The sequence below is a fragment of the Aedes albopictus genome, chromosome 2 (assembly GCF_035046485.1).
Source record: "Aedes albopictus strain Foshan chromosome 2, AalbF5, whole genome shotgun sequence".
Taxonomy (NCBI): domain Eukaryota; kingdom Metazoa; phylum Arthropoda; class Insecta; order Diptera; family Culicidae; genus Aedes; species Aedes albopictus.
The window spans coordinates 37,788,854-38,365,569 of NC_085137.1; the positions used below are offsets into that span (position 1 = coordinate 37,788,854).

Consider the following 576,716-nt stretch of genomic DNA (forward strand, 5'->3'; position numbering starts at 1 on the left):
CTTATTTAGCCTCAAATTTGAGACTTAAGAAGGGCAACTGATTATCTTGGAGAAACGCAAAGTTCACTGTATTGTTCCGGTTAGCGCAGAAAGGGCAACATACTGTGAAAGGCGCTCTAATTATCCACAAGCTCCGTTTGTGGTTAGGTTTTTATTAGAACCCCCTAACCATTCATTCCTTGGCACGGTTAGCATAAAGCCGCATAACACTATGAATTAGGGGTAACCTGTTTAGTGGACTCTTACCACTGGATCAGGCGGTCCGTAGTGTTATTCTTAGCCAATTGAGACAACCGCTACCGACACTACACAGCTATCTAGGCTGATCGGGAAAAGAAGTTAACATTGATGGCTAACTTCCAAACGAGCCCGGACAGCCCGAGCCCGAATGATAACTTGAAAAAAAAAATGGTAAGGCTCTCGGAAAACATGTGGAATCCTTGGGCATATCCTTAGCATATTCTTTGCAGGGATCATCGGAGGAATTTCAGAAGAAATGCTGGAAATATTCCTGAAGGATCCACAGAGGACTATTTGGAGGTTTCCTCCGTAGTTTTGAGGAGTTCTCGGAAAACCTTTTGGGGAGTCATTATAGATTTTTTGGAGGAACCTTTGGAAAATTTTTCGAAAAAGCTTTTGCAAAGGAATGCTTGGAGGTGCGTCTGAAGGAAACCTCGATGAAATCCTGGAGGAATACACAAAGATTAAGCCATTAAGAGAATCCATCAAGGCAGAAATTCGTGAACATATCTCCTGAATAATTTCTAGGGAAATACTCTGAGAAATTTCTAAAGTAATCATTGAAAGAGTTTTTGGGGGAATGATCGGAATTATTCCTGGAAGAAATCCAGGAATAATTTTCGAAGGAATGATAAAAGGAGATTCTGAAGAAACTATTGAATCCATGTAGAAATCCTCGAAAAAGCATAAACAATACTTTCAAAACACTTGATTGATTCTATCGAGGAATTTGGAGGAGTTCTTGCAGCCATGGTTTGGTAATCGTTGTAGAATCATTAAGGAAGTTCAAGAAAAAATTCCGTAAAAGCCGTGGAAGATTTCTTTAAGAAATGTGTAGATAAATATTTGAAAAATCATTGAAGAAATTCTTAGAAAATAACCTTGCAGGCATTTGAGAAAGAATCTAAGAAGGAATTCTTAAATTGATACTAATTATTGGAATATTGTGGAAGAAAACAGAATTTTGTATTACCCATCCCCTCCTTATAACATAGTTTGCATACGTAATGCATGGCTCGTCACACAATGCCAGACTTCCCCTTCCCCTCTTAACAGCTACGGCATTTATGGACACTCCTTTGTGGAAATATCCGGTGAAATACCCATGAATATGTTAAGGAAATCTTAATAAAAAATAATAGGAACAACTCCGAGAAATTCCTGGAGGAAACCTCAAAAGGGGCTGGAATGCACGATGGCCTTTTTAAACAAATTCTCGGATGTAATTTTTAAATTGTTTTTTTCTTATTGAAAAAAAAATACATTTCTTCAAATATTTTAGAAAATTTTGCTAAAATTTAAGGAGATCGTCCCTAAAACTCACCAATATCTTGAATTTCGTCAATCTGACGCAAAACCTGCATTCAGACGATCGAAAGGTATTTAGCTTTTAATTTATGGAAAAAAGATTTAAAATTGGTTGAACAAAACGGAAGATATTTGAATTTTATTAAATTCCATATTATAAAAAGTTGTAAAACTCGATATTGAGCTAAAACTCAAAAACTGTTCTACTTTAAATTTTTGAAGCACGGTTTCGAAATCAGGGCTTAAATAAACTTCAAAAATTTTGGTCGTTGACAGAAGTTCACGACAGATTCGGAATATGCACTTGTCTTAGAAAGATTCTGACGTTTCTAAAAACAGTTACACCCGTTTGAAAGTGACGCTTTTAGCTAGGGTGAAATTGTTTTGTTGTGTTTTATCAGAGCTTTGTAGTACCACTTCATTTTTTTATGAATTCAGTATATACCTGTGTGATTGACACTCTCAATAAATTCTCAGATAAAGTTGTCCCAATAAAGTGTCACCGAAAAATTCAAAGCTATTCACCACCGTTTTGTCATAAATATCCAATAAGCTGTAACTCCTTTCCCATTGAAACAAAGTTCACTTGAAGGTTCATTAAATCAAAAACTTCATAATTCTTGCGGAACTTGGAAGAAACGTACATATGTGCCGAAGCGATAAAAGTTCACCGGCGAACAACTTAACCGCACAGAAAAACTTGGCATGATCCAACCGTTTCTCTTTTCCTACCTCCAAATATTAGATGACGACTTTCCCGAGATGAGTTCAAGACTCCCCGACGGAAAGACACGACAACGGATCTTCCAGCTGATGGCGGCGCGGCGGTGACAGTGTGTCGCCACAGTTTATCAAAACGACGACTGAATGATCTCGATGCTTGGGTGAGTGGGATGTGGTGTATATTTTAACATAATTTTAACCATATGTTGGCAGCTCTTCGCGGAACTTTTCCTCACTGAATACGGCAAGGATAAGCGAAAGTTTTTCACGAAATCTAGGAAGAAAGTAAAAGTTTTCACTTTTGTTCGGTGCTGGCAAATGGCGTTTGAGTATAGAGTGGTGAAAATCTAGTTACGGAAAGTGAGGAAATTACTACTGTTGGACGGCTAGCGACGACAGATGGCGCGAATTCATTATGTGATATTAAAGGTACATGTTTACACAACTGCGATACTTTAAACGTTAATCAGGTCACGGAAAATTAAACTGAGTTTCACATTTCTGGGTATAATAATCCTACACGTGCAATCGAAATCGAACATTGATCGCCTAATTAAATGCACGGCACGGAGTCGACCGAAGAGGATTTCAAACTTTCTGTCGACGACAAACTGTGCCAAAACTACTGAGCACGTGTTCAAGCAAAATTCGAACTGAATGTACACAGTGGGGTCATGTGAATCTTTCAGTTGTTCAGAACTATTCTCCTCTAGCCATCTCAAATACATCATTGGAATTTTTACGGAAAAATGGAGCTCTTTTTCCTTGACCATAATTTCGACCATCTTCTCCTAGATAAAACTCCTATCTAAAACCCACCCAATGCAATAGTCTCAAGAGGAGGGTGCACCCAATTAGTGCACACGCGTTCCCCAGTCGAAACCAAACACGTGAGACCTATCAATTTCCCCCGAGAAACTATCACCCAAACGAGCCCAGCAAATGTGCAACTTATCCGAAAATCTCTAATCTCACCTAACGACTGCGCTTTGCTGGTTTTTGTTCCTCCACTCCAGCCACCGCAACTTAGTCGGGTTGAATGCAAAAGTTTGCTTCCATAACGTAGGAATCGATGTTGCAAACGAACCAAAATCATCCCAATCTACCGCACCCGTTCTGCGTCCTGTCCACTGCTCAATGTTGCAGGAATCGATGCTGATCTCCAAGAAGGCAGGTAAACCTAATGGGGCGCTTTCGCTATGCGTGTTTTCCGAGAAAGAAAATCTCCCATTCGGATCATTGACACCAAAACCGATAAAGCGGGACGCTCTTTCTTTCTTTAGTTTCAGTTTGTATACAGTGTGGGTAGATTTTCGATAAACGGAAAAAAATCACTATTAATGTTTAAAAAACAATTGGCCAAAATTGGCGAAACCTAACATTTTTGTTTCATATTGTGGGATATTTACAGTGAAAGTAGGTTGTTTTTAAGAATCTCACCGGGGTGACCTCTAAACGTAATTTCTAATAGTTTCCGTCATTCAAAAGTTTGTATCAAAAACTTTGAGCAATCATTTGCAGAATGAACCTCAAAGATTTGTGCTATTTTGGAACCTCCCTTATGGATACCTGAGAACCGATGTTTAAGATGTTTAAACCGATAATTAAAATAAAAATGTATTATCAAGTACTTGCCTCATAACGCTTGTATCCAAACCAGTGCTGAAAATGTCATTTCGTCATATATAAATTCAATCATTAACAGCTTTTTTCCCAACAAAACGTGATTATTTCACAAATTCTTCTCTCAATTTGACAATGGACTACCCGCTTTGCGCGCAGCCACAGTTGATCAGCAGGAGTAAATCAATTTAATTTTGTATGGCGAAATGCATCTAAACTTGAATTACTTGAAATACAAAGCTTCTCCCGAAAAAATATACTTACCTTACCGATCAGGCTAAGGCCGGGGTGGCCTCTGCTGTACATAGTAACCTCCTCCATTCCACTCGGTCCATGGCTGTTTGTCTCCAGTTCCGCACTCTGCGTAGGGTCCGCAGATCGTCCTCCACTTGGTCGACCCACCTGGCTCGCTGCGCTCCACGTCTTCTTGTACCGGTCGGATGACTATCGAGAACCATTTTAGTCGGGTTGCTATCCGACATCCTGATGACGTGGCCCGCCCACCGTAGCCTCCCGATTTTTGCGGTATGGATGATGGTTGGTTCTCTCAGCAGCTGATGCAGCTCGTGGTTCATTCGCCTTCTCCAAGTCCCGTCTTCCATCTGCACTCCGCCGTAGATGGTACGCAACACCTTCCGTTCGAAAACTCCAAGGGCGCGTTGGTCCATGTTTCGTGCCCATAGAGGACGACCGGTCTAATCAACGTTTTGTAGATGGTTAACTTCGTGTTACGGCGAACTTTATTCGATCGTAGAGTTCTGCGGAGTCCAAAGTAGGCACGATTTCCTGCCACAATGCGCCTCTGAATTTCTCTGCTGGTGTCGTTGTCGGCGGTCACCAGTGAGCCCAAGTACACGAATTCTTCAACCGCCTCGATTTCATCACCGTCGATATGAATTCGGGGTGGCGGGCGCGGTGATTCCTCCCTGGAGCCCTTTGCCATCATGTACTTTGTCTTCGACACATTAATGACTAATCCGATTCGCCTGGCTTCACTCTTTAGTCGGATGTACGTTTCCGCCATCGTCTCAAATTTACGAGCAATAATATCAATATCATCGGCGAAACCAAGCAGCTGAACGGACTTCGTGAAAATCGTCCCACTCGTGTTTATCCCCGCTCTTCTTATTACACCCTCCAAAGCAATGTTGAACAGCAAGCACGAAAGACCATCACCTTGCCGTAACCCATTACGAGATTCGAAGGGACTCGAGAGTGTCCCAGATACTCGAACTACGCACATCACTCGATCCATCGTCGCCTTGATCAACCGTATCAGTTTATCCGGGAATCCGTATTCGTGCATAATCTGCCATAGCTGTTCTCGATCGATTGTATCATAGGCCGATTCGAAATCGATAAACAAGTGATGTGTGGGCACGTTGTATTCGCGACATTTTTGCAACACCTGGCGGATGGCGAACATCTGGTCCGTTGTAGCGCGTTCACCCATAAATCCAGCCTTCTCGCCCATGCTGCATTCTTCTCGTTTTTCAACTGTTCACATTCGCCGTCGTACCAGTCGTTTCTGTGATTCGGAGTCGCGAAGCCTAGTGCTGTAGCCGAGGTACTACCTATGGCGGATCGGATGTCCCTCCAGCCATCTTCAAGTGAAGCTGCGCCAAGCTGCTCTTCCGTTGGTAGGGCCACTGCTAACTGCTGCGCGTAGTCTTGAGCCACTTCTTCGTTACGCAGCTGCTCGATGTTGAGCCGCGGCGTTCGACTTCGACGCGTGGTGATAACTGTCGAAAGTTTTGAGCGCATGCATACAGCGACTAAGTAGTGATCCGAATCTACGCACTGCGGTATGTGCGGACATTGGTTATATCCGAGAAGAATTAACCGTCGATTAGAACGTGGTCGATTTTATTGTCTGTTTGTTGATCGGGTGATCTCCAGGTGGCTTTGTGGATATCTTTGCGGGGGAAGAAAGTGCTTCGGACTACCATACCACGGGAGGCTGCAAAGTTTACGCATCGCTGGCCGTTATCATTCGATGCAGCGTGCAGGCTGTTTCGCCCGATTACCGGTCTGTACATTTCCACCCTTCCTACCTGCGCGTTCATGTCGCCGACAACGATTTTCACATCACGCGGCGAGCAACCATCGTATGTTTGCTCTAACTGCGCGTAGAACGCTTCTTTCTCGTCATCGGGTCTCCCTTCGTGTGGGCAGTGGACGTTGATGATGCTGTAGTTGAAGAAAGGGCCCTTAACTCTCAACATGCACATCCTTGCGTTGATCGGCTGCCACCCGATCACACGTTGTCGCATCTTGCCCAACACTATATTTCCTGTTCCCAGTTCATTGGTGGTGCCACAGCTTTGGTAGAAGGTAGCCGCTCGATGCCCGCTTTTCCACACTTTCTGTCCAGTCCAATAAAGTTCCTGCAACGCCACGATTTCGAAGTTGCGGGGATGTAGTTCGTCGTAGATTATCCTGTCACATCCTGCAAAACCTAGTGACTTGCAAATTGCAAGTTGCAATTCCATGTTCCAAGTTTCCAATCGTAGTCCTTATTTCGTCGCGTGGGTCTTTGCCGATTGTATCCAGTCGTATTTTCTCCTATGTTATTCGCAATGGGGATTTTTACGGGTGGCTTATTGGGCCTACGCCAACACTCCTGTCTCGGCGGAGGGCCATCGTGCCAGTTCTGTTTAACGTCCCAACCAACACTGGGACAACCACGCTGATGGGGCTACCACCTTGGATCTAGCTGGGCGTGGTGCAGCGTTTCTTACTCAGCCGCTGGATGCCAGAACAGACGCTGTTTGAGCCGCACCTCCTTGATGAACAAACGCTCGGGTCGTACCTCCTCAATCTAGCTGAAGTCAGAAGGACAACAGTGCCCAGGCTGCACTACCATCTAAGCACACAACTCTTAGCTGGCGGTCTTTGTCATCGCTTGACCCGTGGAAGCATGAGGTAGGAACTTGTGAGGAACAGAGCTATGTTGGACGCTCTCCTTATCGACTCACCGTTTTGCAGCCCAAAAAATATTTGGTAGGCTTAATAGTGGTCACCATTGTGCACAACCACTACCAAATATTTTTTCGAATAATGTGTTCCACTTTGAAGAATTTGCCTTTAGATGGTATTCGCCATACAATATTTTTGCGATTTACTCTTAGCGATTTTTCGCGCAAAGAAGCTAGCGCCACATTGGTCGATGCGGAGAGTAGGAAAACAGCCGATGTAGTTATATCATTAACAACATTCTGTGCCTTCTAATAAATAAAAAAAATCCTTATGTTTCAGACATACCTTCTCCAGGAGTTCTTCAAGGGACTTCTCCAGGAATTACTACTCCGTAAATCCCTCCATGCCTTGCGGGATTCCCCATGTGATTGTTTCAGGGCTTGTACCAAAAAATGCTTCAGGAACTCATCCCACGATTACTTCAGAAATTGATACAGATATTTCTACAAGGAAGCACCGATGAATTTCTGCAAGAATTTTTCCCATAGTGATTCCAATATAGATTCCTCCTTGGATTCCTCCAAAAATTCCTTCAAGAATTTCTCTAGGGATTTCACCAGACATTCCTACGGGAATTTCTCCTGGGATATCTTCAGGGGATCCTCCAGTAATTGTTCCAGTGCTCGTTTTTTTTTCAATGATTCCTTCAGGAATATCTTTAAGGATTCCCCAAGGTCTTTGCTTGGGATTCCTCCAGAAAATCATTTAGCGATTCCTGCAAGAATACATCCAGGGATTCCTCCTGGAATTCTTTTAGAGATTGCTCTAAGAATTCCTCTGGAGATTCCTCCAGGAATTCCTCCAGAAGTTCTTTTAGAAATTCCTCCAGGAATTTCCCTAGGGATTCCTCCTGGAATTGTTCCAGTGATTCTTCGAGAAATCCCTGCAGGGATTTCTCTAGAGATTCCTCCAGGAGTTCCTCCAAAGATTTCTCCAAGAATTTCTCCAGGAATTTCTCTGGGAATTTTTGCAGCGATTCCTCCCTCTAGAGATTCCTCTAAGGATTCCTCCAGAAATTTCTTCAAGCATTCCTACAACAGTTTCTTCCGGAGTTCCTCCAGGAATTCCTTCAGGGATTCCTCTAAGTATTCCTCCAGGAGTTCACCAGGCATTCCTACAGATAAAGAATTACCTTGAATTATTCCAGGAATTCCTCCAGGTTTTTCCCAAGTAAATTCACCTGGAAATTCGACTGAAAGTCCTTAAGAGGTTCTTGCAGAAATTCCCCTGGAATTTGTCCAAGTATTCCTCCAGATATTCATCCAAGCATTCTTCCAGGAATTCCTCCAGAAATTTTTCCAGTGATTCTTTAAGGCATCCCTGCAAGAATTTCTCTAGGGATTCCTCCAGAGATTCTTCCTGGAAGTCTTCCAAAGATTCTTCCGAGAATTCCTCCGGGAGTTTATACAGGGATTCCCTCAGGAGTACCTCTAGAGATTCCTCCAGGAAATCCATGTCTCTAGGGATTCCTCCAGGAGTTCATCAAATCATTCTTGCAAGTGTTCCCCCAGACATTCCTCTTGGGTATCTTCTAGGGATTGCTCTAAGAATTCTTCTAATAATACCTCTAGCCATTCCTTTAGGCATTTCTACAGGAATTCCTCCAAGAAATCCTTCCAGAATTACCAGGAGTTGCCCCAGGTATTGCTCCAGGAATTTCTCCAGGAAATCCTCTAGGAAATCCTCCAGAAAGAAAAGAACTCGAGCGATTCCTTCAGAAATTTCCCTAGGAACTACTCTCAGAATTTATCTAAGAATTTCTCCAGAAATTCCTCCAAGAATGTCTCGAGAGGTTTCTCTTTAGGAGTTCCTCCAGTATTTTCTCCAGGAATTCCTCCAGTGGTTCCTCCTGGCATTCCTCCAAGGTTTAATCCAGGAATTCCTTCAAGAATTCTTCCAGGAATAACCCCAAGAGTTTCTCCAGATATTGCTCCGGGAATCCCTCCAGAAATTGAGGAATTTTTTTCGGGAATTGTTTCAGAAATTCCTACAGCAATTCCTCCAGGATTTCTCCAGAAATTCTCCAAGGCTTCCTTTAGAATTTTTTCCAGTATTTTCTCATGATATTTCTGCAGAAATTTCTCCAGTGCTTTCTACCAGAATTGCTCTAGGAATTCCTTCAAGAATTCCTCCTAGAAATCAGCAAAGTATTCCACCAAGGATTTTTTTCAGGGATTCCTTCAGAAATTCGTTTTAAGAATCTATCCAGGAATTCCTCCAGAAGCTTTTGAAGCAATTCTTCCAGCAATTGCTCCAGGAATTTATCCAGGAATTTCAGTTGGGATACCTCCTCAAAGCATCTCTCCAGGAATTCCTATAAACAATTTATCATGGAATTTCTTCAAAAATACTTCCAGGAATAGGAATTCCTCCAGAGTTCGCACCAGGGTTTCACCCAAGAATTTCTCTACTTTTACTTGAAGATTTTTTTTAACTGCCTCATGGATTTCTAGAGGTTTTCCTCCAGCACCATACTTACCTTACCAATCAGGCTAAGGCCGGGGTGGCCTCGGCTGTACATAGTAGCCTCCTCCATTCCACTCGGTCCATGGCTGTTTGTCTCCAGTTCCGCACTCTGCGTAGGGTCCGCAGATCGTCCTCCACTTGGTCGACCCACCTGGCTCGCTGCGCTCCACGTCTTCTTGTACCGGTCGGATGACTCTCGAGAACCATTTTAGTCGGGTTGCTATCCGACATCCTGATGACGTGACCCGCCCACCGTAGCCTCCCGATTTTCGCGGTATGGACGATGGTTGGTTCTCTCAGCAGCTGATGCAGCTCGTGGTTCATTCGCCTTCTCCAAGTCCCGTCTTCCATCTGCACTCCGCCGTAGATGGTACGCAACACCTTCCGTTCGAAAACTCCTCTGCACGTAGGGTCCATGTTTCGTGCCCATAGAGGACGACCGGTCTAATCAACGTTTTGTAGATGGTTAACTTCGTGTTACGGCGAACTTTGTTCGATCGTAGAGTTCTGCGGAGTCCAAAGTAAGGACGATTTCCTGCCACAATGCGCCTCTGAATTTCTCTGCTGGTGTCGTTGTCGTCGGTCACCAGTGAGCCCAAGTACACGAATTCTTCAACCGCCTCGATTTCATCACCGTCGATATGAATTCGGGGTGGCGGGCGCGGTGATTCCTCCCTGGAGCCCTTTGCCATCATGTACTTTGTCTTCGACACATTAATGACTAATCCGATTCGCCTGGCTGCACTCTTTAGTCGGATGTACGTTTCCGCCATCGTCTCAAATTTACGAGCAATAATATCAATATCATCAGCGAAACCAAGCAGCTGAACGGACTTCGTGAAAATCGTACCACTCGTGTTAATCCCCGTTCTCCTTATTACACCTTTTAACGCAATGTTGAACAGCACCAGCGATTTGTATTAACATTTCAATCGGGAAATTCTCCAAGAAGCCATACAGTAATTCTTTCATAATTTGTCTCCAAAAGGAGCTCATCTACGCATTTGTTCAGAAATCAATCAATGAATTCCTACAAGAATACCCCCTGCAGCTCTTGCGAAGGAATTCCTTCAAAAAATCGTCCTGTGATTCAGAAATGTATCCTGAGATTTTTTCTTCTTCAAGAAATCATTCACGAAGTTATCCATTTATTTTTTCAAACTCCTTCAGAGATTCGTCTAGGACATAGCTTCCCAACCTTCGTTTCGCGACCCCCCAACCGCTTGCAGGCACGCTTCGATTGTTTTACGAAAAGCGCAGTGACGACAGACTGGGGGGTCGCAAGAGCCAAGGTTGAAAACCGTTGATCTAGGAGTTTTTCCAGGGATGTTTTCAAGAATTTTTCTAAAAATAATTTCAAGGGATTCTTTCAGAATACCTCAAGCGTTTCCTCCAACATTGTTTTATGGCATTTCCAAGGATTCCTTCATAAATTTCACCTGCAATCTCCTTCTGAGTATTGTGTAGGCATTTCTCCAGAAATACCAGCAATTTTTTCAGAGATTTCATCAGGAATTCTATGAACAAGTCCTACAGACATATTTCCAAGCAACACACATGAGGCATAAGATTCACTGCAGTGCAAGTTTAGGTTGCGTAGAAGTCACTGTGACTAACTTGAAACAAATAAGTACTAATATGCTAGCAACGCTTTTAGACATTTCTCCAGGGAATAATTCACCCGACTAAAGCTTTTTCGAAATTTACCCTGGATTTGCTCCTGGAATTTCACTGGAAAATGCACCAGTAATTTCTTTAGGAATTCCTTTTTAAATTCCTCAGACATTTATTTTTGAATACATTCCAGCGATTCGTCCAGGAATTGCTTCAGGTGAATTCCAGCATTTTTTCCAAGAATTCCATTAGTTCTTCTGAAATATCTCCAGGAAATCCTTCGAGAATTTCTCCAGGGACTCTATTCAGGAATGCTTACAGGGATACCTCGAGTACTCGAGTACTCCAAAAGAGTTCAGCTACGATGCTCCAGAAGAAATAATGCAAGAGAAAATAAAAATCATTGATGATCTAGAAATTGGCCTTCCTTACCAGCACAACTCTGATTTGCGTAGAGCAGGCGAGCTTTTTTCAATGTATTGTACAAAATATAACAGCACTGAAGAGTTGGCTGAAGAGTTAAATTATGCTTTAACCCTTTGAAGCCGGAATTTTTCCAAGCGTTATTATGGAGTTTTTTCTACGTATTTCTGTAGTTTTTGTGCTCAAAAGTATAAAAAGGTAGAATATTATGCAGAATATTTTTTGCGGACATCCTAGGTCATCCAAATTGTTCTTGAGTTTAGATCCTAAAGTCTACGGGTGTAACGGTAGCTTCTTTCATTATGCAAAGCTTTGGTTTGTAATCTGTCATGTCCAGTAAGTATTCTGGAAGTTCAATAAACAGTATCAGCTCAGTCGGGATATCCTAGGTCATCCAAACTGTTATTGAGTTTAGATCCTAAAGTCTACGGTTGTAACGGTAGCTTCTTTCATTAAACAAAGCTACGATTTATAATCTAGCATGTCCAGTCAGTCTTCTGAAAGTTCAATAGACATCATAAGATCGGCTGGGGCCATCCAAACTATTCTGGTGTTTATTATCTAGTATCTACAGCAATTGAAGCTTCTGTTTTGGCTACAAATAGTTATGTTGTATAATCTATTATACTTACTGGAGCTCACAGAATACAACCAGAGACTATGACATAGTAGTACTTCGGGATAATCAGAGTCGTACAAACTGTCCTGCAATACATTACATGAAGTCCACGTAATAAAACCTCATTTTTACTGTTTCGTGTTACACAACATTACCAACCGTTATGATTGTGTTTAATTAATTTATTAAGCGTTAACAAGAAATACCTAATTTAAAAATTATAATCCGGTTGCTTTAGTTGCTCCAGGTTATACTGAGGCGGCTGTTTTTACCGTACGTCGTTAATCACAGAGAGTTTTTGACGCATTTTTTTATCATCACCAGGTAGTGGTCAGAGTCGATGTAAGCGCCACGATAGGTCCTGATGTCGATAATATCGCAGAAGTCCGTGTGCTGTAGTGATCACCAATTGTAACGATAAGGGATATTGTGCTGAATGTAGGTGCTACGTGTGGCCAGACCATGTTCTAAAGTTGCTCATAACCCGGCCGGTGCCACGCGGAGATAGGAATCGGAGTTGCATGGGAGAAGGGCTTTACAAGACGTCTAAGACGTATTGGCAGCCTTTACCGTGATTATAGCTCTTAGAAGCTCGGTAGAATCATGAGCGGAGAATCATGTTTGTTGACCAACAGAGAATATATGCAATAAAGATAGAGCATGGAACCATTTGGGCACGAAGTCGTACTTTGTGAACTTTCTGCTAAAATTTAGTCAACCTCATAGCATATTACCTATTAACTTGATTTTTTTATCCATGGCTGGATAGCGTACACAGTTAAAAAATGTAACAGCATATACCCTGTAACAAAAGGATTTTCGATTTTACCTGAAAAAATGGTTCAGTGTACATTTGTTGATTATTGAACGTTTTTCAACCCATTGTAAAATTCATTTACCATAATTGTAGACTTGAAGCACTGAACTCCAATTTATTGACCGAGCACGAAACCATGATCTTGTCCAAATTGGCTGATGTGGAATGTGGAATTATCACAAAAATTATCTTGAAGTAATTCTTGAGAGTTTAGAGGTTCATAGATCCTATTTAGCTTTTCTTGTAGATTTTTTTGTAGATTTGAAGGACTCCATTTTAGAACAGTTTGCCCGACCCTGAATGTCCTAAAGGTTAATAATAAAAATTAGCCTCCAGATTGGTCCAGTAACCACAGATAAATATGCAACGTTACTTAGTATTGCAGATATGACTATTGTTACGAATGTAGACCTGAAGTTCTGAACTCCAAGCTAGTTTGGCTGACCTGGAATATCCCTATAGTGTCTCTAAATGACATTTGAGATTTTAAGAGCTTCACGGATCCCAGCAGATTATGCAATACTATTATTAATGACGAAAACACATAGAGCTATTCTTGTAGGTTTGAAGGACTTCATTATAGAACATTTTGGACGACCGTGTATATCCCAAAGAGTCAAAATAAGCTAGTAGACTTCAGATTGCTCCAGTAACCGCGGTTAATTATGCAGTGTTACTCAGTATAACAAATATGGCTACTGTTACAAGTGTAGACCTGAAGTTCTGAACTCCAAGGTAGTTTGGCTGACCTGGAATATCCCTTTAGTGTCTCTAAATGACATTTGAACATGAATGAGATTTCAAGAGCGTCACGGATCCCACCAGATCATACAATACTTATTATTATTATTAGCTTTATTAGGGAGATTTTCAGCCCGAGGCTGGTTCATCTCCAACATACAATAGTATTATTTATGACGAAAACACATAGAGTTATTCTTGTAGGTTTGAAGGACTTCATTATAGAATAGTTTGGATGTCCCTGAATGTCCCAAAGGGTTATAATAAGCTAGTAAATTTCAGACTGCTCCAGTAACCGCGGTTGATTATGCAGTGTTACTCAGTATAACAGATATGGCTATTGTTACGAGTGTAGACCTGAAGTTCAGAACTCCAAGTTAGTTTGGCAGACCTGGAATATCCCTATAGTGTCTCTAAATGACATTGCAGATGTCAAGAGCTTCACGGATCACAGTAGGTTATTCAATGCTATTATTTGTGGCGAAAATACATAAAATGATTCATGTAGATTTGAAGGACTTCACTCTAGGACAATTTGGAAGACCTAGAACATCCCAGAATATAAAACATCTCTTGATATTCTTGACTAAGGGTTAATGAATACATATAAACGTAACCCATACCCAAGTTCAGCTTCTAGAACAACTGGTATGTCAATTATTTCGTTTTCCAAATTTCATGGTGTTCAGGATGTTCTAGGTTGTCAATGTAGCCCCAAATACAAATATTCTTATTTTTCCTTAATAAAGGACTCAATTTGCAACAACTTTGCCGAAGACAGTATTCTGTTTTGTTGAATGGGTGAATTTATACAGCCGTTTCTATGTTGGGGTCATATATGACCCCTCCGGCTCCACAGGGTTAAGAATATAATGTTCAATTTCATCGTGCTCGAGCAACTTTAAAAGGATATATGTATGTATCTAAAAACAAAACTTTTATGAATTTAATATTCTTCTGAGGTAAAGTTGGCATAAATCATAGGGTATCCATTGTCCAATACTGCCCGGCTGCCCCTAATACTATACTGTGAACACATGAGGAATGAGGATATCAGACCCGCTGACAAGATGGGTAACTGGGTTAAGTTACTGATTGCATTATTTTTTTTTTCTATGTTGCCATAATGATTTTTTTTTAACATTATACTTTGCTCTAAAACAAGCTGAGGAATTCATCCCTAATATGATTCGCACAATCTCCAGCAGCACTGTTTCTGTACTAATCTTTATCAAAGTATCTTATCTCGGAAGAAAACTCTCTCACAACGTGCATAGAAATCATAATCAGGTTTCGCTGCTAGGAAGATCCCCTTTCATACAACCCAAACTGACTCGGACTCTGTCTGGTCTGGGTAGAGCGCCACCAGAGTCACGCAAACAGAGCGGAAAAATGCCAAAAACAAATAAACGCTTCTCTTCCGCACTTGCCTATTTTGGGAAGAAGACTATAGGTACAGGAACGGGAAGGATCGGAAGGATGGAAACTGATCATGATGTGCACGTACGTCCCAGAGCTTTTACGAATGGCAAAACGGCAACCGGAACACACTCCGATCCCGATGCCTGGTGGTATGTTGTATGCTGTGCATAAGCTTGGACGAAATTTCACACTCAATTACCGGAAACTTTGCCCATTTGGAAGAGTTGCAACCGAAAGACACAACCTAGGTACTATGGGTGAATGTGAAACTGAGAACACATCACCCGGAGGCACCTTTTGCGTGCAAAAATTTGAGGTGGCACCATGAACGGAACCATTATGCAGTTTTGCTCCGGGAATAGTGGCACTAAGAAAGCTTCCACACGCTCCGTTGAATACCGATGCAGTCGTTTCTGGATCACATAATGGTTTGTCTTCTCTGGCGTATAGAGTAGATGTTCTATTGGAGTGCACGTCGCGAAAGTTCAATTGCGGGTAATTTCGCCGAATTAATTTAAATTTGGGAGAAGAATTTGCCTAGTTATTGCTGGGTGGCTGTAATGGCTTCGTACTAAATTTACAACAAAATAAATAAATTTTAATTTCTTTTGTAGAGAATTTGTTCGGAAATTACTGCCCCTCTTCGAAGTACCAAATCTTCATCCTCCTGGAAGGAAACTTTATAAATGACGTTGAAACATTAAGCATTCCGACATAACATATGCAAACCGACAAATTTTCAAACTTCTTTTCCAAATCAGAACGCTTCCGACCAAAGACTATGGAACGGTTCCTGCAATCTCGAGTCTCGCACGCTGTCCTAATGCACAACTGGATTGTCTCGAGAAAGTACCGTAAAGTAGAGTTAAATTGGTCGTCTTTAAAATGCAATTAGAGTATGACAAAGTTTTACAAAATCATTAACTCATATCCGCCCAGCGTCCTATTTATAGGACGTGAAAATCTTCAGAATTGGGTACAATTTCAGAATACTGTCTTCTGCGTAGTTGTTCTTCACGTTCATACCTACAGGGGGTGGCCAAAATGTTTGGGATAGGCAACTTTTTTTCTCCCACAAAAAAAAATCAACATGCTGTAACTTTTCATAGAGTGCATAAAAAAATCTCAAATTTTGACTGTTTGTCAACCTATTATATGTGCATCATTGGTACAAATTTGGGCTCGATTGATTAATGTTTCGCAAAATTAGAACCGTTCGGGTAAAACACTAGTTTTTAGACAACTCATTTTTTAGCTATCATATCTCGGAAACCAGTGAACCGAAATGAATGAAATTTTGAACGTACACTAACACTATGTAAATGCTTCACAAACTATTAAAACATAGGTACTTTTTGAACGTAGAAAAAAGTTATCAAGGAATGACATTTTTTAGATTTATTTCGAAAAAATGTATTTTTTTTACATCAATGTCAATAAATTTTAGTGTTGATATCCAAAGTTTTTCCACTTCTGTTCTCAAGTTATCTCCAATCAGATATATTGGAGCCTATTTAGATTGAAGGAAGAACACAATTAGTAATTTTTGTGTGGAATTGTATATTTGACTTATTTTCCTCTTTATGGGTAAAAATTTCAACCCGGTGTTACTTAATTCGCCGTGAGAAAATATTACATTTTATGACGTCGTATTAAGTATCAATATATTGTTGATGAACGTTAAAAAATTCATTCAATTCGGTTCACTGGTTTCCGAGATATAACAGTTCAAAAATTTGTTGTCTCAATAATAGTGTTTTACCCGAACGATTCTCACTTTGCGAAAAATTATTCAATCGAGCCTAAATTTGTACCAAAGATGCACATATAATAGGTTGACAAACAGTCAAAATTTGAGATTGTTTGATGCACTCTATGAAAAGTTACAGCATGTTGAATTTTTTTGTTGGAGAAAAAAAGTTGCATATCCCAAACATTTTGGCCATCCCCTGTAGTTCATAGTGGACAATATAATTTGTGACTGGTTCACTAGGTGGCGTAAACGAGGCTGCAAAGATTATATATTGTCGCAATCTATGAGCTTCATTTCCATTGTTTGCGAAATGAATGCATTTCCTTGAAATCTTGGCAATGGTTCATTATTTATAGCTCATGTCTTCAAAATTCAGAGTATGTTTGTCTCTTTATATGTTTATATGTGTGTATGTATATGTTGTTTATACATATGTAATACTTAACTCTGGAATGCCTCAACCAATTACAACTAAATTTGGCATACACATTCCTAAGGTTATGGTGGTAGTTGTAGGGGTATTAGAACTCAAGATGGCGGCTTAGGTTCCAATATGGGGGCGAAAACTCCAGAATGTATGCCATTTAACGGCAATGCAGCTTGGGATATTATGCAATATATATGGGTATCTATAGATCGGGCGTGAAGAGTAGAACTCAAAAATAAATATCCAATTCCATTTTGAAATCCAAGATGGCAACCACGGAATAGTAGTTTGAGCTATGATACCATGCAATATTCAAGATGGCGGACCATAATCCAAGATGATGGCCACGGAATAGTAGTTTGAGCTATAATACCATGGAATATGGTTATCTATCGAGCAAGCTTGTTGATTAAATGGGTAAAGGGTCAAGGTAGATCAAGGATCGATATATTCGCCTCATTTCATTAATATATTCTCTCCTCTTTGCTGAAACGAATCGAGAAAGATGCAGCAAACCCATTGTTGTGATCGAACACGCAACCCCATCACCAGTGGGAAGCGTTGCGCAAGTCGCTTGACATGGATATTCGTTGCTGGTCGTCGCAGTTTGAATTGCAAGCGAATGAATGAATGGCGAATGGTGAAGAATGATAGTGAGCGATCGAAGCGGCTAATTATTATTATAAGAAGAAAATTTCTGCACGTAATGCATCGATTTTTAGTGTATTGTTGTTAAATGCTAAATTAGCAAAGAAAATCCTAAACATTTATTGAAAACATAAAAAAATCTTATGCAAAATATCACTCGTATCACTCACGAATCGCATTACCGCTCGATCGCTTGCGATACGCATGTAGACGAATGAATTAGTTTCAAGAGTGGCTTCCAACCGTGCGCCTGAGTTTGTCATCGTCGCTGACAAGCAAAAACACAAACTAAACCGACAACCGTTCGCTGCTGACTGGCTTCGAACGTGGAAGAAGATACAAAGTAGAAATCAGGAACCCTGAGGTAGATGATAGGATAGAGGGTAGAGTTAACGGTGGAGTAGACGGTCGGGTAACGGTAGAGGGTTTGGGTGAAGGATAGGGTAGAGCGGATGCGGTAGAAGGTTAGGGTAGAGAATAGGGTAGAGGATAGGCTAGACGGTTGGGAAGAGGTTAGGATGGTGAGTTGGTTAGACGGTACGATTAAACACAGTATAGAGAGTATGGTGAAGGGTTAGAGTAGAGTGTACTGTAGAAAGTAGGGTGAAGGATAGGGTAATGGTTATGGTAGAGGATACGCGGTAGAGGGTAAGTTAGGGTTGCAGTGATCCTCAGCCTAACTATCTTTGCGGGCCAAAATTGAATTTTAAAAAGAGGCTGCGGGCCGCAAGTCATTCAAGAGCTTATTTTCAACAATGATCAAGATTTAACACAAAATCCATTTGTTCGATTTTTTGAAAGTATTGATCAAGAGCAAAGAACTTACGAACCTAGAGCTATCAGGAGATTTAATTTCACTTGAAAAAATGCTGAAAATCGTACGAAATTAAAAACAGGGTTTTCAAGATCGTAATGTTTAGGTTTTGTAGTTCTTGGTCTTAACAGTCGTACGAAATATAAGCAATAGCGACGTTGGTTAGAACAATATGGATCTCTTTAAAAATATTGTGGTTAAACTTACAGCGTACTTATAGCGCAGAATATAAGATAGGTAAGTGCAGACTTATGCAAGACGTAAACACGAACACGGACAAATTTCTCGTAAAACCTCGAAATCCAGTTTTAACGAATTTCCGAATGGAGTTTCTTACTGCAGCTCAGAGATTTCCTGAAAAGTATATCAAAACCTTACTAAAAAAATTGGAACTGTGAGTTTTGTGGACTTCTCGTGAATTTTGAGAAATTTGTAGGGATTTTAGGGTTCTCGGAAGAAATTCCGAAAAACTGCCGAGGAAATTCCTAAGAAACTGTTGTGTAAATCCTTGATGATGTTTAAAGTTTTTCATGCGTAATTTCTTAGTAAGCCAATTAAGAAAAACCTGCAGCCATGATTTTCTGAGCAAAGTGTGCAAGTATTTGTGTGCAAACATATTGCTAAGGGGATGAAGAATATCTTGCGCAGTTCCTGAAATTTTCATCGGAATTCCAAAAGTTTGGGCAACCATAGACAAAAATTCTGTAAAATCTGAATATTGAATAAAAGGAATATTTTCGTTGATAAAAACAAAATGGAAATTCTATCAATTCTATTTACGTGAAATTAAACAAATTACTCACCGTTTTTAACAACAGTTTCGAATGCTTTCGGAACAAAATTCGAAAAAGTAGTCTTTTACAGCTTGTAAATCTTTCAAAAATTTTACTTCTTTTGAAAAATTCCTCGTGACATTGGCAAAATTTCAGTAGTAAATAATAATTCTTATGAAAGTTTTAAAATATGGTGAAATGTCTGATTTTCATCATGGAATCTATGAGTGGGCAACTTCGTAATACATTTCAAAATTAGTTCGCGGCCCGCAGTTTGGTGACCACTGTAGAGCGTAGCATAGAGGGTTGGGATAGAGGGCAGAGAAGGCGGTTAGGTATTATGTTTTCAGTTCAAAACCAACATTTTTTTTACTTCCGCTGATTTTGCCTTGCGTTAAACACAATGTCGGAAGTGGGGCGCTGTACTGTACACCTGATACGCTAGCGCTCAACTTCCGACATTGTGTTTAACGCAATGCAAAAGCAGCGGAAGTAAAAGAAAAATGTCGCTTATTCGGTTTTGAACTAGAAACATAATAGCGGGTAGAGAGTAGGGTGAAGAAGTGATATTAGATTAGATGAGATCTTCTCGAGATACCTTCAGAAATTCACTCCGGGATTTCTTCAGGCATTTCTGTCGAGAATCTTCCCAGGATCCATTCAGATGTTCCTCCCGGAATTACTGTAGGAATTGCTCCTAAGATCTCTTTATGATTTTTGTAGGGATTGCTATAGAAAATCCTTAAAGGATTATTTTACTTATTCATGTTGGTATTCCTTCCGGGATTCCCGCTGTGATTCCTTAAGGGATTCTTCTCGAAAAGGAATATGAAAGAATATAGATTTCTGCCGAGATTTTTTTTTCAGGCAATCCTAGATTTTTAGATGTCAGTGCTGGAATTTCTGATGGAATTCTTTCGAAAAACCTTCCCGTTTTTTGGGGATTTATTCAACAGTTCCTCCCGAGACTTCTTCTATGGTTTTTGCAGGAATTCCTGCTCAGCTTCCTGCCATGATTCCTGTCATGATCCCTCTAAAGATTCTATCAGGTATTCTCTACGGGATTCCTTCAGGAATAACTTTAGGAATTTCTACCGGGATTGCTTTAGAAAAGCCTGAAAGGATTTTTTTAGAAATTCTAGCCAGCGTTCCTTCTTGGATTTTTGCTGAAATTACTTCACAGATTCATCCTAGCATATTTTCGAAGAGTTCTGTCGAAATGTATTCAGAGAATCCTGGTGGAATTCTTTCTGGTATACGTGCCGGGATCCATGCTGTCTTTCAGGCATTCCTCTCGGGATTTCTACAATAATTCGTCACGGGATTTCTTCTGTTGTTATTTCAGGGATTCCTACCTAGCTTTCAGCGGAGATTCGTCTACCAGATATGCCTCCAATAGGGAAATCCATCCGGGGTTCCTTCAGGGATTTCTACCTGGATTACTTTAGAAAAGCTTGTAAGGTTTTTTTTTTCAAGTGTGCTAGTCGGCATTCCATCAAGGATTACTGTTGGAGTTCCTTCAAGGATCCCTTCCGGGATTTCGTAAAGGATTCCTTGTATTCTTTCAAAGATTCCTTGTATTATTTCAAGGAATCCTTTAGATATTCGTGCCAGGACCCCTGCCGGGGTCCCTCCAAAAATTCTTTCTTTTTTTGACATCCCTCCCGGGATTTCTTCAATTATTCTTTCAGGGAATCCTGCCGAGCTTCCACTTCCAGCCGGGATTCCTTCCGTGATTTCTTCAAGGATTCTATCAGGAATTCTGTACGGGATTTCTTTAGTTACTTCCAAGAATTCCTTTCAAGCGTGAACTACAGCTAAAGAGCATGGGTTAGGTTTTTTCATGCTCTTAGATATCTTTAGTAAACCAATATGTCATCCCAGTCACAGCCACTTTCTCATGTTTTTTTAGTAGTTATCCATTGAAGATATTTTTTTGAAATTACACCATAGACTTACATTTGTTTGTGAATTTATTTTATTAGAACTTGACTGTTGATAATATTTTTTATGAAAATTATAATTGTAAGATACCTTAGGCGTTAACGGGTTAAGTACAAGCTTCTCTTTTGAGATACACTGTCATTATTATGTGGCTTCTTAATAAAGCATAGTATAAACTTGGTAGGTTGGGTTGATCTTTAGAACGGCTTCTTTTTCTCGTTTGGAAGTTGACCTTCAATGATAACTTCTTTACCCCATCAGCCTAGATAGCTGTGTAGTGTCGGTAGCGGTTGTTTCAATTGGCTAGGAATAACACTACGGATCGCCTGATCCAGTTAGTGGTAAGAGTCCACTAAACAGCTGACCCCTAACCACAAACGGAGCTTGTGGAGAATTAGGGCGTCCTCCACAGTATGACGCCCTTACTGCGCTAACCGGAGCAATGGTGCAGTGGACCTTGCGTTTCTCCGAGATAATCAGTTGCCCTTCTTAAGTCTCAAATTTGAGGCTAAATAAGGGCGGGATGATTCAAATGTTGTAAATTAGCTTACATTACTATTTATATGGTTTCGCTTAATGCGTATTTGCCATTGGCGTTTTTCAATGGACACCGATTTGGTTTGTCATTGATGTTTTCTTTTTGTGCTTGGATTGTTAAGAGTGTAATCCTGTCTAGTTTGGGTAAATAGTGGCTAAACGGAGAACTAAAACTACCTATTTTTTGGGTTTATTTAACTCAAAAGTAAGTATATCGATTAAACTTTCTACCCAAAATTAGGTTATTTTGGGTAAATGCCGTGTTTGTCCAAATTGGGTTGAAAAAACTCACGTTTGGGTTGAATTTACCTACTCCTCAGTATATTTTTTGCTGGAGTTAAAGGCAAACTACCTAGTGTGAGTTTAATCGATTTACTGGGCCAAACTATGGGGTTGTGTCAAAAGAACTCAAATTTGGGTAGTTTGACGGCTCCGTGTACGGCTAGGAAACCTCAGATCAATTTTCAGCGTAAAAAGCGTGTGTAGCCCAAGTGGCTCTACTTCAAAAAGTTTATTTTCGTAGGGTAACTTCTGTATCGGTTCTAGTGAACCCAGTTTTGCTTTTTTCATTATAGATGAAGTGTCGTGCCTCGAGCATGCTATATTTTAGAATAACTTTCAGGTTATGTTTAGTTGGCGATTTGATGAAATTGATTGAAAACGATGATTAAATTTTCATCCAACGTTTCGCTTCGTATGGAAGCTTCTTCAGGGACTCTAAAAGTATAGTTTATTTACTGTTTGTTTGTCATTAGTGCTTAATTTCTTACCAATTTGTATCGTTTTTTTGTCTACTCGGATTTTTTAAACGTTGAAATGTCAATAGGTATTGGTAGTCTGTTGTGGATATTTTACAAAGTGTGATTTGTTTTGGTTCTATTTTTAGCATTTTTAAATGTGTGTAATATTCCTGCATAGGTTGCGTGTAGATTTTCTGTGTCCGATCGTTTGTTTACTGTTTTCTCAGTGTTGTATATGTGACAACTCTCTAGGAATTGGAGATTGGTTGGTTTGTGTGTGTTGTCTACTATTACTACTTAAACTAGTGTTCCATTCAGCGGGGTAGCGCGGACGTCAACCACGAATAGATGTGCCGTAGCCCACATGAATTTGACATGTTTGGGAAATTGACACTTTTGGGCACTCTGACAGATCTGGGAAGTGCACGACATCTGCGAATTAGTCATTATCATAAATTATTACTTAAGTAAAACGTGTAAAACTAGCAAAAGGTTACGAAAATTTTGGCGTGCAATCGTTCGAAATTACACGACAACGCGAAGATAGCAAATAAATCAGTAAGAAATTGTGTAACGCATCAGTTTTCAGCACAAACAATTTTGAACGTGTTTTTGTTGTGAGCTACGGGGATTTTGCCTTTTGCTGGCCCCCTGGTTCCATTGCTGCTGCGTGGTTAACTAATGCTGTCTTCTCTCTGATTTCTGCTATTGCTCCGTCCCTGTTTGTGTGTCCGTCCTCTCTCAGCTTTTGCAGCTTCCTCACGTTTGATCGATGGCCAGAGAGCCTGCTCTTCAGTTTTGTTGTTGTCATCCCAATATAATCGCCAACTAAACATAACCTGAAAGTACGCCTACAGTCGTTCAGAACCAGAGAATTTTAGAATAACGTAAACAGTATGTTTCAACCTTTCCTTATGGATGCCTTCAAGTAACAGGGTGTCGACTACCTGGATAAACCTGGAAAGTCAGGGAATTTATTTTTGGACCTGGAAAATCAGGGAAAGTCAGGGAATTTTGTTGATGGTCAGGGAAATTTTTTAATGATTATCATAAGTTATTTAAGTTATACATATTCCTACAGTTAAGGAATTTCAAAAACTAGTTAAATTGTTTCTTTAAGGCAAAACTGGAAGATATTCATTTTTTGGTTTTTGATTTTTTATAAAATAACAAAGCAATATTTTCAAAATCGGGTTTCGTGCACCTGTAGAGTATGGATCAAGGTATTTCCTGATTTTTTTTTTGTGGTGGGAAATGTTTTCCATTTGTTCGGTCACAACTGTTCTTCATCTCCGTATTGCGGTCGATCCAGACTCCAACGATTGAGCGAGAGCAGAACAAAACCATTGTACACGAGCAAACAAACCCGAACCCTATTCAATAATTAGTATCTATCAGCACATCACCGATATAACACAACAATAATGAACTGCGCGCCAATATCATCTAGCTTGCTTTCTTTTCGCCAATATTTATTATTAATTTTAAGAATAAACCACGTTATACTGTTTTAATGTAATTGTGTTAAATACATGTTTGTGAATGTTTTACGAATTCTGACCTGTGACTGCAACCAAGAAATACAAATTCGGATAACAAATTTAGTGAAGTTGACGACTCATTAAACACCATTTTTGCAGAAACCATTTTTTGTGTTATTTTGTTAAAAAATTATTTCTGCAAAAACGAAAAACATTTTCCACCAGGAAAAAAATCAGGAGATATTTTAATCCATACTCTACATGTGCACGAAAACCGATTTTGAAAATATTTTATAAAAAATCAAAAACCACAAAGTGAGGAAATGGTTCTACTTTCGCCTTAAACTGTTACGTCCATGATTCTGATTTACGATCAAATCATATATGAACTTCATCCTGATTGTTGTAGTATTCTGTTAACATAATGCTGTTCTGAATTTTATCATGAAGACTTATTTCATGTAAAAATTACAAGTCCGGTTTAAAAATGCAAGCAATTTCTTTGATCCTTGGTGTATTGGTATATTAATGGCCTTGTGGAAAACTATGGTTCAGGTTCTTGATGGTTTTATGTGAAGTCTAAAGGAATATTTTGCAAGATGTGGGTTCTGAAATAAAAACACAAAATCTTACCGTTCTGCAAGAAATACTTCAAAGATCTAAGTCTACCGTAAAGGAACCATCAAGAATTTCGATGAGAATATGGAAAGAATCATGTAACGAGTTTACCTAAGATCTCAAAAAAAAATGCAAATTTATTGAAACTCAAGAAGATGAAAGTTCCTAACAAAAAGACATTCTCTGTAATGCTGTTTGATCCATTCCTGAAAAGCATTTAGAAAGTTTCAGCTATTTCAAGATGATGAATATGTAACGAAGACGGGATTATCAATCTTCTAAAAGTCCTTCGAGTGAAATTCATGATGCAATTCCTAGTTATTGAAGATTTTCGAAACATAACCTGCTAGATATCCTGTAATCTTATTTTAGGATGCAACAGATTTTCCATCAATGCTTAGAGGCATAAGAAAGTTTAGCAAGAAAATCCGTACGACGTTTCGAAAGCGCTTGAGGGTGATTTTAAAAAGTATTTTTGGGACATAATTTCTACAAAATAAGTGTGACGAATTTTCGATAAAAAATCTAAATGAGTTCTAAATTAGTTTGTCAGCATTGTGGCAGACCTCTTAGAGAATATTCCATGAAAAGTTACACGATTCATGAAGGTCATTCTGACAAATTAGGAAAGTTTATAAACTGCATTCAGATATTGCCAATACATTTACTGTACTTATTCACTTCAGTATCAGAAATAATTTTGCTGAGCTTTTAGATGAATCTCGTGCTGAAGGATTTATGTAGAGTGCTCGGCGGATTTTATTTTTATAGTTTTTTTTCATTATGAAATTTAAATATATATATATATATATGCAAAATTTGCGGCAAAATTACAGCCATCTGGAGTAGCTCATAGAGTTGTTCTAACTAATAAAACAAAATCAAGATGTCATCGTAATGATGTTCTGAGGGTATGTCTTTCGAATATCCTAGTTGTAATTTTGGCGTTTTACAAAGAATTGTTTGTTGGTCTTCTGAAAGGATTTTCATCTAAATTAGGGAGTTTTTGGTGGACGTGCCAAAAGGTATTTCCAACAAAGTGTATCAGATAGAAGAAGTACTGCAAATATGCCTTAAATCTTTTAAATTTGAAAAAAAAATCTGGTTCAGTTTACTTGTTTTTTTTTCTTTTTATGTTTTCACTCCTAGAAAAACCAGGAAAATTGAGAGAATTTTATTTTATCTCATGAGCAGACACCCTTAAGCTTTGATTTACATGACCTGGAATTTTCAGTGAATGGAAAGTCAGGGAAAGTCAGGGAATTTGATTTTCAAAATTAAGTCGACACCCTGAGTAAGCTCTTGTTTTCAGCATCTTTTCGCTGATATTTGGCAGTATTGCTACGATGATTATACCATCTGAAGTAGCTCAAACATTAAATTTATTAGCTCCAGTTTGATGTATTACTTAGGTTACAGTTCATGGATAACTTAACATAGAATTGCACCTAACCCAACTCTGCATTAGCAGAATTTGTCGTGAGTTGACTGATAAGCATGTGTCAGATGAGGAGTCTCCATTTGACCTTCTTTGTACTTTCAGTGTTCCTTCGCAAGCATTGCGTCAACAAACTAGGGGACCTGTACTAATTGGTTGCGACCACATTTTATGGATAACTCGCTTCCATTGCTACTCCAAGAGAGTTTCGTTATGGTTTTGTTACTTCAACGCCCTCTTTTGAGGTATACCATAATTATTGCTTTGAAAGAAGCTTGTCCTCTGCGGTCTGTGCGGACCGCAAGAGGTATTCCTGAATGGAACTCTGATCTGTTCAAGTTCAAAATATAAACCAGTCTTTTGTATAGCTACGAATGTCTAGCTTCTGCCCCGAGGATTGCAGCTATAACATCAATTTAGAGGGCACTGAAAAGCTCTGCTTACTTCAAATCTCCAGAAGGAAATGGGATTTTGTCCTATTTTTAGACGGATGTGTATATTTTAAACATGTTTTGAACTCTTGTATTGGGTATTTTATGGCGTGAAATTACTCTATAGTTTTATCCCTAAAGGGTGCGTGCATTGTATTAAGAAGGAATGAGTTCCAGATTTATCTGGTTACTTCGTTCTTTCTGAAATGCTTGAAACGCATTGTCAATTATCACACTATGACGTTCGCCTGGCTAACATGCCTATTCATGTGAACTCCCTTGCCTCCCAATTTGGGATGTCCACATTGACTCTTTTATACAAAGTTGTTTACGTTTTCAAGCAAGCACTCGCTCAAACTTAGATTTTTCTTGGGTGATTTCTTGAATATTGAGGATGCTTTCAAAGACGTGCCTTTCAATGTCATATTGAAAGTCGCATGACGTCTTAAGATACCTCCTATGAGCTATAGGCACTCTTTACGCTTATGCGTTTTACAGTGTCTTTTTCAAAGCACTGATTAAACCCGTTGTGGTCTGGGCTATGAGCTCTCGTTGCGCTTATGCGTTCATTCGCTCTTCTAGAGCACCCCTTCCATCACCTTTCCCTTTCCTAATTCCCACCCCATTGTCCCATTCTCCCTCAGGTAAATGATGAAATAGGCTTACTTGTATGGCGATGGCACAAATGTCCCAAATGGAGGATAACGTGCCTCTGGAGCCGGCCTTCTGATACCTGATAGGCGTTAACGGGTTAAATATAGGCTTTACTTTTGAGATACATTGTCATTATTATATGTCTTCTCAATAAAGCATAACTTGGTAGGTTGGGCAGATTTTGGGAACGGCTTCTTTTGAATTGATGGTGTTTCGAATTATTATTTCAGCCTTTTGTAATTTCAACCTTATGCATTTCTGGCTTTTGTATGTAGTTCTCAATTGCAATTGCTAGATCGAATAAAATTTAATTTTGGGTGATTTATCATTTTCCATGAAGCCGAAAGCAACATTTTCTTTTTGAGTGCACAGAACACCATGAAACCATCATATTGTTCACGAATAAAAAAATATGAGGTAGTACAAACATAAGTGAAGAAGCGTGTAGAGTATATCTGGTTGAAAGTTTATATCAGAACATGATTTTTTTCTTAAAATTTCACGTATGGTGAGTACGTAAAGAGAGTTTGTAGGTTACTGTGTAAAAAAATCAGTTAATTTATCATACAGCATTATCTGTTTAAAATCTAACTTCTACAGTATTTCAACATTTGATTATGAAACGCATAGTGAGAACTCTTTATTTGATTTATTTTTGGAATTTAAATTTGAAAAATGTTGAATAACTGCAGTTGATTCTATATGAAATTACAAGGACGTTGCATACTTTTATGCGTTTATCAGATTAGATTTCTGCCACAATTTACAAGTCCTTTTTTCTATTCTTTTTGTGTGATTATCATCACTCTCACTTGTTTAGAGCTGTATTGTATCTTTACGGATCAGAATATCGTATCTGAATAGAAGCTAATCAATCCGCGCCATTGTACAGTATTGAGAAAGTAGTACAGATAGTGCAACGGAGCATCCCGTCCCATCGACTCACACAAAACCAAACATAAGCACCAATTTTATAAGTAATTCAATTTAAACTTTGCCCGTGTGCACCCTTAAAAATGGTTCCTGTCTGAACGAGCGACAGACGGGCGCACGGGAGGAAAAGCTCATAGTGTGAAACTCATCACCGCCGCCCTTTTCCATTGACGAAGACGACCAGCCGAAGGAGACCCTGCTGCTGGCGCGGAAAAGGCATCCGTGAAGGCGTTGAGCTGCAGCAACACTTGGGAGATAGAGCTGAAGAAGGGCACAATGCAACAACTGCGAGGTTTGTCTGAAGGGACGGAAGCAAGTAGGTGAGCATAAGGAATACTTCTTCCCTCGAAAAGAAAGGAAGCAACTTGAAACTTATTGCCCGCTGTAGATTCGGAAGCCGGGTAACGGTTTTGGTCGGGGATGCAGAAGGAGTCTGCTGATGCACTCTTGATACCGTGCCGCGCCGCTGCAAGTCAGCCATAGGAGGGGCAGTAGTGTGAGGATTCCGGGAAAAGTATCTGGAAGTGGATTCCACGGTTGGTGCTTCATACACAAGAGGGCGTTAGTTGGTGTGAAGTTTGATTGCAAGGAAGCAACACGCAGGCTAAAGTTCCCCAAGGGCGTGTGAAATGTACACTTAATTATTTACATGCATACAATTTGAGCTGAACGGATTCTTCCTATCAGGCCCGTGCACAAGGGGGGGGGGTTTTGGGGGTTAAACCCCTCCCATTACCGACGCTTTTTACACTAGGCGCCCCTCCGCCTTTTGCCGAAATTGTCAAAAACCCCTCCCTTGGCGCCACTTCTGTGCACGGGCCTGCTTCCTATAATTAAATGAATTTTATGCTAAGCGTTATAGTAGTAGTGGCGGGAGATTGAATAGGGAAAGTTTTAAAATGTAAATAAAAAAGGCTTTACACTTACGCATATAACTAGAATAACATCATCATGTCTAGGGACAATTCGGGATGAAATTTTAAATGTTACGTGGGCAGATTATACTCACCCGCTAGCTATTCTGTTTATCAGATTCTTATTATGAACCGATGAAGACAGGTGGCCAACTTGTCTGGACCTATCTTGATGAGTTCAGCTGTCATACTATCCTTACCAGCTGCATTATTGTTCCTGAGCAGATGAACGGCATCCTTAACTCCACTCAACGAGGAAGATTGTTAGTTTCTTCCGCTGCCCTGATCCGCCGTGCCTGCACCATCCACGTGTTCATCAATGTGCTGCTTCCACCTTTCAATCACATCACTATAGTTCGTCAAGAGACTTCCGCCATTCCGCCCATGTCTGCTCGCCGCATGAAGCCGTTTGCATCGTTCCACGTTCTACCGGGTACCACGCTGCAGCATGATCGCCCGTTGCGTTATTCTTCAAAATCGCCATGCACTCGTCGTCGAACCCATTCGTTCCGTCGTCGACTCTGTTCCACGTACCCGGCAGTGCTTCGGTTGCATGGTTTATGGTTGCTTTTACTATTCTTCAGCAGTCTTCTAGAGATGCCACATCGAGCTCTCCATCGTCTGGCAATACTGCTTCGAAATTCTACGCGCATACTACGTTTTTTTCTTCTTCAAAACCATGGGGGGAAAATCTGCTCAACTGACACCTGAACAGGCATATCCGGCTTGATATCCGGGTAGTGTGAGGTTAGGGCCGTCTTCTACAACAAAAGCTAAAGCCAAGACTGTACTCGACCCACTACACACATTCCCATGGTCGCCAAACCCTATGTCTCTCCGGAACCACCAAGAAAGCATTGCTTCAGAGAGGAGCTAGTGCACATCGCACCCTCAAGGTTAGCTGCGTAGCCTGAAGCAACGAACATTGATTATTCGGTTTGGAGAGTCCATCACGATAGCATGCTGACGCTTAGCTAGTTTCCCGAGTGGCTCTCACCACTACTGACATGGATTAGTGGTGGATTATTAGTCGAGTTGCTATCCGACATCCCGATGACGTGACCCGCCCACCGAAGCCTCCCAATTTTCGCAGTGTGGACGGTAGTTGGTTCCCTCAGCAGCTGATGCAGCTCGTGGTTCATTCGCCTTCTCCAAGTCCCGTCTTCCATCTGCACTCCGCCGTAGATGGTACGCAACACCTTCCGTTCGAAAACTCCAAGGGCGCGTTGGTCCTCTGCACGAAGGGTTCATACCTCGTGCCCATATAGGACTACCGATCTAATCAGCATTTTGTAGATAGTTAACTTCGTGTGACGGCGAACTTTGTTCGATCGTAGAGTTCTGATAAGTATGCTAAATTTCCTGCCACAATGCGCCTCTGAATTTCTCTGCTGGTTTCGTTGTCGGCGCTCACCAGTGAGCCCAAGAACACGAATTCTTCAACCGCCTCGATTTCATCACCGTCGATAGAAATTCGAGGTGGCGGGCGCGATGATTCCTCCATGGAGCCCTTTGCCATCACGTTCTTTGTCTTCGACACATGAATGACTAATCCGATTAGCCTGGCTTCACTCTTTAGTCGAATGTACGTTTCCGCCCTCAGATTTACAAGTTATAATATCAATATCATCAGCGAAACCAAGCAGCTAAACGGACTTCGTGAAAATCGTTCCAATCGTGTTTATCCCCGTTCTCCTTAACTCCTTCTAAGGCGATGTTAAACAGGAAGCACGAAAGACCATCACTTTGCCGTAACCCTCTGCGAGATTCGAAGGGACTCGAGAGTGTCCCTGATACTCGAACTACGCACATCACTCGATCCATCGTCGCCTTGATCAATCGTATCAGTTTATCCGGGAATCCGTATTCGTGCATAATCTGCCATAGCTGTTCTCGATCGATTGTATCATACACCGATTTGAAATCAATAAACAAGTGATGTGTGGGCACGTTGTATTCGCGGCATTTCTGCAACACCTGGCGGTTCGGTGATAGACGGCGGCCTAAAAAAAATTGAGAGAGTATCTTGCAGGCAGCGCTCAGTAGTGTGATCGCGCGATAGTTCCCGCAATCCAACTTGTCGCCCTTTTTGTAGATGGGACACACGATACCTTTCATCCATTCCTCCGGTAATACTTTCTCCTCCCAAATCTAGGTAATGACCCAGTGTAGTGCTCTCACCAGTGTTTCTCCACCGTATTTTGGAAGCCCGCTTGACAGTTGATCTGTTCCGGCGGCTTGTTATCGTTGAGAAACGCTAACTTTGTTTATTAGTTCTTAAGAATAAATTTGTTAGTATTTGTTGGTATAGTTAGTGTAAATTGTTAGTAAATTGATATTCTATTATGTGTTTTGTTGTGAGTAAATTATATTGTATGTTAGTAAATGTTATAGAAGGATAATGAATAAAATCAGAACAAAATTTGTTAACACACAATCACCCTACACTGAACAGACCTAACACAACACATACACCAAATGAGCCAAAAAGGGTTGATTTGATGTTTGCGCCAGGCATATTTTTCGATTGAATCAACGTCATTGAAGATCAACCATCACAATGCCTCAACCAAGCATATAGGGTATTGGTTCCCTTATTAAGCATGTGGCTCCCATTTTCATCCTACGAAAAACAAAGGATTGAAGCGCTGTTTGTTTTATTTCTTATTTTTGTAGTTTTTGTTAGAAGTGAGCACCCATGTAAACACAAAGAACGGAATCAATCGGTGCCGTAATCGCTTGTTTTCGAATAAGATGAATATGGGAGCGTGAGATTACTGATGGCACACATACCCTATGTCATTACTTGAACCCTCTGGCTGCTGTGTACTTAGCCATAAATAGTTGATATATTTGTTCATCATGGCGGCGGCAGTTGCAAGAGACGAGTTCAATTCTGTCTCTAACCAAATCTCCAATTCTGGTTAATTCAAGCTTCCATTATTCTTCGTCCTATTGTATTATGCGTGAAACAATCTCAGAAAAGGATTATATAAAAGTCAGTGCACAAATATACTTGTTCGAGACCGTAATATGATTGACATGACTATATATTTTTCTCCGTGTGCCATCAACGATACGCCCAGTAGTCCTGTTAGAACCTCGCCTATAACCCTACTTTCCATAGGACCGATTATCATAGGCCTATTCAGCCTGTTAGGGGCCAAGCGAGGCCCGTGAACACCGGTAAGGCATCCCGTCCGCCACCTAGGAGGCCCGAACAACGTTTTCCGTTCGGCTAGTGGCCTGCCTGGACAGCCTGAAGTCCCGTCCGGCATTGAGGACCCTCCGACGCCCAGAACGATCCGTTATCACCCGCAGCCCTCGGCATTCCCCGCTGAGCCCGTTGGTCATCGTCCACCATACCACCCAGGTGGCAATATTAAGCGCGAAGGTTGTGCCGCGTACCCCGCCATCCCGTTCAAGCCCGTCGGTCCTCCAAACGCCCAGGACACCCGCAGGAAACCCCCCCAAGTGCTCCACTTCCGGCCGGCCGCACCACACACCGACACTCCACACACACACAGTAAGTTTGAAAAAATAATAAATAGTGAAAAAGCGAAAAAGTGTTTTACTTGGGTTCTTGACCAGCGAAACGTGCCGACCCCAAGAGTCTCGCTCGCTAGGCGTGGTGTTTCCGACCCGCCAAGTAACAGGCTTTGTTGTTTTCAACCGGCTAATCTCCTCTTCAATCTCTTGGAGGTTAGGGGTTGGGAATCTTTCGTCCTGCGCACGTACTCCTAGATCTGTTGCAGCGCCACATTCAGTGCTTGCAACGTCGCCATTGAGGTGCTCATCGTAATCCTGCCGCCACCTCTCGACCACCTCAAGCTCGCTCGTGAGAAGATTCCCGTGATTGTTTTGGCACATGTCGGCTTGTGGCACGAAGCCCCTGCGCGAGCGGTTCAGCTTCTCGTAGAACTACCGTGTATCCTTAGCACGGTACAGCTCTTCCATCGCTCGCGATCTCGTTCTTCCTGCAGGCGCTTCTTCCTCCGGAAGACTATGGTGCCACAGCTTTGGTAGAAAGTAGCCGCTCGATGCCCGCTTTTCCACACTGTCTGTCCAGTCCAACAAAGTTCCTGCAACGCCACGATGTCGAAGTTGCGGGGATGTAGTTCGTCGTAGATTATCCTGTCACATCCTGCGAAACCAAGTGGCTTGCAATTCCATGGTCCAAGTTTCCAATCGTAGTCCTTATTTCGTCGCGTGGGTCTTTGCCGATTATATCGAGTCGTATTTTCTCCTATATTATTCGCAATGGGGATTTTTACGGGTGGCTTATTGGGCCTACGCCAACACTCCTGTCTCGCCGGAGGGCCATCGGGCCAGTTCTGTTTACCGTCCCAACCTACACTGGGAGGGCGTAGCCAGCTTTTCGGTGAGGGGGGGGGCAAGCTCCCTAAGCAAAATTGCCCCTACTAGATTTTATAACTAAACGCAATAAGATGAAATTGATTATGGTAACATTATATTCTAAAAGCATTATTTAACCCTTCAGCAGTCACTCTGTTATGTTTTGTACAATACGTTAAAAAATCTTGCCTGATCTTCAACGTGGTTCTGGTAGCGGTGACCAATTTCTGGAAGATTAAGGGTTGTTATTTACTCGTGCATTATTTTGCTCTGATTTTTTGTTGTTGTTAATGTCTACAAAACATTCGTGAGAAATTATAGCTGAACCCTTTTGGGAATTACGAACTCTTTTGAGGACTAACCTAGAATTTCCTGATTCCTGATGAGTCCTTTTTAATTATCTTCCAATACAATTTGCTGGAGGAATTCTTCCGGAAAATCTTGAAATAATTAAAAAAAATCATCAGATAATCCTCGAGAAGTTCTTGGGTACATCCCTGAAAAGATGATAGAAGGGTTTCGGAAAATTTTAAAGGAACCCTGAATGAATTTTTAACCGTTATGTGTCCGATATTTTTTTTTGCTTTTTTCTACACCGTGTATTTTAACCCGGGAGCGGTCGCGTCGTGTACTGAGTACACGCACCATTAAAAATGCACGCATGTGGTACACTACGTGAGCGCGGCGTCACTGCAGGTAGTCAAAGACGCGACAGCTCGAGGGTTAAATGGGTGCTGGGTACCCGGGTACCCTGTCGGCCACATAAGGGTTAAAGAAAACTCGGAAGGAATTTCTGCAGAAATCATTTGAGGAATTCCCGGAGCAATCCCTGGAAGACTTCCTGGATAAATCCCTGAAGAAACATCTGGATGAATCCCTGTTGCAGTTTCTACAGAAATGCCTGGAGGAAGCCCTGTGTAATCTCTGGAGGAATTCCCGGAGGAATCTCAGGAAGATTTTCTAAAAGCATACCTGGAGGAATTCCTGTATAAATTAAGAGACAAATACCTAGAGAAATATCTGAAGAGATCTCACGAGAAAATCCTAGTAGAAATCTTTGATAAATTTCTTGTAGGAAATTCTGGAGAAATTCCTGGAGGAAATTTAGGAGAAATTCCTGGAGGAATTTCCGGAAGGATATTTTAGAAGGCATCCTTGGAGGAATTCTTGAAGAAATCCCTGAAGCAATTCCTGAAGCAATTCCAGGGAAATTCTCTAGAGAGAATCCTGGAGGAATGCCTGGAGAAACTTCTAAACAAATTCCTGGCGTAATTCCTCGAAGAGTTCTTGGATAAGACCCAGAAGGAATTCCTGGAGAAATTTCTGGAGAAATTTCTTGGATGAATTCTTGGAGGAATTTCTGGAGAACTCCTAAAGGAATCTCTGGGGATATCCATGGAGAAATCCCTGGAAGAGAAGCAAATGCTGGACGAATCTCTGGAGGAATTCCTGGAGAAAAACCTGAAAAATGTCTGAAAGTATTCCTGGTGAATTTCCTGGAAGAATCTCTGAAGAAATCCATAGAGGATTTCCTGAAGAAATTCCCGGTGAAATTCCTGACATAATTTCTGAAGGATGTCTAGAAGCAATTCTTGGAGAAATTCCTGGAGGAATACCTGATGAAATTCCCGGGAAATTCCTGGATAAAATCCTGGAGGAATTCCCGGATAAAATCCTGGAGGAATGCCTGGAGGAATTCTTGGAGGTATTTCTGCGGGAATCTCTAGAGGAATTCTTGTAAGAATTACTGGATGAATTTCTAGAGGAATCTCCAGAGGGCGGAATTCTTCGAATTGGGGGAATCCTTGAAGAAATTTGTGGAGAAATCCTTGGAGGAATAGCTGGAGGAACACATGATAAATTCATGAAGATATTCCTGGAGAACTTCCTTGAAGAATTTATGAAGAAATCCATAGAGAATTTCCTGGATGAATCCTTGGAGGAACTTCTGCAGGATTGCCTGGTGGAATCTTCGAAGGATTTCCTGGAGGAATCCATGGAAAAATCCCTGGAGGAATCCCTAGAGGAATTGCTAACATAGTTTCTGAAGGATGTCCAGGAGCAATTCTGGATCCTGGAGAAATTTCTGGATAAAATCCTGGAGGAATGCCTGGAGGAAACCCTAGAGGTATTCCTGTGGAAATTGCTGGAGGAATCAATGATGAAATTCCTGGAGGAATCTCTGGAGAAATTCTTGAAAGAATTACTGGATAAGTTTCTAGAGGAATCTTCAGAGGAATTCTGGGAGATTTATATTATTTTTATATTTCTGAAAAATCCCTTGAGAAAATGCTGGGGGAATTTTTAGAGAAATTTATGGGGAAATTCCAGGAGAAATCCTCTAAGAAATTCCTGAAGGAATCCCTGGAGGAATCCTTGAAGAAATTAGTGAAGAAATCTATGGAGGAATCTCTAGAGGAATTCCTAGAGGGATAGCTGGAGGAGTCCCTTAAAAATTCCTGAAGGTATTCCTGACGAATTTCCCGATAGATTCTTAAGAAATTCCTAGAGGATTTGATGGAAGAATTCTTAGAGGGACTTCTGGAGGATTTCCTGGAAGATGCTTCGCTGGATTTCCTGGAGGAATCCTTGGGTAAATCCCTGCAGAAATTCGTGGGAAAATCCCTAGAGGAATCCCTGAAACTATTCATAAAGGAATCTCAGGAGAAATTTCTAGAGAGATGCCTGGAGGAATCCCTGAAAAATTCCTGAGGGTAATCCTGGAGAATTTCCTCCAAATATTTCTGAAAAAAACCCCAGAAGAATTTCTGGAAAAATCCTATAGAAATTGCTGACATATTTCTTAAGGATGTCCAGGAGTAATTCCCGGATCAATTTCTAGAGAAATTGCTGGAGGAATTCCTGAAGAAATTCTTGGAGTATTTCCACGATAACTTCTTAGAGGAGTTCATATAGAAATTCCTGGATAAAATCCTGGAGGAATTTCTGGAGGTTTTCTTTTAAGAATTCCATGAGGAATCTTTGGAAGAATTTTTGCAACAATTATTGGATGAACTGCTGGGGGAACCTCTAGATGAAGCCTGTAAGAAATTTCTGAAAAAAATCCCCTGAAAATTTTCTGGAGGAATTTCTAGAGAAATTTCTGGAGGAAATCCTGGAGAAATCCCTGAAGAAGTTCGTGGAGGAATTTTTAGCGGAATTCCTAGAGGAATCCATGCAGCAATTCCTGGAGGAAAGCTGGAAGAATTCTTGGAGGAATTCCTGAAAAAATTCTAGAATATATTACTACAGTAAATCCTGGAAGTATATCTGAAGGAATTCCTGAAGGATTTCCTGGAGAAATTCCTGGATAAATTGCTGACATAATTTATAATGGAATTCTGGTGGAATTCCTGTAGGAGTCTCTGAAAAAATTCTTGAAGGAATCCCTTAAAGATTTCCTGGATAAATTTCTGTAGGAATTCCTGGTGGAATTCTTGGAAGAACCCTGGAAGCAATTACTAGAGAAATCTCTGGGAAAAAGTCCTGCATTGAGAAAACCCTGTAAGATTTTTTGGAGGAATCTCTGAAAAAAAAATCTTGTAGATATTCTTAAAGGGATCTCTGGAGTGGAGGATATCCTAGAGAACTGCCTGAAGGAATTACTGAAGAGATCTCCACAGGAACTCCTGGAGAAATCTCTGGAGGAGTTTCTGGCGGAATTTATGGAGGAATCTCTAGATGAATTCTTGAAGGATTTTTTCTGTATCCTAGCAGAAATTCCCAGAGGAATCCCTGGACAATTCCTAGAGTAATTCATGAAGAATTTTGTGGATGAATCTAGTGAGGAATGCCAGGAATAATTCCTGAAGAAATCGCAGATGGAATTCTTGGAGATATTCTGGAGGGATCCTTAGGAGAGTTCCTGAAGAAACTCCATGAGGAATCCCGGAAGGAATACAAGGAGGAATTCCTGAAGGAATTCTAAAAAGAGTTCCTTGGTGAATCTTTGGAGGAATTTTTAAAAAAGTTGTTCCAGAAAGAATCACAGAAGTAATTCCCGAGTAAAGTCCTACATAATTTCTTGGAGGAATCCCTGGAGGATATTCTAGGATATTCTAGAGGAATGCCTGTAGTGATTAACGGAGGAATCTCTAGAAATACTAATGGAGAAAACTCGAGAAGAATTCCTGGAGGAATTTGTGGAAGAATCTCTAGAGGCATTTCTGAAGGAATCCCTAGATGAGTTTTTAGGGGAATTCCTGCAGCAATTCCCAGAGGAATCCCTGGAATAATTCCTTCGCCCCAGCCCCGCCCCCCTGCCGCTCTGGATACGCCCATGTGAGACGACCACACTAATGGGGCCTTGGATCTAGCTGGGCGTGATGCAGCATTTCTTACTTAGCCGCTGGATGCCAGAACAGACGCTGTATGAGCCGCACCTCCTTGGTGAACAGACGCTCCAGACGTACCTCCACAATCTAGCTGAAGTCAGAAGGACAACGGTGCCCATGCTGCACTACCAGCTAAGCACACAACTCTTAGCTGGCGGTCTTTGTCATCGCTTGACCCGTGGAAGCATGAGGTAGGAACTTGTGAGGGCCAGAGCTATGTTGGACGCTCTCCTTGTCGACTCATCATTTTGCAGCGCAACTGCACCGCACAAGTGAAGCACAATTAAAAGGTTTGCTATTGTCACTCGAGGTACAATCCCCGTCAATTAAAATAGTAAAAATGCTTCATTATTTTCCACACCACCATACTGCTCCTTCAAGTAGTGACTCCTACAGCTGTTACCTTTTCAGCGTGCTCCAATTTTTGACGATCATCTTAATCAAAAAGACCTGCCCGAAAAATAATAAAAAGAAAAGCATTTCCTCCGCTCCTGGAAATGGACGGACATCTTGTCTCATCACTTTTTCTTCCTTCCAACAGTATAGTGCAGTGGGTGTGGTGGAGGAGCACCAGCTGCAGAGAACACTTCCCGGAACAAGTTTTGCACTTGTTCGCGTCAAGATGAGACGAACTGTGCAGGAACGGAAAGAAAAACTGCACTTTTTCAATAAATTGAAAGCATTTTCTATCCAATTTAATACATCTTGTGGCCAGGGGGAGCCGAGGCAGCACAGATGGACTCGTGAAAAAACATTCAGAAACATGAAAATAAGGAAAGCTAAATGAAAAATTCCCATTATGAGGATATCTGAATGAAAAGTATGAAGAGTTTGCGCGAGAGAAAAAAAAACTTCCTCGTTTCCTCCGAAGAGAAAAATTAGAGAGAAAAACTTGGTCAAACTTGGACACCGAGAAAGGTTATCGAAGGGGAAATATAGGAAAACTGAACCGAACGAATGGCAGCAGGAAAACTAAAAGATTTTGAATAAACTACATCCATTCACAGCGGCGAACAGCGAACCGAACCCGAAAGCGGAAGAAAGTTTTTCCCATTAACATGAGCCACAAGCAAATTGTGAGGAAGAATATAATAAATCGAACCCAGTTTCTTGGCTCCGCTCGTCGTCGTCGTCGTCGTCTCCGTCCCGGAAGAGGAAATGTGAAGGAAGTTTAAGGCGCGCGAGCGCTCTCAAAGTTTTCCCAGCTGAGCTTTTGCATTCGATTCAATTGCTGGGAATCGAATTAATTGGATTTGAAGCATTTGGATTGATGGAATGCTGTTTCTTGTTTTTTTTTTTATCGTGTAGTAAAATGTGTGGAAGCTGCTTCAGTAAGCAAAAACACACTAAATTCTGTTTTTCTTTAAAAAATATTATCACTATATAAGCTAGTATGGTGTCTTCAGCAAAGTTGTTCGGAACTAGGTGCTTTACGACTTTGCAGAATTTTGTTATTTGTATTTTAACTCAAAGCTTATACTACACTTCTTTATGAAACATTTTATTGCTCTACATGAATAATCAAAAGAGTTGATATTGTGAATGTGATCTTGAGAACAATTAACACCATTCTAATTTTACAACATTGAAAAAAAAAATCAGAAAATATGAAGAAACTTCCTCGAAGGCACCATAGTCATAGCTTAGGCGTATTTTTTTTTTTCAGATAAGTACACATATACACACCGAGATAATTACCAATCATAGAAAGTTAGATTTAGAGTTCATGGCCTCTATAGATAAAAATGAATTCGAAGCATTTCGAATGACAGAAGTCTATTTCTTAGATTGTTATGTTGATTTTTCTTTATTGTTTGCACTTTATAAATTAATAATCTTCATATTAAAACATACACATATAAAACAATCAAAGGCACGTTAGAAATACATAGTTGTTAAAATCAAGACATCTTATGAATATTATATCTAAAATTTTGGTTCACGATACATTAATTAGGTCGTTCCTAAAACAGTTTAAATTAATTCGATTAGCCATAAAAACGTCGTTAATCGGGAAGACTACGATGGTCAAACATTACGTTTTGTGACCAATAAATACTCAATCAATCATGGCAGAAGGATTCTCAATCGACAAACATTGTAGCTCGATTTACGAACGAGCACGAGACGCCTTCTTACTTTTGTCGACCTTGGGTGGCACATTGCCTGACTTCCCAGCGGAAATGTAACGATTGTACAGACTATAATAAATAATGGAGCAAATTAAATGATGGCTTAAAAATTCAACTTCAAATCATACTCACATCCTGTACGCTTCGGTCTTGATGTACTCGAGCACGTGGCTAATTCCGACCAGGTACTGCTCGGCGATGGCCGTCACCCATGGGTTTTCCTCCATTTTCATCACGGACTTCTGACCCAGCAGGTCAAGATTGGCGATTTCCGGCGGTAGCACGGTTAGACGATTGTTCTGGATGTGCAACTCACGAATGCGAGTCAATTCGCCGATTTCCCGTGGCAGTTCCAGTAGATCATTGTCGCGAAGTCCGAGCTGGAATCAGATTGAAAGTAAATTTATAGCGTCACAATAAGTTCAAATTACACAAACATTTTGAATAAACTTGATTCAACAATAAAATCGCAAAAGTTCAGCGACATAGTTTTAGTTATTTCACCTTACTCGGGCGAAAAATTGGAACATAATTCGGCATCTATCCAGTTCTACTTTATCTGTACGCACAAAAATACTCATTCTTCTTTGCCGTCTGTGTTTGCAAGTTCATGCATCGGATGAACAGAAGTTGCTGATGTCGTTAGGGGTGTCAATGCTTTTTATTTAAATCGATGAAAATATTTAATACATAATAAAATATTGAAATTTTGCAAACACGTGAGGTATTTGAAAGCATCTGGTTTAAACTTTGGCTATTTAGAATTGTTGGAAAAAAAATCAAATGCATAGACATTAGGAGACAGAAATTAAGCAATTTAAGATCTCTTTGCAGTTGTTAATGCATTAAGGTATAAGATTTTGGAATGATTGTACACAGTAGGGTAGTGGACGTATTTCGGCCAGCGGCAGGCATTTTGGCCCTTCTTGGGAGTTTTAGTAGATTTATCATATAATCACTACAAAATCTAAGCAAAAATATTATTGGAACGTTCAATAACCTTTACGTATCTTACGTATTTTCGCAATCAAATTTTGATGTTCATTTAGCTCTAGTTTCTTCAACTTTTACCAGATTTCACTGAAATTTTGGCTAAACAACCGAAAATTACTAGCGTTTCATAGAATGCTCCGGTTAGTCAAGTAGGATGACCGGTTCCGGATTTATACGGAAACCCAGTGGGGTACGGCATTTGGCCAAAGGAGCCCGCCTTCAAACAATTTGCTCTACAACAACGTTTTGGCTATTTTTTCAGTATGTTGCTTATTCTTGGTAGATCGATAATTGCAGAATCTAAATATGGACTTGAATCTCTTAACGAAGCGTGTTTTCGCGAATTAGAATCCATTTGGAAAATTAGGACGGAAATCGGTAAACGCCTAAATGTATGCAATGTATTGTAATTTCATGTAGTTAGAACTGTCGTGTCTAAAATTTGTTAATATTAATTTCTAATGCAACTCAAAAAGAGTACTCAATATGCGTTACACATAATAATATGTTGATGTACAGTTAAAACAAAAAAAAAGCAGTTTATGAATTGTTTGCTAAATTCACTGCGTGCAGAAAAAACTATCAGAGTTACCCCGTTTATGGAGAAACTTCAGAGAATACAAATATGGCTGCCACAATGGCGAAACTTGGACCGCTACTCACGTTTTCAAGAGCACTAATCTTAAAAATTTGTAAACAAATACGCTCGATTTGGAAAAGCTACCTCTTTTTGTAAGTGAGCTAAGCCAGGATAAACAAGTGCGGCTTGGTCGTCAGATTTGTGCCTCTAAAGTTTGTATGCAAAATTGCAATGGGATTTCTTGATGTTTCACCTTAACGGTACCTCAGAATCCGGAACAGGCCAAAATCAACGTTGCACATGGACAAAATTTGGTCTATGTGGTTTATGAACAGCCCCAAAGAAGGGTTGGTGAAAGGGAAAAGTGGTGTGGTAGAGTAAGTGTTTAGGGAGGAGATTTTTTAAGTGAATTTCTTCAAGAAATATCCTTTTGCTATTTATAATTTCATCTTCTACTTTTTTCTTCGTTTGATATCTCTATTGTAACAAATCCTGCTCGGAGCTTAAAATAATTGTGCCCCGACAAACAGACAGTAAACGGCAGTGAAGAGAAACTGGTTCATAAAGTTGAGCTTTGGCTCATGACTCATACTGCCCGTACTGGCTCCATGCCTTTTTCAAAGTATTCTAAACCAGCCGCAGACATCTCCGTGTGCCTAAGACACACACGTGACATTGGGAACGGTGATACCAATACCGCAAAAGCCCGCTTGTTGTAATAGGCATCACAATTTCTATAGGATCCCAAGTAACCACAGGCATTATATCATTGCACGAATTAGACTTAATACCAACCTTTGCAATGCGAAATGCAGTAATTCCACACTTGTCATGCAATAATCCTTTAGATTGGCATTATCAATGTAATGATGCATGACATTTTTCTTTACATTAGGGTGCATTAAAAAGTGATATACGATAATTCAATAATTCAACACTGCAAAAACTAAATAAATGCAATGTACAAACTAGAAAAGCTTGACTCTAATGGTAAACAAACGAAATTAAGAAAAGTGAACAACTTTACGGTCAACTCTAGCGGTTTTCAACAATTCTGCTGGTTCGACTCCTGATCAACCTAATCCCCGTCTGAACCACCGATCGACGACTTTCTTCAGCAAAACCGTCTTAGAGATGACCATTTCTCTTTTCTGTTGACTGCTATCACATGCCAATAATGATGGAAACCAAAATTTGCATGAGCAGTGTGCGAAGGGTGTTTCATTGATTAAATATCTTCTAAAATGCATTATGTATTTATCAGTGATTTGTCAAAATGCGATTATAGGGAGCTATTACACATGACAGTCGTTTGCTCTGTACTGCAATGATTGAGACAGAAGAACAGTTTCCTTTTAGTTAATGAAATATCTGTTGTTATCACTGCAGCAGAAACAGTCCAAGTCACCAGCGCGTATGGAACTCATGTAGCGGTCTTCAGCACTTCTGGGTCGACTCCCGACCCGGCAACAAAAAAATAATGGTTACAACAAACATGTATGGGGGCAGTAGTACCGTCGATAACGAAACGGTGCTAAAAATAGATTTTTGTTTTGGTTTTTCATGTTGCAGGTTTGAAGCATGTGCAAATTCAAATGTACAGCACATGCATTTATATTACTTTAGCAATGGCTGTCAACGTGCTGCAATATGTGGCACTAATTTGATTTTAGTGGGGCTCTTTTCGACTTTAGTAGTGCTTTAATGAGGTGTTTAAAGTAGTGCAGCATTATATTCACAATTTTAAATATCACTATATGGCAAAATTGATGCGCTTATATACGGCTTCGTGATTACTTGGGATCCTCGTAGAAATATCTAAAGGAATTCCAGGAATTTATCCCTGGAGAATTTACTGGAGGAATCTCTGAAAGAAGCACTATAGAAATCACTGTGATCTCTGTACATCATTTGTGCACATTTTTCCGCTGAAAGTTCATGTATTTTGAAACAAACTGTTGGAATCGCATAAACCGCTAAACAAATGCTGAGAAAAACGTTGACCAACAGGATGTTGTCTTCAAAAAGAACTAGTAATCAATAATTTTAAAATGCCAGTATTTTCTTACTGCGTCCATACTTTCTGGGGCGGTCTTTATTTAGGTAAAATTACACGATCCTAGGAGGAATCTCTGAAAATTTCCTGGAGGAAATATTCCAGAAGCGAATTCCCAGAGCAATTTTTGTAGAAATTTCTCACAAAATATCTAGAGGGATTCCTGCACGCATTGGTTGAGAAATTTTAGCAGCAATTCCTGAAGGAATCCCAGGGGGACTGAACTGTTGTGAGTCGCAAGTCCCATCTGCATTTTGGGCAAAAATGAGTTATTGGCCGTTTTCGGTCTTTCTTCTGATGATCTTTCAGCTGCGTGAATAAAAATATATAACTGACACTGAGGAAAATTACAAGTGGTATTTGAAATACGCGTATCTGTCAAAGGATAAGCAATTAGGGCGGAATTAAAAGGTACGAAACTGATTACACTCATTCGAAGAGGGTATTCTGCTTAGAGGGTTCGAAAAGTCGGTACAAGAAAAATATATAGTTTGTTCAATAAAATTGAAAAACAACACCAAGTCAGATTGCCCCATAATGGAATGTAATCGAAAGCCAGTCCCATTACGAACTAGTGTACCCTACAGTACAAAACCTAACACTGTTTTAGCCAGTTTTATATTTTTTACTGTTACAGTGACCGGCACAAAAAAAGATCCACCATATAGTGGTTTCAGTTTCTAATGAAAACTACATGCAAAAATGATAAAATATATCTTTCAATGAATGGACTACATCCATTTTACGTTGTTTTAGTAATCTGTGTTGAAAAATATTCAGTTTTTGAGGTATACAGCGAACTCAGATAAGATTGGGAAAACTACTTAAAAATTGGGTATGACAGAAAAAAAGATCCACTTAGCAATTAATTCTGAAACTTCAAGATTTCGCCAAATTTTCTCACAATTTTCTTCTTGGTTTATGCTATTGTGATGTTTTTGGCATGTCAAATTAATTTTGACATGAGTTTTATCAATTTTATGGTGATACGGGGCGAGTTTATTTTTCAAAGTTAATATAATAGGTAAAATTTTCCCTAAACTACAGAAACTATCTGTAAGCAAGAACAAATACTATTAATCTACAATACAACAATAACTCAGCTTGCAGCCATACAGAAATGTACTTTTTTGAACAATTTTTATGAGTTATATATATAATTTCATATGACAGAGTATTCTATTCAGAGTCGTATCAAGTTGTTGAAGGTAACTCGATCCCGTGTTCCGTAGAGCCTGCAGACCACCCCAATTTTTATGAGTTTTGGTCGACTAATGCAAAGAAATGCACATGTTGTGAAGATTATTAAGGATTATTTCATATTTATTTATATTTTTTGACAACTCAAAACACTCTCACGTTTGTGTATCGCAATGATCACCTCCATCTGCTTGTACTAAAGCTTGCTGGAGGTATATTCCATCATATACACTTTGATAATTATAAAATTTGAATGTATTGTAAGTGATACACACGGGTGTTTAATCATAATGTTAACTTTTAACATCAAATTCTACTGTCGCTTCAATACACCTGTTCTCAGAATCAAAAGTTTACAAAAAATAGAGCGTCAGATCATCTAGCTGTCTTCTGCAATATTTTTCGTTGGAATGCACGGAATATATGTGCTGAAGACACCAACATGATTTGACATTAGTCTCTCTTGCAATCACTCATATCATGTGTTCGCATAATTTAACACCGGTGTGATTTTATTTTGCAAGTTAACATTATAAGTGCGCACCATGTGTACCACTTGTAATACTTTGAAAATTTGTAATTATCAAAGTGTGTATGATAGAATATATCTCCAGCAAGCTTTAGTACAAGCAGATGGAGGTGATCATTGCGATATACAAACGTGAGAGTGTTTTGAGTTGTCAAATAATATCAAACAATCCTTAATAATCTTCACAGCATGTGCATTTCTTTGCATTAGTCGACCAAAACTCATACAAATTGTTCAAAAAAGTACATTTCTGTATGTCTGCAAGCTGAATTATCGTTGTATTGGAGATTAAAAGCATTCATTCTTGCTTACAGATAGCTTCTGTAGTTTAGGAAAAAATTTACCTATTATATTAACCATGGAAAATAAACTCGCCCCATATCACCCTGAAATTGATAAAACTCATGTCAAAATAAATTTCGCATGTCAAAAACATCATAACAGCATAAACCAAGAAGCAAAACGTGTGAAAATTTGGCGAAATTTTGAAGTCTCAGAATTAATTGCTAAGTGGATCTCTTTTTCCGTCATACCCAATTTTTAAGCAATTTTCCCAATCTTATCAGAAATCATTTTATTCCTCAAAAACCAAATATTTTCCAACACAGATTATTAAAACAATGTAAAATGGATGTAGTCCATTCATAGAAAGGTATATTTTATCATTTTTGCATGTATTTTTCACTAGAAACTGTTATCACTATATGGTGGATCTTTTTTTGTGCCGGTCACTGTACGTTGTCATGTCTAAAGCAATGTGTGAAAGTTTCATGATGGTCGCAGAAGTTTTAAATTAATGGCGATTTTTTTGAAATTTCACATAGAAATCGAATTTGAAAACTTCAGAGTCCGTTTTCTCAATGCCTACTTTTTACAGTATGACTGACCTGCGATTCACGGCAGGAATACCAAGTAATACAATAAGGAACTCATCACTGGAAAAAATCTCTGGAGGATTTTCGCTTGCAGAAATCTATGGAGGAAGCGCAGCCGACATTCTTTGAGAAATACCTGGATGATTCACGTCATCTTTTGAAAACAGACGCAAATTTTGCATAAAAATATGAGACGATATTCAAAATTGTTAAGCTCTTTTCAAATTTAACGTGAAATTTGTTTGTTACGTAATTTGTAGGGTGGGGCGGGGCAAGATGGGTCACCTAAGGATGGATCACCATAACTTTGTAAATACAAATCGTATTGGTTTGTATTCGTCCGCTACTCTTTAATACACTAGTAAGCTATGCTAAAAGTCGATAAAAAGTTCATTAAATACAAAATATGATGTTGAACAAGCAGTTTTAAAAAGTGATCGATTTTGCGCCGTGAAAAAAGTGCGGGGCAAGATGGGTCACCTTTTAAGTAATTCACCTTTTCTCAACGAAAAACGTCAAAATATAAGATTTGTTCCGCATTCATATATGCTCCATATCCATACTGAGCAAACAAGAGCTACTAGTAAACATTTTATAAATTTATTTGGAATATAAAAAAACTTTACGATTTGAGTAGCCCTAAGGCAACTTGCAAATTCATGTTTTTACTAAAAAATTATCATAATTTTATGTTATAATTTTGAGCGTTCATTCCGCTTGATTAAAGTCATTTATGAGATAGTCTTGTAATAAAAAACTAAATAACTTTTGAATGCTCCAAAAATACGTTCAACATTGAAGGTGACCCATCTTGCCCCGCGGCCGTTTATATGGAGATTATATGGAATGTATCGCATAAGAAAAATGGCTAAAAACCATTTTATTTTTCATTTCCAATGAGAGTGCATAATTTTTCAATCAATGCCCCAAACTTTTGTATATTCATGCTGGTCATCTAACAAAATTATTAACATAATCAAAACATGAGTAATGTGCCAGAAAATGGCACTGACCCATCTTGCCCCGCGACCCATCTTGCCCCGCCCCACCCTATATGCCAAAATTTATCAACTGATATTGAGATTGATTGTAAAATGGTAATACTGAGTGTAAAAAAACTTTTATTTTCTTGTTCAAAAGAGGCTAACATAGGGTAGCGAACCACTTTGGCAGCGGCCGATATTTTGGGCACTCTTCGCTATAACTGCCAATCCCAAACCAATTGGCTTGAAATTTTGTACACGGCTAGATACTATACGTATCTCATCGCGTTCCAAAAATTGTGTCAATTGGTTCAGAATTGGATGAGTTACAGCAGAAAAGTGCCCAAAATAGGACCCCTGCCGAGATGGTTTCATTTTCCTAATCGGGTCAAAAAGTCGGGGGAAAACGAAATCGGGGGCATACAAAATCGGGTCAGCACTGTGTTATAATACAAAAACATTTCAAATGTCTGCTTTAAAATAATAATAAAAATCGTAATAAAAAAAATCGAGTCTAAAATTCCGGATAATCGAGTCTCAGGATAATCGAGTTCAACCTGTACATGACACAAGGTAGTAATCAAGATTAGCCCTGATCAATGATGTAGATTAAAGTTGCTCGAAGTTGCTGCATCTCACTCATTGAGTCTCATTGAGCAAAACTAGCAAATTCATTTATGCGTGTGGGATAACTGTTCTCTCCTCGTTTTAGCGTAACACATGTAATACACAAGATAATAATTCAAGCCTATGGAAATGAGGATAAAAATATACTCACAATTTGAAGGTTCTTCAAATTTTTAATTTCTGGAGGCAAAAACTCGAAATCGTTGTCGCCCAAGTACAGTGCGCGTAAAGAATCTGAAAATGTAAAAACGAATTAATATTGTCTACAACAGTCTACCATTTGTTAAACCTCACCCATCATAAAGAAATTCCCGGGCAGAATCTTCTCATTCAAATTGTTGTACGATAGATCGAGCACTTCCAGTACCGGAAATGCGCCAAACCCTCGCGGTAGCGTGTTCAATCGATTGATGGAGCAGTTCAAAATTCTCAACTTAGGCATCGACGACAGGGACAGTGGCAGCTCTTCCAGATGGTTGTTCGAAATGTTGAAAATTCAGGCCAAACATGTCTAAAGGTCCAATCTGCAGAAGAGAGGCTCTCTTTGGTTTCCCTCTCTTTCGTTAATATCTCATCTGTTAATTTGTATTATGATTGTCTCTTTGCATTGAACGATAGTCAAACCAATCGTCTTTTGATTTGTACTGCAAAAGTTGTTGAAAAGTGTACCATTACATTGCAATAATTGAAAGAGAAAGTGAACAAAGAGAGCCTCTCAAATGCAGATAGGACCTATTGAAATGTTTGGCCTGAATTTCCAAATTGATTAGGTTGGCAATGCCCGGCGGAACGACTGAAATTTAATCGAGAAAGAAGGGAAATAAAATCATGGGTATCCCTACTACGAATTTACAGATGATGTAAACAACGCATCGCATGAATTTCATTCATGCCTTTTTAACGCACGTGTGTTAGTGATATCCAACTTCGTCTAGAAACGGCATGAATATCAGTAGTCCTGTTCAACGACGTAGGTTGAACTTGCTCGAAGTTGCCGCATCCTACTCTTACCCATTTGTCAACAAACGGGAAAGAGCGAGATGGAGCAAGTTCGAGCAAGTTCAACCTGCGTCGTTGAACAGGACTAGTGACTTCATACTGGGAGTCTTCGGACGCAGCAGCTGAAAGATTCCGAATGATAAACTTACCTTTGAGCTTGTTATGGCTTAGCGTAATTCGGGTCACAAATGTCATGTTCACTGAAATCAAGCATAAAAATCAAATTTAATTACAATTTTATCAATCAACATATTTTGTTCTCATCGGCATGGGGTGCATCTCTCATACAATCTCAAACCCACCCGATCCCCGATTCGCATACATCCCCCACACACATCGTACGAGTTGGCGAGACCGCTCGCGCCCAGCTTCGGGTTGTAAACACAAAAAGTAGTTTCTTCCAAATTAGGAAATACTAGTTCCGATCTCACCAATATTCGCGCCACGGTGGAATACTCACGCAATCCGGGCAGTTCCTCGAAGCTGGAAATGCCCTTGTCGACCAGGTCAATTTCCCGATTTTGGGTCTCACGGGCTTCGTCTAGCACTTTCTTCGCCTTCGACATTTTTGTGGCTGTCACGGGTAAACAACTGACGGGTTGATTCATTTTGCCTTCACTTTTCGGTGCTGTTATGGGGTTCTTTTTACTACTGCTGCTGCTGCTGCTGCTACTGCTTGCTAGTTTAATCACACTCGGTGCGGGTACCTACAACTGCTACCGTTACACTTGCTAGGCAGAGTCAGTGTGTGGTGTACGGTGTGCGCTGGTACGTTCGATTCATCGTATGCATTCATGAAAGAAAAAAAAGGTGACTGGTTACGAGACGGATGGCAACACGGTCGGTTACAGTCATTCATCTGAAGATCTTGATCTTATGATGGGAATTTCTTCCACTTTGATATCAACAAACAAGAAAATTCTTTAAAAGAATATGTGTATATCAACATGCAATCAACATGCATGCTTCATTTCAATCATTTTCAATTCGAATAAATGCCTAATTTGAAGTAAAACATCAACAAGAAAAAAAAGCTTATCGCCCAACGTGGGGCTCGAACCCACGACCCTGAGATTAAGAGTCTCATGCTCTACCGACTGAGCTAGCCGGGCTGTGAGAAATGAGCTGCTCAAAGACAGTTTTAAGCATAAATTCGTGATCTAAATCTAAATGGTGAAAAATATCAGTGGAACAGAACACTGGGATTCTTCAGACAATTTCTGCTGGGAATCCTGCAGAAATGCTTGGAAGACTCCTAAGAGCAATTACTGAAGAAATCCCAGCTAAAATTGTTTGAGGAATAGTAGCAGAAATTCCTGAAGGAAGATATCTCAATCAAAGAATCCTAGCAGGAACTGCTGGAAATTCAAAAAAAAAAATCCTAAGGAAATCCACGAAGAAAACTATGGAATCTCTATAGGAATCCTTCAAAGAACTATATGTACAGGAAGGATATGCATTGGAATCCTTGGAGTAATCTTCGAGCAATGTCACCAAGAATTTCTAAAGAAATTCCATCAGGCATTTGGATTATGGATTATGCCAGAGGTTTCCAAACTCTTTGGTGTCAATTTTAAAATAATTTTCATCATTTCAAGACAAGTTCTTGTCAATTTAAATTTTCAAAATCGAATTACCTTCAGTATCATAATTTCTAAGGTTCCAGAGAAATTGTAGTTTATTCTCGGAATGCCTCTATTTGAAAAAAAAAAAGTTGCTTGATGATTTCATTAAAATTGGTAGGATTACAAAAGTCATATCGGTTACAACGATAACAAAATATATAAATATGATAAATGAACCTTCAGATGTAAATCTAAGACAAATAGCTGATTCCTAAGAATTCAGCCTGAAAACTGTTGCAATATTTCGAGACCTCCGGTTGATTTAAAATGACAAACAGCAATTTTTTTTCCGGAATTGCAATACAAAACTTTTGAAGATTTTAAGTAGTGTAGCAAATTGAAGCATACTTAGATACATAAAGTGGTTGTTTGGAACCTCAGGGGGAACTAACAGAAGCAATTCTGAAAAAAATATTCAAATAGATTCTCGAATTTTGACGGCTACGCAGTCTTGTTAGATAAAAACTCGTTTTGATTTAACAAGACTGCGTAGTAGGCCGTCCCTTATTTTGCAAAAGTTGGAAATGTTATAAGTTCGTTAGTGGAAAATGATCGTTTTAGCTAAGAAATGATCGTGTCAAAATTTGAAGTCCGTATCTCAAGGCTAAGTGGTCCCTCAAGGGACCTAAAGTTGTCAAAAAATGAATTGGACCAAAAAAACATGAAATTTTTTTCGACAAAAAAATACGCTATTCTACTAAAACCAGTGATTTTAGGACCCTAAAGGGCCAAAAATGTGCTTAGATTTGCGATATCTCTACTCGTTTTTGAGTTATTGAACAAAATAGGGTAAGCTTCCTTCGGAGACTAAAAAAAATGGTCAAAAGTGCTGATTTTTCAGTCGTTTTTGTCAATATCTTGGAAACGAGTAGAGATATCGCAAATCTAAGCACATTTTTGGCCCTTCAGGGTCCTAAAATCACCGGTTTTAGCAGAATGGCGTATTTTTATGTCGAAAAAAATTTCATGTTTTCTTAGTCCCATACAATTTTTGACAACTTTAGGCCCCATGAGGGACCACTTAGCCTTGAGATACGGACTTCAAATTTTGACACGATCATTTCTTAGCTAAAACGTTCATTTTCCACTAACGAACTTATAACATTTCTAAATTTTGCAAAATAAGGGACGGCCTACTGCGTAGCCGTCAATATTCGAGTTGCACAGAATACAGTCGATTCTCCCCCATCTATACAAATAGAAGTCCTGAAATATTAACAAGCTATTCTTCATTACACCAACAAAGCTAGCCATGAAAGTGTTTGACACTTGTCAGGTCATTTTGACAGACCACATACATGCACGAAAAAGACGGATCATATATTCTACGTTATCGATCTTGTTGCCGTCCTTTTCATGCTCATGTTCCATCTGTCAGAATGACCTGAAAATTGTCAGTCATTTTAAGGTTAGGTTCGTTGGTGTAATGAAGAATTGGTAAAATCTTGAAATGAGCTGAAGCATGCAAAATTCAAATAGCATTTCCAGAATCTTAACAAAAGCTTTCAGAACCAGTGAAGAGAACTGTCAGACAAAAGAGGCACAAAACAAGCAACAAAGACGGTGCGACGATTAGTCTTTATCCCTACTGGTGACAGATAATGACATGATCTCGAAATTTTTTGTTGCAGACAAAACGGAAGCTGAATTTGTTGCGTACTTTTCAACTCGTGAATAATCAATTATTACTAACCCAAAGTCGAAACTGTTTGATGATAGAGCTTCACCAGAGTTGCAGTGTTTACCGACTCGAAGTTACCGTTCGAAATGCGCAATGCAAGGCTTAAAAATCTCTAAACTCGTGGTGTACGATGTTAATCCCATTATTTTCAAGTTGGGACAAACTTATGTCGCATGGGTTGTTTTGTCGCAACAAATACAGGTTGCGACATTGTCATTATGGTTGACTTTTGATTCACTGTTCAGAACTATGTATGTATGTAGTGCTGCTGGGATTTCTCCAGGAACTTGCAGTGGTAACCCTCCAAGAAGTCCTGCTGGGATTCCTCAAGCAATTGCTTCTGAAAATATTTCAGCAATTCCTGGGTCCTGAGCAATAACTGCAAAAATACCATCTGGAAATGCTTGAGAAACTCCGGCAAGAATGCTTGAAGTTCATAAAGAAATCCCAGCAAACATTTCTGCAGGTATTCAGAAAGAAATTACTAGAAGGATCCATGCAAAAATCCCTAAAAGAATCATCGGAGACATTTCTGGAGTAATTCTTGAAGAAATCCGTGGAAAAATCCTTGCAGGAATTTCTACCAGAAGCCATTTCTGGCGAAATTCTAAGCGGATTTCTCAAAGATTTCTCCAGCAATTTGTCTTGGAATTTTCCTAGAGATTTCGATTAGGGTTCGGTAAATTTTACTAAGATTTCTCAAGCATTTTCAGCAAGAATATTTCCAACCATTGCACTTGAGGGACCGTCAGGAATTTATGGAGAATTCGCTGCAGATATTACATGGGAAACTCATGGAAAAAATCCTGGACAAATCCCAGCAATAGGTACTAATTAGACTAATCTCAAGAGAATTTCCAGTATGCAGAGCAAATGTATGAAGAAATCCGTGAATAAATGCAGCAGAAATAGCTGCAGGAATCCCAGCAAGAATTTCTAGTGGTAATGCCAGAAGTTGTTTGGACAAATCCTTGCAGAAATTTCTAGAGGAATCCCAAGAAGAATTACTGGAGGAATCCTTGCTAAAATCGCTGAAGGAACCATAGTAGAGTCTAGAGGATTCCATGGAGGAATACCTTGAGGTGCCTCAAGAAGAATTTCTGGAGAAATCCTAACATGCAATTGTAGGGTCCACTTCCGGAAGGAACTCTCGCAACGGCAAACTCCAGCTCTCCAGTTCAGTAGGTTTCTCCGGTCGTTCGGATTCACCAGACTTCCCACAGGTTCGCTGTCCGTCGTCCGCCGACGCTCCACTTTTATCGCAACTGTCACTCTACACGCTCATTCGTAACTGCTCAATTCGCACCATCTACACACTCAATGTAAACATAGAGAGTGCATGCCAGTACAAACCCTACACCCCCATCTTTCTTTAAAAAATGTTATGAATCTGACATCTAAACAATCTCTCTTTATGTAACACTAATGCTATGTTCAGACTACGCTCGAATAACATGTTATTCACCGTTTTGGTGATATTCACCCAATAACATATTTTTCAACGTGTTATTCCCATACATTTTTGACAGCCGAATATCACCTTCCTGAACATGTTATTCGTGAATAACATGATACAACTGCTCGAATTTGCTGCTCGAATGTCGAATTTCTGGCAACCCTGCGGAAATTTGACAGAAATGTCGTTTGGAAAGATTGTTTTTGTTGTTGTTTTCCTTGACTGAAAAGGTATCAGGAAGATTGTGCTCCAAAAGTAGAAAATTTTTGCAAAACTCTTCCGCGGCGGTTATTCCGCAAAATCGGAAAGAGCCGGTGATGAACCCGTAAATATTGCGTCGGAATAAAGGAAGCTCTAGTGGTGGCCGCAACGGAAGGGCTGTGAGTGTGGAAAATTGCAATGGGAAAGAAGGAAATACTGATAGATCTGGCCCGGATAGCACGATGATGGACTGTCACACATCGCGACACGGCCATCAGCAGAACACCGCAATTGCCGGAGGAACTTCTTCTAGAACCCACATTTCAGCTTCAAACACTTTTCCGCACAGCAACAGAGCGCTGCGACTTGAGTTCACACAAAGTATATCAGCAGTCAGCACCCAGATAGAATTCCAAACACCATTTTCGGGTAAGTTGAACGAACGACGTCCGCGCTAGTTAACAGACGATAACCGCCGTTGTTTTCTCCAACAGCATCTCCGTCTTCAAGAGCGGAACGTTTGGTGAAATTAGCAGCCATATGAGGGAGGCCTTCCGTGACGGTGACGCTTGCCTTTCCAAGCAGTCAAATAATAGGTGGAATATGAGTTTGCTATCCGGAAGATGTCCACCTATCTAACTACCCAGTAATCGTAGTTATGTGTGTATGTGTAGTTTAAAAAATGTTCACTTCTATCAGATGCCACAAATAAGTGTAATATGAAGAAAAAACGTAATGCACCAAGCAGAATTCCAAATAAATATTTTTATTCGCTATGATTTACGTGGATTATTCTACGCATTCGATCAGGAACTACTTATAGGGAACTACTGCAAATATGCATCCAGAGATTCTTCTTGTGATTTCTCTAGCAAGTCTAGAAAGAGCATCTGTGAATTTCTCCAGAAGGAACTCCTGGAAGAATCCTCGGAGGGAACTTCTGGAGGAATCCCCAGAGAAAACTTCTTAAGAAATTCCCTAATTAAACCTGTGGAGGTATCCCCCGAGTAAACTCCTAGTTCGAATACAAAGAAAAAACTTCTGACAGAATTCTCAGAAGAAACTCCTAGAGGAATCGCCACAGGGAACTCCCGCAGGCATCTTCAGAGGAAATTCCCAGAAGGAACTCTATGAGGAATTACTCATAGAGAGTTTGTGTTTGTTTTAGTAATAGTAACATATACTTTGAGAATCATTAGGCGATTATTTATGTTAATCAGTAATTAAATAAATAAATTAATTATAGAGGAGTCTTCAGAGGGAATCTTGGGTCATGGATAAACATTTCAGGAAATAAGCTTTGGAGAATTCTCTGAAGAAGTCATCAAGATTTCTAGATATTGAATTACTGACAAAATCTTTGGAGGAATCCATGGAAGAACTCCTAGAGAAAATCTTGTAAAAAATCATCGAATACTAGTTTTTTAGGGAATTAAAGGAGATAATCGTGGAAAAATCTTTGGAAGATCAAAAAAACCTTGGAGAAGTTCTTGTAGGATTATTTTTTTAAATTTTAAGAAGGAATCAAGAGAGAAATACTTGAATAATCGGTTAACGGCATATTTTTAGAAGGTTATCAAAGAAATCCCTAAAAGAATTTTCTTGGGTATTTGCGGAGTTATATTTCAAAGCATTTTTGGAGAGAATTCTCAAACAAATCCTTGCAAATTCTGGTGGAGTTTTTTATTTATTATATTATACAAATCTGAAGGACAAAATATACAGGAATCTTGTAAAAAATCCGGTCAAAATCACATAGAAATTAAAATTACTAAGGAAACCCGCGGAAGAATTGACGGATTCCTCAAGCATTTCCTGAAGGATTTCTCCATGAACTACTTCAATGATTTCTTCCTCAACTTCTAGAATAATCTTTGAAGGAATTCCCGAAGAAATCCTTGTAGGCTGTTCCTTCCTTCAGAGATTCCTTCAGGAATTTCATCAAGAACTTCTTCAAGAATGCTATCAAGGATTTCTTTAGAAATTCGCTCAAGGATTCCTTCAGAAACTCCTTCAAAGATTCCTTCTAGAACTCCTTTGAGGGTTTCTTTTTCAAGGATTCCTTCACGGATTCCTTTAATAGCTCCTTCAACGATTTTTTGAAGAGTAGGATTCCTTCATGAATTTCTTTAAAAATTCCTTCAAGGATTTCTTAAGGAGTTCCTTCAGAAATTCAATCAAGGATTTCTTTAAGAATTCATTTGAGGAATCCTTAAAGAATTCCTTCAAGAATTCCTCTAGGAGTTCCTTCAAGGATTTTTCCAAGAATTCCTTCAAGCATTTCTCAAGGAGTTCCTTCAAGGATTCCTCCAAGAATTCCTTCAAGGATTCCTCCATGAATTCTTTCAAAGATTCCTCCAGGAATTCATTCAAAGATTTCTTCAAAGATTCCTGTAGGAATTTCTTCAAGGATTTCTGTAGGAGTTCCTTCAAAATTTATTCCAGGAATTCCTTCAAAGATACTTCCAGAAAGTCCTTCAAGGATTCCTCCAGGAATTCCTTCAAAGTTTTTTTGTTTTAGGAATTCCTTCAAGGATTCTTCCAGGAATGTCTCCAAGGATTCTAAGAAGTATTTCTTTGAGTATTCCTCCAGGAATTTATTCAAGGGGTTTTTAAGGAATTCGTTCAAGGTTTCCTTCAGTATTTCCTTCAAAGATTCCTTCAGGAATTTCATCAAGGTTTTCTTTGGGAATGACCTCAAAGATTCCATTAGAAATTCATTCCAGTGTTTCTTCAAGGATTCCGTCAGGTATTTCTTTAATTCCTGCGGGAATTCCTTCAATAAACCCTGCAGAAACTGTACCAGGGATACCTGCAGGAATGTCTACAAGGATTTCTTTAAGAATATCTCATCACTCATCAGGGAATCAATAAAGGAACTAGTGAATTCTTGAAGCAATCCTTGATCCGTGTCCTAAAAGTATCATTAACAATATTACTGAAGAAATCCCTGAAGGAATGCTTAAAAGAATTTGCAATGAAATCCTTGGAAGAATCCTTGAAGCAATTCCTAAAGCAGTTCTTGAATGAATTAATAAATGAATTCTCAACAGAATTCCTAATGTAATACTTGAAGGAATCTCCGATGGAATTCTTAAAGAAATCCGTGAAGGAGCTCTTCAAGAAATCCTTGTAGGAATTCCTGAAGGAATGATTACTGAAACTTCTGTAGGAAATCTTGAAACAAAAATCCTGAACAATTCCTTAAAAAATCTTCTGAATAATCCCTTTAGGGACTTCCTGAAGGTATTATGGAAGGAATTCCTGGAAAAATCTTCAAAAGAATTCCAGGAGGAATCCTTGAGGGAACTATTGGAGGAATCCTTGAAAGAATTATTGAAGGAATTCCTGGAGAAATTTTTGAAAGAATTTCTGGAGAAATCCTTGCAGGATCTCCTGGAAGAATCTTTGCAGGGATTCCTGGAGAAATCCTCAAAGGAATTTCAGGAGAAATCATCGAAGGAATTCGTGGAGAAATTTTTGAAAGAATTTCAGGAGGAATCCTTGCACGAATTCCTGGAAGAAACTTTCCAGGAATTCGTGACGAAATCTTCGAAGGAATTCCTGGAGGAATTCTTGAAGGAATTTCTTAAGGAATCTTAGAAGGAATTCCTCGAGGAATCTTTGAAGGAATTCCCGAAGACGCTTTTGAAGAAATTCCTGAAGAAATTCTCGAACGAATTTCGGGAGGAATCCTTAGAGGAATCATTGAAGGAAATTCTGAAGGAATCCTTGGAAGAAACCCTTGAGGAATCCTTAAAGAAATTCTTGAAGAAATCCTCGAAGGAATTCCTGAATAAATCCTTGCAGGAAATTCTTGGGAAATCCTCGGAGGAATTTCTGGAGGAATCATAGCAGGATTCCTGGTGAAATTCTCGAAGGAATTCGTAGAGGAATCCTTGAAGCAATTCCTGAAAATATCGTCGAAGGAATTCTTGCAGGAATCCAGGAAGGAAGTCCTGGAGGAGTCCTTGAAGGAATTTCTGGAGGAATCCTTGAAAAAATTCCTGTAGAAATCCTCGAAGGAATGCCTGGAGGAATCCTTGGAGGAATTCATGGAGAAATCTTCGAATGATTTACTGAAGAAAACTTTGAAGGGATTCTTGGAGAAATCCTTGAAGGAGCTCCTAAAAAATCCTTGAAGGAATTCCTGAAGGAATCCTTGAAGGAATTTCTGTAGGAATCCTGGGAGGAATTTCTGGAGGAATACTTGAACGAATTTCTGGAGGAATCTTTGAAGGAATTCCTGGTGAAAATTCGTGAAGGAATTCCTATAGAAATCCCTTAAATAATTGGAGAAATTCTTGAAGGAATTCCTAAAGGAATCCTTCAAGGGATTTCTGGAGGAGTCCTGGGAGGAATTTCTGGAGGAATACTTGAACGAATTTCTGGAGGAATCTTTGAAGGAAATTCTGGAGGAATCCGTGAAGGAATTCCTGTAGAAATCCTTTAAATAATTGGAGAAATTCTCGAAGGAATCCCTGGAATAATTCTTGAAACAATTCCTGAAGAAATACTCCAAGGAATTCCTGCAGAAATTCTGGAAGAATTTTATGGAGGAATCCTTGAAAGATTTCCTGGAGAAATCTTTGAAGCAATTCCTGGTGGAATCCTTGCAGGAATTTCTGGAGGAATCCCCGCAGGAACTCCTGGAGGAATCTCTGAAGGAATCCTAGAAAGAATTTCTGGAGGAATTCTTGAAGGAATTCCTGAAGAAATCTTTGAAAGAATTTCTGGAAAAATCCTTGAGGGAACTCCTCCTGGAGGAATCCTTGAAAGTATTGCTTGAGGAACCTTTAAAGGAATTCCTGTAGAAATCCTCTATGAAATTCCTGGCGGAATCCTTGAAGGAATTCCTAGAATCTGAGAAGGAATTTGAAATGAGGAATCATTGAAAGAATTTCTGTAGAAATCCTCGAAGGTATTCCTGGAGAAATCCTTGCAGGAATTCCTGGAGAAATCCTCGGAGGAATTCCTGGAGGAATCATCGGAGGAATTCCTGGAGAAATCCTTGATGAAATTCCTAAAGAAATCCTCAAATAAACTCTTGAGGGAATCCTGGAAGGAATTTCTGGAGGAATCCTGGAAGGAATTTCTGGAGGAATCTTGGAAGGAATTTCTGAAGGAACACTTGAACGAATTCTTGGAGAAATCTTTGAAGGAATTGCTGTAGAAATCCTTGCAGGAACTCCTGGAGAAATCCTCGAAGGAATTCCTGGAGGAATCCCCGAAGAAATTCCTGAAGATATCCTCCAAGGAATTCATGGAAGGAATTTCTGGAAGAATGCTAGAAGGATTTCTTGAAGGAATCTTTGGAGGAGTTTTCCTGGAGAAATCCTTGAAAGAATTCCTGGCGGAATTTTGCAGAAATTCCTTGGGAAATCCTTGATGGAATTCCTGGAGGAATCCTAGAAGGAATTTCTGGAGGAATACTTGAACAAATGCCTAAGAAATTTCTGGAGGAATCCTTGAAGAACTCGGAAGAAATTCCTGTAGAAATCATTGGGAGAATTCCTGGAGGAATCCTTGCAGCAATTCCTGGAGAAAACCTTAAAGGAATTCCTGGAGGAATCACCGAAGCAATTCCTGAAAATATCCTCCAAGGAATTACTGGAAAAATCCTGGAAGGAATTTCGGGAAGAATCCTAAGAGGATTTCTTGGAGGAGTTATTGGAGGAATCCTTGAAGGATTTCCTGGAGAACTCCTTGAAAGAATTCCTGGAAGAATCCTTGAAGGAGTGTCTCGAGATATCCTTGAAGGAATTCCTCGAAGAATTCTTGAAGGAATTCCTGAAGAAATCTTTGGAGCAATTCCTGGAGGAATCTTTGAAGGAATTTCTGCAGTAATCTTTGAAGGAATTCTTGGAGGAATCATAGAAGGAATCCTTGAAAGAATTCCTGCAGAAGTCCTTGAAGGAATTCCTGGAGAAATCTTTGAATGAAAAAAATTTGAAGGAATTTTTGTAGAAATCCGTGAAAGAATTTGTAGATGAATCCTTGCAGGAATTCCTGGAGAAATCCTGGAAGGAATTTCTGGATGAATCATAGAAAGATTTCAAAGATTTCTTGGAGAAATCTTTGGAGGAGTTCCTGGAGAAATCCTTGAAAGAATTCCAAAAGGAATCTTGCAGAAATTCCTTGGGAAATCCTCGATGGAATTCCTGGAGGAATCCTGGAAGGAATTCCTGGTTGAAATTCGTGAAGGAATTTTCGAAAGCATTCATGGATAACTCCTTGATGGGATATCTGAAGCAATTCCTAAACGAATCTTGAAGAATTCCTTGAAGGAATGCTTGAAGGAATTCCTGAAGAAATCCTTGAAGGAATTCCTGAAGCAATCCTTGGAAGAATTTCTGAAGGAATCATTGAAAGAATTCCTGAAGGAATCCATGGAGGAATTCCTGAAATAATCCTTGAAGGAATCCTCAAAGGAAATCCTAATGCAATCCTTGAAGGCACTCCTGATGCAATTCCTGAAGGAATTCCTGAATGGCACCTTTTGTTGGGAAGGTATGTACAATGTTCACCTCTTATAAATACATTACCTTGTTACCTTTGCACAACCCTACATACAGCACCTTCCGTGCACACACCTTGTTTGTGGTGTGAGACCCAAGACACATTATTGTAACAACACAACTACAAGTTTCCTCGCTACCGTGTATCGCGTCATTTTCCTATTCCTCGAATATATCTCGTTTAAATTAGTAGTTTGCTCGCGTGTGAATTACTCAACTAATCCGAAACGTCCTCGCCGGTATTCCACTGCGTCGTTGTGTGCTCCGCCGACAGGTTATGGGCCCAGCAAGTGACTTGGAAGAATCGATTTCGGAAGTTGAAAGATCCGACCAGGAAGAGCCGGATAGGTGCCATTTTGTTTTCGCCTCTGCATCGGCAGGGCAGGCGTCGTCTTGCTTACGACGAGAAAGTGCATTGGTGTTTGTGAGAGCGCAAACAGTAAGACCGTGAGAAGCGAGAAGTTTGCCAGTGAGAAGTCCGGGAAGTGCATTTTTGTTTTTGTTTACCTCGGTGGGAAAAGTGCATCGCGTGAACATGAGTGATACGAAGTTTGCAATTGCCAAGTTGAACGGGAGCAACTGGCAAACGTGGAAAGTGCGAGTCGAGATGCTTCTCGCTCGCGACGATCTCTGGCATGTGATCGAAGAAGACGTTCCCGATGAAGACAATGCTACCGATGATTGGAGGAAGGACGACAGAAGGGCAAAAGCGACAATAATATTGCTGCTCGAAGACAGCCAGTTGTCGTTAGTGCGAAACTGTGCCTCCGCGCGCGAAACATTCGATGCCCTCAAAAACTACCACCAAAAGACGACGCGGTCGGTTCGTGTTTCTCTTTTGAAAAAGTTGTGCGCGTCGAATCTGAGTGAAAACGGGAACATTGAAAGCCATTTGCGCGAATTCGACGACCTGTTCGACCGACTCGACGCCGCGGGCACCAGCTTGGACAAAGATACCAAGGTTTGTATGCTGCTTCGCAGCCTGCCGGCCTCATACGACGGGCTCGTCACGGCCCTGGACAGTCGGTCGGACGACGATATCTCGCTCGATGTCGTTAAGTCCAAGCTCGTCGACGAATACCACCGTCAACTGGAACGAAAAGGAAGTGTTTCGGTGAAGAGTGAAAAGGCAATGCGATCCGCGGAAGGCAAGCCGACGGGTGATTCTCGCACTTGCCATTTTTGCAAGAGAGTCGGCCATATCAAGCGGAATTGCCGGAAGTTCCAGGCTACACAGAAGAAAGTGGGGGATTCTGCCGGTGCTAGTGGTAGCGGGTCCGGTAAAGCGAAGGCCGCCGAGAGTGATTCGCGTGGTGTTGCATTCACCGTTGGGGGACACGAATCGTGCGTGTGGGTGATCGATAGTGGCGCTAGCGCGCATATGACCAACGATCGGTCATTTTTCAAATCGTTGGAAGAGTTCTCGGGTGGATATATCACGATGGCGGATGGTAAGAAGACCCAAATCCTGGGTGAAGGAAGTGGCGTAGTGTTCGGTGTCGATGGTTCCGGAAAAGCCATGAAGATCGAAGTGAATGAGGTGAAGTTCGTGCCAGGACTGTCCACAAACCTCATTTCGGTCGGCAAATTAGCGCAAAAACATTTCCGCGTAGTGTTCGATGGTGAAGGTTGTGAAATTCTTGATCCTGACAGCGTCGTCGTTGCCACCGGATTTCGGCAAGGTGGCCTGTACTACCTGCGTGTCGCAGAAGCGTCGTTGGCCGCATCGGAGAGCCGACATCGAGTCGACTGCCAACATCAATGGCACCGCCGGCTCGGTCACCGAGACTGGGCTGCGGCGGAACGGATGCTGAAGGGAGACTTGGCTACCGGATTAAAGGTGAGTGATTGCGGCTTGAGAATAGTTTGTGAGTGTTGTATGGAGGGCAAATCGGCAAGACTGCCATTCGCTCCAGTTGTCGAGAGAAAGTCGTCTCGCATTCTGGACATCGTCCACACGGATCTCTGTGGACCGATGGACAACACTACACCAAGCGGAAACCGATATGCTATGACCATAATCGACGACTTCAGTCGGTTTACGGTAACATACCTCCTGAAGCATAAATCCGAGGCTGCGGGGATTATTAAAGAATATGTGAGCTGGGTTGAGAATCTGTTCGGTCGGAAGCCGGCCGTTATCCGCTCCGATGGAGGGGGAGAATTTATCAACAAAGAGCTTCGTAGCTACTACAAGCAGCAGGGAATCCGATCACAGTACACCGCCCCCTACTCGCCGCAACAAAATGGCGTTGCGGAACGCAAAAATAGATCGCTAACGGAAATGTCAACATGTATGCTGGTCGATGCTGGGATGGAGAAGCGGTTCTGGGGTGAGGCAATGCTAACTGCCACGTACATCCAGAACAGATTGCCGTCGAGATCCATCCAGAAAACCCCTCATGAGCTCTGGTGGGGAAGGAAACCCGATCTCAGCCATTTCCGGGTATTCGGTAGCCAAGCCTATGTCCACGTTCCGGAGACCAAGCGGACATCTTGACCAAACCATTAGGTCCCGTGAAGCACCACGAGTTCTGTGAACTAATGGGACTCCGGGAAGACAAACCAGGTGAAGAGAGTTCACATTGAGGGGGAGTGTTGGGAAGGTATGTACAATGTTCACCTCTTATAAATACATTACCTTGTTACCTTTGCACAACCCTACATACAGCACCTTCCGTGCACACACCTTGTTTGTGGTGTGAGACCCAAGACACATTATTGTAACAACACAACTACAAGTTTCCTCGCTACCGTGTATCGCGTCATTTTCCTATTCCTCGAATATATCTCGTTTAAATTAGTAGTTTGCTCGCGTGTGAATTACTCAACTAATCCGAAACGTCCTCGCCGGTATTCCACTGCGTCGTTGTGTGCTCCGCCGACACCTTTAAGGAATTGCTGAAAGATATTTGAATAAATTCCTGAAGGAAGCCTTGAAGGAATTTCTCAAGGAATCCTTGAAGAAATTCCTGAAGAAATCCTTGGAGGAATTCCTGTAGGATTCCTCAAAGGAAATCCTTGAAGGAACTCCTGATGCAATCCCTGAAAACATTTCTGAATGATCTTTGAAGAAATTCCTGAAAGAATCTTTGAAGAAATTCTTGATGGATTCTCTTAAGAATTTTTTGAAGGAAGAAGTTTCTGAAGGAATACCAGAGGGAACCCCTGGAGGAATCTCCAGAGGGAACCCCTGGAGGAATCTCCAGAGGGAACCCCTGGAGGAATCTCCAGAGGGAACCCCTGGAGGAATCTCCAGAGGGAACCCCTAGAGGAATCTCCAGAGGGAACCCCTGGAGGAATCTCCAGAGGGAACCCCTGGAGGAATCTCCAGAGGGAACCCCTGGAGGAATCTCCAGAGGGAACCCCTGGAGGAATCTCCAGAGGGAACCCCTGGAGGAATCTCCAGAGGGAGCCCCTGGAGGAATCTCCAGAGGGAACCCCTGGAGGAATCTCCAGAGGGAACCCCTGGAGGAATCTCCAGAGGGAACCCCTGGAGGAATCTCGAGAGGGAACCCCTGGAGGAATCTCCAGAGGGAACCCCTGGAGGAATCTCCAGAGGGAACCCCTGGAGGAATCTCGAGAGGGAACCCCTGGAGGAATCTCCAGAGGGAACCCCTGGAGGAATCTCCAGAGGGAACTCCTGGAAGAATCCCTAAAGGGAACTCCTGGAGCAATCCCCGGAGGAAAATTTTGAAAGAATTCCCCGGAGAGAACTTCTTAAGGAATCCCCGGAGGATTTTCGAGAAAAAAAACTTTTTGAGGATTCGCCAGATTGAATGTCCAATTTACAAATAGATTCTGCTGAGGGAACTTCTCGAGGAATTCCCGGAAGCACTTACTGTAGAAATCCCCGGAGGGAACTCCTGGACAAACGTCCGAAAAGTAGTTCCTGGAGGGAAGCATGGCAAGGATTGCTGTAAAAATCTCCGAAAGGAATTTATTAATGAATCTCCGGGGGGAACTGATGGATTAATCTCCAGAGGAAATTCCTGGAGACAAGACCGGAAGGATTTCCTCCCGTAAGGTATTCTTTGAAAAATCCCCGGATTGGATTCCTGGGAGAACACCGGAATTAATTTCTAGAATCCCAAGAGAGTACTCCGAAAGGAATCTGCAGTTCCCCCCGGAGATTCCTTAATAAATTCCTTTCGGAGAACTCTTCTGATGGGAAGGAATCTCTGAAAGAAATTCCCATAGTGATTCCCTGTAGGATTACCGAAAGGAAACACCTGGAGGCTTTGCCAGATAGAATTCACGGAGAAATTGTTCAAGGGATTCCTTGCGTAATCTCCACAGGGAATTTTCGGAGCAACAACGAACGTTCCTTGAAGGATTTTCAAAGTGAAGCCAGAGGAAGCATATAAAAAAGAACTCATCCAGAATATGGACTCCGGCAGCTTGATCCGGAGCTTCAAACGGAATCTTTGGAATTTCTTCCTGGATTCAAATTTTCCGACAGTAGCAGATACATTCAACATTCTTGGCGTCTCCTGTTAAAAACCGGGCAGGAGTTCATATCTCCGTCAAAATATCCACGTTGTTGTCCTCTGCAGTGTAGGTTCCAGGCTAGGTTCAGGATTCCGAAATCAGCAACACCATACCAAATTATTCCAAAACTAATTGCACTAATGTAGAAAATCGTGGAATAAAACAAAATAGAAATGAAAAAGACGAAGAATTGTAAATATGTTTACATCTGAATATCACCTGTCAAGCAATATCACTTACCTGCCAGTGTGAACGATTATGTTACTCGCGAATATCACGTACCGAATAACATGTTATTCAATCGTAGTCTGAACAAGGCATAAAACTATAGACTACCTTGAATTCAGCAAATTTAACCCATGCTCTGAAACGCAATACCAGCGTTATTATTACTCAGCACCCATCATCAGGGTCGCCAGGTCAATTTTTTTTTGAGAAATCTGGATGATTTAGGAAGTTTTGTCTGGAAAAGTCTGGATCGTGTAAGAAAACCCTACAAATTCCGGGGAAAACCTTACAAATTCCGAGAAAAACCTTACAAATCCCGAAAACAAATGTCTGGATCTTCCAGATTTTTGCAAAATGAGACCTCAAAAATCTGGATAAATCCAGATAAATCTGGAAGGTTGGCAACGCTGCCCATCATTTACGCTATGCAACTCAATACTTGAAAACAACAATCCACAATGCCTCCGCTGGACTTTGATCTGCCCAGTTGCAATATTTCATAATCAATCTAACATCAAGGACCTTCCCCACCTGCTATAGTCTAGTTTACGAAACAACAACAGTGTTGATATTGATTTTAACACTCACGGGCTTGGTCGCAACCTCCTGTCAAATTTTCATTCGTGAAATGAGCGATCAGCTGATCCGAAACGTCTCGTAAAATGGCTCATTGGACGAACTTGCACATTGTGGAAAGCTCATTGATATATCACATTCAGGAAGTCTCGAATACCTTACGATCGAGACGGGAATCCAACTCAGCTTCTCTGGGTTAGAAAATTGCAAGCCTTATCCATTAGACCAGTGTTGCTCAAACTGCGGCCCGCGGCTTAGACGCTAAATCTCAATTTAGCCCGAGGTATACTTCAGCCCAAGCACCACTGCATTGGACTAACTGGAGATCCAACATCTGTCCAACACGAAAACACATCCGCGAAACCAGAAACAAGTATACATAACCTTCCCCTCCTTAATTATCAAACCTCGTCACACAAATTATCAGAACAATCCACCAAACAAGACTCTGTGTTCAGCAGCTACCATCAACCTCCTTGCATCTTTGCATGCTCCCCAACATCAACGTGATGTGACGTGGCTCAACTATTTTCGAATAACATCCCCTTGGCTTTTCAAACCTTTTCCAATTCTAATTCCAACCTTTTATCAATGAACAACAGTCAATAGCTTTGTCAATAGTTTCACATAATGTTCACTTTTCCATGACAAGGAAATACTTAAGAGAAGCCACTCTATTCGTCAAAGTTCAAAGCCAAGGGCTGAAAATCTCTTTAATAAAGACAAATCAATCAATCAATCAATCAAAGCTCAATAGATTTCTATAAGCCGTACTGCACCAATGCGTCAAGCAAGTGAATGCATGAATATAAACAATGTAATTATATGAGAGAAACTAGACAAAATGCCTAAATTCATAGGGCAATGCCTGCTTCAACACTCCAAATGTTTTAACTCTTCAACCAGCTGATTTTTTCCATTGGTGCAGAGGTTTCCGGGTCGATGTGAGTTCCCACACTTAACAAATCCAAACTAAAACATTCCTTAAGGATTTCTTTACCTCTAAAAAATTTCAGTTTTCATGGCACAACACATCTTGGCCATCCACAATGAACCCAAACCTTGAAGTCACAATTTTCTCTTCTTAGTCACGTTTTTTTCTGTGCCTTATACTCATTTGGTTTGATAGGAGCCACGTGTGTCACTCTCCGAACTTATGCTTCATTCGAACTACACACTGCTTTTCATAATATTGCTGACCCCTTCAGTGAACGGTGTAAGATTTATTAATCATAGACGTCAACTCCTTTCAACACTAGATACTTTATTTTTCAGCCAACTTCTCAAGTGCGCAATTTAATGACGCACAAAGTCCAACCAAATTTTCTCATTCCAATCCCAACCATCCTCGTACAGATAGCTAGACAATCTTCAACAACCAAGTTTCAGCAACCCTTGGTATAATCAACAATCCATTCTTGAATCCAGCATCCGGGTCAGTAACAAAACATGTCTCGCTTCCCCTTCCACTCCATGCACAAACCATCAAACATCACACGTTCGCTTGGTGTAATTGTGACAACTGTTGCATCAAATCCATAGTACTAGGAAACCCCTGTTCTCCTCTTCCAAGCCAGAATCAATGGATCAATGCAGCAAACTTGTCTAGTGTTCATCGCATGTAAACAAAGGCGTCAGCGTATATGGGCATTAACATTGTGACAGCAGTGGAGTTACATCAAACACACAAGGCTACAGTGGCACTTTCTGTTCTCTTCATAGCGGCCGTTTTAGTTATTTTAGTGATCCATTATATACACGTATTACCCATAACAAGTACTTTCACACCATGGAATACAGTGATTCACGCCCGCACGTCTCTCGCAAGAACTATCAGGCAATAATACAATTTACTTCTTGTGCTCTCAAAGTCTCAAGTGCAACTTGGAATCTCTAAGTCAGACCAATCTTCCTAGAGGCATCCTCAAACCATGGAAATACTACACTGCCTTCAAACATGCAAGGCATCGCCTCTCTATCATCCAGCCAATCATCACACTGTTCCCAATCAATCACAAATATACCCAGGTTTTCTTCAAGATGTAATGGAAGCACTTCCCAATTCCCAAGCACCCTATCTGAAGGAAGGAGCTTCTAAAGCAAATTACTTTATTTCCATGCGCCCCCCAGCCATGGAAATGTTACCATGTTGTGGTTACAGGAACTGCCAAAACCACTACCAACTAGTATTGTGTATTCAACGCACCCTTAAGTCAGGCGCCCCCAAGCCATGGAATCACCACAGACGAATTTATACAGACGTAAGAGTGCCGTACAAACCAATGAAAATTTTCGGTACCATGTTTTCTTCTTTTTCTTTGAGAATGAATTTTCCGAGGGGACTAATAATTACCATTTTTACGTGGTTTTTATGCATCAGATTACCCCTCTTCGCCAAATTTTGACAGTTTCTCCAATATTTCGCCCGCTTCGCCTCGGTCACCAAGCAATGTTTTGTTTATGTTTAAAAATCATGGTGCGCGGTCGGGTAAACTTTCGGCAGTACATTTTTGTGCGCTCGAGAAAATGTTGTAGAAAGTAGAGGCATAGATCATCATCCTAGAAAAATTTTCTGCTTTAGTTAAATATGCGCGACCAGCGAAAGCCGGAAAAGATTTTACCCAAAGCGATTATTATAATAAATAAATTACAAATTTATCGCCGTCGGGAATGGTAAGTATGTAGCAAAGATTTCAAGCATAATTTTTCAAATCGACGTATCTAAGTTTTTCACTGATCTGAGTAAATTCATGGTCAATGTTGACGACCATTTCACTAAAATAGTTTTTTTATAAGAAGACTTTTCATAAGTTTTTTTGTGCTTAACATCACCAGGGATATAGCACGCACTAGGTAAGAAACAAAACCTACTCATTCCATATCATTTTCACAATGAATTTTGACAAAAATACACATACACCGGGTTGGTTCGAGATACGTCATGCCAGATACGTCGCTTTTGTATGGTGCCAGTTTGGTGTATCTGTTACTTTTGATTTTGGCTAGATACGTCGTTTGGTTTTCTCATATATCAAAACGGTGTATCTATCAGTAAAGTTGTAAACATCAAAATAGTTAGATACGTCGTTTTGAACAATATACTTAGTTAAACAAATTAAGCAATAAATCATCAAACAGTGATATGGGTTCTTCAATTTGCTTTATGAATCATGCATGCAGCAGTTAACCCGGATTTGTTTACATTCTCGAGTTACGTCGGATTGAAAAGTTATGCTTGATTTCTGCCTTGTTGAGCCGTCGCATTTAGTAAATAAGTACACAAACAAAATTATTACCCTCTATTTATTTCCCAACAGATTCTTCTGTTGGAGCCAGCAGAGGACATAGGGCACAAAACGGATAATCCCGGAAAGACCGACATCCGGATAGTACGCGGATAAAATATATCGCCCCTCTTTTCATAAACAACAACTCGGCGAGCTTCGTCCATGGTGGTTTGGACACGAAGGCACACTGGTGATCGGCCACAAATAGATTCATAACAAGATCCAGCAGTTAAACTTTCGCGATTGTCATGCCAAGATTAACCAGGTGGATTCGTAGGCTACCGTCGGCACCGTATCACGCAATCCTTTGTGCTGGCCGTCCAATCGCCGAATAAGTATTACTTCCATAATGATATCTTCCAGTATCAGGACATTGACTCCGACGACGAACTCGATGAGAATGATCGTTCCGGAGAGGATGGGGGAAAGTGGATGCCAACAATGCCGTGGAAGATCAGCAGCAGTTGGTGCAGGCGAACGCTGTTGCTGCACCAAAACGTACGACAATCTGGTCAAATCCGGATGTGTTGGCTTTTGTTTCGTCCTATCACCACCACCAGCTGCAATCCTACCATCAGTCGAGAGGATACAGCAACGTGCCAGCCGGACGTCCATTAGTGATGTCCCCTTCGCCGTCGTTGCAAAGCCTCCAGTTCTTGGTCCAGTTCATACAATGGCGGACCCATCAATACCGTATATTCTATCTACTGGTGGTAGACTGGGTGGCAAGTACGATTGTGGCCAACAGCAAGTCATCACAGCAGCAGCAGCATGGGTCAGGGACATATTCCACAGCGGATGCAAAACAAACAGGACCGATCCGGGACAATGGTGACTCAACCAGTTGTAGTGGACAGAGCTCGACCAAATAACATAATAGCCGACCAAGCTATCAGGAGCTACATCAGCGACGGCGAAGGTACGTAAGCATTATGCAAAATTTCTTGATTGTACCGTGGCATCACCAATTCCAATCACTTTTTTTCGGTTCCTAATTCCGTACACCCCATTTGTTTTGCACGGTGTGAACGGAATTAGGAACCGAAAAAAAAGTGATTGAAATTAGGTGATGTCACGGTAGGTACTCATTTGAAAATAATAGTTCGTTAAACGAAAACAAGTCGAAATAAGTTTTAAAATTAATTTTATTGCCTACAGGCAACTTTGTTTCATTTACATTACATATTCATTTATTTTTTTAATTTACAGTTTATTTACAGCTAAAATCTAGTAATCGGGGCATATCAAAGTCGTGACAGAGCTGTGAAAGCGACTCTCCACGAGGTGAGTGTAATTTACATTCACCTCGTGGAGAGTTGCCTTCGCAGCTCCTTCACGACTTCGGTATGTGTGTGCGACCCCTACTCTATTCAGCAAACTTTTAGACAAAACCGCAAGGCAAAAGTCGTCCATACACCATTTCTTGATTGCACGCATCTGAGTTGAGAAAACATCAAGTGAGTGTAACTCTCTGCAAGTGAGTGTTCCCATCCTTGGTCATCTGATATAGTTATACAGATCATGCTGCTGCATAGTATATCGGACATTTGTCGAAGTCATTTATGTGCCGGGAAAATATAATTCCAAGTTGGTGAGAATATTACAAACTGAAGGAGGGTAATAGGCCCAATCAGACCCCTGAATGGGCAATGTGGGTTAGTGTGTGGGAATGCCATTGAAGGTTTGTAATATTCTCCGAGGCTTTCGAAATCTAACAGGGCGCGTCCCCAGGTTGCGGATAGGGGAAAAAGGGAGATTTTTCGCATTTGTACTGTAATCAGCCAATGTGATATTATCTCCTATGGTGTTGTAGTGCGAATGAATGATCTCATTCTATGAGAATTCGAACCTTGTGATGTATTGTTTATTAACTTCAATTTTCTAAGCTTGACAAGGTTTTGAAAACAAACATGAGATGAGAGAATTTCCTAATAGGAAAGTCACATCAGCAAAGCTTTTACATATGCAAATGCTATCCATGGGGTCATGTCTAGCATTTAATATGTATTTCAATGACTGATTCTTACTTAGTAGGGGTACTACAAGACTACGCGGACAATTCGATTAAAGGCTTAATTGGGAATAATATATTTTCCAGAACTGAAGGGACATTTTTCCGGGATGACTGGCGAGTTGGAGAGAGTAAGAATGTCCGTGTTTTATAATTGACAAAATAAACAATCGGGCGCTTTTTCTTTCTATGACTTGCTTGGAATTTTGTGGATTATTGTTTTTTTGGTTTTGGAAGGTATGCGATTCACTATTGAGCCTTAAAATTATTTTGCATCTGAATAGCATTGATATTGTCAAGTCTGTACCAACACCCTAATCCCACACCAAAATACCCTTTTCCTATCCCATGGCGTTTATGTGGTCAGCAAAGACTATTCAGCCATTACCCCTCTTTATCATCGGCTTTGGACTGACTTGCGCTCTCATTGCCCCACCAAATGCTGCAAAATGAAAATGAAAATGAAATGAAACATTTTATATATTTTGAAAATTATTTCAAGCTGATTACCAATATTGTGACCGATGTTGGTCATTGACTGTACCACCGCACCGGTGTCATCCTCAAATACCTCTCATATTGTAGTTCACCAATATGAGAGTTATTTGAGGATGATGCTGGTACAGTCTCCAGTTAGCCTAGTGGTTAGGGCTATGGATCGCCAATCCGGAGACGGCGGGTTCGATTCCCGTTCCAGTCGGGAAAATTTTCTCGACTCCCTGGGCATAGTGTATCATTGTGCTTGCCTCACAATATACAAATTCATGCAATGGCAGGCAAAGAAAGCCCTTCAATTAATAACTGTGAAAGTGCTCAAGGAACACTAAGTTGAAGCAAGGCAGGCCAAGTCCCAGTGGGGACGTAGAGCCACAAACAAGAAAAAGAAGTCGGTACAGTCAACCAATATCGATTATTGACAATATTGGTAATTAGCTTGAAATAATTTTCAAAATATATAAAAAGTTAGACTAAAATATTATTGTATTATTGTTTGGGGATGCTATCAGAAAAACTAGTACCCCATATCGGCTGAAAACGCTAGCTCTGGTAGCTGTCTCCGAATAGTTTTCAGAAATATCAAATCTTTAAAAATTAGCTACGATAAACTTTTGTCATGCTCTTTTTTGTAATATTTCTTGGGAATTAGTACTTTGAAGACGTCAACATGGACGACAGCCTTTTCCTCTGAATGTGACATCCACTGCCCTGATTGACGAATGTTTTATACCTATTATTCAATTATCGAATCATCTTTAGAGCTTTAATTCATCCAGAACGCTGATGGGATGTGAATAGTTAGAACACTAATTACTACCCAAGTAACCACGCTGCTTAAGCCATAATGCATGTATAAATACGGTGAATATAAAGCAAGCATTACTATGTATGTATGTACATTGTACAATTAAAGTTGGAATAAAGTGTGAAAGGGCCCCAATAAAGCTAAATTGAAGTTAGCTACAATGCGACCAAATTGGGGCCCTTTCCCACTTTATTCCAACCAAGGTAATTTTAATGGAAGGTACTGGCATATAAGCAGTCAGTCGGCGCGGGGAGAGGTTTATGGCGGGGGTGGTGTAGGTGATTGCTGGCGAGTTTGTGTACACTGTACACTATCGGTTTCTGTGTGGTTGCTAGGGTTGCTAGGGGTTGTTGTTTACCTTCACTCAAGTGAAAAAAAAATCCGCATTGGCAGAGCAGCTGCTAGTTCTGTTAATTTAAAGCTAATTATTATGAGAAAAAACAACCTTTTTGTATGTTTTGAGCACCACAACATTAGCCATACTCATATTGAATCCTTACTGCCGAAATGTTGAAGAAAAACTGAATGAAGCGATCATAATCTTGTGAAATGGCGTGATGGGGCAGCTTCGGCAGCTTTGAAATGGGAGGTCTCGGAGGTCTCATGTGTTCCAAACTATTGACTAGATTACTCCACTGGATTTCAGAAAAATTTCTCAGGGGACGGGATGTATTGTTCTAATCTAGGGCATGTCGATCGAGCTATTGCATCATTTGGATTCCAAAAAATAGGACTCAAGCTCTTTGGTTGATTTTATTACCATATTAGCACCGACGAACCGACGTGACAGCTAGAACAAATAAATTCAAATTTGTTGTCCGCGACGCCATGATGAAAAATAGCCGAACACTATCGCCACCTCTATAACGGCTCGCGATGATTTGCTAGCTCGACACCAAACCCCCGTTTGTTCATATAGGAAACAGTTCGTGTCTGGGCTGATTTGACAGAAGCGATCGCTCGCTTCGCTGGTCGACCGTTAAATTTGGGGGGGGGGGTACAGTTTTGAATCACCACTGTCACGTCGGTTCGTCGGTGATATTAGCTCGCAAGCACATGTAACCAGAAGAGACATCTTTTGGATCATGGCTTGCTACTATTTATAAACTGCCAAATCAAAACAAACTTACCAGCTGTCATTTCAAATTCCAATATGGCGGATTGTATGATTTATCATATTGGATTACCTTCCTTTTACTTATCTTGATTCCAACTTTTATTGTACATACATAGTAATGCTTGCTTTATATTCACCGTATTTATACATGCATTACGGCTTGAGCAGCGTGGTTACTTGGGTACACACTTTGCTCAAGTTGACGACATCGTCTAGTCCACCGTGAGTATTGGTCCAGGGGGAAAGTTGGTAAAGGGCCCAGGCTTTGCTATTAGCTGTCATGCAGCTCCACCTGATCATACAAGCATACAAAAAAATATTATTCGTTAGTTGTATACTGAATTAGTATTAGTACCTATTCCTTCTGAGCTGCCTTCTCGAAGAATCCCTGCGGTGATCATTTATAGATCCCTCTAAGTCTAATTCCTTTGGAAATTACTCCGAAACGGGCTTCCTTCATAAAGAATTTGTATAGAGATTCTTCCAAGAAGGGATTTTTTTTTGGAGCCGCCTTCAAATGGCATTTCTTTAAATATTCTTCTAAATGGGTTCTAGTTATAATCAACGCTCCTCCGGGTCGTGGCCAATCTGCGTTAAAATCTGTGCTACCCGGAGACTTCTTCTTTTTCTTGGCGTAACGTCCTGACTGGGACAAAGCCTGCTTTTCAGCTTAGTGCCAATGACCATTTTCAAGGGCGTAGCCAGAGGGGGGCAGGGGGGGCCGTGCCCCCCCCCCCTGGCCGCCAGATTTTTTAAAATAAATTATTAATAATTTAGACTTTCAGAAAAATATCTCAAAAAATGAACTATTCTAATAATTAAGGTTTTTATCCACAATTATCAAACCATCTTTACTCGAAAACCACAGGAAATTTCGCCAAGTATTTCTCCAAGACAACCACTTAGTAGTATCATAGAATTTTACCAAATAACATGCTTGGTTGAGTGGCTAAATTTTGTGATGTTTTTTCATGGAATACAAAAACAGCATGCCAAATTTTTCAGATATGCCGTACGGAAAAAGAAGGACTTATGTGGAGTTATGTGCTACTGCTACACGAATTTTCACTAGTAACTCAATTCAAACAAACGGCATGCTAAAAGCAAAATACCTGGGATTTCTTTACGAATGGGCATCTTGCAGGGCTCTGAAAGTGATTGTTAAAGTTTTTTTTTTCCAAGAAATGCTTCAAGAATTCCCCCCACGATTCCTTAATAAATTTTTACACATACTTCTGCAAGGATGCATCGACGAATTTCTCCAGGAATTTTTCCATAGCTTCCTTCAGTGATTCCATCATGGATTGCTCCAGAGAATTTTTCAAGAATTCCTCTATGCGTTTCACCAGACATTCCTCCCGGAATTTCTCCTGGAGTCCTGGGATATCTTTAGAGGTTCCTCCAGTGATTGCTCCAGTACTTATTTTCGAGAACTCCTCCAGGAATTTCTCCAAGGATTCCCAAAGGAATGCCAACAGATTTTTTTTAGGTATTTCTGCAAGTGTTCCTTCAGAGATTTCTTCAGGGATTTCTCCATATATTCCTTCAAGAATTCCACTAGAGATTGCTCCAATAACTCAATCTGGGATCATTCGAAGTATTTCAGTAGAAATATCTTCCAGAAACCCTTACAGGGAATTTTACCAGAGATTATCTAAAAATTAATCTAGGAGTTCCTTAAAACATTGTACAAAACATTCTTTTGGGGGTCCATCCAAAGATTCCAACAATAATTCGTCCAAAAATTATTGCAAACATGGATTCCTTCATATATTTTTTTCTTACAAAAAATTCTTCCAGGATTTTGTTGAGGAAGCTTTCCTGGGATTTCCTAAAGAATTGCTTTCGGGATTCCTCATGGGATTTGGGATTTCTTCAGGAATTCTACCAGGGATTCACCCGTTTCTGTGTTTCTTTCAGGAACAACTCCAGGGATTATTCCAAAAATTCCTTCAAGGATTCTCCCAGGAACACGTTTTAGAATTCCTTTAGAAGTTCCTCTTGGAATTCTTAAAGGAACTCCTTCAGGAATTATTCCAATACTTCCTCCAGGGACTGTTTAGGGACTCCCTTAGGAATGCCTCTAGGAATTGCTTCCGGGAATTCTCTTGGGGTTTCTTCAGGCACTCCTGCAGGGATTCCTCAAGGAGCTACTCCACGAACTCTTCTTAGAATTCCTTCAGGATTTCTCCAAAGATTCCATCTGCAATTTTTTCAGGATTTTTTCCTGGGATTTCTCCAGGAATTTTTCAAGGGATTCCTCCACGAATTTCTTCAGAGATTTCTCCAGGAATTATTCCAGGGATTCCTCCAGGGATTCCTCAAAGAATTTGTGCAGGGCATAACTCGGGAATTCCTTCTGTGAGTCTTTCTGGAACAACTTATTTAAAAATCCCTCCAAAGATGCTCCCAAGACCTCTTCTTAGGATTCCTCCAGGAATTCCTCCTTGTATTCTTTAGAGAACTCCTTCAGGAATTATTTCAGTACTTCCTCCAGGACCTGTTTAGGGATTCCCTTGAGAGTTCCCCCTGAAATTACTTCCAGGATACCTTCTGGAGTTTCTTCAGGAACTCTTCCAAGGATACCTCCAGAATTTCTCCAAGAATTCCATCTGCGATTTCTTCAGGAATTATACCTGGTATTCTTCTACGAGTTCCTTGAGAGATTCATCCACGAATTTCTTCAGGAATTCCTCTTGAATTTTTCCAGGAATTCCTCTGGGAGTTCTTGCAGTGATTTTTCTAAAAATTCTCTAAAGCGTTTATCTAAAGATTCCTCCAGAAATTCCACAGAGATTCCTTCAGGAATTCCTACAGGCATTCCTCTAGGATATCCTCCAGATATCTCATCAAGAATTTCTACAAGATTTTTTTTTCAGAGATTTCTCCACGAAATCCTCCAGGGTTTCCTCAATGCATTCCTTCAGAACTTCCTCCAGGTATTGTTCCAGAGATTCCTTCAGCACTTCATCCATGTATTGCTCCAGAGATTCCTCCAGTAACTGCTTCCGGGATTCTTCCAAGAATTCCACCAGGAATTCCTACAGAAATTTATCCAGGAATTCTTCAAGAGATTACTCCAAGGATTTTTTTCCAGAGACTTCTACAGAAATTCCTCCAAAGATTTTCCAGGAATTACTTCAGGAAATCCTCTAAGAATTCTCCTAGGCATTCTTTTCCAGGTATTCTTACAGAGAATACCAGGGGTTTTTCCTGAATTTCTTTCATCCATTCCTCCAGGAATTCCACCAGATATTATATTCTTCCAGGAATTGCTTCAGAGACTCAGACTCCTCCATAAATTCCTCCAGGAATTCCCCAAGAGTTCTTCCTGGAGTTTTTCCTGGGATTGCTTGAGAAATTCTTCCCGGGATTCCTCCAGAAAATCATGCAGGCATTCCTCCAGGATTTTATCCAGGAAGTACTCCAGAGTCTCCTGGCTCAAGGAATTTCTTGAGGGATTCTCTAGGAATTTCACCAGGAATCTATCAAGCAATTACATCATAAACTATGTCACCTATTCATCCAGGCATTTCTCCAGGAATTTCTCCTGAGATTCCTTCATGAATTGCTTCAGGGATTCTTCCAGGGATTTCTCCACGGTTTTTTACAGGGATTTTCCCAGTGAATCCTCCAGCAAATCCTTCCAAGATCAGGAAATCATCCATAAGTTCCTCTAAGGATTCTTCTAGCAAATCCTCTAAGGATCTCTTCAGAAATTCTTTCAGAAAATTCGTGGAGGAATACTTTTAGGAATTTTCAGGGATTCCTCCAGGAATTACCCAAAGAATTTCTTTAGGAATTTCTCCATTTATCTAGGAATTGCTTCTGGATATCCTTCAGAAATTATATCAGTAATTCCTCAACGGATTCTAGACATTTCTTCAGGAATTTCTTTTGAGATTCCTTCAGGAATTGCTACAGGGATTCCTCCAGAGATTCCTCCAGAGATTTCTCCACGAAATTCTCCAGGGATTTTCTCAGGTGTTCCTCCAGGAAATCCTTCGAAGATTCATCCAGGAAATCCTTCGAAGATTCCTCCAGAAATTCCTCCAAGGATACCTTCAGGAAATTCTCTAGGGATTTTTTCAGAAGTTCTTCCAGGAAATTCTCCAGGAATACCTTCAAGAATTTTTCAGAGTTTCCTCCAGGTATTCCTCCAGAAATTCCTCCAGAGATTCCTCCAGGGATTTCTCAACAAATTTCTTCAAAGATTCCCCCAAGGATTCCTTCAGGAATTCCTTCGAATATTTCTCCAGGAGTTCCTGCTGAAATTTCGCAAGAAATTTCTCCAGGAATTTCTCAAGAGATTTTTTCAAAAATAGAAATTAACAGAAAAGAAAATAGAAATCTCCCAGAATTCCTCTGGAGGTTCCTCTAGAAATTCATCCAGTAATTCTTTCAAGAATACCTCTAGATAATCCTCCAGGCATTCCTCCAGGATTTTATCCTGGAATTTCTCCGGAAATTCTTCAAGAATTACGCCAGGAATTTATTCAGGAATTCCTCCAGGAATTGCTCCTGGACATCCTTCGGAAATTATGTCAAAAATTCCTCCAGGAATTTCTCCAGGAAATCCTTTTGGGATTTTTGCAGAGATTCTTCCAGAAAATTCTCCAGGAATACTTTCAGGGATTTTTCAGAGATTCCTCCAGAGATTCCTGCAGGAATTGCTTCAGGGATTCCTCTAGGGATTTCTCAACAAATTTCTTCAAAGATTCCCCCAGGTATTCCTTCAGGAATTCCTTCGAGGATTTCTCCAGGAGTTCCTGCTGAAATTCCGCAAGAAATTTCTCCAGGAATTTCTCAAGAGATTTTTTCAAAAATAGAAATTAACAGAAAAGAAAATAGAAATCTCCCAGAATTCCTCTGGAGGTTCCTCTAGAAATTCATCCAGTAATTCTTTCAAGAATACCTCTAGATAATCCTCCAGGCATTCCTCCAGGATTTTATCCTGGAATTTCTCCCGGAATTCTTCAAGAATTACGCCAGGAATTTCTTCAGGAATTCCTCCAGGAATTGCTCCTGGACATCCTTCGGAAATTATGTCAAAAATTCCTCCAGGATTTTCTCCAGGAAATCCTTTTGGGATTTTTGAAGAGATTCTTCCAGAAAATTCTCCACGAATACTTTCAGGGATTTTTCAGAGATTCCTCCAGACATCCCTCCAGAGATTCCTGCAGGAATTGCTTCAGGGATTCCTCTAGGGATTTCTCAACAAATTTCTTCAAAGATTCCCCCAGGTATTTCTTCAGGAATTCCTTCGAGGATTTCTCCAGGATTTCCTGCAGAAATTCCGCAAGAAATTTCTTCAGGAATTTCTCAAGGGATTTTTTTTCAGAAATAGAAAAATAACAGAAAAAGAAATAGAAATCTCCCAGAATTCTTCTGGAGATTCCTTTAGAAATTCATCCAGTATCTCTTTCAAGAATTTCTCTAGGGATTCCACTAGCAATTCCCACAGGAATACCTCTAGGAATTCCTCCAGGCATTCCTCCAAGATTTTATCCTGGAATTTCTCCAGGAACTTCTTCAGGAAATCCTCAAGGAATTGCTCCTGGACATCCTTCTGAAATTATGTCAGCAATTCCTCCAGGAATTTCTTCAGGAAATCCTCTAGGGATTTTTTGAAAGTTTCTTCCAGGAAATTCTCCACCAATACTTTCAGGAATTTTTCAGAGATTCCTCCAGAAATTCCTCCATGAATTTCTTCTGGAATTGCTTCAGGGATTCCTCCAGGGATATCTCCACAAATTTCTCCAGCAATATTCCCAGAGATTTCTCAAAGGGGTTCTTCCAGGAAATCCTCCTGGAATTTCTCAAGGTATTTTTTTTTCAGAAATTTCTCCAGCAATTCCTCCCAGAATTCCTCTGGAGATTTATCCAAGAATTCCTCCAGAAATTCTTCCAGGGATTACTCCAAAAATTCATCCAAGTAATTTCTTCAGGAATTCCTGCTGGGTGTTATCCAAGAATTCCTCCAGGAATTACGCCAGGAATTTGTTCAGAAGTTTCTCCAGGCATTCCTCCAGGATTCTCTCTAGAGATTTTCCCAGGAATTGCTTCAGGGAATTCCTCCGAGGATTCCTCCAGAAATTTCTCTAAGATTTCCGCTAGGAATTCCTCAAGAGATTTCTCTGATATTTTTCTAAAGATTACTTCCAGAATTCCTCCAGAATTTCTCCAGAGTTCCTCCAAGAATTTCTCTAGAATTCCTTCAGGAATTTCCAAGAATTTACTCCAAGGAATCCTCCAGAAATTTCTCTAAGATTTCCGCTAGGAATTCCTTAAGAGATTTCTCTGATATTTTTCTAGAGATTACTTCCAGAATTTTTCAAGAATTTCTCCAGAATTCCTTCAAGAATTTCTCCAGAATTCCTCCAGGAATTTCCCAGAATTTACTCCAAGGAATCCTCCAGAAATTTAATAGGATTTTCTCATGAGATCGCTTCAGAAATTTCTCTAGGTATTCCACTCATAATTTATCCAGGATTTCCCCCAGGTATATTTTCAGAAATTCTTCCAGGGATTCCTCAGGGAATTCCTCCGGGAGTTCCTCCAGGGATTCTACAGTGCTTTCTCCAGGTATTCCTGTAGGGATTTCTCCAGGGATTCATCCAGGTGTTTCTTCGGGGATTCATCCAGGAAGTCTTCTAGGGATTGCTCCAGGAACTCCTCAAGTGATTTCTTTAGAAATTCCTCTCAGATTCTCTTCAAAAATTCATTCAAGAGTTCCTTAGGAAATTTCTGAAATCCTTCAATCATCTTTTCAGGGATATACCCATGAACTTCTCCAGGATTACCTGATGATTTTTTTTTTAATTATATCAAAAATTTCTGGAGAAAATCCTCCAGCGAATAGTATTGGAAGGTAATTTAAAAAAGACGCATACAGGAACCAGGAAATTCTAGGTTAGTCATCAAAAGAGTTCGTAATTTCCAAAAAAGTTCAGCTATAATTTCTTATGAATGTTTTGTAGACATTAATAAAAAAAAATCAATGCAAAATAATGCACGAGTAAATAAAAATCCTTAACCTTCCAAAAATAGATCAATGCTACCAGCACCACGTTGATTTGTCTAGATAAGGCGAGTTTTTTTTTTAAGATTTGTACAAAATACAACAGCGTGACTGCTGAAGGGTTCAATTATGCTTTTAGAGTATAGCTATTATATTCAATTTCATCGTGTTGCGTTTAGTTAGAAAAGCTAGAAGGTACAAATTTGCTAAGGGTGCTTGCCCTCCCTGACCGAAAAGCTGGCTACGCCCTTGACCATTTTGCTTGTATATATAGTATGGCAGGCACGCAGATACCGTGCCGTGCCCTAATACCGTGACCTTAAGGATGCCCTTCACTTCAAAAAGCCCTGTAAAATCAATTATCCGTGTTTCTTAATTTTTCAAACGCTACATTATTGCTTATTGTGTGTATTATGTATAATAAATATGATTGATGGAATTCAAAATGTTTAAGAGTCGTCTTTTGAAATTCGGTAAGAGATTTTCCGAAACATATTTCTTTTGATATTGATTTAAGAAGATTCCTTCTTAGATTCGTTATTTTAGGATTTTTTCAAGAGACATTTCTGCGAAGGATCCTCAATGACAAATTCATTGAAGATTGTACCTTGCGAAACTCTTTTGAAGTTTCTTCCAACAGAAATTCCTTCGGAGATTCCTCCAAAAACAAATCCTTCAGCGGCGATTGAAATTAGTGGAATTTCATCAAAAATTTCTGTAAGATGAAATCTTTCAAAAAAATCCAGGATGAGTTCCTCGAAAGTTTCCGTCATTTCACGCGGGTTTTTCCAAGATGCCAAAAGCAGTTTACTATTCCCAAGATTCTCGGGTGATATTCGAACATCAGAACCAGAAGGAAACCAGAAAACAAAAACATTCAACTTTAAATGTTTTTTTTGGCACAATTCACAAACATTTTTTGAAAAAAGTTTACAGCACGATATTTAAGCTGATGATAAATTTTAGTGTAGAATCATATTCTAAATTCGAAAACGTGAAGGAAAAAAATACAGTAGAGCGGATTTTTTTTACTTTCTATACAAGGCTGATGATTTGAAATCAGTTTTGTTCTATTTTTAAGCAAAGTTGTTCTCTTCATACTCCTCATTCTCCGTAACCAATGCACCGAAAAAGCTGATTTTTGTTCTGTTGCATCTTATATTTTAATAGTACGTTGAAAAAAAAAACTTTCCAAAATTTTTATCACAGCTAACTAATGTATTGAAAAGTAGAAGATGAAAAAAAACAACCAGATATGTAGTTACGCAGTTATGAGGGTTCATCCTTAGGTCCCTCATCTTGCACCACAACACCCTAATTTTAAACATTCCAGTGAAAAACACGAGTATAAACAATTAATTTTGAAATTCGTTTCAGGCATTCCCTGACAACCATGGATGGTATGTATTCAGCAATCACTCCGGGATCAAATCAACTGCCAGTTCAAGGATATTTCTTGGAGGAACTAATCCGTCGTCAAACAGAAATCTCGATTATCGTTACATCCAGAATACCCACCTACGCTATAATTTCAAATGTAGTTACTATAATCATACAGGTATTATAATTGTTACAGAATATTCAATAAATAATATGGGGCGCTTGGGTCGGCAGGCGATTTTGTTGTACCATATCCGAAAAAATCATATCACGTCCTCCCGAATTGCATGGTCATGCAAGAAATTTACTAAAAATTTGCACTCGAAGTCGAGTCAAGTACAAGACATTGAAGACGACCTTACAGTTGAGGTCGAAATACGTATCTGTCAAAAGATGCAAATTTTTAGTGGAATTCAAAGGAACAGTACTTAACACGATTTTCTTTTTTACTTACAGATATTCCCCTAACAAGCCCAGGTTAATCATCATCAAGAAATTTACTTTTGAAACAGTTCACTTCTGAAACTGTTCCAGAGGTCCCAGAAGATTCCAAATGTCCCAGAATATTTGATCTAATAAGGTTCACCAGATCATCCCGAATTGCATGGTGATGCAAGAAACTTACTTTTAGAACAGTTCACTTCTAGAGCTGTTCCAGTAGTCCCAGAAGATTGAATCTATCTATGTTCACCAGGTCAACTCGTATTGCATGGTGATGCAAGAAACTTACTTTCAAAACAGTTCACTTCCGGGGCTGTTCCAGATGTCCCAGAAGCTTTGAGGTCCAAGAAGATAGGTTCTATCTAGGTTCACCAGGTCCTCCCGAATTGCATGGTGAAGCAAATAACTTACTTTGAAACAGTTCACTTCCACTCTTCCAGATGTTCAAGTAGGTTTGAACGATCTAATAAGGTTCATCTGGTCCTCCAGAATTGCATGGTGATGCATGAAATTTACGTTGGAAACAGTTCACTTCTAGGGTTGTTCTGGGATGTCCCAGAAGATCGGATATAATAAGGTTCACCAGGTCCTCCCGAATTGCATGATGATGCAAGAATCTTTTTTTTTTAAACAGTTCACTTCTGGAGCTGTTCCAAATGTCCCAGAAGATTGCATGGTGAAGCAAGCAACTTACTTTTAAATTAGATTAAATTTGATCGATCTAATAGGTCCAAGAAGATTGGTTCTATCTAGGTTCACCAGGTCCTCCCGAGTTGCATGGTGAAGCAAGTAACTTGCTTTGAAACAGTTCACTTCCACTCTTCCCGATGTTCAAGTAGGTTTGAACGATCTAATAAGGTTCATCTGGTCCTCCAGAATTGCATGGTGATGCATGAAATTTACGTTGGAAACAGTTCACTTCTGGGGTTGTTCCAGATGTCCCAGAAGATTGGATATAATAAGGTTCACCAGGTCCTCCCGAATTGCATGATGATATCCCAGAAAATTGGATATAATAAGGTTCACCAGGTCCTCCTGAATTGCATAGTGATGCAAGAGTTATACTTTTGAAACAGTTTACTTCTGGAGCTGTTCCAAATGTCCCAGAATATTTGATCTAATAAGTTTCACCAGGTCCTCCCGTATTGCATGGTGATGCAAGAAACTTACTTTTAAAAAAGTTCACTTCTGGAGCTGTTCCAGAAGTCCCAAACGATTTGATCTGAAAAGGTTCACCATGTCCTCCCGAAATGCATGGTGAAGCGAGAATCTTACTTTCGAAACACTTCACATCTGAAGCTGCTCCTAGAGGATTTGATTTAATAAGGTTCACCAGTTCCTCCCGAATTGCATAGTGATGCAAGAAACTTACTTTTCAAACAGTTCACTTCTAGAGCTGTTCAAGTGGTCCAAGAATGCCCGTTTAGCTGCCGGCTTAGGGATGAATGGTTGAGGGGTTTAAACCCTAATCCGCTCTAAAATTGTGCTCATTCTGCGAATGGAGTGACGTGAGAAATGTCGGAGTCGTATATCGAGATGAGGAATCCGCTCTCGAATGAAGTGACTCGCCGTGTAAATCAAATGGAGAGTCATCTCATTCGAGGCGAGATTTCTCACCTCGATATACGACTCCGACTTTTCTCACGTCACTCCATTCGCAGAATGAGCACAAATCTCTTTTCTGGCTTTTTGTCGAAGTCGAGAGAACAAAAGTATCCTAAACGGGCAGTGGCAATAATTGTGCTCATTCTGCGAATGGAGTGACGTGAGAAAAGTCGGAGTCGTATATCGAGGTGAGAAATCTCGACTCGAATGAGGTGACTCTCCATTTGATTTACACGGCGAGTCACTTCATTCGAGAGTGGATTCCTCATCTCGATATACGACTCCGACTTTTCTCACGTCACTCCATTCGCAGAATGAGCACAAATATTTGTGCTCATTCTGCGAATGGAGTGACGTGAGAAAAGTCGGAGTCGTATATCGAGATGAAGAATCCACTCTCGAATGAAGTGACTCGCCGTGTAAATCAAATGGAGAGTCACCTCATTCGAGTCGAGATTTCTCACGTCGATATACGACTCCGACTTTTCTCACGTCACTCCATTCGCAGAATGAGCACAATTGCCACAAAGGCTGACGGCCTAAACGGGCAGTGGCAACTATATTGCCACCTCAAAAGCTCGAAGAACGTCAAACGGGCAGTGGCAACCGCCACCAGCGTTATTGAGTTAAACGAGCGGTGGCAAATATATTGCCACCTAGATTTTTGAGTTTCTTTCTAATAAAAAATGTTTTGTACATGTAAATCATGTATATATTCATTTCCATAATAGTATGCGTTGACATCTCTTCTAGTTTTCTCGGTCTGATTCGGCCTCATTTCCATAATAGTTTGCGTTAACACCTCGTTTAGTATTCTCGGCCTTATAAAGGGTTAATCGAACTACAAAATCATAATAAATCCTAAAATTCAAGAACTGCGTATTTTGCTTCCTAAAAAACCTTACAGCTAGCGTCACTCATTATCGGCGCCATTCCTTGACGCTCGCAGCTTCCGTTCTTCGAACAGGAAAAAACGCGTGTGCTTTCCGTCGCACGCAAATTTTCCACAAACGCCAATAAAGTTGTAAAACCCTGTGTCCTCTTTCATCCGCTTCGGGGTCACCAGATGGGTGATTTCATGATCGCAGTGCTTGTTTTACCTCAGAATTTGATTGATCGAGATCAGATACCTTGCCAACAGCGAATCCCTGTTCAACCGATTTTGGTAAACTAAATATCACTCCGAGTTGGCCGACTTAAGAGTGGCTGGGCTGGAAGTTGGCTTTACGATGGACACTATTCCGAAGGATTTGGTCAGAAAGCACAACAAGCCTTGTACTGATCAAACGCCTGAAAACGAAAATAATTTTAAACAATTCAATTGAGTCCCGATGAGATATTCTCACCCCCGTTCTCACCTTTAAAACAGCGTTTCCTTATGGTCAAATCACTGACCGCCGTTCTTCCGGAGAACCCTCAGTCGCATACCATCAGTTGCGCTCCCAACCGGTTCGTTTGCGCCGTAACCTACTCCACGAAAGCCGCAACGCTATCCGGATCGAAAATATTCCCAAAACGTAACCAATAAACAACACAAGATAGCAAAAAGCAGAACACTGTAAACAAATAACAAATTGACAAGTCGCTTGACAGTTCGCTCATTTCGCCCGTTCAAGGGGTTAGCCAAAGCAAAGCAATTACAGACAAAAAGAGGGGCTTGCGAAAGTAGGTGCGACCGAAAAAAACGATTACTGCTCCGTCTGTATCTTCGTTTGTGGAATCACTACCTTGCTCCCAAGCACCCTTGCAGGGACTTTCAAGGTTAATCATTCTCTTTGATCGGCAACCCGCAACGATTAAATGTTTCTTTCGACCGGCAACCCGCCACGGCCTCGATTATAACCGGCACCCGCAACGGTTAATTTCCTTTCGACCGGCACCCGCCACGGTCTCAATTGTCTTTTCAATCGGCACTCGCAACGGTTAAATTCCTTTCGACCGGCACCCGCCACGGTCTCAATTGTCCTTTCAACCGGCACCCGCAACGGTTGAATTTCCTTCGACCGGCACCCGCCACGGTCTTTTTGTCTTTTTTTTTTTAACTGGGACCCGCAACAGTTAAATTTGGTTCGACCGGCACCCGCCACGGTCTCATGTGTTCTTTTAACCGGCACCCGCCACCACAGACGAATTTATACAGACGTAAGAGTGCGGTACAAACCACTAAAAATTTTCGGTACCATGTTTTCTTCTTCTTGTTGGGCAGAAGTTTAACGAGGGAGCTAGTTGTTACCATTTTGCGGTTGTTTTTTACGCATTGGCTTACCCCCTTTGCAAGATTTTGACAGTCTTTCGCCGCCTTCGCCGCGTTCACGGCGCATTCGCCGCACAAAGATTTGTTTTGTTTTGTTTACGTTTTGATCTCGGTTTTGATGGTACGCGGTACAAATTATTTGTTTCGATCGTTTCAATGGATGAAATTGTGCAATAAATGAATATTTCATCAAAATCGAAACAAATAATATGTAATATTCAATCCGTTGTCGCGGTTTTGGGAGGATAAACTTTACAAGGACACCAAGACGGTTCGGTAAGTTGAGTATGATTTCTAGTTTGCATCATTATGTGAATCATGCGGAAATGTTTTTGTTGCAGGTTGCAGGTAGCTGGATTCAGCGTACAAAAACTTCAATCAAGTCCTTGGAAATGGTAAGTAGTTAGCAAAGAGGCACCCTTGCTGCTGAAATTGCTACCAGGTTACACCAGTTCTTGCTGTGCAAAAATATTTTATTCAATCAATCCTATTTTATCCTTTTCGTTCGAATATATTTGTTTCACAGGTGGGCTCAGGTTTGAACAACGAGCTGGAAGCGCGTGCCGTGTCCCAGGGCATGGTGGGCCAGAAGGACGCCCGGCGGGCTGCCGGCCTGATAGTGCAGATTGTGCATGAAGGGAAGATAGCCGGGTGGCTGCTGACCGGGGAGCCTAGTACGGGAAAGATGGTCATTGCTCTGAGGATAGCAGGGCACTCGGATTCTTATCGTTGCTTGCTGGGGACACCGGTGAGATCAAACAGGATGTCCGCGATCAGATCAACGACAAGGATGGCGCGAACGATGGAATGGCGCGAACAGAATAAAGCGGAAATCTATCCCGGAGTGTTGCTCATCGACAAGGCCCATATGTTGGATATCGAATGCTTTTCCTTCCTGAACAAGGTTCCTTGGCAAGCGATATGGCCCCGGTCGTAATTATGATCATCAATCGAGACATTACCAAAATCCGTGGAACCAACCGTTGTAGCCCGCCCGGAATCCCAATCGCTCCCAGACGTGCTGGGAGCATCAGAACCTGAATCAAGAGGATGTCGCCCGATGTTCATGGAGGTAAGCGGTTACATATTAATTAAGGTTTTCGAAAAGTGGTCAATATGAAGGGTATATTTTCAGGTATAGGAAAAGATCGATCGCTGTTTCGATTTCTATCTGCAGAAAAAGTTAAACCGTTACAACGGCCTGCGGGCTTAAGAGGAAACGAATTTCTCGGAAGAGGCCATGCTGATAATGAGCGCTTCCAGATCTACGGCCGGAAGGTTGACTATCTGGAGAAGATAATTTTGCACATGGATCAAGATCAGAAATGGAGAGATGAAGGCCAGGGAGAAGCCGACGGTGGCCAGGATGCGTGCTGTCCGTTTCCAACCCCAGTCGTTGTCCGATTGTTTCGAGGATTTGGAATTTTCTGTGGTATAGAGTAAGAAGGCACCGATCAAGTCCTTGGTTAGAGGGGTAGACAAAGGGGCTGTCGATCAGCGGAACAAGTTTAAGCAGGAGTGTAATGAGTTGAGGACAATGTCCAATAAGCAAAGAAAACAGGAAATCTTGAATTTCGAGACGGTGCAAATATTCCGCCGATCATGTCCAGTCATACCGCTGCTAGGAAGAATCAGATTCTGGACTTGGAATCTGGAGAAACAATCGGAACTCGATATGACTTTCAGATTCATTTGAATTTCATCGATGTCGCTGATATCACAACATGAGGAAATTCTTCCAGCTTTGTGACGTCGTCGATTATCTGTTCAAGCAAGCGAGGACATGGCAAGCGTAAGGACATCCTCATCGGCATCGATTTTCCAGTTAAAAACACGTGAGTACAATATCTACAGTATATTTTGTGGCAGATACCACGAAGTTACTCTACTTCCTGCAGGATCCCATGGGATGTCATGGTAAGGTACACCGGGGCAAGTTGAAACGGGTGGAGCAAGATGAAACACGAAGTTTTGAACCTGATTTCAATACAATTTGTAAAACATACTTTTATTATTGAATGAAAAACTATGTGTTATCATGACATACAAATTGTTTATCATGATTAGATAACATCACGTTAACCAACTGTTTCATCTTACCCCACCCGTTTCAACTTGCCCCGGTGTACCTTACTTTTCTTTACGAAACGATCCGGAAATCAAATCACGTCTGCAAAAGATGTGGATCAAACCTATGGCATGCCACGCAGTGCTCAATGTGGTGCAATTTTCAAATGCAAAACAGCACCCATTAGCACTTTAGCCCCAATTTATTTACAACTGATTAGTACTTGTGAGCCATGTATTTACTGTTTATGGTCGCATAACTGTCCCATGCAAATTGGGAACCCTGCAAATATGGGACTGATATACGATCATAGGCAGTATATATGAGCTTCCCATAGTTTCACATAACTGATTTGTAGATGACCTCTTGGCGAACAGCATATGCTGTATCTAGTTCGGCATGAGCAGCGTGGTTACTTGGGTATAGGCTCTCAGAACAAGTAATGATAAGTAGATTTTTAAATAATGGTTACATAACAGAACGTCATTGATCTAGAAACAGCAGTGCGCAACGGATCTACTGTTTTACTAAAAGGAACACAGAGCGACCCTTCAGATCGGACGGCTAGACCAACGGTATTAGAAACTTACTTTTTATTAAGTCCAGAGTTTGCAACATCGTCGTGTTACACAGTAGACGTATCGCTCAGCGGAGAGAAAGCGCAGATAGGCCTCTGGCCCGGATGCGTTGAGATAACAGAATAACAAAATCAATACTGATCAAATGTCTAAATTACAAATTACAAAAAAGTTCTTTCATTTACAGTTTTTAATAGGCGAAACTAGATTCATTTCCTCATTTTTTGGTTTTTGATTTTTTTTTATTAAATTAACGAAGCAATATTTTCAAAATCGTTTTCCATGCACATATGGAGGAACGATTTTAAAAGTGTAAATTTACTAAAGTTGATATATTTTGCATTGTATTTGCCTGTTTTTTTTTTTCAAAATTTTTAGCACCAATTAAGAGTTAAATTTTGTCTTTCAAACATTCAAAAAAGGAAAAAAAAATCACCATAGTTATTAATTATGTTCAACCAAAGAATAGTTAGTAATTTGGTTCCGTGAGGTGCCCTAATTTCGAGCGGGTCCAAATTTCGCTCACTGATAACATTTAGAGATCATAATCATAGAACTAATTGTTGAATTGTCCAAATTTCACTTTATATAGGGAATCGCGCCACTTGCGGTGGCTTCTATATTCGTCTGTTTTCCACTATAACTCAGTCAAATTTGAACCAATTGACACAACTGTTGGAATGTGGTGTGATAGGTATAGTATCTATCCGTGTACAACATTTCAAGTCAATTGGTTCAAAATTGACTGAGTTATAGTGGCAAATAGACGAATATAGAAGCCACCGCCCAAGTGGCGCGATACCCTAGTATAGCTGAAGTGAAATTTGGACAATTCAACAATAGTTTTATGATTATGATCTCTAAACGTTATCAGTGAGCGAAATTTGGACCCGCGCGAAATTAGAGCACCCCACGGTACTTATTGTATCAGAAAGTTTTCACTTAAATATACAAAACAAACCACCACGCGTATCCGTTGATTATTTTTTAAACCCTTTTTAGGTACTCCCGTCAACCATGGTTTGGTCAACGCTATCTGGAGGATCTCTGCCGATGCAACGTCAACGCCTTGTAATAGTAAATGCTTATGGCTTTCAATTGCATACATATCAATAAAATTACTGAGGTGGGTGGGGTGTTTCTGTGATCTCTATATAATCCATCCGAAAATTCGCCAGGAGTCTAAACGCAAAACCAACATCTAAGTGGATCTACAATAGTGGTCTGAATTTGTTGCTCAGAAATTTCACCATGTCCTGCGAGGTGACGCAAATCGCTTGAAACTTATGGAACTATTCTTGTGGTCCTTACGATATTCTTCCAATTGATCTGAATTTTTCGCTCAGAAGGTTCATCATGTCTTCCTAGGTTGCGAGGTGACGCGATACGCTCAGAACTTATTGAGTTATTCTAATGAATTTTGAGATATTCTTCCATTTGATTTAGATGCATTCCTCACGTTTTCCTAAAATTCATTGTGATGCAAAACATTACACGTCACTCCAAGAAGCTTTGTTCTAGCTAGATTCACCAAGTCCTCCTAATGCATGGAGATGCAAGACATCATGCTTCACTCAAAGAAGCTTTGTTCTAATTTAGTTCACCACTCCTAAAATGCATAGTGATGCTAGACATCATGCTCCACTCGAAGAAGCTTTGTTCTAGCTAGGTTCACCAAGTCCTCCTAAAATGCATGGTGATGCAAGACATCATGCTCCACTCAAAGAAGCTTTGTTCTAGCTAGGTTCACCAAGTCCTCCTAAAATGCATGGTGATGCAAGACATCATGCTCCACTCAAAGAAGCTTTGTTCTAGCTAGGTTCACCAAGTCCTCCTAAAATGCATGGTGATGCAATACATCATGCTCCACTCAAAGAAGCTTTGTTCTAGCTAGGTTCACCAAGTCCTCCTAAAATGCATGATGATGCAATACATCATGCTCCACTCAAAGAAGCTTTGTTCTAGCTAGGTTCACCAAGTCCTCCTAAAATGCATGGTGATGCAAGACATCATGCTCCACTCAAAGAAGCTTTGTTCTAGCTAGGTTCACCAAGTCCTCCTAAAATGCATGGTGATGCAATACATCATGCTCCACCTAGGGGCAAGACGCTGTGAAAACGAGAGCAACTCTGAGGATTTCTGAGTTACTCTTTTTATCAATGATCGACGAAATTGGTCGAAAGACATCCCCAAAACTGCAATTTTCATTCAGCACACGCAACACTTTGCAGTTTGACATTGGTGCCAGATCACACTTTGGTAGAAATGGGAGACAATCTGAGGAACTGTGAGGAATTCTGAACAACATTTCGAGCACCGATTTTCTCCCGTTAGATCTGTCCTGCCCCTAGTGCTCCACTCAAAGAAGCTTTGTTCTAGCTAGGTTCACCAAGTCCTCCTAAAATGCATGGTGATGCAATACATCATGCTCCACTCGAAGAAGCTTTGTTCTAGCTAGGTTCACCAAGTCCTCCTAAAATGCATGGTGATGCAATACATCATGCTCCACTCAAAGAAGCTTTGTTCTAGCTAGGTTCACCAAGTCCTCCTAAAATGCATGGTGATGCAATACATCATGCTCCACTCAAAGAAGCTTTGTTCTAGCTAGGTTCACCAAGCCCTCCTAAAATGCATGGTGATGCAATACATCATGCTCCACTCGAAGAAGCTTTGTTCTAGCTAGGTTCACCAAGTCCTCCTAAAATGCATGGTGATGCAATACATCATGCTCCACCTAGGGGCAAGACGCTGTGAAAACGAGAGCAACTCTGAGGATTTCTGAGTTACTCTTTTTATCAATGATCGACGAAATTGGTCGAAAGACATCCCCAAAACTGCAATTTCCATTCAGCACACGCAACACTTTGCAGTTTGACATTGGTGCCAGATCACACTTTGGTAGAAATGGGAGACAATCTGAGGAACTGTGAGGAATTCTGAACAACATTTCGAGCACCGATTTTCTCCCGTTAGATCTGTCCTGCCCCTAGTGCTCCACTCAAAGAAGCTTTGTTCTAGCTAGGTTCACCAAGTCCTCCTAAAATGCATGGTGATGCAATACATCATGCTCCACTCAAAGAAGCTTTGTTCTAGCTAGGTTCACCAAGTCCTCCTAAAATGCATGGTGATGCAATACATCATGCTCCACTCAAAGAAGCTTTGTTCTAGCTAGGTTCACCAAGTCCTCCTAAAATGCATGGTGATGCAATACATCATGCTCCACTCAAAGAAGCTTTGTTCTAGCTAGGTTCACCAAGTCCTCCTAAAATGCATGGTGATGCAATACATCATGCTCCACTCGAAGAAGCTTTGTTCTAGCTAGGTTCACCAAGTCCTCCTAAAATGCATGGTGATGCAAGACATCATGCTCCACTCGAAGAAGCTTTGTTCTAGCTAGGTTCACCAAGCCCTCCTAAAATGCATGGTGATGCAAGACATCATGCTCCACTCAAAGAAGCTTTGTTCTAGCTAGGTTCACCAAGTCCTCCTAAAATGCATGGTGATGCAATACATCATGCTCCACTCAAAGAAGCTTTGTTCTAGCTAGGTTCAACAAGTCCTCCTAAAATGCATGGTGATGCAATACATCATGCTCCACTCAAAGAAGCTTTGTTCTAGCTAGGTTCACCAAGTCCTCCTAAAATGCATGGTGATGCAAGACATCGTGATCCACTCATAGAAGCTTTGTTCTAGCTAGGTTCACCAAGTCCTCCTAAAAAGCTTGGTGGTGCAAGACATCATGCTCCACTCATAGAAGCTTTGTTCTAGCTAGGTTCACCAAGTCCTCCTAAAAAGCATGGTGGTGCAAGACATCATGCTCCACTCAAAGAAGCTTTGTTCTAGCTAGGTTCACCAAGTCCTCCTAAAATGCATGGTGATGCAAGACATCACCAAGTCCTCTGAAGCTATTTGGTGACGCACAATAAATCTACTTTTAAAATAGATCAGTTTTTATTTGTAGTTTTTCCTCCTACTGAACAGTTCACCAAGCCCTCTGATGTCGTTTGGTGACGCGCAATACATCTACTTTTAAAAAAGATCAGTTTTTTTTGTAACTTTTCCTCCTATTGAACAGATCTTACCGTGTAGAAAGGTCCCAAGTCCTCTGAAGCCGTTTGGTGATGCGTAATAAATACATCTACTTTTTAAAATAGATTAGTTTTTTGTAGCTATTCCTCCAACTGAACAGATCTTGCCGTGAAGAAGGTTTACGAAGTTCTCTGAAGTCGTTTGGTGACTCACAATACATCTCATATTAATCAGAACTTGTAGTGAAGGTTAAGGTCCTCTGAAGTTGTAGTTAGGTGATGCACTCCAGTAATTCTTTGAGATATTTATTTATTTATTTCATTATACCGTGGGGTGCCCTAATTTCGTGCGGGTCCAAATTTCGCTGATTGATAAGATTTAGAGATTATAATCATAGAACTAATTGTGCAATCGTCCAAATTTCACATTAGCTATGCTATCTAAAGTAAAATATGGACAATTCAACAATTAGTTTTCTAATTATGGTCTCTAACACCCTCATTCTTTTTTCGATCGAATCCACTTTCGAACGTAAATCGTTCGCATTCCCGTTTACGCCAGCAAAATCAAATGCGATACGGATTCGAACGAATCAAATACGTTCGAAAGTCGATACTTCCGTACCGTAACAAGAATGAGGGTGTAAATCTTATCAATGAGCCATTTCACGAGACGTTTCGGATCAGCTGATCGCTCATTTCATGAATGAAAATTTGACAAAAGGTTGTACCCAAGCCCGTGAGTGTTAATATCAATATCAACACTGTTGTCGTTTCGTAAAATAGACTATTAGCGAAATTTGGAACCGCACGAAATTAGGGCACCCCGCGGTATACAATTTGCGCTCGGGAGATCCACCAAGTTGCCACCCCCCTCTCCCTTCCTGGGTGGCGAGGACGCAAAAGTTTAAAAATTACACTGGCGATTCATGAGATATTCCTTGGCCCAAAATGGGAATGCAAACTTTTGAGTAAAATAACAAAGCAATTTCATTTGTCAACTGTAAATCTAATACGTTAAAGATTTTATTTATAAAATTTAGATGAATCATGCTTGTCTTTGAATGTCTCGTTTTTTTTCCATAACCGTGACGTAAACATTTCGGCCGGGTGGCTTCACTACGTCTTGGATGTTGAAGTAGGCCGGAACTTATCTGATGTGTTGGGTCTTGCGCGAGCACTCAAAGGCAGTGTTGTGCTGGACAGGCCAACGATGCCGGAAAACCGCAGGCGAAAAAAGGTTGTTCTGCAGCCTGGATGTAGGTACTTGGGTCAATGAGTCTAGTGAAGGATTCTTCACCACACCATTTATACCTTGATTTATACTGAGGATCTAGGACTCCAGCGGAAAACATAAAACGATAGTGGAGATGATTCGGGGTTTTCTGTCGCTGAGCTCTCGTCCACCACGTCCGGCAGAATTGTACTGGCAGCATCATTTTCTCACCAAGAACCTCCTCGCCCACAGACCGTCGCAGGACTTCCGTCCGATCAGGCTTCGAACCAGCTGGCCAGATGTCTTTGTAGGTGACCGAACTAGATATCACTCCGAGTTGGCCGACCGCAGATTGGCTGGGATCGAAGCTGGCTTTACGGTGGACACTTTTCCGTAGGATTTGGTCGGAAAGCCCAACACGCCTTGTACTGATCAAACACCTAAAAACAAAAATAATTTTAAACAATTCAAATAGTGTACCTGTTAGATATTCTCACCAAACAGCGTTTCCTCCTAGTCAAATCACCGCCAGCGCCAGTCGTTCTTACGGAGAACCATCAGTTGCGCTCCCAACCGGTTCGTTTGTGCCGTCACCTACTCCACGAATGCCGCAACGTTATCCGGATCGAAAATATTCCCAAAAAGTGAACAATAAACAACAAATTATAAATAAATTACAATCATCATTCGTAGAATGGATCAGTTTTCCGGAGGTTAGGTTTAGGCTAGCAAAAAACAGAACTGTAAACAAACAAGTTGTTGACAAGTCGCTTGACAGTTCACTCATTTCGCCCGTTCAAGGGGTTAATCAACGCAAGCAATTACAGAAAACAAGAGGGGCTTGCGAAAGTGTGAAAAAGAAAGTGGTACCGAAAAAAACGATTACTGCTCCGTCTGTATCTTCGTCGGTGCCGCCACGGTTAAAATTTTCTTCAACCGGCAACCCGCCACGGTTGAAAAAAATTGTTCTGATAAATACCGATTGTACCACGCGCATTCACACTTCTCCACTAAAACATCATACAAGCACACTCTCTTAATGATCTGTTCAAAAATTATCCATTAACTCCTGCATTTACAAAACACTGTGTCATCAATTCCGTGCAAATAATTGCACTTCCTCTTTTAATTTCACCTGCCGAATTGTTGCACCGTTTCTCTCATCATCACAACACCAACCAACCTGCCAGCGATCCATCTGAAAACAAACACGTTCAAGGGAGCAAAAAAACATTCACCGTATACGAGGCCTTCCATCCCATCCTCGTCGCCAATTGTAGGGTCCACTTCCGGAAGGAACTCTCGCAACGGCAAACTCCAGCTCTCCAGTTCAGTAGGTTTCTCCGGTCGTTCGGATTCACCAGACTTCCCACAGGTTCGCTGTCCGTCGTCCGCCGACGCTCCACTTTTATCGCAACTGTCACTCTACACGCTCATTCGTAACTGCTCAATTCGCACCATCTACACACTCAATGTAAACATAGAGAGTGCATGCCAGTACAAACCCTACAGCAATCCTGGCGGATTTTAGAAAGTGTCTTTGGATCTAATGGTATTACGGCGGGAATTTCCGAAAAAAAAAATCCTTGGAGTAATTCTTGAAGATTTTTTCGGAGGAATTCCCGGATAGAATTCATGCAGAAACTTATCAAGTGGACTCCCTGGATGAATCCCAGGAGAAATTTCTGCAGGAGTCCTCAAAGGTATTTCTTCTGCAATCCTAGCTGGAATTTCTAGAAAATCTCTTCAGGCATCCTTAGAGAAATGTTTGAATAAACCCTTCACAAAGGTCTGATGGGATTCCTGTGATTCTTCTAAGGAGATTTCCCCGCAAATGCATATCGTTCAAATTAAAAATGGTTCAAACATCATTGTGCTAGTGGAACGGGGTGAAACGGAACGCAGAATCGAAACGAAACATCAAATAAAGTTGCCAGCAGTGTGTTTTTTCTTCGCCCTCAGGGTTGCTAGAAGTTCAAACTAAAAATAAACCCCGTTGGTTTGCATGAGGTGTCCTTCAAATCAACGGGTGTAGACGGTAACAGAGAACTGTCATGACTCATGATGAAGAATCCCATCATTGATACGGCATATTTAATTTGTATTGTTGATGAATATTTTTTTTTTTTTCATTAGTCAATATTGTCCATATGGACATTTGACAGACCCCCACCCCCTTTCCGTGGACAAGCGTGGATTTTTCTCAGACCCCCTCCCCCCTCTAATTTGTCCACGAGGTATATGGACGGCTCCTTGCGTAATTTGATGCTGTTTGAGAAAAACTTTGAAAAACAGTGTTGTTGTTTTCTCCATTTCTTGCATTTCAAACAACATAGTTATCCAAAGTTTTGCTCAAACAACAACAAATTATGCAAGGAATAAGGCGCAGTATCATAACGTCCGAGGCCCTAATGACCCAGGACAATATAGTATAGTGCATTTTTTCGTGGAATAACATCCAAACATGCTCATGCGACAAGGAAAGAAGGCACATAGGACAGTTTGACGCATCTATGTTTTGGGACACAAAAAAAACGCGCCATAATAACCGAAACATTTTGGCTCCGAACGTTATGATCCAGCCTCAAGGAATAACATATTTACGTTTTAGCACCATTTCATTACAGAAACGAAGAGTAACTCTTAACTGTTAACCTTTTCACCATACGAAAATTCAGCTGATTTCTACAAATCTAGTACTACACCGAACGTGTCCTTACAAACATGTAGGTAGGTCTTGTTAAATAATAAACAGACTTATTTTGCCTCAAGCCAAGCCCTCAAATCCCGATAAAACGTAAAAGCAATATAAGTAAAAAAAAGTTTATTGGAGATGCGGGGCATCGATCCCCGTACCTCTCACATGCTAAGCGAGCGCTCTACCATCTGAGCTACATCCCCATGTAGGAATGAAGGTGAAAAATGATACATAAAAGCATAACTACGAAACACAATCTTCCATATCTGGTACGTACGAATGAAACTGCCTACCAGTCAAGTCGATAGTCCATCAAATGAACAGACGGACATGCGAATGAATAGGGTGAATAATGAACAAGTGATGAGAAGGGATGTCTACTTTTTCTTGCTTCATATTTCGTATGCTAAATTTCAAGTTAGTTCGAATTCACGGTGAATATCATTTGGCATGTTTCAAAGATAGTCCGTGATATTTACCTTAAATATTCGAAAAATGGCGGTTTTTCCGTGACTTTTTTGCAGAACTGGTCTAGCCGCTCAAGTTTTTCATACCATATTCTCAGGATAGGTGGTTGAATTTAGATATGACGAAATGAAATTTTCAGCACTGAACGCTATTACTTTGTGCATAGAGTTAACCAATCAAGCTCAAAATTGTACCAATTTTGCTAACTAGTTAAGAAACTAGCAGTTAACATTGGAGATTTTTTATGTGTTTAATAGAAAGTTAATGCCGCACAAACAGTAACATAAAGAGATACCTACAAACCTACGTGTAATTTTATGAGGTAGAACAGAGACTATCATGAAAAAAGAATCACACCGATAGAGTAAAGAGTAACAATAGTAAAACTTGTCCTACCTCAAATATCTTAACTCCAGAATAGTACGGATGACCTGGATTACCAAGTGAATGTTTCAAAGTTATTATAACTGCCGTCCATGGCTGAGTAGCAGAAATTTTATTCAGTAAGCTTTCGCTACAATAAAAATGTGCTAATATTATAGATATTGTGATCTTCAAAATACAATGATATCCACACTTAATTTTGAATACCCTGTTCGGAAATTTTTTTTGACGGAAATAAAACAGCTGAATACAGCAAAAAAGGGTTGTTTACCGTTCTGCACATGATTTTGACAGTTTATATAATGAGCTTCAGTAAAATCGATTATCGAACCTACCGAAAAAGTTCTGCTGTTCTATTTTCGCCAAAAAAGTACCGAACAGGTAGGTAATGCAGGATTGAGTGTATATAGACCAGCGGACACCCACATAATAACACATAAAAATACTCGTATTATTGTGAGGAACGCTGATAGAGTGAAGAAAAAAAAAGTAGAGCCCGTAGACCTTGAATGTCCTGATTCCAAATTAGTTTAAATAGCCTAGAATATCCCATGAAAGTATCAAAAGCATTATAGTTGTGCACTGAAGCTCTATCAGTACCTGCAAATTTCAAAATTATTGTATGGACGAAAGTCTACGAGGGGGGTCTTAGATGGTCAAATTTTTCGTTTATGAACAATCATACAATTTTGAAAAGCAGTTCCGCACAAATTTAAAAATACAAAAAATATGACAAAAATATTAACGCGCACTGAAACGGCAAAAATTAGCAATAGCTAATATCTCACAAAAATATTGATGAAAAATTGTTTAAGTATTTTATGATAGAGAGATGTTCCTTCTTTTCATCATCTGCACGAAAAACTATTGAACAATTTCTATAGAATTTCGAGTAATTCAATAAAAACCTGATTTTTTATTGCTTCGCCCATACAAAGTGTTAGGCGAATTTGATCAAGTTTATTGCTAATTTCTTATTTTTAATTGTGCGATAATATAGCTGCCCAAAAAATATCACTCAAGCAAGCTGTCCGTTTTATAAATTGAACAGTCCTTAACTAGTGGATTATATCACCTACCAAAGGTGGCTCCAAGATCCACACCTTATCCTACCCTACTAACATATACTCCTTCCCGAGACAACTGTGGAGATGCTGTGGATTCCACGGTTTCTAGTAACAACGTTTGTCGTGACCGTAAGGACGTGGCCGGCGCCGTTATTGACTTTAAAATAATGAACTCTCGAATTGTGCACACATTGAGAGTCTGTAGCTAGTCCCAAGCACCATTTATGGATCTCTCTCTCTCTCTCTCTCTTCTTGGCGTAACGTCCTCTTTGGGACAAAGCCTGCATCTCAGCTTAGTGTTCTATGAGCACTTCCACAGTTATTAACTGAGAGCTTCCTCTGCCAATGACCATTTTGCATGCGTATATCGTGTGGCAGGCACGAAGATACTCTATGCCCAAGGAAGTCAAGGAAATTTCCTTTACGAAAAGATCCTGGACCGACCGGGAATCGAACCCGTCACCCTCAGCATGGTCATGCTGAATACCCGTGCGTTTACCGCCTCGGCTATATGGGCCTATTATGGATCTCTGTGCAACTTCGATTATTCTGGTCAATCACGGAGTAGCAACTACGATATGTACGGTTATCTTTGCTTTGCAAATTTACGAAACTGTCATTTGAAATTATTTCACTGTCATGCAGATGGTGAATAGAGTGCAGTGATAAATTTTTATTACCAATGGACGGGTTTTTTTTTTTTTATTACCGAGCTTTTGGGTTTTCGCAAAATGGTGAAGGTTTGTTTCCGCTCAAAGCATGGTACAGTATGTAGATATTGTAAGCCAAACATCAAAGTGTTTTGGAGGCCATTTGTAGATTCTATGAACTACAGCTAGCGCAATATCGAGTTACTCATAATGTTGCGAGGTTTAACGGACACCAACGTTAATGAATTTGTCGGATAGAGTATCTAAACAGAAATGATGGTGGATCTTTCATTTTTTCATTTATTTAGTTAACATCAAATTCATGATAATACTGAATCAACAATTTGCCGCCATAATACTCGATTTGCAGCTGCAGCTCTCCAACGTCGGTCACGCCCAACACTCGCCAGATCACGCTGGTGGATCTTGTAGATCTTAAAACAATCAATTCTAGAGTAGTTTGGATGACCTATGACACCCTTTTCATGTACCAAGAAGTTTCTTGCGGTGCTTTCAGGTTTTATTGAGTACTATAAACTGCAGCCATATGGGTTCTTATATGCCATATGCCACCAGGGTGCGAGGCCGCCATTTTCACGAATCTAACATCTTCTATGTAAACATTTGTGTATCCACAAAGGATTCCATTGTGAATACACGTTAGATGTTGGCTCCTGTGAGATGCATTAGGTGGAATTAGGATTGCCACATACGTTCCATATGTAGTTTCTTAAGCTAAAGTTTGTTTAGGAGTGATTTGTTCCACTCTTATACAGCAAAAATGTTTGTTGGGATTCGTCGTGTATAAATTTTGGTTTAGTGTATTTATTGGGTTTGTGACACAAACTTTGGAGTAAGGTACACTGAGGCACGTTGAAACGGGTGGGGTAAGATGAAACAGCGGGTTAACATGATGTTTTCTAATTATGATAAACAAATTGATTGTTATAACACATAGTTTTTGATTCAAACAATCTTTTAACAAAGGATAAATTTCCAAATTGTATTGAAATCTATTTCGAAACTTCATGTTTTATCTTGTCCCACCTGTTTCAACTTGCCCCAGTGTACCTTACTTTGGAGGCTTTAGAATAGTTCTGGAATGAAAGCTTCAACAGATTATAATGAGTAGTGATACATTGCTTGTCGAGGACAACTATTAACGATTAGCAATACGATGAATTAATTTCGGCAACCAACAAAAGGGGAAGGGTACAAAGGGGGAAGTACCATGTATTTTCAGCACAACTATTCTCAATGTCTACCTATTTTAACCCTTCAGCGCGCGGGCTGTTGTAAAAAGTACAACACTACCAAAAAACCTCGCTTTTCGTATACAGCGCGAGCGCGGTGCAGTTTCGGTTGCTTGATGGCACGCGTCCTGGAAGGTTAAAAAAATCCATGGTAATATGTTTAAAAACAATAAAGATATTTCATTTCTATAAAAAAAATCGTCCCGGGTGTTTACGTGTTAAACTGCAATTCGCACTTCTGATTTGATCAAAAATCGCCTTTAATGTCCAAAAATCGTTCTACAATTTTCTAAGGATTTCTTTCGTCCTACTTCCGTAATCTCGCCATGCGCCTCATTGATAATCCTCAATTTTCTTTGCTTTTATTTAGGTTTTTCTTTTCATCCTTCTCAGCGCCTGCCTTCGCCATCATCGTCTGCATTTAGATATATGGCTCTATTTACAAACATTTACAATTTGTGTGTATTTTTCTGTTTTTTTTTTGTTCTCGTCATTTCTCTTCTGCATGTTTGTGTTTACAGCATGGTACGGTCCAGAGTACTTGTCCAGTTTCTTCCCGCGCTAATATGCCTCTACCATAATGCTTTTTCGCTCTCATCCACACGATCACTCTGACTCCACTAAATCCCGTTCTGCATGCTCTCTGTCGAGTACATCTTTTGCTTCATGTTACTGGTTTTCTGTAGGAGACTTCTTGTTCACACGGAGAGTTTTCCTGTTCGCTTCTAAATTTATACAATATGTATGTTTCTAATATGAATGTATATAATAAAAATTAAAAAATAGTTCATCATATATATTGTTTTTTTTCTGTTTCACTTCTCCCGTTTATCTGCTCGAGTCAAGTTTTCCATTTGCGGTTGAATGCTGCTGGCGTACATCTTCATCTATGTACGTGTGTATGTTTATGTGCTTTGTTGCTGTAGGTTTTGGGTTTATTTTCCTTCGCTTCCATTCCGCATGCTGATTATTATCTTCTTTTTTTTTGCATTTCTGTATATGTCTGTACATTTGTTGAATGTTTCGTTCCGCAGAAATTTCTTTAAATGCCTCTTCTTCGCCTATCGTCGAGATCCAAACGAATGTTTTCGTAGAATGATAGAAACGCTACAAATTTGCTCTTAGCTAATCGATGGAAATAGGAAATGAATTGTATGGTATGGTAGTAAGTTAATTCCTATCAGACCTAACCTAGAAGCTCTGGCACCATTACTATGAAGGATTTTCAAAAACAAAAGTATTAGATGCGTATTTTCCTGCAGAAGACTTTGGTGAACTATTTGTAGAAAGCCTGGAAACAAACATGTTGTAGTACAAGGTGTAGTATATGCCAAGTGAATTCGACTGATGTAGTCTTAGTTCACGACAGTAGACACCAGCGTTAGCTCGATCATCGAGATGAAAACCATCAGCAGGACTGAAATTTGCTCAATCGCTGCGCATTTTCGCAAGACGCAATTCTTTATTACACCAACGAACTTAACCTCAAAAAGACTGACAAGTCCAGGTCATTTTGACAGATGTAACATGAGCATGAAAAAGACGGCAACACGATCGATAAAGTAGAATATTTGATCCGTTTTTTTTGTGCATGTGTGTGGTCTGACCTCAGAAGTGTCAAACATTTTCAAGGCTAGCTTTGTTGGTGTAATGAAGAATGAGCAGATTGGTTGACATGTTGGTTCACATGAAAAGGCATGTTAGCCATATGAACATCACGAATGTGATGATCAACAATGCATTTCAATTAATGATTTTATTATATATTCCGACAGATAATTTCTTTCAAGAAATTTCTCTTTAAAAGGGAGAAAACATATAAATTATTCAAATATTTTAAAAATCTTCTGAATTTCATAGGTTTTTAGAAATGTTTTAACCTGTTTAACACACCTCAATGTTTTTAAAGAAAGTCAAATGTCTTTTTTAAGACTCTTTATAAATTACATTACTGAAGCCGTGAAAGCATCACGACCTGACTCCCCTACATAGCCATAGATCCACGAGCGAAATTCCTATGTACGCATATGTTACTGCGACAAAAACGTGTATTATTGTATGGCAAACAAAGCCTAAAGCATACGAATTAGGTCTGACGGGAAGAACTTACTACTTCTCTTTTTCAGGAACTAAACACAGCTGGGACTGGGATAAATTTATTATAGCTACATAAAATTTCTACAAATTCCTCTCCCTTTTGGCCTAAAATATGCACCATTGAAAAATGGAAAACTCCTAAGAACTAACTATAGTTTTGTGATGCACTGCATTGAGTGACGTCTTTCGCAATCATGAAATCATATGTTGCAAATGTTGACCATCGTAACGCCAATGTTACGCTTACAAAGTATAACACTTACTGAGTGGAGAAACTTCGGGGACTTGAGCATTTGGCCTTTTTTTTATGAGAATCCTATTTTCACTTGAGTGGGTATCCATCATCGTTTCAAAATCATTACAAATTGCAGGCAGTTTCGCAGATGTTTTTGAACGGGTTAAAAAAGAGGAAATGTGCTGTTCAGTCTCCCTAGAGCGATAAAATAATATCCGTCCGCTACTAAACCAAATCCGTTGATAATACTTATGACGTTTATTTGTCTTCACAGTTTTCGCACTCAGTTCCTTCAAGATGAATTGCTTCTCCACATTCCACATGTTTTGTTCAGATTTGCTGTTTTTGTTTTAGAAAAATATATATCACATATAGCATTTTTATCGTCTTCTTTCTCGGTCAATAGTATCTTTCCATGCAACACGGTCTCAAAACCTAACTGGTTCGCTACTTTTGTGGGGATTGGCTCCCGTTACGCTGTCCTAAATTGTGTTTGTGTTTGAGTGTCTTCAAAATTTTAACGCACCTAATTAAGTAGTAAAGAGAAAATCGTTGGCAGTCGAAGAGTTTGTTCGACGACAAAAACACACGGAGGGAAACTCGCGACCACGCTTGTCAAAATCCGACGCAAAACCAACCGTTTGCCGATTTCTACACCATATTTCGCCTAAACTATGCCGCTACGATCAACAGAAGACAAAGGTAAAAACTTAATAAACCTTCTTATATTTCCATCTGCATAGTCACTTCTCCATTCTTGCTAAATTTTACCTCATTTGTAATCTATAATAGTTTATTTGTTTTGCTTTTAACACATTTTTGTTTGTTTTGTTCACTATTTTTCTGGACCCGGAGGATAGTACAATTTTTTTTAGTAACTGTCTTCTACTTCTCGTCATTCGACCGACACGCGGCGCTAATCTAGTTTTGATACGTTTGCCTTTTCACTCGTTTCTCCACCCCTACTCGCACCATTCTCTATCTTGCTAAACTCAACTCTGAACATATGCTCATCCTTCAAACCAAAAGACCAAGAATCAACGATTATCAATCCACCAGATTTACTCTAATACAATACCACAAAGATTTCTTTTGTTTTAGCAAATTTTGATTAAAAACTAACTTCTCTCACTTTTCTTTGTTCTTCTTTGTAATAATCCACTTAATAATACTCATTCGTTCAACAGATCTCTTTCAAACTTATCTCTTTCTCTCTCGCGCGTCTTCGGCAATCCTACGTTTTACATTTGTCTTATCTTTTCCTCTATTTGTTTCTGTTTAGATAATGAGAAAAAACGTCTATTTGATTCTCGGTTTCCTAGTTTTTTTTGTGTGTACAAGTTATGAGTTTTCCCCGTTCATTTCTCTTGCTTGCTTGTATCAATGAGTTTTTGTTCTGCATTTCTTTTTGGTTCACCTTAGAAAAATAAAAATATCTTATAAATATTGTTATTGTTGTAGTAGTAGACATTCTCAAAGAACCCACTGCTGCTGTTGTTACCGTTACCGTTGCTGGTATGGCTGTTGTTGCTGTTATTGTTGTTCAGGCTGTCCGTCGTGCCAGTGTTGCCATTGCTGCTGCTGCTGGTGGTGGTAGTGGTGGTAAAACGTCCATCTTGTCAGACCTTATTGTTGGATTGGTGGCGCCGGGGCAGCTCGCCGTACGTGCTCCGATCCGGATAGGCTTCGGCGTACAGCTCGGCACTGTTCATCCTGCTATAATTCTGTATTAGCGGCGCGGTTGCTGCGGGTTGGGATGAGTTGAAGTGTTTTAGTTAGGGGATATACTTGTTGCAGGCATGGTTAGCATACATTCTTGTTAGCGTGTATTAAAATCACCAATAAAACCAAAAATAAAGATTAAAATTCAATCGCGTTAATGAGTGTTAGTGAAGGCGTGTGTTGAATTTGATTAATTATAAAGCTGTCAAAATAATTGTCATTGAATTACACAACTAGGCATTGGCATCCCAAACAACAATATGATGGCTAATTATAATTAGTGTTAAGAAGGGTGACTTATATGAAAAACATAAAATTTGCCAAGAAAGTCTTACCTCCTGAATCAGCTGTTCTGGACTCTCAGAAGCTCACAATTTGAGCGAAATCGATTAAGTCTAATAGGGCGCTCAACAAGCTTGAAGGTTGTATGGGAAAACTTGATCAAATGCAGGTGTATATTATGTTTTACACATTGTGGTCTTCGACAAAGTTATATGGCATATAGTCACCTACAAGAATACTAAAGTATTTATCAATTGAACGCTTGCAGCGCCAACTAGCGGTTCAAATCGAAAAAAAAAGATTTCTGCATTATTTAGCCAAGTTTTTCCGATACAAACTTTAAGCACGAAGAGCCCCCTTTTAGATTTTATCGATTTCGCCGTTTTGGACGTAGCTTCTTGCAATCTAAAAAAAACTAATTAAGAAGTAAGACTTGGGATTTTTCGAATTTTATTTTTTTCATATGGCCATCCTAATGAAAGGTTCGTATAGTCACATCTGTGAAGGCGCGGGTTTTCAGCATGACCGGTGACGTGTTCGATTCCGGATAGGTCCAAGATCTTTTCTTAAAGGCAAGTTCCTTAAATTCTTTGAACATAGTATATCTTCGTGGATGCCACACGAAATACATACATATACAAAATGGAATGGAAGTGCTCATAGAACACTCATGCTCAAGCTGAGAAGCAGGCTTTGTCCCAGTAGGGACGTTATGAGAAGAAAAATCCGTGTATGTATTTTGTATTAAACTGCCGAACAAAGTAACATACCTGCACCCTAGCCTGCACCAATCTTTTATTTTATGTACAATCAAAAACCTTTTAAAACCAGCTGAGTTAAAAAAAAATGTCAGTCAGTCTATTCAACTAAAACGTTGTAGTCCCTAAGCCATCTAACATGCATCCGTTGAGCCAAAAAAGTTAGTAGTTATAAGAAAAACAGAATACGAAATCACCGCGAGGATCAACGATTTATGGAAACACCAACATTTAGAACAGATATAAAGCATCCGCTCGATAACTGACTGCTTTTCAACTGGGCGATCGATAGCTGGGCCAAAGTCCAAAAAGCAGTCGTCGTCTGTCAAAAATAAACGAAATATAACCTCACATTTTGCAAATTGATAAACAGCCCTAATAGAAAAATATGATACAACGTACTTAACACGCGCGTTGATTGTTTATCCACAACATTAAATATCGCGGATGGTACATCCACTTTCCTCTTTCCACTTTTTTTTTAAGAAGTTCGACGACGCGACGCGATGAGTGTGTTCAAAAACTTATTCTGAACACTTGAGTCTGTGATCAGCAGACTTATATTGATGCAAGTCACCGAAGACTACAATACGTTTGAGGTCAAGCAGGAGCTCGCGGTACTCGCGATGCTAACTGCTACAGCGACGGAACCGGTGAAGGAGAAACTGCTAAAGTTTACCCAAACGGAGGCCTTCTCCTTCGCAGGTAATCCGAGTAAGGTGGCTGATGCGAATGCTCGTGACAAGCGTGTCAAGCAGAAGCGGGCGAGGCAGCCGTCAGGCGAGGAGCTGTCCGGCGGCGCCCGCAAAGCCAGGCGTATCATTACCCCGAAGGTCGGGAACAATGCCGGAAAGTCGGACCCCAGCCAGGGTTCCCGGAAATCTGGGAAGGGTGGGCCTGAAAAAGCTGCCCGTCCCGGAACGATGGGAACAAGGGGTTCCAACCGTTGGTGGCCCCCCAGCAGCCGCAGAGTAGGGCACACCAAGGGGAGGACCCTTCTTAGACTAAGATTGAGCGGAAGAAGAGGAAGACGAATCCGCCGGTAGAAGTGCAGGACGCCAAGCCAAGGCGCAGGCAGGTACGTGTCAAGCGCGAGAAAGGCGACGCGCTCGTCATCAAGACGGAACAGTCCAAGTACTCGGACGTCTTGAAGGCGATGAGAAGCGACGCCAATCATGAGGGTCAGGGAGCCGACGTACGCAGTATAAGACGTACTCGTACGGGAGAAAAGATCCTGGAGCTGAAGCGCCTAGAAGTCGCCGCCTACAAGATGCTGGCAGAAGAGGTCCTTGGTGAGGAAGTAGAGATGAGGGCTCTCACAAATGAGGCGACTCTGAAGGTCAAAGACATAGACGAGATCACCGAAGTGGAAGAGCTCGTCACGGCACTGCGGCAACAGTGCGATGTGCAGGTTGCCGCCGCAGCCGTTAGGCTGCGAAAGGGGCCAGCAGGGACGCAGATAGCTTTAGTTCAGCTGCCTGTGGCGGACGTTAAAAAGTCTGTTAAAGTAGGGTGAATAAAGATGGGCTGGTGCAAATGTCACCTGACATTCCACGAGCCACCAGAGGTTTGTTTTAGGTGTCTGGAACCAGAACACAAGTCATGGGATTGCAGAGGCCCTGACAGGCGCAAACTGTGTAGGCGATGCGGCGTCGAAGGTCATACATAAGGCCCAAAGCTCCACCCATCTGTATGATCTGAACCGGGAAATCCGTGAACAACAGAATTCCGACGGGTGGTCCAAGGTGCCTGGCCTTCAAGAAAGCCACAGTGATCAAATCACAGTGCAGGTAACGCAGCTGAACCTGAACCACTGTGACGCGGCTTAGCCACTGCTTTGTCAGGTGGTTTCTGAATGGGAGACGGATATCGCCATCATAGCGGACCCATACCGAGTACCCGCCGGCAACGGCAACTGGGTCGCGGATGGGTCCAGAAAAATGGCGGCGATATGGACGACGGGTAAATACCCAGTCCAGCAGTTGGTGTCTACTACCTATGAGGGCTTCGTGGTCGCCAAAGTAAACGGGGTCTTCTTCTATAGCTGTCATGCGCCTCCGCGGTGGCCGATCGACCAGTTCACGCAATGCTGGACCGCATAACGACCGTGATAACAGGGTGAAGCCCGTTGGTAATAGCGGGTGACTTTAATGCCTGGGCCTTGGGAAGCCGTTTTACGAACTAGCGGGGTTAGATCCTGCTAGAGGCACTGGCCATCTTAGAGTCGACTTGGCTAATGTCGGTACCAAGAGTACCTATAGTCGAAACGGAGCGGAGTCAATTATTGGCTTGTAGTCCTGGCCTAACAAGTAGTTCGAACTGGAGAGTAGACTACAGCTACACTCACAGCGATCACCTGGCGGTTCGCCGACTACAACAACAGCAGGTAGCGAGTAGAAGAGGATGCGGGTAGGCCAATGCCAAGCCCTCGCAGGTGGAAGACATCATACTTCGACGAAGGGGTATTTAGGGAGGCGCTCCGTCGTGAGCGAAACTAACTTGGTTTTTTAGACGGCGACGAGCTGGTAGCGGTGCTCTTACATGCGTGTGATGCGACCATGCCTAGGCGAGTCCTCCCTAGAAATGGGAGGCCACCGGCTTACTGGTGGACCGACGCGATTGCGGACCTGCGCCGCGCCTGCCTAAGGGCTAGGAGGCGGATGCAGCGAGCACAATCAGAGGAAGAGCGAAATGAACGGCGGGTGGTGTTCGCCGCTGCAAAAGCCGCGCTGAAGACCGAGATAAGAGCAAGCAAAAAGGCCTGCTTTGAGGGTATCTGCCAGTGCCAATGCGAACCCGTGGGGTGACGCCTACAGGATCGTTATGGCCAAGACGAGAGGTGTGATGGCTCCTACAGGGCAATCTCCAGAGATGTTGGGAGGGATCATCGGAGGGCTTTTTCCGCGTCATGATCCTAGTCCTTGGCCTCCTTTTGTATGGCAACCGGGGACTAGGGCTGGCAATGAGGAGAGGGTCACCTACGTGGAACTTATGGGGATAGCAAAGTGCCTTAGCGAAGGTAAGGCCCCAGGTCCGGATGGAGTTCCGAACCTGGCCTTAAAAGTAGCTATTACAGAGGCTCCCGAGATGTTCAGGTCAGCTATGCAGAAATGCCTGGACGAAGGAGTTTTCCCAGAAGCTTGGAAGAGGCAGAGCATGGTTCTATTGCCAAAGGCGGGGAAACCACCCGGAGACCCGTCGGCATATAGACCAATATGCTTGGTAGACACGGCGGGGAAGGTGCTCGAAAAGATGATCCTCAATAGAATGTTGAGGTTCACCGAGGGCGAAAATGGTTTTTCGAGTAACCAGTACGACTTCCGGAAGGGGAGAAAATCGAAATTTGTGTCAGCCTTAATATCAAGAGAGAGAAGCACACTGGTCAGTTCTACATAGTCAATCTGCTTGGGCTAGATCTCATCGACGCATTAAATATTAGGTCGGCTATGATGGACCAGCTCTGCAGCCAGGTTCCCACAATACAGCCTTTTCAGCCATTTTCAGTGATCCACAATGGCTGTGCACGAAGGCGAAGGTCAAATTCACCCTGAAGGAAGGAAAATCCCCAGTGTTGCGGCCGAAGCGGTCAGTAGTATGACCAACATGCAGCAATCGAATTCAGGATTCTAGAGGCACATAAACTATCGACGTTTGCCACTCCAACCGAACACTCGACTCCACCGCAGGCTACACCAGCTCAACCGAGCCTGGTCAATAGGCTGTCCCAAAAAAAAAATAGATGTTCGAAAAGTCAAGGTGCTCAACCCTTAAATGAAAGATATGCATATTTCAAGCATTTTTGTAGAACATTTCATTTTCTAAAAAAAAATCATTTAGAGGTTCCGCTAGGGCGATTTTTGAAAAATGGACTTTTTTAATGAAAAGTCTCAAAAAAAACATTTTTTCAACCTCTGAATTTTTTCAATATTTTTGTATTTTTCTATGGACCTCTAGGCATTCTTGAAGGGGATAAGTTTTTAAAATGTTGTTTTTATATTGACGGCAGAACCGTTTTTGTGCTGATAAAAGGACTATTGTTTGAGAATTTTTCATCTAAATTTGAGAAAAAAATACATACACGATTTTTATTTTCAATTTTGAAAATTTCATCTGATAATAGTACTATGCATGCGTCATTTCTCTAAAAAAAGATTTGAAATATCTTGTCTAGAAGCTGAGATATTAGGATTTTAGTAAATAAACAATATTTCAAATTTTTGCAGATCTTTGTATATTTGGAATATTGTAAGGTCTTTGTGACACTCCAATGTACGTATGTACATTAAAAGAAGGTCAAGCTAGTTTAAACATGGATCTTTTATTCTGGGATGATTGATAGTAGATTCATGAAGAGCTTTTATCTGAATAACTACAACAATGACGGGTATCAACGCATTTATTTTGATATTATGTCTTGGAATTCTCGACTATAACACTCATTTTTAGAAATAGCAAAAACCATTCCATGCAGAGATAACATAATAGTGATTAAATCTATAAAAAAAATAACTAAGTTAAGTCAGGACTGATTTAAAAAAAAACTTAGAAAATAATAGACAATAACAGGCTTTTGAGGAAATACGCGATCTTATGATTGCTAAACGTTCATTTCTTTGATGAATTGAGCAAATATTTTGATACGAAATTGCAATTATGCTGAATTTAGCATATACGAAATTCAAATCGTGTCTGACGACAAGCTTATGCACGATAGGGCAACCAAAATGTATCGAAGTGATCGGACAACGGCAGTCTTTTGATTTGCACGTGTGTTGCTGTTCTATCAGTTTTGCACTTACGTCCACACATGTGATCAGAAATGTTTTGTATTTCTTATACGCAAAATTCTTCGTCGTGTCGGTTTCGTATCAAAATTTGAGTTTAATTCATCAAAGGAAATATAGTTAAACCATCTCGAAGTTGGCGATTTTGTATGACAATTCGGCGTTTGTCCGATTCACTATGCACCCCGGTTGCCGAGTTTCATACCAAATTGTCCATTACATTTCAAGTTCAAGTCATCAGTAGAAATCATGACATAACTATGGTTTTTTTTATTGATTTTAACAATGTTATATAATCTCTGCATGGAATGGTTGTTCCTATTTCAGAAAAAAGGGCGCAGTAGTCGGGAATTCCACGAACAAAATGCGTTGCTACCAGTAACCACGATACCCGTCATATTTGTAGTTATTCAGATAAAAGCTCTTCATGAATCTACTGCCAACCAGTCCAGAATAAAAGATCCATGTTTAAACTAGCTTGACCATACAACAAGAAAAGCTATTTTTTTACTTCTTTTAATATACGTACATTGTAATGTCACAATAACCTAACAATATTCCAAATATACAAAGTTTTGCAAAAATTTGAAATATTGTCCATTTACTGAAATCCTAATATCTCAGCTTCTAGACAAGATATTTTAAATCTTTTTTTAGAGAAATGACGCATACAAATTATTAGCAAAATAGCGAATATTGAGTTCCGGACTAATTCCTGACTAAATTCATCACAGAATTAAAAAAAAACTGTAAAATGATGTGCCAAAAAGTGTCTGATGCATATTTTTGTTCATTTATCGCGAAAATTTATGAAAACATGTTGACGAATCTTCCACGGAAATTGTGAAAGCATTTGGATAATTCCCAGTGATAGTGACGTTTTTATCTATTTTTAATGTTTTTTTTTTGTTTATAATATTGCAAGAGTTTCATGGCCATTTTTCTAAGTTCAAATTTCTATACGGTTGTGTTCTCGAAAGATATTTATGCTGAATCAAGGATGCAATTTGTGATAGCGTTCCTGGCAAAACCCATGGATTTTTTTATGAAATTGTAAATAATTTTTTGAAGGAAAAAATTCTAACTTTACATTTATCTCCCATGAACATTTTGTAGGAAACTCACAGAAAATTCAGTCTTATATTGAATCAAAATCAACAAGGATCGAAACGTGGACTCCTGCTAAAATTTGTTCAATAATTTGTTCCAGAATTTCTGCTAGAAATACAGCTGTTGCGTCCAGCAATGAATTGTAGAAAACATTGACTGTCGTTTTTGGATAAAGTGGATAAATGACAACTTCCCATACAACAGATTAGCACGGCACTCTATCTAATGTGTTATTATTATTCATACAGATGCAACCTTTTTGCCACATTCGAAGAGTTGGTACATGCAAAATAATATCAAAACTTACATTTACCCTCAATGTGATTTGCAGGTTATTCAAAACTATACTAGAGAACTAACTAAAACTAACGTAAAGACGATCGATGTTAGTCATGGAAATGCAAAACATACATCAATAATAAAGAAAAAAAAATATAACACTGAAAGATATGTTCTATCTATGGAAGAAGTTCAGTTGAAGATGTACGCTATCATGGCGAACGGCTCGATACCTATGATTCGGGTTGATTATCGCATGATGCAATCCATAATAGATGGATGGAAATCATAGACGAAACGTTCGGTGATTTTGAAGATGTTCCAAAAAATCGGGGATGAATAAATTATAGTTCAGAAAATGGAGAGGGTCAGAGAATAAGATGCAGTACGGACGGTGGTGGACTAAATATCTAAGGAAATACGAAAGATAATACAAGGTACAGAGTTTACGTCTAATTGTAAGAATTCATGTGTACACGCAAAAATAAAGGTGCAAAAAATAAACTTCATAGGGTGGACGATGGTTAGTAGGGTTGCTAATAATTTATATACAGTCGGGGTTAATTTTGAGTAACAATTTAGAAAATAAAAGGAAAACGATGCTTACTACTTTTAGGTCCGGGGGGTAAAACAACAAAGCATTAACAGCCATGAACGAAATCAAAGCGTCGGTATTACTTTGCTCTTTGTAGAAGCGGTTTTTTTGTCTTTTCGTTCGTTTTGGCAAACAATTCGGTCCAGTGTGTTTCGGGAATTTGTTTGCTGACAAACGTTTACTAAAACCGGTACGTATTCTAGTATGGATGTTTTTTTTTGTGTTGTGTTTGCGTGTATGATTTTGAGGTGAAATGTGGCCTAATCGTTTCTCGCTCTACGATTTGGTTCTATGCTTGCTGGCGTGTCTTTTTTTGTGAACGGCTGCTAAAAATAATATAACAAAATCTATTAATTGGCACGACAAAGAAGCGGTAAAATTCTATTTTGAAAAGAGGAAAAATTGGGGGGATTGGGATAAACTTCTGGGATGGGGAGATAGAGAACAACTTCAACAATGAGAGAATAGCGGAGAAATATAGTAAACAACTTCAAAAAACAACTCTTGGTAGAACACACCTTTCGGTGGATAGTATTGTTGGCCTCTGCCTTCACCATACCCATGCGCTGGCACTCTGGAACTACTACTGTTGGACGGCCGGGAGCCGCCAGAGGAGGACGGGTGCCCACTGCGTCGTTCACCGTGGCCATCACCTCCACCTCCTCCTCCACCTCGGCTTCTACCACCACCCCCGCCGCCGCCGCCGCCACCACCGCCCCCGCTACGGGATCGGTCACTGTGCGGCACAGGAACACTTCGCGGCCCGTGACCACCGTGGTGATGACGCTGGAATAAAATTCAGGGAAAACCAAATTAGGATCATGGTAATTGACGTAAACAAAGGACGTATGAGAGGAGTCAATATATGAAGATCGGAAGTATACAACACAAGTGTAATGCCGGTTAAAGAAATCTGTAACTGCAAAGTTCCCAGCATCCATGGTTGACATTATGAGAATTCGTTCAAGATCTGACAATAGAGATTTTAGCAGAGCGATTCCAAAGTAGATTTTCCATTCTATGCAACTTTCGAAAAGAAACAATGAACAGTTCTAGAATACAAACCAAATCATCAATCATGTGATAACTTGTTAAATTAACAATGTTAATGTACTTCAATGCCAGATGTAACCAAGGATGTAACCCTATAGAAAATCTCTGAAGTAATCCCAGATGAATTACTAAAGAAATACCTGTAGGGATCCATATAGGGATACCTGGAGGGATCCGTAGGGAAATCTCGCAAGCAATTTCTTGAGTAATCAGTGGATGAATACCTAGAAGAATCCGTGGAGGTACCCTTTGAGGAATTCCTATAAAACCAGAGGACATTCTGGAAGGAATCCGGAAAAAATCCGTGAGGAAACTTAGCAAAATTTTTGAAAAACATTTGCTGGAGAAAACTTAGAAAAGATCCCCGGACTCCTAGTTTTCGAAATCACTCAAAGGGGTTTTTCCCTCTTTCCAAATTTATAGTTAAAAATAAATAAATAATAAATAATAAATCCCCGGACTCCGGAAATGAAGAAATCTAAGAGCAATTCACGAAGCAATTCCAGGATGATTCTCTGGAGAAATGCCAGTAGTAATTCCGGAAGGAATTCCTAAATGAATTTCGAAACGAAACCCTGTAGAAATTCCGAAGAACATCCCTGAAGGATTCCTGGAAGAAAATCTCAGGTACAATATCGGAAGCAACATCTAGAAGAATCGATGGTGGAATTCCAAATCCTTAGAGAAATCCCGGGATGAATACTAGGAGAAATATTCGTAGGAGCCATTACGAATCCATTACGAAAAAATACTGAAGTAATTCCGGAAGTAACTTTCAGGAGGAATCCCGGGATTCCCTCCTAGTATACTCACAGGAGGAATATTTGATAATTTCTGAAAAAAAATTTCAGTATTCCGGATGAAGATCCGGGAAGAATCTAGTAATAAACCTGTAGAGGAATCCTGAGAGCAATTCTCATTCAAAATCCAGAAGGAATCCTTTGAGAAATCTTGGGAGAAATCCCTGGACTAATCCCCCTGGAAAAAGACTTTTGGTAAGGATCATGGTAAGGATTCCCCAAAAAAACCTCTGAAGAAATCTGGGAAGATAATCTCAGAAAAAATCTCGAAAACAATATCTGAAGGAATACTTGGCCCGGAGGTAAGCCTTTAGAAGAATCCCGGAATGAATACTAGGGGAAATTTTTGGGAATGATCACTGTAGGAATGCCGGGAGGAATCCATGAAGGAATCTTGGAAAAATTTCTGAAAAAATCGCTAAAATATTTTTGGGAGAAATTTAGAGATTCCTTGCTATTAGACTCTCTGGAGAAATAATTATTTGAAACCTCGAACACAATCCACGAAGAAATTTTGGAAGAAAGTTTCCCGGGACCAATTTCAAGAATCCTCAGAGGAACTCTGGGAGGAAACCCTAGAGGAGTTCCTGGAGAAATTATTAGAAAAATGCCTGGCGGAATTCCTAGAAGAATCCCTAGAGGAATGCGAGGTGAAATTTCTGGAGGAATCCCTGAAGAAATTGCTGGATTAATGCCAGGACAAATTCTTGGAGGAATTATTGAAAAGGGGTTTCTGTTAGAATCCCTGGAGGAATTCCTTGATGAATATTTCCAGTAGGAATTTCTGGACGAATCCCTTGAGGAATCACTGGAGCAATTCCAAAATGAATTCCTGAAATAATCCCAGGAAGAATTCCTGAAGGAATCCTTAGACGAATTCCTGGAAGAATTCCTATAGGAATCCCAGGAAGAATTCCCAAAGATATCCTAGTAGGAGTTACTGAGGAAATCCCTGGAAGAGCTCCTGAAGAAATCGCGAGAGGATGTATTTAAGAAATCGCAGAAGGAATTCTTGGAAAAATCCTAAAAGAATCGTGAACCAGAGAACTTCTAGAGGAATCCCCGTAGCAGTTCTTGAAGGAACCCCAGAAGGAATCCCGGCGCAATCTCAAGAGGAATTCCTAAGGGAATCCCTAAAAAATACCTGGAGAAATTCCTCGATGAATTCCTGAAGGAGTTCCTGATAAAATTTCAGGAGGAATACCTGAAGGAATCTCAAGAAGAGTTCCACGAGGAATCCTTGGGTGAATTTTCAAAATAATTCCTGGAGCTGTTCCTGAAACAATCTCAGGAGGAGTGAATCTCTGGAGGAATTTCTAGAGGAATACCTGGAAGAATTCCCAGGAGGAATCCTGGAAGCAATCCCATGAGTTATTCTTTAGGAAATCCCAGGAGAGATTTCCCGGGAGCAACTTCAAAAATCATCAGAGGAATACCGAAAAAAACAATCTGTGGCGTAGTTCTTGTAAGATTCTCGGAGGAAATTCAGAATTCCAGATGATCTTATGGGAAAAAAAACCTGTAATCGAGCTCTAGAGGAATTGAGAGAGCAATCCCTGGAGAAAATCAGGGACAAATCTAGATAGAAATGGAGAAATGGAGAAACTACGAAAAAAAATCCTGAACGAATCCCGAAAGAAAATTCCAGATAGAAACCTGGGAGGAATCTCTGGATGAATCTCTGCAGGAATTCTGAAGCAAATCCCTGACATATCTTGGGAGGTACACCCATAATCTCAGAACAATTTTGGAAAGCTAGGAATTTCGAGAAGACTCTGAAAGTAATTCCGGAAAAAAAACTTCAAAAATCAGGAGGATCACTACAAGACATCCTGTAAACAACTCCTCTGAAAGAAAACGCGGATAGAACTACAGAAGAAATATCAGCAATAGCTCATGCAGAAATTCCAAAAAGGAAACCCGGCAGAAAATCGGGAAAAATATTGGGAGAAATCCAGAAAAAAAAACTCTGAGAGACATCCTAGGAGCAACACCGGAAGAAATCTTTTAAGTAAGAGAAAATTCAGTAGAATCTTTGAGAGAAATTTCAAAATAAATTCCGCGAAAATCTGTATGAAAACGGGACAAACTCGTGTGGAAATTGCTGGAGAAACTCTAGGACAACATTTCTCAAACTTGTCTCCACCAGCCCCCTCCTCCCAGTCTTTTGGCACATCGCTATTTGTTGCTTAATGAAAGCGTGCCTACAAGGGGTTGAGGGGGTCACAAAATGAAGTTTGGGAAGCTATGCTCTTGGAGAAAGAGCACCGAAATAGTTTGATAAACTACAGGATCAACTTTGAAAGATACCCTGGGGAGAACTTCAGCAGAAAATACGATAAAATTCTGTAACAGCTCTAGTAAATATCCCAGGAATAACTCTTGTAGATATTCTGGAATTAATTCCGAGAAAACCTCCTGGAGAAATCCCAAGGAATCGGTGAAAATCATTAAGAGGAAATATCGATGAAACTCTAGAAAACAAATTCACGAAAACATCTGAGAAATATCCGAAGAGATAGAGCTTGGGAGAAACTCCAGGAAGCCTTCTCTGCTTGAAACGCAGGAAGAACTTGGTGGAAAATACCACGAGTAGCTCTGGAATCCTAGGAGATTCTCAAGGAGGAATGACGGTAGTAACCCAGAAGAATCTTCGAGTGGAAGGAGTTCTGTGAGAAACCCTGAAAAGTATTCCAACAGGAATTGCTAAACTATTTCCAGAAAGAAACTCTGACGGAATTTCTGGAGAAATTCTTGCCGAGGAATTCTGAGAAGGAATTCGAAAGAAGTGAACAATACAAATTCGAAAACTTTTTTATTGTGTTGTAGTAAATCTCTGGACTGAGCAGATACTATTCATACGAACCTCCGGATTCAGCAACCTAGGTTAACCTACACTAATGTCTGATGAAATACCAGAGAAAATTCCGGAATTCATCTCTGAGGAAAAACCCGAGAGGAATCTCTGAAGCAATGCTGACAAGCAATGCCTGACGCCATCCCTGGAGGAATCTCGCGAGGAATCCCAGGAGTAATCCGCGGATGTATCTCTAGAGGCATTTCAGTAATCTCGGAGGAATAATTTCAGTAGACATCCCAGGATTAATCTCTGCAGAAATTCTGAAAAAAAAAAAATCTCAGAAGGAACATGGGAGGAAACATTGGAAGAATTTTGAAAGCAATTCCTGGAGGAATCTCGAGAGGAATCCCGAAAAGAATCCCGAAAGGAATCCCAAGATGAATCGTAGGTGGATTCTAAGGAGAAAACTCCAAGAGGAATCCCGGGAAGCATTCCTGGAGGTATCCTGAAAGAAATCTATGGCACATCTTGGTAGGGATCCCGGCAATAATCTCGAAAAGAATCTCCGGAAGAACTCCGAGAGAAATCCCTGAAGAAATCATGAGAAGAGTTCCGAGACGATTAATGAGTGAACCGCAGGTGGACTGCCGGAGGAATCCAAAGAATAATATTGGTAAGGACCTCCGTAAAAATTAAAAAAAAAAGCCTAAAAGGATTTCCCGAAAGAGAATCTGAGGAGGAAACCTCAATTTCCATCTTGAATAATCCCTAGCATACCATGAATGACTCTTATGGTAATATCTGCCGAAATCCCTGGTACAATGTCAGTGAAAATTAATCTTCGATACCTCTGAAGAGGGGGCAATTCCCCAAGGAAACTCCGTGAGGAATCTAGGCAGGAATCCCTAGAGAAATATCCGCAACAATCTCAGCAGAAATCCCTGGAAGAATTACGGGAAAAATCTCTAAACAAGGGAACTCCCTCTAAACAAGGGAACTTCCTCCAAAAAATCTTGGAAATAACTGTCAGGAAATACTCCAGAATCTCGGTATGACTGAATATTGTGTAAATTTCAAAATATTCATCTTAGAAGTACTGTTCTATAAATACAAATAGGGTATAGGGCAGAAATGTAAGAAAAAAGTCAATAATTGCTAGCAAAAAATAAGAAAAAACAATCATTTTGATAAAAAAAAGCAGAGAGACTAAACTTGCGTTGCGATACTCACCATTCGCCTCAGGGTGTTCATCGGCCGCCGCAGCGTGTCAGTGATCCGTCGGGCCGGCGGTTTCTTCGGGTTGGAACTGGGCGTGTGCACGGCGCAACACTTGATGAACATCCCCATGAAGATCACGAACAGGATGCCGAACAGGCACACCATGTACCAATTCTCCGTCACCCACTGGGCCACCGTTTGCAGGGTTTGCTTGTTGAACAGCAGGTTTTTGAGCCGCACCAGGGGGCCCTCGGCATCGACGGCACGGCATTTTAAAAATACATCACAGTATCCCTGAAAATGTGGAGAATTTCGTTAGTGGAAGGTTCATCCGAAGTGATTTCGATAACGATGATCTTACTTGGAAGTTATCACAGGGTGATCCTGGACGTAAACTAATCCCCCCGTCGGGTAACCCGAAGAGATGAGCAAACTCACTGGTGCTGCGGCAGGTGCCGGTGTCGTTCCCGTTTTGGCACGCCAGCTCGCACAGCTTCCGCTTGTCGATGTTCGGAATGATGTTGGACGTTAGGAAGCACTCAGTCATATTCCACAGCAGACAAATCGACCCGGCACATTCGCCCTTTATGCACAGTTGGGTTCCTGTTGGGCAAAAAAAAAAGTAAGACTTTTTTATGATTGGATTAATTTGTAATAAACCATACCGTTATTGCACTTGGTCTTGTCGTCCCGCGGTTTCGGCTCGGGACACTCGGCAGTCGTTCCGTTGCAAGTCGAACTCCAAGAGCACTCGGTTTCCTCCTTACAGGTCACATTGGAGAAGCTCGAGACGAACTTGCAACTATTGCTATCACAGCACGGTCCCTGCGAGGGGCTACATTGCGTCCGGGCCCGCCGTGTACAGCCCTTGGCCGTGGCGTTCAGTCCCAGATCCACTTCGCTGATCACCCGAGGATAGCAGCACTTGTCGGCGCATTCTTCGTCGTTGAACCCACAGTCGCATTCCTCTCCGATTTCAACGATTTTATTGCCGCAGAAGGCACCCTCCGAAGCCTGGAAGCAGTTGCGCTTCTTGCTGTCCTCGATCGCATCCAACACGTTGGAGATGTTCCGCACGGAACAGGTGGAAAACTTGCTATTGTTCGGCCGATCGCCGCTGGTGGCACTGGCGAACATGATGTAGTTACCGTTGATACCTCCCGGGCGACATTCGGCAGGGTAGTCATGCTGATAAAACAAATCCGAGATAAGTTCCGTTACTTAGAAATCTAGTGTAAGCAAAAGCATACTCACCGGTGACCCGAAGTTGTGGCCAATCTCGTGGGCCAGCGTCAGCTGCGACACCTTCGGCGGAACGCGACTGTTGTAGTTCACGAAGGTGATGATACCCGTGTTCAAGGAACGTTTGGTGCTCTGGTAGAGGCCGGCCACCGTTTCCGTGTAGGTCTTGTACTTTTCGCAGATGCCCCCGGAAGCACCGGATGCCGATGCGACCCAGGCCAGTCCGAGGGTGCCACCGGTGAAATCTCTGTTGGAGCGATAGGAGAAGAAGAGATTGAATATGTGAGTACTAAACAAATTTGCAGACATCGGAAATGTTAAAAGTTCTACATTAAAAAATAATCGTTTTACTAAAAAAAAAAAAGATCTCAAAGCTCAGTGGTCCCTCAAAAGGCCATTACACCTAACGCCTAACGTCTTCAAATCAATTGACTCTGTGCCAAACTGAGTAGTTCCTTCCCCGAACACCAGTTCTCCGAATGTTCTACTACCTCAATGCCCTACTATCCTAAAGCCTGTATCTGCAATAATCGGGACACAGAAATACAGCTGTTACTCTGCTATAGATACATAAAATTGTTCACATTTGACCTAATAACATCTTCATATGTGTTCATTTAACCTACAAAACTTTATGTGAATCGGTGCAGTTTTGTTGTTGTAGCAATCAAAGAGTAGATGCCTTTGAATTTTGTACAGCCCCTAATTTTGCGTGTCAGCGCTGTAACATTTGAATTTGGCAAAGGAAATGGCTGAAATTTTGAACACAAACCTCTCAATCTACATTTTTTGCATAGGCAAAATTTCAAAAAAAATCGATGCACTATCAACAATTTTATAGTCGAAACATGTATTGGGACAGAACTTGATTTCAGCCCCTCGAACAGCAATTTGTCAACACCCTTCATTGTTTCGATTGTACTATTAAAAGTACTATACCAATAACCATCAAATTTTGCAGGCATAATATACACGTAATCAACAACCTTCTGTGAAAATTTCATGAAAATTGGCAGAAAAATTCAAAAGTTATAATTATGCAAACATCGCACATGAAAAACACGAAAAATATTCTCTAACACTCATCCCTATCAACACCAGTAGCTTTCAAACCAATTGATCAAAGTTGATGAAAGTTTGCAAGAAAATGGCTCTATAAGTATCATAACAGCTAACGAAATTTCATAATTATCATCAAGGAACTTTGAACTGTAGCGTGAAAGAACCATCTATTATGCGAACGAAAATTGATCATGATTGTACAAAATGTTTAAAACTAGGTCTGTTTGTTTTTCATCCACAGTTAAAAGTAATGCATAGATTTTTATGAAATTTGGCACAAATAATATACATACACCAAAGAGTTCTCAGTCAATTATTTGGCCAATTTTACCGATCCATTACAGAGCTACAGCCGTGCTTCTGTGTCCCGATTATTGCGGATACAGGCTTTAATAGCTATTTATTCAAATGACCCGTTTCCCTGAAAGGATCGAAGGAATGCCTTCACAGATATATTTAGGAAGTTGCATGAAAATCTTGCAATTCCTTTCTTTTTATTTCGCAGTTTCTCACAGAAATCTTCCATGGCAGTGCATTCTCTTGGACTTCTTCCTTGAATTTATAAAAGGTTTTTTTTTCAGAAGGTACACACTTAATTTGGAATACCGTGTTCGGTGAATTATTGACAAAAATATAACAGCTGTATACAGCTATACTACATTGTTTACCTTTTGCACCAGATTTTGACAGTTGGTGTACTGACTCTCAGTAAAATCGATTACCGAGGCTACCGAAATAGTTCTGCTGTTCAATTTTCATCAAAAAAGTGCTGAACAGACAATAATTCAGGATTGAGAGTGTGAGATGCCATCCAAAGGTTTTTCCGGATTTGCTGCAAGAGTTACTTCCGAGATTTTTCGGAGACTTGTTCCTCGGATTTCTGCAGGAGTTTCACGGTGTTTCTACATTGCCATCTTGCCATTCTACGCCACTCTACGTCCATATACCTACAACGGCATTCCCAACATGGAACAATTTTACTTAGAACGGCAGTGCAGGAGTACCTCCCAGTATGTCTTCCAGAAGTTTTATCCGATATGCTTCCAGAGTTTCTCACTGGATTCCTTGCGGAGATCCTTTCTAAATGTATCCAAAGTTCCTTCATGAGTTTCAATAAGTTGTTTTCCGAAAAAAAAGGTACAAAACTGATTACACTCATTCGAAAAGGGTGTTCTGCTTAGAGGATCCGAAAAGTCGGTACAAGACTTTCAAAGTAATAGCGGGAAAACATCCATGAGAAATGTCAGCAAAGGATTCAAACCGGCAAACTTCCAAAAAGAAGGTCCGGGAGAAATCGAGGACGAAATCTTGTACGAAATTCCAGGGTAAATCCTAAAAAAAACTCTAAGAGACATCTCGAGAGCAAATCCACAAGGAGGTACCGGAAGAAACTCCGAGAGAAATTTAGTGAGAATCTTCAAGAGAAATACCAAGAAACATTAATGATCCTGAAGCAAAAAACTCACATAGGAATCCCGGGAGAATTTATTGGAAAAAACTCACGGAAATTTCTTGAAGAAATTGCAGAAGGAGCTTCGGCAAAAATTCCCTAAATGGCTATGAAGGAATACAAAGAAAACCTCTGGAATAAATCCTGGGAATTTTGTGAAAACTCATGAAAAAACCGTTGGAGGAACTTCAGTAATATCCCATGTAAAACTTCTGTAGAAACTGTGGGAGAAATCTAGGGAAAACTCCTGGGGAAATTCGTTCCGGAAAAAATCGCGAAAGGTCATTCAAGGGGAATCCTGAGAGAATCTCTAAGAGAAACTTCTCTACAACACCTGAGAAATATCCCAAGAGAAACTCCTGCAGAGATCTATATAAATAAAAATGGAATGGTGTTTGTATGTCACGAATACGCTCGGGAACGGGTCAACAGATCGACATGATTCTTTAACTATTGCATTCCGCCAGGACTCCGACGTGTTCGTGCGAAAAAATAATTAGAAAAAGTGACCGGGAAGGCAAGAAAAACATGGAAATCTGAAATTCCATTTTGAGGGGCATTTCGTCATGGAACCGGATGTCAACAAACAGAGTAGGTAGGCAGGACGACGTTTGCCGGGACTGCTAGTTCTAGTATAAATTCTGAGAGAAATCCCACGTAAATTTCTTTGGGTAAAACGCAGGAGAAACGGTGGAAAAAACATCACGAGGGACTCTAGAAGCAATACAAAGAAAACCTGTGAAAGAAATTCTCGAAAGAAATTCTGCAGGATCCCCGTGAAAAACTCTTGGAAAATCGGTCGGAGAAACCCTAACGGATTTTCTGAAGAAATCCTTGTAAAGAAATTTCTGGACAGCTATTGACTTCCAGATTCATCAACGTTAAATTTGCCGGATCTTTGGGCCTAGGAGTCTTTCTCTTGTTCCACTAATATGCTTATTTAGATTCCTTCATGATATAACTTATTGTTATTATTTATTTATTTTCATTTGACAAGTTTTTCGAATAACCTTTGCATGGTCGGACTGGAAAGCACCATCTTAGGTATATGCAGCAGGATCGACAGCTGACTGCACCTTTACATGATTGTGGATGACTTCAATACCCATCACCCATCATGGATTTTTGACATCTGAATTGACAGAAATCTGGAAAACAGCTATTTTGACGAACCCTTGCAACCCTTGCACGCGATCTTGGTCTAGCAATAGACTACAATAAGGATTTCAGTTTGCACGAGCCCGTGTATTCTATCCTAAGAAAACTCCCACTTATCGGTCGATCGGCCCTGCTTGACACAATAACCGGGTATTGGCCAATGGAGCTATAACCGATCAGTGGAGAGAAGGGTTAGTTATTCATATCCCTAAAGAGGGAAAGAACAAGACGTTGACGAAGGGTTTTATACCAATAACCTTACTTAGTTGCATGGGGAAAATACTCGAATGAAGACCTGTATGTAGATGTAGTCTCACTAGACTTTCCAAGACCTATGGCATGGAGACCAGAGATGGCATTCACCATTTGCAGAGAGTTACATTCACTTGCTACTATCTCAGTTCAGAAGCATGCTATCGAAAAACAATGTATGGATGAATTTAACCTTGTAATTTTATCTGAAAGTTTGCCAAATAACATTGGGGTCACAAACGTATACCAAAGTCGTGAGCGAGCTGTGAAAGCAACTCTCCACGCCGTGAATGTAAATTACATTCACGGCGTGGAGAGTTGCTTTCACGGCTCGCTCACGAGTTAAGCATGCGTGTGCGACCCTTATGATATTCGGCAAACTTTCAGATAAAACTACAAGGTAAAAGTCATCCATACATTGTTTTTTGATAGCATGCTTATGAACTGAGATAGTAGCAAGTGAATGTAACTCTTTGCAAATGGTGAATGCCATCCCTGATGGAGACTCCCTATTCTGACAACCCTCAAGAGATGGGGTATCCGAGAGCGAATGACAACTATGTAGCTAACTTCCTGCATACATAACCGCAGTTTTCGAGGTTTGAACGCAGGAGCCACCTTCTTCCCCAGGTTGCTGGAGAATGGCATCTTGCAGAGCAGTCTCCGAAGTTTCTCGTGACACTTTGACTGAAGTAGGTAGGGCAATGTGTGTCCCTAGCATACTTTCCGGATCCGAACTGTGGAGCAGAGGTAGCACCGCGGTGCTAAATACTCTAGAGCTTCAATACCGTAAGACTTTGAAAATCTGCTCAGGTGCTTTCGAAACTTCACCTGGTGTAGTGTGGAAGGCTTCCACTGGTACATCTGGTAGCAGGGGACCTTGCTACTAAGCATGCGGTGCTGGTGCCAATCCTGGAGTAGCTCAGGCTATCTTCAGAGACGTTGCAGCTTCGTATGCAGATAGGCCACACTTTTTCACCGGTGGCTCATTAGTATAAGAGGAAGTAGGGTATGGGTATGGAGTGTCAGGAGAGGCCATAAGTCGCTGCGTCCGGTCTCTGTAGTATCTTCTCAGCTGAGGCCTATGCACTACTGCAAACTTGCAGGCATGCAAACGGGTCTAAGGCTGTTGTTTCCAGACTCCGCAAGTTGTCTCTCTTCTCTAGAACATGTGAAACCCATGGCTGATTGAGGTACAAGAGAACACGGGGTGCCTGGACACCAATTGCTCATAAAACACTAAGCTAAGTAGCAGGCTGAATTCAAAAGATGGGAGCTACGAAGAAGTATAACAAGAATAAGTGTATTGTATTGATATAGGGTGACGATGGGTATTATCGGCAGGTTTGTTTTCTTCGTCATGAGGGGTTTTTGTTGGCCAAATTTCCTGAAACTTGGTCATATCATTCAGCTTGGATGGGAAGGATTTGAGGCTAACTCTGAGTTCAACAGCTTTCAAAAAACCCCATGACGAAAATAAAACTGCCGAAAATACACAATTTCCCCTATGTCCTGTAATAGCAATAAAATGCATAGCGAATTATACATAAAAAAATAAGTTACTTCTTGTAATGCTTGACGTCGGAGTAGATTTCCACTATTGTTTTATCGAACATTTCATTGTGTTTATGTCAAAACTAAATACTATCACTGCATGAAATCGTAAATGATTAGACTCATTAAACCTCTAGATAATTACTATTGGCAACCATGAAAACGGTGATCTGAACCGATCTGAATTTTCTCATTTCACTCGATACCAAAGAAGAGGAAAAAAAAACTATTCCGGCTAAACGCAGTGGATGGATTCCCACAGATGGGAGACCAATAAAGCACGATATCTACAAACGCCGTCCTGACAGGGCAGGTGCGTTTGGTAGCTGCAAAATAGTAGCTATGAAAATGATTTCGTGCTGTTCGAGCCATGCGACTTCTTTGAAAAGTTCTTCCAAGAAATCCTATAGGAGTTTCTCCGGGAATTTCTGTGAGAGTTCATCCGGGAATTCCTCTAGGAGTTTTAGTAGATTTCCTTCGAAAATGCCTCTAGGAGTACCTCTAGAAATTTCTCTAGGAGGTCCTCCTGAAATTCCTAGAGACTCAAGGTGTTGCTCCAAAACTTTCTCTAAGATTTCTTCTTGGAGTTTCGCAAGAAGTTCTTCCGGCATTCCTTCAAGGCAATCCACCGAGGATTTCTTGAGATGTTCCTCCGGGAAATCCTCAAGGTGTTCCTCCAAAAAATCATCTAGGAGTACCTCTACGAGTTCCTTTGGAAAAACCTCGGGGAGTGCTTCCAGGAATACATTTAGAGTCCTACCTGGAATTTCCCTGAAAGTTCGAAAGATTCTTTTTCTACGAGTTTCGCCAGGATTTCCTTGGGGAGTTCCTTCGAGAATTCTCCCCAAACTTCTGTAGGAAATTCTCGAGGGGTCCCTTCAGGAGATTCTCTAGGGGTTCCTCCGGAAATTGTTCTAGAAGTAGAATTTTTTCTATGAGTTCCTCTGGGAATACTTCAAGAAACCCCACAGAAACTTCACAGGAATTCCATAAGGAAACTTTTTGGAGTTTCTCCACGAATTAAACTAGAGGTTTCTCCAAGAAATCCTTTCGGAGTTTCTTCAGGAATTCTTCTTGAATTCCTCCGGAAATTACTGTAGAATTCTTCCGGAAATTCCTCTAGGAGTTTTTCCGGAAAATGCTCTTTGAGTGCCTATGAGATTTCTTTTTAGGAGTTTCTCCGGGCATTCCTCTAGGAGTTTCAATTGCATTTCCCGAACAGTTCCCGCGAGATTTCCTCTAGGAGTTCCTCCAGAAATGTTTCTAGGAAATCTTCCTTATATTCAAAAGTTCAAATGTCATTTTTGCTAAAAGTTTGTTCAGAAATTCTTCGAGAAGTTTTTCCGGATATGCCTATAGGAGTTTCTCCAGGAATTCCTGAAGGAGTTCCTACCCTCAGTAATTTGTCCAGAAGTTTCTCCGGGGATTCCGCTAGCAGTTTCTCTACGAATTTTTATAGTCTCGCTGGGAATTCTACTAGGATTTCCTCCAAGAATTCCTCTAGGAGTTCTTACAGGAATTTCTCTAGAAGTTCTTCCGGGAATTCTAAGAGTATTTCGGGGAATTTCTCTTGGTGGTCATCCAACAAATCCTCCAGGATTTCCTTTAAAAAATCCTTAAGTAGTATACCTCTTGAAATTCCTCTAGGAGTACCTCCAGGAATTTCTTGAGGAGTCCCTCTGGAAATATCTTTAGGAGTACCTTTAGAAATTCCTCTAGAAGTTGAAAATGCACTTTATAGGAGTTACTTCAGGTTTCCTCGAGGAGTTCCTCGGATAATTCTTCCAGAAGTTCCTCCAGATATTTCTCAAGAATTTCTCTTGGAGTTTCTCCGGGAATTTCTCAAGGAATTCCTCCGGGAATTCCTCGAGGAGTTCCTCCGATTAATCCTCTAGGTGGTCTTCCGGGAGTTGTTATAGGAGTTCCAAAAGGATATTTTTTTTTTCTAGAAGTCTCAATTGGATTTATTCAAGGAGTTCCTCCAGGAATTTTTCTAGGAGTTCTTTCGGAAATTCTTCTAGAAGTTCAAATGGATTTTTTCTAAGTGTTCATCCAAAAATTTCTCGAGAAGTTCTTCAACTTGAATTTTTCAAATTCTATGAGTTTATCCCGAAATTCCTCTTGGAGTTCCTTCAAAAATTCCTAAAAGAATTCCCGTCGGGTTTTGTTTCGGATTCCCGGATAATCAAGGCGACTATGGATCGAGTGATGTGCGTAGTTCGAGTATCAGGGACACTCTCGAGTCCCTTCGAATTTCGCAGAGGGTTACGGCAAGGTGATGGTCTTTCGTACTTGCTGTTCAACATTGCGTTGTTAGAAGGTGTAATAAGGAGAGCGGGGATAAACACGAGTGGGACGATTTTCACGAAGTCCGTTCAACTGCTTGGTTTCGCTGATATTATAGCTTGTAAATTTGAGAGTTACAAAGCCCTGAAGTTCTAGCTAATAAGCTTGTTTTACAGAAGTGTGTTACGATCCAAAGGTTTACTTCTAGTAAGAGTTTCAATGGTGTTACTTACCGATAGGTGAACACATACGCCAGGCAGAATATCTCATGATTGCCCAGCGAGTGCAAGTTCAGGAAGTTCGACACATCGATGTTCTCCATGCAGAACGGATTGGACTCGCCGTTGTAGTTTTCGTTGCACGCCGAATCGTCATCGATTTTAATTCTTTGAACCTGAAATGAAGAAGATGGATACAATCAATACAGTAATTCTAGTACACTACCTAGAAATCAGACTTACCTCAAACCGAATGTTGCGATGTTCTATCCGCCCGTCAAACTTAGTGTTCCGATAGATGTAGTTGACGGCCGTCACGTGGTGGGCTATCAGCGAAAGGATTTCCTCGCGAGTTTTCTCGTCAATCTCCGATTTTCGACCTCGGTCGTGCTGAAAGGGAGTATTAAAAAGTAAAATGAATAATTTTGCATAAGCACGTTGAGTTTCTATTAATTGTTGATGATTTGACCATAGGACGTTCCACGAGTTTGTAAGTTGTAAATAAGGTTATCGTGCCCATAATAATCTTAATCTCCCGGATTCATTCTACTCGAAAACAAAGCGATAACGGCACAGATTGAATCCATATTTTGAGTAATTCTCTAATCCTTCAGCAAATGAAAAAGCCAAAACTAAACTACCTTTAAGAGAATCAACAATTCCACTTAGCTGGCGAAAGCTATTTTATCAAGCTCAATAAACATCTGCTACAGCAAGCCATCCCACCGCCAACCAGAAGCGGCGGCATTAAATCTCCTAGCGTGAGCTTTGCCATGCCGACACTACTGTCACTAATCGGCTCCGATGATCACTATCCATCTATATCCCAAAAGGATACGCCACGCCACGCCACGGCACCACTCCTTTGATGCCGACATAATGTTCACGCATTATAACTGCTGGGAAAACGATATTTACCAATCGAGCCTCGCTCAGGGAAGCTTCTCGAAATGTGATATGCCAAATTGGCGTCGTCTGTGGGTCGTTGTCGCCATCGCCACCATCGACAACGACATTCGCACACTTAGTTTCGTCGTTCAAGTCCATAGCAAAAGGAAGGACACACGATATGCCCATTCATTAAAACAAGTGAAAGGAATTTATCATTTTGGGTTCCTCCGGCCGAACTAGGGATAGATAAATCATCCCGTAATTTATTAGCCCAGGCCCCAGACAGAGAATTGGGTGCATCCAGCGGAGAGGCTAGTGCTAGAAAAAGGAGTTTCCATAGACCGATATCGACATATGGTTTGCCGAATGGTGTTTGATGCGCTGTGTAAAACGATACAGATAGTACATACCAAGGTACGTACAGTATAACCGATAAGATTGTTTTACTAACATAGTATACAAAATGTATAGTATAGTTCAGATCAATCTTCAGATAAAATAACACCAACGACAAATCTTTGCAGACTTATGCAAAATGGTACAGCACAAGTGACTTTAGTCCAAGATCCTTACTGCCGTGAAGGGAATTTCTATCCTGGAAACCTTGTGAACTCGGTGTTTGATACTCGAGACTGTGTGCTTGTCAACAACGCAATCGTTGCTAAACTCGTCTCTGAATTAACAATCAGATATGTATGTGCAGTCACAATTGATGTATCCGTTGGAAACCTCAACAAGAAATACGTCTATTGTTCGGTTTATTTACCGCATGATGAATCATCCCCTACAGATGCTTTCAAACAAGTTATCGCATATTGCACTTCAAAATGCCTTCCGCTAATTGTTCACAGTGATGCTAATGCTCACCATCTGCGGCAGCTTAGACATAAACTTGAGATGCTCCAGTTCGATGGAGTACTTAAGTAGTACAGATCTTGGATAACTTAACATAGGCAAACGTCCAACCTTCATCGTATTTAACAGAGAGGAAGTGTTAGGCATAACACTGACCATCGCCACATATTTTTTGAACATCTAAATGTTACTTCGCAAACTTTGCGTCTCGTTGATTGATTGATTTGTCTTTATTAAAGAGACTTTCAGCCCTTTGCGTTTTAGAAATCCCCGGTCAATCGACTGGGATCTTTTTACTGATTTGGTTACGACCAAATTTCATGAATACTCACCATCCATTGACACACAAAGTGATTTAGATGATGCCGTTGATACTACAACGACCTTCATCTTGGAAGCTTTTGAAAAAGCTTGTCCTCCACGTTCTGTGAGGACCACAAGAGGAACCCCTTGCTGGAACTCTGATCTGGCGAAACGCGGGAAACAATGTAGAAAGAGCTGGAACAGACGACGTTCGGCTGGGTCGGAGGTTTTCAGGTCGGCTCGCAAGGCCTACCCCAAAGCTCTCCAGTCTGCAGAACGATCAGGCTGGGAAAACCTCTGTACAAATGTTTCCAGTTTGTGTGAAATCGGTCGGTTAAACAAAATCCTTGCGAAATCTAAGGATTTCCGAGCATGTTTCCGAGTGAACCAACTTCGTTTGCCAAATGGATTTGACTTCCTCTGATGAGGAAGTTCTGGAATGCTTATTCAGCACACACTTCCCTGGATGTGTGGATATTACATCTTCGGATGAACTTTTTCTTGTAGTTACGATTCCCTGGCTTCGGCTCGGAGCATTGTAACTATAGAATCGATTGAGTGGGCACTTAATGTCTTTGCTCCTTTCAAATCTCCTGGGGCACATGGGATTTATCCTATTTTGCTTCAGAAGGGATTTGATCATTTCAAACATGTTTTGAAAAAAATACTTGTTTGCAGTTTTGCTACAGGGTATATTCCCAAATCGTGGCGGGATATTACTGTGAAGTTTATTCCGAAAGTGGGTCATGCGTCGTATGAAGAAGCAAAGAGTTTCAGACCTATCAGTTTGACCTCTTTTCTTCTGAAAAGCTTAGAACGCATTGTGGATCATCACATCCATGATGTTCATCTGGCCAATCCACTGTGACTCTTTTACACAAGGTTGTTTACGATATCGAGAAGGCATTCGCACAAAAGCAATCCTGCTTGTATGTTTTCTTAGATATCGAGGGTGCCTTTGACAACGTGCCTTTCGATGTCATATTATTGGAAGCCGCACAGGGTCATGGTATATCACCAATGATTTCCAATTCGAATTACCAAATGCTCAAAAACCGACACCTCTTCTCGACATTACGTCAAGCAGCGATTAAGAAACAGAGTGTTTGTGGATGCCCTCAAGGGGGAGTCTTGTCACCACTTTTGTGGAATCTTGTGGCAGATACGCTATTGAGGCATCTCAATAATAACGGTTTTCCTACTTATGGTTTTGCCGACGGTTACCTAACATTGATAGTTGGTATGTGCATCAGCACCCTTTTCGACCTGATGCAAAGCTCACATCAAGTAGTTGAGGGTTGGTATCGCCAATATGGCCTTTCGGTTAATCCGAGTAAAACATCTATTGTTTTTTTCACGAAAAGACGATGCTGTAATGATGTTCTACCTTTGCGTCTCTTTTATTCTGAAATAGATGTGATTGAACAAGATGTTGTAGTTATTCTTGATTCCAAGCTTTCTTGGACACCTCACATTGAATTCAGAATCAAGGAAGCTTGTATGGCCCTCGGGCAATGCCGGCGAAACATTGATACAACTTAGGGTCTTAAAGCAAAGTATATGATCCATCTCCTAAGGATGTGCCTAATGGCTATGTCAGGAGCGTTCTCTTCAACTCCCACGGCAGCGCTAGAAGTTCTCTTTGACGTTGCCTCACTACACATTCATATCAAACAAGAAGCACTTTCTTGCACTTACTGCCTACGGGTACTCGGTCTACTCGAGGAAACTCTTGTGAACCGCAGATCAACACACACCTCGTTGTTTCCACTTTTGGTGAATTGTGAAAAAGTTGTGCTTGCTCCAAGTGATCTTACAATTGCTTGTAATTTTCCATATAGGACATTTTCCACGAAATTCCCTTCCCGGGAAGAGTGGACATCTGGATATCTGGAAAGAAGTATTTCAGACGGCATCGTATGTTACACTGATGGCTCCCTTCTCGAAGGTCGAGCAGGTGCTGGTGTTTATTCTCATGAGCTAAGGCTTCATCAGTCTTACTCACTTGGTAGACACTGCACCGTTTTTCAGGCCGAAATCTTTGCTCTTATGTGCGGAGTGCAATCAGCACTTCAGCAGCACGTAATGGGCAAAGTAATATACGTCTGTTCAGATAGCCAGGCTGCTATGAAAGCACTTGCTTCGGCCAACTCCAGGTCGAAGATAGTTATCGCTTGTCGAACTCAAATCGAGGAGCTGAATTCAGCAAACGCTGTTCACCTTGTATGGGTACCTGGCCATTCTTCCATCGCTGGAAATGAATTGGCTGATGAGTTAGCTCGCACTGGAGCATCACATGACTTCATTGGCCCTGAGCCAGCTATTCCGATATCGAAGTGTTGGGTAAAGCTTCAGATTCACACCTGGGCTGCTACTCAACACAGACAATACTGGGATAGTTTGGAGTCATGTCGTCAAACCAAATTGTATTGTACTGAGCCATCTCCAAGGGTGGCGAAGTATCTTACAAATCTGTCAAAGCAGAATTGCAGCATTCTGGTCAAAGCATTGACTGGCCACTACCGACTCAGTTATCACATGGCGAATATTCAGCAAGCTGATTCATTTGTTTGTGATACCTGTGATTCCGATTGTGGAACTTCGTATCATTTGATTTGTTACTGGATTTGTTAGGGAAACTGACTTCATAAACCTGAATCTTCGAGATATTCTGTGGTTCTTAATCCGCTGTGGTAAAGAACTACAGGATCTCTTTACGGTTTATGCGTTATTACAGTGCCCTTTTCAGGGCGCTGTTCGAGCACATTGTGGTACGCTTATGCGTTAATACCCTCTTCTAGGGTATCTTTTCCTGTTTCCTACCTGTCGCTTTTCCTATCCCAAATCTCATTTCCTTCCTTTCCCTTCAGGTAGATGATGAAATGGGCTTTTATTATGGCGATGGCACAAATGTCCCAAATGGAGGATAACGTGCCTCTGGAGTCGGCTTTCTGATACCTGATGGAGTTTTTAGCTCAAATATATGGGAAATTGGATGACCTCCAGTCTTACGTTGAGTACGTCGGTTTGTCGTGCTCGATTTGGCTCAAAATGAAGAAAATATCAGTTGATACTCTTAGGAACAAATTTATCGAAGATCATCCCACACTTCAATTGCGGTTTCAGCCGAGGAAAGGAATGACGCACTGAATGATAGATTAGCGGCATGATTAGAGGTCATGCAATTACCTCCAATTACAATTATATTTGGGTTGAAAGCCCCATTCAAACTTCAAGTCCTTTGCGCCAGCTTAGTTTTTGACCGATTGAAATAAATCAGTGAAATACTGTAGTTTCTGTAACAGTTTCTGTTTGCAACATCACAATTGTGTGATATTGCTTCAACTAGAATCAGTAAAAATACGATTCAGCTGGCAAAACACAGAAAGAGATTTTCTCATTGTTTAAAGATATCTTACTTCTTATCTCGCAGCTGACAACAAAGTATCCTTCCTCCGAACCAATCTACTTCCATCTACACACTGTAGAAACCCAACCCGTCTGGATGGATTAGTTCCATCCATTTGCTTCTTCCCCAACGCCTTTCTCTACATCCTAACCCAGTACCACCAACCCGTGATGTTACATTATTGGCTCCCGCGTAGCAACAGTGTTCCATGGAAAATCCCACGAGAGGAAACGATGGATTTCACATAGCTTCAATTTCGATCCGTTACTTTGTAAGAGAGCAGCATAGAATACGAGCTACGACAACCGACTCGACTTCAAGAATTCCATCTCTAACCAAACTTTGACAGCGCTATATTGATTACCGTGCAAATTGGTTGGACTCGCGAAAAAAAAAAGACGGGAATCGATGGAGCTGCTTCCGCAGCGGAAATATCCAACAAACTACACTCCAATACTCACATCGGCGATGCTGTCCCGGATGTGACGCCAGATCAGTGGATCCGTCTGGATGTACAGCGAGCAGGTGTTTTTGTTCTCCTCTTTGGGCCGGGTAGCCCGCCGGACCCGCTCGTGGGACCGCTGGTGCCACTCCCGATCGTCCGGATGCTCCCCGGCGGCCATCCAGTTGGCCGCTTTCGAGTACTTCTCGTGAGGATATTTAAACTCGTACCCGGTCTCGATCCGATTGCCGCCGCCGCCGCTGCCGGTGGCTTTGTTATAATTAGTATTCACATTATCTTTAGAATTACTTTTACGATAATTATTATTATAGTTCTGGCTGGTGCGGCTGCTGTCGCCACTGCTACTACCGTTAACATTATTATAGTTTGGCTGAGTTGATGATTTTTGGAATAAATTTCCGTCTAAATTATTCACATTATTATCTGCACCACTACTGGTGGCGGCGGTTTGCTTGGTCGACGGCGCTGCTTCCGTGCTGGCACTGTTGTCATCCTCTGCTGCACCGCCGTCATATGTGACGGTATCGTCCTCCTGTGCGGAGTTTTGAACACGGTCCATCCATGCGGATACCTCATCGTTGAAACCGCATCCGGAGGGGTGGCCTGAAAATGGTGAATATGGAAGAAAGATAATGTTTTAAAAATTGGAATCGATTGGAAATCACAGCAGATATGGTTTTGACAAATAAAACTGATGAACTAACGTCTGCGGTAGAGTTTGAAATTGGGCTGAGTGTGGTGTTGTTTAGAGTGAGAATATGATAAAACTGTATAACTCTAGACCAACATGTGAAAAAGGCGGATTTCCAAAATCCTCGAATCGAGAAAATGCAATACAAAGTTTTTCAATCGCAAATTTATTCCTATTTTACAATTTATGGAGAATAGTTATGATAGTTACTGTGCTCAGTAGCATTGAAACATTATTTTTGTGCAAATATTAAAAGAAATAAATCTGTGAATTAATACTGCGGCATACTTAGCATAGGAACTTTTTTCTTGATATGTATTCGTTTCCCAACTTTCAACCAAAACGAAAGTTAATAAAGAACGTTACCTGTTAACCCTCAAGGTCTACTCATTGTTAAAAAATTATGGGCGATTCACGCAAAGAAGCAATATACGGCATTTCCCAGTTTGCGGGTACCGGGTACGAGAATTGGAAATTCTAAGTTAAACAATTTCCGAAGTCCGTCTGCCCTTATAGACTTCCAAAGTCCAACGAAGCCCCAGCAGCTACAGCAGAATCAGACAGATTCAATTAACAGGACTATAAGGCAGCGAGTCTGATTATCTCATTTATCCACGACGACATAATGGACCTCATCCCGGGAGGATGCTATGGCTCGCTAGTAATCGCTTTTGAGAATTTCGGTGATGGCAAGTTAACGTTGGATGTGGTGGCTGAAGAACTGGAGAAGAGCGATCGGATGTTGGACACCCACAAGGACCCCCTGCGGCGTTTGCTGATAACAAGCAGAAGATGCGCAAGTTTGCTGGCAAATGCAAACGTTGCCACAAGACAGATCACATGAAAAAGGACAGCCGAGTTAAGATTCAAGCTGAAGTCAACGCAGCCAGTGGAGGAAAAGCCGTAGCCTTCATGATCAGAGAGTGTGTCGACAGAAGCTGTCCAGAGAAAAATCGTGCTCAAGCTTACCTCCGGAGCCAGTGATCACCTTGTTAACGAGGAGAATTGCTTCAAGAAACTCGTGAAGTTGAGCCAGCCGATCATAATCAACGTCGCGAAGGACAATGAATCGATGAAAGCGTGACACAAAGGAACGATTATTGAAGCCTTTGTGCGATTGGGAATGCAGGTAACCATCGATGACGTGCTGTACGTTTCAGATCTGCGACCAAAACTTCTTTCGATGAAGAAACTGGCTAGAGCGGACATGAAGATAACGTTTATGAGAAAAGCAGCGAAGATGGAACTTGAAGCTGAAGAGATCGCAATCTGTCCAATACGCGGAGACTTCTACGATTTTGACATCTACTATAAACAAGGTTCCGCTTTTGTCTGTTAAGTCTCTGGCACCACAACGGGGCAATAATAAAGAAGTAAGTAAGAATAGAGCAGGTCCGGGCTATGCTGACAGAGTCTCAAGTCCAAGAAACATGTGGAATGAAAGCAGTCCTGTATGCAACATATTCAAATTTGGACAAATCAGAAACCAAAGCTTCCGCAGCTGCGAGTATTTGGAAGTAAAATTTTCGCTTGGATTCTGCCTTAGCTGCGGAAGAAATCGAATTCAAAATGAGCATGAGAATAGATGACCGTACAATTCGTAGTTGCTACTCCGTGATTGACCAGAACAATCGAAATTACAACAGGGTACCAACAAACGGAGCTTAGGAGTAGCTTACCGTTCTCAATGGGTACGGCGTCTCCGGGAAGCTTATTAGATTGATCAAAGCAACGATGGACGGAGTAAGAAGCTGCGTAAGAGTTTCAGGCAATCTGTCTAGTTCGTTTGAATCTCGCCGGGGACTGCGACAAGGTGATGGACTCCCTTGCCTCTCTTCCCTGGAAGGTGGTATGCGACGAGTCGGGCTTAACAGCCGAGGTACGACTTTCACAAAATCCGGCCAATTAGTCTGTTTGGCGGATGACATGAATATTATTGCTAAAACATTTGGCACGGTGGCAGAACTGTACACCCGCCTTAAACATGAAGCAGCAAAGGACGGACACACGGTGAACGTGTCGAATAGAAAGAACATGCTAGCAGGCGGAACCACGAACAACAGGGCAAACCTAGGCAGCAGTGTAACGACAAACGGGGACACTTTCGAGGCGGTGGAGGACTTCGTCTACCTCGAGCCCCTACGGCAGGCAACAACGTTAGCCGGGAAATACATAGGCAAATCATCGGTGGAAGTCGGGCCTATTTACTATGGGCTTTACAAGAATCTACGGTCGAAAAAGATTCACTCTCGCACCAAATAGCACCGTGTACAAATCGCTGATAAGATCGGTAGTTCTCTACGGGCACGAGACCTGGACTATGCTCAAGGAGGACATGCCAGCGATCGAAGTGTTCGAGCGACGGGTCCTTAGGACCATCTTTGGCTATGTACAAGAGAACGATGGGTGGCGGTGAAGAATGAACTACGAGCTCGCGGTACTCTACGGCGAACCTAGCATCCGGAAGGTAGCAAAAGCTGGAAGGATACTATGGGCGGGGCATGTTGTGAGCGAGTATTGTGGCGAAGAACTGTTGATTCAGTTCTCTAATGTAAATGAAATGAATGAACAAAATGACCGGGGAACATTCGTTCTCATTTGCTGTGACGAGGGAGAAGATCCGGAAATGATTCAGTGAATTTATTTATTGCTCAAAACTTGTAAAAAAAACAGTAAATTTTGTTGGTAACGTAATGTTGGACGTGACTTCTTCTTCAAATTAAAGTGACAAGATGCAAGTGTATTATATTCATTACCGTATAACACCGGCGAAGAGAAAGATTCAGAGAGGCACTGAACGCAGCTGAACCGTCGTTCTTCAATCTCAGGCTCTCCCACTGGCTTCAGAAGCATGCTAGCCAATGAAGGCATATAGCTACCGCTTTGGGTTGAAAAGTGTCGGTCAAAGAGGAACAATTATGCTTCGTTCGAGTAAAAACGCTTCACTTTTCAAGCACTGGAGCGACCTTTTCTCCCAGCCAAACGAATTCTTTCAACTTCCATTGCCCAATCTGTATCTGTATCTGTAATCACTGAGCACAGGGCGATGCAAGAAACGACTGCTGAATGAATTGCTATCGAATCTGTCTGCCAAAGAAAAACGAAGCAATAACGAAAGAGGGTTTACATTCCGAGCCGGACACGAAAGCATTCGTTTCGGAACGTTCATTTAGCGTTCACTGTTATAGGATTCAGTGTTGTGAATTGAATCAATGAGCGCGTTTTGATTAATCAGTTGAATACCACTCTGTGGTTGAGAGAGAGTGCGAACGTTCTTTTGCTTATGCACCGATCCAAGATGATTCATTTACACACACTATTTGATTTCTTGTAATTTGCTTCTCTGACGTCGTTTGCATCCCGCAAAGACTTCGTGCCGATAGCCGAAATATGCGTAGAGGTATGAACGGAAGGCTCTTGACCGACATGAGGTGATTGAAAGGTGGAAAAAGCACTTTGATGAACGCTTGGATCGTAGGGATAACGTAGCCACGAGGGATCAAGGCAGCGGAGGAAATGACTATATCAATGCAGCAGAAGACATGAACGAACCAACGGAAAAATTACCGAAGGAGTGTAAGGAAGGAATAATCTGTCCCATTCACAAGAAAAGCGACAAGTTATTGTGTGAGTAATTCTCGAGCGATCACCTTTTTGAATATCATAGACAGTCGGTCGACAATGGATCAGTTCTTAATCGGACAGATTCTGAATAACCGAGAATACCTGGTCTCAATGCATCACCTGTTAATCGACTTAAGGCGATATACAACATTTTCGACCGCACAGAGCTATGGTAAAAAATGGACGAGAACAGTTTCCCGGAAAGGTTTCCAGACTGTTAAAGGCAACGATGGATGGTGTATAAAACTTCGTAAGCATTTCGGGTGAACTACGGTGGCAAAACTGCACACCCTCTTAAAACGTGATGTAGCAAAAGTCGGCCTTAAACGTGATGTAGCAAATGCGGCTAAAACATAGTACATGCTGGTAGGTGAAATTAAGCAAAGCCTTGTCATAGATGTTACGATAGACGCAGAAACCTTCGGGGTGGTAGAAGAATTCGTCTATTTCGGTTTTTTGTTAACGGCTGACAACAATGTGAGCCGTGAAATAGGAAGGCGCACCACTCAAGTAACATTTCAATGGCCAATCAGTCTTGTAGCGGTTTTCAAAACCGTTATAAAACCTAAAACCTTTTATTTTGGTTTAATAATGGTTTTAGGAACCTATTTTAGAATTTTAAACTAAGGTTGTCGAATGGAAAGTCTGTAAAGATTGTGTTTGCAAGAAATTTGGATGGTACAAGACGACAGCGGACAAAGTGGACTAACCAGGTCGAGAGTGATTAGGACGTCCCGAGAACGCAGAGAAGCAGCAGCGAACCGAAATGTATGGCGTAGAATGGTGCACTCAATTGAACAAATTAAATGATTGATTGATTTGTCTTTATTACAGGTATACCTCGATTTAGTGGACCCTCGATTATATAGACCCTCGATTTTATGTACTTCGATTTTATGTACATTTTACCTCGATTTTATGTACATTTTTTTAATGATAAAATTTGTAATATTCAATCAGTTTAATACTTGCAGTTTGTATCATGATGACTTCTAATGCAGGGGTTTTCATCCCTTTTTGACTCGTGGAGCACTTTATATCAATAAATTATTTTGTGGAGAACCCATATTAGACCCCTATGACAAAATATTTGATAAATTATTTCTAGTGCTGTCATGGTAGAATCAGAGCAAGTTAGCCAAGATTCCCCGATTCCAGCGTCCCGTGTACATTTCCAAGGATGAATTCCTGGATGAATCTCTGAAGGAACCGCTTCAGCAATTCCTGAAGGAACTGCTGGAACAACTTCTGAAAAATCCATGGAACAACTTTTGAAGAAATCCCTGCCGAAATTTCTGAAGTAATTCTAGTAATATTCAAGAAGTCTCTAAAGTAACGCTGAAGAAATTTCAGAAGGAATTAAAAAAAAATTGAAAAAAATTCTAAATAAATTTCTGATAGAATTTCTGAAAAAAGGAATATTTTTAGAATCTGTAGATGGATTTTTTGAGGAAGTTCCGGAAGGAATAACTGGAAACTCCCGGTGGAATACCTAACAAAACCTCTTGAGATATTATTGAAAAAAAATCCAGGAGAAATCCTCGAACAAAATCCTAAACATTTTTTAATGAATTCCTTGATAAATCCATAGAGAAATTCTTAGAGGTATGCTTGGAGGAAATCCTGGAAGAGTTTCTGAGAAAATACATAGGGGAATACTCAGTGGAATTTCTGATAAAATCTCTGTGTCAATTTTTGCAGGAATCTCTGTAATAATGTCTTTCAGCCTTTCCATAGCAATCCTCTGTAGAAGTCTGCAAAATCCGTAGGAAATTTTCTTTGAGGATTTCCAAAGACATTCTTAAGAAATCCTTGGAGCAATTTCTGGAAGAGAAATGTTTTGAAGGAATACCAAAAGGAAAGTGAATGAATTTTGGGGATTTCCTTAATAATCTCTTGTAGAGAATTCCTACAGCAATCCTTGGAGACAGTTCTTTAGAAAGTTTCTAAGGAAATTTTGAAAGAGTTTTGAGCTTCTGGTTCTCAATGTATTCGTGAATCCTATTCTAAAAAAATATGGAATATTTTTAAGAAACTTCATGAAAGGTTTTCTAGATGAATGCTTTTAATAAAAATCGGGAAGAATCTCTATTAAAGAAATCCGAAGAAATTCGTAGATAAATTTCTGGAACAATTTGTGCCAAATTTTTTGAACCCATTTTTGGAAGCTATCCATGCAAGACTTTCTTAAGGTGTTCTTTGTGAAATTTCTTAATGACATTCTAAAGTTTAGAGGAATCTCTAGAAGATTTTGATCTGACTGAATTTCGTAAGGATTCCCTGGATGATTTTTTAAAGTAAATCTACGAGCAGTTTCCAAAGAAGTCCCTGACAGAATTTCTCTGGAAGATTTTATCAGGAGCTCGTGAAAGATTTTTTAAACGAATCCTAGGATTGATTTCAGCAAGGGTCCATGGAAGATTTATCGAAAAATCTGTAGTGTAGTGTAGTTTTTTTTTGACAGAAATTTAGATTGAAAAAAAATCTTTGAAGCAATTTCTAAAGCAAACCCCGGAGAAAGTTTTGGAATAAATCTTTGGGGGATCGTTTGAGAGAATGCTTAAAGGAATTTCCGAAAGATTTTTCGGAAAAAAATCTGAAAAAATCTCAAAAAAGGTAAAGGTGGAATTTCTACAAAAAATCATACACATCTCTTTCTGAAAATTCTGGAGAAATCGTTAGAAATTGGAAATTACTGTGGGAATATTTGGTGAAATCCTTGAAAGAATTTCCAAAGTATCCCTGTTCAAATTTTTGAAGGAACTTTCGAAACATTTTCTGAAAAATAGTTTCTGAAGGCATCGCTGAATGTTTTATTAAAGGAAGCTCTGGAGAAATTTCTGAATAAATGTCTAAAGATATTTCTGAAAGAATCTCTGAACGCATTTTTGTAAGAATCCTTCTAGAGATTCCTCTAGAGGCATTTCTACTCATATTCATGAATATTTTTTTGGAAAAAAGTGGAAGAATTTCAGAAGTAAATCATGAAAGATGCTTTGAAAGAATTCTTTGTGAAATTTATAGAATAGAAGGAATTTCTAATCAAATCTATGAAGAACGTATTCATGAAAGATTTTTTGAAAGAATTCATGAAGGATTTTTTGGCGGTATACTTGGACAAGTTGCCGCAAATAAAAATAGAACAGAAGAATTTCTGATTTTTTTTTTTGTAGATTTTCTAATGAAAGCTCCAAAAGGTTCTCGTACGAATGCCTAGAGCAATTTATGAACAAATAACTAAAGGAATTTCTGAAACAATCCCTGTGTGAATTTCTCAAACAATCTTTGAAATGATTTGTGAAAAACCATGGAGGAATTGGTAAAGCAAATCTTGCCAAATTTCGTTAAATAATTCTTTGTGACTCTTGTGGAGGAACACATGAAAGATTTTCTGAAATATTCTGTAACATGATTTGATGTGGAAAGTTTTATTCGGAGACCGTCGTAATAAAGTTGAAAATTTTGGGTTCACATAATTTAATTTAACACCCCAGAATTGCATCAAAAGGCGACCGAGCAGATAGCGGCACAAACCTACACTACTCGTACAGAAAGATCGTTCGGCAAATACAGCACAACCAGTAATCACGCTCTATCAGGTGCTTGTCATTGTCACGAATCTCCAAATTTACGATGGAACCCTTTGAGGAAGTTCAGATGGGATTCCTGGAGGAATTGAGAAACTTTTTCAATTTTTCTGGGACATTTCTGCAAATAACGTTATTGTGTACGTACATACATTGCTCAAAATATTGGCTTTTGAATCAACCATACATAGTTTTGCAGACAAAAGATTTCGATCGTAACAAAAAAGCGAGATAGTGGTTTATTCATTATTTAGCGAGAATTACTAACATATGCCAAAAACTCCGAGCCTTTTATCGAAAACTCAATTTTCATGCATTTTTATATGTTTTGGTATAAAATTCACATAAAAATAAAATAAAAAATTTGCTTCGATTTTATGTAAAATTCGATTTTATAAATTGAAATGTCCACTAAATCGAGGTGTACCTGTATAGAGACTTTCAGCCTTTGGCTACTAAGTAAATGAACGAATAATTGATCACTTCAAGTTCTCAAATGTTATAGAATTGCTAAAAACCCAAGTAACATTTTGATGACCAATTGCCTTGTAGATATTTTAAGAACTGTTATAAAACCGAAATCGTTTTATTTTGGTTTTATGATGGTTTTAAGAACCTTGTATAGTCTATTTTGACTAAAAATGTTACTTTGGCAGTGAATCTTTCACATTACCTACCAGCAACTTGATGATAACCGATAATTTCGTACGAGGGAAAGGAAATTTACATTCTTTCAAAGGTAAAAGCGAAAAGTCAAAATGATCTTTTTTTTTTTAATTTAATACCTGGTTTAGTTTGTTCAATTTTGGTATGCAAGTCAATGGGCCAGTACTCTTACATCAACCACCGACGGAAAGACCCCTGCAGTGGTACCTTGTATGTATGTACGTTCCCCTTTTCATATCTCTATCTATCTATCCATAGGCAAGGCACTCAGCTGGAGTCCGAAACAATACCAGCACTAACAATAATAATAGTAATAATAGCTCCAAACCATGGACTTTGTAACCTAACTACTGCAATTTGTTGCGATTAGTTATGTCTACGCTCATTCCCCGCTTAAACCGGCGGACATTTTTCTCTTATTGCTTGGCCCCAAATTATGCAATTTTTATACGGCCACCGCACTCGCAACCGCAGCAAGTGCCAACAACGCCAAGCCAAGGTGTAGGTACCTAGCAGAGGTAATCCACTCATTTATGGCATTTTAGAGGGCAGCAGCCAGAGAGACAAAGAAAGAACTAAGCCATGAAGTTAAACCAATTAAGAATGGATTGTACCCCCACAAATCCGTGTTATGAATTGACCTACCATGGATGTAGAGAGACTGATAACGGCTGCAATACAGTAAAGTGAGGTTGTGTAAAAGTACTCGAAAAATAACTTCATTTTAAACTTAAAACAGAATATCAAACGATAATTAGCAAGACCATTAGGATTTTTCCAATATAAATCAATAATTGGCAAGTTGGTTTTAGAGAGTTTTCCGAATAATTCACAAATGCATACTTGGTAAAGAAAGCTCTCAGTTAATAAATGTGGAAGTTTTCATAGAACGTCAAGGTGAGAACTATGATCTGTTCCTGTTATGTGAATAAGACTTTAATGACATTTCTTACTTTTTTGGACAATTTTTTCGAATAGAAATGCTAATATATCACAATGTTGTAACTTATTTAGACATGCTATCAGAAATTAAAAGATGAGACTGTAAAATTTATCAGAATTCGATAGGATTTTTCTACATCACAAGTAGGTCAAATCCCATGAAGCAGCAAAAAAGAGTAATTCCTATTCAATATCATGACATTTGTGCATAAATTTATCGACTGACGCTAACCCGCAACCGTGGTCGCAATCCGTCCACCTATAATAATGCACATGAACTCTGGCCCCGGCACTGCCGCCCGGGCTGATCGATTTGAAATGCAACTAGGCGATATGACCGCATCCACATCAACCTCGAACAAACCAACGCGACGACGGACGACCTGTATCCATTCGTGAAGAACAAATTCGTCGGTAGAACTACCGAAGCTGCCACCGTCGCTGCGGTTTGACACTAATGCATATTTGATTGAATATTAAAATTGCACTTGCAGTTACAATACCCGAAACAATAAGTGCTCGTTTATGCTATTTTTTCGGCAAATGGCAAACCGAGCATTAGATATTAGTGTTGCTAGTGCGACGATCTGAAACAGCTCCACAGCATCCGCACCGCACATCGCCGATTGCGGGGGGGTCAAATTCGCCACGTGAATTGAGCAATCATACGCCTCTAACTATTGGAGCCACTAAACTGTGATGGTTTCTGTGGATTTGATGGACAAGTGCGCAATCAATCGATGAATGGATGGTTTCGACTTCAACGATTGCGACCGACCGACACACGAGAGATGGTAATTACTGCGATGATAATTGCCGTGGGCTTATTGGCTGCCAAATGGTAATCGAAGAGTTTAGTGAAGGGCTTTCAAGTGAAATAATAATGATGGCAGTTGTTGTAATGAGAGAAGCGATAAAATGCTCTTAATCGTTGCTAACATTAGCTTCAGTAGTCATTATCCCACAAACTTGTGTTGGATTGCAGTTTGCTGTGGTTCTGCTGAATAAATGATTCGGAATTATCAAGTTTCCAGAATTGTTTACTTCTTTTTCTGAGCTTATATCGTATGGGATTCTTGTGGAAATCTTAATTTATTTATATGATTTATCCAGTTAAATATCATAGCTTCTAAAAATGTAGTAAAAAGTTAAGCTTTATTTGGGGATTGGGTATAATATAGAGCATTTCCAACTCCAAACACGAAAAAAATGCCATTTTTTATTCGACTTTTTAATTTAAATTTAATTGATATTTTGTTTACGAGCTGGATTTCGTAAATCATTTACTTTCATATCAACACATTACCACTTTTCTCACCTAACTTTCTTCCTTAAAATATTATTATAAGTTTGAAATCGGTTAGTTAGATTGAAATGATATCTTCGGCTATGTTTGAGGATATTTGATGGACTTTTAGGAAAAAAAACCACAACGTAATATTCATCGTGGATCTACGTTACCCTACGATTAATATATTATTTTTCTGTAGGTCAGCTTTCCAGCCTCAAAATTTGCCTAGTAGCCGTAGATAGACAAATGATTCTAACAATTTTTTCCTAAAATATTATTTTTCATCGGTTTTTAAAACTCTTGAAATGCTGGATTGCTTATTTTATTGTTTCTTGTTTTGAATGCATATGGTTTGGACTATTGGCTTGTCCTGCGTCGCGTTTAATTAATTTCTATGTGAAATAGGCTAAAAGCTTCGGCTCCTCAATGGAGTAGAGCTGCGCGACAGGACTTCTTTGATTAGACACGTTTTTGTATAGAAAAGTGGTCGGTTATGCGCAAAAGTTATTGTTAATTGATCCATTGTCAAATCACATCCACAACCACCCACTCCTAAATTGACAATGTATCCTACCCTACTAACAAAAATTCCTTCCCAAGACAATCGTGGAGACACTGATTTTCGGACTCTATAACAACGATTGTCTTATTAACATTCGATTCCTTTCCCTCCTGGATGACCGTAAGGACGTAGCCAGCGCCGTTATTGACATTACTACAATTGAGACTTCTCGAACTGTGCACATCGCGAATGATAAGCAAGTTCCAAGTCCTATTCATTGTGCAATTTCGGTTGCTTTGGTCAATCACGGAGTGGCAACCTGTGGCAACTACGAATCGAGCAAACTTTTCTAGCGTTCACCGCATGTAAACAAAGGTGCCATCGTATATGCACATTACCATTAGGATAGCTGTGGGTGGAGTTATGTCAAACACACAAGGCTACGGTGGCGCTATCTGTTCATTCCATAGTGGCCTGTTTAGTTATTTTAGTGATCCATTGTACAGTCATCTATTGTTTATGAAATTGCTTCTGAATGCCAGGCTTGACAGAAACTCCCTCGCGAGAAAATGAGGAAGCGATTTCTGCGTTTTTCTGAGGAGTGAAAATAAAACTCGGAAAAATCACAAAGCAAATCTTCAACAGCACCGAGCGCGAGCTTGTCGCGCAGCGAGGAGTTCGTCCAACACTCATAATTGCTTGTTGTGTTTCTCACTCAAAAAGCACTCGGGAGTTCCACTCCCATACAAAGAAAGACTCTCGAGGCAAAAATCGCACTCAAAAATCCGGAATAATCATCGGCTCTTTTTTCGTTCCCCTCTTCCTCGCTCAGATTTTATTGCCTCTCTGTTTCGGGTTCGTTCGCTCCCTCGCGACGAGGCAGAAGCAAAACACCGCTCTAGAGCTTATTGCAAAACTCTTTTTATTTCGAGGAGGAATATCAAGCCTGCTGAATGCTGCTGGTTTTTTTTCCAGAAATACGTAATGAGAGTCCTCGCAGAAGTCTTGCTGGGATTGCGCAAGCAATTTATGCTGGAAATATTCCAGGAATTTCTGTAGGACTTTTAAGAGCAATAACTGCAGAAAAATCATCTGGAAATGCTTGGAGAAATCCTAATAGGAGTTCTGAAGGAATCCCAGAAAGAATATTTGAAAGAATAAAGGAATTCCGAGAGGGATTCCTTTCCTAGAAGATTCCTTGCAAAACTCCTCAAAGAAATCACCGGAGCAATATTCTCAAAATATTACTTCAGCAATCTATCTTGGGGTTCCTCTCGGGATGGAAATTTATCTGAGGCAGTCTTGTAAACATTCGAAACTTTTCATTACCTTCATTTCGCAGTCGAGTGTCAGCTTGCTTTGTTACATTCATGCACAACTGTTACCTCATACACACAACACGAGCGGTAGGACGAAGATCAATAAACATAAAAAAGGGTCAAATCAATTTCGTCTGACATGATGACATTTGTCTAATTTTTCAGACAATTCCGATTATGAATGTTACTTACCTTACCGGTCAGGCTAAGGCCGGGGTGGCCTCTGCTGTACATATTAGCCGCCTCCATTCCACTCGGTCCATGGCTGTTTGCCTCCAGTTCCGCACTCTGCGTAGGGTCCGCAGATCGTCCTCCACTTGGTCGACCCACCTAGCTCGCTGCGCTCCACGTCTTCTTGTACCGGTTGGATGACTCTCGAGAACCATTTTAGTCGGGTTGCTATCCGACATCCTGATGACGTGACCCGCCCACCGTAGCCTCCCGATTTTCGCGGTATGGACGATGGTTGGTTCTCTCAGCAGCTGATGCAGCTCGTGGTTCATTCGCCTTCTCCAAGTCCCGTCTTCCATCTGCACTCCGCCGTAGATGGTACGCAACACCTTCCGTTCGAAAACTCCAAGGGCGCGTTGGTCCTCTGCACGTAGGGTCCATGTTTCGTGCCCATAGATGACGACCGGTCTAATCAACGTTTTGTAGATGGTTAACTTCGTGTTACGGCGAACTTTCTTCGATCGTAGAGTTCTGCGGAGTCCAAAGTAGGCACGATTTCCTGCCACAATGCGCCTCTGAATTTCTCTGCTGGTGTCGTTGTCGTCGGTCACCAGTGAGCCCAAGTATGTACACGAATTCTTCAACCTCCTCGATTTCATCACCGTCGATATGAATTCGGGGTGGCGGGCGCGGTTATTCCTCCCTGGAGCCCTTTCCCATCATGTACTTTGTCTTCGACACATTAATGACTAATCCGATTCGCCTGGCTTCACTCTTTAATCGTATGTACGTTTCCGCCATCGTCTCAAATTTACGAGCAATAATATCAATATCATCAGCGAAACCAAGCAGCTGAACGGACCTCGTGAAAATCGGTCCGTTGTAGCGCGTTCACCCATAAATCCAGCCTGATATTGCCCCACGAACTCTCTTGCAATCGGTGATAGACGGCGGCATAAAATTTGAGAGAGTATCTTGTAGGCAGCGCTCAGTAGTGTGATCGCGCGGTAGTTCCCGCAATCCAACTTGTCGCCCTTTTTGTAGATGGGACACACGATACCTTCCATCCATTCCTCCGGTAATACTTCCTCCTCCCAAATCTTGGTAATGACCCAGTGTAGTGCTCTCACAATGCTTCTCCACCGTATTTTAGAAGCTCGCTTGGTAGTTGATCTGCTCCAGCGGCTTTGTTGTTTTTCAACCGGCCAACCTCCTCCTCAATCTCTTGAAGGTCAGGGGCCGGAAGTCTTTCGTCCTGTGCACATACTCCTAGATCTGTTACCACGCCACCTTCGGTACTTGCAACGTCGCCATTGAGGTGCTCATCGTAATGCTGCCGCCACCTCTCGACCACCTCACGCTCGCTCGTGAGAATATTCCCGTGATTATCTCGGCACATGTCGGCTTGTGGCACAAAGCCTCTGCGCGAGCGGTTCAGCTTCTCGTAGAACTTTCGTGTGTCCTTAGCGCGGTACAGCTCTTCCATCGCTTCGCGATCTCGTTCTTCCTGCTGGCGCTTCTTCATCCGGAAGACTGAGTTCTGCCTGTTCCGCGCCTGTTTGTAACGTGCCTCATTCGCTCTCGTACGGTGTTGCAGCATTCTCGCCCATGCTGCATTCTTCTCGTTTTTCAACTGTTCACATTCGCCGTCGTACCAGTCGTTTCTGTGATTCGGAGTCGCGAAGCCTAGTGCTGTAGCCGAGGTACTACCTATGGCGGATCGGATGTCCCTCCAGTCATCTTCAAGTGTAGCTGCGCCAAGCTGCTCTTCCGTTAGTAGGGCCACTGCTAACTGCTGCGCGTAGTCTTGAGCCACTTCTACGTTACGAAGTTGCTCGATGTTGAGCCGCGGCGTTCGACTTCGACGCGTGGTGATAACTGTCGAAAGTTTTGAGCGCATGCATACAGTGACTAAGTAGTGATCCGAATCTATATTCGCACTGCGGTATGTGCGGACGTTGGTTATATCTGAGAAGAATTTACCGTCGATTAGAACGTGGTCGATTTGATTTTCTGTTTGATGGTCGGGTGATCTCCAGGTGGCTTTGTGGATATCTTTGCGGGGGAAGAAGGTGCTTCGGACTACCATACCACAGGAGGCTGCAAAGTATACGCATCGCTGGCCGTTATCATTCGATACGGTGTGCAGGCTGTTTCGCCCGATTACCGGTCTGTACATTTCCTCCCTTCCTACCTGCGCGTTCATGTCGCCGACAACGATTTTTACGTCACGCGGCGAGCAACCATCGTATGTTTGCTCTAACTGCGCGTAGAACACTTCTTTCTCGTCATCGGGTCTCCCTTCGTGTGGGCAGTGGACGTTGATGATGCCGTAGTTGAAGAAACGGCCCATAACTCTCAACATGCACATCCTTGCGTTGATCGGCTGCCACCCGATCACACGTTGTCGCATCTTGCCCAACACTATAAATCCTGTTCCCAGTTCATTGGTAGTGCCACAGCTTTGGTAGAAGGTAGCCGCTCGATGCCCGCTTTTCCACACTTTCTGTTCAGTCCAACAAAGCTCCTGCAACGCCACGATGTCAAAGTTGCGGGGATGTAGTTCGTCGTAGATTATCCTGTCACATCCTGCGAAACCTAGTGACTTGCAATTCCATGTTCCAAGTTTCCAATCGTAGTCCTTATTTCGTCGCGTGGGTCTTTGCCGATTGTATCGAGTCGTATTTTCTCCTATGTTATTCGCAATGGGGATTTTTATGGGTGGCTTATTGGGCCTACGCTAACACTCCTGTCTCGCCGGAGGGCCATCGTGCCAGTTCTGTTTAACGTCCCAACCAACACTGGGACGACCACGCTGATGGGGCTACCACCTTGGATCTAGCTGGGCGTGGTGCAGCGTTTCTTACTCAGCCGCTAGATGCCAGAACAGACGCTGTTTGAGCCGCACCTCCTTGGTGAACAGACACTCGGATCGTACCTCCTCAATCTAGCTGAAGTCAGAAGGACAACAGTGCCCAAGCTGCACTACCAGCTAAGCACACAACTCTTAGCTGGCGGTCTTTGTCATCGCTTGACCCGTGGAAGCATGAGGTAGGAACTTGTGAGGACCAGAGCTATATTGGACGCTCTCCTTATCGACTCACCGTTTTGCAGCCCTTATGAATGTTAATATTAGTTTATTCTTGCTTGTTGAACTGAATACGACACACATATGGCCAACACAGCTTTCATTGTGGAAGAAGACAGGAACAACAAAGGCCGAACCGTCTCCTGAAGCGCAGTATTTCTTTGTATAGGAGTGGAACTCGCGAGAGCTTTTTGAGTGTGAGTGGACGTGAAAAACCTAACAAGCAATTATGAGTGTTGGACGAACTCCTCGCAGCGCGACAAGCTCACGCTCGGTCAGGGTGCAAAATGTTCATAGTCATTGACTGAAAACAGCACGAATTTGCTGATTCTGCACTGAATATTCAAAACAATCAAATTCATTTTCGCTCTCCCTCTTCACACAGTCAGTCAATTCGTAGTCATTGAATATGAAGCCGATCGAGAAACATCTTCATAATTACCTACGTTTATGGCTACGATTCCTTCCAAAATCACCCCACAACAATCAAATGGGAAAATATCTGTGTAAAGCACCGTTAAATGTAATCGAATCGTTAATTTTTTATCAGCAATTTAACACTTTGTAAGATGTTTACAAATATTCATTGACTTTCATTCAGTTGACGAACGAGTATCGAGCAGCTGAATATGAATATGCAAGCAAGTGAATGAAAATTGCCGCACGGTGAACTTCAGCTTTCCTGCTCGAAAATTTTGCGCCCTGCGCTCGGTGCTGTTAAGGATTTGCGTTGTGATTTCTGAGTTTTATTTTTTCTCCTTATAAAATCGCCGAAATCGCTTCCTCATTTTCTCGCGAGGGAGTTTCTGTCAAGCCTAGTGGGACTACATCCCATTGGTATAGCTTTACTTTTACCAGGGCCAAAAACTTCAGCTCCAGTATTTTTCCCCATTAGACCCATCAGTATAAAATACAATAGAACCTGGACTTGGCCCACAGGAATCCCAAATATAGGTCATTTGGCAGAATGCTTTCTGGCGAACGGCATTTGGCCGAAAGGGCCATTTGGATGAATGCCTTTTGGCCAAAATGTCGTTTGGCCGTAAAAGGAATGATGAACTTAACTGATCATGACACTGTTCCCTATATCAGTATAACTCGAAAGAACAACCTATATGATTCAAAGAAGAAAAAATCACCGACAAAAATATTCACAGTTACAACAACTACTCCATAAATGGTAAAACTAGAAAGAATAGCCTTTGATTAGGAGAAAACATATTTTTGATGATCATATTGGCAGCTAGAATGTTATCTAGAGTTTATTCACACCTCCTCGATCATAATTCGGCCAAACGACCCTTTTGGACAGATGGCATTCGGCCTAATGGCCGGACACCCATCCACTAATTACTACTGGAATCTCTTCAACAATTCCTACTAGATTTTGTTAGGGGTCTTGGAGGATTCCCTGTAATAATCTCAAGACGATTCCCAGTAGGAATACAAAATTTCTGAAGAAATCTATGCTTAAATTACACCAGGATTTTTTGGAATCTCACTAAGAATTTCTAGTGATGATGCCAGAAGATTCTTGATCGAATGCTTACAAAAATTTCTAGAGAAATCCTACCAAAAGCTTCTGAATGAATTATTGGAAAAAAAAAACCTTTGAAGAAACTACAAAAGAATCTGGAGGAACCACAGCAGGCATTCCTGAAGGATGTTAGAAAATATCCTTGAATCTTAAAGTTTTGCTGTGTGCGATAAAGATGCAAACGGTGTTCAAATGCGCTAATACAGTGTTACCAAAGGAAACTTAACAACTATAGTCAATATCAACACCAACCTAGAATTCAAAAGCACCCACTGACATCGGGTTACTTGTTAAAAAATCCTACCGCATTTGGTGTTCCCGCATTTGATATTTGCGTTTTGCATGCACACAGCAATATCATTGAAGATATCATTAGAAGAATTATTGCGGGGATTTTCGGAAAAAATCCTTAAAGGAGTTCATGAAGAAATTCTTCTTAAAGAAATCCTTGGGTGCAGGAATCTTAGGTTCCATTCAGGAATTTCCGTGTTTTTTTTTTTTTTCAAGGATTTCTCCCTCGAAATCATCATGGAATTTATCCGGTAAGATGCAGGCTCTGTTCCACTTGGAGTGTTATTACAGTAAGAAAAAACGCAAAAAGATGTGTATTCCATTACAAAGACCAACATTGTAGACCACACGAAAATCGCAATAATCCATTGGAAAGAAGACATAATACTCCAGCTTCATTTATAAAGTGGATTTCTAATGCACTTTTAGGTGGCTTCATTTTCAGGTGGCTAATTTTCAGCTCTGTGTGAGGTAACAATTATTCTTAGACACCATACCACTAACAGTAGGGGAGACTGAGGAGACTTGATCCCTGGGGAGACTTGTTCCCCCCATATTTGCTCGGAATCAAAAACATTTTTCTGCTAGCAAAATTTTTCCAAAACTACTCCTGGACAAACGACTATGTTTTGGCTACAAGTGATTTCGATTGTACATTGCATCATGTTTTAACGGTTGATGGTTAATTTTCAGTCCTTCAGAAATCTTTTAGGCGGTTCCGAAAAATCTCAATAACTTTGTGAAAATTGAACCAAATCGTGTCAAAATTTCACAGCACATAGTTTAAATAAAATACTTTCAAACTTATTTATCCAAATAAGGCTGTTGTTAACATATTTTAATTAATTCAGCTTAGTATACACAACAGTGACATGGGGAGACTTGATCCCTCGAGGATTACACACACGTTATACATGTGAAAAATAAAATACTATTCGGAAGCCTCTATTTACTTGGAATTCTAGTCTATTCAACGATAAAATGTGTCAGATAATTATAACTTTAGTACTAACCAAGAAAAGGAGGATCAAGTCTCCCCATTTTGAGAATACGCCATATCCTTAAAAATTTATGGAAATCTTACAATTTCAAACACTCCATTTTCATCGAAAATACAAGAAAACTCGAAAAGAAAATGAATAGGAAGACTCTGGAATTATTTTCCTTTAAATAAACCATGTGCTCAATGGGGGATCAAGTGTCACCCATTTTTGAAAAATACATCATAAGACATGCCTCCATAAAAACACAGTTTTGAAAACTTTAACAATAATTTAAAGGCATTCTGTTGTGTATAAACTTGCGATAGATGTTTACCTGTCATTTTGTATGGAAATCGGATCTAGTTTTGTGTTTTTTTCTTAAAGTTTCAGGTATTAAGAAAAAGGGATCAAGTCTCCCCAGTCTCCCCTAATATTTAGGGCAACAAAAATGTGAACTCCAGCATACAGTAATATGTAGCAGGTTCCTCCCTTTTGGTGGGGCGCCACGGGTTTCTTTACAAAATTTCAGTCTGCTGGCCAATCTGCGACGTGCGGAAGCGAACTTTATCGTACGAAGATAAATTCGTGAACGAAAAATGATCATTATCACAAATTGATCAATGCTTTTAGTGTTTTTTATTAAAATTACAAGACGCACAAGTACGAACATATATTTAGCCTATTTAAAACAACGCTGAAGTATCGGAATGGGAATGTCGCGCCTGCTCCAACAGAAAAAAACACTATGTTTTCAGCTTAATGCAACCGCCCATTTCAATCAGCACCACATTTTTGGCTTCACTCCCGTTGTATGTGGATGACAGCCGTTTCAGAGAGTTGGTTCCTCCGGAGATTATGTCCGGATACATCCAGCAGTTCCTAAACGGTCTACAACCAGTGCTCTTAATGTCATTTCGACATATCTAGATTCAACCACCTGCAGCTCATTTCAGAAGATGAACCTGAAAATAAGGTAGCTATATGAAAAACTTGCGCAGCAAGACCAGTTTTATTTCTACAAGAAGATCACGGAAAAATCGCTCTCCAATATTTAGGCTAAATGTCATCGACTACCTTCGAAAAAATGCCAATTAATATCTATCATGAATAACAATTAACAGTTTTCGAATATAGTGAACATTAAACTTAAATATCAAATTTAGAGCGGGTTTTCCGTTTCTTTCTTCTAGAACTAAGAAATATGGGTTTCCAATCCAAAAATAAAAATACGGTTTTTTATCTTGTCCGACGTTTCGGTTCGATTGGAACCTTCTTCCGGGACTCTAAAAGACAATTTAGAATAGAAAAAAAAAATACAAAGCAAAAAACTATACATTCTTTTACCGATTTTTACAGATTTTTCGTCTAGTGTAGTTCTGTGAAACGTCTAAATGTCATCGGTTTTAGGATTCTTTTTAAAGGGCAAAATATTGACAAACTTACATCTCCACACAAAATTCACTCCGTGTACTTACTCCCTCGCAAAAGCGAACGGTTTAGGAGTAACCTTAACGGTGGAAAAGCCACAAGCTTATCATATACATACCATATTTCCAGGTTCAGCTTCTGAAATAAGCTGTCATTTAAACTAGATATGTATGTTGAAATTACATTTTCAGCACTATCAACAACTGTTTGAATAATGTTCGATTTATCATCAATTGATCATGTATATTTTAATCGATAAACGTTTACTACTCTGATGATGGCTGAATAAAGTAGGCCGAAATATCATGCCAGAACGATTTGGAAAGTATTTTTTCACCGAAAAAAAAGGAGCAATGCAGAAGTATCAAACTCAACAGTGACTGAAACCAGTGTTGCGAATACTCACTTGCGAAAAGTTATACTCACTTTCTTCTATCTCAGTCCAGAAGCATGCTATCAAAAAATGATGTTTGAATGGATTTTAGATTGTAGTTTAATCTAAAAGTTTGTCGAATAAAGTAAAGGTAGCAGACGCATACTAAAATCGTGAGAGAGCTGTGAGCACAATGTGAGTATAAATTACACGAATTTTACTCACCTCGTACTCACAGCTCACTCACAACTTTGGTATGCGTCTGCGACCTTTACTTCATTCGGCAAACTTTTAGATTAAACTACAATCTAAAAGCCTTTCAAACATCATTTTTTGATAGCATCCTTCTGGACTGAGATAGAAGCAAGTGAGTAACACCCTTGCAAGTGAGTATTCGCAACACTGACTGAAACCCCATTAAGTTGTGATTTCTTAGATTCGTTGAAAGGATCGTACATTCGTTCTACGATTTCTCAATAAAATAAAGGGAATTACGTTTTTCGAACTATTTAAAACCATAAGCTCTGTTGTTATGTCACGGCATTTTTGCACTTCATATTGAGATTGGGTGCTGGGCAGGGTTGACAATCGTCCTTCTCGTCATCACTGCGTGAAGATAACAATAAAACAATCTTCATCCGAAAGAACAACGGTGACGATTAGCCTTTTCGTCGCCGACTGCGGGCGTCACGACGAAGCTCAATCATAAATAGTCACCCACCAACTTTTCCGTCGTCCCCTTTGTTCCCTGAAAATGAGCGACGACGGGCCAAGCGAACGCCAACTGGGCATAGCTTTTATTGGCGTTTCGGCACTCACGATGATGTGAAACCTCACTAGCTCAGTTGGTAAGAGTGCTGGATTGGCAATCTAGAGGTTTGTTGTTTGATTCCAGGTGCAAATATTTTTTATTAAAATCTTTTTTTTTGTGTGTTGCTGGTGGCAACATTGACTCCGTCGGCTAGATGCACTTGGACGAAGAGCTAAACAAAGCGAATGAAGATTTTGTTTTCGTCACGACGCAAGCCCTTCACGACGATTCGCTGGCTTGAATGAGTCATCCGATGTGGAACGAGCAACGATGACGATCTAGTTTTCGTTCTCGTCGTCGACTTTTTTGGTCGTACGGCGACGATTTTCAGCCCTGGTGCTGGGTCTTTAGGCCGAAACACGTCAGGCTTAAGTACGTTGAGCTGAACGTGTCATTAGACAGAATGGGACAGGAAACCGAATGAATTCAAAGGCAAGGACGGGCAGTCTAGTTGAAAGATTTGTTTATGTTATATACATAAACCTCGAAAGAACAGTCTTTTTTTTCAAAGAAAATGAAAATCTCTGATAGCTAGTAGTGTGAATGCCGAGAATCATGCTTCAAGATGCGAGGAATATCGCAGATAATTGTAATTGTTGTTTGTACCTTCTAGGAGTTTTACATACCATTTTACCATTATTATGTAGGAAATAAAAATTTCGGCGTACTGACTCTTTCGGGCTTATGAACTTCGTACTTCGGTCTGATCTACTTCGGCTTAACGTGCATCTCATCGGTCGTATGATCTGATACAATGTTGAACGCATGTTTTATCATGCAAGTGATTTTTGTATGTCAAATATATGGAATTTTAAGTCATAACATAATTAAATACGGAGTCAGTTTACAAATGAAACTGATGGGCTAAAAATTAATTCCTCTATAAGGAAACGGGAACGGCCATTTCTAAGCATCATATGCATATCTGAAACTTTGCAATGGAAAGTTTCAAATCATTCTCAATAAACGTTCGTGCAATGCACGTTTGATCAGCAATCGACCCAATTCAAACTGATTAACTTCGTTCGATCGTGCGCAGTCCCGTTAAGTGACATGATTCATACCTACATGATATGTGCTGCGATGGTTGGCACCAAGATGCTTGAAGTTGTTGACAAAAGTAATCAACAAAAAAGAGAGAGAAGGTATATATAAACAATCGGGAAATGAAAGAATCAAGACTGATTCATCAACTGGTTTGTGCGGCATAAAACTCCGCTGGACACTGACTAAAAGGCGGCATTGTCCAGCAGCAAGAAGCGACTTTAGAGGTCCATGACTTGCAACACGCTGTGAAGAGCGTAACTCTTTGAAAAAACAGGTCACGTTTCCCCGCCCGAACTTTGCTGATGACTGATTTTAGAATTCTGCTTTGGAATGGTTGCGGATTGGGAAACCGACTCTCATTCATTAGTTGAAAAAATATGGATGAAATTAAACACTTTTTGAATTAAGTTCGTCATATGCTCAATACTCATATCCATCGTCAGGGTTTGTCTCAAAACAAGCAAATTAATAAAATTACAACTCGTGTAGAAGAAAGTGGATGCTTATGAATTACAAAATATAATGTACTCGACTTCATCGCCTCATTAAATATGGATCTCTAGAGGCAACTGAAGCAACCAAAAATCATGCTCAGAAGCACTTTCCCTTTTGCGTTACATTAAAAAATGACCACATACCAAATACTTCCATGTGTTATCAAAAAGCTTACACAACAGCCGAACATCAACCGATGGCCCAGCCAGCCTTGTTTAGTTCATCCGAAATCAACAAGTAAAATCCCATCCCATGGAATCCGAAATAATGGAAAACCATTGGCCATATCTTCACGCCTCGAGCTTCCGAGCATCGCATCGGTCGAGGTACAAAAAGAGCGAAACCTCGACTTTGTTTTCATGTCCGGTCGGTCATAGAGTAGTGAGGAATTCCACGGAGTCATGTCAGTCGATCCTGAGCGACCATTTCAAAAATATCTGAAACTTTGCACAGTTTTTCAATTTCATATAAATCGCCATTTTTTGATATTAAACCTTCATATTCACTCACGACTAACTTTTCAAAAGGGTGTATGCGAAAATAGTTCTAAAATATTCTAAAAGCTGTACAGCAAAAACGGATTGTTCGATTGTTATAAATTTTTCAGCAAAGTTAGATAACTAAATGATGATTCCTTAGAAAATATACACTGTAAAAAATTTCTTTTTCTACTTTGAAAAAATATGATATTTGTCACAAAAACTCAAATATCTCAAAACCCTATCTTTTTACCAACTTCAATTTTTTAGGGGAAATGGCCCATTATATCAGCTATCTACCATAAAATTTTGGTGATGGTAAACTGATAAACAAAAAAGTTATGACATTTCAAACATTTCACAATTTTTACATTTAGTAACAAAAAAAAAAAAATTTTTCTGTGTAAATTATTTCAAGAATTATATTTTGATGTATTACGATACCTTTTCGGCCGTACGCAAGATCGCCTTAATTTGGCTGAAACGCACGAGAGGCAACCCTGCGCTCGAAAGCACAGATTCGAAAATCTCACACCTGGCAACACCAATACTCCCAATCCAGCGCTCTCACGATCGAGCGATCGAACAAAGCGATCCGCTGAAGGTAGAAAACCCGCCATTCGATTGCTGCTGTCCTCCCAAGTAGTCGCCGCATTGTTTAATACCGGCAAAAGTGCAGTTCTGTTTAACACCATTCGGCGACAAAAGATCCATTATAGGCCTAAGTGGTAATTTCGGATGTCGGTGAGCCATTGTGGAATCCACGGAAGGTAATATCAAGGCCAATGCCATTCGTAAAGCCCGATGTTAATTATTAGCCATCCACAGACCCGGCTGTCCCGATAACCAGAGGTCATTAGAGCTACGAGAGCAAGTCGCCATTGCCACTGCGCCACACTTTATCTAGTGCAGAAACTCGGCTACGACGGAGGTAAATCCACGCAAATATGATTTCCATGGAGTCTACAATATTAAATTTCTCCTCCCTCCAGACAGCAGCAACGATTGAAGGCAACGATCGTAGAAATCGCCACCTCGCACCTCGCCACGATCAGCCAAGAAAGCACCCACAAAAGGCTCTCTACGGAGGGCCTTTTATATCGATCGTCACACCCTCACGTCACATCACGCTGAAGATTGCATCGTTCGCCGTCCACTGATCTCTCTCGGACGAGCACAGTGCAGCGTAATCGTTCGACGAAGCGGGGAATGCTGTTACCGCCGTACCAACTTGGTCGCCCTCGTCGTCGTCAAACCAACCTAACGCCGTTGTCCACAGCAGAGTGTGATAGGCCTCACGCGCAGCCGGGATTGTAGCCGACACGGAGTTACTGGCTGACAACGGCCAAAAGCGTGAGTGATCGTAAGGAGATTGGTGCCTGTCAGCGGGCAAATGAAGCAAGGAGATAGATTGCCAACCGGTGATCTGAAAGCGTATCATCGCTAGCTAAAGCGCTCGAATTGCGCGTTCTGAATACCGTCGTCCATCCATCGCATCGAAACGGGGCCCCATGAACGAATCGTCATCGGTACGGACCGATGAACACCGGCAGCATCCGATCGAGGGACATGAGGTAGGGTAGTCATAAGGCCTGATGCGTAGAATATAATATTTTGAAAATGAAGCATTTTGAGAGTTGCTAATTTATCGATCAGCCCTGATCATCTTTTTATGCGAGTGGAGTCTTTTTGGGTTTTTTTCCGATATTCTTGCATTTTCGGTAATATTGGCGCCCAACTTAAAAACCCACTTGTTTTTCTATCGAATTCCGCTGTCAAAACGTGATTCGTCTCGGTAAGTGAGTTGAGTGAGAAGTGAGTTAAGTGACGTGCATGTGTAATATGGAAGTGCAATACCTATTGGAGGAGGAGCTGGAGTTTGAGCTGAAATTGAGAGGAGTGAAGAACCCATCGAATCTACAACATGAGGAGCAGATCACGCAACTGCAACAATTAATTGAAAAGGAGATCAAAAACCAGAATGCCCCATCAACAGCATCGCACATCATCTCCGATGTGGACCACATATACCAGTGCCAAGCAAAACTCAATCCGCTATTCAAGGCTATCGAGCAAGCATTGCGTCAAGGTACGGTGGAAGAAATCAAGATGAACCGATCCAGGTTGAATCACTACCGATGGAGACTCAGCTTGATCACTGACTCCCTAATCACAGCAAACGCAAACAAGTCCATCGCCAGAATTGAATCTTACCTAATCAGGGCAGATGAGATTCTAAGACGAAACACCCCAGGCGACAAGGATATTCTCCCATCGGACCTACGAGAGCTCAACCGTATAAAGAATAACGAAACAACGGAGTCAGAGGTACACGAAGGTGCAACAGCCTCCGTAGAGAACGGAGAGCCTCATAATCTGCAGCTACAGATACAAGAGACTCAAGCACAACTGGCAAGGCAGCAGGAGCAATTGGACCGCATCATCAACATGCTATCAACTGCCAATGTAGCAGGTTCGCCAAAATCAGCACGTTCGACCCCACAATCAACGGGAGCAGTTCATCGGCAGTTTCCCAGAAACACGTCCTCACCCGAGCACCAGAGAACACGACCGCCTGCTCCCAACGTCATGCCAAATATGGATAACCAACAGGGCTTCGTAGATCAAGGAATGCCGCCAAATCTGGTCAATGAGATGTTCCGCTTCTTCGTCAATCAAAACTCCCAGAACAGAGGACAACCCGCGTCACCGAATCAAAACCAGTTCACACAAAGATGTTCTCAGCCGGTACACAAATGGCCATTCCAGTATTCCGGCTCAGCGAACACCATTCAGCTTGGAGAATTTCTTAGTCAGGTCCATACGTATGCCGACACCGAAGGAGTCGACGAAAGGACGCTCGTACGGTCTATAAAACATCTTTTGAAGGGCCGTGCCTTGCAATGGTACAGCAGAACGTATCAATCCTTCCGAACATGGAATGACTTCAAAACACTGATCAAACGGGAGTTCCTTCCACCCAACTATTCCGAAATCATCAAGCAAGACCTATATCTTCGCTTCCAGGGTCCTACCGAGACATTCTCGAACTTCTATAGGGACTTATTGGCAGTTTTCGAGATTGTGGAGCCTCCAATGCTGGAAACGGAAAAGTTGTTCATTTTGAAATCGCATCTCAACACGGACTTCATCCCAATCGCCACAGCCTCCCGAGCCGAAACAGTAGAGGACCTGGTCACCGTATGTAGAGACTTCGAAGTTTCTCGATCATACTCCATGCGTAATCGGAGCAGTACGGGTGCACGACCAACTTCAACAAAAAACGAAAACTTCCAACAACCGCGATCTTCGTACCCATCTCTTGGACAGCCTCAACCCAACATTCGAACTAATTTTGGACGTCAACAAGTCAACTTGGTATCCGAAGATATTCCCCCTCAAACAGGAGATTTTATTCCGACCAGCGTACAACGAGAAATAGACCATCTAGAGCTTGCACTCCACGAACAGGATCCAGCCAACTCAGTAGAAGAAGTGAATGCTTTGCAATCTCAAACAAACTGGAACAGACCCGTCTCAGGCAGGACTCAAACAAACAACATTTCCAACAACCAAGGCAACCAGTCGAACCCGGTAGCCTGCTGGCAATGTGAAATGCCGGGACACACATATCCCAACTGCCCCAATCCGAAAACATTCTTATTTTGTTTCACATGTGGCAAAAAAGGATGCACGACACGTAGCTGCGACAGTTGCGTATCCAGGTGGAGACAACTCACGTCCGAAATCACCAGAATGCCATCGGGAAACGCCGGCCGGGAGTCTTCTCGGTAGAAGGCGAGAATTCCTCCCAAACAAAACAGATTCCTTCCGTGAGCAGTATCCCAGAATTCCGGAAAATAGAAAGCATTATCATAGACCCAACAAATTCGGACAACCGTCCGTATGCAGAAATTTCGGTGTTGAATACAAAACTTCGTGGACTTTTGGACAGCGGCGCAACATGCAGTTTAGTAGGAGGCGACCACACGCGTTTGGCGGATAAATTGGGATTAGTGAAGTATCCAGTGAAAGGAGAAATTCGAACAGCGGATAATTCGCCCCATAACATATCCTTCTTTGCACACGTGCCTATAGCATACAACGGCAAGATTCGCACTCTTCCAATATTGTTCTTAGAATCTATGCCAACAGTATTAATCCTTGGCATGGATTTCTGGAATCGTTTTGGAGTAAAGGCCACGGTTTGTGGAATCTCTGTGACGTCGGATACAAATTCAACGATGCTGGCCAAGTTAACGGACTACCAGAAGCAACAGCTACAACAGACGATTCAGCGATTTCCTACTTCATCAAACACAGGTCGACTGGGCCGTACGAATATCTACTGCCACAAGATCGACACAGGAAATGCGTTACCTTTTAAACAGAAATACTATCCCATGTCGAAGTTCGTTTTAGATGATCTCAACAAGGAGGTGGATCGTATGCTACGAATGGACGTCATCGAGGAGGCGATCTATTGTCCCTGGAACAATGCCACGGTAGCAGTAAAAAAGAAAGACGGATCGATGCGACTATGCCTCGATGCGCGAAAATTAAATGCAACCATCGTGCAGGAAGCCTATCCAATCCCACACATCGCGTCGATCATGAATAACCTAAGCGGTTCCAAGTTCCTGTCATCGATTGATCTAGAGGCCGCATTCTGGCAAATACCGTTGGATCAGCAGTCCAGACCAAAGACGGCCTTTACAATTCCCCAGCGGGGACATTTTCAATTTAAAGTTGTTCCCTTTGGTCTATCGACCGCAAGCCAAGCTTTGTCGAGGGTGATGAACCATTTGTTCATGGATTTGGAGCCAAAAGTATTTGTCTACTTGGACGACCTAATTCTGGCCACAGACACTTTCGAAGAACACCTTAAACTGCTGGAGGAAATTGCTCGCAGATTGAACACCGCAAGGCTAACGATAAATGCGGAGAAATCCGTTTTCTGCCGCCGCAGCCTGGACTATCTCGGCTACGTTCTGGATGACATGGGTTGGCACGTAGACGAGACAAAAGTAGAAGCCATAAGCAAGTTTCCCACGCCCTCGTCAAAAAAGGAGGTGCAACGTTTCGTTGGCATGTGCGGCTGGTACAGACGTTTTATCCAAGATTTCTCCAAGACAGCGGTTCCGCTAACTGAACTAACGAAAGCTAAGATGAAATTCAAATGGACCCAGGATTGTGAGAAGGCATTCCAAACGCTGAAAGGACAACTAATTTCTGCACCAGTACTTCGAACACCAGACTACTCTAAACCTTTCGCCATAGCCTGTGATGCCAGTGACGTAGCTATCGGTGCCGTTCTAACTCAGGGGACAGAGGAAACGGAACATGTCATATGCTACTTCTCCCAAAAACTTACATCGGCCGAACGGAAGTACTCTGTTACCCAGAGAGAGTGTTTGGCAGTCATACGCGCGATAGAAAAGTTTCGGGGATACATACAAGGGACACACTTTACCGTCTACTGCGACCATTCGAGTTTGACGTACCTGAAAACCATGAAGAACCCGACGCCATTGCTCGCCAGGTGGATATTGAGGCTGAATGCATATTCATTCGACATTAAGTATCGGAAGGGAAGTGCGAATGTAGTTCCCGATTGTCTAAGCCGGATTGAAACGGTCTGCAGTCTTTCCTCGACCACACCAATATCCATGGATCCGTGGTTTGATCAATTGTGCAAGAATGTGCTAGCAGATGCAGACAAGTATCCCGACTTTCGGATCATAGGAAACACGTTATACAAGAACTGCGTAGTAACAGAGGAAACAGGCGGAAGAACTCATCGTTGGAAAAGAGTTGTTCCGGCATCAGAGAGAAAGGATATTATGCATCGCTTCCACGACATTCCCACCGCCGCGCACTTGGGAAACGAACGTACTCACCAACGGATTCAACGGGAACATTATTGGCCAAAAATGGCAATCGACATAAAGAAATACGTCCAATCCTGCAAAGTTTGTAAGGCCAGCAAAGCATCAAACACCACACTCATGCCGACCATGGGCAGCACTAAGCCAGCGAAGTTGCCATGGGAACTGATCTCCATCGATTGGGTTGGACCGATGACTAGATCTAAGAAAGGCAACACTGTGCTACTTGTCATCGTCGATTGGGTTACCAAATTTGTGATTGCTGAGCCTTTTCGCGCTGCCAACGCCCAACAAATGGTACTGTTCTTGGAGAACTACGTATTCTTGAAATTCTCCACTCCGAGGATTATTGTTTCCGATTCAGGCTCTCAGTTTATCTCCCAAATATTCCAGTCACTGCTAAAACGTTATAATATCATTCACATGAAAACTGCCTTCTATACGCCGATGTGTAATGCAGCGGAGCGGACAAATCGGACACTTATCACGTGTATCCGATCTCTACTGGACGGAGATCAGAGAGACTGGGATCAACACCTTCAGCAAGCCGTATGTGCGATTAACACAACTAAACATGACACGTTAGGTTGCAGTCCGTACTTCTGCAACTTTGGCCGAGATCACATCATCTTCACCGACGCTTATCCAGTAGCCAACATGAACTCAAGCCAGGATGCCAGACAAGCACAGGAAGCTCGCTGGAGGACAATCCGGAACATCCATCAGTTCGTCATAACACGGATCAATTCAGCGCATGAGAACAGCAGGAAACGGTATAATCTTCGGGCAAGGAACAGGAGCTTCGCTGTAGGAGACATTGTCTGGCGGCGTTCCTTCGAACAGTCATCAGCCGCGGATCACCGAACTAAGAAGTTGGGACCTAAATTCCATCCATGTATCGTTCGTCAACAACAAGGCTGCAACAACTATCTACTTGAAGATATCAAGACTTCGAAAACTGGAATCTACCACGCAAAGGACATAAAACCTGACTAAGAAATCTGTTATCCAGCTATGTACGCAGCAACCCAGCAGCTGTAGACTATGAGCAATACGCCGAAGAAACACTATTACGGGATTGACTAGAGGACCAAAAACATGCCACGAAACCTCGTCATCCAGTAACTGGACTGCGAAACACCACCAAGAGCTTCGAACCAAGGAATATCGTGAATGGACCTGAATGCCGTTAACAACCTGAATCCGAATCATCAAGCACATCCGTCACGCCGCTTCGCAACCAACCAACCAAGGACAAATTCACTTTAACTGGAGCACGAGAACATCCGCTGAAGCTTCAGACCAAAGAACTATCATGTCACGCATAACTCAAGGCATGATCGCCAGAAGAAACTCACTCACTTATTACCGTCAACTCCTCGCAAATTTTGAATCACGTCAAACGATTCAAAACTATTATAGCACTACTCATATAAATGCAACTAGAACTAGCGCACTCGAAATAAGCGCATTCGAAAACGCGCTCTCGAATCATACGCATGGACTTATATAAGGCCAATCCTAAGACTACCCACCCAACGTATTATCTACGCCATAATCCGCCCAATACTCAGGCGATAGAGGCAAACTAGATATAAGCTAGCAATAAGATCATTTTCTCCGTAGTGGTTACTATGGTTCCGTAATACGTCTTGCAATATCTGTCACCAAATGCGGTGTAGGCAAGCAGACCCTCTTGAGTATGTTTTAGATTCCTTATGTTACCTACAAACCAAAAACTGTCTTCGTGGTCCAATGCTGGAATTGTTTGTCGAAACAGTAATACTTAGGATAAGAAATAAGCCTCTATCGACCATAAGTATACCATCAAAACGGAAAAGGAGAAGCTTGAGCAATCATAACGAAATTTTCGAGAACCTAGTTCTCGAAAATTTCGTTTCGTGTATCGTGGAGTTGTATTACGATACCTTTTCGGCCGTACGCAAGATCGCCTTAATTTGGCTGAAACGCACGAGAGGCAACCCTGCGCTCGAAAGCACAGATTCGAAAATCTCACACCTGGCAACACCAATACTCCCAATCCAGCGCTCTCACGATCGAGCGATCGAACAAAGCGATCCGCTGAAGGTAGAAAACCCGCCATTCGATTGCTGCTGTCCTCCCAAGTAGTCGCCGCATTGTTTAATACCGGCAAAAGTGCAGTTCTGTTTAACACCATTCGGCGACAAAAGATCCATTATAGGCCTAAGTGGTAATTTCGGATGTCGGTGAGCCATTGTGGAATCCACGGAAGGTAATATCAAGGCCAATGCCATTCGTAAAGCCCGATGTTAATTATTAGCCATCCACAGACCCGGCTGTCCCGATAACCAGAGGTCATTAGAGCTACGAGAGCAAGTCGCCATTGCCACTGCGCCACACTTTATCTAGTGCAGAAACTCGGCTACGACGGAGGTAAATCCACGCAAATATGATTTCCATGGAGTCTACAATATTAAATTTCTCCTCCCTCCAGACAGCAGCAACGATTGAAGGCAACGATCGTAGAAATCGCCACCTCGCACCTCGCCACGATCAGCCAAGAAAGCACCCACAAAAGGCTCTCTACGGAGGGCCTTTTATATCGATCGTCACACCCTCACGTCACATCACGCTGAAGATTGCATCGTTCGCCGTCCACTGATCTCTCTCGGACGAGCACAGTGCAGCGTAATCGTTCGACGAAGCGGGGAATGCTGTTACCGCCGTACCAACTTGGTCGCCCTCGTCGTCGTCAAACCAACCTAACGCCGTTGTCCACAGCAGAGTGTGATAGGCCTCACGCGCAGCCGGGATTGTAGCCGACACGGAGTTACTGGCTGACAACGGCCAAAAGCGTGAGTGATCGTAAGGAGATTGGTGCCTGTCAGCGGGCAAATGAAGCAAGGAGATAGATTGCCAACCGGTGATCTGAAAGCGTATCATCGCTAGCTAAAGCGCTCGAATTGCGCGTTCTGAATACCGTCGTCCATCCATCGCATCGAAACGGGGCCCCATGAACGAATCGTCATCGGTACGGACCGATGAACACCGGCAGCATCCGATCGAGGGACATGAGGTAGGGTAGTCATAAGGCCTGATGCGTAGAATATAATATTTTGAAAATGAAGCATTTTGAGAGTTGCTAATTTATCGATCAGCCCTGATCATCTTTTTATGCGAGTGGAGTCTTTTTGGGTTTCTTTCCGATATTCTTGCATTTTCGGTAATAGATGCTGATTTTATTGTAAAGGCTACCGCCTGAATTAAACAAGTTGTTTTCATGATACTTTAGTTTGATTATTCGTAATTACTATAGTATCTATTTGAAACTTAGACGCGATCCAGTGTTGTGATCAAAAATATTGAGATTGTCATACTTTTTATTGTACGTGACTGGTGAAAAAATCCCTTGATAGTGTTGAAAAGCTGTTGATTATAAGAAAAATGGAATTGAATTTATTTTTAAGACAAAAGCTGTATAATAAAAGTTTTTTTATACGCGTATACGTCTAGTTTATCCGCAAAAAAAATCCCTCTTACACACTTATTTCTGAATTGCCTGTTCGGTACTTTTTTGACGAGATTATAACAGCAGTACGATCTCGGTAGTTTCGGTAATCGATTTTACTGAGGCTCAGTAAAACAACTGTCAAAATCGTATGGAAAAGGTAAACAATGCATTTTTGCTGAACGAGTTCGGTGCTCAGCAGTTTTAATCTCGTCAAAAAATTACCGAACTCGGTACACGGCGTGTGTATGGGAAAGGTTTATAACAAAAAATTGGGCATCGCCAAATTTTTCGCTATTCAAAAATAGAGACTTCCAGCTTTAATTTGCACGGTCCCTCAAAAAAATCCACCGAGGGATCTCGAACAACTTTTCAGAATACTGTTTTTCCCCATACAAAATGAACGGTTCCAAATTAATCCCTATTTCTACTTAACAAACATACCCAATTTTTGTATGAAAAAGTTCCCCCGATGGAATATTTCGATGTTGGGCTTGAATGAAAGCTAGTAGCGTCAACTTTCACGTAACGTAAAAATTAGCGATGCCTATTTTTTTGTAATAAATTTCTTATACCAGACACACCGTGCGGTAATCAAAATTAAGTGTGTAGAGAACAGACTTTATGATCGGAAGAATGCGAGTAACTTCAACAACAACAAATGCATAAGAGGTACATACCACAGACAAACAGACGAAACGCCTAGAACAATTTTAGTGAAAATTCATCGCCCAGTTCACACTATCACCACCTGGTGGAAATGTTTCACGAAACACTGCGTTGTGCAATATCGTCATCAGAAGGCGCTAGTGTGAAACGTCAAACGCAAAGAAAAACGATGGGCGCTCTTCTTGTTATGAAAGCCACAACCAAGATTCAAAATGATCGTTGAAGGCGTGGTCAATGAAAATTTCGCCAGTGTTACGTTTGTTTGTCTGTATACATACCTGACAATGCTCACGAAAAAAACAAAAAAATACTACCGCTATGAATATTAAAAATTGTATAGTATTTTTTTTCTTCAGCCACCAACACCAAACAAGTAAGTTAAAATTAATAAGTGATTTTGTTTATTATAATCTAACGAACAAGATGAACAGTCGCTTTCTCAAAGGTCTTCAACTCAACGCTCTCTTGTAGACCGTTTGATGAAAAAAAATGTTCAAAAGAGTTACGAAATCTCGACGAAAGCACCATAGATAAACTGAAAGAGACTGGTTATGCCCAAATGTCCACATTGTGTACAAAATTACGCATTTGCACGTCCTGCCGTCTAGAATTTGACAAACGAGCCATCTGTATATCATCGGTAAAGCAGGGCGCAGGAAGTTCGAAAACGACAACAACTGAGAAATTGCCATCAGCGACATCTGTTTAAACAATTTAATTACGCCCCTTTTCAAAAATGCCCTGTAATATTCTTCAACATCTATACCCATTTCAATATTTTTAACGTTGCAAAACACGCTTTCAACATTCATCTTGAAGAAGAGGGAAAACACTTGTCCTCAAATGTAACAGCAAATTAATGAATAAACGACTAATGCGCGGAGGGCGTGATAAAATCGGAACATTACGGTACATAGTATATTATATTATATGTATATATAATATATAATAAAAACAACTTGTTTTACTCACGCAAGGCCATTAACAATAAAATCAGCATCAAACTTCAATTTCCGGCCGAAATAATTTACACTAAAAAAAATTATTACTAAACGTGAAAATTGTGAAATGTTTGAATTGTCATAACTTTTTTGTTTATTTTCATGGTAGATTGCTAATACAATGGACCGTTTTCTCTAAAAAATTACGTTGGTAAAAAGATAGGGTTTTGAGATATTTGAGTTTTTGTGACAAAAATGATATTTTTTTATGTTAAAAAAGATTTTTTTCACAGTGTATATTTTCTTAGGAATCGCCATTTAGTTATCTAACTTTGCTGAACAATAAAATCCGCATCAAATCGCGATTCCCGGCCGAAATAATTTACACAGAAAAATTTTTTTTACTAAATGTAAAAATTGTGAAATTTTTGAAATGTTATAACTTTTTTGTTTATTAGTTTACCATCACCAAATTTTTATGGTAGATTGCTAATACAATGGACCGTTTTCCCTAAAAAATTCAAGTTGGTAAAAAGATAGGGTTTTGAGATATTTGAGTTTTTGTGACAAAAATGATGTTTTTCAATGATAAAATAGATTTTTTTTCACAGTGTATATTTTCTTAGAAATCACCATTTAGCTATCTAACTTTGCTGAAAAATTCATAACAATCGAACAATCCGTTTTTGTTGTGCATATTTTTGAATATTTTTGAACCATTTTCACATACACCCTTTTGAAAAGTTAGTCGTGGCTCTAAATAAAAATTTGATATCGAAAAATGGCGATTTAGATGGAACTGAAAAACTGTGCAAAGTTTCAGTTCAATAGAAAATCATGAATTAAAAATTTTCCTTAATTTTGATGATGTTGCTTGGAATCGCTCTAGTAGAGCATAGTTGGGGTAATTTCACGAACTATACGCCATCAGCGGGCTGCATAACAACCGACCGGCACTGGACTTAGTCCAAAAGAAATTGAAAGTAAAGGTGATTAAAGGCAATTATTATCGATTGCTTCCACATCATCCATCGTTCAACGAGCGAGCGAACCTACCAAGCCATCATTACAATTCGAGCCAGCTTGTGCGGAAAAACGAAAATAATGAGCTTCGGTCAATCTCGAGTAAGGGGGTCCAGTTGTGGATGTTCAGTGTATTAAGAAAATTAAGTGTAAGGTTGGACAATAACAAGAACTCTTGAGCTATGATTGTTCAGAAGGAAAGTTTACTAAATTAAGAAAATAATCGCCTTACATGGAGATATTTCCAGTAATTTCCAGAAACATGTTTAATTTTGTTTTGAATAGGCTAGATATCTATTTCGTCATATGCGCTAATTTCCGTCATATCAGGCGGAAATTACACGTATTATAGGTATTCCAACTTTTCTTTGCCAAATGGCTTATCAGATGGAAGGAAAAAGATCTAGACTAGTCCCCATAGTACTAGTAATCGAAAAACTAAGTAAAATTTCACGTAGATATCATCTTCAACCGCATCGAAGCAGCAGTTAACCGAATTGTTTTTCACCACCGTTAAATTTTCACTTCGCCAGATTCATTTGTTGAACCAACCTTTAATTCACACCCTACAAAAGCTTTGTGGCACTTCAAAGCTGGATTTCAATGCTGCAGAATGCAGCAAAAGCTGCCCAATTAATTAAATAAATCATTTTCATTTTTCATCGGTAAAATGTAAACAATAAGTTCTCTTCGTCTAGGGAGGGTGCAGTCGAATGTGCGTAAATTTTCTGCATACGAATCATCGTATTTCAAAATCACAGAAACAGATTTCTTCGTTGCACGTTGCGCTGTGATTATGATCCACTGGGCAAAAATAATAATTTATATATTTTGGTCGTTTTTTCTAAGCTACATCCATCTCAATTTAAAACTTTCTGCAAAATCGTCCTTTGGACACGAAATTTGATTTGGATTTCGAATAATTTGACCTACTTTTTGAATAAACACCTACGGTCAAATCATAATGTTTGACCATCTTTGTGCCAGGAATTGAGTTCAAGTTGTGCCCGAAATAGACGTGGACTAGACGGAAACAGAATTCGAGGGACAATTACTTATACAATCTTATGATTTTAAAAATAATTGTATGTAGTTCTTTTACAATATTTATTTTGTGACATGGAAGCTAATTTATAAAATAGAATTTGATATAAAATTTTGCCTTGAGGCGGTAGGCGAGGTGCAAGAATAAACTCGATCATAAATAAATCACTTTCATTTTCCGTCGGTAAAATGTAAACAATAAGTTCTCTTCGTCTAGGGAGGATGCCGTCGAATGTGCGTGAATTTTCTGCATACGAATCATCGTATTTCAAAATCACAGAAAAAAATTTCAGTGACTTCAGATTTCGGTTTTTATCTGACGGGAATCAGATAAAACCCTATCTAAAGGCATCTCAGTGCAACTACGGGAACAAAAGGAATGAATTCTATATTCAATTAGACATAAAATTTGACTTTCTAAATACATTTCCAACGAATTTCATGGTTTATAAAAATCGCACTCACCTTTCCTCCGCTCCCGGTACGGATCATCCACGTGCCTCTCGTTGTAGATGACCGAGTGGAACGGTTCCGCGTGCCCGTCCACCCCGTGATGCAGCGGGTGCGTATCCGGATGCGAACTGTTCCGGAAGTAGTGCTTCGCCCGCTCGACAAAGTAGCTGTCCCGCGAGCTTATCACCTTGCCCTCGAACACCCCGTCGATGATCGAGCCGAACACGTGACTGTCCGGATCCCCCAGCAGTTCCCCGTGGTAGAGGTGCGAGGTGTCCGCCTGAATTGGACCGCTTTCGGTGTGAATCTGGGTGAAGAGAACGATAGATTGTGAGATCATCTGTGACTTGGATCCAAGAGAACTACTCATACTCACTTCTAACTTATCGCTAAATGTACTGAGATCTCGTCTTAGCCTAATGTTAAAATCTCTTCCGTGCGCCTTAAACCTAAGATATACATGGTGATCTTTGGTGACCGATCGTTTCGCCCTACTGTGACTAGCATGCAGATGTTTGTGGTCGTAGCTGAGTGTTTCGTAGTGGGATATGTATTCGTTGAGGGGACGTTCTGAAACGAGAAATGGGAGAAACGAAAAAGAGGGGGTTAGCATCAATTGCGATAGCGTTATAGTCCCCCCGAACAACACTAGTAGAGCTGGCTGGAGAGTAGGCAAAGTAATGGCAAGCCCTTGTGCGACCCCGATTTCAATCAACGAACCCAGCCAATTGCGAATCCCAGTGTTGCCACTCTAGGTATACTGACTGAGTGACTGCTGTGTAGTCGTCGGATGGTTCGTTACGCCGTGCCGTAGTTAATTCAATTACCGACTAAAATTAATACAACGCCAGCTAGTTACTACAACTCGAAAAACGGACACGCTGATGATTGACGACAGCGAAGCGAGGTGGATCTGCAGTAGTGCTGCTATAATAACATCGAAGACTAATTTCCGGCGGTGAGCCTGCTGTTGAAAAAGGTTGGTTTTGGGTGGTAGAGTAGGATGAACGCAGCTGTGTGAATTAATCCTGGATGGGTAGAGTGATTTTCAGGGTGGTTACAACAGTTTTTTTGCAACAAATAAAAAAGTTGTCCGTGATCTTTTTACCACTGTTGATAATTCTTTGGATAACCCAATATTATATTGCATATTGAGGATATTAGAGGATCTGACTGAAGTAACGCCTGGACTTCAGAAACCTGTAGATAAACAACAACTAGAGTTATTTGCACACGAAAAGCTTGTGCTAGTCCAGAAACCAATATTAAATCCCCCCCCCCCCCCATTACCGATGCTTCATACACTAGGCGCCCTCGCCAAAATTGGTAAAAACCCCTCCTTTGGCGCCACTTCTGTGCACGGACCTGAACTGAAGTCATGCCTTGGCTTCAGATAACTGTAGATGGACGACATATTTGCATGCAAACAACTTTGGGTATCTACAGATATAAATTAGTTTCAAGGCAATATTCCTGAGTATCTGTGATGACCTAGACAGTATGGGCTACGTAAGAAAAGGATCCCAATAACTTTCGGAATAAAATTAAATTCTATTAGCTCGAAGCAAACTCAAATTCTCTACAGGGGTTTTCAGATCGCGCACCGCGCTGCACTTGGTGCACCTCACAGTCATGACAAGTGCACCGCGATACTTCAGAAAATTCTTGCATATTCAAATTGATTACCTGTTTAATAAAAAGTACTTCGAAATCATTAGAATAAGAGGTCCATGGCTAAACTATTGAAAGGTGTTCCAAAGAATTGAGAGTAAATTTATTCCCACGCCGGCCTGAATCCATCAAAAACCCTGACAGATATTCGCGAAGTATCATGGAACAAGTCTACAAAAACTCTCCTCATACGTTTCATATTTTTCCACGAACTCGTAATGGATATTCACAAGCACCCTACAAGGAATTTTCAATGAATTCGTTAAATAACTCAGAAGAAGTTTTACTAATATTTCTGAGTCTTTGCCTAATACCAGAGAAGGAATCTTTCACTGCTCCAAAAATCGGTTGACCTGGAAATCTATTGATAACGTTTTTATGAATTTCAAAGGAATTGACAAGATCGCTTGGAGTGAATTTATCTAAAATCTTGGCAATAATATGCCAAAGTTCTTAAAATGAAACTTCCAAGTGTCTTGCAAGGAATTTTTCAGATATCCTGTTAAAGTCTTGGGAAAACGTGTATTAAAGATTATACAGGGGTCATCAAAATCCGAGGTTCTCATTTTGATTCCTTGAAGGAATTTTAGTGGGAAACTTTTCTGGACTTCACTCAGTCTTTATAAAGATATGGATTGATTTTTTAGAAATATTCTTAGCAAGAAATATTCCAAGTCGATCGAATAGCTGTGCCACTTCACTATGCTCCGATAAATAATGAAAAAGTCAGTGTGGAAAAAAAATGTTAACGACGAGTGTATGCACCTGAAATACGAGTTTTTTTTACAAGTTGCTTTTTTTAACAATAATAAATATGTGCACCGCGGAGCGATTTATTTTCAAAAAGTGCACCACGATTCAAAAAGTCTGAAAACCCCTGCTCTACAAAAATGTTCTTTAATTCTAGTTTTCTATTTTTGAACTTTTAAGCTTCAGATACGTACTGGTTAGATAAAACCTGGTATAAAACTGGTAAGATGGGAGAAACAATCGAATGATTGCTGTTTACATATTTATTGATTGCTCTCAGTTGGCGCCTGCAGTGAAAATTGCATACAAGAACTTTTACAGCATCTAGTTTCCAGCGCTGACAGTCCGGCGGCGACACCATCGTTTGTATTCAATGCATCATCTGTGCTACTCTCGGTTTTCAACTTTCTCAAATTCTCGCCTCAAGCTCACGGAAGCATGGTAGTCAAGAACTGTCAAATCGTATGGAAAAATGCAAAAAACGTTAAATGCTAAAAAACGGGATAGTTTTGTGAAAAGTTAGTGAATAGAAATCAAGAATGGTTTGAAAAGGCAACTTTTTATGTTTACTTCATGTTCCGGAACAACTGCTTCACCAAGAAAATTCGATTTTACTACCACACAAAAAAGTTCCATCTGTTATATTTTTAGTTTGGAATGTCGATCTATTTGTAACTAATTCTGAGACCTAGGAGATCGCTTAAGTAGTTATAATTTTAAATTAAGAAAAATGTGTATTACCAGAAGTATGCATAATGACAGTTCATCTAAAGCTCATTGATCTGAATAATCAACTTCAGAGAATTTCCCAAAATCTCTTTCAGCAGATTCCTTTGAAAACTTCATCGGTTGAGGCCTTTAGAAACTCCATCTAAGGCTATCACTTGGAATGAATGTAGTTGAATCCTAGAACGAAGTCATGGATAGAATTTAACAAGAAACTTCTGCATTAATCTCAGAAAAAAACTCTTGGAGTCATTGTTACATGAGATCTAGAAGGATTTCCAGAAGGAACTTCTGATGGAACTAAAAAAAACTTCTAGAGGAATCCCAGGAAGAAGTTCTGGAGGGACTGTTAGAGATTGCTTTAAAGAATCCTATTGATGGAGGAATCTCAGAAGAAACGCGTGAAAGAATTCTCGATGGAATTTCTAAGGGAATGGACATAGTAACTATTGGATGTTTTAAACGAACACTAAGAAATAACCTAGTCCTAGTGAAATTCTTCTAGATATAACCCTAGGGATACTAGGGATACTACCAGAAAAAGGTCTTGGATAATCCCAAAAGATTACCTAAAATGTTACCATGAAATTCCGTAAAGATAACCTTGAAGAAGTTCCTGCCGGGATCCGAGAAAGAATCACAGGGGTAACATCTATCTAAGATTTTCCTTTCAATCAAATGAAAGGTGAAGATTAAAAACATGATTTCATCCACCTATGGTGAACTGAACCTCATCTTCAACATCTTATACTCATCAAAAGAGTTGCTGTATTTTTCGTATCTAACCTATTTGTTTTGTGTAGTTGTGCATTTTGGTCATTCTTGAAAATGCCAGCTTGAAAGTGTACGATTATATGAAATTTTCATGTGCCGTGTAGGAACCAAACTTTGCGCAGTGCCAAACATTGCGCATTTGGGTGACAACCACTTCTTTTTGGATTTCTCGTAAAACGAAGTGTACTGAAAGGCTATATGTTCACTCAAAAAACGAATTTTCGATAGAAGGCTCGGAGGGTCAAGTCACATATACCAATCAACTCAGTTCGACGAATTGAGATGATGTTTGTATGTGTGTTTGTATGTGTGTATGTGTGTATGTATGCCTGTACGCAAAAAAAGTTCACTCACTTTTAAGGCACTTCCAATTTTTTAGATTATAGCTCGATTCAAACCGGAGTTTTACCGCATTGTTTGCTATTGAAAATGATCCAGATCGTTCAAGGCGTTCCGGAGTTACGACCATTTCAGTGATCCGGACCAGCACCGGTATAACTGGCCTTATCATGCAAACACATCAAACTGTGGCGATTTTTGTTACATTTAGCATGATTGACGAATTTTGTGCAGAAATCAACACTGGAGACCTGAAACTCCACGATGTCGGCCCAAAATTCAAGATGGCGGCCGAATATTCAAGATAGCGGCTCCAAAGATGGCGACTGTTTAATGGTGTTTTAGGCTTTATAACCATGCAAATGGGTATATTTGGTATGAAGAAGAAGTCTGAACTTTAAAAATGACGTCAATAATATCCAAGATGGCGATCTAAAATCCAAGATGGCGGTTGTTTAATGGACTTTTAGGCTCTTCAAGCATGCAATATGTGTATATTTGGTATGGGGAAGGTGTCTGGAGTCCAAAAATGACGATTAAAATATCCAAGATGGTGATCAAAATATCCAAGATGGCGGCTTCAAATTCAAGATGACGGATGTTTAATAGACTTTTAGGCTCTTCAACCATGCAATATGGGTATATTCGGTATGGGGAAGATGTCTGGAGTCCAAAAATTACGATTAAAATATCCAAGATGATGACCAAAATATCCAAGATGGCGTCTCAAAATGTAAGATGGCGACTGTTTAATGGAGTTTTATGACCTAAACCATTCAATATGAGTATATTTGTTATGGGCAAAAAGCAAGGGAAGAAGTCTAGACTCCAAAAATCGTGACCAGAATATCCAAGATGGCGGTCTAAAATCCAATATGATGGCTCAAAATTCAAGATGGTGACTGTTTAATAGAGTTTTAGGCTTTAAAACCATCCAATATAAATATATAATGAGGCATGAGTAAGATTTCCGGAGTCCAAACATGGCAACCAAAATATCCAAGATGGCAGTCTTAAACCCAAGATGGCGACTGCAAATTCAATATGGCGGCTATTCAATGTATTTTAGACTCTATAATCATGCACTATGGGTATATTTGGTATGGGGAAGATGCCTGGACTCCTAAAATGGCAACCAGAATATCCAAGATGGCGGTCGAAAATTTAAGATGGCGGCTCAACATTCAAGATGGCGGCTGTTTAATGGAGTTTTAGGGTCTAAAACTATTCGATATGGATATATTTGGTATGGGGAAGACAACCGTTGAGCCGTTGGCGACCAGAATATTAGAGATGGCGTCTCAAAATTTATGGTTGTGGCTGTTTAATTGAGTTTTGGGCGCTAAAATCATCTAAAATGGGCTTATGGGGAAGAAGTCTGTAGTCTAAAAATGGTGACGTATGAAAGTGCGATATTCATCAACATGTCACTTGAATTTGTTGAAATGGGTTTTCGAAGGCACGAGAAAGGCGCCATCACCGCTAGGTGGATAAATTGTTTTTTTTTTTTCTACATTCATATTTTAACACATGCCCACAATCACTAGTATTCCGTGAAAAAAATGTGCACTATGTATCAGCAACGTGCCTCTGGAGCCGACCTACTGATACCTGAGTTGTGAGGATTTCAAAAACAGATTCAGATTCAGCATCATCAAATTTAATTTGTTCAATAATTTTCCAATCTTAGAATATTATGTCATTGGTTGATAAACTTCACCCCGGATAAAAACATTTCAAATATGGTATTTTAAACATTTTTTAAAAAAGGTAGAAGTTTCTTGTAAGAATTTCGTACACGGAACTTGTCTGAGTGGACCTTCAAAGTGTTTCAAAAATATGTGTTTGGAATTATATGCATTGTACCTGATTTTATTGAAAAGAATAGAGGAAAAGTGATCAATTTGCCCCAGATTACGGTAATTTTTTTCAAGGATTTCAACAAAAATTTCACATTTTTAGAACGCCTCCAATGAATTTTGTAAAAATCTCAATATTTGAAGTGCGGTGTAGAACTTGGCACTTCCCTGCTTGAAACAATTTGTTTGTGTTTCAAGGAAATAATTTGAATTTGTTTATGCTGATGTTGACGAATTAAACATTTATATGAGGCTGTGTAAATTGGATCAACGTACAGGATCTTTGTGAAATATTTATCATTGGAAAAATCTACCGGCGTTATAATCTTGCGTTGTAGTTGCCATAAAATATATATTTTTGTAATAATTTTCGATTTTTTCACTAGATTAAAAATACGGTCAAACAGCTATAGGGTAAATGTACCAATAGTGGTGCTATTAGTAGATGCTTGTAGTATAATAATTGAATAAAATTAATATTACCACAAAATAAAAAGTCTGAAAACGTTAATCGGTAGTTTTTTACTTAAATTTGTTAGGAAAAATGTAAAAACTATTGTTTATTTTAGTTTTTGCTAATAAATCATTTGCACCAACTATAGGTACACGGTTCCTATTATGGAGGTCAAATTTAAAATTGGTTCCTATAGTGGCGCATCCCATTGAATTCTTACGGGACCCACCACTATAGGAACACTACCACCACCAGTGAATCAAAATTCAACCATCGCGCAACAATAATGACAATGTCGCAACCTGTATTTGTTGCGACAAACAAACCCATGCGACATAAGTTTGTCCCAACTTGAAAATAATGGGATTAACATCGTACACCACGAGCTTAGAGATTTTTAAGCCTTGCATTGCGATTTTCGAACGGTAACTTCGAGTCGGTAAACACTGCAACTCTGGTGAAGCTCTATCATCAAACAGTTTCGACTTTGGGTTAGCAATAATTGATTATTCACGAGTTGAAAAGTACGCAACAAATTCAGCTTCCGTTTTGTCTGCAACAAAAAATTTCGAGATCATGTCATTATCTGTTACCAGCAGGGATAAAGAGTAATCGTCGCACCTTCTTTGTTGCTTGTTTTGTTCCTCTTTTGTCTGACAATTCTCTTCACTGACCACCACTATAGGTGCAAAGGAGCAAAAAATCTAAGGAAAATAATTGTTAAAATTAGATTTTTCGGCAAATCCTGAACACAAAACTGAATTAATATTATTAATTAGTTATGATGCATCTATTAAAAATGTCATTTGCATGCTTTTTGGTCGAAATAGTTCTAAATTGGCACTACCAGCACTATTGGTACTAGCTCCACTAAGGGAGCTTTTACCCTATTGAAGCTTACAAGTATTGATAAAATTCATATCTCGATGAAGCTGGTTAAATCAGACCTTAATGAACAGTCGTTCACAGGTTAAGTACAGCATGAGTTCACGCATTCATGTGTGGAAAGTTAATGCACTAACAAAGCTAATGAATATAAGAGAAAATAACGCAGATGAGTTTTAAAGCAATAATTAAGCTTATTATATTCAACCTTTAATATAAAAAAAAACTTCGTTAGGGGACGATTTTTTTTCTTCAGCGATACCACTAAGTTTGGGAAACACTTCTCCCAATTTAATCTTCTCTCGTTTTTGTCGGCTTTATAACCAGATTTTTTGAGCAAGAAAATAAAAATGCTTTAAACTCAGTTAATATCTTTTGTTGTTATATACAAATTACGTAACGAACAAATCTTGCATTATATTTGAAAAGGGTCTAATAACTTTAAGTCTTCATTCATTAAAAAAATGTTAAATTTTTCAAATCACCTTAGGAATGTAAAAAGGGCTAAATAAATTCAAGCTGTTGCATAACTCGGCAGATGGCCGATCGCCCCGCAACTGATTGAGATCAAAAGGATCTTAGTATTTATACTGCTATGTGCAAATTGAACATATTTTTAAAAGGCTGAATGTTACTAATCGAGATTAATACCTGATAATAAATGATGGTCCCTTATGATAAGGAACGTAAAACTATTGAAAATACTCAATGTCCTATTATGTAGACTTATTTAACATCTATCCCAATTAATCAAGAAGAACGATTCAGAGGTTAAATAAGTTTTTTTTGTCTTCTCAGAAGAAAGCAAACGAAACCTGTAAATATTTGACAATATAGATATTTTACTTGGATATTTTGGTGGTTTTTCAATCAAACAAGGCTTGGCTTATTTGCTCATCCCAAGTTATTCCATTTTAGAGACAACCCTAGATCCCACAAGGTTTTGATTCAACTGCAAATATTGCGTGTGGGTGGCTGCGTATTGTACACACAGATACACAATTGTTGCAACGTTTAGCAAAATTGCATATCCCAACAGACCCCCGAACCCTCAACCCTGAACGCACGCATTGACTGTCGTTGTATGTATTTTGTTGGAACTGAACTTGTTTAAACATTATCCCCATCGAATGGAGAAGAGAACACACTTTTTGTATCGAGGTATCGAGCGCGGGCGGCCAGAATAACGGACGCGCGGTCAGCGAAACTGATTCTGACACATACCCCGTTTTGAGTGACAGCCCAATGGATGGTGTGTTCCGCACGTGGAAAAGCAATTAGAATAAATTAGTTATATACGCGCTGGGTTTGAGGGTACTCCGGTGTTTGCTCATAGTCTGGACTTGGACCCTCTGCGGGGTGCACAGATTTCATATAGGTTTTATCATGGTATCCATGCTCGCGCTCGTACGCGGAATGGATGGAAATGGGCAAATTATTGTCGCGTCGACGGAGCTGGAGCGTGGTGGGTTTCTGGGAAACTAGCTGATTTGTGTGCGTCTGGGTTGTGGTCGCTTGTCGGCAGATGTAGGTACACTTCGGAGCTTTGTCAAAATTCAATCAGTGTTGATTGGGTTCATGAATGTTTTGGATCAATATTGAAACACGTGAGGAGGATGGAAAGGCAGGTCGTGAAGCTTCGAAAATCAATTAATAACTACCGGATTGGTAGAAACAAGTTATGAGCAAACAAGCATGCAGAAAAATATGGTAAGTAACGAAGTGTCTAAAATTATTACAGACCCCTAAATTGGTATCCAATATTCGAAACAGGATGATTTTGGGTATTTTCGGCAGTTTTGTTCTCTTCTTCATGAGGGGTTTCATATGACCAAAATTAAAGGAAAATTTCGATGCTTCAGTTCGACAGGTTTCAGAAAACAACTCATGACGGAAAGAACAAAGCTACCGAAAATACATACGATGCGTGCATCCTTATGCGAATCCTTATTATCTGGGGTTAAACAAAAAAGCATACAATTATCAGCAACAACAATAAACGATTGTGGTTATCCACACGCTCTAGGTCTGCATAAAATTCGGCAATCGAACAGTCCACCAAAATCTTCAGAACCCATATGGTAAAACAACACCGTTAATTTCCGGTCACTGCACTCATTAATGTTACATTATCCTTTTTCCAATTTGCGCAAACAAGCACCTGTCATGCAACAACAACCGGTTGGGGCTGGTGCTTAAGGCATGCAATCCATCCAGCCAATCCAACTTCAATTCAGATGTCCCGGTTCCCTCTGGCTCATCGGAAATCGTCCCCGGCAGCCAGTGTGGATCCAATTGTGTCGTGCAACTCCACTCAGCTCTGCTCTGCACACCAATCGACATTGCGACGATGCAACATTGTTTCCAAAATAATAATATACGATCCTTTTGCCAGTTCGGATCAACACGGTTCAACAACAACCAATTTCAATCTTCACTCTCTCGTCTCGTCCCGTCGCGTTCGTCGTCGGTGTGTGGTCCGTCGGGCAGAAAATTCAGGAAGTGAAATAAAACTTGATTACACATACACGCTACTACTACAACAGTCGTAGGGGTCATGGCACCACCCCGGTATCGAAGGAGCAGACTTTTCTGGCTGGCACCATGTTCCGGATAACCGAACATACACAGTACACCTGCCGTCCATCGCCGCGCCGCGCCCGACGCCGTCGACATCCTCACGTGGAAAAACGCTTGATGGAGGTCCGGGACGACGCGACGGTGGCGACAGCGACAAAAACAGTTTATCACAACTGTCGGCTGCATACAGAACCCTTTCCACCCACTCTTCAGAGTGGTTCAGAAAGTAATTTTACGAGGAAGAATGCATGTTAGGCAATATTATGACACTTATAACACCAGTGTTCTTCTAGTACATCAGTATTTGAAGTTATTCAGCTAGAGTTCATCTTCCCAAGGCTTTCTTTTGATGTTCTCACGTGAATTCTTCCAAATTTTTCTCCAGGAATATTCGAAATTTCTTTCGAGACATTCTTCATTGCACCAACAAACTAAACCTTGAACATTTTTGACAATTCTCAGGTCGTTTGATATGAGCAAGAAAAACTCTGCAACATGGTGAGCAAGGAAAAAGGTATTTTTGTCTACATAATATACGTGTGTGTGATATGTCAAATGATCTGAGAATCGTCAAACAGTTTTAAGGTTATGTTTATTGTCTGAACAATTTCCTTTGGAACAAGCTAGCAGTGTTAGGAATACTCACTCCCAAAAAGTGATTATCTCAGCTCAGTTACGAGCTTTTAAAAAACGGCGTTTGAAGGATTTTGTGTGTATTGTCATATCACCATCGAGTGGATCACTGCCACTCTGTGGTTCAATAAAATTTAGTAATTTGAATCAGTGTGTTTCTTTTCCGCCGTTTGGTGCCCATCAAAATAAACTGCACATCGTGGCCAAGACATCCTGGCCGAAACATTGGGGTTTTATCTAGAAGTTTGCCATGTAAAAGTCACACGCGCATACCAAAATCGTTTAAGACCTGTGAGTGTAATTTATACCTACTTGGCGCTCATAGTTTAGTATGCGTGTGTAACTTTTACTGGGATGCTAACATAAGGCTGAATTTCAAAAGGCTGAATGCACAAAAGGCTGAACACAAAAGGCTGAACACAAAAGGCTGAAAGTAACATAAGGCTGAATTTCAAAAGGCTGATTGCACAAAAGGCTGAAATTGCAAAAATGCTGGAAATGAATTATAGTTACAGTTATTCTTCTTTTTTTTCTGGGGTAACGTCCTAACTGCAACAAAGCCTGCTTTCAGCTTCTATACGCATTTCAACAGTTATTAATTGAGAGCCTTCTCTGCCAATGACCACTTTGCATTTGTATATCGTGTGACAGGCAGGAAGATACTTTATGCCCGCGGTTGTCAAGGAATTTTCCATTACAAAATGTTTCTGGCCCGAGGGAGAATCGAACCCGTCATCCTCAGCATGACTACCCGTTTGCTAACCAGATCGGCTACATATATGAGTCCTAGTCATAGAATGTGCTTAGTGAAGAGGCTAATGATGCATACCAACTAACACAAAAAATGACTGATGGTATTTCAATCGGAGATTTTTCCTTCTTTGAGCATGAGCTATTCTTTCGAGTCATGCTGTTATGGAGATTGGTTGCCATTACAGCTGCCAACAATGTGATCAGAGATTTTTCCTTTTTTTAAATATATGCTATTCTTTGAAGAAATACTGCCATAGTTATGTAGGCGATCAATAATTCATACTTTAGCGCGGAAAAACAGTCCTAACGCTCTCCGAGTTCGAACATAGTAACGGAAGCATGTTCGTCCAATGAACCATCAACCAATGAGCGGTAGTGTGCGTCAAATGTCAAACTCAAGCTAAACCAATGCAAGTGTCAGGGCTGAGTGGTCGGCCAACTAGCAAATTTTTATAAAGATCATTATATCAGTGTACGATATGAATAATTAGAGTGTTGTGTATGTTTATCTGTGATGTTAGTGTTGCCCTTAGGCTCACATGACTGGAATAGCTCATGTTCAAAGAAGGAAAAATCTCCGATTGAAATATCATCAGTCATTTTTTATGTTCATTGGTATGCATCATTAGCCTCTTCACTAAGCACAGTCTATAACTAGGGCTCATATATGTAGCCGATGTGGTAAGCGAACGGGTAGTTATGCTGAGAGTGACAGGTTCGATTCTCGCTCGGACCAGGAACATTTTGTAATGGAAAATTCCTTGACTACCGCGAGCATAAAGTATCTTCTTACCTGTCACACGATATACAAATGCAAAGTGGTTATTGGCAGAGGGCTCTCAATTAATAACTGTAGAAATGCGTATAGAAGCTGAGAAACAGGCTTTGTCTCAGATGGGACGTTACGCCGTAAAAAAGCAGAAGAAGAAGAAGTTCTATAACTCCTTTCCTGCATTTTCGCAAATTCAGCCTTTTGTGCATTCAGCCTTTTGAAATTCAGCCTTATGTTACTTTCAGCCTTTTGTGTTCAGCCTTTTGTGGATTCAGCCTTATGTTAGCATCCCAACCCCTTTTACTTCATTCGGCAATTTTTTAGATGAAACAACAATGTCCATCATATGCTAGCATATTTCTGAACTGAGATAGGTAGTAACAAGCGAGTATACTGAAGCTTTTTTTACGCGGTTTTTTTTTACGCGGTTTTTTTACGCGGTTTTTTTTTTACGCGGTCCGTCCTAAAAAAAACCGCATTATTTCAAGACCCGTCGTAAAAAAAAAACCGCGTTATTTCAAAAACCATCGTAAAAAATATCCGTGTTTTTTCAAAAACACGCGTAAAATAGTCAGCACCACATCTAACGTGACTTGACTTTTTTTACGACGTTTTTTGAAATAACGCGGTTTTTTTTACGACGGGTCTTGAAATAACGCGGTTTTTTTACGACGGGTCTTGAAATAACGCGGTTTTTTTTTACGCGGGACCATTACCGTCGTAAAAAAAAACTTCAGTGTATAACTCTTTGAAAGTGAATATTCCCAACACTGCAAGCAATTTCTATCCTAAAAATATTTTTCAGCCTTTTGAAATTCAGCCTTATGTTAGCATCCCTATCAAAGAAACCAATTTGAAGAACCACATAATCATAACGACGTGTAATAGGGTATTGTACCATTTGGGCAGGTGTACCTTTTCGGGCACTTGCGGCTGTAACTAAGTCAATTTCAAACCGATTGTTTTGAATTTTTGTACAGAGTTAGATACTGCGCGTGCCTAACTCTATACAAAATTTCAAATCAATCTGATTGAAATTAACTTAGTTATAGCGGCAAGTGCCCAAAATAGGTAAACCTGCCCAAATGGTACAAGACCCTAGTATAAAAATAAAATTTAGTCACGAATGATCAATTTGAACCCGCTGATCAATTATCTCAGTTAACCGTATTGAAGAATTACACCTAAATGCTTTTAGAAAACCTTGTGGAAATCTTCCAAAAATGCTTAAAGAATTAGTCTCAAATTTCTTGGAGCATTCCCCCAATAATTTTTCCGAGAATTCATTTGGAAATTCTAGCTTCTTCCAGAATCTATCTAATCAAACGACTTGAACTATTCTTACAGAAGATATTTAAGATATCATTGCAGGAAATTCTCCAGAAAAAAAACAACTATATTCATAGATATCAGCAAGGATGAATTCAGTTCTTTAAATAATATTGATTACCCTACGATATTTCCGAAAAAAATATAAAATCTATAAACTGATCTATGGATTCCCTTAGTAGTCCGTCCATAATATATTTTTAAGGATAACATCTAGATCTAGGCTTTCCTTCGTAAAGTTCGTCAGAAAAATGTAGGAAAAAAATCTTTAGGAACTTCACCATAGAGATCTCCAGGAATTCCTTCAGGAATATATTCAGATATTCGACTAGGAATATCAACAGGAATTTAATCTCGAAGAATTCCATCAAGTTTTTTTTAACAATCTTGGACATCTCCATACATGAGGATGTTATCAGGTACTGCTCCAGGAAATCTCCCAGAAAATTCTCAAGAAACTCCTCTTCAAATTTCTGTTAGGATTCACCAAGCCATCTCTTAAGAAATTCCTTAGGTTTTCTGCAAGGATTATGCGCTACTAACGACTGCTTCATCATCGCCAGAGATAACTTTCAGGTTTCATTTATTGCAGGTTTTTCTTCCAGAAGTTTTCTAGAATATTATACTTTAACAAGCATTCGACTGTTCCAATTACAACAGGTTATGGTTTTAAATCTTGAGAGTAATTACTCAAAAATAGATTCTTAAGTTTAAGGACGAATTGCTCCACATGCTGTGTTAGGGACTGACTCCTCCAGGGATTATTTTGGCAATCTCGTCAGAAATTTTTCCTTCGCCAAATTTCATCAAAAGTTCAATCGAGAGTTCATAAGGTAAGTGATGAAATTCTGCGGGAAAACAATTTTTTTTTCAAAATATCATAACATTGTAACCATTTTAAACTTCTTTTTTTGTTTGAAAGCTATTGAATTCAAGTTTTTAGAAAAAATATTACATAAATTATTTATTATAATTTAAAATATTTATTTATAAATTTTGTGAAGAATTTCTAGAAGCATAACTTCAAGCATTTCTCCCGGGAATATCTTGGGAATTCACCCTGAACATTTCTTCTTGAATTCTAGCGATTCTTCCGTAAATTTCCACTGCGACTTTCTCCTAGAATTGCTTCACAACTACAGGGATTCACCACAATGTGTCCATAGAGATCCTTCCGGAAGTTTTTCGAGATTTTCTCTTTGGGGTTTCATGGACGAAACCTTTCGCAATTTCTTAAGGAAATTCCTTCGCGAACTTCTCCAGGGATCCCCCCAAGAATTTTTGTAGAAATTGCTCCAGGAGTTTATCCTAGGGTTCCCCCAAAAATATTCTACAGATCTTTCCAGCAAGTTTTCTAGGAGTTTCTCAACAAAAATCTCCAGCAAAACATCCTGAAATTCTTCCAGGAATTTCTCTAGGGATTCTTTCGACATTCTCACAGGGGTTCGGGAAAACTCTTCAAATCCCTCCATTAAGTACTCCTGTCTTTGTGATTCCTACGAATATACCCCCAGAGATCCATTCAAGGATCCAAAGGGAGTTCATTCAAAGATTCCTCCTGAAATCCAAAAAATACTTTAGAGATTTTTCAGAGATTTTATCAGAAAACAAAATATCCAGAGATCATTAAAGCAATAATTCGGGGGTTCTCTAAAAATAATATGAGCTCAGTTTTATTTCGAACGATTTTTTTGCGCAACTGATAAAACCACAATTTACATAATCCCAAAAATAATTGCACGTAGATTTTCTGGTGAAATAGAAGCATTAAGTTCTGGAGAAGCTGAATTTTAAACTTCTGAGACAATTTCTGGACAAATAAATAGAAGGTTTGCTGAAAGAATTCAGCAAAAAAAATTAACTTCTGAATGAAAACTCAAACAAACATCGACAAAGAAACTGTAGCAACATTTCATGAAAATCTTCGATTTCAATTTCATTTCCTAGTGAAGTCTTCGGGGAATAATTGCAGAAACTCATGAGGTACGATTCCGTGATTCAAGGTAACTTTTTATTTTATGGAATTAATGGGGAAAATGGAAGCAAAATCCAGGATAATTGACAGCCTATGGTTTGCTCACAAACAACGCAGGTATTAAGGGAAGAGAGAATACGTTTTCAGATGTTTTTAATACAATTTTCATGAATTCTAGGATCAGATGAAAAAACCGCAAAAATCCATTGAAAAATCCCAGAACGTCGTTCTAGAAAAAATAAATGGGATATTGAAAATGACCACTTAGTAACCAAATTGTAACCAAAATAGCCAAGTTTGTAAATTAAAAAAAAAACTTTAAAAAAAATTGCCAATCTTGTTATTAAGTTTTTAATAATTTTACAGACATTTCCTCACCACGTACCACTGAAAAATATTTAATAGATCCAATTGAAATACTACATGACATACCTGGAAATTTAATAATTCAACATATCAAAGAATTATACGAGGAACTGATTTTACTGGAAATTTTTCAATATTCAGTAGATTCCGTGCTTCCTAGACAGGATCACAGAAATTTATCAGAAAATCTTTCAGAAGCTCCTACAAAGCTTTTCTGAAAGTAAACCTAATTTTCTTTTCAAGGTTTTGAGGGAACAGTTTCCAGGAACTTCATCCATGGAATTTATTAAATCATGCTATCGGAACTTATTGAAAAACTTAACTTGTTTATTTCCGCAAAACATAATTTCGCAGGGTTTGTGGTATTCACTGGAAAAATTTACTCTTTCTCCCTAACGATCAGTTACGCGATTTTAAACATTGGTCGGTAGGATATCTTCAAATTTTGATTAGTTTTACATGTAAAGAAAGATGTAAGGTCATATACGCTAATTGCCATTAAATCAGACGGAAAATAGCCAATCATTACAGATTTGGCTATTCCGACTTATCTGTGCCAATGCCTCATTAGATGAAAGTAAAAATATGTAGACTATTGATTACCAGACTCATTAGCACTGGAAATCGATTAATTCCGGTCCACTTTACGAGTTAACATTTTTATCGTTTTGCGTACGACGAAGGCAACCACATCCAAAGCAGCAGCTAGCCGAATTGTTCTTCATCACCGTTTGATTGTCACTTCGCCTGATCCACTTATTGAACCAACCTTCAGTTCGCACCCTACAAAAGCTCTGTGGCACTTTATAGTTGGATTTTACTGCTACATAATGCAACAAAAGCTGTTCAAATCATAAAATAAATCACTTTTTCCCCATCGGTCTTCGTCCACAACTTGTCTTCGTCTAGGGAGGATGCTAGCAAATGTGTGGGTGAATTTTATGCATACGAAACAACTTATTTCAGAACCACAAAGAAATGTTTCTTCGTTGCACTGTGATGGAGTACTATGATCTGGTGCGCAAACATATTAATTGAAATATTTTGTTCGTTATTCAAAAGTTACATCCATCTTAATTTGAAACTTTGATCAATTTTTCGAGTAAGCACCTACGGTAAAATCATTTTTTTACCATTCTATGTATCAAAGTTTCCAGGAAATTGTAATTATTTTATAATATGTTTTACATTATATGGAAGCTAATTTATAAATAAGTAGTTTATACCAAATTGAACATGAGTAGATAACAAATAAATTCGATCATTATTTGTCGAAGCTTAGATGCACTGGAATTAGATACAAATACTTTTTCAAATGGTTGTGCTGACGTTCCACATTTTTTTTGTATATGAGCAAAAGGGAAACCACTATGACAAAAGCAGGTATCATATTAGAGGCCACATCCAAGAGCAGCATTTCGGTTCCTTCAAATTACTTGGTGTTCAGGAAGCTCTAGGATGTCAAAAAATTCTCAAATCCTACTATACTCATATTTTCCCAATAAATGAATAGATTTACAGCATTTGTCGAAGATGTTTTCCACTACTTTCAAGTGGATGAATTTATACAGCCATTATTTTGATGATTGTATTAACTAGCAAACATTTAGTTTTTCAATACCATTTATCGGCGTTGAAAAATTAAGATGCGTCGTTTCATATGAATTTTCCATCTAGACCATTGTGAAAAAATGGAAAATGACAAACAAGCTGGGAAAGGTAAAGTACTGAACAAACACACACTCGCGCAGCAATCGAGAGTCATGCAATGCAGAGCAGGATATTAATTGGACGGACGAACGGGGTGGAACCGGCACTAAAACCATCCCCACCCGCGCACATGAGGAGCATTAGATTGAGTGGCATATGTGTTGCATATTATTTGGGCCAAGAAAAGGAACAAGAATGCAACCACCCACACCATATCGTATCGGTGCATGTTTTTCCGCAAATGAAAGTGTGCCAGTTGAGTTTTGTATGCTGTGGGGGCGGCGGTGGTGACAAGGATGGTGGGTTTACACTTTTTCTCCGAAACGAAACTGTCGTCATATCGTTCCGGAGTTCCGTCCGACCGCCGGAGATCGAGATTCGAGATTATACCGCCTCGCTTCGGTTCGTTACGGTAAACGGTGGTGTGGTGTTGCATCGGGGATGGAATGTTCTTTTCTTGGTTTGTTTGTGTATGCGGCGCAAAATGAGGGGCAGGTAGAGACGAGGGCGTAGAAATTAAATTGCCAACTTAAATAGAGCACGAAAACATTGTGGGAGGTTATGGTTGGAAAGGAAAATAACAAAGCGGCATGTACACTACCCGTCATAAGTATGCAACTAACAAAAATAAGGATTTTTAGCATAATTATTATCCTGAAAATAATGAATTGCATCTTGTATTGTTTAGAGGATAAGACATACTTATCGACAACACAGCATAAATGTTACAAAACTTATTAGTATTAGTGGATGTTATCATTATCATGGACAATTCACACAGAAAATGGTGGAAATGAAAGAAAAAATGTCATGATATTTTTCCATGAAATTTAGTGACATTTTCCTTCACTTAACCGAGCATTTAAATCGTTAACAAGCCTGTCAAATCGTGTAAAAACTTCAATAATGTTTCAACACGTTATTAATAATGTCCTTATTTATAAGTGAGATTTTCAGCAAGAGGCTCACATAACTGAAATGAATGTACCTGGTCTTAAATGTGGTACTGAATGCAGAAGATTACTGTGTCACCTCGGTGTAAGCTGTATCATTAGTCATAGTTATTCAGCGCCTTACACTTGCTCCCAACAGTACAGAACCAGCATCGGTCCGACGAAGCACGACGGCAAGCAAATGAGATATTTCTCTGTGTCTAGATAAACCTAGAAGGGGGAAGATACTCCAAACAACGTGGAGTTTCCGTGTGTTGCTGTTGCTACCTACAAGCACATGTAGGGCACAGTTGAATCGTAAAGAATCCGTCCACCAGGGGAAAAAAGTTCTCTTTCTCGTTTGCATACCCACTCACAGCACTAGATTGGAATACCATTTTCTACTGCATGTGTGTTGTACCAAGTACGTATGGAATACGGTTCCGTCCTGTTTTGCGTTCTAGCACAGGCACAAGCAGCCTCCACCAAGTGCCAAAGGGCGAATCGACAAAACTATATGCCGTCGCGGCCGTCCACACATCGCACCCGGATGGACTCTTAAATTTGGATAATTTCATTAAAAGTTTCGAGTCTACAGGGCAGCATGATTCGCTGTCTACTAGTGGCTGGAATAAGGCTTAAATTTTTTAGGAAAATTCACATTGTATGGTAGCGTAGCTGCTACTCCGTGGGAAACATAGTTTATAATGAGCAGCAAACTGGATCCGTTGCACTGCACGTTGGTACCGTCACCTAGGTTCAAGTTTTTTTTGGAAATGAAAAAGTCGCTAGAAGGAAAAAAAAACTTTGCGAAGTTTAATTGGGCGTAAATTTTCACGATACGAGAAGGGAAGCCAGTAAGTTGAAATTAAACATTGTAGTCACTTAGTAGCGATTCTACATTGTAAATTATAAATCATATTGAAAAGCATGTATCAACGATCATTTGTCGTGAGTACATTGCTCCATTGTGGAATGTTAGCTGCGATAGTTACGTGAACATGATTACTTGTGTTTTGTCTTCACAAGAAATTTCTACAGGAATTTCAGTAGGATCTTATGAGGAGTTTTAACTTTTTTGCCAGAGTTTTCTCTAAGGAATTCCATTTAGTTTTCTCAAATACAGCGTTTCTGTGAAACTTGAGCAACACAATTACCCAAAGTTCTACTCAACCAGCATCAAATTAGACAAGAAATCATAATACCCACACTTTTTGCACCATTTCGTTTCAGAAACGGAGAATTGACCTTCTCACCATACAAAAAATCAGCTCATTACTACAAATCAATAGGGCACTGATTGTGCCCTATTGCAGTTAACTTTCTACGTAAGGACCTTCGAGAAAGGGAGAAACAGGATAACTGACACTGAGGAAGATTACAAGTGGTAGTCGAAATACGCGTATCTGTCAAAGGATAAGCAACAGAGGGCGGAATTAAAATGTACGAAACTGATTACACTCATTCGAAGGAGAAATTTAGATGTAGAACCCGAGCCAACCCTGATACTTTTGAAGAGAGTATCCAGGTCCAGGAATGCACGAAAACAAACACATTTTCTAAAGTGGTTCTATATTTCATCACATTCGTATTAAATGTGCATGAAGGCAAATATTATGGAATGAGTAAAATACGGAAAGCTTAAATGGGCCGAACTTGTAGTGCGAATGCCGCGAGAAAATATTTCTGAACATAATATTCAGCAAGAAGTTGTCGAGGTTGACGACTTCGTAGAAGGCCGTATATGCACTGGCTGCACGGTAGAAGACCTGGGAATACTCAGGTACACTTTCTCCAACCGAGAAAAAAATATTTGACGGATTCATAACCAAAAAGAAATGACCTAAATGATCATGACCTAAATGATGGTTGTCATGAAGAATCATTGTTATAATAATTATTATAACCTTTTTATTTATCAGAAGCCGTGATTGCGAAAAGCGTTATGCGAAGCTTTTATCGTTTTAAAACATAAAATATCATAACCCTATGTCATAAAACCACAGTGTTGAGCCATTAATTCATGACTATGATTTCATGACTATGATTTCTGTAAACATGACTCCAAATTAAAAAATTATATGATACAATGCAATGAGCAGCGCAACCCTGTTTTTCTATAGAGCGATTCCAAGCAACATCATCAAAATTAAGGAAAATTTTTAATTCATGATTTTCTATTGAACTGAAACTTTGCACAGTTTTTCAGTTCCATCTAAATCGCCATTTTTCGATATCAAATTTTTATTTAGAGCCACGACTAACTTTTCAAAAGGGTGTATGTGAAAATGGTTCAAAAATATTCAAAAATATGCACAACAAAAACGGATTGTTCGATTGTTATGAATTTTTCAGCAAAGTTAGATAGCTAAATGGTGATTTCTAAGAAAATATACACTGTGAAAAAAAATCTATTTTATCATTGAAAAACATCATTTTTGTCACAAAAACTCAAATATCTCAAAACCCTATCTTTTTACCAACTTGAATTTTTTAGGGAAAACGGTCCATTGTATTAGCAATCTACCATAAAAATTTGGTGATGGTAAACTAATAAACAAAAAAGTTATAACATTTCAAAAATTTCACAATTTTTACATTTAGTAAAAAAAATTTTTCTGTGTAAATTATTTCGGCCGGGAATCGCGATTTGATGCGGATTTTATTGTTCAGCAAAGTTAGATAACTAAATGGCGATTCCTAAGAAAATATACACTGTGAAAAAAATCTTTTTTAACATAAAAAAATATCATTTTTGTCACAAAAACTCAAATATCTCAAAACCCTATCTTTTTACCAACGTAATTTTTTAGAGAAAACGGTCCATTGTATTAGCAATCTACCATGAAAATAAACAAAAAAGTTATGACAATTCAAACATTTCACAATTTTCACGTTTAGTAATAATTTTTTTTAGTGTAAATTATTTCGGCCGGAAATTGAAGTTTGATGCTGATTTTATTGTTAATGGCCTTGCGTGAGTAAAACAAGTTGTTTTTATTATATATTATATATACATATAATATAATATACTATGTACCGTAATGTTCCGATTTTATCACGCCCTCCGCGCATTAGTCGTTTATTCATTAATTTGCTGTTACATTTGAGGACAAGTGTTTTCCCTCTTCTTCAAGATGAATGTTGAAAGCGTGTTTTGCAACGTTAAAAATATTGAAATGGGTATAGATGTTGAAGAATATTACAGGGCATTTTTGAAAAGGGGCGTAATTAAATTGTTTAAACAGATGTCGCTGATGGCAATTTCTCAGTTGTTGTCGTTTTCGAACTTCCTGCGCCCTGCTTTACCGATGATATACAGATGGCTCGTTTGTCAAATTCTAGACGGCAGGACGTGCAAATGCGTAATTTTGTACACAATGTGGACATTTGGGCATAACCAGTCTCTTTCAGTTTATCTATGGTGCTTTCGTCGAGATTTCGTAACTCTTTTGAACATTTTTTTTCATCAAACGGTCTACAAGAGAGCGTTGAGTTGAAGACCTTTGAGAAAGCGACTGTTCATCTTGTTCGTTAGATTATAATAAACAAAATCACTTATTAATTTTAACTTACTTGTTTGGTGTTGGTGGCTGAAGAAAAAAAATACTATACAATTTTTAATATTCATAGCGGTAGTATTTTTTTGTTTTTTTCGTGAGCATTGTCAGGTATGTATACAGACAAACAAACGTAACACTGGCGAAATTTTCATTGACCACGCCTTCAACGATCATTTTGAATCTTGGTTGTGGCTTTCATAACAAGAAGAGCGCCCATCGTTTTTCTTTGCGTTTGACGTTTCACACTAGCGCCTTCTGATGACGATATTGCACAACGCAGTGTTTCGTGAAACATTTCCACCAGGTGGTGATAGTGTGAACTGGGCGATGAATTTTCACTAAAATTGTTCTAGGCGTTTCGTCTGTTTGTCTGTGGTATGTACCTCTTATGCATTTGTTGTTGTTGAAGTTACTCGCATTCTTCCGATCATAAAGTCTGTTCTCTACACACTTAATTTTGATTACCGCACGGTGTGTCTGGTATAAGAAATTTATTACAAAAAAATAGGCATCGCTAATTTTTACGTTACGTGAAAGTTGACGCTACTAGCTTTCATTCAAGCCCAACATCGAAATATTCCATCGGGGGAACTTTTTCATACAAAAATTGGGTATGTTTGTTAAGTAGAAATAGGGATTAATTTGGAACCGTTCATTTTGTATGGGGAAAAACAGTATTCTGAAAAGTTGTTCGAGATCCCTCGGTGGATTTTTTTGAGGGACCGTGCAAATTAAAGCTGGAAGTCTCTATTTTTGAATAGCGAAAAATTTGGCGATGCCCAATTTTTTGTTATAAACCTTTCCCATACACACGCCGTGTACCGAGTTCGGTAATTTTTTGACGAGATTAAAACTGCTGAGCACCGAACTCGTTCAGCAAAAATGCATTGTTTACCTTTTCCATACGATTTTGACAGTTGTTTTACTGAGCCTCAGTAAAATCGATTACCGAAACTACCGAGATCGTACTGCTGTTATAATCTCGTCAAAAAAGTACCGAACAGGCAATTCAGAAATAAGTGTGTAAGAGGGATTTTTTTTGCGGATAAACTAGACGTATACGCGTATAAAAAAAACTTTTATTATACAGCTTTTGTCTTAAAAATAAATTCAATTCCATTTTTCTTATAATCAACAGCTTTTCAACACTATCAAGGGATTTTTTCACCAGTCACGTACAATAAAAAGTATGACAATCTCAATATTTTTGATCACAACACTGGATCGCGTCTAAGTTTCAAATAGATACTATAGTAATTACGAATAATCAAACTAAAGTATCATGAAAACAACTTGTTTAATTCAGGCGGTAGCCTTTACAATAAAATCAGCATCAAAATATAATTCTTGAAATAATTTACACAGAAAAATTTTTTTTTTTGTTACTAAATGTAAAAATTGTGAAATGTTTGAAATGTCATAACTTTTTTGTTTATCAGTTTACCATCACCAAAATTTTATGGTAGATAGCTGATATAATGGGCCATTTCCCCTAAAAAATTGAAGTTGGTAAAAAGATAGGGTTTTGAGATATTTGAGTTTTTGTGACAAATATCATATTTTTTCAAAGTAGAAAAAGAAATTTTTTACAGTGTATATTTTCTAAGGAATCATCATTTAGTTATCTAACTTTGCTGAAAAATTTATAACAATCGAACAATCCGTTTTTGCTGTACAGCTTTTAGAATATTTTAGAACTATTTTCGCATACACCCTTTTGAAAAGTTAGTCGTGAGTGAATATGAAGGTTTAATATCAAAAAATGGCGATTTATATGAAATTGAAAAACTGTGCAAAGTTTCAGATATTTTTGAAATGGTCGCTCAGGATCGACTGACATGACTCCGTGGAATTCCTCTATACATACATCAATGTGCTACTGGGTAAACTTCAGTTAGTAAAAAAAATGTCAGCGAATTATCTTGCTGCAGAGTGATATTTCTCCATGAAATGCTTCAGGCTTCCTTCTGAATTCCTCCATTCCTTCTGGCTTTCTTACCCTTTCGTGACTCGCGCGGTTTGTCACCACCACCAGCACCACGCTAATGCTGAGTAGAAAAAGCGAGATTTGTTAAATATGTCGAACCAAATACAACAGCGCGATCACTCGGGGGTTACGGAAAATTATTCTCAGATTCTTCCTAGAATTCTTTCTAAGGTTCATTCAGGAGCTCCTTCGGGAATTCCTCCAGGAGTGCCTTCAGAGATTGATCTAACAGTTCTTTTCAAGATTTCTTCAGGGACCCCCAGGAGTTCCTACTAAAATTACTCCAGCAGTTTCTTCTGGTGTTCCTCCAGGAACTAATTCTGGGAATCCACAAGAAATTTCTTCTTGGATTCGTCAAAAAGTTCCTTAGGATTTCTTTTTTTAGGAATTGATCTAGCTGATCCTTCTGGTAATTCTTCAAAAGTATCTTCTATGATTTTTCAAGAAGATTCTTCAAGGAGTTTCTTGGAGTCTTTCTTGGATTCCTCCAGGAACTGCTTCAAGGATTTCCTGAGAAGTCGCTTTACGAATACGTCATGATGTACTATCTGATATTCTTCCTAGATTGACCAGAAGTTGCTTCTGGGATTTTTCCAAGAGTTCCTTCGAACTCTTGAGGTGTCTCCAAGAGTTCTTTCTGGGAGATCTTTCCTAAATTCCACCAATAATTTAGTGCGGGGTTCTTCATCAGCTCTCATCGGGACTACTCCAGGAACTTCTTCTTGACTTCCTTTACGAATTTCTCCCATACTTTCTTCTGGGATTACTTCAGGATTTTCTCCGGAGATTACACCAAAAGTTCCTTTCAGGAATTTCTCCTGGATTTATTCCAGGTTTCCACCAGAACTTTTCTACGGGATTATTTAAGAAGTTCCTTCCAGGCATTCTTTCAGAAGCTCCAATCATTCATCCAGGAAAAACTTTTTCCTAGAATTTATTCCGGAATTCTTTTGGAAACTCCTTCCGGATTTACTTAGAGATCGCATACCGGTTTTCCTTCTGAAAATTTTCCAACAGTTTTGTATAAATTCCTCCAGTTGTTCGTTCTGGGTTTCATTCGAAAGATCTTTTTGATATTACATTTCTCCAGGATTTTCTTCTGGGAATCCCGTCCCGGTAGAAATACTTCTAAAGACAATCCAAAAAAACCCATTCCCTGAAGGAACTGTTATAGAAAACTCAGAACGATTTCCTGGAGGTAACACAAAAATAATTCCTAGATGATTCTTGGTACTCCCCCTACTCTTTTGAAGTTTCAGAGAAAAGAAAACTCCTGGAAGAATCACAGAGGGAACTTCTGAAGAAGTCCTGGATAGACCCCTTGGAAAATAATAATTGAATCACTAATATAAAATATCGTTGGAGTTTTCCAGCGTCACTCCGGAATATCCCCGGAATCTCAAGATACTCCTTGAAAAAATCCAGAAGGCTCTTGAAGAAATCATAAATGGAAGGAGTGAATTACCAGAAGAAAGTGCTGGAGGAATTCTCAAAACAGGAAATCCTATGGAACTTCTTGACGAATCCAAGAAGAAACTTCTTGTTGATTCCCAGAATTATTTCCTGGAGGTACACATGAAGAAACTGCCGCAGTAAATTCAGCAGGAGCTCCTGGGCGTTCATCGAAAGAACCTCTGGAGAAATCGTTGTAAGAACTCTTAGATCAATCGCTGAGAGCACTCCTGGAGGAATTCCAGAAGCAGCTCCTGAATGAATCTAAGAAAGAACTGTAGGAGGTATCTGAGACGAAATTTTCGTGGAGAAATCAGAAGGTATTTATGGAGGAATTCAGAAGGAACGTCTGAAGGAATGCCTAAAGCAATTCTCGGAAGAACATCACTCTGCAGCATGTGAACTCGCTGGTATTTTTTTACTAACTGAAGTTCACGTAGTAGCTCATGGCTATATGTAGATAAAATAATAAATAAAATAAACAGCATTTTTAAATTGATGACAACGCATGGTCATTCCATACGTATATGAGCAAAAAAATTTGAAATTAAAAAAATGCAGCTCAAAAACGACTTGAAGAGCATTTCTAATTTTTTAATATGTTAGGCCGATGCAAATATTATTTTTCTTTTATGTCCGAGACCTCTCATCAGGTACGAGGGGGGGGACAAAAATAAATAAGGAACAAACGAAAAAAAACTATTGAAAAATTGGAATTTTTACCAACTATTGAAAAAATATTTTTCAACTATTGAAAAATAGTTGCTTGTAAAAAAATTGTCTATTGAAAATGGAGTCATAAGACGCCATGTTTTTTTTTTCGCCCCTTCAATATTTTGAGATTTTTGAAGGGGGGGGTGACATAAAACAAATTAAATATTTGCATCGGCCTTATGAAAAAATAGGCAAACTTTCGTTGAAAAATATAAAATTATAGTCGTTAAATATCATAAAAACCTGATATTTTGACCATTTTTGCATATTGAAGTTAACTAATTTTTCATGATATTTTTTCCTAAACCTAGAACTAATAATCTTTTCATTCGTTAAAAAAGGGTTCCGTGTCATTTGTATGAACGCCATTTGGCCGAACACCATTTGGCCGAACGCCATTTGGCCGTATGCCGTTTGGCCGAAAAAGAATGATGAACTTAAGTGATCTTGCCACTTTTTCGTATATCAGTATAACTCGAAAGAACAGCCTTTGATTCAAAGAAGGAAAAATCTCTGACAAAAGTATTCCCAGTTTCAACGCCAACTAATCCCATGATGGTAAAACTTGAAAGAATAGCCAATGATTAAAAGTAGGAAATATTTCTGATGATCATATTGGCAGCTAGAATGTTATCCAGAGTTTGTTCACGCCCCCAAATCCTGTTGAGAATAATTCGGCCAAACGGCATTAGGCCAAACGACATTAGGCCAAACTGCATTCGACCAAATGGCCGGACACCGTTTTTTTGGACCACCCTATTTTCAAAATAGCCACCCAAATGGCGAAACAACAAGTTACGGGTCTAATTATTTTGGTAAAGATCATTCCTACCGAATTTGAGCAGTATCGGAGCACCTTTATTTTCGAGTTTATTCTTTTTCTTTGAATGGCTTGGTAGGGTGGCCCACACTTATATGAAAAACAAAAATTTCGAAAAATACCAAGTCTTACTTCCTAAATCAGTTGTATTCGACCCTCAGAAGCCACGTTCAAAATTTGAGCAAAATCGGTTTAGCCTAAGGGGGCGCTCAAAACGCTTGAAGTTTATATGGGAAAACTTCGTGGCTTTTCAAATTGTTACCCCCTAAGCACTCTCGTATGGCGTGCGTCTCATAATGTACCTGTGATACATGAACTTTGTTTACCTATCCTGTGCTGGAGGGAAATGTACCTATTCAGTGGTGGAGGGAAATTTTACCTATTCTATGGTGGAGGTTAATATAGATATAAGTTTTGCATGCTCGGGAGAAAAAAAAACTACCTAGATTCAGTTACCTATTATTTTTACCTAAGATGTATAAGACGTGTAGAATGCGATGGATCTCTTCAGTCGAGTCAAGTACAAGACACACCTTACAGTTGAGGTCGAAATACGTATCTGTCAAAGGATGCAAATTCTTAGTGGAATTCAAAGGAACCGTACTTAACCCGATTTTCTTTTTATTTACAGATATTCCCCTAACAAGCCCAGGTTAATCATCATCATGGGAAAACTTGGCCGAATGTATGCAGAAATTTTAAGTTTTCGAATTGTGCCGCTAGGTGGCGCTGTAAGCGTTCAATAATCACCAACGCTTACAGCGCCACCTAGCGGCACAATTCGAAAACTTAAAATTTCTGCATATATTCGGCCAAGTTTTCCCATATAAACTTCAAGCGTTTTGAGCGCCCCGTTAGGCTCAACCGATTTTGCTCAAATTTTGAACGTAGCTTCTGGGAGTCCAAAACAACTGATTCAGGAGGTAAGACTTGACATTTTTCGAAATGTTTGTTTTTCATATAAGTTTGGGCCACCTTAATAGCATGGCTGTATTCATGAATCAGAAATTCTTTATTACACCAACGAACCTAACCTCAAAATGACTGACAACTCTCAGGTCATTTTGACAGATGTAAAATGAGCATGAAAAAGACGGCAACAAGATCGATAAAGTAGGATTATGATTCGTCTTTTTCGTGCATATGTGTAGTCCGTCAGAATGAACTGAGAAGTGTCAAACATTTTCATGGCTAGCTTTGTTGGTGTAATGGAGTACACCATAATCTATCAATAGGGCACTGCATGAAATTCTCTCCTTCTCTTTCACTCTAACACAAATTTTGTAAACAACAAGGCCACGAAACGTCAAAATCCCATACAAAATCAAAACAGTGCGGTGCCCTATATAAGGAATGTTTATGCTTTCATGAATTATGTTCATGGTTACCGAGTGTGTGTTTCGTAATTTAATAATCTATTTGCCATTCTTCATTACACCAACGAACCTAACCTCAAAATGACTGACAAATCTCAGGTCATTTTGACAGATGTATAATGAGCATGAAAAGGACGTCAACAAGATCGATATAGTAGAATATGTTATCCGTCTTTTTCGTGCATGTGTGTGGTCTGTCAAAATGACCTGTGAATTGTCAAACATTTTCATGGCTAGCTTTGTTGGAGCAATGAATAATTGCGTTAACAAAATAGGAATTATAGTTGTTTGTCTCTAGGGCCCATATAGCCGAGGCGGTAAACGCACGGGTATTCAGCATGACCATGCTGAGGGTGACGGGTTCGATTCCCGGTCGGTCCAGGATCTTTTCGTAAAGGAAATTTCCTTGACTTCCTTGGGCATAGAGTATCTTCGTGCCTGCCACTCGATATACACATGCAAAATGGTCATTGGCAGAGGAAGCTGTCAGTTAATAACTGTGGAAGTGCTCATAGAACACTAAGCTGAGAAGCAGGCTTTGTCCCAATGAGGACGTTGCGCCAAGAAGAGAGAGAGAGAGTTGTTTGTCTCTGCATGCTATTTTGCGTCAATTAAATATAGTTTACAAAAGACAAACACTAGACTCATGAATCATGCTTATGTTGTCTTAAATTAGAATCATTATTCTAGAGAACATGCTTCAGGATTTTATGACACAGGATAAATGATAAACACTATAATCATGAAACATGCTTATGATCTTATGCATGCTCCATAATCCCTTGTCCTATTTTGTCACTTTTCCTCAACAATGATCTAAAACGTAAAGCCAAGGTCACGTTACGACAAAATAAGTTATGATATTATGACGTTTTTCTGAAGGTTTATTTTTTATGACATAAAAACCTTATTTTTCGCGAAATCATGACTTATTTCATCAGATTTTTGTTGCTGTACAACAGTAAATCAGCAAGAAGTTCAAACATATTGATATTACAAGCATTATCTATCGTTTGATATTAATTTTAAGTCAACACCACAAGATATACAAACAACTAAGCTCTCTTTACATTAACAAGTCGAAGTCCTACGTGAACGAGATGTAAAGATTCGTTGACCCGTTACTGAATCTTAACGGATCATCACTCATTTTAGGCATATTCAAATGTTTAGATTAATTTATATCAACTCCTTATCTTCTTCAAATTAAGAAAAAAAAACTGGCGATCGCCTTTTCCAACTTTTACATGATAGCGTAAAATCAGTACTAGAATGTTCTGCATCCTTTCTTCCCACTATTTATTTATCGTTTGTAAAAAAAAATATAAAATTCACGAGAATATTTTTCATAATTCATTAGGAATAATGAGAAAAAATATCACACATTAAATCCGATATTTTTTTTAAATTTATTTTTCTGAAATTCAAAAACAGTGAACGGTCAATTTGGTGATTTATTTCCGAAATCATTTTGCGTAAGAGATATTCTTAAGAAAATAGTATGAAACGAGCTCACCAATATTTTTTGCAACTATGCAATCTTTCGTCTCTCGTTGCGGGATTCATCTCACACATTTAGATTTGCTAGAGCTTTACACAGGCCAGTGGCCATAAATTTGCCAAATAGATCAACATTTTTGAAAAGGTTGTACGCACAGTTGATGCGTATTCGATTGATGATTCTAAAAAGGTGATTCACAAAAGAAAATCCAATTGAATTCAAATAAAATATCCGCACTTTAATGCCGATCAAACTCATCTAACCATGTAATCTGAATTCAAGATACAGACCATCCGATTTTTAACGCTGAAAACATCAACCGACAAATATTAATCTAATCATCGTGCTCGTCTAGCATAGTCGATACAAATAATAGGTAAACGACCAGCCGATCCAATCCACAAAAAGATGGAATTATAATAATCAGAGAATAAGCTCCCTGTGGACAAGACGAGACCATTGAACTCTGTCACACAAATATGCCAAAGGATTCCGCCACCAATCCAAAATCCGATCGGTTCGCTCGCAATCGCAAGTATTGTTCAAGCTCATTCGCAGTCGCTGGACACTAATTTTACGGTCGCACACGTTTTTGTGTCCGTTTTGTTCCATACAAATCGTATCGTTCCGTTTGCTGAACACATAGTTATAGATTATTATCCAAAAGTCATCAACCGGACTCACGTCATTAAATCATTACATTGTTGTCACCAACACGACTACGACGACGACGACCAAGCGAATGAGCTGAGCATTCATAAGCATTTTGTCAATGTTTCATACACGCTCAGAAAACCGTTCTGATAAACGTGAACAAACAAACGCAAATATGAGATCAAGCAAATATACACCGTGAACTGGAACTAGTTCCAGCTGTCAATATGGGCGTTCTAGAAAACGTGAAATCTAGTTCACGGTGTACATTTCTTATTGTTGTTATCGTTGCTACGCATAGTTCCCGTTTGTTCCCGTTGCCGTGATTGGGAGTGCACGTATATCGGAACGGATTTTTTTGCGTGTACTCATTTTTTGCTCAAGTCTCGTGTCTCAACCGCCGCCGCACCGCGCACCGTGTTGACGCGCGTCTTAATGTTTACCCATGACAAAAGACCGAAATAAACTTCCTTAATTATTGCGCTAATCTTTTGCGTCTATGGTCGCGACGACGACGTCGGCGTGTCTCGCCGCGTCGCGTGTTCCACCAATCCAACTTGTGTGTGCACAATAACTCAACGACGGCGCATAATCCGATCGAATTATCTCACGTTTCAAAATTATCATCGGATGGCGTGTGCAAGCAGCAGCTTGCTCGTTTGAAAAAGTTCAAGCATGACGCGACGCGCGGGCATCAACACTGATTGGAAACCACGCACTCTGCACTCACAAGTCCCATATTGTCTAGTGGTTAGGATATCCGGCTCTCACCCGGAAGGCCCGGGTTCGATTCCCGGTATGGGAAACTTTTTTGACCTTTGTAATGCATTGGTAATTGAATGGATACGATTGCATTGTAATCGCCGAGAGTACAATAACCCTGGGAACCAACAGGGTCGAAACTGGGACAACACATGTGCTGTTTGTTGTTTGCTACATGTACATGTTCGTTCCGGGCATATTTTTGTGTGAAAAAGAAATGAATGGAAAAAAGAGGGCCAGAAATATGCAAGCAGGTTCCTATACGGCAGCTGCTAGTGCAAGGGTAAGTAAAATAAACAATGCACAAATGAGTGTGCTTCTATAATATGATGTGTGACTCTGTGCCTGGCTTAGTCAGAACTGCACCGGGGCAGGGTCGTGAGAATGTTTCATAACTGTGACATAGGCGACGCACGGCGGCTCAGAGTGATTACATGTGGACAACTGGATCCCAGCGGCAGTTGTCTGGGTGTTAGTTATCGTTTAATGGTTGGAACTTGTTTGGCGGATTCTAGGTCGAGGGAATGCATAATATCCGACCGCGTAACTTTTTTTCATATCTTGTCGGATGTCCGTTAGTCGTGGCGGTAAGTGCAAGTACTAAGCTCACATTAAAGCACAGCTTCACTTAAACACGTATTTAAAAGTTATTTATTAAAAGATCTCAGACAGATATAACTTGAGTAACAGAATAAATAATGACCATTTGGCCTAACAAGCTTGCTTCGAATATCTGTACACCGTCATCCAGATATCCTGAATAAAGCACTATCTACCAAAAATCTCCTTCTTCTTCTTGGCGTAGCGTTCTCACTGGTACCAAGCCTGCTTCTCAGCTATTCTACATATCAACACCTCCACAGTTATTCACTGAGAGCGTCCTCGCCAATTCTTTATTACACCACCAAACCTAACTTCAAAATGATTGACAATTCTCAGGTCATTTTGACAGCTGTAACATGAGCATGAAAAAGATGGCAACAAAATCGATAAAGTAGATTATGTTATCCATCTTTTTCGTGCATGTGAGTGGTCTGTCAAAATGACCTGTGAATTGTTAAACATTTTCATGGTTAGCTTTGTTGGTGTAATGAAGAATGACCAGTTTGCATTTGTGTATCATGTGGCAGGCACGAAGATACTCTGTGCCCTAGCCTATATGAAGTCAAGAGAATTTCCTTTGCGAAAAGTTCATGGACCGATCACAAATCGTACAAAATGTTACAGCAAGAGCGATTTACCAGACGTCCTGAAATTTTCAACGCTTGTTCAAAATCATCCGTAAAAAATGCATTTCACGGTTACTAGAGCTGACCAGTTCCAGACGGTTTTAACTCGTCCATCGTCGTTAAAAGCACCCGCTACCGTAACGTCGTCACCGAATCGAATTATTCGCATCTGTGAAATGTGCAGCAGTCGCGTCGTCGGAAGCACTAAATCTATCGGAGTGTGGTCGTTTAAACGTCTGCTGTTTCCCACACCGTCTGGAAACGTACACCTTTAAAACCATAAAGGGCAACGGGTGGTCGGCATCCAAACTCCGGGCTGATAGCCCATCAAAAAACGTTGAATATTTTCCAGCCATAAACTTTTTCCGCCTTATTACGCCAAATCGAAGCCCGGTCGGGCTTCACAGCAAAAAAGGGAGGCCGCTATGTCAATTGTGATGACATTCAATATTCTTTTTCCAGCTTCGCATTTACACCGGGAAAATATGCAAACGTGCGCAATTACATCTAGGTACCAGTTGTATTGAAATGATTTTGCATCTGTTACGCGTCTGTTTCGGCAAGTTTCCATCGCCAAGGCACGACAAATATAAAGTCGATCGGAGGATACGCTCCTGGCATTTTCCATGGAAATGGCTTATCGAGAGGAATGTGGGTCGTAGCGAAATAAAAACGCTCGCTGTTTCTAAAATTCCCTCAATATAGTTTCGGAAACTTTTTTCAACACTACAGCGAGAACACATATGCAAAGCTTATGGCTTGGCTGCTGATTGTGGAATTCAGCGAGTTATTTTTTTCTCCTTTGCATGCCAACTGGAAGATTTATATCGGATTTGTGACACTTTTTCGTCACATGTCCCCGTCAGACCGGGTGCTGAATAGTTTAGTTTTAAAATGTTTATTTCACTCGTTCTTTCCCACGACTTTTGACAATAAATATGAAAAAAAACAGCGTTTTCTTTACTAACGTTAATTTCAACATCTCCTAATTCTTCCGCCAAAATATATTTTTCGTTTATGGTATATCTGTCAAATGACCTGAGAACTGTCAAATATTTTGGAGGTTAGGTTTTGTGGTGAAATAAAGAATTACACATTTTGTATTGAATTTTTATTTTTGAAAAAAAAATTATCCTGTAGCTCTTTTTTTTCAGCCTTTCTTACTCGTTTAGCCGAAGATCAAAAATTGTTCAAAATTGTCTGAAAACCAAATATAAGCCTGAATAATAGAAGCTTTTTTAAAGTGATACTAAAGGAGTTCACTAAGCAGTGGGAATTGTTGCGTAAGCATTATCCTGCGTAAAAAAAAACTCCAACTCCAACAAAGCTAGTCATGAAAATGTTTGACATTTCTAAGGTCATTCTTTTTTACACCAACAAAGCTAGCCAGGAAAATGTTTGACACTTCTGAGGTCATTTTGACAGACCACACACACGCATGAAAAAGACGGATCATGTATTCTACTTTATCGATTACATCTGTTACATCTGTCAAAATGACCTGTGAATTATCAGTAATGTTGAGGTTAGGTTCGTTGGTGTAATAAAGAATTTTGACAGCCCACACCCATGCACTTTATCGATTTTGTTGCCGTCCTTTTCATGCTCATGTTACAGCTGTTAAAATAACTTGAAAGTTGTCAGTCATTTTGATGTTAGTTTCGTTGGTGTAATGAAGAATTCCCTCGGCGTCGTAGAGGAATGTAAAAACTACAATATTTAACAGGAATCCAAACAGATTATTTTGATGCAAATGTTTTATTGATAAATCACTCGGTCGCTTCTGTCAAACCGGCACTTCAATCAACTAAGCCACAGAACATGTAACGATTCTACGGAATAGAAAGCCAATATGACTCCGAGGCCACACCATGAACACCCCTTTTTTCACAAATCCATCTCTCTTTCGGCTTAGATGCCAATCCACAACACACACGCGTTTGTGCCAACTAACTACAAGTGAGAGCGAATTGTTTTTATGAAACCGAGACTTACTGAAGCACTTCGCATACCTACACGGAACTGCCAAACTACCCAAAATTGAGTTTTTTTTACGCAATTCCATAGTTCGGCCCAACAAGCCAAAATTTGAGTAAATCGATTAAACTTACGCTAGGTAGATTGCCTTTACCCCCAGCTACAAATATACTCAAGAGTAGGTAAATTCAACTTAAGACCCCCCTCACTCAACTCAATTTTGAGTAAACCGACATTTACCCAAAATTGGCTTATTGGGATCAAGGACCCCCTTTGAGTAGATGCATCTTTGTTTGTTTTTGACAACATCGGTGAGCCAGACGGAAAAAAAACCTTATTTTGGGTAACGAGTTTATTCGATATACTTAATTTTGAGTAAAATGACCCAAATATTAGGTAGTTTGGATTATCCGTGTAGCCACCAAGCAGTCAGTTTGCTGGTGTCTAATTCTTTCTTTATTACACCAACGAACCTAACCTAAAAATCCCTGGCAATTCTCAGGTCATTTTGTCACTTGAAACATGAGCATGAAAAGGACAGCAACTATATCGATAAAGTAGAATATATAATCCGTCTTTTTCGTGCATGACCTCAGAAATGTCAAACATTTTCATGGCTAGCTTTGTTGGTGTAATGAAGAATTTAGTGTGCGTCGAGAGCTCGGCACTGTCAATGATATATTGCCTTTTACTGTCATTTTACTAGATTTGCTGGTATGTCTGAAACATACTGGAAAAACTTGTAATTAGAAAGCAGGAAATGTTGCTAATTGACAAAATGTGAGATGAAATTTGTGAAAAAAAAAGCTTATGACTTGTTGAAGTTCAAAAACTTCAGAACTGCTAGAGCATTTGAGCGACTTGCGTGCTGATTTTGAGATGAATTAAAATGTGCATCACATAACTCATAACTTAAAATAAAATTCCTCGAGTTTTCCAGGTTTTCCAGCGGAAATTTCGAAAGTTTATAATTCATATACCCAAAAATTAGGTAAACATCTTTCAAGATTGCTGAGACTTTTTCCTAGGATTTACAAAGTTTCTTCCTAGATTTCCGCAGAAGTTTTTTCACGAGGTATCGGTTGGGGTACCACCCGAAATTTCTTCTAATTGTTTTCCGATATGTTCCCATAGTTTCTCGCTGGATTCCTTCTGAAAATCCATCCAAAATAATTCAAAGTTCCTCACGAATGTCCCTTGGTGGTTTTCCGGGCTAGCTTTTCAACAGTTTTCCTCGGGATTTTAACATATACAGTAAGCCCGAAATGCTGACAAAATCGGGTACCTGACAAAATCGGGACATTTTTTAAAATCATTCTTTATTGCGTTGCGTTGCGTTGCGTGGTAACGGAGTAATTCGTAGATTGCATACTAGAAGTTGTCATGTTATATCTTTAATACTTCTACTCCAATTGCTTATGGAATGCTATTTTGGAGGAAACAACAATCCAATCAGAGGTTGAAGTAAAAAAGACATGAGAACTTCCATTGCCGGCCACGCCCATCTTCTCCGTTACGAGGATAGGAAAGGCATTTTTTTAAATCATTTTTTGTTCATGAAAAATTGTTCTGAGCACGTCAGAAACGGAGACAGGTGGGGAGGGTCTGCTTTGGGTTCGTTCAAATATTACTTAACGCCAAAGAGGGGGGTCCAGTGCTGGCGCTGTGTTACGCTTTATACAAAACTTCTTTTACAAAAATTGTCACGATAGTGGACAGGGTCTAAAATTTCCAAATTTTGCATAACGTAATATTTGGACGAACCATTTGTGCACAGAAAAAAAAGGTATTTGTTAAAGTTAACATTCAGTGCTTTTTACAGCAGAACTCTTAAATATTTTATTTCTGTCTCTTCTTGTCATAAAATCCCTACTGGAGCACAGCCTTCTTCTAGCTTATAGCAATTGTGGTCTACAGAAGACAGTTGACACTGGTTAGCGCAGCTTAAATCATATAATCTAACTTTAGCTGTCAACGAATGAAAATGCACCAACATCTGATTACTGCCCGAATTGGCTACGTTTCCGCACTTAAATTTCCATAAGTTGTTTCATCCTTTAAGTAACACAGCGCAACACTTTTTTGTCTCAAGAGTAAACTATTGTGTCTCTGACAAATTTTTGGGCCGCTGAATCTGAATCTGGGCTAAGATTTGCTCCAGCACGTCACAATTTTGAGTTATACCTCAATTTACAGGGCAAAATATGCGATTTTGGGCTTTTTTGACTGCAAGCCATGGAAATATTTTTTTTAACCAATCAAAGGATGAATTGGTCAATTTACATCTAAATTAACGACTCATGCAAAATATTTCGTGTTGCCGAATCAAATTTGATAGATTTAAACATTTTATGTTAGTATGTAAACTTGCATGCAACTTTTGGAGGGTGACTTGTATGGGAAATATCGTACCTAACATAAATCGCTTAAAACTATCAAATTCAATTTGGTAAAACGAAATATTTTGCATGAGTCGTTAATTTAGATGTTAATTGGGCAATTTATGCTTTGATTGCTTAAAAAAATATTTCCATGCTTAATGGCTTGCAGTCAAAAAAGCCCAAAATCGCTTATTTTGCCCTATAAATTGAGGTATAGCTCAAAATTGTGACGTGATGGAGCAAATCTGAGCCCGGATTCGGATTCAGCGGCAGAAAATCTGTTAGAGACACATTGGTTTGCTCTTGAGACAGACCAAAAGTTGATTTTTGTTACGCTGTGTAAGGCCGGAACAAATCTCATTTTCTTCTTTTGTCACAATACTCGTTGGCTCGTTAAGGGGGAGGACAATAAATAATAAATGTATTTGACGAAGAAATACCCAAACAATTCGGCAAAATCTATAAACTCAGCGGATTTGTTTAGAAATTTTTTGTGCAACTCTAATTTCATCTTAAAATTTTAAAATTTCTTGAATATTTTATTGGTGTCCCCCCTCAAAATGTTGAATTTTGACCAAAATTTTCCGAGGGGGCGGTGACATAAGAGAAAATCGAAATTTGTGTCAGCCTAATTTCTGAAAGAATCCATACTGCAATCTCCGTAGAAATCCCTAGAGGCATCCCTGAAGGAATTCCTGGAGCATTCTCTGAAAAATCATTGAAGGAATCCCTACTTATGAATTGAAGAAAATTGAAGAAATTGAAGAAATCTCTTTGAGAAATCCATGGAGGAATTCCTGAAAAAATACTGTATAAATATCTGGAGCAGTTTGAGGAGAATTCCCAGCAGAAATGGATTGATAAATTCTTGCATGAATTCCAGGAGAATTTCCAACAAGATTTTCTAAAGGACTTTCAGAAGCAATACCAAGAGATTTTCGTGTAGGAATTACCTCTTGGTGTAACCCTGGAAAAATCTCAAGATGGATCCCCGGGAAATCCAAAGAGGATGCCCACTTGGGAAATCTAACAGAGGAATCATAGTTAAATCTCTAGATGAATTCCTATATGAGTAATTACTGAAGGCATTAATATAGGAACTTTTTAAGAAATTCCTAGAAGCATCCCTGAGGGAATCCTAAGAGAAATTCTTGAAAAAATCCCTAGGAAAATCGCTAGATTTATTCAACAGTAGGTTGGCTCCAGGGGCACATTCTCCTCCGTTTGGGAAATTTGTCTCTTCCGTAGATTTATTCATGAACTAATGCACGGAGTAATTCAAATAGCAATAATTGATGAAATATCTTTAAAATTATCTGAATACATCACTAAAGAAGATCCTGTAGAAATTACTGGATAAAGTCCTACAGGAATACCAACAGGAGTTGCTGGAGGAATTTCAGCAGGAGTTTCTGATGGAATCCCAGGGGGTATCATAGAAAGAATGCATGAACAATTCTTAAGGAAATATTTGAAAAGGTTCTAATAGAAATTTCCAGAACAATTCTTGGAGAAACTTCAGCAGAAGTTCCGGGACTATCAAAGCAGATTTATATGGAGAAATGTCAGCAGGATGTCTTGAAAGAAGTGCTGGGAAAATCCCTAGATAAATCCACATAGCAATTGTTGAAGGAATTATTGGAGATATCTAGGTTTGTGTGTAACGACTGTTTGTAGTAATTTACAATTTCGGATTTCGGCTTATGCAGTCTTTGGTTTTATCGTTGATTATTTCTTATCTTCGCCGACGTTTCGGTCCTCGGATCGGACCTTCTTCAGGGCTCGATTTTTATCAAGTTCATGTGGATTTTTTTTGGAAAAAGTCCTGCAGGAATACTAGCATTTTTTTTAGGAATCCTAGCAGAAGTTCCTGAACCTGAACGAATTTCAAGTAAAGCTTCTGCAGAAATCACAGGAGGAATACTTCGAAAAATCTTAAAGAGACACATATGAATGAATCGTTATAAAATCCCCGAAAGAATTTCTTTTAAAAACTTCCGGCGGAATTCTTGAAGAAACACCAGCAAAAATATTAACAAGAAACCAAGCAAAAATTCTTGAAGGAATCGTAGCAAGAAATTCTAGAGGAATGCCACTTCGAATTCCTTAAAGGTTTCTAATGGATAAATCTCTGGAAGAATTCCGACAGCATTTTTTTAAAACAATCCAAGCAGGAAATCTACAAATCTCATATCTTTTTCTTTTTTTTATCTTTATTATCGAGAAATCTCATAATAAATATCTGGAGCAATCCTAACAAGTAAACTTGGAGCAATCCCAGAGATGCCGGAAAGAAGAAGTAAATTGGTTGACTTGTAATCACAATAACAGGCAGTATTTATTGTTTGTTCTGTTCCAGATAATGTTAAGAGTCTTTAAGCCCATATAGCCGATGATGTGGTTAGCGCATGCAAAACCATTCCCGCATGTGGCGAGTTCGATTCCCGGCTAGCCCAGAATCCGTTTCATAATTGACATTTCCTTTACTACCTTGTGTATAAAATACCTTCATGACTACTACACGATATACATATGCAAAATAAACATTAGCTGGGGATCTCAGTTAAAAATTGTGAAAGTTCTCATAAAATACTAAGCTGAAGAGCAGGCTATGTCCCAGTTGGAACGTTACGCCAAGAAGAGAGAGAGAGCTGAAACCTTTTAACAATTTAAAACAAAATTGGTTTAAAACATTGGCTAGGGTTGGGTGCTAAAATGGCATAAATGTGTAAGTTTGCAAAAAAAAAGTTTGGTTGTTTTCAAAATTTACACGAGCTTTGTGCATTGCGTAATTTTTCTATGACGGCTAAATACATCAATATCAATTGCATTAATATTGATTATAAAATTGAAATGTTGAAAAAACACATTTATTTTTCTAATTCAAAAAAGGCTGACAAAATCGGGTCCCCACTGTAGTTTCCGATATTTCTCTGGGATTTCCTTACGGAATTTCTGCCGTTGCTGCTCCCAGGATTCCATGAGGGTTTCAGAGTTCCTCTTTGAATGTCCTTAATATCTCCTTTCGGGATTCCTATTAGAATTTTTTCCGAGATGCTTAATCTTTTCTCATGTTTTTCCTGTCGAAATTTCTTCAATTAAACTTTGCGGAGTTTTTCAAAAGATTTCACTTGGATTCCTTCGATTTTTTTCAGCAACTCTGAGAGAAATTTTGGGAAGATCTCCTGGAGAAATCCCAAGCGGAACAGCGGCAGAAATCATGAAAAATCTCCAAGAGGAATCCCGAGAGAAATTCTAGAAGAAATTCTGCGACAACTTCTACGATTTATCCCAGAATAAATTTTTTTGGAAATTCTTGGACAAATTCTGGTAGAAATTCTACGAAAATTTCTTTCAGTTGAACTTACACGCAGAAAAATGATGCTTGTGTAAAACAATAAAACGCATGGTTGATTTTCAAACTGAAGATTTCCTTATTCCAAAGTTATATTTCTTTGCTCTTACTTAGTGTTTATCGATAAAAACAACCAATTACTATCATTCCATATAACGTTAGAAATCTCATTTGTCTCTACAAAATTTCTCACATCTCTCACATCTTTAAAATTCTTACCCCAACTTGGTCACAACGAGGAAGGTGTAGGAAATCCATCACCGCAACCTCCAAGTGCAGGTACTCAAGACAGTATCCACAAAAAGTTGGTCGGTTTCGCCTTTTGACTTTTGTTTTTTACTCGTTTTTCTTTCCATCCGCTTTCCGAGCTGCCACTGGAGCTGCCGTCACTAACACAACCACAATTGGGTTTTGTTAGTGACAAAAGTGCAGTAGTTTAAATCAATCCATTATTTTATGTTGAAACTACCAAATCTCTGTTTGTTCTATCGAACTGTCAAAAATTTCGTCAAATGTTTTTTTTTTGTAATATCAAACAATGGAACAGTTCAGTTTAAACTAGAAATCAGTTTGTCGCTATAATAAACTGAAAAATTTAAAATCCACTACTGGATAACTGACACTGAAGAAGATTACAAGTGGTAGTCGAAAAACGCGAATCTGTCAAAGAATAAGCAAAACAGGGCGGAATTAAAAGGTACAAAACTGATAACACTCATTCGAAAAGGGTATTCTGCTTAGAGGGATCGAAAAGTCGGAACAAGATCGAAATTTCAGTTTCATTTCCATTTTGCATTAACATTCCCTTGAGAGTGGAACTACATAAGCCTATAATCTCCTTGTCTGTGGATATGTGTTTCAATCTGGACAAGCAAACAAGCAACTCCACTACCAGAACGGAAGAAGCTGCCTGCCACTGCGTGAGCTCTCCGATGCTGCCGTTTTTTAAGTACATATCTGACTGAAGGCATGCATCCTGTCAGAAAAAAAGTGGATGATGTCAAGCTCAATAACGCCATCAGCTGAGATTATGAAAAATGAATAGCTCGCACATCCACATGATGTCATAGGGTGAAGGCAGTAATTTACGGTCGTGCTTGAGAATCGAATGACTCATTACTTTGAATGTCTGGAATTTGAATGTTATGACGGAAGAGGTTATGGTTTTCTTTGTTGAGGTTTCAATGAATCAAAACGGTATTTTACTTTTGAGGACTGTTACCCTATATTAACGGAATGGGATGCTTTTTACGTATCGCGTGGTGCATCAGTCTCTCAGCTCCCGTCGCCTGGAAGCCGAAATAAAGCCAAAGTGTCTTTCTTGGTCTCGGTTCGTTCGCTGGTCTGGTATTCTGGCTTTTGATGCTTCTCCAGTAGGTAACTTTTCAGTAACGTGTGACAGTGAATGTGAAATGATTTTTCCTATGTCACCGCCAGAATCCAGCCATCCAGCTCCAGCACAGCCATGCAGCAGCCATGTAATAAAAAGTTTGGTATTTTTATCTCGCATGATTTATGATGCAAATCTCGTTCTTTTCCATTATTTCAAAGTAATTCAATCCACCTGCTGGCATGTGAGGAAGAACCAAAAACGAGCAGAGACTGTCTGTGAAAGTAGTTTCCGCTATTAATCACTGGAAAACAGAGCAAGGGTGCTGGGTGGCATCATTGGATTGGATTGAATAAAAACGTATCCGATCTCGGTTGACAGTTTATGAAAAGTGGAAAACCCATTTTGCTACTCGGATTTTCCTCAGTTTCTTTTTTGCCTTCGCCTTAAGTCCGAATCGGATTTTCGGAAGGATCATAATCTTCCATTTTTCATTAGCATCATCTTCATCATGATGATAGGAGAGCGCTTTCGTTCTCGCTCGGATCCGTAGCAGATTTTTCGCAAACATAGAAAAAAGTGGGATCAGTCTACAATACGGTATAAATATTCATTTGATTTACGCCTGAAGAAAAATCTCGGGCGCGGGGGCGAAAGCAAACGGACACCGAAAAATGCTTTTCATAAACTGGCTGTCGTCTTCGTCGTCGTCTGAGTCCGACTGTTTTGGGGAATGGCTCGGTGCATCGGAAAAGTTTCAGCGGGTTTCTTTGCTTTTTTTTGGGTTTTTCATGTCATCTTCAGGACGACAACGATTCGTAGAAGTTGCGGTGCGTTTCCACTGGTTTAATATTAAACAATCAAGAGAAGATGAAGATTGCATGATTCTTTACCGTCCGTCCAGTTTATGAAACTGAGAGTTGATGTTGAAGGCCGTGGGCGATTGCGAAAACAAACAGGAACAGAAATATCCTTATTTTGATCCTATTATGATTTGAGCACGACAGAGCAATGAAGATACTATAAGTCGTACACGGTTAAGTGAATGGAGTTTATTTACTTGTTTATTTAGATCGCGATTCAATATAAATATAATTTAGGAATTCCTTCTAGGGATTCTTCCGAAGAATTCCTTTTCAGGATTCCACCACGGATGGAATCCTTCAGATTTATTTCTAGAGTTTTTTTTTCTAACCTTCTACAGGGTTTTCTGGAGAAATCCTCGAGAAAATCCTATACAAGCTTCATTAGGAAATCTAGCTTGAGTATAATTTAAAATCCAGGAAATCAGTCTAAGAGATTCTCGAGGAATTCCTAGAAGGAACTTGTAGAACATTCCTAGGAAAAACTCCTGGAAGATAAGGAACTCTTGAAGGAATCCTAGAAAGAAACTACTCCCGGAAAATTTATAGAAGAAACAGAGGTCCCAGAACGAACTTCTGGATGATTTTCAGAAAACACTTGAGAAAGATTTTTAGGAGGTACTTCTGGAGGATACCCAGAAGGAACCCCTGAAGGATTCCCAAAAAAAAAACTCCTGAAGCATTCAAATAAGGGAGTCTTGGAGAATTCCAGAATCATTTTTTGAAGAAATTGCAGAGGAAGCTCAATAACGAAATTCAATCCTTCATCCCAGAAGGAACTCTTGGTAAGCAATGCTGGAGGAATCCAAAGACAATTTCAGAGGGAATCAAAATCTCTAAGAGAATTCAGGATCGAGTTTCAGAAGGAATTCCTGCAGAAAATCCAGCAGAAATTTTAGAAAAACTTCTGGATAAATACTTGGACTTTTTATGGACTCTCAGAAAGAAAGGAGCCTCTGCAGAAATGTTAGAAAGAATTTCTGATGGAATTTCAGAAAATAATCTCGGTAGCATTCCAGTATAAATTTCAGAGAAAATCCCCCAGGGAAGTTCCGGATAGAACCTCTGAATTTATTCCAAAAGTAACTCTCGTTACAGGATAAATTCAAGGTTAAAACTCTGATCGAGTTTCTTAATATACTTTGATTCTTCGTAGAACTCCTGAAGGAATTCCTTTAGAAAATTCAAAAGGAATTTTCCTCAGGATATCTTTTAGAAGCTCTGAGGAATCAAACATTAGTTTAAGCTAAAATCCAGGAATTGGACCAGAGTTTTCGCCTATATAAAACTCCAGGACGATCTTCATAAGGAACTCTTGACGAATTCCTAAAAAGAAGTAACTCCTGAAAAATGTTCAGAAGAAACACCTGTAGGGCTCTCAGAAGAAACTTCTAGAGAAGCGTTTTCAGGAAGTACTTCAGGAGAACTTCTGGATAAATTCTTTGACGATTCCTTGAAAGATGTCATGGAAGAATGCCAGTGGGAACTCCTGATGAAATCCAAGAAAACCTTTTTAGGGACTCTCAGAAAGTATTTCTGGGGGAACCTCAGAACGAACTTCTGCAGGAATATTAGAAAGATTTTCTGAAGGCATTTTGGAAAGTAATCTTGGAAGCATTCCAGAAGGAATTTTTGAAGAAACCCCACGTAGGAATTCCAGAACGAACAACTGGGTTAATCTCAAAAGAAACTCTTGCTGAAATTTCAAGGTTAAAACCCAGAATGAGCTTCTAACTAACTTTGATTACTGGTAGAACTCCTGAAGGAATCCCCGTAGAAACTCCAAAACAAATTTTCTTCAGGAAATCCTTTAGAAGCTCCTTTAGGGAATCCAACATGAGTTCAATCTAAAAGCCAGGAATCCAATCAAAGAGATTTCCTCAGGAATTCCTGGAGAATTCCTAGAAAGCACTTCTAGGGCATTCATTGGAAAAACTCCTAGAAGTTTCTTAAAAGAGACTTTTGGTGGATTCCTAGAAAAAAAAAACTTCTGGAAAATTTTTCGAAGAAACAGCACAAGGGCTTCTAGAAGAAACTTCTGGACAATCAGAAGACTCTAGAGAAGCATTTTCAGGAAGTACTTCTAGAGGATACTCAGAAAAAGCCCTTGGAGGATTCTTAGAAGAAAAAAAACCAGAAGGAAGTCCGGGATAGTTCCCAGAAGAAACTCCTAAAGGATTCGATTAAGGAACTTTTGGAATTTTCCAGAATAAAATTTTGGAGGAAATCCTGAAGGAGCTAATGAATAAAAATCAGAAGGATTCCCAGAAAGAATTATTGGAGGGAACACAGTAAGAAATCCTGCAGAAATCCAAAGACGAATTCAGAGGGCATCCAGCAAAAGCTCTAGGAGGATTCAAGAACTAAATTTCAGATGGTATTCCTGCACTAAAACCAAAAAAAAAATTCCAGTTGAAATTAAAAAAAAAAATCCAGCAGAAACCACAGAAAAACTTCTGGATAAATACTTTGACGTTTCCCGGAGAGATTTCATGGATGAACTCCTGTGATGAAATTCCTCCTGCAGGTATATTAGAAAGAGTTTCTGAAGGAATTTCAGAAAATAATCTTGAAAGCATTCCAGTAGGAATTTCTGAAGCAACCCTCGTAGGAATTCCAGAAGGAATAGTTTGGGTTAATCTCAAAAGAAATCCTTCTTGAATTTTCAAGGTTAAAATCCAGAATGAGCTCCTAATGAACTTTGATTCCTGGTGCAACTCCTGAAGGAATCCTCGTAGAAACTTTGAAAGGAATTTTCTCCGGAAAATCTTTAAGAAGCTCCTTTACGGAATCCAACATGAGCTTAATCTAAAATCCAGGAATTCGAAAAGCGATTTCCCCAGAAATTCTTGGATGATTCCTAAACAGTACTCCTACGAAAAAAATCCATTCCTATTAAAAACCCCAGGAAGATACTCATAAACAACTCCTGAAGGTTACCTAAAAAGGAATAATTCCTGTGTCCTTGCTCTGATTCCACTTTTTGGGCCAGTATGAAGTTGATCATTGTGTTTCTCCGAGATAATCAGCTGATCTTCTTTAGACTCAAGCTCGAGGCTAAATAAGGGCTGGATTATGAAGATGTTGTTGATTAGATTAAAGGTTCACATATACGGTCTCGCATTATGCAATTTACACTGTGTATTCTGTGTGTCCTCACCTTTGGCGTATTCCAATCGTTACCGATCTGGTTTAAGTGCTGTATTTTTGTGATGATTTTAAAGAGTTTAATATCGCCTAGTTTAGGTAGCGGCTATGGTTAGGATAGCTCCGATCAATCTTTAGCACAAAAGAACAGCAACGATCAATCTTTGCAGACTTATGCAAAAAAGGTACAACCCAAGTGGCATTAGTTCAAGAACGTTACTTTCCATCTAGAAACCTTGTGTAGCCGGTGTTTGCCAGTTTCAGTAAAAATGAAGTGTCATGCCTCGAGCATGTGTGCTTGCCAACAACGCAATCTTTGCAACACTCATCCCTGAATCTGAACTAACTACTAGAGATGTATGTACTATCACAATCGATGTATCTGTAGTCCTCGAAAGGAAATACGTCCATTGTTCGGTTTATTTACCGCATGATGAACCATTACCTACGGATGCTTTCAAGCAAGTCATCACATACTGCACTTCAAAAGGCATTCCGCTAACTGTTAGCAGTGATGCTAATGCTTACCATATCATCTGGGTCAGCATAGACGTCAACTTGAGAGAGTATTAACAGATCTTGGATTACTCAACATAGGCAACCACTCAACTTTCATGGTATCTGCTAGAAAGGCTTTCTCTGTTTTAGCAGAATTAGTCACAAATTGACCAATTGGCATGTATCAGATGAAGAATCTTTATCTGACCAACGCTAAATCTTTTTAGAACACTTGAATGTTATTTCGCAAACCTTGCGTTTCAGGAATCCCCGGTCAACCAACTGGCATCGCTTTACTGATTTGATTGCGATCAAATTTCATGGACGCTCACCAATGATTGACACTCCAAGTGATTTAAATGATGCCATTGATACTACAACGGCCTTAGTCGTGGAAGCTTTTGAAGAAGCTTGCCCTCTGCGGTCTGTGAAGACCACAAGGGGAACCCCGCGATAGAACTCTGATTTGGCGAAGCTCAGGAAACAATGTAGAAAGGAACAGACGACGGTCGGCTGAATCGGAGGCTTTCAGGTCGGCTCGCAAGGACTACAGGAAAGCTCTTCGGTGTCGGCTGAACAAAAACCTTGCAATATCTATGGATTTCCGAGTGAACGAACTTAGTTTGCCAAATGGCGATTTCACTTACTCTGATGAGTTCTGGAATGTTTGTTCAGGACACACTTTCCAGGATGTGTGGATATTACATCTACGGATGAACCTGATGTCTTTTCTTGTAGTTATGATTCCCTGGTCTTGGCTCGGAGTATACTATAGTAACTATAGAATCGATTAAGTGGGCTCTGAATAGCTTTGCTCCTATCAAATCTCCTGGATCAGACGGAATTTATCCTATTATATTTAAAAAGAGATTTGATTATTTCAAGCATGTTTTGAAAAAAAAAACTACTTGTTTGCAGTTTTGCTACAGGGTTCATTCCCAAATCAGAGTTTCAGGCCTATCTGTTTGACCTCTTTTCTTCTAAAATGCTTAGGACACATTGTGGATCATCACATCCGTGATGTTCATCTGGCCAACATGCCTCTTCATGTGAACCAACATGCCTACCATTCTGGTAAGTCCACTTTGACTCTTTTACACAAGGTTGTTTACGATATCGAGGAAGCATTCACTCAAAAGCATTCTTGTTTGGGTGTTTCCTTAGATATCGAGATATGACAACGTGCCTTTCGATGCCATATTGGAAGCCGCACGGTGTCTTGGTATATCTCCAATGATTTCCAATTGGATTTAGCAAATGCTCAAAAACCGGTATCTCTTCTAGACATTGTATCAAGACGCGATTAGAAAATTGAGTGTTTGTGGGTGCTCCCAAGGGGGATTCTCATAACCATTTTTGTGGAATCTCGTAGCTGATGCGTTATTGAGACAACTCAATAATAACGGTTTTACTATTCATGGTTTTGCCGACGACTACCTAACATTTTTAGTCGGTATGTGCATCAGCTTCTTTTTCGACTTGATGCAATGCGCTCTTCAAGTAGTTGAGGGCTGGTTTCGCCAATACGGGCATTCGGTAAATCCGAACCATCTATTGTTCTTTTTACGGAAAAGCGAATTCGTAATGGCGTTCGACCTTTGCGTCTGTTTGATTATGAAATCAATTTGACTGATCAAATAAAGTACGTTGGAGTTATTCTTGATTCCAAGCTTTCCTGGACAACTCACATTGTGTTCAGAATCAAGAAAGCTTGTATGGCCTTCGGGCAATGCCGGCGAACCGATTTCGACATGTCTGAAGATGTATTTCACAAGTCATTTTATCACTTTTGACACTGACTCTCCGTTTATGAGAATACAAAGTGTCTTCACGAATAGGTGAATCACAAAAAATACCAAACTTCCAAATCGTTCTCCTACGATAATTCCAATTCCATAACCTCAACGACCTTCGAACTGTTTTCAGTTTTTCTTCGACATCGACACACTCCCCCATGCTTCCTAATCGGGTTAATGCTTTTTGAACTACGGAAAAATGGAAAATGCCAAAGGCATCAGACAGACAGGTACAAGAACCCGATGTCATTAAAGCTACAATACTGCTAGAAATGTGCTAGGATGCTCAACCTACATAGGTAAGTACGACTCTCTTCGGATTTGGAGGATATCCCCCAGTTCCGACGAAACATCGACCGACCACACCAATATGTGACAGATAGAGCATCCGAGAGAGTGTGGGCGTAGGATTTACGGTTGTTCAATTTCGCCCCCCTCGCCTTTCGACGGCAAACGAAAATGTCAACGTGTTAGCGTTCGAACAATTTCCCAGACCGTACACAACAGGAGAGATTGTGGTACGTCGCGTATCTGGCTTTTGTTGGAAAACGCAGGAAAATTAGTACTCTGGCGAACCGATAAGCGGATTGACCGTAAGCTTACACGACAACGTCTCTCTCTGCAAGGCAAGGAAACTTGCCTGCGCAAATTTCAAATGCAAAGTGGCATTCGGTGGATGTATGATGTATGACGAGCGAGCGAGCAAACAGTAATAACGACGATGGCCGCAGCAGACAAATAGATGGATCTGTCGAATCCGGGCGGTGCGCACGGCAATTATCGTATATAATGGGGCACGTGTCTCATTTGCGGTGCTAATTGTTTCGACCGTGAAGTGGAAATTGATGTGATTTTCGTTGGGGAAGTTTAATTTCATTTGTGGAAGACAGTGGACTTGAACTTGATTGGCTTTATTACCACCAAGGAAAACCTCATTAATCATAAGGGGGATTTTATCAAGACATTATTTTTGAGTAATTTCTGCTGAAAAAAGTTCTGAACACTTTGTCTGGAATTTTCATAACAATATTTCAAGGGTCCTTTATCCCTTTGGAGACAAATGGGTCACATTAGCCCAACCGAGGAAACCGACCTTTAAAAACGTGTTCTAGACCAGCGAGATTGCATCCTGAATGCCTCAATCTTGAACATGATCTTGTACCGACTTTTCCAACCCTCTAAGCAGAATACCCTCTTTGAATGAGTGTAATCAATTTCGTACCTTTTAATTCCGCCCTAATTGCTTATCCTTTGACAGATACGCGTATTTCGGCTACCACTTGTAATCTTCATCAGTGTCAGTTATCCACTGGATTACAAGTGGTAGTCGAAATACGCGTATCTGTCAAAGGATAAGCCATTAGGACGGAATTAAAAGGTACGAAACTGATTACACACATTCTTAAACATGATGTTATCTCATCAGGATAAACAATTTGAATGCCACATAGTTTCCAATTCAAACAATCTTTTGGTGCAGGAAAATTTTCCAAATTACAGGCGGTGGCCAAAATGTTTGGGATATGCATTTTTTTTTCTCTCAAAAAATAAAAAAAATATGACAGTTTAAAAAAAATAGATGTCTAAAAAATAGTGTTTTACAAGAACGGTTCTAGCTTCGCGAAAAAATAACCAATCGAGCTCAAATTTGTACCAATGCCATATAAGTTGATAAACAGTCAAGTTTTGAGATTTTTTGATGCACTCTATGAAAAGTTACAGCTTGTTGAACTTTTTTGTGAGAGAAAAAAAGTTGCCAGCGTGAACCACTGACTGAATCAATATTCTTCATTACACCAACAAAGCTAGCCAGGAAAATGTTTGACACTTCTCAGGTAATTTTGACAGACTATACACAAACACGAAAAGGACGGATACTATATTCTACTTTATCGATCTTACGGCCTTCCTTTCCATGCTCATGTTACATCTGTCAAAATGGGCTCCACCCCACTACCCCGAACGCCACTACCCCGAAAGCCACTACTCCGAATGGGTCATTACCCCGAATAGGCCATTGCCCCGAAAGCCACAACCCCGAATGGGCCATTATCCCCAATCATCCAGGAGATCACCAAAAAGTGATGGCCGATTAGAAGTTGATGGTTATAAGTTAGAAAACGGTAATCAGTAACTAGTGTATGAATACTCTTCTCCATCCTTCCCTGTAGTGGTCAAACTGAACTTATTCAAATGTTTGCCTTCCTAAAATAATAGGCTGTTCTTTTGAGTTTGCAGTGTCCAACCGTGTACTGTTGCAGAGTTGTTTGGCAGCCTGTTAATTTATCTATAGACATTTTTCCTTCTTTTAATCAGAGGCTGTTCTTTCGAGTTTGAGTGTTTTGCAGTTTATTTACAGACGAACTACTAACTCCATAGTGAGTTTTTTTTTTTTGATTAATAGGCTGTTATTTCAAATTAAGTTTTTGAAAATTAACTGACGGCTAAATTGGTCCGATATTTTTTTTCTTTTGAGAATAGACTGTTCTTCCGAGGCCTGCTCTTCAGTCGATCTATAATTTATTCGGTCTTAATATTCATGGCTATGCTGGAGGGTAGCGGTTCAGTTGAATTATAAACTCATTATCTTGATTGAGTCTACCAGTGTGCATTGGCTGTAGCCCTACTATGATGAACTGGTTCTACACTATTTTCTAGAATGCCCCATTTTTTCGAAAAATTTATTTCAAAGAAAACCTGAGATCATTATGTTAATTAATTTTAGTGCATTTAAACATGATCTGATATTTTGTTTTTTATTTTAATTAACTTTATCAGTTGATGATCAGTTTTTTTTATTTATGTGTATTTTAACTTAAATGCTAATTCTACACTTTGATGATCAGTTTCCGGAACGTCAAGCCCTAAAATTGTTTTCAAATATTTTCAAGATTTTAGTACTTGCAGTACTTGCAAACTGGGGGCTGCGAATAGAATCAAAACGCTTGTCCAGATATCTCCATTCACCGCTGTCAAAATATCTCCATCGAGCTGTCACAGCTCCAACAGCTACTGTTCTTATACGATTCTACCTATCAGAAAAGTATTGCAACAATATTTTTTATGAACAAGTCAAACAAGACATGACAGAGTGCTTTGGATCACGTGAAAAGCAAGGCAAACTATAAAAACTGTTATTGATGCATGGTAGTTTGTTTGAAACGACGATACATCAAAATGTCCACCGCAAATTAGAAATGGATAAACTTTGAACAAGAGAAACATTATGAAGTCATAGGGGGATTAATAATGTTTACATTTTTCAAACAGCGTCGCCACGGCGTGTTTGAGAATTGCGCTGACGGTGGCGGCGGCATGAAAATTAAACACTGGTGCGTGTTTTCAAACCATCGTTAGACCAAATGGACTTTTTTGACAGGCGACTGGGAGGTCTCTATCCATAGTCTACGCTTCATATAATTTTCCAAATTTTTGTATGGACAAAATTATATAACAGGGAGGAGAAGAGGTCTGAGGTGACCGAAAGTTGGTCTACGTGGTTTATGAATGGACCCATAGGAGATTTGCCCTTCTTTAATTTATAGGCTGTTCTTTCTAGTTATAACCATGCAGACCTTGGCGAAACTAGTTTTGCCAAGCCGAAAAAAAATGTCGAAAAAAACCCGGTCAAACTCACAAAACTTATGCGGGTTTTAGCGAGTCTTTTGGTCTTTTTCAGCTTTTTTGAGGTTTTTTGGCTTGGCAAATCTCGAAGTATCTAAATACCAGGGTAAGAGATTCCCGCTAATATTCATGTATTAGTGAGAAAAGAAAAAAAGCAAAAAATAGTTATGAAGTTTGCGCTGATTTGTATGGGCACATCACTATTTAGCAAACTTTCTTGAGAAATTAAGCTCTCACATCTTAGAAGAAATTATTTTATTAGATCTCACTGGATTAAAAGTGATCTCCATGCAATAAAACAGAAAATATTGCCATTTGAAAATCGGTGGCAATTTTTTTAATTGGTTCTAAACATGTTTTTTCAGCATTTAGAAACATCTAAACTAATAAAACTTCACACACTTTGCACATTTTAGAGTAAAAACACCAACTTTTCATAACTAACGCAGATGTGTTGGTGAGTCTCGTTATTGACATTTGCGGAAATCTCTTACCTTGGTATTTAGATACGTTGGGCAAAACTAGTGTCGTTCCCCCTGCCTATAATTCTTTTTTTTCGTTTATTGAATCAGTAATTATGCTGCATATTAAGCTGTTCGTTTCCAAGTTGGTGTTTTCTTTTAATTTATGTCGACATTTTTTCACAAATTCAATTTATACGATTTGTAAAGTTCTTGTAAAAAAAAATAATTTTATTATTAAAGTGCTTTCTGACGAAATCTCTTGTGGAAATTCCGGAGCATTTGAAGGAATTTGCAGAAATAATCTTTAAAATAATTTGATTGGAATATATCTGAGATTCTTTTAGAATTCCAAAAAAGATTTTTTCGTAGGATATTCCAAGATCTTTTCGTGGAAATTTAGAGTTGCAATTGATAGAATTACTGAATTCTGTCAAAATACCTAGAGCTTAATCAACGAATACCATCTGTCTTTTTCTTTACGAATGCCAAGTGAAATTCTCTTAGCGTATGAAAGTGGAAGCTCACTGTATCAGTGAAAGTGTTTTTCAAAAGAAAAGGTGGTGTGCGTATGTTTTTGTGTTCGCATATAATCAGTAACCCACGCAATCACATGAAGCTTAACTTTTATCTGAAAATAGCGCTGTGGTAGTAGTGCCCCCCCGAGTGCCATCGGAGTAGGCTTCCTTTATATGATTATTCTTTGGAAAAATTCAACATAATATTGAAAGAATTTTAGATTGAATCCTTTGGGGAATAGCTTGTGAATTTCTTGAGAGAAATGTGGAGCAAAAAACCTGGGAAGAAGTGCATGTGATAATTTCTGACAGGGTAAATTGCCAATTGTTGTACACTCTAAAAATCCCCAATTGCTGCACACCTCATAAAAAGAATGGAGTGTGCAACAATTGGCGATTTACCCTATATTGGAAATAACGGCTTCGGAAGTTTGTTTGCCTACTATCACTCTATTTTTTTTTGCTGAATAATCGCTAATGCGTGTCTTTATTTGAACGATTAGATTTCAGGAGTTTTTAACAGACCGTCATGTACACTTCTGGTGGTAAATTTAAATAATTTCTCGATATTGTTTTGATGGAATTGTTTGAATTATTTTGTAGTGAAATTTTCCGCAGAATAACTGGAAAAAGTTTCAAGAAGTATTTGCCACAATTTCAGAAATATGTTGGTAAAAATTCACGAGAGATTTCTGATGGAGTATTTTTTGCTTAACTTAGTTTCTGAACGAGTGTCAAGTGGAATTCTGAAAATATTTTCCAGTGATTATTGGATGTAGTAAAATTCTTGGATAAAATTTGACGAAATTACTGAAGAAATATTTGGTAAACAATCTGAACTTTTTATCAATCAAGAATATCTGAATGTTTGGGATGATTTTATGCGCAGTTTCTTTAAAATATTTTAAGTATCTTTACGATATTACAGCAAAACGTGAGCAACGATTTTGGAGAAATATTACACATTCAAATTTGATTCCAAGAGATAATTGTGTAAAAGTTTTTCCTGATTTTCTTTGAGAGATTCGCTGAAATTCCTTATATGCTTTCAAAACAAATCAAATAAAAATTAAAAAGAATTATAAAATATGATAAGTTTGAAATTCAAGTACTAATCTCGGACTTAAAAATTTAATTGATAGAAACCTGGTGGGCGGATAATCTCCATTAACGATAGATGCACAACTCGAACAAGGAATTATTTGTTATTGATATTTACAACAAAATAATCCTAACCATCTGAGGTTTGGATTGTGAAATTTTGAAGTTTAACAATAATTTGGTGGCATACCATTTGAAACTCCTGCCAATTCAGCGTTACGCAAATGTTAGAGGCATATTCATTTCACCTGCCTCAAAAACAAGAAACTATTAACCCTCCTAAGATGTTAGGATTTTTGCACCACGATGGCGTAGTACACACCGTCTGGGTCATATTGACCCCAACATCAAACTAGGATTAAATGAAATGCAAATTTATCTCACCGTCTGGCCATGTTCACCAGGCTAGCTGAAAGCTCCCTGTTGCCGCTGGCATCCCTGCCTCAAACGATCTGTCGGCGGACTCCTCTCGATTAAACCGCGAAGCTGATCTGCCAACCGAAAATATGACAGAACGAAGACGTGCGACCATGACAAATCAGATTTTGACGAGATCCATGGTTAACAGTGGCAAATCGGGCAACCAATATAGAAAACGGAATCCTAGCTCTAATTTGTGGACATTTTCTCCTTTTTTCGTTCATTAACTATTGCATTAATTGATTAATTGTAAGTGCTTCTGAATTCGAAACCTTAATTGTCAAAATCCTACTTACAATCTACTAAAATTTCAGTTTCCTGAAGGGGTTGAAACTTAAGGCCTAAAATTAATTTGTGAAACAACATTTCTTCTTAAAAAGTAAGATATTAAACATGCGATTAAACTATCAAATACTGAAGCTTACAACACGATTTACAGTTAGGGTCAGGCTAGCTGAATCAGCCTGAATCAGGTCGAGCAAGGATTATTTGATCGCGCACAAACACTGAATGTGCAAGTAGGCATGCAAATGTAACCTTAAACATATTATAACACAATATATTTCAGTTTAAAGCTGTACTGCACCAACAGTCGTGTTTTTTTGTGCTGCTAAGAACGCAGTGTCTCGTACCTATCTCTGCTCCCCATCAACACTCCCCTTCAGTAGAATTTTTGGTATTTTTCAGCAACGTTGTTAATGAACTTCGTCTTAACAAAAAAAAAACAAAATAATTCAAAATAATGTTTCGAAAAGCCTCCAGAATCATCAATAAAGTTTAGCTCTTGTGCTGCTGTCAAACTAGAGCATATTACAAACTCTGTCAGGTATATTACCAGCAAAATAAATGATCCAGAAACTTCACAATGAATGTAACAATGTAACTGTGATTTCGCTAGAAACCCTTTGAACAAAGTTTGGAAATTCGCTAAATACGCCCAGAAATAAGAACTTACAGAAATCAATCAAAGCTCTACATTTTATCGTGAAATTTTAAAGAATTTCATTTGATATGAATAGTTTTTTCTTCCAAATTCCATTCGGAAGTTAAAAAAAGATTAAAAACTTTTTACAGTAAACTAGTAAGTAGATTCTTCTGAGTCCTGACATTTTACAAGTATTCTAATGATTTTCTGAAAATATCTTCCGAAAAAAAAATCCTTCGTAACCAGGGTTGTGCAGTTTCAGGATGGTCAATGTCGAATGACACTCGCTCTAACCATCACTTCATACGACAAACGCAGTCCATCAAAACATAATCGATTCACGCAAAAGCCACTCAAGCCAACCCTCGTTCAATGCAGAGTCAACCACATCCAACACCAGCGATCGTCTCTTGTTTTCGAACCACACGATGAAACACCGAAGCGAGTTTTTGTTCTACGCTTTGCATTCTATTCATAGGGCGTGCTATGTTTGTGTTTGCTGCGCCATGCAATACTACTTAACAAATTGACCCTCATCCTGGCATTTTCAGACGAGAGTCACCCAGCAGTGAGTGACATAGCTCTGCGTTGGAACGACGGTTAAGAAGCTTTCGGCTACTCAAGAGATTTGCAGAGAAAGAGCGTGGCGGCGGCAGCCACCGTATCAATGCGTTCGTCTCGAATGTGTTCGATAGCAACATAGAGACGGTCGGCTGTAGCGTTGATGGAGGAAGAAGGGCAATGTTGATGTTGCGGCTTTTTTGTGTTATGATGGTGATAATGCACAAGACTGTTCGTAACACTAGAAAAGTTTGCAGCGAAAATTTGTTCATGGAAATCATTTAGATGCTTACGTTATTACCGTAGAAATTCCATGATTTTTGTAGTGCATTCGATTTTAGAAAATCATGAAAAATTGAGTGTTTATCTAATTTCCGTCATACTAACCGCCGACCAATAATGATCGAGTTTATTCTTTGCCCTATGGCCAGTTTGATATTAATGACTAATTCAAAAAATAGCTTTCAAACAATGTAAAAAGTAATATAAAACATCTACCATTTTCTTAAAAAAATAAGATTGAAAAATTGTCTCTCGAATTTTATTTTCATCTAGTTCACGTCTATTCCGGGTACAACATGAATTTAATTCTCGCACACCTTCTACGTGACACTATGGTAATCAAAAAATAAAATTTGGTCGTATAGTTATGTTTTCGAAAAGTCGGTCAAATTCACCATCACAGTGCAAAGCAGAAATCGTTCGCTGTGATTGTGAAATACGATGTTTCGTATGCAGAAAATCTACGTAGGGTGCCTGTACCAGTTATCGCACTACCTAAAGAAAACTATTTCTACAATAATAAGAAGAAGACCGACGAATGTATTTATTACGGCGTGTACCAATGATAGGAACCCTGTATCAGTTATAGACACATTTGTTATCCACTTCGCACTGGGATCCACTTCGCACTATTTACATGCATTCCTTATAGGATTTGCCATAACTAGTACACTATGGCGAAATATGGTGCAATGAGGCCGAAAAGTTAAGGAAAATGATTTATTTCTATTATAATTTGAGCAAATTGTGAAGTTTGGATGATTGCAATCATCTTTTGTGAACGTGATTTGTCGATCACGAATTTTTTCTTGTTGATTTGCATCTTTAAAGGTTGAAAATCAACTATGGCGAATTTGAGGTAGTATGGCCATAACTGGTACACTGAGCCTACATATTTGCTCGCTTCTTCCCTAGGACGAAAAAAACTTGTTTTTAAAATAAGCAATAGTTACAATATTTTAGCAGCTTTTGCTGCATGAACATCATTTTGCACGCATCTAATGAGTCATTGGTAAAGGTGAGTTGGAATATCTTTAATTATTGACTATTTTCCACGGGAAGTAGCGCATATGACGAAGTAAATTTGTATTGTTTTATCGGCCTTATACACAAATACACTCCAAACATTTCAAGGAATCAAGCATATCTCTCTAATTTTGTTATTGTGTATTGCCACTGGTCGTGGGCTAGTTTATTTATTTATTAATCCTATACCAATCCTATACCAATATACCTTTCAACCATATAATGGTTGAAAATTCTTAGGACATTTTTAACAGATCTAACATGAGCAAGAGAAGGTCGACAGCTAAAGCTTTGCTTACTCGACTTTATTTTATTCTGTCGACTTCCTAGATGTTTTTTTTCGGTGACAATTTTTATTATTCAATATAACCAGGCACCACAAGTGTATACACCGAGAAAAAATTCTACTCAATGATTGAGTTGGCTTTACTCAGAAATCGAAAAATCCTTTGTTTTCTTACTCAGTTTCGGTTAAAAATGGGACAACCCATTGGCAATGGGTTGTCCCACTTTTAACGGAAAATGAGTAAGAAAACAAAGGATTTTTCGATTTCTGAGTAAGACTAACTCAGCCACTGAGTAGAAATTTTTCTCTGTGTACACGTCGACGATATTCCCACTTGTTTTCCATTCCGATCAGGATTTGGAACATGCAAAGTTTCTTCTCCGAATCTGATTACGGGCTGTGGCAAAATGGGAGGGATAATCAAATATTTCCCATTCGAGAGAACCAAATTCGAACGAAAAAGCTTATTGCGGAAGGACATTCGCAGTCCAATCTCTGGCAGCCAGCGGAAGCGATGCGTGGAACGTCTAGTTCTAGTACCTAGAGCACACGAACGAAACGGGGAACCGGATGTCTGGCATTGCACGCACCCAAGTGGAACACCGGATGGTTTTCCAGTTCAACGATTGAGAACCGGCTCGGTCGCCTGTTGGCGTAGTGTGTGGGCGTTTGTGTTCGGCTCGGCTCTCTAGTTAGGAGGGAATTCGAATGTCGTATTGGTTTCCTGTTTGTTCCACTTCAGTTGGGCTGCTCGGGGAAAGGCTACACTGACATAAGGAAGACACAATCCGATTTCAAGGTCCTGGGTTTGATTATCTGGTTTTATTTCTAGTAGTACAATATGAAAGATAGGATATGCACATGTGGAGTAATGGGAGAACCATAAAATTTGAGCTCCATCAATACGGAGGGTCAGTCTTTGAAGTATTCATTCTTAAAGCTTGTTACCGTCATTTATATGATATCACGAATCATAACATTGCAAAACATTAAATGCCTGCCATCATTAAACAGCTCAAGTTCAATGTTCTGCGACTGCCAGTGACCAGCATTAGCAGCAAAAACAATCCCACCCCTATGTATGTACGTATGTACGAATCTATGAGCCTAAAAGCCGCCGAATGCCAACGTGCGCAATGGATTTTCCCAAAACATTTCAAAACCTCATTTGAGCTCGTAAAAAACTACGTAAATTGGATTTCGTGGAAAACATCTCCCTAGTTTCCCATCACGACGACCGACGGTCACCCACCGACCACCAGGGTATGACTGTCCAGAATTCCACCCAGTTGGGCTTCAAGTTCCAGTGAATCCGGCATGAACGGGCCATCATCCGAAAGAGGCGAGGAATCGGCCGCGGCAGCAGCGGCGGCGTAATTTTAATTAGTGCAGTTGCAATTACGGCACAACGAAATAAATGCACATTTAATTTGAGCAGAGTAGATCGTTCAACCGCGCGCTGAATGACTACCGGCGTCGGCGGCAAGCACTGACTGCTTTTGATGACGACGACGACGACGATGACGACGATGGTAATGAATAATCGTCGTGCCGTGCTTTACTTGTTTTCAGTTTGACGGTGAAACGTTCCGCTGAGGTACTGATTACACATGTTGATATTGCAAACTGATACCACCGGCGGAGCCACACTCATAAATGCTTTTTGACCGAGCTTCAAAATATGGTCGAGTGGAACGGGGAAAAAAACTCGGGAATAAACATAAACGCTTCCCAAACTCATATTTTATTCAAGGGGCTTAATTTATTACCCTGCTAAATGAAGTTGCGTAACTGCATTCCATCGTTACTGTATGCAACAATGTGAAGGGAGAGTGAATGTAGTCAACAGTCAGCTTAATGCGTGTAGAGAAATGCAAAATCTGCTGTAATTGTATTATGGAACTGCTCTAATGAAGAGTGGTGGCAGTACACAGTAAATTGAGAAAGGGGATTAGCGATACAAAAAAAAACTACTCTGGAGATGCGGGGCATCGATCCCCGTACCTCTCACATGCTAAGCGAGCGCTCTACCATCTGAGCTACATCCCCTCGATGGTCACATCCATTTATATTGGCAGGATGTTGATTAAAACAACCTCTCGTCTACGGCACAGTATGATTATTCTTCATTCATCAATCAACTTAATCTTAACAATGTTTGACAGTTCCCAGGTCACTTGTAGATCACATACAAGAAAGATAAGAACAAAAAAATGTCTTCTTCATTATCACATCATATAATGATGTGGTAATAAAATATTTCCCATACCGGGAATCGAACCCGGGCCTTCTGGGTGAAAGCCAGATATCCTAGCCACTAGACCATATGGGAGACTTGATGAACATTTTGAAAACGCCATACTGATTAAAACTAACAACTTGTTTCAAACACTCGTTTGTCTTGTGCCAATGTTAGTCAATAATATGTTTTGACGAAAGAAACATCATCATGAATTTATTTTCTTATCTCTGCTATCAGCAGTGAGGGTACTAAAATTAATTTCTCGAGTTTTTTAGTTTTTTTTTCTGGTTTTCCCGATAGCTGTACAAAATATACCTAATGCTGAAATGCTGATATTTCACATAAAAAAAAAACAAAATAGAAATTCTGAAAATGTTTGACACTTCTCAGGTCATTTTGACAGACCGCACACATGCACGAAAAAGACGGATCATATATTCTACTTTATCGATCTTGTTGACGTTCTTTTCATACGAGTGTTACATCTGTTAAAATGACGTGAGAATTGTCAGTCAACCGTAAGGAATTCTTTATTACACCAACGAACCTAACCTCAAAATGATTGACAACTCTCAGGTTGTAACATGAGCATGAAAAGGACGGCAACAAGATCGATAAAGTAGAATGTATGATCCGTCGTTTTCGTGGTGTAATGAGGAATGTAACCATAACTTAAAACCTTTTTTACATAAGTGCTCATTATGAAACACGTGGAAACGGATCAGTTGCAGTGGCCGGCATTCTTAACAAAGCTAGCCATGAAAATGTTTGACACTTCTCAGGTCATTTTGACAGTCCAAACACAAGCTTGAAAAAGACGGATCATAAATTCTACTTTATCGATCTTGTTGCCGTCCTTTTCAAGCTCATATTACATTTGTCAATATGACCTGAGAATTGTCAGTCATTTTGAGGTTAGGTTCGTTGGTGTAATAAAGATTTTTTTAAAACTACATTGTGGAATCATAACCAAGCACATATGATTTTATTAGCTCATCTTATGAATCTCGGAATGTTCTCTTTTGATCTCAAATGAAACCTAATAAAATTATAATATGAGTTAATGAATTACTCTGAGGTTGATTATGATTTCATAATGTAGCTTTACGATTTCTTGCTACAGTATCAGTATGAAATTTATCAGCCAAGTTAAGCAATGTGTAGAACTGGGCATGAAATTAGATATCTACGCATTGTTCAGATTTCATCACCTTTTCAAAAATGCTTTTAAATATTTCACAAAATCTGGGTGGAATGATGCAATGCACATGTAATTTGGCCCAAGAGTTAAATTGTTGTTAATCGTTCTGTAAAAGCTTTCGTTCAAAAGCCAAACCGTTTGTAAATTGATAAAGATGGCTTAGAGAAACTATTCTGCACGGTTTGTAATTTTTTCAGTATTTCACCGTGGTTAGTTCCTCATATTTGAAAACTGAGACAGTTCACAAAGCACATTATGAATTTTGAAATAATGAGACATGAGAAAGTTAGATCAGATTTACGAAAATATACATGATCATTAAGAAACTCTAACACCTCCATGAACTTTTTTTTCTCTGTTTCATAATGCTTACTTTTCGAAATTCATATGTTTAGTTATTTGAGCTTAATTGTCAAACATTAATTTATTTGAATCACCTTCATTTTTGCAAAAAAAGACCTAAAAATGAAACTGTTAAAAAAAAAACTAGAAAAGAACGAGCAAATTCCTTTTAATTCCACTACTTTGACCTGAACTTTGTCGAACATTTGGGGGTTGGATACCATGGTGTAATGAACAATTGGCAAACGTTAGCATTGGCTAATTGGCATTGGTGTAATGAAAAATACCTGTCAATTCAGAACATTTTGTTGAATTAAAGAGAACTATAATCAACAATACCTTAGAAGAATGAATTGACGCTCCATTTTGCAAAAAGCCAATGCGAAACCTATAAGGTTAAAGAAAATCAATTGCACATAAGAAATACAGGGGATAGACAAAACAATCAGGACAGGCGAAATTTTCACTTTTAAAAAAATGTTCAACTAGCTGTAACTTTTTTTTTGAAAGTGCGTCAAATATTCTCAAATTTTCACAGTAAGTTAATCAGCTGCTTGAGTGTTAGTGGTCAAAATTTGGAAAAGATCGGGTTATTCTACACAAAGTTATAAAGATTCTAGAAAAAGGTACAATTAGCCGATAGCCAACTTTGAGCTGTTATATCTCTGGATTCAATGAACCGAGTGCTATGAAATTTTGACCATTTTTGACTGTTATAGTGAGCTTTAAAAAACATTTGACTTAACTTAAAATTCCAAAGACCAAATTTTCTAAAACTTCAACATCGTTTCAAAACTAAAGATGCTAATTATTATAGTATACAGTGAACATTTGAGAATATTAAAGAGATTGAAAATTGAGAAAATAAAATTTCGCCTGTCCCGATCATTTTGTCTATCCCCTGTAGTTCGTGACGCCGTGCAGCTTTGAATTTTACATTTAAAAATTCGTTATTGGGAGCATTCTCAAAGTCTAAGAAATCGCTCAAGCAAGAATTGATTTTGAGCGAATGCCCTCTTGGTAACGCATACGTGTAAAAGAGTCACATGTCAATATCTTAAATCAGTATTTGTATGTTAGTTACCGTGAAGGGGCATGCCATCCAAATGAACATCACGGATGTGATGATCGACAAAGCGTTCTTCGTATTTTAGAAGAAAAGAGATAAGAATGGTAAGTCTGAAACTCTTGACTTCTACACACGGCGTAAACGCTTTTCTGGAGTAAATTATTAAGTAATTTTCCGTCATGATATAAATGATTGAAAATTTACTGTATTTTACTATATTTCACGTTGAACCATGGAGTTTCGTCGACTCAATTTGGAAAATTGTAATTACCTAACTTCCCCTAACTTTCTAGTCTTTCGATAGACACAATTTTAAGGCTGAGATGAACCAGCCTCGCGCTGAAAGCGTCTAATAATAATTTTAGATTAGAACGCTTTTGAGCACTGAAGAACAGTTTTCAACAGGGTCTTCAGACTTAGCATTGGGCAAATCTGGCTGAGACAACGATTTTTGTGAATCGATTCGAATCGGACAGCTGAATCAATTAACCGATTCAATCGAATGCTTTGAATTGATGTTTTCACTCTGATTCGAAAAAAAATATAACGTTAAAAAAGAGCATTCAGAAAAAATAATGAAATTCAATATTTTTGAATCAAAAGAAAAATCCCCAGAACTCTGAGAAGTATTCCCATAGAGTACTGAAATAAATTCCCGCAGACTGCTGAGAGAAATTGCCCCAGAATATATATATACTCTTACAGAATTCTGAAATTAATTCCTCTAGAATTATTAGATAGATTTCTTCAGAATACTGAAAATGATTACATTAGAATCCTGAGCGACGTTATCTAGAACGGAAAACAATACTCTTTTGGTATCTTGGAAGGAATTCTATCAAGGATTTTCCTAGAATCCTGAGAGAGATTACTCCATACCTATGAGACGGATTGTCTCAGAGTCCCGAGAGGAGTTCTCCCAGAATCCTGTGATAGATAGTCTCAGAATCCTAAGAGAAGCTTTCCCTTAGGATTCTCTCAAAATGCTCCAGATTCGTAAATAGGATTATCCTAGAATCCTAAGATAAATCCTCCCAAAATCATGAGAGGAATTCCAAGAGCTCTTCTTTCACATTCTTGAGATAAAATCATCTACAATTGTGAGAGAGATTCCCACAAAACAAAGCAAAATTCTTAATTCTAAGATGAATTCCCCAAGAAACTTAAAAGAAATTACCCATAATCCAAAAAAGCGTAGCTTACCCTAAGAAGGGTTCCAGAATTCTGAGAAACGTTCCCTCAAGCTACTGGGTGAGTTTGCCAAAGAAACAGAGATATATTCTCACAGAGTTCTGTAAGATAGGATTCCCCCAGAAACTTGAGAACAATTTTCCCAGAATTCCCCTAAAATTCTGGGTGGAATGCTTTAGAGTGCTGCGAATAAGTCTGCCATAATCCCGAAAGGTATTCTCTAGAATTCTACGAGTGATTCCTCCAGAATCCTGAGAGGCATCATAAGAGGGGTTCTTCCAGATTTTTGAGAGAAATATGTCTAGAAACCTAAGAGGGATTTGCCCGAAAATCTAATGAGGATTCTCCTTGGAAGGGATTACGAAAACTTCTAGAATGGACTTCTCCAGCATCCTGAGAATGATTCTTTGGAATTCTGAAAGGTATTCCCACATAAAACAGAAAAGTTACCGCAGATTCCTGAAAGACATTTTCCAGAATCTTTGAAAGGACTCGCCTAAACTCCTGAAAGGGATTGTCCCTGAACTCTGAGAGTGATTGCTCTAGAATACTTTAAATTATTACACCAGTATCTCAACAGAATCATTCTATAATCAATTCAGGGATTTTCCCTGATTACTAAGAGGGATTCTCCCAGAATCCTGAAAGGGATTTCTGGGAGCAACTGCTCCAGAATACAGAAAACAGAATTCAACTGGAATTCTGGTAAAATGCTGAGAAGGATTTCTTCCGAACCCTAAGAGGAATCACAAAATCCATGTGAGGGATTCTTTAAAATCCCAATTTCTCTAGAGAACTTTGCTTAGAATCTCATGAGAGATTCTTCAATAATTTATAACTCTGAAAGAAAGAGCCCTAGAATCTTGAAAAATATAGCCCCAGAATCCCAAGGATTTCGCGAGAATCATGAGACTAATTCCCCAGAGTCTTGAGAGAAATTTTCCCAGAAACCTGGTGGCATTACTCCAGAAAGCCGAATTTTCAGATAATCTTGGGAAGAGTACTTAGTGATATTTCCCCAGAATCTTAGTAGGATCTTACGCAGAATCCTGAGAAGGATATCACTAGAACCCTGTGTGGGATTCCCTCAGAATCCTAGGAAATATTCCCACAGAATTCAGAAAGGGATTTCGCCACAAGTCTGAAAATGCTGAGTATGATTCTCCAAGAATTCTGAGTAAAAACAAGAAATTTTATATTTTTGAATCGGAAGAAAAATCTAATGTAAAAAACGATTCGGTCGATTTCGTGGGCCTTCAACATCGAATCAAAAAATCGATTAATCGGAACAAAAGCATCGATGTTGCGAACATCGATTCAAAATTGCCCAACTTCAGACGTCTGTTAAGTTTATGGATTCCAGGAGATCCTTGCAAGCTTTTTGAATAGATTTACCGTGGATTCCGTTTTGATTTGTCTTTTCAAGTGTTTCAGAAAATTATTTTTTTAATGAATTTTTAATATAAATATTTAATTTGGTCATCAAAATAGCAAGGTGTTGTGGTTATTTCATAAGCATTAGTTAGGGGCGAGAGAAACAAATGCGATTTTAAGTGCTCTTAAGTGTAAGAAATGTCTGTTCAGTTCAACCATTAAATCTTTTAAACTTGACTTCTATCTTGACAAAGCATCCCTTTTCGAACACAGGTTTCTCGCAGTTTCTAATGATGGTAAGCTTTAAGCACAGACAAACAGACGTCTAACTTGCTAAATTTCCATCGACCACGCTTTTAACGATCATTTTAAATCTTCATAGTTGTGGCTTTCACAACGAGAGGCGTTCGCATCGTTTTTCTTTTTGTTTCACGTTTCACACTAGTGTTTTCTGTTCACAATATGGCACAACGCAGTGTTTCGTGAAACATTTCCACTAGGTGCTGGTAGTGTGAACTGGGCGATGTTTTTTTTTCGAAAATTGTTCTAGGTGTCACGTCTGTTTGTCTGTGTTATAAGCTTCGAACGACAATAGACGGCAGTGGAAGCGGATCCGATTTTGTCTTTCCATTTTTAATAGTGAAAGTGATCTGAACTGAATACTGGAAGTGGTGACTTCAGTAACAAAATAGCGCACTTATCTCCCTGGAGAAGTTTTTCAATGAAAACTGAGGAAATCTTTGGAATAAATCACTAGAGGCATCTTGTAAAAATCCAAAGAGAAATTCCTTGAGGAATAATAGCTGGAGGAATCGCTAACAAAATTCCTGATAAAGAAAATCGTGGAGATAATTCTGGAAAAATCACTGGACAAAGCCATAGAGAAATGCCTGAAGCAATCGATGAACAAATCTCTAAAGAAAATCTTTTAAAACCCCTTGAAGAAATCCTCGAGGAATCCCTGAATAAGTCTTCAGCAGAATTTCTGGGGAAATCTTAAGAGGTATTCCTGGATAAATTCCATGTGGAATTCGTAAAGGAATTCCCACAATTTATTTTAGAGGAATCCTTGCAGGAATTTGAGGATGAATTCCAGCTGGAATCTTTGTAAAAATATCTGGAAGAATCCCAGGAGAGATTCGGAAAGAAGAATTCCTAGGGGAATCTCGAGAGGAATATGCAGAGAAAACATCCTGGTATCCGAAGGAATACCTATAATACTCACATGAGGCATTGCTGTAGGAAACCCAAGAGCCCCAGGAGCATTTCCTAAAGGAATTCAAGCATGGATAACTCGAGAAATCCCAGTTGGAATTTGTAGAGAGATTGTGGTGGACTGATCATAGGGGAATCCTTAAAAAATCTCAGGAGGAATTTCTAGTGGAATTAAACAAAGAATTTCTAGATGCATGAGCATAAGTTTCTGGAAGAACCCAAGCAGGCATTTCTGCAGGAATTCTTGGAGAAATCCTAGTAGGAATTCTTGAAAGAATCACAATAGGGAAACAATCTCGAAAATCAGGCAAAATAAAAATTGATATTTTTGGTTTGGGTTAAGCATTAGCTTTAGTTGAAATTCACAAACATAAAAATGAATAGATGTTTTTGGAGTATTCCTACGAGGTGTTTCCTGAAGCAATCCCATGATGAAACTACTGTAGCCTATAGGTACATCCCAGCAGGAACAGCTTCATTATTTCCTCACTACATCACGAGAGTTAACCTCCAAAATGTTTGAGAATTCCCAGGTCACTTGACAGGTCACACAAAAGCAAGACAATGACAAAAAAAAAACTTCTACCTTACCGACCTTGTTGCCGTCCTGTTTTGCCCGTATTGCATCAGTCATATGACCTGAGAACTTCAAACATTTTGGAGGTTAGAGTGGTGTACTTAACTGGTAGAATCCCATTGAAAATTGTCCGAGGAATCTGACAAGGAATACTTGATTTTTGTTATGAATCTTTGGAGAAATCCCTGGAGAAATCACAGGGTGTATTTCAGGGAGATTTCCATTACAAATTCCTGGGTGAACGACGATTGAGTGGAGCAAGGATCAATCCGAGGAAGTCATTAAAAGACGATACTGGACAGTTACCTACCGACCCAACTGACCCACTAAAACGTTGGTTTGAGAACTTCGAACAACTTCTTCAAATTGACCCCATCAGTACGTGGGCTGCAGAGGCACGTTATCCTCCTTTGGGGACATTTGTGACATCATTTGACCCGGCGCAAATGATGCATCAATTATTTAGTAATATCTTGGACTTCGCGACTTTCCAGACCATTCAGTCGGTCTTAGTTAAGGTTTACAAGAAGGGGGATCTGACTGTGTGCGAGAGCTGACGTGGCATCATGTTATTCTGCGGAGCGCCCAGAGACGCAAGGAAGTTCCAGATAAAATTGTGAACTTCATCGACGCGCAGTACGAGACTTTTATATGCAGAGTCCTGCATAACGGAGTTGTCCAACCCCATCCGGGTAGTCGCAAGACGAAGCACATGATTGCGGGTAGAGACAGAGGCAAATCTAGTGGCATTGGTCCTGGGGTAGTGAAGCCTTTGAAGTTGAAGGGAGACAATGTGTTTGATAGCATTGATGAACCACCAGGGATCAAAGAGAAACGTTTCCGCAGTGAAACTTAAATTTGTCGAGTGACTTTCTAAAAATTTATCCATTTGACACATCCGCAGGACAAAACAATCCACAAGCCCTAGGACTCGCTCCGTTTTCAAATGCTTGCTCTGTTTACGCAGCCACTCCAAAACAACACAAACAACACCCGTAGCGTGCGCTCTGATGGGGAGTCCATTAGAGTTCACAGATGTTCGGGCAGTAACTATACATTTTTTTTCCTTTGCCTTTCACGACACTTGGAAAACGTCGACACGAGCAATGGAAATGGAAAAGCTTTTTTTTCTCCTGGAGAGCAAATAAAATAGCTACACCTAGCAGCACAGCGGAGTGGGTGTGCGTAGCGTACCATTGAAGCAAACGAACGCCGACGCTTTGTTTGGCTCCATAGTAGCAGCAGCAACAGCAAAGTGTCTGTCGTCCGTCGCCGTCATATATGGATCCATCCCAATCGCAATAGTAGCCAACAGTCTCACACACCGCAACTCAGATGGAGCGGTGGAAACACGGTACGGCGGCGTTGTATAAACCATCCTACACATGTGTGAACGGGCACTGTGGTGTAGATACGCCTTTTGGGTCGAAGGAGGGCACAAAGCCTATATCACTCTTGTAAACTGGTGAGGAGCTTTTTTCCTCTCGTGTACAAGCAAGAGTGAATTAGAGTTTTTGACGGGGTATATGGTTGTGCGGCACATAAAAAGCCGAAGAAATGGAACAACAATACGGTACGACGACGACGCTACACTAGGTCGGACGGGTAGCATATGGTCTGTTGTTTTCTCTGATGTTGGATATAGTTGCTTGCTTCTTTTGAATAGATTTTAAATAAAAACACTTTTTCTATGTCGACCACCTCGGTACTGGGTCATCTTTAACGTTGAAGGTAACATAAAAAGAAAATACGGTCGATGTGTAGTTCAAAAATTTGTGCAACCTAAACACATTGATTTAATGGCTGATAATCATAATTAAAATCCCAGTATGAAAAAGTTATATGATTTGCTGGTTACACGCTACTCATATCAATCCTCGATAGTATAGTGGTCAGTATCCCCGCCTGTCACGCGGGAGACCGGGGTTCAATTCCCCGTCGGGGAGGTACATTTTTTTATTATTCAATGTCGATACCAACTTACCTTTCTTTGTCTCTCTTACGTAGCCTGAAAATAGAACAAAAGAAAGTATATTAGAAGTTGCGCACACCACGGAAATGAACTTTTCATCGAAACGTAAACTGCATAAAAATAGAGTGGGAACAACCTTCGGAAGAAGTCTTCCCTAAGCCACCAACCAACCAACCGACCGATCGACCGACCAAACCCATTCAAACACACGTAATTTCCTCCCCCGCAAAGCATCGCCACCGAGCAATTTATAGCCCCCAACCCAACCATCTCTGCCCAGAGGCGGAAGGACGAACACACGTTTGCATGTGGGAAACCAAAGCGACATTAAGGGGGAATTCAGTTTGGTTTTTCTAACACATGCTTGCTTAATTTTCTCACATGTGTGAGTTTTCAATTGAAGATGAAGAAATACTCGAATTTTCACCACTATCTGATATCGAGATATTTTAAAATTTGCTTCAACGCATGCTCAGGACACTTACCTTTTCATTGAAACCAAGAAACACAACATTTTCACAATATTTCACTGCAAAACTGCTAATTTATAAATTATGCGCTATCTTTTCCAAATTCCCCCCCAACGCACACCAGCTCGCACCATTTCACTAGCACTATCTTACCGGGAACAGTCTCACTTTTTAATTGCCTCTCGAAACGTAATTGCTTCCATAATCGAAGTGTAAAATGTTTCACCGGCTTCACAAATGGAATAATATTCACTACATCACGAAAAAGTCCGCGGCGATAGCCACACAATCGCGAAAACTGCACAAAATCGTTTTTCACTTTCCAACCGGCGCGGTATTTACTTCCATGTAGTGCACATACATGGTGTGGCTTTTCTTGATTTGCTGTTTCTTTTATTCTCCCATTGCCTATGCGTGCATATTTCTTGCGTCATATGCACAGCGTGATAAACAAGTTGAAGATGGGAAAGAGACAAATGAAATGCACTAACGAACCTGCCTCATCTGCACATCCGCGTGCAGGAGTGTTTGTTTACTCTCTGTAATGTCAGTAGGCGCTTTCACCAATACTTATAAATTGTGAGTTGAACCTTAAAAACAATTTATGTACTATTTTCCACCTTCCACTCGAGCGAGTCGACCATTTATGTTACACATTTAACTCCCGCCCGGCAGGATACGACCCCGGTCGCACCAGGGTGCGACTTGTTTTCGGAAATATCAGACTTCGGAGTACTTCAAGGTTGTTTCAGCGATAAAGTGTTATCGTATGACTAGAAGATTAACTAACCTAGTGAGCCCGTTTCATGTTATTATATTCATTTTTGGCACATGTAGGAAAAATAAAACTGATAACATGGAACGTGCTCACCAATTTACCTTTCCGATAAAGCTATAATTTCTTCAAGATAAACTAATGTTTTACTGAAAATCCTATACATTGTACAATATCAAAATTATTTATTGACCATTTACCTTTAAATAGTTTGAATTCTCTTAAAACCTAGATAAACGTGGCAGTTTTTTTTTATGTATTTTAGTCAAAAATAAAACCAGAAAATCAGCTTTCAAAAACTTCCACGATAATACTAATCCGCACCCTAATCGACACCCACAGGGGGTTTTCCACTTAATGCAGCCTGACGGCACCCGGAGGCCGCCCTTCCCCCAGTCAGCACCACGAGGGCAGAGTAAGAGTAGCATTTTATCCTGGTTCCTTTGCGAATTGTGCGAACACACGAGTGGTTTCAAACAAAACCAAAACCGTAAGGTTCTTTGTTCCGCCATCCTGCGAGATTGGTTGTGCAGCAGTGCAGGCTGGCTGGCTGCACCTCCTTTATGCACTTTCGTCGTCCTTTATTTCTGGGAGAAGAAGTCAATAATGGACCACATTCTGCCGACCCGGTCAAAACCGAGAACCAGCAGCACCGCACTTGACTTACCCGAAACCAAACCCCAAGGAAGGTACCTTCCATGAGTAGAATAATCTACCAAGATTTAAACGCCAGGATGCAGTCTTCTGGTAGCCGCGAGAAGGCGTTAAACCATTACCGGAGGAGCGTGGAGCCATTATTTCGATTACTTTACACACTTTAGCTTCGTATTGTTTTTGCAGGGGGAAAGTGCAATATTAGAATGGGTATTCTGGTGAACGTCGTTGCTATAAAAAAAGGTCGTCATTTGTTCCGCGTGTGTGAACTTCTAAAGGGTGGTAGGCGGAACGGAATGGTAACCATTTTGGTTCATGACGTTAAGTAAGGCATATTTTTATTTTATGACGTAAGAGACATTTTTGAAATAATAACAAATATATTAGGATCTGAAATCTGAAAAAGAAATGTTAACAACCAGGAACAAAATCACTTCAATAACATTTCACCTATGATAAGAGCTCCCCAGACAACCAGGAATCGCATAAGGATGCACGCTGTACATCGTATGAAGTACTATTTTAAGTCACTATCGCATATATGTACGGTTGTAACGATGAATATAAATCTCTAAACCGACAGCATGTGGACAGTGCCATCTGCATGTCAAATATGAAGTTTACTAACGTTAAAAAAAAAATAGAAACGCGAAATTAAAAGGCTCCACTGAACTTCAACTGATTTCCTTTTGCGAACAGACAATGGGGAGGCGAATCTAAACGGGTAAAAGGGAGATGAAAACAGGCTATTGTTCTCGGGATCACGAGAGGCTTGCCCAGTTTAGTTTTTGGGTGATCATTTCAGTGGAGATTGTCGAAGCCATCGGATGTGTGAATTCTAAAGCAAAAATAAAACTACACGTTGAAGTGGCAGTTGAAAGTCAGTGAATAGACATAGACGGTCTTAAATTAGTTGAGTGAGTGAAAAGCTCTGAAACATTTTGTAAGTTTAGAAAGTGAAGAAACGGTTAAGCAAAGTTCATTTACATAATTGAATACTCTAATAGGTACACCGTATACTTTCATTAAAAATAGAAGTAGGCAGAGAAGAGTGTTCACGACAGCAATAGGATTTGAAGGTAAATTTAATACATATAATTATGTGAGATGAGCGACTAATAATGGAATGCGTTGCGCAGGTTACCAACCCGCGCTTACGTGGGTTTTTGGTTGGGGTTTGGTAAATCCACCAAACCACGAGAGCTTCGAGAGCATTGGTGAGCCCCTTGGTGGAAAAACGTGTTGTGGGCCTTAATCTTCCACCTCGCCCACGGTTACGGGGTAACACCACCCTCTGCGATCTGAGACGGTGTCCTAACTAAACAGTGCATGGATCACAGTAGATCTCCACGAACAACGCCATTATCCAGTTACCTCACGTAACACGTTATTACACCGCCCACGAAGACCACGAGTAGCCCAAACACCAACCACGTGGCTCGCGGCGTCCTCTGGGTATTGAACCACGAGGGACACCGTCAAAGTACCGTAGCGAGGAGAAGGTTTGTTCCAGCGCTGCAGGAGTCAACGCACCATACAATCCAGGTCAGATCTAACTAATGTACCTAGCTTAAGAAATAGGACCCATCTTTAGTCCCGGGACAGGTTAGGAGGAAACCAGAGAGAAGAATACATGTAGATGCATCGAAATTCTGGTCGTACGTATTACTAATCCGTCGGCGGATACAATCTTTTTTTGAAATGACGGTTCGTTAATCTAGTTGATGTTGATTTTATTTGGCTATTTTCACCTCTATTAACCTTAGTCGGATCTTTAATCTTCAGAGTCTTTTCGGGGGGTGATCAAAAGAACTTAGGTGTTTGAGCCAACGACAGACCCGCCTTCGGGAGAGAGTCTCTAGCCGGACTAAAATTTACGTTCGTAGCCTTCCATTGACGGAAGTGGCGCTTAAGCTGCGAATGGTTAAGAGCGAAATTCACCCGTTACACGGTTGAGGGACAATTTTCATCGCATATGATGTTATTTTTTGAACTTACTGCGATGTATTTGGTAAAATCATACATATAAGAGTGCACATTAACTTTTATGATGTATGACCACATCGTAGTAGACGATATTCCGATGTTTTGTTGCGACGAACTTTGCTTATTCGCAAAAACGTTCGAGTAAACTCGCAAAGTGTCAATTGAATTCGCATAATTGCGTACTGCGATGATTATACGACTTCGCTTGATACTTTCTAATCATGTCAGTTTAACCCGCATTGATGTACAAACTAAATCCCATAAAAGTGAAAATAAACTCGTTCTAATGTGCATACCAACTCGCATAAGCTAAAATCGTTAACGTTTGCATATTGCGATGTGATATGTGATAACAATGAAAGAGGTGCTGTTGGAGTGCCAAAAAGTTACAAGACAGTGAAAAGTCATCATTATGGTTACAAAACAAGTTACAAAGTCATCATTTATGTTTTATTGACCTAATAATTACCAAGGGGTGGTGCTAGCAAGAGAGGAGTAGTGGTAACTGTGCGGCAAATCATGCTACATCATTTTGATCTCCAGATAGCCTGCCGAACACGTACAGCGCAAGGAAACCAAGTGCATTCCAACAAGTGCTGAGGTGAGTTAGAATGTCATGACAATGAATCAGTGTGTTTCATAAGTAGTGTTTGGTGTTAAGTGTGAAGTGCGGCTCGATAATCCAAAGATCATTAGTTCGATACTTAGGTGACAAGATTTTTTTATTTCGAATATTTTTAAATCCTATAAGATGCTATATTACGTCGCAATAGTGCATATCGTACATCGCATAAGATATCGCTTCAAGTCATATAGCGTCATTATTTTTCCGTCAATGCACGTATAGGGCCTCCACTTTTGTACGCATAAGGCACTTTTACTGCATCTTATGCGATGTAACTTCATCGGATAAAAGTACGTATAACATGCACATAAATTTCATTATACGTGCAAATTGGTTGTCTGGGTCTTTTTTGGGAACCTTCGAGTAGACATAAGGAGTGTATCGCAAAGTAATTATTAATGTTTAGAACGTTCTATCCCGAAGCTAAGTTGGTATTTTTATGGCAGTCTTTCTATCAAATCTTCACAATATAGTCAAGTTTTAGTGTTATTGAATGTATGGTTGAATGAATACACCTCACGAAATAAAAATCTGCAGAAAATGCAATTTTGTAAATATTTTTTTGGTTGTCTCATGTTAAGAGGCATTCTCATAGAACATGGGACACCTATGCTGTACACGGCAGTGTAGCGAATGAAATTCGTATGAAACAAATTTGGTAAAACATACACTGAAGTTTTTATTACAACGGCAATGGACCAAGTAAAAAAACTCGGAGTGTGAAAAAACGTCATTTAAGAACCGCGATATTTGAAAAAACGCGTAAGAAAAGTCAAGTTACAATAGTTGTGAAAAAAACAGGGTCTCTAGACCCTCTAGGGTTTTTGGGGGCGTTTCAGGAAGGTTTCAGAGGTGTTTTAGGGAGTTTCATAGGATTGCATGATATTTCAGGGGGGCTTTTGAGGCGTTTCAGGCGCGCTTGAAGGGATTACAAGACGTTTCAAAGAGGGTTCAGAAGCGCTTAGGGAAGTTTCAGGGGCTTCTGGGAGTTTTAAAGGCTTTTAGGGCGTTTCAATGCGTATCAGGGCGTTTCAAGGGGTTACATGACGTTTCTGGAAGGTTTCAGGGAGTTTCAGTGCATTTAAGGAAATTTAAGGTGGGTGTTTCTAGAAGTTGCAGGATGTTTTAGGCGAGTTTCAGATGCGTTTAACCTCTGTAACCCGCCGAAAATCCCGTTACGCTTCTTGAAATGCCTCCGAAATCCTCCTAATATCCTTACGGAATTCCAAGAGAAATTACCAGGCAATTTTCAGATGGAACTTCGGTAGCAATCTGAGAAGGAACATCTCAACGAATTCTAACGAATTCCTAAAAAAAAATAAGAAAAATTTCAAAAGGAATACCGACAGAAAGTTTTGAACGAATCCCAGAATACAATGATTCTCTAAGCACTTTTTTAGAAATCCTTATAGAAATATCTGGTGTAACTTCAGGAGATTTCCTGGAAAACTCCCAGAAAAAAAAAACTATCGGAGGAACGCCAGAAGGATTTCCAGTCATTCAAAAAATCTTACAAGGCGGGGAGGGGGTGTCGAAAAATCATTAAAAATCCCTTACGTAATTAATGGACAGCCCCCAATAGCATGGAGCTATTTGTTTCATCTTCCAACATCAAATTTTGCTATTGGTCGGATGTTCAGGAACCAATTTTTGATATTATTTTCAGTACTTTTACCTCTTATCTCAATCAAAGCAATATCACGTTTTGTACCTGACCTCTACCCAGGGAGAGCTTGTTTTTTTACTTTTCCGACGTTTTGACCGATGGATTTTGACCTTTCTCAAGGGTCGTAGTGTCTATCGTCTCCTGTATGTAATGTGTGAGATCAAAACCAGTTTAAAATCTTAAAAAAAAAACATACCAAACAACAGATTTTGAAATGACAAGCCAAACACAAAATGTTTATGTAATATTACGAAATATAAGTAGCCGGAACATTCTGGAATGTGATTCATAAAAAATGTACCCATATTCCGTAGTTATCGAGCTCAAAACTGAATAAAACAGTCGCCACTTTGAATGTTTGGCCGCCATCTTGAAATTTCTGGTTATCAGTTTTAGGCTTTGGACATTCTCTTCATACCAAATAGGGGAACTTACGTATTTTCGACAATTTTGTTCTCTTCGTCATGGGATATTTTTTGTAAGCTGTAAAACCTAAAATTGGTGTCAAATCATTCCTAACCGAGCTGAATAATTTGACCTTCAAAAACCCTCAATTACGAGGAAAACAAACCTGCCGATAATATCCAAAGACATCCTTTATATTTATGTAAAGCCAAACGTTTCATAAAACATTTTCCAACTAGAAGTTTTGTCCACCAGCTTTGATTTTCTGGTCAACCGTTCTAGGTTTCGGTTATCTTCCTCATTCTTCAATTTGGATGTTTTGGAAACATTCGTGACAGCAACGAATAAATCTTTCTCTGTGGTTGTGAAATACGATGTTTCGTATGCAGAAAATCCACGCACACATTTGCTTGCATCTCCTATGACGAAGACAACTTGTTGTTTACATTTTACCGACGAGAAAAAAAGTGTTTTTTTTTTAATAATTGAACAGCTTTGGTGCATTCTGCAGCAGAGAAATTCAACAATTCGGCTAGCTGCTGCTTTGGTGCAATTTTGCCTTCGTCGTACGCAAAACTAGAAAATAAAAATCCACTCATAAGTGGAGTGAAATTGAAACGGGGCTGGTTCTTGATAGTCTACATCTTTTTGTTTCCATCTGATGAGCCAATGGCAAAGGTAAGCTGGCATATCTGTAATTATTGGCTAATTCCGTCTGATATGACGGGAATTAGCGCATACGACGAAGTAAATTTCTATCCTATTCTGCTCTCCCGGCAAACATTGTTTGCACAATGTTGGATAACTTTTAGATCATTTTGACAAATCTAAAATGAGCAGAAAAAGATCGGCAAATAAGGTATATACGTTCGTCTCTTTCTAGCATTTGTGTGATCTCATGTCGTTTGTCAATGTAATGAAGAATAATGCATTTAAGAGGGTCACCGGTCACACAAAATAATCCACATTTCAACAAGAAAAAAATCTCGCCCCCGGGTGGACTCGAACCACCAACCTTTCGGTTAACAGCCGAACGCGCTAACCGATTGCGCCACGAAGGCTCTTGTAAAGGCGGTTGCTAACACAACAACTGACTCTTTGTTCAAATTCCATGACCGTTTTTTTTTAAATTTATTATATTTATTATCGCAATAAAATGTTGGTTTATCAGACGTAGGACAAAAGTGCAAGTCCATCTCATAAATCAATCACTTTTATTCTGTTTTACATTCGGTGCTCGTGTCTGTCAACATCGAAAACAATAATGTATTTGTTTCGTCCTCAGTTTTGTTTTTCATTCTTTCACGACGATATCACGCAGCTCGTTCACAAAACGGCCAGAAATCCGTTTCGATGCGTTCGACGGTTTTCAGTTTGATTCATTGCGCTTCAAATACTGCCGGTGACGCCTGCACGCGCCCCGTACAGACGAGTTGTTGCTATTTGAACATCACAACCAGACGTCATGTGTTTCACCCCACCCCCATTGATAGTTTTCAGCAGAAATTGAAAAGTAAACTAAATAAAACATGTTTCCTACATTTTTTTCCAATCGATTTGCATTCGTGACATTCGACTGATTCATAACGAATTGCGTTTCGCGACTGAGGCCGGCTTTCGGAGATAAAAACTCGTCGACGTCGGACGCCAAACGCAGTTCCCGCTCTTTGAACACAAAGCAATTCCTGTCAGCACCTACAAAAAAAAAACATAAATTGGAAGGATTGACTGTGGAGGTTGGTGGATTATCATTCGAATGGAAGGCTTTTAGCTGACCCTTCTAAAAATGCGCTCTCGCGTTCAATCCATATGTGATTCCAGCAGAAGCAAAACCGATTCGCTCCGGCCGGGTCCTTCCACGCTTCCATGGTTGGACGAGATTTGAAGACCGGCTTTTGCCCGTGTCCGGAGCGTTACTCAAATCACGTTTCGGGAATAATTCTGCTCGAGAGGATGGCTCTTTGTAGCTCTTTGGATTTTAGGCGGATGGAAACAGTTTGTGGGTGGCGCGGAGAACTGTTCTATGCAGCTTTGTTTTTTTTTCTGTTGCAGCAGCAGCAGCTGAGCTGAACGAACGTGGTGGATGGCGCATCGATTCCAAGTCAGGCACGTGCAATAATAGCAAACTGGGCGATGGTGGTAAGGAAGAAGCAGCAGCAATGCTTCGAGAAAAAAAGCACACGTGTCCCTTTGAAGCTGTTTGTGTTTATGTTCGAAGGGAACAAAGAACAGAATTCTAAAACAAGGTCAAGAGAATGGTGCTGCTAGTGCTTCTGGAATGCTCTCACGATTCTGTTTTGGTAAATAGTTTCATGCAAAACATCAGCCCTGAAATACTTTGATGTTGCATTTTACGCTTGGGCTATCGTCATAGATACGTACAGCTCTCTTTTGACAGTAATGTGACAATTTTCTTGAAACTTGCAACACATTGCAACGTATTGTGTAATAAATCACGTTTTATCAAGCATTTATAAATCGTGATGTTTCAAAACTCTGACATTATTCTGAACATCTGAGTGTTCCTTCAGTCCCTTATAAAATACATCCATGAAATGCTTGAGAAATATCCCCAAGAATTTCTTCAGAAATGCTTCCAGTGCACAGTGGTCCACGAACCAGATTTACGAGGAAAGATACATTCAGCGCCTTCAAATGATTTTTTAGACAAATATGGTATTCTAAAAAGTTGTCCCTTAAAATAAGGCCCTCTTTCCAATGTGCATGAAAATTAGGGTGGTCCATATTTTCAGATAAATTGGAAACCAAACTTTTTCATTTGCAAGAATTACTACATACATTCTTCGGAAAAGTTGTAGATCTATCAATTTTGAGCAAGTTTGCTGCAGACAGTTTTTATGTAGCTTTAAAATTGACCGATCTAGAGATATTTTCTGAATAAGTTTAGTTGGAAAAGCACTTGTCTAGCGAATAAGGGTCGTAAGTTCAAATCTCACCTGAGCTGTGGATTTTTTCGGAATTTTACTAATAATTTATCCATCTTTTTCATATATTTCATTAAATATCATAAATCGACCACACGGATTGGTATACCGAAGACTTTACCCTTAAGTAAATTAAAGGGGTGTTATTTTTGTAACTCAAGTAAAACATATTATAAAAGTGCTTTTTTTCAAGAAAATCATCAATATCTTTTGAACAGAAAGACGTAGCAACATTCTCAGCGCAAGAAAATGCGCGTTTTTGGAAGCTCTCAAAGTGGTTCTTAGACTACTTCGACGAGAAATTTGAAACAAAAAAGATAAAGCAATAAAACCATTTGTTCTAGCTTCACCCTATGAAAACTATGGGAAAATGCTCCAAATTTGATCAAAACAGTTCAAACGCTTTATCTTTTTTGTTTCAAATTTCTCACCAAAGTTGTCTAATAACCATTTTTGGATCTAAAAAACGCACATTTTCGTGCGCTGAGAATGTTGCTACGTCATTCCGTGAGTAGATTTGTATCATATATTTTTTACAACTCGTTAAAATGATCATAGCTGTTTACCATTTTTTTCCACAATTTTTTCAATAAGCTGTTGTGTATACAAAAATACGCATTTTTTGTTTAACATTACAACCTCATTACAGTCAGTGATTCCTCCTGGGATATGTCCTGTGGGTCCTTCAAGAATGCATTCTTACACGAATAGGGATGCACTGGTTTTGCCCAGCTTAAGGGAAGTTATTTATCTAAAAAATATCAGCAAACAAACATATGCAATAGACCTGTTCACTTTGAAACTTTTTTTAATTGAGTCTCCGTGACACATCAAATTTACACACAAAAAAAGTCTTCAGTCCAAAAAATGATAAAGATTTGAAGGCGAATCAAATTCATATTGTGTTTTTTCAAGCATTTTCACAGAAATTAATTCCGATAATCACAAAATTGCACCGAAAAAGGTACCGTAAATACCGTTCGAATAAAGATAGAATGATACTCTACAACTTCCGGACCAGAAGCCCATAACAAGATCATAACAAAATTATGACAACTGTTGTTTGAAATAATAATAGTTGATAAATTTCTGTTCCCTAACAAAATTTTATTAGCATTTGTTATAGTTTTAGTAATTAAATTATAACAAAGCTTGTTTCATTTATTTAAACAGATGAATAACAACATTTGTTATATTATGCATTATAAAATAATTGCCTCTAACATAATTCCTTAACATGTTATTGCAATCTTTGTAATATTTTTTGTAACAAAATTATTTGGAAATTTATAATATTTTTTGAGTTGTCGCGAAAAAGATTGATAAATTTTGTTATTTTGCTCACTCGAGCCAAGAAATTTATAACAAAACTTGTAAAAAATTCGTTCATGAAATATATAACAGAACTTGTTATAATTTTGTTATGATTTCGTAAGTTGAGTCTATCAAAATTTAAAATTGAACGAAAATCAATCATCGTCAAATTCAAGATTTGTGTAGGAATATAAATTTGCCAAATCCACCAATTACGCAGTATAGAATCGTAGGTATTAGGATTGTTGATTCACACATACTTAAGGCCTAAAAATAATTTTTCGTTAAACTTTAGTTCGGCAAATACGCATACAGGAAGGATACTACCCAGGTAATCAATGGGCACTTTATTCAGCATAATTTCTGCACTATATGCGCCTTTGCAGCTGGTCATTCAATTCCACTCAGCCGTATATGCGCCTTAAATGCTACTTAAATGCAGATTTTGGCCCATTATACGGCTGTTCGAATGCTAGACCTTCAGAAACTTCGTATGCTGCTGTCAAAATAGTAACGCCTTGAATGTAACGCATCATATTAAACAAACCAAAAAAGAATATTCGCCCCTCTCACTTCCCTCCTCCAACTCTGTCTGTTTTACCATCACAATCTTTGTTTCGTATTTTTTGGTTGTGTGTCTATCTAATCTGTGTTTTTTTTTGCTGATTTTTACTCTGATTGCGATTCGAGTTTTTCGGTTCTATTTAAAATTTGTTGTGATTGACTTACATTTTCTCCCAGATTGCAGTTGGGCGAAGCTAAACGAGGGAGAGGGACATAGACAGAGTGAACTTATAAAACCGTATTTTTTCCCGAGATCATGTTTAATTTGGCATAGGTATACATTTGCTAAAGTAATTTCATCAGACGTTGATTATAGGAACGGGATGATACGACTTAAACATAAAAAAACGAAGTGAGTTATTCAAACTTAGCAGCAACACATTACTTTTCTAGCAGTTTTGTGGCATTAAAATAGCATTCTGATGCTTAAAACCCGAAACAAATTGTGCATTTAGAATGCTACATAACAGCAAATAGTTTTTGAATAGCATTCTGTATGCCTAAGCTGTCGAACTGCTATGCTAGGGCAGCAAGCACAACAAATGCAAATATAAAACTGATGTACTGCTTATTGGTAACCTGGGATACAACAAACCAATGTTTTGACAGTATAATAATGGCTCGAAAGCTGTAAGGGCGTTACTACATAACTACCAAAATAAACTCCTGCAGGAATCATACAAAGAATTCGTGCAAGAATTGTTGGATGAGTCTCAGTAGGATTACCAAGGAAAAATATCATTAAAAACTCTTGATAGAATCCCAACAGGAACTTCTGATGAAATCCTAGAAAAACTTTTGAATGAATCCAAAAAAAGAAATTCTGGAGGAAGGAACTCCTGGAGGCATAGCAGAAAAATTTTCTCGAGGGATTTTAGAAAACAGTTTAAGAAGAATTGCTGTAGGAAGTTCTGAAGAAAAAAAACGGAGGAACTCCTGTACTGTAGGAATTTCGAAAGAAAAATCTTGATGAATCTCAAGAGCAACTTTGAAGGGGATGTCTTGGGAAAACCTCAGAATGATATTCTCAATAAATTCTAATGCTTGGTGGAATTCCTCAAAGAATTCCCGATGAAACTGTAGAAGAAATTTTGAAAAGAGACATCTAGGCTAATTCGAGAAGGAACTCCCGAAGAAATCACAAGGGCCAGAAACTCATTCCCCTACAGATACTCCAGAAGGAACTTCTTGGAGAATCCGATGTTCTAAAAAAGTTCCAAGAGATTTCATAGAAAAAAAATCCTTGAGATTTCTCAAAAGTATCCTGGAGATTAAACACTTCAGGAAGTGTGCTATTTTTGAACACGTCGATCCGGGCACTGGAACTGTAAAGTGCGTCATTCTTGCGTTCAATGTAAATATACAGATATATGAATTAAAGTTTCTGAAATTCCCAAAAAAGTGGTCACAAATGTGGTGAAATCTCTTGTCGGCGTCAGTCACAAAACTGTTATGTGAACTGTGCAACTAAGATGTGCTAAAAAGATAACAAAAAACAATAGTAATTGTATAGTAAACTACATAGTTTTATTTTAGGAATGTGTTTTATAGTAAAACTTTCAGTTCACACTGAAATGTTGCAAAATATTTTGTCAAAGAAAATAGTTTCGTTTTTGTCACTATGCATTCCGTTTTTGTCAACTGAAAACCGCCGACCGTTTTGATAAAAACGGAACATACTTGTAATCTGGTTACGATTGTATCTCAACTTGTTATATTTTTGTTTGGATTGGAGCGAATTTTGTTAGATTTTTTGTTTTTTTTTTAAGTACTAACGGTACATGTTTTATAACAACCGTTGATACAAAAATCATTGTAACAAAAGAACAAAACCTGTAATAATTTTGTTTTCCCCATCTAGTCGGGTTTTCCGAAGACACTACGTACCGTACGATCAGGTTAAGGCCGGGGTGGCCTCTGCTGTACATAGTAGCCGTCTCCATTCCACTCGGTCCATGGCAGTTTGTCTCCAGTTCCGCACTCTGCGTAGGGTCCGCAGATCGTCCTCCACTTGGTCGACCCACCTAGCTCGCTGCGCTCCACGTCTTCTTGTACCGGTCGGATGACTCTCGAGAACCATTTTAGTCGGGTTGCTATCCGACATCCTGATGACGTGACCCTCCCACCGTAGCCTCCCGATTTTCGCGGTATGGACGATGGTTGGTCTTAAGACACTATGGTGTTTAAATTACGTATTTCAAAGTTATTCAACAAATTTCGTACAAAAATTAAGAAAAACACAACGTTTTTACGATTTTACATGTTCTAGTAACAAGTAACAAGTAATGTAATTTTACTTTAAGGGGATTCACTAAACAGATCATATAACTGCGTAAGCCATGATTTTCTGCTTATTTGAAATGTTTCATGATTTTGCGAATGCAATAATAAAAGATTGCCTTGGTGATCGCGACGTTTAATCAGTTTAATCGGTTAACGCTTTAATTTTAATTTTAAGTGAATTCACCTAATAATTAAGAGCGGTTTACGCTGTTAAGTGAATCTTTCTATTATTTTACGTGACTAACTTAATAAGCTATTACTCCTATGTGTTATGAGCAACTCGTCCATTCCTCATTACACCAACGAACCTAACCCTAAAATGACTGATAATTCTCAGGACATTTTGACATATGTAATATGAGCATGAAAAAAACGGCAACAAGATCGATAAATTAGAATATATGATCCGTCTTTTTCGTGCATGTGTGTGGTTTGTCAAAATGACCTGAGAAGTGTCAAACATTTTTTGAATTGAGTTACGACGCGAGTTGGGTGGAGAACACCACCGACACACCATTACCAGACTATCTCGAACGAACTCTTATGCTGGGTCCGAACTACAACGTCCCGAACCGAGAGAAATTTCCGTACATCGAAACTGTAGCGGCGATCGACAAAGCGATCAAATACAAGGACAACGTAGACGAAATTCGGGCAGATGTGGCCACCGCGATGTCAAACTTCCTCAATTACAACAACCAACCGCGCCACCATGAGCATGAGTGGATTGTCAAAGATGTGGGAAGAAGTAGGAAGTTTCTGAAAGAAAACCCGTCTCTGTTGGTCACCAAGTCGGACAAAGGTAACCAAACCGTCATCCTCTCGGCAAACGAGTATGAGGAGAAAATGGAAGAAATGCTACAAGATACCGACACCTACGAAAAGATCTCCTTCGACCCAACAGCTAGAGTGTCCCGGAAAATCAAAGCAATCCTGGACGACTGGAAGGAGAACAGGTACATTGACGCCCGCACCCACAGAAAGCTGAACGTATCAAACTGCAACCCACCCCGCATATATGGACTACCTAAAACTCACAAATCAGGTAGGCCGTTACGCCCGGTGGTATCAACAGTGGGGTCCGCAACGTACCAAATAGCCCAGTACTTGTCGAGCATCCTCGGAAAAATCGTTGGGAAAACGGAAAATCATGTCGTCAACAGCTTCATCTTTGCCGCAGAGGTACCAGGAGCGCAGATCAGCGAAGACGAAGTCATGTTTTCGTTGGATGTTACTTCGTTATACACGAACGTGCCGGTTGACTACGCGATAGAATGTATCAACCGACGATGGAACGAAGTTGAAGCACACACACCGATCGACCAGAACAGCTTCGTAGCAGCCGTCAAGCTTGTGTTGGGGTCCACCTTTTTTGTACACAGAGGAGTGTTCTACAAACAAAATTTCGGCGTACCAATGGGTTCCCCTCTATCACCGGTTGTGGCAAATCTAGTGATGGAGAGGCTGGAACAGGAAAGCATATGCAAGCTGGAAGAAAAGCAGACACCGATGAAGATATATCGCCGCTACGTAGACGACTGCTTCTGTGTGGCTAAACGGAACTACATCGACACCATAGTAGCAACCTTCAATGAGTTTCACGAGAAGCTGAAATTCACCGTAGAAAATGAGGAAGACAACAAACTTAAATTTCTTGACATGACGCTACAAAGAAGGGATGGAGTAATCGTGAAAATTTGGACACCTAAACAGACGAACGGACGCTACTTGGACTACAACTCGGAAAGCCCGTTTCAACATAAACGTAACACGGCGATAGCGCTTATTGACCGTGCAATAAAACTGACGAACGCTAGTGAACGACACAAAACAATTATGACAGTCAAACAAATTTTAGTAAAAAACCACTATCCAAATTGGTTCATTAACAAATTGTTAAAACAAAGAACAGACAGACACTATAACACCTTAAGACACGAAGAAAGACAAACACAAGACAAGAAATATGTTTCTACACCCTACATTCCATGTCTGAGCGAAAAGCTATCGAAAATACTAAACAAACACGACATTACATTAGCCTACCAACCACGTAACAAAATAAAACAGACAATATTTAGTAAACTTAAGGACCCAATCCCGAAAGAAAAGACAAAAAATGTAGTATATGCAGTACCATGCGGATCAGACGATGGAAAGATTTACGTAGGACAAACAGGTAGAATGTTAGAGACGCGGCTAAACGAGCATAGAAATAACATAAGGAAGAAGGAAGCGAAAACAGGACTAGGACAACACCACATTGAAGAAGGACACGATTTCGACTTCCAAAAAACCGAGATCCTGGAAAGAATTGACAACCAGGAGAGCAGAACTATCGCGGAGGCCTTCCATATAAAACTGCTAGGGAATAACACCACTGTAAACCTACAGCGCGAGTGTGGTGGTATAGACGCAGCGTACAACGGACTAGTGTGCAAAATACGAACGTTGCCGAAGCGCACACAGCCGAGACGAACCGCATGACGTAATCTGACGAAATAATATACATAGAAATAGGATTTAGGGTTAGTTGATAGGCCACAGTGGTGGAGAACAAACGTTTTGTGTAAGTGGGTGGTAATTTCAAATTGTAGACCAAGAAGGAAAATTGTACTAACTTGACTCAATAAATGTTCACAGATCTGATGATGGCTGAATGAAGTAGGCCGAAACGTTATGCCAAAACGATTTGGAAAGTCTTTTTTCACCGAAAAAAATCAACAAATCTCGAAACATTTTTATAGCTAGCTTTGTTTATGTAATGAAGAATGGTCGAGTCCCGATAGGATAATTTTTTCAACATTTTTTTAAAGACGCATTTGGGTGATATGGGTTAAATTTCCTTATAATGAAAAGTCTATAATAATAATCATCCCAGAACTTCTGCAAGAATCACAGAGTGGATTTCTTTGACAACTTTAAAACAATTCTTGAAAACAAAAAATCAAAAAAGAATATCCGGGAGAAACTACAGAAAAATCTCCACAAAAAAAAAACTTCTGAGGTAATCTCAGATGGAACACCTGGACCCCTGGAAAAATATGAAGCAAAAAAGAACCGGGATAGAGGGCCAACGGCTTCTGGTGGGGGCATAGCTTGATTCTAACCCAATATCCATATCTAACAGAGTGGACACAACGGCTCGATAAATAAATGTCAATAGAAACACAAATTGCTTTCCTGCTAGTTTATTGAATGCAAACAATAATTGCGGTCGAACACCTGCGAGCACTGTAGTGTAGTGTGAGCCCTTAATGAATGATCTAACTCGGGCCACCACCTGCTGCTGCTGCTGCTCTGGGGGGCTGGACAGTTTGGTTTGGTGGGTGTGACTTGTACCGGCCGCGCCGGACCATCAGCCAGGATGACTGCTGGCTGTTGTGTATCATCAACAACAACAACAACAAGTGTGATTGATTAGAGTTCAGCTGGGAGGGAGTATCATCCACCGTTCACCGATGATCCCTGGATTACACTTCCATAGCTAACATCATCGATACGGCGTAGGGTGAGAGTACCATTAATTGACATTGAGGCTCTTCATAGAAAAAAAAACAACAGTTACGGAAATGGGTTTGAGACAGTAAAAGTTTCGTAAACTCAAAAAAGAAACAACTTTGTCCAATACTTGTCCTCTAACCCTATCGGTAGTCAACAGACCACACTGCTAATTAAAAGCATACCAAGTGAGATCAGTCAGTGGTATGGCGTGGCGTTGTTTGCCGGATAAATGTTTTACCAGTTAAACAATGTGCAATTCCGGCAACAGATTCCATCAAATAGGTACGCGAGCGAGCGATAATGGTTTGTCACGATTTAATCAGCAAGCGTCGATGGAGCGTGACAAAGTTCTTTTTTTAGGAAAAATGTTATCTATCCAACTAGAACTGCCGGATGCCAACAACGAATCAACGGAATTTGCATCGCGCACGTGGCCAGGAATGTGGACAGGATTTTGCGAAGCGAATAACTTTGTTATCACCAACCCAGCTAGCAGCCAGCAGCCAGTGCCAGCGGCAGCTATCTCGGTGTAACGACTTACGACACGAGGAAGAGGTTTAATTACGATGACAGAATGGGATGCAACTGAACTATTTTCCGGAAGGAATAGTTTTCCGGCAGAAAGCCGTGTCCTACAATAGTATGTGGGGTGGGGAAACGAAATGTTTGTAAAATTAGGTTACTAGCCTGAGGAGGAGAGGATTTCCGAAGGTAAGCCACAAGAAGTTTTCCTACAACGGCCGGAGGCTCGGGAATAGTTAATGCTGAACTCGAAACCGATTTGATCACTTTATAGAAATTATATTGTTTTCTGCCTTAGAGGGCTTATTGTGGTTTAGGAAGTCTAGTCCCGTTGATTAACTGGGAATAGTTTACTAGTTAGTTGTTTCCAATATGCAGCAGGAGATTGGGAGCCGTTGTTGATGAATTATACAGGGGATACTCAAAACAACAGGGACAGGTAAAAATAGGTAAAAATTAACCTTTTCAAAACACGTTCAACTAGCTGTAACTTTTCGAAAAGGGCATCAAATATTCTCAAATTTTTATTGTAAGCTCATCAACTAGTTGTGTATCAGTGGTCCAAATTTGGAAAAGATCGGGCTATTCTACACGAAGTTAGAAAGATTAAAGAAAAAAGTATAATTATCCGATAGCCAACTTTGAGCTGTTATATCTCCGGATTCAATGAACCGAATGCAATGAAATTTTGATCATTTATGACTGATATAATGAGCTATTAAAAACATTTGACTAAACTTAAAATTCTTTGCACGAAAGAAAATTATAACGACAAGATTATTTTTCTAATATAACACCAATTTATCCAAAACATCATCATCATTTCAAAATTCGAGATAGTAATTACAGTTTATTAAAATTCCCTCTAATTGACTTGAATATATTTATGTTTCGAAGGAAAGCAACCAAATGGCTGGCATTAAATTGAAAAAGTAATGGGATGCATATGAAAAATAGATAAATTTACTAAAAAACATAGTATAAATGAAATTGCCATAACTTTTTTTCTTATTAATAATTTCAGATTAAGTCAAATGTTTTTCAAAGTTCATTATATTACTCATGAATGATCAAAATTTCATAGCCTTCGGTTCATTGAATCCGGAGATATAACAGCTCAAAGTTAGCTGTCGGATAATTTTACACTTTTCTAGAATCTTTCTAGCTTCGTGTAGATTAGCTCGATCTTTTCCAAATTCAGACCACTGATACACAACTAGTTGATGAACTTACAGTAAAAATATATTTGAATATTTGATGCAGTTTTCGAAAAGTTTTGAACTATTTGAACTTTTTTTGAAAAGTAAAAATTTTACCAGTCCCAGTTATTTTGAGTATCCCCTGTATATGAACACCGTTTACTTCCTGCAGCCGCTGAATCATGTACTCAGTACCTACCTATTTATTTCATTGTTGAGGTTGCGCCGCCATGAGCCTCTGGGTCTGCCTCTGTTGCGATGTCCTGCTGAGTTTTAATCTAACGCTTGTTTGCAGATTTCATTTCCGTCCCTGCGTAGAGTGTGGCCGACCCACCTCCACTTTCGCTCCCGGATTTCTGTCGCTATCGGCTTTTGATGGCATCGACGATGGAGCTCCACGTTGGAGATCCAATTGTGAGGCCACCCTGCACGAGATATATACCGCAGGCATCTATTGATGAAGACCTGCCGCCTCTGAGTGTTCTCCGCTGATACACACCAGGTTTTACTGGCGTATAGCAGCACAAATTTCACGTTCGAGTTGAAAATTAGGGTTTAGGCGCGTCGACTGATCTGGTTGTTTTTCCATACATTTCTTAAACTCGCACAAGCAGCGCTCGCCTTCTTGATCCGTGCACCTATGTCAATCTTGGTGCCGCCATCGCCATCGACCGCCATTTGGCTACCAAGATATTGGAAGCTTTCAATGTTCTCCACTGATTGTTCAGCCATACCGTAAAGCTGGGAGAGTTGACCGTGTTTACATCCAACGATTTGGTCTTGTTGACGTTGATGGTTGATCCTGCCACTGAGGAGCGATTGACAAGATCATCGAGCTTGCTCTGCATATCAGAGCGCCGTTGAGCTAGGAGAACAACGTCATCAGCCAATTCGAAGTCATTTAGGTGCTCAGTGCGTTAATGGGCTGCCACAGCAATCCACGATTTGGTTCACGGTCAATCGCACCTACCAGGATCTCGTCGAGTACGATGAGGAACAGTAGCGGTCTAGGTAGCGGTGATACATAGTATACATCCTTGCCTCACTCCAGCAACGACCCGGATGGGATCGGACAAAACACCGTTGAGCAGTACTCTGCACGAAAATGCCCTGTACTGTGCTTCAATGAGGCCGATGATTTTCTCAGGGACACCCTGGCGCCTGAGGGCTTCCCACATGTTTCCGCGATTGAGACGGTCGAAAGCTTTTTCGTAATCAATGAACACCAGGTAGAGAGACTCTTGGAATTCATTGATTTGCTCCAGAATGATACGGAGCGTGACAATATGGTCCACACAGGATCGTCCGGCACGGAATCCTGCTTGCTGCCGTCGGAGAATTGCATCAATATTCTCCTGTATCCGGTTAAGGATTACTTTGCAGAGGACTTTGAGAACGATACACAGTAACATGATGCCCCGACAATTATCGCATACAGTCAGGCCACCCTTTTTGGGCACCTTTACTAAAGTATAAGATGTTTTGCATCCAGTCGGCCGGAAATGTCTTGGTTTCCAATATGTTGCAGAATAATTGATGCAGCAGTTGTGCAGATACTACGGGGTCAGCTTTGAGCATCTCAGCTGATATGCAATCGACCCCTAGGGCTCTGTTCGATCCCAAGCTACGGATGGCTGTTTCTATCTCCTGCACTGATGGAGCTTCGGTGTTGACACGGGAAATGCGTCGAACCCTTGGCGGATCATGTTGATGTGTTGATGACGTGGCCGACACTTGAAAAAGGTTTCCAAAGTGCTCGAACCAGCGTTTCAACTGGTCAGCCGGGTCCGACCAGTAACTGTCCAGAGGTGTCTTTTACGGGCATCGTAGCATTCATCTTGGTTCCACTATGGCGACGTGAGACATCGTAAAGGAGACGGTAGTCGCCGGTGTTTGCGGCTTTCTCGCCGTCGGCTAGGGAGTCCCCCCACGCTCTTATGTCTCGTTTACATGAGCGTTTCACTTCCTTCTCGAGAGCCGAATAGCGCTGACGGGCTACGGCTTTGGCTCCTCGTGTTTTCGCTCGCTCTATCGCGGCTTTGGCGTTCCTTCACTCCTCTATCTTCCTCCCTGTGATCCACTGCTTTTTTCGAGTGCGTATCTCACTCAAATTATTCTCGCAGGTGGCGATGAAGGCGTTCTTGATGGCGCTCCATTGATATTCAACGCTTTCACCTTCTGGAATATCTGCAGCATGGCTCTCCAGCTCCTTGTAAGTAGGGTAAAAATCGATCCAATTCGTCGAATCCAATCGATCGACCAAGTTGTGCTTGGTGCACAATCTTGGCAACTTCGGTGTGACGATCGAGGTAGGCTGATCCAGCTTACACTGAACATCCTGCAACGACATCCTCGATCGATCTCCTACTGAATTATACTTCCCACAGCGGTCTTCCACGTCTTCATGCAATATGTACCGCCAGTAATTCTTCGTCGTTCTGGGAAGAGGTCACCCCGCACCTACAGTGTCGGACAAAACAATAAGACCACCGGTCCTATTTCCAGGGCTGTTACAAAACTTTCAAAATTTCATCCGCGAAAATCGCGACTCTGAAAATAGAATCCGCGACTGAAAATATCAATCCGCGACAAAAATAAAACCATCTAAAATATAAACTATGCATTATAAAGATTGATTTTCAACTTACAGCTGTGCATAACTTAACTTACATTAATTATTTTGTCAAGAAATTTTTGTCTCATTTTAAATTGTTCCATATGATCGTAATTAAGAATGTATGAAATAGCAATACTCATACTTAAAAGACGAAAAAGTGTTATTTTTGTATAGATACTCTCATAAATAATTAATTAGATTGTTTTAACGAACCATATTTATTTAGTTAACCAAACTTTTTGATAACATCGGCTTACTTCTCCAACCCTGTGTTTGTCTTCTAATAACAGTTGTGGCCTTTATTCACCCCTCACTTTAAAACAAGCTTACTTCGACTCACTTCTTCAAATCTTGCAGTTTCTCTTCTTCTTGTTTCTCCTCTAACAAAAGTTTTGATCGTTGTTCAACCATTACTTTTAAACAAGAAATCTGTGGATTATCGCCTTTTAACTTTTTGACTTGTTCTGCTATAATGTTTATCATCTCATTATTTGCCTCGCGTTTCCGTTTTACAATATTCTCCTGCCTTTCAATCTCTTTCTTTTTATCTGCCTTCTCTTTCTTGTTCTCATCATTTTTTCTCTGTTCTTCGTTTTTTAGTTCTTGTTTGGCTGCGTGGGCTTGTCTAGCAAACTTTGCCTTAAGCAACAGATCCTTAGGAACCTGAAAGCCAGCCAAGTCGTTGTTAAAAAATAGCATCCCACTTAAAATATTCTTCCTGTGATTGAACAACTCCTCTGACATACTCGCTCGATTCTCACACATAATAAGCTTTGAAGTGGAGAATCGTCGCTCTGCCTCTGCGTTGGATTGGGAAACAGTGATGACGATTCTGAATAGTTTGTTGAATTCGAGAAACATGTCGCATTTAAAAAGGTTTTCGTAAAATACCATATCATCTTCTTGTACTTCCCACAGCTTCAGAGACTTGATATTGACCACTTCCTCAACGATCTTTGATGCATCTAGCTTAAAGTTAACAATTTCTGCAAGTTTCATTATTTCTTTTTCACTGTCGTTTGAAAGTAGTCTGATCGGTTTGAGAAATGACACGAGTTTAAAAAAATCATGCGGTAGATTGTTCTCGAGCAAATATGAAATCAATTTGGAAATATTCTTCTTCATCCCTGCCTTAAAGGTAATCAAAAGTTTGATGTCAAAGTTCTCGTCCTGAATTTTCTTGGGTATGATTATCTCCTCGTTCTGGACGTAAGCTCCCTTGTGCAAACATTTTTGTGCATAAACGTGCTCGATTTCCTCAACGCGATATATCTTCGAGAGCCATGCTGTCATGAACATCTTCATCCTGTCATAAACGTCAAATAAGATCATATCGTTCTTTTCAAGAAACTTAATAAGGCTTTCAGCGCTCTTACAAAGTTCAATGACAAAAAGCAGTTGTAGTTTAAAATCGGCCAGCGACAGAATACGAACAATCACTTTTTCATGGAATGTTAGCCGTTTTTCTTCCATTCGTGCAAGTTTTACTTTAAGGATGGTCAAATCACTGTAGTTATCAAGTAGAACCGTTGCAGCATCTCCCAATTGCGCCCAACGCGTTTCCACAAACTTTACGTACTTTTTCGGTTTTCTTTTGCAGTCTGCTACGAATTGATCCCATCTAGCCGGAACATCAAAATAGTAGTATACTATTTTCGCTAACTCGGATACTTCCGAGCCGTATTCCTTGAGGGAGTATTTGACTGCGTTGTGTACAATATGCGCAGGACAAGAGCCGGTACTCACCAACTGGAATCCTCGTTCACCTACCAGCTTGTTGTTGAATTTCCTCTCCAATGATTGATTCACCTTTGGGCCATCTCGTCCAACCATCACCAGGTTAGTCAGTGGAAGCTGTGCCTTCTCCAGTGACTGTAAGATCTTCTCCAATAAGATGTCCGCCGTTGCTTTTCCCAAGAAAATTGAATCCAGATGGAAGAACATCAGTTTTTGCAGGCGTTTGGAGAAATACTTGATGGTGATTTCCAGTTCCTTTCGTTTGTTGTTGCCTTCCGTTTCATCAAAAAGGAATGAAAAATACTCTCCTCTTACATCCTTCAGGAACAATTCTCGGAAATACGGTCCGATAGCCTCGTTGACCATATCTGTCATTTTTTGGCGATATAGTGAGAAGCCTTTCAGGTCGTTTGGAGCGATCATTTTAAGGACATTGGAATCCTTCTCGGCAGCCAAAAATGAGGAATTTTTGAGCACACTGTGAATGACCCATAAGACCTCCTTCTCAGTGATATCTCCGTCTGAGATATGAAGACGAAGTGAAGTTTGCTGGGTCTCTTTGGAAGTGGACGCTTTCGGATGATTCGTAAGTAATTCGTTTTGAATACTTGCATCATTCTGCTTGTTGACACTGACCTAAAACAAGAAATGTAAACTGTAAACTGGTGCCACATTCAATCTAAAATACAATTTACCTTTGTTGGATCTGACGTGACTAATTGCAGCTGATTCGTATCGCTCATTATCCTCGAAAGTTCCCGGTGCTTCGTTGACTTGGCATGGTCCTCGGTTTCCGGAGCTTATTTTTTTCCTGTTGCAGATTTTACAGTACACCTCATTTGATACACTATCGTCATAGATAATGTACGCGCCAAATAAGGTTCCATTCTCATCTTTTTGCAGTAGCCAATTGCTATCGAATTGCGTTTTTCCTAGAATTCAAAATAATCAAGTTCAAGTTAATCTTAAATTTTAATTAAGCTGGGTTATTATGAAAACTGAGCCACGTTATTCTTTTAATCGAAATACAGTGCATATAAAATTCCAATGACAACATTAATGGAAGATAATGAGTACCAGAGGAAGTCACAGAATACCCACAGTGCGCTTCCAACATTATGCATTAGATATGGTTTTTGTTTACGCAGAAAGTTTTAGCACATCAGACATTTCAGAATTTTGATACTGAGAAATTACACCGCTTTTGCAATTCCTGATTTTCTGTTCCAATCAGTTTGGTTATGTACACAGCTTATACATGACACAGTGGCGATTCCCTAACCTCAAATCTACCTGTGCACCCAATTGAATATAAACTCTTGATTTTTTTGGACAAATTTGCTTGTAATAATCAGAAAATGACGATAATAGCTGGTTTCACTAATTTCTACTTTGATTTTGATCATAAATTCCGTGCAATTCAATTGTAAGTTTCAGGGTCGGTGGTCGGTGCCCAGGTAAAAAGTGAGTTTACTCGACGCCACTGTATGGCGCTCAGTTTGCATAATACTGAATATGTAGATTTCATGGTTGATTTACTTACCCATTACGTCTGATTAAAACACAGATTAAAACTTGGATTAAAACTTTGTATTTTCAGTAGATAAAAACAACTTCAGCACTACATATTTCGTAAAACACGGCACGAATATTACGAACAACGGTAACCTGCGTCACATCAGCGAACCGAAGAGTGTAGATGGCACAGCACAAGAAGCGGTGTAGAATTGAGCACGCATTAAACTGTCAAATGCGGCAACCGTTGGGCTAACTTGGCTGACATGATGAGCGGTGTAATACACGGAGAAAACTCTATTTTTATTTTTATTTTATTCTTTCAAAAGCAATGTGGAAATAAATTCAAGATTATCAGAATTTAATGTGCTCGCGATTTCCGCGTTTCGATTTAAAAAAATCCGCGACTTTCGCGACAGTGATTTACGCATTCGCGATTTTCGCGACTTTCGGCTTAAATCCGCGACAAATCCGCGAAAATCGCGAAATTCGCGAAAATCGCGAAATTCGCGACTGTTGTAACAGCCCTGTATTTCATACAAAATGACCAAGTTTGACGATATGGTACTCGGTTTCTAATAAACCGATTAGGCTGAAATTTTGATAGCCGACATGGAATGACCAGAATTCTTATTTGTATTAAATTGATCGAAATCTGTTCACTACATCAAAAGTTACAGATATACGGTGCGACAAAATACCAATACCAGATTTTCATGATGGTTATTTGTTGTCAATTCAAAAAAATGTCCCCAAGGTTAAATTGCATCCTTAATTTTAGTACTTGTTTATCAATCATCAAGTTTCAGATACAAATATATATCCTTTGATAATGGCAATCTGAAAGTGGTCCTATAATTTTGTCGTTTCGTATACCTGTAACTTTTGATGTAGTGAACAGAACTCAATCAATTAAATACAAATCAAAATTCACGTAACTCCATGGCGACTGTAAAAAATTCAGCCACATCGGTTCACCAGAAACCGAGCATCACATCGTCAAACTTGGTCATTTTGTATGAAAAATGGCTGGTGGTCTTATTGTTTTGTCCGACACTGTATAACGCATTCAACGCCGCCTTATCGATGTGCTCGAGCTCCAGTAGATGGGGATACGTCCCATCCAACTCCTTCTTCTTCACGTTACGATTATCTGCAGCTGCTCGATCTGGGAAACACATATTGAATATTGGTGACGCCACTTCCTCCTACTGCGCGTGACAGAATGACTCTCTAGATCGACGACTTTGGGTGGCACATTTTTGACTTGGTGGTTTGGTGAACGCCACTCATACTGCTCGTTCTAATGCCTCGAGGTCAGATAGGCATTAGATAAGCGATACCCCTGGTAATGAACTCTTGTAGCTGCGTGAGGTCTTCTAGCACCATGTTGAAGCATTCCGCCATCCGGCCGTGAATCGTCGTGAATAGCTCCTCCTCTTCTTGGCGTAACGTCCTCACTGGGACAAAGCCTGCTTCTCAGCTTAGTGTTCTATGAGCACTTCCACAGTCATTAACTGAGAGCTTCCTCTGCCAATGACCATTTTGCATGTGTAAATCGTGTGGCAGGCACGAAGATACTCAATGCCCAAGGAAGTCAAGGAAATTTCCTTTACGAAAAGATCCTGGACCGACCGGGAATCGAACCCGTCACCCTCAGCATGGTCATGCTGAATACCCGTGCGTTTACCGCCTCGGCTATATGGGCCCTGCGAATATTGTGAAACGTATAAAATACGGCAGACTTCAGTGGGCTGGACACGTAGTACGAATGTCGGAAAAAAGACTAGCGAAACAATATTCAGTAGAGGTAGATGACTTCGTGGGCGGCCGTGAACTCGCTGGCTGCACGCGGTTGAAGAAGATCTACGATCCCTACCAAGTATGTTTTCGATCACCTGGCAATCGTTTGACTCATTTGTCCATAGCTCAGTTCAGAAATCTAATATTCGGCAAAGTTGTAGATAAGTGTTTTTCCTACAATTAACACCAAGAACACCATATTCTAACTCTGGAGTCGGCATCTGAAGCTTCCCAGACAAATATCTGGAGAACGGTATGCTGTATAAAGCTGAAATTTGGAAGGTTTATCAAGCCAGCCTTAATAAGTAAATCAGTTAACATTCAGATTTGTTGAGTGTTCCGTTTCTCAGATATAGGCTTGGGAAGCTTCAGAACTGGCCGTCATAAACTTTGATGAACCGAACCCACACATACTCTCTATCTTACAATGTGATAATACCTGAATTCGTTCCATCCTATTTACGTTTCTGTCATCCGTCGTTTCATGCTAGGATCACTCCGTGGGCAAATATTTGCCAAGAATTAAAATATGAAAGGCCCCTACGTCTACACCGAACACCAAATCATCATTTCGGCAAAGGTGCAGCCCAAAACGCAATCCCTAATAATAAGCTTTCGCTATAGACAGAAATTCCCACCCATACAAGAGCTCTCCAAAAGCTCCCTTTTCAATGCGAGGGAAACTTGTTTACATCGAAAGGTAAATATGTGTCATGGCAAGGAAAATTTATCTCCTTCCGAGAGCTTCCGAACAACTCGGGTGGAAACAACTACCGACCGTCGTCGTTCTAGCGGCCGTTAATATCTTAATCATAATCTGGTTGGAAAATATATTGGCGCAACAACAAGGGCTCAAGTTTTCACGAGGACACGGTGCGATTGGTGGGACAAGAACCGAAGCCCCAACAGCAAATTTTTGCGCATGAATATTTTCTTTCATATTGCCGGGCCGGCTGATCGTCAAAGAAAAGCAGCTTCCAAGCATGAAAGATGCCAAGCACCATAAGCTCTCCCATCCCAACCAGACAGCCGGCCGGAGCCAGACATGTGTACTTAATTACCGAGGGCCGAAAAGAAGCGGCTGTAGTAGCGATGACGATGAGCGAGCGCCGAATGAACACTGTAATTTAATATTCTTATTTTTGTTCGGGGTGTTATTTTGCTAATTTTAAGCATTTTTTCAGCATTCCAGTCAGGAGAATGTTTTCTTGCACACCGGAGGTCGTACAACAAGTTTTCCGTGAACTTTAAGTATGGCTCTTGAAAAATTATTGAAAGAAATTCAAATTAAATGTTCTACGGGGTATGACTGGGTTTACGTAAAACTTGGTATTTCTCGGCTTTCAGTCAAAGAAAAGCGTTGATTATTCTAGATCATTGCCAACGTTTCGATCCTGTGGTTGGGATCTTCATCAGGGCTCGATGTGGATCAACTTGTTTTCAATTCGTGTTGATCACACGAATTTAAAAGTGCTTCATCTTGATGGAACAACATTCCTTGCCGTCACTCTTTTCGTCTGAAGCTGTTTTAATTGGTTTCCCAAACTGACTAACTACATTTGAGCTCTGGATATTATTATACCATGTCAAATCTTGATAATCCTGTAATAACATCCAATTTCAGCGAAAAGAGAGCAAGGCTAAAGCAAAGCTAAAGCAAGACTAAACCAAGGCAAGTCTAAAGCAAGGCTAAAGCAAGGCTAAAGCAAGGCTAAAGCAAGGCTAAAGCAAGGCTAAAGCAAGGCTAAAGCAAGGCTAAAGCAAGGCTAAAGCAAGGCTAAAGCAAGGCTAAAGCAAGGCTAAAGCAAGGCTAAAGCAAGGCTAAAGCAAGGCTAAAGCAAGGCTAAAGCAAGGCTAAAGCAAGGCTAAAGCAAGGCTAAAGCAAGGCTAAAGCAAGGCTAAAGCAAGGCTAAAGCAAGGCTAAAGCAAGGCTAAAGCAAGGCTAAAGCAAGGCTAAAGCAAGGCTAAAGCAAGGCTAAAGCAAGGCTAAAGCAAGGCTAAAGCAAGGCTAAAGCAAGGCTAAAGCAAGGCTAAAGCAAGGCTAAAGCAAGGCTAAAGCAAGGCTAAAGCAAGGCTAAAGCAAGGCTAAAGCAAGGCTAAAGCAAGGCTAAAGCAAGGCTAAAGCAAGGCTAAAGCAAGGCTAAAGCAAGGCTAAAGCAAGGCTAAAGCAAGGCTAAAGCAAGGCTAAAGCAAGGCTAAAGCAAGGCTAAAGCAAGGCTAAAGCAAGGCTAAAGCAAGGCTAAAGCAAGGCTAAAGCAAGGCTAAAGCAAGGCTAAAGCAAGGCTAAAGCAAGGCTAAAGCAAGGCTAAAGCAAGGCTAAAGCAAGGCTAAAGCAGAGCTAAAGCAAAGCTAAATCTAATTTAGCTTTGAAATACTCGTACAATGCATGAATTGGCGAAATTGAGGTTGCATCACAACACAAGCTATAACCTAATTTTGTGTTGACAGAAATTGTTTTAATTGCGCTTGGTCAACCCGCAACGAATAATTAATCTGTTGACTAGTGCAAATTATTTTTTAAACAACCTGCATTCAACCGCAGCAGTAAACCCACTCTAACCAACGGCCTTTTGGGCTTCAAATCCCACCGCCACCACCACCGCCCACCCTACTCCATCAGGGAACGACTTGTCATCCCAACCCATGAACATCCTGTTGTTCCTGTAGGTATGTACGGCGTTGCCTGGACTGGATGCGGTGAGTTGTTCGTTGTTTCCGCTTGTTTAACTTGGAAACCAAATGAGGCGGAACTAAATCCCGGTGCGGTGTGGGCGAAGGACAACGCGCCGACGACGATGGTCGGTGTACCCTAGGGATGCGTTCAGTCAACCTTATATACGGGCGCCGGCAGGACAGGTTCACCGCATATTGTTGTTAATTACAACAATGTTCAGCGAGGACGAGGACTTTGTACTTGCACTTTGAACATATGTGTTTGTGTGTGTATGTCTGTATACAGTCTCTGGGTCGGTGGAACAAAACACAAGCTTGAGAAGTTGGTCATGTGGAAAACCGCAAAAGGACGCGCTCTCCGGTTCGATGAATCGCGCTGCCCGTGTTCCAACCGACCGTTGACCGAGAGGCGGAGTCCTGTTAACTCAGCCTCGGACAATTCCTTGCAGCAGAAGTTTTGATCGATTGGCACTTTGTTCGGTTCGCCGAGTCCATTTTCCGCGACGGCTCGCATTTTACGATTAACTTATCAAGGCCAATCGAGGCTTATTATACGCCCATTTCCGAATGCAATACAAATCAAATTTTCACATTCGGTATATGCAAAATTTGGGAAAATACGAAAAGAGTTGATCTACTCACCGAAAAAGAAACCCAACGCCCGAAACCGAAGACGCAAAGCAAGCAAATGGAAATGAAATAACACTTCCACGATCAACGGAGCCACCGCATAACCTTGGCACCAAAAAACACACAAAAGTGCATTAAATTACCTTACCGCCAGACTTGCGTGCCTCTTTCTCAGACTTCGAGTTGGATCCGACCGAGCTCGATTCAGAGCCATACAATGACTCACAAGCTGCGTAATGGCGCGCGAGAAAAAAACTTCAACTCCACTGTCAGTCAGTCAGCGTCAGCGGGGTGAGGTGGTGCCAAAACGCTGGCTGTTTGGAACGACGTCAGAAAAAAAAAATGAACAATTATTCACCCAAACAATGCCGCCCGCCGACATGAACTCGAAGGCACACACGGGAAACCAAATTGAAAATTTGCCACTTATGATCTGTTGGAAAATTTGCACCCCGCCACACCACCATGCCACCATTAATTGAGCGTGTGAGGTGAGTGCGTGAACCGTGCCGTGGTGGTTTGATAATAATCGGTTGCCGTGAAAAGAGGTAGGAGGAAGTTGATGAATCTCGATTGCTAAATTACGGGGTTATACGCCTACGGAAAAATCCAAAAACAGACAATTGATGCATTTTGACATTGAATCAAATTTGTGACCGGATAATGGGTGTCGCTGAACAATAAAAAGTAATGAATAGCTCAGCTTTGGTTTAGATTTAACTTTGCTTTAGCTTTAGCTTTCCTATAGCTTTGCTTTGCTTTAGCTCTGCTTAAACTCTACTATAGCTCTGTTTTAGTTCTGCTCTAGCTCTGCTTTAGCTCTGCTTTAGCTCTGCTTTAGCTCTGCTTTAGCTCTGCTTTAGTTCTGCTTTAGCTCTGCTTTAGCTCTGCTTTAGCTCTGCTTTAGCTCTGCTTTAGCTCTGCTTTAGCTCTGCTTTAGCTCTGCTTTAGCTCTGCTTTAGCTCTGCTTTAGCTCTGCTTTAGCTCTGCTTTAGCTCTGCTTTAGCTCTGCTTTAGCTCTGCTTTAGCTCTGCTTTAGCTCTGCTTTAGCTCTGCTTTAGCTCTGCTTTAGCTCTGCTTTAGCTCTGCTTTAGCTCTGCTTTAGCTCTGCTTTAGCTCTGCTTTAGCTCTGCTTTAGCTCTGCTTTAGCTCTGCTTTAGCTCTGCTTTAGCTCTGCTTTAGCTCTGCTTTAGCTCTGCTTTAGCTCTGCTTTAGCTCTGCTTTAGCTCTGCTTTAGCTCTGCTTTAGCTCTGCTTTAGCTCTGCTTTAGCTCTGCTTTAGCTCTGCTTTAGCTCTGCTTTAGCTCTGCTTTAGCTCTGCTTTAGCTCTGCTTTAGCTCTGCTTTAGCTCTGCTTTAGCTCTGCTTTAGCTCTGCTTTAGCTCTGCTTTAGCTCTGCTTTAGCTCTGCTTTAGCTCTGCTTTAGCTCTGCTTTAGCTCTGCTTTAGCTCTGCTTTAGCTCTGCTTTAGCTCTGCTTTAGCTCTGCTTTAGCTCTGCTTTAGCTCTGCTTTAGCTCTGCTTTAGCTCTGCTTTAGCTCTGCTTTAGCTCTGCTTTAGCTCTGCTTTAGCTCTGCTTTAGCTCTGCTTTAGCTCTGCTTTAGCTCTGCTTTAGCTCTGCTTTAGCTCTGCTTTAGCTCTGCTTTAGCTCTGCTTTAGCTCTGCTTTAGCTCTGCTTTAGCTCTGCTTTAGCTCTGCTTTAGCTCTGCTTTAGCTCTGCTTTAGCTCTGCTTTAGCTCTGCTTTAGCTCTGCTTTAGCTCTGCTTTAGCTCTGCTTTAGCTCTGCTTTAGCTCTGCTTTAGCTCTGCTTTAGCTCTGCTTTAGCTCTGCTTTAGCTCTGCTTTAGCTCTGCTTTAGCTCTGCTTTAGCTCTGCTTTAGCTCTGCTTTAGCTCTGCTTTAGCTCTGCTTTAGCTCTGCTTTAGCTCTGCTTTAGCTCTGCTTTAGCTCTGCTTTAGCTCTGCTTTAGCTCTGCTTTAGCTCTGCTTTAGCTCTGCTTTAGCTCTGCTTTAGCTCTGCTTTAGCTCTGCTTTAGCTCTGCTTTAGCTCTGCTTTAGCTCTGCTTTAGCTCTGCTTTAGCTCTGCTTTAGCTCTGCTTTAGCTCTGCTTTAGCTCTGCTTTAGCTCTGCTTTAGCTCTGCTTTAGCTCTGCTTTAGCTCTGCTTTAGCTCTGCTTTAGCTCTGCTTTAGCTCTGCTTTAGCTCTGCTTTAGCTCTGCTTTAGCTCTGCTTTAGCTCTGCTTTAGCTCTGCTTTAGCTCTGCTTTAGCTCTGCTTTAGCTCTGCTTTAGCTCTGCTTTAGCTCTGCTTTAGCTCTGCTTTAGCTCTGCTTTAGCTCTGCTTTAGCTCTGCTTTAGCTCTGCTTTAGCTCTGCTTTAGCTCTGCTTTAGCTCTGCTTTAGCTCTGCTTTAGCTCTGCTTTAGCTCTGCTTTAGCTCTGCTTTAGCTCTGCTTTAGCTCTGCTTTAGCTCTGCTTTAGCTCTGCTTTAGCTCTGCTTTAGCTCTGCTTTAGCTCTGCTTTAGCTCTGCTTTAGCTCTGCTTTAGCTCTGCTTTAGCTCTGCTTTAGCTCTGCTTTAGCTCTGCTTTAGCTCTGCTTTAGCTCTGCTTTAGCTCTGCTTTAGCTCTGCTTTAGCTCTGCTTTAGCTCTGCTTTAGCTCTGCTTTAGCTCTGCTTTAGCTCTGCTTTAGCTCTGCTTTAGCTCTGCTTTAGCTCTGCTTTAGCTCTGCTTTAGCTCTGCTTTAGCTCTGCTTTAGCTCTGCTTTAGCTCTGCTTTAGCTCTGCTTTAGCTCTGCTTTAGCTCTGCTTTAGCTCTGCTTTAGCTCTGCTTTAGCTCTGCTTTAGCTCTGCTTTAGCTCTGCTTTAGCTCTGCTTTAGCTCTGCTTTAGCTCTGCTTTAGCTCTGCTTTAGCTCTGCTTTAGCTCTGCTTTAGCTCTGCTTTAGCTCTGCTTTAGCTCTGCTTTAGCTCTGCTTTAGCTCTGCTTTAGCTCTGCTTTAGCTCTGCTTTAGCTCTGCTTTAGCTCTGCTTTAGCTCTGCTTTAGCTCTGCTTTAGCTCTGCTTTAGCTCTGCTTTAGCTCTGCTTTAGCTCTGCTTTAGCTCTGCTTTAGCTCTGCTTTAGCTCTGCTTTAGCTCTGCTTTAGCTCTGCTTTAGCTCTGCTTTAGCTCTGCTTTAGCTCTGCTTTAGCTCTGCTTTAGCTCTGCTTTAGCTCTGCTTTAGCTCTGCTTTAGCTCTGCTTTAGCTCTGCTTTAGCTCTGCTTTAGCTCTGCTTTAGCTCTGCTTTAGCTCTGCTTTAGCTCTGCTTTAGCTCTGCTTTAGCTCTGCTTTAGCTCTGCTTTAGCTCTGCTTTAGCTCTGCTTTAGCTCTGCTTTAGCTCTGCTTTAGCTCTGCTTTAGCTCTGCTTTAGCTCTGCTTTAGCTCTGCTTTAGCTCTGCTTTAGCTCTGCTTTAGCTCTGCTTTAGCTCTGCTTTAGCTCTGCTTTAGCTCTGCTTTAGCTCTGCTTTAGCTCTGCTTTAGCTCTGCTTTAGCTCTGCTTTAGCTCTGCTTTAGCTCTGCTTTAGCTCTGCTTTAGCTCTGCTTTAGCTCTGCTTTAGCTCTGCTTTAGCTCTGCTTTAGCTCTGCTTTAGCTCTGCTTTAGCTCTGCTTTAGCTCTGCTTTAGCTCTGCTTTAGCTCTGCTTTAGCTCTGCTTCAGCTCTGCTTTAGCTCTGCTTTGACTCTCCTTTAGCTCTGCATAAGCTTAGCTTGAGCTAAGATCTAAATTTGCTTTAGCTTTGTTATTTTAGTTCAACATTAGCTCAATTTTAGTTTAGCTTTAGCTTCTATTTAGATTTGCTTCAGCTTTCGTTTAGCTTTAACATAAGTTTAGCTTTAGCTTTGCATTAGCTTAGATTTATTTCGAGATTTTCAATTGTTTGAAATTCATCGAAAAACCGATTATGATTTTTCTAAAAAAAATTAGTTTCATATTTCCGGTTTTTTGTGCTCAACATACGTAACCAAATCATGCAGTCCCATATTGTCTAGTGGTTAGGATATCCGGCTCTCACCCGGAAGGCCCGGGTTCGATTCCCGGTATGGGAAACTTTTTTCAACGCTCACGCTCATGCTTAACTGCGTAACGCAACCAAAATAAGCAAAGGAGATAGGTTACTATTCCTTTTTCTTCTTCTTGGCATAACATTCACACTGGGACAAGTCCAGTTTTTCAGCTCTATTATATGAGCCCTTTCACAGAGCTTCCTCTGCCATTGATTATTTTGACTGTAGATATACCTATCGTGTGATAGGCATAAAGATACTCTATGCCCAAGGTAGTCAAGGAAATTTCCATTACGAAAAGTTCCTGGACCGACCGAATATATCGAACCAGTCATCATTAGCATGGTCAGGCTGAATACCCACGACGCCATTACAGCTGTGGCTACATCCCGAGCAGAGTAAAATAGCTCAATAATAGCATATTTTGATACGGAGATCAAAAAGTGATATTTGTTTGTTTGAGATAAGAGGTAAAAGTACTGAAAATAATATCTCAATTTTACTCCTGGAACATCATCATCATAGCACATTAAGCTCTTGGTAAGATCTAACCAATTGCAGTGAGATATGTGATTGATCTTGAAATATCAAATTTTGCCATTGGTTAGATCTCTCTCGTTTGTCGGGTGAAGATCACTGCGTCCAGATTTTAGAACTATTGTGATATACCCTTTTGCTGTGAGGTACGCAAGTTATCTCAGTAACATATTTGTCACTGAGATAAGGACTGTTCATTTTATAAAGAGGACAACTTTGCAAGGCTATAAAAAGAAAACGCGTAGTTCAAATTTGAGCAGCCTTGGTTAGTTGTTCAGTACATTATATTAGCAGATAATAACCATAAATAAATTGGGTTAAAATTATTGAACTTCATAGAAATGTGGCAAAGTGTTTCGAGAGATCAATTTTTCAATTCCCAAAAACTAAACATAAACACAACTTTTCTGTAAAACATCGGTGTATCGTTTTTAATTGCATAAAAGTGTTTGCCATGCTGCAGCAGTTTGAGTGATACATATTCTGGCAAAATATAAACCTAATCGGAATAATGGTTGTTGAGATATTAAAGTTACAGGTTGGACTCGATTTTCAGAATAAAATTTATTTGTTAAACAAAAATGTATAAAAATATGAAATTTTTAAAGTTTTCAATGGATCTAGTCGAAAGTACTAATAATGCAATTTCAAATGCAGAAAACCGCTTCTTGATAGCATTGTTGGCTTGGTTACTGTGCTTCATGGCAGTTACCGGAGATAAAACCGCTTCGTTCTTTGAAGGTTCTTCTAAATAACGATGTACTCTATTGCAAATACAACTTAACAATGATGTCGAAAATAAAAATTAACATGTAGTTATTTTCAAATAAGGTATATAATCACATAGGGTCAGACCTTGCTGAAAATAAATAATAATAAGCTTCTCTAGAATCAAAAACTTGCATTTATGGAGCAAAAAGTATGCAATTTTTCATTATGGCCATCATTAAGTATTAAATTTATGATGAAGAATGTACTTTAAAGCATATTTTTCTTCGGTATCATTTAGAATGCGATTCTCTTCTATACTGGACAAATTTTGAACTGATTCCGTGGTGTTATTGCATCACTGGACTTAAATAAGTATTTTTTATCAATTTCATTGATAACAAGGCAACTCACTATATCAAGCTGTATAATGTTTGGTGCATTATTACTGACCAACTATTACACTCTACCTTTAGAAGAATAGTATTACATCCCAACCAGGGTACGAAAAACGGATCACGCTGAAAAACAAACGCTTTGTCCTAAACGGTGCATGTTGGTAACAAAGACACTCCGCAACAAATGCATGTCAGGCGATAAAAGCAATAAAACAAACATCACTTACCGTGCGTGTGCCGATATTCCGGCTTTTCTGCTGAAATTTTCGACCCACATCATCGAATTCATGAGCATTTGGACGAATCAAGACTCTTGCCATCCTCAGCGTCGAGTTTCAGTTGTAAATTAATGCGAAAATCACGATGTGAAAAGAACGAGACAAATATTCCTACCGTTTTTGTTGTGTACAAACTCGGGAGCGATTTTGTCATTATCTGCCTACGAAAAAACAAAGCGTTGTTGCCGTGCCTTCTTTGTTGCCTATTTTTCGCTTGCGGTGCCATATTCTGCGTACACTGATCCCAACACATTGGAAGGTTCATGAAAATTTTAAAGTTATGTATGTGAAATTTGGCCCTTTAAACCGAATTATGTCTATATACAATAAACATTACCAAACCATAGACTTTACAATGACAAAAACAGAACTGAAAAAACAATTTATGTTAAATCGTAATATAAATTAGTTTAAGTAAAAACAATATATAATAAGCTTAGGTTTAAAATGTAACAAAACGGTCTACTTCTGATTGACGTCAATAAATAAAAAAAAATAAAAAAAAGAAAAGTTGTGTAGAATTTTGAGAAATGGGGTTTTATTGAGTTTTAACGAAAACCGCTTCAGTTCCATAACTAAGGAGAATTTGTATAATGTTATATTTTTCCTACACTGAAGAATAGCTATGGAAATTTATGCAAAAAACCGATAATGCTTTTATTGCAAAATAAAAAAGATATCACACAAATAAGGTGTCCTCTTTATAAAATGAACAGTCCTTACCTTGGTATCGACTGAACTCAAGACCATCTATTATTGATGAATAGAAATCCTGAGTTACAGTATATGACTCCCCCATTCTGGCGAGACTAGCTTTATGAAGCCAACCACGTCCTTGGGAGATAAGATCCATATGTCAGCAGGCCCTAAAAAGGGCTTGCTGAGAACTTTGAACCTACGTTGAGTGAGTGCACTGCAATAGCAGAGGATGTGTTCTGATGTTTCCCTCTCCTCGTCACAGAAGCGGCAATTTGAGGTTTGGATTGCTCCGATCTTTTGTAGATGGTATCTGCAGGGGCAGTGTCCAGTTATTAGACCGGTGTAGATGTTGAGATCCCTTTTGTTGAGACCTAATAGTTGTTGGGTTTTCTTGGGGTTTATCGTTACGAGCCTTTTAGATTGGCTCGTATGGGGAAGTGCATTCCAGTTTGATGTGATTTGACTGACCATATATTTGTTCAGTTCCAATTTTTACAGAGCAGTCTGAGATCCCGCAGAAGGGCTCAGGGCCAATGAACCTTTCATTAGATCCATTTCTGGCTAGCTCATCAGCAATCTCGTTTCCCTCTAGACCCGTATGTCCTGGGATCCAATATAGGTAGACTCGATTGCGTATGGATAAGTTTTTCAAAGCCAGAATGCATTCCAACACTAGCTTTGAGTTACAAGTGTAGTTATTAAGCGACTTAAGTGCCGCTTGGCTGTCAGAGAAAATACATATTTTTGCAAACCTATACTTTCTCCTCAGGCATAATAACACGCATTCTAATATTGCATATATTTCCGCCTGAAATACTGAGGGCCACTGTCCTAAGTGGACAGAGATTTTTGTTCTAGGGCCATAGATTCCGGAGCCTGTCAGATTATTCATTTTCGAACCATCTGTGAAGAAATTTATAGAGCCTGTTGGAACGCTGGGTCCACCTCCTTCCCACTCCTGGCGGGAAGGAATGAGCACATCGTAAGGTAAGTCATAATTGACTACCGTTTCCATCCAGTCACTACAAATTCCTATTGCGGGATTTATGGCAAATTCATTTAATATGCTGAGGTGACCCGTAAGGTCTCCCGACAGCAGCGTTTTTGTTCTCTTTAACCTTAGAGCACTTTTTTCCGCTTCCAGCTTTATGAATTGATCTAACCGGGGCAGGTGAAGCATTGCGTCTAGGGCCAAAGTGGGTGTACTACGAACTGCACCAGTGATCGCTATGCAAGCGGTGCGTTGGATTTTGTTGAGCTTCGCCCTTGCAGCAGCCTCATAAGTTTTAGGCCACCAGACAAGGGAAGCGTAAGTAGTCCTGGGACGAACAATGGTTTTATATATCCACATGATCATACTTGGTTTTAGGCCCCATCTTTTACCCAGGGTTTTTGAACAAACCCAAAGTGTATTGAGACCTTTCTGCACAACTGATTGGAGATGAGAGTTCCAATTCAGTTTTGCGTCGAGTATGACACCTAGATATTTTACTTCGCTTGAATAAACTAGTTGTGTATGATTCAAGATAAGGGGTTTCAGTTGGACCTTCCTCCGTTTGGTGAAAGGGATAATGGAAGTTTTTGTAGGATTTATGCCTAGTTGTTCCTTATGACACCAGGAAAAAGTGTGATTTAGGGCAGATTTAATTCTTTCCACGATAACACTTTCGAATTTGCCTCGTACAATAATGACAACGTCATCAGCATATCCAACCACTTCGAAGCCTGTCTAGAAGCTCATCCACCACCAGTGACCACAACAAAGGAGAAAGCACTCCGCCTTGCGGACATCCCCTTGTTGCTTTAACAGTAATGTATGAACCGCTAAGCTCAGAGGAGATTTTTCGATTAGCTAGCATAGCATGTACCCAGGTAACAATGCATGGGTCGAATTTTCTCCTCAACATTGCTGACCCTATAGACGAATAAGAAGCGTTATCGAATGCGCCCTCAATATCAAGAAATGCTACAAGAGCAATTTCTTTTGCATTGAGTGTTTTTTCGATCTTTTGAACTACCGTATGTAGTGCCGAGATCGTAGATTTTCCACTTTGATAAGCGAATTGGTTTTTTGACAAAGGCATTGCTTTCATAAGTTTGTGATTTATGTACTCGCATAGTACCTTTTCCATAATTTTGAGCATTACAGAGGATAAACTTATCGGCCTGAATGCTTTGGGGTTGGTTTTATCCCTCTTTCCTGCCTTCGGAATGAAGACAGCCCGGATTTGACGCCAATCGTTGGGTATATGCCCCAAAATCAGACTCGCTCTAAAAATCTCAACCAAGGGTGGAACCAGTGTTTTCTCCTCTTTTTGGATCAACGCTGGGAATATTCCATCCATGCCAGGAGACTTAAATGGCTCGAAAGATCTCACAGCCCTCTCAACCCTGGCCCGAGTGAAAGCTTCCTTTGCAACCTTTATTGCGTCTTTTTTAGATCCAGAAACCCATGATTGGATCTCTTGTGGATCTGAGACAGCAATTCCAGTGTCTTGGTCGCCGATGCTCGACTCAGGGATTGAATCAGGGAAGTGGATCTTTAACAATTCGCTCAGTGTATCGCTAGGCTCTACAGTGAGCGAACCATCCGTCTTTCGGAGGCTACCCACACCATTGGAGTGGTCTTTTGAAAGAGTTTTTTGGAGTCTGGCCACTACGGGTGTATTCTCTATGCTTTCACACATTAGAATCCACGATTATCGTTTGGCTGACCTTATTTCTTTGTTGTAGTTCGTCAGGGCCTTTCTGTATAGGCTCCAATCGCCGGTTCGCTTGGCACGATTGAATTCCCTACGCGCAGTTTTCCTAAGCTTCTCAAGAGTTTTATTCCACCATGGAACGTCTCTGCTCGAACTAATTGATTTAGTTGGACAGCTCTCTTGGTAGGCATTAAGGATTTTGTTTTTAATGGATTTGGACGCATCTTCCAATTGTGTAATGGACTTGATGTGACTTTCTATGATGTACTCTTCAGATTGTAGGATAGCTGAGTAGGATTCCCAATCAGTTTTCTTAGGATCTTTAAACGTTTTTTCTATCGTTAGACCCCCTTCCCATTCGAAGATGATGTGTTTGTGGTCTGACATTGATATTTCTTCAGAAACATGCCAGTTTTTTATTTTATCAGAGATAGACCGACTACATAGAGTCAAGTCCAAAACTTCCTGACGAATGAGGTTTTCAAACGAGGGCTTGTCACCAACATTACAAATGTCAATGTTCTTGGAAGAGAGAAACTGTAACAGGTACTCACCTCTGGTGTTTATATTTGTACTTGGTTAGATGGTTCAAGAACAAATTTTTGCTATTATTTTCAGTACTTTAACCTCTTATCTCAAACAAACCAATATCACATTTTGATCATCAGTACTTGACCTCTGCTCGGGATGAGCCCTTTAAGGTTATACTATTTAAGTTTTTTGAATACAGGAAGAAATCCGTGTAGTAATTGCTTATTGGTGTTAAACGAGCACCAGCATTTCAAAAGGGCGCCAGTTATTCAAAGTATTTACAGGAAACTATTCGGAATATCTTTAAGGATCTTTTAAACTTTTTGTTGAGTTTTTGTTAAAACTCTCTCAGGTGTTTGTGCTGAGAACATCAAAGATTTTCGATAGCAATTTCTCAAGGTATTCTCTGTAATAAATAGCGTCAGAAAATATTAACGTTAATTATCCCAAAAGTTTTCCACTGACTAACTTTTCCGGTTTGCCAGATTATGGTTAAAATATGTACTGGGAAATAGTGACTTTTAAACTTAAAATGCCCTAAAAATAGGAACATTGAATTGACTGAGCCAAATGTAGTAACGAATTTTAAAAACAGCATTTCCTCATATTTTTTATTTTTTTTTTTTCAATGACGCAGCAATATTTTTAAAATTGGTATCTATACATATGTACAGGAAGGATCAAGGTATTTTCTGATTCTTTTTTTTTCAAATGGAAAATGTTTTTCAATTTTCTTAAAACCAAGTTTCAAAAGAAATCCAAAGAAAAAAGTTTCTTTAAAACTTGTTGACATTTTTCACCGGGAAAAACCAGAAGACACCTAAAACCTTTCTCTAAATGTGTATCTTAACCGATTTTGAAAATATTGCTCCGTTATTTAACAAAAAATCAAAACCAAAATCTGAAGACATGCATCCAGTTGGGCTTATAGTGACTGCTATCTGCCCGACTAGAAGTTTCTAACAAAAATGTAACATCTTTCTACCTAATCCTGATATTTATAACTTATTGTGTTTTACTTCTGTTAGAAACATTTGGTGTACATAAATATTTTAACACAATTATATCACATTATGTTATAAAATCTGATTATAACTCATTGTAATATACTTAAGTTTCGGTTCTTTAGCATTGAGATAGCATTGTTAAAAAAAATTGTATCAAATTATGATAGAAACTAGTTATTTTGAAGCTTAGGTTTATATCACGTTTTGTTATAATTTTGATCTGTTCATAACACAATAAGTTATTTCTTGATTACACCATAGTACTTTTTGTTACAATTTTAGTCATCCTGCATCTAGTTTATAACATAATAAGTTATTGAAATTTTTTATAACATCTTAACACAATATGTTACAAACTTGATATAATTTTCTAGTCGGGTGGTTTTTTTATTGATTCAATCATTGTATTTCTTAAGGAACCTCAACTAAAACTTATCAGTATCACATAGTATTCCTTAAAGTGCTCCAAATAAGTGACCACAATGTCTTTCACAAATGTTCTGGCAAATATAATTTCATTTGGATTGCCGAAAACCATAGACGGTGAAGCAGTAGGACTAAATTTCACAAAAGGTTTCTTGATTAATTACGATTTTTCCAGCTTTTCAGTGTGATTGTGAAAAAAAAACTCCAATATTTCGATCCGTATCAGATCTTTCTCAAGGATTCGGGTTATTGATTGTTTTTTTTTCATCATTAAGATTTCACCACAATTTTTAATTATATTATTATATTGCCTAGGATGTTGAAAGTGAAATAGGTCTCGCGAAATTGCTCACAAATAAATGTCACGAATTAAGTGACAATTTAATGTCACGAAAATTCACAATTCAGTTCGGACAATAGAAACACAAAATTGGCTTGTGGTTAGTGATTCCAGTGCAAGTTGTTCATCTGACTGAGTTATGGAAAGTTGCAGCGATCTTGATAAAACTTTCTGCGAATCTTCTACATTAGAGATTAGCTGGAAGTCAGTGTTTTTTCCATTCCAAATAGGTGAAATAAACCGTTCAATTCGAGTCGGTTTGTTTGTTACGAGCATTAAACGTCTAGAGTGTGTGGAGGGCAGCTTTGCAGGATTTGATCGAACGATGCCAACGGACTCCTTCTACGACAATAATCTGTCGTAAACCAGCTGCAAAAAAAGCTCTCGACTGACACTGTAGTTTCGAAAAGGAATTTTCGAACTAACTGGAAGAGTTCCGGAAAATCTAATGCGATCATTTCTGACTATTTATTTCTATGATACGGGTATGGGCTCTCATGAACCATACGAAAAACTTTTTTTTTGTTTTTACTTATGTGTATTTTAACATAACGCTAATTCTACACTTCGTACAAAAAAAAATAATTTTTGGTAATGCTTAAGCTTAGGCCACAAACAGACTTATTACTTAGAAGAAATTAGTTTCAAAAACATCGTTTGGCATCTCACTAGCACCCTCTATATTACTTAATCCTAAGCATTCATTTACAATTTCTATTTCCCTCGGCTCGATGTAACAATTTAGCAGGTGACGGCTCCCCCTTGGCGTTATCCATTCATGAAACATGAATGAAGGTTCATGATTGAGTCATCTTATGTAAACATTGATCGGCGTCGCGTTTTTTTTCGAAATTTAGAGGTGTTGTAGGTACAGCCGCGCCACCATGATACATGCGAGCACAGTCCGAACCACATATCTTTTTATAAATGACCGTTAAACCGTACGATGATTGCGATTTAAGTACTATGTTGTTTGTACCTAAGCCTTAGGGTCCAGGAGATATGAATTAAATACCTGTGTTTCATCCCTGGAAGCTAAGGACAAAATTCTACTATTGCTGGTACCACTGGTCATGCAGAAGACACTTTTCTATCTTCTTTAGATCTCGAGATAAAGAAGTCTAAAACTTTACTTCACATTCAATACCACCTAGCGATGAAATAACTAACTGATTGGAGCATCAGCAGAACGTTCTCGTCTTTCTGAACAGCTTCGGCAAAAATAACATGTTTTTATCTCCTTTGAATCTCGAGTCCTGATCTTTTTCATCCTTGTCACAGACGACACTTTTTAAGCAGCTTTCGATCCTTAAACATCATTTGACAACTAGTGCCACATATCGGCGAAATCATTCACTAATTGGTGCATCACCTTCTTTTTTCTAAACAACATGTCAGAGACGACGCTTTTTTTATCTGCTTTACATGATAAATAGCAGACGCTGGCGGCGAATTCATCAACTATTGGTGAACCATCTGGTTGTCTCGACCTTCTAAACATTCTTGTCGAAGATAGCATTATTCCAAATAAACTAGATCCAATCTAGATCATCTAGAAAGCATTATTCCACTATATACTATACTACTATAGATATCGCAAGTGATAACTCATGAGAGCTTCTACTGATCAGTGATGAGTGAATATCGCAATTACTTTTGTATAGCGTCTCTTTCAGCTAAATTGCCAACTAATTGGATGTTAATTGCCATTGTATAGTAGATCTTATCTAGTACTTTAACTTGGTTCATAGAAAGTATACCGCTATCTTTAAATACGCCCACAGAGAACATACATCCAAGCTAGAAGAAATTTTCTCTTGAAAGCTGTGTAAGAACTCAAATATTTTTAGCGTTGCCACAACCAGTGGTGAGTATACATATCTAGATAAGTTTCATATTCACCATAGGAACTTTGCGATAGCAGCGCCGCCACGGAATTGCCACTTGTGTTGCCATTTCAAATGACCGTTAAAGCGAAATCCCATAAGTTCAGTGTATTGAGTCAAATTTGACTCTACTTGAGCAGTGTGCAAAATAATTTTATCTCATCTTTGAAATTATCTATTCATTTTATTTGTGGATTTCAATTTTGATCAAATTTCGTTGTCCAAATCTATTTTTACCGATGTCTTTAAGTTAACCCCCAGTGAATTGATTATTGTAAGCAGATTGATCAGTGTTGTCACAATTCAGTAAAGTGAATGACATCATGTGATAGCCCTTCGTCAATACTCAAACTTTGTTTAACACTTGGAGAAGGTAAACTGCCATCTGTTGTTTGCATTTTGAATAGTACTGTGCTTTTTTACGTCCATTTAAATTTACGCCTCCCCCATACTGCCCATGATCGTATATCAGTCCCATCTTTGCTGGGTTTCCTATTCATATGGAACAATTATGCGATCATAGGCAGTATAGTGGAGGTAAAATAAGGTCGGAGTGTAACACATTTATCATGACTGTCGTTCTTTATGCGATATTTTCATCAGACACTCTTGATCCCATATTTTACCCATTCACATTTGAAACTATTTATAGAAGTAGTTTCAAACATTCCAATTGCATTCCAAGCAAATGAATCGAGGCAGCCTTCTTATAAGACATACAATATTATGATTCATTTGCGAGTATCAGAATTCGAAGCATAAAGAAGGTTAGATTATGATCCGCACTTCTCATGCGATCTATAAAATGTTCTTCAATACGCCGTCTGTAAACAATGTTATCAACGGGCACACAAGAAATCGCTTTGATACTGAATCGTCAATCCACGCTGCTGTGGCTGTGTCACTTCATCATAGCCGATCGCAACGCAACCGGTTGAGTCGAGTCAGCTGGTTGTTTTGCGTCGTCGTCGTCGTTCCATTCAGTAAACTCGTTTGAGCAAGTAGGTACCCTATCGTCAAATCCCCCGACTTTATCGCACGTGTTTGCGTTTGTACATGTGGGAAGGACCACAAACATGAAGTTTCCTGTAACGGATTCCTAACTGACGCGTACGTACATGTATGTTCAAGTTTTTTTTCTCTCTGTATGCGGAACGAAGAATAATCGCGGGCGAGATAGCAGCAATCACCGCCGAACATAGGTCACAGTGTATAGTAATTGACCAACAATTAACGAGGTGTCGACGAAACTAGACTTGATGATGCCGCGCTGTTCCACCGCGCGCGGATAGTTTGTTCATCATATATGATAGGTTGTTATCAGTTCGGAGCTCGTTCGCGGTACGGGAAGAGAAAGTTCCGTGCTGATAACGAGATGACGGTGCGGTCGGTGGCGTGTCAAAAGTTAAGTGGAAATTGTTGTGATACGAGGTTGATAGTGGAAGAACTATCTGCCCGGCTAGCTCAGTCGGTAGAGCATGAGACTCTTAATCTCAGGGTCGTGGGTTCGAGCCCCACGTTGGGCGAGTATAATTTTTTATACCGGAATATATACATATACTGCACTGCTTGGCAACGATTTTTTGCTCCAATCAATTTCAACGAACCAACTGACATCAATCTAGCAAAAATCGATGTTTACTCATATGCTGAACCTCATTCGCTGTGAACACCTTAATATCTATATGGGGATGTAGCTCAGATGGTAGAGCGCTCGCTTAGCATGTGAGAGGTACGGGGATCGATGCCCCGCATCTCCAGTTATCATTTTTGTCCGATTCCAACAAGTCGTGAACATTTCGTCACAACTCTTGGTTTCGAATGTACTTCTCCGTCATGGTGCCAGCAGTGTTGGGTATGTATTGCCAACGTTTGCCATTTTTTCCATCCATTTAGCGCCTAACTAAACGGTCTCCGTTTATTGACTCCTATTTGGCTCTGCAAAGGGAAAACGGAATCGTGTAAATTTTTATAAATGCCAGCACCATCGCTCGCCATCGTCGTTATTTAGTCACATTTTTCAGTTGAACCGTATTGGTATGTGTGAGAACGACACCTCGCCCATCGTACCGTGTATGTCCGGTGCTGGAGGGTTGTGCGTGTCTGATTCTCATTAGAATTGATCCCTCCGGGTCCCAGTTGGACTAACTAACGGTAACGAACGATCTGGGTAGCAATGGCACATAAATGCGATGTTAATAGTTGGACATTTTTTGCTTTCTAATGGGAATTTTTTAATTGATCTGATACAGTGGCAGGATAGACTAAACTGTCCACGTTCGAATGGGTTGGGTAGCATGAATAAGCAAACCTGCGATATAGAATGAAGTTCACCATCACCAAGAAGACTGCGTCAAGAATTGTTTGTATGTTGACAAATCAAGGGAAGAGCACATACCTGTGAAAGAGAAAAAATAACTTAATTAGAATCGTCCATAAATGATATCTTAGAGAAGGTTTCAAAATTTCTAAATCATTTATTTCATCTTAGATGTATTAATTAATGTATACCTATCAAAAGCTATTATAAAAAAATAATTTTAGAAATCAACTATTCGTCATTTTTGTTGATTTATCATCATTCAGTACAATTTACAGGGGATGGCCAAAATGTTTGGGATAGGCAACTTTTTTTTCTCTCACAAAAAAGTTCAGCATGCTATAACTTTTCATAGAGCGCATCAAAAAATCTCAAATTTTGTCTGTTTGTCAACCTATTATATGTGCATCATTGGTACAAATTTGGGCTTGATTGATTAATATTTCGCAAAGTTAGAACCGTTCGGGTAAAACACCTTTTTTTAGACAACGCATTTTTGAGCTGTCATATCTCGGAAACCAGTAAACCGAATTGAATGAAATTTTGAACGTACACTAACAATATGTAAATGCTTCACAAACTATTAAAACATAGATACTTTTCAAACGTTGAAAAAAGTTATCATGGATTGGCACTTTTTGGACTTTTCTCGAAAAAATGTAATTTTTTTACATTAATGTGAATAAATTTTAGTGTTGATATCCAAAGATTTTCCACTTCTGTTCTCAAATTATCTCTAATCAGATATATTAGAGCCTATTTAGATTGAAGGAAAAACACATTTAATAATTTTTGGTGTGGTATTGTAGATTTGACTTATTTTCCTCTATATGGGTAAAAATTTCAACCCGATATAACTTAATTCGCCGTGAGAAAATATTACATTTTATAACGTCGTATTGAGTATCAATATATTGTTGATAAACGTTAAAAAATTCATTCAATTTGGTTCACTGGTTTCCGAGTTATGACAGCTCAAACATGAGTTGTCTAAAAAATAGTGTTTTACGCGAACGGTTCTAAGTTCGCGAAAAATTAATCAATCGAGCCCAAATTTGTACCAATGATGCACACATAATAGATTGACAAACAGTCAAAATTTGAGATTTTTTGATGCACTCTATGAAAAGTTACAGCATGTTGAATTTTTTTGTGGGAGAAAAAAAGTTGCCTATCCCAAACATTTTGGCCATCCCCTGTATATACTTAGTGAAAAATATGAAAAATACATATCCCCTTTTCAATTTCTGTTTTGAAATACCAAACGAATACATTGAATACAAAGAAAGCTCAATCCCAGTTGCTCCCATCGCAACATATCCAACCCAAATGTTACTACACCAACACCGAGTCTCGGAAGCAAAGCGCAAACTAGTTCAAGGATCTCACTGTATAGCCGACCGAATCACTCCATTAAATCTGAATCGCAAACTTTTCGGCAACCTTGTTTCTTAGTTTTCCGCAGAGAGCTGGCCTTTGTTTCAATGTTTTCCAGAATGAAGAATGGAAACCCATTTCCGCCTTCCAGCAGCGATCCCACTCCTTGAACTTTCATTATCGGAATACGCTTCGTTTGAAAGAAAGTGGTATGAACGACTACCAGCAGGATTGGAGCAACATTATAGAGTTGCTACAAATCCTGATAAGGGGAAATATGGTATTTATGTGCTTACTCAGTTTAAAAATTGTTGTTTTTATATATTACTAGCTGTTCCGGTAAACGTCGTTTTACCTGTCAACTGTGTTTTTTTGCTATACAGCTCCATAGAGAAGTCTCCCGCAACTTCATCTGTATGGGAGCCCCTTTTCTAGAGATCGGAGGAGTCTCATACCATATTAAGCAAGACAGACAGACAGACAGACAGACAGACAGACAGACAGACAGACAGACAGACAGACAGACAGACAGACAGACAGACAGACAGACAGACAGACAGACAGACAGACAGACAGACAGACAGACAGACAGACAGACAGACAGACAGACAGACAGACAGACAGACAGACAGACAGACAGACAGACAGACAGACAGACAGACAGACAGACAGACAGACAGACAGACAGACAGACAGACAGACAGACAGACAGACAGACAGACAGACAGACAGACAGACAGACAGACAGACAGACAGACAGACAGACAGACAGACAGACAGACAGACAGACAGACAGACAGACAGACAGACAGACAGACAGACAGACAGACAGACAGACAGACAGACAGACAGACAGACAGACAGACAGACAGACAGACAGACAGACAGACAGACAGACAGACAGACAGACAGACAGACAGACAGACAGACAGACAGACAGACAGACAGACAGACAGACAGACAGACAGACAGACAGACAGACAGACAGACAGACAGACAGACAGACAGACAGACAGACAGACAGACAGACAGACAGACAGACAGACAGACAGACAGACAGACAGACAGACAGACAGACAGACAGACAGACAGACAGACAGACAGACAGACAGACAGACAGACAGACAGACAGACAGACAGACAGACAGACAGACAGACAGACAGACAGACAGACAGACAGACAGACAGACAGACAGACAGACAGACAGACAGACAGACAGACAGACAGACAGACAGACAGACAGACAGACAGACAGACAGACAGACAGACAGACAGACAGACAGACAGACAGACAGACAGACAGACAGACAGACAGACAGACAGACAGACAGACAGACAGACAGACAGACAGACAGACAGACAGACAGACAGACAGACAGACAGACAGACAGACAGACAGACAGACAGACAGACAGACAGACAGACAGACAGACAGACAGACAGACAGACAGACAGACAGACAGACAGACAGACAGACAGACAGACAGACAGACAGACAGACAGACAGACAGACAGACAGACAGACAGACAGACAGACAGACAGACAGACAGACAGACAGACAGACAGACAGACAGACAGACAGACAGACAGACAGATAGACAGACAGACAGACAGACAGACAGACAGACAGACAGACAGACAGACAGACAGACAGAGTTAAAGCTAATTCTAAACTGAAATCGTTTCAGTGTAGCCAGTATTAAAAACCAAAAAATGGCATTCTCTAGTTAAATCTATTGAAACAAAATCATTTGTTCCAAAGGCGAGACGTTTTCCTAGATGCCATTCATATCAGAAGCCTTTAAGATTCAGACAATGCACAACGACGTCGGCGTCCAATCAAGGCAATCTGTAAGGTACGTTGGAAGGACGACAAAGCCATCAGACCGTATTTTTCCCGGTAAAAGCTCAAAGGTCAGCAACTTTTGCTTTCTTGTTGATTCGGTGGTGGTTTCGTTCGGCACTGCGGCCCGGCGGTTGGCATGTCCCAAGGCTCAACGCCGGAGGGGAGCTCAGAGCAGCACGAGAATGGCGAGATTTATAGCGCTCAATGCTGTGAGGTTTTCCTTACCCGTCTCTCTCTCTCTCTTTTTATGGCAAGGATTTTCCCGGATAAAAGGATCGTCCAAGGTTCGACGTTCGAAGCACGGTCGGTCACAGCTTTGGTGGTGCCAAGGAAAGTCAAGCAAACGCGGATAAATCAGTTCTGCTTTTCTTGGTTGGAACTTGTTCTTTTTTCGGTGGGATACATTTTTTGAATCGCCTTGACTTATTTGTTGCTGCTGGTAATTCTCAATTAAAGGGAGCACCAGTGGAGAAAAGATGTGCAAAGAGGTTTTAATCAAGAAGAAAACTAGAGAAAGAGATCTGGTTTATTGGACGGTTTGGGAGTTTGATATTGTTTCATTCTGGAGGTAGATCACAGTGTTGCTAAAATCTCTATAGAAGAAAATCGAATTCCAAATTTTTCAAACAAAGAAGGAACTGATGCTCGGCGTAGCTCGTCATCTCTACCATTGAGCTCGACAACAAAGACTCGTAAACATGTAGCCATGTTCCACTCATAGAGCGGTCCCGATTGTTGTTTCGCAAACATTTCCCGGGAAAGTGGTCCCGTTTGGTCGTATGTATGCGGTTGTATCGAATATTCAATCTCAGCACTTTTCAGACAATGTTCTGTCGTCTCTGTCTAGACATAGTTTTATTGTAATCTTATCAGACGACGACGACGACGGTAAACAAGCAACGACGAACATCGTTCTGAAGATGGAGAACGACCAACAACGACGGAGAACTTGCAGTGGAAAATGTTCCGATTTATGTGAGCCACAGGCGGAGTTTGGCGATGACGACGATGACGACAACGGCAACGAACGGGAACAAACATTCGATGAATTCAATTTGCATTTAAGAACTCTTGAGACGTCTTTATTGGAGTGCGCGTATGGCGTTGTTTGGTTTTTGGAGTCAGGGTTTAAAATTGTCCTTGGACTTTATAAAGAACATTGAAATAAGAATTTCATATCAAATCATATTAAAATCTCGCAAAAATCTCAATCTCACAGGCTTTCTGCTTTTCTAGATGTGTAACCCAGGCAAATACTTAATTATAAAAAACGATATCATGTTACGTTTTCATATTTTTTTTTTACTTATTCGTTTATTTGGAAGGCTCGAGCGCCACATGGGCATAAGTGAGCCGAAATCTTTTGTTTTTACATTGATTTTACATTTTACAATTTATTACTGCCTTACTACTATGTTAGTTTGGGAAGCCGAAGTACTCGCGGCTGTTTCGAGGTTAAGGATTGAAAAAAAAATTGGAAAGGAGGGATTGATGGGTTTAAAACTAAATTATTTGCTAACTTATACTAAAAACATTGATGGGACAAATTGTCCATATCTGTAACGGAACCAAAAAGAAAGGACTTTATCGGTAGACAACGACAAGAAGAGGACAAACGGAAGGGGGCGACGACAGACAGGGACGAACAGCAAAACCAAAAAGCGAACAACGAAAACAAGTAACGTACTACATCAAATTCTGACATCAACACGTTTCAAAAACTGATTAAACAGATTCATGTATTCCAAATCAAGTTCTGCCAACACTTCTCTAACGGGTTTCTGTTGTTTTCCTCGGACCCGGAGAAGATAAAATTATGTATAGATATTATTAACTTATCCACACGTCGCAAGATGGCCAATACACTGGAATTCATTAGACACAACCCATACGATTTTATTTGATAAATACAATTTACTAAGAGTTACTTCACAACATGTTTGAAGCGACTATTGTCAGTTCGTCAGAATCGTTTTTTGCGTGTCAAAAATTGCAAAATTTTGACTGCATGGATAATACCAAGTCATTTGAGAAGTGCTAAACGTTTTGAGGTTATGTTAATTGATGTAATAAAGTATATGGAAATCGATTTCCGGGACAGTCAGTAAAACCTGTATCTGCAAGAATCGGGACACAGATACACGACTGTAATTCTGCAATGTATCAAAAAAACTTGCTGAAAACTTTTAGGTGTACACTACCCGTCATAAGTACGGACTCACAAAAAGTATTGCAACAATATTGCATCACCCTGACTCACCTCGATATCTCCAAAACCAGAACACCTACATTAATGCCGCCTTCAGAAAAGTTGTTGCTTTTGGTCTTCTGAATAACTTTCCTGAAGACAGCATCTTTGTAAGTCCTCAGGTTTTGGAGATATCGAGGTGATGCAATATTGTTGCAATACTTTTCGTGAGTCCGTACTTATGACGGGTAGTGTATGTTTATTATTTGTGCCATATCAAATTGGCTTCTCTAGCGGTGTTGAGATAATTCCATATTCTGAATCTTCAAGTCAAACTGAGCCGAAATCCCAATTTTCATGAATTTTGGTGCCCGGGAACCTATTCAAAAATCAATTTGAAGTTAGTATGGGAGCAATTTGTCGAATCACCCCTCGTTGCATTTTGCATTGGGCGGAGCTGTCAAGCAGTTGGTGATTTTAAAAAATCTCTTTGAATTTGATTTAAAGTGCCAAAATAAAGTTCTAAAAATCTGAAAAGAAATCATAGTGGCTCAGAAAAAGGTGAGCACCTTTTGTGTCTTTTTGTATAAAATTAAAAATTCGACAAATTTTTCAAAATTTAAAACCCCAATTATATAAAAAAAAAAATACTTATACTTCACTAACAGTATGGAAGTTTTAGTAGAACCTTTTCACTTGAATCACTAGTTAACTTAAGTTCAAAAACAAAAATGCACGTTATACCATCATGACCAATATTCATCTGCATGATAAATGGTTATTTCCGCTACAATCTAAAGTACAGTGACGAAAATGATAACTAGTTGTAAAACAGTTGAGTTTAAAAATTCAACCATTTACTTTGCCAATTACAAAAATTACAACGCTGGTAAACTAAATTAGGAGCGGTTTAAAATTCATTTACGCACGTTTTACTGCTTCATTGTTCTTTACAATACAACGTATCTAAATATCAAGGTAAGATAATCCCGCAAATGTCAATAACGAGACCCACTTACACATCTGTGTCAGTTATAAAAAGTTGATGAGTGCTTACAAATCTGCGTAGATTTCAAAACTACCCAGGTAACCAATAAGCAGTTAAAATGACACTAATTCGGCACTATATGCGCCTTTACAGCAGGTCAATAAATGCTAATCTGCCATATATGCGCCATTAGTGCTAATTAAATGCAGGCTTTGGCCCGATATACGGCTGATTAAATGCTTATCCCTCCTATCCCCCAGATTGTCAAAAATAAAAACAAAATATTTCCCCTGCCCATTTTACGGCTTCCCTTTCTCTTCTTTTTTCTCACTCTCCTGCTGGGGAACTTTTGAAGCTTAGGGCACGTCCTGAACTGCTGTTGCTGTTTTTTTTTTTGTTGCTGCTTTCGGCCAAATTGGGATTCGATCCCTCGATCCTCGGGTTGACGATGGTGCTGAACCGCGCTACAGGATAAACTATAGATGATCAAATAAAGCGCGTAGGATTTGTCGTCTATTTAAGGCAAGAGTATTACACCGCCAGTTACTTCGTTATGCTATGAGCTCGACAGGTGCTGGTAATAAAATCGATAATTGAAACCCAACCGTGGAAATTATTTGCCAATGCATGTTTTCCCATTGATTTTATTCGTTATTAACTACGATTAACTGGACATGCGAATGAGGATGGCTTCTACAACCGTGGCATGTAAATTAGAAAGTGGAAATGTGTTATGGTTTTAGCATCACTCATCTCTATTAGCAGTTTCATGGCAATAAAGTAGCAGTTATGATGCCTGTTGACCAAAATATACCATGCATTTGAAATGCTACGAAACTGCTGTCAGATTTTAAGTAGCATTTGAATTGTTAATATAGAGCTGTTTAGCAGACGAACTGCTATAATACGGCAGGAGGGAGGCCGAATGCAGATATTAAACAGAAATACGGCTTATTCAAATGCTTATTGGTTACCTGGGTAATTTTTGCATTTTTCGTTTTCTCACTAATACATGAACATTAGTTGGAGTATCTCACCTTAGTATTTAGATACGTTGGTAACAATAGTCAACACTAATTAACATGAAATTCTTCAGGTGAAATTAACGCATCTGGGTTTGTTCCCAAGTCAAATTTTAGCTATGTACTTTGATGCATCCATTGCAGAGCTACAGCCATATTTCTGTATCCATACATATTGGCATTCTTTATTGCACCAACGAACCTAACCTCAAAATGATTGACAATTGTCAGGTCATTTTGGCAGATGTAACATAAGCATGAAAAGGACGACAACAATGTCGGTAAAGTAGAAGATATTCATTGTCGAGCGAAGTGTCAATCATTTTCAGGTGCCTACAAACTTCATTACACTTACAAAGCTAGCCGTGAAAATGTTTGACACTTCTCAGGTCATTTTGACAGACCATACACATGCACGAAAAAGACGGATCATATATTCTACTTTATCGATCTAGTTGCAGTTCTTTTCATGCTCATGTTACATCTGTCAAAATGACCTGTGAAGTGTCAGTCATTTTGACGTTAGGTTCGTTGGTGTAATCTAGGATAGGATACGACAACTAGTCAGCCCAAAAGAGACCAATTTTGGGACCAATAATCTTAGCAACGCGGAAAAACAAGACAGCAAGCTGTGAAATTAGACAGAGAAGTTGCAGGTGTCACATCCTATCCTAGGGTGTAATAAAGAATTACATTGCATTATTTTACAGAAAAAATTGTCATAATAAATCTATCGCAGTCGGTAGGATTCGAACCTACGCTCCCAGAGGGAATCTGATTTCTAGTCAGACGCCTTAACCGCTCGGCCACGACTGCATGCTTACGGTTCGAAAGACATGGCAGCAATGAAAACTGTCTTTCTGTTTAGAATGGTGCACATTCACTTAAATTCGAAAGACGGCTATATTGACATAATCTGAAAAGAACAATATATTTTTGATTTAGACACGATCGGTTTAAATTTATTGACTGTGATAGAAAGAACTCTTCAAAACTTTAGAACTCAAATACGTTATGTCTCACATCCATTAATTGGAGCTAGCAGCTACTATACCAACGCCTTCGTGGCGCAATCGGTTAGCGCGTTCGGCTGTTAACCGAAAGGTTGGTGGTTCGAGTCCACCCGGGGGCGTGAATATTTTTGTGAGTGGCGATAGGAGAACACTGATTCAATGCGCACTTTGATTGTCAATAATTTAAGCCTAACTTTACCAAACACCGTATGTAACATATGTAAACCAGAGTTGCGCAATATCAGTCTTGTCAGGTGACTACTGATATTGCATCATCATCACTATCACTCCGGGCCGTTCAATATCAAAACGACAATGACAGGCAACGATCTGATATTGACCCGCACTCTAGATCACAATCTTTGCAACTGATGTGATATTTTAGTGGTTTTCGCCAAAACTCAAACTTTTTTATGACCAACCTGCAAAACTTTTTTTTGCAATTTTTCAATACACCATCAAAGCTAGCCATGAAAATGTTTGGCACTCGTCAGGTCATTCTTTATTACACCAACGAACCTAACCTCAAAATGACTGAAAATTCTAAGGTCATTTTGACAGATCTAACATTTTCATTTTCATTTTGCAGCATTTGGTGGGGCAATAAGAGCGGAAGTCATTCCAAAGCCGATGATAAGGAGGGGTAATGGCTGAATAATCTTTGCTGGCCACATAAACGCCATGGGATAGGAATAGGGTATTTTGGTATTGGATTAGGGTGTTGATGCAGACTTGACAATATCAATGCTATTCAGATGCAAAATAATTTTAAGGCTCAATAGCAAATCGCATACCTTCCAAAACCAAAAAAAAAAACAAAAAACAAAAATCCACAAAATGCCAAGCAAATCATAGAAAGAAAAAGCGCCCAATTGTTTATTTTGTCAATTATAACAAACGGATACTCCTACCCTCTTCAACTCGCCAGTCACCCCGTCCACCCACGTCCTTTCAGTTCTGGAAAATATATGATTCCCAATTAAGCCTTTACGGCTCAAATAACCATCATTCAGTAATCAGCAATCATCAATTTTTCAAAAGCAGTTTTCTTGCTCCAAATTACAAACCCATAACTGAAAATTATTTCACTGTTATCCAGATGGTTAGTAGAATGCAGTGATAAATTATTATAAACATTGGTTGAGATTTCAACGAGAAAACTGCTTTTGATTTTTCGCTGAACGATGATGGTTTGTTTCCTCTTAATCGAATTGTCCGCGTGGTCTTGTAGTACCCCTTCTAGGTATGAACCAGTCATTGCCATACATATTAAATGCTAGACATGACCCCATATGGATAGCATTTGCATATGTAAAAGCTTTGCTGATGTGACTTTTCTATTAGGCAATTCTCTCATCTCATGTTTGTCTTCAAACCAAACTCGCAAGTTTTTCGCTGGATTGCTTCCGAAGAACGTTCAGAAACATAGGGTCTGCAAAGTTACTATAGAAATTACTCTAAATGGTTTTATGAATAGCTTTCCAACAGTTTCTCTGGGGATTATTGTGAGGTTCTTGTAGTAGTTCTTCCAGGATTTTTTTCTAGAGAGCTCTCCGATGTTAAGATTTCTTTTAGATGTTTTTGGGGATCCTGCTTAAATTTCTTCAATATTTCCTGTGGGGATTAGAATTTATTTTCCGAAAGGCGCTACTTTTCTCAGGATTTCCAAACTACCTTTCAAGTTTTTCTAATAGATCTTTGGGTTTCTCATATGGATTCCTTCCGATATTTCACAGAGAATATCCTTCAAAGAATTTATCTTAGGAAACATTCCGAGGAAAAGCTCCCGAAAAAATCCCTGCAAGAACTACTGGAGTAACTATGAAAGAAATCTCGAAATTTGGCATCCACATTTTGGAACGATCTCCGGTTGAAGAAATTTCAAGAATTGGAGATTTCGAGAAAATCTCTGGGGGGAATTCCTATAAAACCTCAAAAAATAAACTGCTATAAATGCGGTAAATAAACGAGGAAAAGCCTGGAAAATCTCCCACAGAAATCTCAAAGGACACTAAAAGAATTAAAAAAAAAAGACCAGGATAAATTCTGAAAAACTCTGTGATACATCCCAGGGCCAAGGCTGGAAGGAATCTTCTGACAGGAGTACCGGGAGAAACTCCGAGTGACATCTCAGATGAAAGTTTATAAAAATCCTGCAAGCACCTTTAGAAAATATTCCAGCTAAAACTCCCGCAGAAATTCTGGACCAGGAAGCTTAAGAAGTTGCTGGAGAAACTTCGAAAGAAATCTCTGGAGAAACAGAAAATTTGTAGAAATCCCAGCAATAACTCCTGCAGCAACTCTAGCACAAATCTCGGGTAGATGTTCTGGAGAATTTTCATGACAAACACTGGAAGAAACCTCAGAAAACCTGTGAAAACACCTGCGACATATCTTGTGGAGATCTCGGAGTCGAAATTAATCATGGAAGAAATCTTGCAAAAAAATCTTTGGGAAAAACTTAAATATGCCGAAAAATAACCGATAAAATTGCCAAGTTTTTGCTGGATTTTCCAGGTTTTTTTGTCTTTTTCGGCTTTTTTATTAATATTTCGGCTTGGCTAAACTAACGTGTCACCCCAGGAAAAATCCCACGAGGGACTCTGGGAGCGGCAGCAATTCAGGAATCTCTGAAGATTCTAAGGAATGATCCAGGATAAAACTGTTCGAATCTTGGAAAAAGACCAGTGGCAATCCGGAAGTCTCCGGAAGGACTTAAAAAAACGGAAAAATAAGGAAGGAATCCTGGGCGGGTATTTCTGAAGAAGTTCCAGAAGGAAACCCTGACGGAAGTTCTGGAAAAAGTTCTTGAAACAGTTTTCCTAGATTAATTTCAACTACGAGATTAACTCTGTGGACCCTACAAGTAGGTAGATCTACAAAAGTAGTAAAATTTACTACTTGTTATTCATACTAAGTAACTAATGTTTTGTTTTTATCGATGAGGTTTTTCCCTGTTAAATAAAATTCCCTGGGGATTCCCGGTTTTCCAGGTTTTTCTAGGTAGTAGACACCCTGAGAAATGGAGTAGTTCAAGCAATTTTCGGCGGGTTTCCGAGATGTATAATTAAAGGATTTCAAATTAAATTTAATGCAAAAGTCTATTGAAATTATTTGCGAATTATTGGGCAATTTTAGAGATTTTTTAATTAATTAAGATGTAGATAAAGAGTCTTCAAGAAATTTCGACAAATACTTTATATAAATTAATGATGGTATAAACGTCCCATTACACATGACAAATATTTGGCCAAACAAGCCCGAAAACTGGCTAACACAACGTGAATCATGGCAACCTTGGATGATTGTCGGACTACAATGACAAATATTTGCCATTACGACAAACAATCTAAACATATTATGTAATTATTCTCCTCAGGAAATCTCACAGAAAATTACAAAATGAACTAATGAACTTTTTACAAAGTTTAATTAGAAACTGAATGGGATTTTTTTACTGTCGATATTCTTGAAAAAAGCTATAGTTTGATTCCAAAAAATATTCGAAAGAGTGTGCTAAATTCCATAAATTAATATTTTTTAAATATAAAAAAACACATTTACACTTTTATTTAAAACTACTTCTAGAAAATCCACCATTTTGCGGAGCTCCTCATGAGTTCAGCCACATTATTATCCGAAAGTTTTGTCAACCACTCCTTTTAAGGGGTTAGATAAAAACAATTTAAGAACGACCAGAGATTTGCACGACACTCTTCCAGAGGTTCCTTAGAAATACTTCCAGAAGGTGCTGCACAAATATGCCTAGGTGAGCTTCTAAAAAAATCCTCGCGGTTTGTACCCAAATAATCTATTAGAAAGTAATTACGTCAGGCATTTTGAAGGAATGTCCCAAGGAACTAGACTTAATTCGACCAAACTCCTCACTCTCTAGATGTTTTCCGTGAAAGTTTGTTGAAAGCTTATATATATATTCTGATTTCCATCAGACATTACTATGGGACTTCTGTATCTCCATTAAGAAATGTTGAAGTACTGTCTATGACTTTTGTAAGATTTATTTTTTATTAACTTTTGATTTCAATTAGGCTGATACAAATATAATTTTGACTTTTTGTCTACCCCCCCCCCCCTTCAAAAATTTTGGCTGGATTTTGCATTTTGAGGGGGCTGATAAAAAAATATTTATCAAAATATCAGGTCTTGCCAAAAATTCCTTAATAAATCCGATGAGTTTTAAATATTTTTCGGATTAAATGCTTTATTATTTTTATCCCCCCCCCTCGAATAGCCAAAGAATGGTGGGACAAAAATTGAAATAAATATTTGTAATCACCTTATAAAGTATACGAAGAATTTTTCTAGCTACTTCCGAGAATATTGTAATGTACTTTCTCATGATTTCCGTTAAAAAGAAAATCAGACATTCCATGGAAAATTTGCTAAACAAATGCTTAAAAAATTCTGCGAGTTTTTTTTTCAATAATTTAAAATTTCCTTCTAGAAATTTTCTAAGATCCAGCAGTAATAAAAAAAAATCTCGAAGCATTTCAGCTTCATTTCCCAATAAAGCCATTTCTTTCCAGCTTCGGTCACCAACTTCCTTCGAAAATCTATCATAATCCACTCCCTGAGTTCAAAAGAATGTAATTCAAGGAATGCAAGCAATGGTTCTCTATATTTCACCAGAATTTCTTTACGAAATTTATACAGGTCTAGTTCAAACAAGTTTCAATAAAAATTCCTTTCCACCATAAATTTCCTGATTGACTCCGGAATTTCCTGATAATTCCAGGTTTTTTTTCCAAGGTAAATGAAATTCCCTGTTAATTCCAGGTTTTTCTAGGTAGTACACACCCTGATTAGCGTAAGTGTGCGTGAAATATAATGATGGGAACGAATGATAAATAATGGGGATCGGCATTTGTAATTAAAAAAGTTTACGAATAAAATTTATAGGTGGGAGATGTCGTAACAATATAATGAACCCTAGAATGAACCCCATGCCAAACAATGCAATGAGGCGGTAGCTAGGATAACTTAGATCGAAGCAATCAAAGCTCGTATCTGATGGGTAGTGTTCTTTCGGTAGACAATAATGACTGCTGAGATCGGTTGACAGTGTGGATGATATCCGTTCAAACTCTTACATACTTATGAATTAGAATATTCACATCAAGCCGCTCACTTACGACATCACTCACTTGTCAACGCACTCATTTTTGAACCCTCTCACTTAACAACACCTTACTCGACAGTTCACTCACTCACAAGCTCATTTAACAAAATTCACTCATCAATACATTTGGGGTCTAATTCTATAATAACTCACTAAAATTCATTCAAACCAACTCACTTTTTCTTGAACTCATTTACACATCAACTTTATCACTAACTTACATCTTAACCCTCTAATACCCAAATTTTTGATTTTGATCTAAATATCATTATTCGTCATCTAAAATCGATTTAAACATGTTTTGGAAGATGATTCTTTTTAATTCTCGATTTTGTGAATTTCAGTTTTTGATTTTTCTAATTTTTATTTTTGAACATCCCCACACTTTTATATTTTTCCTGGAAGTCAATTTGGGGAACGGATTTTTTTTTTTTTTTTTTTTGAAGGGTGACCAGGTGGAGCTACAGGACAGCTGATAGCAAAGCCTGGACCCTTTCCCAACTTTCCCCCTACTAGGACCAATACTCACGATGGACTAGACGATGTCGTCAACTTGAGCAAAGTGTGTAGTAATTAGCATTGGGTCGTAGTAGTTTTTAAAAGTACTGTTTTTAACTTTTCCCATCGCACTAGTGTTTTGATCGAATGGAAGCTCCAAAGATGATTTGATAATTGAACAATATTTCAATAATCGAAAATCTCCGAGGTCACTGGACAACATTCAGAGATAAAAAAAGGGTGTCTATGTCTATGTTAACGCCTTCAGAGTACTATTCTTAAGAAATATACAAAGAGCAACAAGAGAAAAAAATGTGTCGTAGCTAATTTTTAAACATTTGATATTTCTGAAAATTATTCGAAGACAGCTACCAGAGCTAGCGTTTTTAGCCGATATGGGCAACTAGTTTTTCTGACAGCTTCCCCAAACAATATTCAGATAATATCCTCAATTATTTTATAATACATTCTGAAAATTATTTCAAGCTGATTACCAATAGTGTCAATAACCGATGTTAGTCATTGACAGCACCAGCATCATCCCCAAATAACTCTCATATTAGTGTTAGATAACACTTTTTGAGCTTCCATTCGATATTGTAAAGAAATTTGTCAAACCCTATTTGTCAAAATATAGTCAATAATGTATCAAATTGTGTTCCTAATTTCGCTAGTCGTCTTCTGCATATATGTGATCATCTCAGTCCAAAGTAATATTATATCCATCGTAACCCTTTACATTGTCAACCGTCCTAAGTCTTTTTTTTTTTTTTTTTTTTTTTCAAAGTGATTACGGCGATAGCAACACTGTGCTTATGTTCTACACCGCACCCTTTCCCTACATTTGCTTCTAGAAGCCTCTATTTTTGTTTCAACACACAGAAGTACGTAGGCGTGTGTAGCCCAAGTCGACACTGTTTTGGCCTGCGTTGAATAAAAATAGTTTTAATAAATTTCCCCTTTTTTTTCTTTTTGTCAATTGGTTTTTTTGTAGTATGGTCCATGTATTTAGTTAGGTTCTTGTCAATTTGGCAGTTATTCGAAGTAGATCTCCAAGGTAATAGTCAATTAAGTCATTCTGATCTGTTCTATCATAGCAGCTTTAGTCTTTGCTTTATTGAAGTGTAGTTTTCTTGGAAATATGCTGAATGTCGTTATTAAAAAGAGACGTCTGGAACTGTGTCCTGCTAGTTGTTTCGTCATGCACATACGTCATGTCTTAATAATGCCTAGGAGATTAACGAAAACACGTGTGTTTGGTCGGATGTCCATTGCGTAGAAAGTCAAGGAAAATAGGTTTCTTTATTGTCAGTTGTTATGTAAGCAAGCCTCGCCAAGTTGGCCAGTTGATTGTAATAAGACAAAAATTGCTTGTCAACTATTATGTATTCATCCCCCTACAAATACTATGAAAAATATTCAAATTCGTTCTGTCCTATCGGTCCTACCTCGATAAACCATGTCATTTTCTCATGCGTGGCCTAGAAATGTCAACCTAGTCATACAAAAGTAACGTTGTTCAGTTAATAAAAAGCAGTCAGCTTTTGTCCGAAATGTCACGTCGAACGCATTGATGTCAACAATGCGTTTAAATGTTCGCACGTTAGCTTCGAATCTATCAGCACAATTAAGTGCTGCAAATCTCCTTCCCACTATTAATTCGTCGGTTGATTTTAATTGCATTATTTAAAGAAAATATGACCAACTAACATGGTAAAAAATCGACAAAGCGACTATGACATTAATAAATTACTAATCAAAATCAACCGAGAAACGTGGGAAATAGAGCCCAAACAACATTTTGAAGTCAGCTGGCTGTTAAAGGTTCCAAAACCTGTCACAAATCCTATATTACTTTTATTAGGATTTGTAACGATCATCAAAACCTTCTCAAATCAAACCGACTTGGAACTATTGCTTGGGAATAGACTCTACTGAGCCCTGGCGGATCCTCCGTGTTTATCGAGCATGTCTGATGCATATGATCAGTCATACTCCATCTGCAGCAGCCGGTTCGTGATGAACCGTTGGAGGCGCATTAAAGTGTTAAAAAGGTGATATGTTTCACTAAAGAACACTACATTACAATAATCAAAATGAAACTCCTTCACTTTAATACCGTCAACCCCTGCGAACTTGGCCAGGGAATTTGGGGAACGGATTTTTTGAGATGAAAACATTTTGAGATTTTATGATTAGTGTTGAAATATTATTATTTTAAATTTTTTTCACAGAAAATTTTATTTTCCGTGTAATTTTATGGAAAATAATTTTAGAGTGTATTCGATTCCCTTAAACTATTGAACAAGGATAGTATGATTTGGGAAAATTTTAAAATATGTTAATTGTAGCGATTCAATACAAAATAAACAATGACTTCTAAAAGGTGACTTAAACATCATTTTTTCAATGATTAAAAAAAATGTAAATACGCTTCAAAATACACCAAAAACCATTTTGAGATATACAGAACAGTCCTAAATATTTGCCAAAAATATAAAAAACATGATTTTCCACGACACAAAAATTACAAAAATGCTCAAGCTATACCCCGTCTAAAGGCGGAATTGGGTATTAGAGGGTTAAATATCATATTTTTTGATAAAGCTTAAGGACATAGTTGCAGGGGTTACAAAATGGCAGCGAGTATGGCCGCCACTCTCTCCCTTACACCTCCCTCCCCTCACCATAGTCTTTGAGAAGCGCGGAAGTTAGCGAACAATTTCTCAAAATTATACTTGCTTACCTTCTCAAATTGCTCTCAGGTTGCTACTTCTGGTAGACAACTATATTTTTTATCCGTTAGGAAGTACTGCTTTGCAATTTTCACAATATTTTCACAATTTCGTGCCAAAATGTAGCACACACTGCACTTTTTTTTCTTCGACAAGCGCGTCACCCTTATTTTCAAATCACTTTTTAACAGCCTTATACACAACACAGCACTGTAATAAGTTGATCGATTACGTGAAATTGTCCGCACTTTCGCCTGACCTACCGTTTGTCGCGAAAAACTTACGCGTTTTCCACTTTTGTGGCCGAAAACCCGGATCAATTTACATCGCGGTTCGCTAAAACGGAAAAGCGTACCGTTAAACTGAGTGGTATTGTTCAACGTACGGTGAAATTGATTAAACCGCAGGTTCATGTTTATCACGAAACAAGGCTGTTTTAAATATCATACTACCAATGTGATTTCAATAGATAACAGAACAATCGTTCGCTGTTTATGAGTTGAAATTACATCAATTAATGTCACCCCATAACACGGTAGTTTTCTACGGTCAGAGAGAAAAAGTACGAGAGAAGAGAGGAGAGAGTTGTCAACAAAAACGTAAATAAAGTGGTGCACAATGGGATAATTGGTGAAAATATTGGGCAGAGTAGGGATTTAAATAAATTTAAAAATATTTTATAAGAACAAATTGTGTTGGTGGGCATATGCAATAAATCATATGTGTGCCAAAATTCAAAGGTACAACTGCTATTTTAATACAGCTCATTTTGGAACGTTTTTGTTAGTTTATTTGACCAAGTCACACTACACTGTGCGCCGTCTGATTTGTTTGTTTTGAGTGGGTGGTTGAGAGGGTTATTAGAGCGGGAGCCAAGCTTATTATTATGATCTCGAGCAACCTTCACCTTAAAATACGCGCCGTAAAAAGTATGGTAAGTGGGGGCAGGATGGGTCACCTAAGAAATGGACCCCTATAACTGTCTGAATATAAATCACATTTCTCTGTATTCTACCACGACTCTCAGATACACTATTCAGCTATGATATAAAACTATAGAAAGGTCATAAAGTTTGAAACCTGCTTTTTGACAAGCAATTTTCAAATCATGACCCATCTTGCCCCACCTTATTTCTACGGGGGCAAGATGGGTCAGCTATCAGAAAACTCGATTTTTCTCCAACAAAAAATACTATATCTTCTATTTTTTCTCTATACATCTAAGCTTCACAGACGTAAAGATTACATGAAAAAAGTGTTGAAACATATCGGTAGATTATTCTCAGAACTAGAAGATTTTTGTTCAGGTAGCCATGAACCGACTTTGAAAACCTATATTTTTTGTAGGAAAATTTCAAAAATAGTTTCACAAACTCTCAGTGCTCTAATTGCTTCGCTAATGTAGGTCACAGAATAGCCTTTCAATGAAGAATAAAACATTTTCAAAAACTATGCAAACATACCGAAAAATTAGGGTGACCCATCTTGCCCCGTCTACACAATACACGTAGTTATATGGAATGTATAGCATAAGGAGTATAACGAAAAAATATGTTATTTTTTTCTGTGCAAGGAACGTAAAGAATTTTCAAAACAATATATCACTTTTTTGTGTATCCACTTCGTTCATCTGGGAAAATTATTGAAAGATTCAAAAAATATATAGTACGGTTGAAAACGGTACTGACCCATCTTGCCCCCTGACCCATCTTGCCCCCACATACCATACAACACCACCAAAAACCTCAAACCAAATACAGCGCGAGCGCGGTGCAGCTTCGGCTGCTTGATGGCGCGCATCCTGAAAGGTTAAAATCGGGGCCGGATCACAACGTCCGAGGCCATACTGTCCTGGTGGCGTATCTGCATGTTCGGACCTTGTGCCTCGAAAAAATGCGCCATAATGTCCTGGGACATTATGGCCTCGGACGTTATGATACTGCGCCGTTAAAACCAACTGTCGGGGACAATTTTTCACACTAAATTTGGGCTTGTTTATTCGAAGAAAATGTAGCTGACAAAATTGGATCATCAATGTACTGGTTACGGCAAACGTTCTTCCAAAAATTCTACAAATTCTTTCAGCTTCACGCTAAGAAGTTCTTCTGCATGAGATATTCCAGAAAATGCTCCGAGCATTCGTAAAAATATTTTAAACTTAATGAACTTTGTCGTTTGAGCCGACCAGAAATTTTCTGGAGCCAGAGTGATTGCATTTGATTTATTTGGTTAAATTTTATGGAGCATTTTGTGGCGTATCCAGTGTAATTTTCTGGCGATAAAGGCAATTTTTTCTGGAATAGTTTTTGGCATTCTAGTTGAACAGAAATTTAGTTAGGAGGGGCAATTGCCCCCCTTTGCCCAGCTTGTCTCCGCCAATGGTCGTTGGTAAGCTAAATTCATTGGCTTAATCTGGGAATCATTTTTTCGGTCATCTGTAAGACCATCTAAGTAAAGGTTAGAACAGAATCCTATTGATTTTTTGCGGAAAATATCGATAATTATAATTATTATTATAATATTTAGAATCATCGAACGGGGAAAGATATCGTGGTCCTTCAATACCTTCACAGCAGAATGGTCGCAGACGTCGGAATCAGCATAAAAATATGTGGATGCACTAAAATTCAAACATCGAAGTCTAACATGCACGCTAACGCCGCTCAGCACTAAAGTGCATAATTTCCAGACTACACCAAAAATGTGTAACCCTTGCACATTTACAAAATCAGCTCCAGTGTCCGCAAAATCGTTAAAATCGCAAAAATTTTTGTACGCCAACCTAGCTAGGTTCACTAGTGACCTTGGAAAACAAAAAAATATCATCAATTCGCATCTAGACGAGTGTACGAGCAGTTTTTTGAGAATGTGTAACTGCTACACATTTTTGTGTGGTCTGGAAATTATGCACTTATGAGTAGGGCTTACACATTTCAGTGCTGATCAGTTTTAGCGTGTGGTATTTGTGTTGCTGTACGCCTGTGAAATGTGTTATGTATCAGTGATGAACGCTTAAAAATTGACGATGCTTATTAAATGATACTTGGATACAGTAGGAAATCACTAGGCACTACAAAAGGTGGACCAGAATCGAATTCTGTCGAGCATCAACGAGGAGGTCTTGCTTAGCTTTTCAAAATGGTCAATCTAACAAGAGAACCTCTCTAGTAAACAATTTCTCTCAATAGTGGCTCTTTCGCTACACATAAACGTGCTCCGCTATGTCATTTGCATAACCCTGTGGTCAATCTTTTCGACCTTTCTTTCGATCTGTATTATTTTTTTGCAAATGTTCTTTTAATAAATCGAACAAAAAACTAGAGATCTCAATGTCAGATAAGCTTCTTTTTATAGTTAGTTTTTGCTTAACTTTTAAAATTTGTGTCGATTATAACAACACAGCTTATTTCGTTGACTCACAACGTTTCCTTGACAGATTGCTACACGTCCTATCGCACATCGACCCGGTGGCGGCGGTAGTCAAGTTTGTTGAGTACCGGTTGAAAGTTCGACCGTATCATCCATCGCTTATCTCAGGTGGGTAGGTACTTGAACTGAACATTTGCCATTTCGCGCGTTGGGTGCTTGGCGCAGATGTTTTCGGTGCGATTTTTTTTCCATGCTCTTTCGAATTTAGGTCAATCGTGTTCACTGTCCGTTTCCGGTTAGGGGTGGACCTTCACGGCTAAAAACGGATGGTAAAAATCGTAGCACTTGTTTTGTTTTACGAGGGGATGTTATTATTGTTTTAATCACCGCGAGGGGAAGAGAATAATTAAAAACTCGCGCCCAATTGCATCCGACTGTAGCGAACAAAGCAAAAAGTTACACGGCAGACAGCCAACAACGGGCCAAAGTGTTCAATGACATCGCGACTGTTAACACGCGGTGGTAACCACGTATGGTCAGAATGCTGCTCTGCTGTATCTCAACATCGAGCACCCTGAAGTCACTATCATGGTCAGAGCACAGTAGAGGTGTGTTGCTGTTGATGGTGCTGCTGCAGTGAAACAGGTTGTGATCATCGACGCCATTGACCGGTTACAGCGACGCTGACAAACATCTGATTCAGTTAGAGCTAAGCAGCTGATGCCATACCTGTTCGTCAGCGATGGCAGCGAGGCCTTCAACGGAGTCATTCGTTCTGCTAGGTTAAACGCGCAGCTGACTGGCCCTTTTGGCTCATTCGAACTATGTGTCGAGAACTCGATTGCGTGACTAACCGCGTAGACTCGCACCCCAATGATAAAGGAATCCTGTTGTCAATTGCAACCATAAAAAAATGGAAACTTTACGCGAAACTGGGGCAAGTTTTTGGTCACGAAAGTTTTAGTCTCAAAAAAGGAAAATTACCAGGACAATGACGTCTGCAACAGACACGTCTTGTCATCAGGCATGGCCGAATAGTATCAAATAACGAGTAATAAACAAAATAAATCTTTATTGCACCACCAAACCTAACCTCAAAATGACTGACAATTCTCAGGTAATTTTGACAGATCACACAAAAGCAAGAAGACAAAAAATATCAATTATTTTACCCTACTTTACCGACCTTGTTGTCGTCCTTTCCATGCTCTTGTTACACTTGTCAAAATGACCTGAGAATTGTCAGTCATTTTAAGGTTAGGTTCGTTGGTATTCGTATCTAACTGTTTGGCAGCTTTTCATGAATAATTATAAAAATCCTGAGCAGCACACATGCTCTACATGAGCTAATTTAAATCATTTCAATGACCCGAAAGTTTTAAGGAAGTTTTAAGAACCGTTATAAAACCAAAATGCTTTTATTTTGGTTTTATGATGGTTTTGAAAATCTCGTCCAAACTAATTAACTGAAAAGTGTTGCTGGGAATGTGTAATCCAGGATACTAACTTTTTGAACACAATTTAGAAAATATCAATGATTACTATAATATGAAATTAAAGCTGTTGTTTTAGAAACGAGCCTGCCTCAAGCTATTCGTCAGTCAACTCTAGGTTAGTATATTTAAAAACTCAGCAAACCTTTAACTACCTTCTTATTTCACAACTATTATTTTTGATTCTTGTACCCGACAGCACGAGACACTTTGCCAATGTACCACCACAAACAACCCCAAAAATAAAACAAAAGCCGGAAATGCGCTCCAAAGGAAAACGTCCGAAGAAAAACACGCGAAACAATTCTTTCATTTTCATTTTCATTTTGCAGCATTTGGTGGGGCAATGAGAGCGCAAGTCAGTCCAAAGCCGATGATAAGAAGGGGTAATGGCTGAATAGTCTTTGCTGACCACATAAACGCCATGGGATAGGAAAAGGGTATTTTGGTGTGGGATTAGGGTGTTGGTGCAGACTTGACGATATCAATGCTATTCAGATGCAAAATAATTTTAAGGCTCAATAGTGAATCGCATACCTTCCAAAACCAAAAAAACAATAATCCACAAAATACCAAGCAAGTCATAGAAAGAAAAAGTGCCCGATTGTTTATTTTGTCAATTATAACAAACGGAAACTTCTACCCTCTCCGACTCGCCAGTCACCCCGGAAAAAATGTCCCTTCAGTTCTGGAAAATATAGGGGAAATTACCTATTCTCGACCGTTCTGTTCTCTTCGTCTCTGTGGTTTTTTTTGAAACCTATTGAACTCAGAGTTGATCTCAAATCCTTCCCAATTAAGCTGAATTACAGCATCCGCTCGATAACTGACTGCTCTTTAACTGGACTGCTTTTTAACTGGGCGCTCGATAACTGGGGCAAAGTCGAGTTAAAAAGCAGCTATCTGTCAAAAATATGCGAAATATAACCTAACATTTTACAAATCGGTAAACAAAACAAAATATAAGAATAGCCTCCGGCTCCGGAAGCTCAGTCCAGTTATCGAGCGGCGCTCGCTTACTGGACTGTCGACAAAGCCCAGCTATCGAGCGGAAGCTGTATATGGCCAAGTTTTAGGCAATTTGGCTGACAAAAACCCCCCATGACGAAGAGAACAAACCTGCCGATAATACCCATTGTCACCCTATTATCCCCAATTAAGCCTTTAATCGAATTGTCCGCGTGGTCTTGTAGTACCCCTGCTAGGTAAGAATCAGTCATTGCCATACATATTAAATGCTAGACATGACCCCATGGATAGCATTTGCATATGTAAAAGCTTTGCTGATGTGACTTTCCTATTAGGCAATTCTCTCATCTTGTCATTTTGTTTGTCTTCAAAACCTTATCAAGCTTAGAAAATTGAAGTTGATAAACAATACATTACAAGGTTCGAATTCCCATAGAATGAGATCATTCATTCGCACTACAACACCATAGGAGATAATACCACATTGGCTGATTACAGTACAAATGTAAAAAATCTCCCTTTTCCCCCTATCCGCAACCCGGGGACGCGCCCTGTTGGATTTCGAAAGCCTCGGAGAATATTACAAACCTTCAATGGCATTCCCATAAACTAACCCACATTGCCCATTCAGGGGTCTGACTGGGCCTATTACCCTCCCTCAGTTTGTAATATTCTCTCCAACTTGGAATTATATTTTCCCGGCACATAAATGACTTCGACAAATGTTCGATATACTATGCAGCGTCATGATCAGTATAACTATATCAGATGACTTGGAGATCTGATTCTTACAGAATTGTTTGCCATTGATTATACATTCAGCTATTCTAATCATTACTGCAAAGGCCATCGACCACATACCTGAAATCAAAGCTTCCTGGAAGATATAATCCAAGCCCAGGAAAAACACGCGAAACAATTCTGACACAATAAGTATACCGGGGTCCGGTCTGGGGCTCGCGGAGTGCGAGAGAGACCTGCACGAGAATGATAAATGACAGTTCTTTTTTGTTCATGTTTACTTTTGCAATATCCTGATGAGGACGACGACAGCGGCGAGGACGACGACGTTGGATAACGACGACTTTGTTTGAGGGAGTTTGAGGAACAAGTGGAGGTAGGTTAGGGAGAACGTTATTTTTCTTCGCGCCGCACCACAGGACTGTTTGTGAGACTGTCGTTTCTATTTTTCCATTTCGCGTGAATTTAATTTAATAGTGTGGAAACGGCTTCACTTGTGGCTGTCGTGGTTGGGAATAGTTTGTTTGTTGTGATACGTATAATATAATCGGACTGCGACTGGATTCTAAATGAGAAAGTATACACCGCAGAAAATGTGTACACATTCATTATAAATTTGCTTGCAATTTATATATACAATGTATGTTACCTCAGGAGAAATTCCTGGAAGAATCCCGAGAGGCATTTTTGGAAGAATCCCGGGAGGAATTCCTAAAGGAATTCCTGGAGGAATCCCTGGAGAAAACCCTGGAGGAATCCCTGGAGGAATTGAGGGAGGGGACCCTGGAGGATTTCCGGGCGGATTCCCTGGAGGAATTCCGGGCGAATTCCCTGGAAGAATTCCGGGCGGATTCCCTGGAGGAATACCGGGCGGATTCCCTGGAGGATTTCCGGGAGGAATCCCTGGAGGAATTCCGGGAGGAATCCCTGGAGGAATTGCGAGAGGAATCCCTGGAGGAGTTCCGGGAGGAAACCCTGGAAGAATTCCGGGAAGAATCCTTGGAGGAATTCCTGGAGGAATTCCGGGCGGATTCCCTGGAGGAATTCCGGGCGGATTCCCTAGAGGAATTTCGGGAGGAATCCCTGGAGGAATTCCGGGAGGAATCCCTGGAGGAATTCCGGGAGGAATCCCTGGAGGAATTCCGGGAGGAATCCCTGGAGGAATTCCGAGAGGAATCCCTGGAGGAATTCCGGGAGGAAACCCTGGAAGAATTACGGGAAGAATCCTTGGAGGAATTCCGGGAGGAATCCCTGGAGGAATTCTGGGAGGAATCCCTGAAGGCATTCCGGGAGGAATCCCTGGAGGAATTCCTGGAAAAATCCCTGGAGGAATTCCGGGAGGAATCCCTGGAGGAATTCCGGGAGGAATCCCTGGAGGAATTCCGGGAGGAATCCCTGGAGGAATTCCGGGAGGAATACCTGGAGGAATTCCGGGAGGAATCCCTGGAGGAATACCTGGAGGAATACCGGGAGGAATCCCTGGAGGAATTCCGGGAGGAATCTCTGGAGGAATCCCTGGAAGAATTCCGGGAGGAATCCCTGGAGAAATTCCGGGAGGAATCCCTGGAGGAATTCCGGGAGGAATCTCTGGAAGAATTCCGGGAAGAATCCCTGGAGGAATTCCGGGAGGAATCCCTGGAGAAATTCCGGGAGGAACCCCTGGAGGAATTCCGGGAGGAATCTCTGGAAGAATTCCGGGAAGAATCCCTGGAGGAATTCCGAGAGGAATCCCTGGAGGAATTCCGAGAGGAATCCCTGGAGGAATTCCGGGAGGAATCCCTGGAAGAATTGCGGGAAGAATCCTTGGAGGAATTCCGGGAGGAATCCCTGGAGGAATTCTGGGAGGAATCCCTGGAGGAATTCCGGGAGGAATCCCTGGAGGAATTCCGGGAGGAATCCCTGGAGGAATTCCGGGAGGAATCCCTGGAGGAATTCCGGGAGGAATCCCTGGAGGAATTCCGGGAGGAATCCCTGGAGGAATTCCGGGAGGAATCCCTGGAGGAATTCCGGGAGGAATCCCTGGAGGAATTCCGGGAGGAATCCCTGGAGGAATTCCGGGAGGAATCCCTGGAGGAATTCCGGGAGGAATCCCTGGAGGAATTCCGGGAGGAATCCCTGGAGGAATTCCGGGAGGAATCCCTGGAGGAATTCCGGGAGGAATCCCTGGAGGAATTCCGGGAGGAATCCCTGGAGGAATTCCGGGAGGAATCCCTGGAGGAATTCCGGAAGGAATCCCTGGAGGAATTCCGGGAGGAATCCCTGGAGGAATTCCGGGAGGAATCCCTGGAGGAATTCCGGGAGAAATCCCTGGAGGAATTCCGGGAGGAATCCCTGGAGGAATTCCGGGAGGAATCCCTGGAGGAATTCCGGGAGGAATCCCTGGAGGAATTCCGGGAGGAATCCCTGGAGGAATTCCGGGAGGAATCCCTGGAGGAATTCCGGGAGGAATCCCTGGAGGAATTCCGGGAGGAATCCCTGGAGGAATTCCGGGAGGAATCCCTGGAGGAATTCCGGGAGGAATCCCTGGAGGAATTCCGGGAGGAATCCCTGGAGGAATTCCGGGAGGAATCCCTGGAGGAATCTCTGGAAAAATCCCTGGAGGAATTCCGGGAGCAATCCCTGGAGGAATTCCGGGAGGAATCCCTAGAGGAATTCCGGGAGGAATACCTGGAGGAATTCCGGGAGGAATCCCTGGAGGAATTCCGGGAGGAATCCCTGGAGGAATTCCGGGAGGAATCCCTGGAGGAATTCCGGGAGGAATCCCTGGAGGAATTCCGGGAGGAATCCCTGGAGGAATTCCGGGAGGAATCCCTGGAGGAATTCCGGGAGGAATCCCTGGAGGAATTCCGGGAGGAATCCCTGGAGGAATTCCGGGAGGAATCCCTGGAGGAATTCCGGGAGGAATCCCTGGAGGAATTCCGGGAGGAATCCCTGGAGGAATTCCGGGAGGAATCCCTGGAGGAATTCCGGGAGGAATCCCTGGAGGAATTCCGGGAGGAATCCCTGGAGGAATTCCGGGAGGAATCCCTGGAGGAATTCCGGGAGGAATCCCTGGAGGAATTCCGGGAGGAATCCCTGGAGGAATTCCGGGAGGAATCCCTGGAGGAATTCCGGGAGGAATCCCTGGAGGAATTCCGGGAGAAATCCCTGGAGGAATTCCGGGAGGAATCCCTGGAGGAATTCCGGGAGGAATCCCTGGAGGAATTCCGGGAGGAATCCCTGGAGGAATTCCGGGAGGAATCCCTGGAGGAATTCCGGGAGGAATCCCTGGAGGAATTCCGGGAGGAATCCCTGGAGGAATTCCGGGAGGAATCCCTGGAGGAATTCCGGGAGGAATCCCTGGAGGAATTCCGGGAGGAATCCCTGGAGGAATCTCTGGAAAAATCCCTGGAGGAATTCCGGGAGCAATCCCTGGAGGAATTCCGGGAGGAATCCCTAGAGGAATTCCGGGAGGAATACCTGGAGGAATACCGGGAGGAATCCCTGGAGGAATTCCGGGAGGAATCCCTGGAGGAATTCCGGGAGGAATCCCTGGAGGAATTCCGGGAGGAATCCCTGGAGGAATTCCGGGAGGAATCCCTGGAGGAATTCCGGGAGGAATCCCTGGAGGAATTCCGGGAGGAATCCCTGGAGGAATTCCGGGAGGAATCCCTGGAGGAATTCCGGGAGGAATCCCTGGAGGAATTCCGGGCGGATTCCCTGGAGGAATTCCGGGAGGAATCCCTGGAGGAATTCCGGGCGGATTCCCTGGAGGAATTCCGGGAGGAATCCCTGGAGGAATTCCGAGAGGAATCCCTGGAGGAATTCCGGGAGGAATCCCTGGAGGAATTCCGGGAGGAATCCCTGGAGGAATTCCGGGAGGAATCCCTGGAGGAATTCCGGGAGGAATCCCTGGAGGAATTCCGGGAGGAATCCCTGGAGGAATTCCGGGAGGAATCCCTGGAGGAATTCCGGGAGGAATCCCTGGAGGAATTCCAGGAGGAATCCCTGGAGGAATTCCGGGAGGAATCCCTGGAGGAATTCCGGGAGGAATCCCTGGAGGAATCTCTGGAAAAATCCCTGGAGGAATTCCGGGAGCAATCCCTGGAGGAATTCCGGGAGGAATCCCTAGAGGAATTCCGGGAGGAATACCTGGAGGAATACCGGGAGGAATCCATGGAGGAATTCCGGGAGGAATCCCTGGAGGAATTCCGGGAGGAATCCCTGGAGGAATTCCGGGAGGAATCCCTGGAGGAATTCCGGGAGGAATCCCTGGAGGAATTCCGGGAGGAATCCCTGGAGGAATTCCGGGAGGAATCCCTGGAGGAATTCCGGGAGGAATCCCTGGAGGAATTCCGAGAGGAATCCCTGGAGGAATTCCGAGAGGAATCCCTGGAGGAATTCCGGGAGGAATCCCTGGAAGAATTCCGGGAAGAATCCCTGGAGGAATTCCTGGAGGAATCCCTGGAGGAATCCCTGGAGGAATTCCTGGAGGTATTCCTGGAGGAATTCCTGGAGGAATCCCTGGAGGAATTCCTGGAGGAATCCCTGGAGGAATCTCTGGAGGAATTTCTGCAGGAATCCGTGGAGGAATCCCTGGAAAACTTTTTCAACCACAAAAAAAAATCAGGAGATACCTTGATCCATACGCTACATGTGTACGAAAACCGATTTTGAAAATATTACTTCGTTATTTAATAAACAATCAAAAACCAAAAAAATGAGGAATTGCTTCCAGTTTCGCCTTAAGTGCCGAATCCACAATAAAGAATGATGGGAATACGGCTTCAATATCAAAAACCAAAACCTTTTTTTTCAGTGGGATATTTCCTTGTGTGTAATGCATTTTCCTTTCTTCTTCGATCTATAGCATATGATTTCTTCTTCCCTCTTTTGATTTTTAACTTATGATCTGTCCAAGGTTTCCTTGTAAATTGTCCAATACAAGAAGGAACTGTAGTTTTTGGTTGATCATGTTCCCAATCCAAGCCAGCTGCAGCAATGTTCCGGGTATACGCACGGGTTTGCGCGGATATCGTTGCTATCATCCCATTCATCAGTTTGGTTTGTTCTTCCCGAAGAAGCAGTTGTTGTCCATGATTTGTTATAGCACTGCACAATGGTCCACGAACGAGATTTACGAGGAAAGATGCATGCAGTGCCTTCAAATGGTTTTTAGTCTTCTACAAAGTTGTCCCTAAAAATAAGGCCCTCTTTTCAATATACATGAAAATTAGGGTGGTCCATATTTTCAAAGAAATTGGTAACCAAACTTTTTTATTTGCAAGAATAACTGTATACATTCTTCGGGAAAGTTGTAGATCTATCAATTCTGAGCAAGTTTGCCGAAGACACTATTTATGTAGCTTTAAAATTGACCGATCTAGAGGTATTTTTCTGAATAAGCTTGGGGTGGTTCAAGAAAATCGGTTTTCTGGCGTTAACTTTTTCAGTTTCGATTTTTCACCAAAGTCGCCCAAGAAACACTTGTAGAGCATTTGAAGACGCGTCGTTTTGTGCGCTGAGCTGAGATGATCGTTATCTCTTTTGGTTCAAAAGTTATAGACATTCTTCTTAAAAAATCATAGTTTTTTTAAAAGGTGTTATGACGGGTTGGGGCAAACATAAAAAATATCTTTTGCCCACATTCAAAAGAAGAAATGTTGTTATAAAACATATAAAAAAATTAAAGGGGTGTTATTTTTGTAACTCAAGTGAAAAGTACATGAAAAGTGCATATTTTTCCTAGAAAATCATCAATATCTTTTGAACGGAATGACGTAGCAACATTCTCAGCACACGAAAATGTGCGTTTTTTAAAGCTCAAAAACTGGTTCTTAGACAACTTTGATGAGAAATTTGAAACAAAAAAGGTAAAGGGTTTAAACTGTTTTGACCAAATTTGGAGCATTTTCCTATAGTTTTCATAGGGTGACACTAGAACAAACCGTTTTATTGCTTTATCTTTTTTGTTTCATATTTCTCGTCAAAGTCGCCTAAGAACCACTTTTAGAGCTTCCAAAAACGCACATTTTCGTGCGCTGAAAATGTTGCTACGTCATTCCGTTCAAAAGATATTGATGATTTTCTAGGAAAAATAGGCACTTTTCATGTATTTTTCACTTGAGTTACAAAAATAACATCCCTCTATTTTTTTTAATATGTTTTATAACAACGTTTCTTCTTTTGAATGTGGGCAAAAGATATTTTTTATGTTTGCCCCAACCCGTCATAACACCTTTTTAAAAAATTAAAAATTTTTAAAGAAAAAAGCCTATAACTTTTGAACCAAAAGAGATAACGATCATCTCAGCGCACTAAACGACGCGTCTTTAAAGGCTCTACAAGAGTTTCTTGGGCGACTTTGGTGAAAAATCGAAACTGAAAAAGTTAACGCCAGAAAACCGGTTTTTCTTGAACCACCCTAAGCTTATTCAGAAAAATACCTCTAGATCGGTCAATTTTAAAGCTACATAAATAGTGTCTTCAGCAAACTTGCTCAAAATTGATGGATCTACAACTTTCCCGAAGAATGTATACAGTTATTCTTGCAAATAAAAAAGTTTGGTTACCAATTTCTTTGAAAATATGGACCACCCTAATTTTCATATATATTGAAAAGAGGGCCTTATTTTTGGGGACAACTTTCTAGAAGACCATATTTGCCTAAAAACTCATTTGAAGGCGTTGAATGCATCTTTCCTCGTAAATATGATTCGTGGACCACTGTGACTGTGCCATCAATACTGTCCTATGTATCATCATATGCCACACAATTTCGTATGACAATAAATTTCGTAGCAATGACAATAATGTATTTGGAAGAGAGAGAGACTGCATCTCGAAGGCAAAATCCCTGAAACCTTGACCTTGGTACGAGCAAACGATCTACATAAGCTTATTAGAATAATTACAGCTTTAGCGGTGGTGAAATGCATAAACTCATGCGAAGATATGCAAAGTAAGTCTGTATATTCATCCCATAAAAGCAAAAAAAAAAAACTAAGATCATCCAGTATGAATGCGATGCTACCAAACACGATGTGTTTCATCTGAATGAAGCTACTACGCCAGTAACACCTTAAGCTGGACAAAAAAGGAACAAAAAAAGTTCATCAATTGCCATATGTCCCTCTTTCAGCATGGCAGTGGCGACCTTGTTAGGAAAATGACACAACATTCAGCGCACAGAAAAAAAAGACAGTCAACGAATGAACTCGACTCGAAGGTCCTCCCCCAACCCAGCCCATTTTGGTAGTAGTCCCTGTGTTGGAAAGGGCACAAAGAGCTTTCACACACCACAGACAGGGACGACAACGACGCTGATAGACAAAGCGAATGACATCGGTGCCGAAATTTTCGGGGAGCTTTGGAATGAAAAGGTTGCTCCCTTCGCTTTGTGTGGTGTGGTCTTTCTTCTGTTGGGGCGACGACGACAATGTTGCTCGCTTGGAAAGGTCAGGAACGTATAGGTATTATGTAAATTCTTGCGAGAAAAAGTGTTACTGCTCGTTATTTGAAAACGAGGCATTTTGGAAGATTGGAAATTCAAATAAAACGCAATTTTCATCCCGGGGAAGTGGGAAGAACAAACTCAATATCACGAATAAACAAGATACGCAAACCAGGTCAACTGCCAATCAGGCTTCGAAGTAAACTTGTGCTTCATTCACCGATTCCAAGCCACGTGCACCGAACCAAGGCCATCCACCAGTGAGATAGGACGGACCAGACCAGCCAAACAGAGCCATCATTTTCCCATCAACCTGCCCAAACAACTGCGAAAGATTCCCCGAAGGCCGAGTGTTGGCGCACCCTTCCCTCCAGTCCATGCACCAGCACCGTGACGTGTTTGATTAAAAGTTTAACCCACTCCACACGTCTACGCTCTCGCTCGTCCAGAAAAGCAAACTTTTCCCATTTTCCGTCCGGGCTGCATCGTTCTGCGCCCAGCAGTGCACCTTTCCACACTGACGCTCGTAATTTCCCCCGACTGAGTGGCCAGGATGTGAGTGAACGAACAATGTAAGCCAGCTCCACCACACACTCACAGAGAGCAACATTCTTCCCGAAATACCCAGCTCCCGAAAATGTGAACTTATGAAGAGATGCTTGGTCCAATTTGTGGGTCACCCCCCTCCCCCCGGGGCGGTTCACCTTAATACCAGAGAATATTTCTTCATCTGACATGCCTTCCGGTGGTGGTGTGCTGTCTAGTGGAGGTGACCGACCGACCGGTTGATGTTTCGAGACGATCCATTAATTATGCTCTCCTTTCGGGAGCAGATGTCTTCTGATGATTCAGGTTTAGGTTTGGCAACAACCGGATGGAGATTGGTTTTCGGGTCGTGATTTGATCATCTGTAAACGACACAACACAGGGTCCACGGTTTGTAAAACGGGCCCAGTGGGGTCGTTCTGTGTGTTTGGGATGGATGGTTTAATTGAAAACTGCCTCTAAAATCAATTCTAAGGTAGCATCGATTCTTTTGGAAGATGCTTCCATTGAAAGCTTTGTTAAATCGACTTTGGCTGAATTGAAATTTATAAAACTTCATCCATAGAATTGGCTTTGGTCCAAGAACCTTACTTTCGTACAGAAACTTTCATCAACCCGGTGTTTGCCACTTTCAGTCAAAATGAAATGGTAAACTCACGTTTCATGCCTCGAGCATGTGTGCTTGACAACAACGTAGTCTCTGTTACACTCGATTCAGAACTAATCAATAACTGATGTGATTAACCGTTATGTGTCCGACAAACTTTTAGCTTTTTTCTACACCGTGTATTTTAAATGGGTGTTGGGTACCCGGGTATCCTGTCGGCCACATAAGGGTTTACGAGCAAATATTCAGCAAACTCTTCAAACACGTGGCATTGTTGTGATAAAGAAAAACTTTCTGTTTCTAAAGTCCCCAGAAGAGAGATGAAGATGGTGGCTTCAACAAAACTGTGCACAGCATAAAACCTAACCTCACAAATTTTTGGCAGTTCTTAGGTCACATGAAAGATGTAACGTGAGCTAAAAGAGGACGGCAACAAGGTCGGTAAAATAGAAGATATTTTTTGTCGTTATCTTACTCGTGCGAGATCTGTCAAAGTATCAAGTGACCTGAGAACTATATTTTTAAGACTAGGTTGATTGGTGACGAAGAGTAGATAGGAAACCTATCAAGATTCATCCAGGAATTCCTTACAGTATTGTATTCAGAATTCTTCCCAGTATTCCTTCAAGTATTTTACTAGGATTTTTTTCCAGCGATTCCTTCGGAAATTCTTTCATTGAATGCTCATGAGTTTCTATCAGAGATGGGAGCACTCACTTGCTATTTTCTCAGCCCTGAAGTGTGCAATCAAGAAACGATGTATGGACGACTTTTGCCTTGTGATTTTGTCTAAAAGTTCGCCGAATAGAATAGTGGCCGCAAACGCATACCAAAGTCGTGACAGAGCTGCGAAAGCGACTCTCCACGAGGTGAGTATAATTTACATTCACCTCGTAGAGACTTGCCTTCGCAGCTTTGGTATGCGTTTGCGACCACTACTCTATTTGGCAAACTTTTAGACAAAATCACAAGGCTAAAGTCGTCCATACATCGTTTCTTGATTGCACACTTCTGGGCTGAGAAAACAGCAAGTGAGTGTAACTCTTTGCTAGTGAGTGTTCCCATCCTTGGTTTCTATTAGGGATTGTTTCCGGAATTCCTGCAAGGATTCCTACAAAGCTTACAGAGATCCTTTCTGGGATTCATCCCAGAATTCCTTTCCTTCCGGGGTTTCTTAATTGATTCAGAGATTTCTCCAGGGATTCCAGGGATTTCTGGGATTATTGCAGCGATTCCTTCAGGGCTTCGTGATTTGATTTCTCCCGGGATTCCTTCAAGGATTTCTCCGAAAAAATCTTCATGGAATCCTTAAGTTTTGTTTATAAGATTTTTCCCGGTATTTTTTCTGGAGTTTTTTTTTTGGGATTTCTTCATTGATTTATTCCAGGATTTCTGCAGAGATTTCTTCCGAGATTCTTTCAAAAATGAATGGAATTCTTCCGAAATTCCTGAATTATCGTGATTTATCCTGCAATTCTCTTAGAAATATGCTTAGGATTCCTTTCAGGATTTTTTTGAGAATCTTACAGGAAAAATCCTTCCGGGAATCTGTCAAGGATTCCTCACGGATTGCTGCACTGGATTCTTCCTAGGATTTCTTCAGCGGTTTCTTCATTGATTCTTTTCGGAATTCTTTCATTGACTTCTCCCAGGCTTCATTCAAGGACTTTTCCCGGGATTTTTTTAAAAGAAATTTGTCCTGGATTTCCGTTAGAGATTTCAGTCGAGATTCTTTTAAAGAGTCCTTCATTGATTCCTACTGTAATTCTTTTAGTCATTTCTCTCGGTTTTCCAGCAGGGATTTCTCCCGCAGTTCTTTTTGAGATATCTTCCGGTATTCATCCCAGGATTTTTTCAAGAATTCCTCTCAGGATTTAATCCGGGATTCCTTTCGAGTTTCGTTCATTGCCGCTTTTTTCCGGCTTCCTTTTTTTAATTACTCCATTTTAATTACTCCTTACTTTTTAATTACTTACTTACTTTTTAATTACTCCATAATTTTCTACAAGGATTTTACCCTACATTTTATCAGGAATTTATTCTGGTTTTCAAAAGATGATTCCACTTTCGAAGGTTTCGCCAGGATCTTCTAAGGGATTCCACCATCAATTCAACTTAGGATCCCTCCAGAAATTCCATCTAGATATCCAAAGGGAACTCCTCCCGGTATTCCTGCGGAAAATTCTTCCCAGGACTCTTCCAGGAATTCCTTCTGAGATACCTCGAGGAATTCTTCCTGATATTCCTTCAAGAATTCCTCCCAGGGTTCTTCCAGGAATTCTGCTCGGGATTCCATCCGGAATTCCTACCAGAAAACCTCTCAGAATTCCTTCAGAAAATTCTTTCTGGGATTCTTCCAGCAATTCCATCCGTCTTTCCTCCAGGAACTCCTTCCAAGATTCTTACAGGAAATCCTCACGGGATTCCTCAGGGATATCCTCCCAGGATTCTTCCAAAAATTCCTACCAGGTTTTTTCCAGGAATTTCTACTGGGAGTCCCCCAGGAATTCTTCTCGAGATTTCTGCAGGAATTCCCCTCAAAATTCTTCAAGAAATTCCTCCCGGGATTCTCCAGCCATTCTCTCCGTTGTTCCTCCAGGAACACCATCCGAGATTTTTCCGGGAACTCTTACCGGGATTCATCCAAGAATTTCTCACAGGGAATTATCGAAGAGATCTTTCAGGGATTTACACCGGGATTGCTTTTGGGGTCCATTTGGGGGGCTTCTCTCGGAATTACTCTAGGAATTCCTCCAGGGATTCGTCCAGGAATTCCTCCTGGAATTTCTCCTGGAATTCCTCCCAGGATACCTGCAGGAATTCTTGCCGTGAATTCTATAGGAATCCCTTCCGATATTCTTCAAGGAACTCTTCCTGGGATTCCGCCAGGAATTCTTCCCGGAATTCCTCGGAATTCATCTCGAGATTTCTTCAGGAATTCCTCCTGGGATTCTTCCAGGAATTTCTCTCGGGATTGTTTAAGGAATTCTCCTCGGGATTCATTCAGGAATTCTCTAGGAGTTGCTCCCGGGATTCCACCAGAAAGTTCCACCGGGATTCCTCCAGGAATTTTTAGCGGGATTCCTCCAGAAAACCTTGTGAACCCGGTGTTTGCTACTAGTAGTAAAAATGAAATGACTAATTTTCGTGTCATGCCAAGGTCCTGTGTGCTTTTCAACAACGCAATCGTTGCTGAATTAACCACCAGAGATGTATGTGATAATACAATTGATGTTTCTGTTGGATACTCGCCATCCATTGACACTCTAAGTGATTTAGATGAAGCCGTTGATACTACAACGACCTTCATCATGGAAGCTTTTGAAGACGCTTGCTCTCTACTGTCTGTGAAGATCATAAGAGGAACCGCTTGATGCAACTCTGATCTGGCGATGCTCAGAAAACAATGTAGAGAAATGTGGAACATACACAGCTAGTGGCGTTCGGTAATTTTTACCGAAATCTCAACTGCTGAGTGTTCGGTATTGGTTTTTCACTGAAATTCTGTAAAAATTATCAAATTTCGGTAAAATGATATCGTTTATCTGTCAAATTTTAACGAAGTTCGGTAAACGTCACCGAATTTCTCCGGTAAAAAACTTAACGGTTAAGATTTCGGTAAAATGTTACCGAAGTCGGTGATTTTTTTCTAAGTGTGTACGATGTTCCGCTGGTCGGCTCGCAAGGCCTATCAGAAAGCTCTTCGATCTGCTGAACGATCCGTCTGGGAAAGCCTTTGCACTAAGATTTCCAGTTTAAGTGATGTCAGTCGGTAGAATCCTTGCGATATCTAAGGATTTCCGAGTGAACGAACTTCGTTTGCCAAATGGCGATCTGACTTCCTCTGATGAGGAAGTTCTGGAATGCTTATTCAGCACACACTTCCCCGGATGTGTGGATATTACATCTTCAAATAAACCTGATGTCTTTTCTTGTAGTTATGATTCTCTGGATTCGGCTCTGAGTATCATAACTTTAGAATCGATTGAGTGGGCATCCAATAGCATTGCTCCTTTCAAATTTCCTGGGGCAGATGTAATTTACCCTATTTTTCTTCAAAAGGGATATGGTTATTTCAAACATGTTTTGAAAAAAAAACTACTTGTTTACAGATTTGCTTCAGGGTATATTCGCAAATTTTATTGGAATATTCATTTTCAGTTTATTTCGAAAGTGGGTCATGCGCCGTATGAAGAAGCAAAAAGTTTCAGGTCTATCAGTTTGACCTCTTCTCTTCTAGATTACTTAGAACGCATTGTGGATCATCACATTTGTGATGTTCGTATGACCGACGTGCCTTTTCATGTGAACCAGCATGCCTACCAATCTGGTAAGTCCACTATGACTCTTTCACACAAAGTTGTTAACGATATCGAGAAAGCATTTACTAAAAAGTAATCTTTCTTGGGTGTTTTCTAGGATATTGAGGGTGCTTTTTTTTCGATGCCATATTGGAAGCCGCACGGATTCATGGTACATCTCTCCTTGACATTGCACCAAGCAGCGATTAGGAAATTGAGTGTTTGTGGATGCCCTCAAGGGGGAGTCTTATCACCACTTTTGAGGAATCTCGTAGCAGATACGCTATTGAGGCAACTCCATAATAGCGGGTTTCCTACTTATAGTTTTTCCGACGACTACCTAACATTGTTAGTCGGTATTTGCATCAGCATCCTTTTTGACCTGATGCGCGAAGGGGCGAGGTTGAGCGTTGGTGTCGCCAATATGGCCATTCGGTAAATTATAATAAAACATCTATTGTTCTTTTCACGAAAAGATGGAATCGTAATGGTGTCCGACCTTTGCTTCTCTTTGATTCTGACATCAACCTGTTTTAAACCTTTCCTGGACACCTCACATTGAGTTCAGAATCAAGAAAGCGTGTATGGCCTTCGGGTAATGCCGGTGAACCTTTGCTACAACTTGGGGTCTAAAACCCAAGTACATCAAATGGATTTACACAACTTTTGTTTGACCAATATAGGCCTATGAATGTCTTGTGTGGTGGTAAATGGGCGAAGTGAGAACGATCCAATCAAAGTTAGGTCATCTCCACAAGGTTGTGCTTAATGGCGATGTCTGGAGCATTCTCTTCAACTCCTACGGCAGCGCTCGAAGTTCTCTTTGACGTTGCTCCACTACACATTCATCTCAAACAAGAAGCACTTTCTTGCACTTACCGCCTATCGGTACTCGGTTTACTACAGAAAACTACTGTGAACCGCAGATCAACACACACCTCGTTGGTTCCACTTATGGAGGATTGGGACAAAGTTATCGTTGCTTCAAATGATCTTACAATTGCGTGTAATTTTCCATATAGGACATTTTCCACGAAATTCCCTTCCCGGGAAGAGTGAACATCTGTATATCTGGAAAGAAGTTTTTCAGACGGCATCGTACGTTACACTGATGGCTCCCTTCTCGAAGGTCGAGCAGGTGCTGGTGTTTATTCTCGTGAGCTAAGGCTGTATCTGTCTTACTCGCTTGGTAGACACTGCACCGTTTTTCAGGCCGAAATCTTTGCTCTTATGTGCGGAGTGCAATCAGCACTTCAGCAGCACGCAATGGGCAAAGTAATATACTTCTGTTCAGATAGCCAGGCTGCTGTTAAAGCACTTACCTGGCCAACTCAAGGTCGAAGATAGTTATCGCTTGTCGAACTCAAATTGAGGAGCTGAATTCAGCAAACGCTGTCCACCTTGTATGGGTACCTGGCCATTCTTCCATCGCTGTGAAATTACTGATGAGTTTACTCGCACTGGAGCATCATCACATTGGTCCTGAGTTAGCTTAGCTGCTCTAGAAACACTTGAACTTCCAGTCTTTTGGCATTTTATTGAAAACCTCAATAGTCCAATTCACTACGAAATTGTTTGCCATTCAATCGTAAATCTACTTAGCGAACTTACACCAAGGCATTCCATTCGAATAAATTCCAGCGTTATGCTATTATGAAAACCTAAAAGCAATCACTCCCGAAAGCTCAGGAACGCAAACCGTATCTCATTACTAATTAATTGACTTCGAAATTATAACGATCTGCTTCCGCGTACTCCCTGAACCCACCCAGCACCGTACCGTAGCCAATCCTGCCTTGCGGCTGTGTGTATATCCTTGACAATGAATCCATAACTTCACCAACCAAACCACCTTCTTCCTCGTTGTTCTCCCTCAAAGCGCGAGCAATTTGTGCAACACCCGTTTTAGTATTAATTAAGTCGGTAAAATACGACCGCTGCTACCGCCGCTAATTCGCAGTCAGCAGCCAGCAGCCAGCCAGCACCGTCATCGTCTAATTTCGACAGCAACTCATTGTGGGTCTCGTCAAGCGCGTTGCTGGCAGCCTGGCAGCCTTCGCGAACCATCCAAGCGTAAATCTTCAAAATTGCGAATCCGTCCTCACTCGACGGTAGTCGTCGGCATCCGCGTCGCCGCCATTGTCGTCCTTCGTCAATCGTCATGGAGGAGTCTCCTTTTTTTCTTGGAGGCTGACAGGCTCATATAATAAACCATTTCGTTCGATGGATGGACGTGGACGAGGTGCATTTTTTTCGGTGTGGTGGCTAGTCGTTGCTGTTGTGAATTTCATTTATTTCTTGCTTGTTATTGGTTTTGGGGGCTGCAGCAACCATCATACGACACGACCGACGACGGCTGCGTAACGAATCATGAAACGACCAACATCCAGCAGGCAAATGAACAACGACGACATACAAGCCGCGACAGTATGAGATGAGAATTTTGCATGATGGTTTCAAATTTGCACGGCGTCGGGCAGGGGTTTTCAACTTACTGGAATTTCGTTCCTTTGTCAAAACAGGATTTTTTTTGTGAATGTGGAAACCCACGTCTTGTAAAAAAAATCGACACAGAATCAATAATTGCAGCAAGCTGCAAAAGGAAATCTAGAGAATTTCACCAGAAACTTGTATTGGGAATATATATTTTTGAAGAATTTGTAAAGCAATGTGGCAGAAATTTGGACATTACTACGGTTTTTAAATTTCATGAAATTTTGAGATATTCTCAGAAATTTCCTCATATGATTTAAGCTTCCCCAAAAGAATATGATTATGACCTTAATTTCAAAATTCGAACAAAGATTCCTGCAGCAACTTACACCAGGTTGGAAACCACTGCAGTGCATAGCATCGGATAAGATGACGACGAATGATGACGGATGATATGATGCTTGTTGCTAGTTGGGGATTTCGAAGCAACCAGCCCAGCGCAGCGTAGCACGCGGGTATTGTGCAGACAAAACGTCGTTCGTGGTGATGCATATTTAGTGCTGCTGCTGCTGCCTGCTGCTGTGGCTGCTCCATTCCACGCCACACCAGACCAATGCAGCAATACCGAGGAGCTGTTGATTCAAGACCCAAATCTCGGTTCGAAATATGTACCTAGGACGAGAAGGTGGAAGAAAGCAGGGGAGGTGACGACGATGACGACAACATACTTGGATAGCTTGGCTACCGTATGCTGGAGTCGGATTGAATCGAGCTCAAGGAATAGCTCGATAGCTCATAAATGGCGCTGGCGCTGCCTTCGAAATACTCTCTCAAATTTTATGCCGCCGTCTATCACCGATTGCAAGAGAGTTCGTGGGGCAATATCAGACTGGATTCAAGGGTGAACGCGCTACAACGGACCAGATGTTCGCCATCCGCCAGGTGTTGCAGAAATGCCACGAATACAACGTGCCCACATATCACTTGTTCATAGATTTCAAATCGGTGTATAATACAATCGATCGAGAACAGCTATGGCAGATTATGCACGAATACGGATTCCCGGATAAACTGATACGGTTGATCAAGGCGACGATGGATCGAGTGATGTGCGTAGTTCGAGTATCAGGGACACTCTCGAGTCCCTTCGAATCTCGCAGAGGGTTACGGCTAGGGTATGGTCTTTCGTACTTGCTGTTCAACATTGCTTTAAAGGGTGTAATTAGGAGAGCGAGGATAAACACGAGTGCAACGATTTTCATGAAGTCCGTTCAGCTGCTTGGTTTCGCTGATGATATTGATATTATTGCTCGTAAATTTGAGACGATGGGGGAAACGTACATCCGACAAAAGAGTGAAGCCAGGCGAATTGGATTAGACATTAATGTGTCGAAGACAAAGTACATGATTGCAATGGGCTCCAGGGAGGAATCGCCGCGCCCGCCACCCCAAATTTAAATGGACGGTGATGAAATCGAGGCAGTTGAAGAATTTGTGTACTTTGGCTCAATGGTGACCGCCGGCAACGACACCAGCAGAGAAATTCAGAGACGCATTGTGGCAGGAAATCGAGCTTACTTTGGACTCCACAGAACTCTACGATCGAACAAAGTTTGCTATAACACGAAGTTAACTATCTACAAAACGCTGATTAGACCGGTAGTCTTCTATGGACACGAAACATGGACCCTACGTGCAGAGGACCAACGCGCCCTTGGAGTTTTCCAACGGAAGCTGTTGCGTATTATCTACGGCGCAGTGCAGATGGAAGACGGGACTTGGAGAAGGCGAATGAACCACGAGCTGCATCAGCTGCTGAGAGAACCAAACATCGTCCATACCACAAAAATCGGGAGGCTACGGTGGACGGGTCACATCATCAGGATGTCGGATAGCAACCCGACTAAAATGATTCTCGAGAGTCATCCGACCGGTGCGCAGCGAGCTAGGTGGGTCGCCCAAGTGGAGGACGATCTGCGGACCCTACGCAGAGTGTGGAACTGTAGACAGATAGCCACGGACCGAGTGGAATGAAGACGGCTACTATGTACAGCAGAGGCCACCCCGGCCTTAGCCTGATCGGTAAGGTAAGTAAGTCCATGTTATACGTACTTTTATGTGGTAAAGTTACATCGCAAAGGATGCGGTAAAAGTGCCTTAGACATACAAAAGTGGAGGCGCTATACGTGTAATAACGGAATAATAATTACGCTATAAGATTCGAAGCGATATTTTAAGGGATGTACGGTGTGCACTATTTCGACGTAATATAGCATCTTATGCGATTTGATAATATTCGAGAAAAAAAACAATTCTTGTCACTTTAGTTTAGTATTGAACTAATAATCTCTGGATTGTCGAGTCAACAAAACAAAATCGATGATTATCACGTCAACAAAACAAAAATGATAACTTTGTAGCTTGCTTTGTAACCATAATGATGGCTGTTCACTTTCTTGAAGCTTTCTGGCACTGTCAGACAGTACCTCCACAGTTAAAATAAAAGTGTAAATTTAAGTGTATTTTGATGCACATATTTGGAGCATCAAAATAAACTCAAAATTCCATCGCGTTTTAAATTTACACGAGTGGATATGCGAGGCAAATCGTGTAAATTTAAACGCCATTGAATTTTACAGCACGCGGCTCTCGTGGTATGTTCCTTTTCCCGTTCGTTCCCACCGATCCCGCTTCCCCGGCAGGTAGAAGATAACATGGTTTAATAAACATTGGTAAATCGTGTCAATATTGGGTTGAAATCTATGTTTTATTACGCTTGTTTCCATATTTAATGCAATACATGATTATTCAATTCGCTGATGCAGCTGAGGTTTCAGTAATGGTTGAATATCGTCGTCCGTCTCGATGGTGAGCGCCGCGGACTGATTGCAACGAGCAATAACCAGCAGTTTTGTTGTGATACGCGCACATCTGAAAATATGCAATTTTCGAATGAAAAATCACTTTCACTCAGCAACAAATGCATTGCCTGTACTTACCTCTTACTTCAGATGGATTTTGAGCAAACGTACTCGCGTTTTCTCCAGAGAAATGGTCAAAACAGGTCAAAATCAGAAAAACCTCAGCAGCGAAGCAATTTCGTGTCGGCCATACTACTTTTCAAAACGTATTGGGTTTGGAAGTTGTCAGTGTGATTTTACACGTCGATGGGAATTTAAAGTTTTAATGACAGAAAAATCAATGTATTTCAATGCGCTTTTGATAGATGCGTTGAAAACACACGATGATGTAATATCGTATGTATAAATGTGTAAAAATGTATCGTTTTTAATGCTCTTATTATGTGCATTGATTTTAACTTAATATTCCATCATATTGCTTTTTCAAGTAATGTAAATTTACTTTTCTCATACTTTACACGCAGTTTAAATTTAAATATTTTTTGCTGTGTCTTCCACTAAATATTATCACATATCAAACCACATTATGTCAACAAAAAAGATTCTAGCTTATGCGAGTTGTATGCATACTTCAACGAATTTATTTTGACTTTTATGTGAATTCGTTCGTACGAGTTAAACTGGGATAATAAGAAAAGTACCAAACCATGTCGTAAAATCATCGCAGTACGCAATTATGCGAGTTTAATTAACATTTTGCGAGCTCGCTCACACTCTTTTGCGAATAATTAAAGTTAAGTTCATCGCAATAAAACATCAGAATATCGTTTACTACGATGTAGTCATACATTATAAAAGTTGATTATATGATTTCAGCAGATACATCGCAATAAGTTTCAATAATATCATCACATGCGATTCAAATTGTCCCTTAGTCGTACGTTTTATGCGATAGTGATTTGAAACAGTACTTAATACGATGTGCAGCGTGCATCCTCCTGGCAGACTCCTGGTTATCTCGGATATCGTTTTGCTGTGAAATACGCAAATTATCAGTAATGTCACTAAGATGCCTTGGTATCAACTGAACTCAAGATCAACTATTATTGATGAATAGAGATCCTGAGTTACAGGGTGTGATTGCCCTATTCTGGCGTGACTAGCTTAAAGGCAACCACGTCCTTAGGGGATAAGATATTCCTATCGTGACGAACCAGCACAATTGTGCTGTTGAGCGATAACAGTTTTGCATATTATTTTCATCTGTTTACTCTTTGTTTTATAGGATTTAAACTGTTTTAATAACTCAGCTATTATTTATACTAGGGTAATTTTCTAATTGTTGCACAGCTAAAAACTCGCCTATTGTTGCACACTCCATGTTATTCTTGTGAGGTGTGCAATAATTGGCGAATTTTTAGCTGTGCAACAATTGGAAAATTACCCTAGTATATGTGCAAACAGACGTTGGTTGTTTAGGTTGCCTGTGAGATTCTCCACAACAAGTTAATCAAAAAAAGTGGACAAAAACCGAAAAACATGAAAAAGTTTTATCTGCCGCATAATTTTTATTATCGATTTATGTAGGTAGTCAGAGTGAGAAATCGAAAGATAAAGAGTAATTCTTTCAAATGAGGAATAATTGTTTTTTTTTTGTTGGGAAATCTAAGAGTTATGAAGAGCCAAAGTTGAGCCATTTGTATGAGGATTTCGCTTTTTTTTGCCCTTCGTTCCGAAAGGGATATGTCAGCAGTCCCTAAGAAGGGCTTGCCGAGAACATTGATCCTACGATGGGTAAGTGCACTGCAATAGCAGATGCTGTGTTCTGATGTGTACACCCTTTCTAGGATTAAGAATTGATTCAGAGTTGTATTTAGAAATTTAATTGGAAATGTATCCAGAAATCGTTCCGAAATTCCTTTGAGGATTTCTCTTGAAATTCCAAATTTGGAGTTCTACCACAATGCCTTATTTGAATTCTATCGCAATTTCTCACAGAGTTCTTCCCGAGAGAACATTTTTTAATGTATCTGTTTTTTTTTCGTACAGGTTTTCCGGAGTTTTTTTTTTGGCTTCCTCCCGCTCTCTCAAGTTTCCACCCAGAGTTATATAGTAAAAGATTTTTTTCTATTTTCTATCGGGTTTTCTAATAGTTGTTCCTGCGATTTGTACTAGATTTCCATCCAGAATTTCTGCAGGACATTTGCACGGCAACTCTGCAGAGTTTTTTTTTTCAATATGCTTCCAGAGTTTCTCACTGGATTCTTCCCGGAGATCCATCCAAAATTTATTCAAAGTTCCTTCTGGAATTTCTCTTTGTGGTTTTCCGGGACAAGCTTTTCAATAGTTTTTATCGGGATTTTCGCGAGATTCTTGCAAAAGTTCTATCACTGAGATTTTTTTCTTATATCTCTCTTGTAGTTTCGGGTTTCTCTCATAGGTTTTCAAAGCTCTTTCTTGAATTTCTTCAATATTGCCTCCCGAAATTACTGCGACATGTCCCAGTTCAAAGATCTTCTCGGGATTTTTTCAATAACCCTTAAATATCACCTAAATTTTATCCGATATTTCTCTGGGTATTCTTACAAAGAAATGTTAGTTATTTCAGAAGAAAAACTCATAAAAAAATCCCTGAAAGAACTCCAGGAGTAACTAATAAAAAATCCCAAAAAGAGCATCCAGATCCAGAATTTAAGGACAATTTCGCTGTCAGTAGTAGACATCCTGTTGCAGCAGAGCTGGAATCTGTACCGTTAATTGCAGTTATGGCATTTCCACTAAGTTCATGTCGAACTGCGGATTGTTCTTTTTAAAAAGCTGATGAATTTCTTCGGATAATTCCTGCAGAAACTCCAACTGAGAATTCCAACAGAAGCTACTTCTGGGAGATTTCCATCTGGCACTCCATCTGTGGATTACTACCCTTTTCGGAGTTCTTCCTTAAATCCTCCTGGGGATTTCCATCAGAAACTTGGAACGCCTCCTCGGGTTTGTTGCAGAAACCTTGGCAGAAACTCCGTCCGAGGATTCCTTCAGAAATTTCTATAGGAAATTATTCAGTGGATCCTTCCAGTATCTCCATCTGTGGATATCTCTAGACATTAAATCTGGGGATTATTTATGGAATTCCTATCTTCCAACGATTTCTCGCCGAACTAAGCGGTTTGCGTCCGCAAAACCAATCACAGTAGGGGACATCGTTGTCCTCGTAGATCCAAGTTTTCCGAGAAATTGTTGGCCTAAAAGCTGTGTGTTTGCCACGAGATCAGTCAGCAGTACCTACGAGCGTCTAGCGCAGTGAGACTCGCACTCAATCCTAAAATCCGTCTTCAACGATGTACGGTACCGGCGACCGCTACGGTAAAACCTTGAGTGACTGAAGAAACCGGATGATATCCCAGCATACGTACAGAATCTCGAAGCAGCGTTGCTAGATGAAGGTGAGGTCGATGTAGCATCTCTAGAGGACTATTGGAGTACAGTAAAAGCAGCCACCAACGACGCAGCCGAAAGCATCACCGAGTGCGTAGAACGAGGTCGATGGACGGTAATGCTGGAGCATGAAATCCGGCAGAATGTGGAACGATATAAACCCGCGGAACCAGTAGACCCGTCTTTTTGGAAGAAAAAAAAAACGCCTCCTGGAAGAAGTGAAGTGCTAGGAAATGAAGCTTCTCTATCGTTTCAAGAAACACAGAAGCTCTACCGAAGCCACAGCAGGAAGCATCAACAAGTAAACTTCCACATTGAGGCAAGTTTAGGATGCTATCCAACAACTGAAGAACAATAAGGCAGCTGGAAAGAATAGTATCGCAGCTTAACTCATCAAGATGAACCGGGAAAAATCTCCCACTTGCATGCACCGGATTTGGGAGACCAAACAAATACCGGAGGAGTGGAATGAAGGGGTCATCTACTGCAAGAAAGATGACAAGTTGGAGTGTGAGAACTTCCAAGCGGTCACAATTCTGATGCCACCTACAAAATGCTATCCCAGATCATCTTCCGTAGTCTTTCACGTTTGTGGGAATTTATCAAGCCAGCTTCGTCGATGGCCGCTCCACAACGGATCAGATCTTCACCATACGGCACCATACGGCAAATCCTCCAAAAAGCCGCAAATATCAGGTCCCAAAGCACCACTTTATCATCGACTTCAAGGCGGTGTACGACAGTATCGACCGCACAGAGCTATGGAAACTCATGGACGAGGACAGCTTCTCCGGGAAGCGACGATGGATAGTGTAAAAAACTGCGTAAGGGTTTTGGACAATCTGTCTGGTTCGTTCGAATCTCGCCGAGGACTAGGACGATGAACTCTCATTTTTGTTGTTCAATACCGCCTTGGAAGGTGTTATGCGACGAGCCGAGTCTAACAGCCGGGGCACAGTTTTCACGAAATCCGGTAGATTTGTCTGTTTTGCTGATGACATGGATATTATTGCTAGAACAATGTGGTACATACCATACGATGGTCAGGGCATGTTGTGAGAATGCCGGACAACAACTTTACAAAACGTATGTTCGTAAGAAATTTGGATTGTACAAGAAGACCTGGAGGGCAGCGTGTAAGGTGAGCGGATCAGGTGGAAAAGATATCTGGCGAGCGTTGGGTGTGGCCGAAGTTGGAGATTGACAACTACAAACCGTGTATTATGGAGAAATATTGTTAATTTAGTTTTATCTTGAATTTGACGTAATACTAAATAAGTGAGGACTTTAACACAGCGCAATCCATTACCCGTAACGTGGGTAGATCACCTTCTAATGGTGCGTTACGGCGTAAGATCTGCCAGAACAAATTTTGATTTCGTATTCTCCAGATCGGTTAATTTAAATGCAGGAAAATTACAAGAGCTAAATTTGGTTTACTTTTTGTGTTTTGTTTTGTTTTTGTATTTTCACTACTAATACTCCATTTGTTTCTGTGTTATTGCTTGATTTTAACTTCAATTTTAATATAATAACTATTGTTTCAGCGCTGTTCAGGTAAATAAAGTTGTAATTGTAAGTAATGTAGGTCAATTATATATCATAATAATATTTATTATTTCAGGTAAAATCAGGTAATTGGTCAACTATATAATTAATTATATTTAAATTACATGATACATGGGATTTTGGGAGGGGTAGCCTAAGGAAGCTTAATGAACTGGTTTCTGGACAAATGTTCGTGGGGTGGCCAGACTTTGTCTCGAGATAACAACCATCGTGTTGTCTTCCGAAGGTTTCCAGTGAATTTAGCTTACCCTGCTACAACAAACCATCAGGTAGATCATTCCCTTCTGGTATGACTCTGCAGCCATAGGTAATCCTTGCGCTGATGGTGGGTACACAATCATCATCATCATCATCATCATCATCACTTTAACACAGCGCAATCCAACAATAAAAGACAACATCATTGTTTTCAATGATAAGAACGACTTCCGCTGACAGCGAATTTCGCGTGAAAGCCTTATCATCAAGCGTAGTATTAAGACTTTTCAAAGACCTGCAGAAATAATTATACCTTACAGTATAATAATAAATAAGATTATATTGAAATTGTGTGTAACAATCTCATTAATAAATATTAAAAGCAAACTAGCCAACATCGTCTAAGGGGCGATTTCTTCACTCTGGCGTCAGCGTTAAACCTGGTTTATTAAGATGGATAAGCCTGGCGTACCGGTTAAACCAAGGTGAAGAAATCGACCCAAACTTCTTTTGAAATCTTAGCAAGTATTGATCGATTATACAGATACAGATATACATCAAATCATAATTTCAAAGTCACTGCTAAGCACAAGATGTGTGCGGTGCAATCTTTGCATCGCTGCTGAGCTGACTCATAATCCCGCAGTTGTGTCTCACTGGCTCAAAACGCTGATGGAGATATATTTGCTTCCACACAACGCACACACATCCAGCCCACACTACTGTAGTAAGCAAGCCAGCAAGCAAGCCTCCCCAAGCGCGAGGGAAAGGCACATGGCGAGAAATTGTGTACTGAGTGTGTGTACGTACATATGCCGCACCACCAGCACTCACCAACGCCCCCTCGTGGTTAGTTCGCTAAAAAAACTATAACGATATGCACATATACGTCCATCATCATCCGCCGCCGCTGCTGCTGGCTTGGTTGCTGCAGCAGCTCGCGGCTCAGCTTGAGCATCGCACATTCCAGTCTCTATACTCCTGTACGTGGAAACGATGCGTAGAAATTCTGTAAACTGTCATGTTTGCCACTCATCACAATTTATGGTGCACATCTTCATTTCTCTGGAAGTTGCGAACTAGGCAGCAGCAGCAGCAGAGCCTGTTCCAAGTAGTTATCCAAAGTCTCCCAAACGTTGCTGTGACTGTGAGCATAGCGTCGCTGCTGCGCCGCGCCGTCGTTCCCGGATGATGATGGTGGAACGGCAAAATTCTAGTGCGGAACTGGTACATGTGATTATCGTTCCAACAGTGCTAGCATAGCATCGGCAAACGCGCAATCTCTTGCTCTTTCTCCCTGCCGCGGACCGACCGCGCATATGTTCCCATACATAATGGATTATATAGACGTCCGCCATCAAGCAATCATGGAGCAATGCAACATCCATCGGTCGTCGTATCGTACGCATATCGCGGTGATGTAGAGAAAGAACAGCGAATCCCATTATTGGATGTCTTTGTTAGCGTGGTGCACTGTACTGCGAAAGCATCACGACGACGTCGCGGTTTTCGTCTTCAGTAGACTCAGCATGGACGAACAAGCGAGCTGACGAACGACACGGACGAGGGTAGATTAGAAGACCTTTCTACAATATCTTGGTTGGGTCAGTACGCGGAATCCAACAAGCTCTGTCCATGTCCACGTTTATGGCTAGGCTCCTGTTTACTGAATAGCCCTGCGAAAATTGTTGCATAAGCAAATGGTGACTGACCTACGCCATTTGGTACGAAGCTTTGGGATAGTGTTTGTAGGACCAATAATTCCAGGTATTGACTTTTCCCCAGCGGTGATGACGGACTTCTTAAGTGCGGAAGCGAGCAGCTGCATCAATCAATTTATTAAATTCTTATATAAGATATTGAAGGATGACGAATTGCCATCAACTGGTTGTATTGCCTTATCAGACCACTATACCAGAAAGGGCACAGGCTGGAGTGTGCTCTTCCAAATTCGTCGTAAAATATACTGTCACGTATCCTATTCAACAGACTGAGACTTCTATAGAAGTCCTACGTAATACCAATACTGATTTTCGTGATGCCCGATCAAAAGCGGGTATATTTTACCATGCGGGTTAAGAGAACTAGGTCTGCTTCTTTCTACATCCGTAATCATGTACTTCTAATGGTTTCGGCTTGCAGTCACAGAAATAAGCGTTGGTTCTGTTATTTCATCGCCGACGTTTCGATTCTCGGGTTTGGATCTTCTTCAGGGCTCGAAGTTTACCAATTTGTGAAATGCCGTGTTTGCACGGAGGTATGTCGGGATTTTGGTGGAATGGCCTCATTAACAATTTTGTACTTACCTTACCGGTCAGGCTAAGGCCGGGGTGGCCTCTGCTGTACATAGTAGCCGCCTCCATTCCACTCGGTCCATGGCTGTTTGTCTCCAGTTCCGCACTCTGCGTAGGGTCCGCAGATCGTTCTCCACTTGGTCGACCCACCTAGCTCGCTGCGCTCCACGTCTTCTTGTACCGGTCGGATGACTCTCGAGAACCATTTTAGTCGGGTTGCTATCCGACATCCTGATAACGTGACCCGCCCACCGTAGCCTCCCGATTTTCGCGGTATGGACGATGGTTGGTTCTCTCAGCAGCTGATGCAGCTCGTGGTTCATTCGCCTTCTCCAAGTCCCGTCTTCCATCTGCACTCCGCCGTAGATGGTACGCAACACCTTCCGTTCGAAAACTCCAAGGGCGCGTTGGTCCTCTGCACGTAGGGTCCATGTTTCGTGCCCATAGAGGACGACCGGTCTAATCAACGTTTTGTAGATGGTTAACTTCGTGTTACGGCGAACTTTATTCGATCGTAGAGTTCTGCGGAGTCCAAAGTAAGAACGATTTCCTGTCACAATGCGCCTCTGAATTTCTCTGCTGGTGTCGTTGTCGTCGGTCACCAGTGAGCCCAAGTACACGAATTCTTCAACCGCCTCGATTTCATCACCGTCGATATGAATTCGGGGTGGCGGGCGCGGTGATTCCTCCCTGGAGCCCTTTGCCATCATGTACTTTGTCTTCGACACATTTATGACTAATCCGATTCGCCTGGCTTCACTTTTTAGTCGGATGTACGTTTCCGCCATCGTCTCAAATTTACGAGCAATAATATCAATATCATCGGCGAAACCAAGCAGCTGAACGGACTTGAAAATCGTCCCACTGTAACGATTTGTATCAGAAAAAGATGCTGTGTGTGTGTGTGTGTGTGATCCAACTAACCCCCACTGTCCGGCAGTGGTATTATGGAAGAAAGTTTTCTGCAATATCATTTTGATGCTTTTGCAAAAAGCTTTAGTCCGGGAGTTAGAAGGTGATAGCTCTATTGCAGATTCAGAGACCCATTTCAGAATGGCTGGAGAGACACGTCCATTCAGAAGTCACTTTCACTTACAATAAGCCCCGCATGTGTACATTACCGTTATCATTTGGATAATGGTAATGCAAACACACTTCCTGATTCAAAGAGAATCTTTGAAACTGGCGCGTATTTAGTTCATTTGGTTGTAGTAAAAGTAATCGGAACATTCTCACCGGAATCCATCCAATCCAAGGTAGCGCTGCCATCACCAAGGCAACGTCTTTATTGTGCAGTCAGGCTTCCTCTTCGTCTCGCCACCGTTGCGCTTACAGTCAGTCATCATTTGAACACACGTCACTTTAGCCCCCACGAAATTATGAATATTGAGCCACACGGGATGATTCTCTAATCCCTCGCGAACCACTGATGGCATGGTGATAGTTTAATAGCCACATACGTAAAAAACACGGAACAAAACTGCAGTCATAGGGACTTTACAATGAAAAACTACTGGAAGGCGTAGCGCCATTAACCGTTCTTCGTGAAAACGCGAAATAGACGGCACATTCCTACACTCTCGAAACGAATTTCAGCACCGTTTCCGAACCCGAACTAATTTATCAGCGGCATTCAAACACACACAATCTTTGAAACCCCCCGCTATCGCACGAGTCATTTGGAAATGATTATTCTTTTCGAAATCAGTAAATCCACTATTGAAATTCTCACAGAACAAGCACTCTTTCACACGCGGAATCTATCCGGATGGCGTAGCACCGGCCAAACCGTCGGCAGAATCACAAAAAAAATTGGCGAACGCGAAAGAAACGCAACGAGCAAAACAAAACACGTCTGCACGCGGCTTCGCCTACTGCGCTCCTCAAGGACTTTTACTTGGTAGTTCTTTGTATCAGAAAAAGATGCTGGCAGCAAAACTCACAGCATCATCAGAAAAGATGAGATCGGGAGTTACGAGCGTTACGCTGTGGCTCTTCTAGCACGGACTAAAACCGACCAAAAATTCGCGAACCGTTTGTTTGTTTTGCAAATTTCCTTTTAAAATGCATCCTCATCAGCTCATCACCAAAATTCGCAACTGATACGCCTTATCAGTTGCAACAATAGGCGACAATGACGCCACCCTCCAATTCTTGCTAAACAAGATAGAAGATCAGACTTACTTAAAATTTGGTCGTTGTGAAAGTTAGAAGGCTGACTACCAAACAGAAAAGTTTTTGACTGTGAAATCCTAAGATAGTAAAGTAGTGCTGTGAAGTAGCTGGAGCAAATACAGGTAATGAGTTCAAGATGATGGCATACAAAATTGTTTTAGTGATGGTTTGTTTTATCGATTGAAGGTATTCCTTCAACGAAGGTGTAAGCGTGCGGGCAAAACTCCACGCCATTTGCTGCCGATAATCTGGCACGTGGGCGCAAAGTGTACAAAGGATTAGTGAGTGTCAATCCGGTTCCACGTCAGTCGGCATCCGCCGGTACCCTCCAACGAGTGGCTATCGACGCTGTCCAGCCAGGAGAAGGCCATCAAGTTCCTCCACCACCACAATCAACTTGCGGTAACTGGACTCGAATCCGGTTCCACGTCGGTCGGCATCCGCCGGTACCCTCCAACGAGTGGCTGTCGACGCTGTCCAGCCAGGAAAAGGCCACCAGGTTTTCCCACCGCTACGCTACGTCCCGCAGACTACGAGTCCGTCGGGGAGTAACCATCCACCCATCGGCTAGAGCCGGTGATCTACACCGAACGACCGTCGACGCGGTCCAGTCGAGTTCGAGGCCCGCCGTTCGACGAACCGTAGTGAAGTAGCCTACAGTGTCAGCCAACAGTTAGGTGACCCAGGTCGCCATCAAGGTTAGAGCTTTCTTTTTATCATTAATCCTAACGTTTATAAAAAGTGCGCGCACAGGTCAAACCAAGATTAAGATATAGCTAGGACCCTACAATACAAAAATACTGTAAACATCTCCCATTTTGCTAGTTTGTTTGATCTTTTTAGTTATTTCGAATGACTTTAATTCTGGGGTTTTGGATTGAGTTTTGAGGGTGAATCGCGTTCGTCAGACCTGCCCTGAGCGAGCTAACCGGGAAGGCTTCAACAGGCATTTTCGCATCACACTTTACGGTGTGTTGGCACTTAAGCGAGTTTGCTAATTAAATTTCAGTTTAGGGTTTGGTCGAAGCCGGTTCGCGACAGAAGAAAAGCAGGTAACCGTACAGTCTGGTTGAGTTTGATTTGGTAAGTTGTGAGTGATTACCTGCCTTCCTCTGACGCAAACTTAAGTGACATTTTTGGCCACGGACATCACAGTTTGGCAGTTCAGAGTATTTACTTCGTCTAGGATTTCAGTTGGTGAAGTTATATCGTATCGTTTCGTTGGGTTTAGCTTAAACTGAGCTAGCCGTGGCTAATTTGCCGTTACACCACTCGTGTTTATCCCCGCTCTTCTTATTACAGCCTCCAAAGCAATGTTGAACAGCAAGCACGAAAGACCATCACCTTGCCGTAACCCTCTGCGAGATTCGAAGGGACTCGAGAGTGTCCCTGATACTCGAACTACGCACATCACTCGATCCATCGTCGCCTTGATCAACCGTATCAGTTTATCCGGGAATCCGTATTCGTGCATAATCTGCCATAGCTGTTCTCGATCGATTGTATCATACGCCGATTTGAAATCGATGAACAAGTGATGTGTGGGCACGTTGTATTCGCGGCATTTCTGCAACACCTGGCGGATGGTGAACATCTGGTCCGTTGTAGCGCGTTCACCCATAAATCCAGCCTGATATTGCCCCACGAACTCTCTTGCAATCGGTGATAGACGGCGGCATAAAATTTGAAAGAGTATCTTGTAGGTAGCGCTCAGTAGTGTGATCGCGCGGTAGTTCCCGCAATCCAACTTGTCGCCCTTTTTGTAGATGGGACACACGATACCTTCCATCCATTCCTCCGGTAATACTTCCTCCTCCCAAATCTTGGTAATGACCCAGTGTAGTGCTCTCACCAGTGCTTCTCCACCGTATTTTAGAAGCTCGCTTGGTAGTTGATCTGCTCCAGCGGCTTTGTTGTTTTTCAACCGGCCAACCTCCTCCTCAATCTCTTGAAGGTCAGGGGCCGGAAGTCTTTCGTCCTGTGCACATACTCCTAGATCTGTTACCACGCCACCTTCGGTACTTGCGACGTCGCCATTGAGGTGCTCATCGTAATGCTGCCGCCACCTCTCGACCACCTTACGCTCGCTCGTGAGAATATTCCCGTGATTATCTCGGCACATGTCGGCTTGTGGCACAAAGCCTCTGCGCGAGCGGTTCAGCTTCTCGTAGAACTTTCGTGTGTCCTTAGCGCGGTACAGCTCTTCCATCGCTTCGCGATCTCGTTCTTCCTGCTGGCGCTTCTTCATCCGGAAGACTGAGTTCTGCCTGTTCCGCGCCTGTTTGTAACGTGCCTCATTCGCTCTCGTACGGTGTTGCAGCATTCTCGCCCATGCTGCATTCTTCTCGTTTTTCAACTGTTCACATTCGCCGTCGTACCAGTCGTTTCTGTGATTCGGAGTCGCGAAGCCTAGTGCTGTAGCCGAGGTACTACCTATGGCGGATCGGATGTCCCTCCAGCCATCTTTAAGTGTAGCTGCGCCTGCTCTTCCGTTGGTAGGGCCACTGCTAACTGCTGCGCGTAGTCTTGAGCCACTTCTACGTTACGAAGTTGCTCGATGTTGAGCCGCGGCGTTCGACTTCGACGCGTGGTGATAACTGTCGAAAGTTTTGAGCGCATGCATACAGCGACTAAGTAGTGATCCGAATCTATATTCGCACTGCGGTATGTGCGGACGTTGGTTATATCTGAGAAGAATTTACCGTCGATTAGAACGTGGTCGATTTGGTTTTCTGTTTGATGGTCGGGTGATCTCCAGGTGGCTTTGTGGATTTCTTTGCGGGGGAAGAAGGTGCTTCGGACTATCATACCACGGGAGGCTGCAAAGTTTACGCATCGCTGGCCGTTATCATTCGCAGGCTGTTTCGCTCGATTACCGGTCTGTACATTTCCTCCCTTCCTACCTGCGCGTTCATGTCGCTGACAACGATTTTCACGTCACGCGGCGAGCAACCATCGTATGTTTGCTCTAACTGTGCGTAGAACGCTTCTTTCTCGTCATCGGGTCTCCCTTCGTGTGGACAGTGGACGTTGATGATGCTGTAGTTGAAGAAACGGCCCTTAACTCTCAACATGCACATCCTTGCGTTGATCGGCTGCCACCCGATCACACGTTGTCGCATCTTGCCCAACACTATAAATCCTGTTCCCAGTTTATTGGTGGTGCCACAGCTTTGGTAGAAGGCAGCCGCTCGATGCCCGCTTTTCCACACTTTCTGTCCAGTCCAACAAAGTTCCTGCAACGCCACGATGTCGAAGTTGCGGGGATGTAGTTCGTCGTAGATTATCCTGTCACATCCTGCGAAACCTAGTGACTTGCAATTCCATGTTCCAAGTTTCCAATCGTAGTCCTTATTTCGTCGCGTGGGTCTTTGCCGATTGTATCGAGTCGTATTTTCTCCTATGTTATTCGCAATGGGGATTTTTACGGGTGGCTTATTGGGCCTACGTCAACACTCCTGTCTCGCCGGAGGGCCATCGTGCCAGTTCTGTTTAACGCCCCAACCAACACTGGGACGACCACGCTGATGGGGCTACCACCTTGGATCTTGCTGGGCGTGGTGCAGCGTTTCTTACTCAGCCGCTGGATGCCAGAACAGACGCTGTTTGAGCCGCACCTCCTTGATGAACAGACACTCGGATCGTACCTCCTCAATCTAGCTGAAGTCAGAAGGACAACAGTGCCCAGGCTGCACTACCAGGTAAGCACACAACTCTTAGCTGGCGGTCTTTGTCATCGCTTGACCCGTGGAAGCATGAGGTAGGAACTTGTGAGGACCAGAGCTATATTGGACGCTCTCCTTATCGATTCATTGTTTTGCAGCCCTTAACAATTTTGTACCCTTGCTAAATTAATGGGAAAATTACTACGCCTAACACCGTCAACCGTCGGACAGCTTGACGGTTGACGGTGTTAGGCGTAGTAATTTTCCCATTAATTTAGCAAGGGAACAAAATTGTTAATGAGACCATTCCACCAAAATCCCGACATACCTCCGTGCAAACACGGCATTTCACAAGTTGGTTAACTTCGAGCCCTGAAGAAGATCCAAACCCGAGGATCGAAACGTCGGCGATGAAATAACAGAACCAACGCTTATTTCTGTGACTGCAAGCCGAAACCATTAGAAGTCCCACCAAAATCAGTCATCCAAGAAAGTAATCATGTACTTCGTCTTGGTTGAGTTTACCATCAAGTGAATGCTCACTATCTCGCTCATCAGAGGACCATTAGGGAGGGTCAACGTTGTATGGAAAAATTTAAAATTGATCGGATTTAATCAGATCAAAGTTTTAAAGATGCCCGTTGTGGTCCCAAATAACTCCGCAAAATTTGGGCATGACTAGTTTAGCCTACATTTCAAGTCCACGTCTATTTTGGGCACAAGCCGAATTCAATTCCCGGCACAACTTTAATGTGACGCTATGGTACATAGGGTGGTGAAAAAATATGATTTGACTTAGGTGTTTATTAAAAAAAATCGGTCAAATTCTTCACAATCCAAATAGCAATCCGAAGTGCTACTAAGCAGAAAACTTTTAAATTGAGATATATGTTCTGTAGCTTTAGGAAAGACCAACACATTTCGATAAATATTTTTCCCACTAAATCATAAAATGTATCACAATGCGGTCGAAGAAAAAATCTTTCTCTGTTCTCAAAAACGCTTTCCGGGGAATCTTCCAAAAAGGACTCAAGGAATTCCATATGAGGATTTCTTTACGAATTCCCTCTAAGGATTCTTCTATATTTCTTTATCGTTTCCATCTGAAATTTCTGATTTTTTTCCTCAGTAATTCCTTGAGAAGATCCTTTAGGGATTCTTGTAAATAGTTAAGTCTGGAAATCTTCCGAGTCCCCAGAAGAAAGGAGATTTAATTTGGGAGTTTATTTAGAATAATGCCAGGGACGGACTTGGTGGACTAGTTCGCTACGATTCGTACGCAGAAGGTCCTGGGTTCAATCCCTGGCTCGCCCCTTTCCTCCTACTTTCTATCTACTTTCTCTCTGTTCTCTACATATACATCTTAAGCCGTTTCCCTTCCTTCCACAGCATAGTTTCAATTTATCATATAACGCCTACAAGTTATGCAACCAAGCGAACTGTGCCGCTTCATCTTCAGAGTAATCTTCACACAATTTAACACTTTACGCCAGGCATTCACGCACCAATGCGTGAACCCTCTGCCAAAAATAACAATTTCCCAACAATACTCCGACATCCGCATGAACTTGTGCAGGCGTAGAGGACTCAATAGCCTGAGGTTGTTACGCGAATAATATTGAACCGTACAAACACTCTACTTTATTTTTCACTTGGCCTCAGCCACGAACAATAAAACAGAACATTACAAATGCACCATACGACAACGACACAAAATAACGACTTACAACACATAATACACAACAAAAATTTGCCCTGTTCTGTTATTCTCAATGGATAACAGTTTCCGTTCACAGGATGACGAGATTTCATATTTGTTCTAGGTCCATCAGTAATCCTGGAGTTTGTATTTTGTGTGGCAGTTCAACTTTTAGTTGACAGTCATTGCTGCTTTCTCGGGCTTTAATGCAAGATGATGTCCGTGCTTGGGACCGGTTTGTCGGTCTTGCAGTTATTTACCGCCAGAAATTACCTAAAAATATGCAACCACTTCGGTTGCTAGGGCTGTATTCATCCTGAACGATATAATAAGAGCTCTCTCTCTCTCTCTTCTTGGCGTAACGTCCTCACTGAGACAAAGCCTGCTTCTCAGCTTAGTGTTCTATGAGCACTTCCACAGTTATTAACTGAGAGCTTCCTCTGCCAATGACCATTTTGCATGCGTATATCGTGCGGCAGGCACGAAGATACTCTATGCCCAAGGAAGTCAAGGAAATTTCCTTTACGAAAAGATCCTGGACCGACTGGGAATCGAACCCGTCACCCTCAGCATGGTCATGCTGAATACCCGTGCGTTTACCGCCTCGGCTATATGGGCCCAACATGGTCTAACATCTTGTACCGACTTTTCGAACCCTCTAAGCAGAATACCTTCTTCGAATGAATGTAATCAGTTTCGTCCCTTTTAATTCCACCCTATTATACACTATTTTCTGTGGTGCATTTTTTTCGAGTACAGGCCTTACATTTGTTTCTGTGAGACCTTTTTTAGGTTTCCTTGACCTGCCCATAAAAGCTTTTGAGTTGCGCCAAATCTACCTAGTACCGAAATATTTTGTAAGGATGTTCCTTTTTTATCCTTCATTTATGGCATCGCAAGTTATCGTTAAATTCATTAGCTCATGTTCCAGAGAGCGAGTAGTGGCTATCAAGCCTAGGATTTTGAGCTAGGAAATTAGGTGGAACTTTCCTTCCCTCGTCACAGGAAGAAAAGTTTCGATGGAGTGACATAAACTTTCTTAGCAACGTCACTCCCAACGTTTTTGATTTACATCTAGGGTATGAGTAGCCTTCTTTGTGCTTCGCTACTATATTAATCCTATTACCACAGAGAACAGACATCCAGGCCAGACAATTTTCTCGAAAGCTGTGTAAGGTCTCACATTTTTTTTTAGCGTTGACAACACTAGCGTCACCTATGCGGCAAATTGCTACAGTCAGTGGTGAGTATGCTGTAACACAAAATGAAAGTGTTACCTTTTTATAGATTTATTGAACTTCAACTTTAGTTACAAATTAGTTAAAACAAAAATGATTTCATCCGTTCGGGATGCTGGATTGCACTGCCTTACGTCTCAGTGCCGCAGTATCGAGCTCACCGCTCCGCTGTGATCCCTCGCCGTTCTTCTCAATCCTCTCAGACGGATCGATGAGTGCTGCTTCGGTCGGAGAATGAGTGTTACGATCGGATCTGTACTTTAGTTTGTTACAATGCATATCAAAATAAGTTTTATATTCACCACCGACAACAGCGTGGGAACTTTCGACAGCAGCGCCACCACGATATTGCCATTTCAAATAACCGTTAAATTCCTTACAGTTTTGGAATTGAACTTAGATGTCTGTAATGTAATAGTTATTTATACAACGAGTTGCAAAATGATGATTTTTACAGCACGAGTCGTACATTTATCCAACGAGGCTTGCCGAGTTGGATAAATACGAAGAGTGCTGTAAAAATTGAGTTTTGCAACGAGTTGCATACAACATTTTTTGCAATGATCAAAATTATTTACTAGAATATGATCATTTCCGTCAATACCATCAGGTTTGGCGGTAGTTCAATGAGACCGACCACGTGCTCCAACATACTAGAACTGTAGTTTGGATCAAGCAAGCTGTGCTATAACCAACTATAACCGTCACAGTTTTGCAAGCTCTTACCGTGGAAACGGTGGCAACCAAGGTGGAAACTCAGATTGTTGATCAAACAATTGCATTATGGTTCATAATGCAACCGAAATGAGTTGCATTATGAACCATAATGCAATTGTTTGATGTAGTGCGAAAAAGTAGGCCGTTTCGGTGCCAAAACGGCAAGTGTAAAACAAGAATTTATAGTGCGGAGTTGCAAAAATGTAAAAAAAAAATGAATTGCGCTTATTAGCGGATGAACATGGGAACACGATGGGTTCTGTTCCTCTGTATCATACATTATATGGAGCGGATCACGAGATGTCGCCGTTCTATGATTTTGTTCAATTCAATGATGCTGCATAATAGGCCTGGCCGATTCAATGCTTGTAATGCATCTCTGATACCTTGCAAGTATTGATAATGATTTTGGCACAAATTCCCCAAATGGAGGAGAACGTGGCTCTGGAGCCGACCTATTGATGTGAAGACAAGTCTATAGACTAGACTAGAACTGGAGAAAATAGCTTAAAAAATAAGAAACTTATTAGTAATATGAGAATTTCAAATTACGCTTACATCAACAGAAGATATTCTTCCAAACTCACACCAAACGGTGGATGGTATCTGTATGGTATCACTTCCACATGGAAAACAACTACTTAAAAAAAAAGTTCTTCTGGTGGTCAGAAGTTGCGGTTCCACCGCTGTCAGCAAATGGAGCAAAAAAGATAAAACCACAGCGCCTATCTGAGGCGACAGCAGCCAACCAACTCGCGGCAATTTGAGTCGTGTTCGCGGTTTTACTAATTCTTATCACGTATTCATTAGCAGTGGATTGTTTAAGTAAACTCAAACAGAACTAGGTAGGAGACCGAGAAATGGGGAAGAAGCCTTCTTCTCCCTTGCACGGTAAATATATGGAGGACATTGAACTCTCTAATAAGCGAGTATGTGTAACATATGCAGTTATTTGGATTATCCTGGAAATCTAACAACCTCCGTTGACAGTTTTAATGTTTTTTTTTCCTCGAAAATGTACAATTTAGTGTAAAAGCTTCTAAGCGTGCAATACCATTCCTACAATCCTATCTCCAGTCCGGGAAATGACTAATAGAGTCAGAGTCGGTGGACATGAATGAGGTTGATTGTGTGTATGAGCACGTCGTCGTCGCCGTCGAGGTAGACCTGTTTATCGGTTAATGCCTCGCTCTCTCGACAAGCACTGATTGGGAACAGCGACAACAACCCAACGGTGACGACGATGGTTTGTGATATTTATTCTTTGCAATTACAAATGGCACATTATTGGCGTTGGAAAAAATCACCGCCCGAGTTGGGCTCTGCGAGCGCACCGTCGCCAGTTCGTCAATATTTGGAATAATTTGGGATTTAGGTGAGATAAGCGTCCTTTGAGGAACGGGGAATCGCACAGTTTGCACCAAAAGAACTTACCAAAATCTAATTTATCACGCCCGAAAAACACGGGCGGGTTGACGGTCTCTGGGCGGACGGGCGAACGCCCGCGAACGTCTGCAAAGTTTAACGAGTGCATATTAAAACTTTTCGGGGGGACTGCGTGTTTTTTCCGAGCACACCCCAGAGGGTAACACAGCAAATTTGTATGGTAATGGGTTTGGATCGCTTGGTTGGATCGGTGAAATTTTGTTGAACTTTTTGCAGATTAGTTCTCCTCTTGGAGGTTGACAGTTCTAGGAAGGTTGAGCTGTCAGCGGTCATTACCCTTGTGATTCAAGAAGTGGATAAATTAGGGGAAATACAGTGAGCTTCAAAATCTTCTATTGCTTCTTGGTGTAACGTCCCAACAACTGCGACAGTGCTACTGCACAGTCGCTCTTCGAAATCTTTCTTCACTTATTAACATTTTTTGCAACTCCTCATTATAAATTTTGTTTATGCAATTAAACTTTCTATTTTATACAATTCATTACAGTATCATAATAGCCTATTTTTTCCATTCTGGTTAATTATGCAACTGAAATGAGTTACATTATGAAAATGAGCAACTCATTTGGGATGTGTAATGAACTTTATGCAACTCAAATGAGTTGAATAAGGATAAATTGTTGCACACAGTGCAAAACGTTACAGAACTCGATTTTTAGAACGATTCGTATTTATCTAACTCGGTGAGTCTCGTTAACGACTCGTGCAAGAACTATCTTTTGCAACTAATCGCAACTAGAGTGACCAAGAATATAATCGGCAGGTTTGTTCTCTTTGTCATGGAGGGTTTTTGTCGACCAAATTTCCTGAAACTTGGTGGTATCATTCAGCTTGGTTGAGAAAGATTTGAAGGTAATTTTGAGTTCAATAGGTTCCAAAAAAAAAACCTCCATGACGAAACGAACAACAGTTTTCCTATTTAAATGTTGTTTTAGTGTCACAATGATTTATTTTTCTTCATTATGTTTATTTTTATTTCAGTTTCCTCGAAATTGCTTTAAGTCCTTATGGTCAAAAATCCTATTGATTTTGCAGAACTCTACATTTGAAGGGCTGCTGATAGCGAAAACTTATGTCTAAAAAAGTTATTTCAATGATGATGGATGACCAAATAGTGATATTGGTCACCATTTTTTTAATGTGCGGTTTAAAAGAATGCAGAAGAAGATTGAGTAGAAATACTTGAGTAATTTTGCACAATTTGAGGAATTTGAGAAGAACCAAGTCGAAATAGATACCTCTAAAAGTAATGAAAATGAGGATATGTATTCCATTGAGAAGCAGGATGTCAACTAACTTCATAAAATAAGCTAGAAATGCTCAAAGAGTTCCATGGGGCTCAACAAGGAACTTTTGCTGGGATTGATGCAGGAGTTGTTGAAGGGATTCCTTTGGCATAATTTCCTCTAATTCCTTGAAGGACCATTAATACATTCTTTCAGAGATTTTTTCCAATGATTCCTTTTTCGATAAACCCAGAAATTCGTAGATTTCTTCCACTGCTACGATTCCTCTAAGAATGCTGTCTCCAGGAGTTTCTGATAGAAGTCTTCCAACTTCCTAGGATTTCTACATCTTCCTCGGATTCCTCCAGATCCAGAAATACGAACTGGAAATTGTACAAGAAGTCTATACGAAACCTTCAGGGAATTTTAATGCAGGGATTCCGTCTGCGTTTTTTTTTTTGAATTCCTGCTGGGATTCTTCCTGTTATGATTGTTAGGATTCCTCCACTGATGCTCATCGGAAAGGCTCCAGGAATTCCTTTTGTTTTCTCTGGGTATCGCTGTTTTACCCTTACTTCTTGATGGATGAGGTTTCTCCAGAAATTCGTCCTTTATTTCCTCTAGAAACTACTATGATCTCTCCAGAGGTTTCTGGTAGGATTCCTGGGGGAACCCATGCATAGATTTTTTCTAGGGATTCTTTCAGGAATTCCTCCGGCGATGTCTCCAAAAATATAAGCTAAAATTTCTGCTGGGCCTGGGATTATTCCAGGAATTGCTGATAGTATTCCTCAAGAAAGTCCTGCTGGGCAAGGGTGCTTTTCCGCCCTCTTTCTAAATTTTTAATTAAAAATGAATAATAATAATAATAATAATAATAATAATAAAGTCCTTCTGGGATTTTTTCCAGAGATTCCTCCAAGTATTTTTTTAGAAATTTCTTCTACATTTTACCGTAGATTCCTCATGTGACTCTTTAGAAATTCTTTCATTCATTCATTTGTTTATTATCAGGCAGTGTAATGAAATTCCTTTTTTAATACTGTTAAAATTTTTTTTAGAATTCTTCATGTTATTTCTGCTATAATTGTTCCAGGCAGTGTCGCGAAGCATCAGCGTGCAAGTCACAAAAAAGCTGATAAACACCAAACTTGTATCACCCTGTCTCTGCGGTTTCTGATTCGCTCTCTCTACAGTCGCTAACACCAGAAAAGACAGAATTCCATCATAGTCACCCGGTCACCCTTGTTTTGCTACAATCATCCTGACTTGGATACGGCTCATGTGAGTGTCATGACTCTCTCCGTCGCCTCAAGCAGATGCACGCGCAACAGCATGTAAAACTATGCATGTGTATTATCACAAGCACGGTACTACGCCATAAATCCTATTCGTTTTGCATAGCTCAGTTTAAACACACACATTGAGCGTACCACGCAGTTCGCCCTGGCTACGGCAAACGCTCTCACTTCGCCCGTTATGCATCGTTGCTCAGAGAGATTGATTCTCTAGCAACCCGCCTGAAGCATACTCAGCAACTGCTATCGCTGCAAAGCTGCGAAGGGTGGAACCCACAATATGTTTGTCATTCCAGGCATGACATGCTATCTGGTTCGTATCACCTTGGGAAGGGTGACTCCAGAAAGCGGTTCAAGTGATTGTCTCGTGATGGTCACGATTATTCGCAAGACTGGTTCCAGGAATTCTTGCTGGCACTGCTCATGGGATTCCCACAAATATCCCTTATGTTATTCATTCAGGAATACCTCCGGATTAGCGTGGCTCAAAATACTACATGTCAAAAAGTTCGATGAGTCCCTTTTTCATTTCGTTCTATATGACGCCACGATGCTCTGCTCAAATTTTCAGCTAATTCCGTTAACATTTGGGCGGAGCTAAACTCATTTGAACTTTGTATGGGAGTTTATATGAGAAAACAACATTTTTTACATTTTTCTCGTGAGGGGCACTTTTTTACTTAATTCATTTAACCGATTGTATAGAACTATAGTCTTATCTATGCCGGAAAACTTTGTCGAAGACCGCAAAGTCATCCAAAGTTTGTAAGAAAAGATATTACATGCAGACCATCTCGTGGTGCTTAACATTTGACATATAAAGGAATAGTATTCAGCATGACCATGCTGAGGGTGACGGGTTCGATTCCCGGTCAGTCCAGGATCTTTTCGTAAAGGAAATTTCCTTGACTTCCTTGGGCATAGAGTATCTTCGTGCCTGCCACACGATATACACATGCAAAATGGTCATTGGCAGAGGAAGCTCTCAGTTAAAAACTGTGGAAGTGCTCATTGAACACTTGTCCCAGTGTCCCAGTGAGGACGTTACGCCAAGAAGAGGAGAGGAGAGGATATAAAGGAATAACAATAGCAATAAAATATCGTTGAATGGGCACGTACTGCCTAGGTTATAGTTTTTTTGCAAGTGTCTGATCGCTTTGCGGTCTTCGACAAAGTTTTTCGGCATATCCTAGGCTATATTTTTATAGGATTGATTACGTGGTTTAAGAAAAATTAGAACCCCTCAAGAGAAAAATGCAAAAAGCGATGTTTTATATAAACTCCTGTACAAACTTCAAACGAGTTTAGCACCGCCCAAATGTTAACGGATTGACCTGAAAATTTCAGCAGAGCACCGTGACGTCATTTAGAACGAAATGAGAAGGGTGCCCATTGAACTTTTTGACATGTGGTTTTTCCACCCTACTCCGGATACTCCATAAAAAGTTTTTTTTTTCCAGAAATTCTTCTGCATGTTTAAGAGCGAATTTCTAAGGCGATTGCTCCCGAGGATTTTTCCAAGGAACACTGGCGATATTCTTCCAAGAATTACTGCAGGGTTTTTTTTCGAGAATTCCTGTAAGAGTTTCTTCAGGAATTTTTGTTATGATTTGTTTGGGGATATATCCAGTGCTTCCTCAAAAAATCGCCTAAAATGCAGTCAGGGGCTGACAAAATTAAGACACTGTATTGCATGAATCAGGCAAGCCGTCTGTTCAATACACAATTTTTTGATTGCCTTACATTTACAGAAGGATAAATATGTCGTTCTCAAAGCAACGCTGTATTGAAGGCGTCTGTTTTTGATCCCTAGTACAAGCTTGTTTTATTTCTTGGTAAAGGGAATTTCTTGGATTTCTCCGAATATACAAATGCCAAAACACAACTTTGACATCGAAAATTTCCATAAAACTGTGAAAGTGGTCGTATAACACTAAACTGGGTAGCACCACTGATATTTGGTAGTATTGCAATGATAATTAGGTACATCATCTGAAGCAACTCAAATATTAATTTGAGAGGCTTCTGTTTGATGGAATACTTAGGTAATAACACAATATAGAATTGGGATGATAACATAAGGTTGAATTTCAAAATGCTGAATGCACAAAAGGCAGAATACGAAAGGCTGAAATCAAGAAAGTGTAACAAAGGGCTGAAATTACAAAAGGCTGAAAATACGAAAATGCATGTATAAGTTATAGAACTTCTTCCTTTTTTTGGAGTAACGCCCGAACTGAGATCAAGCCTGCTTCTCAGCTTTGGCATATCGTGTAACTTGTACGAAGCTATCCAATGTCACGAAAATTTTCATAAAGTTCTTAGTCCGAACGCGAATCGAACACGTAACCCTCAGCATGGGCATTAGTGTCGCAACTGAGCTTGGTGAAGAGGCTCTAGTGGTGCATACCAACGAATACAAAAAGGAGCTGATTATTAGAGTGGGTCATCGTTTATATGGAAAAATAAAAAATTCAATGGTATCCCATCAGATCAAAGCTTTTTTGATCCCATTTCAGGTCCCAAATAAGTGTGCAAAATTTGGGCACGATCGGTTATGTCATCGTTTTGCGCATCGCGTTCGAAGTTTGTATGGCGTTTTACATGTTAAAACACACTTTTGTGCATTTCTCTCATAACAAGCTCGAATTTTTCTAAAACCATGTAACTGATAAAGTGAAATCATAGCCTAGGGTGTCCTGAAAAACTTTGTCGAAGACCGTGAAGTGATCTGATGTTTATGAAAAAAGTTATAGCGTAGGCATTACTTGCCGAAACAGCATGATTTTGTTGCTATTGTTATTCCTTTACATGTTAAAACATAAGCACATGCATGCGGTTCGTTGGTTATAACTATTTTCACAAGCACCGGATCGCTTTACGGTCTTCAACAAAGTTTTTCAGAACATCCTAGGCTATCATTTTACAGTATCGGTTAAAAAGTTTCAGACAAACTTTTTCAACTTATGACAAAAATGCAAAAATGTATGTTTTCCCATACAAAATCCCATACAAATTTTAATTGCAATGCGCAAAGTGTAGACCCAACCGATCGTGCTCAAATTTTGCACAGATACTCAGGACCCGAAATGGAACCAAAAAAGCTTTGATCTGAGAAAACGATTCCGATGACCCACTCTACTGATTATATTCATATCGTTAGATTATCGTCCTTCTTTAGACATGAGCTATTCTTTCGAGCAGTGTTGCCACATTTAAATCTGTATTTTGCCTTCCAAAAATCTGATACAGATTCGCCATGTTTTGTCAAAAATCTGTATGAAATCTGTAATATTTCGCGGAAGATCTGTATGAAATACTGTAAGTTTCTGAAAAACCTGTATAATCTGTATTATTTCCAAAAATATGTAATATTGGTATACACAATTCTGTATGAAAAGCTGCGAGAAAATCTGCATGGTTACAGCTGTATATGTGACATCCCTGCTTTCCAGTCATGTTATTTTGAAGATTGTTGTCATTACGGCTACTAACATTATCATCAGAGATTTTTCCTTCTTTGAAATACATGCTATTCTTTTGAAAAAATACTTTCTTAGTAATGTAGGCGTTTAATAATCCATAGCATTATCACCAGTCGTAAAATTTTCTGATTCAGAACATAGTAACTGAAGCATGTTCTCCCAAAATTGCTTAGTTTGGCCAACCATGAACTAATAAGGGAAGCAAAACCAATGAGAGTACCACAGCTGGGTGATTTACAAACAAGCAAATGTGTTTGAAAACTTGTCAAACCACTATGTCAGCCTTATGTTATTTCAGCCTTTTGATGCATTCAGCCTTTTATAATTTCAGCCTTTCGTGTTTCAGCCTTTAGTAATTCAGCCTTTTGTACGTAACGCATAGAATTGCACCTAACCTAACTCTGCTTGAGCAGAATTTGTCATGAGTTGACTGATTGGTATAGGGCACTGCATTGTTTTGATTTTGTATGGAATTTTGACGTTTCTTGGCCTTGTTGTTTACAAAATTTCTGTTAGAGTGAAAGAGAAAGAGAGAAATTCATGCAGTGCCCTATATACCAGAGGAGTCTCCATTTGACCTTTTTTGCACATTTGAGTGTTTCTTAGCAAACTTTGCTTATTCAGGCATCCCTGACTAACAAACTGGGGCACCTGTACTAACTCGCTTTCATTGGCGCTTCAAGAGACTATAATTGTGGTTTTGTTATCATAACGCCCTCCAATGTGGTATACCATAACTAATGCTTTAAAAGAAGTTTGTCCTCTGCAGTCTGTGAGAATCGTAAGAGGTATTCCTAAATGGAACCCTGATCTGGTTAAGTAAAAAATATCTTCTGATAAACCATTTTTTTGTATTGTTACGAATTCTAGCTTCCGCTCCGAGTATTGTAGTTATATAACACTAGTTTACAAAATAAAATGAAAGTCGTGAACTTCTGTCAACGACCAAAATTTTTGAAGCACAATTTAGTGCTGATTTTGAAACCGTGCTTTAAAAAATTTAAAGTAGAGCAGTTTTAAAGTTTTAGCTCAATATCGAGTTTTACAACATTTAAAAATATGGAATTTACTAAAATTCAAATATCTTGCGTTTTGTTCAACCAATTTCAAATCTTTTTCTATAAATTAACAGCTGAATACAATACCATTTGATCATCTGAATGCAGGTTTTGCGTCAGATTGATGAAATTCAAGATACTGGCGAGTTTTAGGGACGATCTTCTTAAATTTTAGCCAAATTTCCAAAAAATATGTGAACAAATGTATTTTTTTTTTCAATAAGCAAAAAACAATCTAAAAATTCTTTCTCAACGTTTATTTGACATATCATATGTAGGCAAGTTACAGTAAAAAAAAATCAGCTCAATCAGAACATTCATTACGGAGAATGAGATGTGTGAAGTGAGCGACGTTGCTTAAAAATAGAACAAAAATCGATTTTAAATCATCAACCTTGTATGAGAAGTCGAAAAAATTTCCGCTCTACTGTAATTTTTTTCCTTCGCGTTTTCGAACTCAGGGCTTGATTCTACACCAAAAATGATCATCAGCTTACCGAGTTCAAAAATGCTGTAAACTAGTGTAATCGGTTTAGTGGTCACTTGAAAGCGATGGTTCCTTCAAATCTCCATGCGCAAGTGGGGTTTCTCCAGAAGAATTTGAGTATTTCAAACATTTCCAATAACTACTCTTTTGTAGTTTTCGTATTTGTCATCATTTATGGCATAAAATCGTTATATAGATAGTCCCATTAATCAATTGGGCAGTATTGCCCTCAAGTGACCTCCTGCTAGATTGATAATAAACCAGCTAGTGATCTCATTCATTGTGAATGGCATTACGTAAAAATCAACAATTGAAAACTGCACAAGCGTCGATCTGTTGGGGTGCAATGCAGTTACTTTCAATCTCGTCCATAGCAACAAACCCCCCCTATTCGCAAAATATAATATGTAATAGCATGCCCCGTTTCAAACCGGGCACCCCCTATCGAATCCGCGCCGATAAATGCTCGCGCTTTCCGAATTTCGTCTGGCAGCAACAACGGCGTTATTCCTACGAAAATAAGCGAACCAAACTTACCACTTTCGATGTCGATGACGAGAAGAGTGAAAACGATTAATCCACATTTTAGAAACATTTTCCAAACACCTCCACCGCGCCAGCAGCACTGGCCTTTGCCGACGAGACACGACGGCTCCTCCCGACTCTCCTTGCTTCTGCCTTTTCTTCTTCTGCTCCGCCGATCAGCGCCACCAATCAGCCAAAAACAGAACCAACGGCCGCCGTTAGTTTGCTTGCTTCTACGCTACTGGTGGTCTGAATTCTTCTTTTTTCGCGCTCTCCGCCGCCGCGCACCGAGAAGCAATCGAACATGAAATAATAAACAACCCCAGCCACAGCACTCGAAGCTGCATGCACTTCACTTCACTTTTTATTCGCGACCCTAGCGCAGCTCCCCCAACACTGCTCTCGCTACCACACGCGGCGTTGGCACACTGTATTGTATCCGAACTTAATTGGCTCTTCTCGCGAATGGATACACTCCGCCGACGAAGCTGGGTAAATTTCGGGGCAAGACCTTTTCCCCCTAGCCGCGAGTAGAACGTGATCGCACTTATTCTTCTGCGCTTCCAAGCAGTTTTCTTCTTCCAAACGTGGAGTGGTATACAGTTGTTTTTTTTTTTCGACACTCGTTGGTTCACCAAATTTTTGAGCCCACTCGTCGAATACGGTTTGAATTTCTGGTCACCATCATCAGCATCGTCGTCCTGGTTTTTGTCATAGCGGCACCATCATCATCGTCGTCGCCGGGCGGAACCACATCCAGTCTCGTTGTCGTCGTTAACACAACAACAGCAGCTCCATGTTCCGGGGCAGAGAGCTTCGATGGGGTTGTGGTGAATCACAATTTTCTATGCTGGAATGATACCGAAGGTAGTGTTACGATTAGTATTCGATAGAATTTGGTTGAACGGAAATGTTTATTCATAGTTTTAAAAAGTTTTGTAGTAAAAGAATCATATTTTTTTAAACGCATGTCATTATTCCTACCATATCATACATAAATCACTTCAGCACTGAGCACTCACTACATAAGTTTAAATAGTACAATTTGAAGATGCTATGACAAAAATGACAACAAGAATCAAGAGATGACGATGTGGTTTAATCATATCACGTGCAAGATAAATATAAAACAAACAGGAGAGTTTGAAGATGTTTCAGATGGTTTCAGGAGGTTTCGGAACGCACCTGTACACTAACACCTCTTTTTATGCACTTTTAATTTATGCACCTTCTTATTTCCTTGACTTCCTTGGGCATAGAGTATCTTCGTGCCTGCCACACGATATATGCATGCAAAATGGTCATTGGCAGAGGAAGCTGTCAGTTAATAACTGTGGAAGTGCTCATAGAACACTAAGCTGAGAAGCAGGCTTTGTCCCAATGAGGACGTTACGTCAAGAAGAGAGAGAGAGACCTTTTTTATGCCCTGCATAGAAAGAGGAAAAGCTACTCAGAATATGTGCGTAAGAACATTTAATAATGACGGAAACTATTGCAACGGTGGCAGGGGGTGTTTAAGGGAGAGAGCGGAGGAAGGTTACAGGGGCGTTTCAGGGGATCCCAAGGGGTTTCAGCAGGGTACCAGGAGATCTCAGAGAGTGTTCCGTACGGAACGTACCGCAAGCGAGTGCGACTTAAATTGAATAGAACGCCCGACGCCGATACCGCACATCGCGCCATGTTGCAAGAAACGCTGTCTTTTCTAACCATCTTCATGCTATTTTCGTCCGCCAATACACCGCACTCACCAGAATGCAACTCCCGAGACGACCCACCCTGCCAACGCCACTGTGACCGTGAGTTCCCACCGCAACCGTGAGTGTCACCTGTGAGTGGCAGTGAGAGGCTTCCACTATCGGCATCGTCACCAGTGTGGTAACTTACGCGAAACTCACCACAGTAGTGTGGTGAGTTCAGCCTGCGCTAATTCGAGAAGTTTCCTCCCGCGTCTGGAACACGTGCTGCTATATTGCGGGAATGTTCTAGACTTCGAAGATGCGCGTATAAATACGCGACTGGTCCGCCGCAAGAGTTCAGTATTGTTTCAACCGCCGCGAATATAACTCGAGTGAATAGTGATCCAAAAGTGAAAAGTACAAATGTAAAGTGACTCGTAGTGAACAGTAGTGTAAAAAGTAAATAGTAAAGAGAAAATAAAGTGTAGTTTATTGTGATCAGCAGAAAAAAGTCAGTGTGGTGTTTTGTATTCCTTTCCAACCTCACGATATACAGTCCACCCGACCCGACCGGAGTTGGCCACGGTTAACGCGCCAACAGAGAGGTTTTCGGGGGTTCAAAGGGGTTTAAGGGGGATTTGAGAGGCGTTCCAGGAAGTTTCAGAGCATTTAGGTGAGATTAAGAGGCATTATGGAGTAGTTTTCGGGGGTTTCGGAGCCTCTCAGGTTCGTTATATGGAGTTCGAGGGGGTATAAAGGGGGATTTTAGAGGCGTTCCAGGAAGTTTCAGAGCATTTTGGCGAGATTAAGAGGCGTTTACGGAGGAGTCGTAAGGACGTGGCCGGCGCCGTTATTGACCCAATAAAGTTTGAATTCTCGAAACGTGTACATTGATGATATTGTGCTAATCCCAAGCCTATCTATTGGTTCTCTGTGCAATTCCGCTAGCTCTGGTCAATCACGGAGTCGGAGTAGCAACTACGAAGTGTACGGTCACCAAAGCTCATGCTCATGCTCATTAAGAGGCGTTACGGAGGAGTTTACGGGGGTTTCGGAGGCATTTCAGGAAGTTTCAGAAAAATTTTAGAAACCCCATCACATAGCTTTCGGAACACCCCTGAAATACTCTTTGATTTAAAGGTGTTCTTGAAACCCCTTGATACAACCCTGACCTAAAATGCATCGAAACACCTCTGAAACCTGCGTAATCTCATTGAAACGCAATTGAAATAATCATAATCAATTTGAAATGCCTCTGAAACCCTTTGGATGCCTTTAAGTACAGCCATTTTGGGATTCTAACAAGTCTGTCCTTAATAGGTTTCATAAACCCCCTAAAACGCACCTGAAAACTCCTTGAAACGCTCATAAAATGCTATGAAACGCCCCTAAAACCTCTAGGAACGCCCTTAAAATGTACCTGAAACTCTTAAATTACTCTGAAATGACTTAGGCTCCAGAAATCCCTTGAATAGCCCTAAAAGCCCCTTGAAACGTCCCTGAACCCCCTTAATACTATTGAAATGCCCATGAATTTCCCGTAATCCCATTAAAACGCCAACAAATCTTGACAGATAGCCCTTAAAAGGCTCCTCAAATCCCCTGAAACAGCCCCTTAAAACGCCCTTGGAGCCCCTTGTAATCCCTTTTTTGGGTTGTCTGGGAACTTTCTGGAAACCCCCTTAGCCCCACCTCAAATGCCCAGGAGAAAGACCTGTTGTCGCGAACTAGATTCCCTTATTAAAGCCCAAACCTTATTTATGCATAAATTTCCCTCTTTTTACGCCTTTTTTAATTTAAGCACATTTTTAATTTATGCTTCTTCTTTCTTTTCTTTTTTATGGCTCGACGTCCCCACTGGGACTTGGCCTGCCTCGCTTCAACTTAGTGTTCTTTGAGCACTTCCCCAGTTATTAATTGAAGGGCTTTCTTTGCCTGTCATTCAGGCTTGTCATTTGCTCCCGCAATGTGCCTCAAACGCATGTTTTTGTTCTCTTTATCTCTGTACGCTCCCACCGCTATCGTTTGTGCGAGAGCGAAGCGCAAGGTGGAAGCATGCGAAAATAAAGAGAAACGTCGAACCACAAAAATCAGCACAAAGAGAAACATTTTTGTTCATCATTTTTGAGGCTCCCGCAAAGTTGTTCGACAATTTCACCGGCGTTTTGCGCGGTATTGATCGTTCCGTTCGTATTGCATGACACAATTGCGTAGATAAATACTTGTACGCGTGTTATTTATTCATTTATGAACACAAGCATATTTATGTTAACACCCGGTGCACAAAGTGCCTCAATTTTGAGCAAACGCACTTTTTTGTGCAAACAAATCCGCACATGTTTCGGTGTCACAAGCTGCAAGCAGGAAGGTAAACGAAACCGAGAGAAGCCGCTCTGGCATTGGATGCGGGAGCGTGGTGCAGATTTTTTGTTCTCTTGTTTTGCTCTGAGGAGGATTCCATCTCTGCTGTCATTGCATGAATTTGTATATTGTGCGGCAAGTACAATGATACACTATGCCCAGGGAGTCGAGGAAATTTTCTCGACCGGAACGGGAATCGAACCCGCCGTCTCCGGATTGGCGATCCATAGTCTTAACCACAAGGCTAACTGGAGACAATTTATGCACATTTTTGATTTATGCTGTCCCATCCATGTGCTTAACCCTAAAAGGGATACCTTCATGGCCTCAGTTTCGTCACCTCGCTGAGTGTGTTCCATCAAAGCCGAGCTCTGAAAGGCGCCTGGGGTCCAATGGACCGCAGGTATCCCTTTTAGGGTTAAAAAGAGGTTCCAGTGTACGCCGGAAACCTTCTGAAAACTACCCTGAAACTCTCTGAAGCACACTGGAATAGCCCTGAAATGCCCAAAAAAAAAACTCCGTGAACCAAATGGAACCTGTCTGAATCCTCTTGAAAACTTTCTGACACTCCCTGAAGTTCTCTGAAACTCCCGAAAGTGCCTTTAAAACTTACTGAAACCCACTGGAACGCCCTGTAACATATAACGATTCTGAAACTCCTAACGTTCCCTGAAACGCCCCTTCAACTCCCTGAGCTCTTCTGAAAGCGCTTGAAACCCTTTGGGACGTTCTTGACCCGTCTGAAACTCCCTGAGATCTTCTGGTACACTCTTAGAATACCCTGGAAACCCTGAAACACCCTTGGCACGCTCCTAAAATAAACATGAATGCTACTGGAACGCCCCTGAAACAACCTGAAATATCCCTGAAGCCCCTTGAAAACCGCTGGAACGCCCCTGAAACCCTCCGGAATGCCACTGAAACTGAAGCTCCCTGGAATGTTCCTAACATCCTCTGGAATAGCCATGGAACCCCTGGAGCACCTATGAAACCCCCTGAAACACACTAAAAACCCCTTGGAACTCACCTAAAACCCTGGAACGTCGCTGAAATCCAAGGGAATGCCTCTGGGATCCCTTGAAAACCCTGAAATTTCCATGAAGTATCCTGCTACGCAATGGATCATCCCTGAAATCCCCTTGAATGACCCTAAAAAACCTCAAGAACGCTCCTGAAACACAGGAATACCCCTGTGATGCTCCTGAAACTTCCTGCAAACCCCATGGTTTGTAACTGATATAATATTGGAAGCCCCATTAAACTCCCTGATATCCCCTAGAACACACCTGAAACACCCTTGAAACCCCTGAGACAATTTTGAATATCTCTGTGTCTGGAACGTCGCTAAAATTAAAAAAAAATCTGGTAGTGATGCTAACAGTTTGTGAAATGCAGTGTTCAACATAATAAGAGCGTTATGAAAAAATATATAAAATCCCGATGAGAAGGTAATTTAAAACAATTAAAAAGTCTCTGAATGAGTGTAATCAATGTTGTACCTCTTCTCTCTTATGCATATCCTTTGACAGATACGAGTATTTCGACTACCACTAGTGGGTAACTGACATTTTGAGGAAGATTACAAGTGGTAGTCAAAATAATAACGTAAATGTTACAGAAAGGCTGTTAAGGAATCAACACAAGAAATGTTAGGTGAAGTACTGGACTGTATTGGATATGACACGGTACGGTAGAAAGGGAAACAGGGATTCGGATTGGGATTGAACAGCAACTTAATCATAATTACACTTTCAAAACTTTTTTATGTAACTTCAACTGAGGCGTAAAAATAAACAAACGTAACGCTTCAAGTGCCCCAATTCGTATATTTTGGTTTATGATTTTCGGCATTTCCGCTATGGTTTCATGACTCAGTGTCATAGATCCATTACGATAACGTTCAATAACTCAGTATCATAACACTTTATTTATGGAAATGGGAATAACCTTAGCAAAACGCTCTTGGCAATCAGAACTTTTTCCATGTGAACGTCCTCCGCGTCAGGATATGAATCATAGTCATGATGTCAAGAAGTGCCCAGTTGCATTATTTCATGACTTTCTATTTTTTTATTCAGTGTTAATCTATCAGATAACGCCTAGCTTCTAATAATAATCACACAAATCTATCTCCTTACGCATCTCCATCCACACACAAATGAGTGAAACTTCTGCCAACCCTTGTGCCAACCATATCGCCATCAACCCGATAGCCGCATAAATTTATGCAAACGCAGAGGTATATTCGGTCTGCTGTGGTTACAAACAATTGCAATAATCACTTTCTTCTCCTTCCCCACATTGACCTGCAACCTGACGTGGCAGGCGACATTGTCGCCTAAGAATAGAAGATCACCAACGCTCACACACTGAAGATGCCTGGTAGTTCCCGGCAGATATCTCGTTGATTCCTTGTGTGCGTAGCTGGTCTGGAGATACTGGAGTAGCATCCTCGGGCGGTCAATCAAGCACAAGTGCCATCGTTGCCGCTAACAAGGCCACATGCAGAAGGATTGTCGCGTCAAGAAGCCAGAAGGTAAGATCAACGCTGCTATTGGAAGCAAGCACTTCCTCCCGTATTGTGTCATCATCAACCAGTCCAGCGCTTATCGGCGCACCATCTTCGCACAACTTTTCAAGGCCATCGTTACTCAACCCGGGACGCCCGACATCAAGTAGCATGGAAGCCCCGGATCCGCCTAGCTCAGTCGCTCCTTCTGGTTCTACGACGACCTATCACCTGCCTCTAACAACTCGTTCCTGCCATCCAAGTCGTCCCGGCCCTGAGTCTAGTGCTGGCGATGGGGTCTTCCAAGCTGCCATCCAAGGCATGTATACCACTCGTAGCGTCAATTCCCGCCCTGATGAATATTCGCCTCCTAGGTCCGTACCTCGTGGGGACGATACAGCACAGACCGCTTCAAACATCCTCATGTACTACCAAAATGTTGGTGAAATCAACACATCCATCGCCGAATACCAGCTGGCCCTTAGCGACGGGTGCTACGATGCTTATGCCTTCACTGAGACCTGGCTGAACGAGGGCACATCGTCTAACCAGCTGTTCGACAATTCGTTTTCCGTTTATCGACATGACCGGTCACCATTAAACAGCAACAAGACCACCGGAGGCGGTGTTCTATTGGCAGTGCGTTCCAGGTTCAAATCCCGCTTGGTAAGTCCCCCGGACTGTGCATCGGTAGAGCAATTATGGGTCGCAATTTCGACCGATGACGCGACCATTTTTGTTTGCGTCGTTTACATTCCCCCCGACCGAATCAATGATGCAGACGTGATTGAGACACATATAACTTAAGGACAATGTTGTCAAACTCGGAGATTTCAACTTGAGTTCCATTGCTTGGCAGTGTAGTTCTTTTGGTTTCTTCTTTCCGTGCACTACTCGCTCCTCGATGGGTCAAACTTCGCGCGAGCTGCTTGATGCCTACAGCACCGCTGGGCTCAGACAGATGGTTGGATTGGAGTTAAAAATGAAAATAACCGCTCACTTGATCTGTTCTTTGTGAGCGAGGAACTAGGAGTAAACTGCTCGGTTATGCATGCTCCTGCTCCGCTTGTAAAAATGTGTAGACATCACCCGCCTCTGCTAATGTGTCTGGAAGCGAGTCCGTCTCGTACCTTTCACGATACGTCAGAAAGTGTCTCCTATGATTTCAGTCGGGCTAATTTCGGTGAAATGAATGATTCCCTGGAGCGCGTGAACTGGGACGAGATTCTTAGCGGATCCGACGCGAACCTTGCTGCTTCGACTCTCTCCGGAGTATTGCTCTATGCAATCGACCAGTTTGTTCCAGTCATTTCGAAGCGGGAACCGACTAAGCCGGCTTGGTCAAATGCCGCCCTCAAAAATCTCAAAAGAGCAAAACAGGCAGCTCTGAGGCGTCACAGTAAGTACCGTACCGACACCACGAGAGCGAGTTATTTGGAAGCGAATGCCGCATACAAGCACCTCAACGATAGTCTCTACAGCGCCCATTTAAGCCGATTACAAAGCCGCCTGAAAACTAATCCCAAGAGTTTTTGGCGGCTTGTCAACGACCAACGTAAAGAATCTGGTTTGCCGACTACGATGACTGATGGATTCCATGAAGCTTATACAACAACCGCTATAATCGACTTGTTCCGTTCACAATTCAGCAGCGTCTTCGTCAATGAGCAACTTGACCCACAGGATGTCACCGAAGCCACACGGAATGTTCCCAGCTTTCCTGCATCTGGAGTGCAGTTCACTATCACCAACGATGTCGTTATTGCTGCCGCCAAAGATTTGAAGTCCTCAACTGGATGTGGACCGGACGGCATCCCGTCGCTTGTCATTAAACGTTGTTTGAATTCTATTGCCGCGCCTCTTACAACGGTTTTCAACCTTTCCATGACAACCGGCGTTTTTCCGAATTGCTGGAAGGAGTCGCACGTTTATCCCGTTTTCAAGAAAGGCTGCAAAAGAACTGTCTCGAACTACAGAGGTATTGCTTCACTGTGCGCTACGTCGAAGTTACTGGAGTTGATCGTTCTACATCAACTAGTTCAAAGTTACGCACAATACATTTCTGAGGATCAACACGGATTTGTTCCAAAACGATCGACGACCTCTAATCTGACGTGTTTCACGTCGTACCTGATACGCCAGTTTCAAAGTGGTCATCAAGTAGACGCCATCTATACTGACCTTTCTGCCGCCTTCGATATAATGAATCACCAAATCGCTCTGGCCAAATTCTATAAACTGGGTATGAACAACAACCTCCTCATGTGGTTTCGATCCTATCTAACTGGACACAGTATGTCTGTAAAAATTGGTGACCACATCTCTTCGCCGTTCACAGTATGGTCCGGCGTTCCCCAAGGCAGTCATCTTGGTCCGTTTCTTTTCCTGTTGTATATGAACGACGTCAACATTATCATTAAATGCATGAAACTTTCATATGCTGACGACCTGAAGCTGTATTTCTCGATTAAGCAACGTCCCGATGCAGTGTTTCTGCAGCACCAGCTTGAAACCTTTGCTGTTTGGTGCTCATCAAATCGAATGTCACTAAATGTATCTAAATGCTCTGTCATATTCGGCCGTAAGAAGTCCATTCTCCACTTCGACTACGCTTTGGAAGGTGTTCGGTTGAAACGCGAATAGACAGTCAACGATCTCGGAGTTCTGCTTGACTCTAAACTGACATTTAAAGACCATGTCGCTTACGTCGTCGCCAAGGCATCGTCGCAGCTTGGCTTCCTCTTTCGCTTTGCCAAAAAAATTAAGGACATCTACTGCTTGAAGTCGCTATACTGTTCAATTGTACGCCCCATCCTGGAATACTCGGCAGTAGTCTGGGCTCCTTACTACAACAATGAAATTAACCGCATCGAAAGAGTCCAGCGCAAATTCATTCGTTTTGCGCTACGCCATCTCAGGTGGAGGAATCCGCTAACTTTGCCTAGCTATGAAAGCCGCTGTCAACTTATTAACTTGGAACCTCTCAGTGCTAGACGCAATGTGGCCAAAGTCTGCTATGTAGGAGATCTTCTGCAAGGCAACATAGACTGCCCTGATCTTCTAGGAATGCTGCATATAAACACACGCCGCCGTAGTCTAAGATCTCACCCGTTTCTCAATCTTCCACCTGCAAACACCAATTACAGCCTACATGAGCCGGTTCGTGGTATGTTCCGTTTGTTCAATACTTGTTATTTTGTATTTGATTTTAATGTGTCACGTTTAGTAAATAAGCGTAGCTTTAAGCGTATCTTCTGTTAAATTTAGTTGTAATAATGTATCTTTCGTTTTTTTTTATGTCATTGGGGTAAACATTTTATCTGTTGACTTTATGTGTAAATAAATAAATAAATAAATAAATAAATAAATAAATAAACAAAACAAATCGGTTTCATACATGATCAACAAGATGCCGGCACAAGTGCAGTGGAAGAAGTCGAGCTCCAGCTTCGTAGTCTATTCCGGATCAATCTAGTGAACAACGTGGACTGTATGCAGTCAGTCAGGAAGCTCGAACAATCCTTCATGATAGATGTGGCCAAGGTAGGCGTACGAAAGAGAAGTTACTGGGCTTTTCCAAGAAGGTGTGCGCTTCAAAATAAAGCACGGAATCTTCGTTCACGAGTTGAGAAAAAACCTGCAATCCATGAGGAAAATGTCCCAAAGGTGGAATCGACGTTCTCTTCACAAGTCGTGATGGAAAGCATCAAGCGATCATGATAAAGATGAGCTAGTTATCGAAGTAGCAAATCTCAGAGGTAATTCGTATGTACTCGATTTAGACTTGGATGTTGCAGGTGCTTTAGCAAACCTTTGCGCCATGGATGTTGGAAAACTCTGGTACCGTCGGTTGGGTCACGCTAGCCAGACCATGATGAACACGTTGGTGCGGTACAATATGGCGAAAGGAATCGGTCAATGCTGTTGGATTCCTGTGGATACCTGTGTCCTCGGCATGCAATGCCGAGAACACTTCGGTGGAACTCGTGAAAGAGCTGGACGTTTTCTGGAGCGGATACACTGGGACGTCTGCGGGCCGATGATCGGGTGATGATCGGCTATGTACCCAACGGCTATCGACTCTCGGATAGAACATCGAGGAAGATCTTCTTTGCCCGTGACATCGAATTCAACGAAAAAATCCTGTACGGTGGAAGGCAAGACTGGTCGTCAAGGGATTCTTGCAAAAATCTGGATTTCACTACCACGAAACGCATGTCCCCGTTGCAAAGCTGACGACGATACAAATGGTTCTGGCCGTCAGTGTTCAACGAAGATTCCATATTCACCAAATGGATGTGAAGACGGCGTTCCTTCATGGTGACCTGAGGGAAACGATATACATGGTAGTTCCGGATGGCGTCAATGCGAAACCAAGATCGGTGTGCCGACTGTTGAAATCACTCTACGGATTGAAGCAATCCCTTCGGTGTTGGAAAGAGAAGTGCAATCAAGCAACGTCCGCTCCAAGCATGACTACTGTCTATACACCCGTACCGACGAAAGGGGGAATGGCGCGATTTACGTCGTTCTCTATGTTGATGACCTGCTCATTGCCGGAATGAAGTTAGCAACAATCCTGAAGCTGAAGCGTGAGCTGTGTCAGATGTTTTCGAATACCGACTGCGGAGAACACAACCACTTCCTTGGAATTAAAATACGTTATGATCGAACCAACGGACGGAAGGTGTTGTCTCAAGAAGCGAATTTAGAGAAGATGTTCCAGAAGTTTGGCTTGTCGGGATGCAACTCTACAAGGACTCCAATGGAGAAAGCGCTGCGATTGGAACGGGAGATGTCCGGTGTAAAAGAAGAACCCTATCGAGAGCTTCTTGGAAGTTTAATTTACGTTATGGTTTCGACGAAGCCGGACATTTGTTTTCCTGTCGGATACTTGGGAAGATTCCAAGCCCAGCCCGGACATCAGCACTAGACGGCACTCAAGCGAATCGTGCGTTACCTAAGAGTAACAATGCACCATTGCCTGACCTTAACGCGAGACGATCAAGCAAGACCATGGGTGAGATTCGCGGATGCAGTCTAGGCTACCAACACCGAAGACCGGAAGTCAGTTAGTGGTGAAGCTTATTGATATAAAACATCACTTTCTTCGAGTAGCAGACTTCTTCACGAAATCCTTGGACACTGGTCGATTCGAGGAACTGCAGAAGGAGATAGGAATATCCAAACAACCACATTTGCATCAGCGCTTCAGCCGAAATTGGAGACGGAGCATTCTTGATGTGCGGAACAAACTTTTTTTTTTTACTTATTCGTTTATTTGGAAGGCTCGGGCGCCACATGAGCATAACTGAGCCGAAATCTTTTGTTTTTTTACAATGATTTAACATTTTACAATTTATTACTGCCTTAAGCTATGTTAGTTTGGGAAGCCGAAGTACTTGCGGCTGTTTCGAGGTTAAGGATTGAGAAAAAAAAATAAAATTGGGAAGGAGGGATTTATGGGTTTAAAACTAAATTATTTGCTAACTTATACTAAAACATTGATGGGACAAATTGTTTTTTTTTTTTTTTTTTTTTTTTTTTTTTTTTTTTTTTTTTTTTTTTTTTTTTTTTTGTCTGTATTAACGAGATTTTTAACCCTAGGCTAGTTCATCTCGGGACCCACGCTTTACTTCCCGAGTATGTCGGGAGTGGGATTCGATCCCAGGTCCTCGGCGTGATAGTCAAGTGCTCTAACCATCACACCAGGTCCGCTCCCGGGACAAATTGTCCATATCTGTAACGGAACCAAAAAGAAAGGACTTTATCGGTAGAAAACGACAAGAAGAGGACAAACGGAAGGGGGGTGTGCGGAACAAACTTAGCGCCGATATTTCGTCCTATCATCATCTCCTTATCTGCGTGATCCGTCTTCTCATTGCGAGAATCCATCGAGAAAATCGGGCGCCGGTTCAACACACGCCGACTAGAAGACGCCACTGTGAAAAAGTCCTTCAGAGAACCGTTCTGCGAATATTCCAGAAGGTGGAATCGTAGAAGATCAATGGAGCGCCATCAAGAACGCCTTCACCGCCACCGGCCAGAATAATTTGGGTGAGCTACGCACCCGGAGAAAGCAGTGGATCACAGATGGTAACTGAAGGAAGATAGAGGAGCGAAGGAACGCCAAAGCCGCGATAGAGCGAGCGAAAACACGAGGAGCCAAAGCCGTAGCCCGTCAGCACTATTCGGCTCTCGAGAAGGGAGTGAAACACTCATGTAGACGGGACACAAGAGCGTGAGAAGACTCCCTAGCCGACGAAGGCGAGAAAGAATTCAGGTGCTCCATGGTAATGGGCAGCCAAAGCAACTCACGATTTGGACTTCGAATTAGCTGATGACGTTGCTCTCCTAGCTCAACGGCGCTCTGATATGCAGAGCAAGCTCGTTGATCTTGTCAATCGCTCCTCGACGGCAGGTCCATAAGACCAAATCGTTGGAGGTAAACACGGTCAATTCTTCCAGCCTTACGGTAGCTTAGGAATCAGTGGAGAATGTTGTTCCAATATCTTGGTAGCCGAATGACGGCCGATGGCGGCATCAAGATCGACATAGTTGCATGGATAAAGAAGGCGAGGGCTGCTTTTGCGAGTTTAAGAAATGTATGGAAAAACAACCATATTAGCCGACGCACCAAAATCCGAATTTTCAACTCGAATGTGAAATTTGTGCTGCTGTACGCCAGTGAAACTTGGTGTGTATCAGTGGAGAACACTCAACGGCTGCAGGTCTTCATCAATAGATGCTTGCGGTATATGATTCGTGCATGGTGGCCTCTCAATTGGATCTCCAACGTAGAGCTCCATTGTCGATGTTATAAAACGTCGATAGTGACAGAAATTCGGGAGCAAAAGTGGAGGTGGTTTGGCCACACTCTACGCAAGGGCGGAACGAAATCTGCAAACAAGCGTTAGATTGGAATCCAGCAGGACATCGCAGCAGTGGCAGACCGACAGGCTCATGGCGGCGCAGCCTCAACAAGGAGATTAACGAAGTCTACAGAAATTTGACCTGGCCACAGATCATGGCGATGGCGGACAACCGCCTAGGATGGAGATCTTTCAATTCGGTCCTCTGCACCACCAGTGGTGTCAGGATTGAATGTAAGTAAGTAAGTAGCCTTGAGATATATTTAGCTCAACGTTGAGTAAACGTAAGAATTTGATCATACATATAAAAGGGAGATAAATTTACTTCAGGCACCATATTATCGCACAAATAAAAACTAGAAAAACATACATATTTGTGTGTCCAGTTTATCTCGGATACCTACCCTAGCTGGTTGAAGGACCACATCAGCGGCGCGGACGACAACGACGACAAACGAATGAATGAATTATCACCATTGCATCCGTGCTGCGACTCAATCACGGCGCATTTGAGAGCTCCCCCTTCGCGGTTGTTGAACGGTGGCGGCGAGTCCAGATGATGGATTTTATTTATGTATTGCGATTTTTTTTTCTGTACGCCCCAAGTCTGCCGAGTTTGGTGCTTCGTTCTCTACTGAAGCGGATTGATTGGACAGCAGTTATCTTTTCGCTTTCCGCAAACTTTTCTTTGCAAACAATCCACCACTCGCAACGAGGAAATATTTTTGCCAACAAAACACCACTATCGCTATCACTTGGCGAATAGGCAAATCGAGGCTAACTTTCGGAGGAGATGCAAACACTTGATCACTTTTCCTTTCATTCGGAGAGCTAAAAATTCAAACACTTCAACAACACACGCATGCACTTCCACTTTCTTCTGGAGGGCCAGCTCGGCGGCTTGGCAGTGAGATATTCCAAATCAAATTTAATAAAAACCCTTTCTTCCCTCAACCCGGGTACACTAGCTTCACACTACCGACGAGTTAACCGTGGCGTTCAATCGCCCATCCAACGCGTGTCTACGACGATGACGACGACGAACAAAGACTCAGCATCCTTCCGCTCCCAACGACAACAACGCAACAACGGCAGGCACCACCAGGATCAGATTCATCTGATAAAAAAACTCCCACCACCAATACACTGTCACACTGAGTACGCTTTGTCGGGGCACTTTGTGTGGGATGTCGTCTTCCAGTGGAGATCCTGAATGGGGGGTTTTCGAGAAAAATAAAGACACAATTAGTACTTGGGGGCTTTCAACTACGCACTTGAATTCTGGGATAGTGAGGTTTTTGTGGAATTTTCATCTATTATATTTGAAACGAGATGTGATGACATTCAGTATTTTTTCATTTGTTTCATTACCTTGGCTAGAATAACTACCAGCTGACTATTTTAACTCACTAAAGTTTTCTAATTGAAATGCTTTTCCACTGTCTTTCAAAAAGCTCTAATAGAGTCTGATTTAAACTATTCATTTCCATTTTAACAAACAAAGTACCACCAACTCTAGCTTCAAATTCCAAAACCGTCCGAAAATTTTCACCCAAAAACCCCGATTGGGTCCGCGAGCTGCGTTCGTCAACAAATTTGCTTCTATACAGAAGAGGGTAGAGTTCGTTCCTTTGTTATCGGCCGTGTCGTGCACGTTCCCAGCGTTCTCAGCGTTTCTCCGCGAGAAGAGAGCATAGGGAACGCAGGATCACCATCCACGGTGGGCGTGACTGTCGGGAAAGTGGTCACGATATTTGAAGGCGAATATAATTCTAGAATATGAGTTTAAAAACAGAGATCAAATATGATATTGCATAGCCCACAATCACACAATTGGACCAAGTAAAGACAGACAGACAGACAGACAGACAGACAGACAGACAGACAGACAGACAGACAGACAGACAGACAGACAGACAGACAGACAGACAGACAGACAGACAGACAGACAGACAGACAGACAGACAGACAGACAGACAGACAGACAGACAGACAGACAGACAGACAGACAGACAGACAGACAGACAGACAGACAGACAGACAGACAGACAGACAGACAGACAGACAGACAGACAGACAGACAGACAGACAGACAGACAGACAGACAGACAGACAGACAGACAGACAGACAGACAGACAGACAGACAGACAGACAGACAGACAGACAGACAGACAGACAGACAGACAGACAGACAGACAGACAGACAGACAGACAGACAGACAGACAGACAGACAGACAGACAGACAGACAGACAGACAGACAGACAGACAGACAGACAGACAGACAGACAGACAGACAGACAGACAGACAGACAGACAGACAGACAGACAGACAGACAGACAGACAGACAGACAGACAGACAGACAGACAGACAGACAGACAGACAGACAGACAGACAGACAGACAGACAGACAGACAGACAGACAGACAGACAGACAGACAGACAGACAGACAGACAGACAGACAGACAGACAGACAGACATTTTGTGGGGTTTGCGGACGACTTGGACATTATCATCAGAATTATTTTTCCGTTAGGCTGCGTCTAAATCTAATATAATAAATTCATGTTCCAAGTTTCGGCGGCGACGATACCACTATCCATTCCCCGACCAGTGCGCATGTCCCGATTTCCGAGCGGAGCGGAGAGAACGAACGTCCGCTGCTGGAAGGATCCTAGCACCCATACATTCCCGCACAGAAGGGAATTGAACTGCCAAAACATCAACCAAACCCATATTGACGCGCAGTGCAACTGTGTGTGGTGGAGGGTAATAACTTGCATGCTGTCGCTCGTTGGTCCTAGCAATGCTGCTGGAAAGATAAACTAGCGGTCATATGTTTTGCTTCTTTCACAACGAAAGGATTCGGTTGGTTGGCTGGCACGGATGAGGAAGGGTGTCAGAGGACGAGGGTTCAGTATATGATAAGTAGACCTGTTCACTTTTTTTGACCTACCCGTGTCACATCAAATTATGAATCCACTTGCAAAAACAAGTCTTCAGTCCAAAATTGAGCCATATTGATAAAGGTTTAGAGGTGTATCAAATCGATTTTGTGTTTTTTCGAGCATTTTCACGAAAATGTACTCCAATATCCAGAAAATTGTACCAAAAAGGTACAGAAAACACCGTTAAAATATAGTTGGAACAATACTCTAAAACTTAGCCGAAGACACTACGGTGTTTAAATTGCTTATTTCAAAGTTATTCAACAATTTTCGTTAAAAAATCGCGAAAAAATCCAATATTATTACGGTTTTTCATGTAAAAGTCATGTAAATTTACATTGTTTTAAGTGACTAATTTAATTAGCTATTGCACCTATGTGTTACGAACATTTCGTCCATACATCATTTTAGTGTAGGAATTCGTTTTCATTGACTAATTATCAAAAGTATGTCACGTTGATACTAAAAATCGCATAGAGTTGCCAGCACAAAATTAAACAAAGTTACCCATGATTAAAACGTCATTACATTTCTTTGTCGCATCTGCATCAGTTTCAATTTGGTGTAGATGGTTGAGCATGAGACTGCCGATTCGAAGATTCAAGGTTCGAGCTCTGGAATAGGATTTTTTGCGTCTCGATCTAGCTATAAGTTGATGAGACTACACTCTGCATCTTATTGCAATTTGGCATCATTCTTTATTACACCAACGAACCTAACCTCAAAATGACTGACAATTCACAGGTCATTTTGACAGATGTAACATGAGCATGAAAAAGACGGCAACAAGATCGATTAAGTAGAATATATTATCCGTCTTTTTCGTGCATGAATGTGGCCTGTCAAAATGAACTGAGAAATGTCAAACATTTCCATGGCCAGCTTTGTTGGTGCAATGAAGAATAGCCTTGTTTTGAAACCGTAGAGTGCATAGTAAGAATGAAGTTTCCCTTTATCATGTAGTTGTGTAGCTTGTGGCTAGACAGATGCAAGTAATCTCCACCGTTGTATGATAAATTTTGCATCCAGAAGCAGTTCCATCATCGTATTGAATTGTTTTAGCTAAATTAATCGGTATCAAACAGATGTCCAATATTTCGTCCAGCTGATCTCGTCGACACGGTTTCTTGCCAACAAGTAAACTAAATATCTAGCTAGTCCTGGAATGGGCTTAATTGGCAGGTCCCGATCATCATTATTTGGGAGATTCTTTATTACACCAACGAACCTAACCTAAAAATGACTGACAATTCACAGGTCATTTTGACAGATGCAACATGAGCATGAAAAGGACGGCAACAAGGTCGATAAAGTAGAATATATCATCTGTCTTTTTCCTGCATGTGTGTCGTCTGTCAAAATGACCTCAGAAGTGTCAAACATTTTCATGGCTTGCTTTGTTGGTGTAATGAAGAATTGCGTGTAAGTCATGGGCCATGGCTCATGGCAGATTCATCATCCTAACTGCTACAAAGAAAGAAAAAAAAGTTTATTATGCATTTGAGTTTGAACCTAGGACCTTCTGATCCACAGGCTCGAGCCTTATCATCTGCGCCATTTCTGATACTTGAATCAAAAGACATTAGAATACGATGGCATGACGTCTTAATCATGGGTAACTTTGCTTTAATTCGTGCTGGCAACTCTACGCGATTTTTAGTATCAACGTGACATACTTTTGATAATTAGTCATTGAAAACGAATTCCTACACAAAAACGATGTATGGACGAAATGTTCGTTACACAAAGGAGAAATAGCTAATTAATTTAGTCACGTAAAATAATGTAAAATTACATGACTTTTATATGTAAAATCGTAAAAATATCGTGTTTTTTCGTGATTTTTCAACGAAAATTATTGAATAGCTTCGAAATAAGCAATTTAAACACCGTAGTATCTTCGGCAAAGTTGTAGAGTATTGTGCTAACTATATCCTAACGGTATTTTCGGCACCCTTTCGGAGCAATTTTCTGGATTTATGAGTAAATTTCTGGGAAAACTGTTAAAAAAACACAAAATCGATTTGATACACCTTTAAATCTTTATCAATTTGGCTCAATTTTGGACTGAAGACTTGTTTTTGCTTGTGGGTTGATAATTTGATGTGTCACGGAGAATCGGAGAAAAAAAGTTTCAAAGTGAACAGGTCTAAGTAAAGGCATAGATTGGCTGCCAGAGGGTTTGTTAGAAGGACGTCGTCATCGTTGTCGACGCTGCGTTGCATTGTTATTGTCGGAAACTTCCCCCCTCGTCGTCATATATGAAGGAGCAGTGCAAGAATAAGGACCTCGCAAAGGGTTGACTAATCAGATTTTCGATGAGATTTATTGCGGTGGAATCTGGATTACTTCGAGACACACTTCGGTGTTGACCTATATTATGTCGGGCTGGATTTATGCTCCATTGCGTGTGTAGTCAATTACAGAGTCCATGTCGATTTTGTATGATGTTGGTTTAGGGTAACCAAAGAGATTTCTTGATATACTTCTCGAAGCATAGGAGTACAATTATCTCGAGCATTAAAATGTGAATCTGATATTGTTTTATATTATTTATCTTTACCATTCGAAGCCGGGATTTTTTCAAGCATTATTACATATAGAGTATTTTTCACGCATTTCTGTAGTTTTGGTGCTCAACAGCATAGGAAGGGTAGACTACGATGCAGAATATTTTTTCTGGATATCAAAGGTCATCCAAACCGTTCTTGAGTTCAGAATCTAAAGTCTACGAGTGTAACGGTAGCTTCTTTCATTATACAAAGCTACGATTTGTAGTCCATCATGTCCAGTAACTCTTCCGAAATTTCAATAGAAAGTATCAGGTCAGTCGGGATATCCTAGGTCATCCAAACTGTTCTTGAGTTTAGATCCTAAAGTCTACGGATGTAACGGTAACGTCATTCATTATACAAAGCTACGATTTGTAATCTATCTAATCCAGTAAGTCTTCTGAAAGTTCAATAGATAGTATCAGATCAATCGGAACATCCCGATTAAAAAGGCATAACAAAATTATAACCGATTAAGTTATTTATTTCAAAGATGTTTCATAACAGAATGAGTTATAAAATTCGCCGATTAGTTGTTAAAATAACAAAAAATATAACTAAAATTGCTCTAGTCATAACACAATTATAACAGGTCTTGATACAATTATAACAAGCTTATAACAAAATGAGATATAAAAAATCAATCAAATTATATCACATGTTGTTATAAAGCAGTTATAAATATATTGGGTAAAAATTAAGTAGTGTAAAAATTAACTCATTTTTGGGTAGTCAATTTTTAGAGTGAAATTTTATTTTTAGTAAAAATTTACTGGTATCAAAAAACTTCTCCACATAGTATACATAAAACCCAGGGATTCGAACCTACGACGGCTAGAACCTAGAACAGGAGCTCGTCGTTTTTACCAGTGAGGCCATCACAGCACTTACTTGAAGTGAGGGGCGATATATGCTGAAATGGTTCTTCATATTGGTAGCTCCTCTATAAATAGACTCGCTGATCCAACATACCGGAGAGGGAAAGTATGACGTCACCATATCCAGTTATAACGTCACCATGCACGTTACTACAGCCCATTTAGTCCCTCAGCTTCAATGTCGTGTGCGCTCGTTGTGCACTAGAGCCAGCGTTCAATACTTCGGAACTGGAGCCCACATCGCTGTACCTACGCGAATGGACGTCACACGAAACTGTTCTTAATACAGTTGATAGCAATTATATCTTCGTGTTATTAACTAAGTTGAACAGATAGATAATGACTTTCAAATAGTGAAAAGTGTGTAACTAAGCACTAATTGCGCCAGCGTTTATTTAAATGTTTAATGCGTTTTTTTGGCATATTTTATTTCATTATTGAGGAGAGACGAACCAGCCAAGGGCTGAAAGTCTCTCTAATAAAGACAAATCAATCAATCAATATTTCATTATTATTATTAATGATATTCCTTCTGCAAAGTTGTTCAGTAGTATTATGGCCGCAAATTCTTGCAGGAATATTCTCTTGGAAGAATTTATGAATGAATTTCTAAAAGGATACAAAAAAGCTTTTCCATAATAAGTCATTGGTGTAATTGTCGATAAAATTTGTAAAGAAACCTTTTGATTAATACTTGAAGTAATTTGTTTTCGAACACAGAGCGTTCAGGAAATCCAAAGGGATATCAATACACTTCGTTTCGCTGTTGAACTGAATACCTATGTTATTAACTTTAACAAAACAACTACACTTCATTTGCTAGTACAAACTATTTCGATCGGCAGATATGCATACACAGATTATCTATGCGGAAAAAAGCTGTAGTTAATTGTAGTGATATTTACAACAGAAACTGAATGACCACATACCAAGAAATTTCGAAGAAATTGGAATTGGATTGAAAAGTTTAACTTTAAAACTAGAACTTAATTAATTACTGAGATCCTTCAGAATTTCTGATGGATTTTCCCTGATGGAGGAAGTTTTTGATGCATAGGCTGAAGTTATTTGCTAAGAATGTCTTAAAGAATCTCTTTTTTGGATTCTCTGAAGAATTTCTCAAGGGACGAAATGTAATTTATAAATTTTGATTTACTTCTTGCGTTGGATGGTAGATTAAACTTTTCCGATCTGCACATCACAAATTGTCAAAATATCCACTGAGACATCGAAATAATTTAAAGAGAATCAGAACAAAGAGAGCCTCTCTTTTGCAGATTGGACCTTTAGACATGTTTGTCGCCATTTGCTTCCAGAAATATCTAGTTCCTTCAGAGATTTTCTACAATTTCAAGTTTTTGCGGGGTTTCTGCTAGAGTATTTACCCCCAGGACTTAATTCCAAAGTTCTTCCAGTGGTTTCGGAATAGTTTTCCAACAGTTTATCTTAGGATTTTCGCAGAAGTTTTTCCAGGGATTTCTTCCAGATACAGTTTTTGGATTTTTCTGATAGATTTCCTTGCGCGATTTTTCACGTAGCTTCCCCCGGGATTGCTTTTAGAGGTTTTCAGAGTTCCTCCTTAAATATCCTTAATATTTCCTCCTGCGATTTGTCTCAGAACTTTTTTTTCGCAAAATTTGACCGGGATTCCTTCAGATATTTCTCCGAGCATTTTTTACAAGAAAAAACTCTTTGAAAAAATCCTGCAATAACTCCGGGAGCAATTATCAAAGAACTCCCAAAACTGTGACAGACACCTCACGATCAACACCGGAAGGAATCTTCTGAGAGAAGTCCAGAGATAAATTCCGAAAGAAATCTCGAGTGAAACTCCAAAAGAAATCCCGCGAAAATCTTTGGGAAATAGGGTAATTTTCCAATTGTTGCACGGTTAAAAATTCGCCAATTGTTGCACCCTTCACAAGAATAACATGGAATGTGCAACAATAGGCGAGCTTTTAGCCATGCAACAAATGGAAAACTACCCTATACCAGCTGAAACATCTGTAGAAATCCAAGGAAAAACTCAAGAACAAAGCTATCGGAAATTTCTTGGAGAAATCACAGAACAAACTTTGGAAGAAATCCTAGAAGGAATTGGGTTTTTAAATTTTGAAAAATGTATCGATTTTTTACAAAAGAGCACCTTTTTCTGAGTCACTATGATTTTTTTCAGATTTTTAGAACTTTGTTTTGGTACCTAACCTCAATTTCAAAGAACATTTTTGAAATCACCTTTTGACAGCTGGGCAATTGTTTGACAGCTCTGCCCAGTACAAACTACGACGAGGGATGATTGGACAAATCGCTCCCATATAAACTGCAAATTGATTTTTAAATAGGTTTCCGGACTCCAAAATTCATGAAAATTTGGATTTCGGTTCAGCAGATTCAGAATATCGAATTATCTCAACACCGTTAAAGAAGCCAATTCCTGCAGAATATTATTGAAAAATTTCTTAAAACCCTTGGAGGAACTTTAGCGGAAATCCCAGGAATGACTCCTTTGAACAGGAATTCCGACAACATCTGCGGTATATCCTGAGAGAAACTATGGTGGAGATCTCGGAATAAATTCTGGTAGAAATCAACGGGAACTCTGTGAGCAATACTGGGAAAAACTCTAGAGAATTAAGTATAATCCCCGTAAAAAAATTCAGAAGAAATCGATCGGAATTGTGAAATCCTGAAAGATTCTCAAAGAAGAATTCCTGAAAGAAATGTTCGAATCTTAAAAAATGCTGGTAAGAATCCGGAAGAACATCCGTAAGGAATTCAAAAAATATGGAAGGAATCTTGTAAAAAACTCTGGGCAGAATTTTGATATGCATTTCCAAACAAAATTCCTGAAACAAACTGACGAAATTTCTGAAAAAAAAAACCTTGTAGCTGCTTTTCTAGATGATGGATACGCCAACAATACATAATCGATCACTTTTTTGTTCATACCTACGATGTAGTAAACTCTGTGGACTCTATTGCTGAGTAGATCTACAAGTAATAAAATTTGCTACTTTTTGTTCATACGACCCAATGTTTTATTTTTAATCGGTGCAAAATTTCCCTGAGTATTCACGATATTCCCTGAGTATTCCAGGTTTTCCCTGTTAAATAAAATTCCCTGAGGATTGACGGTATTCCAGGTTTTTTCAGGTAGTAAACACCCTGTCAGTATAACGATATGACTACTGTTACGAGTGTAGATCTCAAGTGCTGAACTCCAAGGTAGTTTGGCTGAACTGGAATATCCTCATAATGTCGATAAAAGACATAAATGATTTCAAGAACTTCACAGATCCAAGCAGATTATGCAACGCTATTATTTATGGCGAAAACACATAAAACTGTTCTTGTAGATTTGAATGACTTCACTATTGAACAGTTTGGAACACCTAGAACATCCCAGAATATTAAAACTTTTTGATTTTTTTGACGAAAGTTAAATGAATACATATGAACGTAACCCTTATCCAAATTCAGCTTTTAGAACAACTGGTATGTCGATTCTTATTTCGTTTCTTCAAACTTCATGGTGTTCTGGATGTTCTAGGTTGTTAATATAGTCTCAAATATTAGTATTTTTCCTAAATAGAAAGCTCCATTTGTAACAACTTTGCCGAAGACAGTGTTCTGTTTTATAAAATGTGTGAATTTATACAGCCGTTTCTTTGTTCGGGTCATATATGACCCCTCCGGGTCATAATGCGGGTTATAATATTGATCTTTTCAGCCCCTAGCTGATTTGTCTCGCTTAGATCCGGTACACGCTAACACAGCTTGATCCTCCACGTAATTTGTTTCATGTTCGCAAAGTAAATATTGTGGACTTGACCTTCCCCCTCCTTCCTTGCAGCGTCCCAATCCTTAATTTACTTCTTACAGTCTCAGATAGGTAGAATGGGCTTCTAAAGCTGGCCTTCTAATCTGATAGCTGATCCAAAACAGTCTCGGTGGCAACCCTTGAAGAAGGCTAACGTGCCAACAAACTTATTCACGGTCAACTCCGTGATTTTTAACCAAACATATTTGCCATCAATCTCCCTCTGTCTAACAATCACACGGTCATGAAGTTTGATTGGCACAAAATAATATCACGCCCAACGTGGGGCTCGAACCCACGACCCTGAGATTAAGAGTCTCATGCTCTACCGACTGAGCTAGCCGGGCTTGTACGTGTCCGAGCACTAAGAATCCAACAAGTTCAATTGAATCGAAACGACCGAGACCTACTAGCTGAGCGGGGAAGAAGACACAACAAGACAGCTCCGATTCGAATGCTACCTCTCTATCTCGTGCTGGCGATATGCGGAAAAGATTAAAGAACTCACAAATAACCGACCGACCGACAAATGGAAGAGACGACGGCGACGATGACTAAGACCGGGAAGATTAGCGTTCAAGTGTAGAATTGGACGGTTTGTTGAATGTTATGTGTCCGGTTGGTACACCCAGCAGAATGACAAATGAAGGGGGTGAATGGAGCAAGTATGATGAGGTGACCGCGAAACGTAACGTATGATTTTGTCTGCAAATAGACTAGGTATTGCTATGGGTTGATTGGCAATGGAAAACTGCGCAGCAAATCACCATCACCGACGCCGGATTCAATCTCCGAGAGATGAATCCACTCAATTGATGGGGGAGGGTGAAATCGGTGCGAACATGAGCTACAGCCACAGAAGAACAATCAATTCAGTTGTTTTTGTGTTCGCTGCGGTGCCAAACTGATCGTTACTGGCTAATTAATTTTCCAATTTTACATTGTTGGGCTCCACTACTGATTACAACCTTCGAGCGATTGATGGCCGTCGGTTTCTATCCGGTGACTGTAAGCAGATGGATGTTGTTCTGTTTTTTTTTATAGAATTAGATATCTATTTCTTCGTACGACTAATTACTTTGTTACATGAATTGCTTTTTCCATGATGCATCTGGATACTAAAAAACAACATGTTCCGAATTGACTGTTGTTGATCGAACAACGTCATCCCAAAGCCCAGAGCAGCGGAATTTCCACAGCGGAGGACACAAAGGAATGCACTTTAGCTCTCATTCGCGGAATCCATTCGGGTCCTCCCCAGGGGGCCCGCCCGACATAGTCCGTCGATGAACGTGTCTTCTGGGAACCAGCAGCGTTTGTTATTGAACATTTTCGTTTCTTTCTTTCGGTTTCCGACCGACCGTGCACGATTTTCCAAGCGGGGTGAAAGACACCATTAGGTACCGAAAATTGACGAAGAGCATGGGAAAGAACTTACAAGCTACAAGGACACGCGGGCGCGACGGCACCGAACGTGATATGTCCTGGGTTCGGTGACTTTTCCTTTCGCTTGAAAGCTTGACATCGCGTCGCTCGCAGCTGTTTCCACCATTTCACGGATTCAAGTTCCACCGAATGAGAAGTGAAGTCGATTGCACATATTTTCTTACCGCCGCCAGCAGAGGAATATACCTACATACTTAATTCAGGATACTTTAAGAACTGGAACTCAACTATTTTCTAAAGGTTATAACTACTTCTAAACTGCTAGATATAGAGCTGATTTTCGTACAAAATTATCATGTTTAGGGATCAAAATCTCTGTTTCTAGCGATTTGATTGTGATAGGATTTTGACTACAACCTTAAAATAACTGGAATTCCGACTAGTATTACACAGCGCAACATTTTTTTGTCTCATGAGCAAACTTATATGTCTCCGACGGATTTTGGGCCGATGAATCCGAATCTGGGCTCATATTTGCTCTAACACGTCACAATTTTGAGCTATACCTCAATTTATAGTGCAAAATATGCGATTTTGGGCTTTTTTGACTTCAAGCCATTAAGCTTGGAAATATTTTTTTTTGGCAATCAAAAGGTTAATTGATCAATTAACATCTAAATTAACGACTCATGCAAAATATTTTGTTTTACCTAATTAAATTTAATAGATTTAAGCATTTTATGTTAGTATGAAAACTTGCATACAACTTTTGGAGAGTGACTTGTATGGGAAATATCGTACCTAACACAAATCGCTCAAAACTATCAAATTCGATTTGGTAAAACGAAATATTTTGCATGAGTCGTTGATTTAGATGTTGATTGACCAATTAACCTTTTGATTGCTTAAAAAAATATTTCCTTACTTAACGGCTTGCATTCAAAAAAGCCCAAATTGCATATTTTGCCCCATAAATTGAGGTATAGCTCAAAATTGTGACGTTTCAGAGCAAATCTGGGCCCGGATTCGGATTCAGCGGCCCAAAAACTTTCGGAGACACATAAGTTTGCTCTTGAGACAAACAAAAAGAAAGTTAATTTTTGTTACGCTGTGTTATAAATTATCATCAATACAACCGCGTACATAGACTTGAAAGATTCAAATAAGTATAAAAACACTATTTGAATCTGAAAAGTCTATGTGAGCAAATGCAAAAATATAATGATTTATAATATGTACTAGCCAAAATTATAGAAATTTTAAGGTTGCAGCCAAAACTCCAAAACAATCGAATCGCCAGAAACAAAAATTTGGAACTCTAAACATGATTATTTTGTATGGAAATCGGCACTGTCTTTATACATAGGGTAGCGAACCACTTAGTCAGCGGCCGGTATTTTGGGCACTCTTCGCTATAACTCAGTCAATTCCAAACCAATTGACTTGAAATTTTGTATACGGCTAGATACTATACGTATCTCATCGCGTTCCAAAAATTGTGTCAATTGGTTCAAAATTGGCTGAGTTATAGCAGAAAAGCGCCCAAAATAGGACCTCTGCCGAGTTGGTTCCTCTTCCCTATTTCTAGCAGTGTAGAACCCCACTAAAATACACTAAGCTTTTGATTTCTGGATATTGTGCAACATGGATATAGAGATTTTCGTGAAAATCCATCGCCCACTTCACACTATCATCACCTGGTGGAAATGTTTTACGAAACACTGCCTTGTGCAATATCGTCAACAGAAGGCGCTAGTGTGAAACGTCAAACGCAAAGAAAACCGATGCATGCGCCTCTGGTTGTGAAAGGTATAACTATGAAGATATAAATTGATCGTTGAAAACATGGTCGATGGAAATTTATGTCTGTTTGTCTGTGATAGAAGTATCAATTTTCGCAAGTGAAACATACGATGTCGTCCGAAATACTTCTCAGCAAATGACCAGATGTCCACTCTTTCCAGTTAAGCACTATTTTGCAAATGTCCTACATATGTGGGCAATTTTAAGCAATGGGGTACATTCGATGTAGTACTAGATTTATAGTAATGAGCTGAATTTTAGTATGGTGAGAATGTCAATTCTCCTTTTCTGCAATAAAATGGTGCAAAAAGCGTGGGTATTATCATTCCTTGACTAATTTGATGCCGTTTGAGCAAAATTTTGGATAACTATGTTGTTTATGTTGCAAGAAATGGAGAAAACGAGAATTGTCAGTCATTTTGAGGTTACAGGTTAGATTCGCTGGTGTACACGGTAAAAATTCTGCACGCTAGATGTAAGGGAAAAATCCCTTAACTATTCAATGTCGTAATCAACATGATTAGAAATGCTTTTCCTTTGAGATCGCAATGCTGTCAGTGTTGATTTGAGGACCAAAACAAACCCACCAGAGAAATCAACAGAAAATCCCTTCGATTTGCACTACTGTAAAAAGCAATACGATCCAAAGTGTAAAGTTGTTGATTTGGTAATGACTGCTTTGGGCATGAAAGTAAATATAGATGACAGGCGGTAGAAAGTGCTTCGCTTCGATTCGCACCTCTCTAACAGATGTGAAGCAGTGTAGAGGTAAAATAGTTGATCGTGACTCTAAAGGTCCTGGTATCGAATCTGGGTGCGGCGGTACACTTTTTTTTAAATTTTAGTTTTGAAATCAAAACATTGTCGACAACGAATTGATGTGAAGTTACATTCAAATTCAAGAGGCATTGGATGTTCTTTGTCAAATGATATGTAATTGATACCAAACTGATTGAGCAGTAGTGCGAATTCAAGTGCCAATCAGTTTATATCACAGTGCAGATTTTTTACCGTGTAATAAAGAATGCACATATCTATGGTTGCTATATGTAGTCCGTGATTGACCCGAATCAATCGAAGTAACATAATTATTCAACTGAATGGTTGACTAGGAGTGGTCATAACCAAGGTTCAGAGGCTCTCTTTAACGGTGCAGTAACGGCGCCGGCTACGTCCTTGCAGTCAGCTTGGAAGAGGAAAGGAATATTAGTACCAACACCAACCTTTGTTATGTGAAAGTTCGCGTTTACCGCACGTCTCTATCAAGGTCTGCAGGAAGGGTTGCTTCTTGGTAGGGACAGTATCGTTGGGTCAGGAATCACTTTGATCAATGCATAACATTTGATTTATAATACAGTGAGGACCCAATTTTGTCAACCCCCGATTTTGTCATCCTTTTTTGAAGTGAAAAAATAAGTGTTTTCCACTTAGCATTGCCATTTTTTCAGCAATGTTAATTTAGATGATGTCTTTTGGCGTCATATAAAAATTACGGAACGAACAAATCTCGTGTAACTTTTGAAAATGGCCAAACTTTTAAATTGCTGGAAAAACTTCTCTTTCTATCTCTCTCTTCTTAGTGTAACGTTCCAACTGGGGCACAGCCTGCTTCTCAGAGTATTTATGAGAACTTTCTCTATTATTCTATTATACTCTATTATTAACTGATATCCTACACTGCCTATCGTGTGGTGTCATGAAGACATTTTATACGCAAGGAAATTAAGGAAATTTCCATTATGAAACGTTTCTGGGCCAACCGGAAATCGCCACCCTCAGAAATGATATTCTTCATTTCCACTGGAACAGAACGTATAGAACAATAAACGTTGCCTGTTGTTATGATTACAAGTATACCAATTTACTTCTTCTTTCCTGCATCTCTAGAATTCCTCCCGTTTATTTGTTGAGATTACTCCAGAAGATTATGATGAGATTTATATTGTAGATTTGCATGGAATGCTTCAGGAATTACTTTCGGAAATCTTCCAGGGATTTATCCATTAGAAATCCTTAACGAATAAGACAGATCGGTGAAGTACTAGATTTGTAGTAATGAGCTGAATTTTAGTATGGTGAGAAGATAAATTCTCCGTTTCTGCAATGAAATGGTGCAAAAAGCGTGGGTATTATGATTCCTTGCCTAATTTGATGCTGTTTGAGCAAAACTTTGGGCAACAGTGTTGTTATTTTCTTCATTTATTGAAAAATAAAAAAAATTGTTATTCAAAGTTTTGCTCAAACAGCATCAAATTAAGCAAAGAATCATAATACATACGCTTTTTGCACCATTTCAATGCAGAAACGGAGAACTGACCTTCTCACCATACAAAAATTCAGCTCATTACTACAAATCTAGTACTACACCGAACGTGCCCCGTTCATGATGGGATTCCTCTAGAAGTTCTTGCTGCGATTCCTTAATCAATTTCTGCTTCGTTTCTTGTAGGTTTCAATACTGATGTTTCTCCAAGAGTTCCGCCGGAAATTCTTTCAGGAATATCGGGGATTCCACAACGATCCGTTCATACGTTTCCCTATTTTTCCAGAAATTTCTCTTGTGATTCCGCCAGAAGTTATGCTGGTATTCCCGCAGGAGTTTTTTCAAAAATGTCTACATGAACTCCTACAGCGATATATCCAGGAGTTTCTCTATGAATTTCTCCAATCATTCCGCCTAGAGTTGCTACGTGGATTAATTCAGGAATTTCTCAAGGGATTTTCCAAGGGATTCTCTCAAGAAATTTTGCAGGGATTTCTCCATATACATATGATATCTGCTTTGATTATTCCTGGAATTTCTGCAGAGTTCCTCCAAGAAATTTTCTGGAAATTTCTATAAGCGCCCTTTCAGACTTCCCTAAGAATTGCTCATGTTTTCTTCCTGTGATACTCCAGGGATTGCTGCAGAAATTATTGTTGGTATACCTGCAGGACTTTATACTGTAATTTCGGTAGGAGCTCCTCTTGTGATGTATTCAGAGATTTCTGTAGATATTTCTGCAATAATTCCTCCATGAATTACTCCATGTATTCAACCATGAAAAAATCTATGGAAGGCACACATTTTCGAACTGGAGGAGAACATACCTCTGGAGTCGACATACTGATGAATAAATCCAGCGATTTTCCTAAACATTTTTTAAGGGATTTCTCTTAGGACTCCTTCAGGGATCCTTCTATCAATATCTTTAAATGTCTCTCTATAAATGCCTTCAGTTATTACTCATATAGGAATTCCTCTAAAGATTTCACTAGGATTCCTCTATTAGATTTCCCAATACGGCATCCTCTATGGATTTCCCTGGGGTTCCTCTTGTGTTGTTTTTACTGGTTTACCTCTTGATATTGCTTCTAAAATTCCTTTGAAATTAATGGTGGAAATTCTCCTGGAATTCATACTGGGATTTATCAACCCATGATTCCTGCTTGAACTGCTCCAGATATTTCCCCAGTACTTTTTTTTAAAAATTCCTCCATGGATTTCTCAAGGAATTTCATCTGATATCCTAACAGAGATTGCTTCAAAGATTGCAATAGTAATTCCTACAATATTTTTTCAAGAATTGCTCCAGAAATTCCTTCTAGTGATTTCTTTGAAGATTGCTGTAAGGATTCTTTAAGAAATTACTTAAGGAATTTATCTGGAGCTCCTGTTATGGTTTTTGAAGAAACAACCTAAGGGATACCTTCATGAATGCCTTTAGAGTTACGTCCCGTAGTTCCTCGGGTGATTTCTCCAAAAATTCCTTCAAAGATTTCTCCAAAGATTTTTTTAAAGAATAAACTCTGGAAATTTGTGGAAAATCAGCGGAAACGTAGCCAATTCAGACAGTATGAGTATGACATACTTGTTAATCTGATATTGGTTCCAATTCCAGTTTCCGCTGCCATCGACTGTCTTCTGTAGACCACAATTGCTATAAGCTGGGAGAAGGATGTGTTCCAGTAGGTATGTTATGACAAGAAGAAGAAGAAAAAGAAGGAAAATATCAAATAATTTTGCTGTAAAATGCAAAAAAATACATTCATTGTGCCAAGGCACTGAATATTCACTTTATGATCCTTTTTCTTCTGTGCCTTTAACACCCATTCGATTGTTTCACTATACACCAGACCCTCCCCACTTATCTCCGTGACTCCTCACTCGCTGCTACTGTCTGTGACGAGCACAGAACAATTTTACATTAAAAAAACGATTTCAAAAAATGTCCCGATTTTGTCAGCCCAAAATGCTACCAGGGGTTGACAAAATCGGGTCCTTACTGTACCATGCAAACTGCCACTTCATGCAGGAAGAAAACAACCGATCACGTCAGGTGATCGCTTAATATTCGAATATTCTCACGCGGTACTCGCGATGCATTCACAGCAAGGAACAATACAACACACACAATCCGTGATTTTCAATAGTAAAGTAATATTAAGGAAACTTTACGAGTATTATTTAAGTAAGATAAATCTAGCGTCTTTTCACTCTTGAATCTAATTAAGTTGTGTACATTTAGTTAAGTACAGCCTTTTTACAGATTTTTACAAGAAGTAAACATCCTACAAACTAAAACGCTAGTAACCCAATCTCCACTATAATTTGTGTCAGTGCTTCACCCAAGCCACACTCTGACAGATAGCGCGGCGCGAAACAAAATCAAAAGATTATGATTTAGCGGTCAGTTCGTGATTTTTATTATGTTCAGGAATACCGGAACGAGCTTCTTAGAGTGTGCCAAGCAAAATGAAGCCAATTAGAGGAAGGGAGAAGAAATGATGATACAATCGCTCGCCTATTGCAAACCGTATGTACTAGCGTATCTGCGCGAAATTTTGCGGACATCGACATGTTGAGGAATGGTACCATTGCACTTGTCCACATTATTATTACTATTATTACTATATATTTAAGACACTTTACTACTTAAGTGGCATTCGTGTATAAAGCACTTGTCCACAGATTAATTCTTTAAACAACGTTATACTTAATTTTGGGCAGACAGCTTGCTTTGCTGGCTTGTAATTTTTTTTTTATTTTGAGTTTTATCAACCCAAACAATCTAAATTTTGCAACGATGGCATTTTTGTATTATTACATTTCGTACACTGCCAAATGCAATTCAAGCTAGCCATTACAAATCGTACCATATTACACCGTTATTTATTCGTGCCTAAACTAGTGATATAAATACAACAGTCAGCTGGGTGCCAGTCGCCAACAAATTTAAGCAAATAAATCAACTTTGGACGCTGGAAAGCAAAACAGCATCTCTTGAAAATAAACGCCACCGCCGCACGCCAAACTGTAGAAATACAAACACAACAAAACCAGTGGAAAACACTCACAGATGCAACTTCTCAGGCAATATTATCTCCTCTCCACCCAGCCCAATTGGATGTGGGTGGCTCGCTCGAATAACCAAATGAATCGCACAACAAAACCGAACCAAACTGGACGCGACTACCTAATTTGTGGATTGAACTGGAAGTGAAAGGAGGGGCGGGCACCCGGGATACGGTCGGGAACGTGCAAGAAGGGTGAAAGTAAGTGCAATACCCCACAAACACGCACCCATACAAACCCAATCGAACGAACTGAGGGAGTCGACCAGTCGCGCAATCAGCCAGATTGGTGAGTGGATGTGGAGAAATGGGGTTTGCTGTGTGTTGTTTTTTTTTTCTCCACTCTCTGACTCGATGGACCTTTTCTGCTGAAACGCGCTGACTGTGTTCGATCCAACAGTTAGCTCTATTATTATATTACAGCAGGCCTCCAACTGCGAACGCGGACTCCGCACATATTATTTTACAACATCATGGAAAGCAGAAGAGCCCCATAACGCGCGAGAGAACGAACCTCGGCTGTTGGGAAGCCGAAGGGAAGTCCATCCAATGTATACTCAATACTCATGAATGACGCGAGCGAACAACATGTCCCGCGTGGAGAGATGCAAAGCCAGTGCCGTTATCTTTTCACTGCGTGTTTTCCCCATCAGCAGCTCTTACTCTGTGCTGGCGGCACCCACACATATCGTCGCGTCGTCCGTCGGTTGCTGAACATCGAGGCAAGCATAATATCACATCCACTGCGCGCCGCGCAGTCCAACAGACATGCGGAGCTCGGTTTGGATGGAACACAGCACAGACACCAACGATAGGGGAGATTAGGTACCAATAAATGTATAGTCATCTACTACAAATATTCCAGATTTTCATTTATGACTTTCATGAAAATTTCACAAGGTCTTAGGAGGCGTTCCCAGGGAGCTTCCGGTGTGTTTCAGAGGCGTATCAAGGCTTTTTGAGGAATTACAGGAGGACTCCGAAAGGATTTCCGTTGGATAGAGGGAGCTTCCTGAAATCCTTAAAACGCCTCTGCAACTCCATGATATTCCCGGAACTTCTCTGGAAGCGTGGAGCGTGGAGAGTGTCTCCTGAAACTTATGAGGAATCCCCCGAAACGCCCTTGAAACCCCTTGAAACACCTGGAATGCCCCTGAAATCCCCTGTAACGCCCCCAAAACCCTGATTGCAAGGACCTTACCGGCATCGTTATTAGGTATACCCGTTAAAAAGAGTCTCTAAACCTTGTACAGTAATAATGATGACCGACGACTAACTAATTATTTAGTTGATTCATTGTGCAACTGCTAATAGTTCGGGTTAATCACGGAGTAACATAGATATGTGCAGTCAGTCTTAGCTAAGCTAAATCCTTACGAGACTCAAAGACACAATCTAAAACATGCTTGGGAAAATGGTGGAGAAAGTTTGTAATAAATGTCTGAAAAAGTATCGAGGATTATTGCTGTCAGATTTTTCAAATATTATCAAGAGTAATATATTTAAACTTAAACTTTGAAGCTACGAGAACATAAGATATTAACAAGTCTCATTTTGCTTAACTAATTTTCGTCGTAGTTTTGCAGAAAACTTAACCAGATAATTAGAGAACAGTAAATTCTGGGCAACATATTGGAGAACCTACCCGAGCAAAAGCGGATAACAAAATGATAAAAAGTTCTGTTACCTGAGGAAATCTTAGATATGTTATTCGCTACATTATATAACTGATTCAAGAAAGAAAGTCACTTTGTAAAAAAGTACACTAGATGTCCGATAAACGCAAAAGCATTATTTGTAAAGCAGTTTCCAGGTTTTTCCATGGAGGATTTCAAAAATTTAAAATTCAAAATTTTGCCCAAATTTTATAAAATTTATACACTTTCTAAATCTTCAAAATTCTACCAAATCGCCGAATTTTCTAAAATGGTTTTTTATTTAAAATCAATTAGGGAAAGTGATGTATTCTCGGCAGCTTTGTTCTCTTCGTCAAAGAGGGTTTTTTCCAAACCTATTGAACTCAAAGTTGGTGTAAAATCTTTCCCAACCAAGCTGAATTTTACAACCAAGTTTCAAGCAATTTGACTTACAAAAGCCCCTTTGACGAAGAGAACAAACCTGCCGATAATACCCTTTGTCACCCTATTTTTAGATTTTCTCAGAATTCTTTTGGGTCTTTGAATTCTTTGAAGTTTTCACTGATTTCTTTTTCAAAAAGAAATAACATCCAAACTCTAAAAAATCAGTTCGATGAAACATTCACGACCATATGATCTTTAAATTCCTTACACAATTTTGAAACTAAACTTGGATTTCTGTTCTCAGTGCAGGTGGTTTAGTAGTGTTGAGATTCCAGAATTTTACCCATGATTTCTTCTTGAATTCCTTCCGTAATTAATTCTTGAATTTCTACCGTAATTCCTCGTTTAAATACTTTTACAGTTTTTTATAGAATTCTTCCCACAAGTTCTTCCTTGAATTTATTCAAGTTCTTTTTTCCTAAAAATATTTGACAGCTTTTTTCTGGCTCTCTCCCGTTCTCCCGGTTTTCCATCCAGAGTTTTTTTTTAAGTATTTGCTCTCATACATAGTTCCTTCCGAGATTCTTTCGGTATTGTTTCTGAATTTCTAAGGGGTGCTCCTGGGATTTCTACTAGAGTTCCTCCCATGATGCTGGAGTTTTTCACGAGGTGCTTCCCGGGGGTTTCTCACAGAGATTTTTCCAATATGATTCCATGATTCCTCCCGGAATTCCATCGAAAAATTATATAAAGTTCAACAGTTTCTCTCTAAATTTTTGCTAGATTTTTGCAGAAGTTCTTGCAGGGGTTTCTTACAGAGAGTTTCTGATGGATTTTCCCGCAGAATTTCGCCCGCAGTGGCTCCCGGGATTTATCTTGGAGGATTGTCTTTGCGAGTATCTAGCCCACGGGGATGCTGTGGTGATCTGATTTTGTTGCCGCTTTTCATGCGCAACCAGAGCTCACTAATACCAACATTCACTCAATACAGCAGCGGGAGAAAATAAGGAATAACGACCTTTGGCGAACAATGTTTGCGAAAAGAGGTGTTGTGTGTCTTTTCACAAACAATTCGCACTCTCTGTAGGAACTTTGCCTAAACATTGACACTCTCAAATTGAAAATTATCAAATATGCCGCTTTTTCATGATCAGCACTTTTATCTAAGGTGATGCAAGCGTTTTGCACCAATATCCCTCGTAAAAAGGTAAACATTCAAATTTCACGACTGTGTGGGTGAATATTTTGGCTGGAGCATAAATTTATGCTCCACGTAAGGAGGCACAATCCAACCTGTCAAAGTCCATAGTGAAAAAATAGGTTGCCGTCCCCTTGATCTAGCCAGATTTCACCTGGATTTCTTCCGATATTTCTCCGGGGATTTCTTACAAGAAATTTCATAAGTTATCCCTGGATACATTCCAAAAAGATTTTTGTTTTTAAATTTTTATTAACGTGTATTTTAATTTAAATGCTAATTCTACACTCTTCCAAAAAGAACCTCAAGAACAATCCCTACAAGAGCTCGAGCAGTCGCGTCTTCGACCACCCTCAACGACACCACGCACACGCTGTGTACGACAAGCGTGTATTTTTCATGGTGCGTGTACTCAGTACACAACGCGACCGCTCCCGGGTTGAAAAAATAAAAACCCAAAAGGAGCAACCAAAATCTCGGAACAATTTTTGGGAAAAGCTCTGGAAATAATCCGGAGAAAATCTGTAAAAAATAACTTCAGGTAAACAGATATGAGAAAAAGCCTGGAAAACGCTAGAAATCCCGGATAAAACTTCGTGTGAAATATCAGTAATTACTCGTACAGAAATCTCGGAAGCTTTCTGTAAAAAAATCTGGGAGAAAATCAAGAGTAAAATTCAGACTCCATATGACCAACAGCGGAACGAATTTTCTGAAAGAAGTTCTGGGAAAGACTACGAGATAAATCTCTGGTAACACTTGAAAAAATCCCATAAGAACCTTCAGGAAATATTCCAGCTGAAATTCCTGATAATGGAAATTTCTTGAAGAAATTACAGAAGATATTTCGGAAGATATCTCGACAGGAACTCATGCAAAAAAAATCACGAAAAAACTCTTAGAGAAATCCTAGGAGGAGCTCTATAGGAGAAATCCAAGGAATAACTATTGAACCAACTCTGAGAGAAAGCACGCAAAGGTCTCTTAAGGAAATCCCTAGAGGAACGACAGAAAGCATCACGGAAAATATTCAAAAAGAATTCCGAAAGAAACTCCGCGACAACATCTGTGATATATCCTTAGAAAAACTCTTGTGGAGATCTCGGGATAAATTCTGGAAGAAAAATCACGAAAATGTATTTGGGCAAAAGGCAGGAGGATTCCCATAAGGGGAAAACCTCTGGGAGAAATTCTGGAATGAAAATTGTTGAAACGCCGTGAAAAACTCGAGAAATCGGGAATATTTGTTCAAATATTCGGAAAATGCTGATAGGAATCTCGAAAAATTTTCAAGAGGTATTTAAAAATGAATACTAAGAAAAATGGCGTGAACAATACGGCAGGAATCTTGTAAGAAATCTAAGGAGACATTCCATAAGGTATTTATAATGAAGTTCCAGAAAGAAACCCTGACGATTTTTTTTGGAAATAATCTTCAGCAGAGTTTCTAGATGAATTTAATCATCCAGATTCATTAGCGTACACATGGAATTTGCAGCATTTCATCTAAAACGTCGGCTTGCCTGAAGTTTCTACTAGATCTAGGAACCCTCCTCTTATTCCTCTAGCACGGTTATCCATATTTCTTCTTCATTTAAATTGCTTTTTGAATAATCAACTTCTTAAACTTCTTCAGAACCTTCAGCATTACGGAAGAAACATTTGTTTTGACATGTTCGAGAGACGTAAACACCATATATATTTTAAAACTGTTTAGTTCTACTAAGAATTTGCATCCTTTGACAGATACGTATTTCGACCTCAACTGTAAGGTCGTCTTCAGTGTCTTGTACTTGACTCGACTTCGAGTCAAGTACAAGACACTGAAGACGACCTTACAGTTGAGGTCGAAATACGTATCTGTCAAAGGATGCAAATTCTTAGTGGAATTCAAAGGAACCGTACTTAACCCGATTTTCTTTTATTTACAGATATTCCCCTAACAAGCCCAGGTTAATCATCATCATGTTTAGTTCTATTTTTTTATTCTTCAACCGCTTAACCTTATTTACAGCTCTTTTGTCCACTAGGGCACTGCGTGAGTGAATCCAGCTGCACTTACACTGTGTGAAGCACCTAAATGTATTATATTATTATTCTTCTATATCGACATGGTTGCCTTTACGCTGCTGTCACTTTTCTACTCTGTCCATGGTAGAATGATGAGCACGAGAATGTTCCTTTTCCAGTTCGATTAGGGGTCCATTATAAGTTGCCATTATTCGATATCCAAGTTTCCGGGTCCGTTTGAGCATATGCTCGGAAGAGAGTCAGGTATGAGCCGCTCTTGGGGGGAAGAGCAACTGACAAAAGTGCCTAGGCTGGGATCGAACACATGTCAAATTTATTTTTTATGGGTGCAAAATTACGCTGAATAATCGAGATATTCCTTGAGTATTCCAAGTTTTTTCCTGTAAAATAAAATTTCATGAGGACTCTCGGTTTTCCAGATTTTACAGGTAAAAGTAGATACCCTGAAGATTCCTAAATTTGTCAATGTTTTTTGGCTGCGTCCAGACGTCTTTCAGTCAAAATATGAAGTTATCTAGTTACTTCCGATAATTGGAACATAAGCATGCTGCACTTATCGAATATCTAATTTACCAGAAATATATTCTGTGTTCAAATGTTTACCTGAAATATTATAATAACTATGCTCTGCCAACGATTTCCCTAGGTTTATAATCAAAAGTAGATTTTTTAGCAATGAAGTATTATGCAGGCTGCACCTCTGGGTTTTGATATGTATCATTACACAATTTATCACACCAAAACGTATTTTATTTGCTGACTAATTTACCATTACATTTAGTAAAAAAGTATATAATATTGGAAATATCGGCTTCAATAAAGTTACTATAGTTGCATTGACCCTTTTATTCCCACAACTTTGAACGACTTATTAAATACCAAGGAAGCGTTACCGATAAAAGTGCTTGAACAATAGTTATTACAAAAAAAGTTGTAAACATTAGTTTTTTGATTATTTATCAATACTTCCACTATTGAAACAGGTAGTTTTCAGTTGGGTTTACCTAATGATATTACAATAATATTTTAAAAACTATTGCATCATATTCATCTAATTCTATTTGTCTCGAATTTGTCGAAAATAGATGGTCCGCTACAAGTGATGGAAGGTAGAGGGTTAAAAAGAACTTTAAGACTATCCTTAGAACAGTGATCTTGTTACTCACTTACTTCTAAACCTGTTGTTACTTGTTCTTACTTCTAAACCTGGAATCGCAGAAGTTTACGAAACGATTCCATGTGGGGTCATCCATAAACCACATAGAGTTTTTGGATGGAGAAGGTGGGATTGGGGCCGTTCATCGTGATTCTGGTTAATGCGGTAGAATTACAAAACAACAGATTAATTGATGAACTTGAGTTGAAATAATTTGAAATCAGATATTCCTTTGGATTGAAAATGTGAAATATGAAGAACTTCAAGATTTTCAATAGAAAAAGAAAGTCTAAATGTCCTGAAAGGTTTCTGATTTTGATTTGTAGTTTGTAGGAGCGGTTTGATGAATCACCCCTGTTCAAATTATCAAGCAGCTGCCTGCCAAAAGATGATGTAAAAATCTCTTTGAAACCGATTTTTGGTATCAAACTTAAGCTCTAAAAATCTGAAAAAATCATAGTGTTTGATTTGATGTTGAAGAAGTTGCTCTTTCATAAGACATTTCCAAATTAACACATTTTTCAAATTTAAAAATTGAATTGCATAGCAATCAGATTATTCAAATTATACTTTTATACTTTATAGCAAAAAAAAAAAACATTCACATAGCATGGGACCATCTGGCAACCATTCTCTCCGACCAAGTATTCTTCCCTGTACTTCACTCTTTCATTCAGCAATCTAGTTTGTCCGTCGCTCACATGCTGCAACAGCCAAATATCCCATATAAGACCGAGCCATTCTCCGCGCGAACGCTGATGATGGTGTGTTGGTGTGTTTTCTGCGATACACTTCTGGTTGGTTTGGATCTCTTCCATCACTCTGACTCTGGCTGATGACTGCGATCGCAGTGAGGGCCATCCGTGCGAGATTCATGTTTTATATGTTTAAAAAAATGTGTACCATCAGCAGAGCTGGAATGCGCCTCTCTTGCATCCTCATCACACACCGACACCACCCTCCTTAACTCGACTCAACAGACAACCGACCGGCAGAGAGAAATTGATATTTTTCAACAGATCGCCCAACCGTATAAACATAAACCGTGAAAACCATGTTTGGCCGCAAAATTGAACTGTTTGTGTATTGTGGTTGAAAGCAGCGAGAGTAATGTTTTTGAAATGTTTATTCTAGCTGAATGAAAACATATTTAGCGCGATTCTCACTGCTGGGGGGCGGTCACCACCAGGAGTTGTAAATTATCGGACATTCCAAACATAAACAAAACCCATTGCACATTATTAGGCATTTCCGGCAGTAGTGATGTCGATGACGATGTACCTGCCTGCAGCACACCGTCATTCATAGACAGGCAAATGAAGAAGGTGTCTTCTGTGGAGATGTTTGGTTTTTCATTCAGGAAAATAAGAATGCTCAGCGACCCGTGGATTCTCCCAAACAAGATATCACTCGCCTGTCAGTGATCTCTTGTTTGGGAGAGTCCACCATTTTTGTTTTGGAGGGGAGTGGGAAACATTGCACTGTATCCAATTAAGTGAGCTTAGGGGAGACTGGGTGCATTAGGTCTCATTGTCAGGGTTGTTACAACAGCGCGGATTTCGCGAATTCCGCGGATTTCGCGATTTTCGCGGATTTGGCGCGGATTTACCCATGGAATTTGGCCCTCGCGCGGATTTGGCGCGGAAATGATTTTTGTAGTGTGTACAGCGAAATATTTGAATGATTATCGGCACTTGAATTAGAAATTATGAAAAGTAAATATTTGTTTAACCCTCTTAAGATGTTAGAATTTTTGCACCACGATAGCGTAGTGTACGTTCAGCGTGCCTGACTGGGTCATGTTGACCTTAACATCCTACTAGTGAAGAATTTGGAGCAAGTTTTCGTTTTGGTGTACGGCAATCGTTTACGAATTTCATCAGCTCTTCAAAATATTTTTTTGAAGAAATTGTGCAACGATTCCTCCAATTCCAATTCCATTATGCATCTTTATTCAACTTTCGAGTCCTTGTTTCTAAAAAAAATCAAATTTGTTTCTAGCAATTCCTTCGAATTTCGACTGTTGGTTATGTTGGGAGGTATGGCGTTCAGTCTTTGGAGGAATAACTCAAAAATGGATTCTTAAGCTTTCATCCGACGTTTCGGTCGCTATATTGCGCCTTTTCTGGGAATTAACTATGCTCCGTTTTATCGTAAGTATGAGCCCACTGCATAGTCCACATTCGTCCCAGACGTAACGTATCGTCCGCCGCCGGCGGCGGTGTTCCTTTGAATGTAATATCCGAAAGATATCCGTTTATCGGAAGCCGAAAGGGTAATAGTAATCCGCCCGAGTTACTGGTACAATTTTGAAAGGCACCAGCTATATATTTTGAAGAGATTTCTAGATAAATCCCTAGATTATTTCGGGAAAAAATCTTTTGAAGGGTATTCTAGAGGAAACTGCTAGTAAAAACTTTGGCGAAAAACTCTGGGGGACCGCTGTCGGCATTCCTGGATATATTACTGCAGAAATTCTTGGAGAAACTCCTAAAAAATCCAGGAAAACCCTGTAGGAATTTCAAAGGACTCCAGCAAGTAAATCTTGAAAATTGTCAACATTGTCCTTCTAGGATTTTTCCAGTGATTATCCGTTTTAAGGGACGTTTTCCTCTGGGCAGAGGCACAACTTGTGATCAGCTTGTTGCTGTCAGGCCTCGGGGCTTAAATGTATCTTTACTCTACAAAGAAAGATGCACACTCGTGGTGCCAAAAATAACAGATACTTTTCATGATCAAACGAAGAAGCGTCACGGCTCTTTTTTGTTGTTTTTGATATATTTGATTTCTATTTCCATAAGGAAGGAGGTTGTTACACAATTTATTCTTCTATTTTTTTTAAATTATTATTAACCAAGCTTCCAATATTGAAGACACAAGGTCAAGAATCACAAGAAGAGCTGTTTATGCTAGTTCCCTGAGCATGATGCTTGATCGTCAAATTTGTTCATTTTGTGTGAAAATACGCAAAGGTAAATAATGTTGACAATTTAATTAACAACACATTCTTTTACAGCTCAATTCGCAAAATCAATCTCCCACCTTTCCTCTTCCTTAAGGCCACGCAAAATTTTAAAGCCACATGGCTAAAGAGGTTGCAATACCTACTCCCAAATTCCACGGTGTATTATGGACGATGTGAGTTGTTTTCTCAGGTTTTGCCAAGTATTCTCCTTGGAAAATTCCTCACTGAAGATTCATTCAAGAACTACTAAGACATTACTCAAAAAATGTTCGAAGTGATCTTATGAGAATTTTTCATGAGTATCCTTCTCAAATTCATACTGGTTTCAAAAAATTCTTAAAAAAAATTGTTCGGGTTACTGTCTCCAAAAATATTCAGTAATACTTAAAGAAAACCATTCTGTTTATTTCAAAGATTTTTTTTTCAGTTTCTCATAAAAATTTCTTCAGTTTTTTTTTTTAATATATTTCCCACGAATACACTACCTAGTTCTTGGGATGTTTTTCCTGAGATTTTGTCTAGAAAATTCATTTCAAAAATCGCCCAATGGATCTTTAAGAAATGTTTTTGGAAAAAAAATAACGAAAGTTTTGCCGAAACTCGCTTTTAGAAAGCATGAGTTATTTACGAATCAAAACTTTATTCTTCATCCAGCAGTCCATTCCAGTTTAATGGATTCAATGGCTCTCGCGGATTTGGCGCGAATTTATTTCCAGTATCGCGCGGATTTGGCGCGGATTCAAATTTAGCTCGCGCGGATTTGGCGCGGATTTTTTTCCACCCTTCTCGTAACAACCCTGCATTGTTCTTACTGTAGCAACACTAAACACACTTTCACATGATGATTAACCTGGGCTTGTTAGGGGAATATCTGTAAGTAAAAAGAAAATCGCGTTAAGTACTGTTCCTTTGAATTCTACTAAGAAATGGATAAAGAAACAAATAACATAAATCAAATTGCATGGAAAGTAAGGACGATTCTCGAGGAAAAACTTTACAGAACTTCCTTTAGATATTCATCCAAAAGTTCATTTTGGTGTTACGAAATCTTCCTGGGATTCCTCGAAGTTTTTCTACGATTTCATCATGAGTTTCTTCTGGGATTCCTCCTGGAAATTTTTCTGGGACTCGTCCAAGTTCCTACTGCTTCCAGGATTCCTGCAGAAGTTCATTTTTTCAGGAACTTCGATTTTGAATGCTTCCAAGAGCTTTAGCTGTTCGGGCTCGTTTGGAAGTTAACCATCAATGTTAACTTCTTTTCCCGATCAGCCTAGATAGCTGTGTAGTATCGGTAGCGGTTGTCTCAACTGGCTAAGAATAACACCACGGATCGCCTGATCCAGTGGCAAGAGTCCACTAAACAGGTGACCCCTAATTCATGGTGTTATGCGGCTTTAAGATTACCGTGCCAAGGAATGGATGGTTAGAGGGGCCTAATAAAAACCTAACCTCAAACGGAGCCTGTGGAGAATTAGGACGTCCTCCACAGTATTACGCCCTTACTGCGCTAACCGGAGCAATAGTGTAGCGGACCTTGCGTTCCTCCGAGATAATAAGTTGCCCTTCTTAAGTCTCAAATTTGAGGCTAAATAAGGGCGGGAGTGTAATCCTGTCTAGTTTAAGTAGTGGCTTCGGCTGAAAAACCTCAGATCAATTTTCAGCGTAAGAAACGTGCGTAGCCCAAGTGGTTCTTGAAGTTCTACTTCAAAAAATAATTTTTCGTTGGATAACTTCTGTATAGGTTACCTTGTAAACCCAGTTATGCTTCTTTCATTATAAATGAAGTGTTGTGCCTCGAGCATGATGTATCTTAGAATAACCTTAACAGTATGTTTCAACCTTTCCTTATGGATGCCTTCAATCAAGCTCTTGTATTCAGCATCTGTTCACTGATTCACTGATCACTGATTACATCATCTGAAGTAGCTCAAACATTAATTTGAGATGCTTCAGTTTGATGGATTACTTAGGTTGTACAGTTCATGGATAATTTCACATAGAATTGCACCTAACCCAACTCTGCATGAGCAGAATTTGTCATGAGTTGGCTGATTGACATGTGTTAGATGAGGAGTCTCCATTCGACCTTTTTTGCACTTTTGAGTGTTCCTTCGCATACGTTGCGTATTCAAGCGTCCCTGCTCAAAAAATGGGGGAACCTGTACTAATTGGTTGCGACCACATTTTATGGATAATTCGCTTCCATTGCTACTCCGAGAGAGAGTTTTATTGTGGTTTTGTTATTACAACGCCCTCCATTGTGGTATACCATAACTATTGCTTTGAAAGAAGCTTGTCCTCTGCGGTCTGTGCGGATCACAAGAGGTATTCCAGAATGGAACTCTAATCTGTTAGTTCAAAATTTCTTCGAATAAACCATTCTGTTGTATGGTTACGAATCTCTAGCTTCCGCTCGAGAATTATAGCAATATAATCGACTTAGTGGGCCCTAAAAAGCTCTGCTTACTTCAAATCTCCAGGAGCTAATGGGGGTTTGCCCTATTTTTCTGCAAAGGGATTTGAGTATTTCAAACATGTTTTGAACTCTTGTAGTTTTCTATTGGGTATTTTCATGGCGTGAAATTACTTGATAGTTTTATCCCGAAATCAAATCAAATCAAATTTGGCTCAACCAGAACACTTTGTTCAGTGCCTATCAAAGATTGATAAAAGCTACTCACCATTTCTCTATTCATTTCTCTTAAATTTTTTACTCGTTCTTTACGCACTTGCGTTGTATAAAGAAGGAATGAGTTCCTGGTTACTTCGTTCTTTCTGAAATGCTTGAAACGCATTGTCGATTATCACATCTGTGATGTTCGACTGGCTGACATGCCTATTCATGTGAACTCACTTGCCTCCCCATTTGGGATGTTCACAGTGACTCTTACATAAAGTTGAACACGTTTTCAAGAAAGTACTCGCTCAAACGTAGATTTCGCTTGGGTGATTTCTTGCATATTGAGGATGCTTTCGATGATGTGCCTTTTAATGTCATATTGAAAGTCGCATGACGTCACAAGCTACCTCTAATGAGCTGTAGGCTTCATTCCCTCTTCTAGGGCACCCCTTCCTATTTCATCACCTTTCCCTTTCCTAATCCCATTCGATCCCTTGTCATTTTCTCCCTCAAGTAAATGATGAAATAGGCTTAGGGGCCGTTCATAAACCACGTAGACTTTTTGGGGGGAGGGGGGGTCTGACCAAAGTCTACGCTCCATACAAATTTTAAAATTTTTGTATGGACAAAAGTCTACGAGGGGGGAGGGGGGATCTGAGATGGTCAAATTTCGGTCTACGTGGTTTATGAACAGTCCCTTATATGTATGGCGATGGCACAAATGGAGGATAACGTGCCTCTGGAGCGGGTTTCTGATACCTGATACCTGAAGAGTTCATTTTGGTGTTCCGCCTGGAATTCTTCCTGGGATTCCTCGAAGTTTCATGAGTTCCTTCTGGGATTCTTCCTGAAAATTCTTCTGGGACACGTCCAAGTTCCTTCTGTTTTTAGGATTCTTACAGAAGCTCATTTTTTCAGGAACTTCGATTTTGAATACTTCTAAGAGCTTTAGCTGGATTTTTTCTGTAGAAGTCTCTGGAATTTCTCCAGGATATGTACTAAATTCCCTCCAAGAATTCCTTTAAAGAATGCTGCAGAAGATCCTTTTGGGAATCCTCTAGGAGTGTCTTCTGCAAATCTTTTAGTAGTTACTTCTAAATATTTTCCCGAAGATCCTTCTGGGAGTTTTCCTTATTTTCCTTATGGAAACCTTACAGGAGTCCCTCCAAAAGTTCATTCCGAAAATCGGTCAGGAGTTCCTTTTGGGTTTAGTGATCCTTCAGAAGTTCCTTCTGCGAATCTTGAAAAAGTTCTGAAAAATCAGGTTTTTGTTGTGATATTGTCGAATTACTTGTATTTGTATTTATTTAGTAAAACGTAAGCCTTTAGTTTACAACTTTTTGTTAGGTCAAGACACATAGGATAGCGAACCACTTGGACAGCAGCCGGTATTTTGGGCACTCTTTGCTATAACAGGAGTGTGTCGCCTTGTTCAACAGTCAGCATCAGCAATAAGTTAGGTTAGTTTGTAAACCGTCGATCAATATAGCGTCAGTTTCGGATGTATTTTGTAATTTTGATTCCGTGAATTCAACGTTTGTAGCATTTAAAAAGGATATTCCTTACGCTACTTCATTATATGAGAAATAAATAAATAAAAAATAAATAAATAATAACTCAGTCAATTCCAATCTAATTGACCTGACATTTTGTACACTATACGTATCTCATCGCGTTCCAAAAATTGTGTCAATTGGTTCAAAACTGGCTGAGTTATAGCAGAAAAGTGCTCAAAATAGGGCCCCTGCCGAGATGGATCCACTTCCCTACATACAGAAAAAAACACTTTTGGATAACTAAATGATACTACTTATAATATTACTTATAAAGAGAAACGCAAAAAATACTCATCTTCATCTGAATGTCATACTGTATTAGCAAGTAGATGTTTTTCAAGTATGCATTCTATTTCATATATATATATATATAGATTATATATATAGATTATTGAATGACATGTTTTATTTTGTATGATATTTAACACTATTTTACATTTTGTATGATACTTGCATGTTTTTCCTGTCTGTTCGAGAATCAAGAAAAATATGAAATTGATAGATCTTTGCCTTCTTTTCGCTTCCCTTCGTAAAATCACCTATTATATCTATTTTTAAGATTCCGGCTCTGTGGACAGGGTGTCGATTCAATTTTGAAAATCAAATTCCCTGACTTTCCCTGACTTTCCAGTCACTTTCACTGAAAATTCCAGGTCATGTAAATCTAAGCTTAAGGGTGTCTGAAATTGAATTTTCTGCATTTTTTCTACTTTTTTCAAGGAGTGGAAAAATAGAAAAAAAACAAGTGAACTGCACCAGATTTTTTCCAATAGATTTAAGGCATATTTACAGTATTTCTTCATAATTCTTCTACCTGATACGATGTGCTGGAAATAACTTTTGACAAGTCCACCAAAACTTCCTTAATTAAGATAAAAGTTCTTTAAAAAGACCAACAAACACTTTTTTTTAAATAACGCCAAAATTACAACTTGGATATTCAAAAGACATTACTCCTAGAACATTATTAGGGTCACATCTTAACTTTGTTTTATTAGTTGGTACTACTTCAGATTTTCAGATTTTGTGGCTGCAATTTTGTCGCGAATTTCGCATGTTTATAATGAAAAAATCTCAAAATAAAATCTGTCGAGCAGTCTACAAAAACCCTATAATCTTTCCTAATTTGTCAAAAACACCTTCATGAATCGTGTAACATTCCATCACAGAGAAACAGACGTAACACTTAGAACAAATTTCATTAAAAAACATCGTCACAAAAACGTAATCGCCCAATGCTAAACTAACTGTGTTTGGCCGGGCCGCCACTAGATGGCGGTAGTGAGCAAACGTCGAACAGGAGCAAAAACGATACCAGCGCCGCGAGTGGTAGATCGACCTACTACTGAATATTTGAATCAACCGTTAAAAAGGTGATCGATGGGAAGCAATGAGAGTGTGACGTCTGTTTCTCTGTGATTCCATGTAAAATTCTCTAAGAGGTCTGCCACAATGCCGACAAACTCACTTAGGACTCCTATAGTGTTTTTTCTCGGAAATGTACCACATTTATGTTGTAAAAATTATGTTCCAAAAATACTTTTAAAAGCTCCATCAAGTGCTTTCGAAAATTCGTACGGAATTGCTTGCTAAACTCTCTGATGCCTTTAAGCATTAATTGAAATCGGCTGAATCCTTAAATAAGATTACTGGATGTCTAGCAGATGTTTCGATATTCTTCCAAAATAATTTCAAAAACTAGGAATTGCAACACGAAATCTACTTGAAGGACTTTTGGGAAATTGATAAGGCGCTGTCCATAAACTACGTAGACTTTTTTCGGCCATCTCAGAACCTCAACTCCCCTCCCCCTCGTAGACTTTTGTTCATACAAATTTTTTGAAATGTATGTGAAGCCCAGACTTTGGTCAGAAAACTATTATGAGCATTACGAGCATTCTGGAAAAAAATCATTTGAATCCTGTGAAGACTATGCCAGGAGACCATTAAAGATGGCGTTTGGATACAACATAAAACTTGTGAAAATTTGTGAAAGACATGCAAAAAGTCTGGTAAGGATTTGTCAAAGAAAGTTTGCTAAACAGTTTTAAAAGATTCATTGGAAATTGTAGGTATTTGTGTTTTGCAAAAGAGGACTACCTCAAAAATCTGTGTAAAATATTTTAGATTTTTTTTGGGGTTTGGATATTACCATGAGTTAAAATGTATTAAAAAGTGTGAAGTTACTTGGGTATCCAGTTCTCTAGTGCATAAGGTTTTAATTGCCTTTAGAAGTGTTTAAAGAACAGTAAGTTGAAGAGGCAGACCAAGCTCTACTGGGAGCATCATCTCGAGAAAATTTTCCTGGGATTATTAGTCAAGTTTCAACAAATTTTCTGCAGAAAATAAAAAAAATCACTAGTGATCTGAACAACAAACTTCTGGGCATCGCAAACTTTACCCGCCAATAAATTCATTAGAAACCCATCAAGATGCAGGAGTGAGGCATCTCAAAACAATACTACCAAATAATGGATCAATAATTCGTTAAACATTACATTGAGTATAGTGTCATGTGCTTTTAATTTTTAGCTTATTAACCGGACTTATAATTTTATTACGGTTTCATGATAAAATTCAAAATTTTTAACTTACTTTAACTGAATGCTACAAAAATCAGGATGAAGTTAATACATTGATTTGATCGTAAATCAGAATCATGGACGTTACAGTTTGAAGAAACTTGTTGTATAACTCGAATACCACATCGTATTACCTATGTTTATCATGAAAAATTTTCCCTGACCATCAACAAAATTCCCTGACTTTCCCTGATTTTCCAGGTCCAAAAATAAATTCCCTGACATTCCCTGACTTTCCAGGTTTTTCCAGGTAGTCGACACCCTGGTGGAAGTCCTTTCAAGTTTCTAGGATATTTTAGTTTTAAATATTTAGACTGTTTTTTTTAATATTTGAAAAGATAAACAAGTTTTGTGCCTTTTTGAGGACGAAAGGAAATCATTCAAAGGGGTTTTTTCACACTTTTTAATTAAACATAAATAATACATTATGATGTCTTTCATAGTTGTTAAGAAAAATTTAAAATTTTAGAAATTTCCTTGGCCACGTCCTAGCAATTGGACTCTGCTACATTATAAACATTTTACAGACTTCAAGACTGCGCTTAGATAAAAGAGTGTATACTTACATAAAACTTTGACTGTAATAAATTCAAGTTATAAATGTATCTTAATCAAGTTGAACGACCGATCAATCCTCCCAGCAACACTGCTGTTTCTTTTCACTCACTCACTCAGTGGACTCACATTCTGAGTCCATTGAACAATTATTGCTAGTTATACTATTTTCATGTCTCCGAATAGACTCAATGAATTAGAACACACTAGGTACTTGTCTAATGTATATGATAGAATTTATTGCACTTTTCAGAGAAAACGATCAAAGAACTTTAAACGAAACTACCAACGGTACCATTGAAATTAGTTACTTCCTGAACGAAGAACTCGTAAGCAATCTTCTTGGGCATTCAATCAAGATTTACTCCACTCACAACAATCCACTATGTAGTAGGCATTCAACAAACACAGTTTCTTCATGGCACCTTCCTCTTTCAATCCGTTCTCTTCTTCATCATCCTGTCCTGTTTGGTGTCTGCCCATCCGCCGTGACTCATGGGAGGAGGTCGTCCAAAACTGGTAGAACCAGTTTCGTTTGCTCCGATTTTCCCTTCTCCATACAATCCACACTTTATTTTTTGTGCCAACCCACTGGAGATGCTAATAATCCCACCAACCAAAATAAGAACACTAGCGCAACCATGGGAAGGAAACACTCACTTTCAAAGAGAAACATCAGCCAAACAACACGGCTTCAGAATTAGGTTTTTCCACAGCACAGAACTTCTGAAATTTCCTTTTTTCGGAGCGCCGTTTTGTTCACACAAAGGTTGTTCGAGGCAGCGACACCGTAATCGATTCCACAAAGAACAACGCCGCGACGATGGCCGCGGATAACCGATCGAGACCCAATCAAATTACCGCCGCGAGCACAAAGTCACTAACACCGGACATTCACTTTCCTGATGAGCGAGCCAGAAAACCACCGAACAGCACGGGAAGAAGCCAACACGTAAACTGAACAACGGACCGCGAATCGCGACAAGCGAGCGTACCGCGCAGAGAGAGAGCATCAACGGTACGGAGATAGATTCTGCTTTTCGTTTCGAGTTCTCTCTTGGCTGGTTTGTTGTTGGTGCACCTATAAAATCGTTTACGCAAAATTAACTTCGTGAACATCAGAATAGGCATCTGACTGGTAATTAGATGTACAGTGACCCCACACCGATGAATCACCTCAATTTTGTACACTATTTATGAATCACCATGTTGATCAAATGAGTGATCCATAAACTGTGGTCATTTTTGCCGATTCATAAATTGTGGGGTCACTGTATCTAATTTAATTGCAACAGTAGTCTCATTAAAATCACGGTTTTCTAGATTTCTAGATGCATTTTTATTAATTCAATTATCAAGAACGCAATGTTTAACCCTAATGTAAATGTCGTTTCTGCGTGCGTAATGTTTAGCGTGTAGTCAGAAAGAGAGCACTGTAAACCGAGAGCTGATGGCTGAAACTTCTGTCATTCTTCTTTTTGATGGTGTCGAATACGTTTGGGGGATCACACAAAATTACAAAAGGGCAGCTACAGTCACGTGTCTGGCAAGGTCTGGCGTATGGCGTATTCATTATTTTCTATAAATAAACACGGACGCAAAGTGGCAAAACTTTTCACATTGAAACTAAAATTTTGTCAGTGCTAAAATATCACTTGGGATTCACAAACGCCAAGAGGATGTCCCCAAAGGTTTGTCCAAAGTTACTTATGGAATTCCTCAAGGAATGCCCGATGGCATTCTCAAAGATTCCTCCAATAATCTGACTCGAAGTGTGAATTCCTCAAGAATTCTCGTTATATTTCCTCCTGTGATTTCCTAGGATTTCCTTTAAAAAATAACCACGGTAATTCTTCAGAAATTATTTTTCAAGGAGTTTCCCCGAAGGAATCATAGCTACAAGACTATTCCAACTGTCTGTCTGTCTGTCTGTCTGTCTGTCTGTCTGTCTGTCTGTCTGTCTGTCTGTCTGTCTGTCTGTCTGTCTGTCTGTCTGTCTGTCTGTCTGTCTGTCTGTCTGTCTGTCTGTCTGTCTGTCTGTCTGTCTGTCTGTCTGTCTGTCTGTCTGTCTGTCTGTCTGTCTGTCTGTCTGTCTGTCTGTCTGTCTGTCTGTCTGTCTGTCTGTCTGTCTGTCTGTCTGTCTGTCTGTCTGTCTGTCTGTCTGTCTGTCTGTCTGTCTGTCTGTCTGTCTGTCTGTCTGTCTGTCTGTCTGTCTGTCTGTCTGTCTGTCTGTCTGTCTGTCTGTCTGTCTGTCTGTCTGTCTGTCTGTCTGTCTGTCTGTCTGTCTGTCTGTCTGTCTGTCTGTCTGTCTGTCTGTCTGTCTGTCTGTCTGTCTGTCTGTCTGTCTGTCTGTCTGTCTGTCTGTCTGTCTGTCTGTCTGTCTGTCTGTCTGTCTGTCTGTCTGTCTGTCTGTCTGTCTGTCTGTCTGTCTGTCTGTCTGTCTGTCTGTCTGTCTGTCTGTCTGTCTGTCTGTCTGTCTGTCTGTCTGTCTGTCTGTCTGTCTGTCTGTCTGTCTGTCTGTCTGTCTGTCTGTCTGTCTGTCTGTCTGTCTGTCTGTCTGTCTGTCTGTCTGTCTGTCTGTCTGTCTGTCTGTCTGTCTGTCTGTCTGTCTGTCTGTCTGTCTGTCTGTCTGTCTGTCTGTCTGTCTGTCTGTCTGTCTGTCTGTCTGTCTGTCTGTCTGTCTGTCTGTCTGTCTGTCTGTCTGTCTGTCTGTCTGTCTGTCTGTCTGTCTGTCTGTCTGTCTGTCTGTCTGTCTGTCTGTCTGTCTGTCTGTCTGTCTGTCTGTCTGTCTGTCTGTCTGTCTGTCTGTCTGTCTGTCTGTCTGTCTGTCTGTCTGTCTGTCTGTCTGTCTGTCTGTCTGTCTGTCTGTCTGTCTGTCTGTCTGTCTGTCTGTCTGTCTGTCTGTCTGTCTGTCTGTCTGTCTGTCTGTCTGTCTGTCTGTCTGTCTGTCTGTCTGTCTGTCTGTCTGTCTGTCTGTCTGTCTGTCTGTCTGTCTGTCTGTCTGTCTGTCTGTCTGTCTGTCTGTCTGTCTGTCTGTCTGTCTGTCTGTCTGTCTGTCTGTCTGTCTGTCTGTCTGTCTGTCTGTCTGTCTGTCTGTCTGTCTGTCTGTCTGTCTGTCTGTCTGTCTGTCTGTCTGTCTGTCTGTCTGTCTGTCTGTCTGTCTGTCTGTCTGTCTGTCTGTCTGTCTGTCTGTCTGTCTGTCTGTCTGTCTGTCTGTCTGTCTGTCTGTCTGTCTGTCTGTCTGTCTGTCTGTCTGTCTGTCTGTCTGTCTGTCTGTCTGTCTGTCTGTCTGTCTGTCTGTCTGTCTGTCTGTCTGTCTGTCTGTCTGTCTGTCTGTCTGTCTGTCTGTCTGTCTGTCTGTCTGTCTGTCTGTCTGTCTGTCTGTCTGTCTGTCTGTCTGTCTGTCTGTCTGTCTGTCTGTCTGTCTGTCTGTCTGTCTGTCTGTCTGTCTGTCTGTCTGTCTGTCTGTCTGTCTGTCTGTCTGTCTGTCTGTCTGTCTGTCTGTCTGTCTGTCTGTCTGTCTGTCTGTCTGTCTGTCTGTCTGTCTGTCTGTCTGTCTGTCTGTCTGTCTGTCTGTCTGTCTGTCTGTCTGTCTGTCTGTCTGTCTGTCTGTCTGTCTGTCTGTCTGTCTGTCTGTCTGTCTGTCTGTCTGTCTGTCTGTCTGTCTGTCTGTCTGTCTGTCTGTCTGTCTGTCTGTCTGTCTGTCTGTCTGTCTGTCTGTCTGTCTGTCTGTCTGTCTGTCTGTCTGTCTGTCTGTCTGTCTGTCTGTCTGTCTGTCTGTCTGTCTGTCTGTCTGTCTGTCTGTCTGTCTGTCTGTCTGTCTGTCTGTCTGTCTGTCTGTCTGTCTGTCTGTCTGTCTGTCTGTCTGTCTGTCTGTCTGTCTGTCTGTCTGTCTGTCTGTCTGTCTGTCTGTCTGTCTGTCTGTCTGTCTGTCTGTCTGTCTGTCTGTCTGTCTGTCTGTCTGTCTGTCTGTCTGTCTGTCTGTCTGTCTGTCTGTCTGTCTGTCTGTCTGTCTGTCTGTCTGTCTGTCTGTCTGTCTGTCTGTCTGTCTGTCTGTCTGTCTGTCTGTCTGTCTGTCTGTCTGTCTGTCTGTCTGTCTGTCTGTCTGTCTGTCTGTCTGTCTGTCTGTCTGTCTGTCTGTCTGTCTGTCTGTCTGTCTGTCTGTCTGTCTGTCTGTCTGTCTGTCTGTCTGTCTGTCTGTCTGTCTGTCTGTCTGTCTGTCTGTCTGTCTGTCTGTCTGTCTGTCTGTCTGTCTGTCTGTCTGTCTGTCTGTCTGTCTGTCTGTCTGTCTGTCTGTCTGTCTGTCTGTCTGTCTGTCTGTCTGTCTGTCTGTCTGTCTGTCTGTCTGTCTGTCTGTCTGTCTGTCTGTCTGTCTGTCTGTCTGTCTGTCTGTCTGTCTGTCTGTCTGTCTGTCTGTCTGTCTGTCTGTCTGTCTGTCTGTCTGTCTGTCTGTCTGTCTGTCTGTCTGTCTGTCTGTCTGTCTGTCTGTCTGTCTGTCTGTCTGTCTGTCTGTCTGTCTGTCTGTCTGTCTGTCTGTCTGTCTGTCTGTCTGTCTGTCTGTCTGTCTGTCTGTCTGTCTGTCTGTCTGTCTGTCTGTCTGTCTGTCTGTCTGTCTGTCTGTCTGTCTGTCTGTCTGTCTGTCTGTCTGTCTGTCTGTCTGTCTGTCTGTCTGTCTGTCTGTCTGTCTGTCTGTCTGTCTGTCTGTCTGTCTGTCTGTCTGTCTGTCTGTCTGTCTGTCTGTCTGTCTGTCTGTCTGTCTGTCTGTCTGTCTGTCTGTCTGTCTGTCTGTCTGTCTGTCTGTCTGTCTGTCTGTCTGTCTGTCTGTCTGTCTGTCTGTCTGTCTGTCTGTCTGTCTGTCTGTCTGTCTGTCTGTCTGTCTGTCTGTCTGTCTGTCTGTCTGTCTGTCTGTCTGTCTGTCTGTCTGTCTGTCTGTCTGTCTGTCTGTCTGTCTGTCTGTCTGTCTGTCTGTCTGTCTGTCTGTCTGTCTGTCTGTCTGTCTGTCTGTCTGTCTGTCTGTCTGTCTGTCTGTCTGTCTGTCTGTCTGTCTGTCTGTCTGTCTGTCTGTCTGTCTGTCTGTCTGTCTGTCTGTCTGTCTGTCTGTCTGTCTGTCTGTCTGTCTGTCTGTCTGTCTGTCTGTCTGTCTGTCTGTCTGTCTGTCTGTCTGTCTGTCTGTCTGTCTGTCTGTCTGTCTGTCTGTCTGTCTGTCTGTCTGTCTGTCTGTCTGTCTGTCTGTCTGTCTGTCTGTCTGTCTGTCTGTCTGTCTGTCTGTCTGTCTGTCTGTCTGTCTGTCTGTCTGTCTGTCTGTCTGTCTGTCTGTCTGTCTGTCTGTCTGTCTGTCTGTCTGTCTGTCTGTCTGTCTGTCTGTCTGTCTGTCTGTCTGTCTGTCTGTCTGTCTGTCTGTCTGTCTGTCTGTCTGTCTGTCTGTCTGTCTGTCTGTCTGTCTGTCTGTCTGTCTGTCTGTCTGTCTGTCTGTCTGTCTGTCTGTCTGTCTGTCTGTCTGTCTGTCTGTCTGTCTGTCTGTCTGTCTGTCTGTCTGTCTGTCTGTCTGTCTGTCTGTCTGTCTGTCTGTCTGTCTGTCTGTCTGTCTGTCTGTCTGTCTGTCTGTCTGTCTGTCTGTCTGTCTGTCTGTCTGTCTGTCTGTCTGTCTGTCTGTCTGTCTGTCTGTCTGTCTGTCTGTCTGTCTGTCTGTCTGTCTGTCTGTCTGTCTGTCTGTCTGTCTGTCTGTCTGTCTGTCTGTCTGTCTGTCTGTCTGTCTGTCTGTCTGTCTGTCTGTCTGTCTGTCTGTCTGTCTGTCTGTCTGTCTGTCTGTCTGTCTGTCTGTCTGTCTGTCTGTCTGTCTGTCTGTCTGTCTGTCTGTCTGTCTGTCTGTCTGTCTGTCTGTCTGTCTGTCTGTCTGTCTGTCTGTCTGTCTGTCTGTCTGTCTGTCTGTCTGTCTGTCTGTCTGTCTGTCTGTCTGTCTGTCTGTCTGTCTGTCTGTCTGTCTGTCTGTCTGTCTGTCTGTCTGTCTGTCTGTCTGTCTGTCTGTCTGTCTGTCTGTCTGTCTGTCTGTCTGTCTGTCTGTCTGTCTGTCTGTCTGTCTGTCTGTCTGTCTGTCTGTCTGTCTGTCTGTCTGTCTGTCTGTCTGTCTGTCTGTCTGTCTGTCTGTCTGTCTGTCTGTCTGTCTGTCTGTCTGTCTGTCTGTCTGTCTGTCTGTCTGTCTGTCTGTCTGTCTGTCTGTCTGTCTGTCTGTCTGTCTGTCTGTCTGTCTGTCTGTCTGTCTGTCTGTCTGTCTGTCTGTCTGTCTGTCTGTCTGTCTGTCTGTCTGTCTGTCTGTCTGTCTGTCTGTCTGTCTGTCTGTCTGTCTGTCTGTCTGTCTGTCTGTCTGTCTGTCTGTCTGTCTGTCTGTCTGTCTGTCTGTCTGTCTGTCTGTCTGTCTGTCTGTCTGTCTGTCTGTCTGTCTGTCTGTCTGTCTGTCTGTCTGTCTGTCTGTCTGTCTGTCTGTCTGTCTGTCTGTCTGTCTGTCTGTCTGTCTGTCTGTCTGTCTGTCTGTCTGTCTGTCTGTCTGTCTGTCTGTCTGTCTGTCTGTCTGTCTGTCTGTCTGTCTGTCTGTCTGTCTGTCTGTCTGTCTGTCTGTCTGTCTGTCTGTCTGTCTGTCTGTCTGTCTGTCTGTCTGTCTGTCTGTCTGTCTGTCTGTCTGTCTGTCTGTCTGTCTGTCTGTCTGTCTGTCTGTCTGTCTGTCTGTCTGTCTGTCTGTCTGTCTGTCTGTCTGTCTGTCTGTCTGTCTGTCTGTCTGTCTGTCTGTCTGTCTGTCTGTCTGTCTGTCTGTCTGTCTGTCTGTCTGTCTGTCTGTCTGTCTGTCTGTCTGTCTGTCTGTCTGTCTGTCTGTCTGTCTGTCTGTCTGTCTGTCTGTCTGTCTGTCTGTCTGTCTGTCTGTCTGTCTGTCTGTCTGTCTGTCTGTCTGTCTGTCTGTCTGTCTGTCTGTCTGTCTGTCTGTCTGTCTGTCTGTCTGTCTGTCTGTCTGTCTGTCTGTCTGTCTGTCTGTCTGTCTGTCTGTCTGTCTGTCTGTCTGTCTGTCTGTCTGTCTGTCTGTCTGTCTGTCTGTCTGTCTGTCTGTCTGTCTGTCTGTCTGTCTGTCTGTCTGTCTGTCTGTCTGTCTGTCTGTCTGTCTGTCTGTCTGTCTGTCTGTCTGTCTGTCTGTCTGTCTGTCTGTCTGTCTGTCTGTCTGTCTGTCTGTCTGTCTGTCTGTCTGTCTGTCTGTCTGTCTGTCTGTCTGTCTGTCTGTCTGTCTGTCTGTCTGTCTGTCTGTCTGTCTGTCTGTCTGTCTGTCTGTCTGTCTGTCTGTCTGTCTGTCTGTCTGTCTGTCTGTCTGTCTGTCTGTCTGTCTGTCTGTCTGTCTGTCTGTCTGTCTGTCTGTCTGTCTGTCTGTCTGTCTGTCTGTCTGTCTGTCTGTCTGTCTGTCTGTCTGTCTGTCTGTCTGTCTGTCTGTCTGTCTGTCTGTCTGTCTGTCTGTCTGTCTGTCTGTCTGTCTGTCTGTCTGTCTGTCTGTCTGTCTGTCTGTCTGTCTGTCTGTCTGTCTGTCTGTCTGTCTGTCTGTCTGTCTGTCTGTCTGTCTGTCTGTCTGTCTGTCTGTCTGTCTGTCTGTCTGTCTGTCTGTCTGTCTGTCTGTCTGTCTGTCTGTCTGTCTGTCTGTCTGTCTGTCTGTCTGTCTGTCTGTCTGTCTGTCTGTCTGTCTGTCTGTCTGTCTGTCTGTCTGTCTGTCTGTCTGTCTGTCTGTCTGTCTGTCTGTCTGTCTGTCTGTCTGTCTGTCTGTCTGTCTGTCTGTCTGTCTGTCTGTCTGTCTGTCTGCCATTCGTGCATGTGCCAGGTCATTTTGACAGACCACACACATGCACGAATAAGACGGATCATATATTCTACTTTATCGATCTTGTTGCCGTCCTTTTCATGCTCATATTAAATCTGTCAAAATGACCTGAGATCTGTCAGTCATTTTAAGGTTGGGTACGTTGGTGTAATAGCCGGTCGACAACGGACCAGATCTTTACCGTACGCAAATCCTCCAGAAATGCCGTGAATACCAGGTCCCAACGCACCACCTGTTCATCGACTTCAAAGCGGCATACGATAGTATCGACCGCGCAGAGCTATGGAGAATCATGGACGAAAACGGCTTTCCTGGGATGCTGACTAGACTGATTAAAGCAACGATGGACGATGTGCAAAACTGCGTAAGGGTTTCGGGTGAACTATCCAGTTCATTCGTATCTCGCTGGGGACTGCGACAAGGTGACGGACTCTCATGTCTACTCCTCAACATCGCGCTGGAAGGTGTGATGCGACGAGCCGGGCTCAACAGCCGGGGAGCGATTTTCACAAAATCCGGTCGATTTGTGTGCTTTGCGGACGACATGGACATTATCGCTAGAACATTTGGAACGGTGGCAGAGCTGTACACCTGGCTGAAACGCGAAGCAGCTAAGGTTGGACTGGTGGTAAATGCCTCGAAAACAAAGTACATGCTGGTAGGCGGAACCGAAAACGACCGGATCCGTCTGGGTAGTAATGTTACGATAGACGGGGATACTTTCGAGGTGGTGGAGGAATTCGTCTACCTCGGATCCTTACTGACGGCTGACAACAACGTGAGCCGAGAAATTCGGAGGCGCATCATCAGCGGAAGTCGGGCCTACTACGGGCTCCAGAAGAAACTGCGGTCGAAAAAGATTCACCCACGCACCAAATGCACCATGTACAAAACGCTAATAAGACCGGTAATCCTCTACGGGCACGAGACATAGACCATGCTCGAGGAGGACCTGCAAGCACTCGGAGTTTTCGAGCGACGCGTGTTAAGAACGATCTTCGGCGGTGTGCAGGAGAACGGTGTGTGGCGGAGAAGGATGGACCACGAGCTCGCTGCACTTTACGGCGAACCCAGCATCCAGAAGGTGGCCAAAGCCGGAAGGATACGGTGGGCAGGGCACGTTGCAAGAATGCCGGACAACAACCCTGCAAAGCTGGTGTTTGCTACTGATCCGGTTGGCACAAGAAGGCGTGGAGCACTGGCTGGACCAGGTGGAGCGTGACCTGGCGAGCATTGGGCGCGACCGAGGATGGAGAGCGGCAGCCACAAACCGAGTATTGTGGCGTACTATTGTTGATTATGTCTTGTCTTAATGATGTTGAACAAATAAATGTATGTATTAGCGTGGTTCAAAAAATCGTTTTTGCTCCACACCGCTTGTTCGATTCCTATCCAGATTATATGCCTTCTCCCAAAATTTGAGTTCATTTGGTTGAAAATTGAGACTGCACAAGCCCTTCAAAGTTTGTATGGGAATTACTATGGGAAAACGATGTTTTTCATTCAATCCACCGTAGCATTTCTCCAAGTTCCCTAGTGGGTTAGTCGACCCTTGATAATCCTAGGCTACTCTATCAGCTACAACTTTGCCGAAGACCGCATTCAAATCGAACGCCTCATTGATTAGGGTCTTGTACCATTTGGACAGGTGTACCTATTTTGGGCACTTGCCGCTATAACTAAGTCAATTTCAAACCGATTGATTTGAAATTTTGTCCAGAGTTAGGCACGTACAGTGTCCAACTCTGTACAAAAATTCATATCAATCGGTTTGAAATTGACTTAGTTATAGCGGCAAGTGCCCAAAATAGGTACAGCTGCCCAAATGGTACAGTTACCGATTTTTATCCAGAATCAAAATCTTTACTCATGATGGTTAAGCTATTCGGTGGGCATCACTGCTTTTTTGCAGTGAAACATAGTAGCCATGATTTCAGTGTGCTATATTTGGCGCCATATTCAGCAATGTTGCCTGCTGGGAAGCTGGAGGATCACTGTTAAAGTTTGCCCAGTTGGATACAAATCGATAACTAATTAATGAGGCGTCCAATTTGAATGCGGTCTTCGGCAAAGTTGTAGCTGATAGAGTAGCCTAGGATTACCAAGGGTCGACTAACCCACTAGGGAACTTGGGGAAATGCTACGGTGGATGGAATGAAAAAAATCGTTTTCCCATAGTAATTCCCATACAAACTTTGAAGGGCTTGTGCAGTCTCAATTTTCAACCAAATGAGCTCAAATTTTGGGAGAAGGCATATAATCTGGATAGGAATCGAATAAGCGGTGTGGAGCAAACATGATTTTTTGAACCACGCTAGTATGTATGTACGTTGGTGTAATAAAGTATAGCATAGCATGGTGTGAGATTCCTCCGTGTTGCGGAGGACTTCTCTAGGGAGCTGACAAAAAAAAGCACAGTAGGCAGGCAGTACGACGTTTGCCGGGACAGCTAGTCCCACACAAATCTTCAGCTTCCTTTGCGCCAGCTCAGTTTTTGACCGATTGAGCCGATTGTCGACATTTAAGTTTTTGGGCCAGTCTATTGGTATACGCAACGTCTGTGTTTTGTACATGCACGGTTTCTTTATTTTACTTTACAATTTTGAACATAAATTTAAAAACTGAGTATTAATCGTTTCGCCTAAAAGCCTTACTTCTTCTGTACGCTTAATCTACTGATCACCAACTCCTTCACGGCACGTCTGAGAACCTTCCCAGCGGCCGATGTTGGCAATCTCTCCACAAAGTAAACTCCACCTCGCAGCTGCTTGAAATCGCTCACTTGACGGTTGACCTGCTGGATGACCTCCTCTTCCGTCAGCGTTGATCCTTCCTTCTTCACGATAACGGCCGTTGCCAGATCCGACGATCGATCTTCTACCGGTACTCCCGTCACACACACCGACTGCACTCCTTCGATCTTTTCGATGACGGCTTCCAGATCCGATGGGGAAATCTGATAATTCTTATACTTGATGATGTCCTTGATCCGATCGACCACGAACAGCATACCGTTATGGTCGAAATAGCCAATGTCACCGGATTTGAAGAAATCTTCATCATCAAATGCATCCAGCGTTGCTTCCTCATTGTCGAGGTATCCCTGGAAGAAGACAAATTTAATCGTGATTTTTATTTTTTTAGATAACATCAACGAACTTACCAGAATCTTATGCTTGTACTTCAAGCGGATTTCACCCCTTTCCGTGGGGCCCAATCTCCGGCCAGCGTCGTCCACTATCTTGACTGCCAAGTTGGAAACCAACGTCCCCACCGAACCGTGCTCAGACGGGTGATCAGCCGCCGTAACAATCCCAATTTCCGAAGTTCCATACAACGATTTGGCTACCCCACGGGGCAGTCGGTCAGCCAGCTTCTTTCGCAGATCCTCGGATACGATGGCACCGCCCATGGTCCACCGCTTGACGCTACTGAAGTCGGCATCGGCGAAACGTGGGTGGTTTACCAGTGAGGCTACGTACGAAGGAGGAGTGAACACATCTTCCACATGGTACTTCTCGATCACATCGATCAGGGTATCCGCGTCGAATGGCTTCCGGGTGATCACGCGAGGACGCTGGTTGTACAGCGAAGTCAGCATGGCAAACATCCCCGTGGCCCAGAACAGTGCGCTGAAGTTGAATATCGGTCCGGCGTCCACATCACTAAAACGATGAAGAAGTAACGGTTGGTTTGAATGGTTTTATCGCAAAGTAATATTGGTATTATTTTTATAATAATGGTAAAGCGAGTTATCAAAATAGTAGGGCACGTTAGAAATTTGTACGAATTCCGTTTTTGTCCAGCTCCGTTTTTATCACTATCCAATTTCGTCAACACTTTATTCCGTTTTATACTCGTTATTTATAGCAGACTCGTTTATTTCGGAGATTCCTATAAAATTTTTATTCGGGTTTTCCATCCAGGAATTTCATCTTTCGATTACTAAAAAAGCTATCTTGGATTCCAAGAGGGCTTCCAGAAGGAGCTCCTGAAGGATTTTCAGAAGAAACTGCTGAATGATTTGCAATAGCAACTCTTGGAAGGTTCCTAAAAGCAACTCCTGGAAGACTACCAGAAGCAACACCTGGACGATTCCTGTAATGGGTGACTGGGAAGTATTCAAAACCTGAGACCCAGAAGTCATATAGGGTTACCACGAAGAAATCCTGCAGATTTATTTGGAAGAGTCCCGGATCGATTTCCTCTCGGATTTCCTATTGAAAATAGTAGAAGAAACTCTGAAGAATCCCAGAAAGATTCCAGATGAAATCAGAGAAAAACTTTTGGAATAATTCCAGAAAAAGAAAGAATTTCTGGAGGGTTTTCAGCAAATAATCTTGAAAAAAAAAACTCGTAGGAGATTCTAAAGAATCGCAGGAACTCCAGTAAGAATTTCAGAAAGAACACCTTGGAGAAATTTCAACAGGATGTCTCATTGTTAACAATCATAACTATTTTCTTAACCCTCATTTTGCACTAGGGTCATTTCTGACCCAAACCGCATACTACGTTACCAAGCTTTTCCCAACGTGATGCAGGACCTTTTAGAATATATTAAAGGTATCTCCTGAATCCCTGGAAAGATTTACAAAAAAATACTCAAGGATCTCTAATGGAGTCACACGAATGATTTCCCGAATGAAATCTTGGAAATAATCCAGAAAGAACCACTAAAGGAATTGCAAAAAAGAAAACACTAGAGGAATTCCCGATAGAATCCCTGGAAGAATTTGGTAAGAATGAATATTCGAAGGAATCCGTGGAGGCATTTCCGAAGCAATCTTAAAAAAAACCCCAAGAATTTAGAATATTTTTTAGAATATTTGGAAAAATCTTTGTATGCATTCTTTAACTATTTCTTGAAGAATTCCTGGAAAAATAGTTCAAGGAATCTTCCGAAGAAATTCTCGAATAGATTACTGGAGAAAATATCAAGAAAAAATGCCCGAAGAAGTAAGCGAAGGATACCCTGAAGAAATTCCAGAAGCGATTCCCTTACTGGAAGAAATTCAGTGGGAACCTCTGGATGAATCCCTGAAGGGTGTCCGTGAGGAATTCTAGTAATAACGACTGCATAATTTCGTTTGGAAGTTCCACGGATTGGAGGAGGAATTTCTTGAACAATATTTTAAGGAATTCCTGGAGGAATCCTTTGAAAAATATCCGGAGGAATTCCTGGAGACACATTGAATACAGGAGTTAATTCCAGAAGGAATCACTGGAGAAATGCTTCAATAAAATTCCGAAAAAATCCAGTATAGGAATCTGTGGAACAAAAATCCCTAATGAAATTCTCGAATAAATCGTTGAAAAAGAATCCTTGTCCTGGGAAATTCCATGTCGGAATTTCCGTGAGGAATTCCCATACAAATAGCTGGAGAAATTGTCAGAACAATCCTTTGAGTGAGTCAGAGAAGTCCCAATCTGGCCTGAATTTCACTTGCATAGCTCATCAAAATCGTGTCTGCCCGAGCAGGAATGAATAACTGACACATAACTGGAGCATACCAAAGTCAGGTAACATACCAAGACAAGGTATTGGTAGATTATCCAGGTATTGAAAATAACTTATTTTGATATTTTGTAGGTATTGATAAAATACCTCAACGAGCTATTGGTTTGGTATTGAGGACTGCTTGAGGTATTATTCAATTATGGAAAAATCGCTATTTGTGTAGAAAAATCGCCGATTATTACTTAGGTATTGCCATACCTGATGTTATTATTCACGTGTTATGCACAGAATACACATCAGTTATTATTTTAGGCATTTTACCTCTTATGCAGGGCTACTCAATACCTCATTCCATACCTGAGTTAGGTATTCTTCAGCTATTTTCTCCTGCTCGGGTGAAGTTCTTTGTACACTATCACAACGTGGTGGTGAACTTCTAAACTCGGTAGTGCTTTTAGTTCAGAACAACTTTGCCTTCCTATCAGACTTGAAGTTCGTGCAATACCTCATCAAAGTCGTACCGGAAGTAAATATGTACACTAGCGTCCGTGGTGGTGGAATTTAGAATTATGCTCTTCATGACCTAGAAGTGCTCATAGTTCTGAATAGCTTTGCCGAAGATCGCACCTTTCTATCTGGCTTCAATCTCGTGACATATTTATTTCTCTAAAGTTATACCGGAAGTTGCGATGTACACTAGCGCCACGTGGTGTTGAAATTCGGAACTATGCTCTTTATGACCTGGAAGTACTCGTAGTCCTTAACAACTTTGCCGAAGATCGCACCTTCCTATCTGGCTTCAATCTTGTGATATATCTCACCAAAGTCGTACCGGAAGTCACTATGCACACTAGCGCTACGTGGTGGGGAAATTTGGAACTATGAAATCCATCACCAGGAAGTGGTTGTTGCTATGAACAACTTTGCCGAAGACAGAATGTTGCTATCTTGTCGAGGTTCAGAGAAAACTCGCTACAAAGACATGGTAGGTACTCATCATAATCAATCTGGGAACAAAACGGAACCGGAAGAAGTTAAAAATGTGGAACTAATGTATTCGTCTAGTTCTCACCGGAAGCTGCATGAAATTCCAATAGGCTTTCACTACACCTCTCTAGGATAGTGTAGGATTCCGTTAACGCAAAAAGATTTAAATTTGGTTCACTAACTGCTGAGATATGGAAGCGCAAAAAAAATAGTTTCACGTTTTATTTTGCCTGTCGGCGTGCTGTTTCTTTGAAAAATTCCTTTCGAATTTCCAGAGATATCCAAGCGGAATGACGCGGTTGGTAACGCCTTTGGAAATAGGAAATGACGATGACTTTGGGAATTAATTTGGCATTTCCTTTCGATTACCTTCGGAAATTTCTTCAAAGAATCTTCCGGCACATCCTGCTTCGGTAATTCACTTGGCAATTGCTGGGACAATACCTTTAGGACAGGCCTACCCAACTTTTTCCGACTGCGAGTGAAACTCCATACCAGTCAACGGGCCAGAAATAAAAATTTGATAATAATACATTTTTTTAAATTTTTTTTCTGAGCATTGCTATAATACTCGAAGTTGATGACGTAATGTTTTAATTTTGTTTTACAATCTTATCAAGAGAATTTTTACAAATACGTTAATTTAATCATTGAGAATCTTTTATTTCAAATCTGTAGCAAACTCAAACCAAATGCTTGCATATTTTTAAACCTTTAAAACTTTTACAAAGTACACTCTAACTTTTTTTATATTGAAAAGGAAAACATTCTGAATTGTTATTCCTCAGGCTAAATTCTATTATTTTTCTCCAATCGTGCCGTGGGCCGCACAAAATGTCCGTACGTTGGGCAGCCCTGCTTTAGGAGTAAGTTTGGCAATGTTTTTTTTTTTAAGAAATTTCATCAGCAAATCCTTCGGAAGTTATTACGAGAGTATTTTGCCAATCATTTTAGGAATTTCCCAAGAATTATTTTTTTATTGCTTTATCAGTTCTTTGGGTAATTTTCTTTGTAATTGTTTTGGCCATAATGTTTTTGCAATTTACCCAGCAATCTTTCTGGCAATAATCCCTTTGAGAATCCCTTCGGTAATGTCTTCAGTGATTATTTCGGCAAAACTTTTGGGAATTTCTTCACACATGTGATTGGAAACTTTTTTCACCAATCCTTTGGGAATTTCTTCATCAAATTTCTTAGGAAACTTCTTTGAGGAGCCATTCGATTAAACCTTTTAGAAATTTCTTGTAGAAGGAATTTACAAAGTTCTTTTGTGAATTCCATCTGCAATTTCTATAAATTCTTCAGTCAATTTCTTCGTAAATTTCTCGGTGATGCTTTTGAACATTTTTTGTGGGAGTTTCTTAGAGAATTTCTTTCAAATTTTCTTCGAAACTTTATTTTAGAAATATCATCGATAATTTCTTTGAAAATTGCTCTGGCGAATATCATTGCAGTTTTTCCGATAAATTCTTAGAAAAATTCTTCAGCCTTCCTACGGCAATTCCTTCGGAAATATTTCTCTGACATTATCCTCAAACAATTCTTTTGAGAAGAATCCTTACCAAAATTCCTTCAGCATTTTCTTTGAGAGGTGCTAAGAAGGTTCTAAGAAATATCTTAGAATTTTTTTTCCGTAACTTCTATGGAATTCCCAATTTAATTGGGAATTTCCCAGGAAGTTTTTCGGGAATGTCTTGGGATTTTTTTCTGCAACTGTTCCTATAATATGTAATTTCATTAGAAATTGATATGACAATTCCATTCTCAGATTTTTTCGGCTGTATTCTTTTGGAAATCGCAATTTCTTTGTGAATTAATAAATTTGTTTAAAAATGTTTTCAGAAATTACAATAGTAAAGTGGTTGGAAATTCTCGAATTTTCACTAAATTTTCATGTTAAGAGCAGCAAGCCCGAGATTTCTTATGAATTCCTCCAGGGACATCTTCAGAAATTTTTCTAGGAATGCCTTCAAGAATTGCGCAAGGGACTGCTCCAGAAATTTCTCCTTCGTGAATTCCTCCATGGGTGTCTTGCGGAGTATCGATAGTGGATGTTTCAGGGCTTGATCTAAAAATGGCTTAGGAATTCCCCTCTCGTTTTTTTTCTTATTTTTTCACAAATATTTCTCCAGAAATTTTCCCAAAGCATCCTTTAATTTCTCCTGGGATATCTTAAGAGGTTCCTCCAGGACTGGAAGTTTTTTTTAGGCATTTATCCAGGGATTCCCAAAAAATACCATAGATCGTTTGAGGTATTTGTAAGTATTCCTTCTGAGTTTTTTAAGGATTTCTCCATACATTACTACAAAAAAAATCATTATTTCCATCTGGAATTATTCGAAGTATTTCTGAAGAAATTTCTTCCAGGTATTCTTTCAAAAATTTTACCAGATATTATTCAAAAACTAATGCACGAACTCTTCCTGGACTTCATCTAGATATTCCTCCAGGAATTCTTATACGAATATCTTAAGGAATATCTCAATGGATTCATCCAGGAATTTCTCCAGAGATTCCTCCAAGAATTCCACAAAGAATTTCCTCAGGAATTGCTACACGAATTCCTTCAAAAATTCCTACTAATTCTTCCATCAATTTCTCCATGAATTCCTCCAGGCTTTTACCCAGGACTGTCTCCGGGGACTTTCCCAGGAACATCACCAAAAAAATGTTTAAGCATACCTCCATTTGCAAGCATTCCTTCTGAGATTCCCGCTGGAATTCTTGTAGGATTCCTCCAGAAATTGTTTCAGTTATTCTTCCAGAAATTCATACGATAATTTCTTCTCCAGCAATTCCTCCAAGAACTCCTCCAGGGATTCCTCTGGCGAATCCTCCTAGTATTCCTCTAGGCATACGCGCCAACATGTGACGTAGTTGGGGGGGGGGGGGGGCGAGGCCTCTCAAAACCAATCAAATACGGAAAATACTGACGAAGTTCAGCTTATTTAGGCATATTCACGTGAAAACTAGTGCATTGAGCAGAAAAAACTTGAATATTGTCCAATTTTTGAGAGCTTCGCCCCCCCAACTACGTCACAAGTTGGCGCCTATGCCTCTAGGTCTAGAGATTCCTCTAGGCGTTCTTTCAGAAATTCTTCCAGGCATTTATTCAGGAATTACTTCAGAAGTTTATTCAGAAATTCCTCCAGGATTTTCTCCAGAAATTCTACCATGACTTCCTCCAGGAACTATGCCAGGGATTTCTCCTGGAATTGGCTTCTTTAACGGTGTTGAGATAATTCCATATTCTGAATCTGCATGCAAAACTGAGACGAAATACAAATTTTCAAGAACGTTGGTGCCCGGGAACCTATTTAAAAATCAATTTGAAGTTTGTATGGGAGCGATTTGTCGAATATTTTGCATTGATGTGCAACAAACATCAATACATATTTAAAAATGAGGAACGTTCCAGTACTGCTCTATTATAATCATTTTGACCTGATATTCAATCGAGAAGTAATAATAGAACAAATAAATCATAAATCCGTTTATATAGCTTACTGTTAAATCATTATTGAACGTTCCCGCAATAGCTGAAGTATTAAACATCAAAAGCATTTGTTCAACTTATGTAGACCACAATAATCAGCTATCGGAAACTGTGGAACATAAGCTTTTTAACGCGTAGAAGAAAGCTCTTCTTCATCTTATATTAAAGCTAGTAAGGGCAAATCGAACAAACAAAAATTGCTGACGTTTGTTAAGCTTATATTTGAATTGCTGTTCACGTGCCAAGTGTTGCATTTTTGCTTATTTACAATGCAAATAGCATCATTTCAGCTTATTATTCAGCATTTGGTTTTGTTCAGCTGCGAATGTTATACACCAGCAATAGTTCAACATGCATGCTTATTTATGACTTTGAATTGTTCCTTGTATAGCGAACCACTCGGGCAGCGGCCGGCATTTTGGGCACTCTTCGCTATAACTAAGTCAATTTCAAACCAATTGACTCTTGAAATTTTGTACACGGCTAGATACTATACGTATCTCATCGCGTTTCAAAAATTGTGTCAATTGGTTCAGAATTGGCTGAGTTATAGCAGAAAAGTGCCCAAAATAGGACCCCTGCCGAGATGGTTCCACTTCCCTACTTTTTTTTAATAATTCAAACAAAAAATCAGATTTTTCAGATTTTGGGCTATTTCATACATTTTAAAATCAGTGTGCACTATTTCGACTGTAGAACTGGCAACACTCTCCCGATTTTTATAAAATTTTGACAGTTCAAAACTGTTTTTGGTAAAAATTTCAGCCATTTCGGTTGAATACTTTCAAAGTAGAGCAGTTTGGATTTCACTATACCAAAAATCACACTTTAACTTTTAAACGGTTAGATCAAATTGAATGAAATTTTGACACAACACTTCGACATATATACTTTACTCACAGAAAAGTTATTATTGAAAACGGTTCAGTATTTTTGGTTCCACAATTTTAGGGAAAAAAGTGATATTTTGAAAGTGATTGTTTGCCCAGGGTACTCAAACAGTAAGTCTCTTGTTTCAACAATTTCTCCGCCAACACTTTTTGATTTTGATGATTTCACAGCGCAACATTTTTTTGGCTCAAGAGCAAACTAATGTGTCTCCAAAGGATTTTGGGTCGCTGAATCCGAATCCGGGCTCAGATTTGCTCCAACACGACACAATTTTGAGCTATACCTCAATATATAGGGCAAAATATGCGATTTTGGGCTTTTTTGACTGCAAGCCTTAATGGCTGGAAATATTTTTTTTAAGCAATCAAAAGGTTAATTGGTCAATTAACATCTAAATTAACGATTTATGCGAAATATTTCATTTTACCTAATCAAATTTGGTAGATTTAACCATTTTATGTTAGTATGAAAACTTGCATGCAACTTTTGGAGGGTGACTTGTATGGGAAATATCGTACCTAACATAAATCGCTTAAAACTATCAAATTCAATTAGGTAAAACGATTTTTTTTGCATGAGTCGTTAATTTAGATGTTAATTGACCAAATAACCTTTTGATTGTTTGAAAAAATATTTTTATACTTAATGGCTTGCAGTCAAAAAAGCCCAAATTCGCATATTTTACCCTATAAATTGAGGTATACCTCAAAATTGTGACGTGTTGGAGCAAATCTGAACCCGGGTTCGGATTCAGCGGCCCAAAATCTGTCAGAGACACATAAGTTTGTTCTTGAGACAGACCAAAAGTTATTTTTTGTTACGCTGTGTAATTCGTCCAGAAATTACCTACTGCAAATTAGCGCAAAGTTCCTCCAGGCATTCGTCAAGAAATTTCTACTGGCATTCCTCCTTGAATTTATCTGGAGATTCCTCCAGGAATTCTTACAGGCATTATTCCAGGGATTCCTCCAGCAATTGCTTTAGGGCCACCTCCAAGAATTCCTCCAGGCATTTATCAAGGAATTCTTCCAGATATTCCTCTAGGAAATAATCTAGGGAATCCTATAAGGATTTCTCCAGGAATTCCTCCAGGGATTCCTTTAGAGATTCCTCTAGGGATTCTTCTACCGATTCATATAGAAATTTCTCTCTCAATTTATTCAAGAATTACTCCAGAAAATGCTTCAGAGTTTCCTTTCGGAATTCCTCCAGGTATTCCTTCAGGTGTTCCTACAGACATTCCTCCAGGCATTGTTTCAGGAGTTTCTCTAGGAATTGCTCAAGACAATTTTCTAGGTATTCTTCCAGGGATTACTTCAGGAATTTCTTCAGAGTTTCATCCAGGAATTCCTCCAAGAATTCCACTAAGAATTTCCTCATGAATTGCTACACGAATTTCTTCAAAATACCTACAGCAATTCCCCTAGCAATTTCTTCAGGAATTCCTCCAGGCTTTCATCCAGGATTTGATCCAGGACTGTCACCAGGGACTTTTCCAGGAATTCCTCCAAAATTTTTTTTATGCATTTCTCCAGGAATCCCGTCAGGTATTTTGCAAGCATTCCTTCTGAGATTCTGCTTGGGATTCCTTTAGGATTCCTCCTGGGATTCTTCCAGGATTCCTCCAGGTTTTTTCAGAGATTCTTCCAGATATTCATACAAGAATTTCTTCTTCAGCGATTTCCCCAAAAACTCCTCCTAGTATTCCTCTAGAGATTCCTCTTGGCGTTCTTTGAGAAATTCTTCATGGCATTTCTTCAGGGATTCCTTCAGGTGATTTCTCTATGAATTCCTACAGGAATTTATTCAGGAATTTATTCAGAGATTCTTCCAGCATTTCTCCAGGAATTACTTCAGAAGTTTATCCAGGAATTCCTCCAGGATTTTCTCCAGAAATTCTTCCACAGATTCCTCCATGAATTTCTTCAGGCATTCCTTCAGCAATTTCTACAGTAATTCGTCCAGCAAATCCTCTAACAATTTATACAGGAAATCATCCAGGTATTCCTCAAGAAATGCCACTAGGCAGGTACTAGGCAGGATTTCCTCAATGGTTTACTTCAGAAATTTCTCCAGGGATTCTTCCCAGAATTCCTCTAGGGATTCTTCCCGGGATTGTTCCAAGTATTTCTCCAGGTATTCCTCCAGGAATTCCTTCAGAAATTCCTCCATGTAGGCAGGAGGATTTTTCTAGGAATTTCTCCAGGGAGTCTTTCAGAAATTCTTCGGGATCTCTTTAAAAATTTATTAATGGATTCGTTCAGAAATCCTTCCGTATTCGTATTCTTTTCCAGGGATGCTTCCATGAATTCTTGAAGACTTTTTTTAATTAGTTGAAGGATATCTAGAGAAATTTCTCCAGCGATTTGTGTTGGAATGCTTTAAGAAATTTCGGTAAGGATGCCCTCGGAATACAGAGAAATTTACATCCAAGACAATTTAAGATTGCTGATAAGCACAGACTAGATGATTTATTACTGAAAGAACTCCAATTACTCATACATTTTCAAAAAATCTAGAAACGAGTTTCCATTATGTTTGAGAAAATTATGAAAAAAATAAGAGGAAATAGTCCTAAAAGAGTTCATAATTTCAAGAAAAGTTTTGCTATAATGTATTACGCAAGTAATGTAGAACAAAAAAATATATATATATCTAGCTCCAGAACAAATAATGCACGAGTGTAGAAAAAAACCCTAATCTTCCTGAAATTGGCCACCGCTATCAGATCCATACTGATTTATGTAGAACAGAATAGCTTTTTTCAACGTTTAGCACAAGATACAACTGCGTGACTGCTTTTAGAATATAATATTATTATATTTAATTTCATCGTGTTTCGCTAAGAGCTAGTAGGTATAACTTTTTTAACGATGCCTGCCTCCCCCCTCCCCTTACCTCTGACCGAAAAGCTGGCTACGCCCTTGATTCTAGGATCAGAAATTGTATATATGTATAAATATTGAAAATATTAGGGGAAAACTTGGTTGTTGTGGTATACATTTTGGAAATTAGCCTTGAAACAACAGAAAATTCATATTGTGATACATTGTATGATAAAGCTAAGTTTCCTGTTGCCAAGTAGAGCGCTCAAGTAAAATTTCACCTTTTTCCGTAAGTAATTTTGACATTTGTTTAACTGACAGCATTCTAACGAAACGATGCTGTAAGAAGGATGTGAAGAAAAGGGCATCAGGTTGTTAACGATTTGGACTTAGAGAAATTTCGTTCTTTTCCTCAGGAAATGTTATTGAAATTTAAATGTACTATTTCGCGCGCGTGTAGGGAAAATGATTCAATTTAAAACTTTTGAGTGGGCTTCTGGGGAAAATCCAGATAATGAGATTCCAACAGAGTTGTGAAACTTTCCAGGGAAAATACTGATTAGAGACATTGCGCTGGAATTCTGGGGGAACTTTTAATGGTATTACAGAGAGAAAAAAGGTTAGATACTTATGAAAAATTCTGCAATTTAGGCATTCGGACTACGATGGAAGGAATTCTGCTGGGACTCTTGCGGTTACTTTATGGAGTTGTTGAAGAAATACTGGGACAAATCTTCACGGGAAATTTTATGAAGATTCACGAAGGATTCTTTGTGATGAATCTTCTGGCATTCCGTACGAAGGTTTTTCTCTGGGATTTCGCAGAGGAAATCCTTCCATTTGCAACTTCTTCCGGGATTCCTCCAGAACCTCCTTCTAGATCTCCTCTAGGAGTAAATTTTTGGGTTCCTCCTATAGTTACTTCTGGTATTACTCCAGGATTTTCTTTTAAGATTACACCAGGGGTGGCTTCAGTGAGATTTCTCCAATAATTCCTCTAAAGATTCCTCCAGAAATTCCTCCGAAGATTCCTCCAGGTATCCATTCAGGGATTCCTCCGGAGATTCCTCCAGAAATTGCTCCAAAAATTCCTCCGGAGATTCTTCCGGAATTCCTCCGGAGGTCCAGGAATTCCTCCGAGGATTCCTCGGAAGAATCTCTGGGAGGAATTCCTGAAGGAATCTCCGAAGTAATTCCTGGAGGAACCTCCAGAATTGGGGGAATTCCGGGAGGAATCTCCGGAGAAATTCCAGGAAGAATCCCCGGAGGTATTTCTTGATGAGGAATTCCTGGAAGAATCTCTGGAGGGATTCCTGGAGGAATCCCCTGAGGAATTTCTGGAGGAATCTCTGGAGAAATTTCCGGAGGAATCTCCGGAAGAATTCCCGATGGAATCTCCAGAGGAATTCCCGGAGAAACCTCTGGAGGGATTCCCGGAAAAATGTCTGGAAGAATTTCCGGAGGAATCTCCGAAAGAATTTCCGAAGGAATCTCCGGAGGATTTTTTGGAGGAATCTCCGAAGGAATTATTGGAGAAATCTCAGAAGGAATTTCTGGAGATTTGCTCCAGAAGATGCTCTGATGATTGCTCCATAAATTCCTTCGGGGATTCCTCCGGGAAATTCCTCCAGGAATCCCTCCCGGAAAGTCCTGCAGGAATTCTGGAAGAATTGCACGGGAATTTCAGAGGAACTCCCGGAAAATTCCTGGTGGAATTATTGGTGAACTTCTGGTGGAATTCCCGAGGTAATTTTAGATGAGTTCGTGGGAAACTCCTGGAGGAATTTCTTGAAAACTCATTGGGGAATTCCAAAGAAATTTGTGCAGGATATCCCGGGGAACTCCTACAAGAATTCACGGGGAACTACTGGATATATTCCCGGCAAACACCTGAAGGATTTAACGGGGAACTTCTGGAGGCATTCCCGGGGAACTCCCGAAAGTTTTATTGGGGGTTTCCTGGAAGTGGAACCTGATAATTTCTGGATGAATTCCCGGGGAACTCCTGGAGGAATTTCCGGGGAACTCCCACGAAAATATCCGGGAAAATCCGGAAGAATTCCTGATAATCTCCTGGAGGAAGAACTGAAGGAGAACTTCTAGATGAATTTCCGTGAACTCCTGGGGGACATTTTAGAGGAAATATCGGGAAACTCTTGAGAGAACTCTTTTAGGAATTTTCGAGAACTAAAAAACCTCAGATTTCTTTTGATAGAGCAAAACAGAGCAAGAGCAATGCTGCAGATTCTCACATAATTGCTTTCTCCCAGGAAACAAACATATTCACCGAGCTGGAGTTGTTCTGAAATTAACCGTAGGATATCCGTGCTCATTGTGTTTTGCCGCGCATACGCGCCAACTTGTGACGTAGTTGGGGGCAAGGCCACAGACAAACAGACGTAACACCTTGAACGATTTTCCTGGAAATCCATCGCCCAATTCACACTACCTTCATCTGGTGGAAAAGTTGCACGAATCACTATGTTGTGCCATATCGTCAACAGAAGGCGCTAGTGTGAAACGTCAAACGCATAGAAAAACGACGCGTGCGCCTCTGGTTGTGAAAGCCACAACTATGAAAATTTGAAATGATCGTTAAAAGCGTGGTCGATGGAAATTTCGCAAGTGTTACGTCTGTTTGTCTGTGATATAAACAAGTATAGTCGTTCTAGTCTAACATTATGAAAATCATAAAACACTGATATTTTGACCAGTGTTACATATTAAAGTTTATTGTTTTCGTGTTATTTTTTCGTGAAAAACACGGAGACAAATTCCGTTCGTTTGAAACAAAAATATTCATGTTTATTCGGTAAACTGATAAAATGTTAAAAACTAAAATTTTATTTTTTAAAACTAACTCAATTCTACATTACACCAACCAAGCTAGCATTTCCATGTTTGACACTTCTGAGGTCATTTTGACTGACCACACACATGCACGAAAAAGACGGATCATATATTCTACTTTATCGATCTTGTTGCCGTCCTTTTCATGCTCATGTTACATCTGTCAAAATGGCCTGTGAATTATCAGTCATTTTGAGGTTGGGTTCGTTGGTGTAGTAAAGAATTACACATTTATTTCACTATCGAGAACGTTAACAAAAATCACAAGTTCCAGCTGCAACATCAAACAAGATTTCCTCCTGCAAAAAAGGTAAGGTTCACCGAAAGTCTCCACGAAATACATGATGTTGGCATTGAAAATACAACACGAGAGGTGGGTTTTTCCAGCAAAGGAAAAGACTTTAATTTTATTAGGAAAACAAATATTTCCGCAGGGCCGACCATGCCACAACAAAGAAACAAAAATATTCACATTTATTTCTAGCATAATCTGTCAGAAGATGTATTTTTGTTTCAAACATGGTTTGCATTTGCTTCATATGTGACATTCGATTTGCTCCAAACAGTTTTATTTTTGTGGCCTGAACAAATTGACAATTTATTTGTTACCTCAAATATTTTTGATTTTTGCCTAGTTTTTTCTGCGTGTAAAGATAGCAAATCAATTGGCTTCTTTAACGGTGTTGAGATAATTCGATGTTCAAAATCTTCATGTGAAACTGAGCCGAAACCCAAATTTTCATGAATTTTGGTGCCCGGTAACCTATTTAAAAATCAATTTGAAGTTTGTATGGGAGAGATTTGTCAAATCACAACTCGTCGCAGTTTGTACTGGGCGGAGCTGTCAAACAGTAGCCCAGCTGTCAAAAGGTGTTTTCAAAAAACCTCTTCGAAATTAATTTTAGGTACCAAAATAAAGTTCTAAAAATCTGAAAAAAAAACATAGTGGTTCAGAAAAAGGTGCTCTTCCATATAGAATCGAACAATCAATACATTTTTCTTAATTTAAAAACCCAATTGATTGGTTCAAAAACTCTGACGGTTCGAAAATTTAGAAAAATAATGAGAAATGTCGTTGTTTTGGTCCAACCTTTTTTCAACATGACCACCCTGTAGTTGAAACAAAAAAAATAACTTTCCAGGACGCACGCCTATTTGACCCTAAAACTGCACCACGCTCGTGCTGTATACGACGAGCGAGGTTTTTGGTAGTGTTGTACTTTTTACAACATCGCGTGTCCTGAAGGGTAAAGATCATTCCTACCTAATTTTAGCAATACCGGAGCACTTTTATTCTCGAGTCTATTCTTTTTGCCTTTCTCGTACACCAAAGTGTACTGAAAGGCTATATATTCACTCAAAAAACGAATTTTCGATAGAAGGCTCGGAGGATCAAGTCACATATACCAATCAACTCAGTTCGACGAATTGAGATGATGTCTGTATGTGTGTATGTGTGTATGTGTGTATGTATGTCTGTGTACAAAAAGGTCACTCACTTTTAAGGCACTTCCCATTGGCCGATTTTTCGGATTATAGCTCGAATCGAACCGGAATTTTACCGCATTGTTTGCTATTGAAAATGGTCCGGATCGGTCAAGGCGTTCCGGAGTTATGGCCATTTGAGTGATCCGGACCAGCACCGGTAGGACTGGCCACATATAAAACTGAACCAAGTCCCATCATGCGACACATCAACCTGCGGCGAATTTTGTAACCTTCAGCATGATTGACAAATTTTGTGCGGATATCAACACAGGAGGCCGAGAATTCTACGATGTCGGTCCAAAATTCAAGATGGTGGTCTAAAATCCAAAATGGCGGCTCCAAATTCAAGATGGAGGCTGCATAATGGAGTTTTAAGCAGGGTGCAACATTTTCATAGTCATTGACTGAAAACAGCACGAATTTGAATGATTCTGCACTGAATATTCAAAACAAACAAATTCATTTTCGCTCTGCCTCTTCACACAGTCAGTCAATTCGTAGTCATTGAATATGATGCCGATCGAGAAACATCTTCATAATTACCTACGTTTATGATTACGATTCCTTCCAAAAACACTCCACAACAATCAAATGGGAAAAGATCGGTGTAAAGCACCGCTAAATGTAATCGAAACGTTAATATTTTATCAGCAATTAAACACTTTGTAAGATGTTTACAAATATTCATTGACTTTCATTCAGCTGACAAACGAGTATCGAGCAGCTGAATATGAATATGCAGGCAAGTGAATGAAAATTGCCGCACGGTGAACTTCAACTCGTCTGCTCGAAAATTTTGCGCCCTGGTTTTAAGCCCTAAACCTTGCAATATGGGTATATTTTGTATGGGGAAGATGTTTGGAGTCCAATAATGGCGACCAGAATATCCAAGATGGTGGTCTGAAATCCAAGATGGCGCCTCCACCTTCAAGATGGCGGCTGTTTAATGGAGCCCTAAAACCATGCAATATGGGTATATTTTGTATGGGGAAGATGTCCGGAATCCAAAAATGGTGACCTGAATATCCAAGATGGCGGTCTAAAATCCAAGATGGCGGTTCCAAATTCAAGATGGCGGCTGTATAACGAAGTTTTAGGCCCTAAAATCATGCAATAAGGGTATATGTTGTATATGGAAGCCGGTATAACGGAGTTTTAGGCCCTAAACCATGCAATAAGGGTATATTTTGTACGGGGAAGATGACCGGAGTCCAAAAATGGCGAACTGAACATTCAAGATGGCGGTCTTAAATTCAAGATGGTGGCTTCAAGTTCAAGATGGATGCTGTTTAAAGGAGTTTTAGGCCCTAAAATTGTATGGTTTATGGGTACATTTGGTAGGAGGAAGATGTCTGGAGTTCAAAAATGACGACCAGAATATCCAATATGGCAGTCTAAAATCCAAGATGGCGGCTCCAATTTCAAGATGGCGGTTGTTTAGTGGAGTTTTTGGCTCTAAAACCATGCAATAAAGGCATATTTTGTATGGGCAAGATGTCCAGAGTACAAAAATGGTGGCCTGGATATCCAAGATGGCGGTCTAAAATCCAAGATAGTGACACCAAATTCAAGATGGCGGTTGCAAAGTGGAGTTTTTGGCTCTAAAACCATGCAATATGGTTATAATTTGTATGGGGAAGGTGTCCGTTGTCCAAAAATGGCAACCTGAATATCCAAGATAGCTATCTAAAATCCAAAATAGCGGCTCCAAATTCAAGATGGCGGCTGTATAACGGAGTTTTAGGCCTTAAAACCATGCAATAAGGGTATATTTTGTAAATGGAAGATGTCTGGAGTCCAAAAATTGTGACCAGAATATCCAAGATGGCGGTCTAAAATCCAAGATGGCAGCTCCAATTTCAAGATGGCGGCTGTATAACGGAGTTTTAGGCCCTAGACCATGCAATAAGGGTAAATTTGGTATAGCGAAGATGTCTGAAGTCCAAAAATGGCGACCGCAATATGCAAAATGGTGGCCCAAACACCAAGGTGGCGGCTTCAAATTCAAGACGGCGGCTGTTTAATGGCGTTTTAAGCTCTAAATTCATGCCATATGGGTTAATTTGAAATAGGGACGAATTCTGGACTCCAAAAAATGGTGACCAGGGTATCCAAGATGGCGGCTCCAAATTCAAGATAGTGGCAGTTCATTGGAGTTCTGGGCTCTAAAACCATACCATATGGATATGTCTGTTATGGGGAAGAAGAGTGGAATCCAAAAATAAAGACCAGAATATTCAAGATGACGGGCTTAAATCCAAAATTGCGGCTCAAAATTGAAGATAGTGGCTTTTTGTTAAGGTGAAATGAAAGCGTCCAGGTGCATTCTTGAATCGCATTTTTAAGAGCATCCATAAAACGCCCGAGAACGGAAATGCTACTCAATGTTTATCACGGGTGAGCAAGGCTACTCATTGCTTTTTCAGGTCTGTTTGTTGTTAAGATGACGAGATCTGTGCTTTCGGTATTTGCAAGGCAGCCATTGTGTCGGCCATCTTTGGATTCGCTCATATATCTCTTTAAGAGTTTGAGGCTCAAACATCAAAGCTACATAAATGATATGATTTCTGGTGCCATGTAATGGATTTTTGTTTAACGTATGAAAGTGCGGTATTCATGAACATGAGTTTTGATGAAATGTGTTTTCGAAGGCACGAGAAAGGCACCATCACCGCTAGGTGGATTAATTAGGGTTTTTCATGATATGGATGATATATAAATTTTGAAAATTAGTCTCGAAACTACAGAAAATAATTGTTCTTCTTCTTCTTCTTTATGGCTCTACGTTCCAACTGGGACTTGGTCTGCCTCTCTTCAACTTAGTGTTCTTTAAGCACTTTCACAGATATTAATTGAAGGCCTTTCTTTGCCTGCCATTGCATGACAATATGACATTGTATATTGTGAGGCAATTACAATGATACACTATGCCCAGAGAGTCGAGAAAATTCATTGTATGATGAACAAAAAAAATTAATCAACGAAGAATGCAAAATAAAAACTTTGGAAGTGCTTTTAGAAATCTGGACTGCGAATTACGCTTTATAAAAGTGGGACTGATATATGTATGAAGAACATAGCCAATTTTTTGAAGTAGGATTTTTTTTTTGATAGTAGTACTGAAAACAAACCATCAGCCGTTAAAAAATAATGCAATGCACAATAGAAATCACTTGCAGCTAAAACATAGTCTACTGTCCAGATGTAGTTTTGGAGAAAAAAATATGCGAGAAGAGTTTTTGATTCCGGAAAACATGGGAGGAACAAGTCTCCCTAGGGATCAAGTCTCTCCTACTGTCACGATTGTTGATTTGTGGTTCTAAGCTCCAAGTTAGTAAACAACCTGCATTATTCCAATAATGCCAATAAGTGGCTTCTGGGTTTGCAGGAGATTCGTTGATTACAGCAGATTATGCAATTTTACAATTTTTTGATGAACAATTTGGAACACCTAGAACATCCCAAGATTTGAAAACTATTCCATATTCATTCAGAAAGCCGTTCAAATTCTTATCCATGTAAACCATATCTAAAATCAGCATTACCAAAATCAGATACACCAAGTGTGTATCAATTATTTTGTTTTTCCAAACTTCTTGGTGTTCAGGATGTTCAATAATGATTCAAACCCAATTACTCATATCGTAGGGACAATGGAAATTCGCGGCAACATTTCTTAAATTTCGCGGGCTACTATTGTTAATTTCGCGGCACTGTCGCGGTTCCATATTTTTGACCGTTTTTCTGAAGAAAACGCTAATTTTGCATACCAAATAAGTCATTCACTTGGTTTTCAGAGGTCTAATGATGAATTCATCGAAAAAGACACACATATGACGTTAAAATAGAACAGAATCATACATTGAAAATACAGTGAACTTGTATTATGCGATACAGAATCGTTTAAAACTTACCATTGTTTAAAAAATTGAAATTTATAAGGTAGTTTCACAATTTTGTCAATTTTCGCGGCGTTTCGCGGGATATTTCACATTTCGTGACCAAAGGCCAATTTCGCGGATTTCGCGGCTTCCGCGAAATCGCGAATTTTCATTGTCCCTACTCATATGTTTTCCCAATTGAGGAGTAGGTGGCAATAACTTTGCTGAAGAATTTTTTTTATCAGGTGGGTGATTTTATGCAACTATTTTTTTTTAATTAAGGTTATCATATATGACTCTCCGGCCCAAAAGGGTTAATGGCTTGTTTTATTATCGTTTTGTGATCAATAATAAAGCTGCTAAAATGACAAATGTATGGGCTTACACTTTGGATCTGCATTTCCATTCAAAACAATTATAATGCTATACTACTCCGTTGGCCGATGATTGTCACTAACAAAAGAGTTTATGAAGCACTAAGCTGTCTGGAGAAACAAAAACCCGATACAATAATGCAACAATGCAACTAGTCAAGCCCTGATAATAACTACTACCAAAACAATAAATAAACTTGATAAAGCCGAAAATAAAAATGGGGTTTGTGTCACATCAGATCTATCACCTGGGCGCAAGTTACGCAACCAAAAACAAAAAAATGTCTGTAGGAAAGTCCTACAGACGCACTCACGTAAACTTGAAAGTCACCCAATCGCCCATATAATAGTTTTAATCACAAGAATTTTATGCAATTTATACACGTCTATTCCACAACAACAACAACAAATAAACTTACTCTGAAAACACATCGTTCTCGATCAGATGGGCATGCGACAGGCAAACCCCCTTGGGCAGTCCGGTTGTCCCGGACGAACACAAAACAACAGCCAGCAGTTTCTTCGAATCTCCCATGTACCTGGGACAGGAGCTTTCTTCCTTCTTCACATGCTTCAAGAGCTTGTCAACCGATATGGCTTGGCCTGCCGATTCGCCCATCACAAAGATCAACGGCTTCTGGACGATCGCTTCCAACGCAGCGAGCTCCACCGTTGCTCGATTGTCTTCGTCACAAAAGATGACCCGGGACTGCGTTTGGCGCATCATGTGCACTAGATCGTTACGGTTGAACACCGGCGCCAACGGATTAACCACCATTCCGATGGTCAAGCAAGCGATGTATACCGGGACCACATTCTCGCTGTTGGTACAAACCAGCGAGACCATATCACCTCGGGTGCATCCCATGTTCCGTAGGTTCTTCCCAATACGTACTATACGGAGTCTCATTTCGGCACAAGTCATGTAGAGGTCATTGTCGGCATCGATTTGGATCACATTGTCCGGAGTTCGACCCAAAAGATTCCACACAATTTGACCAATGTTGGCCTCCGGGTTCAGGATGCTGGGTCGCTCTCTTCCATTCCACTGTTTTCGCTCCCCATCGTAGGTGGCCATCTTTTTCTCTGGTTTCTATAGCAATGTCGGTCGAGACTCGAAGTAACTTGGTTTATGTGTATGTCCCGTCCACTCGGGATGAAATGTTCAACGCGACTGAGATCGAAACACAGGGCAAAACAGTACCTAACAAGCTCTAATCGGAGCGGTCAGCATGAGCAAATAATCTCGTTAGATAACGAATCATTCAAGTTCTCGGCTCGGACGATGCTTGTTGGGGTACCGCAGAGTGGGGTAGCTTTGGAAGGTGTTTGACATATTCTCACCCCATGGCTTCACTAGACAGAAATGTCTTGCCATTTTGCTGGACAGATGTGTCGTGACAGAAAAAATGTTCTCTCGCTGTTTGACAAGACATTTCTGTCTAGTGGAGACGTAGGGTTAAGCAACTTTTGTGTTTAGTTCATGTTCTAGAGTGCTTTCTTTGTCGAGAAATTTTTATTTTTCATTACCACACAAAAAGAACCATCTGTGGTATTTTCAGTTTTGAAGATCTGTCCACTGAAATCAATTTCAAAAATGTAGGCAGATATCTTAATGCGCATTTAACGGTACAAATAAAAAATAATGGAAATTTTAATGCTCTAGTTGAATATTGTTTGTTGTAAAAACAAGTAGGATAAATGAGTGAGTATATGTAATCTAATTATGCATTAGTCATTATTCTGTAAAGTTCACATTTTTACACAAATATTTGTTACATATTGATGAAAATGTTTTCTCAATAATAAAAAAAAAATCTTACGTGGAATTTGATGAAAACTTGACAGATATTTCAATTACAATAATTGGCAACTGGGAACCCAGTACATATGTATTTAAAAATATAAAACTATATTGTGTTGCTGTGAAAAATGAACTGTATGTCAACAATCTGATTTATTGTTTCGGAAAAATTTCGTTCAGCTGAACCGCTTATTCGCCATATTGTGATTTGGCCCATGACAATATGTTAGGGGCTGTTCATAAACTACGTAGATCAAAATTTTGTTATCGCAGATCCCCTCCTCCCTCGTAGGAGGGATTTGTATGGAGCGTAGACCTAGACCAGACCTCCCAAAAAGTCTATGTGGTATATGAACGGCCCCCTAAATGGAATATTACAATATACTTACACTTTTACTTAATGATAGTATACTTCTGTTCAGAATTATGTGGGTAGGTAATATGTTGTTACTATGTTATCAAAAACAAACCAGATGAAAATCATCAAAGTTACTCCATTTTACGGCACTGATACTGTGGTGTATTTTTTGCAGTATCATTGCCTGCACACATGAAAATAAAAGAAGTTTATTCTTGCTGAAATTTGTATAATCAACAAAACAATGTCGACCGACTAAGTTATTTTATGTTCTAAAAAACGAAACCCATGATAATGTATGGAGTTAGCACTTTTGTGTAAAGTAACGATGACTGTCGTTTTTTAATTATTTCTCACTTTCTTTTTTTTTCTTAGTGTGACGTATACTCAACTTAAAAAGGTGTACTATTGAACAACACAGGTTTACACAATTTGGAACCCGAGAAGAAAATAACAAACAAACCAAAAACAATAACAAATATAGCTGAAGAGATGAACCAGCCTCGGGCTGAAAATCCCTCTAATAAAAAAAATATAAATATATAGCCATACCATAGAATTCTAATACAGCTGATCCCGTAATGTGGCATAAGTCAACAATCAAATTTGGTATACTAGAAATTAATATCCCAAAAACCAAAAACAAAAAATTCATCGCAGAATATTTGATGTGTTATGTAAAGTTTTAATAATTTCCATAATAAAGTATTGGCCAAGGCTATGAAAAATGAATAAAACAAATATATTGACATGAGGGAACTTTTAATTGGTATTTTATGAATATGGATAAGTAAGAAATACCTCAATTCAGCAGTCCTCGTTTTTTTTTTCATTAATCATATACACTCCCGTTCAAAAGTTTGGTGTCACCCCCTCAAAAACATGTCATTTTTTTAGGCTCATATCTCCGCCAATTTGCGTCCGATTTCAAAACCCTAGGTTTCATTCAAAAGATAATAAGTCAAAGAAACTTTGAACATGCTTTAAAATAAACTTTTTCAAAAAATTTTGTATGTAAACTTAACCCAAAGTTGCCAAATTTTCTAAAAAATGAATATAAACTTACGGCAGTGTCGCTCGAAGTTGGGTCGACCAAATTTTAAGATGAGAGCGGTAATATGACCCATTTTCTATTAGCTTTCAACTGCTTTTTACAGAACTTAGCTAAAAAATCTAGAAAAAAAAATATTAAGTAAATTAATTCTTGATGTCATCGACCAAAAGTTTGGGGTCACCCCTCAATATGTTGTACCTATGGGCCAAAAGTTTGGGGTCACTTTCGTAAAACATGGAAAAGTGATTTGGTGATATCTTCGTCATCTGTAGTTCAATTTTAATTCTTTTTGGCTGATTTCAAAGATAATTAACTAAATTTACGTTTGATGTCTTCAACTTAACGTATTTAACGATTTTTGTATATAAAAATGTTATGTAAAGTTAGCACATTTTACCACGCCTCAAAAAATGAGGCAACTTTACGTTAAGTTTTAGTATGTGAATTTCAACAAATATGTCTATGCAGTAAGTATCATTCATTTTGTTTCAAATAAGCCAAGAAGAATTAAAATTGAATGAAAGATGACAAAGATATCAACAAATCACTTTTCCATGTTTTACGATAGTGACCCCAAACTTTTGGCCGATACATCATATTGAGGGGTGACCCCAAACTTTTGGTCGATGACATCAAGGATTAATTTACTTAATAACTTTTTTTCTAGATTTTTCAGCTAAATTCTGTAAAAAGCAAATGAAAGCTAATAGAAAATGGGTCATATTATCGCTCTCATCTTAAAATTTGGTCGACACAACTTCCAGCGACACTGCAGTAAGTTTATATTCATTTTTTAGAAAATTTGGCAACTTTGGGTTAAGTTTACATACAAAATATTTTGAAAAAGTTTCTTTTAAATCATGTTCAAAGTTTCTTTCACTTATTATCTTTTGAATGGAACCTAGGGTTTTGAAATCGGACGCAAATTGGCGGAGATATGAGCCTAAAAAAATGACATGTTTTTGAGGGGGTGACCCCAAACTTTTGAACGGGAGTGTAACTAGCTGTTTCGGTAATCACTTTGTCTTGCCAAGTTAATGTGGTTTGACAATGATTAAAATCAATGCAGCACAGCACTCTAGATTGGTTTCATTTCGATGATGTTGAATTTATTGCCAGGTCATAAAAATATACAAAATTTTCATACATTTTTATATAATACTAGCTGACCCGACGTGGCTAGCCACGTTTTCACAATCCCGAGAATTATGACGATGGCTTAAAAATGTTTGATATGCGTTTTCTGCTTATCTACAACATTATTCAGAAACCATATTTATTGCTCTGAAGTGTTCTACAATATCCTACTACTTACTCTCTTTGCCAAAAGAGCGTAAGCTCCAAAAGCTTCTACCGAATTCTAAACAGAAAGTTTTTAAATATGTTATTATTTGTGAAAAATAGTCGAACATGTATGTTATTGATTTGTTTCCTACGAAGAATGTTCGAGAATGTTCATGAATCTTCGATTTCATCTTCTGATTCTCACAGGAAACAATCACGAACATTTTTAGTCTTTTCATGCATCAGAGAATGTTCTAGAATATTCCAAAAACATGCGCATCTTTATCTTCTTCTCGTTCCTCTTCTCCAACTTCTTCGCCAAGGAAAGTTTCTGAAATTTCTTTTAATTCGAAACAGAAAGGTTACGAACATTTAGTTAATTATGGAAAGTTTTGAAACACACCTCTTCCTTCCTTCAAAATATGTCCTGAAATATATTCTTTGGCTTGTTTTAGTTCCGGAAAATTTCTTCCAATAATAAAAAAAGCATATTCATTCATTCAAAGAATATTCCAGGATGTTCCAGAAACATACTTTTCTTCTTGGTGAAGTTTTTAGGAGTTTCTTCGATTTTAATTCGACTTCAATCTCGAACACTCGTGGAAACTTCTCTAGATCATATAATGCTGCCCCCACCATACCACAATTCGTGAAATATTTCAGTGGCACTTTGCTGAGCGTGACGGGAAGACAGATAGACAACATCTGGATTTATGTCATGCCCTCCAATGCCATTTTTGATCTCCTCAATTTAAATTTAGAACATTTTCATCCATTAAGGAGCTTCTTGAACATTCTGGAATAACAATTTCCATTGTAAATTTGCGAAACATTTCATTCAGCCTCCGAAGCGCCAAAAGGTATACTATCATGTATACACATTTTGATTGTAAACCACTGTTGTAGGGTTTCTTTCCACTGAATGAAAGAAAATTCTAGAATTGAAAAACGCCAGAAAGTATACTTCTAAGTGTTATAGGGTTCTAAATCCTGATATGAAAAAAAACTTCTAGCAGCTTCTCATGAACTGGGAATTTTTCATTTAATTTCTCGAACTTGTAATAAATTTCATTTCAGATCATATTAGGGAGATTCACTTAACAGCGTAAACTGATTAAACTGATTAAAAGTCGTGATCACCAAGGCAATCTTTGATTATATCATTCGCAAAATCATGAAACATTTCAAATAAGCAGAAAAGCATGGCTTACGCAGCAAATTAATCTGTTTAGTGAGTACCCCTATTGTTATAAATTTAGACTATTTTTATCTGTCTAGAAGATCTTAGAATCCTCTGAAATGAAAATTTCTAGAATCTTCATAAGAAGTTAAGATACTAAATTCTTGCATATGTGAAACATTTCACTCAACATCGGGCTAGGTGGGGGAAAGCGCTTGAAGGTATACAACCTTGGTTCGTAAATGACTGTAGGGTACAAATCCAAGAAATGAAAGAAACTTCTAGAACTTTCAACTGGATTGCTGCAGCAATGCATTATTCAACCAATCCTATGCAACAATGAATCAATGCAATGATACAACGATGCGACAACGCAGCTATGCAACGATGATATAATGCACCAATGCAATGGTGTAACGTTGCAACAATAGACCGATACGCCAAAGCAACGATGCACCAATGCAGCGATGCACCAGTGCAACGATGCAACAATGCACTAAAGCAACGAAGTCACAATGCAGCGATGCACTAAGTAAACAATGCAATGATAATGGTCTAGCTGTGTGGAATATTTCATAGAAACATTTCAAAGCGTGACGGAAGGACAGACAACTCAGGGATTTTATATATATGATTCGTAAATTATTCTACATAAACAAAGTCACCCAGAAAACGGATCGAACGGTTCATTCGTTCGTGAGCTTTAATGCCTCGCATCGAACTCAAAATCATTGTTATACAAAGAGAATGCTAAATTGATATTGAAATACAAAAAGTATTCTACGAAGCAGTGTACTTAATTTCAGTTTCTAGTTAAATATGCTGTAATGTGACAAACTTGTAGTTAGTTTTGAAAAGGTAATATTTTTTTAATAAACCTTTAGATCTCTGTAATGTAAGTAAAACCAAAATTCTGACAAATTGTTGGAACTCAAATAAACTGTTCTCATCGTCTGTGAAGCGAAAATAATATAACATATTATGCATTAGATTGAATAATAAGGCCATCTTAAGGACAAACGTCTTGACATCCCGCTTCAACAGTGCATCAAAACTTCAAATGCACAAATCTCAAGAAGCAAGCTTCACACAACAAAGTATTTTATTATTCTGTTCTTGCTCACTTGTAATATGCTTAAAATAAGAAGATCAGGAGCGCTGGTTTTGTTTACGAAGAGATTTGTGCCCTCGAAATCGTGAGTTGGTTCCAAAGTCGGCCATTGTGGCGGCCATTTTGGGATTCTAATAAGTATGTCCTTAAGCATAAAGTCTCATAATCTAAAACTGATAATCAATTACACTAGCGTTAACACAGCATACATTTTTTCGAAGTTTTAGGCATGAACAAAATAATCTCATCATCACTTACTGTTGGAACTTCATTAACCTTCACGTACCCGATGAGCATGAGATGACCGTACAATTCGTAGTTGCTAATCCGTTACTGACCAGAACAGTCAACATTGCACAGGGAACCAAATGGATGGGGCCTGGGTGTAGCTTTCCATCCTCAATGGGCAATTTTGAAGGTTCAAAACTTTGTATTGTCAGTACCGGCGCCGGCCACGTCCTTACGGTCATCGGGGAAGGGAAGGAATGTTGGTGTGACATCCGTTGCTACTAGAGACCGTGTGTACCTCCGCATTCCCACGGTTGTCACAGGAAGGAAGTTTGTTAGTGGGAAGGGAAGGGATAAAAAATTACATAGATCTGGATTCACATTGGTAAGTGATGTGAGCTATGCAACCCTTGATATGATTTAGTCTTCCGCCAGCCGGCTGTCTGAAGAATACAATAATTGTATTGTATGCTTGTGTATTCAATTTTAGGTGATTTTCGACCGGAATACTACAAGTAAACAGATGTTGGCTTTCTCGGTCTAGGGTCAATCTAAACGGCTAGTTTTGGATTACCCGACGTTTCGGCCGGCTTTATTTGGCCTTTATCAAGGGAAAAACTACTCAGTCAACCGTTTTTTGTCTTATGGTTTAATGCCTCCATAGGGGGTGTGGGCTTCTTGTTTTCTGCAATTATCATACGTATAGTTTTTACATTTTTTTTTAATTATATACCGGGTATGAATAATTTTTAAACCACGCTTATGTCGGATCAGCTCGTAATAACGCACGTTTTAAGCTTATACAGGGGATGGCCAAAATGTTTGGGATAGGCAACTTTTTTTCTCTCACAAAAAAGTTCAACATGCTATTACTTTACATAGAGTGCATAAAAAAATCTCAAATTTTGACTGTTTGTCAACCTATTATATGTGCATCATTGGTACAAATTTGAGCTCGATTGAATAATTTTTCGCAAAGTTAGAACCGTTCGGGTAAAACACTATTTTTTAGACAACTCATTTTTGAGCTATCATATCTCGGAAACCAGTGAACCGAATTGAATGAAATTTTGAACGTACACTAGCAGTGCACAAATGCTTCACAAACTATTGAAAAATAGATACTTTTTGAGCGTTGAAAAAAGTTATCATGGATTGATAATTTTTGGATTTTTCTCGAAAAAATGTATTTTTTTTAAGTCAATGTCAATAAATTTTAGTGCTGATGTCCAAAGATTTTCCACTTCTGTTCTCAAGTTATCTTTAATCAGATATATTAGAGCCTATTTAGATTAAAGGAAGTAGACATTTAGTAATTTTTGTGTGGTATTGTAAATTTGACTTATTTTCCTCTATATGGGTAAAAATTTCAACCCGGTATAACTTAACTCGCCGTGAGAAAATATTACATTTTATAACGTCGTATTAAGTATCAATATATTGTTGATAAACGTTAAAAAAATCATTCAATTCGGTTCACTGGTTTCCGAGATATGACAGCTCAAAAATGAGTTGTCTTAAAAATAGTCTTTTACCCGAACAGTTCTAACTTCGCGAAAAATTATTCAATCGAGCCCAAATTTGTACCAATGATGCATATATATCAGGTTGATAAACAGTCAAAATATGAGATTTTTTGATGCACTCTATGAAAAGTTACAGCATGTTGAATTTTTTGTGTAAGAAAAAAAGTTGCCTATCCCAAACATTTTGGCCACCCCCTGTATATAATAAACTGTATGCAATTCCGTTTAGTGTTACTACCAATGCTGAAAATCCGAAACCCGCGCCGTAGCTTTATGAGAAAACTGGACAACTAAACAACTAGAATCGTTGCTTTTGAGTTTCATCTATGTTATTGTATTAGTAAACGGTGATCAAAACCAATGAAAGATTACTTTTTTTCGCGTTCCCGTATAATAAGATTGCGGATAATAAAACCGTTGTACATATTAATTATCCACGAATGTTCGCAACGCGTAATATAAGTTAAAGGTGTGATGAACAAAAATACATTATCGTAAATGTTCGAAAAAAAACAAATTATGCAACTCGGCGCGAATAAATCGACGCGGAAAACGTGGTCTACTTGTCACTGTATCGTACGGTAATCTTAACCTTTCTAAAGAAAGAGATACTTCGCCGTTTTGATCGCTGATTGCCTGCTTGTAAATCTGAAATAGAAAAAAAGTATTAATTTGTGATACGTTCTCCACTGTTATATTTTTGTAAATTGTTATTTGTATATAGGTTAAATTTACTTCCATCCCTCTGAAACAAACAATATACCGTTTGTTTCAGAGGGATGGAGGGGGGGGGGTTTGTTTCAGAGGGATGGAGTGAAAAATAAATAGAATAAAAAAATAAATAAATAAATAGTATAAAAAACTACACCAAATCTTGATCCTGGACTGTTCCTGCATTTAAATAAAACAGGCTGGAAAATAGCAAGATCAAAACTTGAAATGGTAGATCTTACACCGTAACGCACCATTTCAAGGTGATCTACCCACGTTACGGGTTGGAACTTCATTAACCTTCACGTACCCGATCCCCAAAAACTTATTTTTTAAAATGCCGACAATATGGTCCTAATGTCGAAATATCGCTTTTATTGAATCATACGATCAAACATACATACATACATACATTTATTTGTTCAACATCACATTTAAGACAAGACATAATCAACAATAGTACGCCACAATACTCGATTTATGGCTGCCGTTCTCCATCCTCGGTCGCGCCCAACGCTCGCCAGGTCACGCTCCACCTGGTCCGCCCATCGTGCTCTCTGCACTCCACGCCTTCTTGTGCCAAACGGATCAGTTGCAAACACCAGCTTTGCAGGGTTGTTGTCCGGCATTCTTGCAACATGCCCTGCCCACCGTATCCTTCCGGTTTTGGCCACCTTCTGGATGCTGGGTTCGCCGTAAAGTGCAGCGAGCTCGTGGTTCATCCTTCTCCGCCACACACCGTTCTCCTGCACACCGCCGAAGATCGTCCTTAGCACGCGTTGCTCGAAAACTCCGAGTGCTTGCAGGTCCTCTTCGAGCATGGTCCATGTCTCGTGCCCGTAGAGGACCACCGGTCTTATTAGCGTTTTGTACATGGTGCATTTGGTGCGTGGGTGAATCTTTTTCGACCGCAGTTTCTTCTGGAGCCCGTAGTAGGCCCGACTTCCGCTAATGATGCGCCTCCGAATTTTACGGCTCACGTTGTTGTCAGCCGTCAATAAGGATCCGAGGTAGACGAATTCCTCCACCACCTCGAAAGTATCCCCGTCTATCGTAACATTACTACCCTGACGGATCCGGTCGTGTTCGGTTCCGCCTACCAGCATGTACTTTGTTTTTGAGGCATTCACCACCAGTCCGACCTTTGCTGCTTCGCGTTTCAGGCGGGTGTACAGCTCTGCCACCGTTCCAAATGAATGTCGATAATGTCCATGTCGTCCGCAAAGCACACAAATCGACCGGATTTTGTGAAAATCGTTCCCCGGCTGTTGAGCCCGGCTCGTCGCATAACACCTTCCAGGGCGATGTTGAATAGTAGGCAGGAAAGTCCATCCCCTTGTCGTAGTCTTCGTCGAGATTTAAATGAACTGGATAGTTCACCCGAAATCCTTACGCTGTTCTGCACACCGTCCATCGTTGCTCTTATCAGTCTAGTCAGCTTCCCGGGAAAGCTGTTCTCGTCCATAATTTTCCATAGCTCTGTGCGGTCGATACTGTCGTCAGTGATGGAATGCAGCTGAGTAGACACAAACGCAAAGCTATTCTACTCGTGAACAACAGAAGCCAGAATATATTCGCACTTCCTTCACTCGCGAGCTAACGAAGCTGGTCGCACTCGTGATTAATTCGCGAAGCAGCTCTGAACATTTTTTAATTTTGTGAAAAAACGAATTTACACGGCCGACAGATTAACTTTTCAGGAACAATAAAGCACAAAACACTACCATCTGATGGATAATTACTTGTTTTGCTATTAAAATCGCACTAAAATGCAATTCCCGCATCTCCACTTGTTCTTCGCGAATAAAAATTCATGAGTGTTTTTGTTTTTGTTTTGCTTTATACTCGTGAAGCACACGGGTGCGAATAATCTCACACACGGCTTACTCTCGGTACCGTGAGTAAACCGTTTGTTGCTTTTACACTCGCGAGTTGATTCACGATGAGAGTGTTTCCATCTCTGACTGTCGTATGCCGCTTTGAAGTTGATGAACAGGTGATGCATTGGGACCTGGTATTCACGGCATTTCTGGAGGATTTTCCGTACGGTGAAGATCTGCTCCGTTGTCGACCGGCTGTCGATGAAACCGGTTTGGTAACTTCCCACGAACTCATTTACTTTAGGTGAAAGACGACGGAAGATGATCTGGGATAGCACTTTGTAGGCGGCATTCAAAATGGTGATCGCTCGAAAATTCTCACACATTAACTTGTCGCCTTTCTTGTGGATGGGACAGATTATCCCTTCCTTCCACTCCTCCGGTAGCTGTTCGATTTCCCAGATCTGGACTACTAACTGGTGCAGACAGGTGGCCAACTTTTCCGGGCCCTTCTTGATGAGTTCTACTGCGATACCGTCCTTGCCAGCCGCTTTGTTGTTTTTGAGCTGGTGGATGGCATCCTTAACTTCCCTCAGCGTGGGAGTTGGTTCGTTTCCGTCCTCTGCTGCCCAACATAGTCATTTCCTCCGCGGCCTTGGTCCTCCGTGCCTACATTCTCTTCGCCATTCATGTGCTCGTCGAAGTGCTGCTTCCACCTTTCGATCACCTCACGTTTGTCCGTCAGGAGGCTCCCATCCTTATCCTTGCAAATTTTGGCTTGCGGCACGTAGCCTTTGCGGGATGCGTTGAGCTTCTAGTAGAACTTACGTGTTTCTTGTGTACGGCACAGCAGTTCCATTTCCTCGCATTCCGTTTCTTCCAGGCGGCGCTTTTTCTCCCGGAAGAGACGGATCTGCTGCTTCCGCTTCTGTCTGTATCGCTCCACATTCTGTCGGGTTCCATGCTGCAGCATTACCGCCCGCGCTGCATCCTTCTCCTCCAGAACCGCTCTGCACTCCTCGTCGAACCAATCGTTTCGTCGACTCCGTTCTACGTACCCGATAGTGCTCTCGGCTGCGTTGTTGATGGCTGCTTTCACTGTACTCCAGCAGTCCTCTAGAGGGGCCACATCGAGCACACCCTCGTCCGGCAACGCTGCCTCGAGATTCTGCGCGTATGCGGTGGCGACATCAGGTTGCTTCAGTCGCTCTAGATCGTACCGGGGCGGCCGCCGCACTGTACATTGTTAATAACGGAGAGTTTTTGGCGCAGTTACCATCACCAGGTAGTGATCAGAGTCGACATTAGCGCCACGATAGGTCCTGACGTCGATAATGTCGGAGAAGTGCCGTCCATCAATCAGAACGTGGTCGATTTGTGATTCCGTTTGTTGTGGTGATCTCCAGGTGTAACGATACGGGAGGCTGTGCTGGAAGAAGGTGCTACGAATGGCCATGTTCTTAGAGGCGGCGAAATCGATGAGGTGTAGGCCATTTTCGTTCGTCAGCTGGTGGGCGCTGAACTTTCCAATCGTCGGTCTGAATTCCTCCTCCTGGCCTACCTGAGCGTTTAGATCCCCTATGATGATCTTGACGTCGTGCTTTGGGCAGCGGTCGTACTCTCGTTCGAGCTGCGCGTAAAATGCGTCTTTGTCATCATCAGTGCTTCCGGAGTGAGGGCTGTGCACGTTTATTATGCTAATGTTGAAGAATCGGCCCTTGATCCTCAACCTGCACATTCTTTCGTCGATCGGCCACCAACCGATCACGCGCCTCTGCATGTCGCCCATCACTATAAAAGCTGTTCCCAGCTCACGTGTGGTGCCGCAACTCTGGTAGATGGTATGATTACCTCTAAACGTACCGAGCTTCCAATCGCAAGTCCCTTTTCGTCGCTGTGGTCGCGCCATTGGTATCGGTTCGCATTCTTCTCTTGTTGATTTTCCGGTGCTAGTCTTTTTTACGGCTGGCTCGCAGGGCCTGACACCAACCCACTAACCCAGGGAGCTGGGCTTACCTTCCCCCGGAAGCTACGGGCTCTGCATTGGCATTTCCTCCAACTACAGTGCTAAATAGCAAGGCTTCGCCGGGGGTGGTGTTTTTAATGGGCGCCCAGGAGATAATATTTTACCCAAGCTTCCACATTTTCCACGAAATTCCCTTCCCGGGAAGAGTGGACATCTGGATATCTGGAAAGAAGTATTTCAGACGGCATCGTATGTTACACTGATGGCTCCCTTCTGAAAGGTCGAGCAGGTGGTGGTGTTTATTCTCGTGAGCTAAGGCTGTATCAATCTTACTCACTTGGTAGACACTGCACCGTGTTTCAGGCCGAAATCTTTGCTCTTATGTGCGGAGTGCAATCAGCACTTCAGCAGCACGCAATGGGCAAAGTAATATACTTCTGTTCAGATAGCCAGGCTGCTATTAAAGCACTTGCTTCGGCCAACTCTAGGTCGAAGATAGTTAGCGGTTGTCGAACTCAAACCAAGGAGCTCAAATTCAGCAAACGCTGTTCACCTTGGTACCTGGCCATAGCTGGAAATGAATTGGCTGATGAGTTAGCTCGCACTGGAGCATCACATGACTTCATTGACCCTGAGCCAGCTATTCCGATATCGAAGTGTTGGGTAAAGCTTCATATTCACACCTGGGCTGCTACTCAACACAGACAATACTGGAATAGTTTGGAGTCATGTCGTCAAACCAAATTGTATTGTACTGAGCCATCTCCAAGAGTGGCGAAGTATCTTACAAATCTATCAAAGCAGAATTGCAGCATTCTGGTCATAGCATTGACTGGCCACTGCCGACTCCCCAAGTAACCAAAAGTTCCGCTTGCACTTTCAAGTTCCGCGAAGTTCAGATAAAGTTCCAAATGGAACTTTCTGGCTGCTTAAGAGGCTAACGATGAGCCTTGCTGGAACTTCGGTCATAAATACCAACAAGGCTCATTCCCAAGTAACAATTTCAATTCCTTTTAGATTTGATTATTTTTATGGAAGCTTTATCACAGCATGACCAATTCATGGAACATTTGTAGTTGTTTTTTTCAAGAGAAAACAATCTTCGTTCGTTTGCGGTTTTTAAGTTGTCTTCAAGTTAATTTTGAAATTCGCGCATAAAACAACTGAATTTACAAGAGCATTAAATCTTATAAAAAGTTTTAAGGCGTATTTGAAGTTATTTTCAACACATAGCATTAACATATTTTATTAAAAGTTTATGCTTCGTTTATTCAAGTGCATTTCATCTGACTGATCCTTCTTTAAAAACTTCTTGAAGCCTTCTATTCTTGAGCTAGAGCCATTACTCTGTAACAAGAACTATGCGAAATAATAATAAGACAACGAACTATTTTTCAATCCAAATAATGAATGTAACAAATTGGTTGAAAAACCGCGTTCTCATGCAAATTTTATCACATAAACATGTTTGCTCACTGATAATTTAGCCATTCTTGTGCTGAAAAGAAATCATGTCAACGAAAGAATGATTTTACGGCCAATCAAAAATGCGAGTAGCTGGCTGCTGTCGTCCTGCCTTCAACCAGTTCCTCACACAGGCCACAGCTTTGCAAATCGAAAATGAAATGGGTACTTACTGTGACTCTGCTCAAGCTCATGCCAAATAGTGTAATTTTAGTAAGTTTCACTTTATTATTAATTGCAAAAATACTGGGAAACAAAATATAATTGGCAAATCTTGACGCGAAACACCGCGAAATGTACAGAGAAAACTTTCTAGCTTCGAAAACGTAAACAAACAATTGTCAAAGGCTGTTACTCTTGAATAAAACGAATAAGTTTCATTTAAGACGAACAAATCTGCCTCAAGATCATAACTAGTAAAAACGATCTTCAACAAAGGCTATAGCTTTCATGCAAGGTGACTTGGTTTCATCATTGTTTTGAGGGGGTTTGGATTAAAGGTAATAACAATTGATGGCGGCTGCATGAGTTTTGTTTGCTTGGAACGGCAGCCATGTTTAGATAGAATTGAAAAAGTGGCGTAGCCTTTTGTTTTTATAGGAAATTTATGTCTTCGTATATTAATGATTGATATTATTTTTGAAGCGCTTTGTTATTTTCGTATGTTTTGGGCGGCATATCAACGAAGAAGTGGGTATGGCACGGAAAATTTTAATTCCCTGTCATCAATGATCTGTAAGACAATTTTAATGCTTTAGCCATTTCAATTTGATGAAAATTAATTTGCAGTTCAATTAACATTTTATCCATGAAACAAAACGTTTTGCATCTGCATAATGCTTAGGTAAAAGATTTCATTTATTATGCACTGTTGACACTTTTGAGAAAGACAGCTAAAAGATCAACATGCCTCAAGCTATTCTTGTTAAAGTTTCATGAAGTTCTTATAATAAATCATCAGTGCAAGTACATAAATACAACTAGTTTCAAAGCAGTCTTCAAAAGCAGCTTTGAAGATCTCCTGAAGAGTGGGCCAGATTAGTCTTATGGATGATTTATGCCTATTTTATCTCAGATTTGCAGAAAAAAGAGCTTTATTGCTAAGTTTTAATATTCTATCTTAGAAATTACTTCAGGATTGCCACAAGAGTATAATTGTTACTTGGGTTGTTAGCCTCTTAAGCAGCCAGAAAGTTCCATTCGGAACTTTATCTGAACTTCGCGGAACTTTAAAGCTGCTTAAGATGCTACTCGGAACTTTGTCGGAACTTTCAAGTTCATAGAAGTTCAGTTCAGTAGCATTGTGTTTCAATGAAGATTAAATTTATTTCTTTTACAGAAAACAACTGTTTAAGCATGCACGAATAAAAGACAACTATGAATTTATCAAAGAATGAATACTAGGCTTGAACAAAAAAAAGTGCCGCCCATCGGATTCGAACCGATAGTCGCTGCGTGAGAGCTCTACGCTCTACCACAGTACTACACTTGTGATTGAGTGCACAGCAGGTAAAGTCTGACTTCAATCGATTTTCTGTCGGCAGCTAGTTTTGACCATTTGTACAGTAGTGAAGTTAGTTTGACTTTGTCAAGTGTCTTCAGCAGTGCAGCGGTAAGTCGGCAGGCTACCACGCAGGAGGATCCAGTTCAAATCTACGTAGCAGCGACATGTGTGAAAATATAATTATCAGAAGCAATTTTTAGACATAAATCACAAACCCACCAACAGAGTGCGGTTGTGATTCTGAAAAACACATTTGTGTTTCTGCATGAATTTTGTCAAAGTTCTGCCAGAAGCTGCTTAGAAGGCTATCCACTATCCAGCGTGCTTATGTGAACTTTAAAGTTCCAAAATTACTTAAAAATGAAGCTGCTTAGAAGGCTAATGAGCAACCTCGAACAAGCTGCTTAGCTTATAAAGTACCCTTTTATCTGAACTTTTGGTTACTTGGGTCAGCTATCATATGGCGAATATTCAGCAAGCTGATTCATTTGCCTGTGATAGCTGTGAATCCGATTATGGAACTTCGTATCATTTGATATGTAACTGTTCAATTTTTGCGCAACTGCGTTTCCGAGTATTCGGTAAACACTTATTAAGTGAAATCGATTTCAGAGACGTGAATATTCAGGATATTCTGTTGTTCTTAATCCGCTGTGGTAAAGAGTTATAGACTCTCTTTCACTTTATGCGTTATTAGACCAAGCCCACTCGTGGGCTTCATACAACACACGCAACACCACGTCGTTAACGATTTTTAATTTCGTTATCCACCCATTTTCGCACCGGTCGTTCGTTTCCATGTGAGTAAAATAATGATCGGTCGCCTTTGCGCACCGGTAGTCTCTCCTCTCCTCTTCTTGGCGTAACGTCCTCACTGGGACAAAGCCTGCTTCTCAGCTTAGTGTTCTATGAGCACTTCCACAGTTATTAACTGAGAGCTTCCTCTGCCAATGACCATTTTGCATGTGTATATCGTGTGGCAGGCACGAAGATACTCTATGCCCAAGGAAGTCAAGGAAATTTCCTTTACGAAAAGATCCTGGACCGACCGGGAATCGAACCCGTCACCCTCAGCATGGTCATGCTGAATACCCGTGCGTTTACCGCCTCGGCTATATGGGCCCTATAGCCGATTGCAAATCTTATTCAGCATAATAATCTGTGCTCATATTTTGAAAGAAGGGGTTTTGGATAAGACTGAAAACAGTTAGTAAAAATTGAACTCAAATAAATAATTCTCTTGGAGATTTGGTAGTTTTGGTGCGTCTAAAGATATTATTTTCTCAATAATGTATGATTGTATTTAATCTCGGAATTCAAGCAATCTTTTTTTAAATTGTGTGTTTGTTGCTTACTGTATGACTTGTAGGTTGAATTTTTATCTAAAATAATATCCATCTCTTAGATATCCATGTTGCCTTTCTCGCATAACATTTATCTGAATTTGAGATTTTGAGCATCTTTTTAATAATTAGGTTTATTGAATAATTACATCCCTTGCATTTCCAACACATTTATTACGTAGTTGTCTCCTTGACAACTTCACGTAGGTCAAGATTTTTGAATCCTGGTCATAGTAGAAGCTGTCTTCTAACAGTCTGCGATAAGTTTGCGCAACCTTTTTTCATAAACGTGTATTTTAACTTCAGCTTATTCTATACTCAGTCACAACCTTTTAGTTACAAAGCATCAATCGGAAATCTTAATATATATTGCGATCTTTTGGATGCTGGTATATGAATATTTTGTTGGAAGCAGATTCTATGCGCTTGAAGTAGACTGCGTATTTGTCAAAGTACATAATGAGCCCACTCTCCTTTTTGACACTTCATACAACAGTTGATGTATTTTAACATCCAACACCTTGCTTTTTCTATAACGAGGAACCTACAATATGGCAGTCCTGCACACCGCCTATTTTAATTGATGAAACTTGGCAGCTCGACTACATTTTTTTTTAGATTATTATCGGTATGATTAAGGCCGGACGGGACGGTGGCTGAATCGTCCGCCATTGCTCTATTGTTAAGAAGATGCAAATCTCAACTTCTACTTCATATTTTCGACTAGAAATTTGATCGTTCATTTGCTCACTTTCGGTGCATAATCGACTAAAGTTTTAGCTACGTCAGTGCAGTGGAAATTGACATTTCCTTCTTCAAAATCGCGAGGCAAATTGTTAGAAAGAGAGGCAAGATAGCAAAAATAACACGTCGTCCCGTGCGGCCTTAATGTTTGTTTTTACAAAAAAAAATTACTGAAGTGTTTCTATGATTCTGAATTGAGTTAGGTGTAGAGAATGAGATTAATAGTAATGAATGCTAAGAATTTAATGTTTAAGAAGGTAACACAAAATATGGATAATTAGAATTATTAGTAGGCTATGATTTTCAGCAGAGAAAAATAGACAGTTTTGTGACAGAAATTGTAGGAGATAGATGAAGAAAATAAAACTAGAAAAGATTATAAAAAAGCTTTCTCTTCTCCATCCGGACGCAAGCCCCCCCCAGGATAACAAGTGATTCCGCCGCACTTCGTGATTGTCTATTGGGTCACGACATTAGGTACAGTCAAAGCATCTTTGAAAAATCGCAACTACTCTTATCTAATCTTATACATACGCAGCCAGTACGGAATCACCCTGGAATCACCCTGGAAAGCAATCGTGTTACTTTTCTTGTCAATATGGATGCTTGCAGCATATCATAGATATGACACATGCATCAAAGCGGCCAGGTCTACTGCGTTGTATTTACGCGCAAAGATGATTCTTCGAAATACTTGGAGTACAGAATATTTTCTTTCGGCAAGGTACTTCTCGAATTTACAGGGGAGGAAGGATGCGTGGACATATTGTACCAAACGATCCAGATAACATGTTGATGAATATGTTTTAAATATATGAAAATGTGGATAAAAGAGCTGTGAATAAATGTGTTATATTGGAAAGATCTCCCCAATTGTTGGGTTGTTTTTATGAATCTAGTGTCTAACCTCCTATTCTGTATGATCGGTGTTATTCGCATGGGGTCTTCGCAGATTTTTTTTCTGCTTTGCCTTATTATTTCCACAAGGGTGAAGTTACCCATTTCGCACATCTTCAGAATGTCTCGTTTATTTAATGTATATTTTTAAATTTATATTTAATAAACCACACCCTGACGACCACCATTTTCAAAAACAGCAATCAAACCAAAACTCCTTTGCCTTTTTCGAAATATTCACGACAAAACGAAAGGCGAGGCACAGCTCTTTCAAAGCGGGGGATCTCAGCCCGGAAAGTGAAGAAAGAAAACCTTGTGGTCACTTATTACCGTCAAATGGTATCTTTCCGGGTTAGAAAATACGCACATCTTCTCACCGGAATCTGCGACGGATGACGATAATTTTGGAACTTGTCGGAACGAACTTCGCGAGTTATTTATTTGGACATTTTTCTAAATGTGCGAAACCAAACTTTACTTGCTGCGTAGTAACCCCGGCTCAAACATGTACGTGTTAAAATAGCAAAACTCACTGAATCACTATACATTTCTTCAAATATTAGTTTCGAAACGATCGGCCGAATCAAAAATTAAAGGTGTGATTATGAACAATCGTAACAATTTTTATAAGAAAATCAATACATTTTCGTTATGCACGATCCTAAAATTGGCGAAGAAGGAAAAACTTTATTCATAACATACTTAAGCAAAGCTTGTCAATTTAGACCTATTATTTTTCTGCGTTTGTATTGTCACTCTATCACAATTGTATGTCAGAAAATTTGTTGTGTTATTCGTGTAACGATCTATGATATTGTTTGGTTGAAAATTTCAAAGCGAGTAAAAATAAAAATTTTAAACATTTGATGCAAACTAAAATAAATTCCTACCTATACAAAACAAGAAAATCATTCTCTAGAAACTATATACCTGGCAACAAATCCATACTCATGTTCTTTCGTCTCCTCTTTACGCTACCCAGAGAGCTAAACGCGAGAGAGCGCACGAGCCTACGGATAGAGACCGTACTTTGCGTGTCTCTATATTCTTAGCCCAGCTACGAGCCGTACGTAAACTTTTCGCTTTCGAGCCCTACTTAGCAGCGACCGGTGCGGTTCGCTTCTTTGTTCGGGGCTCTACTTAACGTTAAAACGTTTGATTGAGCCCATGAGTGGGCTTGGTCTCACAGTGCCATTTTCAGGGCGCTGTTTGAACCCATTGTGGTACGCTTATGCGTTAGTATCCTCCTCTAGGGTACTTTTCCTATTTCCCTACCTGTCCTTATCCCCATCCTTATCCTTATTTCCATCTTTTTCCCTCAGGTAGATGATGAAATAGGCTATTATTTTGGCGATGGCACAAACGTCCCAAATGGAGGATAACGTGCCTCTGGAGCCGGCCTTCTGATAACTGATACCATGTCAAAGTTGTCCATGCTGTATGGCAATCACCTCCCACTGCTATTTTTGTGAAAATAATATTGCTGACTGCACCGCAAATTGGACTTACACAATAGTGTGCACGCACGTTCAAAGTGTGATTGCGGCGCAGGACCACGTCGGATCGAGTTGGGGTCTTCGGTGCACATATTCCTTCGAAATGAAAGAATAAGTGCACAAAAGACGTTGAGATGATACGAGGCACATCCGCACTTTTATCACACTTTTTGGGCGTTCCAATAAAAGTGTGATAGTCCAATTTGGAGTGAAATCTGCAATATGCACCCTTATATTGCAGATTTCACTCCAAATTGGCTTGTTTTTCAAAAATTGAAGAAAACTGGAAATTGGAAAATTGGTGTGCTTATCTAGATTTATATAACATGAAAAAGAAACCTTCTAGTTTGATGCAATTATATTAAGAACTTATTAAAATGATGCTTTAAATTTACTGTCTCTATTCACACAACAGTTCTAAGTGAATAGGACACACAGCAAACATGAGAATCTTATGCGAATAGGGGCAGTTTAGTTGGCATAACTTTCTCAATTTTCAACCTCTTTGCATGATTAAAATTAATTTCTGAATAAATTTTTAGTTTACTTTATTTTTTCGTTTTTTTCTCAAAATTTTACAGTCAGATACCAGTAATTTTTATACTGGTTGACCAATTTTAAATCTTTTTTGTTTATAAAACAAGGCTATAGGTTATAAGTACACAGGGTCAAATATTTGACTAGGAATGATCTCAAGAAAAACATATGACACTGATGAAAATTCGATCGATCGATTATGTCAGACAATATGCGTACATTACATTAAAAAAAATGGGATACGGCTCCGCAAAGCGTTGAACGCGATTGAGCCTCAAATGAATGAACTAGATGCAAAAAAGTAAAACATAGTTTTTATAGCTTTCCATTAGATATAAAATGGCCTAATTTTTTGAAAATTAAGAATAAAAAATGAGCACATTTATGAATATATGAGCCGTCAACAACAATGACTTTCATTTTTGTGCACGATGTTGTTTATTTTGCAGCTGCTTTGATTACGGGTCGTAGTCCACTTCAACTCAACTCACTCTCATTAGTTGGGGCGTGTCTGTCTACTAGATCTACTGATTATGTCATGCGCATTGCCGGAGATTTATGAGCGAGCACGAAACCGGTAACGGCCACCTTTTGCATATAGGGGAAATTACCTATTCTCGGCCGTTTTGTTCTCTTCGTCTTAGGGGGTTTTTGTGAAACTTATTGAACTCAGAGTTGGTCTCAAATCCTTCCCAACTAAGCTGAATTATATGGTCAAGTTTCAGGCAATTTGGCTGACAAAAACCCCCCATGACGAAGAGAACAAACCTGCCGATAATACCCATTGTCACCCTATTTATAGCATTTTAGCATGAAGATATCAATGATTCTGGCAAACGCTGGAGAGAACTTTTTGATCGTCTTCTTCTTTCTGGCTCTACGTTCTTAGTAGAGCTTTGCCTACCTTTTTTCTACTTAATGTTCTACGACAACTGTTAACTAAAGGACGTCCATAATGTTTTTCGATCGAAATAAGATTCGAACCCACCGTCTCCGGATTGTCAATCCAAATCATTATCCTAATCTAACTAAAGACCCCAACTTCTCGATCGCATAATAATGTATTCAAAGCTAGATATCTCAGAGTATTAATTGATGTTGAATAACGGTGTCGAGATAAATTTGCATGCCCATTCAAATTAAATACAACAGCATCCGGCCGCTTCGGTGCTCAGAGATAACGCTCTCGAGTCTCGACATTCATTCACTAATCCACTTCGCTTGGCTCAGTACGTTTCCGACATCAGTAAGGTTCACTCCACATACATCATGTCTTCGTATAACCATACAACCAAAACCTGGAACGGACCCGTCGACCATGGTGCCCTCAATCCGGAAGCCAACGTAGGGCAAGTCATCCTGAATCTTCTGGCCAGGACTCCCGACAAGGTCATCCAGATCAACGCCGACACCGGATATGAGATGACATGTGCCGAAATGAAACGTCGTATCGTTCGAGTAGCTATCAACCTCCGACAGCTGGGATATTCGCGTGGAGATCTGGTGACGATGGTGTGTACCAATACCGATAACGTTGTTCCGGTGTACGTCGGATGTGTATGTTTGGGCATGGTGGTCAATCCGTTGGCTCCAGCGTTCAACCGGGACGATTTGGCTCACATGATGCGCCTGACGCAATCAAAGGTGGTGTTTTGTGATGAAGGTAATTTTGGTGTGGTGAAGGAAGCTGCGGCTGACGGAATTTTAGAGAAGCCTAGAATTTATGTGATGGGAACTGGGAGGGAGAATGCGGCATCGGTCGAAGAACTGATGGCACCGGTGGAAGGGGAAGAAGACTTTGCAGCTCCTTATCTGGGAGATTCGAAAAGGCTTATGGCTGTCGTACTGTGCTCATCGGGAACAACTGGCCTTCCGAAAGGAGTTTGCTTATCACATGCTCATCTTATCGAAGGAGAAGTCTTCGCAGAGTATGTTTGTAGCAATTGTAACGGTTAAAGCCAATCATATACCAAAAAACTTCCTTCTTTCAGTGTTTTGAACGCCGGACCAATTTTCAACTTTAGTCAGCTGTTTTGGATGACTGGTCTGTTTGCCGCCAACACTTCTCTCCTGTATACCCGGGCGCGTGTTATCACCGCGCAATCGTTCAATGTCGAAGCGTTCATGTCGATCGTGGAAAAGTACAAGGTTGAAGACACTTTCACACCTCCGGCGTGCATTGCAGCGATTCAGAGTCACCCGCGCTATCCGACGGTTGACTTTAGTAGCGTGAAGCGATGGCCTCTCGGAGGCTCACCGGTCTCCTCGGAACTTCGCGAAAGTCTGGCGGAACGATTCCCGGGTATCGACATCAAGCCCGTCTACGGGTGTTCGGAGATTGGAGTTGTGACGTCCTGTATGCAGCCGTTCGTTCCGGGGTCGGTTGGGACCCTGGGGAAGAATATAGTGGTCAAGATCGTGGATGAGGACGGTCGAAGTCTCGGACCGAACGAGAAGGGGGAAGTGCTACTCAAGTTTAAATTCCAATTCCTGGTAATATCTTTGATAAATGCACCATATACTATGATTGATCACAAGCTTCAATTTTCTAGGGATACCTCAACAACGAAGAGAAGACCAAAGAAGCATGCGACGAGGAAGGATTCTTCAAAACCGGAGACATCGGGTATTTCGACTCGGAGGGCTACCTGTATGTGATCGATCGCATCAAGGACATCATCAAGTACACTAACTATCAGATTTCTCCGTCGGATTTGGAAGAAGTTATTCTCAAAATTGACGGGGTCAAGCAGGTGTGCGTGTCCGGAGTTCCTACGGAGGATAGATCGTCCGATCTGCCCACGGCGATGGTTGTTCTTCAGACGGGAGCGAACGTGACGGCGAAGGACATTGTTCGGAAGGTGGATGCGCAAGTGAGTGATCATAAGCGGTTGCGTGGTGGAGTTTTCTTCGTCGATCGTTTACCAACGTCGCCAGCAGGAAAGGTGCTGCGAAGGGTGGTTAAAGAAATGCTGATTGACATGAGTAAAAGTTCATCGTGATAAGTATGATGCAGCACTATATGTTACGTAGAATATAAGAATATAAGAAGTGTTGTTAGTTGTTAATTGACAGAAGCTGAGTAGATAAATAAATGAATAAATATGTTTATCCCAGAGAAGCTTGGATTTTCCGAGCATTTTTCTGCTTAAAATTACAGAAATAAGCGTTGATTCTTTTAATGCAGCACCGACGTTTCGATCCTCGAATTTGGATCTTCTTCAGGACCTAAGGTTTATTGAAGGTTTTATTTTTGGTTTTATACTTTTAACATTTTTTTTAATAATACTGTCAATAAACCACAGTTCCTGAAAAAGATCCAAATTCGAGGATCGAAACGTAGGTGCTGCATTAAAAGAATCAACGCTTATTTCTGCAACAGCAATCCAAGACCACTGGACGTTCTACCAAACCAAGTCATCCAAGAAATAAATGTTTCTGCTATCTATTGCTCATTTAGTTCACCACTGCACTACCGCACGGTTTTCAAGAGTGCGGAAACGTAAATAAAAGTGCGCGATTGTATTATATCAACTCGGTGTCTTCAGAACACTCATTCAACATAGATCAAAGAAATAAAGATTTTCACACTTATGAAAACTGAGAGCGCAGTCCAATAGTGAACTAAATGCGTAATCTAGTGCGCAATACTGCTTCACTCGCATAACAGGCCAAATTGACTATTTATCTCTTTTGAGTTGACGTTATAAAAAGTACAGTGCCGATTAGCTCGTTGGCGGCTCGTTAGATGGGCTGCCTCGATGGTTGGATGATCACTGGTTGGGGCAAAACCGGCAAAACCCAACCAAAAAGCACTGCCAATGTCAAAATCGATGTCAAAACGAGTTTGACGTCTGTCCCTTTTCGCATCGCACCTCCTATATACACAACATTTGTGCAAGTTTGTTAGTGTTTTGTGACGTATTTCTCGTCACTTGCGTGAGTCTAGAGCATTTTGATCAGTTGTCAGTTGGCCCAACGAACGAACACGATTCGCTAATCGGGGCGCAGTCGTGACGCAACCAGCGAATCCAGCCTGTATTCATTTACAATGGGGTAAGTGCTCCAATTATGGTTATAGTACCAATCATTCGCCATAGTGGATTTTCACCATTTAACGGTGTAAACCAACAAGAAAAAAAATGTAAACAACAGATCACGTTCACAAAAGATTGTTGCACTCATTTAAACTCCACATTTTGCTCAAATTATGGTAGAAATAAATCATTTTCCTTAAAATTTCGGCTTCCTTGCACCCTTTTTCGCCATAGTGTACCAGTTATGGCTAATCCCATAAGAAATGCATGTAAATAGTGCGAAAAGGAACCGACGTTAAAAAATGTAACCATAATTGGTACAGGGTTCCTATCATTGGCACACGCTGTAATAAATACTAAAAGTAGATTTGGCTCGGTTTCTATATTTTTCCTGTAAAGTGTTGAAACTTAGCTATCTTTTAACATATTGATGACATTCGTTGGTCTTCTAGTTATTTTTGTATAAATAGTTTTCCTTAGTAGTGCCATAATTGGTACATCCACCCTGTATGTACTTCCGAAAATCATACTAAAAATTACGGATTTCAAATGAATTACGAAAGTTTCAATGGTGTTTCAATAGAATTATTGGAATTTTAGTGGCCTATCCAGGCATATGAGGTGCGTTTCAATGGATTAAAAGGTTTATTCTGAAGGAGTCTTAAGCTTTCAAGGATGTTCGGAGATAAGTATTTCAAAGAGAATACAGGATCAGGAATGTTTCAAAAGCATGAAGCGCCCCAAAAACCCCATGGAACTCCCTGAAGCCTCGTAAAACCCCTGAAACTCTCTGAAGCTATCTGCAACACCCATGAAATCTCCTTAGGTTCTCTGAAACGCCCTGGGATCCCCTGAAAAACCTTGAAACCCCCTGAAACGCCCCAGAGACCCCCTGATACACTCTGGGACCTCCTGAAAGCTCATGAAACGCCTCTGCGACTCTTGAAACCTTCCTGAAACCCCCTGAGGTCCCGTGAAACTATATCAGTGTCCGCCAATTAGATCTTCTTAAGTGCCTCTGACACCTCCTGGAGCGCCCCTGAGCCTTTGGGACCTCCTGGAGCCCTCTGAGACTCTTTAAAACTAGAAGACCCAACGTGGCTAGCCACGTACCTAAAAAAAGTAGTTTTTTATACAATAAGAAAATCCTAGAATCTCTTAGAAGGAAATTTCTAGAAGCTTCGTTGTGCATACATAGGTATATGAAATATTTCACTCAGCATTGTGCACCTCTTTGGAAAGCGCCAGAAGATATACTATTACATATCCAACATTGGCTTGTATATTACTGTTGTAGGGTTCTAATTCATAGAATGAAAGAAACTTTTAGATCTTTCTACGGGATTGATGCAGCAATGCAAAGATGCACCAATGCAAAAATGCAACGATGCATCAAGAAATTATGAAACAATGCAGCGATGCAACAATACGAAACACCAATGCAAAAATACAACAATGCACCAATGTACGACGGAACAATGGAAAGATAATACTTGTATAACCATGTGAAACACTTCAACGAAACATTTCAAACGTGACGGAAGAACGGACAACTCTGGGATTTCATATCTATGATTTTTAAACACAGAATCTTCTAGAAGAAATTTTTTTTAAATATTCCACGATAGCTATTACATCAATGCATATGTGAAATATTCCACAGCATTGGGCATCCACCTTTTGACTGTAAATGACTGTTGTAGGGTTCTGATCCATAGAATGGAAAGAAAATTCTAGAAACTGCTGAATTGATTAAACAAAACAATGCTTTAAAATCCTACGATGCATTGATGTACGACCAATGCAACGATGCACCAATGCAATGAGGCACCAATGCAAGGATGCACCAAGTAAACATAGGTACAATGCTACAGTGCAATGATTATTGTAGCTTTCATTCTGTGAAACATTTCAGTGGAACATTTCAAAGCGTGACAGAAGGACAGAGAACTCTGGGATTTTATATATATGATGCCCCTCTGGACCCACTTGAAGTGCCTCTGAGACCCCCTGGTATCCCAGGAATGGATCTAATGAAAGGTTCATTGGCCCTGAGCCCTTCTGCGGGATCTCAGACTGCTCTGTAAAAATGGAACTGAACAAATATATGGTCAGTCAAATCACATCAAACTGGAATGCACTTCCCCCTACGAGCAAATCCAAAAGGCTCGTAACGATAAACCCCAAGAAAACCCACACACTAAGAATAAATCACAGAATTCTGTGAAATTTCACCGAAATCTCAACAGCAGATTTTTCGGTGAACTGTTCGGTGATTTTTTGTTTCACCGAACGATCTGTAAAGATTGAAAATTCTCATCTGTCAAATTCACCGAACATTTCGGTGATTTTTTTAACCGATTTTCTGTGAATTCTTTATTTGTTTTTGTAGGTTTCACAGCACATTCGGTGTTTTTTTCACAAATTTACGGTGATTTTTCAGATGTATTATTTACGGTTCACCGAACTATTCGGTATTTTTTTGGATTTTTCTCAAAAAAATCAGAATCAACTTCAAAAATTGTTTGAATTTGTTCGAAAATACAACATTATTACAATATTCAGCTTTACACATTGCGGAGTTAGGATATATGAGTTCACGGTACGAAAGTTCACACTGTTTTCACGATTTTTCATGCGGGGATGCATCGTGGTGTCCGGGCACTTCAATCTGGTAGAAACAGCAGGCCATTAACTACAAACAAATTTATTATGCAAAGATGGAAATAATACTTACGGAATATACCACCCAGCCTCTTAACATGACATCAAAAAAATATTTTGCCGGACTGGCCTTTGACTTGATTACCTTCACGGTATAACTAATAAAACAAACCAGTTGTGTTTTGACTCCCCGCACGTCCTTTGGGGTATGACGGACTAATGATTTCACAGAAATTCGGTGAAAACCGCAATCCGCTGTGAAAATTTGGTTGTTTACCGAACTGTAATGTAAAAATTTTACAGAATTCGGTAATTTGTTTGCCTTCACCGAATGTTCTGTGAAGTTTTGACAGTTGGATTGGAAAGCGTTGAATTTCACAGAAAGTTCTGTGAAAACTTGGTTTACAGTTTAAATTCGGTGAAATATTTCACAGAATTCTGCGATTTATTCTTAGTGTGCAACAACTATTAGGTCCCAACAAAAGGGATCTCAACATCTACACCGGTCTAATAACTGGACACTGCCCCTGTAGATACCATCTACAAAAGATCGGAGCAATCCAAACCTCAAATTGCCGCTTCTGTGACGAAGAGAGGGAAACATCAGAACACATACATCCTCTGCTATTGCAGTGCACTCACTCAACGTAGGTTCAAAGTTCTCAGCAAGCCCTTTTTGGGGCCTGCTGACATATGGATCTTATCTCCCAAGCACGTGGTTGGCTTCATAAAGCTAGTCTCGCCAGAATGGGGGAGTCACATACTGTAACTCAGGATCTCTATTCATCAATAATAGATGGCCTTGAGTTCAGTCGATACCTAGGTATCTCAGTGACAAATATGTTACTGAGATAACTTGCGTACCTCACAGCAAAAGGGTATATCACAATAGTTCTAAAACCTGGACGCAGTGGCAGTGATCTTCACCCGACAAACGAGAGATCCCCTGAAAGGCCTTTGAGATCTTCAGGTACCCTCCATGAAGTCCCCTTGTACCTCCTGAAATGCTCCCAAGACCAGTGTTGAGAATACTCACTTGCATGAGTTATACTCACTTGCCGCTGTCTTAGGTCAAAAGCATGCTATCAAAAACGGTGTATGAAAGACATTTCAATTGTAGTTTAATATAATATTTCGCTGCATAAAGTAAGAGTCACTCACGCACACTGAAGTCGTGAGAGAGCTTTGAGCAGTATAAATTACACTCACGCCGTGGTGAGCGGCACTCACACTTTTTCGGCGAATATTTAGATAGAACCATCTCGGCAGGGGTCATATTTTGGGAACTTTTCTGCTATAACTCAGCCAATTTTGAACCAATTGATATAATTTATGGAACGTGGTCAGATACGTATAGTAACTAGCCGTGTACAAAAGTCAATTGGTTTGAAATTCACTAGGTTATAGCGAAAAGTGCCCAAAATGCCGGCCATTGCCCAAGTGGCCCGTTACCCTAATAGCTCATTGCAAGTGAGTATTCCCAACACTACCTAAGACCTCCTAAAACACCTCTGAGATTCCCTGGAACGCCCAAAGGCCTCCTGGCACTCCACAGAAACGCTCCTGATATTTCCAGGTACCCTTTTTTCATTTTTTATTTTTGTGTATTTTAACCTAAACTAATTCTACCCTGCTCCATTCTTCTTCTTCTTGGCGTAACGTCCTCACTGGGACAAAGCCTGCTTCTCAGCTTAGTGTTCTATGAGCACTTCCACAGTTATTAACTGAGAGCTTCCTCTGCCAATGACCATTTTGCATGTGTATATCGTGTGGCAGGCACGAAGATACTCTATGCCCAAGGAAGTCAAGGAAATTTCCTTTACGAAAAGATCCTGGACCGACCGGGAAACGAACCCGTCACCCTCAGCATGGTCATACTGAATACCCGTGCGTTTACCGCCTCGGATATATGGGCCCTGCTCCATGTACCTCTTAAAAACCTCTGGGACTTTATAAAAAGTCCCTGAGATGGAAAAGTAGCCTGGGACTTGAGGCTCTGATACTCTGAGATCCTCTGGGATCTCCTAAAATGCCCATGAGACTCCCTGAAACATTCTCAGATACTTTGACCCCCTGCGACCTCCTAACGCCCTCTGAAACCCCCTGTCAACCCCTGAAAAACCCCAGGGACCCCTGAAACTTGCCTGAGACCCCCTGAAATGCCATTGAAACGTCTTACTGAAACTGTGGAACCCCCTTAAATGCCCCTGAAACCCGCGCCCCTGAGATCCCTTGGAACTCTGTGGGACTCATAAATGTCCATGAAACCCCTAGGACTCCCTAAAAAGCCCTTGGGACCCCGTGAAGCGTCCCGGAGAGCCACTGAAACCCTTTGGGAGCTCCTCAAAATTGCCCATCTCTACTACTTGGTAGGCAAAGAAGACACAACAAAGGATTACATTCGAGCAGTAAGTTGAAGAGTTCAGCTCAAACAACGACAAAGCAACAACAACATCATGAATTTCAAATGCGGCATCATCTTTTATCCATGATTTGTCCCATAATGACATGATTATCGTAATAATCTGTAGCTATCAATCAAACGTTGCAAATTACCTGCTACTGGAGCGAAACTATTGTTCACACTTCAATCGTCATCATTAGTGATCGCGTGCCTCCCCTCTAAATGGGAGGAGCTTGTGCATTTACACAGAGAAAAAAAATGATGCAAAAACCCTTTAACGGACCTATTCAAGAACAACCTGTTCCAGCCCATCCGGACGCGACAAACGATGTCATCAGTGTTGCACTGTGAATAATGCACATAACGATTTAGTGCATTTCACGGCCACTCACTTATGGAATTGCGTGAGTACATTACAAATCATGTTCGTTAGGGTACAGATTCTGAATGTGCAATTACATGCATAAGGGAATGTATGTAGACAACTCAAGTTGTAGTGTTTTATACTAGCGACATCGTTGCACTTCGATTCAGTTTGATCTTGTCCGTTTATCCGACTCGACATCATGGCAACATACAACGCCGACGCGAAACTCTGGACCGGTCCAGAGCTGCCCGGCGTGTTCAATCCGGAAGCCAATCTGGGCCAGATTTATATGAACATCCTCGCGAGAAGTCCATCTAAAGTGATTCAAATCAACGCAGACACCGGATACGAGATGACCTGCGCGGAAATGAAGCTGCGAAGCGTTCGCGTGGCGTTGAATCTCCGGAAGCTGGGCTATCGACCTGGAGATTTGGTAACGCTGGCCTGCATCAATACAGACAATGTGGTTCCTGTGTACGTGGGTTGCTTGACTCTGGGACTGGTAGTGAATCCGTTGGCTCCGGTATTCAACAAGGATGATCTGGCTCACATGATGCGACTGACGCAGTCGAAGGTCGTGTTCTGCGATGAGAACAATCGAGCTGTAGTGCAGGAAGCCGCATACGAGGCCATTCATGTTAAGCCGAGGGTTTACGTGATGGGAGCTGGATCGAAAAGTGCTTTGTCGGTGGAAGATCTGCTGGCTTCCGTGGAAGGTGAAGACAATTTCGAAGCTCCTTACCTTGGGGACTCGAAAACCACCATGGCAGCGATCCTGTGTTCTTCGGGGACCACGGGTCGTCCAAAGGGGGTGTGCTACTCGCACTCTCACTTGATCGAAGCTGAAGGTTTTGCTGAGTAAGTCTTCAATGTACTTTAACCGAATACTCAGACGAACTAAACGTTGAAAACTTTGCAGAACGTTGAATGCTGGACCGATTTTTAGCTTCAGCCAACTTTTTTGGTTAACCGGAGTTCTATCGGTGCATACCTCCTTACTGTGCACCCGACCGCGTATCATCACTACGCAATCGTTCAACGCCGACGCCTTTTTCTCTATAATAGAGAACTACAAAGTTGAGGACACCTTCACTCCACCCGCGTGTATAGAAGCTATCCAGAATCACCCAAGGTATCGGAAGGCCAACTTCAGCAGTTTGAAGCGATGGACCATAGGAGGAGCTCCGGTCACTACGGATATCTTGGCTAGTCTCGGGAAACGTTTCCAAGGGACCGACGCAAAACCAATCTACGGCTGTTCGGAAGTGGGTCTCATCGTTTCATCGATGTTGCCCTTCACGATGGGATCCGTGAAAACGGCAAACGGCGCTAATCATGCAGCATCACACTACTACTCTTTGAAGTCTGTGCCGTACTGCAGATTAAGCATGACAATGATAAATTACGTTCATTAGGACAATAATTAAAAGATCCAATCATGGAAACGGTAGTTCGTTTGTAGATATTTACCTCTCACAAACCATGAAGCGAATGTATGATAAGCCAAGTGTAATCTCGAGTGATGCGAAAATAGTATACAGAACTTTCTCTCAGTCGGAAACACTCGAGCAGTTCCATTTCAAACGGCTATCAGTGCAGACGTTTATACCCTTTCGGAAAACGATCATGTCCCAGTACGACTCTGCGAACAGGACCTGGTTCGGACCGATTCAACCAAGCATCTTCAATCCGGAAGCCAACATAGGCCAAGTAGTTTTGAGCATTCTCTCGAGAACCCCCGCCAAGATCATCCAGATCAATGCCGACACCGGATACGAGATGACCTGCGCCGAGATGAAGCAACGAATCATTCGGATCGCACTACACCTGAAGAGCCTAGGCTACCGGCTTGGAGATTTGGCTACGCTAGCCTGCAACAATACGGACAACTTGGTTCCGGTTTACTTTGCATGTGTGACGCTGGGGATCTCGGTCAATCCTTTGGCTCCGGTGTTCAAGCGGGACGACTTGGCTCACATGATGCGACTGACGCAGTCCAAGGTTGTTTTCTGCGACGAATCCAATCGAGTTGAGGTGGAAGAAGCCGCGAAGGAAGCTATTCGCGTCAAACCGAGAATCTATGTCATGGGTGAACGGAAGGGGGATGCCTTATCGGTTGATGAACTGCTGGCCCCGGTGGAGGGCGAAGACAGTTTCGTTCCTCCATATCTAGGGGATTCAAAGAAGCTGACAGCGACTGTTCTTTGTTCTTCCGGAACTACCGGATTGCCGAAGGGTGTATGCCTTTCTCATTCACATTTGATAGCTGGCGAATTATTTTCCGCGTAGGTATCTACACACTAGAATTGCACGTAATGACTTCAATTTCTACACCATTGCAGCGCATTGAACGCCGGACCGATCTTCAACTTCAGCCCTCTGTTCTGGATGACTGGAGTGTTTGCAGCCCACACCTCAATCCTGTACACCCGCTCGCGGGTCATCACAACGAAACCCTTCACTGCCGATACGTTCTTCTCCATCATCGAACGGTACCAAGTGGAAGACATCTTCACACCTCCGTCGACTATTTCAGCTATCCAAAGCCATCCCAGTTATCGGACGGTTCAGATGAGCAGTGTGAAACGATGGCTTATAGGTGGCTCAACCGTTGCGCCCGAGATGGTGACCAGCTTGAGAGAACGATTCAGCACCATCGACGTGAAGGCGATTTACGGCTGCTCGGAATATGGCTGCGTGACTTCTCCGATGTTGCCCAACGGATCATTAGCTAAGAACATGACTGTCAAGATTACCGATGAAAATGGACGTAGGTTGGGACCGAACGAGAAGGGTGAAATCTGTCTGCAATACAATTTCAAATTTTTGGTAAGGCTGTTCAACTTCCCTATGGTAGCCCTATCACGATCTCATCCCTATCTTCCAGGGGTACATCAACAACAAGGAGATGACGCTCAACGCATTCGACAACGAAGGATTCTACAAAACCGGAGACATCGGCTATTTCGACGCCGAAGGCCGTCTTTACATAGTAGATCGCATCAAGGACATCATCAAGTACATGAACTTCCAGATATCCCCGTCGGACTTGGAGGATATCGTACTGAAAATTCGCGGAGTGGCTCAGGTTTGCGTGGCCGGAATACCAACGGAGGATCGTTCGTCCGAACTGGCGACGGCGATGATCGTGAAGCAGCCGGGATCTAGTTTGTCCGCGCAGGAAGTGGTGGACACGGTTAATGGCCAAGTTAGCGATTACAAGAAGTTACGCGGTGGAGTATTCTTCGTCGATCAACTGCCGATGACACCTGCGGGAAAGGTTCTCCGTCGGTCAGTGAGAGATATGATCATTTCGGGGCAGCACTAGGTTTGCCATGGCCTAGCGGACTCTAATAACTAGACTACTAGCTAGACTATACGTATATTTAAAATAATGCATAAATAAAACCCCATACACTGATCTGAGTACTGTCATTTTGTCGAGAGCAAACTCGGTATCGAGAAACTTAGAGAACAAATATCTTGGATATTCCTGGTTGGGCCCATAGACCAAGACCATGTCGAGAGTGAACGATTTCTTGGATATTCTTTATTACACCAACGAACCTAACCTCAAAATGACTGATAACTCTGAGGTCATTTTAACAGATGTAATATGAGCATGAAAAGGATGGCAACAAGATCGAAAGTAGAATTAGTCTGTACACCAGTTTCAGCTATCTTCCTCACTCCTTCAAAGTTTTTGAAAACGGGGACCTCAGTAAATGTCAAATTTCCTGTGGGAGAGAGCAAGACAGCATCCAAGGCTGCACAGGCTAATAAGAGGCTTGCAGCGAAAACATAACCTTAAAGAACTATGGTCCACTGCACGAATTTATGCTGGCCTGCTTACTCTCACAGGAAATTTGACGTTTGAACAGTGCCGGCATCGTTCAAACGTTAAATTTTCGGTGAGAGTATTGCGAATACTTTGTAAAGTTTTTTTTTCGTTGCGCAATTTACACGCTGGGCAGGTACAAATCTCCAAAAGTTTCCAGAAATTTTTTTCAAAAGTTCCAGGGGGATTTCTCCAGAAGTTTCTCGGGAATTCCTCAAGAAGTTCCGCGGAATTCCTCCTGCAAATCCTCGGTTAATCCTTCAGGAATTCCTCCAAGAGGTCCTCGGAAATTCCTCGGGAACACTTCTAGCAGTTTCTCGGAAATTTCTCCAAAAGTATCCTGGAAATTCTTCCAATAGTTTCAGAGAAATTTATCCAGGAGTTTCTAGGGAGTTCCTCAAGAAGTTCATCGGGAATTCCTCCTGGAGTTCTTGGAGAACTCCTCCAGCAGTTTCTCGGAAATTTCTCCAAAAGTTTGAGATTCTTCCAAGAGTTCCAGGGGAATTTCTCCAGAAATTTCTCGAGAATTCCTCAAGAAGTTCCTCGAAATTCCTCCTTCAAATCCTCGGGAAATCCTTCAGGAATTCCTCCAAGAGGTCCTCGGAAATTCCTCGGGAACTCTTCCAGCAGTTTCTCGGAAATTTCTCCAAAAGTTTCCTGGAAATTCTTCCAATAGTTTCAGGGAAATTTATCCAGGAGTTTCTAGGGAGTTCATCAAGAAGTTCATCGGGAATCCCTCCTGGAGTTCTTGGAGAACTCCTCCAGCAGTTTCTCGGAAATTTCTCCAAAAGTTTGAGATTCTTCCAAGAGTTCCAGGGGAATATCTCCAGAAATTTCTCGGGAATTCCTCAAGAAGTTCCTCGAAATTCCTTCTGGAGATCCTCGAGAATTCCTTCAGGGGCTTCTCCATGAGGTCCTCGGGAATTCCTCCAGCAGTTTCTCAGTAATTTCTCCAAAAGTTTCCCGAACTCCAGGGGAATTTCTGCAGAATTCTCGAGAGTTCCTCCTGGAGATCCTGAAATTTCTCCAAAAGTTTCCCGGAAATTCTTCCAAAAGTTCCAGAGGAATTTCTCCAGAAATTTCTCGGGAAGTTTTCCGGAAATTCTTCCAAAAGTTCCAGAGGAATTTCTCCAGAAGTTTCTCACGTATTCCTCAAGAAGTTCATCGGGAATTAGTCCTGGAGTTCTTGGAGAACTACTCCAGCAATTTCTCGAAAACTCCTGCAGATTCCCGGAAATTCTTCCAAATGTTTTGAAGGAATTCCTCCAGTTGTTCCTCGAGAATACCTCCAGGATTTCTTCGAGAATCCCACCAGGATAAATTTCTTCAGCAGTTTATCGGGAATTCCTCATAGAGTTCCTCGGGAAATCTTCTAAGAATTCTTCGAAAATTTCTACAAAAGTTCCTGAGGTTTTTTTTTCAAGAGTTTCTCGAAAACTTCTCCAGGAATTTTCCGGAAGTTCTTTCAGAAGCGCCCCAGTTGTTCGAGAATTACTAGAAGCTTCCCGAAAATTCCCGAGGATTTCTTTCGAGGAACTCATGGTGGAATTCCCAAAGAACTTCCCGAGGATCTCTAAAAGGAATTGCTGTGAGACTTCTGAAAGAATTCTCGAGGAACTTTTGAAGGAATTCTCGATGAACTCCTGAAAGATTTCTCGAGGAACTGATAGAGGAATATCCGAGGAACTACTGGAGGAATACACGAGGAATTTCTAGAGGAATGCCTAAGAAATTTCAGGAGAAATTTCTGAGGAGGTCTAAGCTACCCTTTTTAGGATTCTGGGTCATTTCTTTAAGTTTCTTGTGTAATTCATCTTAGAATTCCGAATTTTTTTGTGTGATTAACTCTCTCAGTATTCTAGATGAATATATCTCAAGAATGTGGAAGAACCGCTCTTGGAATTCCTCTCAAGATTCTGGTTGAATTCATCTTAGGATTCTGTGATAATCCTATTCAAGATTCTGGGATAATCCCTTATAGGATTCTGGAACATCTTGGGAGAATCCCAAGGGAAAGCTTCTCTTAGGATTCTGAGACAATCTATCACAGGATTCTGGGATTATTTCTCTCGGGACTCTAAGACAATCCGTCTCATAGATATGGAGTAATCTCTCCCAGCAGACGCGCCAACTCGATCAATTTTTTTTTCAATTTTGGAAGCAATTCTTTGGTATTTTTTTTTTTTTTTGAAGAATCCCTGACAGGTTTTCTAATGGAATTCAGGTTGAAAAAAAATCCTAGAGGAATTTGTGGAGGAGTTCTTGATGAAATCCATGGATAACTTCTCTGAGACAAAAAAAGAAACTCAAGATATATTCCTGAAAGAAGTGAAGGACGAATTTTTGACTAAATTCTTGTGCAGGAGCTACAGGGGGTATTCTTGAAGGAATTCGTGGATGGATTCCTTAACAAATCCGTGATTGAAATTCTAAAAGATATTTTTTGGAGAAAATTATGAATGAAACTCTGGATGACTTCTTGGGAGAATTTCCTCTAAATTTATTTTAAGGAATTCCAATATAAATCACTGAAGAAATTTCTTTAGAAACCCATGAAGTAATTTAATAAAGACTTCAGGTATTTCTGGAGACATCCCTGGAGAAATTCTTGGGTGATAATAGAAGGGTTTTTGAAATTCCTGAGCAACTCCCTGAATAAATTTTTGAAGAGATCCCAGAAGGAATTTCTGAAAGAATTATTAGAGGAATTCCTGGAGTAATCCCTGGAAGGATTCCCGAAGCATTCCCTGGAGCAATTCTTGGAAAATTCACTGGAGGAGTTACTGGGAAAATCCTTGAAGGAAGACATGGAGGAAATCCTGAACAAATTACTAGACAAATGCCTGAAAGAGAAGAATCTCTAGACGAATGCCTAAAGGAATGCCAAGAGTTTCAGGGGGATTTCTCCAGAAGTTTCTCGGGAATTCCTCATGAAGTTCCTCTGGAATTCCTCCTGGAGTTCCTCGGGAATTCCTCCAGTAGGTCCTCGAAAATTCCGCCAGCATTTTCTCGGAAATTTCTCCAAAACTTTCCCAGAATTGTTTCCACGAATTCCTGGGGAATTTCTCCAGAAGTTTCTCGGGAATTCCTCAACACCGAGAAAAATTTCTACTCAATGGCTGGGTTGGTCTTACTCAGAAATCGAAAAATCCTTTTTCTCTTACTCAGTTTCGGCTAAAAGTGGGACAACCCATTGGCAATGGGTTGTCCCACTTTTAACGGAAACTGAGTAAGAAAACAAAGAATTTTTCGATTTCTGAGTATGAACAACTCAGTCACTGAGTAGAAAGTTTTCTCTGTGAAGAAGTTCCTCGGGAATTCCACAAGAAGTTCCTCGGGAATTCCTCCAGCAGCTTGGAAATTCCTACAGAAGTTTTCCGCAAATTCTTCCAAGAGCGCTGATGGAATTCCTCCAGTTGTTCCTCGAGAATTCCTCCAGGAGTTCTTCGGAAATCTCACCAGGACAAATTTCTTCAGGAGTTCCTCGGGAATTCCTCATAGAGTTCCTCGGGAGATCCTCATGGAGCTTCTAGAAATTCTTCAGAAATTTTTACATAGGTTCCTCGGGAATTTCCTCAGGAGTTCGTGGTAAATTGCACTACTCGTTCCTGAGGACATTTTTTTCAAAGAGTATCTCGAAAACGTCTCCAGGAAGTTTTCGAACGGAAGGTGTTGCGTATTATCTACGGCGGAGTACATATGGAAATAATGGGAGAATACCTTAATACAGCTCAGAGGAAATCAAATCAATTCTTAAAATAATATCTTTTAAAATCTTTGATGACATTGAAAAAAATACTTGAAAAAAAATGACAAATAATACTTACAAATATACACTTTGATTGTTTTGAAAGTTATCATCGAAATATCTTATAGTGAAGTCCCTGAAGTAAATGGCAATAAGTCCTGCACCGGGGTAGCTTTGTATTCAGATTTGTAGGGATTCAATAAAACATGTATTTCGTATTTACGGTATTTCAATATATTTCTGGATATCTTTTCCATTGTTCACAAAGCCCATTTGAACCCTTAGTCATTCCTCGCATTTACCAAGTTTTACCAACAACCACTTTTTCACCTCCAACCGGGACCGCAGCCACATGAACTGATCCGGGGGTGGCAGCAACCTGTTTGGACACTGGGACAATGGTTGGCAGATAACCACCATGATGGCCAGTCCATCCATGAACTCCAGCACCGTAGGTTCCCCACGGCAGTCCGTAGGGGTAGGCCGTCTTTCCCGAATTGGCGTGCACTACAACCGTCTTGTGACCATAGTTAGCAGGAGACCAGGCTCCGGCGGCATAACCAGGGTATCCGTACGAACTATGACCATCGTCGCTCCAGCTATTCCAGCCATTGTTCCAGGTGTTCCAACCGGCGGCGTTGTTCCAGCCATCGTGACCATAAGGCCAAGCGGAAACGGCACCCTTTCCATACACACCGTACGCAGGCCAAACCGAAGTAGCGACTGGAACCGCAGCCGGCGCGTATCCAGCTTCAGCAGCCGCCAGAGCCAGGGCCAGGAATGCTATGAAGAACTGTGTGCGAGTCAGAGAAATTCGTGGTTAGCTTTTGTGGTGAACAGAGATGCTTAAACGTAACAAACCTTCATTTTTCTATGCAATTGGATCGATTGAACTGAACTGATGATGTTCTAAAAGAATAAGCTTGTAGTTGACTGATGATGGCATCCAAGTCTACTTCAACATTTATACCAAATGTTGGTAATTGAATCGATTCAGGAGCTGTGTCTCAGGAAGTTGACATTTCTCGGCAATAGTTCGTTGGTTCATATACCTGCGGAATCGGTCAACCGTGGGAAGACCAAGGCGAAAAACATGACACATGGTTCACTTTTCGTTTTCAATTGCTTTATTGCTTCGTAGGCTCTATGTCAATTGGTATTTTTACTGGGTTAAATCTTATCCTAATAGGATAATATCCTATCCACTCTTGAATCCAACGCTTGATTTGAATTCGTTCCATATCACGTAGATTCCGACCAAAAATTTCAGCAACTTTTGACCGAGAGTTTATATAGGGTAATCGTACTGGTAGTATTAAGTAATAGTAGAACTGGTTATGACCGCGGCCCATATATAAAACTGACTGTAGTGTCAGCTTTTGACCAGAATTTACGTGATATGCTACGAATTTGTCTGCGACCGTCGAGTTCAAGACTGTTGATAAGATTTAACCCAGTAAAAACACCGAAGCAATTAACAAAGAACGTACATAGCCTTAAAGTAACCAAAAATGAAAAATGAGCCACACTATATTTCACCTTCGTCGTCTCACGGTTGACCGATTCCGCGGGTATATGCACCAACAAATTATTACCGTTAAATGACAACGTCCTGAGACGCACAGCTCCTGAATCGATTCACATATCAATTTCGGTTACCGAAGTTTCGTATAAATGTTGAAGTAGACTTGGATGGTATCATCAGTTTACTGCAAGCTTATCCTTTCAGAACATCATCAGTTCAGTTCAACCGATTCAATAGCATAGCGAAATGAAGGTTTGTTACATTTAAGAATCTCTGACTCCACAAACATCAAACCACGAATTTGTCTGACTCGTCCACAGTTCTTCATAGCATTCCTGGCCCTGGCTTTTGCGGCTGCTGAAGCAGGATACGCCCCGGCTGCGGTTCCAGTCGCTACTTCAGTTTGGCCAGCGTACGGCGGCGTGTATGGAAAGAGTGCAGTTTCCGCTTGGCCTTATGGTCATGATGGATGGAACAACGCCGTCGGTTTGAACACCTGGAACAACGGCTGGAACAGCTGGAACGACGATGGTCATAGCTGGTACGGATACCCCGGTTATGCCGCTGGTGCCTCCTGGTCTCCTGCTAACTATGGCCACAAGACTGTTGTAGTGGAGGCCAACTTGGGAAAGACGGCCTACCCATACGGACTTCCGTGGGGAACGTACGGTGCTGGAGTTCAGGGATGGACTGGCCATCATGGTGGTTATCTGCCAACCGTTGTCCCAGTGTCCAAGCAGGTAGCTGCCACCCCCGGTTCGGTTCATGTGGCTGCGGTTCCGGTTGGAGGCGAAAAGGTGGTTGTTGGCAAACATTGGTAAATGCGAGAAACGACTAAGGGTTATATTGGACTTTGTGAATAATAGAAAAGGAATCCAGAAATATATTGAAATACTGTAAATACGAAATGCATGTTTAATTGAATCCACACATATGAAACATATCTAAATACAAAGCTACCCTACTACAGGACTAATTGCAAGATTTGAAATGAAGATTTTATGAGAAATGTAAGGTGTTTTTGTAGATTCTAAAATCCATTATTTTTTATAATTTATTTGAGTTCATCTAGGAATATTTTCAAGTGTTTTCTCAAGTTTTATTCAAAAATCTCTTGAATTCCCACCATAACATCGTTCGAATTTCAGACAGGAACTTCATCCGGAATTTCCCGCAGAATTGTTCGAAGAGTTGTTCAAGAGTTACGATTTTTCTAGCAGTTCATCGGGAATTCCTTCAAAATTCTTTTGTGAATTCCTAGCGGTGTTTCCTCGAAATGCCTCAAGAAGTTTGTTCTATCATAGCAGAGTTGCGCCACAGCTCCCGGGTTAACCGGTTCGTGTTGCGCTACTTTATTATCGTATTTCTGACAACACTGCACCCGAGCGTTGCCGATCATGGAAATCTTGTGGGCTCCATGTATATGGTTTCCCACTAGCAGACCACTGAGGGATCAGCTCGGTCTGTAGAAAGCGAAAGTGATTGGGATAGGTCAGTACTGTTTGGGTTCGCTTGAAGAGCAGAAGTATAACTAGAAAGAATAAAGAAGATAGATGTTCCGAACAAAATTTGTTGTACTGTCTGTGGAAAATAAAGTGCATAGGAAATAAGTAATAGGTTGAGTTTTGTGGCCTGTTGAGGAAGCTCTTCTTCGTGGTTTCGTCCGTGTCTGTGGTGCTCGCCGTCATCTTGTCCTGTGGAACCTGTAAAAAGGAAGAAAATTAATAAAAGTGACTTACCTGTGTGCTGCTACCTAATTGCCAGTCGTCAACGTCGTCCTGTGGGTGGAAACGCTAAAAAAAGGACACAACGTAGGAAATCACCCGTTTTTGTGGTAAGAACAACCATAAAATTGGTGCCGTGACCAGGATCTCGGTCGGAAAACGTTCTAGAAGGTTCCTTTGGCACCCGCCATTGCGTGGTCTAGAACAATCCACCGCTGTGGTCGCGCCATTACATTCGCCATCCCTGAGATGACAACGGGGACGCTGTTGTTGCTGCAAATTGAATTTGATTCAAGGCTCGATTTATCGGGCGCAAGGTAATTACCTGTCCGATTTTCTTCCCAGGGTTTCACAGGTACCCTTTAGATCGCTTGTTTCTTCCATTCCATGCACTTTTGGTCATTCCTGGCATTCTGGACACCCCGCTAACTACCTCTACGAACCACGTGCATCGCGCGGGCAAATTGCGCCATTGCTGCCAGTGATTTCGCGAAAGCCCCCACGGCGCCATCTCTTCAAACAACCGACGACCTGATGATTAAATGTTAGTTGGATCATCACTGGCCCTTGTTACGTCACTCCGACTGTTACATCTGGCCACTAACCCAGCCGTTTCGGGACTCTACGTGCTGGTGTCCATCCGGTAAGGCCCCCTACGGCTTTTTGTGGATTTTTCGGGCCATTTCCGACGCCGTACCAAACTGAAAAGGAGATTTCGTTCAGCCCTCACGCCATTTTGAGGAAGGCTTCGCCACCAACCAACAATCACCCACGGATTTCCATTCGCTTTTTGAGGACGATTCCTACCAGACACCTCTACGCCCTGGAACTATTTCGGCGATTTGGATCACGAATAGTGCGGACGGCGCTCGAGACTGTTCCGGTTAACGTTTTTTGATAATTCAAGGCACGCTTTGCCTTGGATAAGATCTCGCTGACTACAACGATCAATTTGAGCTGTCGAGGCTCTACCATGGCGGACTGCGAGGTGCTCATCGCGAGGAGAGACACGCTGCTCGCTACTCTGGGTCGGGCAGAGGCTTTCGTCGCCAACTACGATGCAGGACGGGACCAAGGACAAGTACCGCTGAGACTGAGCCACGTCGACAACATCTGGTCTAACCTCGAAGCGGTGCAGGGCCAGCTTGAGGATACGGAAAGGACAGCAGAAGGTAGGGCATTGCATGCTGATGTTCGTGCTGGCTATGAAACCCGGCTTTTCGCAATAAAAGCAGACTTACTCTCTAAAATGCCTCCCACTCATATGAACGCTCGCAATCCTTGTTCCGCTCAAACTAACTCCGCTCTCTCTGGGATCAAGCTTCCAACTATTTCGCTTCCGGAATTCGACGGCGATTACCAGCACTGGCTCACTTTCCACGATACGTTCGTCGCTTTGATACATTCGAACGCTGATCTGCCCGACATCCAAAAATTCCACTACTTAAGGGCAGCTGTAAAAGGAGAAGCCGCGCAGTCGATCGAGTCGATCGCGATCAGTTCCGCTAATTATAACTTGGCTTGGGATGCACTGAAAGGTCGTTACTCCAACGAGTATTTAATGAAGAAGCGCCACCTCCAGGCAGTCTTTGATGTTCCACGGATGAAGAAGGAGTCCGCTACGACACTTCATGGGTTGGTTGACGAGTTCGAACGGCATGTGAAAGTCCTTCGGCAGCTTGGAGAACCTACCGATTCGTGGAGCAGCCTTCTCGAACACCTGCTTTGCACGAGACTACACGACGACACACTCAAGGTGTGGGAGGACCATGCGTCGACGGTGACAGATCCAAACTACGACTGCCTGATTGGGTTCCTGCAACGGAGAATTCGGGTTTTGGAGTCGATTTCTGTGAATCACCATGCACCATCGGGTTCCGCTCCACCTACCGCGTCGTCGACGAAGAAGCAAATACCGATGATTCGTCTTTCGTCGTGCTCTTCCACTGCTAGCACAACGAAACGATGTCCAGCTTGCAATCAGCCACATCCTTTGGGCAAATGTTTCAAGTTTCAGCGTCTTCCGCTTTCTGAACGTCAGCAGATTGTCAACGCGAAGCGCCTGTGTACTTACTGCTTGAAATCCGATCATTCCAATCGCAACTGTCCATCGGAACTCACTTGCAGGTATTGTAATCGTCGGCACCATAGTCTTCTTCACTACGCAGCCCCGGATGCCAGCCGCAGGTCCTCAAACGACAGCGCAACGCTTCCCATCACCACCTCGTCAACTCCGGTGATCAATCACTCGTTTTCTCCAGCAGAGCATTCCGAACAGTCTCTGGTGATCGCAACAGATGGTCAGGTTCCAGTGGTTCAAACTAGCGTCCCTCGTCACCACGAAAGAGACAATGTGTTTTTGCTCACCGTCATCGTAAATATCGTCGACGCTTTCGGTCACGAACATCCAGCGCGCGCTCTTTTGGACAGCGCCTCACAGCCAAATCTTATAACCGAGCGACTCGCCAGCATGCTTCGTCTGCGGCGCAGCAACGTCAACATTACGGTACAGGGTGCCGGTAAATTGTCCAAGCCTGTGCGCCAGTCAGTCTACACCGAAATTCGGTCGCAGAATCAGCCATTCTCGTGTGATGTCAACTTCTTGGTGATGGACAAAGTCACAGCAGACCTTCCCTCACAGAATATTTCTACGGCAGGGTGGAATATCCCGAAGGAACTGGTGCTGGCCGATCCTTCGTTCAACAAGTCGCAGCCAATTGACTTGGTACTCGGTGCGAGGCATTTCTATTCGTTCTTCCCCAGTGCTGCACGGTTACAGTTGGCTGCAAATCTCCCAGTCCTCGTTGATAGCATTTTCGGCTGGATAGTCGCTGGTTCTTCTACTCAAATCCACCCAGACTCCACTTCCGGCACTTCTGCATCCAGTTCCATAACTATTTCGATGGTGTCCCTCGAGGAAAGCATTGAACGCTTCTGGAAAACTGAAGAATTGGTCCTCAACGACGGTTACTCTGTGGAAGAACGGCACTGTGAGACAGTCTACCAGTCTTCGGTCGAGCGCAATGACGAAGGCCGCTACATCGTTCGAATGCCTCGTCAACCTGATTTCAACGTCAAGCTTGGAGCATCAAAAGCCAATGCGCTACGCCGTTTCCAGCTCTTGGAGAAGCGCCTTGAGCGGAACGCAAAACTCAAGGAAGATTACCACGCGTTTATGCAGGAATACCTCGACCTTGGCCACATGCGCTTGGTAGGAACGCACGAAAAAGAACCTGCAGTAGCCTACTATCTTCCGCACCACCCAGTCTTCAAAGATTCCAGCACGACCACCAAAGTTCGAGTAGTTTTCGACGCTTCGGCAAAGACTTCGACAGGCTATTCCCTAAACGAAGCACTTTCCGTGGGCCCGGTGGTACAGGATGATCTGCTGGACATCATGATTCGCTTCCGAACCTTCAAGGTGGCCGTGGTAGGCGACATTGCCAAAATGTACAGGCAAGTTTTGCTGCATCCGGACGACAGGTCGCTCGTTCGCATCTTTTTTCGATTCACTCCAAGTTCTCCAGTACAGGTTTACGAATTGCTCACCGTTACGTACGGCTTGGCGCCTTCTTCCTACCTTGCAACACGCACATTGAAACAGCTGGCGGATGACGAAGGCGAGGCATACCCCCTTGGCGGTCCTGCGTTGCGCAAGAGCTTTTACGTCGACGACTTCATCGGAGGAGCACAATCTGTTCAAGAGGCTATTCGACTGCGGACGGAAATGAGCGAGCTATTGGCCAAGGGAGGCTTCGAGCTGAGAAAATGGACGTCCAATGAGCTCGATGTTCTGCAGGGCCTGAAAGACGACCAAATTGGTACTCAGTCGTCCCTCGAATTCAGCCCTAACGAAACCGTGAAAGCCTTAGGAATCTGTTGGGAACCGGAAGCGGACACCTTGCGCTTCGACTCCAGTGTCGATGAGAACAGCAAACCACCCACCAAGCGTTCCATTTTGTCGGCCATATCACGTTTATTTGATCCACTTGGTCTCATCGCACCGGTCGTCGTGAAATCCAAGATTTTGATGCAGGAGCTCTGGCTGTTATCTTGCGGATGGGACGATCCCGTTCCGGAACAGGTCCAGCAAAAGTGGGAGAACATTCGCAGCGAACTTCCGAAAATTTCCTCATACCGTGTCGACCGCTATGCACTCTTGCCAAACTCAACGATCCAGCTACACACTTTCTCCGATGCTTCAGAATCGGCGTACGGTGCATGCATCTACGCCCGCTGCGAGGACGCGCAAGGTCAGACTCGTATTTGCCTGCTGGCATCCAAGTCGCGTGTGGCACCCCTAAAACGAGTTAGTCTTCCACGCTTGGAACTCTGCGCCGCTGTTTTAGGTGCCCATCTTTACGATCGGATCAAGAAAGCCATCGGCATCGACATTTCCACCTCGTTTTTCTGGTCCGACTCTGCCATTACGCTGCAGTGGATCCGTTCGCCTCCGAACACTTGGAAGACATACGTCGGTAATCGGGTTTCAGAGATCCAACATTTCACCCATGGCTGTATCTGGAATCACGTCGCTGGCTACGAAAATCCTGCCGATCTGGTGTCACGCGGAATGACAGTAGCGGAATTCGTCGGAAGCAATCTCTGGCGCAGCGGACCCGATTGGTTAGCCCGTCAAGCACAGTATTGGCCAACATGCAGGGCCGGATCTAAGGGGGGGCCGGGGGGGCCCGGGCCCCGGGCCCCCACATTTTAGGGGCCCCCACAAAAACCTTTTTTGGTTGCTAACATTAGCTTTATTTTTCATATTGCTCTTCGAAAATAAGGAAAAACATTTTTGGTCATCTCTCCGAGGGGCCTCCACATCCGCTCGGGCCCCGGGCCCCCACAAACCTTAATCCGGGCCTGCCAACATGTGAAGCTCCAAACGTACCCGAAGAAGACCTTGAAATTCGAACGGTTTCCGCAGCGGCAACTGCAACGTCACCCCCGATCAACTCGTTGTTCCTACGATGGTCCTCCTACACTCGCCTGCTCCACGTTGTCGCTCACTGTCAGCGTTTCGTTGCAAATTGTCGTGCCAAAACTCGTACTCAACCAGAATCAGACCAAGTTACCACTACCGTCAGCCTCTTTCCCCAACAGTTAGCTGAAGCCAAAACGACCCTAGTTCGCCTTGCGCAAAATGACTCCTTTGCCACCGAAATAAAAGCCCTTCAAGATGGTCAAGTAGTTGGAAAGCGTTCTCCCCTTCGAAAGTTGAGCCCATTCGTCGACCCAGAGAGAGTATTGCGAGTGGGAGGCCGTCTAAGTCTGTCTAAATTGCCCTACCAAAGCAAACATCCTGCACTCCTTCCCAAATCACACCCTTTCACGCGCCTTGTAGCTGAGCACTACCACAAGAAGCTTCTCCACGGCGGCGGGCGTGCTCTGCTGGCAGCAATGCGCGAAGAATTTTGGCCGATCGACGGCCGCAGACTAGTGCGAAATGTAGTTCGTGCTTGTTTCCGATGCTATCGTCTCAACCCGGTGGCTGAACAGCAACAAATCGGCCAGCTACCTGCTGCCCGAGTGATTCCCAGTCGTCCATTCAGCGTAGTAGGAGTTGATTACGCTGGGCCATTCTACCTGAAGGCCATCCACAAACGAGCTGCTCCCACGAAAGCGTATCTGTGCCTCTTCGTGTGCTTCGCAACGAAGGCGGTGCACCTAGAGTTAGTCAGCGAACTGTCCACGTCTGCTTTCCTGGCAACTCTTCGCAGGTTTATCTCTCGCCGAGGCCGCCCCTCGGATATACATTCGGACAATGGGAAGAATTTTGAAGGTGCTAGCAACGACATCACCCAATTGTATGACATGCTCGCTGAAGAAACATTCCAAGCGGAAATCGTATCGACATGTGCCGCCGAAGGAACTACTTGGCACTTCACACCCCCAAAAGCTCCTCACTTCGGCGGGCTATGGGAGTCGGCCATCAAGGTAGCGAAGAAGCATCTGTATCGACAGATAGGCACGACGCGGCTCTCTTATGAGGACATGAGCACTGTTCTAGCACAGGTAGAAGCGATAATGAATTCGCGGCCACTGCTTCCAATGAACGAGGATCCTGACGACTTGGCCGCATTAACTCCAGGCCACTTCCTCGTCGGTACATCGCTTCTCGCCCTGCCCGACCCAGACTTTCGCACCATTCCGACAAGTCAGCTGGACCACTACTGGAAACTTCAGTCTCACATCGGACGATTTTGGCACCATTGGCAGAAGGAATACATCCAGGAGCTGCAAAAGGACACCAAGGGTCATTCGAGGAACGAGAAATTTCTGCTGGGGCAACTTGTCATCATCGTCGACGAGCAACAGCCAACACTGCGCTGGCCTTTGGCTCGTATAGTCGCCGTTCATCCCGGGAACGACAACATCACTCGGGTCGTTTCATTGTTGACTGCGAAAGGTGTTATCAAACGACCAATTGCGAAAATTTGCCTGCTTCCTTTCGTCGCATCGGTTCCTGATGACAGCGATTCAACATCCAACGATGAACTTCAACTGGAGCCTGCTTTAGATTAAGTAATTACGAAAAAACCTAGAAATTGTTCCTAGAATTTAGAAAACCTTTGTGCATGTGTAGTCAGATGATTTTGCTTGTTTGTTTTGTTGATAATTGAATGTTATTCAAGGCGGCGGGTATGTTCTATCATAGCAGAGTTGCGCCACAGCTCCCGGGTTAACCGGTTCGTGTTGCGCTACTTTATTATCGTATTTCTGACAACACTGCACCCGAGCGTTGCCGATCATGGAAATCTTGTGGGCTCCATGTATATGGTTTCCCACTAGCAGACCACTGAGGGATCAGCTCGGTCTGTAGAAAGCGAAAGTGATTGGGATAGGTCAGTACTGTTTGGGTTCGCTTGAAGAGCAGAAGTATAACTAGAAAGAATAAAGAAGATAGATGTTCCGAACAAAATTTGTTGTACTGTCTGTGGAAAATAAAGTGCATAGGAAATAAGTAATAGGTTGAGTTTTGTGGCCTGTTGAGGAAGCTCTTCTTCGTGGTTTCGTCCGTGTCTGTGGTGCTCGCCGTCATCTTGTCCTGTGGAACCTGTAAAAAGGAAGAAAATTAATAAAAGTGACTTACCTGTGTGCTGCTACCTAATTGCCAGTCGTCAACGTCGTCCTGTGGGTGGAAACGCTAAAAAAAGGACACAACGTAGGAAATCACCCGTTTTTGTGGTAAGAACAACCAAAGTTTCTCGGGAAGTCCTCCAGATTCCAGATTTCCCTCAAAAAAAAAAACTCCAGGAGGTTCTAGGGACTTTCTCCAGAAGTTTCCCGAGAATTCCAGCAATTCTTCGGATATTCGTCTAGCGGTTACTCGGGAATTTCTCCAGAAGTTTATCAGGAATTCCACCACGAGTTCTTCGGAAATTTCTCCAGAAATTTCTTAGAAATTCCTTGAGGAGTTTTTCGGGAATACCTCCAAGAGTTTCTGAGGTGTTCCTTCAGCAATTCCTCAAGAATTCCTCCACAAGTTCCTCGGAAATTCCTCCAGGAGTTTCCCGACAATTCCTCCAGAAGTTCCTCGGGTAATCCTCTACCAGTTCCTCGAGAATTCTCACAGGAGTTCATCGGGACTTCCTCATGGAGTTGATCGAGGATTCCTTCAGAAGTTCCTCGGGAACTCCTCCAGAAGTCTCATAGGAATTCCTTTTATTGACCCTCGAAAAGTTCTTTGAGGTCTCCAGTTAGCCTAGTGGTTAAGGCTATGGATTCCCAATCCGGAGACGGAGGGTTCGATTCCCGTTCCGGTCGGGAAAATTTTCTCGACTCCCTGGGCATAATGTATCATTGTACTTGCCTCACAATATACAAATTCATGCAATGGCAGGCAAAGAAAGCCCTTCAATTAATAACTGTGGAAGTGCTCAAAGAACACTAAGCTGAAGAGAGGCAGACCAAGTTCCTATGCGAACGTCGAGCCATAAAGAAGAAGAAGTAGAAAAAGTACTTTGAGAATTCCTTCGAAAGTCTCTTGGGATTTCCTCAAAGAGTTCCTCGGGAAGCATTCCAGAATTTCTTCAAAAAAATCTCCAGGATTTCCTAAGAACTTTCTCCAGGAGTTTCCCGAGAATCTCTCCAGGAATTCTTCAGATATTCCTCTGGGAGTTAAACGGGGATTTCATCAGGAGTTCCTAGAGAATTCCTTCAGAAGTTCTTCAGGAATTCCTCCACGAATTCCTCAGAAATTTCTCCTGAAATTTCTTAGGCATTCCTCTAGAAATTTCTCAAAGAACTTCTCGAGGGTCAATAAAAGGAATTCCTATGAGACTTCTGGAGGAGTTCCCGAGGAACTTCTGAAGGAATCCTCGATCAACTCCATGAGGAAGTCCCGATGAACTCCTGTGAGAATTCTCGAGGAACTGGTAGAGGATTACCCGAGGAACTTCTGGAGGAATTGTCGGGAAACTCCTGGAGGAATTTCCGAGGAACTTGTGGAGGAATTCTTGAGGAATTGCTGAAGGAACACCTTAGAAACTCTTGGAGGTATTCCCGAAAAACTCCTGAAGGAATTTCTAAGAAATTTCTGGAGAAATTTCCGAAGAACTCGTGGTGGAATTCCTGATAAACTTCTGGAGAAATTCCCGAGTAACCGCTAGACGAATATCCGAAGAATTCCAGGAATTCTCGGGAAACTTCTGGAGAAAGTCCCTAGAACCTCCTGGAGTTTTTTTTGAAGGAAATCTGGAATCTGGAGGACTTCCCGAGAAACTTCTTGAGGCATTTCCAGGAAACACCGCTAGGAATTCACAAAAGAATCTTGAAGGAATTCCCGATGAACTGCTAGAAAAATCTTAACTCTTGAACAACTCTTCGAACAAATCTGCGGGAAATTCCGGATGAAGTTCCTGTCTGAAATTCGAACGAAGTTATGGTGGGAATTCAAGAGATTTTTGAATAAAACTTGAGAAAACACTTGAAAATATTCCAAGATGAACTCAAATAAATTATAAAAAAATAATGGATTTTAGAATCTACAAAAACACCTTACATTTCTCATAAAATCATCATTTCAAATCTTGCAATTAGTCCTGTAGTAGGGTAGCTTTGTATTTAGATATGTTTCATATGTGTGGATTCAATTAAACATGCATTTCGTATTTACAGTATTTCAATATATTTCTGGATTCCTTTTCTATTATTCACAAAGTCGTTTCTCGCATTTACCAATGTTTGCCAACAACCACCTTTTCGCCTCCAACCGGAACCGCAGCCACATGAACCGAACCGGGGGTGGCAGCTACCTGCTTGGACACTGGGACAACGGTTGGCAGATAACCACCATGATGGCCAGTCCATCCCTGAACTCCAGCACCGTACGTTCCCCACGGAAGTCCGTATGGGTAGGCCGTCTTTCCCAAGTTGGCCTCCACTACAACAGTCTTGTGGCCATAGTTAGCAGGAGACCAGGAGGCACCAGCGGCATAACCGGGGTATCCGTACCAGCTATGACCATCGTCGTTCCAGCTGTTCCAGCCGTTGTTCCAGGTGTTCAAACCGACGGCGTTGTTCCATCCATCATGACCATAAGGCCAAGCGGAAACTGCACTCTTTCCATACACGCCGCCGTACGCTGGCCAAACTGAAGTAGCGACTGGAACCGCAGCCGGGGCGTATCCTGCTTCAGCAGCCGCAAAAGCCAGGGCCAGGAATGCTATGAAGAACTGTGGACGAGTCAGACAAATTCGTGGTTTGATGTTTGTGGAGTCAGAGATTCTTAAATGTAACAAACCTTCATTTCGCTATGCTATTGAATCGGTTGAACTGAACTGATGATGTTCTGAAAGGATAAGCTTGCAGTAAACTGATGATACCATCCAAGTCTACTTCAACATTTATACGAAACTTCGGTAACCGAAATTGATATGTGAATCGATTCAGGAGCTGTGCGTCTCAGGACGTTGTCATTTAACGGTAATAATTTGTTGGTGCATATACCCGCGGAATCGGTCAACCGTGAGACGACGAAGGTGAAATATAGTGTGGCTCATTTTTCATTTTTGGTTACTTTAAGGCTATGTACGTTCTTTGTTAATTGCTTCGGTGTTTTTACTGGGTTAAATCTTATCAACAGTCTTGAACTCGACGGTCGCAGACAAATTCGTAGCATATCACGTAAATTCTGGTCAAAAGCTGACACTACAGTCAGTTTTATATATGGGCCGCGGTCATAACCAGTTCTACTATCACTTAATACTACCAGTACGATTACCCTATATAAACACTCGGTCAAAAGTTGCTGAAATTTTTGGTCGGAATCTACGTGATATGGAACGAATTCAAATCAAGCGTTGGATTCAAGAGTGGATAGGATATTATCCTATTAGGAAAAGATTTAACCCAGTAAAAACACCAATTGACATAGAGCCTACGAAGCAATAAAGCAATTGAGAACGAAAAGTGAACCATGTGTTATGTTTTTCGCCTTGGTCTTCCCACGGTTGACCGATTCCGCAGGTATATGAACCAACGAACTATTGCCGAGAAATGTCAACTTCCTGAGACACAGCTCCTGAATCGATTCAATTTCCAACATTTGGTATAAATGTTGAAGTAGACTTGGATGCCATCATCAGTCAACTACAAGCTTATTCTTTTAGAACATCATCAGTTCAGTTCAATCGATCCAATTGCATAGAAAAATGAAGGTTTGTTACGTTTAAGCATCTCTGTTCACCACAAAAGGTAACCACGAATTTCTCTGACTCGCAAACAGTTCTTCATAGCATTCCTGGCCCTGGCTCTGGCGGCTGCTGAAGCTGGATACGCGCCGGCTGCGGTTCCAGTCGCTACTTCGGTTTGGCCTGCGTACAGTGTGTATGGAAAGGGTGCCGTTTCCGCTTGGCCTTATGGTCACGATGGCTGGAACAACGCCGCCGGTTGGAACACCTGGAACAATGGCTGGAATAGCTGGAGCGACGATGGTCATAGTTCGTACGGATACCCTGGTTATGCCGCCGGAGCCTGGTCTCCTGCTAACTATGGTCACAAGACGGTTGTAGTGCACGCCAATTCGGGAAAGACGGCCTACCCCTACGGACTGCCGTGGGGAACCTACGGTGCTGGAGTTCATGGATGGACTGGCCATCATGGTGGTTATCTGCCAACCATTGTCCCAGTGTCCAAACAGGTTGCTGCCACCCCCGGATCAGTTCATGTGGCTGCGGTCCCGGTTGGAGGTGAAAAAGTGGTTGTTGGTAAAACTTGGTAAATGCGAGGAATGACTAAGGGTTCAAATGGGCTTTGTGAACAATGGAAAAGATATCCAGAAATATATTGAAATACCGTAAATACGAAATACATGTTTTATTGAATCCCTACAAATCTGAATACAAAGCGACCCCGGTGCAGGACTTATTGCCATTTACCTCAGGGACTTCACTATAAGATATTTCGATGATAACTTTCAAAACAATTAAAGTGTATATTTGTAAGTATTATTTGTCATTTTTTTTTCAAGTATTTTTTTCAATGTCATCAAAGATTTTAAAAGATATTATTTTAAGAATTGATTTGATTTCCTCTGAGCTGTATTAAGGTATTCTCCCATTATTTCCATATGTACTCCGCCGTAGGTAATACGCAACACATTCCGTTCGAAAACTTCCTGGAGAAGTTTTCGAGATACTCTTTGAAAAGTAGTAGTTCGAGTATCGAAAGGGAATGGTCACATATCGTGTTGAGCTAAATTCAATCGTACTTTACCTCGTTATTATCCAGTTTAAATCCGCGAAAAGTTTTTGGAGACTTTGTCCGTGTAGTGAACATTCTGAAGCTGATAAAATTACGGTGAAAAGTGCGTAAAATATACCGGAAAACGCGATTAATTATTGAAATTTTTTCGGAAATTAAAACCGAGACTATTGTTTCGAAAGTGATCTAATCGCATCACAATACCAGTGATCAGATGGTATCTCACAAACGGCACTGGAAAGACTAAAACCTCTGAAGTGCGATCATTATTATAGTGTGGAAAAGTCCACAATAATTGTGCCTGATAACTTGTGTGGGTCGGTTCTGCTGTTGGTGTTGCTGTATATCGCTGTTGTTGTTGTTGTGTTGCTTGCTCATAGAACACTAGTGTAGTAGCTAGAACACTACGCGTATATTCTCTTCGTCCGGAGAAGTTCGGATAGTGGTGGTATGACTAATAAACGCAATAAAACCAGAGCCCATCTGAGTGACTCTCCCACTGATTTGGAAAAAAACAACACTCAAAGGCATAAACAAATTAGAATGAACACAAGTGAGCAAGATCTAGATGATGTAGCGGTGAGTGATGGTGAGATGAGTCTATCGTTAAATGAGCTCCGAAAGCTCATTAGAAGTGATATTCGTGAAGCAGCCGATAATACCAATACAAGAATTAACGAAATGTCAGCAGAAATCAAACATTCAGTATCAAAGCTAGAATCAGAAATGGAATGCATCAAAACATCACAGCAGTACATATCTGATGAATTTGATGCTATGAAAGAAATTATTTCTCATCAGAAGGACGAAATTTGTACTCTGAAAAAAGATGTGTCACAGATCAAGTCCGATTGTGTCACTACGCACCAACGTATCGAAGAGCTTAACTATGAGATGAATACTCTGAAACAGGCAAGTTTCGAAGGACATCTCCTTATCTCGAATGTAATTAAAGTTGCGCAAGAGGATCTGCGAGTGCTTTTGAAAAATATGTTTGCTTTAGTGAACATCGATTATGACGCTGAGGGTGTTCTTAGCGTGGGACGGTTATCATCGTCGAATCAGAATGGAATTCAACCGATTTTGGTTCGTTTTGCAAGTGCCTTGACGAAGGAAAGGTTGATGAAAGCATCTCGCCAGCGGCCCATTTTTTGTGACGAAATTGGCCTGGGAGTGAAACAACGTATTTTTTTCAATCATCGCCTAACACCAGCAAATCAACGACTTTTGGCAGCCGCTCGGAAACACAAGAGGGAGCATAACTACAAGTTTGTGTGGTTTATGAATGGAGAGGTGTTTTTGCGTAAGGATGAGAATTCAAGAGCTATAAAAATCAATGATGTTCAAGATTTGTGTAGGTTGATTTAAAACTCAACAATTTGATTTACCTCTTTACATTCAAGTAATAATCATCATAGTGGATCATTGTCCAAATATAATAAATGAATTAAGAATTGATTATACTACCGAAGTTAATGAATTATCTAGCAATCACTTCAATATTCTCCATGTAAATACTCGCAGTTGTAGAAATAAAATTGATGAACTCACACAAATGATTAGTGAATTAAAGAAAACTATCCATGTGATAGTATTTTCCGAAACATGGTTGTACGAAAATGAAATTTGTAATATTACCAACTACAACTCATATCACAGCTGCAGGAAAGATCGAGGCGGTGGAGTGTCTATATTTGTCTTGGGAAATCTGAAAAGTCAACTGACTTTGAATCATCATGACAATGTGAACAACTTTCTTATAGTTGATTTGATAGATCTCGGTGTTAAGGTAATGGGTGTTTATAATCCTGGAAGGGAAGTCAATGAATTTCTCGATAAGTTTGAACGCTTGATTGACAATTATGAAAACCTGTACATATGTGGCGATTTCAACATAAATCTATTGGATGGGTCAAATGACCTTGTGCAAAACTACCGTTACAGAGTTGAGAGCTTAGGTTTTGTCATACTAAATAGTTTGGACCCAAAATATGCAACACGCATTTCTAATACTATATCTACAACCATTGATCATTTTATTACAAACCAATTAAACTCAAAAATGCAGTTAGTAACAAAAGATACAGAAACCCACCTTTCGGATCACAAAACTCTTATACTATCTATTGAAAAACAAGTTCAAAAACCTGAGGAACTTAAAACTATTTATGTTATACACTATGATAGATTTCTTAATGAAACACTGCAGCGCCAAATTTGTGATTGTCAAAGTTTCGAGCATCTCACTCAAAAGCTTTCTCAAATTGTTAGTGAAAATAAAGAAGAAATTGTATATAAAAAAAGTTTCAAAATACGAAAACCATACATTAACACAGCGCTAATGCGGCAAGTTGAGATGAAAAATAGATTATACAAAAGTTATAAAAATGCTCCATGTAACTCTGCTTTGAAAAGTGAACTTTACCTGAAATATGTAACAGAGCGAAACAAACTCAGAAACAAAACTAAAACCGCAAAAGAAAACTATTACAAGCAACAAATAGAAAGTCATAAAAACAACGCCAAAGCAACATGGGATCTCCTAAGACAATTAATTTTTGAACGGAAAACAGCAGTGCAACCGGCACAAAAACTATCATTACGGCAAGACGGAGTGTTGCTGAATGATGATACACTGATTGCCAATCGTTTTAATGAACACTTCATCAATATTGGGCGCCTCACATTACCTCAACAAGCAATCTTTGGCGATTTTAGATCATTCATGACACGAGTAACTGAAAATGATTTTCGTTTCTATCGTATCGAAGAAGATGTAATTAAGGAAATTATCGATAATCTGAATTCAAATGCAGCATGTGGCCTAGACAAAGTTTCAGTAAAATTCTTGCAAAAATGTAAAAACTATTTAGTTTCGAAAATGGTTGAACTGATTAATAACATGATAGATACATCTTCGTTTGATGACGTTTTGAAACAGTCCAAAGTAATACCGTTATTCAAATCAGGTGACAAGTTGAATGCAACAAATTATCGTCCTATATCTATATTGCCTGCTTTGTCAAAAATATCGGAGAAAGTTATCCACCAACAGCTAACTAATTATCTGTTCCAACATCAACTTATTCACAGCAACCAATTTGGATTTATACCGAAATCAAGTACAGAATCTGCAACTTTAGAACTAGTTAATTTTCTTGTCAAAGGCTTGGATGATGGACAATTTGTTGCGTGTATTTTTATAGACTTGCAGAAAGCATTTGATTGCATTCCTCATGATATTTTGATTGAGAAAATAAGGTATTACGGTTTCAGCAATCAAGCGACTGAGCTTTTAAGATCGTATATCTCTAATCGCCAACAAGTCTGCTGTGTAAATGATACGTTAAGTAATCCTATGCTAATTTGCACTGGTGTACCTCAGGGGTCTATATTGGGGCCAATGCTGTTTAACATTTTTATAAATGACTTGTTACAGTTGCCTCTGAAAGGAATATTGCAATGCTATGCTGATGATGCAGCCAGCAAATATCGTGCTAGTAGCTTATCTGAATTAAAAGAGATGATGCAACATGATTTGAATTTGTTGCATGAATGGTTTAACTGTAATAGGATGTCAATCAACGTAAACAAATCGAATTTCATGTTATTCACACTGTCCAACGAAGTACCCGAAATAACATTATCGATAGACGATAAACCTTTGCAGCAAGTTTATGAAACAAATTACCTCGGTTTAGTATTAGATTCTAAATTAAAATGGCAGTCACATATCCAAAAAATAAAAAGTAAAATTATCCCTTTTATTTTTTCAATAAAAAAAGTACGTAAATGTATTGGCTTACAAAGCGCTTGGCTTCTATATTATTCATACATTCTTCCTCATCTTACGTATCTTATTTGTCTTTGGGGTTCTGCTGCAAGCAACCATCTAAATATATTGAAAGTACTTCAAAATAGAGTTATTAAAATTATAAAATGCTTGCCTGTTTTATTTCCCTCAAACGAACTGTACACACCAAGTATTTTACCATTGAATTATCTACATAAATATAGCATTATATATACTATTTACAAAATCAAAAATGGATTCATCAAACATAACTTTGAATTAGTGCCAGCAACAGAAGTACACTCGCATTTCACTAGACAAAGAGAAAGAATTTACACTAGTATGCCTCGAACTGAACTAGCAGCAAAAAACATCTTTTATTCCGGTGTAATACACTTCAATTTGCTTCCGCAATTCCTCAAACAAGAAACAAACATTGTACATTTTAAAAGAAATCTAAAAAAATATGTATTTGAGAATGGAGTTTAGTTTTAAGTGATTTAGCTTAAGTTTAGGTAATATAGCGATACTTGAACAGGAGTGGCTTCCCTAGTTTTGTAGCTGACCACAGTTTGTATTAACTTTTCAGCTATGTATTCAATAAAGGAAAAAAAAAAAAAAAAAAAAAATGTCCTCAGGAACGAGTAGTGCAATTTACCACGAACTCCTGAGGAAATTCCCGAGGAACCAATGTAAAAATTTCTGAAGAATTTCTAGAAGCTCCATGAGGATCACCCGAGGAACTCTATGAGGAATTCCCGAGGAACTCCTGAAGAAATTTGTCCTGGTGAGATTTCCGAAGAACTCCTGGAGGAATTCTCGAGGAACAACTGGAGGAATTCCATCAGCGCTCTTGGAAGAATTTGCGGAAAACTTCTGTAGGAATTTCCGAGAAACTGCTGGAGGAATTCCCGAGGAACTTTTTCACAAAGAAAACTTTCTACTCAGTGACTGAGTTGTTCATACTCAGAAATCGAAAAATTCTTTGTTTTCTTACTCAGTTTCCGTTAAAAATGGGACAACCCATTGCCAATGGGTTGTCCCACTTTTAGCCGAAATTGAGTAAGAAAAAAAGGATTATTTCGATTTCTGAGTAAGACCAACCCAGCCATTGAGTAGAAATTTTTCTCGGTGTTGAGGAATTTCCGAGAAACTTCTGGAGAAATTCCCCAGGAGTTCTTGGAAACAATTCTGGGAAAGTTTTGGAGAAATTTCCGAGAAAATGCTGGCGGAATTTTCGAGGACCTACTGGAGGAATTCCAGAGGAACTTCTTGAGGAATTCCCGAGAAACTTCTGGAGAAATCCCCCTGAAACTCTTGGCATTCCTTTAGGCATTCGTCTAGAGATTCTTCTCCTTCAGGCATTTGTCCAGTAATTTGTTCAGGATTTCCTCCATGTCTTCCTTCAAGGATTTTCCCAGTAACTCCTCCATTGAATTTTCCAAGAATTGCTCCAGGGAATGCTTCGGGAATCCTTCCAGGGATTACTCCAGGAATTCCTCTAATAATTCTTTCAAAAATTCCTCCTGGGATCTCTTCAAAAATTTATTCAGGGAGTTGCTCAAGAATTTCAAAAACCCTTCTATTATCACCCAAGAATTTCTCCAGGGATGTCTCCAGAAATACCTGAAGTCTTTATTAAATTACTTCATGGGTTTCTAAAGAAATTTCTCCAGTGATTTATATTGGAATTCCTTAAAATAAATTTAGAGGAAATTCTCCCAAGAAGTCATCCAGAGTTTCATTCATAATTTTCTCCAAAAAAAATCTTTTAGAATTTCAATCACGGATTTGTTTAGGAATCCATCCACGAATTCCTTCAAAAATACCCCCTGTAGCTCCTGCACAAGAATTTAGTCAAAAATTCGTCCTTCACTTCTTTCAGGAATATATCTTGAGTTTCTTTTTTTGTCTCAAAGAAGTTATCCATGGATTTCATCAAGAACTCCTCCACAAATTCCTCTAGGATTTTTTTTCAACCTGAATTCCATTAGAAAACCTGTCAGGGATTCTTCCAAAAAAAAAATACCAAAGAATTGCTTCCAAAATTGAAAAAAAAATTGATCGAGTTGGCGCGTCTGCTGGGAGAGATTACTCCATATCTATGAGACGGATTGTCTTAGAGTCCCGAGAGAAATAATCCCAGAATCCTGTGATAGATTGTCTCAGAATCCTAAGAGAAGCTTTCCCTTGGGATTCTCCCAAGATGTTCCAGAATCCTATAAGGGATTATCCCAGAATCTTGAATAGGATTATCACAGAATCCTAAGATGAATTCAACCAGAATCTTGAGAGGAATTCCAAGAGCGGTTCTTCCACATTCTTGAGATATATTCATCTAGAATACTGTGAGAGTTAATCACAAAAAAAAAATTCGGAATTCTAAGATGAATTACCCAAGAACCTTAAAGAAATGACCCAGAATCCTGAAAAGGGTAGCTTAGAACTCCAAGAAGGATTACTCATGAGAAAGGTTCCCTCAAAATACTGGGCGGGATTGCCAAAGAAACCTGAGATATAAGCTGTTAGTACACAGGGTCACATATTTGTCCAAAAAGAAACCAATGCTCAAACATCTTGTTTGACTCGATTGAATTTTCAGTAGTGTCAAACTAATGTTGTTTCTTGAGTTCTTTTCTTGTCAAATATTTGACTCTGTGTACTGGTACTAATACTCTCATAGAATTATGGGAGATAGGATTCCCCCAAAATCCTGAAAATAATTCCTCCTTTTAAGTATTCTTTCATAATTCCCCTAAAATCCTTAGTGGAATTTTTCAGAATGCTGTCAGAATCCCGAAAGGTATTCTCCAGAATTCTACGTGTGATTCCCCCAGAATCCTGAGAGGTATCATACGAAGGGATTTTCCAGATTCTTGAGAGAAATATAACTAGAAACCTAAAAGGGATTTTTCAGAAAATCTGATAATAATTCTCGCTGGAAGGGATTACTAAAATTTCTGTAATGGACATCCGTAGAATCCTGAAAAGGATTCTCTGGAATTCTGAGAGGTATTCCATTCCCACATAAAACAGAAAAATTACCGCAGATTTCTGAAAGACATTCCCCCAGAATCTTTGAAAGGACTCCCCTAAACTCTTTAAAGGGATTGTTCCAGAACTCTGAGAGTGATTCTTCTATGTATTCTATGTAAATTATTACACCAGAATCTTAAAACAATCTTCCCATAATCTTGTCAGAGATTTTCCCCGATTACTAAGAGGGATTCTCCTAGAATTCTGAAAGGGATTTCTGGAAGAAATTGATCTAGAATACAGAAAACAGAATTCTACTTTCTATAGAGAATTCTGCCTAGAATCTTATGAAAGTTTCTTCAATTATCAATAATTCTGAAGGAAAATGCCCTAGAATCTTGAAAAATATAGCCCCAGAATCCCCCCAAGGATTTCTCCAGATTCATGAGACAAATTCCCCAGAATTTTGAGAGAAATTTATCCAGAATCTTAATGGGGATTACACCAGAATGTCGAATTTTCTTAGAATATTTGGAAGAGTACCCACAGATCACTTAGTGATATTTATTCCAAAATCTCAAAAAGGATCTTACGCAAAATCCTAAGAAGGTTACCACTGTCTGGGATTCCTCCGGAATCGTAAGAAATATTCCCCCAGAATATTGAAAGGAGTTTCCCCAAAACTCTGAGTATCTTCTTCTTCTTCTTCTTGGCGTAACGTCCTCATTGGGACAAAGCCTGCTTCTCAGCTTATTAACTGAGAGCTTCCTCTGCCAATGACCATTTTGCATGTGTATATCGTGTGGCAGGCACGAAGATACTCTATGCCCAAGGAAGTCAAGGAAATTTCCTTTACGAAAAGATCCTGGACCGACCGGGAATCGAACCCGTCACCCTCAGCATGGTCATGCTGAATACCCGTGCGTTTACCGCCTCTGCTATATGGGCCCTGAGTATGCTGAGTATGATTCTGCCCTGAGTATGCTGAGTATGATTCTGCAAGAAGTCTGAGAGGAGATCCTTTGAATCCTGCGAATGATTTCCTCAGAATTCTGAGTGGGATCCTAAGTAAGGTCTTCCAGAATCCTTAGAGGAATCAACACAGATCATCCAGATTTTTTTTAGAATTCTGAAAGGGATTTCACCCTGTAGGGAATACCCCAAAATCCTGAAATGAATTCCCTTAGAATCCAGAGATACTCGAGAATTCTGATAGGTATTGCCATATAATACTGCTGAGAAAAATTTCCAAGAACTTTTGAAGGGACTCTTCCATAATTCTAAGAATTCCTCTAAAATTATGCGTGAAATTCCTTTAAATTGCTGAAAATTAACACCAGCATCTTGAGTGATCTTATTCCAAGAAAGAGAGAAAGACTTTTCCAATAGGAATTCAATCTGAATTCTATGTATGTGGGGTTTCCCTCGAATCCTGGGAGAGATTATTACAGTTTTCTGAGATGGATTCTCTCAGAATCTGTAGAGGAATTATTTCAGAATCCTGTGGGATTTTCTCAGATTCCCGAGATAGATTCTCCCTGAATCCTGCGATGGACTCTCCCACAATGCAGATATCCCCAGAACTCCCTGGCGGATTCTTCTAAAATCCTGAGAGAAATACTCCTGCAGTACTTATTGAAAGATATCCCATTAGAATCCTGAAAGAGATTGCCCCAAAACCCTGAGAGCGAGCCTAAGAGGAGATCTTCCACATTATTAAGAGAAATTTCTAGAATCTAGAATTCCATCTAGAATCCCAAGAGGGATTCTCAAAAAAAAGTTCGGAATCCATAGATAGACTGGCCTAGAAAAAGATTCACTTAGACTCCTGGTAAGGATTGCCCAAGAAACCTGAGATATACAGGTATACCTCGATTTAGTGGACCCTGGATTATACAGCCCTTGATTTTATGTACTTCGATTTTATGTACATTTTTTAAAGGTAAAGTTCTACAGTGCATTCTGAAAAGAAAAAGAAATTTAATATTTTTAAATCGAAAGAAAAATCAAATGTAAAAAATCGATTCGGTCGATTTTGTGGGACTTCAACATCGATTCAAAAAATCGATTAATCGGAACAAAAACATCGATGTTGCGAACATCGATTCAAAATTGCCCAATGCTAACCCTATCCCCATCCCAATATTAATGTCCTTCATTTGATTTTTGATTTGATTTTTCATTTGGGCCTAACTGACATTTTCGAATTCTCTTCATCGATGCTTTCTTGGTGTATTACAGGGGTTTTCAGACCTTTTGGTTCGCGGTGCACTTTTTGGAAATGAATCTCTACGCGGTGCACCTGGTCATTTTTGGTTAACGAGCAATATCGTTTTTTTTAAAGTTGTCGTATTTTTCAAAGCGACTCTCAGGTGCATGCACTCATTTTTGAAAGAGTTTTTACACACAGATGTGATTATGACATTACCTTGAATTTTCTTTTTATGGCATGTCGGAGCTTAGTTTGAGATACACAGTTCTTCGACATAAAATGTTGTCTTACTGGGGATTTTTTTTTTAATTTTCGTGTGAGGTCCTAAACAGTAGGCCGTCCCGTATTTTGCAAAAATTGAATATGTTAAAATTTTGTTGTTGGAAAATGATCGTTTTAGCAAAATTTGAAGTCCGTATCTCAAAGCTAAGTGGTCCCTCATGGGGCCTAAAGTTGTTAAAAATTTCAGGACCCTAAGGGGCCAAAAATGTGCTAAGAATTGCGATGTCTGTACTCGTTTTTAAGTTATTGTGCAAAATAGGGAAAGATTCCTTCGGAATCTTACAAAATATCAATAATACTGATTTTTCGATAGTTTTTTGACAATAACTTATAAACGAGCAGAGATATCGAATTTCTAAGTCCCTTAGGGTCCTAAAATTATCGATTTCATGTTTGTTTTTGTCCCATTGAATTTTTCAAAACTTTAGGCCCCTTGAGATACGGATGTCAAATTTTAACACGACCACTTTCCAATAACGACTTTTAAATTGTCCAGTTTTTGCAAAACAAGCACTGGCCTACTGAACAGGCTCATTGTGAAATTCTTGCTCCAATAAGATGTTTAAGGTAGGCTCTTAAACACTGTTGAAAATGCTTTGACATCCTTGTGCACAACAGAACATGTGCTCGATGAACAGATTTAGATTTGAATTATGAAAAGAAACCCACGTACTTCGGTGCCCGAGCAGAAGGGCATACCTTACTAATACCATGCGAAGAGCAACATGTGCTCTAATACCTAAAATTGTTATTGCTGCGTTATTGTACGGAATGTTATGAGAACATCACAATAACAGTTGGAGGTATTTGAGCAGAATTTGGTATTGATGTAGTATTTGTTAGTTTAACAGTGAAAATAACCGAAGAACAAGATTTGCTATTACATCATGAAGTCATCGAACATATGAAACATTTAATAACAAGAAATGTTATTAGTTTGTTATTCAATAACTTTGGAATAACAAATACAGCAATTGAAATTTTAGGTATGCATTCATTATTGAAATAACAAGACTTGTTATTTTCTAGGTGTTATTTATAGAAAATTTTGGTATTCGTTTTTGTTATTTTGCCTCTTATTACCACCTAATGAAGGGCATATCAAGGTATGGTAGTATTTAAATACCTTGATATGTTATTCACTTGTTATATTCTTCTGCTCGGGTGAGACTCGAACTCACGACTCCCAATTCGCTAGACGGGCGCTTCTATCGAATCCATCCACTCCGAGCAGATATATTGAATTTATTCGTGTTTTATATTTATTTTTTCCTACTGTGCATCGGGGGCAGACAGTACCATTATAGTTAGATTACTTCGAAGATTTTAAGCGAAATTCTTGAAGATACATTCCTTATAGGATGTTTGATGCTGTGGACATTCATAGCATTGAAAGTAGAATTTTGGAACTGCTGCGGTGCACTTGTCAAGGCTTCGCGGTGCACCAAGTGCACCGCGGTGCACGATTTGAAAACCGCTGGTGTATTACATACTGTATATTGAGTTTTCCAAAGATTTTTTCTTGCTATAGAAAACAAAAGAATAATGATTTTGTTTGTTTAGATCAAGTTATTAGCGAAAGAGAGAGAGTCGTCAAAGAGAAATCGATCAAGTCAATTAGGCCCTTATGAAAAATCATTGTCGAGATGGTCTAATTTCACTATTATATTCGGTTAAGGCCGATTTCTTCACCTCGGCTTAACCGGTAAGCCAGGCTTACCCATATATGTAGTTAAACCTGGTTTAACCCTTTCCTTCCCACGACTTTGAACGACTATATCTATGCCAAAAAAGCGTTTCCGAAAAAAGTGGTAGAACAAAAGTTATTGCAAATTGGTTAAATTTTTCAAAATCAATGAAAAAAATTTTGGTTAGAAATCAAAAGGTTTTTGATTGTTTATCAATAGTTCAACTATTGAAACAATTAGTTAGTAGTTGGGTTAACCTTATGAGGTTATAACCATATTCTAAAAATTATTGCATCTTATTCATCTAATTTCGTTTGTCCGGAGTTCGTAGAAAATCGATGGTGCTCTAGAGCAACCATGGGAAGTAGAGGGTTAACGCTTTAGCCAGGGTGAAGAAATCGGCCCTTAGAGTCTTTATATAATGATTCCAATCCGACATTTCTTTTGTTTAAAGATTAAAGATTACTTAGTTCCTCTTCATCTTTTGCAAAGCGTTGTTCCCCTTTTCTCTTGTGGTTAACTATCATAATAATATTGAAGAGTTTTGTATGTAACCATTCTAGAAGATTCTTATAGTTCTTCTGCTGTTTTTATATATTCGTCCAACAAGGTCATATGCATCTGCTTATATCGATCACAGTTGGTTTGCTGGGTTCTCTATAGAATTCTTTCAACATTTCCCCCTTCTCTGTTGAGAAGGTGTTATGTATATTGTCTGTAAGAGATTCCTCGTCGGATACTTTCCAAGAGGAAATCCTACCCGTTTAGTATTTGACTGCACAGTGTAAGATCAAGTACTTATTATCGCCTAGCTAGCAAAAGTTCGTTTGTTTCCCATATTGCATATATCAATGTTATTAGCAGAAATATATATATATATATATATATATATATATATATATATATATATATATTCTAAAAAGGACTCACCTAGTTTGTTGACTTTTCCACACAGTGTGGTGAGCGTTGCCGATGATGAACTGTTGACAAACTCTATGACCAGGTACGGCGGAGTTTCTTCTTCATCATCAGCAAAGTAAGCGGATATTACATTCATTTTATATCAACTATGGCCTTAACAACGATTATCCGTTCGTTAACTAGGTCTTACCCGCATGGAAAAAAGGATTCTTCATAACTTGAGTCCGCAAAGCTCTCACCTCCCAACCATTTCAAATATTTTCACATAATTTTCGCTTTTATTTTCTGCCATTTTGTAACTCCTTCTTTTTCCACTACGCTTCTTTACACAGTCGCACACTCGCGTCCTCCACTACTGTCGGATTTGCATTCACCACCACCTCCACCATTTTACTGTGGAGGTCAAACATAATTTCGCTATAACTTTATCCGCGCCGGTGTTGTTGCTGATATTAGACCCCAATCGTGTGGTCAGCTGTTACGCTGATGATGGTTACATGCTGCTGGTAGCTTTCATAAATGTTGTTGGTTTTGCATCACTATCCTACTTGTTTGCTGCTGCTGCATTACACAATATGTACTAGTCAATGCGGGATCAGGGACGCGCGGGAAAAGTGTTGTGTTGGGGATTCATCTATCATATACTTTGCGGTTTTTTTTTTCTTTTACTTGAACTCTGTGTCTAACGCGGAGAGGAAATGCCATCATTATGCCCTTTTTGCGGAAGGGGAACTGCCTAAACTGCTGTTAAATTACTATATTTAATAGGATCTGCTTTTGTTTTTGTTCTGTTCTCGATACTATATGAATGTTTCAACTAACGCTGCCTATTTGTTCTGATTCTAGTAAAGGTAGTGATCGATTGTTAAGGGTGCTCTTTTTTTAACTACGTCATTGTTACGCATGAATAATTTTGTTTTGTTTAATAATGGTTTGCTAAACGTAACTGCTATGTTATTTCTGAAAAGCATTTCCGATAAGTTTTGTTTTCTTTAAAGTTTGCTGATTTTGTTTAAGAATACGATTTTTCTGCACACTACAATTTGGCATTCTTTGGGGGATCAATAATCTATGAAAGTTTAGGATAATAAGTGGAACGAACAAAAGAAAATGACTCCTAGTTGATATGGATTCGATTAGGTAGAAACAACATAAACTAAATAACAAGAAATTGGAACTATAAAAAGCAATAATGGTATAAAGGGTTGGGAATTCGTGGAATAGTGATCAAATCAACAGTGTACTGTGTGGTGATAATTGTTTTAAGTAGACGGTGCGATCTTGATCTATGCTTATCAAGCCAATTATGATTAGTTATTACAAACATCCAGGAAGACTACGGCCTTTTACGGTACAAGGTTTCAAACATAAAATGTTCTAACTTTTGTGAAAACTTGTTCCGCAAAAAACCCCTAACTTTCCTGGATGTTAAGCTTCTACAACTAAACCGTTCAGTTCAATATACAATACAGGTCCATTCGAGTGTTTAAGCATTATTATTTACAGAAAAAATATGTAAACAAATCCAACATAAAATTAGTCTCAGGAAAAATCTTTTACATAAAACAACAAATTTTGAACATTTGAACCGCGTCTCTTACACGTCTAAAAGGGTTAAATCCGTCAGCTCGGTCTCGCAACTTAAACAACTAGCGGGGGGATCCGGGGGAATTCAGTTTGGGAGTTTTCATTAAATAAATTGGTACCTTTGCCTCGCTTACAACATAACTACTACTCTGTGTGTACGATAAATAAAACCAGATCAATTTAGGTATCCGTCCGTATTTTCCTGATGAATATTTTGTCATTTCCACATTCTTCTAAATAGAGGGATCACATTGTTTTCGCGTTTGCTTTTGCTTGTTCAACAAGGCTGGGGCGGGTGGTGCGCCCTTTCCGGACGACACTCACTCACCTAGCGCATTCGAAATTTTCAAACTAGGTTTTCGTCTAAATTTGCTACGCGCACGCACCGCCTTCACTTGCCACCTACTTGCCTCAAATGATGTTCGAGGAAAACTTCTCGAACGTACCCTGGTCGATGGTTTCTCTCCGCCGGGGAAGGGTGCCGCTGGCCGTGAACGGCGCCGGATCCGTACAGCCGAGGCTGGTCAGCAGCTCGACCAGCGCCGAGGTCGTTTCCACATTGACGTGGTGCGGGGTATTGCTTGCTTGACGGGCCGCGGCCAGCGAGTTGGCCGCCTTGGCGTACGTCAGACACGATCGGCCCTCGTGGTCGATGTGCTTCAGGTTGGCGTGGTGCTGCAAATGAAGACGGGTTATTGTTGGAGAAGTCTTGGAAACTATCGACCTAACTTACCCAAATCAACAGCTGCGAAATGGCCAGATTTCCAATCGCGCACGCCAGATGCAGTGGCGTCCGCAGATCCCGGCTGCTCACCGTGGAGTTGATGTGTTCGGCACTGGCATTGGCCAGCAGGATGATGATCGCCTTCATGTCAGACCGAACGACGGCTTCCCGCAGCTGATGGCCAATTGGCGGTGTCGCGCTGAATGTGGGCAGGAACTCTTTCGCTTCGTACTTTAGCCGGATCCAGCTTTCCTTCTCCTCCCGAGAGCTGGCCGGGGTGGGTTTCACCCGACCGCGGGTATTGGATTCCCACACCGAGTTGGCGAGACTGTTGCCGATGGCGAGCATCACGCTGAGGTGGCCAGGACTGTAAGAATCGAAGTGGAAATGATGGAAACCAATCAGTAAGAGTCACATTGTCGGCCGCAGAGCCCTAGAAAAACTCTTAGAAGTAGAACAATCTCTGGAGGAGTCCTTTAAAAATCAGTGGATAACTTCAGGAAGGATTTAATGGAGAAAAAACAATAATACCAGGATACATTCCTGAAAGAATCGTAGGACAAAGGATTTTTTTTTTGCAGGAGCTGCAGAAGTATTCTTGAAAGAATTCATGGATGGATTCCTAAACAAATCCGTGGATGAACTCCTAGAAGATTTCTCGAAGATAGGGGTATTAGGGGCATAATGGACACCCTAAGCATATGAGCATGTTAGACCTGTATAACCGACAAAAACTTAACATATTATCAGTTGGCTTACAACTTTAACTTGTTCAATCTTTTACAGCTGGTAGAATGTCATTATTGTGGAGAAATAATGAATTGAAAACCGTGTGTTTTTTGGGGCTGGTAGGTAAGGTACGGGGCGAAATGGACACCCATCGGGGCATAATGGACACCCCTGCATATTTTATGCTGTATCTTTGAGAATTTCGACCAGTTAAGCAATTTGCCAACGGAGATCAATACCACAGATATAATACTCCATCTTAGACGAGTTTACATAACATCAAAGATAATTAAATAAATTTTAGGCTAAAACAATCGGATTGATTTTTTTTTCAAACTCTCTAAAACGCCTAACAGTATGCAACGCGCGTACATCCATTCATAATTGCCAGTGTTCCGAATAGACTACAACATTGAAATTGCTATTTTGGGTAAGTTCTGATCAAAAATGTAATACTGCATCCATTGCTAAATCTGCGAATACATGTAGATAAGCTAAAAGTTCACTAGTTTGTATGGTGGACACACTCAATCACTCGTAATACCTTATTTGCTGCTGCTTCGAAATTATAAGAAATCCACCATATGAAAAACATACTTCAATTTCACTGATATTTTGGTTATTTTAAAGGAATATAAATGGTACTTTTGATAAATAGAACAATGACTTGTTCCTTTACACTTATGCATTGAAAGTTTTACATAAAAGTCAACGGTTTCGGCAAAACCAGGGGTGTCCATTTCGCCCCGGGTGTCCATTATGCCCCTAATCCCCCTAATTGTGAAAAACTTCCTTGTTGACTTCTTGGAAAATTTTCTGGCTTATGTATGTTTCCCTCTAAAATAATCTTGAAGAATTACAATACAAATCACTGGAGGAATTCCACGAAATCTTCAAGTAATCCTGGACAAATTCTTGGGTGCATCCTCTGAAAAGATGATGAAAGGATTTCTGAAATTTCTGAAGGAATTTCTGAATAAACTTTTGAAGAGATCCCGAAAGGAGTTTCTGAAGAAATCACCAGAAGATTTCCTGCAGCAATCCCTGGAAGAAATCCCGGAGCAATCCCTGGGAAATTCCTGGAAAGGAATTTCCGAAGAAATCGCCAGAAGAATACCTGCAAAAATCTCTGAGAAATTTCTGGAAAATTCCTAGAGAAATCTCTGAAGCTATGCTGTGGACAAATTCATGGAGGAATGTCTGCAGTAATGCCTGGATGAAACTCTGGAATAAACCATGGAGGAATTCCAGGGATTCCTCTAGAATTTTAGAATTCCTAGAGGAATTCTGAAAGGAATCCTCGGAGTCATTTCAGAAAAAAACTCTTGGAGAGTTATTGGAGGAATTTCTACAGAAATTTCAGGAGGAAACCATGGAGGAATCCCCGGAGGAATCCCTGAAGAAATGCCTGGAGGAACTTTGGGACAAAGTCCTGACGGAATCTCTGGGGAAAATTGAGGAGGAGCCGTAAAGGAACCTTTGTAAAATTTTTTGAAGGTCTACCTGGAGGATTTCCTATAGGAATCCTTGGAGGAATTCCTGGGTGAATTTCCGGAGGCATCTCTAAAAGAACTCTGGATGAATCTTTAGAGAAATTCCTGGAGCAATTCTCTGAGGAATTTGTGAAGGAATTTCTGGCGGAATCCTTGAAGGCACTTCTGGAGGAATCCCTGGAGAAATGCCTGAGGAAACTCGTAGAGAAATCCCTGCAGGAATTCCGGGAGAAATCCCTTAAGCAATTCTTGGAAGAATCTCTGGAGCAACCCATGGAAAAATTCCTGAATAAATTACCGAAGGAATACCTAAGGAAATTTCTGGTGGAATTCTTGGATGAATCCCTGAAGCAATTCCTGGAGGAATATCTGGAGGAATTCCTGGAGAAACCTCTAGAGGAGTTTTGGGAGGAATCCCTGGAAAAAACTTGGAGGACGGAATTTTTTAGAGAAATTTGTGGAGAAATCCCGGGAGGAATCCTTCAAGCAATTCCTGGAGAATCTCTGGAGGAATTATGGAAGAACTCTCGAAGGAATCCCAAGAGAAACTCCTGAACGAATTCCTGGAGGATTTCTTGAAGAAACTCTTGGACGTATTGCAGTGGAAATTTCTGAAGGAATTACTGTACGAATTTCTGAGCGAATTGTCATACGAATTTCTGAGGAAATTGCTGGAGGAGTCCCCGAAAAAAATCTAGGATGAAATTCTGTAGGAATGCCTAGCGGAATTCTTTTCTTTTATTACTTTTTATTATTACTACTTTGTTTTCAATACAAATCGTACAGACTGATACTTAATCTAATTTGGTAACTTATTCCTAAAATTTTGCTTCGTCATACTAAATTCAAACAAGCTGCTAACTTCGTTGAATACCCGAATGCAGAAACTCAAAGGGTTATAGTGGCCGTAGTCTGTTCTATACACAGGAACAATAAAGAAATCGTTGTGACGTAATTGACGCATCGGTGCATTCAACGAGAGTTGCAGCAGAAGATCCAGACTGTCAATATTATTCTCCAAAATATCGAACACGACAAGCTGCTGCAACTTTTTACGAAGATCGGAGAGCAGTTCAAGATCAATTAAACGGCAACGTGTTGGGTAGTCCGAAAGACGTTCAGGATCGTTCCACGGTAGATTGCGAAGCGTAAAGCGTATAAAGCGCCTCTGGATACGTTCGATGCGGATTATCTGTGAAGCGTGGTACGGATTCCAAATCGGGGCTGCTGGAATATGCTACGCACCAGGGCACAAAAAAGTGACTTGGTGGTGGATTACTAAACTGCATGTACGACTAAACGTCATGACCTTGCATTTCTTGCCGTTCATGCCGTTTTCTTGACACCAACACTGCAGCTCGTTTATGTTCATCTGTAGTGAAAGGCAATCTAGAACTGTGGAAATGACTCTGAACATTTTCATGTCGTCAGCGAACAGCAGCTTTCTTGAGGAGATCCGAGTGCACAAATCGTTGTCGTTGATAAATAGCACGAAGATTAGGGGACCTAGGACACTACCTTGCGGAACGCCAGAAGGTATGTCAAAGGAATTCGAGCGTGTAGAATCCACTTTAACGAATGCTTTACGGTGAGAGAGGTACGACAAAAGCCGTTCAGTAAATCAACCAGGAAAACCAATATGTTTGAGTTATTAAATGGCGTACCTGTGAGGAACAGTGTCCAACGCCTTTGAAAAGTCTATGTAGATCAAGTCAACCTGCATTCGGCGTTCCATTTCGTTGAATAGTACGGAAGTGTAGCATAATTGATTTGTGCTAGTAGAGCGATGAGGTACAAATCCATGCTGGAACTCCGAAATTAGTGGTTTAGCCGCGTTGATCACAATATCGTACACTAGAGATTCAAAATTTTTATCCAGGCAGCAAATAATCGAGATACCACGGTAGTTTTCAACATGATTCAGTGTTCCGGTTTTATGAATGGGTATCATGAAGGCGGTTTTCCATAATCTTGCGAAGATTTTTTCGTCTAAGGAACGGTTGAACAACAGCATTACAGGAACCACTAACGAACTGGCACAATTTTTCAGAAGTAACGGCGACAGACCGTCAACGTCGGTGCCTTTTGAAGCGTCCAACTTCGTCAATGTTCGCAGTACATCATCGTAAGAGAAATTGCAAGGCGGTAGATGAACATCATAAGGCGGCACTTGACTAAAGCTTCCTATATGAAGCAGCGGGGATGTCGCCCTGTACACGCTTTGGAAAAAAAAAACTGGAGAACAGATTTGCGGCTTCCTCGGGTGTGCTAGCTGTAACATCGCCGTATGTCACATTGATTAGGACGCGATTATCGTTGGGACTTGACATACTTCCAAAACATCGTTGAGTTTTGCTTGAGGTTGGATTCTTACGTATCCTTGGTAGGTTGATGTGAGCAGTTCAGTGTAAGCAGACTCAACCGAGCGGAGCATATCTCTATTTGCGTTAGATTTATCAGAAAAGAAACGATGACGCACCTTTCTGAGTCTATTTCGCAGATTACGCAATTCAGTCGTCCACCACGGATGTTTTTTGAATGCGTCCAAAGACCGATGACGAGGCACATTCTCAGCTAGAATCTCAGAAAGCTTGTCGTAAAACATGAACATATTTGCGTCGACCGAATTGCCATTTAAATAGTGCTTCCAGTCAACAAATGCCAGTATGGTGTTGAGATGCTCATAATTACAACGCTTGAAGTCAGGATCGGGAGTGTTGGATTTCGAAACGACCTGAGCGAGCACAGAGCTACGGGTGTCTAGTTGCAGTACGAGTGGTAGGTGATAAACGCCTGAAGTTAAAATCGAATGCGGAGATTGCAGTACCTACTTCGAAATCGTCAGGGGAATTCGAGAAAACCAGATCAAGCAAATTTTCGCTAGAGTTGGCAAAGGGATTTAACTGCACTAGACCACACGTCGACAAGGAATCCACAAGAATCAGTTCCGGCCCACTGGAAGCGTTCAAGGCCAGGTATCCGTTGATGTCATCGTCGAAGCATCACTTCAAATGGGGAAGAGTGTTACTAGTATCAATATTACGTCCATATCTGCAGCTAGATCGGCAATCTTCTTTGCAGCCATTCTAGAGAAAACCCATGAGGTATTCCTTTGGAAACCTTGGAGAAACTCCTAGAGGAATATCTGGAGGAATGCCTGAAGAAGTTCCTGTAGGAATTCCAGTATCGAGTATTCCTGGAGGAGTATCCAGAGATATTCCAGAAGGAATTCCTGGAGGACTCTCTTGTGGAGGTCTATGAGAAATCCGTGGTGATATTCCTGGATAAATTCCGGGAGAAATTTCTGTAGGAATTTCTGAGGGATTAACTGGAGGAATTCCTGGAGGCAAGCCTAGAGGAATCCTTGGAGGTATTCCCATCGCAATCCCTAAAGTATTCTCTTGATGAATTCCTGAAGAAATGCCTGGTTTAGTTTCTGGAAGAATGTCTGGAGCAATTCCTATTTAAATTCCTGGTGACATTTATGTAGGAATTCCTGGATTGATCCTTTGAGAAATCCCTGTGAATCAGTGAAAGAATCACTGGAGCAATTTTGTGCGGTTCTGTGGTCGTGCGGCTAGTGTCACCAAGCATGTAGTCACATCGTGCTGAAGAGCGCGGGTTCGCCCGCTACGCCCACGATATCGGTGTACGATAAGAATGAGTAGAGTGTTAGGCCTGTTTATCTGTGGAGCCGACGGATCCTTGATCTTCGCCTCTTCCGGTCAGCCTTCTTGAAGATATCTATACACTTTGCACGGCTGTATGTCGGATTGCGTCTCCTGTTTCATCGACTTGAAACTGAGCGGAAGACAGCTTACTGCATCGGCCGCTACAAACTACAAATCCCCCTCCACAATCCCGCTAGAAATCATGTAATCCTCGTCAGGTTTGGCGTGGATGTTCATCAGTCTCGACAGGACATCTGTATTCCAGAACTTCTCCGTTTGGACACACTCAATGGTGAAGCCGTACAAGAGCAACGTCAACGCCCAACGTCGAAGCCGTCTACACCGGAATATACCCTTTCGTGAGTCGAAGATCCGAATCAGAAATGCGTGATCGGTCTGCCATCGAAACTTCCTGCCGAAACTTATCTAATGAAATTTCTTTACAGCAAGCGCAATGCGCCAATGCTTCGCAATCCGGCATTGTCCATAAACTACGTAGACTGATTTTTGGCCATCTCAGAACCGCCCCCCTCCCCCTCGTAGACTTTTGCCCACACAACATTTTCCAAACTTGCATGGAGCGTAGACTTTGGCCAGACCCCCCAGCCCCCCTGCCCCAGCCTACGTAGTTTATGGACTGTCCCTTGGCTGCAGCCCATGTCCACCTTCACTGAACCGTCGGGGAACCTGTGACTGATAGTCGCTGACGGACGCACACTGGGGCAGAACTGAAAATACATGGAAAAAACCTCTAGCTCGTCGAGATGTCGAGATACTCATTTGGTGTCTTCAGAGAAAATATTTCTATAAACAAGGTCGATATTCTGAGCGGTAGTTAATTTTTCTTACGTTATTCGCATAAAAGTCCTATAAGTCATTTTGGCAAAATTGCATTTTAGCGATATGGTGTTTTCGGCAAAGTTGTTCGGCTATTTATGCTGACAAAGTTTGCTGAAGACGTCAAATTTCCAAAGCCTACTATTCTTGAGATATTAACCGATTTATAAAATACCTACCTAAAATCGAAATTTTGCATTAAAATACGTTTTTAAACAAATTTAATGTCCGTTTTTGAGTTATAATAATGAAAAATACTAAAATAAAACATATATCGAGGAAATTAGTTGGAAAAAATAAAATATGCATTGATTTTATATTCAAAGTTCCCGAAAATCACCCAAAATATATATAGGACGTTCTTGCAGTCCGGCAAGTTCGGGCAAGTGTTTTCTATGGCAATCACCTAAAAAATACATTAGCTTTCGTGTGAAAAATTTTCACAGACATGATATTTAATGATTTTTTTTCTAAATAGATTTCAAAATTTACTGTTTTTGGTAAATTAGTGCAAAATTTATGTTCATAAAATACTACGTTTTAAGATGCCAAGTGAACCATAAAAAGTATAAATACAATCTAGTCATAGATTCAGCTGTTTCTAATCTCCAAACAAATTGTAAAACACAAACATGTCCCAAATGCCGCCAATAAAAGCATGCCTTGATTTTATCATTCGTTAATGATTTGTTCAAACGTAATTGTGTATTTGCGTGATGATTCAACGACTGTTTTACAACACATTCAGATTTTGTAGAGATCTAGACATATATTTGCTTCCTGTGATGGCCACTAATTTGAAAGACAGCTAAATAATAGAGGAATCAAATAACAAAGAATAGCTATTTACTGGTATATTTCTGATGAATTGTTATTAATTTTGCTTAGTACACAAAATATTTAAATATTTAGTACGTACGACTAGGTTAAAATAACTGAAAAGCTTTTCTACATTTTTTTACCCACATGCTTTTGAGTTTTTAGATCATTGAATACATTTATTTATGCTTATAACTCTCCACATTTTTTTAATATCTCTATTAAATAAGGTAATAATAATCATACATTAAAAAAATATTCATGATGTGTGACTGTATAACGCATTGACGAATAATGAAACCAAAGCATGCTTTCACTGGCGTTTGGGACATTTTTGCGTTTTATAATTTGTTCGAAGATTAGAAACAACTAAACCTGTGACTGAATTGCATCTATACTTTTCATGGTTCACTTGGCATCTTAAAACGTAGTATTTTATGAGCATAAATTTTGTACTAATTTACCAAAACAGCAAACTTTGAACTCAATTTGGAAAAAATCATTAAATATCATGTCTGTGAAATTTTTTTACATGAAAGCTAATGCATTTTTTAGGTGATTGCCGATGAAAAAACTTGCCCGAACTTGCCCGACTGCAAGAACGTCCTATATACATTTTGGGTGATTTTCGGGAACTTTCTATATAAAATCAATGCATATTTTATTTTTTCCAACTAATTTCCTCGATATATGTTTTATTTTAGTATTTTTCATTATTATAACTCGAAAACGGACATTAAATTTGTTTAAAAACGTATTTTGATGCAAAAAATCGATTTTAGGTAGGTATTTTATAAATCGGTTAATATCTCAAGAATAGTAGGCTTTGGAAATTTGACGTCTTCAGCAAACTTTGTCAGGATAAATAGCCGAACAACTTTGCCGAAGACACCATATCGCTAAAATGCAATTTTGCCAAAATGACTTATAGGACTTTTATGCGAATAACGTAAGAAAAATTAACTACCGCTCAGAATATCGACCATGTCCATAGAAATATTTTCTCTGAAGACACCAAATCAGTATCTCGACATCTCGATGAGCTAGAGGTTTTTTCCATGTATTTTCAATCCTGCCCCAGTGTGGGACGTACTTCGGCACAGGCATCTTCGCTAGAAGATTTTCAAGCATAACACCTGGGAAAATTCTCCAAATAACTGCAAGGAACAAGGAAGTGTTAGAAGTGTTCCGTGAGAATTTCCAGTGGAACTTCCTGGGGATTTCCAGAAGGAATATCTAGGAGAGATCGCAGAACTAACTTCCGGAAGCATCCTGAGAGAAATATGTGGAACCATTCAAAAAAGAACTTGCAGATTACACACTCAGTTGAGCTCGGCTAATTTCAATTCTTTTACCGAGATTCGCACAACCGAGCGCTCGGCATTCGAAATTTAACTGAGATATCAGCTAAAGTTAAGTTTATTCATAGCAGCACCCATGGGTGCCGCTACCATCAAACATTAAACGTCAAGCGTTTACCCGAGATTTCAGTAATTGAACTTTAACCGAGATTCGAACAGCTGATCTCGGCATTCTGTTTTAAGTGTGTAGTTTTTGAAGCAACTTCTGGATCAAATATCGAAGGAACTTCCTATCCGGAGGAATCTGTCTGGGAGAATTCTCGGAATAACTATTGGAGGAACTTTTGCAAAAGTTCCCGACGGAACATTAAATTTTGGAAGTCATCACGGACAGTTCTATGGGAATCCCTTTTAACATGGGACAACTGTGCTGCACACGGCAGTACATGTTGTCAAAAAAACAGTGTATGAATGACTTTAACCTCAGGTAGAAATAAAAGGTCTCTGGAAGACGGTATCAAAACCCATTCACATATTTTGAGTGATTACTATTATTCTCCGTATTATTTGCGATGAATACGTCAAGATATAATGTACTTTCGTTAAAGATCAATACTTACGGCCACTCATCCAGTCCAAGAGATCGTACTTTGCTGATGTGCGAGCCAAGATTCCGGTGCACTCCGGAACACTCGATACACATTAGCACACCCAGGTTCAAACTGGCCCATTCGGGATCTGAAAATGATGAAATGAACCATTGGAAAACTGACTTGATTTTTAAGATTTCTAAACTCAGTATCTTACTTGGCGAATCACAGTCCACGCAGTACCCATTGCCCGGCACCCGACTCCGGATCGATTGCATTGAAGCGATGTCGCTCGGATTCAGCGGTTTCGACTTGGACGACTCGATCCCCTGCAGGGATTTGAAAATCTCCTGCTCGATGACCGACACCCATTCGTCCCGTTCTTCCGAATTGGATGCCTCGAAGTGCCACTGCTTGTTGTCGAGCGAAACGATGTAAAACTCGAACCCATCGGAATCTGTAATAAAACAGAAGTTAGAAAGACAGCCGGAGGGAAGAATTATAACCGAACCTACCGTCGTATTCGTTGTTCTTCCCCACGCCACTGCTCTTCATTCGCCGGTGCCGCTTCTTCACGTTCGGCGTCTGGGCGTCCAGCTTGCTCGTGTTGCCATCCGAACCGATGAAGCTCTGTGAATTGCTATTGCTGATCACGATGCCCTCGTCGCCGCTGGTTTGCGAGTTGGATTTCACCGGTTCCCGCAGCGTATCGAATGCCGTCAGTAGCACCTTCTCCGTCATTTTGCGATCCTTCGCCAACGAGAGGCCTCCGATTCCTTCGGTTAAGCCGTTGCTTCCGCCGCCCTGCGATCCAGTGGATCCGGTCATTTTCCCGTTGGAGAGCGGAGGCGCAGCCGAATTCGCTCCTCCCGTCAGGGCACTGTTGGTAATGATAGATTTCGAGCCTCTCGGTTTCTGTCCCGGCACCTTGACCGTTACGTACTGTAGGGACACTTCCTTCCCGTGGACATCGTCCATGTAGTCGTGCAACGAGGGATGATAGGTGAGCCGTCCATCGTCGCAAAGCGTGACGTACTTCTTCTTCCACTCTTTGTTCAGCGACTTGCTGCTTCGTTTGTACAGATATCCCTGCTTGATCGGAATGGCCCGGCCGCTGCCGAGTTCGCCATTTTTGATCTTATCCTGTTGTTCCTTCTTCGACGAGGAAGGAATGAACAGATTGGATCTTCGTCGACTTTTTCTCGAAGTGGTCGGTGTTGAAGTGGGCGTCGGCAGTTCTTTATCCTTACCACCCCCTCCGCCACCGGTCCCACCACCCGAGTCTTTGCCAGAAGGTGGGATTAGGCCTAGAGGTTGCAGACCATCGCCGGAGACTGGGTGGCTTGGTGGAACGAACTTCGCGATATTGTTGTTCTCGTTGGTCAGCGCCAGCAAGGCCTGTTGGGATGTTCCGTGCGAAATGGTTCCCCACTTTTGCGAGGGATGCGATTCCCGCTGCGATAGGCTCATATGGCCCGATTCGCTGGCCAACAGTTCAGAACTCACCTTGATCGGAATGTGATGGCTCGACGCGGAAAGAACGTGGTGCCGATGCGGTAGGGTCATTGTCCCTTGGTTCAGCTGCTGCTGCTGTTGCTGTTGCAAATTTGAATTGTGATGACTCGGTGAGGAACTGCTCATCGTGAGTCCACTGGCGGGGCTTCCGGTTCCGGTGGACGAGGAAAATCCATTGGTGGGACTAGGAACGGTCGTCGGGTGAAAGCTGGCCACCCCCAGTCGGGTGCCTTGTGGCGTCGTTGGTCGCGAATTGGTCGGAGTGATGGCCGAACCGGTCGAGAGACGCTGCTGAACAATCTTCTGGCAGGCTGAAATGGGTATGCGAGAAACACGGAATTGCACAGTTAGAAGGATTGAACTTTAGTAAAGTTACGGTTTTATAGAACACCATACAATATCTTCGATAGAAAGGCATATCACGAGACAACGACGATTCAAACATCAGTAACTCGAAAACATAACCAAACCGATTCTGTCCGTCCGAAAACAAAGCGCAATAAAGTACAGGAGCTGCTTTTGCTTGCTTCAAGTTTATGCTTTATGCTGTTCGTGTCCTCTCCACGGCAGCAACACATCGCTGTCGAAGCATTTGTACATAGGTACAGAGTGTATCGAAAAATTACCCGTACAGAGGTACGAAAACATGATTTTTGATCGGTGCATTGATTTAACAGTTTGAATAACCAACTTCCCATAATTCAATTTTTTTCATAGTTTATGACACGTTCAATACTGTAGTAAGAGATTTCGATGAAAATCCAATGGAAATATGGAAGTTCTTCAAAAGAACGTTTTCAAAAGTAACGAATTTTTGCAGAGGTTAGTTTAGAAATTTGATTGGAAATTTCTTTGAGGATCGCTCTCGAAATTCTATCCAAAATACTTCCTTGAACTACCTTCTAAGATTTTTCGGTTTTCTGAGAGTAGAGAGTTGGTAGTAGAAGTAGGTGGACTGGGTAGACTTGATCCCTTTTTCCTAATTTGCTTCCAACTTTAACTTTTTATAATTCAGAACAGGTTTCTTATAATAGAAATTGTATATGAAAATACAATAAAATATTGAATATCAGAACGTTAGGCTATTTGCAGTATTGATCTTATATGTTGTAGAACTAACTTCTTGGCAAACACTTTTGCTTAATAAAAAATTGAGTACTTTTAATTTTTAAACTCTCTGTTCAAAAGAAGGACTGTATGTGTACGTTTTTTTGTCGCCAGTGGAAACGATATGCTGCTTGCATATGTTCCTGCCATGCCGTGCCATGGCTGATATAGCTATAGTACACTCATACAGGACACAAGGTTCCCAACAGCATCCGTTTTGCTGTTACGAATTATGCACGGTGCTGCGCCGTTTGTTATGTTTTGTTTGTTGTTCACCTCTCTCTCCTCTCTACATATACATAACTTATATGCTCCGGACGGACGCTCGGTCGCCTATGTTACTTCCCCCAATTATGCTTTTATTTCGTCGGTTCGTTTGCTTTTGTCTCGGTGCGACTTGGTATTGCAACGTATACCATCAAACGGAAGGATAACAACATAGCAGCATAAATGGTATTGAGTTTGGTTCAGGGAATAATCGGTAGAGGGTGTGTTATCTACATAGCGACGTAACGCAGGGATAAATGCCCACCTAAAAAGGATATGCACCACTTCTAGGCGCTACTTTGGATATCTCTGGTTCATGTATGGAAAGTCTCAATTATTGACAGCATGGACATAAACCTTGTAGGAATACCTGGTAACCCCTAGTGGTATACCTAATAAAATCTCTTGAGATATTTTTGTAAAAACATCCTAAAGAAATCCCCTAATAAAATCCTAAACAATTTTTTAAATGATATCCTGCAGGAATCAAAAAGCTACGCTTGGCGGGATTTTTAAGAAAATACATAGAGGATTTCCCGGCAGAATTCTGGTGAAATCTCTGTGTGAATTTCTGCAGGAATCTATGCAAGAATGTCTTCCAGCCTTCCCGTTAGAATCCTTATAAGAACTCCTGAAAGAATCTTCATATTTCTAAAGGAATTCTTGGAGGATTTTCTTAGATATTCTTAAGAAATCCTTGTAGCTATTTCTGGAAAAGAAATGTCTTGAAGAAATATCTAAACGAATGTGAAGAAATCTTGGGAATTTCCTTGATGATCTCTTATAGAGTTTAATAAGCAATTTTTGGAGAAAATTCTTTAGAAAGGTTCTGAGATAATTATGAAGGACTTCTGCATTTCGGATTCTTAATGTATCCGTGAATCATTATCTAAAAAAAACATGAAGTATTTTTGAGAAAGTTCATGTAAGGTGGATGATTGTTTTTTTCTGGAAAAAAAATCTGGAGGAATCGCTAGAAAAAATAAAGAAAACCGTAGATGAACTTCTGAAACAGTCTATGCAACATTTTTCGAAAGGAATTCTCGAAGCATTTTAAAGGAATCCATGAAACAGCCATGAAGCTATTCGTCCCGAGTAGAGGAAAAAGCTCAATAATAGCATATTTTGATATGGAGATCAGAAAGTGGTGTTTGTTTGTTTGAGATAAGAGGTAAAAGTACTGAAAACAATTTCTCAAATTTACTCCTGAAACGTCATCCTCATAACACATTCAGCTCTTGGCAAGATCTAATCAACAGCAGTGAGCTATTTGATTGATCTTCAAATACCAAATTTTACTATTGGTCAATAGGTTCAAGAACAAATTTTTGATATTATTTTCAGTACTTTTACCTCTTATCTCAATCAAACCAATATCACGTTTTGATCGTTAGTACACGACCTCTACCCGGGGTGCTACTGCAAAACTTTCTTAGAGAGTTCTTGGATAAATTTTTGAAGGGCATTCTAAAGTCTAAAGGAATCCCTAGAAGAAAGAATTACTGACCGAATTTCTTGAGGATTTCCTGGATGATTTTTTAAAATGAATCTACGAGTAGTTTCCAAAGAAGTCTCCGAAAGAATTTCGTGAGGAATCACTGAGAGATTTTTTTCGGGAACTCGTGAAAGATTTTTAAAATGAATCCTAGGATGGATTTCAGCAAGGCTGCATGAAGGAATTATTAAAAAGTCTGTGGAAGTTTTTTTCAAAGTAATCCTTTCTGAAGAAATTATTAGTTGAATTTAATATAAAAGCCATGGTTTCACGTTCACATAATTTTGACTTTTTTTTTTTCAGAATAATTACTGCCAGTCTTGCGGTCGTCAAGCTGTATGAAGCTTTTCTGAACGACGATTTTGCTAACAACACCTTCATAGAAGCTTAAATTCACGAAAACCTAAATAAGCCGCCCTGACAGGTGTCTAACAAGCTCTTTATGTGTCATAGTTTGCGGAAATTTTACACACCATTTTAGATAAAATGTTTGAAAGTTTTGTTTTGCTACTTCCGCAAAAAAATCAAAACTTTGATGTGAAACCATTGAACTATTGAAATATTAGAAATCAGCAGTTCGTTTTAACCTTCCGTAACTCGCGCGGTCGACTACCTGCGTCAGCACCACGCTAATGCTGAGTACAAAAAGCGAAATTTTTTCAACGTGTTGTACAAAATACAACAGCGCGATCGCTCGAGGGTTAAAAGCAAAACTGAAGTTTTTTCTTTTTTGAATAGTTTCTGCGATGAAATCAACATGAGTTTTCTTACAAATATATTGAGAAATTTTTTTTTTTTCAAAAATAGAAAAAAATTTTGGTGCGCCGCGATATTTTTGAAAATTTCAAAAAGTTTGGGAACCTCTGCCAAGGCAGTTGCTATGAGATTTTTTGGTGAAATCCTTGGAAGATCGTTTGAGAGAATGCTTAAAGGAATTTCCTATGGATTTTTCGGAAAAAAAATCATGAAAATCACGAATAAATAGGGTAAATCTCTGAAGGATTTTCTAACGAAATCCCTGCAGGAATTTCTGCAGAAACTCGTACACAACTTCGTAGGCAATCGCTTGAGAAACCTCTGGAAGAATCCCTAGTGGAAGTTCTGGAGAAATTGGAAGTTGCTATGGGAATTTCTGGCGAAATCCGTGGAAGAATTTCCAAAGTAACCTAACCTCAGTACAAATTTTTGAAGAACTTTTGAAACATTTTCTGAAAAACTCTGGAATAGTTTCTGATGCCATTAGCTGACAGAATCTCTGAAGAATTCTGTCTTTGATGAATGTCTAGAGAAATTCCTGAAGGAATCTCTGAACGAATTTTTGAAAGAAATCCTGGAAGAATTTCTGCTCAAATTCATGAATAATTTTTTGAAAAAAAAAATGGAAGAATTTCAGCAGTAAATGATGCAAGATGCTCTTAAAGAATTTGTAGAATAGGAAGAATTTCTAAACAAATTCCAGAAGGAATTTTCCGAATGAATCCATGCAAGATATTTTCAAAGGAATCCCTGAATGAAATTCTGAACTTTCCGAATTTTTGGGACATTTATGCAAATAACGTTATTGGGTTTCTCATTAATGTTTAGACTACTGTGATAATTAAGGAATCCACTGAATCATCATTTCCCAGCAAAATTTCACACTAATCAAGCATATTTTGTTTACATGTTGTGCATCCGACGCCCCTGTCTTGAACTCAACCGAACTTGTCCATGCCAGCCGCTGCGAAGTCGTGTGCGAAATTCGACTGTGCTAATAATGAATTTAGGCCGAGTCTAAATGGGTGCAAATGTCGCAATATTGTGTTTGGCGGGTGGTGAGAGCAACATCGTTCTTCTGGAAGATGCTACCGTCCATCAACCTGGTCCCATCGAGATGATACTAGGGATGGAAGCTTACTACGAGCTCGTCGAGGATGATCTGATTCTGCTAGGACTCGATATACCTATGCTGCAGAAAACTGTGCTCGGATGGGTTATGGATGGCAAGGATCGTCACCGAGAGTCAGCTTTGTCCACATCAGTAGTATGTATAAGTTCTTCTAAGGCCAGTTGTCACGATTCTGGGACGTTGAATCTGAATCGGTGGTGGCAGAGAATTGAGCTTCACAAAGCGTCTTTTCGACCGAGAGATTGCTGCTGAATTGACAAGCAGCGATCTTTCCATTGAAAAGACACTTTGTGAAGCTCACCTCTTTGCCACCACCGTTCGTGACGAACTGGACGTGTTGTAAGCTCAGCTTTCGAAAAGATTTCAACCCTAGGAGATTCTATGCAAATTGCCAGCCGTCGTTTTCTCGCTTTGGAGCGACGCTTGAATGCAAATCCACAACTGAAGCAAGCGTATTCGAACTTTCTTCGAAGAAGTTTCATCGGCAAGGTCATATGGAGGATGTTACTGATTCGGAAGATCTGGATCGCTCGTTCGTATTATCTACCCCACCATTGCATTGCGCTAATATCTGATAGTCTAACTACCAAGCTTCAGGTAGTGCTCTATGACTCGTGCGTCACTAGCACAGAAGTGTCCTCCAACACTCCGAGTGCTTTCATGTCCTCAACGAACATAGTCCAGGTCTCGTGCTCGTAAAGAACCACTGGTGTCAGACATACAGAAAATGAATTGGTCGTCTGATGGTTGTCTGCAGGAGCTCCTATGGCGAAATTCTCCGTCGGAACAAATGTACACCTATCGTTATGTATGGAACTACTTGTGCGCCTTATCTTGCCACCAGATGAAACTATTTGGAGAAACTACCCACCTTCAAGCTGCTAAGGCAGTTTCCAAGAAGTCCCATATGGATGACCAGCGTGAACGAAGTAACTGAAGGATAGCAGCACTGCAGTCAGCTGTTGGATCTTCTTCAAAGCCAATATATGAATTTGAACGATTTGAACGCACTGCCCTACAGTTCTCGAACAAATCTACTTCCGAGTTACGTGACGATCTGGAAGCTTCCACTCTGATCAAAAGCAAAGCTGTTCAAACCACTAGGACTTGCCGGACCGGTAATAGTCCAAGCCAGAATCTGTGTACACGATGTCTAGAGAAGCCAGAAAGGATGGTACAAATCTCTGGTTGACGATCTGCAATAACGATGGCACAAGTTCCGAGAACACCTTATATCGCTCACCGGAATCTTTCCGTTCAGCGATGGGTAGCAGCTGTAGTCGAACCATCCTCAACTCAAAACCATGGATTCGGCATTGCCTCGTCGAACGTGTACGAAGCCTGCCTTTACAAATGCGTTACAGCCGACGATAACAGAACCATCAGCGTGAACCTTCTTACCGAAAAATCCGAAGTGGCTCCCCTGGCAGATTCTCGAAAGCAGATACGAGAATTCAAATCCTCATCCATCTTTCGCTTGCTGAGCTGACACTACGGCTATAAATTAGGTTTGAACGTTGTATGATTTTCTTCAAACTTGTTCCTGAGTATGAATTGCTATCCATTACATTTTGAGCCAAATTGTGTGTGACAAACCGGCATACTGAACGAAAGACTGGAAGTCATCCAATTCCCCATGTATTTGGCCTGAAAGCCCGAAACAAACTTCAACTCATTTGCGCCAGCTCTTTTTTAAACCGATTGAGTTGAATCTTTCACAGGTTATTCTGCTCACCCAATCACAATCCTAGTTCCGAGGAATTGTTCGACGTTTTCGTATTTGGGCCAGTCTAATACGCCATGTCCAAGGAAGTCGGATAGATGCAAGTATTCGAAGATCCCCATTTAATTCGAACCCTAGTAATTGCATCCAACGTCGTACTGGATGTTTGATTACTATCGAAATGCATGTAGTCCTTCGATGCCTTATTGGAATCACATAGTGAGAATTATTCCGGTAAGCGAGTACGTGGCCGGCTCCGTAATGTTTCGGTTCCGGATGACCAGAAATATCCATTTGTTTTGCCATTCGAATACCCATATAGTACACTAGATGCTGCTGCGTGCAGTACTCCAGCTACTAATCTCAAGTCTCCTCCATGTTAGGGGCGGTTGATCGACGTCCGTGTACCAGGAAAATACTCTTAGCTTTACTGTCCACTATGATGTTCCAGAAATTAGGAGGTTAGTTTGGTGTCTGACCCTGTGCCAGCCATAAAAAAGAATTACAACGAAAAATTAGCTACAGAATAAAACGCACCAAGATTGAATGCAACGACTCCAGTGACGAAATAGGACGTGCGATTGGAAACTCGTAGCGCTGCAGGAGGTGTGTTGGACAGGATCCATGGTGCGAACGTTTAGAGGTAATCATACCATCTACCAGAGCTGCGGCAACACACACGAGCTGGGAACAGCTTTCATCGTGATGGGTGATATGCAGAGGCGCGTGATCGGTGGCCGATCGACGAAAGAATGTTCAGGTTGAGGATCAAGGGCCGATTCTTCAATTTCAGCATAATAAACGTGCACAGCCCACACTCCGGAAGTACTGATGATGACAAGGACGCATTTTACGCGCAGATCGAAAGTGAGTACGATCGCTGCCCAAGCCACGACGTCAAGATCACCATAGGAGATTTGAACGCTCAGGTAGGCCAGGAGGAGGAATTCAGACCGACGATTGGTAAGTTCAGCGCCCACCAGCAGACGAACGAAAACGGCCTACGACTCATTGATTTCGCCACCTCCAAAAATATGGCCATACGTAGCACCTTTTTCCAACACAGCCTCCCTTATCGTTACACCTGGAGATCTCCACAGCAGACGGAATCTCAAATCGACCACGTTCTGATTGACGGACGGCACTTCTCCGACATTATCGACGTCAGGACCTATAGTGGCGCCAACATCGACTCCGATCACTATCTCGTGATGGTCAAACTGCGCCCAAAACTCTCCGTCATCAACAATGTACGGTACCGGCGACCGCCACGGTACAACCTAGAGCGACTGAAGCAATCGGATGTCGCCTCAGCATACGCGCAGAATCTCGAAGCCAGACGAGGGCGAGCTCGATGAGGCCCCTCTAGAGGACTGCTGGAGTACAGTGCAAGCAGCCATCAACGACGCAGCCGAGAGCACCATCGAGTACGTGGAACGGAATCGACGGAACGAATGGTTCGACAAAGAGTGCAGAACGGTTTTAGAGGAGAAGAACGCAGCGAGGGCGGCAATGTTGCAGCAAGGGACTCGACAGAACGTGGAATGTTACAAACAGAAGCGGAAACAGCAGACCGTCCTCTTTCGGGAGAAAAAAAAACGCCGCCTAGAAGAAGCGGAGTGCAAAGAAATGGAAATGCTGTGCCGTTCCCAAGAAACACGGAAGTTCTATCAAAAGCTCAACGCATCTCGCAACGGCTTCGTGCCGCGGGCCGAAATATGCAGGGATAAAGACGGAGGCCTCTTGACGGACGGACGTGAGGTGATCGAAAGGTGGAAGCAGCACTTCGATCATCACCTGAACGGCGTGGAGAACGTAGGCACGGGAGCCCAGGGCAACGGAGGAAATGACGACGCCAGTGCAGCGGAGGACGGAAATGAACCAACTCCCACGCTGAGGGAAGTTAAGGATGCCATTCATCAGCTCAAAACCAACAAAGCAGCTGGTAAGGATGGTATCGCAGCTGAACTCATCAAGATGGGCCCAGAAAAGTTGGCCACCTGTCTGCATCGGCTGATAGTCAGGATCTGGGGAACCGAACAGCTACCGGAGGAGTGGAAGGAAGGGGTAATCTGCCCCATTCACAAGAAAGGCGACCATTTGGAATGTGAGAACTTCAGGGCGATCACTATTTTGAATGCTGCCTACAAAGTGCTATCCCAGATCATCTTCCGTCGTCTGTCACCTAAAACAAATGAGTTCGTGGGAAGTTATCAAGCTGGCTTCATCAACGGCCGATCGACAACAAACCAGATCTTCAACGTACGACAAATCCTCTACAAATGCCGTGAATTCCAGGTTCTAGCGCATCACCTGTTCATCGATTTCAAGGCGGCATACGACAATATCGACCGCACAGAGCTATGGAAAATCATGGACGAAAACGGTTTTCCTGGGAAGTTGACCAGACTGATCAAAGCAACGATGGACGTTATGCAAAACTGCGTAAGGGTATCGGGTGAACTATTCAATTCATTCGAATCTCGCCGGGGACTGCGACAAGGTGACGGACTCTCATGGCTACTCTTCAACATCGCTCTGAAAGGTGTAATGCGACGAGCAGGGCGAGGGACGAATGACCAATAGGTTAAAGTCCCTCTCCAAAACTAAATACACACACACACACGAGCAGGGCTCAACAGCCGGGGAACAATTTTCACACCATCCGGTCAATTTTTGTGCATTGCGGACGACATGGATATTACCACCAGATCATTGGAAACGGTGGAACGTGGAAGAACTGTACTTCCGCCTGAAACGCGAAGTAGCAAAATTCGGACTGGTGGTAAATGAGTCAAAAACAAAGTACATGCTGGTAGGCCGAACCGAACCGCACAGGATTCGTCTAAAAAGTATTGTTTACCATAGACGGGGATACCTTTGGCACAGACAAACAGACGTAACATTTGCGAAATTTCCATCGACCACGCTTTTAACGATCATTTTAATTTTTCTTAGTTGTGGCTTTCACAACCAGAGGTGCGCGCATCGCTTTTCTATGCGTTTGACATTTCACACTAGCGCCTTCTGTTGACGATATGGCATAACACAGTGATTCGTGCAACTTTCCCACCAGGTGATGGTAGTGTGAACTGGGCGATGGATTTCCATGAAAATCGTTCAAGGTGTTACGTCTGTTTGTCTGTGCCTTTGGGATAGTAAAGAAAATCGTCTACCTCAGATCATTTCTGACAGCTGACAATAATGTGAGTCGTCAAATACGAAGGCGCATCATCAGTGGAAGTCATGGCTAATACTAGTAACTAATACTGTCTCTAAAAAAAGCTGTAGAACCCCCGGACCAAATGTGTCATGTACAAAACTTTTATAAGACCGGTGGTCCTCTACGGACACAAGGGGGACCTCCAAGTAGTTAAGAGTTTCAGAGCGTGCAAGCTAAGGACGATCTTCAGCGATGTACGGGAGAACGGCGTTTGGCGGCAAAGGATAAACCGCGACCTTACTACACTCTACGGTGAAGCCAGCATAAAGATAAAGAAGTTGGTCAAAGCCGGAATCATATGATGGGCAGGACATTTTGTAAGAATGCCAATCAACAACCCTGGAAAGTTAGTGTTCGCTACTGATTTGATTGGAACAAAAAGGCTTGGATCGCAGAGATGAGCACGATGGACGGACAAGGTTTAGCGTGATCTGGCGAGCATTGGAGAGCGTAGTGCAGATAAATGTATGTACGTTGTACTAAATAAATGAACTGTACTCACCATCCTGAAAGACCCGTTCCACGTTCAGCCCGTAGGTGGCACATGTTTCGTAGTACGAACACCGTTTGAGATCCTGGGCCAGCTTGCGTGCCCGGGCGTCGTCGATAACCCGGGGTGATCGTTCGCTGATGGCATCTACAAAAAAGTACAACATAATTAGTTAAAAACTTCAATTCAATTGGTGATTATTCCAATGAAGTGAACTCACCTTGCGTCCCAACCAGGATGATCGGAATTTCCGCACTGTTCCGGTAGTGGGACATTTTGGTATAGTAGGTGTACACGGCGTTGAAGCTCTGCTCGTTCTCCAGGCTGAACACAAAGATGACCGCATCGACCCAGGCGGCAAACTGCGAGGACAAAAACAAGAAAAGCAAAAATCGAGAAATCAAAACGGTGCATATTTTGAGGTTTGTCAGGTTCTGAGATGCTATTCTGGGCGTCACACATACGGGAAGGTAATTGATTTGTCACGGCGGTTCGATAAATCATACAACAGCGCGAGTGCGTTGTATCAGATGCCCTTTCTTCTATTTTTCGAAATCGATTCAGGCTTTTCCCTGTTGTTCGTTTTTCAAAATCCGAACCCGAAAGGGACACTTTTTTTTCGGTGCTACAAAGGGGGAAGAGTACATTAAGGACGATTTCGGGTGCGCATTATTAACTAAACGGCGGAGAGGGCATTCGTCGAGGGATGAGATGAGAGGGATCTATTCGTTGCGTGATGAAAAAAGGGAGAAAGGTGCGCAATTTCTTAGAATTTCTGAAGAAACGTATGACTTTTGTAAAATAGAGGCCCTGATTGATTTTGAAGTATTTATGATTGATCCGCATCATTTTTTTTCTCAACCGAAAAAAAAAGAAATCCGTTGCAAAAAATGCCATAAACAAACAGCTGATTTCCGGCAACAGTGGGTCACTGCCAGTTTATGACAGTTCATCAGAAATGTACAGACAGAGTGAAGGTAACCCGAAGGGGAAGCGCAAAACCCAAACGACCGTGCAAGGTCAATGAGGGAGAAATCAGCGAATCGTGCGAAGGAATCGCCAAAAAACAAAAGCTTTCGCTTCATGAACCCGTTTCGTTGCTGTTTCCGGAGCAGACGTGGTGGGTTTGTTTTAATTATTTTATTTTCAGACATAGCACATACCTACCGAGCGCCTTGTCGACTTTTAATGAAGTGGAAAAGTATGAAAGGCTGCTCTTCAAGGTCAGTCTTTTTGATGGCTATTCATCTTCATACGGGCGCACGTCATACAAAGTCGGCTTGAATGGGTTGCCGAGCGACCCTAATGATCCCATTCCGTCAGCAGAAATTAATTTGAAGAAATTCGCCCTGCATCAAGACGCGTTTCAAAGCTTGTTGGAAACATTTTCCATACCACTACTGGCTATCCATCAAGGTTGCCTTAACAAGAAAATGCCGCGATTGGAATTCTTATGCTTCATTCCGTTTCAAATTTCGTCGTGTTTATACGAATCAGTAGTTTCTTGCTGAAATTCATTCTTCTATTCAATCTCTAGTAATTTCCTGAGATTTCTCCAGGTAACTCGAAAATTTTTCTCTTTTTTTAATTCGTAAAAAAAATCTGGAATTCCTGCTGCTACGGATAATTGTCCCATGTTATAAGGGATTCCCAAATAACATGGGACAATTGGGCGTAGAACGGCAGTGCAGGGGGTTTCTTTTTAAAATCTAAAAAGTTTCTTCAAGAGTTTTCACAGAAGTTCCTCTAGACATCCGCTCAGGAGTTTCACCGCAAAATCCTTCGGAGATTCTCTTGGAGTTTGAGATTTCCATTAGAAGTTCCACCAGAAGCTCATGCATAAGTTCTGAGATTTTTCCACGAGTTCCTTCACGGATTTCTTTAGGAGCATCTTTTAGGATAGTTTGTCTATTAAGGTGGCCCACAAAATTTGAGTAAAATCGGTTGAGCCTAAGAGGGCGCTCAAAACGCTTGAAGTTTGTATGGGAAAACTTGGCCAAATGTATGCAGAAAGTTTATGTTTTCGAATTTTGCCGCTAGGTGGCGCTGTAGGCGTTCCATAATCAAACCCTTTGGTATTATTGTAGATGACTATATGCCAAACAACTTTGTCGAAGACCACAAAGTGATCCAACGTCTGTGAAAAAAGTTATACCCTAGGTAAAGTGAGGATAAACTTTATTGTTGTTTTTCAAATACATGTGAAGGAATAATATCAATAATGAAATCTCAATAATTTGCCTCACTTTGTCTAGGGTATAACTTTTTTCACAGCTGTCGGATCACTTCGCGGTCTTCGACAAATTTCTTTGGCATATAATCACCTACAATAATACCAAAGGGTTTGATTATTGAACGCTTATAGCGCCACCTAGCAGCAAAATTCGAAAACTTAAAATTTCTGCATACATTTGGCCAAGTTTTTCCATACAAACTTCAAGCGTTTTGAGCGCCCCCTTAGGCTCAACCGATTTTGCTCAAATTTTGAACGTAGCTTCTGGGAGTCCAAGACAACTGATTTAGGAGGTAAGACTTGGCATTTTTCGAAATTTTTGTTTCTCATATAAGTGTGGGCCACCCTATTGTCTATGCTCCGAGATGAACCAGCCCAGGGCTGAAAATCTCGTAAATAAAGATAATAATAATAATAATAATAATATTGTCTATGCAATCTATTCAAATGCCCCCAGAACTACTTTTAGGGTTCCTTCAAGGATTCCTTCTCAGATTTATCAAAAAGTGTATCAGAGATTTCTCTAGGTAATCTCGTACGATTCCGCTTAAATGTCTCTTGGAATTCGTGGAGATGTTTTTATTTGAATATCTAAAAGAGTTTCTTACCTCTGATATTTCTCCAGTATATTCTGGGATTCAACCAGACATCTCTTTTTAAATTACTCCTGGAGAATTCCTTCAAATTCTGAAATTCCCTAAGGAATCAATTCGGGATTTAAGCCAAGAGATCCTCTTAAAATTCATCTAGGAGTTTCTTCAAAGAATCACAAAAATGTTTTTTTGAAATTCCTCCATGAGTTCCTCTGTTTTTTTTTTTTGAAGTTCCTTCAGGAATTCTTCCAAATATTTTACCTAAATTCTCTCAAAAGTTATCTTTTAAGGTTTCCACAGGAGTTGCTTTGTTGGTATTCCAACAGAAACTCCTTCTTTAAAGAGTTTTTTCTAGAAAATCATTTAAAGGTTCATCCAAGAATTTCTCTAGGATCATTGTGGGATTCATCCAGAAGTTGTTTTTGTGATTCCGGAAGCAGCTTCTTTTGAAATTCATTCATGGCTCCGTTTTTTAATTTCTCCAAAAGTTTCTGCTATATTCTTCCCAGAGTCGTCTTAAGAACTTCCTCCAGGATTCGCTACTGGGATTCCTTTAAATGGTGCTTCTGCGAACCGCTTAGCAGTTTATTCTTGGATTCTTCCAACAACCCCTTCTGGGTATTTTCAAGAAATTTCTTCTGGCAATCATCCATCATTTTTTTTTTGAAATTTCTTCAGAAGATGCTTCAGAAAATCCTACCCAAATTCATCCTGGATTTCACTCTGGAAATTTTCCAGATTTTTTTTTTCAAATTTTCGAGAAGTTTTTTTTTTAAATCCTCCAAAAATTCTTAAAGTGAATTCTTCAGAATTTTCCTTTGTAAATCTTACAAAACTTTGATCTGGGCATTCTCCAGGAGTATCTTCTGAAATTCTTCCAGAATTTTTTTAGTAATCGTCCAGGAGTTGGTTATAAGAATCCTCCAGGAAGTTCTCCTTGGAATCTTTCAGGAATTCCTGAATCAATCCCCACTAAACTTGCGGGAGAAATGTGAGCCTCTGCAGGAATTTCTAATGAACTTTCTTGTCAAATTTCTGAAAAAAATACTCGGAAGGAAATTATAAAGAAACCTGGTGGAATCCACAGAAAGAATCCGTAGAGGAATATCTAGATGGCATTCCTAAAGTAATCCACAGATGAAGGAAGTTCCTGTAAGAATCCCCAAATGGAATTGAGCAATACCTGAAGGAATCTCCAGTTTGAGTTCAGGGAGGTATCTCCAGCTGAAATTACTGGACGAATTACTTAAATGACCATTTGGCATTCCACGAGTAATCAACCTAAAGTTAAAGGGAGTATTAGCATAAGTACAATGTAAAAAAAAAACTACATTTAAAATGCAATACCAGAATCGTTAGAACATTTTCTGAAAAAATCGCATGGAAAAATATTATTAAATGAATTCCTACAGTTATTTTGGAACTTTGAAAAGTTGCCTAAGACAATTTCCACTAAATTTTAAACGAAATTACTTGATCAATTACCCATAAAATTACCGGCAAAAAAGGTTGAGAACTTCCCGAAGCAATCCCAATTAACTTGCCGTAGGAAATTTCAACTGAATTCCCAACAAAGTCGCCAAGGCATTTCTAAAAGAATTACCGAATATTTTTTAAGAAAATCCTGAAGGAATTCTGAAACAATTTGTCAAAGTAAATTTCAACTGAATTCCAAATGAAGTAACTGAAGAAAACACCAAGAGAATTATGCACATTTATTGAAGGAAATTTTGAAGGGCCCATATAGCCGAGGCGGTAAACGCACGGGTATTCAGCATGACCATGCTGAGGGTGACGGGTTCGATTCCCGGTCGGTCCAGGATCTTTTCGTAAAGGAAATTTCCTTGACTTCCTTGGGCATAGAGTATCTTCGTGCCTGCCACACGATATACACATGCAAAATGGTCATTGGCAGAGGAAGCTCTCAGTTAATAACTGTGGAAGTGCTCATTGAACACATTGAAGCTGAGAAGCAGGCTTTGTCCCAGTGAGGACGTTACGCCAAGAAGAAGAAGAAGAAGAAGAAGAAGATAATCGTCCAGGAGTTCATAATAAGAATCCTCCAGGAGTTTCTCCTGAAAATTCTTCATCCAAATCTAACTCAAGAAAAGATTTGAAAGGGATATGAATAGTTTTAGGAATCTCGATTTTTTTTTTCAAAATTTTCAACTGCTTTGGAATCTTTTTAATGATTATTTATCAAGTACTTTTTTTATCTTTATATTTGCTTTTGCTATTGCTCACTTGTTCATGAACTGTAATATTAAGTACTTTTCTAAACTTTATTTGATCATGTCGTGAAAACTACAAGAATTAGTTCAGAAATAATTCATTGAAGTGTTCAATCTAACATTAGTGGGATTCACTCAACACCGTAAACTGCTTATAAAAGTTCATTATGATTAAACGTCGCGATCACCAAGGCAATCTTTGATTATTTCATTCGCAATTTTATGAAACATTTCAAATAAACAGACAATCTTACGCTTACGCAGCAATTTAATCGGGTTAATCCTCTTATTATTTTTCCAATAACTCAAAATCTTTGTATGGGTTAATCAGAGTTTCTTCGGAAACTAACTTCGACATTATCTTGTTTTTTTATGTCATCTGAATGGATGTAGCGTCACCCATATATTTCCTTCTCCATTGATTCCTTCAGAAAGCTTTCAAGAACAGCTCCTGGAAAATCTATCAGAATATGTTTCTCTCGGATTCCTATAGAGACGTTTCAGAAATTCCGCCAGTTTCTCCAGGAGTTCTTGAAGAAATCTCACATGGAATTTCTCTGGGACTTCATCCTCAGATTCCAAGGAACTGAGGCGCATATTCTTAAAGAATCCATAGTTTCATGCAATTACTAAAAAATTTCCTCTCTTAAATTTTACCTAGAATTCATCTAGGGATTTCACAGACTGCTAAAAAAAAATTTAAGTTTTTGTTTTTTTTTATCGTGAGTTTAATAACCAGAATATAGTATGAAAAAGACAGTTTATGTTTAAAGCTGCATTGGTAGTTTTAAACGCATCTTTTTAAAGTAGATCTAACATTTGGACCAAACTGTATGACTTATACAATTAACGCATGAAATAACAACTTTTTAACCACTATTTTTTATATTTTTAAAACTTTATTTTGATACCTGAATTCAATATAAAAAAAATTGTTGCAACTTTTGATAGCCGCCCATTCTTTATTACACCAACGAACCTAACCTCAAAATGACTGACAATTCTCAGGTCATTTTAACAGATGTAACATGAGCAAGAAAAGGACGGCAACAAGATCGATAAAGTAGAATATATGATCCGTCTTTGTCGTGCATGTGTGTGGTCTGTTAAAATGACCTGAAAAGTGTCATTTTCATGACTATAGCTTTGTTGGTGTAATGAAGAATTGCCCAATTACTTGACAGCTTCATCCAGTACCAAACAGTGGCTTGCAGCAAAAACCTAATCTCATCGAATTCTCATACGATTTGTAAACATTGCCCTCATTTTTTTGGGGACAAGTACGGTTTTATGAGCCAACGCCGAAGGAAAGAAAGAGAAGGGGATAATGATGACGTCAGTGTGCAAGCTCTCATATACTGATTCAACAAATCTCCTCCAACACAAACTCTTAATTGATTTTTAAATTTTAGTTGCCGGGCACCAAAAATTACGAAGAATATGCAATTATCGTCACTCCGCTAGAAACCCCAATTCTTCATTACACTAACAAAGCTAGCCATGAAAGTGTTTGATACTTCTTAGGTTATTTTGACAGACCACACACATGCACGAAAAAGATGGATCATATATTCTACTTTATAGGGCACTGCATTGTTTTGATTTTGTATGGGATTTTGACGTTTCTTGGCCTTGTTGTTTACAAAATTTCTGTTAGAGTGAAAGAGAAGGAGACAATTTCATGCAGTGCCCTATCGATCTTGTTGCCGTCCTTTTCATGCTCATGTTACTTCTGTCAAACTGACCTGAGGGTTGTCAGTCATTTTGAGGTTAAGCTCGTTGGTGTCAATTGTAAAAATGAAAGCATGTTCAGTTAGAAATCAAATTATCGCATTACCCCCCTTATATGTACGGGGTTCAGGGGCGTACAATTTCGTTTCAATGATGCACTTTCATGCAACATTTGAATGAGTCACTTCAAGTGTTTCATACATTTTTCTAATGACTCGGTAGTTGAAAAAAACTTTTCCACTCATCGTAGCACTCGGTAGTCTCCCACCCGGTCGCATTGCTTGTGCTTCACCCGTCAGAGCATTAGTGTCTCACTGGTGCGCGCTAGTCTCTCAATGGCTACGGGCGCCGGTTAATTGGATTTAAGTGGTCGAATTTGTTATCCTCTTTCATAAAACATAACTATCATTCTATTGGCGTGCACCACTATTTAAAAATGTGGTTTAAATAGTGTTTTTAGCATGTTGAAGTATTTCAATGACTCATAAATGAAACGAAAATCCAAGTGTATCATCCCATGTTTCATACACACTTGTTTCTGTAGCAGCAACGAACGAGTGTGTTGCTGGGTGAGAGATGAAGCATCACAGCAGTCCGTTCGCATGGGAAACGATTTGCTACAGTCGTCGTACGTCATGTTTTCCTTTCGAAATTGCACGACCCTGACGGGGTTACCACGCGACCAAATCAACGACAAACAGATACCATACATGCCGTACACGTCGTTCACGTGTTCATATTGCAATAATGAGGTTATGATCCAAAACGATGAAGCGAGTATGTGACTCTCCTTGTTGTTTCCGTTGTTGTTGCAGTATCAGCAGCAGCAGCGAGTGGCACCACCACATTTGCTTTGCTAAAACTGGAAAAGGAAATGAGCGATTTTCGGCTCTACGACTACGGCGTTGCTGCTGGCGGGAGTCAGTCACTAAATCATCTGACAGTCCATTCACAGCGCAGCGGCGGTAGATGACAGTAGCAGGTCTCTCTCTCTCTCTTCTTGGCGTAACGTCCTCACTGGGACAAAGCCTGCTTCTCAGCTTAGTGTTCTATGAGCACTTCCACAGTTATTAACTGAGAGCTTCCTCTGCCAATGACCATTTTGCATGTGTATATCGTGTGGCAGGCACGAAGATACTCTATGCCCAAGGAAGTCAAGGAAATTTTCTGTACGAAAAGATCCTGGACCGACCGGGAATCGAACCCGTCACCCTCAGCATGGTCATGCTGAATACCCGTGCGTTTACCGCCTCGGCTATATGGGCCCTGTGGACAGTAGCAGGTAAACAAATGAATTTTCGCGTGTCGTAAATCACCTGGCAACGGATGCTGTTCGGGTAAACAATGCCTACTGCTTACGGAGTGCCAAAATCCTCCGTTGCCATAGAGATGTTAACCAAAGCGAAAAATTGTAACAATTTCCAGTTTTTTTTCGGAAAACCAACCTCAAAAACAAATATAACACAAATCATTCGACACCCCATGCGAACTGTCAGCTGGGCGCGATGATTTACGCGCTCGAACGATCAGGAAGGACCCCGCATCGTCGCACTACGACTAATGGCCATTTTTCGAACAATATTTCCACCCAAACAACAACGCTAATGAAGACTTCCGTTACATTCTCGCCATTTATGTGTAGATACTTACAAATAGTGTAATACGCTTCTTTTCCCTAACGGTTACAGCGCGATGACCCCTTCACACTCTCAAATATATCTGCCAACTGGAGGTAATAAACCGTGAACTTCACACTGACTGCCGAAAACATTGAACTTGACTGACTGACTGCAGTAGCAGAACTAGCTACGGACGACGCGGTGCGGCGTCGTCGCTGCACTCGACGACAGGAAGTAGTCTAGCCTCCAAGTCTGGGTGGACGGACAAGACGCGGTTTGGTTTTTTACCTTCTAGATACCTAGTGGGTACAAAAGTACAAAACACAAAGTTCGAAAACAACCGAATTTACATAACGCGCAGGCGCCGGTACCGTCCCACCACACGGGTTGTGCCACCCTCGTCGCGTGCGTGCGTGCAGTACATTGTTGACGGCTGACGGCGGGATTTGGTCGCGGTGTAGCCTTTGCTTTTGGAAACTAGAGGTTACAAACAAGTGTTTCCTTTTACGAACGGGCGCCACACCACACCGCGGGACCGGAGGATGGCGTGGCGCGGGTAATGAATCATTCATTTCCATTCTGTGCCATACCAGGACACAGGTTCGGTGCCCGTAGAAGAGGGTATTCGTAAGTTGGCTTCCGTGCTGAACTGTGGGAAGTGGTTGGTACTACACGCTCGCGTCAGAATACCCATTTTTTCATTGCTATCTCTGTCGCTCTTCAAGAGGCCCCATTTAAAAATACCCATTTTCAAGTTGGGCGGCCCAACTTGAAAATGGGTATTTTTAAATGGGGCCTCTTGAAGAGCGACAGAGATAGCAATGAAAAAATGGGTATTCTGACGCGAGCGTGTAAGGAAGGAAATCTTATTTTACATTGAGGCAAAAACACTTAGGCTTTGCATAAGTTATAACTTATGAATGGATGATTTTTCTGTTTTATTTCTCGCTTATTTATTTTATAGTTGTTGTGCTTGCGTTTCATATCTACAACTTATGATTGCCATAATCGGCATGGTTGTGAAAAAATCATAATTAAAAACTATGAAAATCGTTTCAATAAGGGTATGGATTCCAATTTGCTGAAGCTTGGACAAACACACATTGCTCACAGATCTGTATTCGGAACTCGTTCGGAACTGAAGGACATAAAAAGTCAAATTGCCTTCATTTTGTATTTTCTAAAGTGTCCAAGAATTCTCCGACCAAATCAACAACAAATCTGGGATTTCGTAAGTAATACGATCGGCTGTTTCTAATCGAACTTAACGAATAAATAAAAGTGACAAGAAGCAAATTTGACGATCATTTTTTTGCCACAGAATGTTACCTACTTATGTAAACTTAAATGAAAGAACAGTCAAACGCGCTCCTTGTCCTTTTATTTTAAATTATCGATCAAGAAAAGTCGATCATTTAACTTACGGAGTAATTCCAAAATACAATGTCATGCCATGATTTGTGAAATAATTCATCCAAAATTAATAAAGCTGGAATACGAATATTATTTTACTTGCGCCATGAAATTCATAATTAACAATAACGTTTTCCATAAGTATTAGTATTTGAATTCAATAAGAGAAAACATACGATAATCATAATTTTTATCCGATGATATTCACAACTAAAAACTTATGATATTCGTAAGTGACTGGATATTGAATTTTTCCTTCTTAATCATAAGTGGAATTTATGGCTTTCAACAATAATCGTAGTGTTGCCAAATCATAATGGATTCTTAAGTTCTTCCTAAGTATTTTTGCCTCAGTGTAGGGGGCTAATGAATATAGCAGTACATATAGAACTACTCAAGTGTTATTGGATTCAGCTGAAAATTTGACCAGAGTATCGTGTCGTCACATAAAATTTATGAAACTTTTTGGCGCTGTATCGGTCTTCAGATTTCTTCAAAAACAACCGGTTAGGTTAAAAGCCGACGTTTCGAATGTTTATTAATTCATCCTCAGGGCAAACTACAAATTTCACATTTAGTCACTGATTAACATATAACATACAGCTTATACAAATTACTTACACCAAACAGTTATTTCTATGTCAAGTGGTTTTGGAACATGGATTTTAGAATGGCTGACATTGGGCGATAATAGACCATATCTCACTTTCTATGTTCTATGTTCTCTGTTATCTTTTCTTGTCTGTTCCATATTGGTTTTGCTCTCATTTGAAACATTTTGATTCAAAACCGTTTGGATGTTCGCGGGTGAAAGCTGTGTAAGTTTTGTGCTACGTAAAATGTTAGACCCATTCAAATGAATTTAGTCACCATGTCCGAATTTTGTTTAAATTTTGCAGTGTAATTTTGTTAGCCGTTCTAAAATTCATGTTCCAAAACTACTTGACATAGAAATAACTGTTTGGTGTAAGTAATTTGTATAATCTGTATGTTATATGTTAATCAGTGACTAAATAGGAAATTTGTAGTTTGCCCTGAGGATGAATGAATAAACATTCGAAACGTCGGCTTTTAACCTAACCGGTTGTTTTTAAAGAAATCTGAAGACCGATACAGCGCCAAAAAGTCCCATAAATTATCAAGACGGTCGAAAATCAATCAATTTCACATAAAATGTAATGAGCCGTGCACCCATCAAATGCTACAAAATTGTTATTTTGTATTTATTTTTTATACAAGCTTGCACCAGGTACGCGATGTTAGGCATAATGTCTTAATGTCAAGTTAATGATCAACGTATTTATACCAAACATTCTAATGCCTAGTTTTTCTATGCCTAATGAAGTATACTCGCTTGAGCCACCCTAACAGATATTGATGGTACATTCACTCGCCCACGACAGGCATTGAACTCCACTGAATCAGTGCGAGTTTAATGTACACGGTGACTGTAGGCGGAAGGATTATTACATCACAGGTTAGCTTAAGTGAGTGGATTCCAATCCATTGTAATAGTAGTTTACGCAACAAGGTGCAGAATGAAGATGTTTTACAGAACGAGTCGTACATTTATCCAGGGCCGGATCTAAGGGGGGGCCACATTTTAGGGGCCCCCACAAAAACATTTTTTGGTTGCTAACGTTAGCTTTATTTTTCATATTGCTCAAGTACTGTTCGAAAATAAGGAAAAACATTTTTGGTCACCTCTCAGAAGGGCCTCCACATCCGCTCGGGCCCCCACAATCCTTAATCCGGGCCTGCATTTATCCAACAAGGCTTGCCGAGTTGGATAATTACGACGAGTGCTGTAAAAATCGAATTTTGCATCGAGTTGCGTACAACGTTTTTTGCAATTTCATAAATTACCGCTTGAAGATAGTTTTAACAAAACTTGTTTATCCAAACTGCACACTGATGTTCATAGCTATGTTTGAGAAAGTTTGATTTTAACAGGTTATATTGTGTAGTTGCCACATTTTTTCAAAACTGCGTCGAGAAAGCATCAACAATTTGATCAAAACTGACAACAGTGCTGTAATGATTCATTACGAAACGCAAATCAGTGCTGTAATGAACCATGCTGTAATGATGATATTTTAAAGATCGTCTTTTGAAATGTACTGCAAAAGTTGTTAAAACCAAAGAAACCATCTCTTTTCATCTGTTTGGCTAGATTTGTAAACGCAAGGATTCGGCTATGTGTGTAAAGTTAGAATAACAAATTTATCGATCGTTTTTGGTTCTAGGGTTGTCTATTAAATTACGATCATACATGGGATGCATATGTGAAAGAAAGAGTTAGAAGGTAATAAGAAACAATTACAAAGTTGTAGGAAGAGGACGACGAGGCAGAAATTGAACTTAAGATTATTTTATTCAATGCGATTGGTGGGAGTTTAGCTTTGAAGTAAACAGTCAACATAAAAAATCATCAATACTTCGATTTTTTTTTTCTTTTAAAATCCTTTCAGTACCTACTTCTACAAAAAAAAAAAAAACACTACAAAACATGCTCTTTGGTTCACCAAAATATTCGTTTTGGAATTCTTTCAGATATAGGTCTAGAATTCATAAAGGTAATTGCCAGAAATTAACACAAGTTTATGAAAAAAAACATGCCAAAAATAAGAAAGATCTGATAGCTGGAACTTTCTCTGAATTTGTTTTTTTTTATAGAAGCACTAGCCTCTTAAGGACAGACTTGTTAGAAACTTAAAATGGTTGCCACAATGGCCGACGAACTTTTGATTTTTGATTTTGATATTTCAGCCTCCACAATCTCCTACAGTACTCACGGTGAATATTATTTGGCATTTTTCAAAGGTAGTCCGAGGCATTTACCTTAAGTGTTCGAAAAATAACGTTTTTTCCGTGACTTTCTTGCAGAACTGGTCTTGCCGCACAAGTTTTTCATATACCATATTCTCAGGTTAAGCTTCTAAAATAAACTGTAGATGATTAAATTTAGATATGTCGAGATGAAATTTTCATTCAGGAGTCCTACTAATACAGGAGAAAGATCGGGACAGGCAAAATTTTCACTTTTCAAAAAATGGTGAAATAGCTATAACTTTTTTTAAAGTGCATCAAAAATGTTTACTTGAAGTTGATCAACTAGTTGTGTAACAGTGGTCAAAATTTGGGAAAGATCGAGCTATTCTACATGAAGTTAGAAAGATTCTAGAAAAAGTCATAATTATCCGATAGCCAACTTTGATCTGTTATATCCTCGGATTCAATGAACCAAATGCAATGAATTTTTTGACATAACCTAAAATTGTGAACACGGAAGAAAATTATAGCGTTTAGATTATTTTTCTGATAGGGTAATTGTTCCCTTCGTTGTGGTAGTACCTAATGTTGCGGTAGTGGCATTTGAGCACTTTTTCGACTGAAATGTTACCAAAAGGCATTTTTAATAGATGTATTATGCTTAATTTATAAGATTGCACTTTTTGTGTGCTTGAGTTTTGCCCAAAAACCTAGTTTAAAAAAATATTTTCCTTAATATTTCTGCTGCTGTGTTCCCATTGTTGCGGTAGTGTTCCTAATGTTGCGGTATCCCATATGATTTCAATGAGATACCGCAACATTAGGAACCGAAATTAAATTTTACCTCCATAATAGGAACAGTGTGCCTATTGTTGTGGTATGCGATTATTGATCGAAAACAGAGAGAAACGATAGTTTTCATATGTTTCCCAGCAAATATGGATAGAAAACTACCGACTAACGTTTTGAAACCGTTCATTAGATGGTACGATCATATTATTTTGAATTAATTTACCTTATTACCACAACGATCGGCACACTTACCCTATAACACCAAATTATCGAAAATTTCAACATCGCTTCAAAATTCGAGATGGTAATTATAGTTTCTAGACTAGCAATGTTTTTTGCTAAAGTTTTGTTTTTAATTTCGGGAGTTCTTCAAGAACCCCGCCATGAATTTTTAAGGCATCTTCTAAAATACTCTTCGATAAGTTTACTAGAACCCTAGCAAGAATTTGAGTAGAAGTCTACCACATCTCTTGTCAGCAATCTGCTCGCAATATACTACGGATTACATGAAATCTGCGAAGTTTCTGGGGAAGCGGTATTGTAAAAATGTCAACAAATGTAATTTTAGTTACAGATACATTTTTGCTTCATTTTTTTTTTTTTGAGTCAAAAATAGTGTTATTTAGAGGTGGCGCAATCGCCTCTAAGCAGTATTTTCGAGTAAAAAAAGTGTTTTCACTTCAAGTGCCATAACTTTTTCGATTTTCAACCGACTTTCAATCTTTTTATGGATCCCTCGCAAACTAAATTTCGAATAAACTTGTACAACAACAATTTTTTCTAGAGTCACACAAAACGTGTATTTTTAAAGATTTTATTATTTTTTTTTATTTCTATACAAAAAAAAATACTTCAGAGCCCAGCTTTATAACCGCTTGACAAATGTCAAATCTTTACGTGATTTTGTAGATATTTTTGTTGCCTAAGAATGCTGGACATAAACTGTACTTAGTACAGTGTACTAGAACAGTACTGTACAAAGGTTTCATTTTTATCTCATTTGAATTCAAAAGAGCTTACAAATTCCAGGTTCCAACAAGTTTTGAAAAATAAGGCGCTGCCTAATCTACATTAGATCTTGGCTGTAACCAGCAATAAACAAAAATCACAGGATTGGTTGTGGCTCCATCAAACGGTTCATGTTAGCAACCTAAACCATTTTTTTTTCTTTTTCTTTTTCCGGGCTAAACCTGCCTACAGCGGAAAGTAAGTCTCTGAATAAAAATATAGAAAGGAAATTTTACTAACAAATTCAAAAAGAAAAAAAAAACATTGAGCACGTTTAAGTACGAGGTGCAACCTACAGTGGATTGGTTTCTTACATTATTTTATAGCTTTATCAAGGGTTTTATTTCCTGATGAAAAAATATTGAATTCCCTGATTTTTCCATATTTTTTGAAGATCTTGAAAATTATTCCAGGTACAAATCACTAATTTCAAAATTTGACATTTAGGACAGAAAAAATTGTGCAATGTTTTTTGAAGATAGGAAAAATTCCAAGCGATAATACTAGAGATATACCTGGAAGAAATAAAGCACATTTTTTTTTCAAAATTTAGATTCGAAGCTCGATTATCTGGACTTTAGTTAGAGATTTTCGAACTGCAATTATGTTGAATGTTATTAAAATTTTTGAGCCTTTGGATGGAATTATCTTCAAATTTTTTAACTACAATCTTGAAGCAATTAATTGCAGAAAAATAATACAGGTAATCTTCGACATAACGTGCCCTCGATATAGCGAATTCGATATAACGTACATTTTGCTTCGATATAACGTAAAACATTGAACATTTGAATTTTTCCCGGAAAAACCATCAGATAAGCTACGTAAGTAATATTTATTTGTTCTTACTTAGAGTTTATCGATAAAAACAACCAATTACCATAATTCCATATAACGTTAAAAACTCCATTTGTTTCTACAAAATGGGGACCACAAACATGACCCGGAAGCACTCACACATCTTGAAAATTCTTACTCCAAAATCGCCAGAACGAGGATGGTGCAGCAAATCCATCACCACAACTTTCAAGTGCAGTTTTGGACGTGACGTCCAATACAGCATCCACAAAAAGTTGATCGGGTTCGCCTTTTAATCTTTTTATTCGTTCTCCCTTCCATCCGCTTATCGAATGTATAAAAATAGATTTCCGAGCTACCGCAAGAGCTGTCGCAGGAGCTGTCGTTACCAATACAACCACATTCCGAATTTGTTAGGGGAAAGGTGCGGTCGTTTAAAACAAGCTATTATTTCATGTTGAAACTACCAAATCTCAGTTTGGACGAACAAACGGTCAAAAATTTCGACACATTAAAATATTTGTATTGTTAAACAGTGGAGGAGTTCAGTTTCAACTAGAAATCAGATTGTCGCTATATCAAACTGAAAAATCGGTTGATTTGAACTAGTAGTGCTTTTATATTTTTTTTCACTGCGCGTGGTTCAGAAACTTCTTTCGAGGATCTGCTAAAATTGTTCCTTTTCGAAAACATTCTCCAACAATTGCAAGCAATGTCTATGAATTCCTCTAGAATATTCTGAAGGAGGTCGATATTGGTCTAGTATTGTTTCTAATAACAATTTCAATAATCAATATTAGACTTTTAACCATTTTCGTTTTTGTGATATGCTTTGCTCAAAAACTCATTTTAGTTACAAAACAAGAGTTTATCCATGGACATCTATCTATCTTAAACACGAAATTTCGTATCATCAAAAAATCCCTGATTACCTTAAGAATCGCCTGAGATTTCCAGAACTATTACAGTTTTTTTCAGGTAGTTGGGCGACCGATATTAGAGGGAAAGGCTATGTGCAAGACCTTGCACTGAATGACTGAACCATGGTTACGAATGGCCTTCGCTAAAACTTATCACCATGTTGAATCGAAGCTAAACTAGCATCTGTTCTTGGAATTTGCTAAAAAAAAAATCGTACACTTACATACGTACATTCCTATTGGAAACAATCAAACAATGCGCCAAAGAATGCATAATTGCCTTCCTGTTCCTGTCCTCGGCAGCCCCTCGCGACAACTCCTTCACGCGGTAGTATTCAATGTCATTCTTCACCCCGACACGTTGCCATCAGCATTGCAACCTAATTGCACCTCGCTGTAGTGGATATAGAAAAAAAATCTGCAAACGGAATATGTAACAATAGCGCAACGTTCATTCGAATCCAATCGATGATCGCTGAATTGCAGCAGCAACAGCAACAGCAGCGATAAAAGCGAGGAAAACGATTGGTACACGCGTGACGACCGACCGACCGACCGATATCCCAGCGCGGCATCCTAATTTGCATATTGCAGCATGCAAAATTTCTATTTGCATATATCCATTTGGCATCGAATAGCAGCGGTGATGCACCCATCCATCCATATGTGTAGTAAACCGTTTTCCGAGAGAAAAATGATGCGTTAATTGATTAGGTCTGCATGCAGCACCCCGGGGCACCTTGATGACTTTTGCGCAGATTTGCAAACGACGACGACGACGACGACGCGGATGCAAATGAGATTGAGCGGATAAAAAAGAGTATTTTAGCCACGGTTGATTTGCTGTTACGCAAATTAGAGCTTAGCATCCCGATCGGAAGGATCATCCTTGCGTAGCTGCGTAGTTGATTGGATGCAAAGGGGGTTCAAACTCCAGTAGGAATCCATTGATGCGTGTTAAATTTTTACGATTTATTGATTTTGAAGTAACAATTCACCGAATAGGCTTAGGATGGCTATACATTTCCGATTTAGATGATAATCAGCTACGCTTTAGCAGCTTGTTCCTACACTATTTTCGATATGCTAATAGGATTTGAACTGTAAAGTTGGTTATTTATCGCTTCATTACTATCACTGTGGGGTTCAATGTATAATTTTGCTGATACACTAAACTGAGAAAGGTGTAACGAAACATCGGTCTGGTGTAAAGCAATATAAAAACGAAAATGGATTTTGATAAATATTTAAGGACAAGGTATTTGGAGTACATAGCTCAAATTTTCAAGAGCACCGTTTAGAACCGGTGAACGGGTATGGCTGTAAATGCATCACGCTGATTGTTCAGTGGCTGTCATCAGCGTGATGCATTTTGATCCAGATCCGTTCAACGGTTCTAAAAACGGTGCTCTAGAAAATTTGAGCTATGTACTCCAATCACCTTGTACTTAACCCTTTGAAGCCGGAATTTTTCCAAGCGTTCTTCTGGATTTTTTTTTCTACGTTTTTCTGTAGTTTCGGTATTCAATAGTATAAAAACGGTTGAATATTATGCGGAATATTTTCTTTGGACATCCTAGGTCATCCAAACTATTCTTGAGTTTAGATCCTTAAATCTATGGCTGTAATGGTAACTTCTTTCATTATACAAAACTGCAATTTGTAATCTATCATGTCCAGTAAGTCTTCTGAAAATTCAATAGACAGTAACAGATCATTCGTGATATCCTAGATCATCCAAACTGTTCTTGAGTCAAGATCTTAAAGTCTATGAGTGTAACGGTAACTAATTTCATTATACAAAGCTGCGATTTGTAATCTATTATGTCCAGCAAAGCTCCTGAAAGGTAAATAGAAAATATCACATCATTCGGGATATCCTAGGTCATCCAAACTGTTCGTGAGTTTAGATCCTAAAGTCTGCGGGTGTAACGGTAACTGATTTCATTATACAAAGCTGCAATTTGTAATCTATCATGCCCAGTATGTCTTCTAGAAGGTAAATAGACAGTATCAGATCAGTCGGGATATCCTAGGTCATCCAAACTGTTCTTGAGTTTAAATCCATAAGTCTACGGGTGTGACGGTAACTTTTTTCATTATGCAAATCTACGATTTGTAATCTATCATTTCCAGTAAATCTTCTGAAAATTCAATAGACAGTATCAGATAATTCGGGGTATCCTAGGTCATACAAACTGTTCTTGAGTTTAGATCCTAAAATCTACGGGTGTAATGGTAACTGCTTTCATTATACCAAGCTGCGATTTGTTATCTATCATGTCCATTTGCGATTTGTTATCTCAATGTCTAGTCTTCTAAAAGGTAAATAGACACTATCAGATCAGTCGGGATAGCCTAGGCCATCCAAACTGTTCTTGAGTTTAGATCCTAAAGCTTATGAGTGGTAACTTCTTACATTAAAAGCTATGATTTGAAATCTATCATGTCCAACAAGTCTTCTGAAATTTACAGTTGTTGTTTTCATCAACTAAGCTGCATAACAGTAAGGAGCCCATAATATCCCAAAAATATATAACAACGCGTATTGTTTCTCTAACTGCTTTGGTAAGTACAGTAGATTATGTAACACCTTAACATAGGGGCAAAAGCTATTATCACAAGTGTAGACCTGAAGCTATGGTCTCCGGAGTAGTGATGTTGATCTGGAATATCTATCAGTACAGATTACAGTCTAAATTGTGAGACTAACCACTGTTACTATCAAGAGCTAAACTTCAGGATAGTTTGGACGATCCTCAATGTTCCAAAGGTTCATAAAAATATATAGTAGACTTTAGGTTGGTCCAGTCATCGCTATTGGTTATGAAACGTTACTCAGTATGTCAGATAAAGCTGATGTTACGAGTGTAGACCTGAAGTTCTGAACTCATGGATAGTTTGGCTGACCTGGAACATTCCCATAGTGTCTCTAAATGACATTTCAGATTTCAAGAGCTTCATGGATCTCAGCACATGCTATGCTATTATTTATGGTGAAAACACAAAGTTTTTCTTGTAGATTTGCAGGGCTTCATTATAAAACAGGTTGACGACCGTGAATGTCCCAAAGCTTTATAATAAAAAAGTAGACTTCGGATTGCTCCAGTAACTGCGGTTGATTATGCAGCGTTACTCAGTATAACAGATATGGATACAGTTACGAGTGTAGACCTGAAGTCCTGAACTCCAAGGAAGTTTGGCTGACCTAGAATATCCCTGTAGTATCTCTAAATGACATTTGAGATTTCAAGAGCTTCACGGATCTCAGCAGATTATGCTATGCTATTATTTATGGTGAAAACACATAAAATTTCTCTTGTAGATTTGAAGGGCTTCATTATAGAACAGTTTGGACGACCGTGAATGTCCCAAAGGGTTATAATAAAAAAAGTAGACTTCAGATTGCTCCAGTAACTGCGGTTGATTATGCAGCGTTACTCAGTATAACAGATATGGATACAGTTACGAGTGTAGACCTGAAGTCCTGAACTCCGAGGAAGTTTGGCTGACCTAGAATATCCCTGTAGTGTCTCTAAATGACATTTGAGATTTCAAGAGCTTCACGGATCTCAGCAGATTATGCTATGCTATTATTTATGGTGAAAACACATAAAATTTTTCTTGTAGATTTGAAGGGGTTCATTATAGAACAGTTTGGACGACCGTGAATATCCCAAAGGGTTATAATAAAAAAGTAGACTTTAGATTGCTCCAGTAACTGCGGTTGATTATGCAGCGTTACTCAGTATAACAGATATGGATACAGTTACGGGTGTAGACCTGAAGTCCTGAACTCCAAGGAAGTTTGGCTGACCTAGAATATCCCTGTAGTGTCTCTAAATGACATTTGAGAGTTCAAGAGCTTCACGAATTCCAGCAGATTATGCAATACTATTATTTATGGCGAAAACACATAAAGTTATTCTTGTATATTTGCAGGACTTCATTATAGAACAGTTTGGACGAACCTGATTGTCCCAAAGGTTTATAATAAAAAAGTAGACTTCAGATTGGTCCAGTAACTGCGGATGATTATGTAGCGTTTCTAAGTTTAACAGATATGGATACTGTTACGAGTGTTGATCTGAAGTCCTGAACTCCAAGGTAGTTTAGCTGACCTGGAATATCCCTGTAGTGTCTCTGAATGACATCTGAGATTTCAAGAGCTTCGCGGACCCCAGTAGATTTTACAATACTATTATATATGATGAAAACACATAAAATTATTCTTGTAGATTTGAAGGACTTTTTTATTGAACAGTTTGGACGACCCTAGATGTCCCAAAGGTTTATAATAAGCTTGTAGACTTCAGATTGCTGCAGTAACTGCGATTGATTATGTAGCGTTTTTAATTTTAACAGATATGGGTACTGTTACGAGTGTAGACCTGAAGTCTTGAACTCCAAGATAGTTTGGCTGACCTGGAATATCCCTATAGCGTCTATAAATGACATTGTAAATGTCAAGAGCTTCACGGATCCCAGTATCTTATGCAATGCGGAAATACAAAAAAATATTCTTGTAGATTTGAAGGACTTCACTACAGGACAGTTTGGAACACCTAGAACATCCCAGAATATAAAACACCTTTTGATATTCTTGATGAAGGCTAAATGAATACATATAAACGAAACCCACATCCATGTTTAGCTTTTAGAACAACTGGTATGTCAATTATTTCGTTTTTTTTTTAATTTCATGGTTTTCAGGATGTTCTAGGTTATCAATAATGTCCCAAATACAAATATCCCATTTTTTCCCTAATAGAGAACTCAATTTGCAACAACTTTGCCGAAGACAGTATTCTGTTTTATCGAATGGGTGAATTTATACAGCCGTTTCTATGTTGGGGTCATATATGACCCCTCCGGCTCCAAAGGGTTAAAGCTAACAATTAAAAAAAAATGAGAATAGGGAAATGATATGAATCCCATACATTACTTCTGAAGAAGTTAAGAACGTGTCAAGAAATCATGCATTCGCTTTAACGTGCCTCTTTACTTCTCCTCTTATTTGTCACCAAAAATTTAAATTAGCACCTTCCTCCAATTTAAGGCATGCAAACCACAAGCGAGCGGACACACCCCTGATCCGGTCTCGTATTTTCGAAGGCTTACCAAAAAAAGCGCCAATTAATCTACCCCATAATTAAGAAAAAAATCGCAAATTGAAATCTAATCTAATCTCGGGCACTCGACTTCCGCTCCCTAGGCGACAGACAAAATTCACGATGCAGTCTGGGCCCGCTTCGTTCGATGCCTGCTGTTGATTTGAGACTGAGATTGCTGATGGTGGAAAGTGTGATTAAAGTCCCCTCTTGTGTGTGTGTGATTCTTGATTCTTGCGCTATGACGAGCCCTCTCCACAGGAGCACTATACTGCATAAATATAAATATGCTTCCTTTGAATTTCCACGTCTGCACCGTGCGTCGTCGCGTCGCCCACCTTCGCTGCTTATCCGAACATGTTGTTGGAATATCCTGTCAAGTAGCGTTCTGCAACCAAACATATGAACTCAGACTCAGGAAAGGGGAACCAGGAAAAATCCTACACTGACTGCGCTGTCAAAGAACGTGTGTGTCTCGAGAGGTTCTAGCTAGCTGGTGCTGTGCTGCTAGACGGTTGTTGATTGCACACTGCCTGCACGGCTACTGATTTTCACCCTCACCTGGGCTTTCGGAACGGGATGTAGGATACGTACGTAGGATGCAAAATTTTCACCAGCCAGCAGCGCAGTGTGGGGTAATGACTTGTTTGCCCCGGAGCGGATTACATATCTTGATTCCTGAGAGTGCTAAGGGTCGGTGTGGTAGACTGCGACAGGAAACTTCCTGGCCATATGTCGCTGGTGTTGCTTGAGTAAGGAAGTAGAATTTTAATCTTGAAGAGTGAAAAGTAACATATATTGAAGTGACTGAGTAAGAGTGGCTTTCCATCTATCCCTGTCTGCAGTTCTATTATAAATGACTTGAAAAAAGCAAGCTTATTTCAAAACTTTCAATCTGTTACACCGATACTTACCTTACCGATCAGGCTAAGGCCTGGGTGGCCTCTGCTGTACATAGTAGCCGTCTCCATTCCACTCGGTCCATGGCTGTTTGTCTCCAGTTCCGCACTCTGCGTAGGGTCCGCAGATCGTCCTCCACTTGGTCGACCCACCTAGCTCGCTGCGCTCCACGTCTTCTTGTACCGGTCGGATGACCCTCGAGAGCCATTTTAGTCGGGTTGCTATCCGACATCCTGATGACGTGACCCGCCCACCGTAGCCTCCCGATTTTCGCGGTATGGACGATGGTTGGTTCTCCCAGCAGCTGATGCAGCTCGTGGTTCATTCGCCTTCTCCAAGTCCCGTCTTCCATCTGCACTCCGCCGTAGCTGGTACGCAACACCTTCCGTTCGAAAACTCCAAGGGTGCGTTAGTCCTCTGCACGTAGGGTCCATGTTTCGTGCCCATAGAGGACGACCTGTCTAATCAGCGTTTTGTAGATAGTTAACTTCGTGTTACAGCGAACTTCATTCGACCGTAGAGTTCTGCTGAGCCCAAAGTAAGCACGATTTCCTGTCACAATGCGCCTCTGAATTTCTCTGCTGGTGTCGTTGTCGGCGGTCATCAGTGAGCACAAGTACACGAATTCTTCAACCGCCTCGATTTCATCACCGTCGATATAAATTCGGGGTGGCGGCGCGGTGTTTCCTCCCTCGAGCCCTTTGTCATCATGTACTTTTTCTTCGACACAATAATGACTAATCCGATTCGCCTGGTTTCACTATTTAGTTGGATGTACGTTTCCGCCATCGTCTCAAATTTACGAGCAATAATATCAATATCATCGGCGAAACCAAGCAGCTGAACGGGATTCGTGAAAATCGTTCCACTCGTGTTTATCTCCGCTCTCCTTATTACACCTTCTAACGCAATGTTGAACAGCAAGCACGAAAGACCATCACCTTGCCGTAGTTCTCTGCGAGATTCGAAGGGACTCGAGAGTGCCCTAGATACTCGAACTACGCACTTCCCTAGATCCATCGTTGCCTTGATCAATCGTATCAGTTAATCCGGGAATCCGTATTCGTGGGTAATCGGCTATAACTGTTCTCGATCAATTGTATCATACGCCGATTTGAAATCGATGAACAAGTGATGTGTGGGCACGTTGTATTCGCGGCATTTCTGCAACACCTGGCGGATTGCGAATATCTGGTCCGTTGTAGCGCGCTCACCCTACATCCAGCCTGATATTGCCCCACGAACTCTCTTGCAATCGGTGATAGACGGCGGCATAAAATTTGAGAGAGTATCTTATAGGCAGCGCTCAGTAGTGTGATCGCGCGGTAGTTCCCGCAATCCAAGTTGTCGCCCTTTTTGTAGATGGGACACACGATACCTTCCATCCATTCCTCCGGTTATACTTCCTCCTCCCAAATCTTGGTAATGACCCAGTGTAGTGCTCTCACCAGTGATTCTCCACCGTATTTTAGAAGCTCGCTTGGTAGTTGTTCTCAGCGGCTTTGTTGTTTTTCAACCGGTCAACCTCCTCCTCAATCACTTGGAGGTCAGGGGCCGGAACTCTTCCGTCCTCTGCACATACTCCTAGATCTGTTACCACGCCATCTTCGGTACTTGCAACGTCGCCATTGAGGTGTTCATCGTAATGGTGCCGCCACCTCTCGACCACCTCACGCTCGCTCGTGAGAATATTCTCGTGATTATCTCGGCTCATGTCGGCTTGTGGCACAAAGCCTCTGCGCGAGCGGTTCAGCATCTCGTATAACTTTCGTGTGCGGTACAGCTCTTCCATCGCTTCGCAATCTCGTTCTTCCTGCTGGCGCTTCTTCATCCGGAAGACTGAGTTCTGCCTGTGCCGCGCCTGTTTGTAACGTGCCTCATTCGCTCTCGTACGGTGTTGCAGCATTCTCGACCATGCTGCATTCTTCTCGTTTTTCAACTGTTCACATTCGCCGTCGTACCAGTCATTTCTGTGATTCCGAGTCGCGAAGCCTAGTGCTGTAGCCGAGGTACTACCTATGGCGGATCGGATGTCCCTCCAGCCATCTGCAAGTGTAGCTGCGCCAAGCTGCTCTTCCGTTGGTAGGGCCACTGCTAACTGTTGCGCGTAGTCTTGAGCCACTTCTACGTTACGAAGTAGCTCGATGTTGAGTCGCGGCGTTCGACTTCGACGCGTGGTGATAACTGTCGAAAGTTTTGAGCGCTTGCATACAGCGACTAAGTAGTGATCCGAATCTATATTCGCACTGCGGTATGCCACATTTATTTATTTATGCCACAAAAGTTCAGCTTATTGGACGCAGTGGCTTAAATTCCCCAACAGGGGAGGGAAAAAAAAATGTGCGGACATTGGTTATATCTGAGAAGAATTTACCGTCGATTAGAACGTGGTCGATTTGGTTTTCTGTTTGATGGTCGGGTGATCTCCAGGTGGCTTTGTGGATATCTTTGCGGGGGAAGAAATTGCTTCGGACTACCATACCACGGGAGGCTGCAAAGTTTACGCATCGCTGGCCGTTATCATTCGATACGGCGTGCAGGCTGTTTCGCTCGATTACCGGTCTGTACATTTCCTCCCTTCCTACCTGCGCGTTCATGTCACCGACAACGATTTTCACGTCACGCGGCGAGCAACCATCGTATGTTTGCTCTAACTGCGCATAAAACGCTTCTTTCTCGTCATCAGGTCTCCCTTCGTGTGGGCAGTGGACGTTGATGATGCTGTAGTTCAGGAAACGGCCCTTAACTCTCAACATGCACATGCTTGCGTTGATCGGTTGCCGGAACCCGATTACACGTTGTCGCATCTTGCCCAACACTATAAATCCTGTTCCCAGTTCATTGGTGGTGCCACAGCTTTGGTAGAAGGTAGCCGCTCGATGCCCGCTTTTCCACACTTTTTGTCCAGTCCAACAAAGTTCCTGCAACGCCACGATGTCGAAGTTGCGGGGATGTAGTTCGTCGTAAATTATCCTGTCACATCCTCCGAAACCCAGTGACTTGCATGCAATTCCATGTTCCAAGTTTCCAATCGTAGTCCTTATTTCGTCGCGTGGGTCTTTGCCGATTGTATCGAATCATATTTTCTCCTATGTTATTCGCAATGAGGATTTTTACGGGCGGCTTATTGAGCCTACGCCAACACCCTTGTCTCGCCGGAGGGCCATCGTGTCAGTTCTGTTTAACGTCCCAACCAACACTAGGACGATCACGCTGATGGGGCTACCACCTTGGATCTAGCTGGGCGTGATGCAGCATTTCTTACTCAGCCGCTGAATGCCAGAACAGACGCTGAGGAGCTCCTGATCAATTTATTTGAGATATTGCGAGATTATTTGTTTTGTTTGTTGAAATTTCTCTGTAGCTGGGCAAGAATTTTGTGCTGGATTATTGTCAATAATTATTTCAGGAAATAAAAAAAAAATCCCAGAAATAATAGATAAATTTCGCCAAGGATGTTGTCGATCATCTGGCAATCATTTAACTCATTTGTCTATAACTCAGTTCAGAAGCCTAATATTAAAATGTAATGTTCGACAAACTTGTAGATTATTGTTTTTCCTACAATTATCACCAAGGACGCCATATTCGAACTCTTATATTTACGGCGTAAAGGTGTTAGTACTACCTAGTCATATTAAACGATCGGATTTTTCGATCGTTCAGTATGAGTAGGTGGTACTAGCGCTCTCACGCCGCATATATTTATGAGATTTAGAATATAGCGTCCTTGGTGATAATTGTAGGAAAAACAATAATCTACAAGTTTGTCGAACACATCATTTCAATAGGCTTTTGAACTGAGTTATAGACAAATAAGTCAAATGATTGCCAGATGATCGAAAACATCCTTGGATTTTGCTGGAAATCACTCGCGATTTTATCAACTAGTCTTCCAGAAATTCTAAAATGAATTTTACCAAAAATCCTTCTAAATTCGAATATTGTCATAAATCTCACAAAAAAACTATACCAGCACACTGGATCTTTTTATTCTAGGCTCATTGCAAGAGAACAAGGCAGGTTTACTCCTAGTGATTTATGTATCTGAGATTAAGTTGCAATGTTGAACTGGGATTCCATGACGTTTGTCCTTAAACGGAGTAGATATTCCACTAAAACGCTCAGGTTTTTTTAAAAGGTAAATTAAAGTCGCCAAAACAATTTGTTGAATTCACACGAATCACAAGGCTTATGTCACGATCTCCATCAATTTGACCTTTTCAGATGAGTTCATCCATGGCACCATTTCGCAACCTGACACCCATCAACCTACATCGCTCCGAAGGATAAACTTTTATCTATCGTGTTCGCTATTTAGATGCATACCACTCCGCAAGGATGGGTCGAAAACCTGCTGCTATGATATCAATTTTCCACACCCATTACCGCTCGATGGAACACAATCAAGCTTCACGTCGCCGCCACCTTCAGTAGTTGTGTGTGCATTTAATGGAACAGTTTCCCACAGCTAATTTTGTTTGCCGAGTGCAAATAGCAGCGCGGGAGCTTCCACCGAACCGCCATCATCATCATCATCATCATAGGTCGCATCGATCGCTCGCTCGCTCGATTCCTTCAACTTTCACCTTCTTCGGTTCAACCGAATCGCTCAACTTTATCTGGGCGGGTTCGTTCGCGCGCCTGCAGCAACCGAAACGGAAGCAAAGTGACATCGAGCTCTCCATTTCTAATGCTTGTGAACCGTACTTCCGCTTCGGTGCTGCTGCAACCGATACCTCCGACAGCATGTCTCCGAGGAAGGAGGATCCCACCTAGACACAGAGTAAAAAGCAATGACACTTGTTTACTCTCCCACGTCGTCGTTTCGGCAGAGCAGCGTCGTCACACCTTCAAGGAGGGTTCCAGCGAAATCGGTAGGTACGCAGTTGAAGAAGAACATTAAATATTAAGCGAGTTGAGTGACCTAGTTTTGTTATGTTTCGTTGATTCGTTTCAATTTATAGGAAATCGTCACAGGATTTAATTAAAATTTTTATTCGAATTATTTAGGTCCTATTGATTGATCGACCACCAGCAATAGCTTCTGAACTCTGGAGGCGAAACCTGTTTCGTTGTAAGGGCAGCGATTCATGATGTAAGACTTTGGTGGCTTCGGAGCAACATATCAACGATTTGAAGTCAGTTGCATCGGTATGCCTCCCAGGTTGAATTAGGATAAATGTACCAATAGTGGTGCTATTAGTAGCTCCTTGTAGTAAAATATTTGAATAAAATTGATAATACCACAAAATAAAAAGTCTGAAAGCGTTAATCGGTAGTTTTCCATTTGAACTTGCTAGGAAAAATATAAAAACCATTGTTTATTTCAGTTTTTGCTAATAAATCACTTGCACCAACTATAGGTACATGGTTCCTATTATGGAGGTAGAATTTAACATTGGTTCCTATAGTGGCGCATCCCATTGAATTCTTATGGGACCCACCACTATAGGAACACTACCACCACTATAGGTGCAAGGGAGCAGAAAAATTAAGGAAAATAATTGTTTAAAATGGGTTTTTCGGCAAATCCATCTCACAAAACTGTATTAATGTTATTAATTAGCTATGATGCATCTATTAAAAATGTCATTTGCAAGCTTTTTGGTCGAAATAGTGATAAATTGCCACTACCACCACTATTGGTACTACCTCCACTAAGGGAGCTTTTACCCTATATGAATAGATTTGATTGTTTTGTTAAAATAAGGTTCCCTACTCGGTGCACACGGTATGTTGCCTGGCGCCCGGGTGTCCCCCGACAGATAGATCTCCCACAGCAGCAAGCTACCATGTACGGTAGCGCTCCGCTCACGTTTGATGTTAATCGATGTTGTACCACCAACCAAACGGAAAATCGAGCCTTCACGAAGGTAGGCGCCACTGCGCTGTTTGCCATCAAGGGTTGCACTGCTCGCTCATGTGGGTGAAGTGACTGATGGACGACGACTGACTGGTAATGGAAACTGGAGCACCTCGGCCAAGCAGTAGTGTCTTTTCTCTGCGGGACAATAAATATCTTCTGTAACAGAAGCCACAATCTTGACATATTGCTGTGTATTGAGAGTGGCAGAGGTAGAGGATCACTTGCTTTTACAACAAACAGACGTCAAGTGCTGTTGAGCTCGCAAGTACCTACCGAGCTTTGTTTGCAAATATTGAATTTTGAATTTTCAATTACTTTGAAACAATAAACAAGTGTGCCAGTCGCGATACATATTGATGAGCCTTAGAGATGGCAATACTTAAATTTGAGGTTACTATCTGAAGTAGATCTTTACTAATGTTTTTCTTGGCGTAACGTCTCAACTGGGACAAAGCCCAAACAGCCACACAAGTCACAAAGGAGTCTCGACAGCGCAATTTTTAGGTTGTACAGTAGTTATATTCATGTAATTCTAACCCAAAGGCAAAATAACTTGAAAACGACTCGTGTCAAACCAAAATCCTGCGTTGTTGACACTCCTTTGTAGCATGTGTGCTGCTTGAGAGCCTCTGCTTCTCAACTTATTGTTCTTAAAGAAGTTTCACAGTTATTAACTGACAAGAGCTTCCTCTGCCAATGACCATTTTGCATTGGCCCAAGAAAGTCAAGCAAATTTCTTTACTGACATTTAGGTGAAAGTGAAAAGTATTCAACAGGTTCATGAATGCACATTTCCTTTACCTGTGTAAAATTTAAACACGATCGGAGAAATCTTTATTTTTATATAAACTACATAAAACAGTAAAAAATCAACGGAGGTCGCCCAAGCATACAGTGGTACAAATTCGTTTAAACGCACATACTTCTCAAAACATTCTCTTTATGTTGCTATATATTAAAATTTATAATAATAAGGCCCTAAGTATCATTAGTGATAGTATTTGTAGAAATGCATATTGATATCTAAAATTGTGAAATAATTACTACAGGAATTAAACGGCTACGCAGTCTTCAATACGGAAAACGAAGTTTATTGATTTAATCTTGACCAAACACAAATTATTGACCACAGTTACAAACCGACGACACTACCATTTCTTGAAATGTGTCACATTACAAACTCAGACCACACAATCAACAAACGAACAGACGTAGATAGACTCAATACCACATACGCAGCTTTGTTGCACAGCAGCAAGGCGATACATGAACGCGACAAACCGAGTACAACACGACAAACTCAGGCCAAACATGTCTAAAGGTCCTATCTGCAGAAGAGAGGCTCTCTTTGATTTCCCTCTCTTTCGTTAATATCTCAGCTGTTTATTTGTATTATTATTGTCTCCTTGCATTGAACGATGGTCAAACCAATCGTCTTTTGATTTGTACTGCAAAAATAGTTGAAAAGTGTACCATTACATTGCAATAATTGAAAGAGAAAGTGAACAAAGAGAGCTTCTCAAATGCAGATAGGACCTATTGAAGTGTTTGGCCTGAACTGACGATGAAGAATAGTTATTAAGATAGGGCATTTCTGCTACCAAAGCTTGTTCAACCATAAGAAGGGGGTTGCTAGAAGTAGATTTGCGCCAACAGCGTACAGTCCGTTGCAAAACTAGACAAACGAAAATTGTGTAAGACAAAAATTTATAACCAGACAAGAAACCCGACAATATTTAAATCTTTTATAACAACTTCGCAGCATGTACCAACAACAAAACAACCAGACAGTTACAGTTAGACGAAACATAAGACCAAAAGCGAACACTTCTAAGTCACTTAGTGTAAGTAATCCAGATCTAACTTTGTATCCATTCGTCGAACTAGTATAAATTTTAGTACCCCTGAAGATGACACAAAACCCCAGTGTCGAAACGTCGGGCAAACAATAAACTTCGTTTTCCATATTGAAGACTGCGTAGCCGTTTAATTCCTGTAGTAAACTTCTCAGTCGATCCGCCAAAAGATTGTGAAATAATTCACCACTAACAATTATGGAAAAAATGTAAAAAGTGCGTTTAAACGAATTTTCCTCCACAAAGTTTATGGATATTACATACCTGATAAAAATAAAACGAATAGAAGAGAATTCTTGGTTACTCATGCAGATAGTATATTAGGTGAGTGTCTACCAAAACATATACCAATAAAGCACAGATCACCTTCAAGTAGAGTTTACCGTAGAAAAATCAAGTGCGTTTAAACGAATTTGTACCACTGTATACGGGAAAAGATGGCAAGGACAGAATGTAGTACGGGTGAAGCACAAAAAAGCATGGATCAGAACGATATGCGTAGGTTTTATGCAACTGTCAATGGTGCGCGATACAAAACTGCGTCAGTGCATACCGTATCATCCAATGAACAGAAAGTTTATTTGCAGGCTTATGCGCCATTAGGCATAACGAAGCCGAGTTCATTTGAATATTTTTTTAACAATTTCATGTTGGATTCTTATATACTATGTTAATTTTGGGGAACCGTAAAACTCGCGGTTTGGCCGAGGTTAGGGAGAACAAAGTTTTTCTTTGGGAAGGATGGGATTATAGGATCTTTCCGTTGACATTCAGCAGCGTAGAATATTGGCGTTTCACTGCTGGTCAAACGAAGAGTGGACAGACGACCTGTAACGATACAAACAAACGGGTTTCGAGGGGAAACAAGGTGAACAACCAAAGCGACAAGGGGGGATCAAACAACTACATTAATGTTCTTTAAGTACTCGTAAACGAGCCTCAAGTATTCTAGATCCCGCTTACCCAGCACATCTCTAATGTCTTGCTTTTCTGGTTTCCCTCGGGCCCTGAGGGATGCACATAAATCGGATCTGGCAATACCGTATTCGGGACATTCCCACACAACATGGTTGATGTCTTGATAGCCTGCACCACAGCTACAACGATTGCTATCAGTGAGCTTTATTCGATAGAAATGTGAGCCAAGAGAGTAGTGATTGGACATAAGCCGACACATTACCTTGATAAAATCTCGACCTATATCCAACCCTTTGAACCACGGTTTCTTCGACACCTGCGGGAGAATGGACTGTAACCATCTGCCCAAATCTCCATCATCCCATTTTTGTTGCCAACTGATCAAGGCATGCTGACGAACAATTGAAAAAAATTCATCAAAGGCGATTTGTCGGTCATAAATATCGCCTTCCATAGCGCCCACCTTGGCAAGCGAGTCCGCCTTCTCATTGCCCGGAATCGAGTAATGCGAAGGGACCCAAACCAAGGTGATATTATATGCTTGATTCGATAAAGCACTCAGAGTAGATCGTATTTCACTGAGGAAATACGGAGAGTGCTTTACCGGCCTCATTGAACGGATAGCCTCTATCGAGCTGAGGCTATCCGTAAAAATGAAGTATTGATCAGAGGGAAGAGAGGCGATTCGCTCTAATGCGTAGTGTATAGCCACCAATTCTGCGACGTATACTGAGCAAGGACTTTGATGTTTGTGGGCGGCGCTATGAAGCTCATTGAATACACCAAATCCAGTGGAATCATTTGTTTTTGACCCGTCGGTGAAAAATCTTCTGTCGCAGCTGACATGACCAAACTTGCTTGCAAAAATTTTTGGAATGTGCTCCGATCGGAGCTGATCTGGAATTCACGGATTTCTTGCTTCATGGTCAGATCAAAACCTATAGTGGAATTGAAGAAGTCTGGGAAGCAATCGCGGTTGAGAATATTCGAAGAAGGGCTAACCTCCAGAGTCATGTACGAGTAGTACACTGTCATAAATTATGTTTGATGAATTCGTTCGATAAGCTTTTCAAAGTTTTCAATTACCAATGGATTTAGTACCTCACAGCGGATGAGGAACCTCAACGACAACTCTACGAATCGATCTGATAAAGGCAATACTCCTGCTAGTACCTCTAAACTCATTGTGTGAGTCGAGTTCATGCAGCCTAACGCGATTCTAAGACAGCGATACTGAATACGCTCTAGCTTCAGGATGTGTGTTTTCGCGGCGGACTGGAAGCAGAAACTACCGTACTCGAGAACCGACAGTATCGTTGTCCGATATAGCTTTATCAGATCTTCCGGGTGGGCTCCCCACCATGTTCCGGTGAGTGTACGCATGAAGTTGATTCGTTGTTGGCACTTCTGATACAGATAATTAATGTGCTTTCCCCAGGTGCCTTTAGAGTCGAACCAGACCCCTAGATACATATGTGAAAGAGCTTGAGAGAGTTCCTTACCCAAAAATTGAAGCTCTAGATCGGCTGGATCTCGCTTCCTAGAAAAGACAACTAACTCAGTTTTCTCCGGAGAGAATTCGATACCCAGCTTTACTGCCCAAGCAGACAAATTGTCCAGAGTATCTTGCAATGGTCCTTGCAGATCTTCCGCCTCTGGTCCGGTGATAGAAACCACGGCGTCGTCCGCAAGCTGTCGTAGCGAGCAATTTTCCACGAGACATTCGTCGATGTCTCTAACGTAAAAGTTGTAAAGAAGGGGGCTTAAGCATGAGCCCTGGGGGAGACCCATGTAACTAATTCGTGAAGTTGCCGAGGTTCCATGAGAGAAAAACATGTGCTTCTCAGACAACAAGTTGTACAAGTAGTTGTTTAAAATCGGAGAAAGCCCACACTCGTGGAGTTTGTCTGAAAGGACATCAACGCAAACTGCATCAAAAGCCCCCTTAATATCCAAAAATACTGAGCCCATTTGCTCTTTTTGAGCGTAGGCCAGTTGAATTTCAGTAGAAAGCAGCGCTAGACAGTCGCTCGCTCCCTTGCCTCTGCGGAAACCGAATTGAGTATCTGAAAGAAGGCCGTTCGATTCAACCCATGTGTCGAGCCGATGGAGAATCATCTTCTCTAGCAGCTTCCGTAAGCACGACAACATCGCAATAGGACGGTACGAGTTGTGATCCGACGCGGGCTTCCCGGGCTTTTGGATGGCAATAACTCTCACTCGTCTCCAATCATCCGGAACAGTGTTGCTCTCCAGGAATAGATTGAATAAGTTCAACAAGCGCCTCTTTGCGACGTCTGGGAGGTTTTTGAGCAAGAAAAGAAAGTAGATTTGTTGAATAGTGTAAATCAAAGGGGTGCCGCAGTCCGATCTATTTAGCGCATTTGGAACGCCTTGTCACGCCCAGATCTCTGAACGAAAACATTTTGTATTTCGTATACGCAAAATTCAGCATATTGGAAGTCTGTGTCAAAAATTGAACTCAATCCTCCCAAGCAAACCAAAGTTACAGCATTTCAAAGTTGGCACGCTTATCCGATCAATTATGCAACACAGTGTACATCTTTGGATAAAGCTGACCATGTACTTATGATGCTCTGCATAGGACCTGGAATATTAAAAAGATTTGCTCCTTTTGAATCTCTAGGAACAGATGATTATTTCAAACATCTTAAATAAAAACTACTTATTTGAGGTTTTGCGACAGGGTCCATTGTGTGGCTTCGTGGTAGTGCGGCTTGGTTGAATTGGTAAGGAGAAAAGTGTGACAATCATTTTGTTGCAAGACATAATGCAATTTGTTGGGCAATTTATTTGGAAATTTGTCAGGCAATTTCTTTGGGAAATCCATCGGTAATGACTTGGGAACTTTTTTCAAAATTATTTCATTAATTTTATCGGGAATTTTAACGGTAATATCTTTGGAAATGTCTTGATTGATTCGATTGGAATTATTTTGACAATTTCTTAGAAAAGGTCTTATTGTGAATTTTCAACGTTGCTTTAAGGAGTTCCTTCCGAAATTTCTTCTGCAGCCCTCCTTGAAAATTTCATTGGAAAACGCGCCCTCTCAAAGCTCTCAAATCACATCAGGCATTATTTTGAATTCCTCCCGCCGTTTCTTTGAGAATATCTCCGAAACATCTATTGTGACATTCTTCGGAACTTTCTTTAAAAACTTCTCCGGTAAGAAGTGCATCGGAAATTCTTTTAGAAATCACATTCGGATTTTTTTTCTTTGGGGAATTCTTGTTATAATTTTCATATATTGAGCGTTTTCTTACGAATTTCAATGAAACATTATTTAGAATATTGCTTTGTTTGCTCGAAAATTGCTCTGGAGTATTCCTTCAGCAATAATTTTGAAAATTATTCAAAAATAAGATTTTTTCAATGCCAGTGTAAATTATTTGAAAGATTCTTCAGCAAATCCTTTGAAATCTTCAATTTCCGGACAATTCTTTCGATAACTCCAGTGGTATTTTTTTTAAATTCCTTGGAAAGTTCCGCTATTTTTTTTTTCAAAAACTCCTTTAGAAACTTCCTTGGTATGTTTTTGGGAATTGATTTGACCAATTTCACTGGAAATGCGTTAGAAATTTCTTTAGGGATTTTCGGAGTAATTTGTTTGGAAGTTTCTTATGCAATTGCTTTGGAATTCCCTTGGAGCCTGTGTCTTATTTTCTTCTCCTTTGGAAGTTTTTCGGCAATTTCAGTAATTTCTTTGGACATTCGGAGAAAGTTCGAACTCTCAGTCTTGAAAACTATACTTTTGAAACAATCGTTGGTGGATCAAGTAGTACTGTGAATAGTTGATGAGAAAAGCTACCACAAAATCATCACAAAATAGCCTATATATCATGACCAACCAATAACTACAAAAACAGACAATTAAGAACGGAAATGATAGACAAATTTTTCCCTTGAAAAAGGCCACATCCCATGGCCGAAACGTCAGGCAGAACAGAATAAAATCGACTAGAGTGCCAACTTCCTCCAATTAACATATTTCCAGTCGTTTGCCAAGAATCTTCGGAAATTCGTTTGTTAGAAATCTCAAGTTGATTTAAAAAAAATTCTTCGAAAATTCCATTTGAAAATTCGAAAATTCTTTTGGAAGATGCTGGCTTATTGGGCCGAAGGTCTCACCTTCGGCCGAATGGCTTCAGGCCAAATGACCTTCGTCTAAATTGCCAGAAACCCTTTTAGAAATATATTCAGCAATTCCACTTGGAATTCTTTCTGCAACACTTTTGAAAATAATCGATTCCAACTCCTTCAGCACTTTCAATTGGAATAAAATTATGAATTTCAAAAGAAATTATTAGAAAAATTTTTAAAAGAATGACGGATAAAATTTACGAAGAGATTACCGAAGGAATTCCCGAATGTTCTGGAGGAACTGTGGAAGGAATTCCAAAAAAAAGGAATTTCCATAAAAGTTTCCCGGGAAATTTTTGATTAAAATACGAAAAAACTTAAGAGGAATTGTTGAAAAATTTCTCTAAAGAATTAAGACATAAGAAATTCTCAAATAGATTGCCGAAGGAATCCCGAAGAAATTTCCAAAAGAGCAGCCGAAAGCAGTTTCTAAAGAAGCTTTTGTTAAAATACAAAGAAGTTACAGAAGGAATTTCTACAAAATTCTCACAGGCATTATGATTTTTCAAAGAAATTGCCACAGGAATCTACTAAGGAATTATCAAAGAAATGTTCTAAGAAATTGCTGAACAAATTTCAAAAGAACTACCGTTTATTTGGTCGAATCAAGAAAACACAAAAAAAAACAAAGAAATTGGTACAAACATTTCTAAATATATTTGTCTAAATAATTTCCAAAGAAATTGAGATCAACAGCAGACATTCACTGTGCAATTGTCGAACGAATTTTAAAAATTATGCCGAAGAAACTTTCCAAATGCATTATCGATGAAATTATCGAATTTGCAAAAAAAAAATTGCTGATTAAAATTGAAAAGAATTTACGCAGGAATTCACAAAGGTCAAAGTAATTGCCAAACCTATTTCTAAAGAAATTTCCGAACAAATTCCCGGAAGTAATAGCTTTTTTACAAAATTTTAGTCCTTTTAGTCCACCTTAGTCCTCAGCATGACATTGCTCATTACTCGCACATTATCACTTCGGATATATCGGACTCAGCCTTTTCCTATATCGTCCTTAATAAAAAAATAAAAAGAATATCATGGAAGTATCTTCAGAGTGTTCCAAATCTAACGAGCTGATTTTGTAACTCAGCAAGAAGTTCCCTCAATGATTCTTTCAGGAGCTTCCTTGATACATTTTAACCTTCACGTCCCGACCCCTAACATCTAATTTTCAAAATGATGGCATTTCGTCAATTTTCATCCAACTTTTTTGAAGTCGCCCTCAATCGGTCATAAATTAGTGAAGTTTATAACACTCAAGCGGCCATGCAATATCCGGAACCATTTCGGAGATATTCCGGATTGTACTGGAGTCAGGAAGGATGCCGAAATGGCTAAAAATGATTATTTCGTGTGTTATTGTGTTTGAACCATCGATTTTCAGCGGATTTTTCATTGCGAACAACAAAACACAACTGCGATAATCCGATTTGAATAAGTTGACCCATCCAGATCACCGTGACAGGTTTCGCGGGGGCCTCATTGGGGACACTTCTGGTTTTCATCCAAAACATGTCGTGGGATATATCAAACTTCATGATTTCGAATTACTGAGTCAGAAACGATACTCTGAAATCTGTATCAACTAATACGGTTTGCAACCAAAACATGCCGTGAGACGTATTGATTTAGAGAGAATGGGGCAGAAAAATTTGACTGAAGTATGTAGCAACTGATATGGCCGCTCCGGAACACCTGGAACAGGTTCCGCGGGTGCCTCTCAAACCGGAATGGTTCCGGATATGACATGGTCACTTGAATGTAACAAAGTTGCACCAATTTATGATCGATTGAGGGTGGCTTCAAAAAAATCGGATGAAAATTGACGAAATGCCAGCATTTTGAAAATGAGTTGTCGGATGTCGGGTACGTGAAGGTTAAACATTGCTTGATATTTTTTTAACCCAATATCAAAATCTCCCAAGTTATTCCCTTCCAACATTACCAAAAATCTAAGAAGGTAACATAAAATGTTGCGAACTCAAATTAGTGAACTAGAGATATGAACCCGTCAGATTTAATTTAAGATTACAAAATTTTCAAAACTCTTCTAGGTCGTCGTACTCAAGGTATTCACTTGAAAACGGTGTAAAATTAGCATTAACAAAAACAAAAACAAAAAAAGGTACACTACCCGTCATATGTATAGACTCACAAAAAGTATCGCATCACATTGACTCTCCTCGATATCTTCAATATCTGAGGACTTACAAAGACGCTGTTTTCAGCAAAGTTATTCAGAAGCCCGACTAGATAATTGCAACAAAAATATATCATAATCCTAACAAATCATGATATTTATAACTCATTGTGATATAATCATGTTCAACATCCTTGGTGTTTTCAAAATACTATAACTAAATTATATCACATTATGTTATAAATGTTGTTTCATAACTCATTGTATTATAATTAAGTTTTAAATTTTCGATATTTGGGAAAAAATGTAACAAAATAATATCAAATTATGATAGAAACCAGTAATCCAGAGGCTAAAATTCGTATCACATTTTGTTATAATTTTGATATGATTATAACAAAATAAGATATAATCTTGATTAGACCAGTGTACTTTGTGTCACAATTTTAGTTATTTATAACACAGCTAGTTTATAACATAATAAGTTAGAGTAAAATATTATAACATCATAACACAATATGATACAAACTTGATATAATTTTCTAGTCGGGAGCCCATAAGCAAAAACTTTTCTGAAGGCGACATTTTTGAGGGTGTTCCGGATTTGAAGATATCGAGATGAGACAAGGTGATTGAAATATTATTGTATTCGAATAAGTGTAATCAGTTTCATACCTTTTAATTCCGCCCTATGTAGGCACATAGGGCGGAATTAAAAGGTACGAAACTGATTACACTCATTCGAAGAGGGTATTCTGCTTAGAGGGTTCGAAAAGTCGGTACAAGATATTATTGTATCGTTTTTGATCGATTGACCGTTACAAATATTTATTTCACTTTTTGTCGAGGGGGGGGGGGATAAAAATAATAAAGCATTTAATCTGAAAAATATTAAAAACTCATCGGATTTGTTAAAGAATTTTTAGCAAGACCCGATATTTTGATAAATATTTTTTATCTGCCCCCTCAAAATGCTTAATCTTGCCAAAAATTTTGGAAGGGGGGGGGGAGGAAGACAAGAAGTCAAAAATAAATTTGTATCCGCCTTATGACGGGTAGTGTACATTAGCTTGCTGATGAGAAGCATCTTGCCAAAATACCCGAACAGAGGAGAATATGAACTTAACAACTACGAACGAATTCGCATAGCCTGTTTTTATATCTTGTTTTGTTATTAATAAATTATCAAGACATAATTTTCCCATAACCTATTTTGTTGAACATTTTCATTTCAGTGTTAGTCATAAGTTTGTTAGTTCTTCGCTTGTTTTACGGCTCTTTCAGTCTATATTAAGCAGCTAAAACGCCTTTCGCATCTACTGTCCTACGTTTCGGTGTGTATTTCACCTTCTTCTGGGAATTAGAGGCTGCGTTTTGTTGTTGTGTGTGTATGAGTCTTTTCCGACATATTGCTGTCTATGATTTTTGTTGATGGCGTCCCTCTACGGTGCATGTGTTCGAATACCTTTTGCGTTCACTGCATCGATTATTTCTGCTATAAAAGTTTTGCACTTATTGCTTTTGCCCGCAACTACGCTGTGGATAAAAGCTAAGCTTCTCTATCGCCCGCGCACTGCAGCTAACCGTATCTAACTGAGGTGTATGTGATGGTGTGTTTGGTTTGTCAATTTTACAATATTCCATGCAAAGACTGTACAGCATGCTATATTGGAATGACAACACACAAGTTAAACACACGAATCAGCGGTCACAAAACACACTATAATACACTCAATCGCCTCCAATCAACAAACACCGATAGCACCGATCCACAAATGATCCTCCTCAGCCAGAAAACTGCGCTATTAGAACATAGCATTCAGCAAAACCATCGATTCGACCTAGAAAACGTAAAAATATTAGACAAACACGACAAGCAATACAAATTACCACTATTAGAAATGTGCCATATTGTAAACAACGAACACAGTATGAACAGACGAACAGACACCGAAGAACTGAGTGCGATATATGCAGGCATTCTCCATGCAATGAAAAACAGACCAAAAACAAACAGAACACATAGGCAAAACAGATAACACACACAAATACAAACCATAAGAACGCAATAGACATTAAAATTGACAAACCAAACACACCATCACATACACCTCAGTTAGATACGATAAGCTGCAGTGCGTGGGCGATAGAGAAGCTTAGCTTTTATCCACAGCGTAGGTGCGGGCAAAAGCAATAAGTGCAAAGCTTTTATACTAGAAATAATCGATACAGTGAACGCAAAAGGTATACGAACACATGCACCGTAGAGTGACGCTATCAACAAAAATCATAGACAGCAATATGTCGGAAAATACTCATACACACACAACAACAAAACGCAGCCTCTAATTCCCAGAAGAAGGTGAAATACACACCGAAACGTAGGACAGTAGATGCGAAAGGCGTTTTAGCTGCTTAATATAGACTGAAAGAGCCGTAAAACAAGCGAAATACTCGTCAATACAGTCGTTAGCAGTCAGTCAAATCCATAAGTTTTTCGCCAATTATGAACTGTATTTTTTGTCCTCTTTTTGTATGCAGTTATTTAGGAAATTTCTGAATGAATCGTCTGGAGAAGTTCTTAAGTAGTTCGAAAAAAAAACACTTGGAAGTTCTGGAAGATTCCTCGGATGAATTTCTGGAGAAACAATAAAAACAAATTCTCTTAGCAGTTGTTGGAAATCTTGGAGAAACCTTCTAAAAAAATTCTGGAGAAACTTTCGAAAGAGCTCCTAGAACTCTGAGCAGTATTCTGGAGGAATTTCTAGGAAAATCTTCGACAAATACATGTTGCTCCAACGTGATTGATCTAACTTGTATGAATTGCACTAAACTGAATAAAGAGCTGGGACACTCCACCTATTCTGAAAGTGCTAATTAAGCAGTTCATACATTTTAGATCAATACCGTCACTGGTCAACTCTTTACAGTCAGTTGGGAAGGGAAAGGAATGTTACAGTATGTTGGATGTTGCTTCTAGAGACCGAGAGCACTCTGCGTCCTCACAACTAGCACGGATGAGATATTTGTTAGTAGGGTAGGATGTGAGGTCTACGAATCACCTTTTGTCGGTGATGCGGTCCATGGATACGGGATATAATTTTAGGTGATAGTGTGTTGATTATTGTGATGGAGAAGCGGCAAAGTTCGCTTGGTAGAATAACTTGTAGGCGTTATATTATATTTTACATTTTTCTGTAAAAGTTGAAAGGAAGGGAAACGGATTTTCAACCCGTTTCTGTTCTAGCGATGGTTGAGCTAGCGATACATGAGTTGTATATGTAGGAAAGAGAAAGAAAGAAAATAGATAGAAAGATACAATGCTCATGTTCTATGTAAAAATCTTTTAACAAGTTTTGAAAAGAATTACTCTCAGTGTACCAGTAACCGCTCGTGTTCCAATAGCCGCTCACGAGTGTAGAAAACAAAGCTCCCTGCAAAAATACAATCTTTTTTCCACGGATATTCAAAATATGCGTGCCGAATTACACAGCGCAACATTTTTTTGTCTCAAGAGCAAACTTATGTGTCTCCGAAGGTTTTTTGGCCGCTGAATCCGAATCCGGGCTCAGATTTGTTCCAACACGTCACAGTTTTGAGCTATACCTCAATTTATGGGGCAAAATATGCAATTTTGGGCTTTTTTGACTGCAAGCCATTAAGCATGGAAATATTTTTTTTGAGCAATCAAAAGGTTAATTGGTCAATTAACATCTAAATTAACGACTCATGCAAAATATTTCGTTTTACTGAATCAAATTTGGTAGATTTAAGCATTTTATGTTAGTATGTAAACTTGCATGCAACTTTTGGAGGGTGACTTGTATGGGAAATATCGTACCTAACATAAATCATTTAAAACTATCAAAATCGGTTTGGTAAAACGAAAAATTTTGCGTTAATTTAAATGTTAATTGACCTATTAACCTTTTGATTGCTCAAAAAAAATATTTCCATGCTTAATGGCTTGCAGTCGAAAAGCCCAAAATCGCATATTTTGCCCCATAAATTGAGGTATAGACAAAAATATCACTAACACCCTTTTGCAATAAGGTCCCTCAATTAGTAAATCAACGAAGTTAGTTATCGAAATCGAAATCACTATCAATCCGTGACGCCCAAGAGCGGTAATTACTCTACACTTTTTAAATTTCAACCAACCTGCATCTCCGGTGGTCCACCCTCGTCCCGTATCAGCAGCAGGTAACTCTGGTTATCGATCTGGATTTCCTTCTTAAACCGTCCGCCCTCGGGCGATTCCTCCTGCATGTACGATCCAGTCAAATATCGGTGAACCAGCGCCGATTTCCCCGAGCTCAAACTGCCCACGATCCCCAGTCGAATGTCCGGCACCGACCGTGAGATCGTCCACTCCTGACTGTTGACGAAGGAATCTGCAAAGCAAGAAGAAAAAGCGAAAATTTAGCAATTGAATACTTAAAAGGATTTTCGAGGATTTTTTTTTCGATGTGAAGAAACGGGTTTTCTCCCCAGTGTCCAGTCGAAACTGTATCAAGGAGCAGAGGTGTTAATGAAAATCGTACATGATGACTTTGGGAATAATTTCATTAGGACGAACTGCGCTCCGAGACACGCCGAGGAAACACCGATGGAAACAAGTTTCATTAACACTTCTTTTCAAGTGTCAATCTCTCATGTGTCACACGCTTTTTGGATGTTTCTTTTTTTCGGGTCCGAAAAATATACGGAGGGAATAGCGCTGGACCCGTTCGGTGTAAATCCGCTTGTAGTTAATCAAAGTTAGATGATGTTTTGATATATGCTCAGCAAAGGAAAATTAGGGAACAAGATGCTTGAAATTTGTTTTTCATCCGGTGAAGAGTCCGTGACATTCGACAAACATCGCCGGCTACACGGGTGGTACACGTACGATACGGTCAGCCGATTTGTTCTGGTTTGGACTTCGGTGATCTGAGCGTCTTGTACGGACGGGGAGAGGTGATCTATGAAGTGAAAAGTCGTTACATACGTACACGGTCGGATGGGTTGTCGCCAGTCGTAAAACAATCAACAGGATCGTAAAGCTATAAAACAGCTGGATCTCGATGCGGTGACGGCTGAGACTCTGTCAGTTTGTTGGGCGACCGAACCCATTTGAGGTTAGCTGTTAGCACTCCGGTGTATGAACCGTTTTTGGTCAATAGGTTTTATGACCTTATTAATTTTAAGCGGGCGAGTTTGGCAGTGTTGAAGCTACCTAAATAGCTTGTTGGTCGTAATTGTTGTACAAAAGCCATGGGCGGATGTAGAAATTGTTTAAATTATAGTACCCTTTCAAAGTTGGGGGAATCTTTTTTTTTTTTAAATTGATTTCCGAAAAAAAAGAAAAAAAAAACAAATTTTTAAAAACAGGAAATGTTAGACTTCAAAATATAAAGCTGGAATTATTGGAATGTGTACATTGTACAATTGGATTGTTTTTACGCACCACTAGTTTATATATATGTTAATATTCTTATAAGTTTTTTATTACATTCATTTCATGGTCTCGAAACCAAGAAATCTACGTATTTTTTTCAATATTTTTTTAGAAACAAATTCAGAATAGTCGGCATAACATATTAAAAAAATCAGAAATGCATGTACGTTGGTGTTTGGAATATGACTTGTTTTCTAATTGAGAGCCATGTAGTTTAATAATAGCTACTCCGAAATTGTCTTATATCGCAAATCCTTATAAAACGATGCATTGTATCATTACATGTGGATGTATTATACCAAATATTTTGAACTATCTGACAAAGATACAAAAACATCTGACTTGGTCCCAAAACCATTAAATCCTAAAACCAAATTAATATATTTATACATTCACTACACCACAACACACTAAAGCCCATTAAACGTATTTTTAAACAGTTTTAAACAACTGTTCCAAAAGTCAAGATTTCTGAAGTTTTTAATTTTTGAAAATTTCTGGTCTTTTGACCACCCACTTAAGAAAAATATGGAATAAGAAACGTAATAAATGTGTTCATTCATAAATAAATAGTTGAAGAATTATTTACTTTGTTCTATGTCAATTAATGAAATAAAAAAAAATATCAAAAAATTAAAAAAATATTAAAAAAATAAAAATGAATATTTTTCAATCTTATGTTAAAACATAAAAAAACTTAAAGTTTACATTTTTATTGCACCTAAAATACTAACGTGCTTTCTACGTATTTCTACTGAAAAATACAATCTATTCACGAATCCTGGAAGATTTTACAAGAATTTTCTGTATAAAATGCTGAGGAATTCATCAGTATAGTTGTGCAGATTCTAAATGCTGGGAATTCAAGAAATTTTACAGGAAATGTTCGAGAAATATAATAAGAAATCATCCTAAACAATGGTCAAATGATTGAATCAAGCATAAGAAACATTACAATTTTTTTGCTAAAACCCTCCAGACAAAATGTTCAGAAATTGCAAAGTGTTCAGGATTTTTACCAAATAATTTACTGTAATCGCTATTGAGAGTTTCTCTAGGAAGTCTCAAAATATTTCCTGACTATTTTCTACTGTTCAATTTATACTCTAGGATGGCTTTCCAGTCTTGAAATATCTTTTAAATTCGGTAAAAATGGAAAATTTTGTAATTTTGTCTAACTGATTTAAAAAATAATCTTTAAGAGTCCCAGAAGAAGTCCCAAACGGACCGAAACGTCGGACAAGATAAAATGGCAGTATTTTTTATTTTTGTCAAGACCCTAAAGCCATTCCCTTAGAGTAAAAATATTTCCTCAAGTAGTTTTTCCCATCAATTCCTGTACATTTTTAGAATACACCGCCAGTTAAACAATAATAATTTATCACCTACTGCAGAATGTTGTTTGTAATAGAGAGAATAATATAGGAAAAAAAACAGCGCTAGTCATTTAAGTCAGTCTACAAAAGAAGTATGATTTCTATTATCCATCTCAGGAAAAAAAGCTCTAAATAATTGAAAATATATACTGTGACCCAGAATTGTGACTTTGGTTAGAATATTATGAAAATAGCAGGTTTTTAGTGACTGACCCGAAAATAGTGACCAAGATACTAAAAAGCGACTCGCTACAAGGTCCGTAATATAAATACAATTCCTAAGGGAACCAACGTATTTTGGCGTAACACAATCTCTTTTGAACACTTTAATTTATTTTTATTTTTGCGCGTAGCTGCGTCCAAAATTGGTTCCCCTATATTCTTAAACATATTAATAATTAATAGATCTCAGTTAATCGAAATCCGAATGACCAAGGAATTGTCGAACATTCTTTACCGTGAAATGTTTCTGGAATTATCTACTTTTTTGTAATTTGTTGATTTTTTTTTTAATTTTCTCAAATCTTCTGAAGTTTTCTTAAATTTTCTGAATTTTTTTGAAACTTTCTAATTTTCCGAAATTTTCTGGAATTTTCTGAAATTTTCTGAAACTTTCTGAAATTTTCTGAATTTTTTTGAAATTTTTTGAAATTTTCTGAAACTTTCTGAAATTATCAGAAATTTTCTGAATTTTTCTAAATTTTTCTGAAATTTTCTGAAATATTCTGATTTTTAGATATTTTCTGAATTTTTCTGAAGTTTGTTGAAATTTCCTGAAATTTTCTTAACTTTTTTGAAATTTTCTAAAATTGTCAGTTTTCTAAATTTTTGAATTTTTCTGAAATTTCTTGAACACTAAACAGATTAAACAACTGGATATGCCATGATTGTCCGATTATTGAAATCTTTCATGAAGTTGCGAATGAAATATTCCAAGATTGCCTTGATGTTCGCAACGTTTAATCAGGATAATATTTAATCAGCGGTTTATTACTGATTACTGAATGCTTTCAATGTGATTAGGCATACATTTAAACATTAAGCACAATGTGGCTGGTTGATTGATGTTCATTTCATGCCCTCTTTTTGCACAGGAACAGGCTTCTGCTTTTAGTCGATTTCCAAAAGTGCTTGGATGCAGGATTCAATTGAGAAATTGTTGATTCTCAATTAAGGGCTGAAAGTCTCTCAAATAAAGATAAATCAATCAATCAATCAATTGATTCTCAATTTATTTTCCTTCTAAAGATCTTGATTGTAATCTCATTAGGAAAACTCAACTCCCAACTACTTGTTCCAATAGTGAAACTATTGATAAACAATCAAAATACTATTGATTTACAATTTAAAAAATTGTTGATTTCGAAAAATTTGACCAATTTGCAATAATTTTTGTTCAAGCACATTTCTTGGTATTGAAATAGTTGTTCAAAGTCGTGAGAAGGAAAGGGTTGAATCCACTTCTGAAAACAACCATAAACTCCCATATGCGGGTTGACTCATATCAGGGTCACTACCGTCCGTCCGACCACACCGACCGGTGACAAAGGTTGTTGATGTACTGTTTATTGGACGAACCAAAATAAAATTGCAACGTGATCGTCCGGCGCTGATCGCTTGCGGTCGAAGGAAATATTACGGGCAATAAAGCTATAAACAGCAAACCCATCGCATCGTGGCGTCAACGGTGACTTCATGTTTATTCACCCCTATACCTACTGCTGGTGTAGTGCAACATCTCAAAACTCGGTTCAAACGAAAGGTTGAAGGACGGTGATGATGATGGCACCAACAACCGCCACTCTACGAACATGAACATGATGGTGAAACAACAGAGTTGGAAAAGCTAATTCTCGTGGAAGAGATCCTTCCACTCAAGAGAGCTTTTACAATTTACCTAAAAGCAATAGTAAATCCATAAAGTTTCCACAACCCAGCCAGTCAAGTCAGTCACTCAGCCAGTCGGTGGAAGAGCAAATGAACTGAAAAGCCACATAAAAGGAACGCGTCAAATTTCACGACCTTGCTTACCTCCATCTCTCGAGGGACCCATCGCGGCTGTTATGGTAGTACATCGTCTTCTACTATAGGTTTCAGTATGGGGTGCGACAAATTTTCCGCGCACGAATCTGCTAGAACCATTCAAAGTCTGCTTATGAAATTAGCAATTTTAGCAAAGACGTCGTCGTTTTGCATCTTCGCTGTCGCGCGCGAAATCGACCTCCAGAGCACAGTCAGTCACAGTGCTGTGTCAGTGGAGCAATTATCTGAGACGCTTGCTATAGTGCTCTCCAAGTGGCAGTTAGTATAGCTGCTGGTTGTGGAATTGCTACTTTGTCTTCGGTATAAAAACCTGGCATCATATGTCACGAAATGGCACGTAAGTGGTTTAAGATGCGAATAATTGATTAGCCTCGGTCGTCGGTAGCATTGAAGTCAATAACGGTTTTGGAGTAGTGAAAAATGGTGGATTAAGCAATATTAAGAATACTTCGAGAATAGCAGGGTGAAATTTGTTTGAGATCGATTACATGTGCTATTTGTCATAATTTATTCAGATTTTCTACAACATGTGGACATGATTATTTCAAAAGCATTCCACTGCTCTAGCCGGCAAAATTTCCGATTTGTCTAATCAGTTCGGTTCTGCATAAAGACTCGAAAAAAGTGAGACACACAAAATAATGCGCGCACTCACAATTTGATTTCACGCGCAAAAATAGCTGATTTTTTTAACCAGGAATAGGGTAATTCGCCAATTGTTGAACGGTTAGTACCGGCATTTTGGTTTTCGTTTGTTTTTCCGTGCATAATTCCACTTTAGTTGAAAAATATCCAGTGAACGTCTAGATCTACTTATCCCTTATACTGCCCATTGAATTTGTATTCCCTTAAATTCCATTTTCTAAGAGAAAATAGAACATTTGTATGGGAAATCTGTAACCCAAATGTTGAACGCTTCCTTAAGCTAGCTCATCCTAATGTTGGACGGTTCTCGCCAATTGTTGAACGGTTGAAGCTTTGCTCGTAATTGATGACGTATAACCCAACATCAACCTATCATTCACCTGTTTTTATTTTGGCCACAAAACCAACATAGACCCAACAGTTATCCGATGTGAGTCCAACAGTGGTCCAACATTTGATAAAATTTGACCCGACTTTAACCCGACATCCGATATTTTTTCACTTTGGCGGATTTTTTTCCAGGTTTGTCGTGTTTTGTGCCCAGCTAGTCCGAGCTAGTGACAATTCATTTAAATGACAAGTAAACGCACATTGGAAGAGAGCTCTAGTGGACTGAAACCATTTTAAACATGACTAGATGCAAAAATGGCAGAGAAGATTTGATTAGAAGCGAAAACAATAGAAGAAAAGTACGCCTTTAAAAGCCCCTGAAACTCTCCTAGAAACCCATGGGACCCACTCAACACCCAAGAACACTCATGGGACGACCCTGAAATCCCTTGAAAACTCATGGGTTGCTCCTGAGCCTCCTGGAACGCCTTAAAATACTCCTGGGAGCCCCTTAACACTCTGAATTCCTCTTGAACACCTCTGGAACGCCCTTGAAACCCATTGAAAACCACTGGAATCTTTCTAGCATGTTATGTGTAGTTAATACCGTTTTTTTATTTAAATCGGTTTAGTATTGGCGCAGATATTGTCGATACAATAAAATTACAATTTTTGAAACTTTGGGCATCCATTTTAGGCTATAACTTTGCTGTCAGCTCATCAAAACGTCTGAAAATTTGACTGTAAGTTTTCCAAGCAAGGCTTAACAAGTGGCGAAAATTTCATTATAATCAATTCAGTACTCTTTTTTACCAATAAAAAAAACTATTTGTTTTTAATTATTGTGCTGTATTTTGACTGCATAACTGGCAACACCGTCCCGATTTTCATGAAACTATGACAGTGTAAATTTGTTGTGTTAAACTATTTTCAGTAAAAAATCCAACCATTTTGGTGGAATACTTTCAAAGTTTTAACAGTTTGAATTCCACTGTACCAAATACCAATATTGTGAAATAGTGCTACATATATGGCTATAGTAAAAGTTTGCCGTAGTGCCTTTGGCAACCGTCACTTTTTATGAAAATGATTAGAATAATTATGATATTCGTCGTTGTATTCGTGATATCATGACTGGTAGTCGTGATATTGTGAAGTATGAAGTGGAATATCGTAAGTTTTCATGACCTTTTTGCATTGATTCGGAAACGAATTTTCCCGTGTGGACTTCTGGCAACGATGACCACTTTAACAAATGTACACATGTACCCTTTCCAAAGAGACTCGTTAAAGATGTTGATCTGGCTCGGCATATTCCAAAACTTCCGATTGTTGTCCACGTAATCCTTGAATCGATGATCCATAGTCTTAGTCAATTTTAAAGCGAAAAGACGTATTTGTTGTTATGGATAGAACTTTTTCGGATGAATAATGGTTTGATAATTTTCGGCTTATTGTCTTGAAAATTTCGTTGACCATCTGCTCATAATGGCCAACGTTTCGGTTCGGCTATTTACCCATCTTCAGGGCCTAGAATAATGTTTTAAATTTATCAACATCAAACATAGAAAGTTTTGAGAAAATTAAATATTTTCGAGTCTAGTAGGCTGGATGCTGGGTCATTAGGCCGAAGGTCATTAGGCCGAAGGTCATTAGGCCGAATGGTCATTAGGCCGAATGGTCATTAGGCCGAATGGTCATTAGGCCGAATGGTCATCAGGACGAATTGAAAGTTGTTTTTACTTTTTCCAACAATTTTTGCCAAAAACTAGTTTAACAATGAAACTAGAAAGAATAGCCTATGTTTCAAAGAAGGAAAAATTTATGAATCGAATATCAGCAATTTCAGCGCTAAAAACTATTTTAGCAATGATACTAGAAAGAACAGCCTATATTTAAAAGAAGGAAAAATTCATGGGTAAAATATCAGTAGATTCAGCATCAATAAAGTATCTTCGTGCCTGTCACACGATACACACATGCAAAATGGTCATTTGCAGAGGAAGCTCTCAGTTAATAACTGTGAAAGTGTTCATAGAACACTAAGCTGAGAAGCAGGCTTTGTCTCAGTGGGGACGTAACGGCAAGAAGAAGACCCAATGACCATTCGGCCTTATGACCATTCGGCCTAATGACCATTCGGCCTAATGACCATTCGGCCTAATGACCTTCGGCCGAATGGCCTTCGGCCTAATGACCTTCGGCCGAATGGCCTGACACCAGTAGGCTGGGCCATCCGGTTAAGTGGTTTTGAGGATTCCCATAATTTTGTTAATTTTGTTCCGAATATCAGGAACCCTAGTCATTACTGCTTCAAACCAGTGAACATCGAAAAAAATATTAGGAATACCAATCCAGATTTCCTTGTTTCAAGATCATTTTCGGTCAGAACCAAACTAAAACCTATCATTTCCAACAAGGTATGAAATGTAGGTAATAAGTAGCAAAGTTTTTCCCTTAATAAAATATTCTCTTCCATAGTTGGAAGCAGTTAGGACTAGCGCTCATTTGGTAGAACGTTCACCGTAACGTAACACTAAAAAATCTACCCATGTTACAAACTCCGTTAAAAATCGAGCATATTTCAAAAACCCACCACCCCTCCCCCGCAAACATTCATACATCAGTGCGGGTCGCCTGACACCTTGGATTGGGGTTCCCTGTTTGGTGCACTTTACGGGGTTATTCCGACGTAATACTCTCTGGTGTTTGTTTTTAGACCAGGAATATTAGATGGCAAATCAGTAGGTGTTTGGCTTTTCTTATGTCCTTGGTTGCTGCAGCATCCTGTTTCGCCGCTGTATCGGGTAATCGTTACACGATACGTGATCTCGGGTCAGCAGATTTTTTTTCTTCTGTCCGTATAATGGGAGCACGATCAATTAAGTTCGTCACTACTCCAAGCTTTTGGACCATGTGATGAAATGGGAAGCAGTCTGCCAGATGATATCGGCTTCGGGAAAACTGTTAAATCAGCCAGGATAAGGCTAAGCGATTTCTTTCCGTTAAAATCATTGATATGATTGGAACAGGTAAGCTTCGGGTCACAGTTGGTGATTGGAAGCAGGCCCATGAGATTGACGTTTATGCGCTCTTTACGTTTGTTCACCTACCAAACTATAAGATCGATATCAAGGAGAAGGTCTCCGGTGAGTTACGTACTGGCGAGGCGATCACAGGCTGTTATCGTTTCAATGACCATATCTACCTCATGTTCTTGCTTTTGTTTGCTGTTCAACATGCGAGGATGGATAGAGCCATGTGGACGGATACATACAACGCAAAAAAAATCAATGCAACGGCGTTCATGACTGATATGAAAGCTGCTCCGGTCGCTGCATAGCGGAATATCTACTCATCTTTGTCCCTCGACGATCAGGATTCTGATTCTGAAAGCTAGGTTTTGAAGGATCCCTATCTTTTAAGGGTGTATCGAAGAAACGGATCAGACTTCAAGGATCTGCCAGAAACTCAGCATTAGTCTAGTAGTTACCCCAGAAAACATAGCTCAAGCTTGTATGGAAAAATCACATGTCAAAAAGTTCGATGGGACCCCATCTCATTTCGTTCTATATGACGCAACGATGCTCTGGTTAAAATTTCAGCTCAATCCGTTAACATTTGGGCGGTGCTAAACTCATTTGAAGTTTGTATGGGAGTTTATATGGGAAAATATCGTTTTAGCATATTTCTCTTAAAGGGTTCTAATTGTTCTTTAACCACGTAATCGGTTCTATAGAGTTATAGCCCAGGATATACCGAAAAACTTTGTCGAAGACCGAAACGTGATCAGACCCTTGCGAAAAAAGATATAGCCTAGACAGTACGTACCCATTCAATGAGATTTTATTGCTATTGTTATTCCTTTACATGTTGAATGTTAAGCACCGCCAGATGGTCTTCGGATGACTTTGCCATCTTCGACAAAGATTTTTAGTAGATATAAGACTATAGTTCTATATATTCGGTTATGTGATTTAAGTAAAAATAGTGCCCCTTGCGAGAAAAATGCAAAAAACGATGTTTTCCCATATAAACTCCCATACAAACTTCAAACAAGTTTAGCACCGCCCAAATGTTAACGGATTTAGCTGAAAATTTGACCAGAGCATCGTGGCGTCATATAGAACGAAATGAGAAGGGGGCCCATCGAACTTTTTGACATGTTGTATTTTGAGCCACGCTACTCTTCATGTGCACCAACATGCTTGCCAATCTGGAGAGCCCACTGTGACTGTTACACAGAGTATCATGATATCCGGAAAGCATTCACTCGAAATGGTTTTTGGAGGACCTTGAATATTCCTAAATGTCTTAAAAGTCACTCAATTGATTACTGAAAATCCACATCTAGTGCATCTTAAAAATTTTCCAAGACCCAAGAGCACAGGAATTATATGTTTTGGAAAGCTTTAGAAATCATTTCAATTCCAATTATTGGGGTCTTGCAAAAGGGAAGGTTATACTATTTTCGCCTCTCCAGACCAAGTCCACCTGAATTGAAATGCCCAAGTGATTCCAAAATGTTTGGTGCCCAGTACGATCGAAACTATAACTAAAAAAAAATGAACATCAAGAAAAACCTTAAATTTTTGCTTCTTTAAGAGCGGTTTCAAAAACCTCAATCTTCTGGATATTTTGTTGTTCCTAAACTAGTGTTGTAAGGAGCAATAATCTCTCTTTAAGCTTTAGGCGTTTTTACAGGCCCATTTTCAGGAGCTGTTTAAAACCTTTTTTTTCCTTTTTTTTATTTATTCTTGGAGTAGGGAAAAGCCCGTGGGAGTGACGTTCCTGTTACAATTCGAACCTCTTCTCCCATAGGCATAAAACCTACTCTTCTTTTCATATATTTCAAAAAAGTACAAAGTATTTACACTTCCAGTGAGAAGTTATTCTCTTTAAAGGAAGTGTAATTAAATTAAATAACAGAACATTTACAACTTATTGGCTAATATTAGTATATCACGTACAATAATCGCTTTAATTCATCATAATAATTCATTCATTCATTCATAATAATTGTGGTACGCTCATGAGGTAGTGCCCTCTTCCAGCGGATCTTTTACTATTTTGCCCACCTGTTCAAAATTGGAGGATAACGTGCCTATGAAGTCTGATACTTCGGGTCACCGTTGTGAATTGGTAACAGGCAAACAGGTTGTGGTATTTGAGCTGTTTAGGTCGGAGTGTCATGTTTGCCTATCGAACCAATTTGTTGGAACTTAGGGTATATGTACCATTCCTTGGCCTAATTTGCAAGCCGCCTTGACAATTTTGACCATAACTCATGAATAAATAGCACTAGAAATAATATGTTGACCCTATTACGCACTCTAAGCAATGCATGTTTCACCAATTGGAAGTAAACTAACATAAATATTCAAGATTTTACTTAATTACGTTGAAAAGATTCGATACGATGGTATGCAACGTTGGTCTATGGTACACAAATTGGCCTATTAGTGGATACAACGTTGGCCTATTGCTTTCCAAGTGCTAGAACCACTTATTATCTCATTTTTTATAATTTCTGCTGGAGTATTATCACTGTTTGTTCACCAATCTTACTTTCAAATTACATTTTAGGAGCCAAATTTTCAAAAAACTAAAAATAAATCACTTAAACTAAAGTTCTTTCTTAATTTTGTAACAAGAACAACACAACCCTATTATTGTCTTATATTTTTAAAGTCAACGCACACAAAATGTTTCTTCCTGTTCGTTCTTTCTGGTTCTTACGTAAGCAATGTTGTTGACGTCACTTTATCGGTGGTGTTGACATCACTTTACTGATGGGCCAAGATTTGTGTACATAGTGAAAAAAATGTCCTCAATATTCGGCCCACAGTTAATTTGTAAAATAATTATTATTCGTTGAAAACAAATATACACGTTCAAAATAGCGTCTTTGACCGTCGCATCAAATGTTCAGTTATTGAAAAGTCAACTCGAAATGTTCCAAAATCATGCCATTTATGATCACGTGTAAGACTACCCACTAAGCCGAAGAATCATGGCGTCTACAAAAGCTAAGCAAAGTGACATTTTCATTTAATTTTAATGTTCCAAAGTGCTAAAATTGAAACAAAATGTTACAGTTGTTTGGCGCATAGCTTTTCCGATATCCAGTTATGCGTTTTTGTTTGAGTTTTTGGTTTACGTTAAGATAGGCCGAACGAGGGGACCATGCCAACGAAGCATCCCGATACCCTTAGGAGAAGACCTTTTAGTTGCGATCATAGATAACTATGGTCGCCTTGACAATCTTTCTATGCTTTTTCCTATTAAGTTACTAAACTACAGGCAATTTCAGACAGTGTCGCGTGGGGGGAAAGATTTAGGTACACGAAATCTAATCAGTTTTGTGTGATCATCTGGCGATCGTAGTTTTTGTTTCTATGGATTCAATGAACATTTATCTATCAACATCGAGTCAAGTACGTGACACTGAAGACGATCTTACAGTTGAGGTCGAAATACGTATCTGTCAAAGGATGCAAATTCTTAGTGGGATTAAAAGGAACAGTTCATTCATTTATTTAGTTAACATCAAATTCATGATAATACTGAATCAACAATTTGCCGCCATAATACTCGATTTGCAGCTGCAGCTCTCCAACGTCGGTCACGCCCAACACTCGCCAGATCACGGTCCACCTGGTCCGCCCATCGTGCTCTCTGCGCTCCACGCCTTCTTGTACCAACCGGATGGTTAGCAAACACCAACTTTGCAGGGTTGTTGTCCGGCATTCTTGCAACATGCCCTGCCCACCGTATCCGTCCAGCTTTAGCCACTTTCAGGATGTTGGGTTCACCGTAGAGTGCAGCGAGCTCGTGGTTCATCCTTCTCCGCCACACACCGTTCTCCTGCACGCCGCCGAAGATCGTCCTTAGCACCCGTCGCTCGAAAACTCCGAGTGCTTGCATGTCCTCCTCGAGCATCGTCCACGTCTCGTGCCCGTAGAGAACCACCGTTCTTATTAACGTCTTGTACATGGTACATTTGGTGCGGGGGTGAATCTTTTTTGACCGCAGTTTCTTCTGGAGCCCATAATAGGCACGACTTCCACTGATGATGCGCCTTCGTATTTCACGGCTCACGTTATTGTCAGCCGTTAGCAAGGAACCGAGGTAGACGAATTCTTCTACCACCTCGAAAGTATCCCCGTCTATCGTAACATTGCTGCCAAGGCTTGTCCTGTCTCGCTCAGTCCCACCTACCAGCATGTACTTTGTCTTAGCCGCATTCACCACCAGTCCGACCTTTGCTGCTTCACGTTTCAGGCGGGTGTACTGTTCTGCCACCGTTCCAAATGTCCTAGCAATAATATCCATGTCATCCGCAAAACATACAAATTGGCTGGATTTCGTGAAGATTGTACCCCGGCTGTTGAGCCCGGCTCGTCGCATAACACCTTCCAGGGCGATGTTGAATAGTAGGCAGGAAAGTCCATCACCTTGTCGTAGTCCCCGTCGAGATTCAAATGAACTGGATAGTTCACCCGAAATCCTTACGCTGTTCTGCACACCGTCCATCGTTGCTCTTATCAGTTTAGTCAGCTTCCCGGGAAAGCTGTTCTCGTCCATAATTTTCCATAGCTCTGTGCGGTCGATACTGTCGTATGCCGCTTTGAAGTCGATGAACAGGTGATGCGTTGGGACCTGGTATTCACGGCATTTCTGGAGGATTTGCCGTACGGTGAAGATCTGGTCCGTTGTCGACCGGCCGTCGATGAAACCGGCTTGGTAACTTCCCACGAACTCATTTAGTTTAGGTGAAAGACGACGGAAGATGATCTGGGATAGCACTTTGTAGGCGGCATTCAAAACGGTGATCGCTCGAAAGTTCTCACACATTAACTTGACGCCTTTCTTGTGGATGGGACAGATTATCCCTTCCTTCCACTCCTCCGGTAGCTGTTCGGTTTCCCAGATCTTGACTACTAACTGGTGCAGACAGGTGGCCAACTTTTCCGGGCCCATCTTGATGAGTTCCGCTGCGATACCATCCTTACCAGCCGCTTTGTTGTTTTTGAGCTGGTGGATGGCATCCTTAACTTCCCTCAGCGTGGGAGTTGGTTCGTTCCCGTCCTCTGCTGCACCAACATAGTCATTTCCTCCGCTGCCTTGGTCCTCCGTGCCTACATTCTCTTCGCCATTCAGGTGCTCGTCGAAGTGCTGCTTCCACCTTTCGATCACCTCACGTTTGTCCGTCAGGAGGCTCCCGTCCTTATCCCTGCAGATTTCGGCTTGCGGCACGTAGCCTTTGCGGGATGCGTTGAGCTTCTGGTAGAACTTGCGTGTTTCCTGTGAACGGCACAGCAGTTCCATTTCCTCGCACTCCGCTTCTTCCAGGCGGCGCTTTTTCTCCCGGAAGAGACGGGTCTGCTGCTTCCGCTTCTGTCTGTATCGCTCCACATTCTGTCGGGTTCCATGCTGCAGCATTACCGCCCGCGCTGCATCCTTCTCCTCCAGAACCGCTCTGCACCCCTCGTCGAACCAATCGTTTCGTCGACTCCGTTCTACGTACCCGATAGTGCTCTCAGCTGCGTTGTTGATGGCTGCTTTGATTGTACTCCAGCAGTCCTCTAGAGGGGCCACATCGAGCACACCCTCGTCCGGCAACGCTGCCTCGAGATTCTGCGCGTATGCGGTGGCGACATTCGGTTGCTTCAGTCGCTCTAGATCGTACCGGGGCGGCCGCCGGTAATGTACGTTGTTAATAACGGAGAGTTTTGGGCGCAGTTTAACCATCACCAGGTAGTGATCGGAGTCGATATTAGCGCCACGATAGGTCCTGACGTCGATAATGTCGGAGAAGTGCCGTCCATCAATCAGAACGTGGTCGATTTGCGATTCCGTTTGTTGTGGTGATCTCCAGGTGTAACGATAAGGGAGGCTGTGCTGGAAGAAGGTGCTACGAATGGCCATGTTCTTGGAGGCGGCGAAATCGATGAGGCGTAGGCCATTTTCGTTCGTCAGCTGGTGGGCGCTGAACTTTCCAATCGTCGGTCTGAATTCCTCCTCCTGGCCTACCTGAGCGTTTAGATCCCCTATGATGATCTTGACGTCGTGGTTTGGGCAGCGGTCGTACTCGCGTTCGAGCTGCGCGTAAAATGCGTCTTTGTCATCATCAGTGCTTCCGGAGTGAGGGCTGTGCACGTTTATTATGCGGAATTGAATAAATAATGTTGAAGAATCGGCCCTTGATCCTCAACCTGCACATTCTTTCGTCGATCGGCCACCAACCGATCACGCGCCTCTGCATGTCGCCCATCACTATAAAAGCTGTTCCCAGCTCACGTGTGTTGCCGCAACTCTGGTAGATGGTATGATTACCTCTAAACGTTCGCACCATAGATCCTGTCCAACACACCTCCTGCAGCGCTACGATTCCGAACCCGCGGTCCTTCAGTATATCGGCGAGTATGCGGGTGCTCCCGATGAAGTTGAGAGATCTGCAGTTCCACGTACCGAGCTTCCAATCGCAAGTCCCTTTTCGTCGCTGTGGTCGTCGGAACAGTACTTAACCCGATTTTCTGTTTACTTATTATTTTAAGGCTTTTTTAATTCAGTAACAAAAACAATAGATTTTTAATATTTTAAAAACTAAATGCTTTTTTGTTTCTAAACCTTTATAGTCTGTTTTTGATTCAATCTAAATTGCATAATGATACCATATCGATTGTTGCGGTTCACAACAATACACATCGTATTTCAATGATAAGAACCTTCTAGGTACATTAACATTATCAGCGTTCTGTTAATGGTAATGGTTTAATAATCTTCATAGTTTAAATTGACTGTTATGGTTGGCTTAGGTCTGAGTCTCCACACTTCTTTGAGCAATAATACAATATTTGGAAATATTGGACAAGTAAGCTTAAATACTTATCTTGTTCTAGGTGAATGTTGATTTAACAATTGCTAAGGACCTTACATGCTAACAAATTTATGTCAAGTTAGTTATCAAAAGATTCCAAAATAGACCATAGTCGATGCATGCGTCCGTGATTTCAATTACAGACCTTGCTAATTTGAAAACAACATTTTGGAACAAATATGTTTTCGATCAATTTCGTTCGCTTCGCAAACATCTCAATTACGAAAAATTCACAACACTTGGTCATAAACAGGAAATCTAACACCGAAGAAGGTCACATCGCATCAACTATACATAGTGCAAACTGCTACACCTGATATTCATACCACAAGTGTAAGTAATGTGGAAAGGTTTAAAGCATGGGTTTTCCAACAATGGTCACGATCGCCGTGTTCGCAAGTTTGGCATTGCTCCTTTCGCTTGGCGTAGCAGCGGCACCTGATCAAAATAGAGGCCAGG

The 576,716-nt window shown here is 40.4% G+C and overlaps 14 protein-coding genes, 2 long non-coding RNA genes and 10 other non-coding genes across 35 annotated transcripts in view; 14 read left to right on the forward strand and 12 right to left on the reverse strand.

Annotated features, from left to right (window-relative positions):
* Positions 1-9,352: 9,352 nt before the first annotated feature.
* Positions 9,353-10,208, reverse strand: LOC134288886 (uncharacterized). Its single transcript, XM_062854812.1, has 2 exons — positions 9,869-10,208; positions 9,353-9,737 (listed from the first exon to the last, which is right to left on the reverse strand). The coding sequence occupies exons 1-2, from the start codon at positions 10,110-10,112 to the stop codon at positions 9,361-9,363; spliced, it is 621 nt and encodes a 206-aa protein (XP_062710796.1). The 5' UTR covers positions 10,113-10,208; the 3' UTR covers positions 9,353-9,360.
* Positions 10,209-39,549: 29,341 nt separating this feature from the next.
* On the reverse strand, positions 39,550-49,464 carry LOC109421243 (ras suppressor protein 1). Its single transcript, XM_062849473.1, has 7 exons — positions 49,205-49,464; positions 48,894-48,944; positions 48,498-48,538; positions 48,040-48,238; positions 47,897-47,979; positions 40,035-40,282; positions 39,550-39,971 (listed from the first exon to the last, which is right to left on the reverse strand). The coding sequence occupies exons 1-7, from the start codon at positions 49,350-49,352 to the stop codon at positions 39,881-39,883; spliced, it is 861 nt and encodes a 286-aa protein (XP_062705457.1). The 5' UTR covers positions 49,353-49,464; the 3' UTR covers positions 39,550-39,880.
* Positions 49,465-49,783: 319 nt separating this feature from the next.
* On the reverse strand, positions 49,784-49,856 carry Trnak-cuu (transfer RNA lysine (anticodon CUU)). Its single transcript has one exon. It is a non-coding gene; the product is annotated as a tRNA-Lys (tRNA).
* A 17,998-nt stretch (positions 49,857-67,854) lies between these two features.
* LOC134288887 (uncharacterized) lies at positions 67,855-70,046 on the forward strand. The gene is made up of 3 exons (XR_009998159.1): positions 67,855-68,193; positions 68,838-69,726; positions 70,017-70,046. It is a non-coding gene; the product is annotated as an uncharacterized LOC134288887 (long non-coding RNA).
* A 15,766-nt stretch (positions 70,047-85,812) lies between these two features.
* On the forward strand, positions 85,813-90,136 carry LOC109403992 (uncharacterized). The gene is made up of 5 exons (XR_009998160.1): positions 85,813-86,215; positions 86,281-86,334; positions 86,466-87,011; positions 87,075-87,774; positions 89,588-90,136. It is a non-coding gene; the product is annotated as an uncharacterized LOC109403992 (long non-coding RNA).
* A 10,549-nt stretch (positions 90,137-100,685) lies between these two features.
* LOC109410817 (disintegrin and metalloproteinase domain-containing protein 10) lies at positions 100,686-401,968 on the reverse strand. Of its 8 annotated transcripts, none has more exons than XR_009997373.1 (16): positions 401,663-401,968; positions 365,999-366,803; positions 352,189-353,026; positions 238,371-238,394; positions 170,435-170,628; positions 170,071-170,365; positions 133,224-133,828; positions 127,548-127,694; positions 127,320-127,480; positions 119,337-119,571; positions 118,748-119,270; positions 118,444-118,685; positions 118,095-118,376; positions 112,730-112,997; positions 112,224-112,534; positions 104,286-104,425 (listed from the first exon to the last, which is right to left on the reverse strand). XR_009997373.1 is itself a non-coding variant. In XM_062849479.1 (15 exons), the coding sequence occupies exons 3-15, from the start codon at positions 352,244-352,246 to the stop codon at positions 104,398-104,400; spliced, it is 3,021 nt and encodes a 1,006-aa protein (XP_062705463.1). In that variant the 5' UTR covers positions 352,247-353,026; positions 365,999-366,803; positions 401,663-401,968; the 3' UTR covers positions 100,686-104,397. The 8 variants fall into 8 exon arrangements, 6 of the variants coding, with proteins under 6 accessions (XP_062705463.1, XP_062705458.1, XP_062705461.1 ...); XR_009997371.1 differs by having other exon boundaries at positions 112,224-112,537; XM_062849479.1 differs by lacking the exon at positions 112,224-112,534 and having other exon boundaries at positions 100,686-104,425; positions 112,771-112,997.
* Positions 156,990-161,995, forward strand: LOC115260987 (uncharacterized). 3 transcript variants are annotated; one of them, XM_062849480.1, is made up of 3 exons: positions 156,990-157,320; positions 157,379-157,481; positions 157,543-161,995. In XM_062849480.1, exon 3 carries the CDS (start codon positions 158,384-158,386, stop codon positions 160,343-160,345), a length of 1,962 nt encoding a protein of 653 aa, XP_062705464.1. In that variant the 5' UTR covers positions 156,990-157,320; positions 157,379-157,481; positions 157,543-158,383; the 3' UTR covers positions 160,346-161,995. The 3 variants fall into 3 exon arrangements, with proteins under 3 accessions (XP_062705464.1, XP_062705465.1, XP_062705466.1); XM_062849481.1 differs by having other exon boundaries at positions 156,990-157,481; XM_062849482.1 differs by having other exon boundaries at positions 157,379-161,995.
* On the forward strand, positions 201,367-201,438 carry Trnae-cuc (transfer RNA glutamic acid (anticodon CUC)). Its single transcript has one exon. It is a non-coding gene; the product is annotated as a tRNA-Glu (tRNA).
* Positions 229,436-229,507, reverse strand: Trnae-uuc (transfer RNA glutamic acid (anticodon UUC)). Its single transcript has one exon. It is a non-coding gene; the product is annotated as a tRNA-Glu (tRNA).
* Trnad-guc (transfer RNA aspartic acid (anticodon GUC)) lies at positions 238,261-238,332 on the forward strand. Its single transcript has one exon. It is a non-coding gene; the product is annotated as a tRNA-Asp (tRNA).
* Trnan-guu (transfer RNA asparagine (anticodon GUU)) lies at positions 245,927-246,000 on the reverse strand. Its single transcript has one exon. It is a non-coding gene; the product is annotated as a tRNA-Asn (tRNA).
* Positions 272,242-272,313, forward strand: Trnae-cuc (transfer RNA glutamic acid (anticodon CUC)). The gene has a single exon. It is a non-coding gene; the product is annotated as a tRNA-Glu (tRNA).
* Positions 283,237-283,309, forward strand: Trnak-cuu (transfer RNA lysine (anticodon CUU)). Its single transcript has one exon. It is a non-coding gene; the product is annotated as a tRNA-Lys (tRNA).
* Trnas-aga (transfer RNA serine (anticodon AGA)) lies at positions 292,261-292,342 on the reverse strand. Its single transcript has one exon. It is a non-coding gene; the product is annotated as a tRNA-Ser (tRNA).
* On the forward strand, positions 292,585-292,658 carry Trnan-guu (transfer RNA asparagine (anticodon GUU)). The gene has a single exon. It is a non-coding gene; the product is annotated as a tRNA-Asn (tRNA).
* On the reverse strand, positions 376,070-376,142 carry Trnak-cuu (transfer RNA lysine (anticodon CUU)). Its single transcript has one exon. It is a non-coding gene; the product is annotated as a tRNA-Lys (tRNA).
* A 9,436-nt stretch (positions 401,969-411,404) lies between the features above and the next one.
* Positions 411,405-432,291, reverse strand: LOC109421246 (uncharacterized). The gene is made up of 3 exons (XM_029854514.2): positions 431,515-432,291; positions 412,009-412,510; positions 411,405-411,948 (listed from the first exon to the last, which is right to left on the reverse strand). Exons 1-3 carry the CDS (start codon positions 432,171-432,173, stop codon positions 411,496-411,498), a joined length of 1,614 nt encoding a protein of 537 aa, XP_029710374.2. The 5' UTR covers positions 432,174-432,291; the 3' UTR covers positions 411,405-411,495.
* A 21,074-nt stretch (positions 432,292-453,365) lies between these two features.
* Positions 453,366-455,145, forward strand: LOC109421247 (uncharacterized). The gene is made up of 3 exons (XM_019695733.3): positions 453,366-454,050; positions 454,114-454,615; positions 454,675-455,145. Exons 1-3 carry the CDS (start codon positions 453,392-453,394, stop codon positions 455,122-455,124), a joined length of 1,611 nt encoding a protein of 536 aa, XP_019551278.3. The 5' UTR covers positions 453,366-453,391; the 3' UTR covers positions 455,125-455,145.
* Positions 455,146-461,577: 6,432 nt separating this feature from the next.
* On the forward strand, positions 461,578-463,009 carry LOC109410842 (probable 4-coumarate--CoA ligase 1). The gene is made up of 2 exons (XM_062853563.1): positions 461,578-462,452; positions 462,514-463,009. Exons 1-2 carry the CDS (start codon positions 461,794-461,796, stop codon positions 463,007-463,009), a joined length of 1,155 nt encoding a protein of 384 aa, XP_062709547.1. The 5' UTR covers positions 461,578-461,793.
* On the forward strand, positions 462,935-465,015 carry LOC109421248 (probable 4-coumarate--CoA ligase 1). The gene is made up of 3 exons (XM_029854498.2): positions 462,935-463,879; positions 463,937-464,423; positions 464,482-465,015. Exons 1-3 carry the CDS (start codon positions 463,077-463,079, stop codon positions 464,920-464,922), a joined length of 1,731 nt encoding a protein of 576 aa, XP_029710358.2. The 5' UTR covers positions 462,935-463,076; the 3' UTR covers positions 464,923-465,015.
* Positions 465,016-469,374: 4,359 nt separating this feature from the next.
* Positions 469,375-470,473, reverse strand: LOC109410841 (shematrin-like protein 2). The gene is made up of 2 exons (XM_019684373.3): positions 470,042-470,473; positions 469,375-469,973 (listed from the first exon to the last, which is right to left on the reverse strand). The coding sequence occupies exons 1-2, from the start codon at positions 470,045-470,047 to the stop codon at positions 469,479-469,481; spliced, it is 501 nt and encodes a 166-aa protein (XP_019539918.2). The 5' UTR covers positions 470,048-470,473; the 3' UTR covers positions 469,375-469,478.
* A 194-nt stretch (positions 470,474-470,667) lies between these two features.
* Positions 470,668-471,668, forward strand: LOC115256240 (uncharacterized). Its single transcript, XM_029854504.2, has 2 exons — positions 470,668-470,957; positions 471,026-471,668. Exons 1-2 carry the CDS (start codon positions 470,952-470,954, stop codon positions 471,524-471,526), a joined length of 507 nt encoding a protein of 168 aa, XP_029710364.2. The 5' UTR covers positions 470,668-470,951; the 3' UTR covers positions 471,527-471,668.
* Positions 471,669-473,402: 1,734 nt separating this feature from the next.
* LOC134286018 (uncharacterized) lies at positions 473,403-478,957 on the forward strand. Its single transcript, XM_062847578.1, has 3 exons — positions 473,403-477,008; positions 477,536-477,701; positions 477,777-478,957. The coding sequence occupies exons 1-3, from the start codon at positions 473,403-473,405 to the stop codon at positions 478,955-478,957; spliced, it is 4,953 nt and encodes a 1,650-aa protein (XP_062703562.1).
* Positions 478,958-481,600: 2,643 nt separating this feature from the next.
* On the reverse strand, positions 481,601-482,565 carry LOC109421197 (uncharacterized). Its single transcript, XM_062849489.1, has 2 exons — positions 482,178-482,565; positions 481,601-482,109 (listed from the first exon to the last, which is right to left on the reverse strand). The coding sequence occupies exons 1-2, from the start codon at positions 482,181-482,183 to the stop codon at positions 481,609-481,611; spliced, it is 507 nt and encodes a 168-aa protein (XP_062705473.1). The 5' UTR covers positions 482,184-482,565; the 3' UTR covers positions 481,601-481,608.
* A 460-nt stretch (positions 482,566-483,025) lies between these two features.
* On the forward strand, positions 483,026-483,860 carry LOC115256249 (uncharacterized). Its single transcript, XM_062849490.1, has 2 exons — positions 483,026-483,093; positions 483,162-483,860. Exons 1-2 carry the CDS (start codon positions 483,088-483,090, stop codon positions 483,654-483,656), a joined length of 501 nt encoding a protein of 166 aa, XP_062705474.1. The 5' UTR covers positions 483,026-483,087; the 3' UTR covers positions 483,657-483,860.
* A 12,399-nt stretch (positions 483,861-496,259) lies between these two features.
* The window catches only part of LOC109421249 (centaurin-gamma-1A), a 560,936-nt gene continuing 480,479 nt past the window's right edge, over positions 496,260-576,716 (reverse strand). Inside the window, exons 2-9 of the mRNA XM_029854525.2 lie at positions 560,702-560,934; positions 519,690-519,831; positions 519,482-519,616; positions 508,277-509,587; positions 507,979-508,218; positions 507,792-507,909; positions 498,331-498,688; positions 496,260-498,272 (exon numbers count right to left, since the gene is read on the reverse strand). Coding sequence (XP_029710385.2) covers positions 498,009-498,272; positions 498,331-498,688; positions 507,792-507,909; positions 507,979-508,218; positions 508,277-509,587; positions 519,482-519,616; positions 519,690-519,831; positions 560,702-560,934 — 2,801 coding nt within the window. The 3' untranslated portion in view covers positions 496,260-498,008. The remainder of the gene's footprint in view (positions 498,273-498,330; positions 498,689-507,791; positions 507,910-507,978; positions 508,219-508,276; positions 509,588-519,481; positions 519,617-519,689; positions 519,832-560,701; positions 560,935-576,716) is intronic.

What these genes read in the sequence shown, in the direction of transcription:
- LOC134288886 (XM_062854812.1), bottom strand. Translation starts at nt 10,112, where the DNA reads ATGGCGGAAACGTACATCCGACTAAAGAGTGCAGCCAGGCGAATCGGA. An exon ending in GCGCATTGTGGCAGGAAATC is followed by an intron (nt 9,738 to 9,868) that starts GTCCTTACTTTG and finishes CTACGTGCAGAG; the next exon opens with GAGTTTTCGAACGGAAGGTG.
- LOC109421243 (XM_062849473.1), bottom strand. Translation starts at nt 49,352, where the DNA reads ATGAATCAACCCGTCAGTTGTTTACCCGTGACAGCCACAAAAATGTCG. An exon ending in CGAGGAACTGCCCGGATTGC is followed by an intron (nt 48,945 to 49,204) that starts GTGAGTATTCCA and finishes GCTTGATTTCAG; the next exon opens with TGAACATGACATTTGTGACC. An exon ending in CGGGAATTTCTTTATGATGG is followed by an intron (nt 47,980 to 48,039) that starts GTGAGGTTTAAC and finishes TTACATTTTCAG; the next exon opens with ATTCTTTACGCGCACTGTAC.
- LOC115260987 (XM_062849481.1), top strand. Translation starts at nt 158,384, where the DNA reads ATGTGTAATATGGAAGTGCAATACCTATTGGAGGAGGAGCTGGAGTTT.
- LOC109410817 (XM_062849478.1), bottom strand. Translation starts at nt 352,246, where the DNA reads ATGTTTCTAAAATGTGGATTAATCGTTTTCACTCTTCTCGTCATCGAC. An exon ending in GTACCGGGAGCGGAGGAAAG is followed by an intron (nt 133,829 to 170,070) that starts GTGAGTGCGATT and finishes CACCATTTTCAG; the next exon opens with GCCACCCCTCCGGATGCGGT. An exon ending in TGAACACCCTGAGGCGAATG is followed by an intron (nt 112,998 to 118,094) that starts GTGAGTATCGCA and finishes ATTTTATTCCAG; the next exon opens with CGTCATCACCACGGTGGTCA.
- LOC109421246 (XM_029854514.2), bottom strand. Translation starts at nt 432,173, where the DNA reads ATGGCCACCTACGATGGGGAGCGAAAACAGTGGAATGGAAGAGAGCGA. An exon ending in GAGAACGATGTGTTTTCAGA is followed by an intron (nt 412,511 to 431,514) that starts GTAAGTTTATTT and finishes TCATCGTTTTAG; the next exon opens with TGATGTGGACGCCGGACCGA. An exon ending in AGTACAAGCATAAGATTCTG is followed by an intron (nt 411,949 to 412,008) that starts GTAAGTTCGTTG and finishes GTCTTCTTCCAG; the next exon opens with GGATACCTCGACAATGAGGA.
- LOC109421247 (XM_019695733.3), top strand. Translation starts at nt 453,392, where the DNA reads ATGTCTTCGTATAACCATACAACCAAAACCTGGAACGGACCCGTCGAC. An exon ending in GAAGGAGAAGTCTTCGCAGA is followed by an intron (nt 454,051 to 454,113) that starts GTATGTTTGTAG and finishes TCCTTCTTTCAG; the next exon opens with TGTTTTGAACGCCGGACCAA. An exon ending in AGTTTAAATTCCAATTCCTG is followed by an intron (nt 454,616 to 454,674) that starts GTAATATCTTTG and finishes TCAATTTTCTAG; the next exon opens with GGATACCTCAACAACGAAGA.
- LOC109410842 (XM_062853563.1), top strand. Translation starts at nt 461,794, where the DNA reads ATGGCAACATACAACGCCGACGCGAAACTCTGGACCGGTCCAGAGCTG. An exon ending in GAAGCTGAAGGTTTTGCTGA is followed by an intron (nt 462,453 to 462,513) that starts GTAAGTCTTCAA and finishes AAAACTTTGCAG; the next exon opens with AACGTTGAATGCTGGACCGA.
- LOC109421248 (XM_029854498.2), top strand. Translation starts at nt 463,077, where the DNA reads ATGAAGCGAATGTATGATAAGCCAAGTGTAATCTCGAGTGATGCGAAA. An exon ending in GCTGGCGAATTATTTTCCGC is followed by an intron (nt 463,880 to 463,936) that starts GTAGGTATCTAC and finishes ACACCATTGCAG; the next exon opens with CGCATTGAACGCCGGACCGA. An exon ending in AATACAATTTCAAATTTTTG is followed by an intron (nt 464,424 to 464,481) that starts GTAAGGCTGTTC and finishes CCTATCTTCCAG; the next exon opens with GGGTACATCAACAACAAGGA.
- LOC134286018 (XM_062847578.1), top strand. Translation starts at nt 473,403, where the DNA reads ATGGCGGACTGCGAGGTGCTCATCGCGAGGAGAGACACGCTGCTCGCT. An exon ending in TGGTGTCACGCGGAATGACA is followed by an intron (nt 477,009 to 477,535) that starts GTAGCGGAATTC and finishes TTTCCCCAACAG; the next exon opens with TTAGCTGAAGCCAAAACGAC. An exon ending in GCGAGTGGGAGGCCGTCTAA is followed by an intron (nt 477,702 to 477,776) that starts GTCTGTCTAAAT and finishes CGCGCCTTGTAG; the next exon opens with CTGAGCACTACCACAAGAAG.